Source organism: Cygnus olor, chromosome 6, assembly GCF_009769625.2.
Source record: "Cygnus olor isolate bCygOlo1 chromosome 6, bCygOlo1.pri.v2, whole genome shotgun sequence".
NCBI classification, from domain to species: domain Eukaryota; kingdom Metazoa; phylum Chordata; class Aves; order Anseriformes; family Anatidae; genus Cygnus; species Cygnus olor.
In genome coordinates this window covers 8987937-9531395 of record NC_049174.1, presented here as the reverse complement: position 1 = coordinate 9531395, position 543459 = coordinate 8987937, and the positions used below count along the sequence as shown (strand labels likewise).

Genomic DNA, 543459 nt, shown 5'->3' with positions numbered 1-543459 from the left:
TGCTCTCTGGACGGCTCAAGGTCAGCGTGGATGGAAGCCGAGAGCCAAAAAGGAGAAATCCTGTCTCAGGTCAGACAGAAAAAGCACATTTTTGGTGCTTTTTTTGGTGAAGAGATTGAAGAAGATGCTTCTGCTGAGGACAGGGATGCCAGCTTGGGGCAGGGGAGGTTGGGCTGGGAAGTGATGCTCTCCATGTCCCACCGTGAAACAAGCACCGAAACCACAACAACAGAAGGGTTAGAGCCTTTAAAAATATATTATTATTTATTTATTATTTTTATAGAGCATTGCCCACCTTCTCAGGGCTTTTTCAGGTGGAAAATAATAACATATATATAATATTATAATAATATAATTGGAATTTCTTTTTAATAAAGGCTATAGAGCACATCGCCAGCACCACTGCTGTAAGCAAGCTTCCTGACATGTCCTTAAAGAAAAAAGGGAGAGGTTTGTTTTTCACCAGAGATAATCATTGAATCATTTAAGGGTAGTGAGCCCGTGGCTTTCCTGGGCAATGCCCTGCAGCAGGGGGCAAGGGAGAGGTGTCTGCTTGTCCCCAAAGGCTTCTCACAGCCTTGCCATTTCCGTGGGGTGACTTCAGGAGGTGGACAGGAGCAGGGTCACGGTGGTGGCTTTCCACCAGGGAAAGCCCCCAGGGTTTTCCAACCCCAAGGCTGGATTGGCCCTGCCCAATGTGGATGTGCTTTATATGCTGTTTTTATAAAGCAGGGATCTTTTACAGCCAGTCAACGAGCTAATGGGATGGCTCCAGACAAAGCAAACAAACGGCAGCATTAGATTTCAGACAAATTCAAGAGATTTTGGCCAGGCTCCCCTCCTGCTTACACCAGCTGTACACTGGGCTTGCTCCATTTGCTCCACTCCCTTCCAATGACTGGAAAAACTGAGGTTTCCACTAAACCATTAAGAAAGAGGTGATTTCAAACCAGCCAGGCTGATTTGACTGTGCTCATTTGAATGGGCTTTTAGTAACCTTCAGAGACTGGCAATTCGGGTGGTAAACCCTCTTTATGACCTGCTATTACCTGTGCTCTGCTCAGAGGCAGCAGAACTCATTACGGGTGTAAATGGCTGGAGTGCTCCTGTGTACCAGCGCAGGCAGCCTTTAATGCTCTCCCTTTTCCTGCTTCTCCATGATAAAAACACATTACTGGTAAAAGAAAAACAAAAGCCATGGAGTTAGCTGCCAGTTTGCCTAGTGGCTTCTGTGCTTGAGGTTTTATTTTGCTGCTGATGTCCCATGGTTGACTGCAGTAAGCACACTTATTTTTTAGGAAGATGGCCAGTGTGGTACAATTTCTGTTTTTTATTTAGCTGCACATTAAATGTTCCCCTTTGCCCCAGCTTTTACAACGGATAAATTAAAGAGAGCTTTGCAAAACTGGAAACGTGGAATGAAAGCAGTTGCCTGTCCATCCTGTTGGGCCAAAGAAACAGCCTCAGGATCAACACTATGACATTAATCCAGTTCTCCAGACTTGATATAATTATGACCATCCCAGATCACATAGGGCACGGGAACTGTAAGCATTCCTCTTGTTGAAAATCGGGAAGAAACTAAGGCTGAAAGGGACCCCAGTTTATTATTCCAGCCCCCAAACTCATGACTGGTTGGATGTCTGTGCAAGCTAATCGCCTCCGGTGGTAGAGATCCCTCGATGGCCCTGCACATCCTCACACTGTTAAAAATTTACTCTCAAATAAGAAAACCTCCATAACTCCACCAAGCAGAAACACTGATATCCCCCAGTGTCCCATCCAGCTCCTTCAGCCCTGTGGTATCACTCCAGAAAACCTCAGCAGCCAGTCCCATGGAGAAGGCCTCCAAGGCATGGAGGACTCCAGTGGGTTTCCAAACCAGCAGAGGGTTTCCAAAGAGCCTGAGGGTCCGTTGGCATGTGGTACAGTGTCCTGGGTGTTGGGACATGCACACACACACGCACACGCACACCACCACCTTTGCTCTGCCCACCCCATCCCCAGTGCTTTGGCTGAAGGCGATGGTGCAGCCAAAGGGCCACAAGTTGCGTTTGGCCTTGAAGGTGCATTCCAGCACCTGTAGCCCACCATCTCCCTCATAAACTTTGAAAATGTGTTTCTGTTTTAGGTTTTTGGACCATGTTATGCCTGGGACAAAGATATGTCACCTAGGTGCTCTAGGAAAACAAAAACCAGTTGCGCTTCACCGCATGTCTCCACACCCCACCTGTTCCGGAGTTTCTCTGCAGAAGTGAAAGGAGCAGATAGTTAATACCGAGAGCACCATCTGGTGGGCTGCAGGGCTGGATAACGTGGGCGGTGAGAGCTGGGAGCAGGTTTGGGGCCTCAAAACCACCCAGAAGCGCATCAGGTCAGGGGCACCAAGCAGCCATGGCCCACTTGGTCCGGATTCCTACAGCCACCGACTGGCAGCTTCAAGGAGAAGGTGGTGTCACTCCACAGCAGTGATCAGCAAACCCACGAAGCATGGTGTGCTCCAAGAACTGTGTGCCATGTCTTTGTGAAACCCCTCGGAGAAAACTCTAGCTGGGGTGACTGAGCTCCAGCCATAAATACCCATCCTTTCATTGAATATGGATAAAAATCTTAAAATCAGCTATGGTGTGGCAATGAGCTCCATAGGTTTATATATGCATGTATAGATTCCTCCCCATCTATCCATATTAAATTGACTAATTTTAGCATTACCACCCTGACAGCTTCATCCAGAGACCTGTGATATCCTGCCAACAAGGCTCTGCATTTGCTGTACTGAACAACAGTTGGAAAAGGCGACCTTCAACAAGCAGATGACCCCGATGCACATCATACAGCACTTTAAAAACCTCAGCTTTTTAATGACCTTTCAGCATAACCCCCAATCTCTCAAGTGCTTTGGGGTAGGGGTATCCTCTAAGATGTTTTCAGGCTTTGCTGTGGCTCCAGCACGTTCCCTGCATATGAGGTGCTAGGAAACACATCTTTATAGGTGTTTGTGCAATTCTATCCACCTGGGGCCTCACCTTGAGACCCTTCAGCCCTTGGGGGGCTTCGTGCCCTCCTCCCCATGTTGTCACCACAAAGGGAGCAGGGAGGTCTCATCTGCTCCTTCCAGCTCCTGCCTCACGTGGGCTTCTTCAGCAGTCAGAGAGGAGGCTGGCAGAGTTTGGGCTGGAGAAATAAGGGGGCTGGGGGGGAGAAATGGTTTGCAAATTTATTACATCTTAATGCTCATCTGCTGAGGGTGGCACCGCCGAGCAGGCGCTGTGATTTTCTCCGGGGCTGTGCAGAACAAGGCCGGTGATGTTCTGTAGCACACTTCCCGTGAATTTTTTTGCCATTACTCACTGTGTTTCTACGCAGCCATCAAATATTTCATAGAAAAGTCTCGGGCTCCACAGCCTCGAGATCTGCTGTGTCAGCTCAGCCACTTAAATCTGTCAAATGCTTTGTGGGGAGGGGGACGTGGCCACACAGAAAGGCTTCTCTCTGTTTTCCTGGGACTAAAAGAACTGCTGTCTTACATATAAGTCAATATATGCGTGCAATGACATGTTTCCAGCCTTTTAGAATCTCCTATACCATTTCTAGCCTTTATATTGTAATATTAATATAATATATTATAGTAACATATTAAAATAAATATTAATAAAATAATATAATATATAATTAATATATTTATACTTTTTATACCATTTACCTGTCATGTTTTATTTTTACCTTCTCTTTTCACAGCTTTCAAGAAAAGAACAAATAATATCATTGATGGAGATCAAAAAGAAATCTTGGGAGTACTTGACCCTCATCCTGGTCCCTGCAAGGACTTCTGCACTCTATGAGCTCTGACAGCCCCAAGCTGCTGTTTGGAAATTATGTAGATACACATGCAAATCCTCCCTGGTGAGTAAAACATATGAAACATATAAATAAGTATAACTTATTTATGAGATCAGTGGACGTCAGGTTGTGCACAGCCATTCAACTAAATGTGATGTTCTCCTGATACACAGTCCCACCTCATTTGACTTAATAACCTGAATTAATCTGGGCGTTGCTTGTCCATTAGTAATTTGGTCAATGTGGATTATTCAACAGCAGCAGTAGTCATGGTGCTTTTCCATCAGCTCTCCTGTTTGTGCCTTCGATGCTTACCCTCTGTATGCTCTCCACTCGGTTGAGGCTACATGGGACTGGTTCCCACATTTCCCAGAAGAAAAATCTCATAAGAAAACACAAGAGGTTTTCTCATAGCTTTCATAGCTTAGCAGGTGGAAACACGCAAGCGGTGCAGAAAAAAAAAAAAAAAAAAGCCAGCTGGATGGACCCAGCTCTCTTGTCAGTGTCAAAATCTGGTTAGTAGAAACTCCTACTGCTGCTCTTCGTGAGTAAACACCCCTGAGGGCTCGGCTGCATATAGCAAACACTCAGATAAGCTGCAGACATGACCAGAAACACTTGTCAGCAAGGGTCTGAGGCAGTTTTCCCTACCAGAACATGGATGTGGGCTTTACTTTTTGAGAGGAGGGTCACAGGATGTGTTATATTTTCAAGTCTGTCTCCTCCTGAAAGAGAGGACTCGGCAGAGGCTCATCTGCCCAGCTCTACATACAAACCACCCCTGGTTTGCTCTCCCAAATATAAGAGAATGAATGGAAGAAACCAGATTTACACTCCATGCTGCTATTGCAGCCCTTCTTTCTGTTACATCCTTTTTTTTTTTTCTTTCTTTTTTTATTTTTTTTTTCTCATATTATTTCTCAGTTTGTTAGAGACATGCACAGGAAAATAGATGCTTGGTTAAAACCATTGGCTGATGGATGCCAACCTGTTGCACTCCAGGCAGGCTCTGCCTCCTGCCTGCATGCCCGTGCAATGCCTCCCCAGCGGTTCCTTGCCATTGTCATGGAGGAAACGAGGAGCATAACACCGCTGGGCTGCAGTTTAATGAGCCGAAATAGTAAAAATCTGTCATGCAGATGAGCTTTACCCCATGATGTTTCCCTTCCCCCCCCTTTTCCGAGGGCTCTGAATCGCAGCACCTGCTTACTTCGGCAGCTGTGATTAAAACGGGGAAAGAAAATGATCAGTGAGGCTTGCTTTCTTCTCCCCAAACAATACCGAAAATCTCCTGAAACTGGCATGCTCTGTACAATCTGAATCAAAACCTCGGCGGTAATAAGTGTGCCTTTGGACCCTAAGAAGTGTCCTTTGTGTGGGGTTCTCCCTGAATTTTAATAAGCTCAGCTTTCCACAAAGACCCCCCCAAAAAAAGAGGAGCAGACACACACACACAAAGATAAATTTCATTAGGCTCTGATCTCTGATGGGCAGCTCCTTTCTGACAAATGTGCTCCTGCAGCTCTCTAAGCCCTTTCAGCCCAGCCATGCCCTGTTGTTGTTGTGTTGTTTTTTTTCCCACCAAAATATATCTTGTTCTGGGAGGGCACGAGGCACCAGACCGGACACCCGGAGCCAACACCATGTCCTGGCACTAAGTGAAGCGATGCTGACAAGGGGAACGGCAAATTTTTTTTCCCTCCTAAAGGTGCAAAGTTGTTAACGAGGTGTCCCACACAGTAGAAGCCCGGCAAATCCTTTGATTAAAACCAGCCCAAGTGGCAGAGGCTGAATTATTTGTACTTGGTCCCTTTGAGGGATGGCAGTGGCGGGGGCTGGAGAGAGAGGAGAAAAAGATGAGAAATAATTTATTCTGGGCAGTAGCTCGCTTAATTTGGCAGCATGGTTTAGGCTAATGTCAAGAAATGGGAGGGGGTTGTCAAATGGCACTAGAGCCTGTTTTTTTTATAAAGGGAGATGCTGGCAGGAGGAATTGCTTTGAAACACAGCATTTTGAGGAGGTGGTAGGGAGAACGCAACAGGACACCTTTAGCCGGGGCTCCTGGGCTGCGCTGCTCTCTGGCAGGACAGATTTTCTGCTGCGACAGAGGGACATCAGGCTGTTACTGCCCACCTCCTCAGGCCGCCTGAAGGATCCCAAGGATCCACTCTGAAGGCTTTGGCTGTGAGCTCCCATACAGTCACACCAAGGAGGAAAGGAAGGCTGGGCTTTCCTGCCCTCTGAGCTTTGCATCTCCCCACCTATAAAAGCTCCCAGTCTCTCTGTTTCATTCTCACTTTGCTCACTGGAAAATCAGGTCCATCACATGCATACGGGAATGGCAAAGAAGGCACGAGGACTACCAACACTCAGAATCAAGGCAAAACCAGCACAAATAAATAAATCCTAATGGAAGGAGGAAAACACTCAAACTACCCAGCGCATTGCTGGAGTTCATGTTTTTGGCTGGCAGCCCTCTGGAGCATTCCTGCCATAGCTGCTCCAGCCCCAGGGGTATTTCATTGTTTTGGGGTCTGGGCATTTGGGATGGGGGAGTTAAAACCAGGTCGTGGCTGTCTGGGAGTTTTTGCCACAGGTTTGGGGTCTGAAAGGGTGGTGATGAATCGGTGCAGCCCAATCTGAGCAGCCCAAGAGCCCTGGGGCAGGACGGGGAGCCTGCAGCCTGCCGGAGGCACTGGCCTGAGGCCATTGATGGGGAATGAGCCAGGAGCCAGTGCTGGGAATGACCAGCTGTCTGATGGGAGCAGCCGGGAAAAACAAACAGCCCCGATCTTTCTTGCCTTTGAACACCAAGGCCCAAACACGCTTAGTGGGAACGGAGCCCCAGTGAGTGCCGGCAGCTGCCTGCACTTTCATTCCCCCCCCCGGCTCCTGCTGCACGCCGACAAAAAGCTTTCCTGGGACTGAATTTGCTGGCGAGGGCAGCAGCAAAGGGCACGCATGCAGGCGGCTGCCTCCGCTCAGCTGGCAGGCAGTAACTCATCCGCCTGCCATCCTGCATCGCTCCTTGGGGCATTTTGGTGGAGCCCCGGGGTCCCCCCGCATGGAGCTGCCTGGCTCAGATCTGTGTGGATAATATGTCATGCAAAGCCTGTCACAGCAGCCCTCTGTAGAGCCCAGCCACCAAAATAAGCAGCCCCTGGGCAGGAGAGGACAGAGGACATCGCAGCTCTGGTCCCCCAACAGCGCTGGCATATGTGTTCCCCAGGGTTTGCCAGGAAACGGTTTCCATGCCCTGCAAAAATGAAATTACAGTCTGTCCAGCCCAGGAGAGATTCAAGGTCTGAAAAACAGGAGAAACACCTGGGAGACACCCCCTGCATGCGGGAGCAGGGTGGCCAAGCACCACTCTAGCCAAGCCCCAATGGAGAGGTGCAGCGAGGCTCTGTCCAACCCTGATTTATTTACACTACTTATATATATAAGAAAAAAATAAAAGCCCAGCCAGGACTGAGATTGCCCTTTCCTTGTAGGATGGGTTCAGAACAGAGGCGTGTTGTCCTGCCCATGAGCTGTGGCTGGCACAACACGCAAGGGAGCATGGCATTTTGCCCAAATTGAATGTGCAGCCCCTTCGTGCCCCCTGGGCCGTGTCCAGAGGATGCGCCCGGCAGTTTGGTGGGAGGGGAACGCAGCTGCAGCCCTGCAAGGTCTTCCCAGAGGAAACTTTTTGGCCATATAGAGAAAAATTGGGGAAAAGTCTAGTAACTTCAAGTATTTCAGAGTGGGAACTTATTTTGGAGTTTCATTGGTGCAGTAAATATTTGGTCACCTAAGAGATTTCCTGCACATCATTTGTCTTTTAATTGAGCGTTTTGGCTTCGTGCTGTAGCTCTTAGTGCATGCAGATAGTTTTCCATTCCAGATCAAAAAGGAAAAAAGCAGCCATGCACCCTCGTGTTTCATGCCTGCTTACAGGCGGGCTTTTGCACAAATGGAATAAATCAGGGGCTGCAGCGAGTGGGGAGGTCTTAAAGGTTTGCTGTAGACTCCTTTTAGTGTGTTTACGTGTCAAAAGTGCCACCCAACTGCTAGCAGAAATCTTGCTTCATCCAGTATAAAATCCCTTAATGGCTGCACGCAGTGCAAAGAAAACAGCAAATGCTCTCTGGTGATCTTTGGGCGAGCAGTCCTGCTTCAGACAGAGGGCCCGCAGAAGGACTTTTCCACTTGAAAGCTCGTCTGGTTATTTTACCCAGTGACATCCTTTGGGCTAAGGGAAGACGGACCTTGCTCTGCAAAGGCTCAGCTATCCAGGCTGCAATAACACTGCTCTACGCGTAACAGATAACAAGGGCTTCTAAGGCAATGAGTTTGAATGCATTTGAAAAGTTGCCCATAGCTTACAAAAACAAAACTTGAGTCAAAAGGGGGAGGAAAGTTGTCAGATGCCTTCTTTACCTCCCTCCGTGTGACAGCACAGGCTCCTCTCTGCTGTACATGGCAATAGCAAGTCCATAAAATGCACATTAGGCAGAGATATTTTGGGAGGAAAATCCCAGCACCAAACATCTGCTTCTCAGTTTCCCGTGGCCAAAAAGTATAGGTCAGGCTTAGCTGGAGACAAAGTGCTTTTTACATCCTGCTCCTCCAAGCGGCTCTGTGCAAGCTCAGTGTTGAGCAAGGGGAGAGTATGTGCCCTTCAAATTAAACACACGCACCAGCATCAGTGCACGGGGTTTGAGTTAAAGCAAATGACGGGGTGGACCGGACCTCTCTCAAAAAGCTAATAAGCTTCTGCCCTGATGGCTGCCTTTGTGTTTAATGTGAAGACAATGTGCAGAAATGGCCCTTGACAGTGCACAGTTGGTACCTGTTGCTCTCTCCGCAGCAAAGCAATCTAAAACTAACTACCTGTCCCTCCCCAGCTACCAGGCTTCGTTTTAATGGAGCCTCTGTGGGGAGGTCAAAGACTCCCCGTAGGGGAGATTATTACCAAATAAATCAGAGCAGCTCCAAGTGAGCGGCTTTTTTCCATTAGAGATCGGATATCACCAGCTCCATCCTGCTTTGCATGCTAGGGTAAGGGGAGGCTGCAGCAAAACATGTGTTTGCTCTGCAAAACGGTGGTGGATGCAGCATTCAAAAAAAAAAAAAAAAGATTTTTGGCCACGTGGAAGTGAATAATTTGGTGGGTTTGATTTAATGATTTAGTGGGTTTGATTTTTAGAATGATTTAAATGGGCACTGGATGTAAACATCTCTAAACTTCTCTCCCCTCTGCCCCATTGCAAATTGTCTATAAAGCAATCATCCACGTGCTCATCTTTGGGAAAGGTTTATGAGAACATATTGCAGCCTTGTCTTTGCTTGTGAGCAGTTCCCTGCAGGTCTGAGCCATGTCCCTCCTTCCCCCATCCTCCCCAGGAAAGACAAGGGGTAAAAAGAAATAAAAATGCCTTGGTCCTCTGGAAAAGTCAAGGCTAGCCCAGCTTCGTGGGCTCCGAGAGCTCCAGTTCCGGGAAAAAGGAGGCAGGTTCCAGGATGCTGGGCACAGAAGATGAGTAAACTGGAAGAACAATAAAAGCGAGGGAACGGAGCGAAGGGCAAACAGAACAAAAACCGTGTGTAATGCTTCCCTGAATCATCTGGGCCCGAAAGGCTTCTAAATATGACAAATACTGAAAACTTTAATCCTGTCCAGTATAAACAACAACAAAGAGAATTCTTTTTTCCTGCCTGGCAGAGAAATAGGAAAAAATTCCATTCGGATCCCACAGGCAAATTAAGGACAGGATGAAATCCTGCCCCACGCGGTGGCACGGCCCTTCATAACCCCTCGGGCTGCTCGGGGCGATGGCTCAGCTTCCCGGCTCATGCTGGGAATATCCCAGCATCTGCAGAGCTGCTCCTGCTGGAAGGAGCACACAGCAGAGCCCACCCTATATCTTCAGCAAACCCTTTTAAGGCTGCGTCCCAAGCCAGGGATTTTGCCTCACTGAAGGAGCATGGGGCCGAGGAAATTTCCAGGGGTAACATCTGGCTGCTCGGAGCAGCTGCAATATTTTTAACTGCGTGTGGTTGTCCATGAGAACTGGAGAGACCCTGCCCCAAACAGTGTCAGCTCGGAGTTATAATAAGGTTTTTCTTTCCTGTGTGAATGGGAAACACAACTCGAGCAAAGGGGATGGTGGTGTGTGGCCCAGGGTGGGGTGAAGCACTGCTGAAACCGTGGAGGGGATGAGGCATTGAGCAGCTTAGTCCCAAAATTTCTGTTTTGGGGCCGGGTTCTGTGACACCGATCAATAATGAGATGTAGGTCCTCCTCGTGCAGTGGGTGGCATTAGGTACCAGCATGAAACACGTGGTGCTTCTGCAGGGGGACACCTTGTCCTGCAAGGGGACACGTTGTCCACTTGGGACATGTTATCCATCTCGTGGTGAAGGCAGAGAAGAGGTCTGACCTGCAGGGAGGAATTCAGTATGCGGGTAACCCGCTGTAAAGGTTAAACACTGCACACTGTGTGCTTAATAAAGAGCTCCCTTGATAGAGGCAGTGCTTAAAAATGAATTGGATTTGATTGCAAAAGCCCTAATGCAATACAGAAGAAATCTGGGAGTGGAGGAGCAGCTCCTTAGCTGGTAAAAACTGCCACGGCCCTGTTGATAGGGGTGGAATAATAAGGGGTTACACCAGAAAACTAAGGCGGAAGGTATGTGAAAGAGGCAGCAGCCAGCAGAAGCTGGTGACTTGCTGTGGACTCAGCTGGGTAAAGAAATCCCTGAAAAATGAATGCAGGAATTTAAGGGTCTTTTCGTGTCATCTATTTTTGATGTCCCAGAGCCGATGGTGGGAAAGCTACCTTGATATTTCCGGCCTATCTGGACTGGGGAGGGGAGCGTTAGGAACAGATGAGCTGCTGCTATAAAACACAAAACATTGCAAATAAATCATGTTTGCAATAGTGCAGATGTTGGCGTGTTAATAGCATTGAAAGAAATTTACAATGCACGTAAACTCCTCATTCCAGCATGATGAATTCAGGCCTGGAATAAACTACCAGGTAGGGATAAACAGCCAAATGCAGGCTGCTCTTTGCTGTGCAATGCACTGTTAGGCTGTGGGTTTGTCCTGAATTGCAACAGGCTGCTCATTTGAAGTGCAATTGGCACCTTTGTAGGAGAGAAATACCCCCAGAGCAAGACATGGCAGCAAGCTCCTGGGAATCAGACAGAAACCTTCATGGAAGAGTGGTGTAAATCGGCTTGGACCTGCAAAGCAGGAGCCTCCTCACCTCTGGGTCCAACATGGCTGGTGATATTTGGCAGTGAGCATTTGCAGTGCCACAGATTTTGGAGGACAAGCGAGCAGTAGATGGATGGCAGTGTTTGGTTTTGTTTTTTCTTTTTTTTCCCAAAAAACATCTGGCCAAGACATTATCTAAGCTATAAAGGATAAACAGTGTCAACAAAGCAATGGATAAACAAAGGATGTCAATATGACCTGATTTCTATCAGTATTTGCCAGCATTTAGTCCGCTCCCTGCCATGTGGCGTGGTTTCCTGTTTATACATGGCTTGTAGAGGAGATAGTCACAACAAAAACCATAGTGGTGGATGTCTATAATTTGTCTCATTCCTAGAGCTAAAGCCAGCCCCCATTGCTGCAGACACAATGGGGTGGTTGGGTTGGGCAGCCACCCATGATCAGGTATTGGACTTGCTTCCCCTCTTGTAGCTGTGTCTTTTTAGGGTCTGAAATCATTCAGTTAATTCAAACAAGGGAGAAAATGTCATTTGCTGACAAGAAAAAAAAAATACAGGAAATTATTTCTCTGTAATTTTTGTAGCTTCTTGTTTGACATCTGATGACAAGCATCTCTGGAGTCAATCTCGGGAACATATGTACAGAGCTGTTTGAGGAGGACTTCTGCCTTATCGCCTGTAATAATTTATACTCCCAAGGCTGCTTATCTTGTGCTGACTGGTGGGACCCCTACGTGCACGCTGAGCTTCTGTAATTAACCTTCTTCCAGAAGACAGATATTTTCAGTGCCTCCTGTGGTGCTCTTGACAAGAGACATCTCGATCCGTCAGTCATCACGTCCCCAGCGCGGCAGAGGGAGTCTGCACAGGCCTTCACATTTCCCTGTGGAAAGAACGTGAAAAACTCATGCAGTTTTGGTCTGGGAGACCTAAAAGAAAGACGGAAGTCCCTGTGGGATTATGGTGATGCAAGGCAGGGGCGCAAGGCCTCTCGAAAACTCCCAGCCCTGGTCTGTGCTGCTCCCGATATGTTGGTAGGACTTGTGGGGATGACCATCATGGGGTGTTGTTGGTTTTAAAAGATAAAGCCATGTACTCATAGGATCATTAGGTTGGAAAAGACCTCCAAGATCATCAAGTCCTGCCTCTCAGAGCAATCAAATTAGTTGTCTACAGATGCGGGTGACCATAAAACCAGGGCGAGTGTATGTCTGATGTTTCCCCCCTGCTATTCTTCCTGGGCTGGATGCAATTACTCTATATTTAGTCCTCATCGCATGAACCTGTGCAGACCTCACAGTGTGACCACCATGCTCTGGCAGTGTTCAGTGAGGAGGGACGCCCTGGGATGTGGGGAGCAGAGGTTCCCCAGACCTTTCTCAGCTCTGTGTCGGGTCCGTCTGCACATGGGCTGTGCAATCCTTCCCATCCGCATGATCCCAGCTCAGGAAATGCCAGGAGAGAGTTACGTGGTTACAGCTTCTCCTTTTGGCTTTTACTGTCTGGAAAGGGAATGAAAAAGGTATAACGAACCAAAGATATCACAGCAGCGAAACTTGCTTTAAAACACGAAAAGAGATGCTGTTATGTGGGTCCCTTTCTAGAAAATTAAGTACACCTGACACCTGGTCCCACCCCGGAGTCCCAAAACACTGCCATCTTCATGTTCACGCTGGGAGCCAAGCATGAAATCGAGCTTCAGACTAGAACTGCCACACCGTTTGGCAATGCTCTCACTGGATGAAAGAAGAGCAAAATAAGGAAAGTTTTTTTTTTTGTTTGTTTGTTTTTTTAACCTTAAATGTTGAGCTATGTGGTGAGAGCTGCTGTTATTGCCTTACATATTCCATGCTTTGTTTACCTTTGTGTCACTCTAGTGAGCATTTTGAATCTATTTTAGTGGCATATAAAGCATTTCCTGTTTGTTCCTATTTTAATGGACTTGATGAGAATTCCCATATAAAGAAGAGGCTCCAAAATAGAGGGTTTATCTTGCTGTTTCCAGGGAGGTGAAAGGTTTCTGTTTTCCAAGGTACCCCGAGATGATGCTGTGCACTTATCCACAGAAGCATCCACTTGGAGAAAGGCGGTGGCCAGGTATGGACACAGGCTGGATGATGTTTTTTCTGCTGAGATATCTGTTGAACACAAGCAGACCAACGTTACCCCTTCCAAGTGGCTTTAATGTGGTATCATCAATCTATACCAAAAACAATTAGCATTGGGGCACTGCAAGACATAGCTTCAACAGGATCATTTGTGAAAGTCTAAATCAGGAGACAAAAAGGCAGTAGAGCTGTCAAGCCATCACCAGTCCATTTCTTCCTCAACAAGAGCCAGGGTTATGGCTTGAATAATAGATTATTTTATATATTACAGAAAGCCCTGGAAAAACGAGTGACCAAGAACACCAAGAACATCATCTTGGAGGGCTTCCTTGAGAGAAGACCCATATGGGGAGGAAGCAGGGAGCAGACAGACAGACGGACATCCCTTCATTAAGGAATGAGGTAAAAAACAGAAGGAAAGGCTGGCACAATGCTCAGGAGGGATTATCCACCCGGCCGAAGCCAGATGCAGTCGTGGGGGCAAGGCCGAAGCCGGCGCTTTTAGCTCTGAACGAATCTTGGGCTGGGATCCTTGCAACCACAAGTTCAAAGGTCGGTCTTTTGTTTGGCGTGCGCTGCGTTAATTTGTCAAGTTTTATCTCTCCCTGCTACCCGGGCAGCTGCAGCGTGTGTAAAATGCTCCCGGGTCCGCCAGCCTTCAGCTGGAAAGCAACAAAAGCGGGGGCCTGCAACCTTTTTCATGTAAATGTTTGTTAGCGGCGTAATTGTCTCGCGAACCCAACCGAAGGCACTTAAATGGCTTTAAGGGGTCGCAGTTAGGTGCTTTTGACAGCCGCCGTGACAGCTCCAGTCCTACCGAGCTTGTCCTGGCATCCGTGTGCTTGTCACAATGGTTTTACTATCAAATTGAACCTTTTTAATTGCTTAACATCAGCTAATAGACACTTAAGATGAAGTAATTTCCTTTTTATTTTCCTACCCGGGCTCTGCTGATCAATGTTGGATGAGATCACCTGCATTTTATTCGGGGGTCAATGGAAAAATTGGCAATGTCCACCTCGGGCTTTTTTTTTTCCCTTTCCCTTTGAACGGGGTGGGATTTCTGCAGAACAATTAACATTCATTTGCTAAGTGTTTTTGCAAGCATGTTTACAAGAAATGCAAATACCCCAGGACTATGGTGTTTTTGTTTTCCAGGGTTCACCTAAAATGAGGCCCTGATGCCGTGGAGGCTTTATGTATGCCTTTAGCTCTCGGCTCATGGTGAAACTATGTGGATGGCTGTGTGCATGAAGCTGTACGTTTCTGCAAGCCTTGGCGCTGAGATGCAGGGATCTTCAGCTTTCTATAAAAGCTCTTGTATCACAGCTTAAAAATAGAGGCTGTTTAGACCTCTCACGGTGTCATGGAAGGGAATTTCAGTGTAGTGCAGCCGTCCCAGCGGATAAAGTGAGTCTCTGATGTCAGTCTCCCACTAAGATAACCCAAGGGCACTGACGCCTCCAGGACTGTATTGTTTCACAGCAAACCGTCTGCTCACAGAGCAAACACGATAGTGGGGTGTTAATTTATGAAGTGGTGGCCGAGTTCCCGACCAGAAGCAGCAGAGACATTTTGCATTTGAAACATGATGGTCTGCCCGGGCTCCGTAGGGTTCAGCCTTGACCATGTTTCAGGATCTGCCCTTCCCGCATGTATCAGGAGTTCTCAAACCCAGTAAGAGTCACCAGGAGATGTGGGGACATCAGATGGGTTCCTCTCACCTCTCTCCAAATGCCTGGTTTTTGTTTAGCTTGTAGGCACAGAGCACCAGCGAGACAGCTCTCCTCCCTCTGTTGGCTTTGCGTGAAGTTGGCCAACACATCGAGGTGGGCTTATGGGATGACAGGCAACTGAACATAAGCTTTCCCTCGGAAATGAAGCTAAAAATGCATTTACTCCTTTCAAAACCAATTAATGGACTTCAAAGACTAAAACCGGTGGATGGCTTGGGCTGTGGAAAATATTGGGATATGATGGTGAGAAGGGATAAATTTAGCAGGATGGGACAAACCAACCTGAAGACCCCATCCCACATCACAAAAATAACCCCTTGAGGGCATTCACTTGGAAAGTCTTTGCTTAATTGCAGCCTAATTGCTGTTGTGGGTCCAGTTCTCATGCCTTTTGAAGATGTCTTGAGACTAGCCAGTGGAAAACTGCTCTAAAACATGTTTTTTTAAGATATCAGGCCAAGCCAAACGAAATATGCCAGGGAGTCACGGAAATGATTGGAGCCTATCAAGATGCAGGGACATGGAAACTCATATCTTTTTCCCTCAAGTGGGGAGAATTAACTGCATGTGAACAGGGATGTTGAGAGTCCTGGAAACAGTCACGGGGGTGGCAGCACCAAACACAGGCACAGTTTAAGCCTTGGCCTTTTTCACTTCATACCTCGGAGCAAAGAAAATTCTGCTTGCAAGATGATGCCCCCATGATCACCCAAATCCCCATCCAGGGCTGAAGATGCTGCAACCACCATGGGCACGGCAGCAGGTCGGGCTTCAGCAGAGGTGCATTAATAAAATCACCCTTGTTCAAGGTTACGGTATGAGTTGATTGCTTCTGATTAGCGATTTGTATTCAGTTGTGACATCCTGCAATTTTTATTGCCTTTACGGTAATAATTGCAAATAATAAAATGACAAATTATTGTAATTAAATTTTAATTAATTACAAATCCATTACTTTTAAGTTTATTCATGGTAGAGACAATGATACTGACAACAATTCATTAAAGCACTTGATATGTAAATTGTGAAGTAAAGCATTAATATCAGGCAGCTCATGTATTCACTTTCTGTTACGCAGCAGAGAATTTGTACAAGGAAAGGCACTTCTCCTGGATCATTTTAGCAGTTTGCTTGAAGGAGAAGAAAAACACCAGGTACTCTCGAGCTGAAATTATTCCCAAAGTCAGGTTCTGCATCCTCTAAAGCAAAACACTGAGCAAGCGAAAAGGGAGAGTGCTGCTGCTGTGCAGGGCTGATCATTTTAACAGCCTTGTGGGGACGTGGCAGTCCTGCTGTGGGATGAGACTTTATAAAAACATTGCTGCAGGCCAGGTTTCCTGGTCACAGCATTGGCAGGGCAGCTGTTTGGGCTTCTTCTCTGAGAAGTGCACAAAAAAAGGACCTGGATTCATCAGCAAGCAACACCAAACAAGGTTTTTTGGAGGGACGTGTTTCTGCCCAGCATCCTTCCCCTGAGATGCTCTTCTGCCAGGGCAAATCTCCTCTCCACGCGTATTTTTTTTTAACTTTGGCCATCTAATGAAGCAAGAAGCTCTTCTGTTAAGGGGGAAGACAGGAATAAAGGGGAGACGTGATCAGACAGCAAGGCACCTCCTGCTCGGACAAGGAGAGCCTGAAGCAGGGAGGCACACCCAAGGTTAATAACACGCTGCTCCACCAGCTTCTATCTAATCTTGGAAAATGTCCTGTGCTGCAAAGAAAAATGGGAAAGTGATTATGTGACATGAAATAAGGTCTTGCTGTACTGTCTAGACAGCTTTAAAAAACATCAAGCTAGGGTGTTCCTATTTATGAAAAATGCAGCTGTACTTCTGCCTTCCTCGAGCAAGAGAAGAAAGCGGTGCACTTGAGGTCATTTGGCTGCGACATGCTCTCTGTGCCTGTCCATGGGGATTTATTTCTCTCTCTTTCTTCTCTCCTTCTTTCTTCATTTTGCCCCTGGTGCTGCACAGCTTGTGCTTCCAACCCTGTGCCCTGGTGGAGCTGGGTGCTGAGCCAGGCTATTGCACCCACAGGAAGGCTGCTGGGTGCCAACCTGCACATTTTTACTGCAGCACTGCACTCAGGATCACTTCTCTGAGCAAAACTGCAAGCAGCCTTCAGACCCTTAATCAAGTCTCTTATAGCCTCTCTTAAATTAGAAGCATTTCATTCACCCTGGATGCAACCTCAGCAATTCCCTCCCCGTGATTTTTAGCCACGATAAATTATTCATAGGGTTTGAACATTTGTTTCTGACAGGGTCTATGTGGGTGGAATCTGAACCCCAAATGACCACACGACACCCCATGCCAATCGGAGCCAGCACCAGCTTGCTGCCAACGCTCAGCCCTGGGTGCCCCGAGAAACCTATTGATCATGGCTCTGTGCCCTACAAAAGGGAGAAATGGGTCAGCAGATATGTTAATCCCAGCTTGATCTAACGTCTTCGGGACAGGTGGCAACCTTCATTTAATGGAACAATGAGATCATTAGGAATTCATAATGAACCATGCCGCGGCCATGAAAGTAGGTCACACTTACCCCAGGAAGACTTCAAAATGAGCCTGTCCCCATTCATGTGCCGCAGCAGAGATGGCTGGGGGCAGACTGACAGCTCTGCCTTGGGATTTGCTAACCAGACAATTTTAGGAACAAAAAGGGGCAAGCGCTGTGGACATGGAATGAGTTCTATTATCCCAAGCGGTACGATGACTTTCAACTGTGGGCTGATTCAGTTTCAGGTGTCATGTCTCGCTGGCCATGGGCTGTAACCCTGCTGCCCTGGGTGGGCCAGGAAGATGGGAAGTTTGGGAAGAAGCAAGCATTTGCCAACCCAAGTCCCTGGTCGGTGTCTGTAACCACCCTGGAGAGATCCTCCTTTCACTCATCCCCAACAGATGCTTTGTCCACCTCCAGGTAATATGCAGGTAACCCTGCTTCTGGATCCTTAAAGCCTCCCAAAAGCTCCCTCAAGATGGAATCTTCGTTGTTTAGTTGGAGGCTTTTGGATGCTTTGTCCATCGGCATCAGGGCTGAAGTTTGGGTGCCTCTGGGGCTGATGTGGTGCCCCACACCATGCCCAGACGCCCATGTAGCTAGCCCAGACCCAAGTGACTTTTGGTCACTTTCCAGCATACAAAAGACAAGCCTCACCTTTCTTTATCGCTTTCATCCTTTATTTATTTTTAAACTAATAAAAGGATAAGAAGAGGGAAAAAAAGGTAAAATAGGACATTGCACAAGATGCCAAATTTTATTCTTGTTTGGGGTTTCAAAATGTTTTGCCCTCCCTTGCCAGGAAGATGTTCCTGGTAAGAAGTCACCCCACGGCCCTTCTGTCATGACATCCAGCCCATTCCCAACAGGGCTGGCTGATAACGGTCAGAGTTACAGAGAGCAGAGATCTCCCATGCCCAGGACACACAGAGCAGCCCTTCAATCCTGCCTAAGGTCCCAAGCCTTGAAAGTCAAATATGCTGCACGTCAGCAAACCATTTTGCTCCCTGAACTTTTTCCCCGCTCCCATTGACCCCTGCAGATGAAACCCAAGTGCTTGTGATGGGTCTGTGAATCTGAAAAGCTTCTTTTCTTCCCTCCACCTCCTTCTGCCAGCAAATCTTGACGTTCTTACAGACCTGTGTGACCTTATTAACCACCAAGGAAGCGGTTTGCTGCCCTGCAGGAGGAGCATGGGCAGGCTAGGGAGTGGGGAGGAGAGAGCTTTGCTCAGCTAGCAGAAGCCCCAGGGTTGAAGATAGGAAAGGTTATGAAAATATTTTGCCAAAGATGCAATAAGAGGTAGGTTATTTTTCGGAGGGTTATTTTATTTTATTTTATTTTAAAGGGGTATTTGAAGCAGGCATTTTATAAATATTTATACACAAGAAACTGTTAAAATAACACCTGGGGGCTGGTTTGAGCTCCTCCAGGAAGCTAGGGCAGTGCTCAGCCACCCTGTGAATCTCGTGTTGCTTCCGAGAATCCCTAGGAGCAGGATTCACAAATTTCCCATATTATTTCAGCTTTTGCCATGGCAGTGTGAGCGATCCCCTGGATCTGCCCAAGCTGCTCCAGGCACCCGGTGGGATACACCATGGCCAACTTTCATCATGCCCATGTTGCTTGGTCTGTTTCTTGGGGTGCGTCCTTCCTTTCCTCTCCTGGTTTTGCTGTTTTCACTTACATTTTCCATACCTCTCTTCTTGCACGCATGGCTCCAGGCTTTCTTTCTGTACATGCTCAGGCACTGTCTGAGCCACTTCATGAAGACTTTTCTGCTCCCGCCCTGCCAGCTGGAGTCTGGAGATAATTTGCCAGAAGAATGGAAAAGAAGCTAGAAAATGCTTCAGGTCATTTCCCGGCAAAAAATGGGCCTCCGTGAGCAAGAGGATAACCCTGGAGGGGGCCGTGGAGATCTGCAGCCCGGTGGGGCTTCATGAGGGGGCTCTGGCTGGGGACATGCTTTGTGGACACACGTGGGGATGAAAGGGAAAATGGGGCTGGGATCTGTTAATGATGGAGGAGTACTTTTCCCCTTATTAGAATGGGCTGATTTCTTTGGATTATTCAGGGAAGGGCAGCCTAAATATGTACCCAATCCTGTTACTCACTCATTTAAAAGAAATGTCTTTCTTTTGGGGAAGGGAAGAGGAGCTCCCAGCCCCTGGCTGTGAACAAGGCAGGAAGACTGCCCGCTGCAATGCCAGCCCCTGACCCCAGCCTCAAGGACTTAAACAAAACGTCACGGCGTAACGCAAACATCACACTATGCTGGGCAGCTGATAAGAAATCGCCTCTTGCTTTTAATGAGGAAGCTTGACACAGCCTTAAAAAGCGTTCAGGAAAAAAGGAAAACATTTCAAAGAGAGTCTTGAAATGGAACATTTTTTAGTTCTTGAAAAAGCACAAAGTATGGTTCATGTCAGTAAACATTTTCAACTTCCTCTTAAAAAATGTAACAACTGTGAAATTTAAATCAAAAGGGAAAAACTTTCTGTCAGTGTACAATGACTCAAAGACTAGCCTGGTCCTGAGAAGTTTCTCCCAGCAAGGCAGCCCCATGTGGGTTGCAAGTGTAAGATTTTTAGTTTTTTCTCCTTATGATTTAGCTTTTAATATTCTGAGCAACCAAAACCAGTTAGTAGTGTTTCACCTGATCCAAGGAGACCCAGAGATGTTGAAGTGGTTCTCCAGGGGCCCAGCCAGAAATGTAGGTCCTGATGTTTGATGGACTTGCTGGATTCTATTCATGCCTCAAAGCAACTGTTGTATTGTTGGATATTTTTCCAACCTGTCTCAACAAACTGTGGGACCAGCTGGGAGGAAGGTATCGTTCATTTATTTAGAGATCTCCTCTTGAAGTTCTGATGTCTAAATGGAGATTTTAGTAGAAGGGTGATTTGAAAGGCCAGTTCCAGCATCAACGTGTCAGGGATTCATGGGAGCTCTCCAAGGTCTGCCTGGAACGATCAGCTCCAACCTTGACCAAAGGTTGACCAGGATGGCCTGAAACCCTGCTGTCCCTTGTGCACACAAAGAGCTTATAGCTAAGAGTAGTGGGATGACGCTGCTGGGCTCTTTTTAGCTTTAAGATTGTTTATTTAAAAAGGAAATAAAACTTGAGGTTATTTTTCAAATATGATAAATACAAAGCACTGGTTCCTGGTGCCTTTCTGCTAGAGTTTTTGGTAGCAGCTGGATTTTGTCCTATCCTGGCAATGTAGTCTCACAGTAATAAATCTTACACCTCACTGCAGACAAAAGGATCACAGCAGCCTGGCTGATGTGTCAGAAGAAACCTCTTACCTTCCTCTTGCTTTTTGCACCTGGACAGCCAAATTATTGTTTCTTCATTTTCAACAAGCATCTTTGAGATACGCAGATGAGATAAACTGTTGTTCCACTGCTTTGCCATTCACAGTGGTTGGAAAGACAATATATATATAAATATAAATAAATAAGAATAATAAAAATCAACCAAATAAAAACCAGTTAAAACAGTTATACAAAGCTTGAGTAAGATGGGAAGAGTCTTACAGTACACAGTGTTGACAAGTGGAGTGCTAAAGCTGCTTCCAAAACACACACACGGGAGGGTAGCTCTAGCTGCTTATCTCATGTGAAATTGGCAAGTTCTTTATATTGTTGCTGAATTACGTTTCCTTTTTGCATGCACATGGAGACTTTGAGTGATGTTATCTTACCTTCTTTTTTTCATTCTTGGTGGGGCAAGAATTCATTCTGGCAATCTTCCTGCTAACTCAGCCTCTCTATAAAGATAAAAATTGGCAGCAGACTCCCACAGTTAGTATGCTGGCGTGGTAGGAACGGAGTCCAAGGCTGTGTTTTCCTGTCATTTCTTGCTGTGCAGGCAAAGCTAGACACCTCCATGAAGGCGTTCATCCTCAAACATCCTCAAATGTGTAATATCTTCTATCCAGAAGGATGAACAAGATGATCCCGACAGGCCTGCACATCCATGGCGTTCCCTCTGGAGTGAGGGAAGGAGTAGACTACCTGGGGAGGTGACCAAGCCCATCCGGAAACTTCTTGCTTTTCTTCACAAGAAAATGGGAAAGACAAAAACCTTTCCTGTGAGTCACTCAAAACTTTCTGTGCAACCTGGGACAATCCATTTTCTTTTGATGTTATGGTTAGTCCTTCTGAATTTTATTTTAATAGTATGCTAGTTTGGGAAGAAAGAAGTCTTTTGAAGAACACAATGTTTCCACTTCTCCAAGAATGTGTTTCCCTTTATACCAAACAACTGGTTGACAATTTCAACTCATATGCATAAATAGATTTCATCTCCAAATTGAATTTTTTTTCAGCACAGTTACCATTTGCTGAAAATATCTTGCCTTATGCCTGATTTTTTACATGTGCTATACATTTCAGAAGCCAATTCCTCCAATAGCCTCTAGATTTCATCAGACTTTGGGCAGTCTACGATACATGCTGCCAGTTAAACCTGGTTACATTGCTTCACAGACAGCGGTGAAATTTAATATAAATTCATAATTTATAGGACAGACAGTCAGAGAAGACATTTTGTGGTCCTGTTCAACACTTTGAAGTCAATGAGAATTCTTCCTCTATGGGCATTTTGGATGAAGACCTTAGAGAAATAATATATATATGTATTTTTAAATGTTTACATCTGGGGACATGCAGACAAGTCTAGCTTAGATGTGCGTTTTATTAACCAGATGGCAATGTCTTATTTACATTTGCCATATAAAAACATCTGTGCTTAAACTGGGGAGATGCTGTCTCTTGCTACAGTTGGGAGTTTGGCTGCAGGGGGTGTAGCATTGCTTTTGTTAACATCCAATTTTCCTCGCTCGTCAGAGCTGAATATGTAACACTAGTTTTATTTAACCTTGTTCTAATTAAAGGGTTACAAAGCTGCAGTTGGCTCTTTCTGCATTATTTTGCTGGTACTCTGGATTTTGGTGCCTTTAAACAAAACTGAAATCTCTTGCCTTGTTTTCCCTTGATATTGAACTCACATTTTGCCTCTATTTTTATCCCAGAGATATCCCATAGTTTATCTCTGTGTAGCCTTCTCCACCACCAAATAACTCCTCTTTCTCCTTGGTGTGAAATCCTGGATATGAAGAAGTCAATGAAAGTCTTGACATCAGCTTCAACAAGGTCAGGGTTTCTCCCTGGGTGTTTATTTTCTTTAAGCGTTCATAGCCTGTTATTCTGTCCAATCCTTCCTCGAGCCAAGTTCAACACCTCCATTTCCACCATCGCTGTTGTTCTTCTATGAACTCCCTGCAAATTATAGCATTGGGTGCCCAGAAAGGAAAATGCTGTTTCAGGTGTTCTCTAACCAGTAACCTCATAGAAATAGAATTTTTCTCTTATTGACTGCACAATCTTTTTTTTTTTCTTTTATTTTCCTTTTTTCTTTTTCTTTTCCCCCCTTGTTTTACTGCCATATCATGTTGCATTTTCATGTCGTTAATAAAGACATAAAAAAAAGTAGGCCTAACACTGACCTCCCTATGGAATCCACCAGCTCTGCCAACAATATACTCTGTTGGTTGTCTTTTTGCTTTTTCTCCCATCTAGCTCTTAGCCTTCATAGACCGTTCTCATCCAAGCCAGTTTGAATTAATCTCGTGTGATGTGAAGAGACACCATACTGGAGGCTTCATCATGGTAAAAATCAGAGACATGTGGGAACCAGATGCTGTGTTTTATGAAGATTTTCATAATTTGAAAAGAAATTTGAGGTAAAATTTGTTTTCCTTCCATCTTAAAATGGACTATCAAATTTCCAATTTGCCTGCAAAGTGATTTTTAAAAATCATTCACTGATCAAAATTGTACTATATTGAATTATATTTTATTGTAATGATTTGAATTATGTAAACTTTTGTAAAACTTGAATGAAATTGACAAAATACTCTGATAAAATCAAAGCTGTAAACTCTGATAAGATCAACCTTTACTGACGCAACACTCTCAAAAAGCAAGGTAGCTTCACAGAACTTAATTTCCCAGTTAAAAACTTCCTCACGAGAACTGTATAGACTAGCATCAGTAACCTATGACATGCAGTTCCTTCCTCCAAACCAACAAGTATTTCTCATTTCCTGGGGAAAAAACACACCACCAAAACAACAAAAGACACCACTTTTGCAGAGTTATGTAGTCTTTCTCATCTTACAGATCTTGTTCTTGTCATACCTGCTATAGAAAACATGTCTCTTCAGGAAAGAGGCGGGTACCAACCAGGCCACAATTACCCAATGAGACAAACTTATTTGTGATCCATTCTTTTGCTAATTCATTAGTTTTAGGAACTGAGTTATTGCAAGGAATTAATGTGGGTTTACTCTGAGCTGTCTTCTATGTTCCTTTTCCTCAACAGTTCTTAAATTAAAAAACGATCAGCTGTGATATCATGTTTTTGTTCAATTCGAGCATTTCCTGTTTGCTTTTCATAATTCTAGTCTCTTGCTGTTCAGTTCTGAGTCAGCAGTTTGTTTTTACGAAGACCACTTCATTGCAGGCCTCACATGGACAGGCATTAAATCCCAATGATATAGTTAGCAGCCCACGTGAAACCACTCCAGCCTTTGTGAAGGAGAGGAAAAAACATCTCTGAGATGTATGGAAGGGGTGGTTGTGGGGGCTACCTTTGGAAAAGTGGAAGAAGTGTAAAACCCTCTCAGTAACCAGAACCCACAAATGTTTTCTTTCCCAAATAGTCTGAAAACGTGGTAGCCAACAACTGAAGGCCTCCAAAAGGATACATTTTAACCATTTTCTTGCAGAATATGTGGGTGGGATGAACCAACCTGTTGCTTGGCTCCTGTATATCAGGATGTAATAAAAGAGCCCCCATATACGCACTAACTGTATGCCCTCGAGGCAAAATGAGAAATTCAGACACTAAACAATGGAAAATCTCTGGTGATTTACCTCTTGTCTCTCTACCAATGCCTTTATTGTCTCATTATATAACACCCAAGGCTGTGTTTGCTTGGGAGAATCAAGCGAAATAAGTCAAAGAGGACTGTGCTCTCATCGGCTTCCTACTTCTATGTGGAAAGCATCAGGAGAAGGCAGATCCATCGCATTTGTTTGTAGACCTTGGAAAAAAGCCTGGGAGCAGCAGAATCCCAGGTGATTGGGGGCAAGCTTTTCCCTCGGAGCCAGAGCAAGGAAGAGACGGGAAATGTTCATCCCGGGCCGCCCATTCTTAGGGCTTTCCCATCTCATGGATTTTATTTGTGCGTCGGGATAATTCGAGATTCGCTGGAGCTTGCATAAAGAGGATTGTGCTGGGAATCTCAGTCAGGGTCAAGGCAGACAGTTTGCTTTGGCAAGCATGGTGTGAGTGTAGCTAGATGAGTGGCTGACCACCGCCTTTGCCTCGCCTACGGATGATCCTGCCCATTTACCTTGGGCGATGGCCAGCAGTTCCTGCTAGACTCATGTTACAGGGCTGTGTTTGAACTCCTCTCCATCATCCAGGCACTCAGATGTGTGGCAGACGCAGACACGCACTGCGCTACAGATGATATGCATTGGCTGCAGCTGAAGTAAATATTATTTCTATACCATCATGAGGATGAAATAATATCTCTGGAGGATTTGGAAGAAAGACGGAAGAGACTCAGTTTGTCATGGTCTGCCCTTGGGCTCCTTTTCTTTGGAACACGTTGCTATACAACAAGAAATAAAACAGGAGAAGAAAACAACCCGCTAATGAGGGGGATTTCAACCTGCACGCAAATCCTGGGCAGCTCCTTCCAGAAAAACAGAGCACATTGTTTGTGATGGCATTCCCCACCAAAATGGCCCGGGGCCCGAGTTGATGCTGAGGAGGAAATTCTGCATCTCCAAAGCTGAAAGGTCTGCATGCTTTTATCCCTTGCCTCCACCAGTTCCCACACACGCCTTGCTGAGGGATGGAGGGAGGGAGAGGGTGGTGGAGAGCAAGGAGATAAACTGGACCTCGGGATGCTCCACCTTTGGAGACCTTGAGCCTACATGACATAGCAACGTGAGAGCAGCACAGCCACCCCATGCAAAAGGAGAGGGGTGCACGTTGCACTTACTTATTTTACAGATATCTGCTCATGCAACGATGCTTGCTCTTGAATTGCACCCAGCTGCTGATCTCCCCAGCTCCTGCTGGGGATAAGGTTTCCCTTCTCTCCCCCTTAGTTTCCCTGTGCTATTAGGATGGCTGCCTCTCCCTCGCCTCACCTCTGAGGAGCTCACAGCTGCTCAGCCCCAGCTGACACAGAGCCTGACACCGGGGGTCCTCAGCATGGAGGGGACAGTAGGAAAATACAGACTAAGGTAATTGGTAAAACCCCATCCATAAATTAAAAGTTCAGGCTCACAGCTCATGTTTTTGAACTCTAAGCACATCTGTTTTCTCTGCCAAAGACTCTCATTCTAGTAGGAAAACTATAATAATGTCAAAATCCTATTTAATGGGGAAAAAAGAGAATGCGGCAGGAGCGTGAGGTCACTTTGGATCATATTTCTTGCCCCATACCTGGTGCCATATGTCACATCCAAAGCACATCACAGCCACAGGAGGACCCTGTCCCTGTCCCCATCCCTGTTCCCATGGGCAGCTGTGCCATGGGGATCAAGAGGTAACCAACACCACGACAATGTGCCCTTTCCACCCCCTTCCTTTCTTACCTCTGTGTAAACATACTACATTACCTGTGACATCCCAAGCCAAGTTTGTAAACAGGGTTTTCTGAAGAAGAGACTGAGGTGTGCCTTGCTGTGAAGGCAGCGAGGGGGAAGGGGAGGGTGTTTCGTGGTTCCCCCTGCCAGATGTGCTCTTCTCCCCTTTCCAGTGCATCCCTCCTGTGTAAAGTTACCCGCCACAAGTAATGCTTTCTCCTCACCCACATCTTTCTAAAAAGAAGGGAAAAAAAGAAAAGGAGAAAAGAGGAAACCTTCCTGGGCTGCCCACCCTTTAAATAAAACAGGAGCAGGTCACAACCCTTGTTTTGACCCCACACCCATATTTACAGCTGTGCTCCCGGAGCTGGGACACTCAGCGTCAGAAGTCCCTCCCAGTCCAGGCTGTAAAGCACTCCTGCTTACACCCCTTTTTTCCTAAATATCTAAAGCGCAGGGAGGCTTTTCCACACCCTCTCCCGGTCCTCACCCTCCCAGCCCTGTGAAAACTGAGTCTGGAGCTCAGGTTTTCTCACGCTTCCCATCTCCTCGCTGAGCAAAGCAGCTGTGGGCTCTCCATCAGAGACCTCAGAGGCAAGGGATCCAGCGAGGAAAATTTTTTGCATCACCACGGAAAACATCCGCAGGCAGGGCTTTGCAGGAGCTGCTCTCTGGCAATGCCAAAAAATGCCCAAAGGCAGGAGGTTACGTTGAGATGCCTCCGACATCTCGCCAACTGCAACACATTAGATCACTTGAGCAATTTTGTCAAAAAATGTGCTTTTAAAGGGAAAAAAAAAAGACACACTCGAATTCGTGGCTTGATGTAAATTTTTCAATTGGAAACACTGCCTTTTGGGGGGAACTTTTCAATTCTTTTATTTAAACATTCACAGAAGTTGTGAAAAAGCCTGAAAATCTATTTCAAAACTGAGCTAGAAAACCTCCTCTCAGGCAGATCTGTTTCCCAGCTTGTTCACCACTACCAATAACATGTGCCTTTCTAGCCCTGATCGTCTTAAAAGCCCAGACAACTTGAGATACCATGCTTCAGCATGGTCCTTAACTGGAAATAGAAGTAGCCATGCATTTGCCATCAAAGAGACTGCTGCTGGAAATGTTTCATTGCTATAATCTTCTGCCTGTCAATGTTGGTTTTGCCCCATACCCCTTTCCATTTTAAAAAGGGTTGGTGGTACAAATAGTCTCTCATCCCTGAAGTAAATGTCTCAAGGGCTGGAAGGCAAAGTTAAAAGCCCTTCCAAGATCTGTGATGGCATCCTCTCTAGCTTGGAAATTGCTCACAGGCAAGGCGGTTTTCACTACGTCCATCAAACGTCATTGAAAATCAAATGCAGAAAGATGCCATAAATGCTACTTAGGGGCAAGGCACAGAAATTGGTGTCTCAAAATCCAGCACCCACTGATCTGTGTTTGTTCCTGCTGCTTGTGGGGCTCAGTGGCTGTGGGCTTGATGTCCTGGCTCCGGTGGAGCGACGCAGTCCTGCCCTGAGCAAGCGGCACCTCCGCCCCTGCGAGGTCTCCTCCAGCTCTGGGATCATGCACTTCTCTGGCGTCCAAAGCTGACTCAGTGCTAGCACGTGTTGCTGTTTTGTCTTATTTATTACTATTACTTGACATCCAAAATAAACAACGCCTGAGGTCCTTCCACCCCTTGCCCTGCATGGTGCTTCGCGCAGGAGTGGTGCTTGTGCTGGGACCGGGCTCGCCACACATGGGGACCAATATCCTCCGGGCTCAGCAGGCGATGACAAATCACCTGGCATGGGCAGTGCCTTTCAGCTGAGCCCTAACCTGTTTAGTCTAAGGGGCAGAGTGAGCTGAAGGGAAAGGCTGGTTGGCAGGTCTGGTTTAAACAGCACAACCCAGCCATCCCCTGTACTCCTCCGCAAATAAATCACAGTTCAAAGGAGCTGGCGTTACAGCAGCTGGGTTATTGCAGCCAGGCAGCAGAAGGTGATATGTGCTTCCAACCCATCCCTCACCCCTCTTAAAACACACAACAAAGAGCGAAAAGGCCAGCACACGTGGGTCTCAGCCCTGGGTGCACAGAGCAAGGACTGGATGGGCAACTGTGGACATGGGGAAAGGGAGGGGGCAGGAATGGGAAAAGCCATGGGAGCAGGACTCCGGCTTGCTGGCTCTAATGACGCGAGTATATGCCAAAGGGCAGCTTGATGGATTTAATTTATTGCTAGTCCTGCCCTACATAATCTCTGAGAAGAGAAGTGCCACTTTTAGTTTGTATATCTTTCACTGACATGTATATTTAGCACTCATTAACCACTTACCTTGGGCTAATAACTCAACTTGTTGTTCCAAACTCTATGTTTCTTTATTTGCATGAGCTCTAGAAGCCAATGAGAACACTTCTGACAGATTAACTTCAACTTTCTGTGAAGGTTCACTATAGCCTTTTGGTTTATTTGTACAATATTTTCCATGTTTTTCAAAGATTAGTCATTATGAAACCATTTCATTGCCTTAAACCTGTAAACAATTCCTACCCATTTCAGATAAAAGCAAGTTCAGAATGTCAAAAATCAGTTGCTTTTTACAAGGAAAATCAAAAAACAACAAAAAGCAACAACAACAATAAATTAAAAAAAAAAAAAACAAAACACAAAGAATATTACATCTGGGTGCTTTTACCAAGCTGACAGCAATTAATTTTGCTGTTTCTGCCCAAATCCTTTACTGCTGTAATGTATAGGTGCTATCATAGTTTTATTCTAGATTAAATGGCCTGATGGTTTCTTTTCTATTTAACCTCTGCCAGCACATGAACTCCCAGGAATGACGGGACCTGAGGCAAATAGCTCGTGCATACCTTTAAAAAAAATATTTAAGCACACTGCAGTGCTTAAGGACATGCTTAAACCTGAGAGTGAATCTTCAGTGAGATGTAAGCCATGGTGTCAAACCAATGCAGAGAGGATTAGGGCTGTTTCCTGGAAAACCACCTGCAATGGGAGGGCGACGGGTGTTGTCGGCACCGGCAGCCAGCACGGTCGTGTTGGGGAATCCCCAATTGTGTGCATGAACCTGCAGCAAAGCTGCCTCGACGGGATTTCCTGCCTACACAGGAACAAAAATCAAGGTGACAAGTCAAAGCAAATGCAGACTGAACCCCTGGGGTTTTCCCCGTAAATGCAAACCCAGCTTGGCTCACAGCCGAACCCAAACCAGAACCATTAAGTGCAGGAGTTAAATAATATTTCAATGGCTCTGCGTCACCCAGATTTGGTGCAAACCCCACGTGGTGCCTCCAGGCTCAGAGCTGGTGGATCCCATTCTGGGTTGTGGAGAACCTGGGGAGGTGCTTGGGCAGGAACCCACTGGGGCTCTGAATTTCCTCTGCCTGCCTTAGGGGAGCGCTTTGATTTTGACAGATTGGCAAGCTTCTCCAGGAAGTGTTTCGTGGTTGAGCTTGCGTAGTTTGTTTGTTTTTAAGTTATTTTATTTCCGCCGCTCAGCAGTAGAAATGAGGGATGTTGCACATGTACAGGGAATCCTCTGCAGAGTGCAGGGAAACAATAAACAGCCCAGGCTGGGTTGGAAATGGAAAACCCAACCCAGAAGACTGAGAAGCGAAGCATTCAGCCTTGGGGAAGGTCTCTTCCTCTGCTGTAGAACACTACGAGCAAAACTGACACCAGGGATGGGGAAGGATGGAAACAAAACTCCCCGACCCCTGGGAGAAGGCTGGAGAGGTGTGAAACCCTCCGGCTGCAAAACAATCCCTGCCCCCAGGATCCCGTCTCCAGAGAGGGTTTTCAAGTCGTGTAGTGCTAATTTGTGGTTTTGAGGAGAAACTATTGGAAAATAGAGTAGCGGCATGAATCCAAGCCAAACTTGCTAATTTTGGCTGGTCTTCCCTTTTCTGGGTTCCAATTGCAGTTACATTTTGGGTATTTTTGTTTGAAAACATGGAACTCAGGCATAAGAAAAAAAATGAATTCGATTATGAGGATTTCCGCTGACTACTATGGCCTAATACAACTGAGTTTTGCACAGCACAAGGACAGGATATCTTCACCACCACCACCACACTTTTTTGTTCTGATACTGAATTATGTTTCATATTGATACTGGGCTGAAGAGGTAAAAATCAAATTTGAGTGTCAGGCACCACAACATTTGAATTTAGACAAATTAAGAATTAGTTTCACACGTAGCATGTTCAAAACCAGCCTCTACATGAGGTCAGCTGCCTCATCGTAGGAGAAATCCCAGAACGTTTAAACTCACTTTATGTTGACACAGGGCAGGAAAACACCCCTTCTGATTTTTTTTTGATATGGTTTAATGTGAATGTAATGACTGAAATCCTTGTAAGCACTGAGGCGTTTATGAGAGCCGGGGAATTCATGCTCAACCCTTTGGGTTTTTTTTGGAGCTGGGTTACTGATTTCTGCACAGACTCAGGAGCGAAGCCTCCCGTGCCCATGCATGGGCTGGTGGCTGGATGCCCTGGGTGGTGGGTATGTGTCCTTGGTGCAGCGCCTGGTGGCACCCAGCAGGCACAGGGACACGAGCTCCTCTCCAAAAGCACAGCAGCTGAACTCCATGATTGTTGGACTCAAGGTTAAGTTTGCATCTGCTCATCGAAAATAGATTTAAGATGAAGACGTAGGATGCACCAAGATGGCAGGAATATCAAATCTGCTCAGGGAAGGGTCATTTTCCATAACACCTGCTTGTTATTGTCTTCTGCTCAGCGTGGAGTCCTTTTACAACCTTGCGTTTGGGAAGCTTGGCTGGGCTGCCAAAAAAAACAGAGGGAATCACTCTTTTATGAGCTGTCCCTTCCTCCCTTTTATGTTGTTAGGAATTTCCCTGTGTGTATCTCTTTCACAAATTCCTTTTAATTATGTTGCATCCAAGCGAACGTAATCCATCCCAGTTTGGCTTCTCTATTAGCAAATGGAGCTCTTGGCCTCCTCTTCTCTGTCATTTATTTTTAGGGTTTCCAATACATCAGCCCAACGGCCTGCAGAAGAAAAACAATCTCGGGCAAGAACCAATTGTCACTGCTGCCCGTTCTGGCTGGAAGGAGATGTTTACCTTGAATTCCTCTTAGTCGTGGATTTTTGATTAAGAATCAGCAACACATCTGCTGAACTCACACATGAGAACTGGGGAGAGGTGTTACTGCACGCAGCTAACACCCACCCTGGGTGAAAGACTGTCTTCACAGCTAGGGCAGCAGAGCCGTAGGTCTATGGGTGAGATAAGGGGTCGATACGGCACTGACTTAAAAGCATAATGTTGGCATCTCAGCACTGTGTCACTGTGACATCTGAGACTGCAGTAAACACCGAGCCGAGGAAAAAAAGAGCTGGTTGAACGATTTCCAAGGGAGTGATTTATTTTTTTATTTTTTTTCCCTGTGGCAAACTCCCCTTTGTCAAAATGAAAACTTTCCAGGAGAAAAATTAGCTTATAAAGATTTTGGTCGAGTCTTTCATTTGTTTGTTTCCAAATGTCTTTTTAATGAAGTCGTAGAGCCATATCAGATTTTGTGAAAAATGAAAATGAGTTCATTTCATTTTCACCAAATGTAAAAAAAGATGTATCTATTTCACCAATAAATAGGGCTGGAAATGAAGGCAAGAGATTGTACAGTCCATTCCCCTGCCTCTACATGGGATCAAGTATTTTCAGGATACACATAAAATGCCAAGAAATGTCGATGCTCCTTGTTGATGCCATATTTTTATCCACTTCCCCAAACTGCGATCTCCCCTTTCACACTGCTTTGCTACTGTACATTAAATGCCCTCTGTTGCCTTCTAATTTTAGCTGCCCTGAATCAGAAATACAAAATTATAAACCTGCACTGGAACATCCCATCCCGCAGCACAGGCTCTTTTGCAAGATGCCTTCCTCCAATTTTCCTCTGGTCCCTGGCCCACACTCTTGTCACGCTCTGGTCCTGATTCCAGGCCAGATCCTGCCACGACCTTCCTGTGGCCTGTTCCTCACCCCCTTTCTCACTGGGGTTTTACAAGTCAACCCAGGAAGTAATTTATGGCAATGCTGGAGAAAATCTATTATATCTATTAACTGTTTAAACCAGACACGCACTGTTGCTGCTATTGGATCCGGCCAAAAATGGCAATTTAATGAAATCCAAACATTTTAGGAGAATGTATCTATTTCACCTATAGTTTAAACAGGAAATTATGGAAACATTTCCATCCCATACAGTCAAAATGTTTCCTTTTGACCACTACATTAGTTGTTTTTCTACCACAACTATAGCATGCAGAGCAGTTGATGTTCAGATCTATATCTGATATTTTTCAGTATAAAAGTCAAACCAAACAAAACATTTCAGCTTCATTGGTAATCTGCTCCCATTTGTACTTGGAAAAAGAAAGTCACATATTCAAATGGCTGCTTCCCTCAAGACAAATGCTTTTGAGAGAGCTTTTTCCTAACTTTAATGTTCAAAAGTGTCAAGGAAATCTGAGTCATTTGCCTGCTTTGAATCAAACAGAATAAATGGGCTTCTCAATCCCCTGGGCTGTTTCAAAATCTCAGCCAGAGGCCTCTATTAATAACCCAGCTAACTCTTGTATGGCACTTTCTTGTCCCTACCGTACAGATGGGAAAACAGCATGGCAGGGATCCTCCAAGGTCACCCAACAGCAGGGCTGTGGCCAGGGCCCAGTCCTCCCACTACCCATTGATGTCCTCCTTGAACCAACTAAAATGCATCAGCCTCTTACCCAACAGCTTTTCTGCTAATGCTCACCAGAAAAAGAAAAAAAAAGAGGGGGGGGGGGGGTGGGTGGGGGGATTTTCTTATGGAAATTTTCACGTGAAACCCACTCCTTCCAGTTTAGAAATGTCTTTCTTGGAAAACTCTGTTTTTCCTGTAAACAAGTTTGAAAATGTGAGGAAGTGAGTGTTAGCTTCCAGCTCTCCTCCTCCCCCACATTTCCCAGTTAGAGAAGGGACTTCAGGCCCTACATATTTATCACTTGTAGTCTTTGCTTTTAGTAAGTGGCCAGCAGGGCTGGGGAAGTGATCGTCCCCTCGTATGCAGCACTGGTGAGCCTGCACCTTGAATATCATGCTCAGTTTTGGGCCCCTCTCTACAAGAAGGCTGTGGAGATGTTTGGCACATGCGAAGAAGAGCGAGGACGCTGAGAAGGGCCTGGAAATGAGGCTGTGAGGGGCGGCTGAGGTAGCCAGGTTTGCTTGTTTTGGGGAGGAGGAGGCCAAGGGGAGGCCTCACAGCTCCTGCAGCTACTGAGAAGAGGCCGTGGCCTGGCAGTGCCCGTCTCATCCCTCAGGTGGCGAGGGGTGGGATGTGAGGGCACAGCCTCAGGTGGTGCCAGGGGAGGTTTAGGATGAATGCCAGGAAGGATTTTGTCATGGAGAGGGTGATCAATCATTGGAAGGGGCTGCCCAGGGAGGTGGTAGAGACCCCATCTCTGGAGGCATCTAAGAGATGTGTGGATCTGGCACTGAGGGATGTGGTTTGGTGTTGGGACTTGGTGGGTCAGATTGACAGATGGACTTAGTGATCCTGAAGGTCTTCTCTAACCAAGACGATTCCATGATTGCAAGCGATGCTCTGAGGCACCACTTATGTGAGCTCTGCTGCGTGCTGGAGCAGCTGGTAAAGTGCCAGGGCACCCAGTACATTTGGGAAGCATTGCCCAAAAGAGCCAGGACAGGATAACCTGTCTTGGTCACCATGAGCTGCAAATGCAGCAGTGTCTGCAGGCTCAGGATGTGGCTTGCTGGTGGACAGTGGCCAGTTAACTTCTCGAGGGATATCCCTGATGTACAAGCAGAACTACACATGCAGCTGCAGTTGTTTGTCAGGCAGGGAGAAGTTCTCTGCCTGAGAATCAACAAAAACACAAGCCAAAGCTACGCGACTTATTTGCACGCTGGCAGTACAGGCTAATGTTAACCGTGCCGAGTGAGAGCTAGTAAAATCTTCAGGTTACACCTCATTATCATGTGTTGTTTCAAGTGCCATGGCATGTTCTCCAAAACTTCGTGTTTTGAGAATGACAAAATCCAACGAGGTCATCCTTTTAAACTCCCCTGCCTGCGAGTCCTGGTGCGTTAGCCTTCAGAGATCCAAGCCCCTATGTCTCAGAGGGATAAAGAGGAAAACAACATCCTGATCCCTGAGAAACACAAAGAGCTCCAAACCCCTTTCCGATCCATCTATCACCATGAGGAGATTCAGGTCTGGTTTCTCTCTGCTTGCTGTTGGAAGAGGCAAGTGCTCAGCCCTTCCTGCGGCGTGGTGGGGAATGCCGCTTGGCTCATAGGGAAAATGGGAGGGAGACCACTCCAGAGGATTTCTGTTATTGCTTTTTTAGCAGCTGCACTTGGAAAGCTGCTTTGAGTGTGCTGTGTTGGAACGAGCAGCCGGGGTGGCAAATAGGGACAGCTTGTCACTGATGTGACCATGTCCTCTGAAAAAGATAGGTCTCTCTGACCCCATTAGTGGGGACATCCTCACTTTATCTCCACTGCTGTCAAATCTCTGGGTGGCCACGAAATGGCCGTGTTTCTTGAGAATAAGATAGCCAAACAAGATCTTAGAAGACCAGACATTTTTTTCTGTAGGCATACTCCCCTAATGGATAGATAGATAGATTGATAGATAGATAGATATATAAATAGATAGATAGAGCTCAAAACAGCATATTTTTTCTGGATTTTCTCCCATTTCCTTTACCAGAAACATGAGCCTGAGCTGGGACTTGATGAGATGAGGGTCCTTTTCCACTGGCAGAGTTTTTAGGGATCTCAAAATGGGTGCCTAGGGTGGTGGGACTACTCCTGGGGTGGCTGGAGCCTATTTAATGTGCAGACTGCTTTCTGCAATTAGTATTGAGCAGGCACCCTGTGCCATGGGCTGGTAGATAGTGAGGTTTTGTCTGCCATGGATGGAAAAGCCTGATCTTTTCTACAGTAACTGCTGTTCATGGAGCAGTCTTTTCCAGAAAGCATGCAGGATTTCTGTCTCTCATGTTAGGGAGGTACAACAGAGAGGAGAATGCTTTTTCTGTGTTTTAGAGGGTTAGACCCGAGTGACTGACAGGTCAGGTGCTGACCTGAGCTTGGTTTCACAGAGGCAGAGGGTCAGATGGGAACAGGTGGCAATTAGAGTGGGTACATCACGTTACATCCGTGGCAGACACCCAGGGATGCTCAGGGGGCTGTGAATCATCCCAGCATACCATATTTCCCTCACCAAAAGCAGTCCTCTTTTCTCTACAATGCTGTCAGCTAAGTCAGGCTCATCATATGGGTAGAGTCCCAAAGGGGAAGGCTTCTTCCATGGTAGGAACAGAGCTTCATTTTAAATTCCACCAAACTGAGATTATCTGCATAGCAAATGTGCTTGTATACCCGGATAAAAGCAGCCATATGGGAATTTACAGCAAGATATCCAAATGACTGAGAACTCATGTCCTAAATCCATTTAACTGGTCTGTACAGACAAATACACAGCATAGGGATGATATCCTATGCATGCTATTGTATGCTGAATGAGGCCACCTGTATTTGGAAAACATTGTCTTCTGGTTCCTCTTCCTGTTGCTGGTTGCTTACATCCTTTTAAATAGCAGTAATTTCCTACTTGGCAGCCTGTGGCCCTACTGGACCAATGTATGATTCCTGCAGTGTGGCCATCAACTGATCTAGATCTAGATCTTGATCTCCTCAAGGCTGTGGGTATGACATCTGTCCCAGCAGGCCACAAGTCCGTGGGTTTTGGCTCTTTGCATCATATTTAGTCATTCTGTATCATTTCACAGCGAGGGGATTGGGAGCATCAGGGCCATCGCTCAGGTTGAATATCGCTCAGGTTTAATGGTCACCTTGGTGTCCCAGGGCAAGGACACACAGGATGAAAGCCCTGCAAGGCGTTTGCAGTAAAATCCCCTATACCTCAAGTTCCTGGGACCTACGATGTCTGTCCCAGTTCACCAGCTCACCAGGTAAGCAGGGCTATGGAAATTATGGTGGGAAATGTAGTCTAGAGGAAACCCAGCCAGAAAAACTGCTCATGAATACCAGCACAGCAAAATTGTTGCAGATCCTGGTTAATGCTATACTGATGAAACTTAACATCTCGGCTTGACTTCACAAACCTAGGCTTTCATCCTAAGGAAGCCAAACTGAAATTAAATATTGTTTGGGTCATTGGCTTTTTTGTCATTTGCTCCCAAGGAAAGAAGGAACTCTCCGAAACAGTTCCCTGCAGAAAATTCCAAGTTCACAGAAATTGCATTTCCCTGCCCGAAAGAGCTATTTCGGTGAGAACTCCCAGCCAGCTCCAAAGCTCAGTTATTTAGGGGCGAGCTTATGTGGAGATGTCAGCGGTGTAGCCAACTATTAGCTTTTAGCTGCAGAATTTGATCTCTTACATATTTCTCTTTAATAGAAACAGAGCCATCGACAGACTCAGTGGTTATTTGTGTTTCAGATAACTCCCTGCTCTCAGCTTGGGGAAATCATCATTGTTTCCTTATGCCCAAGGAAGGATTTATTTAAAGCAATAGTCTATTCATCCAATAACTACCATAAACAACATGTTGAGGTGTCAGAGAGCACATGGCAGAGGCTGGAGAAAACCTATTATCTCTGGGAGGAAACTGTCCCGGGGGTCATCAGCTGGGGATGGAGCAATGACTTACGGGCACGGCAGTCTCCAGCATGGTCCATGTCCCTCTGCTCCTCTGGGTGCTCATCTGCTTTTGGTCGTTCCTTGTACAGAGAGGACCAGCACCTCTCGTGTCAATCCTGGGAACAGAGCTCTGCCCTCTTGGGAGTGACCCAGAAGCCCACAGGGGAAATGGAGACACCTGGTGATGCCGGCTTTTGCTTAACAGAGCCAGCAGCTATGGCCAGGCCTGTAATTTCCCACAGATCGAAGGCATGGTTGAAAGCAGCTATTTAGCACCAGGAGCGTTTCAGTGTGCGTTTCCTGAGCCAAACCCATTTCTTTCCAAAGAAGAGACGGGCTGACCTGACATATCTCCTAGGGCATCTCCAGATGCTGGGTGAGTGCTGTCCCCAGCTGATGGCTCCTGCTCCATGGCTCCTGACATGGGCTCCATGTCACCGTCTCCCTTCTCATCGTCCTCAGCTCAAGACAGCCCTGGTTAAAATTACCCCTGATATAATATCTTGGGGCTTTTTTTAATCTTTTTTTTTTTTTTTGACAATGCATATGGAAGGCAACTGTCAATTAGCAGCTGAAAAAAAATAGTCTGCAGTGCTAATGAGAGCAAACTTAATAGAGACCTTTTCCAAATTGTTTCCATCCATTTTTCAGCGCTTTTAATTGCTGTCATATTAGGAGGATGCCAGAAGGAAAACACGAGGGAAAAGCACCATTCAGAGGTAGATTCCTCTCTGCCAGGACTGGCTCAGAGGCAGCCTCCTTCCCCGAATTTCATTTGCAGGAGCTTCTCAAGTCTTCTCCAAAGTTACATTTAGGCCTGGACCCCAGCCACCTCCTGTAATGTTTCCCCCGCAGCGAGGATGGGAACGGGGAACCTTGGTTTTACATCAACCTCCACAGCCATACTGAAGGCTGGGGATGGATGCTGTCTGCCGCTGTGCTGCATTTTGTCTCTGTGTTTTGGAAAGGATGTAGTTGAAAGGGGGATATTATCTACGGAAACAGCAACAGCGAGATACTTGATATTTCTAAATTCTTACCCAATAAAAGCTTCCTAATTATTATGTTGGTAGGGCTAGGTGTGCTGGCCCCACAGTGCTAGGCACTGCGGACAGTGAGCAGGCTGATTAAAACATAAGAAGTACAGGGATTATTAGAGAAGGCATCCGTCTGGTCTGTCAGGCCAATACCTGCTCTTTGTAATTAATTTTTTCAGCTGTTAAGATGATGCCCAAGCTTTGTACTCAAGGAGAGGAGAGAGACGAGGCTTCCTCTGGCACCACCCCTGCGTGCAGTGTTTCCAGATAACATTGCGATTCGAGAGGCAGACTTTGCGAAAGGTTGAGTGAAGCAGTTCAGTGCATCCCACCACGGCTGTTAAAAAACATGGAAAAAACACCCCAGCGGCTCGTGAGGGCAGCCACAAGACCATGCACCACGGCCACCCCAGCTCGGGGAGCTTCCTGCTGCCTGCAGCTGATAAGGAGGCCCCGAGCCCACAGATTCACCCCGCTGCCAGTGCCAGGAGGGGACGGGAAGGGAGGGGATGTCGTTTCCTGATGCTCCAGAGCCAGCTGGGATTGAGTTACATTATTAATTACTGGTTGTTATTACTGGGTTTGTGCGTGCTGATGCTGGGGGATGAAATCCCAGCACAGTGTGCTCCGGGGATGGCCCTTTGCAGGGACATGGGGACAAGCAGAGCGGGACACAGCTGCTCACATCAGCTGTGGGGGCGTTGGGATGGTGCTGGCGGCCAGGATGTGGTGATGAGTCTCCTAAAATGTTACAGCCCTCAGTGCAAAGGGGCTGTGCATCCCTTTGAGGTTCCCCAGCCAAAAAAGCCTCTCCTCCCCGTGATGCTCGGCCCATCCTGCGTCTCACCAGCATGGCCTAAGTAGGGGCTAATGCACCAAGCGTGCCTTTATGACCTCGGGACAGTAGCAGCACAGCAAAATAAACTTTCCCCAGCTGCACCCGCCTGGAAACCAGCCTGCTCAGGAGTGCAACTTCCCAGCTGAAACTCCTGCAGCACACTGTCGGTTGTTCCATCCACCAGTCTGTGCGAGATGAAGCCCTTTCTCCCCCCAGATTCCTGGAATACCAAACGCTGGGGAGGACCCAGAGCATTCCCCCAGGTCAAAGCTCCATCTGTCCCAGACCGAGCTCACCCAGACCATCTGCGAGGTCACGATCCCCAGCGCTGCTGACAGCGCACGTGTGTGTGCGTGGGGTGACGATGGGGCCGGAGCGGTCTGAGCACCGAGCCAGCCATCTGTTCCATTAAACGCCACGTGTGCTCGCTGTTTTTAACAGGGAAACAAGCAAAACAACCCCTCGTGAGATAACGGTTCACAAAGTCCTCAAAAGTCATCAGGGGCAGAAAGGTAAAGGGGGCAGAAAGCCGGTGCTGCGCAGTGAGGGAGAGCCGGACACGCACACCAGGGCTGTTCGCAGCTTTCCAGCACCACAGGGAGGACACAGCCCTGACCAAGAGGGCAAGCTGCAGGAGGGCTATGTAGGCTTTATTTAAGCTCAATACGTGCCAAGGAGAAGCAGGGGACACAAATCCAGGAGCTGGGCAGGTTCAGGAAGGCAGCACTCAGAGAGACCTTAGGAGACAGCCAGGAGCAGAGCCAGGTTTCGGGTACAGAATGATTATTTTTTTTTTTGCATATGTTTTTGTTGTTTTTTGTTTGTTTGTTTGTTTTTTTGTTTTGTTTTTAGCAGCAGTGCTTCCATTTTTCTGCTTGGCCATCTGCTCTGAGGACAGCCGCCTGAGGTCTTATACCTGCGTGTGGTTAAAGTGGACTTAAGTTAAAAGTGGACTCCTCCACAAGCCAGAGGAGGGGAAACATCTTCCCTCGGTGCTGGCAAGCAGCAGGACAGGACTTGGGGCAGCAGGACAGGGTCTGGGGACACCAAATTGTCACTCCATCCCCAGCTGTTCTTCTTCCAGACCCTGTTTTCCCTAAGCCCTTCATTCTCATGGCTGTTATTAGGTGGCAGAAACCCTGTGCTTGCTGACATCCAAACCTTGTCTTGGTTGCAAACAGAGCTGATTTCTCCCACCACCTACCAGGTGGACGCAGCACGCTGTAGCAGCCCTTCCCGTGACAGCTTTTCCATGCTGGAAGGCTGTTATCATGCCCCTCTGCCTTGCTATCCCGGACTAGACTAAACACAGCCAACTGCCTCATCCATCCCTCGTAGCTCATGGCTTCTCAGCCTCTTGTCACTCTTGCTGGCTGTCTCTGGATTGTCTCCAAGTTGCCTCCGTCTTTTTTCCTGTCAGCCCTATTAAATTCGGGTGCTTGCATCACGGTGGGGCTCAGCACCACCGCCAGGCGTAGGCTTACACAACTTTGGCAACGCCAAGTGGGGAGAAGAAATGCAGCGAGCCCTCCAGGTTTATGTCAGCGAAGCAGAACAACAAGAAGTGATTGCTTCCAAGAAACCTCCCTGAAACCTGCGATCCAAAATACTTTCCATGCCTCTGTTGCTCAACAGCATGCCAGCATTCTCCAGGGGAAATGGTTTTCTTTCCATGGAGTGCAGCGCTTTCACGGCACTCCTTGAGAAAGGGAAAGGCACCGGTGACAACTGGGTATTGGGGTCATTCACTAATGGGATGGGGTCTCCATTTCCTCCCATCCTATCCTGGGTACCCTCAAAGCTCCACTGACCAGAAGAGAAGTGAGATACCCACCCCGGGGCAATGTTTTTAGGGTGGAAGGGCAGGCAAGAGGCTGGAGAAGAGCAGCGCCTGGTGGCACCAGGGTGTCAAGCAAAGGGTGTGCCTGGAGAAAAATCACCCATCAGGAGGCAATGAGGACAAGAAATGGCATCTCCATTTCAGACTTTGAGCAGCAGGTCTTGAAGGACTTGTTCATTTATCAAGCAAGGATATGACAGCTCCTCATACCACCTCCAGGCCCCTGGACACCCTCAACTCGGTCTTACCCATGGGAGCTGGTGTCCTTGTGTCCCTGAGGAGCTCTGGGCCAGGTTTTCATGGAGGTGGCTGCGTTCAGAAAGCACATGGGCACCCTGCCCTTGGTCAGGAGGTAGGGACGGTGACACTGATGTCCTGTTGTTCCCTGCAGGAGAAGGCTCCTGACACCTACGTTAGGATTACTTAATCTCCCTGCACTTCCCCAGGCCTCCAGGTAAAGGGCTGTCTCACTCTCTGGGCTCAGCAGAAATGGTTGATGTATGTCACAGCTTTGTTGCTGCTGCTTTTTCAGGTTTTGGTCAAAAAGCAGTGAAAGCGCCCAAAATGCAAAAGATGAAGGCTTGGGCTTACCTCTTCTGTGGGTACAAATTGACCCAAGCTCATTGACTTCAACAGAGCTGCTGAGCTGTTGGCTCCGGAGGCACTTTTATAATCAGCTCTATAAATAAAGGGTCAGGGAAAAATGACGAATGAGACCCAGAGTTATCTATCCAGCCAGGGTGGATTACTCACAGGCACTGTGCATAACTGATCTTGAAAATAAATTCCAGCTAAATACTTTAAAAACTTTAAGGAGGGGGGGAGTGGAGGTGAAACGAGCTGAGCTTCAGGCAGCCCTTAAAATTAACTCTTCCAACCTCCATCCAGCAGCAGAAGAGGAGAAATCTGTCCCGTGTGTCCCTTTGCGAAGAGTAGGCTGTGGTGGGTGAAAAGTCAGCAGTCGACCTCTGGTTATTGACACCTGAGTGGGCTTCCAAAGGCAAGTTCAGTCCTTGTTGCATTTTCAGGGCATTTTCCAGCCAGCTCCACTTGGAGAGATGTTAGGGCAGACGCGAGGGCTTCGAAAATCCAGCTCTGGAGATCTGCTTCATCAGGACAAAGCTGAACTTAATTAGGGCCGGCTGGAAGGTTTTCTCTGCAAAGCTCTCCTCATGCAAAACAGAGCTTGAGTGAAAAGGGAAGATTATTAGGGATTTTAGAAACAGGGTGGATGCTGTCATCAAAAATGCATTCTTCAAACAAATGCTCCTTTGGGGGCTTTGAAGTGATTCAGTTATTTATTCATTCAACTGTCAATGAAACATTTTTACAGAAAACTGCTCTAGCAATGGAGCCTTTCCAGGCATGATGGGGTGACGGATTGCTGTTCTGTATGAAAATCAGTTAAAATTTTTCAGCCTTCCATTCAAACGGGGGACTTCTATCACTGGCACAGCAGTTGATCAATTCGCCATCATGCTTTAAACTCAACAACCTCCAGTAACCTAATAAAGATATATTTAAAATATATATGACCAGTTATATGTAATTTAACAAATGTATTCCTCCTGCTCCTTAGCCTGACTTTACACAGAAGACATTTTAACAGCTTGAGTGATGTTGCTTTTATGATGCACGAGTCATTTTACCAAACAGCATGATAAAAGTTTGCTCAGGCAGGAATTTCATTAACTTCAGAGTCCTTGTTGCACTTAGCAGCATTGCTCTTGGCATGCAAGAATAATGGGTTCCAGGGCCTGGAATCTGCATTATTTTCCATTCACTTTATTTAAAAACCATTGGACGGATTATAAAAGGCTGCTAAACAATGAACATGCTGTTGTTCCTTATTGCTTGTTGCTGTGCCCAGATGTTTGGTGTTGCAGGGTTCCCTAAGAACACTTCGGGGTGCCACAGAAGGAAAGGCATTCGGTAGAACAATTCCTAATCATTATGATTTATTTATTTTTTTGGCCCTCTCCCGCTGAAATGTGGCTGCACCTCTTCCCCTCCAGGCATGCACACGATGTGCAAGGGGGGCAGAGGGGTGCGATGGGGTCTGGGGGTGCAGGATCACCAGCCCTATGCCTCCCCAGCCTGCAATAAGGTCGGTACAATACAAAGTGACCATATGCCTGGTGCCCACCTGTTTTTTTTTTTAACTTTCAGGGGCTGGATACTGAACTCTGGACTCCCTTGGGCACCTTGAAATATATATTTATAGTCGAGGGATGAATAGTGCCTTGTAGTGGCCGTGTTGTCAGAGCCCACAAACTGGCTCTGCTCCACTTGCCAGCCTTTTTATGGGTCCCTGCTCCATGGTTAGTGTAAATTAGAGAAGACTCCAAAATAAATAGCCTCCTTCTGTGCTCGTGAGCAGGTCATGCACGTGGGGAATGCCACGTACTGTAAATAAATGGCTAATAAAAGCACAGTGTTCTTGCAGAATAAATAGCTCCATGGCTTAAATTAAATAGTTACGTCCACAGCCAGTGAAATATGGAGACGCTGGGTCCATCCCAGAATACCTTCCTGGGGAGAGGGCTCTGGAAAATTTGGGAATTAAGGTATAAATTATTAAGGCTAAAACACATCAGTGTGGCAAAACACAGGCTAACGCAGGGAAAGCCACTCACCATAACAGTGACATTCAAAGAAGCAGGGAAAGTGGCGATTTAATAATAATTTGCTAAAATTATGAATTTTTTTGCATTCAGCTTTCGCTGACAGGCTTTTCAAGATCATTAAATAAATGTCACAGGAACTCTGGAGGTGGCGAGTAATCAGAGCAACGGGGAGAGCTGAAACGGCTGCAAGGGCAAAGAAAATATTTTGCAAAGGAAACATCGCTGAACTCTTCCACAGAAGACAAAGGAGGTGAAAAAGGAGAAACTTTCTGTTTCATTTTGAATGGATATTTTTCCGCTCGCATTGCTTTCCGGAAGACAAAAAAATGTCAGCAGAAATGCTTTCATCAAAAGGTAATTCTGCTCGAAATGTCTGGCCGGTGAAGAGAAGCTTTCATCTCTCGGCTCTCCCCGCTGACGGCCGGGACAAGTCACCTTTCCCAGTGGGGGAGCTGGGATGGAGCAAGCTGTTTTTTTCAGGGACACCGGCATCGAGCTGTCCTTGAGGTCAGGCCTTTTTTGCCGGGCACATGCAGTGCTCTGTGCCAGCTCACAGGCAGAAGTAAAAGTGGAATTTAGGGAGCTTGTTTATTGGCCTCCCGCTCCAGCCCTTAGTCTGGAAACCATTTGAGAAAAATTGATCGAATGATTATGTTATGAGTTGTGCTCTTGCCATTGTTATTGTCATAAACTCTTACAGTTCCTCATTTATGGAGTGTGCATGTCTCTTTTTTTCTTCTTTTTTTTTTTTTAGCCCAGGAATTATTTTAATGCTGGGTGATATTGCTTCAGCCTTTTGCACAGCCACCTTTCCTTTATCGATTATTCTATTCCTTTCAAACCGAATGGCACAGCCTGTGCTAAAAGCCCGTCTCCCCGCACTGCTCTCACGTTATTGATGTAAAACTGGCTGTTTCCAGCCAGAAGCAGAGAGCAGACCCAGGGTCAGTGTTCCCCAAACCCTGCAGACACATCCTCCCATCAGGCCAATAGAGGAATTAAGAAGAAGTTACAAAACCCTCTGTGAGAGAATTAAATCAGAGCGGACAATGGCGATGCTAATTGCCTGGCAAGCTTTTACTCAGCACTCAGAGGATTTTTTTCCAGCTGGCCATGTCCAGCCTTATCCCTCCCGGCACGGAGGCAGGTTTACAATGGGATTATGCTGGCTGTGCCTCTCTGCCCCTTTGCCAAACAGCTCCTTTTGGATGTCCCCCAGCACCAGAGGGTTCACGCGTGTCTAGCGCTGGGAAACCCACCCTTAAAGACCTACATTTAACCTCCTCTTTAATCCCTTTTTCCCTCATGCACCTCCTCTGATGATGCTTAGTCCGTTGGGAAATGCCCAGAGATGCTGTATGTTGTCTTGGTCAGGGTCCCCTCAATTTGGTTTTGGCATATATGGTGCCACAAGGAAAATCTTGGTAAAAGCTAACATTTCGAGATGTCAAGAGGAGGTGAAGTGCTGCAGGAGCATCCTTGTTATGCCTCCAGCCTCTGCTCCTGATGCCCAGCCCCTGTCACACGATGCTACCATCCAGAACCCCTCTGCTCTTCACAATAGCCTTCTCCTTTTACTCTCCTCCATCTTCTCTTTCTAAATCTTCATTTTACATAAAATCCCCATCTCACCCAGCACCAGCCAGCTGGCCTGGCCTTCCTGGGAGAAACTAATGAGGGATAAAACCTAACCGTGCTGCAGATAAAGGCACATCCGAAGCCTTTCCTGCTTTGTGCTTGCCTTAGACCCCAGTGGAGGATATTAGGGGGAGCGAGGAGAAATATCAGGATTCCTTTATGGGGAGCAGAGGACCACTGGGCATCATGCAGGGCATGTGGAGTGAGAGTGGATGGGCTCCATCCCTGCCAGGTCGCCATGTTCCGACTCCGTGCACAGGGCACAGGGAGGCTTCGGGAGCGGGCAAAACCCCTGCAGTTGATGGAAGACTTGCTTTGCAGTTAAACAGAGCCTCTCCTGGAGCCTGCTAGCCCTCCCCAAGGAACAAAATATTTATACGAATGTATCAGGCTTGTTATAAAACCCAAACTTCTCTAATGAAAAACTTTTGCTTGGAGAAGCAAACTCCCCAGCTTTGCGGTGAGGGATCCCGGGCAGACATTTTGCCAAGCGACCACAGAGAGAGGCTCTGCGGATCTGTTTCCACCTGCTGCTTCCTCGGGGAGCAAAAATAATCCCCTTGCTCTCGGATTCTGCCACCACCTCTAACCGAGCTCATCGCTGACCGCCGGCACTCGCTGCTTTGCAGTGACAGCTCTGGCGTGGGCTTTGACCGCATGGAGAGCTCACTGTAAACAGAGAAATTCAGGCCAAAACTACGCTGATGAACATCCTCCATGTGTAAAAACCTGTCATTTTCCGTGAGTGTTTGCAAACAGAAGGGTCTTCATCTTTCCTCCCTGGTTTCTATTATTTCTTCTGTTGTTTTTTCCATGAAAGAAAAGGAGGGGAAAAAGAGAACATTTATTGTTTTGGTTTGTTTGCCTGATGGAGTTAGATTTCTTTCCCTGAGATTTTTTTCTTTTTTCCTCTCGCTTTGTATCCACCTCGCTTCCTTTTCAGATCCGCCTTATTCCAGCATTTATGGAAACTATGTGGCAGAAGACCAGAAGGAATTTTTTTTTCCCTGTCCTTGTTTTAAGAGGTACTTCCTCCGCAGCCGTGCCTACAAAGACACGTGGAAATTTGGGATGGAAAGGACCTGTTGGGTTGGCTTTTGTGCTCCTGCCAAGGCAAGATCTACCATCATGGTGCCATCTCCAGCATGCCTGCTCTTTGAGGGTTAAATGACCCAAACGATGGGCTTTGAGCTGCTGTGCCCTGGTTTCTTGGGCTGCAAGTGGGCATATGAGGCTCCCACACCTCGCCTGCGCATCCCGACCTCCCCTGCTCCATGACAGTAGAGATAACACAGGGATAAGGAGTCGTTGGGTGACGTGTGGTCCCCATGGTGGCCTGGCTGCAAGGCAAGGTCAGCATCATGATGTTTGGGACCTCTGAAAGCCCAACCACACATTTGAGCTTCCCAGGAAAGTGTTGGTCTGATGCAGTTTGGTTTTAGCTTTCCCCTTACCTGCTTCTGGTCCCCCTGTGCTTGCACCCCTGGTTATAATGACCTGAGAGCATCCCCTTGCTATGTGCATGCACCAAACCCAGCAAAACCCCTCTGAAATCACAAAGGTTAAGCATTTTAAGCCCCAGGTTAAAGCCTCTGTGTTTGCCTGAACAGAGTGTCTGCTTCCACACTGCTCACCCTCCAGGGCTGAGCACGCTCCAGCTGCATTAGCAAGGGTAGAAATCTGTTCAGCTGCACGCAACCAGCACAGCATAAAGACATTTGCTGATGCCGGCTGGGATCCTGCTTTGGCAGCTCCTTGTCTGGGTTTTTTTCATGTGAACACAGTGCAAAGGCTTGGAGGGAAATGCTGACATTGAGAACAGGCAGCAAACTGCTTGGTGCAGCAGAGCATCAGCATCTTTTTCGTGCTCCCCCCCTTGGGGGGATGCTTGTGGGGACCCCTGCGTGGCGAGCACACCTGGATGGAGGAGCCAGCTGTTCGCAGAGGACATTGCAGACCCATTGCAGAGTGGGTTTGGAGTAATTGGGACCAAAGCCTGGCAGCTCATCGTGAGCATCAGGGCCACCCCTGTGCCAGCAGCGATGGGTGAGGTGCCCGAACAGTGCGCACGGGGACAGGCAGGTGGCCGGGGCTTGGGAACGAGCCATAACGAAGCATCACGGACACAAGGTCTTCTTTGTTAGGATGTCACCGAAGGAGAAGAGTGACTGCGCGAGAGGCTTCTGCACAGCTGCCTGGACTCCTTACCCCCCGCAGATCAAAGCCCGCCTTTCTAATTGCGCCTGTTATTACGCTCACCCAAACGCTCTCCCAGAGTCCCGGTGGCTTTGCAGGGGGAACAGGTGTTTGCAACACGCGTGCGATTACAGGAGATTAGCGGGTTTAAAAGCCTGCCCCGGGAGACACGGCCGTGCATCACACTCCCGTGAAGATGGCGGGGAGATTTGCTGTCATGGGGCTGGGGACAGTGCTGTGGGGCAGCCTTGGGCAGAGGCATGTCCCCACCCCATTCCCCAAAATACTCCCATGCTGGGCCAAGGATGTCCCTTCTATTCCCCCCCAATTCCCCCCAAACACCCTGTGCTGGACTTGGGATTTCCCTTCTCCATTCCCCCAAATCTCGGGGATTTCTGGGATTTCCAAGCAAGGGAGCAGCGTGGTGGAAGGTGCAGCGAGGGCAAGCGCTGATCTCTTGCTCAAAGCTACCCAAGGTCTTCATTGCAGAGGATTAAAATATGCGGAGATCAAAAACTGCTGGCAAAGGAGCTGGAGCTGTTTGGGAGGGGACAGAAACTTGGCCGAGGATCCCGTGGAATGAAGCAAAAACAGGAAAATGCATAGACATGCCTCGAAAGTCATGAAAACAAAGTTTAGGTTAAACACACAGAGGGTCTCCTTTTCCCTTCGCAGGTTAAGAAAGGGCAGCCTGTGCCTCCAGAGCTGCTGGCAAAAGCAGTCACCCCTGACAATTCCCTGCTCAACCCAGGCAGGTCACTTTGACACAGCCCCATATGAACAGTGGAAGGGGATGGGGTCCCCTTCGTGTCCTTCCCTGCACATTGCTCTAAGTGTAATACCATGCCTGCACAGTGCCGTAAACACCTGCATATAAAGTGCCACGTAACGCAGAACAGCACATTAAATTTGCAGGATCTGCTTTATTCGGAAAGCCAATAGAGCACAGGCAGCACTCAACATTGCATTAAACTGTCTTGTGGTAATAAAAAGCAAGCAAGGCATTTCCAGCAAACAGAGTTTTCAGGTTGGAGTTGAAAGAACAAGGATGAGGCAGGGAAAATACCAATCCCCTAGAGAGCTTTTGGTTTATTGGAGTTGAAAATGATGCCCTATAAAAATGAAAAAAATAAAAATAAAAAATTGGGGGGGAGAATTAATAGGTTGGAAAAATAACTTGGAATTTCTTAGCGATGCCCTCAGCCCACTGCTCTTTGTGGGATGCTCTAAATGTCCCAACGCCGGAGCGAGCACACACGAGGTCCCCATGTCAGGACGTTCCCAAACCATCCCCGAGCTGTTTGGGTTGGCTGCTGGTGCCTTGTGAATATCACAAAGGGGGACCTGGTCGTGGGCTGCAACCTCGTATCAAGCACTCGGAAAAGGGCTCGGCGTAGGAAATGGGCTCCTCCAGCACGCCAGCCGCTCGCCACTTCCTTTCCGCTGTGCACAGCTCATAAAAACGAGGCATTTGTCCACTCTGGTTGCAGGAGCTGGTGTAAAACAGGCTTTGATGTAATGGGAGGAAATAATGTATTTAGGTACAGCCTTTAGTCCGGTCGGATGCAGATCATATAAATCAGGGTACTGAGGAGATGGGGAAGGGTGTGGAGAAGTTAAACTTGACCCTTTACCGCCGTTTTCTTTAACTTTCACATTAAATTAACTTTCCTATTGTTCCGTATCAGTGTGCTGAATCTTATTTTCCCCATAATGATTCTTTTGTTCCCCTGAAAAGCTTTTGAACGAGATGAGAAAGGGAAATCTTTTGTAATCATCACTGCAGAGCGTGCCTTCGGATCCCAGTCAGCTCACGAAAGCAGCTGGGGAAATACAGCCCCGCCCCAGCACCCCTGGTAATCTTTCTTGGAAATGGCTTGGTGCGACTTTGAGAACAAAGAACTGCTCCTTGGGACGGCTCGGCCCTGCAGAACTAGGACCCATTTCTGCTGCTGCATTAAAATTCATACTGGGTGTAAATGAGTTTCTGAGATGTTCGTGCCATCACCGCCATAAGGAGCTGAATAAAAATCACATTAAATATACTTTACACTTCCGCAACAGCTGGAAGCCAAGACTTAAAGTGCTTTTCAATCCCACGGGCCAAAGGCAAAACCAGGATCCTTTCAGTACAAGGAGTTTTCCCATTAATTTAAGCTGTCCAGATTTGCTGCAGGCCAGATTCTCGTACGTGCTCGTCTCTTTTCCCAGGCCGGGCTTTTATTTTGGTGCTTAAATTGAAGAGAAGCTCCCAGATAGAACAGATGATCCTGTGACGGCTGGGATGCCGGGTTGACCCACCTCAGTCAATGTCTGGAGATGCAGGATGGTGCCTATAAAGCCTTTGGTAGGGATGGGATGGGACAGAGGGTTTGGGAAGCACACAGGTGAGCTTCAGGAGCAGGGAATTCATGGATGGATCCTGCAGGATGGGACTGGAAGGTTTGGGAAGAGGTTGTCAATGCGCTGACCAAGGCCTGGCAGATGCCTCCTGCAATGGGCTGGAGCAAAACCCTCCACAAACCAGCAAAAGACAAATGAGAATGAAAAACCCAAACCTGAAGCCTGATCCAAGCTCTCAGTCCATCCTCCATAAAGGGGCCAGAAAGCAGCAATCCCCCAAACTTTGTTATTGTGTTTTGGTTACAATGCAGCCTTCTTTTACATGTTAATCATTAAACCATGCTGAGCCTGGGGCCGATTTCATGGTTCCTTTTCAGAGTAAAATTCTCCATTTGCTAAGCTAGTCAGAACAGAGCTGAAGGAGAAATCAAAGTTAATCTTTCCTGACAAGATTATTTAATCGAGAAGTTTTCAGTCATCGACACTTTTGGTGATGCTGAGGGCGTAAAAAATGAAAAAAAAAAAATCCCCTCTAGCATATTTCCTCCCCAAAAATGCTATCACTTCCTTATGCAGCTTTTGAAAATTTTGTCCTGCAACCAAAATGGTCAAATTTGCCTTAATGAAGCTACCTCCTAATGAAAACTGACCCATGGGTGACAACCCTCCACATATGGCTGTGCCACCTCTCCTTGCACCGGGTGTCTGGGGACATTTTGCTGTATTAACCAGATCCATCCCCTCCTGAAATCAAATATTTGGGCTCTTTGGACATCCCTGTCTTGGAACTGCACTGTGTGAGCAGACGATGTCTCCTGGCCCAATGCTTGGCCTTGTCCCTGACAATGTAACACAGTCAGGGGAAAAACTTGACCCCGGGGGGAGAAAACCTCTTGGGAAGCAGTCATCAAGCCTCCAGTAAAAGAGATTTTGGCTTTCTGAGGGGCAGAAAACCTCCAAGGGGTTCACCTCCTGGCCGTGGTCTTGGTGCATCAGGCTGGGTACAGCATCATGGGCTTGCAGGGGGATGTCCCTGGGGGCAGGAGGGGTGGTGAAGAGGGAGATGAAAGACAAGAGGAGAGGGATGGGGGAAAACAGAAAAAAAAAAAAAAAAAAAAGGAGAGGAAACAGTATTTCTGGCGATTCTGGCTACCTCCACGCAGAGGCATTGCTTGCAGAGTGTCAGTGGTCCTGGTGGCTTTGGGAGGCTCAGCTAACAACACTGGAAAGCACGGCTTCCTCTCTAGTCCCAAAAGCTTAATGAAAGCCTGAAAAAATAAACAAAAATGGCCTGACTGCCCCCAAATAGAAAGAGTTTCTGGCATGAAAGGAGAGCAGGACATTCAGAGGTGGCCGGGAGCTGCACTGGGGAGAAGCGGAGCACGGCGGTGAAACCTCCATCCTATTTCTTTGGACTTTTCTTCATTTCCCTTGCAGCCAGTGCCCTCTCGTGGGAAGCTCTCACAAACCAGCCCGATTGTGATCATTTTTTCCCAATCTTTGGAGCAATCGATCACCCAGGTGAGAGGAGGAGCGTGCCACAGAGACGTGGCTTTGCTCAGGCCTGTGAGTGCCACCAGAGGAGGCCTTTGTAGGCCATGCCGGCTTTGGGGGTGTGGAGGGCTCAAGTGAAGGCTGTGGGAGTTTGTAGGGGTGCCCAAGACCCCCAGGGCCCCTGCCCATGTGTGTGCTTGCTCGCTGGGAGTCAACGTGTGGCCCTGATGGCTCATTAAGGATGGCTAATTAACCATGGAAACCCTCTGTCACCATCGGCTCCCATTCCAGGTCAAGGAGGGAGAGATTGCCTGCGGGCATGGGGCTAAACACATCTCGGGGTGCTCGCCTCCACGGATAGCATTATGACTCTGTCCTGTTGTGGGGGGTGTTCCACTGCTGCCCCCCACTCCAAAAATTGAGAGAATTGGGAGCATGAGCAGCAGGTGAGAGCAGCACAGGGCCCAGCCCAGCGCAGCAAAGGACCCTGGGGACAGGGACAGCTGGCGGGGGGAGCAGCTGTGACCTGGTTCCTCCCTTCTCCAACCCAAAAGCGCCGAGACCACCACCAGAGAGCCTGGTTTTGGTGCATATGCTAATTTATAGGCTAGGTGTAGCCATACGTATGTATGGTTATGTATATGGACACATATATCCTCTAAATATGTGTATGGGGATATATATATGGGGATATATATACAGAGGTATGGGGACATTTATATATGGAAGTATGGGGATATATATATGGGGATATATAATATATGGAGGTATGGGGATATTTATATGGAGGTATGAGGATGTATATACGGGGATATATATATATGGAGGTGTGGAGGTATATATATGGGGATATATATATGGAGAAATACCGGGAGGTATACATGGCTATGTATATGCAGTATATATATATGGATATATATAAATGGAGAATATATGTCGATATACCTATATACATACATGGATATACTCCATATACATACATACATATATACCTACACACATAGGTGGGTATATCCATATATATATATGGATATGCCCCATATACATACGTATATATATCTGTATATGTACATGGATATATCCTATATACATATGTATATGGGATACATAGATATGCTCCATATACCTACATAAATATCCATATACATACATGGATATATTCCATATACATACTTATATATACGCATACACAGATATATCCATATATATACATGGATATACCCCATATACATATATATATATATCCATATATATACATGGATGTACTCCATATGCATACATATATGTATATATATGGATATATCCATGTACATACATAGATATAATATATCCTCCATATATACTCCATATACATACATATATATATAAATACAGGGATATATCCATATATATACACGGATATACCCCTCGTACATACATATATGTACCCATATACATACAGGGATATATATATATATAAAAAAAAGTTCACACGCACGCCTCTGGCCCCGCCCCCGGAGCTGGCCCCGCCCTCCTCGAAGTCCTCCAGAGCATAAGAGCTGCAGGACAGAGGGACCCGCCTGGTGCTGCGGGCGGAAGTACGGGCTGTGCGCGCCGGAAGTGACGTCGGGGCGGGGCCGCCGCCTGCTGTGAGGCGGCAGGGGCCGGGCGGCGGCGAGGGGGAGGGGGAGGTGAAGATGCCGGTGGCGGTGATGGCGGAGGGCGGCTTCAGCTTCAGGAAGCTCCTGGAGCAGTGCGAGACGCAGGAGCTCGAGGTGGGGCTGCGGGATCGCGGTGTGTGCGTGTGTCCCGGTATGTGTGTCCCTGCGCGTCGCCGTAGCCGCGCTGCCCCTGAGGGCCCGGCCTCGCCGCTGCACTGAGCCCGAGTCTGCTCCGCTGCAGGCCCCTCGGTACCAGGAGGACATCGGGGCCCTGCAGCGTGCCCAGAGCAGGGCTACGGAGCTGGGAAGGGCCTGGAGCACAAGTCCTGTGAGGAGCGGCTGAGGGAGCTGGGGGTGTTTCTCCTGGAGAAGAGGAGGCTCAGGGGAGACCTCATTGCTCTCTGCAACTGCCTGAAGGGAGGTGTGGGGAGCTGGGGGTCGGCCTCTTCTCACAGGTGGCCTCAAGTTGCACCTGGGGAGGTTCAGGTTGGAAATTAAGAGAGGTTTCCTCTCAGAAAGAGCAGTCAGGCATTGGGACGGGTTGCCCAGGGAGGTGGTGGAGTCACTGTCCCTGGGGGTGTTCAAGGAAAGGTTGGACATGGTGCTTGGGGACATGGTTTGGTGGGTGATACTGGTGGTAGGGATTGGTTGGACCAGATGATCTTGGAGGGCTTTTCCAACCTCAGTGATTCTATGAAATGCTTCACTGTGAGGCTGGTGAGGCAGGAGAGTGCCTTTGCATGCATGGAACAGCTGCGTGGCAGGGCCTGTTGTTTTACACTCAGAAGCTGTATTCCTGCCTTGTAGGGTGTGTACAGGGTTACTGCTGCTTCTCCTGAAGAACAGCAGTAGCTCTGGTTTTGCTTCCTTCAGTGGTGCTGTAGATGTAAAACTGCAGATTGTCAGGCTGGTTCTTCTGGTTTTCCATCTGTTCTTCCAGTCTTCTGACAGAAACTAATGAAATTTGTTTAATTTGGCATGAGGAAACACCAGAGGTGAAGTTGCACAGTACTTACAGGTGGTATTGCTTGAGCTGGCTTTGTTTTAGCAGTTGTAATCCAAAGAGCATTTGCGGAAATTATTCAATTCCTAGGTAGGTGATGATCCCTGGAAAACAGTAAGAATAGCTGGGGGTGATATCCACTCTGATACAGCTAATCATCTCTTCTTGGCTTAGGTGAGCTCATAAATCACACATGTAATTAAATCAAGTAGCTGCATAATTGGCTTCCTGTGAGTGCTTGCTGCACTGCCCTTTTCAATAAGCTTTTAGCAATTTATCAATCGTTTCAGTTTTTAAATGATTATGGACTATCAAAATTTTATAACTTTGTTATAATTCATTTTTCCTACTTGTATGATTTGTGAGGCCTGCTGAAGTGTGGTAGTGCTTAGGCTGGCTTTTTCTTTGGAAGAGAAGTTCAAGTGAGCGAAGAAATAGTACTCTGGCTGGAACATCCAGAATGGAAAATTCCAGAATGGATGGAGTTTTTCTTCCTGCATGGAACTGAAGTTCAGATCAAGGTGATGAAATTGTGAGTGCCTAGAACAGTTTGTGAGGAAGTTAAAGATGGTTACCACTTCCCTGAGCAAGAGCTAGAACACTAGTGTGGTGAAGTGTCACGTTCTTATCCATGTGGCAAAACAAAGCTAAGTTTTCTAACTAAAACTTCTGGCATGTGCAAGTTACTCTGCATAGAAAGATACAACTATTAATGTGTTGTGGTTTAGCCCGGCTGGCAGCCAAACACCACACAGCCGTTCGCTCACCCTCCCCCCTCCCTCTCCGGGATGGGGGAGAGAAACGGGAAAGTGAAGTCTGTGAGTTGAGATAAAGACAGTTTATTAAGACAGGGAAAAGAATAACAACAATAATAGTATTAATAGTAATAATGTGTACGAAATAAGTGATGCACAATGCAATTGCTCACCACCCGCTGACCGATGCCCAGCCTATCCCCGAGCAGCCGCCCCCCCCCCACCCCGGCTAGCCACCCCTATATATTGTTCAGCATGACGTCAGATGGTATGGAATACCCCTTTGGCCAGTTTGGGTCAGCTGTCCTGGGTCTGTCCCCTCCCAGCTCCTGCTGCATCCCCAGCCTGCTCGCTGGCAGGACAGAGCGAGAAGCTGAAAAGTCCTTGGCTTGGTGTAAGCACTGCTCTACAACAATTAAAACATCAGCATGTTATCAGCGCTCTTCTCATTCTAATCCAAAACATAGCACCCTGCCAGCTACTAGGAGGAAAATTAACTCTGTCCCATAATGAAATACTGCAACTCTGACAATTTGTCCACAGCCATTACCTGATGTGAAAAACAGCAACTGCCTTGGAATGTTTGGTTTTAATGAACTTAGCTGCTTGCTTAGTTTGTAAGATGTCTTGCTTTTAAAATATCTAACCAAATTCTTTGTGCTTGTTTTTTAGGCCCCTGGAGGAATTGCAACGCCTCTTGTTTATGGCCAGCTTCTAGCTTTATACCTGTTGCATAATGACATGTAAGTGGTTTGTATTAATCTTTAACTTCAGGTAGTGGATTTGTCACTGTTAGGCTGATCAGGATTGACCTGTAGCTGCCAGAATGCTGATGGTTTGTTGTGGGACTAACAAAATGCATGTGGGTAATGCTGTGTTCTTGAAATAAATTAAAGTCCAAACTTAAGTTTCTCAGCCCCTTGTTCTGTCAGATTATTTTTCTCTGTTGGCTTTTGCCCACCTTCCCTAACCAAAGGGAAAGGGGCAGATTTCAGAAAGTTGTTTAAGTAGTGAAATGGACTCTGCTGGAAAACATTGAACACTTCGGTATTTGATTTGTGGCTTTTCCAAGCTTTACTCACTTTGAATAAGATCGCAGGCTGCTGCTTGCGTCTGCAGCGTAGTAGGGCAGCTTTAAACTTAAAAATGAGGGATACTGATGGTTTACAGAAGTTTAATCTAGATCCATCTGAATGAAGCTGTGATCCTTTAAATTTAGTCTGGTGAGCTGTTAACTGCATCCCTGTATGAACTTGATTCTTTCCATTTAGTTTTATTGATGTGCTGCTGGTTACTTATTCTGGCAGAGTAAATGACACTGCCACATTTGATGTCAAAGCCAAAGCGAACGTCAGTGTGGTGATTCCATGATTTAAGTGTTTTCTTGCAATGGAGCTGTATATTCTCCTGGGGCAAATTCTACTGTGTGCTGATGTTGAATATTAGGTTTAGTTATTTAATTCTGACTTGGTGTTGTAGAAATGTGCTTTAATAAAATGCAGTGAATCGTATTTTGTTTTGTTTTAAATCTTTCTGAGCATTTGTAATCAGTTCCATTCTAGATTTCCTCAGCTGTGCTCTAAAGATCGATGACTAAATATTTCAATATGTTTCAGCCTTTAAATGCATGTGAGAAAGCTGGGTTGAGAAGAGCAAGCAGTCTAAATCTTTAATCTCCAAAGCAGGGTGCAGGCACACCAAGAACACTTTCTTGTACTACTAACAAAAAACATCAAGCTGGAATTGCATTTTTGGCTCATCATTTTAGGTTTCTATTTCTGTATTTTATATCAGTACAATAGTGCATGTGTATAATTTCTAAATATACATGTATTGGTGGTGGTGTGGGTGCTCAGAAAAGTTTTACTGATAAGGGCATGATTGAAGTTTGGAGACCACCAGTCTAAACGACAACTGACAGTGTAAGAAGTTGCGCATGTGTTTGTTCAATTTGCAGCTGTTCCAACAATAGTGCAAAGCTGACTTTTGTGAAGTTCTGCTTGTGGTAGAAATGTGGAAAACCTCTTCTCAGCTTGTATTAAATGAGTCAGTTAATGAACTATTTTGTTGTGACTGTCATGTCTTCTTGAAAATAACTTTTTCTACTTCATTAGACATAAAAGGAATATTTGAAAGCACTAAGATTGTGCCATGCTTGAGTTAATTTTAATATCTGAACCAACCTTTTGGTGTCCCCTTGTAGCAAACATTTGGTCACTGAGAAGCATTTTTAACTTCCTTTTTCTAGGAATAACGCACGATATCTTTGGAAGAGAATTCCTCCTGCTATTAAATCTGTAAGTACTTCATAAAATGCCAGCTGATACTAAAACAGCTTTTGTGTAAGCTTGCACATGATTTTTCCCCCTCCAAGGATTCTATTTGATGGGTAGCTTTGGACTCAGTTCTTTGTTGTGAGCTGCATGTCCAGCAGATGGCATACTGGTCTTCCGAAGGTCTTCCAGTTGCAGATTTGACTGTTCTCTCTGCCTTCCAAAGTAATCTGTGATGTAGGATTCTGTAAATCTGGAATTCTTCTTTGAAAGCCTCGTGGTAAGGGGTAGTCAGCTGGAGGAAGGCAATGGCTCTGTTCTGAATACCTGATTCTGAGATGGGGCCACATTCCACCTGAAGGTGTAAAATACCTTGTGCAGTGAAATGCAACTTCAGATAAGTTATGCTATCAGATTTAACTTTCTGAAGGCACTTTGGTTTGCATTGCATGTGGATCAAAGATGCGTTTTGAGCGTTTAGCTAAATATACTAGGAATGCCTTCAAACTTTACTTGTTGTTTCAGTTCGAGATTTTTTTTCCAAAGAAACAGTTGGGGTTGTATATTTTACAAGAAACAAGTGCTCTGTAGTCCTGAATTAAGAAGTCTCAGGGTCAAGATGGGACCTGTGATATGGTTCTGAAAGATTCTTTTTCTTGAAAAAGAAAAAATAATTACATCAGTTCAGTCAGCAGTTGGCTGAACCAAATTTTATTTGGGCCTTCTCAGGAACTTGCTGTGTTTGAACAGCAGTATTCTGTGAGTAGCTGGTCTATTTTTTAGGTGTAACTTGCATTTGGTGTGAAGCAACATTCTTATTGGGGGGGGGGAGTTTGTTGCATGAGTTACTTTGGGAAGGTTACACCTCTGAGAGTATAGTATTTTACATTGGTAAAATGGTCATTGCAGAGAACAGACAACTATGGATTAACTGTTTTTGTCTCAACAGGCAAATGCTGAACTTGGTGCAGTTTGGTCGGTAGGCCAACGAATCTGGCAGAGAGACTTCCCAGGAATCTATACAACGATCAGTGCGCACCAGTGGTCTGAGACTATTCAACCAATCATGGAAGCACTTAGAGGTACCTTAATTTTTTTCTTGTTCTTGACAAGCAACAGCTTAGTATCGTTAAAACCCAGAGGTGGTCAGGAATATTGTTGCCAAGTATTTGTCTGTTTTAATTAAAGGGTCTTAGGTATCAGGTGTAAATGAAAAGCTCATCAGAAAAACTTTTAGGTATGACTTCAAATGCTTTTATTTATCGTGTCTGGTTGTGTATTCTTACTGGATTTTCTTTCTTACTGGATTTTCACACAGTGTTTGACTCTGTAATAGCAAAATACACTACTAGACACTCAACTTTATCAAACTCGTTTAACCAGGAGTGTAAGAAGCTTGGTTTGACGTTTCAGAACCTTGTGATGCTTATGAAAATTTCTTTTAAATGTGGCTTTAAACAAATGCTTTAGTAGTTGTAGGCTGTATAATAGTGACATGCAAATAAACAGTCTTGCTACTAGAGGGCGCTACAGACTGCTAAAAATCTTTCAAGGTATTTTGCAGTAATTGCTGTGAGTTTTAGAAACTGATTTGTAAATGCTTTGGTATTAAAGCAGATGTGGGGGTAAAAGGGATAAATGATTGTAACTCATTGCTATTTTTCATGACTTTCTGATTTGGAACTATTTGAGACAAATCCATTTCAAATGGCAAATACAGTCAAAAGTGGAGTTCCTCAAACTGCAGTTTACATCCTGGTGGTAGTATCCAAGCTGCTGCAAGCAACATTTTGAAGTTAAAAGCCATCTCTGAGAGGTTTTGCACTGGCCATAAGCAAGCTATTGTCAGTATCTGCTGACTGAGACTTGAACAAATTGTGGGAAGGAAGGGGGAACTTTGAGGTTTTAGTGGTTTTCCCAAATGGATTGTGTGCTGTTTGGATCGGAAGCATTTTCTGAGGTTTCGTTGCTATGGAGACTAGTATGTCTGCTTACATTTATCTCTTTTTAGATGCAACTAGGAGGCGAGCTTTTGGACTGGTTTCTCAAGCATATACATCAATAGTTGCAGATGATTTCGCAGCCTTTGTTGGGCTTCCTGTAGAAGAAGCTGTGAAAGGTACTTTCTGCTTATTCACTGAGTAGTTTTTCTGCAAAAGATTGAGATCAGAGAGCTATAAGTGGTAAATAAATGTATATACAGCCTGAGTTTATTTTAGAGTTGATGAGGCAGTGCAGAGAGGTAAATGGCTTAGTTTTAGATAAATGTTTGAGTTTTACTTGCTACCAGTTACCTTTAGAATCCCCTTCTACATGTAGAAGTGTCAAAGCAATTCACTGATGAACAAAGTGAAGGTAGTGGGCTAAACTGGTTTAATGTGCTTTTACTTTCAAGAGCTTGTTTGTTGAACTAAATGTCTAAATACTTATGAGAAATGTCTCAGTTATAGCATATAGGCAGCATACAGAGATGCTTTTCTACTTGTCTTAGTGCGTATCTGGTTTGTTTCTAACAATTGTATAAGATTTGTTCCTAAAAATTATTTAAATGTTTTTTCAGGTGTGTTAGAACAGGGCTGGCAAGCAGACTTTTCCACTCGTATGGTAATGCCTAAAAAGCCAGGTGGGTGGAGCTGTTGTTTCATTGGACATTGAATTTACCATTCTAATAACTATGCAATAGTTTCTAATTAAAATTTTGCATAATGTTATTTCAGATATTTTATGTGGATTTATGCAGCTGTAAAACATGGGATGTTTATGAATTGTAGGAAGCACAGAGTAGTGGGTTTTGTTTGGTCTTACAAGCAGTCTAGATTAAACTAAATCCTCAAATTAACATTTTTAAACAAAAGCAGACAGGATATGCTATGACTTCTCCAGCTCCTCCTCTGCTGCTGGCTCTGACTCAGTGGAACATAAGTTGGATGACCTCAAATGACATGTCTTAATCTAATAAAGATGAGTAAAAATATACCATTTTTGAACCTGAGAACTTTTTCAGAAGTTGAACTTCTTTAGGCAGGGATTTAGATCTTTTTTCTGAGGACCTCAAGTTGTTGGTATAATTTCCTTTGCTTTTAAAACTTTCTACTGAATCTTTTAACTGTCGTGGTGTTAACGATCTGTGTTCCTGCAAAGCTCAGCCTCCAAAAACACTTTTTCATAGTGGTATCTACGGCTGTTTTCTGTTTGAGGCAAAGATAAATGTTAAGCTGTGAAGGCGGAGATAAAATGACTGCTCTTAAACTGTACAGTACTACTCTAGAATCAGGAGCCAAATTGTCATGCATCTTAAGAGAACATAACCAAACAGAGTCCTGAGCTCTTTGACCATTTTTTTCATGAACTAGTTGCAAAATAAGCTGTTTTGAGAGCTAGTTATGTGGTTCTTTTCCAAAATTGAGTGCAAGAGCTACTAATGGGACAAAAGAAATAGGCAGGAGGTATTCACTGTTCTGAAGCTGCATGTCTAATTCACTGAGCATTGGGTATTGTATGTATTAAATATGAACTAAAACCTGGGCAATGAACAGGTTTAATTTTAAATACCTGTTTATCCAGGTTTGGCTTGGTGCATATAATCATTTAAAACTGGTCCATGGGGCTAACTTCTGTTGTTTTTTTTCTGTAGGTGTACTGGAAGCTTCCTTTAACAGATTTATTCCTTCATCAGGTACTTCCTGTTTGTGTACAATTTGCTTGCATATGTTGAAGACTTGCATGATTAATATGATCAGTTTCATAACTTAGCACCACAGAATAGGAACTGGTTCCTAGAGAACTGTTGTTTTTCCCCCTCCCCCAAAATAAAAATAAATACAATTGGGCTGCTTAAATGTTTCTCCCTAGTCTTCTCTTCCCCTTACGTATAAATCTGCGATTTAAATGGTGCCCAAGATTCACACTTACATAGCTGATTCCAGAGCAGGAGTAGGCAGTCTCTGTAAAACAAAAAGGGGGTTGGCTAAAACTTCTGATGAAAAGGTAACTTCTTCACAAAGCAGCTCTGAGTATGCTTCATTGCTTTTGTGAGGAGGGATTTCTGAAGTCTTCTGTGTATAAGAAAACAATTGTTTTTCTCAAAGCTTGGCTATAGGTTGTATTTTGTCATGCTGATTCCCAAAATAGTTCCATTTTTTCTACAAGAAGTAACAGTAGATCTGAATTGGTGGCTTGTTGTGTCCAATACAGTTGCCAGAAGTGTCTTCAGTTTACAGGTTTAATTTGAAGCCCATTTGAAGAGCTAGGGTCTTGCTTTTTGAAACTATTCTAAGCAGTATGTCTTGTTCAACTGCATGGATCCCTGTTAACTTTTCAGGAAGAATAAACAATGCAATTTTCCTGCTTTTTTATTTTCTGATGTTAATTCCTGATTTATCTACCTAGTTCTAGTCACTTGTCTTCCAGACTGTCCTTAAGCTGTAGTCCCACATTGGCTGGTGTTTATTTAAGCATCTGCATGTGCACTGCATTCTCCTGCAACCTGTGCAGTGCTTTGTTTTGTTAGTCAGATAACCCAGCAGATTTGTGGTGTCTACAGTATGTCAGCTTGTAAGGAAAGGAGCACCTGAAGAGCTCCAGCAGTGCTTCTCCTCAAGTGAAGCTGTCACTCTTCAATATTCGCAGATTACAGCGTGTACAAAAATTTTTTGAAGCCTGCTGACAACTGGAACTTGATAGAAGTATTTTTGCTGTTAGTAACTCTTTGGCAACTTAATTGTGCAGATGATAAAAATAGTCTGTCAGCTAAAGCTGCATAGGCAGAAGTTATAGTTCAGATGTGCCCCCCTAAGATTCTCGTGTTTAATTTTTTCTCTACTGTTATCATGAATGGTATTGGGGATTGATTTACTTAATAAAAACACAGCATTAATGGAATTATTTTCATTATTTTTCTAGAACCTGCTCCTGTTCCACCAATTCCAAATGAACAGCAGTTGGCCAGATTGACTGACTATGTGGCTTTCCTTGAAAATTGATTATCCTGCTTCTCTATCCAGAGCAACTTGGGAATCCTGTGTACTGACAGTTCTAGAAATCTAAGACTTATTTTGTATCTGTTAAATGTTGCAGCATCCCTTACTCAAATGTGTAGAGTATACCATATACGTTATCCCAGTTTGTGTTTTGCCAAAGCCAAGATAGCTACTGAAACAGTCCTTTAACTCCTGTAATTTTTGTTCAGTAGGTACACAGCAGTATTACTTAGTAAGGTTTTTTTAACTGACCTGTAGCCAAGAGATGCAGAACTTTTTTCAGGTATATCAGAAATGGAGAAGAAAAGCTTTGAGGAATGAAGCAGATTAAGTGTACTGGGGGATTAAGGTTACTGAGTTACCTGCTTCTGTGGTGAGCACTGTAGTGCTTATCGCAGGTCAGTTGTGTGTTGATCTAAAGTACAGACTGTGGAAGACTGCGACCCATATCTGTAGAGAGCGAATGTTTTGATGAAACAGTAACTTAAATAAGAAAACTATTTACAGTAACCCTTTTGCAAGTCTATTTGTGACATTTTTTATAGTTGATCTTTTTTTCTTGTTGGCCTTTCTGGTTTGTCGAATCTTCCTTGTTGTTTTGATTGTGAGAAATTTCACATCAGGCATGTTTTTATGGCAGAATAATTGAAAGGCAAATGTTCACCTTGAGGAAGAATTTTACTTTTTGGAAGGTTTTATTTTTGAGTGAGTGCACATAGGACACTAGATATTTTGCTTGGAAACTGTACACATTAGAGCCTGTCATGTCATGGTTCTTTTCAGTACACTGAGCAAGGATCTGCTACCAATGACTCTTACCTGTCCAAGCTTTCTGGATTGGTCCTGCAGTTACTGGAAAGGAATTTGAAAATCAAGAGTAGGTGTTCTGGAGTAGAGGCCAGTCAGGATAGGGATGATATTTTATGCTGCAATATCAGTTTGAGGAATAGATTTCCTATACCAGAGCACTGCTTTGTTAATTTTTAAGTTGAGAGTGGATTGTAGAAGCAAAAAAAGACTTGTATTTCCTGCTTCTTATCGTTCTTATTATGCTGGTAAAAAGACTGTGGGAGAATAGTGGTGCTCTAAAGGGCAGTACATGCTTTCACTTCTCACCCCCATTCTTCAACATCATAGTCAGCGGTTCCATCATTGAAGATGGCAGGTGTGCTCTATGTTGTGATTGTTTTTCCAGTGTGCACTACCTACTGTACATTCTCTTGGGGGAATGTGTTAGGGAGGAGTTGTAAACTGTGCACTGCTGCTTTGAGAGCTCCCTTTGTACGTAAACATTTAGTCAAAGTGATTATTTATTTGAAACCCACCTAAGATGTGGATTTCTTAATATGATGCAGATTTATTTTCAGTGATATTAAAGAACGCGTTTACACTGATCTTGTGTACTTGATTTTTAATTTTCCTCAGAGTACAGTTCTGGTTTGGCTAGTTTTTTAATGGATTCTTATTGGCATAATTTGTATAGGGCTAGTTAAAGATTAGTGCAATGCTTTGTGCCTAAACAGGTATTTAGAACAGCTTTATGTACAGCAATTGTATGAGTTTATATTAAAAACAGAACACTGCCACACAGGAGTCTTGTAAAAATGTTTGAAGGTGTAAAGTACTTGAACTAGGTGAAAATTTCCCCTTCTGTGCATGTATTGGGCAACCCTGTTGCAGTTTTTTTGCAGGACATGGAAACAATCCTACTTGCAGTAACAGAAGTTAGACATGATTGCTAACCTGGCTAAATACTTGGTTAATTACTAACATGGCTAATTATTTGCACTTAAGTGTTAATAGGAGAAGCGTATTGTGTACGCTGATAATCTGACTAAAGTATAGTAGCTTGGCTCTTGTCTGCCAGCTCTAGCAAGCTCATCACTTTGGGATAGTATCTGGTCTGCTGTAAAATTAAAGCTGACTTTTAACTTTGGGTGTGGGATTAACTTGTTTCTTGTCTTGAGTTCTGTGCTCTCAGCCTTGCTGTTCTGTTTCATCTTTGTAACCGAAGCTGTGCCAGATCTTTTATCCTTGTTACCTTTTTTGGGGGTTTCTGGTTCAGTTTTTAAGTTGATCTGCTTGTCACTGTTCCAATAGTGGATATAGCATAGTTTGCCACAGTGGCAGTGTATTTTGTTTCTTTCTCGATCGTTTCTAAGATTGCCTTTGTTCTACAATCTCTTGAACACTGCTCTGTTCTCGGGATAATAGTGACAGTTATTTCAGTATCTTTCATCAGTAGCGATAACTAGTTTGTGCATCATTGCATATCCATATTCATTTTTTTCTCCTCTGGTTAATGTGATACATGCATGGATAACAAACAAATGCACAGTGAAAGTCAGTAAAATTAAGGTATTTCTGGTCTCTGCAATCAATTTATTTTCACTTGAGTAACTTCTATGTTTACATTCTTGCCTTGCTAGCATAAATAAGTTTTGAATATAACAGGTCTTGTGGTGACTGGTAGTGGTCTCCTTTGTTATGAGAACTGACTCCTTGCTACTCAACCAGTTGCTGATATATGGAGAGATCTTTCCTATTAGCTTGCATAGTTTTTTTGGGGGGGAAAAATCACTGTGAGGTAGGCCACTTAATCCACATCTGTTGATTCTTCCTGGAAAGAGCTAGCAGATTTGAAGCTGCATGCAAAATGCAACTCCACACTTCCTCAAAAATGCTTTTCTCCTTTTTTCACTGGCACAAATGCTATTTGATTCTCCTGTATAGATACTAAAAACACTGCCTTGGTTTTCAGATTTAAATAGGTAGGTGAGGAGTAGGCTGAGTCTTAATACCTCTAGCTCCTTTAAGACGTCATAAATGGTGGTGTTGGAGCGAAATGAAATGCTCTGCTTAGTGTCTGAGCAAGGCAAATGGGACAAGTTGCTGTATTCATGTTAATTTGGAATAAAACTAATGTACTGCCAATGATACAGCTTAAAACGAATGCCTTTGTGGGCAATATTGTTGATAACTGTTATGAGACCTTTAATGAATTCATGTGGCTTGCGTTGAGCTAATATAAGGTAAACCTACAAATTTTGCAACCTGCTGCTCAAATCAGTGAGCCTTTTCTCATTTGATAGCTGATTATCAGCTGATTCACAGTACCCCTAAATGGGGAATTTACATCCAGTGGCAGGTGTATCTTAGTCCTCTGTGGAGATTGCGATGTGCTGTCCTGAATGATTTGGTTTCTAAGGTTAGTTATCCGATAGATCCTCAGAGTGGGAAGGAGGGCTATCTCAGAGTACTGTGAAATGACAGGGTTGAGTTTTAAAGTACTGGATCAGAGTTTGGAGTTACAGCAGATAACTAAATTTCACTACAGATTTAGTGGCTGAAGGCAAATGCAGCTTTTTCATGTTAGCAGAGGGTCACTAGGTAGGGTAGGAGGGACGTTATTGTATAGCATAGTTTGCATGATGAGATTAAGATTTATCTCTGAATGCCTTGAGAAAGCTGTGTGTAGAGCTATTGTTAACCTAGCAAGCTAAAGGTAGGAGTTCAGTTCTTGTAAAGGCAGTGAGTAATTTCAGTGCAGGAACTGTTGTTAGGCTTGCTCAAATGCACATCACAGCTTTCAGTTGGTGAGTGTACTTCTATGCTATGGAAAAGTATAAACAACTTTGTGACGCATAGCAAAAGTTGAAGTTACACATCTTTGCTTTTTTTAAAAAAAATGTTCCTTTCTCTTTTGGCTTGGGCCTATTTTGTTCTAAAATGTTGCAGTCTCAAAAGGGTCAATAGCAAATTCTGCTGAATGGAAACATCAGTCCATCTGTTAGATGTGATCCATGTTAAAAGTTATTTCAGTTTACACTTTCACTGCTTTGGCAAGCCTAGCATAGTTTTGTGCTTCTTTGTCCAGACCCCTGTCTTAGGAACGTATTTACACAAGCAGTTTACTAAAGTAAGATTTGGCATTTGAATGCTTACCTGGGCTGCTTTAACCCTGTGCTTTCAACTCAGCAATGAAGAGGAAATACTTTTGTGGTTTCATTTGTTTTTTAATTGAAGCAAGTAATGTGGGTTTTGGAGTTCTTCCAAACACTTTTGTCAGCAGTGCTGGAACTCTGGAGTGGGAGGACCTTTGGATTAAACCATTAAGAATTCAGCTGGGAGCAGGGATTCTTGAAAGATTTTGAAAAAAGTTCCATTTCAACTCAGTGTTTTCCATTTTCATCTGCATCCCACATGTAACTGAAAATCGTTTTTTTTTGCATTGTGTTACTCTCCTACACAGGTCAGTGATCACTTACCTATGGTTTCAGTCACTGTAGAGAAAGTTGTCTTCAGCTCAAATATGGTTAAAGGAGAAACTGGATATGGAGGCAGAATAGTAGGGTATGGCTCCCTGCTGAAGATCCTCATGGAAACCTTCCCTGGGTTTGAAGAACAAAGCTTAGTAAGTTTTCCAGGATCTGATCGGAGATGTTAGTGACTCAGTTAAATGCATTCTGCTTCATTTTCCTGTAGAAAACTGTCTTGCTGAAAACTACATGGGAATGGCACTGATATTGCCACGGTACACTTGGATTCTGCTGCAGATATGTTACTTAGGCTAATACTTTTCCATGGTTTTGTAACCTGGATAAATGGTGAAAACCAGTGCAGGTTTTCCTTCATTGCTCAAATGCTGAGCATTTGAGAAGGTCCTTTTAAGAAGGAAAGGGCATCAGCTCAGCCTGGTGCTGCTCATTCCTCAGGAGAAGTGGAGGAGCACTTCTCATGCTCATTCTGCATGAGAAGTGCTGATTGTGACCAGAGTTTGTTCTGGTGATTGAACCCAAGATACACACCGCTGTGCTTTGGGGGTCTCATTGGGTTCTCTTCTCTCACCATAACTTACTTCCAGGGTTTCTAAAATGGACGCTGAAGATGATTCAAGGTAGTCATAAGACTTCTGTCTAGGCAAAGGAGAGAGCTAATAGTGTTGTCATTACATCTGTATTCCAGCAGCCTACTGTGTATGTGGCAGTAAAGCCCTGCGAGAGAAAGTAGGGCAGAACTGGAAGAAGATCTTGGGTGGGTGGCTTGTTGTGCCTGTGTCCTTCTGTGTTGGAGTTGGCTGGGCTGTCACCCAGCCAACGTGTTGGTGTTTCCTCCCATACTCTGCAAGGACTGGTTTGGCCCTTCCACTTCCATAGCCACAAGCAATTCAAAGCATCTGCTGCCCAGGGTCTGGCTTCCTGGATTAACGGAAGCAGTTCTGAAGCCTTTGTAAGGTGTCCAGAAGTATTTATTAATGTTTGATAATGTCCAAGAGCAACTAAAATATAACAGTAAAAAGATACTGCTTAGGATTTTACTGAGTAGGCTTAATCTTGTGAAAACTAGAGCTTGTAAGATACTGTGCAAGTCCACGGGGAAGCTTTTCTCTTCAGGTCCCAGCTGATGGTCACATCTATTCCCATTTACATGTTTATCTTTTAATATGTAGTCTCTTGAAACTTTTCTTGTAGTTTAGTAAATGATTGGTAAGCTTCGTGCAGACCATTTATGAATGTTAAAATCAAAGCCTAGGCTTATTTGTTACAATTCAGTGTTTTTGTCAGAAGCAGTGTGGGAAACAAAAGTAAATGGCCATTCTCTGAAGATGCCTTGAAGTGCCTAAATGTTGAGATAATGGTCTACGTACTCTGACACCAGCTATCTTAAGTATGAGAAATGCTGCTGGATGCTGCTGATGGACCTTGTGGCTCTGTATGTAGGATCTGGTGCACTGTAAAATGATGCAAGTTATGAGCCACCTTGCTGTTTTGGCAGTCCACTGCACTGAGGTTTTGTAGTTTCAGCCTGGTTTGCTGTTGATATGACTAAAACAAAACAAACCCCTGCTTTTGTCAAGTGTCAGATTTCAAACAAAAGAGGGTTTTGCAGTCAGCTGCCAATGGACCATGACAAAAGGAAGGCAAATGACTTTCTGGTTGGTGATGGGAAGCAAACTTTAAAAAATATTTGATTCTTGTATTATACCAACTGGCCTGGGAAGTTTGCTACTTTTTCTAATATTTTCTAATATATTTGTGCTGAGCAGCAGAAAGTAGCTTGCGTTCCTGGTGTCCTGTCCTTGGTGTGGGTTGTTAGTGCTTTCATAGCAAAGAACTCCAGGTGGGATGGTAGGGCTGTGTGCCATAACTCAATGTAAATGGTGAGAGGACTTGTTAAGCATTAGAAATAGGGATGCTTACAATCGATTCTGAAGCACTGCAGTAAATGTGGATGTCTCTCGAGCATGTCCTCAGGCTAAGTAACAGTACAAGGCTGGGAAGGAATGAAGACTTTTGGAGCAGGAGCCCAGTTTGTGTATTCTATGTGAGCCTTTTGTTATGTTGGGATAACAGATAGAACAGACAGTGCTGAATCATGACTAGTATCTCACTGTGTATTATAACAGCACAGCCAAGCTGAGATTGATGTAAAAGTATGTGATGAGAATCCGTCTGAGGTGAGAGGACTTATAGATCACTGACTGCACTGAGAACAGGACTTGACCTCTGATTCGCAAGGTAGGGCACGCTCCCTTGTAGGTGTTTTAATCTGACAGATGCTTGAGGTATATGAAGCCTGTTTTATTTCTTTGTCTTTTTACATAGACTTGAGCGTGCTTGAGCGCACAAGCTCTGATGGCAGCCCTTTGCTTCTGACCCTTATGACCTCAGGAAAGAAAGATGACACTGTGCTTTCCTGTCTTATTTGGGCTCTGGCTTTAGACTTCAAGTGTATGAATAAACTTGTGTGACTTAATGAAGTACGATACATAGTGAAAGTCTCACTGTGTAACTCAAGTCAACAGCAAACAAAGGGAACTGTGCTTCAAGCATTTTACTCTAGTTCCAACTCACGTACTGCATTTTTAGTCTGTCAGTACAGTGTGGCTGGTTAAAGGTAAATGGAGTATTCATTTTATTCTGACCTTAAAAGAACTAATAATGGTACTGGAAATGATCAACATCTGGTTTAATGCTGAAAGCAAGGTTATATAGTTGCACTTTTCATATACTCCTATATTTTTACAAATAGGTTAGCTGCATATATACTACCTGCTCCCACGTATTTAATGTTTAATGCTGTTTGTGTGGTAAATCACAATGGCAAATGGGTTCAGCCTTAGTCTGATGCATCACCAATGTTTGATCTTCTAGAGTTGGGCTCTTGGGATCTAGCTGACATAAAATCTGTGGAACTCCATATGTATTCAGTCTTCCAGGCGAGCCTGTGCTAAACTTTGAGCGGAAAACACTGGAGATTGCCTTCTCTCTTATTTTGTGGAACAGCACCTACATGAGACTAACATTGTCCACACAAAGGACATTGTTCATGCTACCTCTGCAAAGGCTGAAGCAAACATTACTACAATGAAATCCAAAGGTAAATCAGACCACCTGCATTATCAGTTGACTCACCTACATTGTCAGTTGATTGGCACATGAATTTTGGGTGATGGAACAGGAGCGATGCTTGCAAGTGCTTCTACACCAGGTGGAGAACCTGAAAAAATACATGGTAACTAAACTGCTAGACATCAAGCAATCACCCTACTGTAACATGTTGGAAAGGTTAAGGTAATGTCAGCAGGCCACAAGAATTACAGGAGAAAGTGGGATGTGCAGTGGGATAACAGTGTAAAAATACTGGGTGTTTTAGGGTGGGACTTACTGTGAAATCATCATGGCTGGAAGCCCTCTATTGCTTTTTTTATTAACAGGACATTAGAAATACATCCTTAAGAGCAGAAGGCTGAGAAAGTGGTTGGGAGAGATGGTAGTGGTGGGGTATTCCCACCTTGTGGACAGGCCCCAAAGTTTCCATGGGGTGAGATGTAGAGAACTAGAATGCAATCACAGTTGTGACCTAGAGCAGCTAATGGTAGATGAGAAGACTTGTTTTTTGTTTGTGCCAGTTTGACAGATGTTAGCCAGAGATAATAGCTGTACGATAGCTATTGTAACATGATTAGGCTTCAAGTGTGGTTGGAGAGAGCAGACAAATGTTCTTTTTGTAGTTTTGTTTTTAAACTATCAGAAGCAACATGCCTACAATGCATCTTGCAGTGTACAACCTGGATATTTAAAACGACTGTCTTAGGAACCCAGGTAGAACGTTCCTCGCTGCAAGTAGAAGTCTAACACCCCTCTAATGGCTTGGTGGGAAAGCTGAGGAGGTGTTTTGGGAAAAAGATTGGCATGTTAAATAGAAAGCTTGTGCAAACAAGGAGCACAGAAAAGCCTGTAAAATGTGGAAGATCAAATGTAAACAGGAAACAAAAAGGGCAAAACCAGAAAGTAGTTTGCAAAGGGTGCTTGAACTTATGGAACCATAGGTCCTTAAATGTATTGCAGGTGGGAAGTCAGCAAGGGAATTTCCAGGAATGTGCCATGACAGAGGAAGAAGTGGTAGAAGCTTAATGACTTTGCATCTGTCTCTGCTGCTGCAGGGATTGGGTGGATTTCTACCTCCAACATGTTTTCTGCATTGGAGTAGCTCTGGGTACCTGTATAAAAGTAAATATACAGGAAACATCAGGCTGTGTATGCAAGGGAGATATCAGGAAGCTGCCAAGACCATGATATTTATCTGAGAGTCCTGAAAGAACTTGAATATTTGACTGGAAAGTTGCAGGCAGATGTCCAACCTTCTGTTGCAAAGAGTTACTGTGTCAGAGGCCTTAAGGGTCTGTTGGGGTTATTCCTGTTCACGGAAAGGTCTCTGGGAGCTAGAAGTTGTCAGCTATCTTGCTGTGAATAAAAAACAGTGGTAAAGATAATGAACACTGAACATAAAGATAAGTACAGTTTATTTGGGAAGAACCACTGTGGCTTCTGTAAAGAAAATCTTCTGTAAAAAAAAAATCCAGCCTTATCTGCTAGAATGCTAGCAGTGTGTCTCTAGGCACGTGGATAAAGGGGATCTAGTCAATGTAAGAGATGTGTGGGACATTGTCAGAGGCCCAATATTCACCAAACATTAAGGAAATAATATTGCTATAGGATCAGAGGAAAGTTTCTTTAAGTTCTGAAAGCTGCTTAAAGGGTAAAAAGCAAAAGGTAGGGCTTACTAGTCACTTTGCAATAAAGAAGAGTCAGACTTGGGGCCCCAGAAGTAAATACTGGGACAAATGCATTTGGTGTTTTTATTCCTATTCTGGGAGAGGGCATCTCAACAATTTGTTTGTCAATGGTAGTTCAGGTAGTCAGTGCAACACTGTTGGCAAGAAGTGAAAATCTCCCCAAACTGACTGGATGACCAAAGTGGTAGCAGGTGGGCTTCAGTGCACTGGCAGGACAGCACATCTAGGGGGAAAATAGTCTACAGGTGTGTTTATGTGATGCTGAACTTGAAACTGGCACTTCTAAATCTGGAAGGAGACTGGAGAGCCTTTATTGATAGATATCTGAAGTCATAATGTGCAGCAGTGGAAAAAAGCCAAGAGGGTGCTAAGTTTCAAGGGAGGGTATTGAGAGCAAGAGGGTGTCATCTTCTTGTTAGGTAAAACTTTGGCCCACTTGCACAAAAGTTTGCTTTAGTGTTATGGTTCAGACTTCCACTTCAAGAATGAGAGTGGGATTGGAGAAGTTGTAGAAAAGGACCTGTGAAATGATGAAAGGGGATGGAGCAGTTGCCTTCTCGGTAGCCACTGAAAATGCTGGAACACTCCAGTTAGGGAGAACGTATAGAAGAGCGTGAGGCTTATGAAAGCATGAAGGCAGTGGATAAGCTGAATGCAGAGCTACTTTGGTGAATCCCCTGATTCCAGAAGTAGGGAATGCTTGAACATTAGTTTAAAGCAGATGAAGCATACTTATGTACAGTGCATAGTGAGCTTTGGGAACTTGTTACTGCTGGAGGAGCTTCAGGCAGAGAGTGTAGTCACTAAAGGATTACAAACTCAGAGGCATCAGACCTTTATATAGAAAATGAAGAGGTAAAGATGTGCCTTCTAGCATCTCTGTTATAGTGCATGCTGGAGAAGTCTGAGCAGAAAAATCCACTGAGAATAGCCAGGGCTAAACAGCATCAGATTGGCACCATACTGAGCAGGCTAATAGGCTAGGCTGACCTTTGGTCTGACCCAGTGTGATATTTCCTATGCTCCTATCTTGCTGAGCCCCTTTCTCACAGGTAGTGTGTTCCTTTTCTCTGTCTTGTCAAACAACACTTGGAGAATGGTACATTTTTCTTGGCTGATTTGGGCAGGAGCCTGAGAGTTTTGGAGGACAGTTGTGAAAGAGCTGGTATGGAAATATGAGCTGTGAATTTCATTACAACCAGCATCCAAGGATGTTAGAAGTGTGCAGTTACATTCTGACAGGTCAAAGAACCTTGCTTGTTTTCTAAGCAGTTATTTACTAGATTAAGGATTGCTTAACTAGATTTTAGACAAAAGGCATCTTACTGTATGTTCAAGCAGTCAATGGATGAAAAGCTGCTTTTGGAACATACAAGACCCAAAGGACATGAATCCCTGCTGATTTGTGGGGCATGTCTTAATGTTTTGTTTGCCTCCCGTGGCCCTTGCGTGTTTGTGGTCCTTTAACATCTGGTGAGTTAAGTTCAGGATTAGTAAATGCTCCCATGGGCTTCTGAACAGCAAATTCCACTTTCATGTTAAAATACTAGCTGGTTACAAGATAAATGTCTAATTATTGGAGAAGATTCTGCTTTGATTAGCACTGTAGATCTGTGCTGAAGTAATTGGTTTAGATTTCCAACCTGGTCTCATTAATACAGACTACGGTGTGTAACTTAAAGTAAAATCAGTGTGAGAACCCTTTGTATGCTACTTCAGATAGCTGGGGAGGAAAGCTTAGGTCAATGGGAATTCCTTGAATGACACCCAAAGGTTTAGAGTGTCTCTAAGCCCTAATGTTGGGAAAACTTTGTGACCACAGGAAAGTCAGTTAGACTTTTAACACACTATCTCTTGGGCTCTTTGTTAGGGCAGAGAGTTCCTTTCTCTTGCTTCCACCACTCCTCCTTTTACCATGTCTCCTTGGAATGTCATTTTATATGTATATACGATGTCTGTCATGATGTAGTTGATCCTGGGGTGCTCATGTTCCAGTTAACACTTTAAAAAGTAAGGAAGCATGTGGGAGTAGAATTAGGAGTGGGAAGAACTTGGATATTCCAAAAAGTTCTGATTTTTTTCCCCCCTTGCTGTTCAAAGTGATTCATCCAAACCATGTGTTGTGTCCAGTTGTTACTTGGTTTTGCAATAGTTGATTTCCATGGGACTTCTTAAATGCTAATCACCTGAGGGGTTTATCTAGACTCATTCTTTCTTGCTTTTTGGCTGTCTGCCCAGGTCTCAGCTGGTTTAAGGATTTAATGGAGCACAGCTGAGCTGTTAATTGATTGTGATGAGTTTTCTTTGGATGCTGGAGGTGAGCACACCTTTGGGAATAGAAGAGAAATTTCCCCTTTTTTAAAATGCAAAATGGCTAGTTTGAAGACTGTAGTAAGAATGGCCTGAGGGTGGACAGATGAGGCTTAGTTTTGAAACCTGTGTCAACTAGTTGATGGTCTGAGATTGCTTGAAGTGGGGACGTGGTTTTGTGTGCTTTCAGAACTTAAGGGAAACTGTTTCTCATTCAAGAATGGGATTTGCCTTACTGACTTCAGGCATGTACCAGAAAAGCTGTTAAGACCACCAGCAGCACTGGAAGCGAGCAAAAGTTATTCTCCAAGCCACATGGTCCTAAAAGTCTTGGAGGGTTATTAAGATGGATAAACCTGTCAGCAGGTGTCTTTGATCTATTTTTCAGTTCAGATAGAACCTTGCTGCTACAGAGGGAGAGATGCATTAGATTTGTATAGTTGTTGGTTAATTTTTCCCCACGTTAATTACAGGGATGTATAACTGCTTTAAGACGTGCATCTTCACTGGTATCTCCCAACTAGCACCTTCTTCCAAGCTTGGAGTTTAGAAGAAACTGAAATCTTCAAACCAGCAGAGAAGAAGAGACTCGCTACTGTGAGCACCCTAGTGATTCGTAGGAAGCCCCTGACCTAGGGAGGGAGATGAGTTTTGCTGATGTCTGGGAGGTGAGAGGCCTAGGCTGAAAGTCCATTATGTTGCTGCCAGAAGCTGTGGCTTTGCATACCTTTGGTTGTTTGGTGCAGAAAGAATATCTGTGACTTTTTTCCCTTTAGCAGTGTCAGTTCTCAGCCAAGGAAGAAGGGAGAGCTGTTTTTTACTGGCCAGTCAATTAACATTTTTGTGAAATGCACTTTGGGATGCTTCTGTAGCACGAAATAAACTTTCATTCCTTGAGGTTTTTTTCCTTAAAAGAATGTATTTGACAAAACAGACTATAAGCCAGGCACTGCAAAGTTTTTACCTGATCTGGGGGGTTAAAATAACGTGTAACAAGTAGCTCTTCCCATCTTCATGGCTTGTCCAAGTACCATAATTAAGCCAAGGCTTTCAAAACTCAAACTTCACATTCTGACTTTATGGATCTGAAAGGTGGATGGTCTTCAGTGTTTGCAAAAGAGTGAAAAAGCTCAAGTTCTTGGCTGAGAAATAAAACCTGGTAGGGTTGCACTTAATGGCATTCTTTTAAATTTCTCTGTGGATGGGTCAGTGCCTGTGACTGCAAAGCCTGGTGAGAGGAGAAAGTGAGCATGCTTCTGGTAGCATGTATGGTTTGTAAATAAATCCCCAGTCCCCAGAGAAGTGACAGGTGGTGTTACTGACAGCTTTGAGGACCCTCTTGAGGCTTTGCTGATGCCCTTATTGTTAGGTGGTGAGTGTGCTATTTCCTCCTCACAGAAGGGGTAGCTGTGGAGTGCTTAACCACCTGCCTTGATGGATCACTCCCAGATGGCCTTAGAGCATGGCTATGTCCATGCAGCAAATGGACATTGAGTTATGTGCATTGACTGCTCCCATATCGTCTTGCAGCATGCTACACCTTGCACAGATGGCTTCTACTCCCTTGATTTCTGGGAGGTTGCAGATGTGCCAGCAAGTGCTGTAAATGTCAGCAAGTCTGCCGCTCTTCCAAGGGAGCTTCAGGCTTTCTTGAATCAATGTCACCCATAAGCAGCACTTCCCTGAATCCATAGAATACTTCTGTAGAAATCCCAGGATGGGGATGGATTGTTTTAAGTTATGATGAGGGAAGGTGTGTACAGTGTGAGGCAAACCAAGGCTTGTGAAGCTTATTTATTACCATCAGTTTCCTTTTCTTAGGAGTAATAGCCAGAGGGCGGGGAAAGAGGAGAGAGGGGAATAAAGTTTGAATGTGCTGCAGATGCTCGTGGTGGGACAGGAGGTCCTGCACTAAGCATTACAAAGATACAGTTGTGTTCTCTCACTGGGAGGTGACAGAGTAAAGGAGGAGCAACTTGGGCAACAGCATTTCTTCTGTTCAAGAGCATCTGGTAACCTGAGGATGTGAGATCTGCAGCTTCACTGTTTGGTCTAGTATAGTTGATTCATGAGTGAGTTGGCTTTTAAAAACGAACCAAAACCCAAACTGTGGGTTTTGAGTATTTACCTGAGGATGAGATCAGCGAATGTTTGTTTTGCTTAGTCTAGTAGCCAAGGGAATGACCAGGTCTAATAGCTGGAAGCAGCCTGTAGAGATCACATGTGGTTTCTGGGGCTTTCTTCCCCTTAGGCAAGGAAATTGAAGGCTTCTGGAGTACTTATTTTAGTGGCAGTCCAATTAATGCATGTCATTCTGCTGATATGCAGAGGCACAGCCGTGCAGCTGGCCTTGGTGTGGAAAATGCCAAAACCTTGTCCTTTCTTCTGTCACAGACCAATGTGGGTTTTAGATCTCAAGCAGTTTACACCTCAGAATACGGCATAACTCTTCTGACCTTGGAGATCTGAGCGTATGTAGGTGTTCACATAGTCACCTATGGTTTCTGAGTGGCGGGTGCCATGGTATCACCTCTGTGCATATTATCACCAATATAAAGAAAAGATCTTTTATTGGGTGATACTGTGATCAGACTACTATCACTAAAACTCTTGTTCAAAAGGTCATACTCTAAACTTGTTTTCCCATGTGTCATCTTAGCAGATGATTCTCCATGTGCTTGTGGATATGAGAACATATGTTCACTGTTCAGTTTTGCCTTCCTAGTAATGATCAAAGCTTGAGAGTTCAATTATTGCAATTGTTTTAGTTAACACTATGGTGTTTTTGTTGTGTTTTGTAGTTAAAATCTAATTACTCCTTCATGTTAACACAGGTCATAGAGGAAGGTTCTATGGCTGCTCTTTGTCACATAAGCAGTGATTTTTGTGTGGGAGGATCACTACCAGAAGCAACCACTTCTGTTGCTGAGTATTTGGAAAGACAAGCTGTCAGGGAGCCTTGTTCTCCATTCTCGGACTCCTCTCCTGACAGACCGTGGTGGGTGATCATAATGAGAGTATAACCACTGCAGCAGACCCTTTTTCTAAACTTACTAGCTCTTGGACCTGCAGACATAGATATAGAAGATATACAGAGAAAGTTCAGGTGGGAATTGCAAGCAGACAAAACTTTCTGTAGAGTAGCTGCGATGTAAAAGAGCCAAGATAGCAAGATAAAAATCAAAGAAGGAATTTCATGGTGGTAGCGAGTTTGTTGTTTCCATTTGGATGCTGCTAAAGGAGAAAGTCATGGTACAGTTAAACCTGAAAGGGAAAAACAAAAGTCTGTATACTAATGGACAGGAAAGGAGTGAACCTATTGTTCAAAATTCTGCCTGTTCATTCAGCCACCCTTTTCTGGAGTAGTTCAGCTTGGTGGAAAGCAGGTACCCAGGTATTATTCTGTCTAGGCAAGAAATCAGTTCTGAACTCTCAGTTGAGTGATGGAGTGTTTACTACAAGGACCTAACTTGCTGTCTGTTATGAGAAAGTTTTGGAGCAGTTCTCAGTCCTCATTCTGCACCATGTGCATTCACAGTGCAAGAAGAGATGCTGATGTAAAAGAAAGCCAAGCCCAGCCAGAGGAAATGGGGAGATCTGGCCCTGAATGTGAAGTGAAAATATCTAGATGAGTAGAAGAAAACCGAACATCAAATTAGTGGATTATAGCGTGGTTCTGAGTCTGCTGTTAATTTAAGGAAGCAAGACCTAGCTTGGCCACACTCAGAGCAATTTAGTGCTGTGCAGTTCTCCTCCTGTGTCAGCAAAGGAAAATGTTTCCTTAGACACTCCCTGTTCCTCTGCAGATAGGAAGGCTGGGTCTTGTGAGAATTTATTCTAAGTTTATTCTAAGTTTATTCTAAGTTTTGGGAGGTCCAGATTAGCGGAGTTGATACAAATCTTTACAGATTTTGGGGAGCAGTTTCAAGTGTTTTAATTTGTTTGGACTTGGAACACTGGAGGTCCATTTATTTTGAAATAGGAAAGGTTCAAATCTGGATCTGCATGCGCACCTGGCTTTTACCTCTATTTTGAGAGGTCCTTGATATTTACTTGGAGCTTTTGTTGTTATAGATGGAAAACCTCCAGTTCTGTCCTCTTAAGTTTAGAGGTCTTTCAGCTTCGGAAAGGTGAAAAGGATTCCTCTCCAGCAATTTAGTGCAAGTACTGATTGGATATTTGAGAGGTTTGAAAATCTTTATTAATTAGCTGACAGAGAGCTAGACATTAGGGGTTTCATTTCCAGTCATGCTACAAAATAAAAGCTTTCATTTCTTCTGTATTAGCTGAAGCTGGAAATACTCTGCAGTGATAGCAAAAAGCCAGTAGGATATTTCAACTGAGCTAATGTCTGGGGGAGGAAGGGAAGTATCTTCTTTTACTGTCTTAGATACATGTTTGTTTTAAATCTTTTGGCCTCAGCAGAAGGCTGAAAAAGAACAGTGTGTTTCTGTAGTTTCCTAGGACTGTCTAGCCTCGGGGGCAAGAGGTCTCTCTTTAAAAATCATTTCCTGTTCAGTTTATCTCCTAAGGGTTTTGTCCAGTTCCCACTGTAGCCAGTTAAAGTCTTCTGCTGACTTAGTGCAAGTTGATTTGGATCAAAATACACAATTGTAAGTGTGGAAGAATTTAATAGATCTGACTAATTAATGCTTCAAAACAAGGCTGCGTACTCTGATATGGCAAGTAAAATGGCTTTTTCTCTTCCAGCTGCTGTGAACACGAGTAGTAATACTGGCTGTGGAGCTTTAAATGTCACTGATATTAGCTCATCACTAGAAGTAACGGATGATCAGTTTCAATACTTGCATTAGTCCACTGGGAAGTTAAATTGAAAGAACAAACAGGGCATAGAAGGGTGTTAATTGATACCACAGTGCTCTTTTTCTTATAAGCAACTTCACTGCTTTACTCTTTATAGAAATAAAACTTTTATGTTGGTTGAGTGGTCCCACTGTGACATTCCTAGCTCATATGCTAAGCATGTGGGAATCTGGTCAAGCTGAGAATATTTTCACCCTTTAAAAAAATTCTTACTCTAACTTGCACCTGTCCAGTTTTCAGGAGTTTGGTATCTGAAGGGCTTTTGATGAAGCCATAATTATTTTTGTTGTTTTTTTGAGAGCAAGACTCTTCAGAGGAACACTTGCAAATACTACTGTCCAAACAAGAAGCCATTAAAAAGAATTTCCAATTTACTTGAAATTTACTTACCTTCTGTAATTACTACTCAGAATACCTGGCTGTAGGAAGGACGCTGCAGGAGGCACAGTTGTGGTACCACCATGGTAAAGAAATGGAGGCAGCACCAGTCCCAGTTACTCAGCCTGTCTAAACAAGAAACACAATTGTGTGCTGAGATCTTCAGAAAGTGAGGCAGAACATATGGGAATCCATGAAAAAAGGGGAAAGTGCATTAAAGTGATTAGTCTTTAATAACCAACTTCTTCCAACATCTTTGCAAATATCGACTGTGAGTCATTCTGAAGGCTTGTCATTTTTCCTGTGGTTAGAGTTCCCAGACTTTTGTAAGATGTGTCCCATTAGAAGCATGGATCTTCTCCAGCCTCTCTTAGTGATCTAGGCTATTATAAACAAAAGTCAAGAAACCGTAGCTCAGAGCTTTTACAAAATATCTATAAACGTAGCATTGACACAGCCAAGGTGAATGTAAGGGGCAGCATCATGATTCATGCATGGCTCTAACAAAAGTTTACTTATGCTATGATATTTGTAAAAGGTGCACTGTTTGTGCCTTGGTACAGCAAATGCCAAAGACTATAAACAATAGTGCTTTGCCTGGGCTGAGTGTGGAACCAGATGTTTGAATTAACTTGCTCTCAAGCACCCATATTTCATCCTTTTTGTCATTCAGAATGCCAGGTTTCATTATTCCCCGGATTCCACTATTCTTTGGGGGAGCAAGCACAGTAAAACTTAGCATGGTAAAAAAAAAAAACCTTATCAGAAAATAGCATTTTTAATAGAAATTTGGGCTTGGGAGGGAATGTTTTATAATTCCTGCTTGGAAGGTCTCATGTGGTGTTTTTGGGAAGAGGATAGGAACAGAGTTGGCTACGCAGTCTACATCTTGAGACCCAACCAGACAGTAGGAACAATACATCTTCCAGAGCATGCAAGACAAAAGGTGGAGTCGTGTTCCTACTGAAGCCCAGGGGAAATCTCCCACTGACTTCAGAGAGAACAAGAAGCCACCTCAAATCTAGCACGACATCTAGACAACGCATCTGGCCAGATGGCAAGAGAGCTGTGGGAAGGAACTGTGCAGGCTCTGATTGCTTGGAGGATGGTAAGAAAGACTGCCTAAAGCATACAAAACAGCAGAGGAAAAGGAGGAAGGAAGAAGTTATGGATATCTTTAACCTTTGTTTCAGGTCTTCTCTTTTTCTCAGTTTTGTAAGAGTGAGAAGGTGAAGCTGCTCTCCCTCCCTTTTACCTATGAATCTCGTGCTACTTTAGGCACCTAGTACAGAACGTAAACTTCACTGAGTAAAGTTCCCAGCTATAGACACCAAAAATTATTAACAGGGGGAGTGGAGTTGGAGAAATACTGGTATATCCAGAGTCTTGTCACCTTAATAGCACACAACACCACTGCTTTCTTTCCCGTGACATCATAGCCAACGCAGTGGCAATTGATGTTTTTTTCCCATTGAGCCTTCTTGGGCAGCAGGTGTGCAGTTGAAGTGGTGAGTTAAAAGAAAATGCTCTTGACTCAAAGAAAGGCATTCCTGCCCAGTTACTGGAGGGCTCTCCTTGTATGTTACGTGTAGTTGGCAAACCCTAAACAACTTAGCTTCTTGTCCCTGCAGCGTGTTTAATAGAACTTGTGACATGTTGCTCAGAGATCCTTCAACATGCATGTTTGAAAGCTAGTGGTGTTTGGCTTTTTGTATGTTCCTGTTACCGTTATGTTTGGAAGAACTGATCTCAGTGCTTGCCATTGCAGTGATTGTTGTCCTGCATATGGTAGTGGTCAGCTCTGGAGCAGCAAAATCAGTCAGTAGGAGGAATAACAGGGGAAATTCAAGTCCTCATTACATCTGAAGTGTTATAGTTACAGTATTTTGGCCTGGTAAATTGCTTATTTAGGTAGACCCACTTAACTAAGAACTCATACACGTTTCTTGCAGATGAAGGCAGGGAATGTGAGCTGTGATACTTGGTGGTACCTTCCCAACCTAAGTGTGTGATTGAGAGAAAGGAGAGGTAGAAGGCATGTTCAGAAATGCTATGTTTTGGAGTATTTCTCTCCCCCCACAGTTCTTAATGTGATTTGATTCAGTTTTCTGTAATTCTTCTGGCCCGTGTGGAAAGGCATGCCTGAGATAGAGGAGGTGGATTTAGCCAAAGGAGCTCAGAATTGGAAAGAAGACGTGACAATATGCACCCAGAAATTTCTTGGCAAGGTTATTAACTCAACAAAGGCTTGCACTAGGTTTGATATCCAGGATAGAGCTTGTTCCTTTGACTTATTTTTTTTAAATTAGGCCGTGAGCACCTTTGCAGTTTTGTAACCCTCCCAAGGTACCTGTTATGGACAAAATAGAAACCCTTGCAGTTCAGAGATACACTACCATGTTTGCAACACAAGCACAAAAGGCAGCCTTATGTTTAATTATGTTTAAGGCTCTAGATCATGTCTGTGTTCAGGCAGAGGCTGGCTGTAGCCTGTGTGCTGACTTTTCATTCCCTGTGGCATCCTTGTCTGCAGCCCGGTAGCTTGCTGGGGAATGAATCAGTGGGGAGAAGAGCTGTAATTGATTACAGCAGACAACTTTTACCCAGTGCAAGACAGAAGAGCTCCTCTGACTCCTTTGGAGCTATGCTGACTCATAGCAGGAAGAGACCTCCCTCTCTAGTTTCTTCGGACTGTCTCCTGGGCTCACTTGTTTTTCATATAGTGGTGGGTTCTGCTGCATGGACTGCAAGTCGAGAGCTGCTTTCATCTGACATCTCTGCTTTGCACTCCTCCTGGAGGAGGCCACTGGCACAGGCCCCTCTCCTTGAAGAGGTTAAGAAAATGGCTGTATTGGCTTCGTTGCAGGATGGAGCTGGTAGGAAATTGAGTGGTGTGCAGTGCCAAACCCATGATGTGTGTGCTCTTTCCATTGGGAACACTGAGTCATAAAAGGAAATAAAAGCTGTTACATTTCTGCGTGATGAAGAAAACGGGCTCTAGTCTAGCCTCATATGAATTCATACGATTTCTGTCCAGTGAACACTTTCCCTATTATAGGTTATGAAACCTGGCTCCCCTTGGTAGAAATTCAATTTATTTCAGCCAAAAAGAATCGGGCGTCACCTCGGATGGGCCTTCTCCTTCCTCACCCCACAGTCAGGGCCAAATGCTAGTCTTGTGACTTTCTAAATACAACTTGTGCTCCTTATTTGCTGTTATTTTAATTTAGCTGAGAAGAGCTTGGCAACATCTCTGTTTGGCTGTGTTGCCAGCTGGTTGTGTTGTTGGCCAGTTTTCCAAGGTATGTTTGGTAGAAAGTAGAGAAGGAAGTGCTTCTAGTAGCCATGGTTCTCGATTCTAATTCTGGTTTCAGGTGCAGAGCAAGAGTGTAAGATATCACCAGGAGAAGCAGTATCAAATACTTTGAGGCAAGGAGTCTTAGGAGAGCATGTGAGCATTCTCACTTCCTACACCCCAGCATACAGTGCAGTAGGTAAGTGCCAGGTTTTATTGCCTGACCAGTTACAAAGAGGTGGTGATCAGATGCCATTTTCTTCATATGTAGGCAAAGCTTAGGCAAAAAAAAATTTGACTATTGCTGTTATGAACTGGTGCATAGTTGAGTTTGTTGTCCACAGACTGTTATGGTAACTGAGATTTCTGCAGCTGCTTCTTTATGTTGCCTCAGATGTGAATAAATGCATAATGTAAACTGTGACAGAGCTCCAACTGTCTTTGGTAGAAGCAGTGTAAGTGTAAAGGGGAACAGACCATCCAGCAAGAACAAATGGGCGATGTTTTGCTTTGTTAGTGCTCAGATGTAGCTGAAGAAATTGCTGCTGCTCATACATGCTATAACAGTTGGTAATTGTGTGTTTTCTCCTGTGTCTTAGCTGAATCCTGTTATGTTCTGTGCAATCTGGGCACAGTTGCTCAGCTACTGTGGCTTTGCTGGTGAGAGGCTAAGTTCTTGGGGTAGGGTCACTTGGTTGTTCAGAGGCTGAATAACAGGATCTCCAGGGTGAGGCCATTTTGAGGTGGCAATGTGACCGACCTATACAGCAGCCAACTAGCTGGAAAGCTTGGAGCCCAGCTACTGTCGGAAGGTTTCATGTTAAGAAGCAGCCAGCTGCATGACTGAAGATAAGCTCTGGAGCCTGGGTGGGAGTGCTGTGCTCTGGCCACTGGCTCACAGATGGATGTTACCTTTGTGCAGTTGCACTCTGCTTTTATTAGCCAGGTGACGCGGACATCGGGCATGGCAAACTGCTTGCTTCCTTGTCTGAGCGAATCCAAAGGGTTGGTGGCAGTCAGGTGCTTTCTTCTTATTGTGCTGCAGGTTCACATCACCAGTAATGACTGCCTGCGTGCAGTCTGGGTCCAAGCAATTCCAAGCAATTCTTCCAAGTAATGCGATTCTTCCAAACAATGTCTCCTGTGGTGTGTGCTTAGGGGAGCTCTGCTGTTCTGCTCTCCAGGGATGTACGAGCAAGGTTAGACACTTGGTGACAATTGGATTTCTCTCCAATGTCCTGCTGGGCAACTAAATTCCCTTCTAGCTACCTTACATTGTGTTAGTGAAACCTTTTGGTTTTTTTGATTGGACTCATTTTAAATGGTTGTTTTTTTTGTGTGCACTGCGAATGCAGCCTTGCTGTTCAGTTCAGCGTTCTGAATAAAATGCTGAAGCTATCAGTGCATGTGAATTTCTGGAGGCAGGGTGGCTTCCTGCCCACAATGGGAACAGAATTTAGAGCCAGGAACTCTGAGTTAGTCCCTTTCTTGTTAGGGGAGTGCACTGTGGCCTCTGGCATAGCAGTGCTGTTCCCTAACTCTGCTTCTCTGCCAGGCAACTGGAGGTAATTATGGTACCTACCATTTGCAGGAACGTGGAAGATTACTTGAGATGCATGCAGCTTCTTTCAAAATGTAAAACGACACATCTGAGTATTGTTTTGTTATATTTATTGAGTAATTTGGGGTTGTTGGATGAAAGACCTTATATAAATGGTACTTTATTATTATTACTAGAGAGGGACTAGTACAAAAGCAGTTTATCTGGGAATCCATGAAACAAAGGTCTAGAGCATACTGCCAACATCTGCTACCACTTAGAACTTCAACCCACTTACAGTGTGAGCTACTCGAGCTTGGAGATGCACAGCGAGGAGTTGTTTTGCGATTGCTGAGTTGCAGCAGTCCTTTGGTCAGGCGCTTGTATGTTAGATAAATTCTCTATTTCCCTCAGGGCAGGGTGTACTCTGTCCTGGTAGGACCATGACAGGGATCTCGTGATATTTGTATCACAAGTCTGCTGTAAGCATTGCTGTTTCCCTCCTCACAGAGTTGAACAGAAACGTGCGCTGATGTTTTTTGTTTGTGACCTCAAGTGTCCTCCCTAACATGAGCAGGACTGTGCTGTAGAGCCCAGCGCAAAGTTTTCCAAGGCAGGTAATGAAGCTTTCTGTTGGCTTGAAGCCCTAACAGCTTCAAACTGTTGGGTTTCAGCAAGTGGAAAAATCCATTAGTGTGTTGTTTGGCTCTGTGTGCTCCAGCTGCTTGGCGTCTGGAGTGGTGGGAAGGTAAGCAGAAGCTCACCCCTTGGCCTGAAGTGAAACGGTAACCTTGAACTACCCATCTACTGTGAGGTGTCTGCCCAGTGCCTTCTGAAACCTTCTGTCCCTAAAGTTGGTTGCTGATTACTGTGGCAGTCTCTTTGGGCCCATTTCCTAGCAATTTGGTCGATCCTATAATGAGTTCACTGACAGGCTTGCTTGCTTCTAGCTCTTTCTGCAGTGTGGGAGCAGGTAGGGCAAAGGGCTTTATTTTAATGGTGCTATTTCTGTACATATTGTTGGCCAATAAACCGTCACCAGCTTGTTTGTGTGAGCAAAGCTGTTGGTCATGAGGAGCAGACTGTAAATGAGTGGTGGAAAGCTTTTGTATGGTGACTGAACTAAAATAAATATTTTACCCCAGAGAACCATTCAGATTCATCTGCCGTATCTTCCAGCAGCACTTGTAAAGGTATTCTAACTTTTTGTACACATACTTTAACATTTTAAAAATACTTCTGTATTTATACTTTATACAAGGAAACCTTTTCTTTGGGACTTGAAAAAGAGAAGTACTGGTGAGTATTGATTCTTTTCCTATGAGATCTTTCTTCTGGCCTTAGCAGCTCAACTACGCATGGAAGCAGCAAGTGTACCCAAAAATAAAAGCTGTGAATAATCTAAGTACTTGTACTCCTGTTTGTTCTTTCCTGGTCTTATGACATGTATTTCTTGTTGCTCTTTCCACCTGAATACGTGTAGAGGAATGTTTCCTCTAGCAACTGCCACGCATTCCTCTAGCAAATGCCTATGCATACAAGAAAAGATTTGTGGTTGCTCAGCGCACTTGCATCAGTAATGTTTTGGCTAAGCGTAGTGCCAGTCACAGGAGCACCCTGTGCTTGGGTTACATCTGTGATTGCTTCTGTACTTGCTTTGTTAGAATACCAGGAAGGAAGATTAGATTACCTCAATAGTTTGTAGTTAGTTCCATGCTTCAGGAGACATGTACCATTCTCCATTCCTTGACCGGGCTTTTTGGTGGTAAAAGCTGGTCAGCCTCCTTTCACTCTGTACAAGAGAGCCTTGCAGGGGTAAAGAATGGCAGGGATTAGTTCCCAGTTAATCTCATGGTGACAGGAGCTGTAATGTCTGCTGATAAATCTATGGGTTCTGGTTTTGAACGTGACTCTGGCTTCCCACATGTGCTGGATCGTAAGAGTGCATGGCAGGGGAAATATTAATTTAGGCATGGAAGATCAGTCCTTTTGCCAGTGGCTCAGTAGAATGGAACTTAGTATGTGAATTCTTGTTTTTGCAGAAATCTTGCTGCTTTTTAGGGCAGTGGATCCAGATTTCCTTCCAAAGGCAAGTGAGAACATTGCACATAATGACTTGTCTATAGTTGACTTTGAGGACTGACTACATTTCAAATTGCATTAAGTAGTACTTATCACATCATTTCTGATTCTAAACTGCTCGGTTTCAGTGCTTCACAATCTGCCTTACCTAGTTATTGATGTTTAACAGGATAATTTCCTCTATTAATAAGGAACTCATTCTTCACAGTCTTCCTAAAGTTTCCCTTTGGGAGCAATTAAAGCTGACTTCTGATATTTTAACCTTTATACTGCTTTTGATACTTTTCTAACCAAAGTCTTAAGTCTTAGTGCCTAGTGGTTTTGAAACTAAGTCAGAACCTCCCAGACTGAAAAATTGAAACATTTTTTTCTACATATTCTCTTTAAATTTTTAGGGCTTGTTAGTTCCTAAGGCCTATAGCTGCGAAGTTAAATTTTTTCATAATATGATTGCAGGAGAAGGGTCTTGAATAAACGTTAGGTATTGCAAAAGTTGACAGCACTGTGCGGAGTGTTGTTGAATATTCCCTGTACATATTCTAACAGTCACTGATGTTGGGTATTGCTCAGAAGCTGATGAAAATATTGTCATCCTCAAGCTGTACATATGAAAGAAAGTTACACAGGCTGAAGTTCAGGCTGATCAGATGGCCCTGCTGAGAGCTTTCTGGCATTTAAAATCTAGGCTGTATGGGGAACACACTGCATATGCATCCCCTAGTGGGGAAGTGAGATCAAGACATACCATACACCACTGTGCTTGGGAAGGTCATGGTCAATCTTACACTGATGGCATATGATGCTGGGGAGGAATAAATCCTGGTACTGCTGTAACTGTTTGCACTCTGGTTTTGTAATGCCTGAGAACTCTTAAGCACAGCTACTGCTGAATTTATTCCTCGAGACCCTTGAGCAGACCTATATTGGGTATTTTATTTGGAAAGGAGAGAAGGCCTGGTCCTTCTGAATGCTGTGCCTGCTTAGAGCAGGGGCTGAGCGAATTCTTTGTCTTCCTTGCAGTAGTTTCAGGAAACGTCATTTTGTTCCTGGTGGCAGTCCATCAGGGTTGCTTTGAGGAGAAGCTCTGGCTGGCATTCAGCTCAAGCCTCGACATTTGCTCCAGGAGCACTTCTGCCAAATGCTTCGCCACTGTTACTGCTGCTGAGTGCCAACTGTTTGTTCTCTGCAAGGTGGGGAACTGCTGGGGAGTGGATGTGTTTAGTGATTCATAACTCCCACGAACGCATCCCACTAATTCCCAGCCAAAATACTTTCACCCTCACTCACACCAGATACCACCTTTACTCCAAGACCTTTTCCATCAGTCCTGCAGACTGCAGTGTGTAAAGGTGATAAAAGGTATAATGCAGAAAGAGGCTCTGAAAAAACAGATGGTTGACCTGAGGCAAGAAATACCTGTGTGCAGTCAGCAGGCATTCAAGTTACTCTGGTAACTTCTGTTTTCATCTGTTACTGCTGCTAGTTGCTATCACCAACACAGAGGAGATAGCAGAAAAAACAGTTACCCCTTGATTTGGCTCTAGGAATATGTTACAACTTGACAAGAAGCAGGATCAATTTAAGTAGGTGCTCTGGGAAGCTTTCTCAGCTCTCCTAGTTTTCAGTGGGACTGTGCTAATCCTTCATCGGATCTATATTTAATAAAAAGCCAGACATGATATTTCCTTTGGATCTTTACTTTAGCTATGTATAGCAGGGGGTTGTTATATTAGGGCCTATTTTAAGCACCTTAAGACATGTGGTGACACTAAAATGGTTTGACTTTAAGATTCGTATGTGTTGATGCCAAAACAGGACTCAGTCATTCATCTGGACTATTAGACACTAGAAAAATCATACTCAACCAGATTGTACTGCTTGTGCTACTGCTGTGAGTGGTTAAAATCCACGTTTCTCACTGATACCTCCGGTCTGAGGTAAGTGCCTCCTGAGTCTGCACAAAACCAGCCTCCAGAAGTGAGGCTGTATAGCATGCAGTCAGCAAGTCGGTTACATCTGTTTTCCCTGAGGAAGTGAAGGGGATGAAGTGGCTGCTGTATGTACTGCTGAGATTTGAGGCAGCAGGATGAAGATCCAGGGTGGAGGCAGCACATGTGGAAAGCCAAAGCCACAGCCTGGAGGCACCAGGCCTGAAGATCCGACTTTGTAGCTGACCCTTTCTTCTGGGCCTGGATCATGGAGCTGGTTCTTGCCTGAGGGTCCGTGTCAGAACACGGCTCTGGCGTGAACCCTAATCTTCTACAGGATGGAAGCTCAGCCTCAGGAAACAGGGACCATCAGGTCAGATATTTGCTTCTCCCTGTAACTATTTGAGCTCACTGTGCAGAGAAAAGGAAGGCAATGGTGTCTTTACTGGCACAGTGTTTGAAGGACCTGGATGCGAGCACCAGGCAATACTTGAAGCTGTTGTGACCTAATGATATTAGCAGAGCCTGGAAAGGAAGAAATTGTTTTCCTGCTGGTGTGAAGTGGTGGAAAAATGTTGTAGTAACATTAATCATGAAGCTATGGGCCTTGATAGCCACTTCCATCATATAGAGAGATGAGCATTCTTTTCATCAGTTCACAGATGTTTCTCATCTGTGAAATGGGGATGATTTTGCTCGTTAATTTTCCTAGATGTAATGGAAGGATATTTGTCCTGTGCTTTGAATTGATATTTGAATATCTAGTGAAATGGATGGACTTTTAACTGACCAAATCCCATTAGGAATGTTTAGTCCTCAAAGAGATGCCTGGGACTGAATCTGTTAGCTACAATAAGTACTGCTCAAATATGAATTGGGCCATTTCAGCTGGGCTAATGACGTTGAAGGCTGTTGGGAGTGATGGGAGCTGGCTCATGCTTTGAGGGGGCAATGCCAGGCAGGAGTTGGTCACTGAGTGACTGATACTGCTGCATCCGCCCTGCTCCCCTCCCTCAGGCTAAAGCTTTCCATGGAAACTTTAGCTATGCTGGCTCTGGCTGGGGTTCTGGGCTATTTATGGAAAACTTAAACATCCTTGTACTTCTGCTCACTTTCAGGTCTTCAATAAAGCACAGCAACGAGCCAAGTCCTGTCAACTTAATCTGGTTAATGTGGCCTTCCAAAAAGTGATGGATAAAAAGTTGGCCTCAGCCCCCAAGTTGGTGATAGTTATTTTCTTTATGGTCATGCCTAGCAGTCTCCAGGGTGTTCAGGTTACAAAAAAGGGGTGACTCAGCTATATCAGCACTTGAACTGCTTTACAATGTTGTCTGTCTCTCAACCATGTGAAGAGCTTGAGCAAACTAGGAATGGAGCTAATGCATGTGGTTAGCTGAGCTGAATCTTAGCCATGGCGAGAGATGGCCTCTTCTCCTTTACTTAATGATGAACCATTGACAAGCTTGGCTGGTGCTAAAATTTAGCAACCTTTGTTTTAGAAATTCAGAATTAAACGACAGTCTCAAGATGTTTGTTTTGTTTGGGACTGAGAGAGAACTTCAGCATGTTCTGACTTTTTCTTGTCCATGAAGTAATATTTTATTTTACAGCTTTGTTCAGCATTAGTTGGAGTCAGGGCTCAAGAATCTGCCCAAGTTCACGCTGTATCTGTGGCAGAGCTAGAAATAAGCCCTGTGTCTGCAGAGACGTGGCCTTCGTGACAGGCAGTTCTTGAGGTGTTTTGTCCCCTCCTGCTGTGTGAAAAGGAGGCTGGACTGGAGCGCCTGCCTTGACGGAGTTTTTCCTTTTGCAAGGAATAAAGGAAGATTCACTCCTTCCAGTGGGAATGAGAATTGCCTCTGTGCTAAAGTCCATGTATTGCAAGAGATGAAGCTGAACACTATGTACAGATCAGAAATGTAACTTTGCCTGAGAATTAAAGATGCAGGAAGAACTGAGTCATGGCCTTGGCAATGGCCTGGAACATACAGCAAGTATTTATGTTGGGTGTGGGATGTGATGCTGCTGCTCACTACCATTGCAGTAAAAGCTTTAAGTCTATCTAGTGATGATTGCTGGAGACTTCCTGGGAGCAGGGAGCTCAAGAAGGCTGTTGGGGAATGCTCTGGGATTTCTCTAAACCAAATCAGCTTACTAAGCCATTGTCTTAAATCTCTAAACCTGCTCTGCTCCCCAAGTTGAACTCACCCCATTGCTCTCAGGCTAAGTCATGCAGTTTAGGCACTTGGATTAGAAAGCAGGAGGCACACTTTGTTTTTTTTTTTTTCTGGGAGATGGAGGTACAAACATCTAGTACAAACAGTTTTTTCCCTTTACTGTCTGGGTGGGGAAGAATTTTTTAATAGGAATGAAAAAACGAGGTGTAATTCTTTTTCCATGTGGAATCTGAGGGGGTAGAAATCACACCTCCAATAAAAAGAGAAAAGTGTGTTTTTGGATCTGTTGAGGACATGAAAATTTTCTTGTTTCAATTCAGCTTCAACAGCTGAGCTTGGAAAAAAAATCTGTAGAAGAAAGAAACATTGTTTTAAATAAAGCCACTTTAGGTTCTTAACTTGGAACTTTTCCCTTGAAAAAAGTTAAAATGAAACATCTTGAGAAATTTGAAACTTAAAGCTCATCTGGAATAACCCTTTCCTGTGAATATGTTCACGAGGTCTGTTTGCTTCCCTGCTTTGGTGAAATATTCCTAAACTAATCCTTCAAAAAGTCTCTTCCCTACACTCAAACCAAATGTTATTCAAAGAATGTTTCAATGAAGGGAGAAGATATGTCAAGGTGTATTTGTATTATGGAGCACCTATGGTTTGAATCAGCTGAGTGACACTATACTTGAGACTGGAGAGACCAGCATGCTGAAGACTGAGTGCTTTGTTTTTTTCCCTACTTTCCTAATTTCTGTCTACAAACATAACAAATTGTTGCCATGCTTTGAATGCTATTGGGAATCAGAACTTGATCGCACTTTCCTATCACTTGCCTTCAGGTACCCAAGTTACTTCAGACCAGTGTGGGGAGAGATTGCTGGCTGGGACAACTCAGAGCACCTAGAGTAAGCTTCTGTTGTGCCTTGCCCTCGGAGCAGTCTTTCTCTGTTAAATAATTGGAGAGAGATTCTGTCTGGCTGCATTTGATCCCCTAGAACAGCACGATGTGATAATCTCCATATGAAATCCCGGCTTGCTGAAATGATGAAAACATCCCTGTTGACACCCTGGATTTTACCTGCAGACCTACAGTGACCGAACATGACATTTCTTTTCAATCCAGTTCTTCTGGGGGCTCAGTTTCTTGAAAGCAAAGCCCCAAGACAGATGTCTGGCACTGTGCCTCCTAGGTAATGTAATGGACTGTGATTCTTAAAGGCTGCTACACACAGGGAAGAACTTGATCTGGTACAACAGGTCAGCCATGTACAGTTATGGTTAACTTACGTACTCTGCTATTTGGTCGAGACGCATCCCTCTTGGTTTTGCTTGCCAGCAGTCTTCAGCTGACATCATGGTCATACAAAGGCAACACCAAGCAGGAGCTATATTAATCAGTTTATTTTTTCCTCTCATCTTCCAGTTTTGCCATCTTCTGTTCCTCTATACCTGTTGTTTTATATGGAACACTTTGAATAGAAACATTCTGAGTTTGTTTTTATCTGCTGTTAGCTGCAGGCAGTGTAATACTAAGCATGCAGAGAGCGGGACTGAAAGCTGGTGCTGGGGATGCCAGGACTATGATTCTGTAAGTTTTAACCAACCAGACTGCCATCATCTGTGTAACTTTCTCCCAGGTCACCATTGCTCAAGAGGTAGAAGCAGGATCCAGTGTGAAACTTCTCATGCTACAAGGCCTGCGTGGTCACACAGTGACTAAACCTTCCTGATGAGTTAACTCCACTGATGTGGAAAGGCTTACGTGTGTCCCAGCTGCTGGAGAGAGAGCAGTGGCTCCACGCAGCCAGGAAGAGCCATGCTTGGTGTTCTGTAGCTCCCCTGGGAGCTGGTGACACTGCTGTCCGGGTGCCAGTGGTGGGATATAGATGAGGGCTCTGCAGATTACTGCTTGGGCACAGCTAGATTAAAGCACCAACTTGCAAAGGCTGTGTGAACTCAACTAATCAGGCTCAAAAATGGCAAAGCAAAATTAATGTGAGCCAATAATAGGAGAAAGCAGGTATTTTCTGTTTGAGAATATAAGAATGGCTCTGCTAGATCAGATTATAGGTTTGCCTGGCTTGGTGTCTCATTCCTCACGTGGTGCAGGGTTAGAGGTCTGGTGAGAGCATAAGAATAGAGCACATACATAGGAATACATCATCCAGATACCCTCCAGGCCTCCAGCAGCTGTGACTGGGAGGCTTCCTGAGCCAGAAATGGTTTCTTTGTTTATTAATTCTCATTGTTATTTCTGAAAACACATATCTTCTCTAGCACAGGGAATTGCAGGAAGTCCTGCTGCTTCTACCTGCTTCCACAGCCCAGTGTAGCTGGCCTTCCTGGGTGCAACGTGACCTCCTGGATGCAGGTCAGCTCGGTCCAGCTGCTCTTCCTCCCCGTGGGGCTGCGGTTTGCCTGGCTTGGAGGACAGCCTCTGCTCACAGAGTGAGCAGGACGTGCTCGGCTGCCTTTGGCTTCTGACTGTGGTGCCAGTGCGGGTCTGAAGGGTGGTTATGGGGAAGGAAGAGGGCAGCACTCTCAGCTCTTAAACTGGTAAGGGAGGAAACCCAGGCTGTGGTTTCTGTTGAAAATAGTGCTTTCTGCAGAGGCAGACTTGGCTCTTAAGTGAAAAAATTCAGTTTAGTGCTGCCACAAGCAACTGTGCATGTGCTGTCTCCTCACGACATTACCTTGGATGCCCCAGTTTCCATGTCCATCAGCTGGAATGGGACCAGTCTTCTGCTGTCACTGATTTCCATCGCTTTTACATGTACTTTACAGTTCAAACCAAATCTGATTTGCATTAGGCATCACAGACTAATGAAGTTGAGCACATGCAGGGATAATGCCAAGCAATAACCCTTGCCATATCCAAGGACTGCACTAGAAGTCACTCTTGTTCTGTACTGAGGCTGTTCTGGTAGCTGACAGTGAGTAAAGAAATATGTCACCACTGAAGATGCCACAAAACTTCTTTGTATGATGATGGAGACATTCCTTGTCTGGTTTCCTTGTGAATCACAGGGAGAGTGAAAATTTACTTGCCAGGCCTCCTACTCAAATGTTTCCTGAGAATATTAGTTCTATGGTCCTGATGCTTTTCTCCAGAAGTCTCCTAGGCAGCCAAGCCAAGACAGCAGAAGGGACTTCAGGAGCTGGTCCAAGGTCCTACAGCCTCCAACCTTCTTTTTGCATTATGAAGTTTCCATTGTGACTTTGCAAGACCAGAGTCCAAACACGAAACTGACTAGTGCAGAAGGTGCAATGCACTTGTTTCAGTGCACTGCAGTGGTGTCAGGGGGATTCAGGTAAAAGCCACACTCTTCCTCTTTCTATAAAGCGTGATGTATTGCAAAGAGCTTCAGGTACAAGTCCCAGAAACAGTGTCTAGTTCTTTTCCGGTGTAATCACTGGGAAATCTACTCTAATTACTCTGTTTATCTGCCTCTAAAATACTGTAGTATATACCTCCTGGGATGAATTCATAGTATCAGTATTTAGTATTCTTGGATGGAGGAGGGGATGAAAATGCAAACCTGAATAGGTGGAAGGGTGTTAGGGTCAGAGTCTGAATCAGTACTCAAGGGTGACGTACATTTTCTAGGGTGGTCCTAAGAAGATTAAGGTAAGTACTTTGCAAAATGAGTGGCTTAATCTCGTTTCATTTTTTTCCCTGGTGTCTTGATATGCCATGCTAGTAGGAATGCTCCAAGATTTTGATGCCCTCCTTTCCTTCTGGCGCACTGAACGAAATGCTAGAGCCTTAACCACAAGCCTTGCTTTAATTATGTCTGTTTCGAAGAGCAGACATACACACATGCTGTAAAGAATTATGGACTGTCCCTGCCAAGGATGCCATAAAATGACTGAGTGAAAAGGAACTTTTACAAACAATTAAAACTCATTACTGGGGGGAGGGTGTTGTTTAATGAAAGGCCTGCGAACAAAATACACTGTCTCTGTCGTCCCCAACCACCACTGTTAAGGTGGTGTTTTTTTTTTTTGAGCTCCTCATTTCTTTTTAGTAGACTTCATGGGAAGATAAATACCCTGCACTTCCTCCGAAGAAAGTGCCTAAAGAAGCAGTCAGCGTCAGATGGGGCAGTTGTTTGGGACCTGCAGGTTTCGCAATAGTTCCTGTCATGTCTGTCTGTCCACCCTTGCTGTTTTGCACAGATGTAGTGACCTTCAGTCTGCTCTAATGAGCACCAGGGCTGATGAGGTGTGGAGTGGGAATTCAGGAGTGGGGGAATGAAAAAAGATAACATATTTGGTTTGGGCTAGCTAGGAAACATGTTGATAGAGCTGGAAAATATGACTTGGCACTGAGGGTTTTGTTTAGTGACTAGAGGTGAGTAGCTGAGAAAAGGGAACTGGTTTGTCTTCCTGGCTTTTGGATTGTGTAGTCAGGTTTTTTTTGCTACCTTTGTTTGCTGTGCTGGCTATTAAGGCTTTGCAGAGCACTGAGCTGACACCGTGAGAGCAGCAGCTCTTTGCTGTGTTTTGCTGCTGGGAGGTCACTGCTCCCTGGCAGAGCAGCACTGCTGTGTCCTTCCCCGGCAGCTCCTTAACCAAAGCAATTGCTATTTCTTAGTGAGTGCAGGTTGGTGACACCTGGTCTGTGTGCCCAAGAGTTCTTCATATCCCAGGCTGGATGTAGGTTTAGGTTCCCTAAACAATCATTTAGGTTTCCTAAATGATGGTTTTATTCTCTTTTGCTGGCATTCCTTATCTTCTTAGTTTGATTGCTCTCTAAGCCAGAACCTGGTTCTCAAGGGAAATAAGATCAGTGGTTAAAGAGGCCTGTCCTCCCAGCTCTTTCCATGGCAAAGATGGCACAAAAGAGTGCCTGTTCCTCAACGTCTCTTTAATCACTGATCTTTCCCTAAACCCTTAAAGCAAGCAAGTGGCAATGTGAAGAAGAAAACCCACGTCTCTTGAAGGTCTGTCTGTATTCCTGCTTGCCCATAGCTCATGGTCTGAGCTACAAGGTCGCCCTAGACCCCTTGTCCCTGTTGCAGTATTGAGTTCCTTCTGTCTATCACTTGTTTTGAAATCAAGCAGGGCTGGTGGGCCAAGCCCAAAGCCTCTTTTTGCATGCAATGGCATACACTGGTGTTGTGGAAAAGGATAGGTCTTGCCATGCAATCCTAACTGTGCATGAGGTGATTCTCTCCCCCATGCTGGTGTGCCATAGGCAGGACAAGAGAAGCCCAGCTCTGAGCTGGAGGCTGGCTGGGAGTTTCCAGGGCAAACTGGAGTGGTTTGGCGGATGCCTGGGGGCTGGAAGAGGTACCCAAAGGAGGAAGGTTGATCAAGAGAAGAGGGAGGGCAAGGCCAAACAAAGGACCTGGGATGGAGGAGGCAGCATGTGCAGCATCAGTGCTGGTCTGATGCTGGTCACGAGCTCAAACAGCTGGTAGAAAATGGATGATGCAGGAGCAGCATCACTGGGGTTGGAAGCAGTCAAAGGCTTGGCTTCTTCCACAGCAAATGTTTCCGGGAATCGCAGTGGGGAAAAAAAAAGCTCAGCTGGAGCAGGAGTGTGCAGCTGGGAGCTTAGAGACCCTGCCAGTTTCTCCCTCCTTGCTGTCAGTGCAAAGAAAAGCAAGAGAATGCATTTAAAGGGGTTTCACATGATGCAATTACATCTTCCCTGAGTTTTGGGAGGCAGATGCCTTGCTGATATGTCTTGCTTGCATCCTACGCAGATTGCCCCTAGGGCCGTATCCTGGTTGCTCTGTCTACGCAATCCAGCCATGGTTTTCTCCAGATGAAAACCTCTGCTCTAGAGAAACCAAGGACCTAAGCTGCTGCTCTGATGAATGAAACAGTGATACTGGACTGCTTAGGTAGAAACCTTAGGTGGGAATAATGGGAAATTCCCCTAAATGAGGAGGAAAATGGGAATACATTGGATTCACTATCTGCTAGTGCTCACTGCTCCTTTCTTGCTGTCTGCATAGCCTGGTAGTGCCCGCACTACCTAGTGTAATACGTAGTACTTTTAGTACTTCTCAGCACGTATGTGCTGTGTCACTGAAGCTGTGCATCTCCTACAAATGCCTGGAAAACCCCTGTACTGCGTGTCGCTGAGCTGGCATTCACAGGAGCCGTGTGTTCACCAGCAAGTGCCTTGCAGTATTTAGACTGCAAGCTTAGGTGGCTGAACACAAACGGAGATCAGGTCCCTCTGTTCAGGAGCTGTCTCACTTCAGAAGCATGAGCAGATAGCAATATTTTCCATGTTGTACAGTTAGAGCTCTTGCATCTGGTGTGGCATGTGTCTAGCAAGGCTGCTGTTAGGCAAGGGAGCTTGTGCTCAAAGATCTGGATGCAGCTGCCTGCAGCAGAAAAGGCCCCAAACCCCACAGCCTCTGTCCCTTGTTGGACCCAATAAGGCAACCCCAGAAGTTGGGGTTGTCTCGCCCAGTGTTTGAACGCCCTCCAGTGAAAAGAGGATCTCAAGGGAGGTGTCAGAGCAGCAGTAGCTAAGTGCCTTTACCTGCTAGGGCTTCTGACTGGTGCCAGGAGCTGGGGGCAGGTGTCTGTCTGTCACAGTGGAAGATGTGGGCAGAGAGGTCTGTGAGTAACTAACTCATCATTTGGGAATGTTTTCCTGCTTGCTTATTCTTGAGATGACTCTGGCTTAACTAAAGGGGTTGCTGCCTTCTGTACTGAGCAGGAGGGGAGGATCGTAGGCACAGCCTGCATCCTCTGGATGATGAGAAGGAGCAATCCTCCAACAGCTGGCTTTCACCCCTTCTTAATAGTGTAAGATTATCAGGGCAGCTGTGCTTTAGGCCTTCCAATTTCAACCCATCCCACATTTATTTTGAAAACGTTCCTGTGTTGAATGCTTGTGGTCCTGTTTGTAAAACTGTGTTTTCTGAGATTCTTGCTTTTAATAGTCCTGTGCACTTTCCTTCCCTTGGGGCTTGATGCTCTCCAGTTTTGCTTCTGGGTTTGCATTCACTTTCTCCCCTTCTTTCTACATACCCTCCTTGGCACCCTTACACTTGCTTGAATCTCTCCTAGCTGTTTGTGTGGCTGATGGCTGAGCAGCATGTGTTTTCAAGTGACCTTGACAGTCAGGAGAGCTGGGTATCTGCAGCAGGGTGATTTAGGCTCCTTGTCATTACACTATTCAGTGCTCCGTAGCAAGCTGGACCAGAAAGCAAGCCTTCGTTAAAGGCTGTAGAGAAAACGCTTCACTTTAATACTTCCCCCCCCCCACCCCCCGAAGTTCAGCCTTTCCACTCTGTTCCAATCTGTGTCCTCAGTGTCAGTGGGTGCATTGCAATGAGTCTCAAACAGATCTTGGTTAATGCACAGGAGGTCTGCAGGATCCCCTTACACCTCCATCTGGTTCTGCCTCCTTGGGTAATGCTTTTGTGGGTGAGGCAGATGGATGGACTTATCTGTGTAAGGATGGCAGAAGGGAAGCATAGTAGGAAATAAATGCATCATTAAAGACAATGATAAACATATCCACAGGGATCCACAACTTCATATTGTAGTTGTATCTGTAAAGAGGGGGGAAAAATACCAGTGGGGAATGCATGGGGTATTTTTTTCCACAGCTATGGTTCTTTAAGAACTATTGTTTGAAAATGTTTTTGTTTTGATTTGTTAAATATAAACGATTTTTTTTAATTGCATCTAATTGGTTGCCCAGTTACTTTTGGGAAAAGTCTTACTCTGAAAAATATCTATTTTGGTCAGAATAAACATTTTCCACTGGAGTAAATACAGTTAGATGTGGAATGTTTTGACCCATTGTAGTCTCACTCCTGACTTCATGTAGTAATTAGTCTGGAAGTATAAGCTTCTCTAATGGTTCAGACTATTAGAAACATCTGCTTTCCCATGTATCATGAAACACTGCAGCATTTGAAAATGGAGAACATGCATCATGCTCGTCTTAGCCGCCATAAAACGTCGGCTCCACAATTTAAGTTGAGGGATTTTAATTATGGTGCGGATATCTTATTCAGCCCAATGCAATGCACTTTTGGTTGTGCTGCGGGGATCCCTTTTCCTTGGCTGGACTGGGGCCAGCTGCCCATATCTGGAGTTTGTGGCCAAACATCAGATGCATCTGAATAAGCAGAATAATCATTAGCAGACTAAACACATTTCAAATTTGTTTAAAATGTTGACCAGGTTTAATGACTGGGAAATCTCTTCTGTGACATTAAGCTGCCAATGCCAGTCTTTCTTGTGGCTAGGTCTAAAAGCTCCAAGTCCCCTGAACTGTACTGAAATCTTCCTTTGACTGCAGTAACTGCTGGCTGAGGGCCAGTCCGTCATATGCCTGAGCATCTACAAGCATTAATAGTTACGTCTTCACAGTGGCCCCTGGAAAGCAAAAGGTTATAACCATTATCCTCCTCTTTCCGATGGGAAAGCTGGATTGTGAACAGACAATCCTGGTCTGTTTAGCTTGGGATGACCTGGGGGAAGCTGGTGGCAGAGCCAGCTAAAAGCAGAGATTAGGCATTAGTTGAGTTCACTATACAACCCCTGTTTCTTTAGCAAAACTGGTTGGTGATTGCTGGTGGCCAATGAGAAAGGGAACCAGAAGTGCTTCAGATCTCAGCTCTGCTGGAAGGGAACAAACAGAGCCCATGTATGTGGGTAACTTGTATCCCTTCCTATTAGTGCACCAGGTAGGTTATACCTACTAATAACCAGTTTCATGGTCATGATTTTTAAGGCTTTTATCTGTTTTGGTTCTTAGTCCTGATCTTACCCCAACATCACACTCTGCTTCTTCTTGATTCCTTTGCATTTGTATTCAATTTTCCAAATCACGAAGGTGGGAGTATCAACACTTACACTGATTTGGAGATGGAGCAGTGAGAGCTGAGATGAACAGCACATATGCTACATCCATCTAGAGGCTGATATGACCGTGTCTCACACTGGTATGTCTACACCATAGGCAGCAAGGGTGGCCAGCCCTTGTAGGGTCTCATGTGAATGCTCCCATAGCAAGAGGATAGCAGTGCTGCTTTAGATCCTGGCCCAGGTGTGCCACTTGGCTAAAGCTCTGCTCGAGGTACAGAACAGGGGTACAGGAGTGCAGCCCTCCTGCCTACATATCTGCTCCTTTGCTAATTTGACTGTTTTCTCTCAGGCTGCGGTTTTGGAAGAGTTTATAATGCATCTGTGGTCCATAAAGATTCTCTGGCTCCCTGTTTCTCTGGAGCTAAGGATGTTATTAAATATAGCCTCCCACCAAATTCCAGTGACTAATCGCACACAGGCCTTAGTCACAAACCAGCCGTAACTCGGCCTCTGTGAGTAATGCTGCAGGCAGAGCTAACACACTTCTTCCCTGGCCTTTCACAGGCAATGGGAATGCTGAATAAGAGCAGAGCAAATACCAAGGATGGTTCTTCAGCCAAAAAAAAAAGGTGCCTGCAGTCACTAGGTGTTGTCCAGTGTTAACGCTGAGCTTTCACATGGCCATAGCTGAAGCATGGTGAAGATACTGAGCACAGGTCCTGTCAAGTCCAGGAGCAAAGCTGCTTTTCCATGGGCAGTCAGGTGGTTGGTGGGGCAAGAGCAGAAGTTTCCACCATGAAACCGTCCTTTGAGTTTAACAAGACATTTAAGCACATACCTCCTGGCAGAGGTGAGGCCTTGGGCTCAGGGATGCTGCTTATATTTAAGGTTAAGCATAAGTTTGAGCATCCTGATGAAGCAGTGCTTTGGATGAGAGTTAAAGGATGAATACCTGAGCAAGCTCTTTCCTACCCAGAGATACAATTTTTGTCTTAGGCTTAAGTTCCTTACAGTTGATCCTTGCCTTCCTCTTCTAAAATCATTTATCTTGAATAGCAATGTAGCTGGGCATTTCAACCTTATAACAACCATTTCATGTTATTCTTATGAAGTCATGAAAGCATCTGGATGCAGTATGAAAACCCTCAACCAAAAACTTTGTCCCTTTCTAATAATCACAGGGATTACTCCACTGAACTATGTGTTTATTGGATTTTGATGGAAGACCAGCTAAGAATCAAACTGATATGGTTGAATTCAAGTGTTAAGACTAAATAAATCACTTCAGAGATGGTCAACTGTGAATGTTAACCATGTGCTGTTCTTGATACCTAGTTAGTACTTTAACAATTCATTCACAACAATCATGCATGTCAAACAAATTAGCTAGAGAGCAATCTGTAAGGTGGGAATAGGCTGTATTTTAATTTTGGATTCAAAACAGCATTGTTGACGTGCTCTTTTCCTTAAGTATCAGGGAGTAAAGAAGCAGTAAATTGTGTGTATAACCCTGCATTTGTGACACATCACTCATACTTAACTTCATCAGCATCAGTCCCTTAGTCACCAAGTAGAGGTATGTTTGCAAAATATGTAAAGTTTTTGTTTCTGTTAATTTTTTTCCAGAGTTCTTAAAAATTTAAGTGCTCCCAAGTACCCTTGACTTCTTAATGCCCTCCTTTATCTTATTTTAGTCTTCAACTTCAGAAGAATTGCAGTCTGTTTTTTTCTTAAAAAAAAAAAAAAAGAAAAGCATCTTCTGCTCTTACAGACACCAGAATCTTTGGAGGGACACTGAATAGCACGTTTGTCCTGACTCATTTGCCACTAATTTTCCAGTGCTTTACATCACTTCTAAATAGGAAACTCAACTAATGGTAACAAAACCTGAGGCACCACCTATTATGTATTGTTGCAGGATGGAGAGCTTTACCCTGGTTTTATTGCTGGGTATCTCTATTGCTGCTAAACCTGCAGTTTACGGAATAATGCAAGATGTCATGTACAGATAACACGCCCTTGTTATCATTTATCTTTTCAGTCTTCTATAAATTTTTCAATATTTTTGTGTTCTTAATGTCTGATATGTGGTAATGCTGTTACTGGCAGGTGTGTTGATACCTGCTCTGATGAGAATAGCTGGAGTAGCTCAGTCTGAGGGTCCATCTTGCCCAGCATCACGTCTCCAGCAGCAGCCATGCGTGGGTGCTGTAAGGCAGAGCTCAGCATTGCTGTATGTGATGTTTTCCCCTTATATTCACCTGGCATTCAACAACTTTCAGTATGATTTCTATCACTGATAATTGCGCTTTCTGTGTTGCATTTGTAGGAGAGCACTGTTTTAAGAGAAGCTGTCCATGAAGAAAAAGTAGCATTGTTGGCTGTTTATCTCCACGTACTTTCATACATGCTGCTTCACCACTGTGTCCCTGCCTTAGAAGTTTCCTAAGGTATCACAGATATCCCTAGGAGAGTTTATGAGCTGAGCAGAAAAAGTTGATTAAGTTTCTGATTATAGTGTAACTTAATTCTGCTTTTTCACGTAGCAAGGTCACAGCTGTTTAGTCCATGATGGGAATTACCCCTCTATATTTCCAAGGAAGTCCTTGAAGTGAACTACTTAAAATGATGCAGTGTAAAAAGAATGCGATAGCTATAACATTTATTTCTTCCTGTTTCCAAGGCCAAAAGAAGCTGGAAAAGAGGGAATGCAAACAAACATTGGAGTGTGACCCTGGTTGGATAGTGACTTTGTTCTTTATGTTGGGAAGCTCTCTGCTATCAGCCTGCTTCAGGATGGCTGGCAAAACATCTCATGTTCCCTGTACATACAAGCCCTTCACTGTATTGAGCATGGTGAGTGAGATCCTCAGTGAGCAGTAGAAAGATAAACAGCAATGAAATGGCGTCAGTTTGTGCCAACTCATCTTTGCATCTACATTTAGGCCACGTTTTCTGTGTTACCCAAGTAGCTCACAGCTTTGGAGCGTTTCTGTTTCTTGCACACCAGATGAACTCTGCTGTAACTGTCTTCTGTTATGCTCTGCAGGGACAAGAGATCTTCAAAGAGGAGAAATACATCCTTTACTATGAGATAGGAAGCAACCTGGGATGTCTTCCAAGGATCCGTGCCTGAAACTGAAGCCAGCTGATGACTGGAGGAGAGTTCCTAGTCTCTTGAAATTCCCCTTCAAACCCCACCCCTCGGCTTGGGGGGTTGCTGGACTGTAACAGGTAATGGGGACCAGAGCAAAGAGCCTTCTGGAAACTGCTGTGGGATAATGGCTTGTGTCTGAGCTGAAAACAGGTCAGGGACTGGTGGATCAGCATCCAGCAGCAGCCATGTGGATGGCCTGGAGGAAGCAGCTGAAAGCAAACATTGTTTACTGTACTGTTTTCAAGGATTGGCTAGGTTCCCTCCTTATCTGTGATTTATGTATCTCTTGAATAGGCTGCTCATCTGTCTGCATGAGGGGACTCACTGCCTTGGGATTAAAGCTGGGAAGTGCTTTTGGAAAAACAGAAGATGTGCTGGATGAGAATAGTGTCTCTGGCCTGGCAGGTTCACACAGTTTTTTTTTCCATTAAGAGGAAAATTGATTATATTATTTGGAGAGAGGTATTCCTTTGAGGGGGAGATCATAATTTACTTACAAAACATGCACGCAATGTCCTGTTGCTATGATCTCAAGAGAAACAAACAAGTTTCCTATTCAGTGAGCAGTGCCCCAAAAGCTCTGTCTTCCTTCTTATGCCGGCATGCATCCCACTTGAGGCTTTCTCCTTTCCTTAGGTACCCAAAAGACAAGTTGCCTTGCCTTTATCTAGCTCTCTGATTATCTGTGGATCTCAGAATCAGATGTTACCACTTTCCAGAGCAATTGTGCATTTATAATATGTTAGGTTGAAGACAGCCCTGGAGTAAAGCATTTGCGCTGACCTTCCTGTTACTTTTGACTCTTTGGACTATGAATAGATCTTTTCACCAGCTGGTAGGTTCTTCACCCCTTGTGGACTTCAGAATAATATCAAAAGGCAGTCAAGGTAGAGGATAATCGGATTAAAAATAGGTTTTGGTGAGATAATGTGATGGTGCCCTGTGGCCTTAGTCTCTGAGTTTATAACTGAAGGACATGCAGTGCCTAGTGTCAAGGTTGTAGTGAGAAGTAGCTAAATGTGGAGGACAAGAAGAAGGTAGCACTAAACTGCAAGAGACACTGTGCTATAGCAGGGTGGGATAATCTGGCCCACATGGGACCACATGTGCTACCCCCACTGTATCAGAGCACCATTATTACACGAATAGTGGTCAATGAAATAACTGCATGAGCTGGACCATGCTCATTCATCTCAGCTCTCTTCTGAGCGCTGATAATGGTGAGAAATTCTGGGCCGACCACACCTCCCCGGGGATTTCTCGGCTGCTTGTGTAATCCCTGATTTGCTGGACCGGATGATCTCCACCAGTGTGGGGCCTCCCCTTCCAAGGGTAGCTGCTGTTTGCTCTAGGATTTCCCAGCATGTTCAGGCAGCAGTGAGTCTGTTGCTTTCCTGGAAGGCTCAGACCTCTTGTGGATGCATGAAGTGGTTGAGTGGCACACCAGCAGCCCTCTGAGAGAGCTGTATTTCACTGTCAATAGTCATTGCACAGGTCTGTCGGATGCTTCCTGAAATTTGGCTAATGGAGAAGATCTTAAATGCCTTCTGGACTCAGTCTCTGGGCAGGATGGAAGCACAAATCCAAATATACTCAGTGGGATTTAAAGAGATATAGGTTACCACTAATTTATATCTTGTGGTGTAACCTGGCCCTGCCTGAGCTTCAATAGGAAAAATTTTGCTTTGCAATCCGAGTTATATTCATATCTATTTCTGTCAAACCAAGTGGGAAAACCCTTGGGTCCAACTCAACGGGTTGAGAGAGAAATGACTCAGTCACCAAGCTTGGAGTCCCAGATGAGTCTGTTGCCTTGCCCCACTGAATGCGGTATTTGACAAAAAGATTGATTTGTGCTGACTTACTGGGAATTTTTGTTCCATGTTGCAAAATCATGTCTTGATGGCTTCTGTTCTTCACTGTGCCCTGTCCTATGAGCTAGACCTTCAGTGCTCTCAAAGCATGATGAGGAATGGACGGTTTCTAACCTGGTTATGTGGCCTCTGTCTCTTCATCACCAGGTTTCATGGGATATCTTTGCAAGCATCTTGTCTCTTGTGTATAACCCACAATGAAGGGGTCAAGACTTTTATAAATCCTTAGCAGCTGTGATATGTAAGATGTTTTTTTCAAAAGCACTTACCCTATGATGAACACCACTTCTCCTGAAATCAGTGGTGAATTATCTTGATTTCTGTGGGTTAGGGTTAGAGAAACAATAGGATTTTCATAAAATCCCACAGGTTCAGCCACGATTTCAGCATTTACCATCCTGAATTCTCTTTAAAGACAAAGAAAATCTCAAGAGACCTTAAATGAACCATTTCCTCCATTCATTTCAGCCCACAACATGGGAGGAGAGTGCACTCATGAACTTGCTTTAATATTCAGCCTAAGATTATCATGTAAAAGAGAGAACCTGAACAAAAGTTGATGAACTTCCAGATATGTGAACATGTCATCTTAAGTTAAATGAAACTTATCCATGAAGTATCGGGGCTTCTTGTGACTAGTCTCTACCCTAAATTAGTGATAGTGACATTAGTCTTAAGGGAAACAGATTTCTGCTAAAAATTATCACCAGTAACAATCCTAACCCCCAAATCCATGTTATTAGGCTACACAGTTAAAAACCTCACTAAAATGAAGTGGCTAGGTTATATTTCTTATGTGTTTTATTATTCATGATTTTTTATTTCTCTCTCATCGGGAGATCAGGGTTTTCAAGTTGTGTGTGTGTTCTGTATATGACAGTATATGAGACTCACTCTCATATTCCCTGAATGGACAGATAATTGGCTTGGGGAATGACAGCCACTGGGTATGATGCTATCTCACCTCCTTTGCTGCTTGCTAGCCCAGAGGACCATTAGGTACATTTGACTGGGCTCAGCTCTTGGAGAAAGACAATTTCCATTTCACTGCTCCTGGGGCCTGACCCTTGAATCCCAACTGGAAAGTGTTTGTCCCTCAAAAAGAAATATTATAGCTTTTTCCTGCAGCTGATTAAAACAGTTCAGTGTCCTCAACATCACCTGTCTTGGCAAAACACTGCAGCTTGATTGAAGCCTCCACTGAAGCCAGCTTTTAAGCTCTCCATCTCCTGGAAGTACCACTGTAAGGACTGCAGCTGTCAGAGCAGGCAGAATAGAGCTGCAGCTCCATGTCTGTGCGTAGCATGTTTTCCTAGCTCTGTACGTCTGTGTGGTAAAAAGTGATGTTTAACATCTATGGGAAATACTAAGGATTTCTTTGTCATCTGCTTTGGAGCCTCCTTCAGCTGCAACTGAGGAGACAGGAAGAATTTGGCTGCTGTTCTCTGCTCCTGCACCACCCAGCCCATACTGACAGCTACAGCAACTCAGTGACTACTGTATTTTTCGTGGCCCTTCTGGCAGGAAGAGATGAGAGGGAATGCAGCTACTTCAATACCCCCTTGTTCCAGGCATGTCTGTCTTTCCCCAACAGCCCCCTTGGTGGTGCATAGCTGTTGCAGAAGCTGGCTTCGTATGAAAGAGGGAAAGTAAAACCTATTTATAGACAGCCGGAGCGGCACATTATTCAAGGGTAAGCTGTTGACTCATGCCCATCTGATATCATTTAATGGATTAGATATTGCCAGTGAACAAAAATAAATGGTCTTTCTCCCTTCTGGTCGATAGAATTAACTTTTCTTAAGCTGGTATTTGCTTGTCTAGCACAGCATGAGCTCTCAAGGATTCTGCTATAGGTGTATGCATTGTTGGGAAGGTGCTAATCTGAGTTTCCTTGGGATTATGATGATGTAAACAGAAAAACGAGTTCAGCAAAACTAGTGGAGAGCCTTCGACTTTGTTGCTTACCTTCAGTCTCTTTTAAAAGGACATGCAGAATTCTGGGGGAACGAGACAGAAAGGCAGCCCTGTTAACACCAAGGATTCCTCCTCTTCTATGGTAGAGTCTTAGAAAGGTCCTTCTCTCCTCCTCATCCCAGCCTGTCTCGGGAGGGTTCTGTTAAATAGAAATTACATTCTGTTTCCTGTCTGTCTTGAGCCATTTGCTCTTGGTGTCAATTTTCAAGCCCTGAATCACTGTTTGGGGATGCAGGCTGGAAAGCTGATGGGAACTGATTGCCTATCAGCAGCTGAGATGCAATTCTTGGCTTCGCTGGTCTTGGGAATCACACAGTGCAGACCGGGACAGCATCATGCACGTAGTGTAAGAGACCAAGCACTCCTCATGGGATGAGTGCATAAAATCATAAAGCAAACACTGATTGCAAACTTTGGGACATGAGAGAGGTGGGGGAGGGGGGGGGGACACCAACTCATAATTCTTTGTCTTGCTGCTCAGGGGCAGGGAAAAAAAAACTAAAAGAATTAATGTAGTTCCTTTTCTTTTTTTAGGTCACAGTTGAAATTAACCATGAGGTATTTAACACTGAAGTGGACAGAGCAAGTACTTGAAAACTGTTGGACTGAATGTCTCTTCCCAAAGAGAAACACGCACGACTTGCTTGGTGTAAGGTCACGCTCATCACCAAGGTCCTTGGTTCCTTCATACAGCTGGGATGATGAAACCAAGGCCAAGGCTGTAGGCATCCCACTGCGATGTAACAGAGGGGAGATACCACGGGCAGGTGGGGAAAACTGGCTTTGGAACAGGCCTCCCATACAAACCTTACACTGCTGCTGCTCTGGGACAGGTTGGCTCTGTGAAACCAGACCAGCAGACGGATGAGAGACTGAAATTTGGGACTGTTTTTATCCCAAATGAGGACAGGAGCAGAGAGAATGGAACTCAGAGCTAACGTCCTAGCTGATGCTAAACCTTCATGGGGTCTGGAAAACCTTTAGTATTCTGCTCTGTCCCATTAGATGGGAAGTGCAAAATTTAGTCTTCTGCTCTCCAGGTTAGCGCTGCATATGCTGGGCTGTGCTCCTATTTAACGAGAAAACTTAGCCTGAATCTGAGGAAGAAAAAAAATCTTCCCTGAGATAAACTTCTTCATAATAAAAATGTATTTCTTTTCCTGACAAAACAAAATTTTTTCATGGGGTGAAAACTCCATCCAAAAACACACAGTAAGAAAGCACATCACAAGAATACAGGCAAAGTAGTCATCAACAATTAGAATAGTCACTTGGAGAGGGGCCTGAAATAGCTAAATAAATAAAGCTGCTGTATTTGTGATATGTTGATTAATGATGTGGTAATAGCTGAGACACGTCTGTAATAACTAATTGGCTTTAAAAAACCTAAGCAGAGCCAGGATCCTCTTTGGGCTGAAGGGGCATTTGCAGTTTGCCAGCAAGGCAAACATTGGGATCATACCCAACAGATCTGGGAAATCACAGCAAAGCCCAGAAAGCACATGCCTAATCCTACCCTTCCTCCAAAAAAAAATTGATATATATATAGATAAAATGGAGCAGAAAGAATGTTGGTGCCATTGGAGAAAGGGTGAAAGACTGAGGTGTCCAAGTCAGGCAGGAGGCCCGTGTCAGAGCCAGGAGCTGAAATCACCTCTCCTGAGGATGGTCTTTAATATCACTGCCAAGAGTGATATTAACCAAGAGCTGACCTCCCTGTGGCTCCTGTCGTGTCAGATCTCTGTGCTCTGTGGGCCCTGCCATTTGCATCCAGCTTCTTTGGTTTATCATTTTTGCTCATCTGCCTTCGGTCTGCTTTCTGAGTGGGTAAGCATCACCAGGGAAAAGGTTTGAGGATGGATTAGCATGAAAAAAACTGAGGTTCTTTTCAACCCAAACTCCTGCAAAAGTTTAATGCTGTGGTGGAGGAGAGTTAGGTTGTGCAGAGTGGTTCAGAAGATGGGGAGGAAGAGAGCAGGAATTAACCCTGGGGCATGCAGTGGGCAGATTCCCCAATACAGAACAGCCTTTGGGGACTGCCAGGATCACAGGATCTGCTCTTTACAGCCTGGAAGAAGCAGAAGAAAGCTCAGCCATGACAGCAGGCAGGAGGGATGGAGTTAACTGGTGGCAGAACTTCACCTCTTTGCTCTTCTGCTCTTTTTAGGAAAACCTCGTCTTGGAGAAAGGAGCTGGCTTTACAGAGGCAGGTGGCCCTAGGAATTCAGGGGGCTGCTGGAAGCTGGCAGAGGTTGCTCCACGGAGAAGAGGAGATGTAGGGGGTGAGTGAACAGGCTGAGCCACTGCGTTTGGTTATATTTGGTGGTGGTGAGGAGCATGTCAGCAACAGGTGCTTCACACGTGCTGGGTGGCAGGGATCATGCTGGAATTAGCTGTCTTTGTGCCAGCTCAGATGTACTTAATGGGAGGGGTGGGCTCTGGCCCCGACAGCAAAGCAGGTGTAGGTCTGCACCCTGATATTTTGGTAACAGACCCCATTCAAATGGTGACTGGTGGAAATAGGAGAAGCAGTGTGAGAAAGTCTAACTTAAAAGGGGACATTATTAGAGGAGCTGGTTCCATCCTCCCAACGCCAAGACATTCACCTTGCAGACAGGTGCCTTAGACGTGTTTTGTCCCAAGAAACGTGGTAAGGAAGGAACAACTTCTGTGAGCAGAGACCTCTTCCCTTAGAAACAGCCTGTTTCACAGGGAATGGCAAAGCCATTTGAACAGTGCTGCTCCACCAACTCCAGTCATAGGAGGCTTTTCAGCAGCTAGTGGGGATGCAGTCCCTGACTAGTTGCATTTGCCCAATCCCTGACCTTTTAGGTCGGTGGGAAGAGTCCCAGGCAGTCAGCAGGCTTGAGAAAGAGCCCCAAATGACAGAGGAAATCAGACTTTGGGATCTTTGAGCTGTTATTGCTGCTTGACTCATGGCTGTGGGTATTTTTGTGTGTGTGCAGCTGTTGGGAGAACTGGGGGTGGCTACTGGGAGATGATTAAATGCATGTGACATCCCTGAGGTGAAAGAGCTCTGTGGTGAGGCCGTAGAATGTTACAACAACCCTAAGAACCAGTAAGTCTGGCAGGCATTACTATCTGTCAGGACTGTACCCTGGGGAGCAGATATTGGCTCTGCTGTGAGATTTCTTGGGCTGTTTGCGCAAAGATAGCACCCACCACTCCCAGTCTTACATGAACAAGGCCAAAGAGATGCTCTGTTGCCCCCATGGAACCTACTGCTTAGAAAAGAAATGAGAAGGAGAGCTGAAGGGGTTGTTTAAAGCTTGAAATCCTAAAAGAAACAGGGATTGCTCAAATGTGGGTGCTAAAAGCCAGGCTCTTCTAGCCACCTTTAGGTGCCTTCTTAAATGGGTCTCTCCCCACTAAAGACAGGGGAGAGCTCATCTGCTCTAGCAGCCTGCGCTAAGGATCATACCAGCCTTGTTGGCCTGGTCCTTTATCAGTTGTACAGAGGATGGGAGGTTAAGTGCCTCTCTTGAGGGTTCAACCACCATGGGGTATCTGTCTTTATTTATTGGTGCCAAGGGCATAAGGACAGGTCTAAAAGCCAAATTGCGGAAGTCCTGGGCTTGAGACCCAGTGGGAATGCTGAAACCTCAAACCTTCTTAGTAGAAAATATCTAAGAAACCACAGGGTCTTTTTTTTTTAATTGCCTCCTGAGCTCCAGAATTAAAGAATGGAGAGTGCAGGCTCAGAGATCTGTTGGTCTGTAAAGCTTCTGGCTGTTGTAGGAACTCCTGCTTTCAGGTGTGTGCTGTCAGGCAGCAGCTAAGTGAGATGCATAGCTGGGCTGCTTGCAGCTGCTGGCTCCCCTCTATTCCCAGCTCTGCTTCTAAGAATGGTCGGAGTCAGGGCAACAACCAAAGTGCCAGGGAAAACTTTCAGTGGAGAGATGGCTGTAGTCCTCTATCTGCAAAGCTGAAAATGGAGACAGACCAAAAAAAAGTCTGAAAGCCCACAATGGTAATAATAATCCCCAATTCCCTCACAGTCAGTCTCATCTCACCCCACCCTTTATTTTCTTCTCCAGCCGGAAAACATTCCCCCAGCACCGCTGGCACCCTTACCAGGACAGATCTGGTGCTGGGGGTCAGGCGGAGAGATAGTGAGAAGGACTGGGTTTCGTACAGGACAGTGAGTCCAAATCATTGCCGTGCCAGAGATTTTTTCTATGTGACATTAAGCCTGCCTTTTAAACCCTTTTCTGTCTCAATCCTACAGTTAAATGGGAGAGTTCTTTACCCTTTAGCTGTTTGGATTTTAAGCTCTTGAGACAGTTTTTTTTTTTTATTTCTTAGGCCTGCATACATCACCTAGCCTGCCTGACCCTGGCTGTGACTGCTCCTGTGACAGCCCTTTTAATAAAGGAACAAGCACAACAGAATCAGCCAGTTCTCCCCCCTCACATTTCCTATCAGAGCAATTGCACCAGGGTCAAGGAGGCAGGATTTGACTCTAACCTGTCCCTGCTGTCAGGTGTGAAAGCACAGCACGTGTTGCACCAGGCAGCCCTGTACTTCACAAGTACATCTGAACAGCATTGCTGCACAGCACGATTTAGCCAGGCAAATTTACAAAGAAAAAAAAAACACCACGGGGCGGTCTCTGTTCAGAGAGGGAGGTCCCTGAAGGCTGAATATCAGCCCACAGCATGCCTTGGGACGTGCTGTACGTATGCTGAGCAGCTGGGTCCCTCTGGACCGCTGGGCTCTCACTAGCAGAGCTGGCCATAGGACTCAGAACAGGTGTTATGAATTTTGGGGCTTTGTTTTTTTATAAAGCGGTGCAAGAGCATCTGGTCTGTCATGTTCTGAGGTCATTTAATGATTTCCAGGACTGCCAGGAAATAGAAAATTCTTTTGCAGTGTAGAATGCGTAGAGCAAACAAATACATATACATATGCAAGAAAACAGAGTAGGGTGTAGTATTTTATGAAATATTACAGTGAAGTGGCTTCCAGTGATTTTGCCTTAGGAAGCTGCGCAGCTGTTTCAAGCTGTCAGGCACTCAGGGAGATGATCTGTATTTGCATGACAAAGGCAAAAAAACAACATAGCATCTGCATTACTTCTTTCTTTGTGTGCCATGCTGGAGTGCCTTCCAGCTCCTCTCTCAGATAGGGGATAGGACTGTCTCTGCCTGCAGCCAAGGATCACAGAGGTGTTACCTTGTCGCCAAAACCCACCTCTTATCTGGAGAACGTGATGTTTTGGGCTGCAGCCCAACAACCCAAATGGAAGTTTAATGAAGCCAGTGGGAATCTTTCCATTAAGTGCTCAAGGGTTTGCCTTGGATTTTGTTTGCTCTCTGTAGATCTGACCCAAGGCCAGTGGAATGACTCTTGTTTTGGGATATGCACACTGTCCCTTTGAGGAATGTTTCAGAGGTTAGGAAGAGCTCACCTCCAGATGAGTACCAGGGTCCTGCTTCCTCGTGGAGCACGTGGGGTCCCACGGACCTCATCATCCCTGATACCTTAACGAGGTGCTTATAAGGACATTCAGTGTTGCTGCCAGGGGCTCCTAGTACAAATCACCCACCGCCTGCAAGGCAGCTGTGCATGATCATGCTGTCTTCCAACTGGCTGTCAACATCTGCTTTGTCAATGTATCGATATTTTTCTTAGACAATTCACTGATGAATTTCCACATATGATTTTTATTTAATTTGCCTTGTTCTATCTAGGAACAAGCAAGTATGTTATAGCTTTCCAGAGAACAGAAACTGCGCTTGCCAACCCACCTGTGTTTTGCTCTTTTTGCAGAGATAAGGATGTATTCATTTCACTAGTGTGGGAGTACCTTTATAAAACTCTCCAGATTCATGTAATCTGGCGATTAAGAACCTACAGTAATTTAGCATTACCGCCTCTGTAGCAGTTATTAAATGTACCTGGATTACAACAGCATCCAGGGGCTTTAACTGACCCTGAGGCTGGACACTATACAGATAGAGCTGAAAAGAGCCCTTGCCTAGTATAATTGCATAAAATAGCAAAACAAGTTACTATTAATCCTCCTGTTTTACATCTCAGGGATTGAGGAATGGAGGGAGGAATTATTTTCCAAAGTTTGTGCGGAGACGAAGCTGTGAGTGCTGCTCCCTGGACTCCCACACCATAGCACCAGGACCCCCAGCAGGTGCCACTTGTTTCCCATTTGGTCTTGTTGATGCTTTCTCTAGATCCCAACCTGTTGTAGTGGGAAGCTCTATAAAGCTCTTTTAGGAGCAAGCGCTCTCTCATGTTGTTTAAAGCTTGGCTTTCTCCTTGAGGAAACAGGAGTTTTCCTTTCACTCTTGAAACTTGTGGTGTCTTCAGCTGTTGCATTACAGGAGATCAATCAATATGATCCTGCATGAAATTTTCTCAACAGCTCCATCCCATCCAGGATTTGTATTTTCTGAAAGCTGTCCCAAGAGCGATGATGAATACGTACATCACTTTGGATTCGCTCAGAGTGAGCGGCATGCCAGAACTATTCCAGACAAGTCAAACGTGGGAGTAATAAAATGCTTAAACAGATTATTGTGGTTTGATGGTCCTGCTCAGGTAGAGGAGTGCATCTTTGCACCTCTTTTGCATGCATGACCTCTATTGCCATTAATCCAAAGGATGGCCAGACTTCACTGCCAGCAAACTTTTTTTTTCTCCATCTGGATGGAACTGGGTGAAACAGCAAGGACTGGACAGTCTGATTGCAACACATGGGTAGGGGTTGCAATTCGTGTTATGCTGGAGCCGAGATCTGGTGCAGTGGAGTCTGGCTTGAGGCAGAGACTGTAGATGCACAACTCTGCTAATACTTTGAGACAGATTTATACATATGGTGATTGGAGACAAACTGCCCTGCAGCATGATTTGTTTGGGTTTGCAGATTTCGAAGTGCTCTAATTGCCTTTTAAACAGCTATTCCTTTATTTCAGGAAATCTGCCTCAGGCTTTCCCAGTTTAAATTCCAGATTTCCATGGAAATCCAGGAGTCTGGGAACATTGCAGGCTGATGTTTATGCTTTGTGGTGTGTTGGCTTTTTCTGTCAATGTTAGATGTTACATGTAAAGCAAATACTACAGAAAATACCAAAGTAAAGATCTTAGGGAAGGGTTCACCTTTAATCTTGTTTGCAAGATGGGAAACATAGTTTAAAACCCAAGCCTTTCATCATGTTGCAGTTACCCAGGCTTAGAATAAACAGTCTGAAGACAGCAGGGTAGCATGCAGCTTGCCAGTGGTTTGCTTCATTCAAGTTTCACCTACCAAATGTTAGGGCTAGGCCAGCTCCATTCTTTATGTATTTTGTAGCATTCTGTGAGCTTTCTAGGAAAAAAAAAGTTTCCCATTACAAGTTCCTGCAACCAAATATAGTTCTAACTCCTACACTAAGAGCACTTTTGATGTGCTGTTCAAAGCAAATCCATTGAAGCAGGATCCTGTTAATAAAACTCGGGAGACGCGAGAGGTCAAGTGACACGAGTAAATAGAGCTTTCTGTCTGCTTGGAGCTCCTATTCAAAGCCAAGAGGAATTTGTCCTGATGAAAAAGCTAGTTTTAAATATGGAGGTTGCTCTTTGAACCGGAAAGAACTACTTCATGCTTTTGGATTGCATAAAGACACGCATCCATGTTTTTCCAGTACTCCCAAATCTATCCAGGGAAAACTCCTATTTGTTATTTACTTTCCATCAAAAGAAACTCCAAACCAGCATACTTAAACCTTTGGTGTTCTTTAGATTTGTAATGGCATTTTAGCAAGTCAGTAACAGAATCATTTGTAATGCGAGATGAGTTGTCACTGTTTACATTTATCACCTAATGAGAACTTATGGAATCATAGGATATCCTGAGTTGGAAGGGATCCATAAGGATCATCGAGTCCAACTCCTGGCACCGACTTAAATTAGTGTCAGACAAGGCATCAGTAATACATACTCCCTCGTTTAGGCAGCAGGAAAACTCAGTGAATTTAAAAGAACCCAAGCTGGCAAAAACTTGCTTCTTCCTCAAGTCTGTCCATTTTCGCCTGATGGGGAGTACGTAGGTATCTCATGCAGCACCTGTGGATTCATAGCAGAGGTGAATATATCAGTCAATACATAAGTCCTAGCCTTTTTTTGTTGTTTCTGAGGTTCATGCATCACTTCTGAATGGAGTCCAAGGTATTTGATCTTCTCTGTAGGCTCATGATGAAGCCATATTTCCCTATAGATATGTGCAAGCTCAGCTTAATGAGTCTCACAGCTCTGTTATAGCTTCTGAACGGTTGTCTGCAATCATGTCGTCAACTTAAGCTACATCAAGCTTTTGTCAGGCAATTCTTGCAGTAGTAGAACAATGCTAAATTGACCTCATTTACTGCCCTTAAAACAATTTCCACATAACTGAAATGCCCGAACAATTAGTGTTCAATGCGTCATATGCCTTTGGCTTGAACTCAGCCAGACTACAATGCTAATGGCTTTCATATGGCTTTATTTCCCCCCACCCTGGAAAGGAGAAAGGATAGCTTTGCATTTACATGCTAGGAAGATTAACACTGATTAGATTTTGAGGGCAAAACTTCCCCCAGAATGAGGTGTGATGCCAGGGCTAGCTGTTAATACAATCCAAGAATATCTGATGCTGTGCCCTTGGTCCAGGGGTGGGAAGATTCAGGTTTGCTCAGCCTGTTGGACGTCTTCAAGCTGCTTTTGCAGAAGGACAGCGCTGCTTTCAGGGGCGAGGGCCAGCCAATGGGCACGTAACCTGGGGAGAGGGTCAAGTGGATAAAGATTTCCCTGAGTATATGCTGATTTTAGGATAACGTGTGCACAGGTGGAGGAGATCCAAGTTCTGGCTTGAACTGCATCAATAAACAATTTGGCATTTAATTGGTCAAAGAGAAACTTTGGAGGAAAAAGTTCTTGATTAAAAAGTGCTTGAAATCTTGTCCGTTGATCTTTCAAAAAAAAAAAAGGACCAAAGTGTTCTGGATTTAATTAGATATTTAGTTTGCGAGGGGATTTTTCTATACTGTTGAAAGCTAGTTCCCTTGTTTAACATTAGGAGTGATTTGTTTTCAACAAGAATCGTTTCACTACTAAACGTTAAACTCTTCATTGTAAAATGACCAAAGTAAAACATTTTGGCTTTATTGACATTTCTAGTGTTTTCCCAAGCAAAATAAATTTGATGAATTCTGCACAAATTCATTAATGACTTTGTTTGGCCCCCATGTACAGTGTTGATGAGGAGCATGGGAATGAGATTGTGAGCCAACACACTCTTTTGTTCAAAGCTTTTATTTTCAATATTTCAGTTAGGTCCCCAGAGACATTCTGTGCCTGAACTTCTGAATTTTAGACTTCACATCTTCAATACACGCTTACTGTATCTCAGGAGAGAGATAACTTACATTGAGAGACAGAGGGCAGGGCGGTACTAGTCACTGCTGGCCCTGAAATGAATTCAGTGGGCAGGAGCCATTCCAGGGACAGAGACTAAGACCCAGCTGGACGTGTCCTTGGAGAAACATTTCTTCCCTACTCCCTACATGCTAACTGGCATAGAAAAGCTTCTGTGAGCGTTCTCCAAGCTCTGAAGACCCAGTGTTCCCGAAAATGAAGTCACTTGAGTCTGCCTGGAACGCACTGAATGTCTTCCTAGCTCAGTGTACATTTGTTTTCCACGTTCTTTGTGGAGTCGGGGTTGGGTTTGTCTTGCTTAGCCATAGGCATCTAGAAATGTGTTACTTTGCCTGAGCTTGTACATGCTGATAGAGCCATAGGAGGAGATGGTGCCTTCAGGAGGTGCATCCTGCTTGGCAGCCGTCTCCATCCACAGAGGTCAGATGTGCACTTTCTGATAGACGCCAGACTTGTAGACGTCTGGTTGTGTGACGATGAGGTCCATGCATCTTTCTCTGCAAGATATAGTGGAAACCCTCCCGTGCGTCTTTAGACCCGGTACTTTTCCACCTCCCTTTTTTATCAAATGATTAATAGTAATAAAATGTGGATATTTATCATTGAATTTCTGGTGTACAACTGAGATTCCAGTCCTTGTATTCCTCCAGCCAGAATCATTTTTAAAGAAAGCGCGGGCGGATGCTGCAGACTCACACACACCTAGCTGCAGAGGAGGTTCTGGTGATTTGCAGAGGATTGCCCTGGACAGCAGCTGGCCAGGGCTATCTTTAGCTAAGGAACCTCTGTTTTTGAAATGTGCTGGATTTTTTTTGTTGTTGTTCTTTTTCCCGGAAAGACGTTCATGGTATCACTTTCATTTGCACATGGCCTGGTGCTTTCAGCTGACTTTCCACCCTCCCTTTTGCTTAACTGGGATAACTCCAGCAGGCAAAATACTTTGTCTGACAGAATGCTTATGCCCCAGATGTTTTATATGGGAGTCCTGTATGTGAGGTTCTCATCTGAAGGAGCTGTTGCCTGCCTTTTGGGAAGTCTGCCCTGTATACTGGGTAGCAGGCAGCCCACTGGGCTGGGTTCCCTGCTTCTGCCAGGTTTTCACCAGTTGTGTCTGTTCTAGTTTCAGATTGGTGCCAGCAATATTCACATCTCCCGTAGCTGATAAGGACAGCTGCATGCAGGGGAAGCCATCTGTACCCAACAGCAATGACCTGTCCCATTTCCCTGTAATACACCACGTTGGGGGACTCGTTTGCTGCTGCTGTTACAGAGGTAAGAAAGCTAATTGCAGCTGAAAATTTCATTTCTGGTGGCACACCCAGCTCCATGGTTTGTTTATCCACCTCTTGTCGTTCGATAGCCCTGAGCTTCTTGTCAGAGTGAGGGCTGCCAGCAGCAATGGAGAGATGTGCTCATCTCTTTGCACAGATGCCTTCTCTGGCCACAAACCCAGAGGGCTCCTACAGCGCTTGCTGCTCCCTCTTGCTCCTGCCCATTCCTAACATCCAGAAGTGACCCTGCAGAAGCCACTTTCTGGTTTTTCAGTCCTCCAGCAAGGTTATCAAAACAAGACAGCTTTATCAAGAAAAAGCATGCATCACCAAATAAAAGCTGGAAGATTTGGCTTTGTTCGAAGGCCTTGGATCTCACTCAAATACCTCAGCATGGGCACAGGCGCTGTGTCAATCGTGTGGGCCATCAGCCTCGTAAAATGCGTATTGTGTGCGAGCTTTTGTGTGCCCTGAAACCTCAAACCCACTATTTCAGCGTAACCTGAACTTGTAATTTCTGGCTAGGGAGTCTGAATTAAGAGAAGCCTGTGGTATTCTTCAGGGATGGAAGGGGAGCATTTTGGAAAACCTGAACTGGCCACAGCCTGCTGAAAATCCAGGGAATAGCTGCTGACAGGAAGATAGCACATGATGTGCGCTCTGTGGGGACTCGCTCCCTTCTTTCCTCTCCTTTGGCTCCGTGCTTTATGCTAGCAATTTCCATGGCTATCCTCCTGATGACGTTCCTGTCTCATTCCTCCCTCAGCTGTTGGACGTGGTCATCAGACTCACAGAGCAAAAATCCTGACCTGGTTTGGCTCAGGACCTAACTGGTCACTGTTCCCAACCCTCCCCACGAGCCCCTACACGGATTTCTGTGGCTGTGGACGCCTACAGCTCTTTGAGTCTCACAAGCAGCACTGAGAACCAGCTCCATCCACAGCTTCAAGGGGGCCTCCCTTTCCTCCAAGTGACTCACAGTCGACATCCACAGAGGCCCTTTCTTCCAGAAGGCACCCAAAGACACTGGACATGTTGCAAAAAAAGGCAAAAGTCATTTGGAAATTGCTGTAACATTGGGCTGAAATGTAAAAAATTGCAAAGTGGGGTTTGCCTCCCCAGGGAAGAGGCTGGCTCAAATACATGTTCCTCCCACCTACCTTCAGACAGACTGAGTCATGCTGTGCAGCTGCTTCTCTCCCTCTGTTGGCTGCAGGGTCCTGCTTACCTAGCTCAGCGGGCATTTTAACTTCTAGAATCCTTGCAGGGTTCTTTATTATCATAATTTCTCTCTTCAGTGGAGTTTGGTGCAGTTGCTTAGCAAGTCAGTTGATGGTATTTCTGGATGCTCATGCGACACGTTGAACCATAGCCTCAGCTCAGCCTAACACAATGCACAGAGAGATAAAGAACATTGGGAGCTTGCTCCTTTTAGGCTCCTGATTTTAATAGTTAAGGATTGAAAGGAAATTGCCACTGCTGGGGTGGATGCACAGGGAATGAGCAACTACTGGTGGGCAGTGGGCACCCCTAGTGCTGCTCTGATGGAAGCACAGGGAGAAGCTCCACAGGTCTGTGAAACTCCAGGCTTTGAAGTTTTCAGGTAATCTGCAAAAGCTCTCAATTATATCTGTGAGAAGTCCCAAAAGTGCAAATATTTTTATTTCTTGTGGGCCTCCTTACAATTGAGACAGGCTGAAGTGCCCCTGGTCCCTCTGTGTGGAGGTAGGAGCTTGCCCAGCCACCGAGCAGCTGGTTTGTGTTTTAATGTAACACAAGAATAGACTAAAGAGTGTAAAACTTATGGTTTTAAGGCAGGCAAAAATTGTCTGGGCATATGAGAAGGATGCTTGCAAATTTTGGTTAACGTTGTGTGTGTCTGAAGGCAGAGTTTGGATTTAAAGATCAGTTCTCTACAGTGCTGAGTGAGAGGAGGCTAATTTTAACAAAGCTATTTTTCCCATAGCATTTCATATTTCTGTGACTGCACATCCCTCTGTAGTCAAAGTACAGCCCTCACCGCAGTTATTACATCATGAACTTAATATCTCTCCCTGGGAAGCGAAACACTTTTTAGGAAAAAAAAATAAAAAGGGGGGAGAAAAAGAAGGAAGTGTTCGAAGAAGTCCAGAAAGCCTCCGATTCCTCTAGGGTCCCCAGCTGTGCTGTGTTGTCCCAGCTGAGCTCCAGATATTTCCGCTCTGCACGTTAATGCATTCAAGGAGAAATCAAAGTGGCTGTCTTGAGCATGCTCTGGGCCTGGGGTGTATGTCCTACCTCGGAACAGCCCCGATCCCTGAGGTTGCAGTCCTTTAATCTTTCCTCCTTATGGGACTGGGACTGAGCACAAGCTTTCCAGAGCTCATTAGGGCTTTCTGCCTGTCAGTGTGTGAACCCATAGACAAATCTTCAGATGTTTCATGTTCCCTGTGGTCTGGAAGCCACATCCCCTGCCAGATCACTTTGGGTGATGCAGCGATTTTTTCCTTCCGTGGTAAGGGGAGGAAAAGCAGCGCTTCTCTTGTCACCATTGCGTGTCTTGTCACTGCTGCTCTCCAAAGGGATGCCTCCTTTGGAGGCCAGCACTGGTGGGTGGCCAAGCACCGATGGCCTCGAGGCAGCCCTGGGTGGCAATCGATGCAGCACACCAAGAAGGGACTGCCGGATGCTTTGCCTCGTGATGTTGGTTCAGTCTAACGCCAGCTGAACCCAGCCCTGAGCACGAAGCCAGGGTTTGGTGAGTCATAAATGGAAACTCTTGCCACGGTCCCCTCATCCTCGTGTCCTTAAGGAATCTCTGCATGGGGTTGTCACCACGAGGCAAAGCAGAGCCTTGTGCCACAGCACCGCTGCTCTTGGGGCTGGCTCTGCAAGGTGGGAGCCTCCTCTCCAGCCTGGTGCCTGCATCCCTGCAGAAGCATTTCAAGGCAAAGCAGGAGAGTGATGAACTGAATGCCTGGCAAAAATAATCTGGCTGCATCCTTGATAAAGATGCAAGGAGCTGGACTGGCCTTTACTGGTGGATTCATGCATGTGGTTTTCCTGGTTCATAAATCTCCGATTTCTGAGCTGCTGTGGCTGTCATGCAGACATCCCCCAGCCCTTGTGCCCTGTGCTGTCCCTCAGGCTTCAGCAGGATGGGGTTCATGTCCTTGCCAAAAGGTCCCTTCCCTCCAGGTTCCCTGTTCCCTCTGATTGCTTGCTTAGATGGTAAGTTTGGTAGCTGAGAAAAAAGCCATGTCACTTACCAGCTAATAAAGGGAAAACTGGAATGGCAGGCAAAAGCCATCACATGGAGTTATTTTTTTGGAAGCCTACCTACATTTGTGTGTATTCTACGTTTCTATGAATGCTCAGATATAGGATGTCCTCACGTGGATTTTCCTCCAGCAACTTTAAAACATTCTTTCCATTGACTTCAGTGGCAAGAGCTCAATTGGAGGCAAAGAAACAAAGCAGTTTGGGGAAAAAAATGAAGCGAAAAGTGATAAAATGTAGTATTACTTGTGTAGGATTGCATTTCTTGGAATCTGAGTGATTTTTATCGTCAGCTACAAGACTGCCAGCATTTAGGCTATTGCTTCATGATTCTGCTTTGAAAATACTTTAATTCAGTGGAAATAGCTGAAAGCCAACAACTGCAGAAGCATTAACACTAAGAGCAGCTGACAACAAGGGAAGAAAAACTGCTTGAGAAGGGCAATAGTCATGTTGTTGGGGGTTCAAGAAATACAGGCTTTATCCCTGGTTTTGCCAGGGACTTTCTGAATGATTTTTGGTGTAAGTTGATTGACCTCAAGGGTTAAGATGGGCTGTGACATGACCTGAACCACAGCAGGGGTTCATTTCTCTGGAACAGCCCTGAAACTAGTTCAGGTTCCTCATCCAAAGTGAAGCCTTTCCCCAAAGGATTTGTGTTTCCTTCCAGGCTTGCGTCTACTTACAGGCAATAGGAAGAGAAAGGTGGTTTTGAGAGCACATGGATTTGGGAATAGAAAATTATGGTGGTGTTTTGATGAGCTTCTTGTGCTCTGCTGAGCTCCAAACTCACAGTAGAGGTAGGGCTAAGGACTGAGTGAGAAGAGCCAGATTTGTACCTGCTAGCTCAAGTGCTGGATTTAGGCATGAGATGGACGGCAACTACAGGGTAATGCTGTTAGGTGTCATTATAAGGTGAATGCTGAGGATCTGTGTGGCCCTGCTTTTTTCTTCTCCTTCCCGTGCCTAATTCCCGTATTCCAGATGGGGAGAAACATACCTTGCTAATTTCTTTTCTTTATTTAGGCCAATGGAAAGGGCAAAGGTAATATAATGGGTCTTAGCCTTAATACCCTTCTAACCCTGGTTCCAAGGCTACAGGACGCAATTGCGTAGCTGGAGAAGGAGGTCCTGGAGCTTTGCCCCAGCATACTCTGTTCAGTAAGCCCCATCAAACGTCCAGTAGCTTTTAGGCTATTTCAACAAGCTGTCCTCCAAGCAGCCACCACCAAGTGTGAAGGAGTTGGGGAGAGTTGCTGATAATTCGACGTACTGCGAGGAGTAGAATGTGTCATGAAAGTGCTCCAAAAAAAAAAAGTGAAATAACGGCTCATTTCCTAAAATGGAAATATCCCAGTATGTTTTTCCTGGCAGAGGACTGCTGTCGGGGGCAAGATCAGCAAGCAGTGCCCCTCACCACCACTGGCCTGTGTGGTGCTCAGGGGAAGGAGGAAAGCACTTCTTGTCATACATCTGACACATAGCAGGGGACTTTGCACCTTATAAAATTCCCTTAATTTAGCTGTAACTTGCAATAAACAAACTTCAGCCTACATAGTGTATCTGTCCTGTAAAGAAGCTACTGTTTTCTGGCATGCAACCTCAGGCCATTAGTCTCACTGCTCACGTTCCTCCAATCCTCCCTGGGGCTTAACAAATGCTTCGGGCACGTTGTTAGCACAACAAATTAAAGTGGGAACTTGGGAACTGCAATACTGAGAGTTTATTTGCACAGTTTAGCAGCATAGACTCTTCTTCAACCATGGAGCACAGGCATGGGTCCCTCCCTGCAATGTAGGGAAGATGGTGGCAGTAGAGGAAAACCAAATACAGCATGGGATGGCCCAACATGGCCAGAGCAGCAGCTCAGAGCTGCTTCCATAGTAGCTGACCTCTCTCTCTCCGTGAGATCCCAAGATCTCAGGTATTTTTGGTTTTATTTTTAACCACTCTCACCATTTTTAGCCCTGCCCTGAGGCTTTGGGCAACCTGACCCACGCAAAGCCTGGCAGGCTGTCTTGCCCACAGCTGTCTCAGTCTTGCCAGAGCCTGTGGACAGCATTTATCCCGGTGTTACTTCCACTGTATCCGAGCATTTTTATCCATTTAAGGACTAAGGGCTTGAATTGCATGTCCTTATGAAATTCCCCATAATTTAGCCCCTTGACCTATGCAAGCTTTTATTTTATAGTTCTTTTCTCTGAATTCATTCCACCATTTAGGCTTTGCCCAGACCTTCATTTCTCCAGAAGTTTCTTTCTCCCAAAAGTTCCTTGACAGTGCCTGACCACCCGATGTCTCAGCTTGCTTGAGGAGTTGGACAAAGCTCATCTCTTTTAGGACATATCAGGTGAAGTTCCAGTGGCTGCTTGTGCTGTCTACCTAAGCATGGCTTTTCATATTTATTTGTCACCCCAGCTCTCAGCCCAGCCCTGGCTTGCTTTGTGCTACCCAGTGCTTACGTTCCTTGGAGTCTTTTCAAATAAGGTCTTGTGTCTTCGCAAAACCAACCAGTTCATGGCATGGCTTATTGGGAAATATAAATTCAGAGGTGGCAATCGTGGCTTATTGGGAAGCACGAATTCCTGTTGCATCTTAGAGGTGGCAGTCATCTTGCTGAAGGTCTCAGCTGAGTCCTCACCCTCATCCTGCTGATTTCAGAATGAAATCTAGCACCAGCACAACCAAAACTATATAACCTACAATCAGTAGGAAGCACGTGGCCACTTTGACATCGTAGTTCCATATATTTTAAGATCACGGATCACGAACAGGGAAATTTGTTACAAAAAAATAAAATCACTGGAGCCATTCATTCACATCCGACCCTGGTTACTGAGGTTAGTCTGTGGATTAACACGTGCGTGCATCGCTAGGTGTAGGCACGCACACACACATCACCTCAAGCCAGGGTGGTTCTCCTGCAGAAAAAAAGGGGTGAAGTCTAAAACTGCTGTATTGGACTTCCGGAGGGCTGACTTTGAGCTGCTCAGGACGCTGGCTGGCCGAGTCCCTTGGGAGGCGGTTCTGAAGGGCAGAGGAGTCCAGGAAGGCTGGGCGCTCCTCAAGAAGGAAATCTTAACGGCACAGGAGCGGTCCGTCCCCATGTGCCCAAAGACGAGCCGGCGTGGAAGAAGACCGGCCTGGCTCAACAGAGAGTTGCGGCTTGTGCTTAGCAGAAGAAAGAGGGTTTATAATCTTTGGAAAAAAGGGTGGGCCACTGAGGAGGACTACAAGGATGTAGCGAGGCTGTGCAGGGAGAAAATTAGAAAGGCCAAAGCTCATCTGGAGCTCAACCTGGCTACTGCCGTTAAAGACAACAAAAAATCCTTTTACAAATATATCAACGCGAAACGGAGGACTAAGGAGAATCTCCATCCTTTACTGGATGCGAGGGGAAACCTAGTTACTAAGGATGAGGAAAAGGCTGAGGTGCTTAATGCCGCCTTTGCCTCAGTCTTTAGCGGCAATACCGGTTGTTCTCTGGATACCCAGTGCCCTGAGCTGGTGGAAGGGGATGGGGAGCAGGTTGTGGCCTTCGCTATTCATGAGGAAATGGTTGGCGACCTGCTACGGAGCTTGGATGTGCGCAAGTCGATGGGGCCGGATGGGATGCACCCGAGGGTACTGAAAGAAATGGCGGAGGAGCTGGCCGAGCCGCTTTCCATCATTTATCGGCAGTGCTGGCTATCGGGGGAGGTCCCAGTTGACTGGCGGCTAGCCAATGTGACGCCCATCTATAAGAAGGGCCGGAGGGCAGACCCGGGGAACTATAGGCCTGTCAGTTTGACCTCAGTGCCAGGGAAGCTCATGGAGCAGATTATCTTGAGGGTCATCACGCGGCACTTGCAGGGCAAGCAGGCAATCAGGCCCAGTCAGCATGGGTTTATGAAAGGCAGGTCCTGCTTGACGAACCTGATCTCCTTCTATGACAAAGTGACGCGCTTGGTGGATGAGGGAAAGGCTGTGGATGTGGTTTACCTTGACCTCAGTAAAGCTTTTGACACCGTTCCCCACAACATTCTCCTCAAGAAACTGGCTGCTCGGGGCTTGGACTGGCGTACGCTTCGCTGGGTTAGAAACTGGCTGGAAAGCCGGGCCCAGAGAGTCGTGGTGAATGGAGTCAAATCTGGTTGGAGGCTGGTCACTAGTGGTGTCCCCCAGGGCTCGGTACTGGGGCCGGTCCTCTTTAATATCTTTATCGATGATCTGGATGAGGGCGTCCAGTGCACCCTCAGTAAGTTTGCAGATGACACCAAGCTAAGTGCGTGTGTCGATCTGCTCGAGGGCAGGAAGGCTCTGCAGGAGGATCTAGATAGGCTGGACCGATGGGCTGAGGTCAACTGTATGAAGTTCAACAAGGCCAAGTGCCGGGTCCTGCACCTGGGGCGCAACAACCCCGAGCAGAGCTACAGGCTGGGAGATGAGTGGCTGGAAAGCTGCCTGGCCGAGAAGGACCTGGGAGTATTGGTTGATAGTCGGCTGAATATGAGCCAGCAGTGTGCTCAGGTGGCCAAGAAGGCCAACAGCATCCTGGCCTGTATAAGAAGCAGTGTGGCAGGTCTAGGGAAGTGATTGTCCCCCTGTACTCGGCTCTGGTGAGGCCGCACCTCGAGTACTGTGTTCAGTTTTGGGCCCCTCGCTACAGGAAGGACATGGAGGTGCTCGAGCGAGTCCAGAGAAGGGCAACGAAGCTGGTGAGGGGTCTGGAGAACAAGTCTTACGAGGAGCGGCTGAGGGAGCTGGGCTTGTTCAGCCTGGAGAAGAGGAGGCTCAGAGGCGACCTTATCGCTCTCTACAGTTACCTTAAAGGAGGCTGTAGAGAGCTGGGGGTTGGTCTGTTCTCCCACGTGCCTGGTGACAGGACGAGGGGGAATGGGCGAAAGTTGCGACAGGGGAGTTTTAGGTTGGATGTTAGGAAGTACTTCTTTACTGAAAGGGTTATTAAGCATTGGAACGGGCTGCCCAGGGAGGTGGTGGAGTCACCATCCCTGGAGGTCTTTAAAAGACGTTTAGATGTAGAGCTTAGCGATATGGTTTAGTGGAGTACTTAGTGTTAGGTCGGAGGTTGGACTCGATGATCTTGAGGTCTCTTCCAACCTAGAAATCTGTGTGTCTGTGTCTGTCTGTGTCTTGTCCTGATTCATGCAATGGGCATTTGCAGACGTGTCTCCCAGCACAGTGTCCTGGCCAAGCTGGGCACGGAGCCGGAGGGCGGAGGAGCGAGGCTTAGTGCTGGGAGGCAGAATTTCGGCTGTCTGTGCTCCATGGCAGACCTGGCTCAAAAAATCTCAGCAGCTAAACTGCAATTTCTGCCTTAAAAGCCAGGGAAGCATCTGATGGGGTTTGCTTTTGCTTTGCTTTCTTCCTCTTTTCTTTCAGGAGTAGGAAAAGTGAGAGTGAAGCCAGAGCAGTCACTGGGGTTATGGAGCTGCCTGGTTTTACTAAAGTCACAGGTTCCGCCCCAAAATCCCAGCTCGCTGGGGCTCGGGGAGTCTCCAGTCCTCTGTGGGAAGGATCCATGGGAAAGCTCCAGCAGGCACCCCCTAAAAACCCACTGGAATAAGTGACGGTGGCTGTGAGGAAAGACAATTATGGTATTTTCTTAAGAAACCCTAACTTTTAAGGTAACAGCAAGACTTTCCCGAGTTTTGACTCATCTTTTTTGGACGGGCTGCGGCCAGAGGTGGAAGTTTGGCTTCCCATGGGGTGGCTACGAGGTCCCTGGCGGAGGCTACTGCAGCAGGGAGAGCACGGCTCCCACGTGCTTGGGAAATCCTTGATAGCACAAACTTCTTCAAAGTCCTTGGGCTCACCTTGCGGGTTTTTGGCTTTTTTTTTCCCTTATTTGCTTGTTGGCCTGAAAGCTTATTTTTTTTGGAACTGGATGTTCCCTTACAGAGACGACATCCGCGTGGCTAATTCCCACTCGTTGGACACCTTTCCTGGGGCAAATTCCCCCCTTTTTCTGTGCCTCTCCAGCTCATTAGCTCCGGGCTGGGATTTAGGCCATCGGCTAGCTTTGAATTTGGTTGTTTTCTTTTTTGTCCTCCTTGGCACAGGAGGGACACAGGCCATGACTAAACTTTTCTGGTTCTGGTGCCAGCACAATCATGTGAGAGGTTCAGAGGCTGAAGAAAATGCTTCGGAATCGCATCTGAAAAAGGAGATTTTGCAGCTTTTTGTACATCGGGCTGCAGATGAAGAGGAGGCAGAAGTCAGACAACGGCGATTCCTCCTCAGCAAGGCACAAACAACATCAAGCATTTTCCAGCCTGGTGCATCTCTGGTAGCAGCCAGAAGTAGGTACCCTATGGCAGAGGAATGGCAGGGTGAGGAAGGAGCTGACAAAACCCAAATAAACCTGGGACCTGCTCTCGGGAGCTCCTGGGTTAGGGTTTTCTGGGACATTTATGGGAAATGGGTCCCTGCTTGCAGAGATCAGTATCATCTTGCCCTTGTTGCTCACAAGCCCTGAGCACATGCAGGAGGAGGCAGCCAGCACCCACCGCTGCTTCCCTCATCCTGCTTCCCCTAACAAGGCTGTTTGTGGCCTTGGGCATCGTTTCACCCACATTAATTGTTTCCCTTCTCCATGCCAGGACGGGAACAGGGGCACAAGGGATGTGTGGTGCATGTGGGCAGCCCTGGGCTCTGGCCCAGTGCCCATGTCAGTGCTCTCTGCCTCCCCTTCATGTTTTCCTACAAACCGATGTGAGGCTTGTAAAACTGCCGTCCCTTCCATGTTAACCCAGCTCACACCTCTGCTTCTTCCAGGGGCTTGGCTCCAGTGGAGCTCAGAGCTGCAGGAAGCTCCCCAGCTTTGAGGAAAAAAAAAAAAGAAAAAAGGGCAAATGGGGCTGGTCCTCTGGCCTTGCAACGGGCAGGATGTTCCTGTGCATGGGTCCGTGATGGCAGCCCCCACCTCACCTGTCCCAGGCTTGTGAGACTGGAAGTATTTGGCCAAAATGTAAGTATGTAAATGGAAGAAAAAATTATCTTTTTGTTCTTTTTGTTTGTTTGTTTCCCTCCCCTCAGGTCTAAGCGGAGGTGCAGAGCCACGTGGAGGGTGGGTAATTGGGGTTTTGGACACGAAGCATCACGGGTGGTGTCCTGGCCAGCCATGTGCTTAGATCAGCCTGGACTTGGAAATGTTCCTGCTCCTTGCTGGCTCCTTTTGTCCCCCTCTGCCCCCCTCCACCACCTGCACAAGCCGGGTTTGGGGACCCTGGAGCCGGCAGGAAAGGGAAGCAAACCCAAAAAACACATGAGCACCTTTGTTATCATCCTCACCTGATGAAACAAACTGTTAAAAGCCCCAAATGAAAGACATCTCCGGGGGGGGGAGGCTTGCAGCCAACTCATAAATCAAAAGTGCACCTAACTTTTTCCCTCCTGGCTGTGCCAGCTCTGTTTGGCTTGGCAGCCTGTCCTCATTTTCAGGGCATTAAGGAACCGAATTAAATAATTGAGAACCTTTTCCTTTGCTAGTGTTGTCCTTTGGCCTGCCACCAGGCTCGTTGAGGATGGACTGCTGGGCTTTGCCTGCTTTTTATCCGCATCCACACTGGGGAAGAGCTCAGGATGGTCGCTGCCACCCATCTCAGCAGCCCCTCTCCTCTGCCCGTGGTCAGGCTGCACTTTCTGGTTTCCACTTTGAGCACTGATTTGCAAGGCTGAGCACGGCAAGTTGTTGCCATAAATCAGCCTGCCTGGGCTGTAGGGAAAATTCACCTCCATATCACTTCTGTTCTGTTCTAATTTGTCGTTCTCCTGCCCCTGTGATAAGCAGTGGATGCAGGCTTTTATTCTTCTTCTTTTTTTTTTTAATTATTTTTTTTTCATAGAAAATTTGGTGTTCATCCCAAGGGGTCAGGGAGGGACAATTCCCCTTTTCAGCCCCAAATTGGTTGCACTGATCCAGAAGCAGGACAGGGAGGATTTTTCCAGAGCATCTCAGCGGCGCAACCGCCAGGAACATTGGGCTCTCGCTCCTGGCTTTTGTTTGCTTCAAAATATCGCTCGGATGTTTCTGCTGAAAAACCAGGGGGAAATGGGCCAAACAACGAAGGTTTTGGGGACGCGTTTTCAACCCAGCACTCAGCCCTGCACTGCTGGGAGGTGGAGGGCAGGGGGAGAGCAGGTTGGAGGGAGGCAGAAAGGCAGAGATGAGGAGTTTGATGAGAGGGTTTGGAGGCTGCGAGGGCCAGGCTGGGTATTTTGGGGCTGCTCTCTAGCAAATCTTTAGTGGCAGTGACTATTTTAACATTCTGTAACATAAAAAACTGTCAGTGCTGCTTTCCAGCTCAATGTCCCACTCTCCACGCTGCTGCACCAAAGCAAGCAGGACCCTGGGAGGGGGCTGAAGCATGCTGTGCTGAGCAGGTACAAAAATTGCTATTAAATGACTTTAATTCCCCTTAAATAACTTTATATTTCACCCCACATGGCCTCGGCAATGATGAAGGTCTGAGCTGACAGCGGTGGGTTTCTCCAAGCCCAGCTTGCAAGGAGCCGTGGCGATGCTTTCTGAGAAACCGGTGTAAATGAAGGGAGGGAAAAAAATAATAATTGAGGAAATTACTCGAAATTCTGCCTGGGATCGCCTGGTAGCTATCCTCCAGCCTCTGGAAAACGTCGCTGCGTGGCTGCAGTGGGCTCGGCGGCTGGGCTGCTGCGGGCGGGTGAAGGCAGGAAGAAAAATGACCCCGTGTCGCTCTTACAAACAGCTTCCCGAAAGCAGCCTGCGGCCAGGAATGCTGCTGGATGCAATCCCTTGGAGGGGGAGAAAGTCCAGGGTAACGTATTTTTGTCTTTCTGAAGGATAAATCATCCGAGCCTGAGGCTGCCCTGGAAAAGGTGCAGCTCGGGGGCATTGCTGGGGTGCCAGACAGGGAGGATGTCACACCCCGTGATTTACGGTGGGGCTGAACCCCCCTGGGGCTGCGAGGAGGTTTCCTGACATTTGCAGACCCAAAAAAGGTCCCCCAGGATGCTGGCCTCAGAAGAAGGGGTCATAAAATATTTTCTGTTTCAAGCAGATCTCCTCCTCCTCTTCCCTCCCCAGCCACAATGGTGCTTGGCTCTGCTCCTCACCATCCCGTGCCCAAAACCAGCCTCCTGCAGCCGAAACCTGGTTGGCATCGGTGGGCTTTAACTGTTGCCTCGTGCCCTCTGAGCCCAGGTGAGTGGCTGTGGCGTGGGTCAACCCTGCTCAACCACTGCTAAAATAGCAAATATATATAAATATAACTGCTAATATAGCAGCAACCTGTGGCACTCCTATAGGGCTGCACGGGAGTCAGGGAGCTGAATCCCGGGGGTCCTGGCCCCCAGGGCAGTCCAGGTGTTTGGGGATGGGGAGATCTCAGTGCCTTAAGATGCTGCGCTGGAAATTAGTGCTGAATTCTCTTCTGATCCCTAGCAAAGTTGCTAAAACGGGACCAAAAAAGCCATAATCCATCCTGGCTCCGGGACAGGGGCAGTACGGGTGGGATGGGTTTTGTTCCCAGTCCCCACCGTGCCCACACCGGTTCCCGGTCCTGAATAGCACCACGATAATTTCTCGAGGTTCTCCCAACCCCGGGGACATCCGAGCTCAAAAATAAACCCGCAGCAGAGGCGGGGGAGCAGGGAAAGGGCAGCCGACCCCTCTGGCAAAGCTTTGAGGTCACCAGCTGAGGGTGCCTCCAAAAAGGATGCCAAGGGAGGAAGGAAGGGCTAATTACTGCTAATTGCATTGCACTGCGGCTCGTCTGTCGAGGAAGGGCCCTTCCCCAGGGAAAAGGGGGCTCCCTGTCCTCAGCAGCCCCAGGGGCTATGCGGGATGGGGCTCTCCTCCTCCTACCCCACAGAGTAAGCTCACAGGTGGGCTTTGTCCTGGTGGACCCCAAAGCTGGTGCTATTTGCACGGTTTGTCAGGTCTGACCAAATTCCCCTTCGTTTCCACCAAATCTTAGAGCAAGAAAATAATCAGGGGGAGCACCAGACAGACCCCAAAAGCACCTTCCCAGGAGCTAGAAACGCCCCTGCATGGTGCAGGGTTTGCCCAGCTCAGTGACCTCCCCACCTATCCCCTCCATAAGACTCTGTAGAGCCATCCAGGGTTGTCCTCAAGCATCTTTTTTTTTTTTTCCCCTTTTTCAGCCCTCCTTTTCCCCCTCTTTCCCTCCTCCGCCAGGCTGGCGGCGCCCCAGCCATGAGCTCACGCCGCTCGCCGCTGGATCCCGGATCTGCGTGGGAGGCAGCAGGACAGCAAAAAAAATGAGTGCAGAAAAAATATGAAATAAATGAAGCTCTGTGCAGCTCCCGTAGGGTTTTTTCTTAGGGGGGCAATAACCACAATAATGGGGGGGGGAGCTGGGTCCCGTTTTGGGAGGACCACCGAGGTCCGAGCCATGGCGCGGGTCCAGGGGTCTGCAGGAGGTGCAGAGCATCTTGCAGGAGCAGGTCTGTGGGAGGGACAGGTGGTACATTTTAATCATAATTTTTTTTTTTTCTCCCCTTTTACAGCTCCCCAGGTATGGCAACTTGGTGTTATTCCTGCAGGGGATGCGATCAAAGATAAATTTGGTGTCACGGTGTCTCCCTTGGCATAACCACCTGAAGGCACGTGCAAGTGGAAAGAAGTGCCGGGGGGGGGGGGGCTCTGATTTTCACCTCTCCCTCCTACAGCCTCCCAGCACCAGGCACTGCACCTTTTCCTGCTTGCTGCTGTTTTAAAAGTGACCCCTTCATTTTTCTAGCATCCTTTTTTTTTTTTTTTTTTCAGGAAAAACCGTGCAAAGAGACATCAGGACCTTTGAGACAAAATGGAAATGTGCCGCTTGTTTTTGGAGCAGAGGCCGAACACAAGGGACATCCCAATGCAAAAGGGTGCAAAATACTCCAGGAAAAGCCCCCCCCGTGTCATCCCAAGGTGCTGGGGGTGCATTGGTGCAAATATAATGACTGATGGAGCGTTATTTGTGCTCCGTGCTCTCCGGAGCCTCCCCTTGGCACTCAACAGGAGCTGCTGCAGAATGCAGCTCGGGCACCGTGGCCTCGATTCCCCAGCTCCTCCAAGCCCACCGAGGGCTGCTGTCGGCATTCCCAGGGCTTCCCAGCTGGGAAATAGCAGCCATCTCCGCGGAGAGCCTGATGTCACAAGATTTTTCAGCCTGATTTCCAGAGCAGCGGTCTGGATGCACTTCAAACCTCTGACTGCTTTTTCCAACCAGCGTTGTTGCTTGGGATTTTTGGGGGATTTTTTTTTTTTTTTTCCGGGCTCTCCCTTCTCCAGGTCTCAGCCTGTGAGCGTAGCTGCTGATTGAGCAATCGGCGTCTGTTCCTTAGACACGTCGCCATGGAAATTCCTGAGATTGCTGGTGGGGACCGACACAAAATTAGCCTGGGCTGGGGAGGAGGAAGAGGAGGAGGAGGTTGAGGAGGAGTAGGAGGCAGCCGCTTGGGAGATGGGTTTGCTGCAGGAGCAAGTCCTTTCTGCTCGTCCTCTCCAGGAGCAGCCACTTCCAGGGGCTGGCTGTCAAGAAGATTTGCAAGGGGCTGTTCTTCTCCCCTCTCCTTTTTACGTGACCACCGGCACCAGCCGGCCCCGCAGAGGAACACAGCTTGCGCGGGGCTGACCAGGACACAGCGCGCTCTTTTGCAATCAGCTTGGCTCTGAATTGCAAGCAAAAATGCCTTTTTTTTTTTTTTTTCCCCAAAAAAAAAATTAAAAAAGGAGCTGTTCCAGTGGCTGCCTGTCACAATGGGAAGAGGGGTGGGAATGAGGTGCCATTCTCAGTGTGCTTCTTCCTAACCCAATGATGCTGAAATTCTTCCCTCCCGCTTTCAGGATGAAGCCATGCCAGGCACTCGGGGGCTCATTTCGCTCTCCCCAGCAGCAGATGCTTTCGTGCTTGGCAGCTGAACCCAAAAATCCACCTTGGCCTGCTGGGAAGTGGGAAGAAAGAGGCTGTTTGGTGAGGACGCCCTGACTTGTCCTGCTTCAGGGAGCATCCTCCCTTGGGAAATGCTCGCTGGGAGAATTAGCACGGGTTTCATTTTTTTCCTCTACCATGAGTTGCACTTCGTCAATGTTACACCACTGCGGAGCGAGATGTAGCTCCTCTATGGTCCACTGAAGGGTTTTTTTGAGTTAACACCTGCATTTTTCGGTTCCCCTTTGGGCTATATGCTGCTTTTAGGCCCATATGGATGCCTACAACCTGCTCTGCATCTGGGTTTTCAGGTGGAAAGAAGGGGTGCTCGTAAGGGAGCACCCTCACGGCCACAAAAAAAACACAGAAAGCAATAAAAGCATATGGGGAGCTGGGTGTGCACATCCTCAGGGGCTTTTCCAAGCTCGTTTTTCACTTCCAGCAGTTTTGGAAGTAAGAAAATAAGGCAGCGAGCATGGCACCGCCATGGGTTAGTGGGGAACATCAGGCTCACTGCAGTGAACCTGATCAGTTCTCCCTGTCTGCAGAATTAATCACTGCTGGAAAGCTGGACAAATATTTTCAAAATAACAAAAAGCTGCCTTCCTGCCTAACAACCTTTTTCAGGCCTTTCAGATTTCTACATCCACTTCAGTTCATTGACCATGCTCAAAATCTTCAGGTTCTGTACATCGGCTATGTAATATACATTAATTACATACAAATTAAATGATTCCTGCCTTGTTTTCAAGCGTGATAACGCCTTTGGCCTTTGCCTTTCTACAGTGGAGCCCTTCACATCTTGGACAAGGACCCCAGCAGCACACTGGGGTGGTTTCACCTCATAACCCTTTGGGATAGAAAGGGGATTTTGGGGTTTTCCTGCATTTTTCCCTGCTGGAGAAGGGAGTTGCAGCTCACCCAAGGGTGCGGGTGGCCTCTGGGAGCCAGGCGTGAGCTCCGGCATCTTGCACCTGCTGAAGCAGGTTTGGAGGTTGTTTTTTTGGGCAGGTTTGAGAGCTGGGTGCTATTCCCAGGTACTTCCCTGACCAAGAACTGAGCTAGGAGGGTGCACGCCTCTGGCACAGACCACTTGAGTTGGTGTGGTCCCCCTTTGGCTCACCCATCCCAAAAGCTTTTCAGCACGGGTGTCCCAAAATCTCCCCTTCCCTGGGATGGTGAAACACCCAAGCCTTGTTTAAAAACATAGGTGGCATCCCCAAAGCTTCAGTCCCTCCATCTGCCCTTCCAGCCCCTCTTTCCAGGAGGCCAAAAGGGTGACCATGTGTGAGGCTTCAGACCCAAATCCTCAGGGTTACATCTCTGTGACAGCGGGATTTTGCAGAGCAAGGCGGTGAGGTCACGGCAGCCGGCCGTGCTTTTATTTCAGCGGGGTCTCTATAGCAGCCAGCGACAAAACAAAACATATATTCCTCCAAAGCAGAGTTTCCTGGCTGGTGGCGCTCATTTTTCTTTATGAGCTGACTTTGGAAGAGAGCGGAGTGGCAGCTCATGGAAACTGGGATGTCTTTCTCTCCCCTGTCTGCTCCTCCGTCCCGGCAGATAAAGGTTAGACATCTGTTTCGGATCTGCTTTAACCGAAGGACAGACCCGCTCCTGCCATCCCATAAATCATCCAGAGTGCAGGCCTTGCTAATTGCTGGGGCTCTTTGTCCCAAGATGTCCAGCGTAGCCGTGGGCAGGCAGGCAGTGCCCAGCCTGCTGCCTCCTGCCTTTCCCTAGCAGTCCCTGAATGCTCTGAAGCCGGACATCACCCACACGGGTGAGGGACCGGGGACTCCCACGTGCCCAAATCTCACTTGGGTACAGCTCCAATTTTCAGGAGCACCCTGGGTGAAAAGACACACCTTTCCCTAAAACCTTGACCTCAGAATTATGCTTACAGCATAAGGCATTGCTTCAAGCGTGGCATTCCTGGAAAACCCAAGGAGATATGTATCTGTACATTTAGGTTATTTTAGATTGGCTTCTTGTACCGATGCAATAAACTTAATACCGGCTAATAAAACATTTCAGAGCCACTTTGCCTCCCCTTGTAAAGGTTTCCCAAGATGGAGATAATTAAATGCAAAACTACGGCATTAAGAAAACCCAACCAAGCACTTGAAAGCTGGTGCTTTCCCACATTTAAGGGTCTGGCTGCTAAGCTTAACTCTGCTCCATATCCTCCTCTCCATTTTTACGGTACCGCCAGCACCATAAAGGATTATGTCTCGGCCCTGGTGTTGAATCCTGTGGTTTTCACCAGCAGACTCATAGCTCGCTCGCATCCAAGGGCAGCATGGGGATCCATTTTGGGGGAATTATTTAGACAAAGCTCTGCAGGGCTGACATGTGCCATGTTGACCCTGTGTTGGAGACCCGCACCAAATCTCAGTGAGGTTAAGACCGAGCAGGTTGGAGCAGGACAGGGATGCCAAGTCACCTCTCCACTGACAGTGAGCGTTTTTACGAGATGTCCTGGCAATTAGTGGAAGAAGCGATGCAGCTGTTGATGCAATGAAAGACAGTTTATAGGGAGTGATAATACCTTTTATTAGGCTCCAGGAAGCAGGATTTTTGGCACACAAGTCCTGTTCTGAGCCGCAGCTGAGGGTGTGAGAGCATCAGCCCCGCCACGGGGCACGTCCTCCAGGGGCTCACCGGGGCTCTGCGCCCCCTGGGACGGACCTGAGCTTCCCAAGGTGCAGAGGCTTCGCTTCCAGTGGGGCTTTTATTTCAGCTTATGGTGAAATGCTGGCTTTGAGACCAGCTTTTAGTTTTTTGCTGTCTCATTATAAAGCAGGTGTTGAAGATTGATGCTGTACCTCTTAAAACAAAGGCGTAGGCATCATCAGATGATGCACGAGACCTCTGATATTAAGGGTAGAAGCCTGTCCTTTGACCCTAGTAAGCAAAAAACTGGGAAATAAATGGCTTCTCAGGCTTTTAATTTTGATGCAGATTTAGATGAGGTGTCCTGCTTAAAGGATGGTGTCCCTGGACTGCAGCATCCTTTGCCTCACACATCCATCCCTTGAGTTCCTCAACATGGTGTATACTGTGTTTCCTGTAGGATGCTGCAAAGCAATGGTTTCACCTAGGGCAGCTTGTACAAGAACACCTTAATTAGGATTGAGCTTGTAAGGAAGAGAAAACAGCAAGCGCAGAGTTTAGAGAAGCATTTGGTGGTTTTCATGCTTTTTTTTTTTTTTTTTTTTTTTTCCGTGGCAACAAACCCGAAGGGGAGTAGCGCATCGCTTCGTCGGGGCGGCGCTGAGCGGGACGCCTGCCCCGAGCTATTTTTACTCCTGGTCATGTCCCACAGCCACGCTGGCAGATGCTCTCTGAGCTGTAGATGACTTCCATGTGTAACCCTGTGTGGCTGCTGGCCGGGGGCCCGAGGCGTAGCGTGCTGCCTTGCAGGGCTCCAGAGAGCAGGGCCATGCCCAACGGCCCGGTGGCGGGCGGTGATGGGGGCCCCTTCCCAGCCGGTGCCTTCCTGAAGCCTTCCCTGGATCATCCAGGTTGGGAAGAGGGTAGGGTGGGAAGGACGAATCACTGGTCATTTTAACCTGGGTGCTCCCAAATTAAAAGGAGAGGCTGTGGAGGAGGCTGGAGCGTGGGATGTGTCTGCTCTGCAGGCAAGCAATGCTGAAAGTCTGTCAGGGAAAAAGGGGGGGTCTCCAGCGTGCCCTTGCAGCATGGTGAAAGGCAGGGCAGGCTGCTCTGCCCTTCAAAGCAGCTATGGGGAAACGATTGTAATAAAACTTTTAAAAGAAACAGTAAAAAATCAGTTTGCCTTTTTAATGAAGCCCTTACAATGTGCTTGGTGCTGAGCAGAGCACAGCTGCCAGGGCTCGGCTCGTGCAGGAACCCCAGCCATGCACAAGTGGCTTGGTACTGATGCCAAATAAAAATGGCACCTAAAAATGTGAATCCTCACAGGGACAAAGCCTGGAACAGCCCCCGGCCCTCTTAGCATCCCTTGCCGGGATGCATCTGCAGCCCCTCGCAGACCTCTTTAATTCTGCTGCTCCCAGGTTTTGCAGGATATTGTCTGGATTTGCCTCAAACAACCCAGGGGGCTTTGGAGGAGTCCCTTTTTGGGGAATCCCTCTTTGGAGAAGCGCCTTTTTGGAGGAGGCCCTTTCCCAACAGTGACAGGCACCCCAGTGGTTGGTTGCTCCCAGGTGTTCATCTGCTTTGTACTTTTTGGGCAGATTTTGCCATTTTTTTCTGATCAATTTTAGCTTCCTTGAGTGAGCCCAGATTAAGTACTGGAATACCCTGTGGTTGCTATGGCCATGGACAGCAAAGCAGCCCCCAGAGATGCCCACAGGCCGTTGAGTTGTGTAGGTTGGAAGGGATCTCTGGATGTTCCAACACCCTGCTCAAAGCAGGGCCAGCTGAGGCTGGGTTGCTCAGAGCAATGTCCTGCCTTGTGTAAACCCCTCCAGGATGGAGATTTCATGGCCATCTCCTGGGACATTCCATTTTCCAACTTTCCCAAGCTGGAAACCCCCGGGTTACCAGCAGCATCTCAGAGATCCCCCCGAATGTCCACGCTACAACCATCCTCCCTTTAAGGGCCATTGGGATTTCACACCAAATAAATTGTTTCCAGACTGAAAAAAAAAAAAAAAAAAAAAAAAAAAAAAAAAAAATCACTCCACTGATGCCAGCCACAGCTTTGCAAAGAATGGGACAAAAGCATGAGTTTCTCAAAACCTCCATTAGACTTTATTTAAAAGTTCTTTGTATAGACTTCCTGACACAGAGTCCACAATAAAAATAAAATCCCCACTCCAGCCCGCCCACCTCCCCCCAGATTGCTTTGCTTTGTATTTTATAAAACATATAACATTAGAAGAATGCCAGAGACATTCTACACCACAATTTAAAAATTCGTTAACTGAGGCCTTGGTCCCAACAGTGCATTTGCATTCAGAAACCTTTTTTTCGTTTTCCTCACTAGTTTGGTTGGCCACATACGTTACAAATGCATAGGAGAGATCTAGTTTGTAATCTAATCCAGCAAAAGGAGAAAAAAAAAAAAAAAAAAAAAGGAAGAATGAAAAATTGAACCACTTGTTTATCAGCATTAGCTACTCTCTTACTCAAAGGCTTTCCATGTAAAGTTATGCTCAGTTATGAAAATGATAAAAGCAAGCATGTAACAGTTGCAGTGAAATTATTATGATTTCTTTTTTTTTTTTCTTTTTTTCTTTTTTTTTAATTTGCTGATTTTTGCATTGCCTTAGATAGGCAGACTGCCGGAATTGGAAAGAAAGGGTAATTTGGAAACGTGTTCAGACACAGTAACAATCTGCAATCAGGTAAATACTTCGCAATGTTGAAGCTATACAATATAACCCGGGCACGTGTAGCACTCAGTCCACAAACAGTTTAGCACCATATTGATAGGTCATGTAGCAAAACACTTTCTTCAAGGTTTGCTTCGGAAGTTAAAAGCATGAAATAGTACAGTGCAAGGTAGTCTATACCCTTAGCTTCTATGGGGATAAGGTGGCGACGGCTGATGCTCCTGGCTGTCCCAGAGGTATGTGTTGGCAGGTCGCTGGCTCTATGTTCCTATCGTCGTCACCACGCCAGGGTTAATGTTGCCTGAGAAGGTTTGGTGGAGAAAGAAAATAGATAAGGTTGGGATGCTGGGGAAGGACCAGGGTGGCTGCCAGGACTTGCTGCAACCACTCGGGACTACCTGAGGCCTCGAGGACATCCGTGGGTGCTTACCAGGGACGCAAACTTTTTCACATTCTTTCTGCGTGTTAAATCGGTTCTCATTGCCCCCGCAGCCGCCGTACCAGAACCTGGCGCAGCTCTTGGTCTTGGGGTCGTAGTACCACTTCAGCACGAAGTCCCTGCAGGTCCCCTCTTCCTTCTGCAGCCGGCAGATATCCGTGGCTGCAGAGAAAAGCAGGAGCACCAACGGTCAGCAAGAGGTCTGGGGTCCTGGGCTAAGCACGGTGTTTGCGAAATGCCTGAGAGCAGGGCTGGCATGCAAGGTCAGAAAGGGCAACCACAGCCTAGGCTTTGCCTGGTCTCCTGAGACTAAACCCAGTCTTGAAGTTTGCAAAGAGAAGGGTTTTGGGTGTCCATGCCCAGTGCTGAGCCCCAGGGGATGCATGCATCCACGCTGGGATGGAGCAAAGGCAGCGAGAAGGACGTGTGCTGCAAATCCCCTGGATTTGCAGGAAATGAGTTGGTGGGCGTCAACTGGTTTGCAAGGGAAAAAGTATTTTCACCACCACTTTCCAATTAAAAATAGTGGCTTTCCCTGAAAAGAAGAATCTTGTGTGTGAAGATGCTCCTGGACCTACCGCGTGCTGCCCCGCGGCATCCCAGTACTCTAACTGGAAAAGTGGTGGACAAAATAACAAAGCACCTGGATGTGTTAAATTAAATTGACAACTTAAAAAAAAAAAGTTTATAAACAAGGCTGCACAAGGAGATGGAAAAGCACTTTGTGATATCTGCCCTCAGCACAGCCCACATCACCCATCACATTTCTTCCTGGAAAAAAACTTGTTACCATAGACCTGAGCCAAGCAGGGCCCCGAAATTTCTGATACCACGCTTATTGCTTCCATTTGTCAGAGGCTCTGCTTCAAGCTGCTGGGGTCCAGCAGCCTTTTACCTTTTTTTCTTTTTTTCTTTTTTTTTTTTTTTTTTTTTCCCAAAAGGAAAGATATGCAGAGTACACCAGCAATGAGTGGTCAGGAAATCCATGTCTTGAAATTGCCTTGTGATAGCCTCGTCTTAGGACTCTGCCCTTTGTAACGTGCTACAGGCCACGTTTCAGAAATCAAGGTACTCTGTCCTACCAGAAACAGGGTCCCAAATATCCACGAGAGGACATATGGAAGAGTATAGGGATATAGGGCGAATATACCAAAGGGTGCATTTGCAAGCAAGTTTCTTTGGGGGGGGGGGTCTGATGAGAGGAAAGGCTTGCTAAACCGTTCTAAAGTATTCACAGGAAGAAGCGCACAGAAGATTATCCCCAAAATCCCAACTAGAAAGTAGGTCTGGCAGCAAATCCTAGGAAATAAGAAAACGCTGGTGGCAGGTTTGCTTTGGAGGAAATTGCGGACGGTGCTGGCGGCTGCCCAGCGCCCAGGAATGCTGTAGCCAGCAGGACAGGGGAAGGCAGAAGTTGGTGTCATGGACCCTACACTGACCAGACTCCAGGGACAGACAGGCCCTGCCTAAAACCTCCCTGCTCGTTCTGATTGCATTTTCCCTTTTTTTTGCATGCTGTGAGTGTGGGGCCAAGCAGGTCAAACCCAAGCGGTGGCAGAGGTTTGAGGTAGGGGCTGGGAACGTGCCCTTCTGGGAGAGAAGTGTTGGAAGGGACCCCCCCCCTTGCCTGCTGATGGTTTTGTTTGTTCTGCTCTAAAAGCAGCTTGTTGAAGTCTTTTTTTTTTTTTTTTTTTTTTTAATTTCTGCTTTTCCTAGGAATTTGAAATCAATATTGACCTTCCGATTCAAGCTCTCCTATCAGGATCCTGCAGCCAAAAGCTTCCCCATCCCTTTGGCAGGCTCTTTGCCTTTGGGGTTCAATTTTTTTAAAAATCCTCCTCTCTTCTTTCCTGTCATTCCGGAATACCAAAAGCCAGCAGATGCAAACACAAGGACTATTGCTCCAAACCCTGTGCACCCTCTCATGAAGCCAACCATCCAGAAAACATACAGCTTCTGGAGCGATAAGGCATTTTCTATCTGCAGCACAGGATCTGGGCAGCCCAGCATTTAGACCCTGCTGCCCCCTTTGTTAGTTGCAGTGGCTCTCAGGATCAGCCAAGGCACTGGGAAATTCAACAAATACTTCGGAGGCAGATCTGATTTGCTGGCTTCAGGAAAGATGCTGCGCTATGGTAGCTGAAAAAAAAAATCCCTTGAATCATAACCTTCAGTTTGCCTGTCCTAATATTCACACCGTGCGGGGTGGTGCCACACGAGTGGGGTTTTTAATTCATCCTGCAGAGAAAATGTGTCTGGGCTCCTCAGCTGCACTTACATTTAATTTTGTCATGGTAAAAAAAATATAAAAATCTATAAATCGCAGTAATTAAAGGTTATCAGAGCATTTAAAAGGGTTCCAAGGGGGAGATGGGTCTGGAGCACACCCAAAGAGCCCTGAGGTTTGGGAGGCCAAGGCATTTCTCAGCACTGCACCTGGCTCCGGTCTTTGTAATGGGCTGAACCGAGAGCCCAGCCCAACACCCAGCATTTTAAAAGCTGAGCTGCAAGCTCCTGTGTCTCCTTTTCCACAGTGGATTCAAGCTCTGGTTTAGCAGAAACCAAAAAGAGAAGAAGGAGAAAGCGGTGAATGGAGCGGGGGGACCCTGGCGGGGTGGGCAGAGACACAAGGATCCCTCCAGGGCCCCTCAGTTGCTTTTCTTGACTCTCTGCCCAGGGCAGAATGGCGCCAAGTTCGTGAAATATCAATTTAGCCTGAACAACAGTTGCTGGAAACATCATCAAGGCATGTGATGATGATCAGAAGGGGCTGGACGAGGGGCCGGGGCTAGCAGAAAGGCGTGCCCTCTGGAGAAAAGCACATCAGCGAGGCTTCCCCGCTCTGTCAGGGTGAAACCCCGGTCCAGATTGATGCCCCAGGTTTCTGCACAAGTCTGATTCCTCTTCCTTCCAAAAAGCCCCTGGACTGCAGCCAAATTTGTCCACGATGCCTGTCTGTAGCACTGTGCAATCTCCTTTTGGAGCAGCTGCTGCCCCACCTTCCTGGGGGTAGAAAAGCTGGACCGAGGCTGCACCATGGCCAGGGGCAAGAATCACAGAATCACAGAATCATCTAATGCCCAAGTCTGATTTAAGGAGCCTAAAATCCACACAATAAATGGGTGGGAGGGGGCTTTTTCTAACAGGATTAAAGCCCTGCCCTCAGTACCAGAGCTTGCTTTGCTCCTGGGTTCCCCCCATTTCTTTGCAAAATGCCCTGAAATACCAAGAGAAGAAAGCTTCTATGATAGCAGGGCTTTGCTGCGGTCAGGTTCCCATCCCATTCCTGCTCAGCCAACACAGGCGATTGCAAGTCCCTGCTTTCTTCCCAGCTCCCGAAACCCAGGAGGTTAGAAACGCCTCCAGAAGAGGAGTTCATTGCCATTTTCCCGTGGGCTCCTTCCTCAGCTTCATTTTTTTATCTTTTGCTGCGAAAGGAAAACATCTGCACGCAAGACCCATGCCACGTGGAGTCATTTTCCCCGTGAAGTGTTTTGTATGCAGGCAGTGAAGCATTTGTAGCTTGCACCGTGGCAAGGGCGCAGTGCTGAGTGGTGGCATCGGTCATGCAGCGACAACACGAACTGCTTTGGGACCTGCAGGTCAGTGACCGCACTCTTCTCCCGAAATCCTGCACGTGATTTTGCTGCTAGCTGTGGTTTGCACTCGGATCGTGCAAATATGACAGCCCCTGGGGTGAGACAAGGCATGCAGGCAACTTGCTCATGCAAAGCAGGTGGTGGGGCATGGTCAGGTCAAGGAGCAGATGAAAACCAAGTCTGTGCTGCTGGTGATCTTGTGCTGGACAAGCTCAGATGCGTGCTATGAAATGATGAAGGTGAAGTAATGGATTTGCTTTGTTTTATGGTTATTTTGTGTACGTGTTACCTGATGATAATCTTTTCTCAAGGGGTGGCTGCTTGGCTTTCTCAGCTGCTGCTGGAGGAAAAAGTGTGTGGGTTTGGTTTTTAAATGATGTTTTCTCTCTGATGCGAAGATTATTTGAAAACACGATACAATGCAAAAGGATTAACCCCCACGTGGTACTTACATGGTTTCAAGCATTTGCTAATGCACTCAGCTTCGGTCTCAAATCTATTGGCATTACCAGCGCAGCCACCATACCAACCCTGGCTGCAGATCTTGTGTTTGTAGTCAAAGAACCACACAACCTGATAGTCCTTGCACTGCATGCCCATGTCAAAGTCCAGCAAGCAAGGGTCTGCCAAATCTGCATGTCAAAAGGTGCAAAGGTTAAATGATCCCGAAAGGGTTAAAAGCTGAAAAAGGAAAGAGATCCAGGAAAGGGAAAAAAATAATAATAATAAAAGAAATGAAGCATTTAAAAATGCCAGAAGCCAAGGGGGCTAGATCAGCCCATGCGGGTGGCATCTGATGCTCCGCCCCAATGTGGGCCTCGCAGAATTTTGTCGACCCACGATTTCTGCCCACCCCCCCTTGCTAAGCACCAACCCAGCGTGTCCCCAAGCCCCTGCACCGGGGTGGTGCAGGCAGGATTGGGCCTTCACACAACTCCCCCCTGTCTGCTTCCAAAGCTCTTTGCTTGGCTCTAACTTTAGTTCTTAAGTGTGCTTACTTTATCTTTAAAGGCAAGCCACACCTGGTAGACTTTAGGGCTTGATGAGGATTTAAACACGTGTTCCTTTCCTGCCCAGAAATGATAACTTGAGGCCCAAATCCCACAGTTTTTATTAGCAAAGGCCATCCCTGCGAGCAGCTGCTTTGCCTATATAAGGATGCCAGAATCCGGGGCTTCCTTCGAGGTCTGTTAGATTTATGCACAGGTTTCTCCTGTTGCACAGAGAACTAGAGAAGACTCAGTTAAGCGGCCTGTCCCCAGTGCCCTGCTCTGTTTAATATCCTCAGCCTGCTGAAAAACAGCAGATTAACAGCACCATCCTTGGAGGCCTTCCTGAAATGTTTTCCCCCTACTGCCAGGTGCCATAAATCCTTGGGCAGAGGCATTTGCTGCAAACAGGTCACGAAAGGAGCCGAGATGGAGAGGTTTTGCGTTGACAGACCCACACAGAGCTACACCTTTTCTCCACAGGGCAGGCAGATAAGAGGTTAAGCAAAGCCATGGAGGGGTGAGAGTCGCTTTGAGGGGACAAGCCAGGGGACAGTGCCACCACGCATGGGTGGCACCTTGCACCAGGGGCCACTTGGAGCATCATAGCAGTGGTGGAACAAGTGCCAGGATGCAGATGAGATGAAATGAAATAAGATGTTCCCTGCTCCACCAGTAATTTGAGACCCATCCCAGACCTCCACCCGCTGCTCAGCGCATTTCATGCCCAGCTTCCCAAGCTCCTCATGAAGAAAATCAGCCACAGTACAAGCAAAAAAAAAAAAAGGTGAATATATGGGGTTGAGGGATGAGTCTTAGATGCCAGATCCACATCCAGATTGGTGACAGTGATGGCTTTATGGAGGCTACAGACCTTTCCAGATCTGTGGCGGAAGGGCATGTAAGAGTATGACTGTGCATTACAGGGCAGATGTAAGGAGCCTGGTGTCAACAAATGCCATGAGACAATGCTTTAACAGTTACAGTGATTATGGGTTACTAACGAGGGTTAATGTGATTATCAGCAGAGAAGGACCTGACTGCTTGCTCATTAGTGGTTTACTGTGATGAGCCACTGATGGCAGGGAGTAACCTGGTGGGACGCTGTCAGCAGGCCAAATCCAAGGATTGGACACTGGCTGTCGGTGAAGGCCTTGTGTGTTGAATGAGGGAGCCAAGACCTATTCTTTGTGGTAAATCAGGAGAGATGGGGCAAGCAGGAGCATGTTTCATGTCTACAGCTACGTCTCTGTGCACTGGGTGGGCCATGGGGCACAGCGTGTCCCTGGGGAGAGGCCAGCACCTGGGCCCTGTCCCATCTCCTGATGACGGGACCTGGTCTGAGTCCTCCATGAAGCTCTTAGGGCCTTCTGCAGGCTCTGGAACCTGCGTGGGGCTGAGGCCTCAGACAGGGAGCCAAGGCTGTCATCCAGATTCCTTGGTCCTAGCGGGGCTACACTTGCTCTGCGAAGGTCCGGGTTTGGGATCCGGCAAGGGGAAGACCAGTGCCAACAGCCAGGATCTCCATGGGGTTCCCACCAGAGCCCCCCAGCCTCACTACTCACCGCTCTCAGGCCCTTCCAGCGGCTCAGCGTTCATCATCATGTTGGCCAGGGACACCTTGGGCTGCGCTGGGGTCTCTGGGGAGGGCAGAAGGAGCTGTCAGCCAAGTGCAACCAGATCCTGCAACAACACCCTCGGGGAGCCCCACCACGGGCAGGAGCGGGGCCGGCCCCACCGGCAAGCCAAGGCACAGCCGTAAACAACCCCCCTGGCCCCAGCTCCAGCACCGGGAGCGGGGGACACACAAGCTGCAGGAGTCAGGCCTGGATCTGTTTACCCCAGCACATACATTTTTCAGAAATGTTTATTGGATGCAGCTGACAGGATGAGTAATCCACCGCCGCCTGGCCGCGCCGGGATGGTTCGTGTTGCTCGCCCCAGCCGGCAGCAGCGCTTGGTCAGGCTCTTAGTGGCTACGGAGGGAACCCACCAGGCTCTGCTTTTGGTGGCCACGGCTCTCCCCACAGCATGGGCCTGCACAGGGGCTCTGGAGAAGCAGCCATGGCCTTACTGTAGCCAGATTAGCTTTGCTCCTCCACTCTTAGAGAAGGCAGAAAACCACAGCATGCTCCAGGGGAACAGAGAGGCCATGATGGATCTTCTCCTGCTGTCCTGCAGCCTTCAAGGATTTGTGCATTGCATAAAGGCTTTTAGAGAAGCTGTGACACACTCCTGCCATCACAGCCTCACAGCCCTCTGGGAACTGTAGTTGAGGATTGTCACTGAGGGGGATAAAATCCCTTGGGGTGGAAAGCAGATCATGGTTCATATCGCAGCACGCCCCGCCTGATTGCACCATACCCTTTGCATGGGGCTGGGCACCACTGCCTGCCCAATCTGTTTCCATTTGAGATGTACGCTATAGGAAATGCAGCTTCACTGGGCACCGAGGGCTCTAAGTCAGCACATGCAAATGTTCCTTCTACAAACTGTTGTATTTTCACAACATTTTTGTGGGCACATTTATTGCTTGCGAAGGTAAGAACCTTCAGACCTGATCCAAACGTGCTGAAGCCATTGGAAAGGCTCCCCACGGGCACTGGAGGAGGCTCCGAAGTGCCAGAATGAGCCAGATGCACCACTGGCAGCACCAGCACAAACTTTACCACACCAGCCGGCCAAGGCACCTCTACGCCAAGCTATTAAAAAAAAATAAAATAAAAAAATTTTTGGCTTTGTCTTATATAGCAAGTTTTGGCCATGCCAAAGGGTTTGGTGAGTTTCACATGTGATCTCTGCACATGGAGCTTGGATTCCCAAAAGACTAAGCCCACCATTTAATCCCTTCTCTATGCCTTTTTTGGATAGTGTAGTATGCAAAGCAGATAGGTGGCTATGGAAATAGCTGTCGGAGAAACAGCTTTTCTTGCTTATTTTGTAATCATGCTGGACTGAATTTACTCTGTTTTAACCCAGTTTGACTCCTATTATTAATTACTGCAACGCTGTCTGGACCCCACCAAGACCCATTGTGCAAAGCCTTCTGCACGCACAATGAGACAAACACCCCTCTGGGACTGGCTTTAATTTTCCCACAATCTGGGTCAATTTTACACCACCAAAGTGTCAACTTGCATTTGCCAAAGAAACACATCCATGGCGTTTCACAGCCAGGTCCTGCCGCTGGGACAGAGGATACCAGACATGCAGTGACACAACTGAGCACTGCCAGGGCTGGGATCACTGGTACTGAATGGTTCCCCATCCCTTACACATTTTTTCCATTTATTTTTTTTGTGTCCAGTATCTTAATGTGAAAAAAATAAATGTTTGTTTTCACCAAGAGGTACTTACTTGTGCTGAATGTGCCTGTGTAGGTTACTTTGGGTTGGGATTTCAGGTAGCCAGTGATGACTACAAGGTATTTCTGTCCACCTCGGAGGCCTCCAATGACACGCTCAGTGCCGGTAAGGTTTTGTTTCAGCACAAGAGAATGGTCGTGAGCCAAGGTGATGGAGAGATCAAATACGTAGGCGTTGTGTGGCTCGGGGCTGGCCCAGCGCAGCCTGGCGCTGTTCTCGGTGACATCCGTGATCTGGATGTCGCTCGTCTTTGCTGCAATTCAGAATAAGAAGCAGCACTGAGCAAGGACGTGAAGAGGAAAGGTCTCAAGGAAAGGTGTCTCAGTGCTGCAGGAACTGCTTTTCAGTCCACAGCAAATAAATCTGTAGTGGTCGAATCCCCCTAGTGCACTGCAGGGAGGCTTTTTTTCATGGCCTAGATAAAGATCCGAAAGCAAAGCCTGCCTAAGATCCAACATAACCTTACATGGGTCAAAGAAGCTGTTAGGGAAAGGTTTTTCTGCTATGGAGGAGCATTGGATGAGGCCTTTAGAAACACTACTTGGAAGCAACAATGGAATAAGAAATACCCAGAAACTCCTGTTCCCCTCAAGCTGATGAAAGCATTGACCTTGTGAAAGCTGTTTTCACATGGATGTTTAACATTGCTGGTTAAGCATCCCCCTGCTTTAACAGATGTTCTCTGTTACTTTGTCTCGCGCACAGCTGCCTGCATCCCCTCGCAGAAGAACATGGGAAGGCTCCTTTACGTGAGATGCACTCTCATGAAAGAGCTTCACCATTCCCCAAAAGGTCCCCACACTGGTTCAGTGATGAATGAACTGCAGCTATTTATATTAGCTGACAGAGAATTCAAACAACCCCATCGTGTGAACCACCATAAATAGCAAAACTTAGCCAGGGGAATGAAAACACTGAAAGCAAATGGGACACACTAGAAAGAGAAGCGCTCTGTCACTGTATTGCTGAGCTAGCCAGCAGACGATGGATTGTCCCGTTCTTAGACATGCTTGTGTTTTGCCTTGAGGCATCCAGCCCCTGACCTGGTCTTTGGGCAAACTTTGCAACACAGATGTTGACAAAGCCTCAACAACCCCACCCCAGCTCAGATTTCCAGTTCTGCCCCTAAAAATTTCTTTCTGCAAGCACAATACTTGTCCTCCCGGTGATGATTTCCCATCAGGATCATCCTCCCGGGGAGGAAGAAAAGATACAACTCACTACGGCACAGAGAAGCTCAGACAAAGGAGAGGCACGGCTCGCATGGGGACAGCCTTTCACGTACCGCCTTGTCTTCTCCTGCCGCTTGCTGCTGCAGCCGTGGTGCTCGCCGTGGTGCGGCTGGTGGCTTTGGTGTTGGCCGCCGTGCTTGCTGCGCTCTGCGTGGTGGTGTTCATCTGCACCGTGGTGCTTGTGGCAGTCCGGGCTGTGGCTCTGGTCTGGGCAGTGGTGCTGGCAGTGGTGGTCCTGGCACGGGCGTTGGTGCTGGCAGCAGGCTTGGTGCTGGTACTTAGCGTGGTGCTGGTGCTTACAGTTTGGCTTATGGTCACGTTGGGTGCCGCATACCTATCGGAGCAAAAGCAGCTGATATGTCTGAAGTGCTATATAAGCAGAATTTTGGAAGTCTGGGGGAGCTAACATAGAAACCAGTGGTAATATCCCCCGTGAGGTCAATAGTCTGTCAGCTTTGGGTAAGCTCACAGCCAAGCAATGAAAACACTGCAGGAAAACACAGGAGAGCGCTGCCTGTCACTAGGGGCACAGATCTGCCTGCACAGCACCCATTGGAGTGAATTCAGCAGATAGACACTTCTGCAGCTTGCCTCATTCCAAGGGACTGGACCTTCAAAGCTAGGACACGTGCCAGCAATGAGTGGGGCTTGGTGACATAAGCTTTCACTTATGTTTATAAAGTACAAGGGTATATTCTATGGTAGATCCTGAATATCAGAGAGTCCATGGCAGACCAACCTCTGGAAACAGTTCTTTGAGTTGAAAAGCCCAATTTAATAATTATTTCTGGAAATCCTGACCTGCTTGATGACAATAGCATATGGCTCCTTCATATCCTTCATACGTAAATAAACATGAAGTTTAATATAAATTTAAAATATGTGTGCACTTTTCTGCTTTTCCTAGTAGATAAATCTCTTGCTCTTTTGATACAGGCTGTTAGCACAGCTCATCCTCTTGCAGACAAACCACTACTTACACTGCTTTATGTCCAGCATGTCCAGGGCTCTTGGCTAGCTGATTGTTCTGGAGCCACTCACACTGCTTCCTTATTTCTGGAGACAGGTAGAAAGCAAAGTCGCCTAAGGGAGAGAGGCTGGCATTAAACACTGGTGTTGAGGACAGTGGTCACCTACCAACAGTGCTCTACGTATATTTCTTTCTGAATAAAAAAAACTCTTCTCTCTTTGCTTGCTCCTGTTAAAAGCTATGGATTATCTCTTGATGTTTGGTGTGGTCCGTGCAGCATCCTGGGCAGGGGGATTTGTTATTCCAACACACAAACATGAGAGCAGTAACTACAAGATACTAGAGGGCTTTATGTCTTAGCCTGTTGCATGTAAACAGCATTCTCATAGCAAAGCACTTCCAACCACACAGCATTTTTCTGAGAGTTGGAAGTTTCCAAGACCTCTGTAAGCAGTACTGGAAAAATCTGGAAAAAAATGGAAAAATCAAAACGAGCAAACCTAAATATTTATCTGCAGGGAAAGATGTGCATACATTGGTTTCTTATTCTACTGCAAGACAAGCTGAGATTCAGATTTTCAAGGTAGTCTGCATATCCCAAACATGCTGATGTTGTTTATCCCTGAGCAAAGAATCCTGCTTGTCTGGTCCCTAAATCTGCATAGAGCAACTCCAGATCTCTGCCTGAGATAGCCAAATGCCTGCTGGACATGGCATTTAAGCTGAAACTGGGAAGAAGGATTTGTTGGGTACTCAGGGAGCTCAGGGGAGGAGTGCTAGCAGGCTGATGGTCTGCAGAGGACCAAGAGCCCCAGCAGAACCAGACCCTATTTACAGACTCTGATGGATCAACAGACTAAAAGGGTGCATGGGATGGGATGGGGAGGCCAAAGAGACCCCCAAAAATAGACAGATTCAACTAGAGGGACCTATGAGCAGCAACAAAATAGACCAAACAGTACAGAACATATGAAAGGAGACTATCACTTCAATGGGACCCACTGCCCAAAGAGGTGGTCATGCCAGAGCCCACCCAACATACAGGCAGGTGGGCCCAGCCTGGCACACCGAGGTCATACGTTGCTCCTTCTGCAATATTTTGGCTGCAGGATGTTTTACTTACTTCTGATAAAAGATGGCAGCAGTCTCCCAAAGCGGAGTAAGGTCTCTTCATGAAGCTCTCCTGGTTTGTCAACCAATTTGAAGAACACATCATGTGGCTCACTAGCTAGGCTGTAGATATTCTTGACATCCACCTTCCTGCCAATGCCCAAGACAACGAAGAAGTACCCTTTGCATTTTGCAGAAATTACAGCCTTCTGCAAGTAGTCAAGTTCTGCTTTTTTCATTTTTCCAGTTATCATCAGAACTATGACTTTTAGATCCCGAGGGTTTGGTGCACTTTCAAAAATATGAGCCATCGTGTGTTCAATTGCATTTCCCATAGCCATTGTGCCGTAGAGCTGGGTCATTTGATTGTTTAAGTAATTAATAATCTTCTCTTTGGATCCATAATCAGTTAGTGAAAACTCTGTTTTCACTGGTGGGAAGCTTGAGTTGGTTTCGTGTTCATAAGGAGCTTGCTGGAGAACTGCCACTCTTGCGTGGTGATGAGATATTTTTGGCTCAGAGCTGATTTCCATGTTACTTATGAGGTGGGAAACGTACTTCCTCATCTCATTGAACTGCAGAGGTGTGGTGGACTCCGAGCTATCGATGATGAAGGCCACGTCAATGTCTACATCTGTCGGGGCTGCCCGTCTATCTCTGAACACAGGCCTCTGACTACCATAACCACAGATGGGATCAGGTTCACACACATCTAGGGAAGAAATACAGCAGGTTTCACTTGGAGGAACCAAAGATAACCCTCCCTTGTCACTATTAAAATCTGTTGTTTCATATGAAACACTATCAAGCCATGTACATTCACCACTCCATTACGTGATAACAAATCATTTCATCCCAAAATACATTTAGTTGTGCACGTAGTATTTTTTCATGTGCTCTTTTGTCCAAAGACATCCCAGAAGCTCTCCGTCATAAATGGCAGAAGGCCATATTTTAGAACTATTAGTATTTGGGCTGTCAGAATGGTAACAGGCCAAAAACAGAGCTTCTCTTCACAATGTGGAGAACACCCATACTGAACAGTGAGCCTCATTCACAACGCCAATGTTTTCTGCTCAACCCAAGAGTACAAATCCCTTGTCTTCAGCAACAAAAGGCCTGAATTCCCACTGGGCTTCCCTTCTGCACCACTGACAACCAACTGCTGCGCAACCAGAAGGATCTGGCACGGTCTAGAGGGGAAATTGGATGCTTTACCCAGACAAACGTGACAAGTCAAGAGCCTCCGGATAGTTTCATTCAGCTGGCTGCCACTGGCTGGAAGAACAATTGCATGTCCAACTGCTGTGTTGTTGATCTGGTTAGATGCAAACAAAAAAACATGGTGTTAGTAATGCTGCCTTGGGTTATTTTCAGCTCAAAGTAGGGGAGGGCAATCTTGTGGACAACTCTAAGGGATTTTCTCTACCCAGCATGCTGTTTTTTGGAGGAGCCTAATACACTTGATGTCAGTTAATGGGACTAGTTTAGACCTAAAAAGTCCCACCAAAAGGTTCAAACACTTGAACCAGTGCTTGATATGCTGGGTATTTTTGGTGCTTTAAGTCTCTGTACCTCAGCTCTCCCTCTACTAAAGATGCTACCACACTTCTAACTTCCCACACTTTGCCTTTCTGCATCGGTCAGATCTTTCTCACAGTGGGGACCATCTTTTCTTCTATTTCATACATTGGCACACTGGAGCCATGGTCTGGGAACCAACTGGCTCGTTGGAACATCACTAGTGCTTTGCACCAGGCATTTTGGATTTCTCTGCTAATAGACATGCTGGATGCGTTTGCACAGCAGTGCTTTCTCAGCACTAAACAGGCCTGTAGAAGCCAACCAGCATCCAACAGATAAAAGCCATTGACCTCCCAGGGAACCGGGCTGGGGTCATAAGCAGAAAAGGAAAGAAAAGGTGAACGGCTCTAACCTCCAGAGCTCTCTCGAGAGCCGCGTCCTGCCTGCTGGTGAGGAACACGGGAATGACCCCAGCGTCATAGAGCTTCAGCACGGCGTCGTTGAGCTGTGGGGAGGCTCTCGTCTCCCCGTTGCTGAAAAAGACTGCCACCTTCCTCATTAGGAACCCACTTCGGGCACGCTTGAAGGTATTCCTGGCCACAAAAGACATGGCTGTCTCGAGGCTGCGTGGCTTTGTGGTGAGGGTTGCCTGGAAGTTTTGGATCTGCTGGAGAAGGGTTGATTTCTTCCTGGCATCAGCAAAGCGGATCTCTGTGGTGACCTCGTTGTTGTAGGTGACCAGGGCCACCCGTGCACCCCGGGGGCAGTTGCTTTCAGCAATGGTTAAGTTGTTGACCACCCTGAGCACGGTTTGCTTCATCTTGTTGAAAACATCCCTCCCAACACCTGAGGAGGTGTCGATAGCGAAGGCCAGCTCAGTTGGGAAGACAGGGCACTCCTTGGGACCTGCCAGAAACATGTGTTGGGAACAGAACGTGCCCCAGACAATTGTCAGGGTCCAAACATCCTCAGTGGAAGTCAATCATTCATACCACATATGTGGGCAGAACAATTCTGGCATACAATCACATCAGGGTTTAATGTACTGAAGGTGACTTACCATAGCAGCAAGCTGTGGAAAAGAAAGGGGTGGGGGGGAATAAAAAATCAGTTCAGTCAGTGCCATTTATGTAACATGACTGTCAGACAAGGGTAGCAATGGGGTATTAGCAAGGCAGTGATGTACTCACGGCATTTGTCTTTGATGTTCTGCACAAGATCACATTGCTTTAGAAAATACAATGAAAAGATTGTTAGAAAGGGAAAAAAATAAACAACAAAATAATATTTCAAACTAAGACAGAAACAATGCTACACTTACACTTAAGGTTCGTCCTTTGTCACCTTTAAGTCCCTGTTAAAAACAAAAAATAATAATTGTGCAACGTGTATTTTCAGGGTGTCCCATGAACCCAGTTGGAATGACTGTTTAACAACGGATCATGAAGAAGTTAAGGGAAAACCTGCCTGTTTTCAGTTTGGTTTCTTGGAACAGGGAGAACTATTTTCTTCCTTCCTTATTAATTGTGCTAGATTGCAAGTCAGATCCTTCATGCCAGAAACGTCACTCTCCTCACATTGGCTGTAGAGTGAGATGCATACCTCCTTGAAGGGTCAATGCCTCTGAAGTTCCCAGTTACCCAGGGGATTTCACACCCACCTTATGATGGCTATGGGCACAGGGACAGCTTTGAAAAATTAAGCCCAGACAAGGGCCGCAGACTGGGGTGAGACAACCAAGGTTTCTCTCCTTGCCTCCCTCCATCCTGACAGCACTGAAGGATGTGACACAAGGTCAGGAGGTGACACAAAGAAGGAGCGTTATCTCTGCAGGATGCCACCTACAGTGGGGATAAATCACTTCTGGCCCTTGGTCAAGAGGCCCATTTGATGAACACCCTGATAAGACACCTCCAACAGCAGGAGGGTGAGGAATAAACCTAGCTGAGGCCAAAGCCAAAAGGGGCATTCAAGATGCTGTAAGTTCATGAGCAAGGCAAGCCAAGTAATCTTGGCCTCTAGGGTGCTAGGGAAACAGATTTCTTCCATGAAGAAGTACTTACTGCTTTTCTTAGAAAATTAAGATCTGACATCTTCCTAGGAGGAAGTTCTAAGTGGATCATAAAGTAAAAAGGATTTTAGCCAAGGTGCAGTTAGCAGGAGATAGAAGTGGGCATGATTTTCAACTCCTGGCACCCACGGGGACCACTGTGTTTCTCAGAGAGGCAGCCAGGAGGCTCTCCGGGGGAAAAGCCAGAGGCTTCCCCCGCAATAAAATAAGCACTTACAGATGGTCCAGGGTATCCAATCTCTCCTTTCTGGCCAGGTGTCCCAGGATCTCCAGCATTTCCCTAGAAAGAGAACAGAGAAGTCCTCTCCATGAGTGTCTGCAGGAGGACTTGCAGGAGCTGGGGGAGAAGTACAAATCTTTCAGGCCATTCATGTACAGGGGAAAAAATGTGCCACAAACTTACTCTGCGGCCTCTGTTTCCTTTAGGGCCAGGGCCTCCAGCACCACCTCGGTCACCAGGTCCACCCTGGGTGGGGAAAAACAGAAAAGGTAGCTCTAAATCTGTACAAGTCCTTAGGTCACGGAGACATTGTTTGGAAAATGAGCACTTAGTTCATGGGCTGCACCGTACCTTGGGGCCTGGGTAGCCTATGAAGCCACGTTCTCCCTGAAAGAAACATAAGTGTTTATTTGAATACAGGGTTTTGGAAAATTAACCTGATAATGCAGACAGATTAACCTCCTCCTTGGAGATGATATACAGAGGCATAACCAGGACAAAGGCAGAGGGGATGGATTTGAAGAGTCTTGCCTGATTTTCTCACCAGGCTACACTCAGGGATAATTTTTGTCCCTGAATAGAGCCTCTCTGAGTTCACCTAGGCTCTGCCCTTGTCCATGTGCATAAAACTAGTTCCTTGCCCATGACAACTCATGTCGGTAGATGGCCGTGCTGAGCAGATACATACCTTTCTGCCCTGGGGACCCGGGCCACCAATTCCATCTCGGCCATCATCACCCTAAAATGGGAAAGCAAATGGCATTAGTATGCAGTCATATGTGACTGGCTTAAAGTGACATCAAGAGGAAGAATTCATTGATGCCGCAGGCCCTTGAAAAGCCCTTCTAAAGATAAAATTATTTTTATTATATTTATTAAAAATACAAAAATGTGGTGCTAAAACTACAAATATGAATTGAAGCCTACTTAGCATACATGTGCAAAGTGTAAAACCATGTGGAAGTCAGCAATAGGGAGCAGGCTGGGACCTTCAGCCTTGAAGGTGTGAGTGCATGACCACGCTTACCATCTCTCCTCGTGGGCCCTGTTGTCCATTTGGCCCTTTGGGTCCAGGGTTTCCAGGCTCGCCCTGAAAAAAAGGCATCTGTTCAAGCATGTGCTGAAACTTTAGGCAAATCTAAGCCTTCCCCACCCCATCAGCACCAGTTTCTTTGCACAGACCTCTCTGTTCAGTGAAACAGGAGCCTAAAGGAGCAGCCAGAGCATACACCTTGCTCTAGTTCACACCATGCAAGCCAATGGAGATGAATTAAATTTGCCCCAAGATGTTCATCTCCAGTATTATTTAAAGCCCATTCCTATCCAGAATAGGATACTTCTCATTGCTGTTTTAGTTGCTGATGTCCACAGCTCATGGAGACATACCTTTCGTCCCAGGGGACCAATCCTGCCCCGCTCTCCTGGGGTTCCTGGTGGCCCACCACCAGCCTGGAACAGAAAGAGGGGGAGGCACATTAGCAACATGTCCATAAAACCGTGTGCCTGAAACTACTGAATTGAGTCACTGTATAAATTGTGTATTGACTACTAGGGCTGGTGCCTCTCAAAGCACTGTAGGAAATTCAGAAGTCTAATTCACGGTTAGGAAATGCTGAAGGACCTAGTCAACTCACTGCAAATAGCAGCAGCAACCTGTATCAGGATTTCAGGATATGGAAATGCAAGACATCTGGTTTTATGGCCATGAGCCTTGCTGGGGCATATGGCCAGAGGGAGAAATGAATGGTTGGGGCCCTCATAGCTATACTCTGGCCTCAAAGGCAGGCGGGTGTCACGGAGGATGCCCTGCCAGTTCCAGTATGTTCATCATCCTGAAACATCACAAACCATAATGGGCCATACCCCGAAGTCCTGACCCCTTTATGGTTGCTTTAACTGCCTTTTCTGTAACTCCCAATCTAGAAATCTTTAGCATAAGTAGAGAGGGAATCGTACTGGAAGGGTGTGCTACATGAGAGTGAAACTGAGCTGGAGCCCTAGGGGGTAAATTGGGAAGATAAATAGGCTGTGTCTTATCATTCTCAGCAAGATTTTCTTGCTGAGCACCATTGGGTCCGTGTCTGGGAATGAGCAGAAGGATTTACCCTGGGCCCAGGAACGCCTTGCTCTCCTCTTATGCCTGGTGTGCCGAGCTGGCCAGGGGGACCCTGTGCAGGAGGAAAGAGACAGTGTCAAAGCACATGGGCAGAGACACACCAGCAATGCAAGAGACCGCAAGGGAAAATAAACATTACAGCACCCGAGAGATGGTTTCCAAAGACGTCACACTTTGGGTGTTGTGAGTGCAGTGTTGCCCACCCATTCCCAGCAGTTCACACTGCCGAGACCCTTTGAGGACGCAGACATGACGAGGTAACACAAAGTGTCACCACACAAGATGTAAATTTTGCCTTCCTAGGCCTGTCCGCTCACTGACCTGTGGCCCTCTCATGCCTTGTTCTCCAGCCGGCCCGTCCTGACCAAGCGAGCCCTTGGTACCCTTAAAGCGCAAAACAGGACAAAGCGAGTTAGCAAGGGGGGACGTGGCAAGGGGCAAGGGATGTCGGGGCACGGGAAACTGCTCTATGCCACACAAAGGGCAGAGAAGAACAGTTTTTATTTATTTATTTTGTAGAATGAAGTTTACAGCAAAGAACAAACACAGAAATGGAGGGGAATCCACCTCCTGCAATCAATGGGCATAAATCCACAGATTCCCTTTATGCTTTGGCCCCGTCAGCTGCCCTGCTGGCATTGCAGTCCCTGGCCAGGGAAGCATCCATCCCAATTCTACTGCAGCGGGAGGGAGGACAAACACTCACCTTAACTCCTATCGGTCCCCTGCGTCCTGCCATGCCCTGCGAGCACAGAAATGATGGGATGTGTTAGGCAAGGACGCAAGCTTTCCCCTTCCTCATATTCTCCTGGTCCCATAGACAGGCAGGAGTGTGTGTTGTGCCACTGCTGAGGGACTGGTGGCAGCAAGGAACACATCCCCAGGCTTGGGTTTTGCTCCAGTTTGGTTCTTGCCTTTTAAAAATTAGTAGCTAAATGTGGGTGTGTCCACCAGAGCAAATCAGATGTAGCCCCACTGGTCTCAGCAGAGTTACTCCGGTGGGAATAAAATCAGAATTTGACCTTAAAAGTCTATAAAAGCCAGCTAACCACCAGGCATTTTCCTTTTGAGTGTGACTTTTTTTTTCCCTTTTTTGTTTGTACTCCTAAAATTGCAGAACAAAACGCATGGGAAGGCAGGAGGGAAGAAGTTACTGCCCAACAAATCTCAGCTCACCTTCCTCCCGACTCCGCCGTCTTGGCCACTCAGCCCCACAGGTCCAGGCTCTCCCTAGCGGAAAAGCAAAATGGGTGAGAGCCCTGAGATGAGCAGGCTCACATCTCAAAAGCTAAGTCCTTTCACACCTGCACAGAAAGTACTCGATATTCTGGTAAGGATGGAAATCTTTCTAACAGCAGAGGCTCTCCATCAAGATGCTGAGCTAGCTCAAGCTGACATTTCCCTTCTTTAGGAAATTCCTTCTGACATTTTAGGATGTATTTTAATTCTGGACTGACCCAAAAACAAGTCAGTTTTGAAATTTTCCCAGGTAAGTGTGTTCGTTTTTTTTCCCCACAGGTTTCAGGTGAATCAGGAAGCCCAGGTTTGATAATATCCAACTGTTTTTCAGTACTGATACATAACAGCATATGAAGTTAATTTCCAAGTACAAACTTGTTCTCAGGGACAAAGAGGCTTTGGAAAAAAAAAAAAAAAAAAAACTTTTTACACAAAACATCATCTAAACTGATATCTTCCCAGAGGAAGTTTTGATTGTAAACCAACAATATTTTCCAACAAAATATTCCTTTTGAACAGGCATGATGAATGTAAGAATCTTGCACCTTTTGGGCAGCATCCTTTTCTCTTACTTTCTCTGTTTCATCCCATTGTAAAAAAATTAAAAAAAAATAATAATAATTAAAAAAAGACAGCAAAGAAACTTTACCATTAGTCCAATTTCACCCTTTTGGCCTCTGATTCCCCGTTGAGTATTATCAGCTCCTGAATCTCCCTGAAAGCAAGAGAGTGATGAGAAACAGCTGTGTGAGTGGGACAAGAAAGTCAGACATCGTAAACTGCTGTTGTAGCTCAGAAACAACATTTCTTTTCTTTTTTTCATTTCTTTTGACAGAGCTAGGTGAAATCTGTAATTCTGGTGGGTTTAGACAGATGCAGCTTTTCAGCTGAGAACTAACAATATCGAAAAAAGAAGCAGAAGAGGGTTTTTAATATATTGAACCCGTGATTGGCAGCTTGGTGTCAAGAGGCACGTGTTACCCCTATGCTATCTGTATCAGTGCCAACACATTTTGGTGCCACCTTGCCATAAAACTCTTGCACCAACAGAAGATTTTGAGTTTGCAGATCCATGAATTGCATCCCAGTCTGCCAGTTTGCCTCTGGGCACCGCTTGTAGAAACCCCCCCAGTTCCAGGGACTATGGGGCAGGAAGTCTTCGTGTGCCCTCAGCTGCTTGCAGGGGATCCCCAGGGCTGGCAGCAAGTGGGGAAAATGAAGAAAATGCCTCAGCAATAGTTACCGGGTCTCCACGGAGCCCACGGTCTCCCCGTTCTCCTCGTTCGCCTTTGGCCCCCTTGTCACCCTGTGGGAAAGGAGGAAGGGTTAGCGAGCGGCCCCTGATGCCACATCCCCCCAGCCCCCAGGGGCTTTCCACCCTCCCTTTAGTCCATTATAAGCGTAAATATGATGGAAACCTACCCTCCTGCCAGAGAATCCCTTCTCTCCAGAGGAGCCGGGCAAGCCTTTGTCTCCCTGCAAAATAAAAAATGATTTAGAAGAGTGTTTGCCACTTCCAGGGCCCTGCCAGCAGAACACCTCTCTATAAAGAAAAATGCAATTAAAATGACTGACCTCTTCTCCGTCAATGCCATCCAGACCTATTTCTCCCAGCTCACCCTGCAGAAGAGAGGCAAGGGGCAAAGGTTCACCAAGGGAAAGGGGAGCCGGGGTGGGGGGACGGATGCTGATGCACCCAGACCCTCGTGCTCACTGCTGTGGCATGGGGAAATAGCTCCGTACCTTCTCTCCTGGGAATCCCCGAGAGCCCTAAAGAGATTAAAAAAAAAAAAAGGGAATTAGGGCATTGCTGCCTTCTGTGGGTGGTGGTGGGGAAGGGCGCAGAGCCAGGGGTGGCTGCACGGGGTTTTCCCGTCCTGCTTTTCTCCTGCACGAGCCTTCTTCTTCAGCTGCCTCCCAGCCACTTGTGCCAAGGTAAAATATATGCATCCTGGCTTTTAGCCAGCTGATCCAACAAAAGAGTCTGTTCCTTAGCCATAACTCTTTCTCCACAAATAAATTACTTAGATTACCGCTGACTTTTCTCTCTCCCTACGCCCCTTCTTAAATGAATCCAGACCTCAGGGGCAGGACAGAGCCTCAGCTTAGTCCAAGGCTGGACAGCTTTTTAAAGACTCAGTAGCTCAGCTGCAACTGATGGGCTCGGCCCATGCACTCCCCTGCTCCCTGCCAGAGGATCCTGCTGTCGGAGCAAACGGTAGGAAATATCACCTTAACATTGCTGAATGCTACCCATAAATATTACGTGTTTCACCACCTTTCATAGCTTGTGGTGCAGCTGCTGCCTGAAGCTTTGCCCGAGGATCCCCTTTAAAGCAGCAGCCCTGGATCACGCAGGCTCCTTCCAAACCTACCTTGGTTCCTCTGTGCCCGGGGCATCCCTGGAAGCCCTGTGTCCCGTTCATTCCTGGAGGTCCACGCTCACCCTGTGGCACGGAGGGGAAAATGCAATGGTCAGGGCTCCCCTGCTGCACGGGGTTCTTCTGCTACATGCATGTTTTGGCAAGCGTGCAAAGTGGTTTGTCCCAACCCATGCATGTGGAAGCACTGCATGACAATAACAGGAGCCAAAAGAGCATCAGGTTTTGGGGGGTCAGCACCCGGCCACCGCTGCAGGACTGTCCCCACCACCTCCTGCCCACAGCCTTCATCGTGCAGAGGCCAGCTGTAAGGCTTCACTGCGGAGAGAGACACATCCTTGCCAAGCTCTCAGCTACGAAAGAGCTTCGTGAAATTTCTCCTTCCCAAAAATGGCCATGAGAACCCCTCAGAGCTCAGCAGAGGTGTCTAACCCAGCCCTGACCTTACTCTGACGGCAGCACTTGGCCCCTGCTTGTGATGCTGGAAAAGACGAGCGAACCATCGGCCCCTTGGCCTCGGCCTCACCCTCTGGGCGTGATGTGTGCGGGGTTGTTTATCCCAGGGGTGACGTGGGGCTCATGAAGTAAGAGTTTGGATGAAACAGTGCTAGTAAGAAATCATGGGACTTGTGTTATCTGTTGCTGTTGTGGGCAGAAACAGGGAGCTCTTCCCTTCGGCTCTCCAGGAGTTCCTCGCTGACCTCCTCCCAGGAGCAGCTGGGGACTGGGCCAACAATTCAGCCACTAGCTGGGGAGGGTACATCCTCCCTCCATATCCCCAGTGGAAAATATCTGGTGAAAAAAGCTCTGAATGCTTTGCTACGGTGAGGTCCCTAGTTTGGGCAGCACAAGCAGAGCAGGGCAATCACTTACCGGCCCTCCTTCATCACCAGGATAGCCTCTGTAGCCAATGTCACCTGTAGCACCCTAGAAGAAAACAGAGCATTTTTCACTTCTTTCATAGGCCAAAAATGGGGAGGAAGAGGAGCACGAGCTCCATGCCAGCATCACCCATTGCAACCTGTGTCACCCACCCATCAGGACCGCAGTGGACACTGGCACACAGGGACCCTCAGCAGGGGTGCCACCCCCCCAGATGAAGTGACCCACCTTTTGTCCTATAGGGCCAGGCAGCCCTCTGTCCCCTTCCTGCCCTGAGCACTTGCAATGGACTCCACAGCACGTCCTTTCTGCAATGTTGTCCTGCAGGGAAACACAAACAGCACAACAGAAGGTGTTAGAAACCTGGCTGTTGTGGTTTAGCCCGGCTGGCAGCCAAACACCACACAGCCGTTCGCTCACCCTCCCCCCTCCCTCTCTGGGATGGGGGAGAGAAACGGGAAAGTGAAGTCTGTGAGTTGAGATAAAGACAGTTTATTAAGACAGGGAAAAGAATAACAACAACAATAATAATAATAATAATAATAGTATTAATAGTAATAATGTGTACGAAATAAGTGATGCACAATGCAATTGCTCACCACCCGTTGACCGATGCCCAGCCTATCCCCGGCTAGCCACCCCTATATATTGTTCAGCATGACGTCAGATGGTATGGAATACCCCTTTGGCCAGTTTGGGTCAGCTGTCCTGGGTCTGTCCCCTCCCAGCTCCTGCTGCACCCCTAGCCTGCTCGCTAGCAGGACAGAGAGAGGCTGAAAAGTCCTTGGCTTGGTGTAAGCACTGCTCTACAACAATTAAAACATCAGCATGTTATCAGCGCTCTTCTCGTCCTAATCCAAAACATAGCACCCTGCCAGCTACTAGGAGGAAAATTAACTCTGTCCTAACTGAAACCAGGACACTGGCAGAGCCCCAGCACCATAAATCCTGCATGGCTTCACATCCATGCAATCACCCCTGTGCCAAGCATAACGTTGGTCCAGCAGCATTTTGGGGTCTCTCCACCTGGAAACAGCCACGGCAGCATGAGAAAGAGATGTGTGTTTGTGGACAGATTAGGTTGTATGGTTAGGAAAATCAAATCAACATTATCTTTTCTTAATGGATGTCAGAGGAAAGGGTTTAAATGGGAACCAACTAGAGCAGAAAGTCACAGAGGGCATTTAGTAGGAGGTCAGTCCCCAAAACTGTGCCTGTCACTGAAGAGAGCAATCCCATCTCAGAAGAAACAGATCCAGGCTGTGGAATAGGGCAAGAGAAAGTTGTGGCAGTGAGTAGCTGCAACCAGCAACCCACAGGCTGAGAACAATTGGAAAGTACACAGCAAAAGGAAAAAAAAAAAAAAAAAAGGATACAGTTTCAGAGAAATCACAGCTTGGTTTTGCATCATCCGCTAGAAAGAAAAAATCCTTTTCTTTGCCAAGTACATTGCTGGCTACAAACGCTTCCTGCCAGCTTTGCACATTCACATTTTGAAAGGATTTTCCTAAGTCAACTGAATTACGTGGGGATGGGCTGAAAACTAGTTCTTGTCCCAAAAAACAAGGTTCACTCCCCAAAGTGTCTGCACTTTGCTTTGCACAGAAGGGCCCAGCAAGGGGTTACCATAGCATACTTGGGGGCTAAACCTAATTTTATTAAACCTGCTGGAAAAGGAGGTTACTGGTGCTGATAACAGACGTGAGGTTGAGAGAAACTGGACTTAAAAGGGATGACAACAATTAATTCAATAAACTCAGGTGGGACTACGTACATGGGAGGGAAGTAAATCTCTGAGTTTTTGCCTGGAAGAAAACAAAACTCCTTCATCTGTCAAAACCATATCTAACACACAGGCACTGTATCAGCTCGGGGAATGAAACCTAGAAAGTGGTGCTTCTTTAGCCCTGACAAGGCAGGATGGTGTTTCCCACACGCTTGTAGTAAGGTTAAGAAAACAACAGTATAAATATAGATGGAGGGTGAGCTTTTTGGCACAGCACTTGTAGAGGGCTTCTTAACCTCTTCCATTCAACCTAGTCCCATTGGGCTGAATTCTCTGCAGCCTCAGCAGGAGCAGGGCTCCTCCGGGACAGGCACCAGACGGGGCAGTGCCACGATCTGCTATTAACTCTATTTGCTATGACATCTGTAAAAAGCAGAAATGAGGTAGGGAGAGATGATGGCTGGAGCCAAGAGGGTGTCACTCGGCAATGGTCCAGATCCAGCCTTTTTGGGTTTTCTCCAGCACAACCAGGCAGCGCTGCCTGTGCCAAGTCACTTACAAGCTGCTCCGCCAACTCGAATTCCAGGTCCAGGAGATTGGCTCTCAGCGGCCTGTTGTAGGTGAAACCCCGCCCAAACTCCAGCTGCATCACGTCCTCGAGATTCTTCACTTGCTCCAGCCCAACGAAGATGAGAGCATTGACACCTGAAAGGGGGTGAAGCAGAAGGAGCTGTGATGGGACATGGCATTCTGCAGAGCCTGCGCACCCTTGCCTGTGAAGCTGGGCTGTTCCCTGCCTCTTCAGCTGCAAACGGAGGTTGTTCAATCAAGAACAAGCTCATTTGGTGCAAATTGCCTGCCTGCTTAGGTGCTTAGGTGCAAAATATCACAGGAAGGTGATGAAGAACAGTAAATGCATGTAGAAATCACTGCTAATTTACTGAAATCCTTGCTATCCAATCCTATTCATTGCTATCAAAATGTGGCTGATGCACGAGAAATAGTGGTAAAATATGTGACACATTAACAGTGGCTATAATTAATTCCTTAAAGAGTAAAAACCTACCTTGTTTATGCAAATCAACTGAAGCAGCACTCAGCTGATCCATCGAGTCATCTGCACCGTCAGTAAAATGAATTACGACCTGGGGGAGAAACAAATTTATGCTAGGACCCTGAGCTTTTGGGGCGTGCAGGACAATTGTGAGCAACCTGACGGGTATCCTTCCCAGGGGGCTTTATCCAAGAGGAGATGGGGAAATTGCTATACCCTTCCCACCTTTGTGGGCCACCAAGTTTTGCATTTCTATGCCAGATTTCTGTACGTCATATCATCCAGATGTGAACAGCGTGCAGCCATGTGGTGCCTGTGGGCCCTGGCTCAGCAATGGTCAAGGCAAGACCTTGACAATGTGCTGGGAGTGAGCAGGTGACCAAAACTCAGGGCTTTGTTTATAAATATGCGGTTACTTTATCAACCAAAATTATCAAAGAGCAGCTCTCCTTGTCAAACAGAGCCTATCAGAAGTCAGCTTTCCTGTCCAACACCCTCCCACGGGCCTGTGCTTTGACTTACTTTGGTGCTGCCGGAGGGCGCTGACCTGAACTTGCTCTGGTAGGATTTCAGCGTATCAGCCGTGAGGAAATAGGGCCCGCGGGTACTCATGGCTTGAAACCTCTTGAAGAGCTCAGGCTGGTACTCAGAGAAGTCCAGCCCCTCCACAGGCCCACCCTGGGCCTGGGCCATGATGGCCACTCTGACGTTAGGTCCCTGGCTGCCAGTGCAGCTGATCTTCTGCATGCGCGTTATTCTGTTCAGCACAGACTCGACGGTGAGCTCCAGCCTCCTCTGGGAGTTGAAGATGTTCTGGCCGTCCCTGACGTCTGTCACATCAAAGCCAAGTATCACGTCTAGGTCGCACTCTGAAAGGGAAATGCGGAAGGAGAAGAGAGGAGGTCATCCCAGCCCCGCTCCAGCAGGGACAGCCCAAGCAAGGTGCCCAGCCCCACGTCCTGGCGCCTCCATGAAGCTCTCCAAGGAGGAGATCCCACAGGCTCTGGGAAGCCTGTGCCAGCGTTCAGATTTTCCTAATTATTCTGTTAGACATTAGAGCAGATGCTTTCTGGCTAGAGAAATGCCACCGCTTGTTACACAAGTGTTTTGGACTTCCTTCCATCCCAGCAATGATAACCTGGCGAAAAATGCATTTCTTTTTCCCATGCAGCTGTTGTTTAGCATTGGGATAAGCTGATTAAACCAAGCCTAACAGAAACATCACTGTATTTTCATTAGGCAGCCAAGACTGCTGTCCCCAACAGCTGTACTCAACACAGGGGGGGTCACCCCACCAGCAAAACACAGGGCAGCCCAGGATATGGGGGGGATCCCTGGCACCTGGAAGGATCAGGCATGGGACACGCTCCTTGCCCTGCAGCAACTGGAGTGACTTTCAGTCAGATCTTTCTAGTGTGGGATGTTGATCTGGGTCAGAAAAATGGTAATTTGTACACTGCTGTTTCAATGAGAGAAGAGGAGGTACTTGCTGACACCCCTCACCTGTTCATCTTCACTAGCGCCTCAGTTCTACATAACATCTCCCACATGTCCCAGTGACCCAGAAAGGAAGGCAGCCAAATCATGAGATTGCTTTTCAGGGCACTTTCATCTTAATTTATAACCACTTTTTTTTTGTAACCACAATTTTACAACCACTAGTGCCCTGGCTTTATCTCATATACCTGTCACAAGGTCAAGTGGGCACCCTGAATAATCCAGCAAGAGAAATTCTACTTCCAGCAGATCATGCATGTCAGGGACTGAATGGCCGAGGGGTTCAGCTGGCCTGTGAAAAATACCGTGGGCAAAACAAGGACCATTGCTTTTCATTTTGGCAGTGAACAAGTTGCCCTGCCAATATGACGAAGTGTCTGGCATCACGTGCCTACCTCGTCAAGGCAGAAATATGGGCTGGACGAGTCCATCAAAATGTGCTGGATCCTAAAAGCCACTGGGAGCAACCTGAGCATGTTATGAAAGGATCATGCATACCTCTCGTAACATCCGTCGTTCCTGGGCACAACTTCTCCTCCATAGCGGCTGCCAGCGTAACCAAGACCTGCTCGTTCAGTTCAGACAGCTCCTGAGCTGTTGACACTCTGAAACTTGTGGCACTCTCGCTGGCCAGCTTGCTGACTTCCTCCAGGTCGATGTTTCGTACGCCGACTGCAAATACCTTGACGCCTTTCTGTGCAATTGCCAAGGAGGCACTCTGCCCATCGTCTGAGGATTTCCCCCCCGTGACGATGAAGGCAATTTGAGGCACCCTCTGGTCAATTCGGCTGCCAGCCTCCTTCACAAAGTGTTTTGCCTGGAGATGCTTGATGGCTGCACCGGTGTTGGCCACGCGGCCACCTTTGTAGATCACTTTGTTGATGGCGTCTAAAATCTGAGGTTTACTAGAGTAATCCTTGAGGAAGAACTCATCGGTGACATCTGAGTTGTACTGCGCCAGTCCTACCTGGATAGAGTCACCATCCTCATAGATGGCATCCACTACGGAGTACACAAACTGGAGAACTTCTTGGAAGTTATCTCTCCCCAGATTGATGGAGCCATCCAGCAAAAACACAATGTCAGCTTGCTTTTTTCCTCCTGAAAAAAAAAATATATAAAGAAAATACAGTTATTAAACATTGTGACTTTTATAATATTTAAGATGCTTAGTGCTTTGTGAAATAGCTTTGTTTTTCTCTCTCCTTTCAACCTTTCATTGGTCTTTGGCATGATCTTACATCCGTACAAGAAGAAAGGTTTATGCAACACATTGATTATGCATCATGTAACATTACTTGTTTTTGTGATATTCTCATCTCTTTTCAAATTTAATTCAATGCTTTCTTTTTTCTTTTTATGCCCAAGACCACCTTCTTCAAAATGGTCTTTAAAGCAATATGACTAAACTGTTGGGAATCAAAAGGAGTTATTATGGAGACATTTACACATTGTACAAATTCTACCTATGCTCAATCCAAAAAAGTCTACAGGATGAATAATAGCAGTCTTACCAGGTTCTAGAGGGCCAGGGGTTTCTGTTGTAGGTATTGGAAGCTCTTCAAGAATATTCTGCACTTTCTTTTCTAAAGTTGGCAGTCCCGTGAAGTCCTGTACTACAAGCACACGGTCAGGATCATTGGTAATGACCTGCAGCTGGTTCCTGTCTACATTCCTGGCTCCTACACCCAGAGGTTTAATAATCGTTGAGGCGATCACGTTAGCAGGCCTGTTGACATCATCCTGGGACCGATCTCCGAGGATGACGACAAGATGCTGTGGCACTCCATCTTCTATCCTGCTCCCTGCAGACTTGATGAAGTAGTTCTTCACCACATAGTCTAGGGCTTTGCCAGCATTCACAGGGGAACCCCCTCGAAGCCTCAAGCGGCGGATGGCTTGCAACACAGCATTTTTGGATTTGTGGGTTTTCAGGTAGAACTCAGGGAAGACGTTATTGCTGAACTGCACCACGCCAATTCGCACTTTGTTTGGCCCAACTTCGAGCTGCTGAACAATTCTGCTGATGAAATCCCGAATGTGAGCGAGTCCATCAGACCTAACACTGTCAGAGCTGTCGATAAGGAAGACTATGTCCTTTTCTTCACCAGAAACTTCTACAGGGAAGAAAGAAGAGAAAGAATTATTTGTGTGCCAAGCCTTTGCTTAAGCTTTGCAGTAGGAGTTCTGTGCTATCTGTTCTCAAGTGATGTAAAACTGCACAACATATTTTAGCCAACTTTAGGCATGGTGCTTTGTGGAGCTTCTCCAGAAGGGCTTGTGTGTGAGTGCATGCACGTGTTAACAGTCTGCCTAATAAATCTAAGCATGCACTACTCAGAGCCTTATCTGCTTTATTCTTGGACACTCTTCTCTGGATTTGTCAATGTTTCCATCTTTGTTTTGCCCCAGATTTATGTCTGATTTTCCTAGAGAGCTGCTAACTATGCAATTGTAACACATTGCAGTCTTTGACTTTAAAATCGAATTAAATAATGTATTTAGGTACTAAGGCTGAATGTCCACATATCTAAAAGTGGTCTCCTAAAATAGTATGTGTGCTGCCTTTGCTTTTAACTAAGGAAAACCTTAGCTTAGAGGGGAGGGATTGAAAGTTTTTTACCTAGTTGGGCAATATTTACTTGAACAGCAGCACAGAGGCAGCTGGTAGTGACAGGGCCTTACCTACAGTTGTGGTCACATCTCCCAAGAGCTGTCTGATTTGGTCCACAGTCAGGGTCTCAATAGGAGCCAACAGCTTCTGTTCAAGGCTGGGCAGCTCCTGGAAGCTGGAGACTTGGTACACGTAGTCAGGGCTAAGGGAAATCTGTACCATCTCCTCAGGATCCATGTTCTTTGCTACAACCAGAGGTGCCACCCCTACTTGTTTGACTTGCAGCGACGGGAACTCTAAGTCATCATCTGACTTGCGGGAGGAGAGGATGACCAAAAACTGAGGGACACCCTCTTCTATGCGGCTCCCAGAGGGCCGGGTGAAGATGGTCTTTGCCACAAATTCAAGGGCCTCCCCAACGTTCACCTGCTGGCCTCCCTGTGGCCGCAGCCGCCTCACAGCACTTTGCACCTCGTCCTTGGTGGAGTGGGCATTGAGCAGGAACTCCACGTGGGGGTGCTCACTGAACTGGACCACCGAAATCCGGGTGGTGTCGAAGCCCACGTCCAGGTTGGTCACTATCCTCTCGATGAGGTCGCGGACGAGGTAGAACTCCTGGGCGGCATAGCGGGAGCCGTCGACCATGAACACAACGTCCCTCTTCACACCCGCTGCGGAAAAAAAGGCAGCAGTCAGAGGATACACCGGGCATTGCCTACAGGGGGCAGCTAAGCTCATCGTCTACATCACTGGCCACGGGGAGGATGCTCGTTGTTTCTTTCCCCGTGATTTCTCCTTTGAGGCCCTGCAGGCAGCTCTGGGTTCAACCCAGAGACTGGACCAATCTGATAGGTGCATTCCCAGGCAGTGCAAGAATGCAGAACAGCGATTTCCAGGGAAAAAGAAGCAAGAGGGAGCGGGGGAAACGTGGAACAATAATTCCTTGTGGGATCTCCACACAAGGAAATGTAGCTTGATGATGCTCCTTACTCAGGGCAGGCTGCCAGACAGCCTGGGGCTGCTTTACACTTGGTACCACCCCTCTTTCCTTGGCTTTCTCCTCTAGGACAGCTTCTATCCCATTATTCTCTTAGCTTCTGCTATTTCCAAGAAAACATTTTCTGCAGTGATAATTCAGGTCAAAGCCTGAATTATCACTGAGTATCACACTGACAAATGGGGCTGGGGGAAAGCAGTCTGACTCTGAAGGGAAGGAACAGATAGAGTAGGATGGTGGACTTCAAAGGGACTGGTCTGGGTTGGGTACCCTTCATCCCTTCAGGACAGGTGTACACTGGCTGGATTTCATTCAAAGCAACACCAGAAATGGATGATCTGATCCTTTTCCACTTTCCCTTCCCCCTGTGAATGAGCATAGCAAATGTTAGACACATCAGAAGAAGGTCTCACATTTAGCAGAAAGGTGACCTGGATTTGCAGTAGTGTGAAGGTTTCCCTGTAGCATCTAAATGTCGCAATTTCCACTCCGGGAGGAATAGTATGGACTGAAATAACAGCCCATTGACTTTAAATAAGATTAAAGTCCTGGAATTCACTTTGTGTACCTTCCATGTGGATACAACATGGACCACTTTGTAGGACCGCGATTAAACGTGGCTCAGCTAAATAACACAGCTCCTACTAACCCTAAGTACACCAAAAAAAACACATTGACAACAAGATCAAGATGGGTGTGTAACCATGACCATCTTTGCTTTTCTGTTTGTGTTGCAACCATGATGTTACTAAACATCATATTTTGCCGCTGGCTCTCGGTGCAGACACAAACATCTTCTCACCTGGGCTGGGTGATGTAAAAACCAGATCAGGGGCAAGTGACTCTATTTCTTTCTTGGTCAGCCGGATGACTCTGTTGGAGACGACCTGCTGCACTGAATCCAGCTGGCTGAAGTCAGGCACAGAGATAGCAAAATCTGGGAGGAATGAAATCGTCTGCAGCTCCGTGAGGTCAGCATTTCCAATCCCAATGCCGAAGGGCACAGTGCCACTCGTCTTGAGGACCACCGAGGGCCTCCTCACATCATCCTGGGACCGGTCAGCAGTGAGAAGAATCAGGAACTGCGGGACACCCTCAGCTATCCTGCTGCCGCTCGACACCGTGAACACGTTCCTGATGAGATAGTCGAGGGCTGCTCCGGTGTTCAGACGAGATCCTCCCATAACTGTCAACCCCTGGATGGCACTGACTATATCTGCTTTGTCTTCATAGGCATCGAGTAAGAACTCGGGTTGTACAGCATTGCTGTACTGCACGATGGCAACACGGACCTTGTCACGGCCAATATCCAGGCTTTCAACAACTCTTTGGACAAAGGTCTTCAGCAGAGGGAAACCTCTTCTGACACCATCCGAGCCGTCGATTAGAAACACCACATCCTTCTTCTCACCTCTCTCAACTACTGTTTGAGACAAGTAAGGGAAGAGGGGAATAAGTGAGATTCTCTTTGGAAGTGATTATCATTACCTGAACATGCTGAACCGAAGGAGTGCAAGAGTCTGGGGAGGGGAAGGCGAGGTGTCAGAACAGGCAGTTCAGTTCCTTTGCAATCAGATGCAGTCCCTGGTGAAGAGGCAGATGGGTGGAAGTTGGTGGAAACCACAGTGCAACGTGTGCTGTGCCTTACCCACCAAGTCATAGAATCATAGACCTATAGGAAATAGGGTGCCAAGGGCCTCTGGGTGCCATCCGCTACCTGAGGCCAGGAGAGTCTGGGATATCAGGGACTTTTGCTCCCAGAGAAGCCTGAGTTTCAGAAGAAAATGTCTTCAGAGGTTTACTGTCGTGCTGGTGCTCGAAGAGCACCAAAGCACAAAGAGTAGTAATTGTGAGCAAACATTCGTTTGTTGTTTTTTTTTTAAAACCTTTTTTTTTAAAATCTCAGAGATCTGAAAACAGTTGATAAGTGCTGCTGTTGACTAACAGAACTGCAAAACTTTGGCTCAGCAAAGCAGAAAATGTCACAGAGTCACAAATGCTGAACAGGACAATGTCATCCCCCAAAGTGTCATTGTCTTGTTTGTAGCAAGGTCAGCGGGACAATGGGAGCACCATCCATTCCTCTGAAGAAAATATTAAATGCCTGTTTATGAATGCTAGAAGTATAAAGAGTTATCAAGCACAGCTGAAGTCATAATACAGACTTCAGGCCAAATTAATTACTTAGGAGGAATGTCAGAAACTTGGTAGGTTAACATATAGGACTGGAATATTCATATAGTTTGTTGAACAGAGGAAGGAAGATGGAGCAGATACTGCCTGGTGTATCCAAGTTCCATACCCTTCCTCTGAAGTTCAGGAGCAGAGAAAAAGTGTCCTAACATAAGACTCTAGGTAGAAGATAAAAGAGAAATATTATGCATACTCTTGTGAGGTGGTTCTCTTTTATCCAACAATATTAGGAAAATTAAGTGGATTCAGCTACTGGTGAGCTGTTAGTGGAATCTGTTATAGTACCTGGTTGTCAAAGGGATTTTAAGCCCCTCTTCTGGGAAAGGGTTGCAAAAGAATACAAGCTTCTTAATAGCATTTAAGGAAACCTAGCTACCCCTCTGAAAAGTGAAGTAAATCAGGAGCTCTTCACTGACATGAAGCATGAGAGGATTCACATAGAAGTGCAAATGGGATCGGATTGCTAAGGAGTAGTATTCCAAGCCAGCACCGGCAAAATCAGAAAAGCCACAGGCACAAAATGAGATCCAGCAAGAAGCATCCACAGTAGCAAGAGTTTGTTTTGTAAATACCTTACAATAAAAGGAAGATCAAAAATAGAGTTGGCCTTCTACGCAGTGAAAGGTCTTGATAGATGATGTCAACGTGGGCAAAATGTTTAATGCCTTTGACATCCACCTCCCATAAAAAGTACAGCCTGCAGCTGGCTGACACAATTCCTTCCAGCAACAAAGGGATATGGTTTCTGTCTCACTTAAGAAAAGATCAGGCTAAGAATACTCAGATATACCTAAGTATAAGCTATTTTTGAAACAAATTGAGCCTGATGAACTTCTGACTGTGGCACCAAAAGAGTAGTAGCACTCCCCTAACCTTTGGTAATTCCCTCTGAGATCTTGTGGACTGGATGAGGAGCAAGAAGACTGGTAAAAAGCAAACGCAGTGCCTATCTTCAAAAATACAGGAAAGTAGATGGAGTACAGATGAATCAGATAAAGTTCAGTTGCCTCCAAAAAAAGCAACCACATGGCCCAAAATTATTAAACAGTTTGTAGGCACCTAAAGACAACATGGTGTGTAGCAATCAAGACTGAATGGTCAAGAAATCATCATCTCAAGCCATTCTGAATTTCTTTAGGATGTCACAAGCAGCTTTTTAACAGAGAGGATGTAGACATCAAATTTATTTACTTAACAAGGTTTTGATATCATCTTCCCCAGCAATCTCATATAGATTCAAAAAGACATTGACAAGACAGAAATAGTTTGAAAGGGGAGGACACAGTTCAAGAGCACCAGTTGCCTTAGTCTGCATTGAGGCAGAAGCAATCTGCACAAATATGGGAAGAGCAACAACTCCACTTGGAAAGGATGAGGTAAGATAAGACCAGGTCATTTGGTGCAGGTTGACATCAGAGAAACAAGGGTGAAAAGCTAGAAAGCCTACAAAACCTACAAGGAACAAATGAGTGAGATAGGTATGCAGCTAGAGACATGAGGACTGAGAAAAGACATGGCAAATTTGAGGTGAATGAAAGACTGTCAAACATAACACAGGAATGAGCTGACACCTGTGTCTCTGCTGAGCTTAAAGAGATGTAAAAGGCTTAAACTGTGACTAGGAAGGCAGAGGTTAAGGGAAACCATCTACTGACAAGGATATTAAAGCAATTGCACAGGTTGATTAGGGATGTCAGGGAAATCTCCTCCACTGGAAGATTTTCAGAACAGATTAGAAAAATGACAGACAGTCCTGGACGAGCAGATCTTGTTGGGGACAAGGGGATGTAGCAGATGGCACCCTGAGATCACTTTCAGCCCTATTTCTTTTTTATGTTTCTATGATTCTAAGTCCATCTGCCCAGAACTTTTACGGAGAGGTGATGCAGAAGTCATTACACTTTTCCTTGTCTCCTCCTGCTGTTGGGAGACAGGTCAATTCTCAAATTAGGGCTGCCTTTGGGAAATCACACCGATGGACACGGATAATTTCCAGTATTGCAGTGTCAATTTCTGTTTGTGGCCATGTGATTCTTTTCTATGTTCTTTAATGAATCCATATTCATTTACTGAGCTTGTAAAGGTAACTGAGTCAAGACCATCTAATTTATTGGTGCTTGTAGAAAACGTAGAAACTGCCATCACATCCCTTAAGAAGTAACAGAACAATAAACAGCTCCTCCAGAAAAGGGAGAATGGAAAGAGGAACTGAAACAAGCCTTATTTTTTTCCTTCTAGCCCTTGCCCAGCATAACATGTCAATTTATTTAGCTGGGGCAATGACTCTCTGCTACTTCACGTTTGTACCATGTTTTGCACACCAGTAACAGCATCTACTGCAGCTCTTGCAGCTGACCAAAAGGCTTTTTCCTTTGATCACTTATCTGTAAAACTGAGTTTGGACTTCAATGCTTTGCTGGATCAGACCAGAGGAAAATCCAAGTAAAATAGCAATTTCTACGTAATCATTTTTAAACATCACCAGGCCAAATTGCCCCAGTTACCAAAGAGAAGGGGGCATGTAAATGGTGTTTCTCAGCCTCCTGGAAACCACAGAAACCCTGGGTCCCTGTACCTGTTGGCTGAAGCTGGGTAGTTTTCAACAGGTTCACTATATTTGGCTGAAGCTCTGAAATCCGAGAGAGGGAATCAGCATTCAGAATGAATTGTGGGGAATAAACTATCCTTTCCAGCTCTACAGGGTCAGCATTTTTGGCTTTGATGGCAAAGGTCACAACTCCCGCTTGCTTCAGAGCATCTGATGGTTGCTCCACATCGTCAGATGATCTCCCAGCGGCGAGGAGGACCAAGAACTGGGGAACTCCTTCTTCAATCCTGCTTCCAGCTTCCTTGACAAACAGCCTCCTTATGGCTTCCTCTAGCGCAACTCCAATGTTCAGTTGCTTCCCAGTTTTTAACCTCATCCTTTTCACTTTCAGAAGCATGTCTTGCTTAGACGGAAGTTCAGAGAAGTCAAATTCAACTTGGATGTTGTCACTGAATTGAGCTACAGCTACTCGTGTGGCATCGGAACCCACGTTCAGGTCAGAAATGACTTTGTGTACAAAGTCCCGGACGGCAGGAAAGCTACCCAAGAGGTTGGCTGAACCATCAATCAGGAATAAAATATCTTTCTTGCTTTCTAGAATAAATTCACAAATGAAAAGAGGGGAAAAAAAGATATGAAGGCATTTTTCTTCTTAAATGTCATCCTAGAAACTTCTCTATTACCTGGATTTCAATATGCAAAGCAAGTGATTATAATTTCCCAAAGTATTCAAAGGCTACAAGATTAAACAGTACCTTTGCCGTATTTATCTGAAGGGGAAAGGAAAACAAGGACACCTCTTCTAAGACTCAGTAAATTCAGGCACCAGAATCTCATATCATATACTGTATCATATCATATCATTTCAGTCATATTGTATAATGGGCAATATTGATAATCGTATCAGAATAGGCCAGTGACATCTCTGTTCTAGCAACCTGCCGACAATACAGGCATGAAGTACAACAGCAGTGGAGCATTTTTTTCTATTTAAAGGTTCATTAAACAATACGTAGACATTAATTAATTTATACATACATATATACATAGAATATTTTCTGTATTCTCTTAAAGTACTTCTCTCACTTGCATTACGAGGCAGTCAAATCCAGAGGTGAGTTATGACTTTGGGAGGAGAAAATTCCTTTTACCTGTTTCCATTTGATGCCTTTTTAATTTCATTGAATGTCCAAGGCACAACCAAGCACCTCATATTTTTGTACCTTAATATCTTTCGTGTTAATCATCTCCTTTCCACACTAAACAATCCTGGATGTTTTTGTCTTCATATGCACATAGCCAGAATAAGAGAATTAGTGAGCAAACACCTGTTTAAAAAGGGTTAAACTTGATAACAGTTTTTGAGCTTAAGGTTAGAGGCTAACTTTGAATTCAAATTCAGCCTCTGTGACAGCCTGATAATATCACTTCTTCAGAGAGGCTCAGGGAAGTGATTTATCTACCTGTACACAGCTAGATCTTTGCTCCTCTATGCTTGTTATCACTACTTTTACCTTTCCACACCACACCTTGTGGCCAAAAGGACATGCTCCCCTTGCCTGAGCTAGTACAGGCAGTGCACTTGCAGGTTGTGATGTTATTATGGCGATAGAAAGGGAACACCTGGACAAGTGACTAGTGGGCAGAGACTCACTCTGGTTGTCCTTCAGTCCTGACCTGCCTAAAATTGTGCTGTCTTTAGAGCGTGCTAACAATGACTTCAACAAAATGAAGAGCTGACTGTCTCAGGCCACATATTTAAGGTTAAGCACAGTCCTAAATGCTTTGATGACTTGGGCAAGCGTGAAGGTGTACACTGGGAACAAACAGTCAAGAGAAACATAGTTAACTCAATGCAGTCAACATGAAGGAAGGTATATATTACCTGTTGGGGCGAGTGGAACCTCCTCCACACCTCCACTAACATATGTTGTTATAGGCTTATTTAACTCCTGGGGTAAAGCTGTCAGATCACTGAAATCATCCATAAAATATACCATTCTTGGATTAAATGCAATCTGTTCAAGCTCTGCCTTATCCGCATTCCTAACTCCAACAGCAAAAGTCAGCACTCCGGCCCGAGCTAATTCATTGGAAACTTGCAAGAAGGGATCGGCAGACTTCCCTGCCGTCACCAGGACTAGGACCTGCGGCACTTGTTCATTTATTCTGCTCCCACCAGCTTCAGTGAAGTGATTCGAAAGCACAAAGTTCAGTGCAGAGCCAGTGTTCAGCACTGACCCCCCCTTGGGCCTCAGCTGCCCCATGCGTTGAATTATGTCTGATTTGGTTTGGTATGAGTATAGAGAGAACTCGGTTTTAGGAGTGTCACTAAATTGTACTAAGCCAACTCGGATTTTGTCGCTTCCGACATCAAGGTAGTTAACTAGGGTCACAACAAAGTCACGCACAAAGGGGAAGTTGGCATTTCCGACGTTGAGTGATCCATCCAAAAGAAAGATGATATCCCTTTTGGTTACTTGAACTGCAGTAGAGCACAGAAAACAACATGAGACATCATAGAAAACAAAATAGATTTTTTTCATGTGTGCATACAGCATGCGCCGTACACACATGTAAATCTTGTTAGGAGGAAGGGGGAAGTGGGGAACAGAAAGAGAAGAGAAAGACTGTGATTAGCAAACAACAAATAACGAGGACCTTGCTGGACAACACTCAGTTTGGCAGAGAAGGTTTCTGACTCGAGTTGAAAAGTCTTTAAGCATCAGGTTTATCAACAGGGCTCAGTCTCTGTTATGGCAGATGATTTTGAAGGCTGCTAGTGCCAGAGTTGCATGTTCTGGGCCATATCTTTAGCTGGCAGAAGCTTCCTTGATTTTGGTGGAGCAACACTGAATTATACCTGTAGACACCCTGCTGATCATCATGGGTTTGCTCGGGGCTTTCCACTGCAACTTTAGCTAATGTTTCTGCTTTTTGGCGTGTAAAGTATTGCTTGACACCCAACAGTACCACCCCCTTGCTAGGGCTTCCCCCAGACATCCCTGGACACAAAGGACCATGTCCTGTCCCTGAGCAGTGACTGCTGCAGCCATGCTACCCTCGTGCTGTGCAGCCAGCAGCAGCTGGCCCGCGGCGCCAAGCAAGGCTCTGCTTCCATGGGAAAAATCTTCTGCCAAGTAACCAATTTGGCTGGTATTTTGAGTGGCTATTAAAAATAGCTTTTACTATTGGCTTTGAGAAGTTGGTCTGGATGAGGCTGCAATGGCTGCCGGAGACACCTGCCTTTCCGATGACAGCATTTGGTGCAGAAAACTGCATTTTGATCTCTGCAGTTACAGACATGCATGTATCAAGCTGTAGGAAGGGGAAAACTCTCCACTTTTGCCAGTAACTGGCCAGTTCTCAGCTCCTTCTTTAAGGCTAAACTCATCCTAGACTGTCTCCCAGCATTTGAGACCTGAGACATAGATATGCAATACCACCCCAAAGACATTTCAAGTTCTCCCTTATGCTTTTTTTCTCTTAATACATCATGGCCAGATGACAGACCAAAATGCTGAAACTTTAAGGTCTCAGAGAAAGACAAGCTGGCTCTTCCAGTGTACCTGTGGATGCCTTTCTTCAAATAAGTTATCTGAGAACATACTTATGCCCATTGCTAATGGTGTTCAATATCTTTCTGTTTTATCCCAATTACTTATGGATATATGGCTACATTCATCCATCTCTCTGGCTGGACTTGTCACTGTAAGCTTGCTGTCCTAGTACTGAGATATTAAAAACAGAAGTGAGAAGAGGGCTCTTTGGATTATAGGCATTGCTCTCAGATTCACAGATTGTCTTGGCTTTTTGCATTTTTAATTGTTCCCAGAACAGTTTCATTCAAGTTCCAGGGTGAGAGAATATCTTTAGATAATCTAGTCAAAATGTAACAGACAGCCCAGTGTCATAATTAGTTTAGTTACTAATAATAGTCTGTTTACAGAGTGGGATGTGTTTACTTGCTTATTGCAAATGTGTGTAGCTGTGAGTACAGTCAAGCAAAAGGAGTAGAAAAAACATAAGCTGCATGAATAAGCTTTAAAGAACAAGGAAGTTTACGAACACTTTTAATTTGCATTGAAAAATAAAAATGTTGGGTTTGGTATATAGCCATGCAAAACTGTATTAGCAGGAAACACATTCTGAAAAAAGCTTATTAAATAAGTCTCATGATATTCATCTTAATTAAGGACAAGTATCAGCTAACTAATTTTAAAATGTCTGCTCTTTGTGTAGATCAGTCATCGGCTTTAAATTTTTTAAGGACCTTTTCAAAAATCCATTTTATTTTGCCCTGTGGTTTATAATTTTAAATTACTTGGGGAAACTAGAAAAAAGAATATGGACATAGTTTGACACCCACTTAAGCCAATGGGAATCTCACTCTTGACCTTACTGGGAGCTGGAAGAAGTCCTATTTTACTAACATTCATATGCCATGGGACAGAATTTCAAGGTTCAAATATGATCTTTCACGACAAGAATTCAACCTCGAGCATCTCTACTGGGGACAAATCCTGAGAAATTTGGTATAAAATCTCTATGCAGATAAAACACCTTCTGAAATACCAGGAAACTTCCTTAGAAGACATGACTTTAGCTACTGGATTGCTTCCAAGTCCACTGATGTCAATGGAAAGAGCACGTAAAAAGAATCCACTGGCTTCACAGCGCTTTGAATCATCTTCTAAACAGATTAAATTAAAGTCAACACTACACTAGTCTCATACGCCTCTTATGGCATGAGCTGAATAAATGTTGATAAGAAATTATGTTTCTGAAGTGGGCATTTCAGTCCAACAGTGTCAGCATAGCTTTCTCTGAACATCTCCATGAAAAAACTTTCTTATTTTCTTTACACTCAGAACAATTTTTTTAGCTTTCTTGAGTAAATATCCACTATGGATGATTTTCAAAATGGGAAAGAGATTATGATATTCAGTGTGTTCTGTTCATAGGTTACACAAATCTTAAGTGAGAGAAAAAAACCTCCACTGCACAATCTGAGCACCTAACTAGCAAGGCTCGTCTTTCACATCTCTGCTTTAAATGTTGGTGACAAACGTCGAATGGGATAAAATCTCCAGAAAGTGTTGACAAAGGTATAATAACAGGCATGCTACCAAATTTACCAATCTGTTCATGCACGTTCTGCAAACCAAAGAGGCAACGTGTAACTATGTTGAAACACGTACTTCATGCTTTTTCTTGTTATCTCTACATGTAAAAAAATAAGAGTTGGCAAAATCATAAACCATATCTCCTTTACTAGAACAATGTAATTGATTACCTGATGGAGGTTCTTGGACAATCATTCCTCCAGAGAGTGTCCGGATGGGCGACAGCACTTCAGGAAGAATGGCTTGCATGAATTGAAGGCGGAAGTCATTTGGCTGGAACACGAAATCCCTCTCATGGGCAATTTCTTGGAGTTCTGCTGGGTCGGCATTTCTCGACCCAATGGCAAGGGTCACTATCCGGTTCCTTTTCATCTCTGCCACAGGTTGGTCAATGGCATCCCTGGACTTACCACCTGTGATGAGCACTAGCATGGGGAGCACCCCTTCCTCCATCCTGCACCCGGCAGCACTGGTGAAGAAGTTGTTCCTCACAAAGTCCAGTGCTGAGCCGGTGTTGAGTGCCGTGCCGCCCATGAGCTTCATTTTCCTCACGTTAGCCATCACATCCTTTCTGTTCTGGTGGGTGTTAAAATAGAACTCTGGCTTCACAGTGTCTGCGTACTGCGCCACTGCAACTTGGATCAGGTCGGGTCCAACCTCCAGCCTTTGGACGATTTTGGCAACGAAATCACGAATTACATTAAAGGAGCCAGTCCCCAAAGCTGTTGAGCCATCTATCAGGAAGACTATATCCTTCTTGTTCACTTCAATAACTGCAAGTAATGATAGACACACATGAACATAATGTCAGCGAAGGCTTCCATCACCCCCTTCACATCAATTCAATGTCAACAGCCCAGCAACATTTAGGACTTCTTGTTTGTTTGAGGTATAGTTACTTTCAACATGTTTATAAGGATCTTGATTTCAAAACAGAATTGTTTTTTAGGTTCTAGTGGAGGGCTAGTAAGAAATCTGATTAAATGCTTCCTTTTTCAAAAACACAGATGAGTTGAAGAGTTGCGAGAATTGCATTGCTTGCAAAACTTAATATTAAAATGCTTAAGCAAGCCAAAACAAAAAAGAAGGGCAAAAATTCAGGAGAAATCCTGCCACTCAGCTGTGACATGAGACAAAATAATCAGGTGGTGCTCCATGGTCTGCAGTGGAGCCATCTGAATAATGCTAGAGAGTTGTTTGGTCTCAGAAGGACTCATTTTCACAAGAGCAATGACACAAGTAAAGAACAGTCTCCCCTTACTGAACATACCTGGACTGTGGGTCTTCGCATCCTACATCTTATTTCTTATCTAACAAAAGCAAGTTATGATTTTTCTTGGCACAGCCAGCCCAGTCATGGAAGAGCTGAATTCTATTCTGGTTGCCATGTCTTTAGCAAAATAGGTCGCCTAGGCAGTAATCTCTGAAACTCTATATTGACGATGGCATAGGACGCAGAAAGAGCACAATTAGCTTTCCAGTTCCCTGGCTAAGTTTGAAGGAAGATAGTTAGGGGGAAAAAAAAACTGTTGTGCAGCGTTGAAACCAAAACACCATCATATTTAACACAGCAGATGTATATAATGCAACAGTAAATATTAACAAGACCAATGCTCATTATGACAAAAGCATTATACATGATCACGATGGGAGGTAACCTCAACACCGTCTTTCAGCCGACCCCCATTTATTCTTCGAAGCAGCAAGCCATGGCTAGTATTGTGAAGAACCCCACTCACAACATCATCCACCCAGGTTGTGTCCTTAAATCGCCTGCCCATCTACGAGCTCCTAAGGTGGAGTCAATACTCAAGGGGGCAAGTCCATTGCCCCCCAGGCTCAATGCACAGCCCCAGGGAAGCTGAGACCAAGCATCACCAGGACCTCACACCACTCAGGGCAAGTAGTAGTAGCAAACACTCTCTGTCATGCCCAGATGGGAAAGGGCAGCCCCTCATCCCATCAGGGCTCCTCTGCATGGAGGCTATTTACTTTGGATTTGAAGAAAGAACAAAGCTTTGGCTGCAGTCCTCCTTGGCCCGACACCAGCTGGCCACAGAAAGCAGTGCTGTTCTCCATCAGGTTTCTCATGACAGGCAAGTGCTCTAAGATTGGGCTGCCCCGAGGAGTGATTTAGAGCTGGAGACAACTTCTGCAATTCAGCTGCCCCGGTACTGCTGAGAGACCCACCTTTGCTGGTGAGCCTTGCAATTGCCCCTCACCTGCTGGTGGCTTGGACCAACAGCGCGTTGACCACCCAGGCTGTCCAAACAGAGCTACCCACACACCTACGAGGATTTATTTAAGCTCTCCCCTTCCCAGAGCCAGGAGACATACAGTGTTCTTCCCCCCCGGTCAGGTTTTTTTTCCTCATCAATTACTGTGAGGAGGAGAGGGCTGAATACAGGAAACTTTCCAAATGGAGAGCAACGCCTGAAATCCCTGCGTTGTATCATCTAGAAAAGATGTCTGAAGTGCTTTCTTTGCTTGTCAGCAGCTAGATACCCAAAAATGGAGACCCTGGGGACTTTTGACTTTATATAGAAGTTTGTGGAAAACATCAAAGGGGCTTTGCAAAGACGAGGGAGGCCACGAAGCAATAGCTCCCTCCTCTACTAATTCCTCTTGCTTCTCTTGAATGCTGCAGTACATTTCCTTAGAGAAGAAGAATGCAAGAACTGAAACCAAAACCCACAGGAAGAAGGACCCCATGGTGCTATTTTCAATGGACAAAAAGCAAAAATATTTTGGGAAGGCTGTACACATCTCGTAGGGTCTGATCCAGAGCCCAGTGAAGCTGATGGCAAGTCTCCCAGGAATTTCAAAGGGTTTGGGATCAAAGCATTATCTTTGACTGTCAAGGTCGTTGCACTCCCCTAGGAATGTCAGAGGGTGTCTCCCTCAAACCTGTCCCTGCACAGTTCCCCTCTCATTGCCATCTCAGCTATCTCTGGTGAAACACCACAACTGATTTAATCACCTAGGCTTCCCCAGTCGCTAAAGGAGAGGGGAGAGAGGCAGAAAGGCACTATGAGAGCCCCTTTCATCCCTAGCGTACAGCCCAAGAGCTCAAGTGAAGCAAGATGACTTCTGTATTGGACAGGAATGCTTGGCATCTCCAAGGGGCTTTGCGTCCCATTCCAGCTGCTCTGTGTGTCCCAAACCGCTGCTTTATGCCCCAGACTTCCAAGGCACTGCTGTGAATCAAGCAGCCCCATCCAAATGAATTTCCAAGGACACTAGGTAAAGGAAATTCCCTAAAGCTCCTTTGCAAACACCACCTTCTCTATTTAGCAGGTCCAACTATAAGTGATTGCACGGGCTGATGCTACTGTAGTACCTTCTACAAACAAGCTGAGTGAAAAACAATCAAAGTGCAGATGAAGCCAAATGTACCAACATTTTTAATCTGGCCATTATCTGACTAAAACATTGAAAAGGAATACACTCTGATTTTAAAAGCTCAGAGCACTGGACATACTTCTGAACTAATGATCCCTGTCCTTCTAGCCCCCTGGAAATGCCCCAGCTGCTGGGTTTAAAATTTGTGGGGCAGAAGAGGGGTTTTCCATAGACTTGCTTGGGTCCTGGCATGCATGTTTTTAGCTAGACATGCATACTTCAGCTTATTTAGCTAAATATGGTTCTTGTGGGGTGCTGTAAGGAAAAGTTCTTTGTGTTTCTTCCTGCAATAATCAAGGCAAGGTCATAAAATGATCTTTTAGGCAAATTCTTCCCTTTGATTTGAGCCATGGGACAGCAAACATGTTTAGACACAGATTAATGAAGACATCTGGGATGCAGTTTTATAAGTCAATATACATCACGAGTTGAACAGCATGTACAGAACTCCAGACTGGCACTCAGATCCCCAAAGCCTTGTTTGCATTACACGTTCTGGTGATTATCTGCAGGAACTCCAGCCTGGCCCTTCCCAGGGGCCTCCAAAATGCAACGTGTTGGTTCTTTCGTAAAGCTCGCTATCAGTACATTTAACTCAGTCATAAAATCACAGGGTGAGAAACTCTTAATCATCTACATGCTCCATAAAACCAGCACACAGCACTGTGTGTTCATTATTCTACTGCACCCAAGCTAATGCTAGACCAGAAATAATGGCAATAAGGACTTAAGGTGATAAAGTGACCTCAGCAGAATATGGACACACAAATTTTTTATTCTCTTTTTTTTTTTTTTTTTTTTTCCCATGGCCTCATGGAAAGCTGCAAACTTACTTAGATTAGAGGTTGAAGGGAAACATAAGTTTGCAAGGTAGCGATTTTGCTTCAGAAGAACTAAGGGCTGTTTTGCTTCTAAGTTCAACAACACAAAAGCCTCCAAAGAAGCTTCAGGGTGGATTTTTACCCTTTTCCCAGTTATGGTGCACAGTTCCAATGAGGTAGGTCATTTTACTCTTTTAGTAAGCTGGCAATTTCAACCGTTTGAAACAGGGATCCATTTTACATCCCTATTGGCTTCCCCAGTCAAATTTCATTCTGATGCCACTTTCAACTGACATACAACATAAGCTTACATGACATACATGTTTTCAGAGCCAAACATGCTGAATTGTTTACCTCCAGGGGTGCTTAGATACCATAGTAAGGATTATATGGGCCTTTTTATACTCCTAGATACCACAATAAGAATTATATGAGCATTTTTATACTCTGCTTGTGTTCTTTAAAACCCCATGTCATGCAAGTTATAGACACAAAACCTTATGGTTTTCAAAAGAGAACCCACTGGGTAAATGAGTTTCTGCACATCAGTTGCACATTTTCTCCAAAATCATACCAGAGAGATGCATTGCAAAAAAAAAAAAAAAAAAAAAAAACACTAAAAAATAAAAAATAAAATTTGTTTTTAAAGCGTGCAAAATTAATCAAAATGCAACAGTCTAGAAAGGCATACATACCTTCAGTCACAATGGTTGGGGCCTCTAACAAAATGAGTCTTTGGGCCACTCCAACAATGTTGGGCAGTAATAATTCTTGAAGAGCATCAAGGTTATGGATATCCAGGGCAGTAAATGCGAAGCTTCCATCAGTAGCAATCTGCTGCAGCTCTGCACTGTCAGCATTCTGGACCCCAATGCTAAACGAAAATATACTAGCTTGCTTCACCGCTAACAAGCCCTCTCGGATATCATCACTAGACTCTCCACCACTTATCAGCACTAAAATCTGAGGCACTGCTTCCTCTATCCTGCTGCCTCCCACCTGGGTGAAGAGGTTCTCCACCACAAACTCCAGTGCTGCACCAGTGTTAGCTTCCTCGCCACCGCGGAAACTAAGTGCCTTCACGGCATCCAGAACATCTGCTTTTGTGGAGTAGCTGTTCAAAGCGAACTCGGTTCTGGGTTCATCACTATACTGCACCACCCCAATGTGTATTTGCTGAGCTCCAACTCTGAGGCTTTCAATCAAATTTACAAGGAAATCACGTATGGCTGGAAAATTGACACTTCCGATGTTGTTTGATCCGTCAATAAGGAAAATAAGGTCAGCAGACTCTTGAGCTTTAAAAAAAGAAATGCAAAAGGTGAAAGCATTAAAATGGGTGATTACATGCAGTTGTACAGTGTTCTGACATGTTTCTTGGAAAACCAGTAAGAAACACGAAAATGAGAAAACGAAACACATGTTCACTGAGGAAGTGACGTTTTTGCCTCTTAGTTCTGCATTCTGATTGAATACGAGTTTCCAGCCCCGGCATCTGCTCCCCAGGGCTGGGCACAACCTGAGCTCGTGGCTACTGTCACATGGGAGTCATCATTTCTGAGGAGAAAACTCTGCAAAACTTAATTTTTAGAAATCTAGATCCACCCCATCACTTCCCAGTCGTCTAAATATTTAGATGGACAGAGCCAAAAGAAAAGGATGGATTTTGGTGGCAATTCACCCTGAAGATGCTAGGTGACAACACAGTAATATTAAAAAGAGTTTTTCCTCCTTGAATTGCAGTCTCTCTCTCTCTCTCTCTTTTTTTTTTTTTTTTTTTTTTTTTGAGAAAAACCACTATTTACATGGAAAATTTCAGCCTCTCTTCTACAATTCTGTTCTTTTGCTGTTTAAAAACAGAGGCTGAATATATTGGCTTCTTCCAGCAAAAGTAAATATTATTTGAAATGCATTTGTTAGAAACAACTGAAAAGGTTTTGATTACAGTTTTTTCTCTGTAACTCTTTTACCAGCTGTCCAGCATATACACGATGATATTTGTCCAGCAAGCTGACCCACACAATTGTCAACCCACGCCATGCAAGGCGGTCTTTTGTTAATTGTTTTGCACAGATGCATTGATTATCAATAGATGAGTCTGTATTTTTCTAGATATTTTCTGGACTCTCAATATTCAATCAAGGAATGCAGAATCAGGTTAAAACAGGGTGATGACATCAGTCATGACACAATTATCCAACTCTATTTGTTGTGACTATACCCAGATGATCGCAAGCATCTGCTGAGAATATACACACACCAAAAAAACTTTAATATGGCATTAGAGTGGTTGTTGAGGTGGAAGCATTTTTTTTCTGTGAGACTTACCGGAGCAGACCCAAAATGGCCTGGTGCCTGCTCTTCCTCCTTTAGCTCAAGTAATTTTACCATCAAGATCACCAAGAGCTTTACGCATTCAACAGGCAGGGGAAGAAGACCCCAAAGCACACTCAAATGGTTCAAGCTACTATTTCTCCAGTCTCGTCAACAAATCAAACTTCAGACTGTTTGCAAATGACTGAAAAGTTGGGAAATCTGGAAATCTGGCTCTCAGCTTTTTGAAAGCTGAAGGTGAACCCAGTAGCAGAACTGGCATGGAGTTTAGCAAAGCCAGGAGTAAACCTGGTGTCTTCACGATTAGCATCGTCAATAATTTTTTGGCCCCTGCAGAAGTTTTCTGGTAAATGTTTCATACACCACAATGCCGCCAAGAGACATATGCAATTCCAGCGACAAAGGGTCACCAGCTCCCTGGGCCAATTTTTGATGGCCAACCTCAGCTTGGAGAACATCGATGTGATTCAGAATTGCCAAGGGCTCGGGGGCTCTTTTTCAACACCAAGTCGAAAGCTGTGAAAGTGCTTAGGGTTGGCTTTGCTGTGCCATTTGTGGTTGGGATGTATACGTTCTACTTCATAACGTAATGGGAAAAGAAATCTCAAGGTGGTTGTACGCAGCACTGTTTCAGATACCCTGGCTGTCCTTTTGAGAAATGAGATTTCAGACACCGATGGGCGTCATCGCGGGTCACTCCCACAGAAGAGAAAACAGATACGAAATGGATGTGTTGGATAATTTGTCATCACTGTAAAAACCTTTGTACTTCAGTGCACATTTATGGAACAAGCTGGTGCTGGAGGACAAATAAAAGCATGCTTGTTACACAACTAAGCAAGGAGGGTCAGATGAGACAGACAGATAAGATTTAACGAATATATCAGGGCAAACTCGTGGCTGACTTCCATACTTACGCTAGTCAGCTCTGGGGACTGCCACAGACCAACAACTTTGGTACTCTATACTGGAAATACTACATGACTGTATTATTTTTTTTCATTTCTGCTTCACATTCAGGTTCATTTCTAGTGAAACATCCATGACGTTTTTACATATGTTAATGCTACATGGAGTTATCAGCTGAATAAATGACTTCCTAAACTCTTAATCAAACTTATTTGCACTATGCTTTGCACACCACATATTTTCATGCAAGGTTTAGGATCTGTAACATCTTTTCTCCATTTTTAATGGTACTCCACAGATTGCCCGTGCAAAGTGCACAGAGACAAAACTGCGATAGAAGGATTAGCTTAAATTTTGTGTTACAGCAGGGGAAGGAAACACTTGCAAATGCTACCTCTGAGAAGAAATGAACTCAGAAACGCTCCCTGATGTACATGAGGTAGAAATTTGCCTTTAAAGCTTTTGAAGGAAAGTCTGAGACTTGGGCCTTTTGTAGTCTAAAGGGCTACCAAAGACAAATTCCCCCACTGGTTTCAACATTGTGGCCCTTCATGCTGGAGATGCTCAACAACCTCTGCAGGGCTGTCAGCGTGTCATATATGAGCATTCATATATATGTCATATATAGCATTCATTTTACACATGAATCAACATGTTTTTTCTTAGAAATGGCAAATTTTATCTCTTCCTTCTGCGGCAGCTGATTTCCTTCCCTGTGGCTTTCATGTGACTTGGATATTTGCCCTGTCAAGCACTTTGCACAAAAAAACACGTGTGAGCACAGCCTGTTGGTGATGCTCGGTGTCATGCAGTGATGGAGAGCACCCAGTGGGGCTGACGTGAGGGTTAATCAGACAAGACAACACAGGGGATTAATGTTACACCTCATTACACTGCCATTGCCTTACGTTACCCCACAAGCTATTGACTTTCAGATGGAGTCTCAGGAATAAAAAGAAAGGTTTGATCTCTCAGACTTCTGTTTTGAAACACGACAAAGCTGCTCAGAAGGCCCTTTCCACATTGTAATTTCATAAACAGAGGAGGGACAGAGGAAGGCTCTCATTTTTTCCAGGCAAATTCGGACCCCAGCTTGCAGCCAGTGCAGATCCATTGAAGCCGACGCATTTTGCGGAGATGTTTCGGTTACGAGAAGGGCCCAGAGCCCCATCAGGTGGAAGTCATCAGCTTGTAGAGAAGGCATCTGAGTAGCATCTCAAAAGGGATTGCCAAACCACACGCCTTCTCCAAGCAGATGAGGAGCGAGGTCTGCGGGCCGGCTCGGAAATGGGGTTTTGGGGGAGCAGTTCTCTAATCAGGTGCTACTTTTTCTGTCTTCAGCAGAGAACAGGAAAAATAGTGAGGCTTTCCAGAGTCACCGTGCACTGGAATACGGACTCCCAGGACCCTTCTGGAACTGCAGGGCTTCGTGGGAGCTACGTTCCCAAAACCTGAAGGGGCTGCGAGGTTCTGGGGAGAGGGACAGATCCCCTGGCAGGGCAGCACAGCGCTGCTCCTGGCCATGGCGACATCCCAAAGCCGCACTCAGCTGGGACGTTCTCATCCCACCGTGCCCTCAGGGTCCCTTGCACAGACCACGTTTCCCACTGCCCCCACCAGGACGTCCCCCCTGGTGTCCCTGCAGCCAGCAGAGACCTGTGCGGTCTCCAGAGGGTTTAGGGTCAGGACCAACGTGGCTGACGTGGTTATCTCCTATTTCCCTACCTTGGGAGTGGATAGGATGGGGCAATTTAATACATCTCCCATAAGAGCTCCCTGTGCTTGCCTTTCCATGCCATGGGTGCAGAAGGATGTCCCCAGGGGGCTGCTGCTCCTGCCAGGGTCCTGGAGCACTACCTCCTGCAACACGTAGCATGGGGGCTCAATTTTCAAACCACGGCATACCCAATAGGCACAAGCACGGGGCTGTATGCTTCAAACCTTTGTTTTTAAACCTCTGAACGTCCATCTCAGTCTGCCCCTACAAAGGCTTCAAAGAGTGCAGCACCAGCAGTCACCATGCTGATGGGAGCTATCAGCATGTCCAGGACAGAGCGCAGCAGTTGGCCATTACCTGTGATGTCTTTAACCAGTCCTTTGGCCCCAGCCTTTTCTGGAGTCATGGATGTACGGACACTTGCCACTAAGTCTCCAACTATGCCATGGAGAGCGGTAAAATTCTCTAGGTTGAAAAGGTGTGTATCGAAGGGCTCACTCGCTATTTCCTTTAACTCCCCTTCCACCGCATCCTGCACGCCGACCGCAAACATGTTTACATGGGCCGATTTAAGGACAGATGATGGCAGAGCCACATCATCCTGGGATCGTCCGTCCGTTAACACTATAATAACCTGGGGAACGCCTTCACTTGCTCTGCTTCCAGCAGCTTTAGTGAGATGGTTCTCGATTAGGTACTCTAATCCTTTTCCAGTCTTGGTGCCTCCCCCCATGTAAGGCATATTCGCAATATGGGACAGCACGTCTTGGTTAGAGGGGTACGTGTTTAACTGGAACTCTGTGTGGGGGTTTCCGCTGAACTGGACCAGTGCAAAACGAAAATCATTTCCTCCCACATCTAAAGCCTTTACAACATCATACAGAAACTCTCGAACAAGTTGGAAATGCTCCTTCCCAATGCTCCAAGAGGAATCCACTAGAAATATTATATCAGCCACAGCAACGGTTCTGACAGCTTTAAAAAAACAGATGGGGTTTAGGGTTTTCTACTGGTCAGCGCAAGCATTCCTCCTCGCACAAACGACCGACGGCCTCTTTTGCACGGGGGCACCGAAGCCTCGCTTCCCCTCGTTGCCCCGAGCAAAACGAGAAGCATTGGGGACTCCAGGCAGAGATAGGAGGGGACAGCATGCGACCTACCCTTCCCAGGGAGGGAGGCAAGAAGATTCTCCCCTCCTGGGCCCTGCCTGCACGTGAATTTGGATGCCAGTCCCGGGCCAAAGCACGAGGTGCAAATTTGAGCTTGCTCAAACGTAGCCTTCGCGCGTTTGCTGGCTGCCTGGTGGTACGAAGAAGCAAGGACTGCTCGTGGAAGCAGCCTGGGTGCTGGCCTTGGGTTTTCCATGTTTTTTTCCTTCCTCTAACCCCCTGGTGACACCAGCTCTGCTCCAAAAGATGCCAGCGCCATAAAAACCCAACAGCCTCCCTGTGGGTTGGTGGCAGCGCTCTTCTCGCTTCTCCCCTTTGCTCGTACACATGCAAGGAAATCAAAACAGCTCTGCCCAAGAGGAAACCCAGTCAGGGCCTCCCCAGGAGCCAAAAACTCCACATCCAGCACCCCAGCCACGCAGAGCATCCTCCAACGCCGGCCACAGGCTAGCGACATGCTTGGGAGGGCCTAGGCCTGGGTCGGCCCAGCGGGGGCGGAGGAGCAGGAGGCGAACCACAATGTACCATGGACATGCACATTAAAAACCAAAGGGTGGGAACATCTTGGTGTGAGCGAGCAGCGTGTTGGTAGAGGGGTTCTGTTGGGGTTGGTGTTCCTGTCTTACCTGCTTGCTGCTGGGCGCCAACCGAGCAAAGGCCCGAGAGCAGGAGGCCAAGTATTGCCGCGAAGGGCAAATGTCGGTGTTTCCTCATTTTGGTCTATTGTTTCCCGTTTTCCGTTTATTCTCTTTGTTTCAAAGCACCCGATGTGAGACCTAAAGGAGAGAGAGGGAGAGGTAGGTTAATGGCCCGGTTGCTATTAAATGCCTAATTGTTAAGGGCAACTGGCTACTATCACACCTCCTACAAGAAGAGGTCAACGCGAAGTTGTACGACTGTCATCATATCCGTTCCTGTGCTTAAACTGATGAAACACAAGACAGAAAAGCCCAGCCATGTAGTTTTTTTTGACACTTTCATGTTGCATTGGTGGGGAGAAATTATTTTAGTGCTGGTCAGGTCCCGCTTTGTAGAGGAGCCATCGTTCCCATCACGATGGCATTTAATCACTACAGTAGGCTTAGACGGCTTTCTTCTTGCCTATTCTGCCGCAGGCAATACTGAATATAAAGCCTAGGTTTCTACCATCAATAAACAACCCTCAAACCCCCAAAATGCCTGACTGCCCTCTGCTCTGTCCTCCTTGCCCACAGGGGACCAGCCAAAACATCCAGGCAAAGCATTCTCTCTTGCTGCTGCCGTTCCTTATTCGAGTTTTGCAGAAGCCAGAATGATAATCCTGCTACACTTCCCCCTTTGCCTCAGCTCACCTTTTCAGCTGTCCCAAGGATACAAATGGAAATTTAATTATTCCAGGCCCAAGCGATCTGCGTGTTCTGGCTATGTGGCAGAAAGCCCTTGGACTCCCTCAAGCTCGCATCCCTGGTGGTGGAATAGCCTGCGCCAGCTTATCGCGTTTTGGAAAGACACCAAGGATAATATGTTATATGTCATAGCCAAAATAGAATTTATGAAAGTTTGTTATCTATGATCTACCTGGCAAACCTTCTGAAACCATGTCTCCTTCAGGAAAGCTGTGTATGTGTTGTCATGGAGATGGCCAATTTATTATTTAATCCTCATTTCCAAGCCTGCAGCACAGAAACCAGCAATCCTTGCTTCACTGAGAAAATATCCTCCCAAAAGGGAATGCAGTATTTAATGCTTCTCGTTCACTAAATGGAGCTCAATTACTCAGACGGGCCAAAAGTGATTCAAATACATCAAGCTGTTAACCGGGTCATCGTTTAAAAGAAAAAAAAATCAGTTTTCTCATTGTTGCCATCTCCATCGGTCTACAGAATCCTAAGAGGGTTAAGTGGGAAGAACAATTCATCCTTTCCTCCGAACCTTGCAAGTTGCAGAGATGGCAATATCTGGCATAGCCAGGGGGAGAAAAGGATGCCTTGACTTGGAGAAAGTTCAACATCTAAGTGGTCGATCCTTGTTCCACCAAAGAGACATTTCGCAGGGCTATCAGAGTGGGATTCAATGGAAAGGAAGGGATGATATACACGGCCTTTCCCAAAACCTGGTGCAACCTTGACCCTTCCACTTGTTCCCTGCACATCAAAGCCCCGTGGCTCCCTCTCCTCCAACATTTGCACTTCCAGGTGCCCCACGTGGCTGCGGGGCTTTGCCTTTTCTCGTAGCTTTTATGAAAACCATGTAGTGCCAATCAGGCCCTGCTTTTCCACCCATTTTTTTCTGTATAATAATAATAGTGATGGACAGAGAGGCACCAAGAGCCAACAGCTAGCATGCAGGATGGAATGGGAATGGGAACGCAGGATGGATGGGGTGGGAATGTCTGCAGAGAATGCCTAAACAGAGCCCACTGTGAAAGTGCTAATATTTCTTTCCCAAAAGGCAGAAAGTTATGTTGTTGTCCCCAATATTGGCTGCTGGCACTCAATTCCTCCAGCAGACCTTGCAGCTGGGAGAGAGCAGTCAAGATAAATGGGTGAAAATTCATGTCCTGCCAGCTGCAAAACGACAGGGCTGACGCAAACATTTGGGGGGATTTTGGCTTATGACATCAAGCAGCTGTGGAGAGTCTTCTGGGGCCCTTTATGGGCCAGGAAGGCAGCAGAAGGGGAAAGCCAACCTGCCAAAATGGGGCAGCTTCTCCTCCCACCAGCGCAATGGGACAACATCCAGCCTTGGGTTTCTTTCATTTGCCCCAGCCAGCTTAGAAATACGATGTTTTTGTTTTTTGTTTTTTATCATTTTATTTATTTATTTATTTATTTATTCAAGCAATAATAAGCTGGCTGCTCTTTTTAATCGCCTTATATCCCATTTTAGCCTTTAGGAGGCTCCAGATCTATTTCCAGCTTCCCCTGGGACTGTATTTTTGGTTACTTGTAAGTGGAGAGCTCTGCTGATTAACGGAGCTCCCAGGGGAGGCGTTTTAGCTTCGAACTTTCCCAAATCCCCCCTAAAATCATACTGGCTGTGAACATACCAGGCTGGTTATTAGGAGAGAGAGGCAGAGAAGTGGCTGGGAGGAGGTAACAAATGTCTCCTGGGGACTGGATGATAAAACAGGGAGGAAAAAGAGCCTTTAAGCACAGATGCTCCCTATCAGGGTTCCTCACTTATCCCCCTATATAGAAGAGGTGCTGGGTGAGGAGATGATCCTCTCATAGGTGGTGGAAGAGAAGCAGAGATAATGTATTTTTTCTGGCCACAGAAGCTGGAGGGCAAAAAGGAGGGATGTGAATTTATGGTAATTCACCTTCAATTTGTGGCCACTGTCAGGTGTTTGTTCTGCAAGCTTATTCTTCTGCTCTATTGTCTGAGTAGATTATTTTCATCCTGAATTTATCATTATTATTTCTAAAGGAGAGTTTCTTACAGTCCTGGGGGAGGAATCTCTGGTAGAGCTTTCGGTATAACCACTGTAAACTTGGCAAAAAGGCTGAAAAAGCTAACTACAGAGTGCTTTTAGCAAAGCAGTTTTCCCTGCTTGTTAAGAATTAGCACTGAAATCTGGAGAAACAAGTCTGTTAATGATCCATGTGTGAAAGGACGTTGTGTAGTATTCAGTAATCTGAAGTTTTTATGTCTGTCTTGAGTTTATATAGTGTGTGGTGACCTCTTAATATAACAGTATGTCCTCCATTTCATCCAGAGCTATACATCTGTTATTAATAATGCCTTCAAAAAGCAATCATTTCTACTACTAACGCCATGAAGTGATTTCCTTAGATATTTTCCCCAGCAGCTATTTTCTGCTTCATGCATAAAGAAGTATGCAACAAGTCTGACATTTTACATAATCATATATTTGACTGGGTGTTTCAAATTTACTTTCTAAAAATCGCTCATGTGTGATTTCTTTTTTTTCACTAGAGCGTAATTAAAATCTGAAAAAAGTCCAAAGCAGATGAGAAGGCTTAAAAAAAGCAAAACATAAAAGGCAGGGGGAAAAAAACTTTGCTCCAGCTGTTGCGTATTGTTTTGATTCATTACATATGCCTCTCAGCTGGGCTGGCTGGCTTTGGGTGGGAGGCAGCTATGCCTTCAGTTTATATAGAAGTGTGATGTATGTCATATGTAGGCAGATAGGAATGGGTGCAGGCACGGCTCTGGGGATGCCTCACTGCCCCAGACTGAGGTGTGTGTGGTCCTGTTTGCCTGTCCAGCCCCATGGTGTTCCCCCAGAATACCTTAAATAAAAGCCTGCAAAGCAGTTGTGGTCCTAAATCCCCACTTTGTGCCTGTGGGGTGGGTTGCTTTGTGCTGGCGGTAGGGAAAAAGGGATGTGGACTCGCAGATGGGTCCCAGCAGCTTTTCCATGAGGGATCAGGCAGGATGAAAGGGATGCCCTCATCATCCCATGGACAGGGCGGATGGGATGCTGCAAACATCATCCGCCCCCCCCCCCCTAAAAATTTGCTCTGTGGGGATGTCCAGAAGGCAGTGGTGGAGTCACAAGGCTGCAGCAAGCTTTCCTTGAGTGAGGGTACTATCCAACCAAAAAAGCCACTTGTGGCCACAGCACTGGGGAGAGGTGGCCCCATAATCCCAGCACAGAGCCATCGCAGCTCAGGTTGCCCTCTGGAGGTGGCCGCCTGCTCCTCTCCCGGTTGGACGTGCTCCCCTTGGATCTCTGTGCCCTGACAGAGCTCTGAGCTGGGGAGGACATCATCACAGGCTGCTCCCAGCAGTGGTATGGGTACGGCAGAGGCTAGATGCTGTGGCTTTTCCCTGTGAAATGGCTTGGTCACCCCCAAAACGTGCCCTGAGCCCAGGTGGCACCCGGGCATCTCTTCACCATCCAGCACCAGCCCTAAACCAGGATGTTTCTACAGGCTCAGGATGAGCTCTGTGTGACGGATCCCAAATTTATTTCCCTCAGCTCAGCAGAGCTGTTCCTATTTGCAACAGCCGTTTTGGAAGGGTTTCCCTCCATGCTGCTGGCATTGGCGGCATGGGGAATGTGAGCACTGTTTCTGGGAATATTTCCTCCTATAAACACAGACCTAAGCATTACAAGCTGCCCAGCCCAAAAGGGTGGAAAATCCTCCTGATGTGCAAGCCACTTTAATTTGAAAAACAGCATTCAGCACAGCTACAAGGATGCACTGCCTTTATCCCAACCAGCGGGTCCCCTGCATACTAGCATCTAGTATAAATCACATTCATTTCTGTTCTTATAAGCAAGCTGTTGGCTTAAAATCTGCTTGTTTTCCCTCTTCTGACTGAGACTTAAATAGAGTAGTTAATAAGAGGAAAGGGAGTATTTGCTGGGGGGGGGGGGGGGGGGGGGGGGAAAGGAACTCCCTCAAAGATCAATGACTCTTTATGCACAGTACCCTAAGCCTCACGGCACCTCTCCACCCAAAAAAATCCCCTCCTTAATGTGACACACAGGTCGCTTAAAAAGGTGGAAAAAGTGATGGGCATGTGGAGCTGTGGTAGTACGTTATGCCAGCCTGAGCCCAGCCCTGTGCAGGTTCAGGTTCATCCCTGTAACGTGAGGCTGGGAGAAAGCAACCCCAGGCTGACAGAGCTCGCAGTGATGCAAGGAATAAGATGTTCCCTCCCGCTCCCAGACAGGCACGTCTCAGAAATCACAGCAGTAACAGTGGTTTTCCTCTGCAAATGCGTTTCGAAACCCAAAAAGGGTTTGCCAAAAAGTGGAAGAGCACTGAATGAATGAATGACCAACGCAGGGCGTGCTGCCCCCCACTCCGGAAATGGCATCCCACCCCTGGCTGCAGTTAATTTCTCTGCAAAGAGGGAATATCTGCTTGAATCTGTGCACGATGGGGAACAGAAAGCCCCAGGCTCTGGGTCTGGTCCCCGTGGGTCGAGGGGTGGTGCAGAGCCACATCCCTGCCCCACCACCACATCCTCAGGGAGCCCCCCGATTGCCTCTGGCTCAAGCCCAGGGATGCTCTGACCTCCACAAAATTCCCAAACCAGGCACTTCTACCCTAAGAAGCAGTTATTTAAGCACCCAACCCTCAATACCGAAGTATAACTTTTTTTTCGTAAACCAGTCAGTAATAGGGTAAAGCCAGAAGTTTGAAAAAAGCAGCGTTCCTCCCCCCCGAGAGCTCACATGAATCATCGCAGCCACCAGGAAGGAGCCAAGAGGTCCCTGCTGCGCCCTCTGGAAGGAAAATGGCTTTGGCCACCTCCTCTCCAGCTGATTTTGTCTCCTGTGCCCACTCAGGAAACCGATTTGGCCACAGTCACTCTCACCTCAGGCTCCATTTGGGAAGGGAAGGCTCTGCCGAGGAGGGATGTGGTGGGGTGTCCCCACCATCGGTCACAGCCACCCCCTTGGAGGGGCTCACCCACCTCCCTGTGCCCAAGCAGCCCCAGAGACCAAGCATCCCAGAACCAGGTTCCCCAGCAAATCCCTTTCTTTTTTTTGGGGGGGTGCTCTGGCTCCATGGGGCACCCCTCCTGGGAGATATGCTTCCATCCCATGGCGGGGATTTCAAGGCATGGAAGGCAAGCACCGTCCTGTGGACGTGGAATAAAACCCTGCTGGGTTCTTTACAATGAATTTAATTCAATTCCTTGTGGCCAGGAGCATCCCCGTGCACCTGCGGTGCCTCGGCTCGGGGAGGAGGCTTTTGGGGTGCCCCGATGTGAGCAAACCCGCTGCAGCGCTCCACTTATCCACACCCGCTGAAAAGCCAAAGGGTGGCTTCCGTCTAGGGACATTGCTCTGGGTTTTGCCTAAAACACCTTAAAACCCCCCAAAATCGACAGCTCGGTGATGAGGGGAACCACGAAAAGAAGCGAGCACAGGCAAAGAGCTCCCACGCGGACAGCGCCACTTACCCCTGAGCGAACCCCCGGAAAATAAAGAGAAGTCGCTTATTCCGGGATTTTTGGTTTTTGTTGTTTGGTTGGTTGTTTTTTTTTTCCTCTCCGAAGCGTTGCTCAGCCCCGCTGCATGGCGTGCCGCACGGCTCTGCCCAGCCTGCCTGCCTCCTCGTCACCGTCACCTTCCTCGGAGGGACGAGGACGCCGCGGGCGCGCTGGTCCCCGGCGGGTGGCTGCCACGGGTCTGAGCGGGGCTGGGAGAGGCGGCTGGCGCGGGACGGCCGGGGGCCGGGCGCTGCAAATGGGATCCAGATGCTTCGTGCTGGCGGCGGGGCTGAGGTCAGAGCTGCTCATCACACGCGGTCCTTCCCCCCCACACACACACACTGCCCTCCCCTCCCCAGAGCTCCCCTGGGGACGCCTCCGCGCTCGGCGGCTTCCCCTTCCCAAATGTTTTTCCCTGTTATCTGTCTACGGAGGAGAAAAAAAAAAAAAAAAAAAGAAAAAAGAAGGAAAAAAAAAGGAAAGGAAAAAAAGAGAGAGAGAGAGAGAGAGAAATAAGAGAAAGAAAAAAAGAGAGAGAGAGAAAAATAAAAAAAAAAAAGAGAGAGAGAAAAAAAAAGAGAGAAAAAAATCCGGGTGGCGGGAGGTTATTCCAATAGCACGCCTTTCGCTCAGGAGGTAAGGGCTGGGCTTGGATGCTTGCAGCATCCAGGATGTGCCAAGGACCATAGCAAGCTACGCATGGCTCCCTCGAAGCCCTTCAGGATGCTCGAGGCTGCAAAAAGCCCAGCCAAGCCCTCCCTGCAGCTACGAGAGGGTCTGTTAACTCAGTTTCCTATCAGATGCAACGGGAGAAGCGGTGGTGGGTTATGTCCTCCACTCCCCGTGCCCCTCAGGGAATTAAAGTCAGACCCTTAACATAAACACTTTAAAACACACAGAGCCTAGAGAAAAATTCCTAGTGAAAGCCTGAAAGGTGCTGGAGCAAGTCAGGCGCTGACAATGAGCGAGTGCCCAATCAGTGATTCATTTTTCACCTTCATCCAGTGCAAAAATACCTTGCACCCTTCCTTTAGCAGAGCAAACCAGGCAGGTCTGGGGTTTATTTTTTTAGCCCTCTGCTTCTGCAGTGACAGAAGGGCACTGGCCAAAATTAAACACTTCAGTCTGGACTGGGTTGCTTTTTGCAAGAATTTATGGTAAGGAAACCAGTTCTTTTCTCTTGCCCTTGCTTGGGTCCATATAAGGCTGGAGCTGCGGTTGTGTCCTGGGCATCAAACAGTCAAGTTCCCTTCAGTTGCTCCAAATGGGGATTTATGATGTTTGCTCTAGATTTTGTGCAGTTTGAAAGGCTCGCCGCATTAAAATAAAATAGCTGGAATGCTTTGGGAAGGCGCTGAACTCTCCAGCTGATGCAATAGCTCGCGTTAGAAATGGTGCAAGGACCGGAGGAACCTTGCGGGGGGCCAAGGCAAACACCCCTGGCCGTGTGCCCTAAAGGAAGAGGGTCCCCCCCCAAATTTTGAACAGTAGTTCTTGGTTGTTCCCTGGGGGAAAAGAGAGGCAGTGCCCCAATAAATGTGCCTGGAAAAAAGGGAGCCATGGGGAAGGCAGTGATGGACAAGTGGCACTGGGCATGGTGGGTGGAGGACCAAGGGCATCCAATGGAGGGGCAATTTGTCCAAACCAAAGCATTTTCTTCAAAAATTTGGTTGCCTCTTGCAATGGCAGAGAGGGATCTGGGGAGCCGGCTGAAGGGATGATGCTGGTGCAAAACAACAAAATAAAATTCAGAGGGGATTTAATACATTTAAAATTTGAGGTTTGAAATTGCAAACCCCAAACCCTTGCTCCTAGCTCACCCACACATCTCGGCCTCACTCCACTTGTGCAATGCAGCCAGAGAAAATTGCATCCAGTGGCTCCAGCTTGCTGCCACCAGTGGAAACCAGTACTGCACAGCGACACAAGGATCTGGGGTTTGTATTGCCACTGCTTCAGCTGTGCCTTCAGAAAGCAGAATTTTCTTCCTGGTGATCAGGGGAGGCAGGAAAATGTTTTAAACTTTTATTTTTAAGAATAAAAGTACAAAACACAGAAAAGCTCCAGCTACCCCAGAACAGTAGTGAAAAACAGCCAAGATACAGGACTGTAGATAAATAATGTGAAAATATTGGTAAAACACATACGGATCCCATTATGAGCCTATCATGGCTCTATTGAGAACATATTTAACTTGTTAGTGTTTATTCCCTTCGTGATGCAGAATTTGTCTTAATATGGTTCTAATACTGCAGCAGCTTTTACCAAGTACCCCAATAATTAAATGAGACTGGGAGAGGCCTTAAATTCCCACATGATTGCCTTTATGACCCTAATAACCAGGCTAAAAGCTTTTCCTTCCCCAAAAGAGGCTTCGTAGCTGGGGATCGCAACCAGCTGGGATGCAGTGGGCATTTTGGGGTAGGGGAATTCAATTTTTTCACCCTTTTCCCAGTGGTCCCAACCATGGTCACTGCAGCATCCTGGGAGGGGGATGTCCCCAGGGACAGGCTTCTTTCCGTCCCCGGATGGTGACCCCCTCTGGAAACCGGTAAAAGGCTGAATCACAGCGCCGTGGTAATTTCTAGAGGGCTGTGACTAAGTTTAGCAAGATTTCCTCCCCGGTATATTAATAACTGGACATGATGAATGTGATGAGTCAAGAGGGTTTTGAGGAATTCTCTTTCCATCCACAATAATAAAATAAAAGCCCTGCGTGCTCCTTCCTCACCCTAATTAAAAGGCGACCACAGTGTCTTCCCTGCAATGAGGGTCTCAGATTGGGGCCCTTAAAAAATTCAGCGGAAGGGCAAAATTTTGCAGTTCTTTTCTGGATGAGCATGAGCTTCTGCTGAGCCTTCTCTATGTGCCATTTAAGAAATGTGCTGTGGATTTCCACGGTGGGCAGTGTTTTCTAGATCCCCTGCAACCGGGAGGGTCTGTGCCATCACCTGCCACAGCACCAGCCCCATAGCAAGCATCCCTCTTCACGTCAGGCAGGGATCGGGGTGATCCCAAATTTACCAGGACACAGTGGGTGCTCTGGTGGTTGCAGCATCTCAGCTTGGCCCCATCCTTGAGCACCATCTGCTGGCTTCTCCTCCAGGGACTCTTTGGGCATCCTCCAGACCCGTGGCCACCTTCATCCCCTCAAATCAAACCTGTCCCTGTGAGGCAGGGCTGCTGCATGCTGGGAAATTCAGGGGTACCCCCAAAACTCTTTCCCCATCACCAACCCGAGCACGATTTCAAAGAGCAAGCTCTTTTTTCTTGCCCTGCTAAAACCGCGCACTGGCATCCCGGCTGCAGCTTGCATTTTAATTTTGCTCGCAATAGATGGTTTTAATTAGCTCCAAGGCATTTGTCATTGCTTTCTTCCAAATAGTCCCCAACCACCAGCCCAGTTAGAAAATGGCCCGGGAAATGTTTTCTGAGGCTTTGCTTTTCTCTGCACTTTCCGTCTGTCTGTCTCCCAAGGCATTCATACCACTTTTGATACCACCCTTGGCTGGAACAAGAGTGGCAGGATCATCCCTAGAGCAGGCAGAGAGGGTGGGAGAAAGCAAGCAGGGTTATTTGGAGTGGGAATTAAAACACAAGATAGGACACCCAGCTCTGTCATTCCCAACCAGCATCCAGGTGCAAATGGGCCTTGATTGCAATCAGGGGCACACCTCCTAATTGGCACCAGGGCTGTGGGGGTATATTAGTGCATCCCCAGGGCTGCTTTGGGTGGTGCTGGGGGAGTTGCTGTCTTTTGGAGGAGCTTTGGGTGGTTCTGGTGTGTGATGTTGGGTAATGTATCTGTTTTGTCTCAGCTCCTTTATCTATAAGGCAGTGGGATTTGCATCCCAAGCTTACGTGGAGGGTAAAGAGTGATGGTGGGCATGCCTGCTGAAGAGCTGCCTTGTGGGGGCTGGAGTGTCTGGGGATTGACTCCTGTAGTTAGGAGAAGCCTTAAGGGTGAAAGCAAAAATTTCAGATTCTTTCATATGACTAGAGGGGAAAGTCCTCCTGGAAGGAAAAATAGCGTAGGGCTGTTTGAAAAGTGATTTAGTGGCTTCTTCTTAACCATTTTCTTATATAGTTCAAAGCCAAAGATGAAATAAAAGTTTCACCTGGCAGGAACACATGGGAGTTACTGAAATGCACTGTTTCTTTCTTTCTCTTTCTTCCCTTTTTTTTTTTTCCTCCTTCCAAACCAGATCTCCTTAAAGCTTTTGGGTATGCTGGAAAATGTTTTGCCTCTGATAAGCCAGGCATTTTTAAAAGGGTGCCTGTCTTGTTGCAATGCCTCCAGCTGAGGCCAATACTGCTAACTAAGCATAGAGATGGGATAAGCCCTGAAGAAGCAATAAAAGCAAGCCCATGGCAGGGCTGTGCGTGCTGTATGAATGTATACATCCTTAATCCATGTTTGCATGGACACAGGAGAGGTCGTAACTCAAGTGAAGAAACCTGGAGACTGACAAGCTGCAGCCTGCACAGAGCCCTGCTGCTGGAAGGGCTGTGCAGTGTCTGCAATGGGAAGGAACAAACTGCTATGAAATATGTAAAAAACAGGAATAATTTCCCCTCTAACAAAATGTGCAGCTTGTAGGTCAGTAAAATATAATGTGAACCACAGTCCTTGGCTTCTAGGAAAGAAACTAGGTGAGATATTTCTCCAAATAGGAGATGTTAGGCTGGAAATGGGTTTGTGATATATCTTGGCCAAAGCAGACCTTGCCAGCCATTGCGATGGCTGCTCCTGTTTTCTTACATAGATGCTTCCAGGCAGTGCCTCTTGAGATGTAAAGAGGGAGAGGAGATCACTGAAAATGTAGGGCTTTGTGTAGATACACCCATCCTGGGGGAGTTCTTGTTGAGGTTCCCTATTGCAGGAATAACGTCTGATGAGGCATGACTTGAGAGATGCTGAGTTTTTCCCCTGCAGATGGCTGAAGCTCCCTTGAAAGCTAAAAAAGCCAACATTTTTTGCCTAAATACACCTCAAATTCTCACTTTTCTTTGACCAGATGCCAGTTCCCCAGCACCACCAGCTCACCTGCACAGGACCAAGTGCAAACCAGTAAGTGGGACTGGCTGCCATACCAGATAAAATCTCACATGGGGGGAGAAAACAGGACTCTGATAAAAAAGAAAAAATGCACAAATAACCTAGATATAAGGTCCCACTTACAATCTGGATACAGTGGGGGGTGGAAAGTGAGGGGAAGCATTTGGAAACCATTTATCTGGGGAAAAGATTGTTTTGCTGAGGTCTGGCAAGTAACATTTTTGCTGAGGAAGCCAGGCTGGTTTTGCAGTGTCTTGTCATCTTGTAGCTTGGTTTTGGGGAGCAAAAGCTGGCCACAAAAGTTTGGGAGGTCAGTAAGATCCTTGCTGAATCTGGAAACGTCTCCTGGATGCTCACAATATCTGCAGTGATGCAGGGGTCCCCATCTCCAAACATGGGACTCTCTTTGGGTGCCCCCAAAGGACAGGGGCTGGGGACATCCCTGGGTGTGAGCTCAACCTGTCCCCACGCAGGAAGAGGTGGGGACAGCTTTGCATGGTTACTGTTGCTGTTTACCACCCTCCCTAGCCTCTCATGGAAAAAAAAAAAAATTGGAAAAAATTCCACATAAAACGTGGAGCCAGCAGCCCTGCCAGCCTGACTAATGCAACCTCTCTCAAATGTTTCATTCATTCATCCCACAGCCGGATGGGGGGAAATGGCACCGCTCACCCCTGGCAGAACAACGCCAGGTTTGTCCCCAAAAACACCCAGCAGCCGGTCACCTGCAAGCTGGGATGGGTCTGGTCTCTCTGGGACCTATATGGAAGAGGCAGGGGGTGCCAGAGCAGCCTGGAGGAGTTACGTGGCTCTTAAATGACTTGGCCAGGCACCCTGTCCCCTTGCCTTGGGGACAGCGTGTTCCCTGCTCGCCACTCCTAGGGAGGAGGCATGTGGAGAGAGTGAGTGTGCCGCGGGTGATGCTCGGTGGCTCCCAAAAAAGCTGCCATCAAGCACGTTGTTGGCACCCCCCCTCCACCCCTTCTGGAAAATGCTGGATGGGCAGAGGCTTGCTGGGCACAAAGACATGAATTCAGAGCGTTTCTGGGGGTGTGAAGGTGCAAAAAATGGATTTGAAAAGACTCCCTACCTCTCTGGGGCTGCTGCTTTTCTGGTCAGCCATAAACAAGAGGTTTCCCTGCTGTATGGCAGCCTCTTGCTGGGGGGCTGAGAAGTGACTGCTGGTCCCCCAGAGCCCCTTGGAGGCTCAAAGAAAACCTCCCCCAGCCCAGAAAACCCCTCCAGGTCTGGCACATGGGAACAAAACCCCTGCTCCAAGCTGGGGTAATGGCAGATGCAACTCCACAGCTTGAGTATGCAGGTATTAAAAACCTGGAAAGGGCAAGTTTTTGCCCAAAGCAGCCCTGGAAAAAGGGCAGGGTTTCTGAACCCCCTCGAGGAGCTGCCCTGCTGTGGGGTGGGAGGATGCTGTCCCCTCCCCTGGCCTGAAATGTGGTGTTAGTGGGGTGAGAAAGCTGGAGATGAGCAGGCAGCACAGGAGCAGGTGGGGTGCAGACATAGTTCCTAAAGTCTTTGGGATGGATCCTGAAGCTAGGATCTCTTTGCTTTACCCTGGGTGTCTTTTCCTGCCTTATCTAATGCTCAGGGATCCAGTGGCTGGAGAAGAGATGGATGCCGAGAGGACAACGTGCTCCATCCACCAACACCAGCAACTGTGGGTTCTTGGCTGACGTTATGGTGAGCTTTAATTTGTTTCCTCTCCTAAATCACAGTTTGGGGGTCTCTTAGTGGCTAAAATTTTTTGGTGTAAAAAAAATTTTTTTGGTGTAAAAATACCAGCCGGACCCTCTAGCTGATGAAACCAGACACCTGAAGGATGAATGAAAAATATGTTGTAAGTGAAATAATGCCCTGCCGAGGCTCGTGGCCATGGGCAGCGAGCGAGGATGCCTGCAGCGTGCAGGAGATGCTCTCCTATGGTGTGATCCCAGCATCAGCAGTGTATTTAGCTTAAGTAGTCCTTCTGTGTGTCCAAACGCTTTTAAAGGGTGATGATGTTGGTTTTGTGTGTGTTGTGGGGTCCTTTTTCCCCCCACACCTAGCCTGGGGCATCACAACCAGGTCCGAGCTAGGCACACGTGGACGTGGTGCTTAGGGATGATTTGGTGGTGAACTTGGTGGCATCATGTGAGCACGGAGTTGAGGGTCCTAAGGGTCTTTCCCAACCGAAGTGATCCTGCGATAAGGGTCGGGGGAGGTGTTATTTAAAGGAGGAGGATGCTGCAGGGGGTGTAGGTGTGCAGGGAACAACAGCCAGATCCTCTTTGCTGTCTAACGGCAGGAGATATTTTTACATTATATGACCTAAAATGCTTCACAGAAATGCCAGTTTGGCCTGCGTTCAGCTAGGATGAACACCAAAAAAAGAGAGAAGGAGACCTGATTTTTTTTTTTCCCCCCTAAGAGGCCAGCCCTGGCCAGGCTTCACTGCAGTCATGGGACAGCTGCTGGGATTTTCCTTCTCCACCAAGAGAAGGAACAGGGAGGAGGAAAGGAAATGGTAAGCACTCCCCGGGGGCTGGGAGAGCTTTCCAAAGGCAACAGGACAAACAAACGGGGATTCTTAGCGATGGGGCTGGCTTCTATCCACATGGTTTGGGCTTTTGCAGGGTGGGAAGGGCACCTCTCTGTCGGCGGTACCTGGCGAGAGAGCTGAGAAAAACTTGTTTACGAGAGGGAAATATGGTGTGTCTTCAGCTAAAATTCCTCCTGGGTGCTGAGACGATGCGGAGACGGCTTACAGGTACAGGTCCTGGTAGGTCTGGTGGCATCCCACCCCATCCCATCCTTAACCCTACACCAGGATCGCATCCTGGGGAGACCCCAGCTTTTGCAAAGCAGCAGCCCTTTTTTAATTTAAAAAAAAAAAAAAAAAAAAAAAACTCATCATGTGCTCGCTGCCTGCATTTTCTGCTGGGCTCCGCACGGTGGCACAAGGAAACCTCTCTCCGGAGGAACATCCCCGAGCTCTTTCTCTTTCCTCCAGCGATATTTTGGCCAGGAGAGGAGCAGCACAAGGCTTCTGTAGGTGCTGGATGCTTGCAAGCCAGGCGGGGATGGGGGGACACCCCACAGCCTCTCGGGGGCTTTTAGGATGCTGGGCGCCTCTGCTGGGCATTTTGCAGCTCCCTTTGGAGAGCCCCAGGCTGTAACTTGGAGGCGTGCTGCTGGCACCGTTCCCTTGCCAGCCTGCTCTCCTCCTCGCTGTTATTCCCGTGGTGAAGAGGGGCTGGCTGCTCGGATGGGGGGGGGGGGGAAATCATCATCTGACTGGCCCCAAACCACACAAACACAGCAGCCCTGTGGTTCTGCCTTCCCCTTCGGCTTGCCTCGACGGCTGGAGGAGGAGAAAAGCAGCTGATGCTGCTTCAGTGCTGGAGCCAGCCGGCTGTGTAACCAGAAGCTGCTGATAAGCAGGTGACTTATCAGCCCATCTCCACTTGCAGCATCCTGCCGGGGTGTCACAGGGAGATTTTGCTTCAAAACCCAGCCCAGGGAGAGGCTGATTTTGTGCAGGGCGCCTCCATCACCTTCTGCACCATCTGCGTTAGGGTCAGCACTGCCTGCCCCTCCTGTGCCCAGGCTGACGCCTGCCAGCAGGGCACGGGGAGCCAGCAGCACGTGGAAAAGAGGGCAGAGAGGGCCAAATGGAAACTCATTAGGGAGTGGATCGACCGGCAGCCCTCCCTCGGCAGGGCTGGCGAGGCTCCCGTTGTGTGTCCTTGCTGCGAGCGCTTGTGCAGCGGTGAGCTTTGCGGCTCCATCCCGTCCTTCTCCTCCTCTCTACCCCTGGGATCACGTCCAACAGGGACAGCAGCAGCCTGAGGGCTGGGAGCCAGCACCAGATGATGCCACCCAGCTCGGGAGCAGGTTTGTAATGGATGGAGATGGAGCTGCGGGCATGGGAGCTCCGCTTGTCCCCAGCCCAGCTCCGGGGCTCTGCGTCTTCATTTCCACACCAACCTCTGCCCCATCGTACGCCTGCCCAAACTGTCTCCTGCCAGCCCAAAATCTGGCCAAAATCTTTGTGCCCTTGCTTGGGGTTAATGGCAGAGAACAGGACGCACCTCGGCAGGTCTGGGAGTGCCATGGCACTGTCCCATATTGGAGCGGGTCACAGGAAGGGAACAAAAAAAAAAAAGAAAAGTATTTATTTTCAGCCAGTGTTCAAATAGATTGAGCAACACTCTGAGAACACCCCGTGGTACGAGCACATACCTGCGGTTGGCAGAGCTGGGCTTGGCCAGCACAAGGCACCCCGTGAAGCCTTTGGGGTCCCTGAGGAACCCAAAAACCCTCATAGGAGAGGATTAGGGGAGCGCATCATCTCAGAAATCTTAGTGAAGAGAGGGTTATTCCAGCACAGCCGAGCTGCCCTGCTTCTTCGCAGGTTTTGCCACCTGCATTTGGCTTGCTGGGTAGGTCAGCACTGCATTTATCAGCACCGGGATGTGGCCGAAGGGCCGCACAAAACCTTATCTCATCCCCTATTTCCGTGTGAGCAGGGCGGGTGCCAGGCTGTCCCTCTGGAACAACGAGGGCTTGTTTTTCCCCAGGGGAAAAAGCTGTGATAGGCCACGCCGGGGCCCCGAGGTGCTTTCACTTCTCCTGCTTGCTCCTTCTGAGCCGTCCTGCAGGTAGAGATCCCGAGGCCGGGTTATAAACCCCGCTGTGGAAATGTTCCCAGCACTGCTACGACCCTATTAAATGCTCTGGCAGCCAAGCGCACTTGTTTGTGGGAATTTCCTGGGTATTTTGCCAGCTTATGGGATAAAAGTTGGGGTGACCTCCCAAAGGGTGCCCTCTCCAGGATCCTACATGCTGAATTTGGCAGCAGTGTTTTGTTTTTGGTGACCAGCCCCGTCGCCTCGCTCCCGGTAAGTGTAATCTTATTTTTCGTGGTTATTCCCCAAGGTTTGAGTGTAAAGCTGTGTTATTGCCCAGCATTACATTAAAATCCATCACAGCCCAGAGAATGGCACGCAAAGGCCTGAGGAAGTGGGGTATCATCCCCTCCATCTCTGTTTCAGTGGCACGATCAGATGCCAGACACCAAGTTATCTCTGCCCCGCCGTTATGCGCCACAGCTATCCTCAGCCTGCCTGAGATGTGTCGTGTCTGGGGTTTCAGCTCAGAGAATCTGGGCAAGATCTGATCTCGGCGTTAGATAGCTCTTTCCATGGACTTGCATCTGCGCAGTGGTGGTTTCTGATGCGTAAATAGTGAAAGCAAAATATCGGGGTTTCTGTTTGTAGTTCGGTGCCTAGAAAGCAGGGTCCAAGTGAGCTCCAGGCCAACAGCTTTTGTGCATCCGAAATCCCGTATTCGAGGTAAGGTTTCTGGCTATAAACACATTGAATTCGGCGTGGGGATGTCACTTTTTTTTTTTTCGTGGATCTCAGTCAACCTCCGGGGACTTGCCTCTGGTTTTCTTCAGAAAAAACGAGTCCTCTGCTATCAGCCCTTCCCTTATGTCGTCTCCCCAGCAGCATCTCTCAGTGGGCTGACGGCGGCAGAGGAGACGTGGGGTCTGCTCCTCTGCCTTTTAACGGGGTAAGGAGACCCTTCTGGACTGCAGCAGAGCAGGAACAAGCTCAGTGACGGCAGCCTGTGTCTTCAGACAGCCCGAAGCAAGCTCTCCAGACATGCCCAAACTCCTGCATTACAAACTGCTGCGTTTCCCAGGCTGCTAGCTCTGCAGAGCCCTTTGCCTGAGCGCAGTTCGTTTGCGCCCCTGCTAATTGTCGGAACAGGAACATCCAGTTAGCGTCCCCACCTGGTAAATGGGATCTTCTTTGCATCTCTGTAGGTGCTCAGGGCCCCAGCTGTTCCCAAAGCAACTGGCAAAGCCTGTGGCCACCTCTGAAGCGTTGGGGAGCAAGCAGGCTCCTCCACCCTAAATTTTGTGACCCATTCAAGTTCCTGTGGCCCATTCCCCAAGTATTTCACACCTAAGGTGTGTGATCAGCATTAAAATTGTCGATGAACTCCCCCAGAGCCAGGTTCTGACACCTCGTCACCCAGACGAGAGCAGGATTTGTGCACGCCTGGTGCAGCCTGCTGAGCACAAAACTTGGTTTTCTCCTGCTGTAACAGCACATAAGCCATTAAAATGCCCGTGTCTGAAGTGGCCTTGAGCTCACGTTGATTTGAAAGGGGTTAGGACTGGGTGCAGGACTGGCAGGGGAACATGGGCAACGCAGTGAACTTGGATCATGTTTTGGGGCTTAGACCTCTCTGCAGGCAACGCAGCACTTCTCAGGTCAGGTAGACAACAGGCTTGTAGCATAATTCATCAAAAATCTGGTTAGATCCATATTGGAAAAATCTGGTTAGATAAGAGAAGGGAGAGGTCATGCATCCTACTGCTCCATCACCCAGCTTTGTAATGCTCACATGATTAGGGAAAAACACTCAAAATCCAAATTCCACCCTGTAAATGACACTCCATGAACATCTTTTTCTGATCCTGTGACTGTTGTTTTCTAATTGATAATTAATGTTGAAAGGCCACTTTCTTTAAGCGAGGCTGTTGGGGTCGTCCTGGCAGCATCCAAACAAGCTGTGGTCATGCAGTAAAGTAATTAAACGGTTGTATTAATAGGAAAAAAAAAAATCACTTGTGGGCCACATACAGAAATAGCAGAGGCATATTACACCCCTTCCCTGTCCTTCTTGTTTTGCTCTGGCGTGCTGGGGTTGGAAGATAAGAGGTCTTTGTAGAAGAGCTTGTGCAAATTCCCTCTGCAGCACTTGGGGCAGAAATTTGGAAAATCAAACTTTATTATTCTTTTAAAAATAACCTGTTCTGTCCCTTGGTTTGGCCAGGAAGTGCCCAGAATTACCAGGTGAAAAACAAGGATCAGGAGTGAGAGCATTGGTAGGCTCACTGGGGTGGGATTCACGGTCTGTGGAGATAAGCGAGCGGTATCTCATCCAGTGAGCTTGTCAAAATCTGCTCACGGAGGATGGGTTTGCTTCCAGTTACCAGAAAATACACCGGAGAAGGCCCAGGCCACTTGTGCTCTATTATCAGTTTACAGCTGATTTTATAAATGACGGCCAAGAAATGCAAAGATAACAGCTCACATTAATACCGTGCTTAAAAGAGCAGCCCTGAAGGAATGCTTCTCTTAGAGAACCTACCCCCAAAATGCCATCCCTTTATTATCTGACAAGGTCAAAAATAACAAACTGAGCCCAAACTTTACCCATAGCTTAATTATTAGGAGGGGCTTAGCTCGTAACACTTCCCTCTCCATTTTGCCACCGTGGTCCCCAACATGACCAAACCCAAGGGCTTGAACACATAAAAAAAACAACCTCCTCCTGCCTCGCATTCCCACTCCTAACTCCCACCCCGTGCATGCATGGTTGTCGCAAGCACTGGTGAACTTCATGTCATGCTGTCTGGCCCCATGACACGTGATAGCATCTCTCTGTGTGGTTCCGTTGTTTGGATAGATTTATTTTTTGTACATCAGTTCACAAGATTCAGGAGCCCACGTGAATAATTGTTGGAGGAAGCGATGACAGGGGAACCAGCTGTGGTCAGGCAGATTTAATTTTCTTTCCCATGCAGAAGCTGTGATCGCCGAAAGCCTGCATCTGAACCTCTACAAAACTCAGCAAACTGCCTTGAAAGAGGTAAAAAAAAAAATCCTCCTTTTTTGGCTGGTACGTTGAGTTGGGGTGGGGGAGAGTCTCCCTAAAATAATGTGGTTCCCAAGATTTATGCCAATCTATGGACCTGCCTCCAAGAAGCTGCCCATGTGATGTTTTTCTGGCTAAAACAGCACTTTTCGGGGGTGTGGGCACTTAGGTGTGCTTGTATTTTTGTTTTGTTTTGTTTTATTTTTACATTTTCATTGTGTAGCAGGCCACATGTCAGTGCATCCTTGTCCTTGCATCCCAACGGGTGCAAACCCAAATCTGAGATCCCGTCTGTGCTTGCACTGAAAGGCCTTGGAACAGGGTCTCGTTGTGATGATAATTGGTGTCTATTGACCCACTTTGCTGTTCGGATTCAGTGGGGCTTTCAAATAAGCTTACGTAAGGGCAGCTCGGCTCGCCTCTGCCCCTGCCAAAAAACTAATTGCTTTTGTGGGACCGCGTCTGCGCTGGACATCAGTGCATGGCCTCCAGCGAGGCTCCTGTGGTCCTCCTCTGCAGCTCAGCGTCTCTAACAACTGCTTTTTCTGCACCAAATTCCTCCAGGTAGGGACTCAAAAATCCTCTTCTGGCTCTGTTCATAGAGTTTAGCCTAATCTTTGTTTCAGGAGAGTTGGTGGGGTAGAAAACTCCCTTCAAAAATCCTTCCCTGCTCCCACCCAGCTGAATGTTTCTCCCCTTTGCTCCTGCTGGCTTGCTTTTTGACAAGATACCTGTCAAGGGAAACGAAGTGTGCCTAGCATTGCTCCGATGGAGATAAAGAAAGGGTTTCTTTTAATGTACATGATCGTTGTGCTAAAACACAATGTTTTACCCAGAGAGGGAACAGCAAGTATGATAACAAGACCAGCTTTGCTAATTGGATTATTGCAATTTAAATACATTCCTTCATGTATATGAAGTACTTTGTTTTTCTTTTAATCCTGTCAAACCATCCTTTCTTGATAACTGTAAATGAGGGGAGCACCATGTCCTAATTAAGCTGTTTTTTACAAGTGAAGCTCAGCTTCTCCTGGTCACTGGGAGAGCAGCTGATGAATACAGGAGGCCTGTTTCTGGCATGGTCATGCTGGTGACAGCACCCCAAGGTGCTTTTTGTTCCCCACACAAGGCTGTAGGTGCAGGATGATGGGTTTAAGGGTCGAAATACAGCAAGGAGCAGAGGCTCGGGAATGCAGAGGCGGTGCTGGGGCAGGCTGGCGGGACCTGGTGTGCTGGAGCCGGTTGCTCTGGGTGAGCTGGCACACCAGGGGATGCTCAGCCCCGTGCCAAGCCCCGCAGCTTTCCTGCCTTTTTTTCCCCTGGGGAGGCGTTTAAAGCTCTGTGACGTGGCTGCTTTTGTCACTCAGACTCGCCAGCGTGAGATGGGGAGGAAGCTGGATCTCTCCAAGCTGACCGATGAGGAGGCCAGGCACGTCTGGGAGGTGGTTCGGAGGGACTTCGACCTGCGGAAGAAAGAGGAGGAACGGCTGGAGTGAGTACCCACACCGTGGGGTCTGGCAAATGTCACAGTATTTACTGTGGGAGATTGGCAGTCAGCAATTTAGTGGGTCCTGGGAGCCCATGGGGTCCTATAGAATCTCTGAGAAATAACTGAACCTGTTGTCAGTAGGCTTAAATATGTTGTGTGTGCCACTGTGGGAAAGTTTTAGGGAACCATAGGTTGGAAAAAGAATCGAAAGTCACCAGAACAGCAAATGGATGTATGTTCATACCCTTACAAACAGGGTGTTTGATAGAGATGATTCCTCCACTGGATCACAAGGGAAGGGCGAGGGGCTGAGAGTCATCCTTTGCTAGGGATTTCCCCTAGGATGCTCGCTCTGGAAGAAATCAGCATCGATTTCAGCGGCAGAAGAAGCAAGTAGGTTTGAAAAATCCCCTTTTCATGAGATGCAGGAGCGCCTGGGAGCCTCGCTGGCTTGCTGGTGCAATTAACTGGGAGATTTGATGACAGCTGGTGGGAAAACTGGTTTGCCTGCCGGGGGGGATTGCAGAACACAGCATGGCAGTGGGTGTCCTCGGCTCCTGCAGCTCTGCCCCTCCACAGAGGTGGACAAGGAAGGGAGCATGCCTGTATAAAACAAAATACAGGGAAAAAGGGTTAAAAGTGTCTGTTTCCTTGAGCTGTGTGTCTAGAAGCTGGTTTGTAGGGCTGGCACAGTCTGCAGCATCGTGGGTTTTCTGTTTGGGGCTTTGTTTTTGGTATCCCCATAGAAATTTACTGCTTAACATTAGCACCGTGTTGCTAGCAACGCTGCTAGGACGGTGAGCATCTGAATATCAAAAAGTAGATGCCCAATTGGGTCTTTATACCGATTTTACATGTTCCAGAGTCTTGGTTAATGTAAGCTGGAGCTGCCCCAGCATAACAGTGAATGGTGTGCTGGCAGCAAGCTGGTTTTAAAAATCTCCATGGGGAAAAAGAAAAAGAAATAGAGCTGATCCCTAATCCCGGTGCAAGGATCTGGATGGCAGGAGGGGCACGAGTGGCACCTGGCAATGACTTGGCAGAGCTTTTGTCTTATGTTTTGCCTTCGTTTCTCCATGGCAGAGCCCTGGAGGAAAATTTAGTGATGGTGGAGCCAGCCAGGTACAGCAGAAACCCCATGAAGCCTGCTGCTTGCTCGAGGTGTGTGGCCCAGGCTGATTTCTGCTCTGGAAAAGGCAGCTTCCAACCCTGCCTAGGTGGAAAACAAGCCTTGTAGGACCTTCCCTACAAGTCAAACAGCGTCTCGCAACCATAGCCCCAAAGGCAAACATATTTGGGCTGGTGCAGAGAACAAACAGAGAGCTTTCAGGCAGAGCCTTCGGCCCCTGCTCTGAGCAGGGGGGTGGAAATGTGTGTTTTGGCTGGCCCTGGCTATTGCTGAGGGTCCTTCCTGCATGGGGACCAGCCCTGATAGCCAGCTCTGGTGGCAGAGAGGACATGCTCCCCAAATTGTTCACATTAGCTGGGCTTTCACGGGAGCATCACGAGCATCTCCACCAGCTGCGGCCAGAACCTCACTGCACAGGCATCCTGTCTGATATAAATCTGTGCTGAATTTAGCACCGAGGGACTGGATCAACACCTCTCTTAATTCTCCTTAATCTAAGATTGTAACCTGCTCTGAATCCAGAGCCTGCCGCTTTGCTCGACTCAGCTTATTTAATCCCTGATTTGTCATTAATTAGATTTGCCCTGCAGCTGTTTTCCACAAGCTGTGGGGCTCAGGGTGCTCCCTGGAAAATCATTTCCTGAAATTATCGAGGGTTATGGAGTTTGCCACGTGAGAGGTGGCAGAGCTCTGTGAGATTACATTATATTACTGCCCACCACCTAATGCTTGTCCCTCTGCTTTGGGGCCTTTCTGCAGGGAGCTGAAGTGCAAGATCGACCAGGAAAGCAGCAAGAGGGCGTTCCTGACAAATCAGTCCCACCTCAACGAAACCCACTGCGTCCACTGCCTGCAGCCCTTCAAATTCCTGCTGAACAGCAAGAGGCAGTGCCTGGACTGCCACTTCTACACCTGCAAGAGCTGCAGCCGTTACAACAAGAAGGAGCAGGGCTGGGTCTGCGACCCCTGCCGCCTCTCCAGGTACGGGGAAAAAATCTGTCTGGGGTCACTTGGGTGACGAGGGAATTGGGGTGCTGCAGTTCTCCCAGCCCCGTGGCGATGGGAGGCTGGCTCATCACCCTCTCTCCCCTCTTGGAGCAGGATTGTGAAGATCGGGTCCCTGGAGTGGTACTACGAGCACGTGCGATCCCGATTCAAGAGGTTTGGAAGCGCCAAGGTGCTGCAGTCCCTCTATGGCAGGCTGCAGCCAGGGCAGCGGGACAACTCGGCATTTCTAGGTAAGGGCGAGCGCTGGGGTGATACCACTGAAACCTACGGGTAGGAAGCCTGAGCTCTGTCTCCAGCAAAGATTAATTCTCTCACCTTGCCTTGCATTCCTTGGGCAAGGAATTTGCTTATCAGATGTGCTGGCTGCCCGCAAACAGCCCCCGGGCTTGCTCCGTGGGAGATGTGATAGGTTTTTAGCTCTATGTCGGCGGCGAGGTGAAGCCATGTCTGTCTGGCGTGCACGGCCAGCAGGCACAGAACCCGCCACGGCCACACCAGGCCCTCGGGATTTTTAGGCAAAACGCCTTCCTGCTGGGAGTCTGCTGAGGGCGAGGAGTAAAATGTGTCCTCGCAGGAGACGGGAAGTGACGGCTGTGGGTATACAGCAGTGTGTGTGTCAGCAGGTGGCAGTGATTTTCAGGCTTTTAACCTGTCTCCGGCATCCTCTGCTCTGGCTGTGACTTCTGCCTGCCTGGCAAAAGCAGCCACAGCAACCTCCAGGTCTGAAAAGCAGAGGGTGGATAGAGCCAGCACTCATTTTTCCCAGTGATCTAACGATTTTTACAGGCAGTCTGATGGAGCTCTGGCACAGACAAAGCTGTATCAAAATTAGCGAACTGCCTGTCACAATTTCTGTGCTCTTCTGAGCTCCATGGACCTTCAGGATTTCTGAGACTGGTCTGACAGCGTATAAACACGTGGTGAAAGCTGCTGTTAATGTGCTGTTATTTACTGGATAGCTGCTAGCTGCCATACAAACAGCTGCTGCACTGCTTTGTCCATTTCCTTGAAAAGCTAATGTGGATTTTATTCCCACCATGAGAAGCACCGGAAAAGTCTGCACAAATACCATCAATATGAGCTGATTCAGGCAGTCCAATCGTTTTTCTGTCCAGACCATTCGTGGCAGAGATATCACGAAGAGCATGGAGGATAGAGGCAGCAAACACGAAATTAAAGGGCTGAGAAAAAATTTACACAGTGTGAGAATTCATCAGACCACAAAGCAAGGACAATCCTAGGGAAAACCAACCCTGGTTTGAGGATAACAATGCTTTAGACTTCTTTAAATTGAGAATCTGCCTTCTTTTTCACAAATACGGGTGATTTTTTTTGTCTTTGCTTCGTTAACAAGGCTTGACCCTTGAGGAAGCAAGAACATCCTCGCAGGATGTTGCTTGCAGAAGTATAGCACGGTGCAAGGAGGATGAATTGTTTGCTGTGGCTTCCCCTCCTGCTGCATTCCCAGCCTATGATGTGTTTCATTAGGACTGGGGAAGTGGTGGCAACGAGCTTTTTGATTTTTTTTTTACAAGTTCTGTCTCCGAGTACGTGTTTTGTTCCTTCTAAAGTCTTTTCATGACTGTGCCTTGTGATGGTTAAGGCTGAGAACTCTGGTGAACTGCAGCTCTGAGTCTTGTTCTGTGCAAATGACCTGGAGAAAATGTATTTATTTTTCCCCAATTTTTCTTCTCATTTAGGTCTTCACGACAGAGTTTACAGCCTGCCAGACATAAACAGTAAGTTGAAAAGAGAATTGCAGCATGCAGCTTGCAGTTCAGGAGAGGTTGCTGCTGTCTCCTCCTTTTCCCAGCCTCTGGCTGTGCGCTGCAGAGCTGCTGGGAGTGCCTGGGACAAGGAGGACGTCTCCCCACTGCTCGGCTCCTGCCCTGCAGTGCACCTGGGGCTCCCAAGGGTGGGTTCTGACACAACAGAGATTTTCGGTTACAGCCAGACTTGAAGCTTGCCAGCACTCATCACGATCTCAGTGCGTCTACGTTGTATGCTTAAAGCTGGCTGTATTTGTGGCGAACGCACTGAATTTGTGGGTTTAGGTTGTGTTCATTAGGAGGAAAGGGTTGGTCAACTTTGCCTTTTGATAGGATGAGAGAAATTCCAGTCCCTTCCCATCCTGTGTCCTCTCCCCTTTCACTTGTGCAATGTCTGTGCTCTGGCATAGTGTGCCAAAACCAAATTAACTGAGAGAGGTGTTTCTGGCGTGGACTTCTTCATCCCAGAGAAGCAAGGTATGATGTGGTAGGGACTCTCCTGCCCCAGGTGTAGGGTGCTGAGCTGCCCCTGCACAGCGTGCCACTCTTCTCCCTCCAGGTGAATGCCAGCTCCGTGCCAGCAGCATTGGGGATGACAGCAATGATGAAGACGATGCCCTTCGTGGGGCCGAAGCAGAGTGTTACGGCAGGGTAAGCCTTTCCTTCTGCCACTCCTTCTGCCTCGCTCTGTGCCCTTGACTGCTGCTGACCTGCCGGGGGTGGTGGTGGCTTTCTGTTCCTGCTAGAAAGTGTATCTGTCCTTGCAGTACGCATGAAATCTTTCTTTGAAATGCTGTTAATGTTACATACCTCCTGTTACACACACACTGTTCCAGCCTATGGTTATGTGCTGCACTTCACACCCTCAGTACTTCACTTTTCATCTACCCTTCTGAAGTCTTAGGGGCTTGTCCAAGCCACTCCTGCCCCAAGGCACCCAAAGACCTCGCAGACATGGGGAGATCTCACCCACAGCATCCCTGGCTGAAGGCAGGGAGGTGCTGCAGGACCCGAGAGCAGCTCCTGGACTTCTTTGAGGGGTCAAATTGTTCAGCTTGCCCACTGAGGATTTATAAACTGGGAGAGAGTCTCTCTCTGCCTGTTGATGGCCACAGTCCTGATCCAGAGCTGTGGAAATCAGGAGCCTGCTTTTCCTTGACTCCAGTATAAGCACGTGCTGTCCTGTACACCCGGCTCCTTGCAAACAGCACAATCCCGAGACCCAAATGTTCTCCAGAAAAAGCATGAGCCTCACCTTGGCCTGTGCACAGATTCAGGCAGACTGAGGAGACCAGGATCATTTTCTTCAGGACCAGCTGTGGTTCATGCTGAGTTCTCCTTTCTCACACTTTCCATGTTAAGATGCGCAAGACAAAGCGCCTGCTGTCTGTCCATCCCTTTGATTTCGAACTGGACTCGGAGTACTCTTCCCAGTCTCGCCGCCAGTCTGCGCAGCTTTCTCCAGCACCAATCAGCCCTGATGGCTTCCAGGTACTGGGGGGGTGGTGGGGTTGCTCTTCTGCCTCTCCTCCTCCTCACCACCTCTGCCACCTCCTCGGCCAGCTTTGCAGCTGCTTGGTGGTTCTGAGAGGCAGCGGTGCCGATTCTCCCTAGAGCCTTGCTGTATCCTCTCCCATCCCAAGTCCTTTGCCAAGTTAGGACGGCTGAGTGGAGTGGGATGGTCAGTCAGATGGGATACCAAGAGACTTTCTGCATCTCTCCCTTCAGATCCCTTGGCTGATCTCTGCAGGCAGCTGTTTCCTTGTGTTGTTCTAGGGCTATGGGACACTAATTTCCAGCTAGCTTTTGGAAACAGAACATTCACTAGTCAAGGGACAGAAGAAAAAAAAAAAAAAAAAAAACGAAAAAAAAAAAACAGCCTGCTCTCCCATCATACCTTCTAGTCTGGGGCGGTTTTTCCCACATGGTGGCACTGGGGATGTAGCGTTTGAGTGTCAGCCGCACAAGAAGGGCATAGAAAGGAGCCCGGTGCACCCTGGAGGCAGCCGTGTTATCAGGGCCCCACGCCTGCTGTGCTAGCTCCCGGGCGCCTGACCCCGGGCTGTAATAAATTAAACTCTGCTCCTAGCTAGAACTAAGATGTTCTGAGACACATAACAAAGGCTTTAAAACAGACAAACAAAAAGGCAATCCACACAATTCCACATAAATTGATACGAGTTTGGGGAAAGGAAGTAGATTCATTCTTTCATTATCTAAACCTGCCCTTGTGCTGCAGGATTTAACATCTAGGGAGGGCTGACCTCTGCCAAGATGATCTGAATTCAATTTATCATTTGCAGACTATTTGTGGAGCAGAAGCTCGTTATTATTTTAGTAAGCAAAAGGGCACAGTGTTTTAAAAAAGTGGATCTTGGGGACCAAGGTTTTTCCTGCCTAGCTTCAGGGACTCTATACCTATTTCTCATAAAAATTAACAGTGCCCCCTGGCAGTGATCCTAAGTATTGCTCAGTGTTGAGCAGCAAGGTTAAGAGGCCTTTAAGCTGGATTGTTAAAAACTGGCATTATAAAAGATTAGCCCATGCATGTATTGGAGGACAAAGCCAGGAATTGCTAGGAAAGGGAGAGGAGCCCCCACTAGCAGCAGCCCAACAGCAATCCTTGCCTCTCAGTCCTTCCCAGGTTTCCCCAGCTCGGCTGAAGATGCCCCCCAAGAGCACAGGATGGAGGAAGCAGGTCTGGCAGCGGTCTTCCACCACATCTTGCAAGAACAGGAACAGCACCCAAGCCCTCCAGAGCAGCTCTTCAGCACAGAGGTTCATCTCACCATCAATTCACGGAGAAGGAGCCTGGAAAGAAATACAAAACCTGGTAGGTGTGTGGGGCTGGACTCCTCCTCTCTCCTTCTGGGGAAAGGTGGCTGCAAGAGCAGTTGGACCAAAATGCAAACGGCTTTTTGAACAACGTCAAAGTGACTAAAAGGCTTGAGTGTCAAGACAAAATGTCCATCTGCAAAACTGATTTTTTTTTTTTTTTATTCACTAAAGAATCAGCTGAAGTTATTTGGCTGTAATGGGCTGGTCTTGTTCCCAACAAAATCCTGGTCACTGGCTGCATGGGCAGGCTGTGGGGTCTGTGGTTTATAAATACCCTAGCAAATGAGGGCACAGAATTTGCTTTTTATTACCACTGTCTCCTGCTGTGACAGCAGAGTCAGGAGGACTGAACGCCATCATTTGCATAGGCAGCTGTGGAACATATCATTCTGGGTCTCAAACTGCCTGGCTATATTTTCCAGTGTTTGACTTCCAGAGCACTGGGAAACACTGGATAAACCTTAATCTGTACCATTTAAATCCCCACTCTGAGCCCCTCTGGGCTGTTAAATCAGCAGGGCCCTCAGGCTTGTTAATTCCCTTTTCTGCAATTGTTCTTGTCTCATTTGAAATCCTCCTTTAAAAGGTGTTGGGTCTGCTCTTTTAAATGCTTCCTCCTAGGCTGGTACCCCTGAGATAAATAACTTACCAGCACTTGAATGAAGGAAAGGCTGTGTCCAAACCTGGACTGCCACAAAATCGAAAAGGTACTGTCAGTTTTTGGTTTAGGGCACAGCTGTTTGGGGCATGAGCGGGCAGGGATGATGCTCCTTGTTCGCAGCTCCATCTCAGCAGCTCTACTTGCAACACCAACAAAGGACAGAAAAAGTAACCTGGAGAAGGGACTGGTTATTTGTTTGTCTTAGAGATGGGACTGATGTCCAGGAGTTCGTATAAATCTCTGGGATCTTTGTACTGAAGCCTTCTCTCTCCAAAAGGCAGCCCCTGGGGCGAGCAGCCCCGGTCCCCGTACTCTGCAGACATGGACACCTCTGATGAGGATGTGAATGGAGCCCAGAAGGTCCCTGCCTACCTGCCCCACCACATGAAACGCCGGAGCAGAGCCTCTTCCCAGGAGAACATCAGCCACTCAGGAAACCAGGTATTGAGCAGGCTGCAGAGCCCCTTGTGAGACCACGGCTGTGGCCAAGCCTCTGTTGCCACAAACCACGCTTGTTATCTGCCAGGTGTGGCTCAGAGGCGAAGCAGACCCACAAATAACCACAAAACACACAATAAATTTGCACAAAACCATTGCCCCCTTCTGCAGAGGTGCAGTTTGGCACCGACGCCTGCCAGGTGCGGGCCCAAAAGGGATTGTAGCTCCCTGCATGCTCCGGATCCTTCTCTCTTCAGGATCCAGGGGAGCAAGGAGTGTGGCCATTACACTTTGCCAAGCAGGGTGGTGGGATGGGGGATGACCTAGGAGCTGGCTTGTCCTCTTATCACAGCCAGGTGGCACCAGCGAGATGAAGGCCCAGGGCCCTGCTCTGCCCCCTGTGCTGTGGGGACCTGCGAAGTTGTCCATGACACGCAGAGCACGCCTGGGGCCTGGAGCTGCATTTAGGGCTCGTCCTTCCCTCATGGCGAGGGAGAAGAGTGGTTTCTCTGCCCTGTTAGGTTTACACAGGAGCACTCTGGACCTTTCCCAAGGCCTCCTTCCAGCCTTTCCTCTTCTGCAGCCATGGCTGGGAGAAAGCCAAGTGCTGGCGTTTCCCTTTGTACATGCTATTGTTGCAGTAACAAGCTTGCCTTCAGTGCTGTCAATTCTCCAGTCTGTCCCCGTTAAACTGTGACCTACCTATAGTTTTGCATGTCCCCTTTCTTCAATTAAATGTGCCGGGGCTTTATGATCAGGCCGAGGCTTGGAGATGTAATCAGCCTTGAGATCCTTTTCTTTCACGGTGTGGAGTGTTCCAGCCCTGGCAGGACTGGGTCAGGCCGACCTGCCACGTCTCTCCCCTGAATGAGAATAGGAGAACAGTCTAGAGAAGGGTGTCGAAAGGGCTGTGAGCTTGTGTTTTAATTGTAAATAAGGACCTGCAGTCCTTGACGCCACCTTTGAGAAAGGTCGGTGGTGAGAATGGTAAAGCCTCCCTCAGCCCTCTTCAGCAGCAAAATGCACGTTGGTGCTTGACTACACAGATATACGGGGAAGAAATTTGCTTGTTTCTGCTTACAGGAGTGATTCTGCCATCCTGGACTCTGCTTTTGGCAATGGGTAGGGGGTCTGTAACTGCAGCCATCCTTTATCACCATGCTTCGTGTACCTAAGCAGGGAGAAACCTTTCCTTTCCTTTTCTTTCTCTCAGCATATGTTCAAATTAGTGAATGTGCTCCGTTTTTCAGTCCCCAGTAAATGGAAAAACCTTGGACTGGGTGTCCTTAATGAGACCACGGTACGTTAGGCATGAAATGTGCACAGTGCTTTGCAGTGGGGAAATGGGGCCAAATTCCTACCAGTGCTTCAGATGACTTCCTTCATCGCCTCTGCAAGCCCTTGCTTAAGCGCGGTCCAGTGTGCTCTGTGTTTTGCTCCATCACACCAGTATGAAGGCTGCTGTGGCACCTCGTCACCCTAATGGTTATGAGACATCTTCTAATTCCCAATTCAGCCCCATTTGTTCTTATGCCAACACCGTTCATTAGCTTAAATAGCTCTTCATCCTTCCTGCCCTTTATGCTGCTGATGCGTTTACAGCTAGCAACCGCGTCCCGCAGAGCCTTCCCCTGTCCCAGCAGGAAGAAACCAGGCTCCATGCTGGCCCATTAACTTCGGAACAACACACGTGTTGCTGTCACCGTTGGCCCAGGAGAGGCCAGGTACAAGCCCAAAGAAGAGAGAACATCTTTCAAAACTCGGAGCTAGTTTGCAATGCCACAGCAGGCAGGGAGGAAAATGCAGGTTTCAGTGCTAGATGGCTCCCAACTGGTGGTTCAAGACTGTGCCCTGTAGGGTCCAGAAGCATCTTTATGAACACGAGTTAATCCTGTATCGCATCCCATAGCCTGTTGCTTCAAAGGCAATGTTTTCCTGACAGACACCTTGTTGTCTTTTGAAGGCTTCGAGAGATGGAGAGCACATCTCTTTGTCCTGTGTCACTTCCACCCCACAGATGAAAACCCTCTTTGCTACAACTGCTTTGGGTGCAAGTTCATCAAAATGCATTTGATCTGAAGGTCTCTTTTGCTTTAACTCTGGCGGGAGCATGCTTTTCAGTCCCTAACAGAAGAAACTTAAATTTTCTGGTAACAAAACCAGAGACTGCTCACTAGCCCTACAACTCCAGGAGCTGCAGGTGTTGAAATAAAATCCAAAACAAAAAACAACTCTTAAATCTGATGAGACTTGAAAAGAAGCCCTGAGCTGGGAAAAACTCATTCACACACAAAAACATTCGGTTTCAGCAGAGGCCCAGGTCTTGGTCCTGAACAGGACCAAACCACAAGGAAAAACAACTTTTTTACTGTTTGGGTCTCTCCCCAAAAGCCATTCTGGTGCATTTAAAGGGATCTTAACTCTGGATTTCCAAAGCTCTGATGTCAGTCTTAGGCTCCTTTTCCTCTGATTCCTACAATCTGACTCCTTCATCTTTACCTAAAGCTTCTTTTAGGTGTCTTGGGTCTCTCCCAGATGTCTCCTGGTTAGCTGAGAGGCTGGAGGCAACACTTCTGCTAAAATAACCTGTCTTCACTCTCTGGAAAAAATGCCATTTGCCCTAGCTGATGTCTTGCTTATGGGCTGTGATTTATTTTGGTTTGTTCATTTAAGCTTTTTAACAGAGACCGGTGTTCGGCAGCCTTTGTCATGCAGGGTGGGGGTGCACCTTGTGTTGCACAGTGAGCACCAGGCATAGGAACCAGCCTGGCTTGTGAGGAAGTGTGAAAAAAAGCTCTTCAGCTCCTGTTCTTGTCAACAGCAAGCCCTGCATTATGCTCTGACCTCCCCGAACTGCCGCGGTATGGATAGCGCAGGTAGCACTAGGTGCTCAGTTCACGTTGGTCTCCTCTTCTGAGCTTTATGGTCCATCGCAGACCTCTCATTGTCACCGGAGTGGCACAAGAGTCAGGCCCAACAGTACCAAGAAACCACTTACAGCTGGACTGGATTGCTTCCTGCCTGGAGGCTTAATGCTGCTTGAGGATGCATTCAATCCAGGATGGTAATTACCGTGCTCTGCTCTCCCCAGTGTCAGGTTTTTATATTCATCTTCACTTAAGCAGATGCAATCTCTCCAAGCTGTTGTGAGGATCTAATTAATCAAACACCAGCAAGCACAAAAACTCAGTGACAGGATGGAAATGTTATAAAAACAAAGCAAAGCCCTCGCATCCCTTTGTTGCTGCATTTACTCATTGCATTTACTGCTCGCTCCCTTTTGAATGGGAGGCAGCCACTCAGAGCACGAGTAATGTGGAAGGTGGTGTTTTATCTATGTAAAACGGGCAATATTTTTCATCATTTGTATTTTATTTGTTTTGATCAAAGGAGGAAGACTTGTTTTGGAAGAAAGCAAAACTTCTATTTCTAAAGGAGGAAGAAAAAAAAAGTTTCCTTTTATGTTTGCAGTGATTTAACCACAAAAATTTGTCATGGCTCTTGAGCATAGAAAGCAATTTCTCTTTGATTTCCAGAATTTTGTCTGTCTGACTCCTCTCCTGGTCACTTTTTCATCTGGAAGAGGAAGGAAGGGAGAAAAGAGGGGCAAGAATCTTGATAAATCAAAGCATTGAGAAGTGAGAAAATTTCAAAGCATTTTGGGGAAAACTTTCAGTTTTGCATTTTCTATCTGGAATTTTTTCATGGGAAATTCCTTCTTCCCTTCCTCTTCCTCTCCCAGTGCTGTATTCAGCAGGGGATGGTGGGGTAGTAGCTGCATGAAAAATGTCATAGCAGGGAGTGAAAACTGATGTTGAGTTGAATTTGGGACAGTACAAAAATGATGGGAAGAGAGTTGGCTGTGTCACATCCTGATGCCTCTGGACATCAAGGGACACTCTGGGGTCGGTGGTGAGCATTTATTATAGTTTATTATATTTATTTTAGTGGCTTATGGGGTAAACCCTTCTGCAACCCTCCTTTCCTGCTGTGATTTCTTTGGGGAGCCCGTGGTGGTGGTGCCTTGCTCTTTTTGTTCTGCTGGTTGCATGTGCCTTGGGCTGTGTTCACACCGTCCTAGCAGTGGTGGCGGCTCTGTCCTCTACTCCTTTTCTCTCTTCTTTCCTCTAGATTCATGAGCTCAACAAACGCATGTCTGCAATTGAACGCATGCTGAACCGCTTGGAGGAAAAAATCCTGGTGCACTCTGCCAAGGTAACAGGGCAGAGCTGGGGAGAAAATGTGGATGGTGCCTGTCCCTTCCCCTCCTATCAGCTGGTCCCCATGCAAGCTCCTGCCTTCCCTACCCTTTCTGCACAAGGAAAACAACTGGGTTTTGCTTTGGTTCTCTATTAAATGCTAATTTCAAGAATATTTAGAGTAAGAGAGCAGAGGCAAGAAGGATTTCTGTATCTCCTCTGTGCTGCCCTTGTCGTACTATGCCATCAGTCTCAGAAGAAAGCAGCTAAATTAAGTTAAAGTTGGGCAGCAATGTAGAATCTGTGACAACATAGGCCACTTCACATTGATTTGGGGTTTCTAACTTTAGACTGTGTGCTTCTTCATGTGAACCCATTAGGATGAGGTGCTCTGGCCACGAATGGCTCAGTAGTGATAATTACAGAGAAGTCCCCCAGGCATCTAAAAAACAATACAATTTCTTATTCTCTCTCAAATTCTTAACAGGGACAGACAGACAGTGTTTCTGTCGGTAAATCCGACCAGCAGAGTAGGAGGTGTGCATGTTTGCAGGTGTCACCAGGCTGGCAGAGCTGCAGCCATCAGCAAAACCTCCAAAGCATGGGTTTGATCGCCTAACCAGAACACCTAGAATGGTCTGAGGTCTAGAAAAAATTATATATGGGATTCTTTAAATGCCAAGTGGTTTAACCCCAGGAAAGAAAAGATAGGGGTGAGGGGAACAAAAGTATCCAAGCAGGTAGAAAGGTGCTTCAGGGAGAAGTAAAGCTTTGTTTCCATGTCTGTGGCAGATCAGGGTAGAGGTAATGGGTGTAAGCTGCCGCAGGACAGCTTCGAGTTAACTATTAAGGGAAGCTTTCTAGCAGAAAGGATAGCAGGGCCCTGGAATAGGTTGCCTGGGAGAAAGGTTGCCTGCTGCAGATGCCATTATTCGAGGCTGTTAAGAACAGCTTAGACAAAAGCCATCAGGTATGATGCAAGTAATTGTATTCCCGTCTTCACTCGAGGGACAGTGAGTTCAGTAACTTCCAGAGATCCCTTCTAACTGCTGCGAGTTTAATGGGTTTCTTCTTCGGGTAAAATGAATCGTGTGTAATAACAGGGCTGCGTGGAAATACGCCCTCTACCCTATGGGAAAACGTGCTGCCTGTTTTCTCATTGCAAACCTGAGCACCTAGGGGCTCTGATGCAGTACAGCCAGGCTCCCTAGGGGGATGGTGGTTCGCACGGCTGCTTCTCTTAACCTGGTGGATCTTTGGGTTGTTGTGAAATGCTCCCCATGGGCCCCATATGGTATTTATTCTGAGGAGGACAGCCTAAACTTGCTGTTCTGCTCCCCACCGCCTGTGCCCTGTGAAGGAGGTGGTGGGCAGGCCTGGGGGATGTAGACACAGGGCGCTCCTGATCCGCTTTGGTGCTGGATGCCCGGCTGGTCTTGGTGAGAGTGTCTGGAGCCAGACGCACACCCTTGTCCCCACGGTAGACCCGTGCACTTACACAGGTCCCTTCTGTCCCTTCGCTGCTGTCCTTTCAGTCTCCAGCCCCAGAGCCCCAGCTCGATCCCAACACTGAGGAGCAGGAGCTCAAGAGGAAGCTGCAGGAGCTAGCCAGCAACATCAGTGACAAAGAAGTTTCCTCGGAAGAAGAGGAGCGTGAAGAGAAGACAGGAGTGAAGAAACCAGAGACGAGTTCCTCCAGCGATGACATGGCCAGTGAGGCTCAAAAGGTGATCTGTGCCCTCCTACCTGTGCTGTTCTGGGCTCCACATTTGGTTCCTTCCTCCCTTGCACCATTACAAGGTGCCTCTTGTTTCATCCCACACCTCCCAAATCAAAATTTTGGGTCCCAGTTCCACTCTACTGGGTCAGTGTCATCTGCACTTAGAGCACTGTGCTGCCCCCCATCGCCTCCTGCTGCCAGCAACAGGAGGAGAGACCATTTGGTGCCTCTTAAATTGAAGCCCAGATTCTCTGGATCTGCCCTAAATTCTGCTACTTTTTGCCGGAAAGGCAGCCCTGAAGCAGGGAGGATACCGGCACACTCATCTCAGTGGGCTCAGGTGGGCAACACAGAAGTCACCCAGCTCAGCTCTGAAGCAGAGACCCAGCTGAGTTACAACAGCCAAGTAAAAGCAAACCTGCCAAGGGAAACAAAAATTCAGCTTTTTTGCATCACGGTAACACTTAGAGCAAAAAACATGAAATACCTTTGTGGGACATTGGGTTCGAAATGACTGCAGTGACGTGTAGATGGAGCAGTTTGGGTTAGAGGCTGTGGCAGCATAGATTTTTTTTTTTTAACAGCAACCTTCCTTACACTTTCCTTTTGTTTGTTAGAGGTATTTATGAGGGTGTCTCTTGTTAGAAAACAAAGTGATGATGTGAAAGAAACGTGATCTGCAGTTATCAGACCAGAACTCAGAGTACATTTATCAGTGGTGGGCACGAGTCTTAATTAGCATCAGCACCCTCTGAGTTGAGAGCCAGGTTTAGATTTTGCTTAATTCTGAGTTTTTTTTGTGCAAGTCTCCTGTGTAGTTGGGAAGAAGTATTCTAATGGGGGAAGGCTGCGGTAAAAGCAGGCATTCCTAGGGGAAAACATGAAGCTCGGTGCCGCACAGTGAAGGCACCGTAAAATGATAAAAGTGCCAGCAGGACGGAGCGGGCTGGTTCTCCACAGAGCGGCTTGCCTGGAAATACATGCGGCTGTAAACAAAACTGTTTGTCTTTGTCTCCAGCGCACACATCACCCCAATCTCCTTGGTTTCTAGGGAATTATCAGCCGAGAGAGAGATGATGAGTTTCTTCGGTCTATTTTTACACGTGCTTTCTGACTGATCAAGCGACGGGGCTAATGCAGGCAGCGCTTACAAGCGTTACCGCTGTCAGCGCTCCTTGGGGTGGGAAGAGAGGACACGAGCCCCAAGTTCTGGCCGTGTGGCCATGCAATACTTTTCTTTTTTTGTTATTGACATCCATGCTCAGGCCTGTAAAGCCATGTTAGATCTCACACTTTTCCAGTGCAGCATCAGAACCAGCCATCCTGGGAGGAAAAAGGGTAAGAGAATGTCATGGGTTTTCCCGGAGGAGTAAAGCTGTAAGTCAGAGCTGTTGTCCTCCCCTCCTGTAACACCTTCAGGTGGCCAGATGCTTTGGCAGTCCGACAGCTCCATGGCACTGCTTCCAGGCAAGGAAAGGTCCCTTAGGAACCTTTCTGAAGCCTTCCTACGCCGTGGGGAGCCGGCCCGGCAGCAGCTCTGTGCTAATGGCAGCTCCCCACCCGTGTTTCGAGGTGATTCCCTTTGTCACGCTATCCCCAAAGAAGCATGAGCTGAGATCAAAGCTCTGTTTTAGCCACGCTTCCATCTCTGCTGGAGAGCCCTTCAGGAACAATGCAAGCCCTTTAATTATCTCATCTCCATCTTTCTCCAGCTCCTGAAGGCCTGATACCCCTTTTACCCCCTCTCGCGCTGTTTCGCACACCGTCAGCACACGTTAAAATAATGATAACTTTTTTTTTTTTTCACCCCTTTCTTCTTCCTCCTCCTCTCCCTCCGCTTTGGCTGTGCTGGGCATTCGCAGAGGTCGTCGGCTCAGGCTTTGAGCGAAATCACGGCCGAAGTCCTGAGAGCCATAAACACCACGGAGAAAGCAGTCTGTGAGTCGGTGCATGGAGAGAGCCAGTGCAATGGGCCCTGTGCCCCCCTCGGAGGGCAGCGTCCCAGCCTGGAAGATGGGAAAGAGGTGGCCGAAGCGTACCGTGAGTTGGAAGAAAATGTAAGGTTCCCGAGAGTTTTCTGGGAGCAGGGTGGGAATGCAGAGAACCTCCCAGATTTCTTGTTTAGCCGGCACACTAAGGGATCGGAGAGGTTGCCTTTGTGTTCCCCATATGTGTATGAAGATCCCGTGATCCTCCCATGAAAAATGGGGAGGAGCTGCCAAGGAGAAAGGTGGAAGCAGCGTGAGGGACCCGTGCTCTCGGCCCGTGAGAAAAATGGAGAAAAAAATAGAACTGGAGGAGCTGGATGTGCATTAGCAGTATCAAAGTTTGGGGATTGTTCAGCAAAATGGTGGCCAAAACCCACTTGGTCATCTTATCTCAATGCGTGTGGACAAATTAATGTCTCCTAAATTGCGTTGCTTGGACTCGCATCCTTGCAGTAGCCAAGGAGGAGGTAAGTGGCAGTAAAAGCCATGGTTTTATTAGGGGAGATAGTTGTGCTCCTCTCACCCTCTTATCTAAACAGCAAAGTCAACACGTTGCTTCCCGTAGCGGCCGCGCATCCCTGTTCCACACCCCGTAGCTCACCTTGGTGCCGTGCTGTGCTCCACATGCGTGTGTTTCCCTGCCTGGGCCTGGCATCATTTCTGCATACCTGGAGCAGTTCCTGTGCAAAGCTGCTCAAAACCAAACCCCCAAATCCTGACCTTGCTCCCAAGCAACCCAGCCACACAAACACCCTTAAAAAAGAAGGACCAGATTTGGAGAATCAATTTATCTCCTTCCCAGCTTGCTCCCGTGGGAGGTGGCAGGCCACGCCTGGTCGCAGGTGCCTGCCTCCCCTCTGGGCGCATGGCATGAGGATGCTGATGCTACTCGAGGGGGTCACGGAGTTTTGCTCCTTCTTGTATCCACCTCAAGCCTTTTGCTGCATCACCCGGTTGGTAATTGCTCTCAAAAAGCCTCGGGAAGGGAGGAAATGAGATGAAAAGCCCTGCCGGAACTGAGTGGTGCTGTCAGTGCTGCAAGGCAGGAAGGCAGTTATAAAACAGCGGCAGGAGCTGTTGTGTCTGGGGCTCAAGAGGAGGAAGGTTAAGTTGCAACGTTGTGGATTGTTTTTTTCTTGTGTTTCAGATGTACCTGACTGCTGGGAAGACGTACCAGCTTGAGACGACCCTCGTGGAGCTTGAGGAAGGGGCTCAGCACAGCGGCACGACCGACTCAGAGCTGTCAGAGCTGGAGGACAAAGTGGCCTCGGCAGCCGCTCGGGTGCAGCAGGCAGAGAGCGAGGTGAGGGCAGCCCCAAGAGCTGGTGGCAGCAAATGGAGCTGGCTGGGAGTCTTCCAGGCCCTGCCCGTGGGGGTTTTGTTTATTTTTTTTTCTCTCTTTAAAGATATCGGACATCGAGTCTCGAATTGCGGCTCTGTCTGCGGCAGGGCTGACCGTGAAGTCAGTGGAAAAGGCAAGGAAGAAGAGCGGGCAGGTGAGTGCTGGGAAGGATCGTCCCAGTCCTGAGGGGTCTGTGCTCGCTCCTTCATTGCCACCTTCCCTAGGCACATATTCCTTACACACATATGAAGGGAGGATGGTGTATTTCGGGACTCCTCTGCGCTCCCTCATGCCCTTCCCAGGGGTGGGAAGGGGGAAAGCTCCACGGGATCACTGTGTCACTGCTGAAACACTCGCTCTCTTTCCTCTGAGTCTGTGCACAGTGTGGGACTCCACTCCTGCATTTCCATACTGATTTTTATAATCGTGGGTCATCAGGGTTCCTGACGTGGCACCGTGCTGCCTTTTTTGCTCACCTTAGATCAGTTTAGGCTAAACAGAAGAAGTGAACACGCAGACAAGGCAGGGTGAGGCTGTCCAAAGAGCCAGGCACATGCTGTACTCCATCTCCCACGTCTGCCCAGCCCCTCGGTGCAGATTTTCTCTCTGTGCCAAGCCTAGAGCTTTCAATATATGGGCAGAAAGCGGTGCCATGGCTGCAGCCCATCGCTCTGACAGCTCTCCCTCCTCTGGGCACCCCAAGAGCCCTGTGCTGCTTCTCTGTGCTCAGGCATTCACCTCCCCTCTCGAGGGGGCTTACTTTAAAGTAGTGGAAAGGCAGCCTCTGGGGTACCTCGGTCCCCCCATCCCCTTCCCCACCACTGACATCTCCCCCTCTCTTGCAGGAGATGTCTGGACCACAGTTCCTCAGGAGGAAATTCAACAGCCCCCTCGAAATTAGCGGTAAGAGCGGTGGCCTCAGGGGTGCTCGGACACCCATCCACCAAATTGCTCCATTTGTGGCACCCCGGTGGCCGTGCCACCAAAGTTCTCCAGTGACCTGGAACCTGTCCCAGCAGCTGGGGTGGCAGGGGACAGTTTCATCCTGACTGCTATCAGCAAGGGCTGCTAGGAAATGACTTTTCTGTTTCTCTCTTACCTCGCCTCATGAGCTCACAGGCAGAAAGAATGGTTCTTCTTCCAGATAATGCCAAATAGAAGATGAATGGAGGAAAAAGGGGAAAAGATCATTTAATGCAGAGAAGGAATCTCACTTGCCCACAAGTGCAGGCAATTTAAAGTTCGGTTCCGCAGGCTGAGGCTGGGAGGCGGCGAGGTCCCCTCTGCCCGTGCTGAGGAACAGCCAGCTGCCCTCCTGGTGGAGAAGGGCAGGCAGATAAGGGCAGCGCAGGGGACACATCAGCCCCACGAGGAGATAGAGGGATGCTCGACCAGGCTGGACATCACCAGGCGAGCATAATCCCCTCTGCCTGGGCTGGGCGATGGGACGGCTCTATCTCCCAGCAGGTCAAAGACTCGTAAAGGAGACCCACAAAGGCAGAAACTGGTGGCAGAGGAAGGCAGATGATGACCAGATGCCCTTCCTGGTGTCCCAAATGATTACAAAGCCCTACTCCCAGCCTCACCTCTTCTTTTATCACAGATCCTGACGACTCCTTCGACCGCAACTCCACGTACCGCGGCTCGCTGACGCAGAGGAACCCCAACGGGAAGAGCAGGAGAGCGGAGCGGCTCTTTGCGGTACGTCGTCGGCCACACAGCCCCCCTCAAACCCGCAGGGAGGGACGGGGAGCACACTGGCCTCAGCCCTTGGGGCAGGGGACGAGCTGAGGCTGTGCTGTCATTGCCTTGCAGAAGCCCGTGATGACCCACCTGCCCTGAGGAGAGGGGCACCGTCCTGCCAACAGTACGAGACCTCAGCGCAGAGCCTCGCCGCCTTCCCTCAGCGCTTGCCCTTCCTTCTCCCACTGCCATCTGCCCCTGGAAGCCCAGCCGGGGGGAAGCCAGGACCCCAGCGAGGACCCCAAAAGAAGCAAGGTGTCGGGGTGCAGGAGCGTGGCTGGGTCTTCGTGTGGGGGCACACATCCGTGGGGCTGTGGCTTTGGGCAGGACGCTGCCTTCCTCCTCCTCCTCCTCCTCCTCCCTACCTGCCGGGAGGTTCGGTGCCACTCTCCCCGCGAGGTCACATCAGCAGCGAGCAGAGCACAGGGGCTCCTCATGAGTCTCCCCACTCTGCCCGAAGTTTGCTGATGTCCCTCGGGGGCTGCGATGGCCCCGGGCTCCTGCCAGCAGCACTGGTGACACCCACCCACCCCAAAATCCAGACTGCTTGTTTGCCTCCAGCTGCTGCTTTCTCTGGCTGGAGGCTTCAGAGGAGATTTTTGCTAAAAGCGTTGGCTCAGTACCTGCCGGTCAATGCCCTTTACCTTCACCATGACTTCCCAAGCACGTAACACATAGGTTTGGCTTCAGCAGCCGTAGAGACTCCTAGCAGTCCAGAAACCAGTCCTGCAGTCACCCCAGGGCAGTCTTGTAAGTCTGGAGCCTGGAAACTTTCCCACTCCAGGTGGAACAAAACCAGTTTCCTTTTTTTCAAACAAAAATCCTCGTGGTCTGAAGTTCAAAAGATTGAGCCAAGCCAAGGGCTGTAGGTGGCCCAAGGAGACTTGGGATGGTATTGATTGCTTGTTCAGGCTGTAGTTAACCTGTTACTTGCTGGTTTCCTGCCCTGTCTGCCCGTGTAGAGGTTATATATACGTACACTAAATCATACAATAAAGCCAATTTTGTGTTCAGAACCTGTGATTGCTCGCTGCCCCACAGTGGGATGGGGGAAAGAACAGGGATGGTAAAGTGGGAACTTGTGGGTTGAGGTAATACGGGCAGCAAAAGGGACAAAAAGTGTCCCTGTGTCCTGGCTGCGTCCCCTCCCAGCCCCGTGTGTACCCCCAGCCCCTCGCTGTGGGGGCAGCACGAGGAGCAGAGCAGGCCCTGGCTCTGTGCAAGCGCTGCTCTGCAGCAACTGAACCAGCCGGGTGCTGTCAGCACGGTTTCCATCACAAATCCAAAACACAGCACCATATTAGCCACTATGAGAAAATTAACTCCAGCCCAGTCCAAAGCAGGACACAGGTATATGCACCCCTCGTTTAAAAAGCAGACAGGAGGCGAAGCAGTGGCACCAAAGCAGAACTGGGGGAGATGGTGGTGAGCAGGGTGGAAATTTGACTTGTCGTGTCAGAAGCTGTCTTCTCCAGAGCTGTGGTTGGGATGAGCACTGGTCGGTGGCCCAGCTTTCCTTGGCAGATGGGGTTTTGTCTCCCCTCTCCACCCCTTTCCCCACTGCTCCGTGGTGTGGTGCCGCTCGTGTGACTGTCCCCAGAACCGGCTGGCCAGCACCTTTGCCATCCCATCAGCACGGAGACATCCCCGTTTGGGGGCATTCCTTGAAATCCTGGCAGTCCCGTTTTTTCCCCGGGGAGCGGATGCGTGTTTGATGCCCAACCAGCCCCCTGTGTGGGCAGGAGGGGGATGAGCCCTCGCTGAGCACAGCACGAACAGCAGCACAAAGATTAAATAGATTTAACCCATTTCAAACAGTTTTAGTGCCGGCGATGAGCCTGCTCGTTTTGTTGTCTGATTTCCCAAAAGCAGCATGTGGGAGGGGGGTGCTGGCAGCGGGACCCCGGCGCTTGGGGCCCTCAGAGCCTCCCCCCCCGAACAAGGACAGGGTGACGGAAGGGAAAACGTCCTCCCGTGCAGAATAACGTCACGTCGAGGACGCAGGGATTAACATATTCCCCAGCTATCTGCCTCGGCCGGCTGAAGATAAAATTATGGCCCCTTATGAGTCACAAAAATCCCTTTCCTGATTTGATGAGCGCCGAGCGCAGGGGGCGGCGGGGAGGGGAGAGGAGATGCCCCGGCTCTGTCCCCGCCGGGGCTCGCCTCTGACATCAGCACAAAACCGGGCATAAAAGCGGTGTCCCGGGGGACTCCGGCTCAGAGGGTGAGCGGGACGGCACCAGGCACCTCGCCTCGCACTGCGGTAAGTACTGGGGGCCGGGACCACTGGGGGAAGCCAGGGGAAGCGAGCCCGGATTTTCTCTCTGCCTCACCACGCTTTTGTCTGCCGGATGACGGCTCCAAGGCGCTGCTCTATCCCCAGGGATTTATTTCAGTGGGGTTTTCAAGGATGGGGCCCGTAAAAGTCAGCGCTGGAGCTGGCAGCCAGGTGCTTCCCCACGCCGAGCCCTCCCCTGGCGCAGAGGGCTTTCTGCAAACTTCTCCTCCGCAGGTGTCCCTGGGAACAAAGCTGCCGTGCTTTGCTCCACCGCCCTCAACCCGGCAGGTGTCTGCAGAAATAAAACCCATCGCCCAGCCCGTGCTGCCCCGCGGGGTGTTTGTGCTCGGGCACTGACCTCGCTGCCTGGGTGCCGCCCCCACAATGTGCCCCACGATGCCCCCAGCAAACCCCACATGCCCACAGCCATGCGATGCCGTTCTCACCTCCGTCCCTCTCTTTTCTCCAAATCTCCCTGGGACAGGGACGAGCACCATGCTCTGTGCCCTTTGCTTCCCTTTATTGTCCCAACTGGGCTGGATTTCCCCATGGCCACCAGAGGAGGGGACGCGCGCTCTCCATCACCACCTGGAGCAAACCCCGTGGTTTTATCTCTGTCCCACCACCATCCCTTTGCTCCCGCAGCAACCTCGGGGATCGCCATCACCGTGTCCTCGGGCTGAGCCGTCGTGGGGGGAAAATCCTCCGGGGATGAAGCTGGGGGCCGCCTGCCTCATGTGCCTGCTGCTCGCCTGCCTGGCCCTGCCCACCGCCGCCACCCGCATCCGCTCCATGGAAATCAGGAGTAAGGAGAGCAGCAGTAAGGGACTCCCCCGAGACACCCCCCCCGCCCCGCACCCCCAGCCCCTCGCCGTGAATCTGGGGGGGACGGAGGGAGGAGGCCGACGTGCAGGTTGGTTTGGCCTTTCAGCCAGCCTTTAGCACCTCTCTGCCCACTTTGTCACCCCCCCCCTCCCCCCCCCCAGGGGTTTAGTCCCTCCCTTGGGGGGTGCAGTGCCCCATTACCCCCCCCCCAAAAAAAAATCGCCCTGATGCCTCCTCGCCTCTCCTTGCCTTGCAGACCCGGACATCGACCCCTCATGGTACACCGGCCGCGGGATCAGGCCGGTGGGGAGATTTGGGCGACGGCGAGCCTTGGGAGAAGGCACCCAGCTGGGGGGGGGCGGCTTGCGGCCAGCCTGCGCCCCTCTGCGCCCCCAGCCCCCCCGGGGTGAGCGCAGCGCCTGAGCTGAAGATGGGGGACCCCAATAAAAGCCCTTCTCCTCTCCTCCTGCCTCTCTGCTCCGAAACCGAGGGTGTGGGGAAGGGGCCTTTCGGGGGGGGGGGGGGGAAGCACAGGATCCGAGCCCAAATGTTGCTGATATCACCTAAAATTAAGCCCTGGAGGCCCCCCACCCTGCTTTCCCAGGTGAATCCTCTGGGGTCCCCCCACCAAGCCTCATTTTGTGGCATGGGGAGAACACGTGGGGTCCCATCCCTCACCCTCTGCCCCCCCCCCCCCCCCCAGCATCCTCTCACAAGGTGGACAGCCCAAGCCCACTTTTACCCACTTTTTACCCAATTTGGGGGTGAGGGTGACAGGGGTCTCTGCGAGCAGCCTTAGGGCAGCATGGGGAGGGGATGAGCACCCCCAGCCCCATCCGCTGGGAGTGGGGCTGCTTGGGGAGGGAAGGGTTAATCTCGGGAGGGAGGGGGCAGGGGGTGAGTGGCAATCAGCCACTAACTAATTAGCTGCCTAATTAACGGAGGGCATTTAGGGAGGAGGCAGCCTTGGGTTTTTGCTGGGGGAGCCCCCATCCCTTGAAGTGGTTCAGTGTTGGGGAGGCAGTGCAGGTGGGTGTTCCCATGGGGGGCTCTGGGGGCCTGGTAAGGCTGGGCAAGGGGTGCTGCAGCTCTGTCCCCTCCACGGGAGCACCCCCAGGGGTGTTCGCTGCCTTGTGGCTGAGCATTTCCCAGGGTCTGAGTGTCACTGTGCACCCCAAAAACCAGTTTAGGCATTGCCTCATGGGCAGGGGGCCCCTCACTGAGCGCTTTGGGGGGGGGGGGGGGTTTGGAGGTGAGAGCATCCTGCCCCCCCCCCCCGAAAAAACAAACAAAAAAAAACCACAGCAATTTGGGCAGCTGCTGCCAGGCTCTGATCCCTGCCACCTCCAGACCTTTGTGGTCCCCACCTGCATGTGGAGATGGGGGTCAGGGAAAAGGAGGCGGTGAGGGCGACCCGCTCTTTATTTGCACCCATATGCTAAAACCCTGTTATGATGGGATGGGCTCCTGGCCAGGCCGGTGGCAGCAGGGTCCCTGGGACCAGCAAGGAGGTCATCCCCATGGAGAAAGCTGGTGTGAGACCCTGGCCCAAGACCCCACGTGCACGCTATGTGCGCTCTCATGTAGAGGATGATGAGGAAGATCCTTGGTCTGTGCCATCCACGTGCCACCCGCTGTCTTGTCACCACCAACGCCGAAAGCACGAGGTCAGGTCCCTCCTGTCCTCCCCGGCACCGTGTCCCATGGGGAGCCTGTGGCCCCTTCACACGTGGCAGCACCCCGTCCTCGCCCTGCTCGCCCCCAAGTCCACGTGCTGCCCGCGGCGCGGGGCTGGCGCCTTCTCTGCTTCACGCTGCAGGAGCTGAAGGGCTGGGGGGGGAGCAGAGCCACAGGGCAGCACCCCCTGCCCAGGGGTCCTGTCCCCCTGCTGCCCCAGGGGACTTCATGGTTCCCCTGTGTCAGCTCTCATCTGCAGCCACCGTGTCTTACCTACAGCCATAAAGACATCCTTTACTTGGTGGTTGGATTTCGCCGATGTCTCCGTGAAGAGCAGGCTTCTGCTCCTCGCAAACTCTTCGCCCTCCTGGGAGGAGAAGAGCAGCGTTATTTCCCCTGGCCCTGGGGGCATGCGGAGACCTCTCAGGGGTCAGTTTCTCCCCCAGCCATGAGGTTTGGGGGTGCAAGGTGACCACGAGAGCCAGGCTTACTCAGCGTGCTTGCGTTGGGTAAGAGCAGCCAAAGGTCCTACCATGACCTTCAGGCACCGTGAAATTGCCCATAAATGCATCACTGAGCAATGAGGGACCTCACTTTGGGGGTGCCCAAAGGCCCTTTGGTATCAAGGGACGTATTTTGGTGCTTGCAGTGGGGAAGGGAGGATGATACAGGTGCCCACCTCGGCTGGGACCTCTCTCTCCTCAGCCAGGTCCGTCTTGTTGCCCACCAAAGCAATGACGATTTCGTCGTGCAGGAACTCCTTCTCCAGCTCCCTCAGCCACAGCTTCGCCCTGCCAAGTGTTTCCTGGGGAGAGACAGTGACACCACAGCTCCTGGAGCTTTCTGCCCCACCAGTGACGTGTCTTGGGGCAGCATTTTGGTGCTGAGGGGCTCAGCACCCCCCTCACCTTGTTGGTGATGTCGTAGACAAGGAGAGCAGCGTGGGCACCCCGGTAGTAGAGGTGGCAGACGCTGTGGTACTTCTCCTGCCCAGCCGTGTCCCAGATCTCCAGCTTGACCATGGCTGACTCCATGCGGATTATTTTCGTGAAGAAGGAGCCTGCAAGAGAGGTGGGCTGGGGCACGATCACTTGGGGTGAGCATGGGGAGACTGGGTCTGCTGCCATGGGGCTGAACCCGATTCAAGGTCAGGGATGCTGCTGTGAAAACTGGATGGGTTTTCATCACCCCAGCAGAAGAGGTTGGCTGCTCGCCCCCGTGCCAGCGGGGCAGGGCGTGGGGTTTGCCCACAAATACCCCTGGACATGGCTTTGCTGGTTGCTTGGGGCAGGGGGAGATGGATGGCAGCGACCTGAAGCTAGCAGCAAACGGGGGAAGCAAATCCACATGGGGGGGGGGGGGGGGGATGCTCACTCACATCCCACGGTGGGCAGCGACTCCTGGAAGTCGTTTTTCACGTATCGGTAGGCCAGGCTCGACTTTCCCACCGCCGTGCTCCCCAGCAGCACCACTTTGTAGATGTAGGTGGGACAATGCCTCTCCAGCGAGCCACCTGCCATCCCTTCCTGCGCCATATCCTGCAAGGAAACCAACCCAAAACGTGCCTGCAGTGACCCCAGGTCCACCAGCTGAGCATCCCGTATGAAATCTCTACTAGTGGCAGTGTGGTGTGACCTCAAAACAACTTTTGGGAGCTCGCCCAGTAACTCAGCAAGTCCAACATTGCCCAAAAGAGCCTGTTTTAACACCTAAAACCCAGTCCTGCCCATGCCCAGTTGGAGTTTGCTCAAGTTTTCCCTTTTCCCTTGATTATTGGAAGCGTTATTATTATTACTCCCTTGATTATTTTCTGCTTTCAGCCCTTTAAATGCACTGTACAGCCTGATGATGAAGAGCAGGGTCACAGTTCATGCAGGTTATTATCTGGCTTATTATTTCTTTTAAACAAACAAAAAAAAATTAAAATGCAGCATAAGGCTGTGCTCCTTCTGGTATTTTTGTCTGCTGCCATAGGTAATGCTCCAAAAAACTTTACAGGCAGCTGCATGAAAAGCTCTGCAGATTGTCTTGTAAACCCTGTTACTTGTTATTTCAGATTATTTCTTAAAATGCACCTCCATTTAACCCCAGAAGATTACACGAAGCTCACTCAACAATTACTGCAATCGCTGGAAATTTCCTTGCAAGCACCTATCGCAGAGGGGGAGCATCGCCAGAGCTCATCTCCAACAATCTTTTTCCCATGGTAAGAGGGTGCAGGGGGTGCACATCCCTGGTCGCCGGAGGAGAATGGCAAGAAATCAAAACAAGTCATTTCGTTCTGATTTTGATGGAAAATAATAGGATTTAGGGGAAAGTGTTTGTTTTTGTTGCTGTTGGATTGCTCTTTGTCAGCGCTGCCGAGGCAGCCTCCCTGATTTCCCCATGCTGGGACGAGGGTGTCAGAGAGAAACCCCGAAATCCCCTTTCCTGCTGGTTTCCTGAGCTAAGCCCCAGCAGAGCACACCAGGAACCTTGTTGGTATTGGAAACATTAGAAAAAAGTTTGATTTAACCTCACACAGACCCCCTATTTTGTGGCAGCTGTGTCCCGAGGCAGACATTTGGGGCAGGCTCGGCTGACCTTACCCTAGCAGCTTCGTGCCTGCTTCCAGCTGAGGGTTAAGCGTTGCATAAAACCCACGTTTTATGGGCTTTATTGTTAGTGATATGAGCCAGAAACAGGAGGTGGAGCAGTTATCTGAGCTGGAAAGCAACAGCAAGGGCTTGGCATTTGCCACTTGATAAGTCAGTATCTGTGTTATCGCTAACTTGGGAGGGGGTCCTGCTGTATTCACTCTCAGGGGTAAATATTTCCAAAAAATATTATCCTTTATTTCCAAAATAATATCACTGGGGGGAAAACATAAAAGAAATGCAAATCTTTGGGGATGGAGACACTGAGAAGTGTCATTTAAGCCTTCGTTTAACTTCCTGGGAAATTAACAGTGTCTAATTGATGTCTGAGCCAGCAGCTCTCAGAGGATGCTGGAGCCATTTGCTGGGTTTCTGCCACACCTAACCTGCAGGTTTTGGACGTGGGATTTTTTACGGTTTTTTTTTTTGTTTGTTTGTTTGTTTGTTTCCCCCCCCAGATGGTGCTAGCACACCGGCGTCCCCAGATCGTTCCTGCTGGCGTTGAGCTCCGCGGCAGTCACCGTGCTTAGGGGAAGCTTGCCAGGGGACAGGGAAACCTGCACTGCAAAGACACTTTGATGTGTACACACTGCTGGATCCACGCAGTGCTGATTTCCCAACACGATCAGCCCTGCTCTGAGCTGCAGGGAGCAGAGGCTGGGTCATTATCGCCCTGCTGGGGAAATAAAGCCAGCAACAAGCAGAGATCCCCCTCCGACTGCGATTTTGGAGGCTGGGCTGCCTTTGTGGCTGGGATCTGGGGCTGATTATTGGTGGGAAGACACAAATCTTGGGATTTTGGGGGGAGGTGGGAGGCAGAGGAAGGGGTTACCTGGCTGCAGGCTGGCTCTCCTCTGGCACAGGGGTGGCGGAGGACGGGGACAGCCTCGACGGATGGGGACGACCTCGACAGATGGGGACAGCCTCGATGGATGGAGATGGCCTCAATGGATGAGGACAGCCTCGACGGACGGGAACAGCCTCAACAGATGGGGACGGCCTCCTCCAACCTCCTCGGCTGCCTCCTCTCCGCAGAAAACTAAAAGCGAAACTCCGTCAGGCGCGCCAGCAGCTGCCAGAGAGCGGTGCCAAAGCCGAGAGGTGAGCAGAAACGGGTGAACCTTAAACCCTCCCCGCCGGCTGGGCGAGGCAGGGCCATAAACCCTGCCCTCTGTGCTCCCTCTGTCCCTTGTCCCTGCTGCAGGAGCCGTTTCTTTTCGGTGGCTTGTCCTTGGAGGTGCCGCGAGCATCACCACCCGCATCCCGCAGCCGGGATTTGGGGATGGGGAGGGTTGGGTATGAGGCAGGCTGGAGCCAGGGATCCGGTCTTTGTAGGGTTTTTTTATAATGCTGCAATTTCTGCTGACGCAGGTGAGACTCCTCTTTGGTCCTGGGCTGCGATAACTCGGAGCCAGGGCTGCCAAAGGGATTTGTTTTTGGGGAGCGGGTGGGAAGCGGCACACCCGCTGCTCCCGCAAAGGGCTTAGCAGACAAGCCGGCGAGGTGCAGACAAAGCCAGCAAAGAAAAAAACCTGAGCACTTGGGTTTTTCCTGCCTTTTAATTAAACTAATGGCTGGTTACCGCTGGGGCTGGGCGCTTTGTACAGAGTTCTTGTTAAAGCTCTTACATCTTAATGGGGGAAAAGCACAATGTATTGGGATAACCGGTCTGGAGAGAGAACAGGAAGATCTGCAGGTCATTAAAAACCTAAAGGAAGGCAGCTTTTGTGTTTGTAGCACTAACCTGGCCATCTGTAATGCCTTGCCTTCAAGAGCCAGCTCTGAAAGCTTTATGGATCTGCACAAGTAACTTTCTGGTCTGTGAGCCAAACGAGAGTGGATTTCCTTTTTTGGGGGGAACAAATCCCAGCACCGACACCGCTCAGCTGCATCCAGCCCCCAAGCAGAGCTTAACCTGCATCCAGCTCCTTGCCAGAGGGCAGGAAAGCCTTTCCTCCCGGCTCCCTGCCTATCAGCCAGGCTAGAAAGGATCTGGGGAGCCTTTGAAGAAGTTTCCTAACCACCCTGTGAAATCCCAAACTTGCGTGGCCCGGTGAATGGTTGATACAGCAGAGGGGTAGAAAAGCGTTTGGGCACTTCTCTTCTTTTCTTTGTTCCCATCCCAGTCGCATCTGCCTGGGATGAGGCAGGGGCTTTTATAAGCCTCCCCTGGGTCCCAGGGATGTGTCCGTGGGGTGGGCACCGCCTCCTGCACGGGACCTTCTCCAGCGGCAGGCCCACTAGAGGGCATAGCTCGTCCGTGATTTCAGACAGCACAGCTATCCGCTGCCGAGTCTCCTTTCTGAACCTGCTCCTGGAGCCTGCACCCTTTAGTTTTGTGCTTGTGGTTACACCACAAGACCTCGTAGGAGAGCTCTGGCCACAGGGCTGGTAGGGACCAAATATTCCAGCCCAGCAAGGCATGACCTGAGCACCTCGAAACCACTTGTGGACCTTCCCCCGCTTTCATCCTTTTTCCTGCAGGAGCTGCAACGTTTTAGTAGTGCACAGGGCTACCAGAACAGGTCAAAATAAATCTCCTAGGGTAAAACTCCTAGGGCATATTTCGGCCACCCAAATTGCTCCATGGGCACCACTGTCCGCCTCATCTCTTGCTGCACAACGGGCTGAAGAAAGTACCTGAAAGCACGAGTGGCTTTTCCTTTCTTTCTGCTGTTCCCGGGGAATGTGGAGGAGCAGAAAAAATGATGCATTATTTATACTGGAAGGGCACTGGGAAACTTTATGGCCTTAGCAGTGAGAGCGAAGCACCGAGCTGAGGCTGCTAGAGGTGCTTAGGGCAGACGTCTTGTCTCTGCACTGCCAGCTTCAAAGGAACTGGTCACTTGTGTGTGAGTATATTTAGCAGGCCTTGCCTTTGGGATAACTATTTCGGTTTAGCCAGTCTTGCTAAAAATGAGCGGAGTCCATCTGCAGTCCTGTCTCTTTGCAGAACCAGTTGTTGCCTTACCGCTCCTTTGAGCAGGGCTCCAAACTGCCTGGGTATTTTGGAGAATAACGAGGTAGTTTGGGGAGCTTCAGGCTCATTTTGGGGGACAAGGGATGCAAAGCCTCAGGAATAGGCTGAGGCTCTCCTATTTTTACAGGCCGATTTGTTTGGAAAAGAAACATCTGAAGCATGGTAAGCACAGTGAGTTCAAAGTGAGAGGTCACAACAAATTACGTTTATGAGCTGCAAATGGGCTCGTTTGCTATCAAATCACTTTAAAGGTGCTCTTAAAAAAATCGTGGTGAAGCAGAAAGCCCAGGGTCTGAGCAGATCTTGTCAATAATACTGATGGAGGCTGCTACTGCTTTACCCCCGCCCTTGCTGACAGGTATATGGTGTGCTGGGGTAGGCACAGCCAGCCCATGGGGGCTGCTCGAAGCTCAGGGCTCGTGCTGAGGACACAAGAAGCCACTGTCTGCACAAAGCCCAAGCTGAGAGCCGTCAAATAGGCTCCTGGAAGCCATGCTGGAAAGGGAATCAGTACTCCCAAGCTGACACACAGCTGCCTACTAAACCCATCTAAGATCCCTGGGTAAAGCGCCATGTGAAAGGGAGCCAATTCCAGAAAATCGAATTATAGACTTTGGGAATCATGCTGGGAAATGTTTAAGGATGAATGCACCACTCGTGTCTACTTCATGTCTTGCTCTCACTGCTTTCTAGGAGCTTTAAGGGCTTCATCAGCTCGGAGAGGACATCACCTTTCTGCAAGTTGTTGTTGTTTCTCTTCTGTGCCTGCAGTAAAATCATGCGCTGGTGCAATGAGATCCCCTGGAGTTCACCTGCTGAAGACTGATGGTAGCCTGCTAATGATACTACAGGCAAGGTTTGTTCCTGCTGTTGCAACAAAGCCCTAACGAGTCATTTTGTCAGCCCTAAGAGGAAGAAGAGTCCTGCCTTTGTTAATGAGAGAAAGACCGAGCTCCTCCCTGTTGCACTGGTAAGGCTACGAAATATTTTGAGGGTTAGTGGTGTTGCAATGATGAACAGATCTTTACGCTGAGCCTCGAAACCCAGCCTGTTGTGAATTGCTTCAGGCCTCTGAAGTGCTCGTCTTCCCCTATTAATTATTAATGTCGCTAAAACACTCCAGAGATTGGCCTGGAAATGTTAAACACGCTTAATATTAATGGGTCCCAGATGATAAGCGATGGTGAACGTGTTAAAGAGCGAGGAGGGAAAATAACTACTGACTACAATAAACATTTTCAGTGCCTGTGAACCACAAGAAATACTTTCCTATGACTTTGCCTGGAAATTGTTTGAAGGGGCAGGTCCTGGGGCGAATCCACTTGAAATGAGATTCGGCTGGTCACAGGGATGGCTGGGGGATGCAGGGCAGACCCACGGCTGGGACGTCCGGGGAAGAGAACCCCTGGAGGATGCAGAAAAAGAGGGAAGAGTACTGCAAAACGGGATTCATCGTTACCTAATGGGGTGCAGGGTTTGCACGATGAAAGCCCTTAAGCTTCTTCAGTCACATGTATTGTCTGCTGCCCACCCTGAGCTCAGGGGATGCTTTCTTCCAGCGGGGGTATAGCACATTAAGGGGATGGATCCTGACCTCTCTGATAAATTTGGTGGTTCCTGGCCAGCTGGGTTAAGCTTTTAGTCCAGGACAGGCACACATGGACAGAGTGATCACATATGGCTTGTTCCCTTAGGAAACCAGGCTACAAATGGCTGTAGGCAGCACCTTTCTACGCAAAGGGCCATGGAGGAGTTCACTGACAGCCAAAAAATATCTCCCAGCCTGGTTAATCTCCCCCAGAAGTGTTTTGTTTGTCTGTGTTTTCACGAGACAGTCGTGATGAACGCGACTGCAAGCAGTTTGCCAGCGCTTGGAGAGGGGGAAATATTTGAGCAATGTCGTCTCGTGCAGACTTGGAAAGCTCGTGTGGGTGTGAACACGGGTTTATTTCTGCCGGAGTCCCCACCCAGGTTTTGGATGTATAGCACAGACGTGTTCACAGGGTGTTTTAGGATGGGGTCCGTCTCTCCCTGCCTCGCAGAGGGCTGGCAGCCACGTGGTCTCCTTGCCTTTTTTTTTTTGGGGGGGGGGGGGTCACGGCTGAGTGTTTGGCTGGTTTCCAGCTGCTCCTCAGCTTCACGGGCTGGGTGTTGTAGGCGTGGTGTGTAAATGCATGGGAATAGAAATTTCATCTGTCTGAGCCCGAGCAGCCTCGCTTTGTGCCAGCCACAGCTGCTACGCTGAGGTGAGACGTCTCATCCCCTGCCAGCGAGCCAGCAAGGGACGGAGATGCCTCGGGGAGGGGAACCATTACCTGCTATTACCTCGAGCGGCTCCTTTCCTAATTGAAAACCGTATTAAAAATTATTTTGGGAACTTCTAATTAGTTTTGTGGAGCTGCTGATGCGCTCGGGATGTTTCAGGAGCTTTAGTGACTGCCCAGAAAGAGGCCACCGCAGAAAAGTCTGCCTTTCCTCTCAGCCACCACCACTGCTGCAAGGTCAGGGAGGATGCAAACTTCTGTAGAAATTGAGGTTGAGCAATGAAGGTGGTGTCTGACAAGTTCCTGGGGAACTCCCCCCAACAGTGCCCAGCCCTATGTGATTTAAAGCTGGAAACCCTGCAATAAGTGGCTATGCGCTGAGCAGCTGTCCTTAGGGCAATGCACAGCTAGGAAAGCAAAAAAAGGCAAAAGAAAGAGCAGAAATTTGTGGCTAAGAAATTGGTGGCTCTTTCTGCCTTTGAGATCTGTTTCCAGCCTGGTGCTTGCAAAGCCATTCAGCTGTCTATGTAACTTGATGGCTTGTAGATGCAAGCACGCATTTTCCTCTATGTTCAGTTTGGGTTATTCAGTGCTTTTTTGTTACTATTTTTTAAATGTAGCTGAAATGAAAGCACTCTGCAGCAACTCAGTGTATTTGAGGAAAATCTTCTTTTAATTGTTTCTACAGTTATTGAGAAAATTAAACACTAGCGAATTTGACAGCTCTTGCCCGACCATTTTGGCTCTTTGCTGACGGAGAACAGGGGAAATAATTCCCTCAGAGTTCTACAGGGAATGATCAGAAGGGCTTCAGTGCCATAATAATTAATGCTGTGGAAAAGCCGACACGAAAATTGCAGAGGATGGTAATTGGTGAGGGGTTTGGGGTGCAGGAGCTGGCTGATGACTCGGGGTGCATGGGGGCAGAGGGCAAGGAAGTGTGCTGAGCACATGGATCGCTCCCAAATGTCATTTTTTTCCCTGTGCATGGAAAAAATAGGGATGCTAGGGGTGCTAGGAAAATGTATTATGACTTAAAATCAGATGCACCTTTAGCTCGAATACGCTGTAACATCTGAAGTGTTTTGTTTCCGTTTCATCCAATGTTTTCTTACTGGTATCTTCTTTCACTTCCGAGTTTAGGCACACTTCTTCACTTCAGGAAACAATAATGACCTGCCTTCCTGCCCTGCTGGTGATTAGCACAGCTGGAGGCTGCATCCCTTAGCACCAGCACGGCTTGTTTTCGGCCGGCCAGGAACTATATCTGCTGTCTGCCACTGTCCTGGGCGGGTCGGTGAGCGAGGCAGGAGACAGGGCAGCGATGCACGGCTTCAGCACATATGCAGAAATGTGAGGTATCAAATGCAGGAGCTTTTCTTCCTGGTATTAAGTGGTTGGAACCGTTCCCTGAGAAAAGACAAGGCAATTTTTTAATTTCACCGTAAAAGTGGTGAATGGAAAATAGCTCGTTCTTGACAGGTGTGAAAGATCTCTAGAAGCAAAGCATGGCTCGGTTCTCTGGCACTAGGGGAAAGGGATGTTATTCCTCTAACTTTGGATCAATCTGGATGGACTTCCATAGGGACAGCAAACAGCTCCTCCTTCCACTCCAATTAATTAAACTGGTGTTCACATACGCTTTCCCAAAATGCTGTCCACGCGCTGTTTTATGGGACAGCATGACTAATTAGTGCAAATACTCAGCCCGCTACAGACAATTGGCATTTTCAGGCTGTGTTGTGGCTGTGCATTACTGTGGTCCAAAACAACTCAGCTTGAAGAAAACCTGGAGGGCCTGCTCGGAAAATGTGGCTTAGCTTAACCCTGGAATATTTGGGACCGGAGCAGATGAGGCCACGCAGCATGGAGCAGACAAATCTCAGGGAAATCAAATAAGCAGGAAGGATCCAGCCCACGTAACAAGGCTGCATGATGCCTTGCTCTCACTTATTTCATGCTTGATGCGTTATTTCTAAGAAAACAGCCTGGGGCTCTCTTAAAACGTAGCTTTACATGACAAGAGGGGAACCAGAGGAAGAGAAGCAGCCAGATTTTGCAGCTGGCTGGGGGAGCAGTTAGCGGCACAGCTCGCAAACAGCAGACCCTGACGTGCCTTCGTCCCTGACGTGCCTTCGTCCCTGACGTGCCGGGAGCCAGGCACAGCCACGAGGCTGCTGTGCAGCAGCCCAGGAGAGGTTCAGCTCCCTGCAGCTGCTGTGGGGCTGGCTTAACTTTGCTTTGTGCCAAAAAACTCTGAGTCGTGCTGTGTCTGCTCCTAATTAGATGAGGTCCGCAGAGGCTGCCCCGTGTTGGTTCCCGTTTTAGCCCAAAACAGGCAGTTTTCTGCAAGCTCAGTTTGAAAATTGCAGGTAAGTTCCTTGCCTGGCATGGTTTTGGATGCTTCCATCATTGCTTGGTTGGTCTTATGCCATCCAAACAGGAGCCTCGGGGGGCCAGGACAACATTTCTGGGGCTGCTGCAGTGCCAGCGGGATGGATATTGACGTCCCAAACTTCGTGGCAGGGCAGGGAGCCCCCAGTGCTGTGTCTGCAGCCAGACACTCATGATAATGCTTAGTTTGGGATGCGTGTCCAGACCTTTGGCAATAAACTTGTGATTTCCAGACTGCTATTATGTATGGCCTGTAGCTTTTGTGCTAACTTGGCTCCAAACTTTACGCAGAATCATCCCCAGCTCTTCTCTCCAAAGGAGTTTATAGAAAGGAGATGCAGATTTTCTGCCTACAGCTATGTGAGTCTGAATTCTTCTTCACACGGGTAACCAGATGAAGAGGCACCATTTCAGGTAGGGTCTTGTGGATATTTTGTGTAATGGTAGAAGTATTTGCATTGAGACACCCTTACCTGAAATGTTCTAACATTAAACATAATTTTTTGGTGTTTGTGTTGTGATGCTGGGACACAACCAACCCGTGACCAGTTTGTGACCCCAGAACTTCCTCCTCTTCTGCCACCTCCAGGTGGTGAGATCACGAGTTCAGTCCTTGACGTGGAATTTGCAGTCTGCCTGATGTCATTCCACTTGTGTCTTAGCCTCTTCCCATTCTTGTATGACTTTATCCTCCTTTATTGATGTTGCTTCATAACCCCGTGAAATGCACAGGGTGTATTTCATTAGTGCTGGACTACTTGCGTAGGAGTGCTAATGAAAACATTAAATGAAATCAAGCACAAGGCTTTGAAAAACTCCATCGGAAGGATGATTCTTCCTTGGCCTTGAAGGGGGTCCAATTCCGAGTTGAAGCCATGCAAGGTTCCCAGCATGACAGAGCCCCCCTGATGCAAATAGCTGCTCTTTTGACATGAAGAGAAACGAATTTCATCCCAACACACCTGCACGGATGCTATTGGTCTCCTGAGCCCTGTCTTGACGCTGCTCAGATGTGACACCAGCATCTGAAAGCTTCTCCCAGGAGGGTTCATTTGCTGAAGAGATGATGATCATGGGCTCCTTAGGAGGTGGAATAAAGGAGATGCCCTTTAGTTGCAGCAGTGTTTTTTTCTGAAGTATCTCAGTGCCAGCACATACTTGTCCACGATGTAATTTTTTCCCATTAATAAATCCACAGACCCTGCTGGATACCACTGCTGTTACGTTTGCAAAATGTTACGGTGTTAATGGGGTTCTGCTCCTTTCACGTATCTTGACAATATGAAATATCGGCCTCCTGAGTGTTGGTTTTCCGAGGTATTTAAGTGTTCCACTCTCCTTGGGCTAATGGACATCTTATTAAAGCTGTCAAGCTTCATTTCTGGCTTGCCAGATGCCACAGTCTTATGGTGTAGCAGAGAGGTGTCCCTGTGTTTTCTTTTAATGCTGTCAGCTAGCCACTGGATTCCCCTCTCCCAGAGCTTGCTGCTAATAGAAATGTAACCATATTTTGCTGCGAAGTGCATAAAAACATCAATTTTATTATGTAAAAAGGGCCTACTGAGTACACAAGCAGCGGCAGCTTTAACAGCTGATTGCTTGTTCTGACCCTCCAGAGTGCGGTTTTACAAGGTGGTTTGGTTTAAGAGCAGCACAGAGGGAAAATTGTGTCTTTGGGATGTCCTCTGCATGAAATGGCCCCCTTGTATGCAGGGTATTGGAGAACGAGGTACGTATTATGCTCTTAAAATAGAGCCCTTTGAAACTGGCATGGGATACTCAGGCTTGTCTGAGTATCATTAATCACAGTTATGGCTCTCAGACAAAACGAGCCTCAACTTCACGTTGCTTGTTAAAATAAGAAATGTTTGTTTCAGTATTTAATTTGCAGAGGCAGTCAATGCACTTCACAGTGTAGCCAAAACTAATGCATTTGAATCATTACTTCATATTTATTTGGACAAATTCTGTATGTATAGTATCTTTATAACGAGACGGCTTATTTTGACTGTATTAAAAGAAGAAATTACTGTAAATGTCTGGAATGCAAGCAAAAAGGATTCCTTAGGCTGTAGTGCATGTGTGATTTGAGTTCTGACTACAGACACTCAGTAACTTCTCTTCCAAGTACTCTATTATTATTTTTTCTTTAGAAAGCTCTCTCAATGGCAGGTTTTCATGGCAGACATAAATCTGCCCTGCACAAGCTTCAGCTTGGCTGTAAGGCCAAATCTCTGCGAGGCTTCCAGCCAGTAAGGCACAAATGCAAATCTTCCTGCACGGCTGAACTGGAAATTTCTCGCGTGGATAACAGTGATGCAGCCGCACAGGTGGCTGAAATCCCTGGGTAACATGGGCCTAAAAATAAGGTGCTGCCCTGCGTCTTTAGCCAGAATTCCTCAAAGGGCAGGGGCAAATTCAAGGATAAGGGCTCAGGGAACAAGCTATGCAGAGCCTGGAAGAGCGATAGGGCTAAGCAAGGCCTCTGGGAGGTGCGGTTGGTGTGAAAGTGGCTGAATGAGGGAAGCCTGTGGGATATCTAGGAAAACTAGTCACAGTGAGGCTTTACCCACACAGCAGGACCACTATTAAAGCCCCTGCATGGCCTTGCAGAGTGTGTGCTTTTGTCTCCACTTGTGTGGAGTCAGAGTAGACGTGACTTCAAATCTGGGGATGTGGCATCCTTGTTTTCAATGCCCAAGCAAAGTGGGGAACTGATGGAGCTGCTTCTGCTGACAAAAAGTCATTTACTTCTTGTAGAAATAAATAGTCCCAGGCACAAGAAACAGCATTGGTCTGTACTACTGAGTCATCAGAAGAACGATGGATCCCCAAACAACTTTGAGATGAGCTGTAAGCGCGCACACAGTCCAAATTGTCCACAAAAAAAAAAAAAAAAAAAAAGGAAAACAAACAAGACAGCGTTTCCGAGAAAGTAGTGTCGACAGCTGCCCACCAAAGGTCTGCATGATTCCTTGCTAAGTTTGTCCCACAGCGTTTCACTTGGGGCCCTGCAGGCTTTGCCCTGCCGAGGAATGAAGACAATGGATTCGGCACAGGCACCAGCTATAAATAGTCACCTTGATGTCACTGGTATAAAAAGCAGCAAGTGACAATTAAGTAGTTTCTGGAGAACAAGAAGCCCAGTAGCCTGGATTGTGTGGAGGGCATTTATACCCATCTGGGGAAAGGGATTCTGCTAGAACTAGTTTTTTGTTTTTTTTTTTTCCTGAAGCAGCAACTGGTTGCTTTATGTCCTGATAAATGCCGTCATGGGAAGGGATGATATATTAAACTGTTTGACACATTTTTGAATTTGAGGTTCAGTCTTCTGCAGAAATGACCCAAATCCCCATTGTTGTACAAGAAAACTTCCAGATAAGCGTCAGCTTTGGGTGTGCATGGGCTGACAGATCTGGTCAACAAACCCAGAACCCTGTGGGTAGTGATGCTGTGGTAATTTCTGATTTTATAACAGGTCTGATCTGTAATTTGGAGTTGCCCCAAGCTTTGGCTGTTTTCCTCCCCTTTCTAAGATTTATCAGGTGGCTGAATTTAGGGAGAGAGAGATTTAGATTAGATGTTAGGAAGAAATTCTTCACTCAGAGGGGTGGGTGAGGCCCTGGCACAGGCTGCCCAGAGAAGCTCCCATTCCTGGAGGTGTTCAAGGCCAGGTTGGATGGGGCCTTGGCCAACCTGATCTGGTGGGTGGCATCCCTGCCCATGGCAGGGGGTTGGAACGAGATGGGCTTTAATGGCCCTTCCAACCTGAGCTGCTCGGTGATTCTATAGTGCTGCCTTTTACCTTTATTAAGTTTGAACTTAACAGCAAAATTAAGTCATGCAAACTAAACGCAACACCACGCTCTTTGTCAGCAGGGGGATGGATCTTGCAATCTTTTTTTTTTTGCAGTCCTTCTTCTGCACTGCATCCGCACAACATATCTGGCGTCCCGAGCTTGAGAGACTTCTAATTTTTATGCTGGGCTGTGGGGTGGGTGAGAACAGCGGTACAAGGGGATGTACCCAGGGTCAGAACAGCGGTACGAGGGGATGTACTCGGGGTCAGAACAGCGGTACAAGGGCTGTGACAGGAATCCTGGAGATCACTGGCTCCTTGTCAGCGCCAGTTACTTCACCTCAGCTAAGCACCGAGCTGTTTAATGCTGGCAGTTAGTGGAATTAACCACATCCAGTAACCCATGGTACAAAACCCCAACCCCTGAACCCCTCACACGAAAAGCCCCAAACCCCAACTCCTCTCCTCAAAACCCCAAATCCCTCACACCAAACCCCAAACACCTCACATGAAAACCCCCAGACCCCTCACCCCAAACCCCTCACACTAAAGCCGCAAACCCCGACCCCTCTCCCCAAGCCCCTCCCGGCGGGGCCCGGCGGCGCATGCGCGGGGCGGGGGCGCTGTGTGTCGGGCTGCTGGGGCCGGCGGGCGGCTGAGGCAGGAGCCGGGGGGGCGCGGGGCGGCTCCCACCCGATCTTCCCGGCCCCGATCTCCCTCGGTCCTCCCGGCCCAGATCCCCCCCGATCCACCCGGACCCGATCCTCCCTACCCCGCCATGGGGACGCAAGGCGCCGGCAGGAAGCGGCTGCCGAACCGGGAGCGCCTGACGGCGGAGGACGACGCGCTCAACCAGATCGCCCGTGAGGTGAGCGGCACCCCCTTGTCCTTCATCCCCCTCCTCATCCTCCTCATGGCTCCCAACGGCCACCCACGAGCAGCCCCCCCGGGTATAACGGCAGTAACGGCCGGGGGGTACCCACCCCCCCATCCCCTCACAGGTGCGAAATGCAGCCCCTCAAAAAAAAAAAGCACACAAAAAAACCCTAAAACACCGTTATTTGCGCTTATCCACCTCAGCCACAAACCCTGGGTGGGAAAGCTGGATTTCTTTTGTGCGAGCAGCGTCCGGCAGCGGTGGCTTTCGGGAAGCTGAGCGCCCTTCCCTGGAGCAACACCACAATGTGGGATGTGTGCGGTGGCGGTGGTGGTGCCACCACTTTGTGTCCCCCTGTCCTCACTGATGGCAGCCGGAGACATCCCACCAGCACTGCCTGCTTCTTGGGCCATCAGCCAGCCTGGAAATTCAAGGGCAAAGTCATTAAACGCTAAATAAAAGGTAACGTTAATTGCAGCAGTGTGGGTCTATTTATGATCCGAGGGCTCCACTTAAGCCTGAAGCACTTACGGTGTTTATACATGAGAGAAACACTGTGTCGTGCCAGCCCAGGCAGGAGCCCTGCTGTAGGTAGTCTGGCCTCTTCGCTTAGCGAAAATTGTCTGCTGCAGTGGGCTTGATATTAATGACTGAGAACCAGGAACACTCGTTTTTCCTGGAGATATGTATAAGAACAAAACGTACACCAAAAGACAGCAGAATGGTGTTTGTAGGCATAAATCTACTTGGAAACTGGCTTGCATATGTTTATATGTAACGAGTTAGGCATGTGGTTCGTTAGACATTGCATCTTTGGGCTTGATGTGACTTTAAACGGTTAAAAACAGCTGATGACTGCCTTGTTCCTACCAGCTTATTCGTACTGATTGTGTACAGCTGTACGGGATCAATGGCAAATGTGGTGTGAATTTGGTTTTATGTTTACATGGATTCTTCTGCGCTCTTCCTTCTGTAATCTCCCAAAAGAGAGGCTGGTGACCCAGGCTTGAGCCCAGCCCCACAGCCCTGGGGTTCAGCTCTTCGCTGTGTCCAAGCTGGCCTGCTGGCCTGATGCTGGCTGCTGTTAAAGGTGGACGTCCTGTTCCCTGTGTCTGCTCCCCTTAGTGCCAACACCTGTCTGACTCCTGTGGGTTGGCTGAAGGCATGACCTCAGCCAGATAAAACCCTCCGATAGAGATTGGGCTCTTCTGGTGTCCTTTCCTGAAGCTCAGTTGCTGCAGGGCAGAGTGCTGCTGATGGCTACGGAGGTAGAAGGCAGTCCTGTAAACTTTGGCTAGGGAGGTAGAAGACAGACTTATAAATTCGAGTGATAATTTGCTGGTAGATTGAGTTACCTATAACATCATGCTTCTCAGATTGAGCCTCTAAGGGCAGTTTTGATCTGGGACGTCTCTGCTGTTCTTGAGCAGTTTGTAGCATCTTTGGAATATGTTCTATATTAACTTCTCTGTGAATGACTTAGATGGTACATTAACAGAAGTCAGATGTGCATCAGTGTGATAAGAAAACGCTCTTCTGTATGACAAGAAGATGCTCTTTGAGCACTGCTGGGAATGGGAAGCTCCTGTGGAGGTAGTTTGAGGTAGGAGGACAGGAATGCCTTGTGTCCGCACATTAGATAGCAAGTAACGATGACTGTGCTGTCTGCTGGAGCTTGAGTCATGATAACATCCTGGGAATGACTTTGGGATGAGGGCTTAAATTCCACAACCGTGTCCTGGCCACTCTGTCCTCTGAGCAAAACAGAAATCTGTAACAAGAGGCCTAGGCTGTTCTTTTCTACTTCATGGCTGTCTCCCACGTTCCTTTAGCTTGCGTATTGTTCTCTGCTGTATCGCGAGGAGGTGTGACGCTTAGAGTGTTGTTTGTTTGTTTTCTCTGAGCAGTGGGTAAGGGACAACCCTATTTGAAAACTCCTCCGCAAGCTTGCCTTTTATCTTCTCCCTTGAGTGCTAAAACTGAACTGAGAAGTTCAAGGTTCAGCATTTTCCCATATTGTTTTAACTCCTTGCATTACTCCCTCTTAAGTTTTATGCCCTTATAATGGTTTTGTTGTTTAACTGCCTGCTCTTCACACAGGGAGTCCCGGCTGCATCCGTCCGTGCTAAGAACTCTTGAAAATGTAAAGTAAGCCTTTCATCTCCTCCTAATAAAGATGCTGAGTGTTAAGAAAGGTGCAAGGGTTATTGAGACTTCATCTGTTCAAGCCTTCCTCGTAGATTTTTAGGCAAAGCTTACATGTAGACATATTTCTTTCTTGCATAGGTTTTTACTCCTTTCTTTCTCACCCCGGAGCCGCAGGTACTCACAAGTTGCTAGCAGGTTCTAGGATGTCAAATTGGCGCGTTCGGATGGGAGTCTAAAAGGGTGTCCAAACCAGATTTATACATAGAGATCCCGCGGTAAAAGTACTTCTGGGAGCAAGCTGAAGTGTGTGCGTCGTCTCTCCTTCTGTTTTTCCTCTGGGGTGTTAGTGCTGCTTTGACAGCTTCCAGTTGTATTTTGTTGTTGTCAGAACATCTCAAAAAAATGATAGTTCTGACTGTACTGCACGTAAGGGGATTTTACTGTACTGCATTTAAGGAGCCATTAAGGCTTGTAAGGACTTAACCTCCTGCTGTTTGAAGCGTAAGCTGGCTGTTTGATTTGAGCTTGCAGATGGGACATCTTGCCGTAGGTGCAGTCTCGCACGAACCAAAAGAGAGCTTTGTATAGGGAAGAAGGCAGCCCTCGCCTCTGCAGGATGTGAGAACAGTGCTAAGAGGAAGCAACTGTAAGTGAGCGGAAGGAAATTGTAAAAGTGAAGCGTGCTGTAGTGACAGGCTTTTAGCAGTAGTGTTAAGATTAAAATGTTTGGGGCGATTTCTGAACTAGATCAGCTGCAAGTGGCTTATCACCTTGTCTAGACGTGCTCAGAGCAGAGGGGGAAGGCAGTGCTGCTGTACATCACCTTGTCCGTCGGGTAAGAGTGCTGCCATATCAATAAATCCAGCTTCTGAGCTGGACTTCCAATTAAATGACTGGCAGTTATGTAAATACGGTTAAATCAAGGAACCTGGTGTTGTGAGTTTCAGACGGATGCAGCTAACTGGCACTCGGGGTTTGCTGTTCGTACACCTAGCTGGTGTTGCTGAGATTATGTTTGCCGGCTGTCAGCTCCTGCAGATGGGAGCGGAGCTGATCAATGACAGGCTTCTCCACTTTCAGACTCGTGTTGATGCCAGTAGATTATTCTGTGTTTAGGTCAATGGAAACTTTTGGGCTATTTTATTCCTCTCCGTGAATACATGCCAGCAGTGTTTGCAAAATCTAGCAGTTTGATACTCCTCGAGGTCCGTGCCAGCAGGAGCTGCGTGCGTACACTGTGCAGGCATCTATCTGTTCTCTCGGGTTGGTGTACATATGTTTTGGGAAGGCAGCTAACCCTGGGCTTGTAAACCTTACGGGGACTGGTTTCCAGCCTTTTCCCTGCTTTTTAGATGGGCTTGGCATGATCACTTGAGACATCATTTCTAGGGGAGTATCTTTTCCTAAATTCCAGCCTGCTACTGTAATGGTTAAGTGTTCTGTGAGCAGAAGGAATTTTGCAAATACAATGAGAGCTGCTATCTACGTAAATAAGATTTTTCCTGTAGGCAGATAATATTAATTACTGTCTTCTGTTTTCTTGAATGAGGAAAGCAAGGTCAAGGCAAACTTCTTGTTTTTATTAGGAAAGTAATTTAAACATTGCTTTCTTGATGTCTTGTGTACAGATGTGTTGTATTCCTCAGAAGAACAATCCTGGCTGTCATCTCTGTGCTAAAAATCTTCTCTTTCATTGAGCAATTTACAAAGGAGAACTCTTTAACTGGTAATTAATTTGGAAAGTTATTGATTTGACTAATATAATTTGATTTTTTTTTTCCTATTAAAAGGTAATATTATGAGTTGTGCTTTGCTATATGTACGCTATGTTACTTGCAGTATTCAAGAACTATCACCTACATTTGTGTGTGTATATATATACATTTTTTAAGTAACTGTCAATGTTTGGATCATGATTCTGATTGTTTCACTGGAGTTCTTAGTTTGAGCATTGACTTGAGTTCTCAGTGATTAAAAAGTCGTGACGTTATGCTCCTGTGAAGGAGCAGACAGTGTAGCTGATGAGAAATGGCACGAAATGCAGGCGAAGCTGACCAGCCTGCCCTACTGGGTACAGTGAGAAGGCACCAAGCAACTCCAGAAGCCTGACTTGGACTTGCAGGACAAGTGAAGAGAAGCTGTGATAATTGTCCATAGAACGTGAAGGCCTGGCTTTGGATCCGAGGTGCTAATTTGACTCTGGTTTACACACCAATCGGGTGACCATCCTGACAGGCAGAGACAGAAACCCTTTGCTGAACGTCGAAGCTGAAGCAAGCAGCCTGGGCATGTACGTGTGGAGCACAAGCCACGCAAACCTCAGTGAGCTGTTGCCCAGACCAGAGTGTTCCCTAAGGGTGTGCTAGGTAGCGCCAGCGTGAGGGCTGGGCACCTGCTTAGTACAGTGGGGGAACTTTTCTGAGCAGTCCTTGGCATTTAGGAGCGGCACAAAGGCTTTTGTGAGCCAGATAAATAGTTCAGCCCTTAGAACCTGTCTGTTTTATGGTACGCCAGTTGCTTGTACCTGACCGACTTCTGAATTTCGTTACTGCCTGCCTTTGTGGAGCGACTGATCTGAAGAAGCATGCCTGGCTGTAGGGCTGTTGCTAGAATAGAAAGTTGTGAAGGCAAGGGATGCTCTTGGAGGGCTTGGGCCTGAGCCCAGCTGACCTAAATATAGGAGGGATGGAGGCCTCCGTAGGAAGTGCTTGCCAGTAAGCTACAGAGAAGTGTTCCAAAGCTAAGACCGTTTTATGTAGCAAATATGCTCTTCTTCGTTGAACGTGCCTTTTATTGGCTGTGTAGCCAGAAAGCATTACATAAAGCCAATGCCTTTTTCCTATAATCCTTCCCAAAGGAAATACGTGAAGGAGCAGCTTTGGATGGTTTAAGAGGCGAGACACAAATCTTAAGACCATCCCATTTTAGTTAAATGGGTGGTTGTAGCCTGTGTCCCAGCTCACAATCTGCCTGTTGCGACGTTAAATAACTAGTTGTCTGTTTGTGTGCCTGTGCCTGGCCTGTCCTCCTCAGCTGTTCCCTTGCCGTCCGAGGAAACAGCTGGTTAGGAACTGCGATTCCTATTTCAGGCGGGCCCGAGGCTGCTGTTAGGATTAACAGCACGGGGAGCCCAGCCTTCTTCTTTGCAAGCCCAGGTGCTGAGCTGGTCTGCAGGATGCAGTACTAATCACTACCTCATCTAGATGGGCGTCTTTTCCAGGCTGGTCGCTGAATAATGTTGGAGCTGAAGCGCACTTGCAGTGCTTTTAACGCTGTTTGGGTTTCCTTTCCTCATTTGGTTGTGAGGAGCATAATCCATGTGGCATTTCAGGCTTGTGGAGCAAGGTATTTGTCCCTCCTGTCAAGTCAGCAGGTTGCCCGAGCAGCGAATCTGTCTAGCTGGATGTAAGCACTCACGGGCAAACCTTGAAATAGCAGCCCCGAAATACCAGCTGTTGTCTCGCTTCTGTGAAAATACTTTTTGGGGGAGAAGTTCCCTGCTGGAATGGAACAGGGCGGGGGGAGTTGCAGTAAGCCAAATTTTCCTTCAGATAGTCATGAGGTAGCTTTGAGAGCTTTTAAATACAGGAGAGGCTTCTGAGAAAGGAAAGTGGGCATAATTACACTGGCATTTCATCCCGGAGCTCTCTGCTTCTGGTGTTAATCCCGTGCACTTGCTCATGGGTCTGAATCTGCTGGAGATGAATCGCTGGCCTTGTGCATAGTGGAGAAACAGCTAATGTCTGGGCTTCCCTCACACGGTGCAGGCAAGGGAAGTGCTGCAGTGTGTCGTATGGAAAGAAGTCTGTGACATCAGCTCCCAAGGCGCTCTCTTCTCCTTTGTGATATTTTAAGTAGGGAACAAAAAGGAGGCTGGAGAACTTTCTCACTAAAGCTGGAAAAAGAACTGGCATGCACATAGAAATGAGAACGTTACGTCAGTCTCTATCATAACATCAGTACTTGCAGGTATTCTGAGGCGCTCTGAGGATGGAGAGCCACCTGTGCTGTTGGAAAGAAGCAAGAAATGCAAGGAATCTCTCAAAGGTCTGCTTTTTAGAAGCTTTACCTGCTGAAATCGAAGCTTGGCATGGCATAATAAACACTTACACAGCTGTACTTCACTGTTGGTAGTTTAAAGGTGTTTAATTGCCCTAGGAGGAGCTGAGCTTCTTGCCATGCAGTGCTTGCAGTGTGGAAATGACTTCAGTAGAGATGATCACGAATGACCATGTGACACAGTGTCCTGTTATAAACACGTATGCATTCTGCTCAGGTCTTTTAAAACCTTCTGATTTTTGGAGGCTACAGAGGAGGTACGAATCCCAGTATTTAGATACTGGGAAAGCACAGAAGTAATACTTCCAGATGGGCAAGAGTGTGGCCTACCTCTAACCACCGTAATCATTTGAAACTGTCCATGAAGGACATGGCATGAAGGGCAAGGCCGCGGGTTTATTTCCCAACGAGCAGGGCTGCGAGCACCTTCATGGCCTCACCAGCTGAGTTTTGGGTGTCCCCAGAGGAGAAGATAGCTCTGATTGCTTCCAGCGCTGGCGGCTGCTTGTTTTGGGACACGAATGTATGCTGAAAGCAATCTGCTGGCAGAAAGGAGCGTACCCCTGGTTCAACAAAGCTGTGCCCCACGGTAGGTGTGAGTTGCACTTGGGCCTACAGTCCTGCTCTGTTCCTTCAGCCCCACAGCTGCGTCACCTTTTCCTGTAATTGAATTTCTGACGCAGTGTATGCTGCCACTTTAGGGACGTGGACTTTGGGGCAGGGTTCTCTTCAAAACCTTTGAAAAATGTTAGGTTTTACTGCCAGCCATAAAGAGTGGAAAACTAGCAGAACTGGGATAGCTGCTGCTGGGTTACGGAATGATGTGTTTGGGGAGCTGCGTGTAATTGCATATAACTGGCACAACTCTGAGCAATACTTTTAATCTGCCTTGCTCTTCTGCATGTCTGCAGCCCACGTGCCAGCTGCTTGGCCCGGGCTGTGTTTTATCCACCTAAACGCTACCACAGCTTTTGAGAGTTGAGCTGCAGACAGCGGATAGAGAAAGTGATCAGCCGGTGCCAAATCCGAGCTGCGTTCCAGGCTTGGATGTGGTGAGGAAGCCTGGTCGTTTGCTGATGCTTCTAGCTCCTGGCTGGTTTGTTCACAGCTCTGTTCTCCTTCCAACACTGCTTTTGTGTGCAAGGTGAATGTTTCTTTTGTGAGACAGCTTCATCTTGACAGCATAATTGCAAAAACTCAGGTTGGATTCTAGTTCTTCGATGCTTTGTGAGCTGTACTCTTTGAGGAAAAATATTTAGATTTTATTTTTGTATTATATGTTGCTGTACAAGAAATCGGAGCCTTTGGTAAACCAAAATTGCCAGGTGCATCACCACCTCTGTGTTCCTATTTCTGATACCTGGCAATTAGGCAGGGCAGTGCTTGTTATCATTGGCGTGTGAAGAAATGCAAAAACAATAGTTAGGATTTCAGAGCAGCAATTTGCTTTCCTCAGCTGCCCGAAGGTTTATGTTATCTGTGAATGAGACTAGAGAGTTTGAATACAAGCTTCTGCCAAAGAAACAAGCGGGACAGAGTCACCAATTACTTCTGTCTTCCTCCAAAATAGGCTCTGAGGGCTGGGTTTTTCCCCACCATAAACGTTGCAGCCTGCAGTTTTTAATGTCACTTGTCATTGATTTATCTTTCTCAGAAAGGAGACCGAGGATGTTCCCAGCTTACTGAAAGTGACTTCCACAGAAGCAGCTCATTCGTACCTCTGCTGGTTTGGCTGGTTGGTTGGTGACTTGCCTTTTAGTGTTGCCTGTGACGAAGTGATACTGCCTCTGTCGTGAGTGGTCTCGCTGGTAACTACTGGCAGGTTGTACTCGTGGTCCTGCAGATGCCTTCAATCTGGATTTCTGCCCAGACAAAGAAATTGTAGGAACAGTGCTGCTTCCCTCTTGGTCTCTGCTCTTACACACTGTTGACCTTCCCTTTCACCAGTCTCTGATTTAAATTTAATATTTATTTTTTTCTCTGCCTTCCTCTTTTAAGTACTTCCTATGTCTCAAAATACACTTTCTTTAATCCCCACATTTGAATACTAAATTTAGATGAGTCTGTCCCTCCTGTCTGCTTTGGCCAGCCTCATCGAGCAGACAGAAACGGAATACAGGAGTATCTGGCACCCTGAGAGCTGGGTCAGGCTCCCTCAGGCCAGATGGATTTCAGACATCCCCACTTGGCTCTTCTAATTATGGAGAGTTTATCAGCTGGCATCCTGGGATGCCAGGAGCGTAGGGAAAGGCTCTTGGTGTGCTTCATATACAGAAAGGTCCCCGGGCTCTGTCAGGGAACAGAAGTCCATACATTTTTCCCTTCCTTTTTAAAACACACATCACTTCAGATTCTCTTTGAAAGCATGGTTAAGATAGGGCTGCTTACACTGGTGCCCAAGTACTGCAGTCTTCACTTGGAAAGGTGAAATATTTGCTCTTGCTGGTTACAAATAATAACAGATAATGGCTCCCTGTGTTTTTTGTTTTTTGTCTGTGTAATCACTTGTTGTTTCTCTCTGATTGTAAACTCGAAGTCCTTGCAGTTGCCGCTAGGAAAATAGTAGAACTAACTTTATGTGCTTCCAGGAAATGTCTGTTTAAATTTGGATGGTCTGCAGCCAGCCCTATTGCACTGCTGTGCAACTGTGCATTTCCCATACACTGCTCTCTTTAAAATATCCGCTCTCCCATATGAGATGTGTGTGTGCTGGGCTCGACTGCTGGACGTGTTGCTGAGCTCTAAGAGGATTTATGTTGACAAATACATTGAATCAGCATCTGTTGAAAATTGAAGTGGGCTTTTGGGACGTTCTTGTGATACCCAAGGGTCATGCTATTCCATTGTCTATTAAATACGAAATTTAAATCTGTCCCGACGTGCAGTGAGTGCATTGAAGCAGAGATGTGACCTAACCTTTACATGAACTGTGGAGGAATCTAGGGGCTCTGGGAAACAGAGCACTTGTATGCGGATACAAGGGATGATGTTGGTAGATGTAGAGTGTTTTTAAGTGGCTATACAGTGTTTTTAGTAATGTTTCTGCATTCTTGTCTAATTACCCTGGGAAAAAAACGAGCAACCTTATTAGAGCAAGCAAAGAACGGTTCTTTGTGTGCTGGGGAGGCACTTTTATATCGCCGATGGAATAAGCACACACTGTCAGACAGCCTGGAAGTCATCTCTGCTAGCAGAAAGGCACCTGGTAGCCCAGAATTCGTTGCCATCTAATGGAGAGAAATCTGCAAATGTAGACAGTGAAGATCAGTGGGTCTGTGAACAGAAGGATCAAGTGCAAAAACCTTACCTGCAGCACTTCTAAGGTTGCTTGGCACACCTCAGAAGCTGGTAGGGAATTGTAAGTACCGGGCTTTTGTTGTAATTTCCTCTACAAGAACACGGTTCCCAAGGACTGATCCTTTGCTGCAGGTCTATCCCACTCTCACAACGCTTCGTGTTGCGTGCCAGTTTCCTAAACCAGCTGTTCCCCACGTTAAACTCTGTGACACGATCTTTGAGACTGCGAGACGGAGGATCCAACTGCAGTCCCATCTGCTGGGGTAATGCCCAGGCTCTGGGCAGGGCTGCACCTCCGTGCTGTTGGCAGTGCCTTTAGCATATCCCAAGTGGCATGCCTGGATTTCAGGAATGCTAGCAAATAGCCACGAAGGCCATTTGCATCCCCCAGCAGTGCCTGCAGTCCCCTTGTTGCCTGTGTCTGTTAGGATGCAGGCTCGTCAGGTAATCCAGCATAGCTCAGACCCAGTTTGGCTCCAGTAATCCTCTCCCACCCCCACGCAAAAGCTGTCCAATCATTTCTTAAACAAGGCTGGTTTTTCAGCTTTAATCGGAGCCACTGGGTTGTTCAGCGCCATCTCGCTCGGTGCAAGTTGTCTTGACATGTCCTGGCTCTCTGATGGAATTTTTCTTAACGCGAGGGAATGGGTCGTGAAACGATAGCAAACGAGAGGGTGATTCCTATCCACTGACCAGGTAAGAGCACCTTGTAGATTAAAAAAAGAAATAGCTGTAATGGTGACAGAGAGAGAGAGAGAAGATAGTGTAACTTTTTAAATGATTTTTTCACAAGTCTGTTTAAAATTGCTTGAAGCGTGAATTTTTGAAATGTTTTCTCTGAAATTTCTTCTCCCTGTTTTTTCTGCAAACTCAGTGTGGAAGTTGGCTTTTGTCCATAGGAGCCATGGTTAGAGTGCTGCGACTGCATGTGTGACGTTCAGTGTCCTTGTTGAAAGGATGAAAAATCTGGTAAAGCACAGAGTGTAGCAGAGGGACCTTCTACTACAGTAGTGTACAGCTGCACTGACGTGAAAAGGCAATTTCACCAGGCTTTGTTGAGGTGGTTTCTCCGGATATCGGCGCTTTCCCTGAACTCAGGTTTGCACAAGCAGTTCTTGGCATTTCTCTGCTTGATGCTGCAAATCAGGAATTTCAGCCTGTGCCAGGTCCCACTGCAGGGAGGTGGTGATGGTTGAAGAATTGCGTGCAACTGTCCCCAAAAACTTCTTTGCACATGTAACAGAGCCCACAAAGTAGTGGGGGGCATGGAAACATGACAGTTTTTGCAGTTCTCTTGTGTATATATGTGTGTGTATAAAAAAGCAAAAATGAGAGTCTTCTGGTGATATCTCTTGCAGATCCCTTCCTGTAATTGCTGTATTGTACTTCTGATCATCTCCAGTCCTTACGATGACTCTAGGTACTTCTTAACATTTAATCTGAAGCTGATGTATTTGGAGAGGTGATGAAAAACAGTGCCTTGCAACTTGGAACCAGCATGCTGTAGACCAACAAAACAGATTGTAAACATAGTCAAATGGTCTATTGCCAGATTGCTCTATAAACTCTAATCAGGGTAAAGAGCTAAATTTAATTAAATCTGCTTGTGGATGAGGACGTTCCACCCGAGGTGCTCTAGAGGTCATCCCCAGTTTTGAATATTAATGCTACGTGTTAAAAGCATACTGTTTTGTCTCTCTCTTGGTTGGGGCCAGGTAGGAACGTAGCATTAAAGGCGGCCCTGTTTGTTAGTAGTCTGTGCCAGAAAATGGCAGCACACCTGGAAGGAGTGAGGAACTAATTTGGGGTAGTTTGCAGATACCTTACTTATTGCAGGTGCTCTGTAAGCAAAGATTGAGCTGACACCGTACTTGAATGTTTGTGTTTGAAACTCCCACTTCCTAAAGTACTGAACTGTAAATAGAAAAGGGCTTTTCTAATACCCTGAAGTTCAGGTCAGCCCTTTCCAGGGAAAAAGGCTCTTAAACAAGGAAGGAGAATAGTGGTTGTTTTTTTTAAATACATGGCTGGGAAAGCAAAGTCCTGCTGAGTCCAAATGAAAACTTTTACGTAAACGCAAGGCTGTCTTGCATTGTTGTTTGTTTTCCTTTTAAAAGGATGTTCAAGCCACTGTAAAGTGTCCACATTTTTAATGGTTTATATAGCATTATTCTGTGTTTTTAAGAAAAAAAAAGTTACATTTTTGGAGATAAACTTTGCGTATCTATCTTATTGTGAGAAGCTCACATCAAGCATCCCAACACATGATTTTTGACTTGCTGCCAGTGAACTGTGGGATTGAGATTCAAAACTGTTGGAAATGCTTAGTACAGATAATAATAACAATTTTGACACCCTAACAGTTTAAAAACAGATCGACTGTTAAGGCAGTATCGGTGATTGATTTTGACTATGCAATCTGGAAAAATAAGACTGAAAGGAACACTGTCATGGTTTTTCTTTAAATAAACGTGCAGTGTAGCTCCTGATGAGTAAATGCCGTGCTGTGTGGTCAGGACAGAGCCCTTTTTTTTTTTTTCACCTGATTTTTTTGACATGAAACTTCCCCAAATTCCTCAAACTTGCACCATGGGCATTGCAGGAGATAGCATGGAGCAGTTGTGCAGATCCAGGAGCAATCTGGGGTAAGGATTAGGGTTGTGTCATGGTCATTTCATTAGGGAAATATCATGCAGGAGTCGTGCAGATCCAGGAGCAATCTGGGGTAAGGCCTGTGGGCTCTTACATACCGCATCATGTGTTATGGCTAGGTGGTGGGGGAGGAAACCTTAGGCATATTTATTTCTAGGTAGGTTAAAAACCCCATGCTTCTATTATTGAAGGTTTCTTGGGTGCATTTTACGGATGTTGTTTCTCAAAGGAAAGGGTCTGGGGACACAGAAGATGGTGAGCTGACACCACAGAGCCCAGAAGATGGTGAGGGCTGGTGCTGGAGCCAGCGGCTACCAAATGTAGTGTAACTTTAGCTGCTGCGGTGTTTTGCCTTCCACTCTGCTCAAATCTTCATTTTTACCATGCTGTTGCTTGCTTTATGAAAGCTTTTACTGACTTAAGGCAATTAAATGGTCAGGTATAAGTGGTAGGTGTCATGAGTCTTCCCAAAGCCTGGATCATGTTTTCATTTCTGTCCTACAAGCACTCATATTCCTCCAGATTGTGCTGCGCTTTGGTTGTGTAAAAGTAAATCCAAAGGAAGATGAAACAAATTTTTTCCACCCAGGAGAACTCGCCTTCAATGTCAGACAGGCTGTACACCAGATAGGCAGTTATATATAGCAACAACCCGCTGCCCCTAGCATGCTCTGCAACATGCTGAGCTTGACAGAATGCCATCTGAGGCACAGCAAGCCATTACTCGGCCTGGGTTTGGTCCTGGATGGTTACTGGGTAAAAGAGGGAAAGTGTGGAATGGCACAGAAGGGCAATCCAGATGCCCAATACCCTAGGCTGAATTGCATTCTTGCTTTAGAAATGGCTAATACAGTAGTTGTGCAATCCTTATATGCTCTTTTTTGTGTCAAACTGCTGCTTTTGCATCAGCTGTACAGCAGGAGTGCAGGCAGGCTGGGTGTAACGGGACGTAATATTAAGCCTAGCACTGCCAAACCGGGACAGTTGTGTAAATGGATTGAATTTCAAACTCTGCAGCATCACAGCGCGTTTTGTCTGCGGCGTGACCAAGTTGTACAGGGAACACCTTGTAAAGTACAAGAGTGGGATTTGTGTTTGGAGAAGGCAGCGGGTCTTGTTGACAGGCTTCTGTTCTCTTGAGCATTAATTTGAAATAACTTTTCTTGCACAATAGTTCTCAAGCTAGACCTATTTTTATTACGCGTTCAAATACTTAGGCTGGGTGGGAGTCTGCAGTAAATATTTCTATTCCCTGAAGTGATGGCTGTTGGCCAGCTTCTGCGCTCTTACTCATCAGCTGCTGGTCTTAATTCTGCTGAATTCAACCTTTCTATCTCCGAGGAGCAGAAATAATTTGTACGCAGGTTTCTGACTGCTGGGTGTTGTTTCCTTAATGGGATGCCAAGAGGCCTTGGCTTGTTCAGGAGTCCAGCGATGCCGCTGCGTTGCGTGATGTTGTGCCTCTCAATGGATGTGTGCTGCCTTCAGATCTTCTTTCCTTTCCCACGTTGTATTGGAGCCGGGCACCCTCAGAAGATTGTACTGACCATTGCCAGCTACAGGCTTTTTTTAAAATAAAAAATAAAATCAAGCTATTGCCATAAAGGTCCATCTGAAATAAAAAATCTGCAAGCTGGAGGCAGCGTGAGCACAGCGATGCAGTTACACTATGGTGGTTTATCTCCTCATCCTGTTTGCTTGCTTATGCAGTGAGATTATGCTACATAAATATGAAACCCCAAGATAAAAAAAGAAAAAAATTATAGCTTCCTAGAAGCCTTTTTAGTTTGTCAAGCAGTGCTTATTTTAGAAATGGGCTAGTTCAGGGGCATGGGAGAAAATCATGGCAATGCCATCAAATGCTTCAACAGTTAGATGTCAGAGTGCTCGGCATTTGTTTTGCTTGAACGCTTTTCAGTGTTCCTGCTTTTAGAAGATAATCAATGTGCTGTGCAACTGCTTTCTCGTTTTCACACTCGTGTCAGCTGCCTGTGTTAGGGAATATTCCAAGCTCATCAAATCAAAAAGTTGTAGTCTTTTTTTGTTACAGCTTCAAGAAGTGCAGAGAACTACAAGGGCCTGTTGTAGTCAGATGTCTCACTTTTTCTAACACAGCACTGTTGGAAATTCCAGGAGAAAGGGTAAGGACGGAATGGAAATGGAGAGCGAGCTACCCTCTCGAACGGTGACTCAAACAAAGAGCAAAGTGACCCTGGCAGAGTACCATGGGAAAATCTGTGCTGTTGGGGCAGTCCAAATGCCATGTTTTACAACTGCAATGCTTATTTGGGGAGGGGAGAAAAGGAAAAATAAGTTGTGATCATGCAGAAGGGGAGGAGGAAAAGGAGGGATGCATCTGCCTTAAAAATGTCTTTGAGAGCAAAGTGCTGGCATTGGTTTGTAACAGCTGCTTGGGATTTGTGCCCTCTCTGGGCATCATTCCTCATCCAGGCACCTGGAGGTTCATCCAGTGCAGCAGTGGCCCTTCTGCACGAGATGGGAAAACTGGGTGTGTAAGTCTTGCCTGACTAGTGCAGGTGTGCGAGCAGAGCCCGGGAATGGCACATCATTGCTGTCCCCTGCTTCTTGAATCCCACCGTGCTGCTTTCCAGCCTTCCAGGTGTGCAGAGCTGCTGGCTCGTGCTTTGGGTGTTTTGGGCTTTGGTGAAGCACAATGAGAAAGGCTGCGCTGCCTTTCCTACCTGCAGTTGGCAAGGTGAGAAGCCACATATGAGGCATCGTTACCGAGGTGAATTGACTGGAAGGTTAACCTTGATGCGTCCAGCCCCTCCTGTGTCCTCGTTAGGATGGCTTTAACCTAGTGCTGGTCTTTTGGCGTCTGAAATCGATTACACAGCCATTGCACTGGGTGGAATTGCTCTCTGTAAACCAGAGCAAAACCTGTACTGGCCCTACTTAGTGCTAATATAAGCTCCTTCGTGTGGTGGCTATTGTATTATGATACTACTAGAGGACAGGGTACACATTTAGAAGCAATGCTGATTTATTAATAAAAATCTACAGAAAACAAGCCTTTGTGCTTTGCAGACTTCCTGCTCCTCTTAATATTTTTTTAATTCTAGTACACATTTAGGAAGTTGTCGTGTCCTGTCCCTGAAGGTTTGGCAAGTTCAAACTGTATGATTTAAAATACTTACTTCAGAGAAGAGAATCAGTAGAACTGATGAGTTGATGAATGAGCTGAAAGAGTAGACAGGACAGGCCAAGATAACTCCTAGTAGTTCTGGCCGCTTCTGTATGTAGCGCACCTTTTATCGCTGTGTTTGGACCAGAGGCACTTCCTAGCATCCAAGACTTTTGGCACCCTGACTCTTCTCTTGATTTAGTTGTAGAGGGTTTAGGCAGTGAGTGTTCAGCAGTAGTCTCACAGCTCTTTTAAAGAGCTGTAAAAGGATCCTGGTAAAGTGCAGGAGCGAAACTATCAGCTTGATCTATGCCTCCGTTCTCGAGGTGACAAAGCTGGATGTGGGAAGGGTGTGCAAGGAAAGGGGCAAGGTCGTAGCTCAGTCGCTGGCAGCAAATGGCATACATCTCTGAATGAGCTCTAGTTGGAAGTAAATCTGTGCACGTTTACTTCTGGTAAAAGGCTGAATAACAGTGGAAATCTAGAGTGGAGCTTTGCTCCGTGGACGTAGTTGTGTTTTGTTGTTGTTTTTCCCCATGTGGGAAGGCTGAAAGCTTAGCTAATTTCTTTTATAAGGTCCTGTTGCAATCACTAGCCATCTAAAGCTGGAGTGTCATCAAAAAGAGACCTTGAAAATGACACCTGAGGGCTGAAAAAAACACGCACCTAAGAGAAGAGGGACCCATGCTCATCGCTTCATACAGTGGTCAAGGCTTGTACCGGATTCGTTGGAGACATCTGGAAGTTACGCTGCTAACATTGGCATGTGGTGGAACAAAACAGTAATTTCTCAAGGTTGGTCTGTGAGATAATTTTGTGAAATCTGGAGGACTTAGAAATAACTGAGCCTAAAACCTGGACCTGATCCAGCCTCAGTCCTACCAGTTTGTGGTCCTTGCAGCTGCAGGTCCCCAGTACGGCAGTCTCCCTGCCTGCAGAGCCCTGACACGTGCATTCAGCTGTCACCCGACGTGATTGTACGCAGGGACGTGGCACCAGTGTCCTGAGCAATTCGGTAGGGTAGGTCATCAAATCAGTTCTTTTTTCTTTTAAAAGAAAGAATTGCTCACAGCTTTGGTTTGTACTAGTAATTGATGTAAAGACCTCTCTGGCTCTCATAATTAATGTTAAGGGCCTTATCGGTATTTGCCATGTAATTAAAGCAAATTGCATGTTGGAGAAGTAAAGATTAAGTTATGTTGATGAGGAACAATAGGCTCTAGCAGAACTGTAATTAAACAAAACCTCACAGAGAAAGTGGCAGCTTTCAGGGAAAGGTTTTATCGATACTTCTAGTTGGAAGAAATAATAATGTTTGCATACAGAGTGCATTAAAATTAGTAATTGTATAGGATAATTTGATAATAGTCAATATGCTGGGTGTATTTACTCATATGAGTGTTGAATTTCTGGAGTGTAAAAACAATACTCAGAAAAACTCTCCTAATTTGTGTAAATGCAGCTGTATAGTCTGTCCAGCCCTTAATACAAAGCTGCCTTTTGTGATGGTTTTTGGCTTTTCAACACGAAACATTTTATGGCAGTGAGTTGAAGCAGCTTTACCTTTCGTGAAAGCGAAGACTTTGGGCTTGACAAAAGGAAGGGCCTTTAAGGCAAGGCTTCTTGTGATTCACAGGGGGAAGTGGAAATCAGTTTCTAAAATTAAACTGAACTTTCACTTTGCTTTTTTTCCCCTCCTTTCTCGCGGTGAATGTGTTACATGTGTTATGGTCTTCTGTAGCTCCGGACGAGCAAAGAGACTCTGCTTGAGACTTGTCGTAGCAGGACTGGGCAACCCTGCTCTCTGCTTGGATTTTTGAAGTCATGAAGGACAAGTTACTTACGTCATCTTGAATCTGATCTACTCTATTTACCCATTCCCTCTTGGAAAGGAAGGGTGAGAGTTTCCTGCAGTCCGAGGTGGACAAATAAGGCAGGGTTGTGTTACATGCTGGAGTTACGAGAGTTATTTGGGGATGGCTGAGTTGGTCAACAGCTGCAGCCCTCTGCTATCGTGTGAATGGCTTGCCTTTTGCCACACTGCTTCTTTTAATGAGTTCCATCTGTACGTGGGGCAGTCCATAATGGAAAGCAGATTGGTGATCTGATGGTGTCCACAGTGCACTTGGGGTGCTGTGGTTTGCTCAGTCTGCTGGGCTGCAGATGAAGGCTGAATACCAAAATGAGGTGGATACCTGCTTTTCATTTAGTGCACAATTAGTTGGCAAAATGTTGAAATTTTGCCTGAAAGGCCAAGAGATTGCAGGCTGAGGGGGAGAGCGAGGCACTGATTGCTTGCAGAGGAGCCAAGGTTTTCTGAAAAAAAGCAGCTCATGATCTGTGAAAGTTACGTTATAGTTAATTTTTTTTTTTTTTCCTTCCAAAAGTCATGATGATAGTGGTTTATCATCTGGCATTGCCCTGCTATCCGGCTTTTCCTCTGGAAAAGCAGATACTCAGACAGTGCATTGTTGCAGAACCATGATGGTGAGCCCTTAAAGGACAGGACAAAACTAACATGACCAAGGGAACACAGCATGGGTTCGTTCTGATGCTACCTCCAACAAAAGTCAAAGTACTTTTCTGAATCAGAACAGAAAATAGAAAAAATATTCACTTGTAGATTAGAGTTAACATTAGTTCAGTCTTATTAACTGTTTTTGTTTGTTTTTTTTTTTTTTAGCTGCAGCTTATTCAGGTAAAATTGCTTCTTAATGAGTGTACATATACGAAGTATGGCATTCAAAGCCACAGTTGGTTTACCAGGAATGTATGGTGCAGCATATTTTCCTTTTCCTCTGCTATAGCTTGAATATAAATCCTTAAAGAGCTAAAGAGCTTACCATACCAAAAGTAAGGCTGTGTAAATATCTGAGCACATGGAAAAATAATTTTCCTCTTACTACCACATTGGAATTTAGAAGAATTACTCAATTTTAGCTGCTCAGTTGGAACCGCTTAAATTAGTAATGATTCTGTGAACGTGAACATCCAGATTTTAGGCAGATTTCTGGAAATGAGAGAGGCAGTGCTGGCACATGTACTGAGATGACCATTACCAAGTAGGATTTCAGAGGAAATCTTTTCTGGCAGCTTGCACTTTCAACAGCTGACACTTTTCAGCCCAAAGTGAATGCTGAATTAGGTAACTCCACATCGGTCTTTTGCTACTTGTATTCCACTCACTTCTCCTTAGACTGCAGATTTGACGTAGAGGATACTTGAATACAGCTGTCTGAATGCAGAAATGAGTTACCTTAGCACCTGCAATAAACTTAAATGATACCGTGGAAGGGAATGAAGGCCTTAGACAATTGTTAGTGGGATCTTGAGCTGCCAGATCTGTATCGGTACCAAGGCAGATGCTGTTGCAGTTGGATGCTTGCAGCAATGCTTAGGACTGAGCAGATGCAGAAAAGAAACCTGACTGTCAACCTTGGGATAGGTTCTTGAAGCTGCTGGGGACTTCTCGGTGAGAGGAGTTCAGGCTCCCTCTCTTTGTGGCTTTGTACAGATCTCAAGATCGTGGCCTTTTGCTCGCACTGGAATAATCTCGGTCTGAGGGGCAGGCTTGTGAGCAGGCTGTTGGTTAGTGTTCTTCCTCGTAGTGGAAAGGTAATCACCACCTACCTACTCACCACAAACCCCGTGTAAGTGAGGGAGGGAGAGTATTTTTACAACTTCCTCTGAATGACCTTATCAAGAAGATGATGCTGAAATTCTAGGCCATAAGGCTGTCTTGGTCCTGTCCCTCTGGCATTTATTCAGTTTAATTTAGGGTTAAATGTGAGTTATTTAATGTTTTGTTCATTAAAATACAGGATGTTCATTTGTAGATTTTTAACCACAAAAAAACAACTATGGTTGATATGCTTGACTAAGTCTGAGATTCCTTTTTCTGCACTATGGAAACACTTGTGTGTCGTTGTACCTGTAGTCATTATGCCTGTATTTCTGTCTTGGTTGCATGAGGGAATGGAAAACACCCGAAACAGTCACACAGTTTTTGGGGAACTGATAAATTGCAGTGTCTTCCTAGTTCTGTCTATCATCAATTAAATTAACCTCAACTTGTTCCTTACAGTTTACACTTTGGTATTTTACCCATTAGCAACTCTTGAATTTCAAGATGGGGTTCATACCTCATTTTCTAAGTTAACAAATAAGTCATCAAGATGAACTAATTGGTTTATTTCTGAACTAGATGGCTACTTGCTTCCCTTCCACCTCCACCTAGGGATGTGATAGCTGAGGAGAGGGTGTTGCAGTCGTCCCTGAAAGGGTAAGCAGAGTGGTGCAGACCAGAGGAGGAAGCACTGAGAATAAGTGCGGGCTAACTGCTGGAGATGACTTATCTTCTGTAGCTTCCACAGGTCTGCACAAGTCCAGAACCAGCCAAACTGCTGAAGCTGGTGAGGCCTGTGGCGTTGGAGAGCCCATCTGCAGAAGGAGTCGGGGAGATGAGCTGAAAAATGCTTTCAGACCCTCGTGTTCAGTTGAACTGTGTTCCCTAGTATGCAAGAGCCTTATTTCTGTGCAAAGGAAGTGAAATTTAGGCAGGTGCTGTTTTTTCTAGTGGAAGCAAGAATATATTGCTGTGCTTCTGAGAAGCTTTTTACAGCATAAATGCTCTTGTGGCTTCCAGCCCTGAAGTTGAGAATAAAACCACTCTTTCAGGTGAAATCAAGCGCTCATGAAGAATTTAGGCTGTATAGATTTTCCTTTGTAGGGCTGAACTGCTGCTGCTGCTCCCAGAGTTACAGATCTTATCTTCTGCTTAAGCAGGGTGAGAGAAGGACTTACTTTAGCATGTTAGTTGCTTTTGTGAGCCACTTGTTCTTCTGTTTGGACTATTAAATACTCAGGTATGTGAGCAAACTGAGTGTCAGTTACAAATATAAAAAAAATAATAACCAAAACATTATTAGACTCTGCTTAACTGTTGGTATAGCGGGCATTTTCTTTAAATGTATTTTTTAAAAACAAGTTTTAACGTAGACTGTTGTTGATGTTGGTTTAAACTTAAACTTGGAAAAATGAAGACACTGCCCTTCTTAAAATATAGTATTCTATAAATATCTCTGTGTTGATAGAGCTTAATAACCACTTCCTTCAGACCACTTTGTCCATAGATTTTCTGGAGCAGCATGAGCTTTTTAAAGCCTATTGACTCGTGGGGAATTGGAAGTCAAAAGGGTCAGATCCTTAAAAATCTTTTCTTGACCTACTAGGTCTCCCCAAACCACCTCTGACATGCCCCTATCCCTGCAGTTGTCTACATTCCTTCTTGCTTCATGCAGTTAAGGCTCAGCTTGGAGACCTTAGAGGGGAAGCTCAGGCTGTGCCCCCCTCTCCAGCATGGCTTCAACCCATCAGGGCTCACCGAAGCAAAACACCCCACTCTTTCCTTTCAGTAACCAAGGGTTTAACAGTGAGACTATTGTACGGGTCCTGTGTTCTCTGAATGTTTTAGATAAATGACTCTTGAAGGTTTGTGTCCGTGAGATTGAAAATCTAGGTATAGGTATTAAAGGGTATAGGAATTAAAAGCAACTTTCATCGCTTCTGGTCTGAGCATTCACTGGTGACAGTGGTAATGAGAAGAGAATCAGTCTGTACATTTTAAACAAAAATAAAGATTTCTTAAGCTTCTTGTATTTAACTGTGTTTTGTCTTCTCTTTGAAACAGTTTCTTAGAAAGCCCAGTAATGTGTGGATGGACCATTGCCTGGAGGGCTGGGACTGAGGGTGTCTGAGAGGTGCAAGCAGTGTGAGCCTAATGCGATGCCCTTTTAGGGTTTCAGTGAACACATGTGAAGGATACAACGAGCAAGAACTGTGTCAAATTCAGGATGAAACACCCCTGTAGCATAAAAGGTTTAAATGTCACTGCGAAGAATGAAAGGCTGATTGAAGGAGAAAAGACTATTTTTATACACAGCTTGTGCAGTAGAGAAAGCACAGTTGCATACTGTTAATTCTGGTGCTCCTTGAGGATCAGGGATATAATATTCAAGCTATACTTACCAGACCTCTGCCTCTATTGACAGTTGAACATGTGGTTTTAGTTTCAAGGCTGTGGGCAGTCCTGCTGGATTCAGCTGAGCCACAGTGCTTGTGCTTCATATCACCGAGGCATTACAAAGTTGGGGACTTAGGTTGCCATAGCATAAACAGCACTTAAAAGAGCCCGTACAAGCCCTAGCAGCATGTAACTGAAGAGCATCAATACCTTCTAGACATGAAGAAATCTAGTTTTGGAGGGTGGTGCGTGCTACGGGAAACACGCACGGCTTTCTAGAGCCCTATTTTGAGTTTCATGTCATCTGAATGGCATTTGCTCCTAGCTTGTAGTAAATGCATTTTAACAAACTAATTTTAGAACTATAGGTCAGCAGTTAAATTTGTTTTTTCCTCATTAGTCTCACAACTAGATCAGGTCTTCAATCTTGCAATAAACTGTACTTATTCTCATTTCTTCCCTGTCTGCCAGGTACTTGTATTTAGTGCAAGTCAAAGAACATGCTGGTTGTGCAGCCTGTACTCTTTATAAAAAAGTCGGACTCCATTTATAACAATTCAGTCATATTTCCAGCAGTAGATTTTTTTACCTCTCTTACTCAGTTTTTCTTTTGTTCCCGATCTTTTGTTCCTTTTGTTAGATACAGAAATACCGTTGCACAAATCAGCTGGGTTGTCATGGGGAAACTTCACAGCAGGAACGTGATGAAAAGATGGCCATTTTTTTTTCTTGCTGAGATACTGCAGGGGAACGAACAGCAATCGTTTCCTTACCAACCTACAGGATAGCTCGTGGATGAGGCAGGAGCGGTGTGCAGCCTTCTGTTGTTCCTCTGCTGCTGGGTTTGAGAGCTGAGCGAAGGAGAAGTGGACGGCAATCTGGTCCAGGAGTATCCCCTGGAATCAGCAAGCACTCCAAGTCAGATTGATTTTGCTTTTTAGTGCAACAGATCTGTGGAGCAGCGTGTCTCCTGCTGAAAGAGAAGCACATGGTGAGTATGCCTCTGCCATCTGTCCCTTGTCGCTCGTATCCACCTCGTTAAGAATGGAGCTTTCCTTGTCCCTTAGGACGCAGCGGGGCGAGTGGCAGCTGCCTTGCTGGCAGTGTGTGTTAATGCCCTAAGGAGATCGGATCAAGAGGTGCCTGCCCACGAGCTGTGAAAGGGGAATGGCGCAGCAGGCACTGGTTCAGCAGGGGAGAAATGTGTGAATTCCTCTTGTAAAAGTCACAGCCTTCACCATGCCAGCTTCTGCAGCTGCCTCTGTGGGCTGAGCTGTGCACTTCATTGATCCTCGGGACAGAGGTTTTTATGGGATTGATGATAATCAGCCTATTTAGAGTTCTTTCCACTCCAGCGAAATTGATGTAAGTACATGGCAGAAGTTCAATGCTGCACATCATTAAGGGAAGGCAAACCCTTCATCTGGCTTGGTGGTGCTGAGGGATGGCTGTTGTTGGGTCAGATGCGATATCACAGCAGAATTTAAAAGGTCGAATAGATATCGTCTTATGTGGGGCAGATGATCAATGCTCTCAGCAGTATACTTACTCAAAATTTACGGGGCTAACTGAAGCTACCTGAGGAGGGAAAGGCGCTAAATGGTTTGTGTGTCCTTTAATGTCCTCATAGAAAAGACAGCTAGGGTGTAAGTTGTGTGGTTGTTTTTTTGGAAGGAGATGGGAGTATGTTGTCTCACTGCGACTGCAGCAGAAGGCTTGCTTTCTTTGCTAGGAGCTGCGCTGTGTGAATCCCCGTGAAAGGGAGGAATGGATTCTGGTAGCAGCATGCGAAGGCTGTCACCTGCTTTGCTATTGATAAACTATTGTCAGAACAACACCCGAATAGCATGAGAAGTGTGCTGCAGTGCAAGCATCCTGATTGACTAAGAAATGATTTTAATGGGGGTGCTGGATGATTTGGGCACTGTCGATCCAGTAACGGTACCAGTGTCCTACTTGATCTGCATTGTCTGTAACAACTACAGTGTGTTGCAGGGCATAAACCTCTAGTCAAGAGTTTCAGACCTGCTTAGTAATCAGTTGTGCCAAACGAGTGGCAAGGAACCTGTGCTGAGGACTTGTTGCATGTTGAAGTGTGGCTGTTCCAGCTGAAGCTGGTAGGGGGTGCTCACCAATGTATTTTCCTTTTAGTGTCAGCGCTGTGAAGGAGTTAAGAACTGTTCAGCAATACAGGACAGCATTGGCAGGGTTAGTCAGCTGAGGTGTGGATTCATACGCTCATTTAATGAAAGATTTGATCCTCTTGGCTTAATGCAGGTGAGTTGTGATCTCGGTTGGTCTCTGTGTGCCACCAAAATGTGAACAGTTAACAGGATTTTGTATAAATAAGAGAGCAGAAATGGATATCTTTGCAGAGAGTAAATACTGCAACAGGGCTGTAGTGATATTCCATTACGCTTAATCGGGGTGTTTTATCTCCACATGTGTTAAACCTGAGCCTGGCGAGCAAACCAAGGGGAATTTCATGATGGTCTCTTAATATTAGTTGGCTTCCTCGTGTTTTAGTGGGAAAATCTTCTGTCAGGGGAGGCCAAATCATGACAAATAATTTCTGCTTCCAAGTGGCCACCAGAGAGGCAGACTTGAAAGCATCAGCAATGTATGCTTGTGGTGTAGGCGTTGCATCCTTTGCAGTGGGCATTCAGGTGGCTGGTTCTCCTCTGTAATGGCATTTAGAAGTGTCGTCTCCCAGGTAAAGCTTGGACACAATGCACCTGCAAAGCAGCCGTGTCCATGATAAGCTGGGTGGCTGCCAGCTGTTCTGGGAAGAAGCTGCTGGCTGGGGAATGGGGTATGGGGCTTATTTGGGGCATGGGGTATTTGACAGACTTAAAAATATTACTTGACGTTCTGCCTCCTGGTTATCGAGCGTGCCTTTGGGATCGATGTTCTGGGCCTCGTGTTTCCTTCTGTGCTGGTAGCTGCCAGGCCAGTAGCTGTAGTGTCACTGCAGGTGTGGTGTGTCACCCCGTGGTGGTCTGAGAGGTGCTCTTTCAGCCCCGTGAGCACCTCTGAGCATTTTGCTTGCAGCAGCACGGTTATAATGGCATATCTGTCAAAACCTGGACTGTGTTCGTTGTCCTTACCTCTGTCATAAATCTTGCCATGTACTAGAACTTAGCCCGTCTGAAGACAGCTTGCCTTGCTTTTCCCAGACTTGCTGCGGACAGTATGGGATGTGCACAACCAGTTACGCTCGGATGGCTTTCCCCATCTTGGTACCACAGGCTTGCAGTGAAGCTGACTTTGCTGACTGTGGCATTTGCCGGAGAGCCGTTAGCGCAACTGGAACGAGTCCTCTGAACGTTCGAGGCTGTTTTCAGATAACCTTGACGTTGTCAGAATTACAAAAGCCCTATTGAGTTAATAACCATATAATTCTGCAGCCTTTTCTTTGTGTGAGTGGAGCAGTGATGTGATTTTTTTTTTGTGGTGCTGCTAACCAGCTGTGAGGTGACTGTTCATTAATTGCGTGATGGTGTAAAATTATGCAGCTCCACATGTTTTATGTAGCAGAAATCCTAAACCTGCTGTTACCTAATGGATAAGCTGAATGCGTTCACATGTTGGCCAAATACTCAGCATGTCCAGCTTCCGTATTCACTTGTTTAAGAGTTTTTTCAGAGAAACTGAGCATCACTTCCCTGGTACAACTTCTTCTGCTCCTTCATACAGCTCCTAGCAAAAGATGGGCTGTGTAGCTAGAACGCTGCATCTCCTAGATAGAGCGAGGCTTGATGACCTCAAGGTTTTTTAAAACCTTTTTTGGCACCTTTATCTCTGAGTATAAATAGCTCACAAGCCTGTTCCTCAGCATTGGCTAGACATAAAGTAGTGCTAAATGCTTTTGCGAGGTGAAAATAGGCTTTCTCAGTTACTTGTAGATGGAGTACGTCCAATCTGTATGCTATATTTACTGCTTCCATTCCCAGCAAGTTGTGCTCCGTAGATACAGGCAATGTCTGCAGATTCTGTATACTGTATTTAAAATGCTCTCCAAATGAAAGACAAGCAAGTCCCTCCATAAGTCAATTTATCTTAAATTTATTCATACCGTTTTTAGACAATTATTGATTAGCAGCAATTCTTAGGTCTCTCAAAGAATCATTTAAGATGGTCAGGTAGTGCTGCTTCCTTTGCCAGTCTTTGCTGTGAGCTGCTGGACAAGTCTGCCATTCATTCCCTTAAGTCTCGACTGATTGATCTCTTATTTTCTTTTAAATTGGCCGGACAAGCATGGATTTTCATCCTCACGCTGCCTTGCGGGAGACAGGAGTGCTTCATAAAGTACGTGGCTGCAATATCCTCATGCGACTGCCAGGGAGGAGCAGGTGGGCAGAGCCTGATTGGGAGCTCAGCAGGGACAAACTGATTTATCTGTGTTTGTTTCTTTGTGAAAGGTCATGGGGAATTTTCAGTGACCGCAAGATGTTTTTCCTCACAGGCAGCAGCTCTGGTTTCCAGGAGCTCTGTTACTTCCCTGCTTAATTGGTGTTCAGGAGCCACGGGCGATTACTACCTGCTACATTATCACTGCTTCTGGTGACGTGGAGGGCTCTTGGAGGCGGTCTCTCTGCGTTTTATTTGGTTTAAACACTAAACCCTTGTACTAGCTGGCTGTGCAAGGTGATGTGGCTGTAGGCATCGTTAAGGCCTTTGATAAATTGCTGTGAATCTTTTCTGAGATGTCACTGCCCATAAAAAATCCTGACCTGCTGTCAGACCTAGGAAAACAAATGGAAGTTGTATAACCGTGTATAACTTCACTGTTTTTTGTTGCATAATCTAAAAGCCTACTCTGGCTCTAGTAGCGAGCTGCCTTGTGCTCATTAATAATACTTGACATTAATATTTTTCAACACACTGGCAAAGCTCATACCCTCAGACATGCCTGTAAAACCAGGTGTGTTGTGTATGTCTGTGGCTCCGAGTAACTCTGCATCCGTGACAGCTGGATTAAAAAGCCAGGGAAGCACGAGGGGCCGTCCGAGCTCTCAGGGAGCCCCTGTTGGAGCCATGAGCGTGTACGGGACCCATTCCTGGAGGGCCAGGACGTTGCCCCCACAAGCCTCGACATCCCTGCAGCAGGTGGGTGCCAACAGGGTGCTCCCACTGTCCAGCCTGCTCCTGCGCCTTCCATCTGGTGAGTGAGACGGTTCCCAAAATACTGGGCAGGGAGGCAGGAGGCGAGTGCTGTGGGAGGTTCTGCCTCAGCAGGAGGATTTAGCCAAGTCCCCAGACTCTGAACTCCCAGGTGCTCCTACGTAAAGCAGCAGAACTGTCACCAAAATGCTCTGCTGTCTTACTCACAAACAGAGCTGTCAAATGGCTGTGGCAGCCTGCAAGAAACAATATTGTGAGCACTTTCAAACCTCCTAATATGTTGTGTGTTTTTTTTTTTTCCTGCTGTAGTGAAGTGCTGAGTGCAGAAGCCAATACCTTTTGGATGGCTGGTATTTAACAAAACAAAAAAAAAAGCATAGATTTTGTTAGAGCTCTTTGAAAGCATTGAAGCCGAGAATGAGGATACCAAAAATAAATTACTGGCAAAATGAAGTTAGGTAGGATTTGCATTTCTCTGGGGGGAGGGCATAGAAGCTTAATACAAACTAAACATCCCTTTCCTTCTGCCACCTTTGCTGGTTTGCTTCTGCTTTTTTTATTATTATTCTTTGCATACGTGGTTGAAATGCTGTTGTTAGGGGTAATAATTTAAGGAAGGCTGAATTACCATGTCCTCAGTAGGAATACAGAGGCATATACCTTCTTCTGTGGTCTCTTATCCTCTCTGTTCTCCTGAGGTCAGTTTAAAAAGAGCTAATAATCTTCATCTACATCCTCAGTGACTGAATTTTCAGGTAACTAAACACATGCTGGAAATTCAGGGATCCAGCTTTGTGTAAGTGAAGTATTGTCTCTTTAGAAACAAAATGTTTGCTTTGTTTGATTGCTACTCTCTCTTGTGGGTTTCAGGACAGCTTGAACAAGCTAGAAGTTCATTCTTGGCCTTACTGTATGGAGTAGTTCATCTCCAGGACTCCTGTGACCTTCTCGATGAGATACTGACCTGAAGACTTGCCTCACTGCATAATGGGAAATTAGAACATTCTTTTATTTCAAGAGGACTGATTTATTTTTTCAAAAAGCATTTTCTTCCTATTTTTTTCAGGAACTTGCACTGCTGTGCTGTTGGCATTTAGTATGATTGGTTTTTTTTATAAAAGTAGAGACAAGTCTGTATCATGACACTTGTCTCTTTTGGACTTGGCAAGTGTGTGATATACTGACCGAATTACACTCTCTCTCATACCTCTTCTCCTGCTGTCAGCACTTCTGCATTGCAGTTTGTGGGCTATTGCTCGAGCAATAACCCTCTGCAATCGCAGAGAGCTGCTGTATTACACAAGTTGCTTCTGAAAGCTAAATTCCAAACAAGAGCAATGTTTCCTTCCCGTGTGCTCTCCCATATGCCCACTCAATACAAACGACTTAACTGTGCAGAAGATTAATCTTTTCTTGGAGTTTCTCAGTTGTTCTGCTGGCGTAAAACTTGGGTAATGTTGTGTGAAGATTTCAAACTACTCCCTCGTGCGTTGGTTTTCCTCCAGAGGGATGTGTAATCTCTGTTCTCTGGGCAAGGAATTGAAGCACAGTGAAGTTCTGAATTGCTCCTAATTGATGGCAAAGACCTGTGCAACTTCACTGCCTAGCTCTTGGCATGAAGCTCTCCAAAAGCTTCCTACTGAAACGTAGTGAGACAAATTGTTCTGACCTATTGCACAACATGAGGGCCCCACATGAGTGTGATTCTCAAATACCAGCAGTTCACATGATCTAACTCCAGTCTTGCACCACCTCAGAGTACTGATACAGTTTGTCTGGGCGTTGGAAGCTTTTCTGTCTCGTACTTGGTGTGGCCAACTCCATGCGATGTGATGAATAACAACTTTTTCTGAAAACACTTCTCCTGCCTCAGCTCTAGCTCTGCCTTCTTTTGGTCTGGCTCTCTGAGGGCTCCTCACGCAGAAAATCCAGAGATGCAATTGGTGCCCTGGGGGCTGTGCCTTCTGTAGGTGAGCTCTGCTTCCCAGTTAGATGGAGTGACATTGTCTTTGCAAATGAAAAAGCCTCTACCTGCACGGTTAACCCGTAGCATTCAATTGAGAGAGGAATAATAAATAAAATCGGTATCTGTAGGTTCACTATGACCTATTGGTGGATGCTATTTTAAAAAATAATCCACGTGGATTTTCTTTTACTAATGATTTACTGGATTTAAAATTTGGTCTTTGTTCGTGTTGAGCTGTTTCTGCCTTTGCTGCAGGAGTAACACTATGTAACTGGCTGTAGCAGTGGCTGGCCTTGTTTTGTTCAAACAGATATAAAACAGACACTTAATAAACAGGGAAGAGGAGCAACAAGTTTCTTTCATTCCTGAGTTAATCCTAAGGAATAACAGTTTGTATACAGGAACTGGAACTATTAAAGCTTGGGTGTCATAGGCACTTGTCTCCTGTACTTTTATTAAGCCTTTTTCCCAATTCCAGACTTTTATTTTTCACTAGCATTTTATTTCCCCTCCTTCCTGTGCTCTCTAATTTGATACTCATCATCTATTGTAGCTGTGTAATGTTTTCTGCATAGCCGATCGTGTGCTTTGCTTGGTCTGCAGTATTTTCAGTCCTCTGCAGTATTTTCAGTCCTCCTAAGGCAGTATCAGTAATCTTTATTTTAAAAATTTCAGGGTCTTTTTCTTCTCGACTGGTAGTTTATGGGCACTGCTCTAAGCAGCTGCTGAGGTTTGTACTGGCATTTTAACCTTCTAAAGGTGCAGAGCCCAGACTTGCTGACTCTTATCCAGGTGAAATTTGCAGTTCTGTGGGTACCACGTTCTGGCCATCACTGATAACGTTTGCTTGTAGCAGTCTCTGAATATCAGTTCTTATTTCTATTTCAAATATTTGTATCAGTCAGGAACAAAACTGTTTATGTCCACGTTCAAAAAGATGTTGGCACTAACCCAGCCCCGGAGCCCTCCCCAGCCCGTGTTTATGCTGTGAAGCAGCGCCTGAAATACTGCTGTTTATTGCAGGCTCCCAGTTTGGTTATTGTGCTTACTTTCTCCAGGAGCGTGCTCAAGACAAATTTGTTTGCTTTTTGCTGATGTGTACCGATGGCTGAACTCATTTTTGCATGCATGTTTCCATGCTGAAAGGCTTTCTGTTACCTCTGTGTGCCAATGGACCAGCCGTGGTGAGAAATATACTCTGCTTGCAACTTCACTTTCACGGGGAAGAAGCAGCAGTGGAGCACCAAAATGCAGTTCAACTCTTTCCATTCGTAGCATCGCAGTAAGGTATTAAGCTAGAGAGAATGCAGAGCCATTAAGATTATAACTTATTTTCCAGCTCTCACTTCATATATGGTTTAAGCAAAAATTACCTAGTTTTGCGTGCTACCAAGTCATTAGCACTACCTGGATAATAACCCTGCTGCCTGTATTATAGCAGGCATGCAGTTTTTCCCTCCAAAAAAAAAAATTCGGAATGCCAGATATGTGTTTTTAAGTAAAGATGTCAAGTCTGTTTGAGGAGTGCTTAACTCCAGACCTACTGTGGGACGGGTTTTACAAGCTCTTATCTCCTTTAGGTACCCTCTTCTGGCCAGATTGCTCTAAGTCCTCTAAAGTCTGCAGTGAACTTGGTGTGGCTTATTACAAATGCTCTTTTAAAATCAAGCAGAAATGCATTATTTAAAGTACTATGGAACTCACCATTCTGCTTCTGTTTCTTTGAGGTTCAGTTTTATTTAAATTTTAAATGTGGTTAAGTCCATTGCAAAATGCTGCTGGTCTAGTAGGGAGAACTGAAAAGGGTCAGCGTGCTTACTTGAAAAGAGAAATTTCTCTTTTATATAAAAAAATAATTTAGGGAAAGGAAGTGGAGGAGAGCACTGAACGCAGCTTCATGTGAATGAATATTTCAGGAGATGACACTGGGAAGCTTTTCATGCATTTCTGGTGAAACTCCAGAACTTGCTGTTGTTGTCAGTTAGCTGGTTTTTGTTGTATTTTTCCTTCTGGGCATCATTGCTAGACTCAACAATTCTGATCCATTTACTTGAGTGAATGACCCAGCTGTTTCCAAGGTCCGCGTCAACTCCCTCCAAACTATTTTACATGAATAATCTTGAGCTCAAGTACATGAGTGCAGTCTTGCACAGGGTGTACGAAGCTCATGGGTTTGTTCCCTGAGATTACAGCTGTGGAGTGGCATCCGAATTCTTCCCTGGTGGGAGCAGTCACTTTCTGACTAGAGCCGTTTAGGGAGGAAGCGCTAATTGAAGATGTGACCTACATGCGGTTAGCTGATACTGCCTTGGTGCTCTGCCAAACGCGCAGCCTATAGAAAACCGCTCGGGGTTCGAAGCTGCAGCGCGCTTCTGCAGGGCTGCCAGCCAGCTCCTGCGCTGGAGTTGTGCTTTCCTCCCCGCTGTGCTTTATCAGTGGAGGAAAATGGGGCAGGGCACGTATTGCTAAGCAGCTGTGAAAGTGGTATGCCCTCTGTATACAAACTGATAGCTTGGGATGGCTTTATGCTCCTGACCAGTGACCTCCCCATTCTGCAGGCTCTGCTGCTTACAGGAATGTTTTTACAGGGCCCTACAGAGCTGATTAGTTGCCAACTAAGTTTCTTCTCAATGTCGCCTCCGAAGCCGCCTTGAAACTCTCCAGCGTTTCCACGTGGAGGGGGTTTGTTTAAATTGAAGGAGGTGCTTCGAGCACCGTCCCTCCTACCTCGAGCCTGGCGCCTTAAAGCAGAGCCCCACTTGTAGCCGAAGCTGCAGCTGAGCCAGAGGCTTGGTACGCGAGGGGCACACCATTGCGCCAGGGGCAGCACCGGGAGCGAGCTGCTGAAGAACTCATCTGCAAGGTCTGTATGAGTAGCATGCATGAATTACTTGAGCAGGTAGGAGAGGAAAAGACACCTTACCAACTTCCCAGTAACTTGTGAATGCCACAATATTCCCCCCCATGCTTTGGGGTTTGAAAAACCAAAACATTTGCTAAAGGAACAGATGGCTCTCAACCCCTACTGTGGCAATTGTTGCAGGATATCCCTTCTTTATAGGTGTTTTAGGATCGATTCCTTACGTGTAGGATTTACTTTGGCAATCCATGCAAGCTTCTGATGGAGCAGGGTTATTGTTTAGGCTGTATTTTTAGCAGCAAGCCCTTTGTGACTACATGGAAATGTAATTTATGAAGTAGGATGCTACTCCTTAATTGTCTCTGACGTTGTGGAAGCGTACGCAGTGTTCACTGCAGCGTTCTGCAAAGTAAACATTCCCCTCATTTATGGGGAAAAGGGTCTGTGTCAACAAGACTTCCCAGCTCCTGGTCACATGCTTGAATTATCTCTCCAAGATGAGTTTCCAGGCAAATGCATAAGCAAATGTTTCTTCAAAGCTGACAGTGTTTGTATGTAAATTCCTCATTAGCTGCGGGTCTCTTCCCCTCCTTGTCTTCCCAGTCTTTGGCTCAAAATGTTGAGTGAGGAGACCAAGAATGCTGACCCGTTAAACACAGATAACTCGTGCTAGCACCATCGACATGCCAGAGGGGAATGTCTGCCTGTTCGTACTCCCTGCTCCTGGCTCTTGGGAGTTATCAAAGAGAAAAACAAAGCTCTGGGGTCCGGAGAAACTTTAAAAACAAAATGAGAAGTCAAGCTTCGGACAGCCGTGCAAGAAAAACTTTCCGTAAGAAAGCATCGCTTCATCTCCCACCAAACTTTGGCCTTGTAGGGTTGCATGGAAGGTAAAGGCAGGATCGCTGTACGTTTGAGGTGGTGTGCTGGTTTGTCCGCTGTAGTGAGGATGAAGGTCAAGCATTTGGGCTGAAATCATAATTGTATTTAACTAAAAGTCTGAATTGCTAGACCTGGCTTTTACCAGCTCGCAGCTGCTGCAGCTGATGACCCTACCATGGGGCAGGATCGGGGCCAGCACCTCTGCCCTTCTGCTCACTCTTCTTTGGGATTGCTCTCGGTCTTTCAGGTCTCACAACTTCCCACCATGGTGGAAATGGTTAATGCAGCTTCCAACTCCTAAAGCCTTAGGTTTGAGGCAGAGCCTGGGAGTTGACAAGGCCCAACACTGTGGTTCCACCAGCAGAGAGGCATATTTGGTTTACAAGTGAAATATTCTGCTTGGATCTCTTTTGCATATGCTTTTCACACAGGTATTTGTATTCTCAGGCTCTCTGAGATGTTCCTAACCAAAACCTGTTGTTTTCATCTGATATCATAAAATTGTGTGGATTTTTTTCCATTATTAAGCAAAGGGACAGAAAAGTTTGAGTCAGTCAGGAAGCTTCTAGGAGCTGTTCTTAAATCTGGCTCTTCTACAATGGGAAGATCCCACAACTTTGCCTGCATCCATATTCCAAACTCGTGACGTTTTGTGATGCTAGCGAGGCATGAATGTATTCAAGCTGAAAACACTTTTGACTGTTGCTTTTGAGTTTGGGGGTTAAATGGATTCCTGTAGCTGATAGTAGACCACGGATGCCTCCCAGCTTCCCCTCTAGCATGACTTCAGCTCGTCTGACTTCACTGTGCCGAGAAGCACTTAGGCCTTTCAGCAGTTTCCTTCCTCCTCCTTGCTGTGCTGTCTTCTAGCCTCAATTGAAAATAATCTGTTGATACTGGCAGTACATTTTGGTGATGAAAACCGGACATTGTTTTCCTAAGAAGCATTTAGTTGTGTACACTTGAGTTCATTGCCCTGGTTACGGTTTACAAGGAGGTTTTTTTTAACTCTGCCAGCTGAGATGCGAGGGTGCCAGGGTGCCCACAGCAGACAGAAATGATGAAGTGAAATGCATGAGTCGTTTTTTCTGCCTTCATGACTTCAGAAGGGTGTTACTCTGTAGATTTTTATAGACATTCTTGAACATGAGAAGAACAAGATTACAAACTTGAGGAGGAGGGGGTGGGAGGGGAGAAAAAAATCCTTGAGTAACCAAATTTTTCTATTAATACAAAGTGCTTTCTGGCTTTTTTCCTTAAAATGAGGCTGGTCTTCTCAGTGGTGGGAACAGACAATGCAAGTAATAAATATGCTGTAGAGGGGTGATGCTGGCATGTTAAGAGATGCTATTTGAAGATGACAAAGGGAATACACAGCAGAATTTTTGCAAATGTAAGTAAAACCAGCTGAGTTGCATATGGAGGTGACAGGCACTGTTGCAAAGTGGCTGCTGATTTTAAGAACTGATACTGGTGTGGTCCAAGCTGGAGCCACTGTGCTGTATGTCACAGGCTTTTCTGGTGTTTAAATCTACCTTGAAAAGTTTTGACTACTTAATTCCAACCTGAAGCCGTGCTTCCAGGCCCCTGCAGAAAGCAGTTCTGGTACAACACACCCTGAAGACAAAAAAAAAAATCAATTGGGTGTGACCTGTGTTGGAGGCAAGGTTAATGGAATTGGTTTGCATTTTATGGATGACTGTAACGTACCTCAGAAATGGCTGTGATCTTTCCTTCTTCCTTATGACACAATTACTTTGCAGTTATGGGTAAGGGATTGTTTCAGAGCACTTCTCGTTGCAGTTTTCTGAATTGGATGTTTAGGATTTAGGTCTGTATTTGTGTAGGAATGCAGCGTCTACTTTCGGACCATGCTGTCTGGCTGCTGTGAGTACCTCAGGCTCCCCGAGTCACCCAGCAGTTCTCTCTGACTCAGAGCTGCTGCCACCAGCTCAGCAGTGCGAAGTGGCTTTGGCAAGCCATCAGGTAAGCCACAGCTCTGAGCATCACTGCCTGCCTAGCTTGTGGCTTGCCTCACGCGGCTCCAGCACCGTGTGTGCTCGCTTTTCACTTCACCCTGCCTGAGGAACACGCTGGGGCTCGAGCACCGGGAGGAAGGAGAGGTGAGGAGGAGGGCATGATGTGGCTGCAGAGTTCCTCTTCCTGGGAAATCCATCGGCACCTGCTGGCCTATCCAAACCAAATGAACCACACTGTGTCAGATCAGACCAGCCATGCCCCAGCTCGTGTTTTGGACACTGTCAGCTCCGTATCACTGAGAAATGGAAGTTGGTGACGATGGGAATGACCACCTGGTTCTCGAGTTCAACCTGGAGGTCCGTAGTGCGCTTGTTTATTGTGATTTGTCCTGAGGTATGAAGTGTTTTCTCGAGTAAACCAAGTGAAAACAAACATCTTGGGTTCTGTATTGATTTGGAAGTAATCAGAAAAAGGTGTGTGGGGTTCCTCAGTAACTTATGCCTTGTATGGGAGGTACTTGCATCGCTAGCGTGTCTTCCTACAAAACTACAAAAAACTACAGTGACGCTACAAAACTGCACAGATCTGCCAATAAATACGAGTGGAGGCTAATCCTTGTTAATCAAGAAAACTGTAACAAATTACACATTTTAAGTTACCGGAAAATTTAGCATACTTCTTCATGCTGAGTTCTGATGCTTCAGATTGATGTAGTTAACATCCACCTCCTTTTCTTCTCTGTTGAAACCTTTGCCTGTAAGGACAGACATTTTTCCTGCAGAACTAACGTAAGGGCCTGGCTCCTGTCCTACCGTGGGGCAAACTGCCATGGCCCAGAGGTGCACTTCACATCTGCCTTTGGATTTTGGGTCTCTGCATTGCTTGGCTCTTCTGCACCAAGGTGAGGAGCTGAGCGCCGCGGGGGAGCCCCAGGTAACTTGTGCTGGACTCGAGGACGCTGAGAAAAGCAGCACCGCTGGGCTGCAGCTACAGAGCGAGGCACTCTGCTCTGCGTTGGGCTCCTGGGTCATGCAAGGACCTGCAGTACTCGCTTTTCTCCGGTCAGTGGGACTTTCTGGCATCCTCTGCCCTTACTGGCAGAGGGTAAGGGAAATGTAGCAGGCAGGAGCGTTATCAGGCTGAAATAAAGGGCTTAGGGCTGTGTGTTTTGTACCAGCTGAGTAGGGCAGCGTTTTCTGAGCATGTTATGTTGGCCTGGCTCCTGATTTCAGTACAAGCTGCTCAGGGAAGTGAAATAGGTGAGTGTTAAATGTAAGTTAGGGATGTTTGGTCTGTACTGAATTTGGGCTGCATCTGACGTGTGCTGGGCCTCCCTTTTGCTGGCCGTTTCACATCTTGCTGTGCAGGCATGCCTGTAGTGCATCCTAGCTAGTTTGTCTTTACCAAGAAGAAACTGAACACAAGGCAGCTGTGCATCTTTGAATCTCCAGTTATCATCTTCCAGAGTAGCTTAAGCCTGACTTTTTCTAGTTAATATTTATATGTATACACAGCTTTGAGGCGTGTGATTATTTTCCTGTTTCACAGGAGCATGTATTATTTAGATTTGTTAATTTCTTTCTGCTTTTATGCACACACTTGAAGTAGACTTAAGTCCGTTCGCTTTTTTGAGATATTCTTTTTTAAAGCAAGATTGAGTCTTTTACCCTGTAGTGAAGCAAAACACTGGTTAAGGGGAAAAAATACCTGCAGGTTCCAGAAATTGGAGGCTTTGGAGTCGGATGGAAGGCAGAGAACCAGTTTCACACCTGCAGAGCCTCCCCGTGCGTGTGCCCAGCCTTTCCAGGAGCAATGGGACGTGGCTGTGTCCAGCGCCTGCCAACGAATCCAGCCAGCATCCTACCCTCTGAATGCAAAATAGTGCCAGCGCTTCCATAATTAGCTAAAACATTGTCAGCGGCACAGAAGATGCAGGAACAGGGTGCTCTGCCAGGGTGAAGAGCCGGCTTCTCAGTGCGAGGTGAGCAGCTCATGGAAAAACTGAGCTCAGCTGCTGGGTGGAGGCTGCGCGAGGTCCCAACCTTTGCCGGTGACCAGGAAAAGAGCGAGCAGGGTTTAGTTGCTAAGGGAGCGCCCTGTTTTGCGTCTCGGCAGCCCAAGAAGAGCCGGTGCCAGGAAGAGATGACTCGTGGTGTTTGCTATTGTTGCTGCTGCGGAATCTCAGTGGCTGCAAGGAGCTGCTGGCGCTCCGGTCCTCCTCCCTGCCCTGCCTCTGCTTCGCAGATCAAATTGGGTGGGATTGAGGTGGCACTAATGTCTTTGGAGACGGGGTCTCTGCTCTATTCATCAGATTTTCTTAGGTAGATCTTGAGGCATCGACACATTTAGTGTTGCTTAAACACCTGTGTTCTCTAATTCTTTTCCTGATTTTTTTGTGTCCCCCCAGCACATTTTAGTCCTGTCTAGTTCATCACCAAAGACCTCTTGAAACACAGAATTCCCTTTTTTTTGTCCAGCTAATGTTCCTGATTGCTGACTCTGCAGTACCTTGAGACTTAGAAGATGCTTTTTCCTGTCTTTACATACTAAACAATGAAAAAAAAAAAAAAGGCAAACAAATTGCTATTTTTTAAATAATCAAGCCCATGCTGGAGCATCCAGCTCAGATCACTTGTTTTAAGCTCAGCTCTACACAACCCTGCACACTGTATTGATATAATTGCAGCAAATTAGCAACAGTTAGGTGGTTTATTTCTGAGATGCAAATGCTGGCCGTGTGAATAGGTGCATGTAGGCATCTGTTCAGGTGCTGCTGGGTGTTATCTCCAGCGTGCTCAGAGACGCGGCTTGGATGTGCTGCCCAGAGGGCGGACATGCACTGAGCAGGGAGTTTTGGTTGTTGCTGGTGTTTGTCAAGGAGGTTATGAGCCCGGGAAGCTTGGAAACCACCCTCACAATCCGTTCTCTGCCATAAAATGCTGAAGGGAAGCGCTTTACATTAGCACTGTCACCAGCTGCTTCGCCAAAGCCTCCTGAGTCTGGGGGAGATTTTGGCACCGCATCTGATGGAAGCTGCCGCCTGCAAGGAAACCCCGAGGCGTGCTCGGGCGAGCTGCTGCACTGCTCGTGACATCCTGAGGCTGGTGATGGAGCCCAACGGCTCGGGACGGGGCTGCAGCTGCCTGTCGCTGCTGCGCGCACGCTGCTGACTCAGAGCCGAGCGCCAGCAGCCCGCGGAGCAAGCGAGGAACCGGGCTTGGACTTTGTCCCCGGGGTGTCAGAGCCTCGTGCCGGCACCCGAGGGACGCCAGGAGGGCTGTGTGCCCCCCAGCAGGGACCTAGCGATTAGCACTGGGGATATATGTTACCACTTTCTGTTTTTTCTTTCGGTTTTTCATGAGAAGAACAGACTGCGGCCATGCAGACGGAAGCAGACTGCCTGAGCCCAGAAGCTCAGAAACTGGTAAGGCAAGCAGGGGGAGAAGGAAGGAGGGAGGGAGGGAGGGCTGCTGTGCTGCCCAGGGCTCCCCAGCTGCCCCAGCCCCAAAATCACAGCAGGGCAGGGGAAGCACCTGTGCTCGTTCAGCTCTTCCCGGGCTGCTCAGCCTTCAGTCAGCTCCCCTCACGCTGATGTGCGTTCGCACTGAACGTACTTAAAAACAGCCCTTCGTGGTTTGGGTTTTTTCAGCCCAGCAGGGACAGCGCCTGTAGTCCCACCGGTACTTTGCAGTCCCTGTTACAGCAAGTACTGGCTGCCTGCCGTGAGGTTCCTGGGCATTTATTGAGCTGCTCGGCACTGCTGTGTTGTGAGGTTGCTTCCTACAGGTTTCTGCCCCACGTTTACAGCTGCCTGTGCCTTTGCCTGAATTCAAGCATAATGATCGTGGATCCTTAGAGAAAGTTCTGTGGGTTTTTTGCATGAGTCTTTTTTCTATGATTTGGAACAGTCTATGAGTATTCAGCCTTATTTTGGGCACGTGTGTAATTCACAGCAGCTCTGCAGCTAGTAAGGTGCCTGGTTTTGCCCCTGACTGACAGTCACAGGCAGCTAGCTCTGCAAAAGGCTGGGGGTTCTCTAAGGGTTTTCAAAATTAAGGCACAAAAATGTAAGCTGCTCGCTGCTCAGTTTGGTGTGGGAGCAGATAACACCAGCTGAATTGGTTCTGTGCTTCCTACAAGTTTCAAAGCAGCCCTGTGCCTGCATGAAGTTTTAAAGGAGGGATTTCTCAGCTGCTGACACGAGCTGTCGCTCTACCCATTCCTCGTTCCTCGCTGTCACCCAGTGGTTCAGTGGGAAGCTGTCAGACGAGTCCGTAATGGGCCTCTCTGCCTAAAGGGTGGTGCTGGTCAGTGGTGGTTAGCAAGGAATCCTTGGTTTATATTTAGGCGAACCTGCTGACCTCTGAGCCATTTGCATGTAAGAGAAAGGTAAGCTGGGCAGGATGTGGGCTGAGCAATCCCTGTGTGATTCACAGGCTCGCCATCAGATGATTAAATGGTGCAAAGTGTATTTATTTATAATCCCAACTGGGATGCAAAAAATGCAGGTGAATGACCTCTAACCACAGAAGTCATTTCCAGACAGCCTTGTTTCAGGGCAAAGGAGCGTGTGGTGATTCAGGGGCAGCTCCTGGAGCTCGCTGGTTTCCATCACTTGTTGCTCGAGTGGAGAGGAGGTAGAAGACAGCAGTGCTGCGGGTTTACTGCGGTAAATACGTGCGACTGCTGCACTATGGGGATATTGCAAGTCAGGTGCTGCTTGTCCAAATAAGCCTTACATTTTTGAGAAGTACAACAAGCCTTATCAGATTTCTTTTGGCTAATGAAGCATGTGACTTACGTAAAGGGAGCGAACCGTTGTGCAACGCTTGAGGAAAAAGCTTTCACCTGCAGAACACAGGACCGGGATGGCAGCACCCATGAAAAGTTGTGCTCGCAGCAAATGCGAATTGCTGGCTCTATCTAAAGCACATTGGCAAGAAACTCAGCCTGAGAATAGCTGTTACAGAAATATGTAATAGCTGTTGCAGGGTTTGCAGGTATCATTTAGTCGGGCGAACATATGTCTTAAAATGTCTGCGGCGTTGGGATCAGAGAGCTTTCTGAATATGGTTTTGTGCTGGCAAGCTAACAAACGCTTCAGCCCTCCACAAAATACAAAAAACAAAACTAATCTTAATTTTTAGCCTTAGAAGCAGATCATTTTGAGAACGTTGGATTTAAGGAGAGCTTTGTATAGATTGAAACCTTCTATGAGTGTAGCTGTGCGGTAAGTCAACATAATTTTTTTCAGTGCTCAAAAAAGCAGCATAATTTCCTGCCTTTGTTGGCTATTTCTTGGGGCTTCCAGTTTAACAATGAACCCTTGAACGCTGCAGAAAGGAAAAGCTCCACGAATGCACACCTTCAGGATGTGTGTCATCAGCCTCTACCTAACCAAGTCACCTCCATAATTCTCTCATTGGGACGATAATGGACATCCAGCTTCCCTGGGCGAGAGGACGCCACGCTCGGGGCCGGGAAGTCCCTGCTTCCGCCAGCATTGTGCTTCGTGCATCGGCGCTGGGCACAGCACAGGTTGACCCCACAGCTGTGGATATTCCCATTTCTCCCCACAGCCCCGTGGGGCAAACAGGGGGAGGAAACGCTGCTGGCCCTGCCTGGCTGGTGTCCAGCGTCTGCTTGTTCTTGGATGGTGTCGCACAGCGGTAACGAAGCAGGTCGCAGGCTGCTCGGGGCTGAAGGTGCTGAACTCCTTCATGCACGATAAAGATCTGCTGCTCAGGGCTGGATCTTCCTTTGAACACTAAACCGAGCGTTAAGCAGGGCTGTGGGGCGCAGAGCAAGAGGGCAGACAAAAGCAACACGCACTTCGCAGGGCATTTGCAGCTATAAATCACTGCGGGCGATTGCACTGAAATGACAAAAATGCAGGATGTGTACTTGGAGAGTTCTAGCGACTTCCCTGAATTAAGGCAATTCTTTTTCAGCTGCTGTGGGTTTCCACGCTCCTCTCGGCAGCGTGGTTGTCATCTCCTCTTGTTTTGCCCACGGGGCTTTGCAGAAGCCCCTGCGGGTTTTTCTGGATGACACGCACAGTTCAGCTGAAGCCGCCAGCAATCTTTGTCAGATGCGCAATGCTTCATAAAAGGGAAGTTACAAAAGCTCTTTAATGAGTGCAATTAGGCTTTGTGTTCTTACTCGTATGTTTTTGCCAGTGATCTGTCACTTCTGATGAGGCCTGCGTTACTCACGGAGTCAGTAGTGAATTTTAGATGGTTCTAAGATTTGCTTCCTTTGGTCTTAGTGATTTATCTCATCTCAAATCCCTTGAACAGCTATTTATTTTAGCAGCCTCAAGACTCTCATTTTAGCTTTTGTACTCCAAATTTTCAAAGTCTGCCTATGCTCATCACCGCTGGAGGTGTGTTGAGCAGCGTTGTGTCCCTTGTCGGGGTATGGGCGAGGTGACTCGGGTCTGGTGTGGGAGTGCTCGGGCAGGAGGGAGGCCAGGGCCATTCAGGCAGAGCCTGTTTTGGGACAGTCAGCACGGGGAGGAAGGCCGAGTTTACGCCATGCTTTGCAGGGTGTGCAAGAAACCGAGGTATTTATAGCAGAGAGCTATTACTGCAAAAACGCAGCCCAAGTGTGTGGTTTGATGAACCAAGACAAGCTGAGTCGTGCTCCTGCTTTTGAGGTCCATAATAAATCTGACCCTCTTACACCTTTGCTTAAAGTCAGTAGTGGCAGTGGAGGTCATGATATGATCCTTTGTGTGTCTGCAGCACCTGGCTTTGCTGCTGCTGGCAGGTGGGCTGTGCTTTTGTGTAGGAAAACTGCCAGAAAATATTCTCCGAAGGCTCGTGGACAACCTCAGCCATGAAGGGTTGGGAACCATTGTGGTAAGACATAGAGCTTGTGCCGCTGGCTGACCTGCTGCTCCTTGGTAACAACTTTCTGGGTACAGGCAAGTACTTCGAAGCTGTTACCTACCCTCCAGAGGAACTCAAAGTGTCTGGCGTGCCGAAAAGTCCTTCTAAACTGACCTTTCCTAAGGTAACGAAATAAGCTGTGTTTGGAAGTGTTCAGTTCATGCTGAACCGAAGCGCTGTCAGCGTGGCTGTCACCAGGGGTTATTGCTTATTGGATCGATCTGTCATGGCATGGAAATCTTGTCCTCCTTGCGTTTTGTTGGCCACGTGTCGTCTCACTTCACTGTGGATGTGAAAGCTCTAGGAAAGGATGGCCTCGTTCTTGCAAACTGCCTTCATCCAGCACAAAAGAGCTGGTGGTGTCGTGAACCGCGGTGGAAACAATTCAGTGATCACTGGAGAGCACCCAGGCACCCTGAGGAACACATCTGAAGTGTAATGGTCAGTTTACTCGTGGAATTTGCTGCAAAATACCAGGCTTATGGAAGGCTGCCCTTAGTTCCTCCGCTATATAAGATGAGGCTACGGAGAAGCCAACAGGCTGGCTCTTCATGGGGGTTGGGTGGAGAGGGTGAGCTCAAACTGGGAGAAGATGGGTCCTGACATGACACAGGAGGGAAAAAAAGTCTCTATGAGGATGGCCAGGCATCAAAGCAGTGGCCCTGAAAAGCTGCAAAGCCTCCAGCCTCGGAGGTTTTCAAGACCCAGATGGACAAAACCCTGAGCAGTGTGGTCAGAGCTCGGTGCCAACGCTGCTCGGGGGTGGGAGCAGAGACCTCCCGTGGCCCCTGCAGCCAGAAAGTGTCTGTGATGCTTTGGTGCCACACGAGCGAGTCACTCGGAAGTGCTAGCTAGTGCTCGGGGTGGGATAACCTTGCATTGGATTTTTACAGAGGTGCCAGTAGGTACGTGCTAATGGCAGGATTTGTTAAGTTTGAAAAAATCATAATTCAAAAGCTATTTAAAAGGATCCGGAATATTTTGTTCCCTTGCTTGCGGTGACAGATTCTTAATGCTGAGGAGCCATGTGGTCCTGGAAAGACAAAGTTCATAAAAAACATATGCTAGTTCCAGGACGTGAGCCAATCCGAGATACTAAAGGAAAATGTATTTTTACTCCTGCGTGTCTTAAAGGTTTGAAAATTGGCTCTGTATGAGCAGGCGAGGGCTTCAAAGCTGTAATACAGTAAATTGGAGGCTCCCCATGGATTGCACTTAAAACCAAAATGTATCCTATACATGCACGTCTACGTAACGTGCCATTTCACGGGATGTTCAAAAAAATAAATCACTGCAGTCAGTGCTGGTATCTAGGGAACTGGCAAGCCTTGTTCTCAGGGAGGGCTTGGAATATTGTTTTTTTCCTTCATTTTCCAAGTTGCTTCGTTTCATTGTATGTTGTGCTCAGTTCTGGAGGATGCGTTCTTCTGCAGTACAGCTAGCAAAGGTGTAAATCCTTTGGCCCCTGTAATACAGGGAGAACATATGGGGAAATGCATACATGTGTGTGTAACGCGCAGCATCTGCATTTTACATACAGCTGTGTTTCTAATCTGGGAGATCAGCTGGTTGTTGAAATTCGTAAGGAAGATACCCACAATCATTTTAACATCCAAATAATCCTGGCTTTGTCGCTCCTGGCAGGAGGGAAGTTAAGATGTGCAGTTGTGTACTGGATGGTATGTTCTGCTTACGGAGTACCTTGTTTTATATATGAGAAAAATATAGCCAATAACTTGCACTGATGTTCTTTGTCACCATCACCAACACCAGACCTGGGGTTTTAGCATACAGTTTTCAGATACATATACAGATTAAGTTTTTGTTGCTGTTTGTTTTCATTTTTTGTGATGTTTCTTCAGACTTACAGCACAAACAATTGCTTCTCTAAGCTCAAAGTCATTGTTTGAAGAAATTGTGGCTTCCATTTCCCATCTCTCTCCAAATATCTTCAATTAGCTGGAGCAGGATTCCCCTTCCTTGGGACGCACAGGTCCGTGTTTGCAGGGCTGCTGCAATCTGGCATCAGAGGAATCTCCCGACAGCCCCTGTCGATGAGCAGCACGCAGCAGTTCTTGTCATGGAGGCTGGCCTGCACTCACAGCGCTGCCTCTTGTTATTTAGGTTTCTTTTCAGGTAAAGAGATCACATAAAGTCGATCCAATACTTCTTCCAGCACTGTGATTTCATGCCTTGGAGCATGTTTATATAGTGGCTGTCTTAAAAACTTGCAGACCTCACAGCCTGGTACGTACCTCCATCCCTGGTAGGGTGCACAGGTGTGTTTATGGTTTTTCTCCAGAGCACAGCTAATTGCCTCGAAATTCAGACTAGGAGCCGAAAAGAGCCGAGCCAACACTTGGTTCTTTCTGCTGTGGACACTTTTACCCTCTGAGAAGGTTTTCTGGTGTTGCAAGTGGTTTCCCAACTTGAAGGCGTCTGGGGTGTACAGATTAGAAACTGCTTTCATTTAAATGTATGGTATTTGCACAACAGGGAGCTGAAACAGTCCCCAAGATCTATAGATACATAACATGTCTGCTGGCTGTGTGCCTGTTATTATTAATACATTTTTTTCCAAGGGACTGTCTAATTCAGATTCTTTTGTTGTTATTTTTGATGAGGTTTTAGATGTACAACTCTGCGGGATCTCAGACTTCCCGTACACGAGCTTGTGCTTGGCTTTCCCTAGTCCTTCCCTGTTACCTGAAAATTGTAGCCCTCTTCCTCCTGGTCCGAGTGGTTGAACATTTTTGGGGGGTGGGCAGGATACCTTTATTTTTCCTCTCTTCTCTTAGCTTTTCTTCTGTTTAGGAGTACTAGCAAAAGAGCTGGTGCTCTTACTTTCTGTATGTTTGACCTGTATATTATTGTAGTTGTTCCTGCCAAAACAGGTGCTTTGCTTACAGGGAGAAGCTCTAGAACCAGGGGAGTTGAGTTGGGTGCCCTCCTAGAATGACGAGAGCGCGCAATCCCCCTTGCTCCCTGCCGAGTCCTCCTGAATTACGCTGGATGCACCGCTCGCAATCCCACCGGACCAAAGCTGAGCTGACTTTGCACATCAGGCTTCCTGTTTTCGCCTGGGATTAAAACCAGATTATTAAAAATGTTCCTTCCCAGCCCATTCTGGCACTTCCAACCCCGTCGAAATGAGGAAGCTCTATAGTTCTCATGGGAGGCCTGTTCTTAGCAGGTTTCCCCTCCAGAGAGGTTTGGGCTTAAATGGCGACGTCTGGGCGCTCAGATTGAGCCGGTGTGTTTGCTCAGGATCCCCATTCCCTTGCCTCCATCGTTCCAGCCCTGGTTGTGTGTAGTTGCGCTGAAAAGCAGCATTCACCGAGCCGCTGCACCCTCCTGTGTGCTCACACCGTGTCAGCCGTCGGGAAGAACAGCACGTAATGTGTTTGCTGTGGGTCCAATTAACTCACCGTTAAAAAAAAACAATTGCACCGCATGGGGGGAAAAAAAAAAAAAAAAAACAAAAAACAAGCAAGACCTGCCTTTCTTAAATAAATCAATCCGGCAGTGTTCTCCCTAGCAGCATTTCCTGTCCAGCCCCACAGATGGTAATTAAAGAAGCACAGGGCGCTACTCAAGGCGGCTGCTAACCGGGGGTAGTGCCCGCACGCGGGTGCATTACCTGCCGGTGAAGCACAACAAGTTGAGGAAGGCAGGGCCATTCCCTGCAGGAGGGAATTAACTCCTACAGGTGTGTTTACAGCCCTGCCGAGTCCAGCCTCTGTGTTTGGGGCCCTGCTGAACGAGCGCGCTTCGCGTCGGATCGCCCAGCTGTAATTTCACCGCTGTGTTCTTTTCGCAGGCTGAAGCGAGGCTGGCGGCGAAGCGAGCAGCACGGGCAGAGGCACGGGAGATCCGAATGAAGGAGCTCGAGCGGCAGCAGAAGGAGGTACGTCCGAGGTGCTGGGGGCACGATCCAAGAGCCTGGAACAAAGGGTTAGCCTGTGCTTGGCTGAGACCTCAGTCCGAGAGGAGCTGGTGCTCCTCAGTTTTATTCGCTGTTGTAGGATAGCAAATAAAATGGCCAGGAAAAACAGGGACTGTGGCAACAGCTTTAATTCAGTGAATAATTCAGTATAACAATTCCCAGAGAACACTAGTGGTTAGCGCATAATCATTGTTTAATATTAAAGCTTTGAGGTATGCAGCTTGTTTGTGTGCACACTGGGGGTGAATTCCTAACATTTCCTCGGAAATACTGAGGGAGGGAGACTCCTGGCCCTCCTGTAGCTCTCTTCTTGCAAGCTGTTTCACTTCATTGCTGTGAAATTGGGGTTGTCCTATTCATAAAAATGATGGTCTGCTGTGGGCAGAGGTAAAATTTGGGGGCTGACAGTTGGAAACTGAATTTGGTGAAACACTGCCTACTCCAGCGTGTTTGGATGAAATCCTCAGTGTAGCCTCTCAAAACCCTTGGAAAAGCTAGTTGTTTTTGTACCACCAGCAAAGTTACGTGTCAGTGTGGGGGGAGATCATGGGTCTCCAGTGTAGGAATAGTCATGAATGATCCTAAAGACCAAAGCAGCCAGTTCTGCTCCTGTTTTGGTGGGTAGGAGCTGAGCTGCATGGCATTCTCTCCACTCCAGGAAGCTGGGAGCAGTGGTTTGTTTTGAAGCCGCAGAAGCTTAGACTGTGCCATTAGAATGGAGCTGGGAGCACAGGTAGACCAACCCAGTGGTAACAACCAGCAGGGCTTAAAACTTGCATTTGTTGATGTCCAATGAACAAAAATGAAGTGAAATTTAATGAAACAGCAGAGTAGACCTAGCAGGGTCACCAGCAATCATAGTTTAATTTATTCAAGTAAGATAAGTTTTGATGGAAAGGGAAGAAGTAAAGATTTTGGAGGAGGGGTTATGTAGGAAGAAGGAGCATACATCCGTGCTTTGGGATGCAGAGAAGGAACAGAACAGCCTGGAACAGAAGCTGGTGGGCAGTTTGCCCGTGCCGAGCTTTGTGCCTCGCCTAGCTGAGGCACGTTTGGATGTGCCTTAGCACCCCGCAGCCACAGCGGGGTTGGACGTTCCAGCAAACACACCAGAAGGAAGAGCTGCAGGGGGGCACTGCTGCAAGCACGGTGCCTGTAGAAGAGAGGATCCTTTTAGTGCTGCAGCTGCTGCTTTTTGAGGGATGCTCCTTGTAACCCAGACCACGGCCATGAGGGCTGCACCGTGGATGAGCGTTTGTACTGTCAGGCATCCTGGTGTGCCTGCAGCCTGAGTGATGGGGTTGCTCAGCAGCCCTTGGGAGCTCCAGCAGACAAACAGTAGGTGTTTTGTTTGGGCTGTGAACTAAGTATGGGTGTCGTGGCAGCTGACAGTGTTACCATCTAATTTGCAGATGATACTAATGAGCCTTGATGACCCCTTGAAGATTAAAAGCTGATGCTGCAAAGAGTGTCCTCGTAAATTGAAATGTTGGTATGGAAGTTAAAGCCTGCAAAGGTTCTGTGTGCTCCCACAAATAACTGATCTGGAAACTTGGTGAAAATCTCGTTACGTAGATGGAAATGGAATGGTACAGGATGTCACTCCAACATAGGGAATTCAGTGCAAGCTAACGCAGATACTCACTACAATCTGTTTTGTAATTCACTGGCATAAATTACATACTGTGACTACACACTTGCTTAATATTTCGCAAGCTTGGATATTCCCTAGATTTTTCACATAGCTTCATCTCAGCCCCAAGATGCAAGGTAGAGCTAATGAGGATGGCTGCACAAAGCTTTTCATTGCCACAAATATCTTCCAAATATAATGAAAGAGAACACAGATAAAATTCTGAGTAGCAATCAGCACAAGGGATTTGGCAGCTGATTCTTCGGAGAACATACTGTGGTGATACTGGTGTCTGGATAGCTTGCTGTCTGCAATCTTCATCTTCCTTCCCAAACTCTTCAGAGAAATAAATAGCACATTCACACATGTCAAACAACCAGAGCTTTAAGCACTACTACTTCAGAAGGCTTCTTAGAGCCAGTTATGGGATTTAAAAAGCAATGAATAAATTTATTGCATGTGTGTGTACTTGTTCATGCTTCAAGCAGTGTACATGCTCTGACAGGCTTCTGGTGGAGCATGGATCTCTTGAGAATGTATGTATACTGTTGGCGTAGGTTAAAAGTTTCCAGATGTTACTATTACAAGCTATAAACATGGCAATATAGCTCCCACTGGCAGTGAAATAGGGTGTTTTACTGATTTGGATTTGGACTAGAGGCTGGCTCCTGTCCTGCCCACCATCAAATATTAAAGATGTTTCTTAATCTGTCCTTCATTTTTCCTAATTCTAAAATAATTGGATAACTTCTGCATCATGAGTCTGTGCATATGATTTAACTCATGTTCTTTTCGATGGAAATGCAAATGCACCAGGTACCTGAGATTTTTATTCTTTATCTTAGAAATGTCTCTGTAGTAGAAGGAGCAGCTGTTTTATTAGAAAGCTGTTAAAGGACCATGTAGCCACATGCGAGGAGTGCCCCAAAGATTAGTCACAGCTGTGTAATAAAGCTCACCAGTAAATGGTGGGGAGTGTGTGATACCATACCAAGCTCTTCTCTGGGCAGGATTGACTTAATGTAGCACACACAACCGGCAGCAGAAATTTCAGCACAGGTGACTCTTCTGGAAATTAAGGTTGTGTTTGTTATCAGCCACATTATTGACCAGTCCTTTTCCTTTCAAAGGAGTGTATGGTGAGGAGCTTGTGGCAGGCAGCCTGGGTTTAGGTGGTGGGTGAGCAGGCGTGCTGCAGGTGCGGGACCAGCCTTTGTTTCATGTAAATTTAATTGGGAATTTAAGGTATAGATGGGCTTTAGGAGGAAAGAATTGCGCTGTGTGATGTGGGAAAGCTATGATGGAAGGCTGCAGCAGTGTTCAGTGGTGGAACAGGATCCCAGGTGTGTTTGGGAAGGTGGTTTCATCTCATCGCCCGATACCATCTCAGGCCAAGCGGCAGCGTGCTCTCAGGGAGAGTAAGGTAAGGAGAGCGCACATGCAAGTCTAACAGGAAAGTAAGCTAGGTAAAGAGTGTTTTCTGAAAGAAAATGAGCACAGGAACCACGATCTACGCTGCTCTATGAAGACGAGGGCAGTGGTCAGTCTTGAATCGTGTGTATTTAACAGAGCAAGGTTCCTTGTGGGGAGGCTCCAAGAAAGGCACAGATGTACTTGAACACAGCCGCGTGAACTTGTTCTGCACTGCTTGCCGCTGCTGCTGCTAGCCACCAGAGATGCAAGCGATTAAGCGGGAGGCTGCTGCAGGCTTTCTGGCACCCGTCAGCACGCAGTAAGTCACTGCAGGAGAGGCAGATGCCAATTCCCTTGCTCAGCCGCGTGGGTGACTGTCAGAGGTGGTGGCACGTAGTCCCCTGCCACTGGTACCACCCAGCTGATAGGAGTCCCGGCACCTACAGGTCCTGTGCTGCCCCCGCCCCGCTGCCATGCTCTTTAAATGCTTGCTGAGTCGAAGGTTGGTCCGTCTGGTTCCTGCTGCAAGGTTGTGTTTGGTGCTGAGTCAAACACTTGTGTGCGTGCGGGTATTTATTGTTCATTCACGGCACAGAGCAAGTCGAGAGCTGGCTCGGTTTCTTTGAGTACCAAGCTGTTAATGCTAGCGGGGTTACCAGGTTAAACTGCAGAGATTTTTTTTTTGTAGAAATAAATTTTGCAATAAAATTTATTAAAGCCCTTTTTCCAGGACTTATCCAACAATTATGTTTCAAGACAGTTTAAAGCTGCAGCATTAGGGGTAACTGTGGAGAGTGTTTTCTGTAGGAGTACCTTCTGTGTGTGCTGCTGGCAAGACTGAAATGTCTCCTCAAGGACTGACACTTGGAGACCACTGTTTAAGCCAATATTAATGCCTGAAGTGAACAGAGAAGGCTTTCCTCCCACTCCCTAATCTGCAGGGTAAGATTCCCACGTGCCAGTTCACCCAGCAGATGAGCTTGGGCTTTTAGTTCGAGGCCTGTGCGGTGTGCTGGTCTCATCACTTCTTTTTCAGCACAAAATTTGCCTTTGCTGCTTTGTCAGTTTCCTTCCCTGGCATACTTTGCATGTATTTTTCCTCCTTTGCATTTATGCTTCTGGTGGCATAAAATGCATTGCCAATAGTTTGTGGTGGTGTTTTTTCTCCCATGTCAGTCAGAGCCTGCCACTAACACTGTGGGCAAAGCACATTTTCGTGATACCATAAGAGCGGAAAGTGCTTTTTAAGACCGGTGGCTGCTTAGAAGTCTGTTGGCTGTTAAGCTCTTAGTGGAGGGCATGTCTGCAATGGAGAGGACTGTTTGAAAGAGGTTATTTTTTCCTCTTCTGTGTTACCTAACAAGGACAGTACACTGATTAGAGATCAGTCACTTCAGAGATGAGCTGTTGTAACGGCTGACTGAGAAACCCCAGGTTTGTGAAAGGTTGTGACAGTGAGGACAACAAACGTGGCTCTGTCCCTGTGTCCCTCTCGGCCGCTCTGCGGTGTCCGGCCCTGAACAAGGGCCCTGTTGTTATCGTAGCCACCCGTAATCTGGGTCCTGGACACAAGACCTCTTCTGTGTCCTGCTGCACGCACCAGGAGCACCTGCTCTGCCAAGCCTGAAATGTCGGGTTTGGAAAATAAAGGCGTGCGTGGTGCTCTCTCAGAGCCACGGAACAGCGCTCGGAAAGCATCCGTGTACAAGCGTTTGCTGTCTGCCTCAAGCTTGGCTTTGCCTGTTAGCCAGCCCTGGTAAGGCGTACTGAAAAGGAGCATGGCGTAGGAGACACATCCATGGCAGAGCTAAAGGTTTAACAGCCACCTGTAAAGCTGCGGTGCTTGGCTTCCCGTGCAGATGAAAAGCACTCTGTGTGTGCAGATCAGCCCTGTGTTCTTGGTAACTGTAGGAGGCTTGAGTTCATTTTCCTCTTAGAGGCTTTCTTAGCACCAGATAAGCGAGGTGATTAGTTGTGTGGGAACGCTGCCTTTCAGTGCGGGTCTCAATTATCCCCTCTGTGCTCCTAGCAATAGGAATTAATGCTTCTGAGGTATTAAGTTGGCTTCTGCAGTTGTCCTTCCCAATCACGAAGGGGAACCTGATCTGGGCACCGAGGCAGCGACTGGAAGGAGGGCGCTTTGCTTCCCAGCTCAGGGTTCACCTGAGGTGGCCCAGGGGAGCAGTGGATGACGAGGATCCTCTGGCCCCAAAATACAGGGACAAACCTCCCTGCCACCTTCTGACCAGCTGAAGGGCTGGAGTCAGAGCAACATTCCCTTCCCCTGGCTCATCTTCACGGAGCAGGGGGCTGGTGGTCGAATTTATTCAGCGTCGGCGCTTACCCGGGCAGCTGGCAGTTCTGAGAGCAGCGCTGTGATTTGCTTCAGCTAAATTCAGCTGTGTTAGAGCAGCTGTAATTTTAATATGCTGACACTGTCCCGCACACAGCTGAAGGATGTGCGGTGTTAGTATTGCCCTTAACAGAAGGACAGCTTTTCTGTAGGCAGTGCTGCGTTTGCTTTTACTGTGATGGTAGATGCATGGCTGTCACCTCAGGTGAATATTTGGGCGTTGAAGGAGGGGGGTCAGAAAGGCAAGAGGTCCTGCCTTACACAGGGTCAGCCTCTGGCCTGTGCAAGGCCCAGGTAGAAATGTCTGTGCACCTCAAGGAGTCCAGCAGGTAGGCAAACAGGAACATATTTCAGCAAGGCATGTGGAGGAGGCCTGGAACATGAACCCTGCTTTCATTTCACCCAGCTTGACAGGATTTCAACGTGTACTTTTCTGTATTCTTGTTTTACTCTATGTTCTGCATAATTGATATTTTTCCCTCTAGCCTGGCTTATGGAACATCGCATTACTGTTCGTCCATTCACGCTCGCTTTTCTTTCCTTGTTTCTTTCCTTTCCTTTTTTTTTCCCTAGATCTATCAAGTTCAGAAGGTAGGGCTTGCTCTTTCATTCTTGTTTGCATGTGTGTTTTCTCACGTTAGCAGTCTTGTTAGCATTTCAGAAAAACTTCTTAAGAACGGAAGATGCCCAGCAGGCTTTGTATTTCTAAGCCTTTACATCTCCTTTCCTCCCCTAGCTTGGTGGGGTGGGTAATAAAGGGGAGCGGGGGAAGATGACCTGCATAAAATGGCTGGTCAAGGACTTAATATAACCTTTCCCAGTGACTATTTGGCAATAAGCAACGAGCAGAAGAGCAGTTCTGCAAACCATCCGATGCATGCAAATAGGGTGGCTCCCGTGTCACTGTACAGCAGCGTTGCTGTTGAAGGCCAAGTGTATAGCCAGAAGTATTTCCAGCTGGGCAAGCACCTAACAGGTGCCAGCAGGAGGAGTGACTTTGAGATGACTTTGCCTGCAGAAAGTCACTAAGTAAATCAGGGATACGGTGGTTGAATTTGTGATCGTCCTGTAAATAAAGTGCACGGCCTTCCTGCTGTCTGACCAAGAAGTTACAAGCACTTTTATATTGTTTAATACTCTCCCCCTTGGTTTAAAGGCATGATCTCTTCCCAATTTCCTCCTCGTAGCTCAAAAAGGTGGCTCAGCTAATAATAATAATCAGCATAGCTCTAACTGGGGTCACTTGCCCTGCACCAAAAGCTGTTTGGCCCCTCTGCACTTCCAGCACGCGACCTGTGTGGTTCCTGCAAGGAGAATAGCCCTAAAGAGATTTTGCAGGGAGGGACAAAGCATGCACTTCTTTAAGCCTGCCCATTTTCCATTTCAGTGAATGAATTTTTCTGAGATTTTTTTTTTTGCTTGCTTGCTTGCTGAGTGATAAACGTGTCCTAAACCCCCCAGTCTGCTTGCTTTGGCCCTCGCTGCATGTTTCCCTAGCTTGGTATAGCAGTGCGTGTGTTTTTGGAAGTGCTGACCTCTCCTTTAAGTGCCTGTGTGTGTGAAGGTGTCTGCTCAAAGCATGTGCTCTGGTGCTTAATCCTGACTCGCTTCATTTGGTGACAAATACATCTTACTCTTGTTTTTATATGGGGAGTTGGCTGTGTACCGAGTGAATCAAATTAACAGCTTCCCGTGGATCAACAGGCTTGTTATCGGTCTCCTTTATGGACACTAATTTAATCTGCTGGTACATACGCAGCCCCATGGAAACAAAGAAGTTGCTTACTGTTGGTGTCCTGACATGGATGAGAAGATAAGTGGGTTAGCTTCACAACATCCCATAGTGAGTTTGCAAGTCTAGCAGTCTCACTGTCACTTAGTGAGCAAATCTGATCTGGAATTCTCTCTCAATGGTATTAATGTCATTAATTATTTAATTTTAGTATCACTTCTCAGGGTAGAGGAGAACTTGAGGGTGACAGAGACATCCGACTTAAGACCAGATGAATAGCCTTTAGCATTTCTTCCTCCTTTAACCTATATGTTCACTCCAACCAGGCCCCTTTGGGCAGAACAGACGACTTAAAGAAAGAATTGGGAAGTGGCTGATGGGGCAAAATAGCTGATATGGCAGATGCTGCTGGTTGAGTCCAGTGTGAGATGTGCTGTTTAGATGAAAAATCTAATTCATTAACTATTTTCTTTTGGGGCTATTAAGCACATTGCTATGTCACTTCAAAGGGTGGAGAAAAAGACTAAGTGGAATTTAACTCGTGCCTTACAAGTCTTTTAAGGGGTGTTTCCTCATCTCCCTTTTGCGAAACCGAGTTCTGAAGCCTGTATCAGAAGTTAAGAACAGAGGGAAGGAAAAGGAAGTAGGAGACCTTACAAAAGTCTTCAGCATGTTTATGGACCCTTCCTAGGTGTGAGAAGGGGTTCCCTGCCTTTATACTGACGTTTTGGGTGTTTTTTCCCCTGGTTGTATGATTTTGTTTGTTTTTTTTTAATTAAATCTGTTTCTAGTGCAGAAAATCTGGGGGAAAGAAAGCCTTTAATAAGGCTTTACCTGATCTGATTTACCACGAAGTATAATCTGCAGGTTCTGCTCACGTCTACAATCCCAACCAGCTGGAGTTCATATAATTTTAGGAATTGGGCTCATTTGCAGCACATGATGTATGTAAAATGTAATTGCACAGCATGCTGTCACACACATATTTCAGTTCTTCCTGGAAGTAACCAGTCCGAGCACTTGTGAGGAAGCACGTAAGCTTGGAGAAACAGTAGTTCATGCAGTGCTCTCTAATTTCATGTAGTTTAAGGGAGAAATTTCATTTAAGTGCAACTTGGCTAGGCATTGTAGAAGGTTGCTAGATGTATTTGAGCACAAACATAGATATTAACAGGGAAAGGAGAAGGGAATGCTTCCATGCCCTCGTAGGGATGTGGTTAAATACCTTGAACTGTTGTCTGTTCTTCCTCCAGAGAGATGCTCACATACTATTTCAACCTGCAATGCAATGAATTCATTTCCCATTTTCAAATTATTGGCCTAAATGCTTTCTAATATTGTTTTTCCCAATTTCACCTCACACCTGACAGCATTCAAAGTTCTTTGTGCAGTTTAGGTTGTCCAGGATGGCCTCCTAATCGAGCAACTCTCTGCAATTTCGACCTCATAACCAGCTTCCTTCCCTTCAAGCTGTCAAAATGAAAATGAAGATGACCTTAAATGAAAATCATTTTGCTGCCTAATGAGGAAGAGCTCTAAAGTAGGAATAAAGTGATGCAATATCATGAAGTGCTCAGATGTTTCTTCTCGTTTAATAATAAATAGGGTTTTTTTTAGGAGTGAAAGTCAAATTACATTAATACCATTGAGTGAGAGCTAACTACAGAGCATAAAACAGAACAAGGTTCTGAGTTCTGGTGGTTACTTAAGGTTTAACTGCTGATGCTCCTGCCTCGTCAAGCCTCTAAGAAAGCAGGCAAGTATAGGCTTGTTTTTTCCACAGGTACACGAAACTCAAAAGGCATAATCTGAACTGTTCCTAGACATGTGCTATACTTCCTTAAGCAGGATTTCCATCTGGTGACTGTGCTTTAGTCCAGTGATGTTCCTTCACACAGCAGGGTTAGAGTTCCCATTAGGAATGCAAACTGCAGTCCAAGTGCGTGTTTGGGGCAGAAGAAAAGGCCTGTTAAACTCGTTGATCCTGAACAATTTGCTGTCTGGTGGAAATGCAAGTTCAGTGGGAAGTTCCAAACGTGATGCCGAGAAAATACGACCTGAGAATCAGCTCAGAAGAGACAGCCTGCTAGGAAAACTTACGGCACTTGGTACTGAAATGCACAGAGCTCTAGAGGGTCCCAGAGGTTCCTGTGCTGCCATCACTGGTGGTAGCACTGCTGCCAAGGTGATGGAAATGTGGACAAAAAGGAGATCTGGGGAGTTCTGAAAACAGTAAATAAGAATGCACTGAGATTAGTTGCATTTTATTCAACTTGTCTTCCCAGTTTGGCAAATCTGTGCAGTAAACACGATTTGACAGCATTTTTCCTCCTGAAAGTGTTCCGTGCTCAGCTCCCTTGTAATGAGTCTTGACTTAAGTGGGTCAGGGACTCAGGACTCATTACACCCTTTGCTCCTTTCCCCATAGTGCTGTTTTTTGGGGTTTTGCACTGCTGAGAAGTAAGAAGGTGTCCTGTGAACACCCCTCTGCCTGGAAGCTTTTCCTGGGCATGTGCTGCATGGCGGGCCTTGTCCCTGGCATGTCTGTGCAATCTGTGTGTGAATCCACTGGCGATGCATGTCTCAATGTCAGTATCTGCCTTTCTCATCTAAATTCTGTTTTTCCCTTTTCTGTCTGTAGAAATATTATGGTCTGGATACTAAATGGGGCGACATCGAGCAGTGGATGGTATGCCTCGATCAACGTGGTTAACCAGCTTTTACGTGTTGAACTCTTGTACGGTTGATAGTCTGAACCCCCCCAGTAGGTGTTTCCATACATTGGAAGTGTGAACTCCTCCCTTAGCACAAAGATTTCTGTTCAATACCTGAAACATGGCCTAACACGGGGAAGGGTTTGGGCAGAGCCATCTCTTTTTCCAGACCTCTGTCCAGACCCTGCCACCCGAAGGTTCGCCTACAGACCCACTAAAGTCCCTCACACAAGGAATATGTGCACTCACTCTATTTCTTGTGGGGTTTGCTACAATGTGAGTCTCTTCAAATCAGTTAAATTTTGGGCAAGTTTTATCTGTGCTGCTTCAGTTGTCTTTGTACTTGCTGCTCCGGGCGCTCTCCAGAGCCATGACCAGTTGCACTGTGGCAACGCTGGCTTTTGCTGGTCCCGCTGGAGTTGGCTTAGCAGCTCAGGTATAGACTTGGCTGTTAGCACCATCTGACTTCTTAACAGCCCTAATGTGGGATGAAGGAATTGCTACAGGGCTGGAAGGCCTTGACTTGGCATGTCTGAGGTTCATGGCATCGCTTAACAGTGATGCCGGATGAATCGCGCACACTGAAAAAGGCGAAACGGAACAGCTCACTTCCAGTGGGGAGGAAAACTTTCAAAGTCCCTGAGAGTTTTGCTAATTAGCATTAATGCCGGTTTGGTGCATGCCTTCTTGAAACCTGCTGTCACAAGGAGCAACCTGAAGATGCTCCAGTCTCGCAGATAAGCCATTAAGTCTCTTCAAACCCTCATTTGGTGAGCTTAGCTCCCTGCTACTAGTAATTCCCTAGCTTAGAAATCAGTTCAGATGTGAGAACCCTTAATTACAATGATGAAACTTTCCCCCTCATTTCCTACCACTGTTCAAAAATTCCATGTAAAATTAATTTACTGACACACGGCATCTACTACAGCATTTCCAGCGCTATGCTACAGCACTTTCCAGGTTTCAAAGGACTGTAAAGCAGACAGCTTAATTACAAAGGCCCTGTAAGTACACCGATTCCCAGATGCAGAGAAATGCACTCGATCATGTAAACAGATTTTTGAGATGCAAATAAGTCCCTGCATACGTTTCCTGCAAATGTAACAGTATATAGTGAAATAAAAGGGAGGGGAAGAAAGCTGGGGTCACAACGAAGGGAAAAGGGCTTTTTGGATTTGACAGGGTGTCACCTTCCATTATGTGGCTTAACTTTACTGACTCCTAAACTCTGTAAGTTTCACTGTGTCTTTCTGAAGGCTCTGTGTTGGTGTGTCTGTCCTTTCAACACTTTACTTTTTGTTTTTCTCTGCTGCCTCGGTAGGAAGACAGTGAGCGTTATTCCCGTAGAGCCCGAAGAAATGCCTCGGTTAGTATTTGCTTTTGCTTTGTAGCTAAACATTTCCCCCTAAGTAAACAGACGTATATAAGGCAGTTCCTTTTAAAAAGAAAAAATAGAGCATCCTCCTTCCCCCCCAGCTGAATAAACCACCAAAAACCACTTCCTGACTGCTCTGCCCTCTCCCCAGCCACTCCGAGGAGCTTTTGCAAATGCATGAGAATGAAGGGGGGGGAGAGGGAGGTGGGGGAGACAACCTGCTTGGAGGGTGTAATGTAAATTTATTCAGCTGTGGCCAAGAACATAGAACAAGGAATGGCCAAGCAAACTTGTAATTCATCCTGTAGTAAAATGCTTGGTAATGTTTTTTGGGCAGGGTATGATTTCATTTAGTTTTTGCTTGTAGCTTAATGCAATTCTTTTATTAGATATTTGTTCTGCAAGCCTTTTTTTTCCTTCTGTCCCATCAAAGCCACCCGCATTTACATCACTGCCTGTTATTTCTGTTCTTTTCATTGGTTTCTTGTCTTTATACTTTCTTTTGCTAGGCTTCGGATGAAGATGAGCGCATGTCAGTGGGTAGCCGTGGAAGCCTGAGGGTTGGTAAATTGTACAATTTAAGCGTGCATGTGTGTGTATCGATGGTGCTGTCCTCCTGTACCACCAGAGTGGTTATTCTGCATTTTTTTTCTCAGTTCACTGAAAACGTCTTCCTTCCAAAATCATGCCACTGTCCATGTTCAAGGTGCATGTGTTTCCCAGGAACATTCTGGCCAGTAATTCTTTGAACCAGGGGATCTGTCAGATTTGCATTCACTGATGAGGAACACAAGCAAAGTGTGTGACTACAGATACCCTTCTGGTTACTGCTTCTCGCCGGTGTTGCAGGAAGTACTCAGCCAAAATTATGGTCTGTGCTGCTATTTTTTGTGTGCACCGTGGAAACTCCCCTGTTTGTTTGTTGATACTGAGAATTCGGGAAGAAGCCCTGAGCTGAGTTGTGGGAAGGGAGAGTACCCAGTGCTAATCCGGAGAAAAACTTCAAATGCTTTTTCTCAAAATACCAGTACAGTACTTGTCCTTACACGTGCTAGAGTTAAGATTTTTACATAATCAGGTCTTGCAATTGTGGAGATAATTTAAGCAGTTTAATTCTGAACAGCTAATGCTATTGGGGCAGCGTGTGTTGATGGTCTGGAGCAATGTTTGGTAGCAACACAACAGAAACAACCGCTAGTAATGCTGTGGAGGAAGTGCTCAGCACTTCTCAACGTGAATCAGCTGCTTCTAGCTTGTTATGGAGTGATTCGGGCCTAAAACAGCTGTGCTTGAGAATAACTCGAACTTCTGTTGATGTTCGTAATTCATCAATAGTACTGGTTACATGGCTTTGGCTGGATGGTCAGCTGTATTTTGTAGAGCAAGCAAGACCTGTGTCGTTCACAGCAAGGTCTCTGTTTATTGTCCTTGGTTTCTGGTTTCTGTGGAGGTTTTATTTTTCATAAAATTCATATATTTTTTTCTCTTTAAAACTCTTGTTAGTCATTATCTAGGCTAGAAGTACCCCTTTTTTCCTAGACAGAGTATCTCTGGCATTGAGTGAAATGCCTCTTGGTCTTCTGAAAGAGTTTTGGAAGATGAAAAAATAAATTAATTACTACTGCAGAGACTGGTCAGCACTTCCTGATTCCTAATGTATGTCACCGTAAGATAGCATGATAGGTATTTAAAATTTTTAGTGTTGCCTTCCTCCCTTTTTAGTAGCATTATTACTACTTAAGAAATGCTGTGAAAATCTTGATTCTTTAAGATTGCAAACTTAGTCGAGTGCCTTTCAAAGCTGAGAGAGAAAATGCCTTAAAACAGGAAAGATTCAACAAATGAAAGCTTATCTTCACAGCTGAACTTGAAAACCATTGTTTATTTTACTTAAATTTGGACATGTTTTGGGGAAGAAAAATATGCGAAATCAGATAAAATTCCAATTTTTTATATTCAGAAGGTGACTGATAGAAGTTTGTTTAACCCTGGTTGAAACTGTGTCCCTCTCGATGGGGTAAAACGCAAGTACTTTGGTGCTGTATTCATCTGAAAGACTTCTCGTCTTCATGGAAAGCCACTGGTGATTCCTTTGATGCATTTTGATGGTTCCATCCTGCCCCTGCCTTTTGTTTTCATACATTTAAGCAGCAGAAGCCCTGCACTCTGTTCCTGACCATGCCTTGGCGGAGCTTTTCTGACACTTTTCCTGGAGCTGTCAGCGTGCCTTCAGGCTCTGATAACCACTGCTCTTCTGCTGAACAAGGATCTTCAGCTGGCTTAGGAGATGGCCCATAAATACCCAATATTTTTGCAAAGAATGTCCTTTTCTGACAGACCCATCTGGCTGAAACTTGACAGCCTGGTATTTCACATGATGTTGCACAGACTCCCCCCTACCCTCGGAAAGCAGCACACTGAATATTTTTGTGCAAGATATCTGACATCTTGGGCACGCACAGGAAGAGTTTTGGCAGAAGCTGGGATAACGGAAGACTTCCTTCCCTGATCCAAGTGTCACTGGGATTGCAGGAGAAAGGAAATAGTACATTTAGTCGAAACTGAAATTTACCCTTTCACTTCATTTGGCTCTTTTGCTCACAATTAAGCGACATTGATTGTTTCCCTAATACAGGTACACAGTAGTTTATTTTAAGTTTGACCACATCTGTGCTTAACCTGTGAAGGTTTGGCTCCTACTGTGTGTGTTTAAAACAAAGCAAAAAATAAAAAATAAAAATGAACAACTACTAAAAATCACCTCTGAGGACTTCTGAGCTATTTGAGCATGAAGAAAGCACCAGAAACTGCTGTCTGGTGTCCATGAAGGGTTTATAAAACTACGCTCTTCTTTTTTGGAAATTTGAAGACTACTTCCTTAGTTGTGGGATGCCACTATAGTTGGTCTACAAGGCTTCCACCTTCTGAAAATAGATCTTGTGCCCTTGGCACCCTGAGTCACTGTGAGGCTGGGAGCATTAGGAGTTACTCCTCGAAGTGATGGCTCTGTTCTGTACAGGCAGCTCTCATGAAATGGGGCAGTATGCATTTTTATATGCAACTTTACCTCCCTGCTAACCTGCCTGGGTTTATCCTGAGTTTTCTCCTGGAATAATTGCGAGGTGGACATCCGAACTGCAGGCACCAGAGGGCTGCTGAGCTAGATGTTGAGGAGCTGCCCTGGATGCTTCTGGCACAGCAGCCATCAGCGTGGTGTTGATTAGACCAGCCCTGCCAGTTGATTTAAGCTCCACAACAGTGACTACCCTGTAACCAGCAGCCTAGTGGGTTGATATAATGCTATCTTGAGCACCTCTATGCCTCCTGCAGGCTTTGACAGCCTTTCCTGTGGCTTGTCGTGAAAGCATCAGAAATCTCCTGTCTCTCTCGTCTCAGAAGTCCCACAAGCTCGGTGCCCTTCCACGCAGTTTTTTTGTAGGGAAGCTCAATAACATCATCCTGTGTTGAGACACTGGTTTTCTTCAGTCTCTTTTCCACTGCAAGTGCCCTTGTTGTCCCACTTCTCAGCTGGCTGTCTCTCTTGTGCGAGACTGTCCAGCGTGAAATACTGCTGTAATTAGTCACATGTGATGGAGTTTGTGCATGTTTCCCTGTTTTGGCCACTTGACAAAGGTCCTGACTTCTGGCTTTGTGCAAGAAGTCCAGAGTTATCAGAATTACTTATGTGGGATTTACATCTCTGTTCTTGGTGTTCTTGTAGGGGGGTGGAGGAGGTTGATTGCCATCACTTGCTTTAGTGTTTTCCCTTGTCTTCTGATGTTTTGTTTTCCTCCCATGCCTTGACAGTCTCACTTGGAGTATGCCAGCGCCTATCCAGTGGTGAGATTAGTCTGAAAGTTGCAGTGTGTGTTTAAAACCTAATTGCCAAGAAGGAACTAACATCAACTGTGATAGCTCATGTAAGATAAGGGATGATCCAAAATGATCCTGAGGCAGTTTGTGGTCCCAGTGGGAAGACCCTACTCCTTTGCCTACTGTTGGGATGCACGCACCCTGTTCAGTGGGTGAACTAGGGAGGTCCGAGTTAAGTCTAGTTCATTATTTATCATAAGACAGGACAGAGAAGCTTTTATTTCCTCTATCTCTGTTAGTCTGTCCATCGTCTGACTGGCTCTGTCTAGATTTACATCAGCATAAATCCAAAAAGAGAGAACCCTCGGAAACATGCTCTGACTAGATCTAGCACAGGAGGCAGGACAAACACACCTCCTACCAGAGATCTGACTCTTGGAGGGCCAGAATGAAGATGGGGACTTGAATCTCAGATCTTCAGATGTCCTCATAATGTTAGCAGTGCTGTGTTGCGTCAGTACTGTGTTGAAACGGAGGTCTCTCTGTTTCTGTAGAAAGCAGCCTGGAGAGCAGTTTTACAGGCTCTCTAGCTTTTTTTACTCTCCTTCATTCCCTGCCCTATTTCAGATTAGAGATGCAATGAATCTATTTGAGTGACCTATATACAAAAATAGTTCAAACACATTTGGATTTTGCATGGATCTATTGATGTAGTAAGTATAGACAGCTGGTAGCTCAATTAATTGACTTAACCCATCAAGCATGAATAATTTTAACTGTGGCTACTAAATTTAACAGTACTATCATCACTTCTAACAATACTCATTAATAACTGGTCATTTGATTTGAGATTTGATTTTTTTTCATATGTGCTTACTGAGCCATGTTCTGTAGAGCTGGAGGAGTATTGGACTGATGGTTTTGCTTGATGGTATGCATGCCTGGCTCTGGATGTGTGCACACAAATTTATTGATCTTTTCACCCTGCATTCTTAATCTCACTGCAGGCTGGATTAGAGAATGACAGGACCAAAAGGAAGAACTACTCCAAAGCAGTATGTATTTTAACTGTCTGTCTGAGGTTTTTACATATACAACCGCTGTGATGGGACTAGAGGATATGTGCAAGTACTTTGGCTCTAAGAGCTCCCCAGCCTAATGTCAAGGATACGGTGTAACTCACAGGCCTGGTTGGGTCTGCAAGAATACTGAGAATCGCTTTATCCGCAAAATGTAGCGTAATCCCAACACTGATGTTGGTGTTGTACCCAAAGAGCCTCTTGGAAAACTCAAAACCAAACTCGATCTTTAACATTACACTGAAATAAGTAATATTGCTAGGAAATACATATAATAGAGGCTGCATCTTTTAATGTAAGGAGTAGTAATGTTTTTCATGTCTCAAAGTAAGAGGTTAGCACTGATTTATAATGACACTTGAGTAGTTCAGCAATCCTGCAGGAGCACATTTTCAGATTTGATGTAAGCTACTTCTGGTAGGAGTGCTGAAGCTTGAACGGAGGCAACAGTATTCAGGAGGCTGAGGCAGCTTGCATAAATGCTGCCTTTGTCTCACCGTCAGTAGTGCCTGGTGTCAGAACAGATCTCGGAGCTCCTTTCGGGTTGGGATGTTAACTGTTCAACACAACACATTGCGGGCGGCAGCACTTTCAGCCAGGTAGGTGCTGTCTGCTGAGATGATGAAATACCAAGAGAATTCAGCTGCCTGTTTCCAAGGGCAATTATTGTAATTACATGCTTTCCTTCAGTGCAGAGACTCTTTGACACTTTCTTAGCTTATTGTAGCTTGGTGAACACTAGTGTTTCTCAGGCAATCTAAAGGTAATTCTTTGTACCATCAGTACCTTACTAGTACATGCACCAATAGCACTGCACATTTAGTAGGGTCAACTACGCATTTAGTAGGGTCAGTTGCATAGTTCTGAAATGAGAACAGATAAAACCAAATATTTCGGTCTCCCCAGTTTGCCACCCTATTTGTTTCAGTTTTCATAAAGGTTCTGATCAGATATTTAGCACGTTAATATAGCATAGAACAAAGGTTAGTAAGATCTGATAAAGCTCACCCTGCAGAGCTTGTCTGAAATGCTACATCTGGAGCATTTGCCTTCAAAAATCTGAGCTGGAGAGGAGGGAACAGTGGTCATAGTGGCAAAGGAAATAAAGGAAATGACCTGAACGGTGGAGCTTCAGTTTAAAATCTAAAGGATAATAGGGCAAATTAGATTAAATATGTTTAGAAGTGTCTCATAAAGTGGTAGACACTTAACGTGGATTTGTGAAAAAATGAAACGTCAATTCAACATAATTTCCCTAAGCAAGGGAATTATCTAAGGGCATAAAGGAAGAGCACTGGATGAGACTACAATGTGACTACCAGGCTTTTGGTATGCTTCTGCCTAACATACTTGAGCAAAACGTTTGCCAAGACCAAGTTCTTGTAAAAGAAATGCAGTTAGCTGAAAAATAATCCTGTTGAAAACAGTGACAGCTGGAAGGGATCTCCTCTGATCTCTTCTAAGACAGCATTGTTGAGTTTTAAAGGGGAAATCAGTTCTATGGGGGTCCGTAGTGCCTACTTGTCTACGTTCAGGGAGTAAAGGGGGCTTCCTGCAAGGTTGGGATAAACAATACCGATGGTGAGTGGGAGCCAACTTGCCAAAAGTGAAGAATGATAAGAATAAATGAGAAACACCACATCTTACGAACTGGGGAATTAAATACCCTAATGTTAACTAGGGAGTTGTGCATAGCAGTCATTCAGATAATGATCCAAGAGGTTACATTTGGTCAAGATTGCCTTGTTGAAAAAAGATGAACTTAATTCCTCAGTGTAGTAACAAAAGGAACGGCGGTGGTAATCAGCCCACGTGGGGCTGGCATCCTTGTCTTCAACTCCTGAGGCACTGTTTTAACCATTTTTTAGGAAAGCATTAGACAGATTGGTGCAGCCTGAAGAAGGTAGTAAAGCCAGGAAAGAACCTAGGCTGTGTAGGATGGCTAGTAGTGTTTCCAGACCATTGGAAGATGGGAACTGGGCACTGCCCCTCCATTTGTGATACCAATGTTGCATTTCAGTGGAGAATCCTAAGCTTTGTCCAGACCTTGTCTTATGAGCTTGCATCTCAGGGGGTTTCTAAACTTGTTTAATTCTTTCATGAAAGCCACTGTGTAGCATATGATTTATACGTATTGCTTGAAAATTGATTCGTAATTGGCTTAGTGGGCTTTCATTTCAGGAATACAATACAATTTAAACTTAAGTTTAACTTGGAATAGAAATTCCAATCAAATTTCCACTTTAAACAAACAAAACACAACATCATGGAGAACTTGCTCATTTTTAATGTTAAATAAACCAGGTTTTGTTGTTTAGTGATATCAGGATGGGGACTTGGCTGAGAAATCTGAGCTTTTAATGCTATCTTTTGAGGTATTTTGGGTCTATAATCACTTCTTCAAACATTGTGTTTCCAGACTAAGAACAATCTATGTTGTATTGATTTTTTTTTTTATTTATTCCCAACCTGCTGCCCTGCTCTTATTGACTTGAAATATCCTGCCCTGCTTGTAAATCACTCCTCCTGAGCACATTTGTGTCTCCTATGTTCAGAGAAAACTCACATATGACAACAGAACAGGCTGCTGAGCACAGCAGAGGACAGCTGAACCAACTAAAACTCCTTGTTGGTCTGTGGGTTGCCATACGAAATGCTGGGATGTGGCAGATGGAAAATTAACCCCCCCGGGCTGGGGTTGATTTTGATGTGATTTGGGAAAGCTAAAAGAAGATTTCATGTAGCATCGTATGTCTCCTAAACTGAGTTTCTTTATCATATAAACTTAAAATTAAGTTTTTAGCTATAATCTGCTGCTTTTTAATTGCTTAGCTGCCAGAGGTATTAGTAACTACAGTTTTAAATGTATTTTATTATCCTCTCATCCCTAGTGTTCCCTTTTCATCCTGTGTTCCCTTCCCCAAAAAGTTTGAAGAGGTACAGGTGTTATAGAGCTGTAATAATAAGGGAAGCAGAAGTTTCTCTTAACAAGAAGAAAGAAAAGGGTCAAAAAAGGCAAGCAGGAGTATCCTTGACATTTTTGGCTGGCTTACAGATAGCAACAGACAAATGTTCATATCCTCGTGTTTGAAAGCATGACCTAGTTCTGCACTTCTCCTGTTCCTGGTGTATCTTTGAAAAGCTCTGTCCCTGCCTTTGCTCCTCATAATTGATGGCTATCGCAAAAACCTGGCTTTGGGGTCTGCATCAGTTTTCTTCTCTTTTTTTCCTTTTCCTTTCTTTCCACGACAGACTAATGGTTATGAGGAAGACGTGTATGGATCGTCCCAGAGTAGAAAATCTAGCAGGGTTAGTAGCTGATTTATGTTGCTATACAATCTATCGCGCTGTTTAATGGGATTAAATCTAATTAGCAAATTCTTTTCTGTGGTAAAGCAGGTTTTGCCTGTCTTGCATGTTGTGGCTTTTGCAATTTCAGACACAGAGGTGCAGCAATAAGCTGTTTTAAAAATAAAAAATAAAAAAATTAGGCCACAAGTGGGGTGGGAGACATCTGAGTTTGGTACAAATAGGACTTGGAAGCCAGAATTGCTTAATTTGTCACAATTCAGCCTTACCCAAATTTGATTACCAGCAATATTTCGATATTTTGAATATATTACCCTGGCACAGAGGGTTTCCATGTGCTGTGAACGAGTGACTTTCCCAGCTCCTGCAACATGCCCAAATCATGCTCCAGCACTGGGGCTCCCAAGCCGCAGGGAGTATTGCACATGCACAGAGCACTTTGGCTTTAACATTTTCCCCAAATTCATGTTGTTTATGTGAAGTTTGCTTAACACAATACTTTTTTTCCTTTATAAACCGCATCCTAGGGTTTCTGGCAGCTCCCCCGGAGGTGAACAGCCAGCGGTGGTGTTCCTATTTAGCTGTGCACCGCTGATGTGCTTCATTTCCAGAAATATTCCCGTGAAAAAAGCTTAATGATTAACTCCACTGGGTGCACGCATGTGGCCCACGGTGTTCCCTTCTGTTCCAGCACAAGGGTTTTGTGGCAATTACAGGAACTGATTATCCTGCTCTGTGAAATGTCAGGTTATGGGCAAAATCTTTCAAGGTGCTGTTTCAAGCATAGCCTCTTTGGGGGCAGGAAGGGGAACTGCTCTGGGCTTTTTGCCTGGCAGAGGAGGCTACAGTACGGAGCCTGTTGATCTTTATGCTATCAAGACTTTGAAAGCAATATTAAGGGTATGCAGACTGAAGCTCTGTGTTCAAGGGGGAAATAAACTGCTTTTATAAGACTTCATTTAGCTAAGTGTCTCAGCAGGTTTCAATGGGTTACTTGGTAAGCGTGAAGTTACACGGGCACTTGTATAAATAGTGAAACGGGACTGTGTACTTTATGTCCATTTAATTTGTGCTTCCATATGGTTTTGTGCATTTAGCTTGTGTATGTGGCTAAGAGAAAATGAAATACTGTTGCTTAAGCTCTTAAGAAAACAGCGTGTCCTGTTGTTGGCACTCTTGCTGAACTGTTTGAGTTCAAGGAACTTTATTGCGCAGTGCTTCTGACAAACGGTGTTCTTACTCCTTGGTGACATACTCCAGAGCTCTGCATACTGCTCAAGAGCAAAATGTCTGTAGGAAAGTCATCCAGGGAAAAGAAGTGGGTTGGTTTCCACTGAAATAATTTAAAATCCTCTTGGCATTAGGGTTTGTAGTGTGGAGGCTTTAACTGTATGTAGAGCAGAATTATGGCAGCATCGTTAGCTCCTTGTTTTCATTACTAAGTGTAATTCAGGTTAATCTTCATTTAGAAGGTGAACGAGAGTTTAGAGGTGATTTGGAATAGCTGAAAATCCCAAACCAGTTGTTGCTGGTCTGGCTGACATTCACCTTTAGGACTGCTCTCTCCAAAAGCCCCAAACCTCACTTAAGATTGACAAAGTGACAACAGAAAAGCTGAGAAGAGGCAGAGCTTTAGAGTTTGGGAATCGCTGAGCCTGCTGTCAAAGCTGTTTCCAACCTTCTAGAAAAATGGAGCAACGTGTGCCTGGCGATCTGTCTGCCTTTGTACCTAGGGCTTGCAGGATCACGGGTTCATTCCTTGGAAGTGAGCAACACCCTGTGCATAGGTTACAGGCTCTCTAGGTAGGAATGAAAATCATTTCTTTAAGCTCAGGACAGTGTGCTCAGATTTTTTCTGAGCGAAAGTCTTACGTCACTGGAAGGATAATGAGGTAGGAAGAGATCTAGCTTTTTGAGGCTGACCAGTTACCCATCCTCCCTGTTTACCTGCAGGTGTAGTGTTTAATCCACACATCTGTTTGCCAGCAGTGGCAGACATCCAGCATCAAGAGCAAAGAGGTTTCTGTAGCTTGCTGCAGTTCCCACGTTTGGAAGCGGAGCTGATGTCTGCTTCACCTCCAGTACTGCTGCTGGGGTCGGTCAGGGCTTGCTGAAAACAGTCCTTGGTTTGCAAATGTGAATATCTGTGCACCTTAAAAATTGATGTTTAAGGCAACTTAAGTTGTTCATGGCATATTGTTGCCTAAAAAAAATCCTGTAAAGCAGAAACCTGGTTTTTTTTTAGGTATGGTGCATCCAGTTCAGAATGAATGATGCCTGAAAGATGACGTTCCCAGTTTACCTGTTTGTAAAAACAGGTGTTGTCAGACAGACACTGAAGTCAAACAGCCGTTGGAAGTATGCTGATAAGCACAGCTCCACTTAGCTCGAGTTACCATGAACTCTATCCATGTTTTGGAGAACATGCCCATCTTTTAAGCCCCCCCAAACCATCCCCTTACAGCATGTTGTCTTATGAGCTGCAGTGGTGGAAGGGAGGAAGGAGCTTGAGGCTTTGAACCCTTCAACGGAAGACAAACCAGACAGGTATCCTGTGCATCAGGTGCTGTAGGGATGGAGGAAGGCTCTGTCTGTTGTAAAGAAATCTCTACTTTACAAATAGAAAGGGCACGTGGTTTTCACATGTCCTCATATCTTTAAAGCAATTTCCTTAATGCATTTATCTTCTTTTTGCATCAGTGAGGACTGACTTCTTGCTGTTTATAAGCTCCTAATGTACTTTTTGCTCCCCAGTTAAAGGAGTTTGAAGTCCTTTGCGTTACTAAGCTGAGTTCTGAAGGTTTTTTGTTTGTTGTCAATGCAGGCTTCCTACTATCCCGACCTGGGCCTCCACAACACTGGCTATGCTTCCACATCTCAGCCTTCCTCCCAAAACGGAAATTTGGTCTGTTGCCCCCTGGTTTTACCTGGCCTGGACTTCTTGTTCTGATTTCATTTGGATAATACAACCTCTTGTGCTTAGGAGCAAATCTGGACCAATTGTCAAGAGTCTTTGTAGATCTTCTTAATAAAACTTCAACAACCAAAAAAGAAATCCCCAAACTGAAAAAGACCTTTTGTTTAGGGTTGGAGCGAGTAACGGAAAGCCATTTTCAAATGGGCGGAAAGTTTTCCTTTGGTGCTCCTCCCTTTCCTACAGTTACTTTGCTTGCTTTTGGCCTAAATTGGGCTGGAAAAAATAAGGGAAATCTAAATTGACTCAAGTTCCTTATTCTATCTGGGGCAACTTCTCTGCTCACCTTGTCTGTCAGGCAAGCTTAAGGAAGTTAAGATAGGACAAGCAAGCAAATCACAGACAGCTGGAGGAAAAACCCAAAGCTTTAAAGACACTGGTGAGGTTGGATTGTCCTCTGCATGTGGCTGGAGCCTGTGCAACCTGTCCTGCCTGGTGGGATGGGGGACCTTGGACCCATGGTGTCATCGGGTCCGTGGTGTCTCCAGGCCCACCATGGGGTCCCCACCGGCATGGGATCGGGGTGGCTTGTGGGAACGTGCCCCTGCAAGCCGGGCACTGCTGCTGGAGTATTGCCTGCACATACTTACAGCACCGTGTGTGCTTTCCAACCTGAATCCCTGCACCTTGCAAGTGATGAGCACTAACAAATCACTTGGGGTATGGTGTGCTGAGCTGAGTATCTGTAACTTGGTCCTGAGCAACTTGGGTTTTCTCTGCCCTTTTGGTCAATAACAAAATCTGCAAGAGGTGATCTTAGAGCTGCGTGGAGCACTTACAATATGTATCTTCAAACCTTTCTGTCTGTGCATGTAGCTCTTTTTCTGCCTTTGGTTGAAGTGAGGAGAAACACCCTGTCTGCTGCACACAAATGTGTCGGAGATGATAACAACTTAACCTACAATGAAATTACGCTCCTGTGTTTCTGTATACCGTGGTGTCCTCCCTTCCTGTAGGAAATACACGTCTGCTTGGTATTCTTAGTCTGTGCGAGAAGAGATCTAATGCTTTTATGGCACAGCTGACTAATATTCTTTATACTGGGTTTCCTTCTGTTGTAGTGTTTTAATCCTAGTCTTCTACCAGGATTGTTAATTCTGCTCTAGGCCTCCTGTTTTATGTTCCATTTCTACGCAAAAAAACAGTTTTGTGCTTGTCTTCCTCAGCCCTCCTTGCTGTACAGCGATGCCCTGCCAGCCAGAAGTTACAGGGTTTGTCGTGCTACTGCTCTAAACACAAGCACTGAAGCTGCTCACTTTCAGCCATGCCTACGTTGTAACCTCTGTTGTTCTCGTTGGACCCATTTATTTCACACTGGTGCCACCTGTCTGATCCATCCGAGTGCACGTGTGCGATGCTGTTTGTACAGACTGGGGCTTGCTGACCCTTTCCTTTTACTCCTGTTGGCATTGTGCAAGCAGTGCCCGGGGAGGTGTGGTGCTCCTGCAGATCTCTCTTTGGATGGAGACGTTCACCTTCATGTTGGCATACTACCCAGGGCAAACAGGAGCAGGCCAGAGAGAGGCAACATCAATTCTTTCTGCTTGTGTAGCAACTAACAACGATCTGCTTCAAAACTTGAGTAGCCAAATTCCACTGTTCTTGTACAAACTTAAAACCTGAGAGAAGCTCATTTAAATTCTCACCACTTAAAGGCAGAATTTCCTCCTCCCTCTGTGTTTCCCGAGCCAGACACTTGCAGGGTAAACTGGAGGCGGATGGCTGTCTTAAATATGCATCTTCCTCCATTTATATGAATTTGGTAAATTGGCTACTAAGTGAGGTTCCTCTGGCATAAGTTTTTTCCCATATTTTACAAGCTCCAGAAATGCAAATCAAACCCATTTCAACAGCTTAAGAATTGATGTCGCCGTTTTGGTCAGAGGTAACGTTACCTGTTGAACCGGCGAGTGGAGGAGCTGCTGGAAATGCATGATGGTGTGATGGATGGGGGGGCACTGGGGATTTGCACGTGCCTGACGGAGCTCCCCAGCTCGCTGACTTCAGCTCGGTGAGTTCTTCACTTGCATGGTGCTTGCGATTGCATGCGGGCGATGTCCCCGTACTTGCACATGCTGTTCATTTTCCCGTGCCCTGCACCTTGTGAATTTGCAAAACCAGAAAGTAGGTCTTCCACTCCTGTTCTGACTCTGTCTTTTAATTGTAGGCGTCTGTGTATGACGAGAGCGTTTACAGTGGGAGCCGTCGGTATAGTGCCTCTAGTTCTCGTGCTGTAAGATGTTTTCTGCATTTCCCTGTTGTCGTGTCTCTGTCCTCCAGTAACCCCTTTTTAACAGAACGCAGACTTTTCTGGGCTGAGGAGCATTTAAGATGGCCTGTGACAGGTCGTAGCCTGCTGTAGGAACAAGCACTGTTATCATCAGATCCTAAATCCTGACCCATGCCTTGCCAAGACCTGCTCCGGATGGCGCAGGCAGAGCCCAGCCCCTGCAGCCAGGGCAGCTCAGCTCTGCCTTTTCACTTTGGTTTCCTGATAAATACCTTGGAAAGAGCCTGGAAAGTCCCTTCCCTCTCTGAGACTTTGTCTTCTGCAAACGGGGATTTATGTATGTTAAAAAAGGAACCAGTTCCCCAGTGCTGCTTCATTAACTTGAAGTGCAGGAGCCGTGTGAACGTACGGCTTGCTTGCTTTTGTCACTGGGGTTTATATCCCGGAGGGATATAAACCAAACCACCAAGACCTGAGCAGCAAAAAGCCCCCAAAACAAAGCAGTGATGTTAATTTAATTAAAAAAAAAAAAGTTACACTTGTTAGCTTGGAGGAGGAAACCAACTTTGAAGAATGCTCCCTAAGCCCCGTGTTCATGAGTTGTGCCGTGTGTGCTGCTGCTGATCTGAAGCTCCACATTGCTTTTTGGTTCACAGCGGTGCCTTGTGTTTCTGGCTGTCTTGTAAAACTCATTGATAATTATCTGTTTGGGCTGTTTTGGCAGCCTGCAGTCCCGTGAATTTGCCGTTTACACCATGCTGAGCTGGTTGTAATTCTGTGTTTGTACGGGCTGTCTTCCTGTGTTTTCCATAAGTCTCTCAGAGGCCCAGATGATTCGCTTCTGCTTTGGGGAGAAATCATTTGCAGCGGGCTCTGAGCCCAAAAGCTGTTTGAAGACTTTTTTCCCGCCCCTGTCAGTGGTCTGAGCAGGGAAGGCTGCGTGAAGGCTGGTCCCTGCTCCCCTTCCCCATCCCACTGCCATGCCCCTGATGCTCTGGAGCCTGGGCACGGTGCAGCCTCTTCCAGCTCCTGGTGTCTGCCCAAGGAAGAGCTGGGCTCTGAGGTTTTTGCCTCAAAGGGAACTGCAGTGCTGCCTGTGGCTTTTTTAAGGTCACAAGCTCGTGGCTTCAAAGGGGGCAAAGAGGGGCTTCAAGTTGAATTGGCCCTGATTTGAAAAAAGGGGTGACCTGTGGGACACAGGGCCAAATTTTGCTTATTCTCAGCTCCGATGTGAAGCTCAGCAGCTCAGGTGTGTGGAGCTGATGTCACTTGATGCAGGAGAGCTAAGGACGGGGCTCAGTCACCCTCCTTCCTGTTCCAGTGGCAGGAACCGAGCTGGTGGCTGCACTGCAGCCAGGGCTATGTCCTGCTTCCTCTGGTACCACTTATTGGTACTGCAAGCTTAATTTTCATTTATAATGTGCTGCTTTCTTAGCGTGGTTAAAGATGCTGAATCAGTCCTCCAGTAGCTGGTGGGGACCTGGGTGTCTTGTGGCAGCTGGGGAGTTTTGGGGGATTCCCGTAGCGGCCAGGTAGCTCAATGGAAGATACCTTAAAAAAGGGTAAGATAATACATAACAGCAGTAAGAGAGGTCTTCAGATCACAGTGTAGTCATGTCTCAGAGACAGATGACTGAAATAAGCTCACCGAGGTCATCAGCAACACAGCTGAAGTTGCTGAGGAGTTCCTCGTGCTTGTTCCTGGCCCCAAGCTGCCTCCTTCCTTGTCTCCGTGCCAGGTTCTGCGCGAGCTTTGGTGCACTGACATGGCCCTTTGTGAAGGCTACATTCACAACTGCCTTGAGGTAGCAGTAATAGGAAAAATAACCTGTCCAGTAAACATCCAGTGACTTTTTTAATTCATGTCTGTTCTGAATGAATCAAACTGAATCAAAATGAAAAGCTCATGCATTTTTCTATAAAATATGTTTAAGCACAAGATTGATTGCGAAGCTGCTGCTCTGACGCCTGTGAAAATGCAGGGAGTGGTTCTAAACTTACTGCCACGATAAGTCCCAGGGCTGTCTCTCTGATGCTTTAAACTTTCATTTCCCTTCTCTGCTCCCACCGTGTTGTGACCTCAGGAAACAGAGCAGCGTGTATGCGTTTCTTGCCCTTGTCAGCCCCAGCTCAGCCGCTCTGCTTTGTCCCACCGGTCAGATACTTGCCTGTAAGGACTGAAAGGCTTCCTTTGGCAGCAGAGGAGGGCTGCGGGTGCTGTGAAGTCAGGAGGGTGTTCAGTCTCTGAGATGGGCTCTGTTTGGACTCTAAGCACGACATAGATGAGATGGTTTTTGCTTTGGCTTTTAGAGCATAGATTTATTTTATGTGTGCAATGTTGAAGAACGGGAAGAAGGCTCACCGGAGAACCTCAACGGTCCTGCAGAGTAGTAGGATCGAGCCTTTTGTGTAGCAATTGAGAGGTTTCTGATTTGTGACTGCTATCTTAAGATATTTAAATAAAAATTACTCTTTGTTCTGCTGTTTCTTGTATTAAATCAAAGCTCTTTACTTGGTCCATCAGCTAGAAGTACTGCTTGCCTTATTTTTTTAAATTAACATCTGAAGTGTCTGTTCTCTGACCTTTAACTGCTCTTCCTTTGTTCAGCTGCATGTAACCATTTTCGTAACTAACTTCAGATGCAATGCTCTAACTCCTCTCTTGCTTCCTTTCCCAATCGTAATTCTTTTCTCTCTTCTCTGCTTGCTGTTCCTGGTTCACCTGCGGCAGCCTTCAGAGTACAGCTGCTACCTTGGGTCAGGATCTCGGGCATCTTCAAGAGCCAGCTCTGCTCGAGCCAGTCCGGTGGTGAGCTCCTCTATTTTCTTTTGTTCCTAAACTGCTTAATTTCTGTTCTTCAAGGTCTTTTCCGTAGAAAGAGGTCACTGTCGCTCATAAGACTGTTTCTTGCTGTATTAATTGGGCTATCTAGGCTATGCTAGGGACAAAGAAGGATGAACCAGATGAGAAATTTCAAAAAGGAATTTAAAAACTAGCAGTCACACGGACCTGAAATGTACCTCTACTGTAAAAACACAGGTATTTGTGTAGAAATTATTGAGCTTAAAGTATGTTGGCAAGCATTTTGTGCAAAAGATTGCACACTGTTGATGGGTAGTGCTCTATGTCACTTGGCTGTGAAAATCAGGAAGCCCTAAATCTTCCTTCAGCCTTCAAGTTTCTCTCTGTTCAGCAGTATTTCGGTGTGGTGTTGCTGCAGGGCTATCCGGAGGTTGGATCTGAGCATGTTTGTTGGATTGTAGCTTACCAGGCGCCACAGTCTAGCATCATGAAGTGCTAGAAGTGGGAGTCGGACTCAGCATCGTGAACTCCCAAGCAGTCAAGGCTGAGCAGGGCACAGATGCTAAAGGTTTGTCCAGCTCCTGTGACTGTAGGTAACCAAGACAAGATTTTTTTCCCTGCTTTTTATTGACAGAAAGCACTCGTCTTCTATTTTTCAGTGGTGTATTGCTGTTTTCTCTTGTTCCATTCAGGCATTTACACCTCTGAATATTTTGTTCTTAGTTTCAGAGCAAGGCCTGATAGCGTGGCGACAGCTATCAGTAGCTTGTCTTTTACAGGAAACGTGCAGCTTACAATAAACTGGTCTATAACAAGTTAATCTTCCCTAGAAAGTGCCTTTTGAAGTGTTGCACTGTTTCAGTAAGGTGTCCAAGTGTCCCAGCAGCCTTCCTTGTAGTGAAGCGTTAAAGTGGTGGTTCTCCAGGGACCTGTTGCGGATTGCCTACCACATCCCCAAGATACGAAGAGATGAAGAGGGCTATTTCATAAATTAGCACGCACAATGTGCCTCTTTAGTCATAACGTCCCATTGCGGTGGTTGCTTTGCTGAGGAGCTGGAACTTAAGTGCTGTAAATGTTGCCTTGAGGAGTAATTAAAGAGGAATATCTGGATACCCAAAGCTATGGCAGCATGCAGCAAGGTAAGGTGCAACGTGGAAATCCAGAGCGTTCCTCTTCAGTAACACCCGGTCCGCAGTACCAAGCTGCTTTGTATCAGATGTCCCCCGTCACATTTGTCATCGGGCAGGGAAGCCTTCAGCCCATCAAGCAAGCCCAGTCTTTTTGGGGGAGAAAGATGCTGAATAAACTGGGTTGAGCAAAAGCAAATGGAACTGATAGAAAAGCGCTGAAGCGTTGGTCTTCCTTAAAGGCAAGGGTACATCTGCTTTTTAATTTTTTTTTCAGGATTTTTATCAGGTAACATATGGCAGCTGGTGAGATAAAAATAAATCAATATTTTAATTAGTCCCTGCGTCTGAGGGAGCTCTGAGTTCTTGCAGTATGTATCTTCAGCTGTACCGCAAGGCAGAACGTGGAAGTTCTTCCTAAATGGCCTTGCAAACTGAATTTCAATTATCCCCACGGCAAAAAATAATTAGAATAACCAGGGATTTATTTCATTAAAGACCTTTAAGTATAAGACTTGGGTACCTTTACATTAACATTGGCTTCCACTCTGTGTGTTTTGTGTTCAGCCTGAGTCATTGGTGCAGGTTGCTTGTGGTGAGAACAAAATGCAGCTTGCCCCTTCTGGGAGCTGTAGGGGATTTTGTCGTGTCATTCTGTGCTTACGGCTTGGCCTGGCTGCACGCACGTGGGTGGGGAAGGCTGGCTGTGTCAGCGCGGAAATGGGAGAGGCACCAAGCTGAGTCTGGGCCGCAAGGAGACAACAGGCACCCTTATTTTCTTTTTCTTTCTTTTAATCAGCACTTTATGGTGGGGTGTGAAGAGCTGCCGTTATTTCTGCGGCCTTGAGGGGCAGAGCGTTAACGTCAGCAGGTCTGAAAGGCACAGGGCTGTAGAGACATCAATCCTCCAAAAGGTACAGGGCTGTAGCGACACCCTGCCTCCTCCTACGAGGCAGCATGAACCTGGTACCCTACAGCCACTGTAGCTTCACTGCGAAGCCACCTCCGAGTTACTGCACTAGGTCACTGCAGCACCTCCTGACTCCCATTTTTATTTATTCCACCTATACTAAGCAGTGCCTCTTCCCGTAACTCATGGCAAGGAATCACTTGCCTTGCCTTTGAACACAATTCAAGGCGTTTTGATAACGCTTCCAGTGGTGTGCTCGGTCTTGGCAGGAGGGTGCTGAAATTGAGCCCTGTCTTCTCAGCTGGCTTAGCAGTGTATCGCTGCCACTCACACAGTCCCAAAATGTCATCTGCTCAGGTTGCCTAGAAGAAGAATAAAGACCTCCTTGGACAACCACAATAACTTCTGAGTGGAAAAATGTGATTGTTTTGGTCTGTACCAGTATTTAATATCGCCAGCCCATAAAAATGAGCTGTTCCCTCCCTTGATATATCAAGCCATATGCTTTCATGGTTCTGCTTTATATATCCTCTGGCATTTACACACTTAGAGATTTGACTCCAAGTTTACTTCGTAAAGGGCTGGCGGAGGAGGAAGGAAAGGGGAGTATCTGTTGGGTTGAAAAAGCTGGATTCCCAACAAGCTTATGTCACTTGATAGTTGGATAGTTTAAAAAAACTCTATGTACTGTAATAAAAATTAGGAGTGCTTAACACTTGAAGGTAAATGACTTTCTTGTTTGTGGGCATTATGGCCCAGAAAACCAAAACTGAACAGTTCCCTAGCTTGATTAACTGTCATGAGAAATTAGATGTACAGAACAGAGAACTTTTCAGCCTAACTTTTTAAATTAAAGCCTATGATATCCTGTCACTCCAGCCCTTAAATTTTTTTTCAGAACTGTTTCTCCCTCTGTCACTGTAGCTTTTTAATGACCAGAAGTCCTACCTGCTGCACGCAGCTTTGCTGACTTGTGTTCTCGTCTGTGCTGTGCTGTTTGTAGTACAGTAAAGGCCAGGAAGATGCTTAAACGCAACATGTAAATACACCTGCCTCAACTTTGCCATTTGATTTTTGATGCAGTGCCTAAACATTTTTCCCATTATTCCCACCAGTAATTGCTGTCTGCTGCCTTTGCACCTATAGCAGATACGTGGATGTGTCAAGTTTAATATTTAAGCATTATACTTGCTATTAAATGCATATCTTGGGACTACTGAGAACAGCATCGTTCCCTCCTGTACAGATGGAGGTAAACTTTGTGCCTGAGCTACTGAGATGAGCTTTTTAATGTGAACTGCTGGAGGTTTTTTTCCTTAAGTCAGTAAGCCAGTAGCAAAAAGCAAGCATTTCTGTATTTGATATAGAGTCATAATGTAAAGATTTACATTAGGCTTGTATCCTGTAGCACTGGAGCGAGGATTTGCTGCGGTGTTACCTTGCATTGTGGCGACTGATAAGTTTGTTTAAGCAAGGAGCTTCGGCATAACACTCGTCCCTTAGCTGAGGATACAGGTGACAAATCCACTTTAGACCTGACAAAGTTCAGCAGTGTATTTCACTGCTGGCTTTTAAAGGCTTATTGCTGGCGTTAAGGTGGCTCTTGTGACTGGGAGAGCACACAGGAGCCCTGTGCTGCTGGGTGCTCCAGCCAAGCTGACCAAAGGGGTAAAACTGTGATTATGTAGGCTGCCAGGCTGCCTGCGGTGCTGCTTTTTTAGTTCCCATTTCTGCAGATACCAGCCTCTGCTCAGCACTATCCACTGCAATAACTTTTCTGTGGTGTGGGCCAAGTTTTCATTTCAAGAGCAGGAAACGATCTTAAATATGTCACAACAAAGACCTTGCTTTTCTGAGGAAGCTGATCTCGGGTTAAGATCCTCTCTGGAACTGAACAGTGACAGCCATGCACTGAAGTTGTTCCAGTACTGGAGCACGCATGCAGCGCTGCACAGCAGCAACAATCTCATATTTAGCTTCCCTCAAGCTTGCTTTAGGAGGCTGGAAGCTAGACAATGTGTTCTAGAGTCCTGACTCTTGCTTTGACTTCAAGATCCACATTTTCTCTCTCCTGTGTGCAGCTGGGATGCAATGCAGGACTGTCCCCGGGTGTCAGGGCTTTGCAGGGGGTGCTAGAGTCAGATTTTGGCCTGGGTAATCCCCTAGTGGAAAAGAGCCTCAAGGGTTAACCTGCCCGCGGAGTAGGGAGAAATACTTTTTAAAACATTGTGCTAAAATGTTTTTATTATCTAGGAAAAATAGGCAATATAGCCTTATATAGACTTGTAGGATTCCTTTGCTCTTGTTAAATTTCCAGCTGCGGTAAGCCTCTGATAGTGCTGATGTGACGGCAGCATGGCTCGGGTTTTAGTCTGAAAAACTTTCAGAAGAGGCTGAACTCATCCCATTGTACTTATTTTTGCAAAGAGCAACCTAGTACCCTTGCCAAAACAAAGATGTGCATGCCGGAGTTCCTCTGAAAATTGTATCCTTTACCTTCATTTTTATACACCAAAGTACAAAATGCCCAAATTGTTGGCAAGGAAGAAGGTAATGCAAAAGGACGATGTTCTCTAAATTAAAGGTTGTGTATCATTAGGTGAATTCCTCTTCATTTTTCCTCTTCTAGCAAGTATTCTGTTAGTCCTTTAGATTTTGATATGGAAAACGAATTAAGGGCTACGCTTAGTACTGTGAGAGCAGAGAGGTTGTTTTCAGCCTAATTGCTACAATATTCCTTATCGCATGTTTGTGCGGAAGGTAAACATTTTGGACCATAATTTTGTGTGGCTTCAAATAAAAATAAACATTTCTTCGTGAACTTTCTTTGATTTCTTGCTGGGTCAGATGCCACAGGGCTCCTCGGAGAGTGGCTGAAGGCTGAAAACCTGGGGTTCCCTCTGGTGGCTGAAAAAGAGAGCACAATTTCTCTCTTCTGTGGAGCGATGCTGTCACTACGTTAATCTAAGAAAGAGCAGAATGAAAGCTATATAAAACAGGTCAATTTTTTAAACATTAACATTGAAAGAAATCACCAGTGGTTCTTCCTCTGAGAAGAAAATGAAATGCATGTTTTGTGGCACCAAATAGATGCGTGTAGCAGAGCATCACTGGGGAAAATGAAACCTATAATTTTTTGAAAGCACACCAATTTTAAAAGTCACTTAATACCTTTGAATGACTGCATCCTCAGAACTGCTAAAGGTTGTTTTGAAGTGAAGGTGCAGCAGGCGTCACAGGTGTGGTAATGAGTGCTGAGTAAAAATACCTACTGTGTGCAGATCTTTTAACACAGTAACTTTAATATTTTCTCCTTTGTAAATGGAAGTTTTTTTTTCTGACTCAGGTGATGGATAATAAAGAAGAGAAGAAATCTTGATATTATTTTAATCAAAAACATTTTTACATCTACATTCCACAAATAATTTAAGGCAAGTATTTTCAGTTGTGCCCTAAACCCATAACATAGGCTTTTCAAAAGGCTGTGCATAAATTCCTGGATATAAAGGCCTGTGTGTGTGTGTACACTGTTCTGTAGTAATACACCGATATTAGTACTGCCACAACTTTCTTGTTAAACAGCCACCTGGTATTTGGCAGGGCCAGAAGGCTGCCAAATCCACCACTTGGAGCTGTCTGGCATGAAATAATAGGGTACTGTGGGCAGTGTGCCACATAACAAGTAGGGTCATCCACACGTTGCTCTGTATAATTCAAAGGGGAAAAAATGATGAATGTTAACTGATTGGAAAGAGATGGAGGTTTCTGAGTGTTCTTTCAAATGAAATGTGTGAACTTAACCTCAGCAATGCCCTGCCTTCCTCTGGAGCAGACCCGTGTTGGTTTTTCAGTCATTTCACAACCACTGTTCTTCTTAGCTCTTAGGCTCTCGATCTGGGTAAGCCTTTTGTTTTTAAAAGTGTTTTGTGAAAGCATCTTGAAGAGATGCCCAGGTTGTGTGTGGTTTTTGCTCTCTCTTCTGAGCATTGAAGTTGTCTTGATTCATGGTAACTTTCTGTGCTCCTAAATCCCGCTTTGGCTCTGATTTATTTCTCCTTGGCCAGTGTTAGCGTAGGATCTGTCTTCTGAATCAGTAAATTCCAGGGAAGTGCCGAAGTCACAGACTGGCTGTTTATTTAGACTTTGCACCGGTCCCACACAGAGACTTCGGGGCCAGTTTCTGCAGCCTTGGCCTTGCTGGGATCTTTGCTTGAAGTCAGTTGCTCTTTGACACAAGAAGAGAACACTTAGTGGAAGTCTTAAGCTTTAGACCTTATTTTTCATATTTTTTTCTTCTCCTTTTGGGAGCAGTGCAGGTGCAGTACAGTCCTTCAAACCGAGCTTGATGCCTTGCTTTTGGGAATGGGGGAGGGACATGCTGGTAGGTTTCAGAGGTAGCTGATTTTATTTAAGGTCCATAAAACTGCAGCTTCAAGAAGGTGTCTTGGTCTGGAAGCCTCTGCATCCTTCAATTAAACAATGGTATGATCTCTCTACTTACTTGAGTAAATTGCTATTTCGAGTTCTTTTGAGGCATAGTTTTAAGTTTTCATAAAAAAAAAAAAAAACAACACGAAGATAGCATACAGTTGTTCTTATGTAGAGGAAAAGATTTGGGGGTTTGAGTTCACGTCCATTTAGGATTTATATGCCTGCATTGTTAACCCACAGATCAACTGTTGTCTTAATGTTGAAATACTATGATGTAGATATGGAAAAATGTGTTCCTCTGTCTTATCTTACAGACCTCATAGGTTTTCATCAATGCATATATTCCAGGGAGCGATGTACTGCTTGGGAACTTGTGATTTGTCCTGGCTTATGCCCTGAAGTGCTGGCCAGGACATTGCTGGCTGCTTTTTGAGCAGATAGAGATTGCTAATGAAAAGTCTCTTAAAGGTTTTAGGAATTCCCCTTCTGATATCATAGTACCTTCTCTTGTGCTTTATTATCTAACAATTCTTTCTGAACCTCTGTTTTACAGATCGAGGAAAGGCCAGAAAAAGACTTTGAGAAGGTAAGAAGGATCTTGTGAATTACTCTGATAAAAGTGCTGCTTTTTTATTTTTTTTTAAGGTTAGGTAGAACTTGCAGTGAATTTACAGAAATCTTCTAGGAAGCCTACTGTGGCGCAAAACTTTGAATTGTCAGACCTTCTACTGCAACATTTATTGAACTTTAAACCTATGTGTTTGTTCAGAAGTTATAACTGACATTCAGCAGCACTTGACTGAAGTTGCTTTAGGCTAAGCCATGTGAATACTGGTTTTGTTTGTAGAGTTTAATTGTAGTACTGCATACAAATAAAAAAAACCAAAGTGATACTGCACTAAGTGAGAAACTGGCTTCACGCAGAACCCTCAGTACTCTAAAAACAGTGTGGCTACTGCTGCAGAGTAAATAAATACAAATGAAAGCAATAAGAATTTGAAGAGTAGTAAGAAATGTCCACAAAATATAATAATGCAAGTTCTTAAAAGTATCTGGCAAGATGATACTAAGCCCCTAAAGATTTTATCTAATTTAGAATTAATACTTAAATCTAAGCCGTGCAAACTGCTGTTACAAAGATAAGTGTTTACATCTGATTTTCTCATTGGTTTCCCTTGGTGAATCTCGATCTTCTGAGTCTTCGTATTCCTAAGAGGTTATTTAATCAAGCTTGTATCATTCGGAAGTGCAAGGGTTCTTTTCTGGCCTGATGTTAAACCTTCCCCTGCTGAGGAGCTTGCAGGAGCAGAGCAGCAACAGCTCCCGTTCCTCTGGGTTTGTTGTTAATGCTGAATTCTAATGTTTTCTGTGGCACCAGAGACCAACTAGGAATGAGGATGACCTAAAAGCCACAGGCTTGCCTCTGGTTGTGTTAGATGCCTAGATAACAATTGCTGTTAGCTGTTCTCCTCACGTTTTACTTTGGGACTGCTGAAGCTAACACAGAAATAATGTAACTCCCAGGAACAACTATACCATTGAAATCTAGAAGATGTACAGATATGTGGGTGTTTGGGTTCTATTTTAGTTTGGTCTGGGTTGTTCATTTTTGGTTTTGTTCCTGGTTTGGTTGGTTTTTGTCTTGCTGATGCACAAGGTGAACCTTGGGGATCCACATCACGTGCTTTACTGAAACGACTCATGATGCCAAAGACAGAATTAATATTTTGTCATCTGTGTATATCAGTAGGTCAACAGCCTATGTTATGTGTATTATTTTTTTTAAATCCATATATCTAGGAAAAAAATTACAACCGTTTTATTTTAAACTGTGTGATTCTAGGGAGCACGGACCGTCTCGAGTTTATCAGCAGCTACATTAGCTTCTCTAGGTGGGACATCTTCACGAAGAGGCAGTGGGGATACGTCCATCTCAGCAGATACGGAGGCATCTATTAGAGAAATAAAGGTGAGATTCTTAAAACCAGCACAAACTGTTAGGAATCTTTTAACTATGGCATTTTTTAAGCTTCTATCCAAGAAATTTCATCGTCTGGCAAGGCTTCAGACTAGGATCAGACTGCTTAACCTGTGTGGTAGAAATATTTAAATGAGAGCCTCGAATATGAATAATTCCGTATCAGTTGTACTTTGTCCCTTAGTTTCAGTGACATCATTCACCTTTCTCACCGTTTCTCTTAGGATATCTATGAGTTAAAGGACCAGATTCAGGATATAGAAGGCAAATACATGCAGGGACTGAAAGAAATGAAGGTACTGCTTTACTGCAGAGTGGAAGTGTGGTAATTAACACCAGCTAAACATTCACAGAGCCAGTGTGAGACCTAGAACTGACCTTGCATGCTTTTCTTCTGGGGTGGTTGTAAACTGTGTGAAAACATTTCATTAGCTGGAAAAGTAGCTGTCCTGGTGTCTGATTGTGGTGAGCAGTGCTTCCAAGTGTGGACTGAAAGACGGCTGATTACTCTTGCATGTCTGTCTTGCTGTTTTGAGAAGGTTATTGTTTTGCTAGCAAATTCAAATTGCTATCTTTTAAATTGCTTTGTAAAGAAACCTCCCAAAATTGAAAGACGAAATAAAACACGTGGCCTCCAGTGCCATGAAAAATCGTATGAGTTTAAAAGCTCAGATGTTCTACTTATATTTTCTTTTGAAAAGGTCTGGCGTGCCTTTGGAAAGTTGCACATGTGCAGCACTGACTGTCATTTAGGTTTCATCTTTAGATCACAGAAAAGACCCTTAATACTTGTAACAAAATGTTGTGTAACAAAACTCATCACATGAAAAGCCAACCAATGCTCACAGCAGCCGGCAGGAGGGAAGCTCTTAGCACTTCCACAAAGCCATAAATGGATTTTGGTGTGACAACCATGCAGCAGCATAACATCATGTGCTAAGTGAGGAACAGCATTAGCATTAACATTTTTGGAAAAGTTAATTTTGCAAAGGTATAGGTAATACCAAGCATGTAATGCAACATTTATCGGTGTGAATTACTGTGTCATCAGCTTAGTCCTGCAACAGGTGCAGTTATTGCCGTCTTAAGAGTTGTCAATGGAAAAAGAGTAATTTGGCCTTTTTTCTGTAAAGCCTGTTTTTTTTTTCCCCCCGATCAGTGTGTAGCAGATGTAGTAAAATAGTCACGCTGCATAAAAGAATTAGGTTTTCATCCCTTAACCTGCCTTCTGTGGTGATTTGTACCTAAGCCACATTGGGTTTCAAAGGTGGTCTTTAATTCTGTTTTTGCTTTGGAGTAAAAGAGTGTGCTTAATGTCCAGGGATAACCCATTGTGATGGAACCTGATGCTAATAACACAAAACTTAGCATGCTGAAGGAGTTAACTTCTTATTTGCATATACTTCCTTTCCAGCTTGTTTCTGAGATTTAATCCCACCACTGGTGCCAAATTCTGACTGCTTTCCTGTGCTTAATATTTCTCATCCTTGAGCTGGAAAGTGCACCAAAACACAATTTGTGTTTAAGGACATGAATTTATACAGGTCCAAAGACAAATTCTCTTATTTGTCAATAGAAATATAAACTAAACCAATTCAGACTTAATTTTTGTGATAGTTTCACCACTCTCATCCGCTGTTCTGTTTATGGAAAGGAAAGGGAAGTATATGACTCTCACCTTTACTTTATGCATCATTCTAATATTACTGAAGTCCCAAGAGAAACTGCTTGATGTGTGAACTGAAATATCAACATGTTTGCCTATTTGCACTGTTTTGCCTATGTACGTCCTTTATTTCTGTTTTAAAATCAAACAGTGCAAGTTTGACTGCACAGCATGGAAGATGAGCCAGAGCTTTTTGTCATTGTTGTTACAAACCTCTCAGTATCTTACATTCGTTTCACGTTGATGGGGAGGGTTTTCAAGGCAATGGGAGCTGTTTCTTAGAGTGAATTTGTAAAGAGGGAATGCGATATAGGAAACCTAATGAAAAATGATGCATCAGGTCACAAAAACCGTAGCTTTCACTGCAAATCCTAATTCCTGAGTTAGTGTATTTAGTGTCTCCTACCTCACTCTGAAAGGATCCCTGAAATTTGTGTAAGCTGGCTGCTAAACCACCTGTTGTGGTTTAGCCCGGCTGGCAGCCAAACACCACATAGCCGTTCGCTCACCCTCCCCCCTCCCTCTCCGGGATGGGGGAGAGAAACGGGAAAGTGAAGCCTGTGAGTTGAGATAAAGACAGTTTATTAAGACAGGGAAAAGAATAACAACAACAATAATAATAATAATAGTATTAATAGTAATAATGTGTACGAAATAAGTGATGCACAATGCAATTGCTCACCACCCGTTAACCGATGACCCGTTGACAGCTACTAGGAGGAAAATTAACTCTGTCCTACCTGAAACCAGGACACCACCTTAGGTTAAAGCCTAGCTCATTAATGATGCACTACCTAAACTGATCTTAAATCAAGGCCAGTTTACCTTTAAAAAAAAAAAAATCCAACTTATCATCTTCAGCAGCTGCTTTGAGCTGCCAATGTGCAGGGGCAGGGGGAGGAGGGAGAAGGAAGAAAACACTGAGAAAGCAGGAGCTGAAGCGGCAGAGAACAGGAAGCATTTTACCCATCCTAAGGTAAGGTTTCTTGCTTGTTACCAGAAGGCTTGTGGGAACACACGGGAGGTTATCCTCACCTTGGGACAGTTGGTAAGGCTCTCCTGCACGTGATTAGCACCGGTTTCAGCAGGAGTGCTCAGGAGGTTTGTGGTTTAGCACTTTGTTTTCTTGTTCAAGGTCTTGGCTGGCAGAGTGTGTATAACTGACCTCTGACTGTGGATGTTTATTCTTTGCAGGACTCTTTAGCCGAAGTTGAAGAGAAATATAAAAAGGCTATGGTGTCAAATGCTCAATTAGACAATGAAAAAACAAATTTCATGTACCAAGTAGATACCCTGAAGGATGCCCTGTTAGAGTTAGAAGAACAGCTGGCAGAATCCAGGAGGCAATATGAAGAAAAAAGTAAAGTATGTATTTAGCTGTGGCATGTTATTGAACTGTGAAGGATTTGGGGAGGGGGCCAGACACCTTTGGGAGGAGCCAGACAAATTACTATTCAAGATTTTTAATAAGTTGTTGCTTTAGTTGCTGTTAAAGTGAGTGGAATAGCAGCACGCTATGTGTTTGTGATCATACAAACAGACTTTTTCATGAAATGTCTGTTTTATAAAGCAATTTCTGAAGAATTAAAGAAATGTTTTATATGGTAAGGTTATGCTGATAGTATCATATGTCCTTTGATATTCCATCTTTGAAGTAAATTCAAAGGTTTTGTTCGGAGTGACTTCTGGAGGATTCCTTTTTTTACTTCCAGAGTATTTTAATGCATGAACCTCCCTTCAGAATAGAGTTGTGCAGCTTACATAGTTCAGGCAGCTACATGGCTGAGTGCTGAATTGTTTTATGTGAATTCAACATTTCTAACACCTAGTGAGTTGGTGTTAAACCTGTGGCCTGCTAGCTTCTCAGAATCGGCTCTTCAGCTTGGGGACATTTCACTATAGCACACTGTGAAACACACAGTTCCTGGAAGATTTGGTAGTGTTTTTTTTGTTTAACTCCTAAATGTCTACCTAACTTGTTTAGTGCGTTATGTCAGGAGAGCAGGTTACATTCCCATCCATTCTTCTGTGAAGTCACTAGGACTTGGGTGTATAAGCCATTCACTGGCAGCCTGCTGCTTGAATTGTGAAAGTGCCTAAATGATGTCTGTCACTTCCATATTTGGGGGAATAATAATTTCTTGGAAAAATGACAAAACAGACTTAAAAAAAAAAAAAGTATTCTTTTGGGATTGTAATTAGAAGCATATTCAGGAATTGAATTGTGGCAAGCATTTTCTTTGTGCTAGGACTTTATTTCTTGTGTTTTTCTTGGGTGCTATTTCTGATCAATAAAAACTTCATGAATATTTCATTCACAGGAATTTGAGAGAGAGAAGCATGCTCATAGCATATTGCAGTTTCAGTTCATGGAAGTCAAAGAGGCTTTGAAGCAAAGAGAAGAAATGCTTGCAGTAAGTAACTTCACCTTTTTTTGTTGTTGTTGTTTAATGACTTCTTTGATTGGTGTGTTCCCAGTTAGGTGTGTAGAAGGTGAGGCGTAGAGAATTTTATTCCCTACTCAGGTTTCTCGCCTGAAGAAATACTCGTGTTTCAGGCCGAACAGGTTTAGAGCTGACTAACAGAAATAAGACTCTAATAAGTATTATCTGAAGATAGATTTCCTTTTTGCATTGTCCATAATGTGAAATAAGCTGTGTTTTCAACAGCTGTTAGTGGAGATGTAGAGGAAACATGGAACTATCTAACTTCGTAAGTCATCTTTGAATAGTAAGGTTGTCTTCAGAAGTGTAGCTTTAGCTGAGATGTCAGAAACCATGAAATTGTGCACGTAGATAACCTTTTACTTCAGCACCTGACTTTTTTCATTCTTTGGCATCACTGCAATCTTGACCATCTTTGTTAACCTGTTACCTGCTTTCTGTCTTCTTCTTTTGCTCCTGTCTCTCAGGAAATCCAACAGCTGCAACAGAAACAGCAGAGCTATGTCAGGGAAATTTCTGATCTTCAGGAGACAATAGAGTGGAAAGACAAAAAAATAGGGGTAGGACTGTCAACTCCTGAAATATGTTCAGAGTGGTGTTGTGTTCTTGAGCTGATACTGCTTTTGTAAAACCTCACAAAGAAAATCCTCCTCAGTGGCTTTGCTTGGTGTGGCTGTCTTAGTATATTACCAGTGAACTAGCAAATAGTAAACTTTGTCCTTGTTCAATAATATAAAATCCAAGAAAAACTTAGCAGCTGGTCAGATTTCAAAACCTGGGATAATTTATCTGCTGTGGTGCTCCATTTGTGTATGCTATATTGAGAAAGGAAGTGCTATTTGTAATGCAATTCCATCAGCACTGACTTTTTGCTTATTCAGATTTAATCTGCAGACTGAGCAGAAACTGGAGTGTGATTAAGAAGTAACAGAGCTCTTTATGGCCTTTGGGGATGAGAGTCTCTAATGTTCTCTTGTTTCTCATCCTTTCCCACCACCTCCTGTCAAAGCCAAATGGAAACCCACTCTTAAAGAAAAGCATGGCTTTCTTTTCAACAACAAACACTGAAGACTTTCTGAACTTAGAAGGGGAAAGAAATCTGGCAGTTCATACGTGTTTGTGATGTCCAGTAACTTCTAGCAATTTGAAACTAAAGTGTGTGATTTTAGTTACTGTGCGTTTATATAGAAATATCAGGAGGTTCAGTACTAAAATTTGCATTTGCACATGATACATCCCAAAGTTTAAAGATAGCTTATTGGCAGTTTTCTGGTTAATTGAAATGTGCTGCACCTATCACAGTAACCCATGAAATTAACAGGCCATAATAGACTATTAAAATGTCAGGCCTGCTTTCATGCTCTTCTGTTAGCACGTGGGACTTGTGTATTCAGCGTGTACGTTGGATATGAATTAACTCATCCAGCAGATAAGAATGGAAAGTGGATCCTCCTTTGAAGGATCTTTCGTGAAGGCTCGGGCTTTGAGTGTCTTCAATAGGAAGTCCTGGGACTGCCTGATTATTGAATAAGCTGTGAATTTCTTGGATTTGAGGCTTATCTGTGTGTATGTAAGCTCGATCCTTTAATCTGTGAACTTTACCTTTTTCACACATGCCACTTCCATGAATCCCTGAATATCTTAAATCTGTTCATTCTTGTTTACACTTGCTTTTCATGCTCTTTACTTGTCTTCCTTCCTTTCTTCACATCTCCTCGCCCTCTGTTTGTGTTGGGAACTCAGGCGTTAGAGAGGCAGAAAGATTTCTTTGATTCCCTAAGGAGTGAGCGGGATGACCTTAGAGGTGAAGTGGTTGTGCTGAAGGAGCAACTGAAGGTATGCAAGAGGAATAAGAAAAACTTGTATTTAACTGCTGACTTTTACCTCCTGTACATTTTTGCAGAAAAATTGAATCTAGCTCAGTACCAAGGACTCTCTTTTCATAAGTTGCCAGTTCGGGAATTTTCTGATAGTCCTTCACCCTAATATCTATCGACTGTGAGCTCTTAGTATAGACCGTTATATTCAGTATTAAATTGTTGCTTTTATAGGAGACGCGTCTCCGAGGAACACTTTAAGCAGCAGATTTAAGTTTAAAAATAAATAAAAAGAGCTGGTATCACATGCTTTCTGCGATGCTAGCTAATCAGAGAACTGTAATATTCTGTGCTATTTTCTGACTTCCAGCCATTTTTAATGGAGTGATCGAAGTGATTGTTTATTCAGAATGTCAAAGACAAGAACATCTGAACAGTTCCTGCTCTTATTGAGCAGCAGGCTTTAAAGCGTTGCTTTTGCTTCTCTGTAGAAACATGGAATAATCCCAGACTCTGACGTAGCTACCAATGGGGAGACGTCTGACATACTTGATAACGAAAGACACTTGGATTCTTCCAAAACTGTTCAAGGCACAGCACAGGCGTTAAAGACAGCAGGGGACGGGATGTTAGGTAAGTGTTGTATATCCTTTCCTATCTTTCTGTCCATCTGTCTACTCATTCATCTTTGCTTGGAGTTTGGGCATTTGTTAGTGGGACAATTAACACATCACGCAGCATGCTACTTGTCGAATCACTTGTGCATCACATCACATATGCATTTTTCTGCTTGATATTTATTATCACTCCAAGTATGTTGTGCAGTTTCCTGCAAAGGCAAACTTCATTCCCCCATTGGAGGTGACAAAGGACGAGAATACAAATACTACATATTACAGATAAGTAGCAATCATTCAGATTACTATTCAAACCCTGAGTTTGAAAATTGTCCTGCTGTTGCTCGATATTTTTCTGCACGTATCTTAAAGAATCAAAATAAAAACATTTCAGTATTACATAAAGAACTTGTACGCTGGTTCATTTATATACCTGAGAACTATCAATGTTTGCTGAACAGTGCTGGGCACTGTTAAAAAAACACTAGTGCATGAATTCGTTGTTTTTGGTATCTAGTACTACTGAGCAGTTAATATTACCACTTCCACATCTGTACTCGTTGTAACAGGGATAATGCCGTTAAATTCAAAGAACATGACTGTGAGATGGATAGTATTAGGAAGGAGAAATCTGGCTGGCAAAAAAAAAAACTTCCTCCTTAGGCAGTTAGAATGAATGATCACTCAGAGAGCTACTATACTAGTGGAATGAAAGGGAAATCATTTGTTGTTCTTGCTGCTCTAAATTGACATACTAGTAAACAGCAACAGGCAGCCAACCATTGCAAGTGCAAGTTATCTTGCTTTTGGCTGTTGGCTGCTTTTTCCTCACTCAATTTTTGTGTGGAAACAATATGGAGCACCAAAACCAAGGTAAGGGAAAATTTTACATGCAATGTTTTCTATCTCTCCTTGTTCTGTTTTTTTTTGGTGTTTTTTTTTTTTTTTGGAAGCAGGTACACCATAGACCCAAAAGCTAACTGCTGAAGCCACACAAAAACCGTTGTTTTAATACCTGTTGCTCCTAAATAATGTTGGAAGAAACAGTGCTTAAAAAAACAAAAACAAAAAACAAAACAAAAAAAAAAAAAAAACCCAAGTCCCTTTCCCTTGAGAGGATGAAGTGGCTCTAAGGGGCACTAAGTACTTGATCTTTGATCTGTGTTGGTAATGTTAAACAGCTGAAACATTTGCTTGCCAATCAGATTTTATATTCACAGTCTTTGTCATATACACATAAACACTGATGATGCCTGTTTATGATCTTAGGAGTAAAATATTACTGGGTAATCTGTGATTACTTCGTTATACTGCCATCAGACACACACTCCTGCATGCACAGAGTGGTGTTAGGGCTGAAGTTGTAGAGAATATTGCTGAGAAAGCATAATCTTTCGTGTTAGTGTTACATCTGCAAGTATTACTGTTAAATTGCACTGCTTGAAACAAAGTTGTTCTCATCTACAAGAGCTGTAATTCACACAGCCAAGAGCAAACATCCTTTAATTTACAAAAACACAGGCCAGCACTGGAGACTTTTCTTGCTTTGAGAGGGTGGTGGTGGTGAATTTCACTGATCAGAAGACAAACCCATACCCTTACTAATTCAATTGCTGCTTTGCCTCACATAATTGGCAAAGGCTGATCTTCTATTAACCTGTTCTTTGATTCATTCTCTTTCGGGTTTTAAGTGGGGAGGTAAGTGGTGTGGTGTGGTCCCTTCAACTTTCTCAATGGTCTTTTAGGCAAAGCCAATGAAGTGGACATGAAAAATGAGATTTTGGAGGATGTGGGGAAAAGAGAAATCTTGCAGAATACTGAGCATGAGGAACACAAAGAGGAGTCTGAGGAGCAGGAAGTACAGACATTGCATGCTGATGAAAACACAGAGGCAGAAAAAGTGATTGAAGAAACCGATGCCGGGTCAACAGCGATGTTACCAGATAGTAGGCTTACAGAACAAAACCAAAGCCTTGCAGAACCCGTGTCAGGGAATGCTTCTTCAAACTGTGATAGTGACGCAGATGATTTGAGAAAGGAGACAGAGTCAGCAGACACAGCAGCCCAACAGCCTGTTAGCGAGGAGGCTGAATGCAGTAACTCACATCCAAGGACAAATCAGACCTCAGAGGTGGGCTCAGTGCAGGGTCAGGATTTTGAGAGTCCTCAGGAAATGCCCAGAGACTTAGGTACAGAGCATGAACTGGAAGAAGCTGCTCCAGAACAGGAAGAACGAGAGGATGTGGAAACTAGCCATGCACTGAGTGCTAATGACATGGAACAAGCAGCTGACACTGCAAGCTGTGAGTTCGTTTCTGACCAGCCAGGGCTACCAGAGGCTGAAGTAGCAGGCTCCCTGAGCGAAGAGGTAAATGTGGACAGTCACCTTGAGACACTCCAGCATGTGGAAGAAAGTGCTGAGAACAAAGTTACAAATGTCTTGGAGGAAAAGCTCCTTGAAAGCAAAGACTGCACTGATGGGACAGCTGATGAGAAGGGAGGTGATAGAGCTGAAGAAGAAGACGAGGTGGGGAATGCAGTTCAGGGTCAGGCAACAGAAAGGGATTCTGTGGGTTTGGAGGGGAAAGAGTCCCATGAAAGTGGTGTCCCAGCAGATAAAAGTGAAAAAGAGGAGGGAGGAGATCACGCATGCATTCAGCCACCTTCTTCAGAGGATGCTCATTTAGCATTGTTAGAGGAACAGAATATGCAAGAGAGAACAGAACTTAAAGCTGCTGAGAAAGACGGACAGAAAGAAGTATTGATGGAAAACTTGGAGGTGTGTGCAGATTCTGCAGGAGCAGGCAAGCAGGAGGAAGCACCTGCAGAGTCTGTGGGCTCTGTTACCGAGGTGAAAGGAAGCGTGCTGCAGCAGGCAGAGCCAGACCCAGACGTTGTGAAAGAAATGGCATCTCAGGAAAGCAGTTCAGACCCAAGGGTTTTAGATGACAAAATTCAGGAATCAGAAGTGGAAATACAATGTGAGTCTGGGAAAAGAGAGGAAAGTAGGGCAGAATGGGTGGAAGACTTAGAACCAAAGGTGGAACTTCAGACAGTTCAGTGTAGTAAAGACACAACAGGAGATACAGTGGGAGAGAAAAATAGTTCTTCAGAAGATGAAGCACAGAATGCAGGTAAGCAAGAGGAAGGTGAAGCACAGAATGCAGGTAAGCAAGAGGAAGGTGAAGCACAAAACGTAGTGAAGCAAGAGGAAGGTGAAGCACAAAACATAGTGAAGCAAGAGGAAGGTGAAGCACAAAACATAGTGAAGCAAGAGGAAGGTGAAGCACAAAACGTAGTGAAGCAAGAGGAAGGTGAAGCACAAAACGTAGTGAAGCAAGAGGAAGGTGAAGCACAAACTGTAGTGAAGCAAGAGGAAGGTGAATCTAAAGAGGAGTTAACTGTAGATCTTAGTGGAACTAGTGAAAACCAAGCTGATAAAGAAATATTGAAAGAAGATGAGAAACAGTTAGAGTTTGCAAACCCCCATGGTGATGGATTTGCTCCTGAGGATGATGCAAATAATTGTCTTGCACAGAAAGCTGAGATAGATGAAAATATTGGTGAGCGAGTTAGCTTGGAGGCTCAAGCAGAGGAAGGACTAGAAGATGATGGTGACGCATTTGACTTCGATGAAGAATCAAAACAGATACTCGAAACTGATGAAAAATCTGATGGAGAGAAAGTTGATACACAGAGTGGAGAGGATGATGGAGCAAATGGCGTGGTCAAAAAAACTGTCGAAGCAAGTGAAGCTGGAAAAAGAACAGGTGAAATAGAAACCGAAGTCCCCTTGACCGAAGATGACAGCTTACGGCATAAGAAAGGAGATGAGTATGGAGAAGCAGGGCACTTGCAAGGGGAAGAAGCATCATCGCTGAAAACTGATGAGAAGGCTGATGTGTTGGAAGATGAAAGTAAAGCATCAGATTCTAATGACGTGGAAAAAATACCAGATGTTTCAGAACAGGATTTGGAAAGTGCTTACAGTAACAGGGAGGAAAGCAAAGAGGATTTGCAAGGTGGTAGAAGGGCTAAGGGTAAATCTAGAGATGACTGTACAATATCCTAAGTTAAAAATCTCAGGCTACACGAGATACATGCCATTTGATCAGTCTCAGTACAGAAGCATGCACTTTGCACAACAAATCAGGCCTTAGGAATATAGGAATACTCTTAAGGGTTTTTTTTTCCTTATAGGTAACTCTCATCGTAATACACTGCCAGGTCATATACATGGTAATGATGCAACTATTAAGTTATTCACTGACGTACCTAGCCACAAAAAATCATGCGTGGGTTTGGTTTTGCTGTGTCTCAGGTTAAATGTTACCAAAAGAGCAAGCTTCACAAATAAGCTATGCGGTCTATCTTGCAATTAAAGTACTTTTAGTGTGGATAACTGCTACTGAGGAACTTTTATATGAAATTCCTACTTTCTAGCCTACTATAATGATAGGTTATCTGAATGTACTTCCATGTGCATTAGATTGACAGTATGTTAACGCCTTGTCATGAAGGAACTCAGTAGGTCAGCAACACTGAGATCTAATGTTGAAACTTGTTGCTGAATGATTAAAGCCTAGGAACCAATTTTTTGTTGCTGTGGAACAAGATAATGTCATTCCACCTTTTGTATCTTTCTAATATGGATGTATTCCAAAGTATCAATCACTGTGAATCCACTTAGTCTAAACACTTTGGAGGAACAATACACAGTTTGAAGGAAGTACAGCATGCAGGTTGCTAAAAGAAACAAATATATACCTGTTTACTTCATCTAGGCACTTTGCACCACAATAGGCCTTTTACACCATGTCTCACGTGTTTTTTTTCCTAAGCAAGTATCAGTACACACTGTAACGTGTGCTTAGGTTTGCTATCCAGTACTGTCTAGCTATGAATATTACAAAATACCTATTTTTCCAAGAAGGTTTTTGTTTAAAATTACATTCCTTACTGCGTTATATATATTTTTTTTTCCAAAATATTATTCTGAAAGAATGTTTTTTTCTCTGAAAAATTCTTTCCTCTTTTTCTGGAGAGAGATAACTTTGGATGTCTTAGTCCTTACTGGGTGTTAGACCAAAGACTGTTGTTGTTTTCTATACTAGCCCGTGAGCCTATTTGAAAAGCTGGAGTACTTTGAATTGTTGGCTTGAACTAGGCACTTCGACTCACTGCTATATTCCATGCATCTTTTGTAGTGCTTGGGAGGAAGAGCATGTTTTGCATAAGTTGTGTTAAGCAGTGAACATCCAAAGGGAATGCAAACTGAGCAGTCGGGAGGGGGGCTGTAGAAAGTTCTGTCTGTGTTGATGTTACAAAGTTGATGGATTGCAAACAGACTGCAAAATTTCAAGATGTATATCAAAATGTACTGAGCTGTATATAATTGAAATAAACATATTTTCTACTTTAAATTGCCTGTCCAGAGCACTGTTTATAAACCTGCATAAATATTTTTTTTAAATCTGTATCATTTCACAAACACCATTTCTACAGCTTTCTTAAATGTATTGCGTTGTGCTGCATAGATAGTGGAGCTGTCCCGTTAGGAACAGACAGCCTTGGGGTTTGAGGTCAGTGAATGCGATGGCACCCATAGCAGCACACCTGTGACAGAACTATAAACCTCTAACTCCTTTCATATGACTTCTCTCCAACTTAAAACAGCTTCAGTATGGTTTCTGTAAGTATTAGCAGTTGTTTTTATTAAGGGTTTACACTAAATGCTAATCTAAAAAGTCACAAATCTTTAAAGCATCTCTCCTTGCCATGTAGTAGTGTTTAAATAAAGATTTTTCCCTTGCCACGTTCAACTGTAATACATGGTTTAATGTTGAAAGTATTTAAAGGTATTTATATTTAAATGTTAAGTACAGTTAAATGTATAACTAAATGTTCTTGCCAGGCGTCACCTAACCTTGTGGATGGATATGCGATCAATTTTCAGTTAAATTAGGCATGTGCCAACATTTCCGATATTTTTCAGGAGTTAGAAACACAACAGGAGTGCTTCTGGATGGTTGAAGGGCAGGTAATCGTGACCTATTTTTAACTATTTTTTTCCACTTCAAGGAAGAAAAAGCATCTATAAGAGAAGTCCTTTTTTAAAGGCAAGTCACAGAAAGAAACAATGACAACTCTAGTCTTAACTGTCCATGTGCTTGCTTTTATCCCACAGTAACTTGCCAAATCTCAATGAAACTATAGTAGAAACAAGAACATGGGCAGGCGATGAACAGCTTATGTACTGTAAGTCCTCCCTTGAATGTTAGCTGCTCAGTGCCAGTGTTGGCAGCCGGTTCCTGACTTCTGGAATTGGGCAAGTACCACAGAGAAGGAGGTGGTCCTGGTGTTTCTTAGCTCTTCAGGTTCTTCTTCAGTATATGCACATCAAGGGAGAGGGGGAGGTCTCTCTGGTAAATAATCTTAAAGATAACAGGAACTGCAAGATGATGTGTTCAGAGTTTGAATCAAATATTATATGCGAGTTAGCTTTTGAACGAAATGTATTGCATTAGAGTGAGGGGGAGGGGACTGTCTCAGGAGGAAATACCTATCAAATGGATGCCTTGTAAAGTTGCGTAATTGAAAACCATTTTTCATGTTTTCCCTGTGATATCCCTAACAAATACAATAATGGATATATCTTGTCCCTTGCATTGTTTTAGACTTTCAAAGACAGCAAAATAACGTTCAAACTTTTAAGGGAGTTTACAATGAAACCAAGAAATCATGAGATGAACTAAAACCAGGAATCTGATTTTGCAATGTAACCCATTTTGTCTTGAGCAGAGGCAGCCAGCTTATGGAGTACTGCAGCGAGCACAGGGTCACAATGTGCAAGACTCTCCCTTTCCCTTTCCCTTTCCCTTTCCCTTTCCCTTTCCCTTTCCCTTTCCCTTTCCCTTTCCCTTTCCCTTTCCCTTTCCCTTTCCCTTTCCCTTTCCCTTTCCCTTTCCCTTTCCCTTTCCCTTTCCCTTTCCCTTTCCCTTTCCCTTTCCCTTTCCCTTTCCCTTTCCCTTTCCCTTTCCCTTTCCCTTTCCCTTTCCCTTTCCCTTTCCCTTTCCCTTTTTCCCATGATAGGCTGATGGATCCAGAGAAGCAATATTGCCCCACCTTCTGTTGGATTCCTCCAGCTCCCTCGAGCTGTTGGTGTGTTTCCATGGGACGCAGCCCTCACTGCTTGCCTTCCCACCCTCCATGGACACTTTACCCTTTTCAGTTGCATCCACATTAATTACTTGTTGGACTATGCAAACCATTAAAGTTAAAAATAATAGGTTCCCATGCCACAATTCCCTCAAAATAGGAAGAGACATCAACTGTCTGTGGGTTATTAGGGGATATTAGGTCAATTTTGCCACTGAAGCAGCACCATAGTTAGCAATACTTTGAGTCAACTGCATTACCCAAGTAATGAGAGTGCTCACGTGCCTTAAACTGGCCTGCACAATAGCAGAAGACACTGATAGCCACAGCTGCCACTCCCCTGTCTGTCCTGTTCACTTCCCTGGGTGAATGGCATTGTCCCCGGCTCCTGGGGCAGTGCTCTGTTAAGCTCTTTTGTGTATGTAAGCCATGAATTGGTGCACTGAGTAGGTTGGAAATCATCTTACCAACATTAAATCTCACTGAGATGAATTTCAGAGTATTCATTCGTTGTAGTATCTCCATATGTGAAATATGGATAATGAGTGTTTTACATGGGAGTTGTAATTAGCTGCTTCACATGCTAATTCAGGACATTGTTCTTTTCCACATATAGCTCTAGAAGCCCTCAGATCCTTGATTTGCTGGAAAAATGTCTCCTAAAAGCAAAAATAAAGTTTTATGAAAAGATCTATTAAAGCTAGAGTAAGTTTTATGTATCAGTGTGGGGTTGTAGGATACATGAAACTGAAGAACTTTATCTACACATGCAGAAAGCTTTTCTACATAAGCAGCAATTTTAGCAAACTAGTATTTTCTGTGATCTTGTAAATCCTGCTGCCAGCATGTCATCTGTCCTAGTGTGATGCAGATGCCCATCATGAGGGAAGAGAGAAGTGATGGTGAGACCCAATTTGAAGGTTCGCCCCAAAATGCTAACACTGGTTTTGCAGGGAGAGAGGCTGGGTGAAGATGATGTGCTTCCTTACTGGGTACTGGAGGTGTCCTTTCATTAGGCGGACGTATTTCACCCCACAACAGTAGTTGTGGTAATAAAAGTATTTCAACTGCATGTATGACTGACTTCCTTTTAGGATTAAGGTAGATTATTTGGCCCCTTTAGAGCCTGCGAGTTTGGGATAGCTTTATAGTGGCCTCCAGATTTTCTTCTGCACCAGTCCTTTCCTAATCCTATGTAACTTCATTTCTTGATCTCTGCTGACCTGTGACACCCAATTCTATCTTCATTCTGAATATCTACGACTTTCCTTTTAGTGTTTGCCCTCCTTGCTTTCTTCATTGGACTTCATTGCTCCACCTTCATATTTTTACAGAATTTCTGTCTTCAGCTTCCCATATAAGTATGTGAAACTGTTTTATTCTTTTAAAGGATATTTTTCTCTTGTTAGTTTACAAAAACATGAACGTGTTTTCCTCCCACATCAATGCTCAGGTGTAACAATGCTGGGCATGTTACAAATAGCTAATAAAAAAGATAGGTTCAAAGTGAATGTGTGGAACTGCTGAACTGGGATGTCACTTTACGGTCTGTATTTGAGTACTGCATCAGAAGCCAAGGTAGAGGTTTTATTCCCTGCTCTAGAATGACTGCTGGTACATGGGAACTTGGATACACAGGAGAGAAATGACTTACCACGAATTACTAGGTAATGGACTGTTCCCGTCTGCCAAATAGATGGAGTTTCATTTGGAAACTTCAGTTTTCCCCATGGCTTGGTTGATACAGACTGTTTATTCTCTTTATTGAATGTGTTAACAAGAAAAAAAGGGTGAACCGCAAGACTTTGGCCTGTTAGGGATTTAACAATGAACGAGGATAACAGCGTATTGTATTTTAAAATGATTTTCAAAGCTTTTCAAAAATATTTGTCTGTCAACATGAAAATCCAGCCAGTTTACCTGGTAAAAGCCCAGCATTCTCTTGTCTGTGACCTATAAATTGCTTGCCTTGAGTTTACAAAAGTTTTTTTTTTCCTGTGAGTGACCTTTGGATTTTAACAATTTAATAACTAACAGGCAAGACCTTAGATGTGGAGTTGAGCTCTGCACACCCCCTGGCTTGGTTCTGAGCAGTGACTGCTTGCTGGCAAGGGAAGTAAACCAAATAAAACCACAATGTCAACACGTGTCAAAGCTGTGGAGTAAGACCTGTCTGAGGTCAATATACCCCCTTCTAATAATAACATTTGAAGGCTATGTTCCAGTGTACTTCCATTGAGGTAACTGAACAAACTAAGGTTGTTAATGAATGAGGTAAAGTGATTTTAGCGATCTAAAAAATTGTGAGTAAAGATTTGTTGCGTACAGTTCTTGCTAAAATGCTTTCACATTTTGCATTGATAGGAAAGAAGAAACAACGGATTTGGTTACTTGCCTCTATTTCTTTTTTCCAATTGTCTCATTCTGTACTGTGTACGTAGTTAATCAATGTCCACACATCTGCGTGCTGATCTGTAGCACTTGCAGGTTCAAGTCTAACACCACAACAGTTGGTCCGGATTGCCCATTGCCTTCTTGATGTCTGACTGAGAGGATTTACTCTGAAGGATAAAAGAGAAAATGTTTTACCAGACTGCTGTGTTTGAAATAAAAATAATTTCATGGTCGTAATGCTGGGGATAACACAATGTCATTGTCATGCTGTTTAGTAAAAGAACTGAGGATTTTAAGTGTTGAGAATGTGCTTAGCTGTGATTACAGGTGTTTACCGTATTTTTATGATGTTGAATTGTAAAGATCTGTGAGATTTTGTGTTGCAGTTGTGTTTGACCCTAGAGTTCTTGCATGCTAACCTAACGTAGAAGATTAGCCTCTTTGCATGCAGCTGGGTGCTGCTACTGCCGTGACAAGCATGCTCTGTGAGAATGACATAACCTCCCCTGGCTGCAGCCCCTTCCCAGTCCTGTCTGTGGCCTCATTTCCTGTGGTACGTGCATAACTACCTTCATCATTAGTTTCACTAACCTTAACGGTTCGTTGTCGTATCAGATACGCTCTGAAACGCGTGGCTTACTTAAATCAGCACTGAACTTTTGGTTTTCTCTTTCAGACAGGCTGAGGAAACTCATTGATGAACGGGAATCCTTACTAGACCAGGTAATCACACACAAACTGAGATGCTGTGCATTAACTAAATGTATGATAAAAACAGTAAAGATTCAGAAAACCAAAATGCCCCTAATACAGATTATAGAACATATACACCATTGTCTTTCAGCATGTGTGCTGTGTTCTTGCTGAGGACTTTATGCTTCCCCCGAGTCTTTTCTCCTGTGCATTAGCTCAGGGCATGAAATAGATGACCCACGGGGCCTGTTTCATGTTGCTAACGAGACACATTTGGCACTCAGAATATTCCAGATTTGTCTGTAGCCACCTAAATCTCCATCATGACTATTTCTGAAAAAATACTTTGGATTAGGTGAGGCCAAGGGAAAAACGTATATGATTCAGAAATTACAGAAGCAAACTTTACTTCCAAGAGTTAGCCTTCCTAATTGCTGGATCTGTGGGTAGTGACCAATTTGGAAAGAATGCTAGAGGAATTACAGGAGATGGGTAAATAGCAATTAAAGTAATTATTGCTAATACCATGATATAGTGGATATAATCCTTATTCAAAACATTTTAGCTGATCGGTTTCTCTGCAGGATGCTCTGTGCTTTCATTTATGGACTGTATCCCTGGCCTTGGGATTTCCTGCACAATCAATCACAGTTTGGGGTTTTTAAGAACGCTTTATATGAATGTGCCAGCAGAACATTTATGGCTTTTTTAATAAAACATTCTTCTTCCTCTTATTATTCTTGGTCCTGAATTTATGCATAAGTACTGATACTTAAACTATGGTGTTATTTGCCAAAAGAATTTCCAGGAAATTTTGTACCAAAGGATTTTTTGGAATTTAGTTTTTTAAAAGTTTCGTAATACTTGATTGAATTTGAGTCTTGAGCCACAATTTACCTGAGCCACAATTTACCATACTTGTTTTAAGAACTATTTTGTGTCTTTCAGGTTAAAAAATTAAAGGGTCAACTGGAAGAAAAGCAAAAGAATGGCAAGATGGAGAATGCACAATCAGAAGATGAAGTTCTGGAAAATGGGACAGATATGCACATGATTGACCTCCAAAGTGAGCTGCGTTTTGGTTTTAAGAGAACTTTTGTGTCCTGCATGTGAGTGAGAGAATGTGTCTGTACAATGAACACGTAGCTCTAAGTAAACACGAGACTTCAGTTCTAAGGGAGCTTCAAACTGGGAGCCAGCCATGCACCTCTCCTAGAGGTGAGGGAATGATTATCCTTTGAACAAGAACACAATTGGAAATCTCCCATATGTTACCCAGGAGAGCTGGGCGTAAGTTCCCTGTCACACCTGGTTAATTCTGCTTTCAGAGTGGCCAGAAAGTGATCAGATGAGATTGGGGACAGCTCCTACCTGCTAGGCACTGAGTGGGTTTAGCTGCCAGCACTGATACAGAAGTAGATCCAAGGCAGAGAGCTACAGTCCTGCTGCCCTGAGTAGATTTATGTAGCGTGGAAATCTTACGACAGACTTGTCGAGATTTGTTCTGACATCTCTTATAAATCTGCAATTCTTTTAGGAGATGCCAACAGACAGATCAGTGATCTCAAATTTAAACTAGCAAAGTCTGAGCAAGAGATAACGGCATTGGAGCAGAATGTAAGTTCCTGGTTTGTTCTGTTTGTTTACTCTTGGTGAGAATTCAAAGAGTGTATTGTATCCTGTGAAAAAGGAAGTCTTGATTAATGTGACTTCCCTTAAAATAAAACGTAGGATTGTTGCAGCATCAAAGCTGTTGAAGTTAAGTCATGAAGACTACAATGCTTGCATTGATCTATAGGGAAAAGTGAATATACTATTCATCTTCACCAAATGAAAAACTCTCAAAGACAAATGTATACTTAAAGCATTTTACAAACTCTGCGGAATACTTTCTTGTGCCTAGTTACTGGCAATTCTTACATGGCTCCTGGTGTATGAGGTAGTATCTGTGGATTTTGTACAAGACCGCTCAATTGTGACTGCTCTTGACCAGAGTACGTCATCAATATTCTTGCTGACATAAATAGCTATATTTAGTAAATGGGCTCTATTTTCTGTTGCTGGAAGTGTACTAAATATGGATATGTATAAAAGGTCTGGAGATACTTACCATGGCCAGCTTTCTTTGATGTATTTTTCCTCAAAATATGCCTTTCTTCTATTAAATAAAATCTAGCAACTCGCTCTGGATATTGTTAAACTACAACTTCACTCTTAACTAAGAGTAAAGCTTCAGAGTAACTCCTTTTGTATAGTTTAATTCAGAAAATTTGCTTTTCCCTTAGGTAATACGATTGGAAGGTCAGGTAGCCCGATACAAAACTGCTGCTGAAAATGCTGAAAGAGTAGAAGATGAACTGAAAGCAGAGAAACGCAAACTACAGCGAGAGGTAACTGTAAATGTAAACTGTCATAAACTAGCAGTCAGTCTGTGCTGCAGAAGGGGAGACTTGTCTCTGCAGTGTGTTTTAGAGCAGGAACTACCTGTCTTGGTGTGTAGCAAAGAATAAACATCTACCTTTTTTTTTCTTTTTTTGTCATTTGGTCTAAGTGTTTAACCAAACTTCTAGCACTCAAACTGCAGTAACAGTCACGACTGTGAACTCCCACTGCCATTTCACCATTTGCCCCTGAACTGACTTGTAATACCTCACTTTGTACCAGAGTCGGTTCTCTGGAGCAAACTCAGGTGCTTCTTCTGCAATTTCAGTCTGGAAGCAGCCTTCAAATGCTCAGCTTGCATGTTACTGTACGGCTGTGAAGTGTTCACTTGGTTCCCCATTCATCAAGCTGAATAATTCCTACTTATTTGGTGTCCTTGTTGCACCCAGAAGCTCTTTACTTTGGATGTTATAAACTCCAGGTTTGTAATTAGAAATCACTGGTCTTCTAAGGAGATGTGGTTCAGAGTGATTTTGACCATACTTCTTTTACCAAACTTCATGTTCTCTCCAAGTAACTGCTACAACCAGCCTTAAGTGTGTATGTATATATGTGTGTGTGTATATATATATGTATGTATATATATATATATATATATATATATATATACACACATATATCAGCTTCTTTCATACCTGCCTCCTGAGGTGTGTTTTTTCAGGATGGCTCTCTCTGCTTTTACTAAATTCCTCCTTCTGCTGTGCTGCCTATAAAAGTGGTCTTTTGTGGAACTTTGCCTTCCTGCTTGTTGTCTTGCATATCAGATGAGAAACTCTCCTCTTAAGACAGTGGGGCAGATGTTGCCCATCATGAACATTTGGAAAGCTGGCAGTGCTTATGAATACACTATATGCATCTGTTGTATAAACATCAGAAGTCACAAAGAAACATTGACCAGGGAGCGGTGTTGATAGTGATCAGATTCCTTTGAGATGAGATAAGGATACTAAATTCTGGTCCCTGTTCCAAGGGGATGGGGGATGGGCTAGAGTGGTTCATTTTAATATCTAAAGATTGTTCAGATATTCTGGATTAAGTGGCCTTTAAATTAGATTTTGTAATTCTTGTTGTTCCTTCCTGGTGAGTACCCTAGTAGCTGTGTAAAAGGCTTCTTTCTCCTGGGCTAACGAGTCTTGAAGTCTCTTGCACGAAGTGCAATGGCTTCAGTCAAAAATGAGCCAACTTAAAGGTTTTTTAGTCTGCTCCTTAGGATGGTGTCCTGGGGAGCAGCAGGTTGCCCAAGGCCAGAAGGGTACCAAATGCTGCAATGCTGTTTTCTCTCCTGGCTCTAGACCAGGATGCTTTTGCTACACCTCTTTATGCTCCTTCCTTCCATATAATAAATAATCCTTGTTGTTTCTCAGGGTCAGTCTTACTTACTGGCAAGTCCCAAATCAAGGCAAACTTTAAAATCTGTTTTGTGGAGTTGTTGCACCTTTATCATGGTGGTGGCTTTTACTGACTGTCTGCATTCCACCTCTCTCTACCTACCCCTGTCCCTTGGTGGATTTTACAGAAAAGAAAGGCACCTAGGTGGTGGCTGTAATTCTGGGAAACAGAAACATAAAAGCCAGGCTCTGAGACAGGTGTCTGTGACCCTATGGATCTCTGAGCATCCACGCCTCCGAAGCCAAGACAAAGTCCGAGCCATATGTTCAACGTTCTGTAAATAGCTTGGATTCTTGGCACTGTGCTTAGAAAATATCTGTGTGGCCGTCAAAACAACAGTGCAGGCAGTTAACAGCATTCACTGTTAACTCTGCTAGAAGGAATTTTCAGCTGCTTTATATCTTGTAAGGAAGCTCTAGCAATATAGTCAGTTAGTGTGGTATCTACAAACCTTGCTTTATTTTTGGAAAGAAAAAGCACTGCAGAAGTTACATTCTTTTTCTGCTTCTTTCCTCTAGCTTCGTTCAGCACTGGATAAAACTGAGGAGCTCGAGGTCAGCAATGGCCATCTAGTAAAACGCTTGGAGAAGATGAAAGCCAACCGGAGTGCTTTATTGTCGCAGCAATAACCAACGCCTTTCAACAGAAACGACTACTTGACAGAATCAGAACAGCATTGCAGATGCTTCTGTCTCTCGCTGTCTGGGATGCTTTGAGTCATGCCTTCTGACAACAGACAACCACAACACTTGCTACGTGCCACCCAGTCGTGGTTCTCTCTACGCAGATTCAAACCTACTGCACTATATGCATAGGAGTAGCTGATCCAAATGGCTGTGCCTGCGGGGGCCCTTCTACACACTACTTTGGGTACACTTGGCAGACAGTATCCATATACCATATTAGAAGCACATCGGGGCACCGTGTTAAGTTCTTCATCCAGAAGGCACAGCAGCCGTTTATTGCCATTTAAAATGGCATTCAAAGAAAAAAACACTTTAGCTGGACTGGAATTTTGTGTCTTGCTGAAAACTTAAAAAAACAAACAAACAAAAAAAAAACACTAAGTTTTAGACTTTCTCATGACAGTATCTGTAATTTAGTGACTACGGTAGAGTTATTCATAGTAGGCTTTTTCATTTACAAATCACTGTGGAACCACAAGCCATTACAAAGCAAAACTCCTTCAGTGGAAACCATGGAAGAAGATGGTCTTGGAAGCAAAAGTGACCTTAAATGACTTTGCCAATAAAACAAAGGTATTCGGAGGGATTTTTGCACCAGTTGAATCATAAGACTATTTTATTTCAGGGTAAATAGGCAATAGCTTCATTGGATTTAAAATCTTATTTGTATTATTTAATCCCTGCTCTTGGAATTGAAGTAAAATACTTCTAAAGGATGTAAAGTTGCATTAATAAACCAGCATAAGGCCATGTTTTAAGAAATGGTGGGCTTTGCACTTACATCACTTCAGTGCATTTGTCAAATCAAGTGTCACTTGCTTAAACAAAATACGTAATGGGTTTTTTACATCAGAAACTATCTACTGGTCCATGAACTGCTAGGATACTATGCCACTACCAAATGCAAGTCTCATCTTAAAAAAGTAACTGATAAGTAAAGAAGCACTTTAGAAAATATTACTGCATATGTTTTTTCTACAAATGCAGAAATAGCGAATTATTTCCTTCTGAAGTTACTGTAAAGGTTTTCCACTTTTCATAAAAAAATAACATAATAAACTGCCTGCAACATTTTAATTGGTTATACACAACTAGCACTACAGCTCTGGTTTTTTGGAAATGATTCTGAATGTACTACTCAAAGGAGAACAGCAGTTACCTGAAGATGAAGTCAGTTCTTTCCCCTTCAGCCCTAACCGAAAGCTCACAAGTAACACAGGTGACTGATCCCTTCGCAATCTGCTCCCAGCATAGAGCAGATTCCTGGCAAACAGGAGCAACCTTCTGTTGATACGGTTCTGTTAAGCCAAATCCAGACCCCAGGAGACCATTTCTTCCTAACTTGGACTTTCTGGGTCCAGATCTTTCCTTAGCCTCTTCCTCGCAGACTAGAGGTTAGAGTACAAACCGCTGCTATTTTCAACATCAGGGGATTGCTGGCATCTTCTTAGAGCACCTTCGCAAATTACATAAACCAAAAACAGTATCTGAATGTGTTTCTGTGGTTTGGCTAGAAAATAACACCTTCCTCTTTGCCTTTTCTGGGTGGGCCCTGAAATTTATGAATGAAGTACTGAAAATAATATTCCAGGAGGAAGAAGGTTTTTTGTGCCCCTGAGGAAATAAGTATGTCTTTGTCGATCAAGTGGGGTAGAACGTGGGGATTAAAGTAATCTTAACTTAACTCCAGCTAGGACTTTGATTTTTTTTTTTCCTTTGTTTGAGGGGAACATTCAGGTGCAGAGCCATGTTTCTTGTGGAATACCTCAAAATCGCTGTGGATACCAATTTACAACTTTCTGTGGTTGACTCGTGTAATTTCTGGTGTACAAAGCCTCTGGGGCCTAAAAAATGAATTAAGTTTTTTTTCTGAATGCAAATAAACATGCTAAATACAACATCTTATCAACCGATGATGAGGTGTGTGATTGCCACCGATCATCTTTTTGGTTGTGGTAGTGGTGAAAACTCCCCTGGCACGATTCAGGAGAAACGAACTAGCAACAAAATGTTGGTCCAAAAGGCTGAAAGTAATACTTTGCTCATCAAGAAGTGATGTGTTTATTAAGTAGATTGCATCTTGCACCCCATAAACATTAACCTCATGACAAATCAGATGTGTATTTCAACCTGATTATGCTCTTAGTAGAAATCTTTGTGTGTGATGAAGTAGCTGAATGTTGAAGCCGCATTTTTCCCCCTAACTTTCAGTATGATTTAGCTTTAGAATAAGGGAAGAAGAAGTACTGGTAGGTTTAATGCGAACTGGTTTATGTTTTCCTGTGAAGAATGTACAACAACAGGGCTTTGAATGGTAATAATAGCACATGCCCCAGTCCTTTTAACTGAGCTCCAAACAGGAGAGCCTCTGTGCCCAGCCTGCTGACTCGAAGTGGAGCTGAGCAGTGGCAGCCTGGCGAGGAACAGCTCCGGGGAGAACCAGGATGAGTTTTCCTAGAAATTGTATTTAAAACTGCTATCCTTTTGTTTTCGTTTTTAAATGTTCAATAATTTTGTTGTTTGCAAATGGAATGTTACCCGAAATGTTTGTCGGTTTGTTTGTTTGAAAACAAATCTGTTAGGAGATGGGAGCGTGGATAAGGAAATTCATCAGCAGAACTTGCCAATAAAAATGTCACTTTTCGGGTACTTTTTATGGAGTGGTCTGTCATCATAATGTTACTGGTAAAAGTTCCCTTGGAAAATACAGGCTTTTTGGACAATACTGGTATAACAGGCTCATCATACTGTTTAATACACTATCGCAGACACAAACCTGAGCAAAACACTTCCCGGTTGTTCACTGTCTGAAGGCAGGCGCCTGTGTGATACGAAGCACTGGTGCAAAACATACCCAAAACATTTTTACTGTTTTTTGAATATGTTTGAAGATCAGTCCTTGAAAAAGCATCTCACCAGAGGGAAACTTGAATGGTGTTGTTAACGGGACTTATTCTCTGTTGAAAGTATTTATGGTAAATGGGGTTGTTGGGTTTGGGGTTGGTGGTGGTTTTTAGGCAGCTAAGGGGCATTTTGCACACTTGAATAAAAACTTTATAACACATGTGGCTGGAAAGAAGTTTACTTCAGGCCTTGGAGCAGCCAGGACCAACACCAGCCTTGGAAAACCACTGAGGAGACTGGGCTCCACCGGCTCCCCCTGGCCCTGAGAGGCGACGCCATGAGGCGGTGGCGGGGCCACGTCGCCGCTTCCCCCGCTGCGAAATGGCGGCGCTCGGCGCCGGCCGCGGGGCGCACCTCGGCCAATCAGGAGCTCGGGAGCTTCCTTCGCAGCCAATGGGCGGCGAGCGTGGGCGGGCATTGGTGGCCGTTGGCAGTTGGGCGCGTGCTGAGGCAACTGAGGGGGTGAGGGGGCTGAGGAGAATCCCTGTGGGGCTCCCTGAGGCAGGAAAAGTGCCGTGATTTGGGATTTTGTCGTGTAATTTTGAGGGGAAAGTTGGGAGGGGCTGTTGCTCGGTGGTGGTGTTTGGTAATTTGTGTATGGGTGTGCTCCGGTGGTGTTACAGTGAGACCTGATTTCACACATGTGGTTGCTCTAAGCGAAAGTTGCATGTGTAAAGAGAAAGGTAGTGGTTTAGAGACAAAACTAAGTGCACCAGTGGATAACGAGGTCGTGGTAAGGTTTATTTTGGCTTTTGTCGGTCACTCGTTAAACCTCTCTGTAGATTTTTAGTATTCAAAATAACACTGTGTTAATGGTGATCCTCGGTGTTGTAAATAGGAGAACTAAGCCAGTTTTGGTGCAGGGAAGCCCTCTGGTTTCCTTCCAGCCTCCTCCTTGGCTGCCTTCTGGGCAGTGCAGGTACCTCTGTGAGATGAGCCGCTGCCTCACACCACAGGAGGTGTTTTTTGAAAGCAGATGAAGATCAGGTTGTGAGCCCGTGGGCTGCTCTGCCTGCTCAGGGAGAGGGGAGCATTGCAGGCAAGGCTGCGTTTTGCTGCACATTATAAAACAGACAAGTTTTGTTTAAATAGTTCAGAAAGCATACCTGGGAAACAGCTGTCACCTCTACATGTCCCTTTCTTTGTTAAAAACATGTTTTGTGAAGACAGAGACAACCATTCATGAGAAACAAACTTCACGAGGAGTGACTCTATCCCCCAGTGCTTTTTCTCTGCCTTTTCTACATGTTTGGTATAAAACTAGTTGTGTTGTAAGTGCAGTGCGGGAAAAAACTTTGGTGACTTGTCCAGCTTTCTTCTGTCATAGAAAGAAGCATTCTGATCCAAAAAAATACCTGCTTTCCATTATGTCTTGCACTTCCTGGGTCTAAAGATAATTAAATTTTTTTACGGTTCCATGCTAGGTAGCTATTTCTTCTTGTTTCCCCAGGATTAAAAGGAATATGCTTCCATTTCCCACTTATCCAACACCTGGAGGGGTTGTAATTCTCAGGGGGCACAGAGCTCTAAGTTCACCAGTTTGCTCACTTCAGTAGTTTTTAAAATGTACATAGCTCCTTGTCTGCAGGATAATCCCTACAGTAAATGCCCTGGTCGTGGATCAAGAAGATTTAGCTTTCTGCGGCAAGGAATGCTTACAGGCCAAATACAAAATCGGTAGGAATAATGTGAGGTCAGTTTGTGGTCACTGCATCCAGGGTAATGTCTGCATCCTTGTTTTCAGAGTCAGTACATGCATTGAAACAATTTGTGTGCTGTGACAAAGTGTGTGACGCAAAGAGCTCGGTGGGTATCTACGGGGATTGTGGTGATTCAGCCAAGGTATGCTTCAATGGTAAGGGGACGGAAACTTTGCCTAGCAATGTAAGAAAATAGGATTGTTTGGTCTGTCGGGATGCGTTTACTCAATTGAAATCACAGACGAAAGGATAGCAAATTCTTTTACGAGCCTTAATTGAGCTCTGGATGTCCTTGAGAATGTGTAATTCCTTGATTCTGCGCTCAAATTGGGAATAATAAGAGGGATAGTTTAACATCTTTGTTTAAACAGCATTGTCTTCTCGTACACCATGGAGTATCGAACTTCTCTTATTTTTGTTAAGGTGAGAAACTGATAGGAAGAGACGAGCTGATGACTTGGATAACTTGCAGTGAAGTGAGCTGTGTGGATTACTTCTGAGGAGGGAGGGCTTCAGTATCTGTACCATGGAATTACAAAAGAGCAGCGACGTTAAAAGCAAAATGCGGGGCTCTGTTCAGACCTCTCACCTCTTTTCCTATTCTGAGAAAGCTCAGCAAACTCTGATCAGAGACCCTGCAGCGGGAGCTAACGTCTCTGGTTTTGGCCAGGCACATTGTGCCAGTGTTTCAGACTTAGAGTTGCAAGAGGAAAGCTTACCTTGCTTAAGTTCATCTTTAGATGCAGATATTGAAATGTACAATAAGAAGAGAAAGCGAGTTTGCTGTGAGCAGGTAGAGGAAAGCAAGAAAGAATCTGGTACGTTGGGAAGGGTGTGCAGCGATACGCGTTCCAATTGCGGCGTGTGTGATGGTTGCAGACAGATCCGTGTAGGTGAAGAAGATTCACAGCTGGAGTACATCAGTGCTAACGAGCAAGAACCGGATGGTAGGGACAGCTCAGGTGAGCTTTCTGAGCAATGGGAAACTGTAGGGATCAAAACCCTAAAGCTGATGGATCCAGCTCATCAGGTTCCAGGTGGTGGAGCTGCAAAGGAGCAAAGTCCTGTTGATGTGGTAGAAGATTGTTCTGCCCCTGAGTACTGCATAGGGGACCAGGTCCACACGGAAGAAGCTGTGCCAGAGCTTCCCCAGCTGCTTCAGGACTCTCTGCTGGTTTGCAGCAGCACATCTTGTGATCATAAGGAAGAGCATACAGCATGTAACAATGTTCTTTATGGAAATATACTTGAAAGTCATGCTTGTGGGGGTAAGGAAAGGGTTTATCCAAATCTGCTCATGTGTGATGGTTTAGAAAACGGAGAGGTGAAAGATGCTCCCCTGGTTGATGGTACACATTCACCCCTGGTGGCCCCGAATAAAGAGGTGTCTGAGCAGAATGACAGGCATGTTCACAGCATGGCAGTGAAGCAAGAAAATCCTTTGCTGCCACCAAGAAAGGCCCCTGCAAGAGCCACGCAATTGTGCAAAAGCACAAGGGACTGCAATTTTTATTCTTGTGAGGAACCTCTTGCATGCATGGTTGTCAGCACCGAGAGTCGCTTGTTTGGGGTGGAAGTTGCAGATCAGTCTGGCAGAAACGCCAGCTCTCTCAGCCTGGAACCGGAGTGCTGTGAAAATCTGATAAACCTCACCAGCAACTCCAAAGTTAACCAGGCTGTCGATGCGAGCTCTGATTTCAGAGCTTGCTTTACGACCAGCAGGAGTACCAGCGCCCGGGTCCATCTCATGTCCAGGGCTGTCAATACAGAGATAACAATGATGAACAAATCCCGGCCTGCGGGGTGGCACCATGAAACCTGCACAGATGCTGCATGCTACAGGGACGGGCCCTGTGGAGCTGGTAGTGTGGAAGACGTTGGCTCACAGCTTAATGACACGCTGGGAAAGCACCCGGATGGCAATACTGCAACGGCTGAGAGAAGTTCACAAATGAAGGTAGTTTTTTTTGACCTAAAGTTGCTCGGGACTTGTCTATCCAAATGTTAACCTGTAACTTCTTTTCAATGATTTTTATTTAGGAGCAGTGGGAATCCAAAGCTGAGTTGCGTAGCGGGGATCTAAAGCTAAACAATGACAGGTGGGTAGTGAACTGCTCTTGGTTTAGCGTTCTAGGTGCTGGGTAAGACCTGGATTTTTTGAGATCGGAAGGCTGTCTGCGACTTGGCAAAACTGACCGCAACAGAAGATTGCTGGGCTGCCTTCCAGAGGTATCTGGCCAGCCGAGGTGAATGAGCTGGTGGAGACCTGAAGCTGAACGAAGACGAAGGCAGCCACGCAGTAGGAGCCGGAGCAGCTCTGCACCAAACAGCATGGGCTGGGTTGCAGGCTGGCCAAGGGGCAGCCTGGCAGAAAAGGAGCTGGGAGTCTCACTGGACAGGTCAAGTATCAGTCAGCAGTGCTCCTGCATGCTAAAGAAGGCAGAGCATATCCTGGGGTTGCATTGGCAGCAGCGCAGCCAACCGATAAGGAAGTGTTTATCCTGAATTTGGGGCCTGTGGGGTTGTGTCAGGAAAGGCTCCTCCAGCTGTGGGGTGTGTTAAACAAGCCAGAGAGCGGCAAAGCAGGGAGACTCCCCTGCCGAGGGGTGTGGGGAGCACGGGATGGAAGAGAGAGAGGCCGAGGGAGCTGGGCTTGGTCAGCACGGAGGGGAGGCAGGGACCTCCCTGGGGTCTTTGGCAGTCTGGTGCTGGGGTATGAAGAGGAGCCAAATCCAAAATGCATCTCTGCTAAGCAAGGGTGAGAGCCAGTGGTCGTGGTGAGGGAAGTTCTAAGTGGGTGGGAGAAACTGTTGGTTTGGTTACTTGTTTGGTTTTATGGTGAGAACGGTGTTGGCACAGCACTGGAGAGGTGGTAGCCTCCTTTCTCTGAGATTGAGAAAAAACAACCAACCCAGCAACAAAGCCGGACTAGATAAGACCCTGAGCTAATTTGAAGTTAGTCCTGCTTTGAACAGAGGTTCAGACCGCAGACCTTCAGAGGTACTTTACATCCTAAAGTACCATGTGAAGCTAAAAAGAAAATAATACAATAAAATACTCTGTGGCTCTAAAAAAAGTAGATAGATGGATATGCTGGGACTCTGAAAACAAAGTAAGTACATCTGTAGATGAGCAGAGTTGCTAAGTTTCTCTTCATTCTTGTGACCGCACAATTTGTACAAAAATGATGAAGGTACTAGCACAGTTTCTGCCTCTCAGTGAAGGCTAGATAGAGTGTGAAAGCTGTGCCACTAGCTGCTGTAGAACATATTTTTTTTCAGGGGAGTGAATAGGAGGAACTGATTTCATTTTTCTCTTTTTTTTTTTCCCTTAAATTGTATCAGAAATAGCTTCTGGAAAGCTACTTGTCCCAAAATAAGACATGACAAACCTATAATTGACTCACATGCTTCACGGTTTTATTTATTGTTATATTAAAGGCCAATACACCTCAACAAACAAACTGTGAAGAACTCTGTGTCAAGCTACTGTCAAAATCTACTGCAGAGAGCTGTTGAAGCAGAATTGCAGATTCTAACCACTCATTATCAGATGTGCTATCAGCACTGCTTGAAGGTTTACAAGCTGGCTTTGGAGGAAAACGTATGCTTTAGCAGGCATGTACCTTAATGTATTTCATTCAGAAGGACACGATTTGGTTAAAAGGCATTAATTGCTAAGTATTATGGATGTATTTTATTCATACTTTTTGATAGTGTTTAATAGCTATCATTTTTATCTGAAGGAGTTTACATTCTCAGAACTGCCAAGTCTCATTTTCAGCCTAAAATTTAATCTGTCCTGTAGTGCCTTTAAGAAGGGCATTCACAGACCCAACAGAAACAGTTGGTTTCCAGGAATGTCTTTCCAAAGAGGAGGAAAGGTACAGGAGGAACAATCTGGAGTGGACTGGATGCACAGAGGGGGAACTGGGGACAAGGTAGTAAATGAGGAAGAGAAGGGCTGCAGAACTGAGAGTTGATGCAAGAAGGGAATGGTGTTTGAAGGGTCTCTAGCTGGTGAAGTGTGTGTCCTGCAACAAACCTGGGATTCCACCGAGAAGCCCTGCCTTAGATATTGTAGTGCTTAGTCTGCTCCAGGGAAAATAGTTGAAGCATCTTCTAGATGCTGAAAGCATCGGGCTCTTGCACAGAAGTATAAATTCATTAATTTTTAATGGCAGAGTACAAAGAAAGACATTGGAAATGCGGATTAAAAAAAGGAGGAAAAAAGAAGTTAATGTTTATCAATATGAACAGGGTTATTGATACCAGTTAAAAAAAAAAAAGGTAGAATTTTTAAATGCTGTAAAATATTTAAGCAATTTTTGAAGTAGTAAATAAAATGTTTGTCTGATTTTTTTTTTTTTTTCTTATATATATTTTAGCAGATACCATGGAAATGGTTATGCTAAGACTGAATTAGGTTCATCTCTCTTGTTGGTTTTGGAAGAGCTAAAAAAGAATTACAACAGCATGAGAGTGAAAATAAAAATGGGCATACCTTTAAATGCACTTCCACCACTGTCAGTTGAGATAAACTTGTTCCCAATCTCTTCTTCTTACGTCCCATGCAAGGTAATGTTTTACTGCTTTTTGATTGTAATTTTTTTTTTCCAGAAAATTAAGACAAATCTTTTTTCTTTTGACAGTTGTTCAGCGAGGACCTGTGCTATGAGTAAGTAGTCTTTGTTCATGGTACTAAACTTCAGAGTAAATGGGAGCGGACCTTAAAAGATGTTGAACTTAGGATTTCTGATTTCAGGATGCATCTTGTTGCTCCAAACTGTTTAGCTGGAAGATTACCTTAATACTTTGGGCACAGTGATTTTATTTTAAGAAAAGTTCTACTCTGTACTGTTCTCATATGCAGACTGTGGAGTGGTACTTGTACTGTCTTTATAGAAAAAGTTTTCGATGTACAGGTCATGTTCTCAGTTCAGCACTTTGATTACTAAAATTCTAGGTATAAACTAAAAACGTGATTACTAAGACTTCTAGGTATAAAGAAAAAATAATCTAAACCCTAGATCTAGAATACAGCTTTGTATGTATATCAGATTGCAATCGATGCTTTTATAAAATACAGGTATTGAAAACTTTGGCTCTCTAATTACATTAAGACTTATAAAGTACATCTTATTTTACTGCAAGCTTTTCTCAATCTGTGCCTGGAAATACTTATATCAGTATTTCGGAGTACTCAGTGTCATTGTAGAATTAAAATTTGTTGTGCCATATTTTGTGTTACATTCTTGGTTCTGTTACAGTTCTGTTTCAGGCATGAGGAAAGCAGACTTTGAAGCTCTAAAACTGCAAGAAACTAACACTTCTGTCAACGTGGTAGGGATTTTGTCTTTACTGAGTTTCACTGACACTTATGTTGCTGAGCATAGGCTCCTTTAGGTATATGCAAATGCAATTAAAGTCGTTAGGGCTCACGTTGGGATTCCCTGCCAGTAATAGCAAATGCAGTTCATGTTGATCATCCTTCCAAAATAAAGTAACTTTGGGATTCTTAGAAGATAATCAGTAGGTTCACTTTTTTTTTTTAACACTTACCTGTTTAATTAATATTTTGAATGTCCAAAACATAACATATTATCAAGTGCAAGTTCTGTGCTATAACTGAAATATACTTATAGGACAATACACAGATCGTGTATTTAACTGGTGGCGGTCAGCCTAGTGGCTCTTCTTCCTCCAAGACGTTGCAAGGACAGCGTAAAGATCAGGATGTGCAACATGGTGAGCCCGCTGCTTCTAGTGCAAATACTTCATGACTTGTTAGCTAAATTGTGCGGGGGGCATGATGTAGAAAACCGTGTAAAACATCTAATGTTAAGCTTTCCATCACAGAAGGGACAGTTCAATGTCCATATATATCAGCCATATAACATACCTTATTGTGAGAAAAAACCTGGTGTGAAAGTAAGTGAAACCTTTTCCAGTTGTAGTGGAAAATAACATAGGTAGCTGGAATCCTCTTAAACACATAGAAATTTGATATTCATAGGAAATACTGGGCTCTGAATTTTAACACACTGAAATTTATTTGAACTGTTAAGGCTATGTAAAAACCGAAGACGGGAATGAATATTGGTTTGATGCTAAAGAGGAATTGACAGTAGCAGAATTTTCAGTAATATCTGAAGAAATGGAAGAGCAACAAGAAAAACAAGACACAGTTGATTTAAGAGGTGAGGTCATGTGCTTTAAGCTGCCGTACCTAATAATGGTGTTGATATTTAATATTTGAATACTCTGTGTGCTTTCTAAAAGTGTGAGGAACTTGGAGAAAATGCCAGCTGGATTTTCATGCTTTTTTGCACTGACTTGCAGTGAATCTTGTATAGTTACACAGCTCTTCTCATTCACATTTTTCCTCAAAAACTTTACCTACTGCGGTTACATCCAAATTAGTAAATGCTTAGCCAGCCATGTAGCTGGGGATATTTCTTTTCTGCATCCTTCTACATAGTGACTTCTCGAGAGTTATCTGGGACAGGTCCGTGTTAGGAAACCAAGGGTCCTGGTGAAGGGCATGGTTACAAAGCCCAGAATGGTAAAAGCAGAGAGCTCGTGCGCCCCGTGGCGGGGACTTACAGTATGCTATCCGTGCTTAGGCATCGGGATCCGCTAGTTCAAACCAGCGTTCTCTCTGACCGTAGCTAGAAACCTTACCTTGTCCACCTCTTCATGCCTCAGGGAATGAGGAAGAGAGCTTTTTAGAAACTGAGCTCTTCAAATTTCCAAGGCAATATTTCATTTTCTGTTAGAAGATACTTATCGTTCACTGACCTTTTTAAAAGGTTTTCTGTCTAAGTTTTCTGAAACTTACAGAGAAGACGTTAGCTTAAACGCTAATAATATAATAATAGTAGATAATAATAGAAATAATAGAAATAATAGTAACAATTTGCTTTTTCCTGTTTATTACCAGAAGCAAAGATAAGGGAAAGTGTGAACAAGTCCTTCTTTGTTTGTGTTGGTGGCCTAAGTTCTTCAGTGTCAGAGGTACGCCCGTTTTTGTTACATAGCAGTAGTGTCTTACCTCTCTTCAGAATTTTCATAGTATACATTTGTAATCAAAATGTGCTTGTATTTTTGTAGGGTGACTTAAGATCACATTTCCGGAAATACCAGATTTCTGACATTCTTATCTGTGTGGATTCTGGTAACCACAGGTACATAAAAGTTTTACTTGTTTCAGAATTTTTGCTGTTGAAGTAAATGGATCATGGGAGAGAAGAGGGAGTTGTTCATTAATTTATTTTTATTCTGTTTCAGTAAGTAACGTAGATACAGATAAGCTGACAAAAATCTGTAATTCCAGACAGCTTCTCATCTTAAGAGAAGCTAAGTAATCTGAAATTTTCTGTTGAGATACGGTTAATGTTTCAAAAGATCAGAACCATTATGGTGTGTTCTTACTGACAGAATGGTTAAGGTTGGAAGTTATCTCTGTAGGTCACCTGGTCCAACCCCTCTGCTACAGTTCCTGGTATTATTGACATTCTTATCAACATTGTATTTTAACTTAAGATGTGCTTTACTTTGTTTCCTATTTGTATTTTGTGTCTAGATGTGCATTTCTTGGCTTTAAAGATGCTAATGAAGCAAAGTTAGCAGTAGAGGAAATGAGCAAGAAACAAATAAAAGGAAAAACAATAAGTGTTGAGCTTGTAAATGATTCATCAGAGAACAAATATTCTGTTTCCCAAATACTTAAGAAGAAGCTGTGGCGTGAATTCCACTCTGTCAACGACAGTCAAAGAAAGGATCAGGATAAATCGCTCAGTTCAGCCTCCAATTCAGTGGAAGCTCCTGATACCACCTGTGCTTCTGAGAAGGCGCCTCTCCTTCCCACAGCTGCTTTAAAAATTCCTTGCTCTACCCAAGCACCTTTGGAAACAAAGTGTTCTGGTCCGAAATCCTCTGTTGAAGAGTCGGTGCGTTTTCTGTTTGCAGTTAATCAAAAGCTCAGTAATGATTACTGCAGCTCCTTTATGTGGCAGACTAGAGCATTAAAACTTACAGCTCTGTAACATGTTACCTTAGCATATGTTGAGTGATGTTAGGATATGAAAGCACGTTACGTGTCAGTAATAAATTTCTGTCATGCTGGAGAAGAGTGAGAGCACTGTTCACTTGTTCCTGCATCAAGTTGTGATGGTCCCTCTTTTTCTTAATCCTAAACCAGCAACCGAGGCATTTGCACGGGATTTTTTATCTTGCTTTTGTCCTCTTTGAGTTCTCACTTGAAATGCTTTCTATTTAAATGCCTTCAGATTTTATACAGAAAAGATTTTGGGACATTGGAGGAGAAGCTGTTGGATTTTTAAATGTAAATCTAAAGAAGTATCATATGTAAATTTTCTTTTAATTCATTCAGGTTGGTCGGTCCTTGGAGGATGAGGCAAAATTAGTAATTGGTGTTGCTCTGACAAACTGTATAGATAGGCTGTGTTTGGGGATTGAACTTCACAAGTTGTAGTCTTTTGGGAAATAACAGCTGGACCTAAAGTAACGCAGCAGGAATGCCAGTATGGTAATAAATACGTGGTGCAGTTTTATTTCTAAGTTACAGGTCTGATAACGTGACTGCTCATGTTAAAACACTTACTAATCTGAGTCTGTATTTCTTCATTTTTTCTTTTTCCATAACAGAAGTATTTCTTAGTAGTAAAGATCTGCCATAAAATTTGTACAATACATAACCTGTTCACTTTTTGCTGATTTTGATGCAATTCTAGGACACTGGAGGCAATTCCCTGCAAAAAGCATCTGCTCCTTTCTCCACTAATTCATTTGGTGCCTTTATTTCTCCTAATACCTTGAACTTGAGCAGCTTTACCAAGTTAATGAAGAAACTTCAAGAAATTCATCCAGAGGCTAGTAGGTGAGAGTATTTGTATTTCAGTTCTACCCTGGTTTGTAATGAATCCAACATCTGCAATAACTAATTAGAGTGCTAAGTGGATTGCACAAAATGTGATGTAATCAGTCATTGCTGTTATTCCTACAGAGACAAAATTGTGGATGCTCTGCTGGAGGTGAGGAAGAACAATAAAGGTATCCTCAGTGGCTTGTCCATCAATTCTATTATGGAAAGGACCTCTGTAATCCTAAGGAAGTCAACGCCCAGCTGTAGCAGGGGGGAAAGCAACGTAAATAAGTGAGTATTCCAGCCTGCAGAAACGCAAACACGGGACGTTGTGTAGCTGTACAGCCTGACTAGATTAGGAAGGAGTTTATCGTAAACCTCTGCCTGCATTTAAAAAAAAAAAAAAACACACACAACTAAATGAATCACTGAAACAACAGTTTCTGATTAACTGTTTTGCAGAACATATGTAAATAGGTGAGCTTGCTAGCTCTGTGCACTTCATAAAACTTGGTATGTTGGGTTTTTATTACGCAAACTTTGAGTGGGGAACATCATAAATATTCTGGGCAAAGGTGACATCTAATGGCCAGTTTGTGTGTAGCATTTCTTAAAGAAATTCCAGTTAGGCTCAGTTTTGGTTTAAAATTGATGATCTTTGATGTTTGAGACTTAGGTCTTGTCTAGATATAGAACAGAGTAGGTTTGCATGTCTTATAGTTTTTGCATGTTAAAGGACTTTGTAGGTAATTCCTTTCCTTCTGCTGGGTTGCCTGGAAATCTTGCACGATGATACACCAGGGGCTGCTGCAGCACGTTCAGCTTGCTGCAGCTTCCTAGGAGGAGCAGAGGAAAGGGCCTTCCCAACTCCCACTGCCACGACTCCTAAAACACAGCAGGTTACAGCTCCAGCTGTGGCTACGTGAGGTTGGCTGGCTTGGTGCCCCGTGTGCCTCCCCTGCAAGCACTGATCCTGCTTCCAGCGGTAGGAAGCTGCTCCAGCCACCCTGTGAACAGCTCTCTGCTGGCTTAATCAACCAGCCCAGGCTTTCTGGTGGGTTGGGTGGTCACTAGGGCTTAGCCTCTTTGGGGTGGACCATTTGCACTGAGTCTCTTTTAGGCTTTCATTTTAATCTTTCAGTCAGAGCAGGGGGATGGGAGGGGGGTGCTGCATGACTGCCTGCAGGGGCCTCAGCTTACTAGGCCAGCGAGGATGAGGTAGTGGGGCAGGAATAAATAGGAAGCAGCTGTTGGATCTGTCATCTCATTCAAAACCATCCTTGGGGGGGAGAAAAACAAAACCCCCAAGTAGTAGTTTGGGAAGAAGTGAACAGGGAACCTCTTCCTCAGGAAAAATTTTACGGTTGTGCAGATAGTGGGTGAGACAAGTTCCTCCAAAAAAAAAAAACAAACCCAGAATAAAACCCAGAACTGCATGGGTGTGTATATTCCTAGTGTCCTCTAGGAGACGTCCTTGAGTTGATGCTCATTTCAGTCTCCCATAAGCTTCGTATTCTGCTTGTCTGAAGGCAGTAGCAGTGCAGGTTTCATGTGCTGTTTCATACATTGTTAGAAACGCTTTGGCACCACCTGTGCTCCCAAGCACGCTCTGTCCAGCTGCACAGTACTTAGTTTTCTGCAGTGTTTTCTTCCCAAAACTGCACCAAATTTTGAAAGCTCTGATTTTGGTCTCAAAGCTCCCATTTCAAGGATATGAAAGAATCAGTTTATTTTTAACTGATACAGTACCTTCTAAGATGAGTAGTATTTATGCTGATAGTTTTACATATCCAAGGGTCATTCCCGCCTGTTGAACATTGTTTGTCAGAGTAAATCCTTCGGATCAGGTGCTGTGTGGGTGCTAGTGCAGCGCACAAGTAATCCTTAACACAGCCTTAACTTGCGTGTTGCACACTAGAACTATAATGGAAAAGGAGAGTGACTCTGCCCAACAAGGTGAAGCAGAAACCTGAGCTAGAAATGCTTCCTTAGACACATTAAATGCACAAATAGGTTCTAGGCTTTTTTTGGTCATTGATTTATCATAGTCCTAGTTCTAGGAAGTAATACCGGTGACCAGAACAGTCCTTCAGAACGACTGATTGCGTTGAATATCTGGAGACATTCAGCAGGATTTTAAATATAGCTTAAGGTTATACCTTATGTAGTGATGAAGAGGGTGAAAGGATCTCAACGTGTGGCTGAGTTCCTTTTGAAACAATGAGTATACTCTAGGCTTGCTAGTCTGACGTTTGACTGCCCTGTAAGCTTTTGCAGATGCCTCTGTGAATCAAAGTTATTAGTTACAGCTCTACTGACTGACTTCCTCAGGGTTACAGATACGGATATAGGGTCATCCCCAAAATACGTTACGTTTGAAAGTGTGTTTAATTAGTAAGGTTTTTTACAGCCTGAAATGTATTGTGCTTTCCTTGTCAAGTCATTTTTAAAATGGTGTGTGGGCTTGACAGTCATAACAGAAAAAAAATACTATTGTAGGAACAGTTGCTTTGTGAAAGAGATGATCTGTAACAATTTTTACGTTCATAATGAGGGTGCTGTGAAATAGCCAAGTCAGTAGTGAGTAATGGGGGGAAAAAACTTCATCTTCCCTTAGTAAGAATCAAGTACGTACTAAGTTTAAGAAATGATGATTTATTAAAAAGCTCATTTATAGTATTCTCATGTGTGTATGGCTTCAGGCTCTCCTGAAGGGTACGTGTCCACTGCGAAATACCTCTCAGAGCCTTATGTTCCTGAAAAATGATGAAGCATCTGGAGTTGTACAGATAATGCTTCTTTGTCAGGCTGTATTATAGGTTGTTTTATGTAATAACTTAAATCCAGACCTAAAGTAAAGCATGATACAAGCTTCTTTAGTGTTTCTTTGGCAGAGTTGGACATTTAAATGACTATAAATCTTTTATATCTGTTAACTTTGGAGGAGTAACTTCATTAGAAAAGGGTGAGAGAAATTAGGTTTTTGCTCAAAGCAAAACTAAACAGTGCTTTGAGCAACATGAAGTGCATGGAGCCTCTTCACTCATAAATGATGACTTGACAGCTTCATTTTGAACTCACTCAGTTAACTAAAGAAAAAACACCACTGGATGTGATTTGTTACACAAAGACCTCTATGTTATTGTAATAATTTCTTCTGGGTGGTTCTTAAAGCTAGGAAACCTCCCTTCTCTGCACACAAAGTTCTGAACTGCATGGCAAGAGCAGTATAGCTTCTAGTGGTTTTCTGGGGTACTAAAATTGCTGATGCTCCATTTATTTCAGCTTGGGCATACACATGCACGACTTACCTGCTTTTTTCTTTCTTTCTATGTAGATGATTTTCTGATTGTGAAGAACTGAACGCTTCACTTAGAAGATTTTTGCAGTCCATCTTGTTCTGGGATCATTCTGTATTTTTCGTTTGTTTTATTTCAGTAGCTCTTAATGAAAACTTGTGTAGCATCACTGCATGATTTGCAGTCTTGTTCGAGGGAATGTAGCCTGGAGGTCAGTTGGTTGTTTTTCTCTATAGGCAGAAATTAAATGATTCTTCCCAGTTCTGTTGTTCTCTGCAGTTGGTTCAAGTGCTGAGCACGTTTCTCTAAGGCTGAAGAAATCACATTTCAGCGCAGTGAGACTTCTCTAATAACAGCAGGACTTTGCTGTGCTGAAGTACACAACCCTTGCACATCACTTCATTTTAGGCATGGCAGTAGCTGCTACGATGTTAATAAATAGCCAGCACGCTTAAGTTCTTTCCTGATAATATTCTAAATGGGCTGCAGAGGTGTCACGTATCCTTCTAATACCCGGAGGAGAGGGAGGCAGTGAGGACGTGGAGCAAAGCAGGCTTTGGAGCTTGCGGTGCTGAGGGCCGTGGTTATGCAAGACCTGTGCTGCAGCGACTTGCGAGCAGGCATCCCCTGCCCAACCTCACTGCAGCACCATTCCGCGTCCTGGCACGGCACGTCTTTCCTTCAGGATCATATTGTAGCCTAGATTTTCTTCTTCCAGAGTATGGCTGCTTTTTTTTTTTTTTGTCTCCTATTCCACTTCTGTTGCTGTAAGCAGAGCTGGGCCTCTGCCTCCTCCTTTTGTGCCCCATAGCGTGGTACAGCAGTCAGCTTGTCACCCCACTGCTGCTCCCTGAGCCTTTGGGTCTGGGTTGGTGCAGGGGGAGCAGGAACGCCGAGGGTATCCATCTGTTGGGTTTGTGGGGGAGACGAGAAGAGGTCTGGATTTTAAATCCTGGCAGACAAAGGAGAGGCAGCTTAGGTGTATGTGTGGGGTGAGGGGGTGAGAATTATTGTGGGTGTCAGGGGCAGGCACCCACACCATGCCCCTGCTGTGGTGCTGCGTCCTTGTCCATCTCTGTCCCTCTGCTGTGCTCTGCTCTAGATCCTGCCTGCGTTTGCTGCTGCAGCTCCTCTTACCTGTGAATAAAGGTTAAAATCCCTTCTTTAAAAACTTGTGCTGCCGTTTCCCTCCCTCCAGCCCTCGCCTCTCTCCTCCCTTAGCAGAACTCCTGCCGTTAACGCTTTCAACCCCCAGCCTCCTCCTTCAGCCCCGAGCTGCGGGGCTGGGATGAGCTTTGTCCCCCCCTCTCTCTCTGAAAGCAGCTGGAGGCTTCGCTCCGCCGCGTTATTAATAGCAAACGCCGCCCTTCGCGTCCCGCGCTTCGGCAGCTCTCCCAGCCCCGGCTTCTCCCTCCTGCGGCCCCTCGGCGGGCTCAGCCGCTCTCCGCCGGGGAAAGGGCCCGGGCATGGCCCCGCTGCCGCGCCGCTTCCTCTGCTTCGTGCTCGGTAGGTGCGCGCCTGCCCCCGGCACCGCGGCATGGAGGCCAGGGGCAAGCCACCGGGGCGATACCGGCCTCGAGACGTGCCCAGAGCCATCCTCTGAGGTTGGCTGCCGGCGTGGAAATCAGCCTCCGGAGGTTCCGTCCCTCCGTTTTCCCCTTCTGCCTCCTTCTGCGGGGATGCTCCTAAAAACAATCAGCTAGGACCCACCGCGCTGTCCATGCGGGGCACGGTGTGCGCGGGGCTCTCGGGTGTTTGTGGGGCTTCAGGTGCAACAGGTGGAGGGTTGGGCTGGTCACCCGAACGCACACAGCACAAGGCTTGGGAGGGTCGTGCTTTGGTTACTTTTTATTGAAAGTGTGTTTGTTTAAGATTATTTAAGGGGAAACCATGCACTGTCGGTGCGCTGCTGCTCCTGCATGAGTTCCTTTTCCCTTTGCTTGCCGTGTGGGTTTTCTCCTCCAACCCCGCTGCATAATGCATGGAGCTTTGCTGTGCAGCAGGCTTCTCTGAGCGCCCTAATTAACTATTTAGTGCTCTCTGGCTGCTGCTGCTCCGCGGGGAATGGGCGAGTAGTTAGGATTTCTCTCTGCCCTGCTTTTCCCGGTCCCTTTCCCCTCTCTCTACCAATCTGCCTCTTGGGCTTGTTCCCGCAGGGGTGTCTCACACCGCTATTGCTTTCTCCATCGTGGGTAGGATGCCCTGGCCGTATTTCTGTGATCCTCCTCGTTGGTCCCGAGCCCCAAACCCAGAGGAAGAACCCACCTGTCCCCGTCCCCATCACCATGGGACCCGTGCAGTGCCCAGGGCGAAGGAAATGGTGGCTGGGAGGTTCTGTGAGAGCACCGCCGGGGCTGTGGCAGGGGAGCATTGCTGGTCCTTTCACTGCACCTTCCTCCTTGTGCCTCAGTGCTGCGACTTTTGGCAATGAGAGCGGGAGCTGCCGGTGCTCCGGGCTGCTTTTTTCCACCTCACGTAGGAGCACAACATCTACCTGCGTGCGAGCCACTTAGCCGTGATAGATGGCAGCTAATCCCGGTGCTGAGTGGCGGATGCGTTTGTCTTTCGCTGCGTCCTCCTCCTGCATTTTTTTTTCTTTAAGCATGTTCTGCACTAGTTAAGGAAAAAAAAAGCCAGTTTGTTCCTTGCAGGGCTTGTTGGTGGCGGGCACTGAGCCTGCGCCCAGTACCTTGTCCCTTCCCATCAGCACAGAGCCAGATTTGGGCTCCCAAATTCACTGGTGGCCCGGGGCCACCAGCAGGGGATGCTCAGGTGGGCGATACCCACACCCTGCCCAGATGTACCTGAGCTAAGCTTTCCTCCCAGGTGGAAAAAAAAAAAAGAAAAAAAAAATCCCTTTTTTCAGTTGCTCAAGCTCTAGGCACCTTTGCAGCTGGTTACGGGCTCCTCACGAAGCCGTAGTGATCAGGATTTGGCTGAAAATAACCCTGGTCCTGTCTGATGGGACCCGAGGCAACCGCTTCCACTGATGGTAAAACTCTGTCTGGTTTGGGGCTGTGGCTCCTCGCCGAGGCTGCTCAGAAAATAAACCCTGGGTTTCACAGGGAGCCTCCTTATTGCCAGTGATGATGGACGAAGCAGGAATAGTGCCTCGGGAGCTGGGTCGAGGTCATTAAGCTGAGGGTTAACAAGAAAACCACGTTACTTGTTAAACCCAAGCAGGTTTGCAGCATTACTGCAACATTCTGCTGTGCGCTGGGACCCGAGATGGAGACACACGAGGCTTCCTGTGCATCGGGGGGGAGTTTTGGCCTCCAAGTGTGGAAAAATGATTGAAATGAAATACGTGCAGACCCCGTGGGGAGACCCCTAAACCCTGCTGGGAGCTGGTCCGAGAGCTGCGGGCGCTTGTGGGTTGTGGTGCTGCCTGTGCCTGCATTGCCATATTATTTTGGGTAACGTTTGTTGGAGAAATGTCAGCGCTTTGTCTGGGTGGGCTGGAGGGAAGCACGTTATTCGCCTGGAAGGGGGGAAAAAACCTTCATGGAGAAAAAGTGAAATAAATTGTTCCCTGGCTGCACACGTGGCTCACCGACAGGTTGTGGTCTGGCTTCACAGCCTGGGTTGAGCACGCAGACAGGGCACCAGAGCTATTTGTGTTGCTTTTCTCCCTGATGGATTTTTTATGTCTATTTAGTTTGTTCAGCAGAAGGATGCAACACGTTGCCTACAAAGGACCCGAAATATCGGCTCGGCGAGCAGATGCTCGGCGCCGATAATTGTCGGAGCTGGCTGGAACCAGCGGTGGGCGATGCCAACCCCGAATCCCCGGTGTGTGGCTAAAACCTGTGCTTCTCCCCATTAATTCAATCAAGGCGGATTATTTTTAAAACACCCACGCTATTCATTAAGGATGTAATTATCTTTATAACTAACTGCTCATGCCGGGTTTTGGTCTGTAGGCAGCCAGCAGTCGGTGTTCGGGGTGCCTGGCTTTTGATTCAACCTGGCTTTTTCATTCATCCCTCCCCTTTTCAGCTGGTTTTCATTTTATTTACATGCTAAGTCAGGGCGTTTTTTTTTGGGGAAGAGAAGTATTTGCTGTTCTGCCCTGTGTGGTGCCAAGGCCAGGGACATTCAGGATAAGTCCCCTTCCTGGAAAGGTGCTTGGCAGCCACCAGCGCCCGACAAGGACGTCATGCTTCTCCTGCTGGGCCAGGTGGGAAACTGAAGCCTGTAGTGATGTGGTGCTTTGGAAGCCTTCTGTCATCCCCAAACATTCCCTTGTTTCTTCTCAAATCCAGTTCAAGAAAACTGAATCGTTTTCCTGTTTAGGAGACCTGGAGTTATCCTTCCCCACCAGAACCTAGAGCTGCCTTCAGTCTGACGTGTTAAATCAGTGTCGAGGCCAGAGACTTCATCCAGCGCCCCTGGAGCTGTTATTCCCCTTCGGTGTGTGGCGCAAAGGAAAATGAAAGGATTGCTGTTTTCCAGCCAGCGCTGACAAGAGATGTGGCCTACAGCTGAGCAGAATAATTGTGAAACCCAGATGGATGTCTGAGGTTTTTATTCTGACGGCCTGGTGGGTTTGTGGTATTGTAACCTGAGCTTCAAAGTGAGGTGCCCCCGCATCCCTGGGATGCGAAAAGAAAATTTCCCTCTGTAAGTACCAACCACTCGAGCAGCTGGGTAATTCTGTGGCCACTCACAGTTAAAAAAAAAAGCACATAAATTGTGAAGGTTTGTGTGAACTGAGAGTAAAGAAGCGTGCAAATAAAATGAACGTGGTAGCGTTCAATAGCAGAGGCGTTCCCGTTTTTTGCTTTCGCTTCATGGTTATCCCAAGCATTGCAAGATGAAATAAAATATATAGAACTAGCCACTGGTGGCTGCTGATGTTGGGGAGCTCCCCATCTTCCTGCAGCATTACTGTGCCCGCTCAGCCTTCCCCGAGCACACCCCGATGGTGGGGGATCCGCCTGTTCCCGTCTGACCTTCTCCTGTTACTGCCTGCCGTAAATAAGCCTTCCTCCCTGCCCTGCGCCTCCCCGGGCGCCTCGCCTTCCGCCCCAGTGGCTCTGCCGGGATGGAGGATCCCAAGGATGGCTGCGCCATCTCCTTGTGGTGGCAAACACATCCCATCACGCCTCAGATACCTCCAGGGATGGGACTCCACCACCTCCCTGGGCAGCCCCGTCCAGTGCCTGACCGCCCTCTCCGTGACAAAATCCTTCCCAAGGAGAGAAGCTGTGGTTATTTAGAGAAAAACCCTCAAGAAGGACTCCTCAAGGGGTTTCAGTGCCACCACAAGTTCCTGCCTGGGGCGCTTTGGGCAGGCGAGTGTGGCTGGGCTAGCCGGAGGATGAAAATAAAGAGTGGACTCCTGATGTTTCCCCTGAGAGGAGGCTTTCAAAGAAAGGCAGCGTGTTCCAGCAAGAAGAGCCCAAAAGGCCCCAGAAAAACGAGGAGGAAAAGGCCGGAGCCTGAAGAGTCATGCAGAGGGGACGGTGACCCGAAATGCAAAACTCCTCTTGCAGAGAAAGCTCTGCAGCGGTGACAGAAAGAGGTGTCCACCAAATTGTTTCTGGGGTAGGGAAACCACAGCTCTTGACCCAAACCCCAGCTGTAAGCGCTGCAATGGAAGCAGTTTCAGTTCATCTTTTTAATTTTTTTTTTTTTGAACTTTTTGTAGCCCTTCAGTGCCAGCACAGTTTTTTTGGCTAAGCGACAGGAGTGACTCCTTTTTTGCGGCTCTCAGCTGAGCCCAGCTTCGGTGTTTGCTGGGACCCTCCAGGACATCAATCCCACGGCAATCAAGAGGCCCTAGGGTGCCCGAAAAAGCCTTTCCTCCAATCACTTTTTGACTGGTGCTCTCAGGATGTTCACTTTGAGAAGACAAATTAGCGCTCCTTACGGTAATGCCTCCAACCAGGCAATCAGCCACCCTTCGCAGGGAGTGCATTCGTTAACAGCGGCGCGAGTCCTCGTTAGATAAACACCCCGGATTTGTTGGAACTTGCTCCTTCTGCAGCCCTTTCTACCTGAAGTATGAAAGAGAAGAGCCCTTCGCTATGTTAGAAACCAAACATGCCCACGAGGGACCCTTTTTTGTAACAGCAGGACTCATTTCTGTGCTGAATACAGGACAGATGCAGCTTGCAGTAGGTGCTGCAGCCAGGGTCTGTTGTTTCTCCTCTCCCCGCCCAAGGTGGAGATGCCAATTAGGGTTTTCCTCCAGGAAGTGGCCATGGTGCAGGAACAGATGTCAGGAAGCGCTCGGGCTTCTCTAATAACAGTTGTTTTGCTGGTACGAGCGAGTGACCTGGCTCCAGCCTCCTCCGTGCTAATTGGCATGGGCAGGAGCGAGGCGGCGGGCAGCCGACTTCTGCTTCTCTTCCTTCTCGTGCCGTGTTGCTCTCGAATTTCTCCAGGTGGCTTTACCTTCCCCAATCCCTCTCTCTCTGTTTTGCATGTCTCACTCGGCTCTGCCTGCCTGCTGTTCCTCCTTAGCTCCTGGTTCCCCTTGGCCGCTCGCCTGGCTGCCTTTTAATCTGTTCTCCCTTTCCCCACCCCACGGTCAGCATCGCTCCCACAGGGCTCGTTGTAACCCATCACTCCCGAGCCCCCCCCATGCATTCCTGCACCAGTTTCCCAGCCCCAGCAAGAAGACAGCTCAGAGGAGGCTTCTTGTCAGGGTTTTCAGGGTCTGTGGGACTGTGCATCAAGGATTTGGGGGCTTCAGCAAGTCCGTGCATGGAGAGCATCGCCTGGGTGGCAAGGTGTGCTGGCACGATGACCGTGTTCAGTTGCCAAAACACCCTGGCTTTCCATCACTGCCAACATTTCTGCAGCTAAATGCTGCGCTAATTATTTCTTTTGTTAAAAAAATAAAAATAAAAATAGCGACCCCCCGCCCCCCTGGCTTGTGTGCAGAGCTATTCACACGTAGCAAAAAATAGAGCTGGTATGCGATGCTCGCCTGCAATGTGCTCCAGTAGCTGCAAAGGCACTAGCAGGCACTTTGGGACCAAGAGCAAGGTATTATTTATAGCCAGCCTCGGTAAATCATTCCTACTAAGGTTTTTCTTTCAGCCTGATCCCCATTCCCTGTGTAACATTGCTGTTATTTTTCCTGGCAAAACTGTACAAATTCGTCCAGTAATGTGATCTAGCTGGGACCCTGATCAGGCTGCTCATGGCCGTTCCCTGCTGCCCTTTCTCCACGTGCCATACAGCCTTCTGGCCCCAAATTTTCTGAGCCCATAAGAAGCATCTTTTTCTCCCCTGATCCCAAACCACTGCATGGCAGAGAGGTGCAGCCCGAGGCTAGACCAGAGGGGACAGGAATTTCACTGTGCTCCACGTGGAGATGGATATTTGCTTGTAAGCTCAGCACCTTGCAGGCAATTTTTAAGGGCTCCTTTGCACAGCAGCAGCAGCAGCAACCTGTCTGTACTGTTGCGTTTAACCAAAACAATGTGAGTTTAAACCCAAAGAGGTACCAAGCAGAGGATAAATCTGCATCTATTCTTATTTATGGCTTACCCAAGAGGATGTCGTGTGACTAACTGATTCAGGGCCGTCGCCTGACCCGTGCCTGTCTTTCAGCCCACCACTTCATCGCGGCGACGGCGTGCCACGAGGCAGAGTACGGCCGGCAGATCCGCGAGCGCTGCCTCCGGCCCTTCAAGCTGAGCATGGAGGGCATCGGGCAGCAGCTGTGGTGTGACTGGGACGAGACCATGGGGTAAGTGCCCGGGGGGCACCGCGGGTGCTGCCACGTCGGGGACATCCTGCAGCCACGAGGGTGATGGGCAGCGGTGTAAATTTATCCCTGGGGAGCTTCCGGAGGCGCCGGGACGTGGGGCTGGGCACCCTGCTCGTTGTGTCCCTGCTGGAGCGGAGCTGGGGCAGGTGGACCATGGGGTCCCGTCCCGCCTCAGCCAGCCTGGAATTAAATGGGATTTCATTTAGGCCAACCTACGCAGTACGTAGAAGTTAGGACAGCAGTCCTGTCCTGCTCAGTGTGCCCGTGTACACTGAGGAAACCACGAGGCCCAGAGGTGAAGTTTTAACAGGAGGAGCTCGCAGGTCTCACTGTCAGCTTCGTGCTGGGGATCCATCTGTTCATAAGGCGGCAGGTGCTCCACTGCCCCTTCTGGTGACTCACCGCTTGATGCACATGCTTTTGGGAGATTAATTTTGCACTCAGGTTCTCCACTCAGTCCAAAATACCCTAACTCATCTCAAAAAAACCCATGCTCTGCCTCAGCATGGTGAGACATCTTCAACCCTTTCCTACCTGAAGTTGCTCAAAAATGCTTTGTGCTTGTTTTCTTTGTCGTGCTGTGGCTGTTCCCCAGCCCGGTGCACAAAAACCAGCCCTTGCAACACACTGAGGGGTTGAGGGAAGTTAGGAACCGTGAGCAGGTGTGGCTGTATGCCACGAGTGTTTTGCACAGAAGTATAGGGTTTTGCTTAAATTCCTGCTCAGTCCCCTTCTCCTGTGCCAAATTCAAATCTGTATTTGTATGTGTATATAAACATAAATATATACATATGTTTATATATAAATATATAGCCTAGGAAAAGCACAGCCTGGGTTTCTTTCCCCTTTATTGGTGGTAAGATGGAGGGGAGAAGAGGAGTGGGAAGGCAGTGTGGGAGATGCTCCGATACCGAGAAACCTCAGAAAACACTCCGCTTCCTCAAAGAGGCTTTGGCTTCGCGAGACCGGCGTTAGCCATTACCCAGCTTTTTCTATAGGGAAATTAGCAGGGGGGATTTGGGCATCTCTCATATTTTCTGTGCAGCCCGGGGCTGCTGGCATTGCCCAGGATGGTGGCTGGGACCTGCTCAGGAAGCACAGGTGCATTAAGGAGCTTGTTCTTTACCTCTGACATCCTGTTCTCCTCCTAAATAGCTTCTGCTAAACTTGTTATCCCCAAGGCACTTGGAGGAAACGTTGATAAACTTGCTGCCTTTAATTTGATTGCATGAGTCCGTGGGAACACAAGCCTCGGGTTGTTTAAGAGATGACATTCCTCTGATCCTCCTGTGCCCTCAGGACAGCTGGCAAATCGGGTAGAAATAACTCAGCTACGGCTGTAGACAAGCTGCCCGGCACGGGTAAGGGCTTGGGGTGAGGAAAAGCAGTGTTAGGAGCTTGGCCCAGGTAGGGATGGCATGGGCTGGGTGCCTGCTGCAGGTTCAGAGTGAAGGGTTTTGCTTCTGCTGAGCACGAGATGGAGAAATGGAAATAAACCCCCTGCCTAGAGCCTCATGTCCTCTCTGTGTCTTCCCCCAAACCAAGGAATTTTGGTGCTTGAAACTGGCTGAGATGGAGAGCTGAAGGAGAAATGTGTGAAGGTTTTTGTCTCTACCTAACAGGTCCCCCTGGTGCTGGGGTTGGAGCTGTGATTTCCCATGTGTGGCATTTAGGGGTGATACACCTGTGAGGCAGACATCAGCTACTGCTGGGCTGGGGATGCGTGCCCTGGAGCATCTTCCCTCTGAGGGGAGGCTGGGGGAGAGGAGGCTCGGGGGGGGGGGGGGCTCACCCATGTCCACAAACACCGGAGGGGAGGGCACAGAGGACAGAGCTGTTCCCTTGGGTGCTGTCGCTGTCCTCATCCCCTTCTCCCATTAGGCAGTGCCTTCTTTTTGGGTTGTACCTGCAGGACCCCAAATCCACCCCACTTGGGGTCCCCGGGAGGGGGCCGATGGCAAAGCCACCGTCACTCCTCTGCTTTCTATTGCCACAGCTGCGTCCGTCAGTCCTGGCCAGGGCACCAGGCTGTCACCCGACCCTGCCCCGCTAAGAATACACCCCGAGGGTTCTGCTCAGCTCCCGGGGTCTTCGGGATGTGCCCTCGTGGTGCCACACATCTTGCTCCAGTGTCAGCGCTGCGGGCAGGGGGCATCGCTCAGGATTTGCAGTGGCATTGGCATCTGGATCCCCTATAATCATAAATCATCCCTCGATTACCTCCCTGGGGCAGAGTGCAGAAATATAATTATATATATATTTGAAAATAAATCAAGCTGTATTTTCCAGGACAAATGGAAGCCCCCAGAGCCCCCACCTCTCTCTGGACACAGGGAATACCTCGATATTTCCTGCCCTTCCTGGAGCTTGAGCTGGCTTTGCCCAGCGTGGGCTGGGGCTGGTGAGCAGAGCGAGGAGGTGGGGACATGGTGGTGGGGATGTGGTGGTGGGGAAATGGTGGTGGGATATCAGCCAGGGGGAGGAACATGGGTAGCAAGGGGAATGCAGAGCACCCGTGCTGGCAGCTCTGCTCCCAGTGGCGCTTGTTGCTGGCTTCAGTGACCAGCGTGGGTCAAGCACGCTGTGCCCCCAGGCATCAACAGTGCTGCTCTTGCGTGGGCTCGGCATCCCTTCTGACAGCCGTGAGGGTGGTTACTTACTCATCCGCACCCCCACTAAATGCCACGAGCTACAAGGGAGACCTTTTTTCCCTTGGAGAACCTGTCCGTGGCCTGTGATCAGCCCCGATTAAGGACTGGTGTGGGAAGGCACACACCTGCACTGCCGGAGGGATTTTGTGTGCTGTAGTTCATCCCAGCGAGCATGCGGTGTCCCGAGCTGGTAGCTGGTAGTGCACCCCTAGCGAGAAGGTCCCTGCCACGTGGCCGGGACTTGCAGGAGCAGCTCCCCGAACAGCACGGCTGGACTCAGTTGGTGGCTGTCAGCCTGTGGCCATGGATGGCCAAGGGTCTAGGAGACAATGTGGAAGAAATGAAAAAAAAAAAATATATATATATATAAAAATATATATATAAATATATATATATATATTTTAATTTGGTTCTCCACTAACTCTTTCCTTGTGGTCTCTGAAAATGCTTTGGCTCCTAAGATGCAGAGGCTGCTGCCAGCAGCTGGGAAGTTGCCTATGAACTATTTCTTCCCCAGAGGCAGGTTTTTAATCAAATAGTTGTTTTTTTTTTTATTATTATTTTTAGCTCTGTTGTTCTAGGATTAGGCGTGAGTAGTTGGGATGGGGGAGAAATGCATCTGTACATATTTGTATATCTGTTTTTACACATACAGACATTTTAAAAGCGGGTGTTATTTGAACCTCGTGGAAACACCTTTCCTTCCAGGCAGCCGGGCTGGAAGGATGAGATGCTTTTCGTGAAGTTTTTTGCTTTGTTCAAGGTGTCAGAGCGTTAACTGGGTCAGACCCCCTGCAGTTTCTAATAACACCAATACGGGCGCGTTATTGTATCTAAATAAGTATATCCCAGTCATCTCCTTCCTCCTGCTTTAGACAGCACCAGCACTTAAAAGCGGGCTCAAAGAGGCAAAACCAGATGGGAATAAAGAAAAAGCTTAGATTTTTATACCTGGCTACCTGCAGTCTCACCGATGCACCCGCAGCGCCCCGTAGCACGAAGCCTGCTTTCTGGCACCTAGCTGCATCGCTGTCACGGGGCGCCCGGTGCCACCGCGGTGCCCCTGTCTGTGTTGCAGCACCTACGGGGAGCTGACCAACTGCACAGCGGCTGTGGCCGAGAACCTCACCTGCTACTGGCCCAACCGGCTGGTGGATGAGTTCTTCGTCGCCGTGCACAGCCACTACTTCAGGAACTGCTCCCCGTCCGGCCGGGCGCTGCACGACCCCCCCAACGGCGTCCTCTGCCCCTTCATCCTGGTGCCCGTCCTCGTCACCCTGCTGATGACAGCGCTGGTGGTGTGGAGGAGCAAACGCAGCGAGGGCATTGTCTAAGGATGGGTTTTGGGCACAGCACGACCGAGGAGCGTCCCAGGGGTGCCGAGGCCCCGCGGCATCCCCGCCGGTCCCCTCCCCAGGCGGCGGTTCCCAATTAAATCAATCGTTAACGATCCGGTCACCGGACGGCACGGGATGCTGGTGGCGGTGAGGATGCTGCTCGCCGGGTACCAGGGCAGTGCTGCAGCAACGCTCGGCCTTTCCCTGCTTCCCTCCCAGCACCCCACAGCTTCCACTGGGGAAAAAAAAAAAGGAAAATTTGGGAAAATAAGGAAAAAAATGGGGGGACTGGAGTCCTGCCAGCGGTGCCGGCGCAGCACTGGGACATGCCATGACCACGAGGATGGCAGGTCAGGGTGCAAGCTGGGTGATGAAACCTTCGCTTTTCTTCCTTTTATCCTTTTTTCTTGGTTTACCCTTTTTAACGCCAGGAAAGGCACCTTCTCCCCCAGCCCACCCATGGACGGGCTCTGCCCAGCGGGGACGGTCACTGCCCCATGCTGGGAGGTGACGCCGGTGGTGGCACTGGTGGCCTTGGCAGTGCCGCAGGGCTGACAAGGAACAGGAATTGGATGCTTTTCTTAATAAATAAATAAATAAATACAGAAGTAAAGCAGGTGCCAGCCTTTGATGTGAACCCTTAGCGCTCATCCCCTGCATGAAGCCACATGGATCTACACGGATCAGGGCCATCTGGAACCTGCTGCCCATGGGCTGGGGTTGGGTCTCCTTTGGGGTCCCGGGAGCTTCACACCAAGCTGGGCCCAGGGGAGGGAGGGATTGGGGGAGAGTCAGAGGCTGAGGAGGAGCCGGGGGGATTGCACCCAGCTCTGTGCAAAGAGGACTGAAGCAGGGAGGCTGCTGGGGAGGGAACGTGCACTGAGTGCAGGGCAAGAGCAGCCCCCGATGTCTCCCCGAGGTCCCACTGCTGCCCCCAGGGCAAGCCCTTGCCCCACAGAGGGGTTTCACCCCTGGATCAGTGCAGCCCCCTTGCTTCCACGCCTGTAGCTCCAGCCCCCTGCTCTCACAGGCTGCTTGCACCCCAAACCTGCCCCAGTGCAGGACACTGGTCTTTGGGGTCTCTGAGGGCTCCAAAGCTGCAGGACGGCTCAGCACCCCGTGTACATTCCCATCCCTGCAGGAACAAGGGTGAGAGCCCAAAGAGCGTGGAGTTTCTCCCCTTGTGCTATAGGAGGGAAGGTAACAGCGGTACGAGGGTACAAGGAGCACCTTCAGTAAAGGAAATTGGTGTTTTCGACAGAACCCTTCTGCCTTTGTGAGCAAAAATGCAATGCTGCGATGTGCTTCCCAACCTCTCTGTGGGAGCCGTTCACGGGGATAACAATCAGGCAGTGCCTGGGCGCTACACAACACACGTTTGCTCCGTAGGAAACCACACGAACATTTATTTCTATGGTTCATCTATTTATAAAAGCATTTCGCTCTGTGGTGGGAGCTCGGGGCACCGCAGACAGCAGCACGGGAACGCCAAATTCCCTCGGCCTGGACTCCAAAGTGATTCCTGAGGTTCGTGCTACTCTTCTCGGGAGGAGCTCTGCTTCCGCATCCTCTGACCAGGTGTGGGATGTACAGCTACTTACAGAAAAGGCAATTACAGCATAATACCCTTCCAAGTTACCAAAAAAAGCCAGGCGCACAGGAGTGTTTAAGAGAGGGTGCAGTGCGGTATTACTCTTAGATGCGTTATTAGTCACTCCCTTTGGGTGCAGGAGGTTGAGGGACGCAATCAGGTGCTCTCGAGATAATGGTGCCTGAATTTACTTTCATCAGATCCAACAGCGCCTGATGTGCCCTCACCACATCCAGATCTGAAAGCCAAAGGCAGATTTCTTAAACAAAAAATCTCCCTTTTGTTACATTTTCACAGAAATATATATATAATATATATATAATTTTACTAATACTACACATTTACTTAAGTTACGGATTAGCCTATATTTCTTTTAACTACTTCACACAATGAATACAAACAAACAAACAAAAAAAAATACCGTAGCCCAAACAGGAGCCGGAAATAACATAAAAATCCCAAACTTGTGACAAAGATGGACTTACATTAAATATAATCAGAATTTCAATACCAGAGCTAGAGTTTTGTTTAGGGCTTGCACTCAGGCAAGCTCTCAGCCTGACTTCACTGACTCTTGGAAAAAGCTCCCATTGTTTTTGCTCATCAAAGGCAACAGTATTGTGATTTGGTTCACAGGAGACCATTTTATTGCCAACTCGAAGTGTTCCAAAAACACACCACCTTCTTTCTTTTTTTTTTTTCCCCCCCAAACTAGGCAAGAGTTAAAAAAAAGTGTGTAATTACAATTTCAATAGTGATTTCTTGTAACTTCTCAAGCATATCTCATCAACAGGATATACAGTACAGTTCAGAGGAGTAAACATTTTAAAGTAAGCAAACAACTTTTTTTTTTTTTTAACCAACATACACAATTTCTTGCTGTATTTATGCTGAACTCTCCTTTTAACATGGACAAGTTATGAAGTTAGTTTTCTTCTTCGGTACAACATGGACACAGGACTAGTACAATCCGGGCTGGTTTTCTTGTTGGTGTTGTTGAAGTTAAGGACAACTCTGCAGCATGGAAACCGTGGTCCTGCCATCCATCCCCCTTCATCATCTCGCGTAGCGCTTAATGTAATCTTCAACTTTATTTCGGAAGTCCTCCTAGAGGGAAGCAGAGGCAGAATTACCACGGGAGAGCCAGAGAGGGACTAAATGAGGACCGTGGTGGCGGTGAATTCACAGGGTAGCACCAGTGCGGTGTCGTTTCCATCCCACCTACTCAAGCCAATGGCTGCAGCTCTCCTCCAGAGCCTGCACGTGTTTCAGCTCCGGTGCATAATTGAGCAAGATCGGTCACTGCCTTTTTGTCGTCTGTCACAGCCTAGAGAATTAAAGTTTCATAATCCAAGTCCCTCGTTTCTGAAAGTGGTTCAGAGGGAACACAGCGACATGGACAGCCCTCCGCAGAACACCTACAGGACTGTTAACACAGCCTCTGCACCTGCGGAAAAGTACCAGCTTCTGGTGTTTTACCTTTAACATTAAAAAGGTTAACAAAATTTTTTTGTTGTTGTTTAAAAAAAAAAAAAGAAAATTAAAAAACAGCAAACAGGAGACAAAGAGGGCCTTGAACACAGTATGGGCCACGGACCACACAAATCCTTCGCACACCAAGCCATGAATGTGTTAGGAGGAGCCCAAAGCCTGCAGCCACGACCCACAGGAGCACAGGGAGGCACAATCCTGCTCTGTGCATCGCAGCAGGTCCGGGAGCACAGCTCCAGGCTCGCTGGCATGCAAAGCCCTTCCAAGAGATGCTGAGCGCTCTGGTACCCCGCCTTGAGCAGAGAGCCCTGTTACACCAAGGGTACGGACGGCGACAGCTTGCACTGCTTGGAAATAATGACTGGTTGTTGTTCAAGGGCTTTAACTTTGTTTTTTCACTTTTTTGTTAAGAGCAGAAAGAAGGTGAGTACCACGATACGCGCTATGGCTTTGGAATGTCAGTGCTAGGAAGTTGTGAAAAGCGGCGAGCGGTCACTGCTAGAGTGAAGCTCTTCTTAAAGACAGGCAGGGAGCTGCCTTCCCCTGCACTGGCGTGCAGTAACCCACCCTGAAACTGTATATAGCACAATAATTAAAATGGGAACAAACTGTCAAAGCTTAAATGAACCCACAAGATAATGTTGCCTACTTCTACACCAACATCGCAGCAGCTTTGAACATTTCCTCTGCAGTGCCTTGCTTTTCTGCTGGTGGGTGCTTTCTGCCAGAAAGAGTCAGGTTATCTCATGGCTACGGTCCCAAATAAAAGGCTCAGAGAAGAATTATGCCCCATCAGAAATGCTGTCCACAAGTTTGTTTTCCAATTAGCAAAGTGCATCACAGAGACATCCACAAACTATCTGCAAAGTGCTCCAAATCTCCAAGAAGTGCGAAGCACAGCTAAAGGCCAAAACCACCGCAGACAAGGAATCAAACCTATAAACACACGTTAGGGAAAAAACCACCATAAACAGCTCCCCTCAAGAGGCACAGATGTGTGCTTTGGCTGAAACAGAAGCAGACAGCACGAGCTACAAGCACCCGTTCCAGGAGATCACCCCGAGATGCCTGACACCTCGGCACCAGGACCCCACGCGCAGCGAGGACGGCCGTGAGGGCTGCGTGCCACCAGGGAGCAGGGCTGCACGAGCCCCTTTCCTCCTGAGATGCCCAGGAGATGGGCGACCTGCACTTCTTTGGAGAAAGGAGCAGCTGCTGGTGTGATGCAGCATCTGCTGAAGGTAATATCAGGGCTAATGTCTTAGCCGCACGCACACCCGCCTCCATGCCTGCACACATTAAGTGTGCAAAGAAACCAGTGCTGGATAGCTGATGCCTTCTTTGCTTTAAATAAGATGTTGTGCATCAGCCAACTTCAATCCTCTGACAACACTTTGGATAGCTGAGTAGCACACTCAAGTGTTTCTGAAGTAACTACTTATAAACAGATCGTCTTGGAGCAGTCCCCGGGTCTCAGGCTGTCTGCAGCACGAGAAATCTCCCGATGCCTCAAGTCTGTTAAAATATCACGCAGCCAAAAATAAGTGGCACTTTGAACTTGTTTTCAGCTCTGCTAAGTTGCGGACTACCTTGATGCAAAGTAGAACAATTACTCATGCTGGCACATCATGCTGGAAACCTTGGCTGGGCGTGATGGGCATCCTCAGCACTACAGGCTGATCCCTCGCCGCAGCACAAGGCACAAGGCCAAGAAATACCAGTAGACACATAACAGAGCCAGCCGCATCTTTCCTGGACCCACAACACCTGCAGGCAGCTCAGGAGCGCTCTCCGAGCTCCCACCAGCACCTTTTTGTGGTTCCCAAAAGGAAAGCTGGGCTCTCTGAAACGACTTCCCGGGAGCAGCACTTGCTGCCTGTGGACATGGCTGCTGACAGGAGGCTCTCGTTACGGGGCTGCAACGCTGCCTTCACACGCCATATGGCCCAGCAGCTCCCAATTAGCTGTGCGCGCCTCTCTGCGTGCACATCTGTCTGTGTGCAGTACTCAATAACCAGCAGCACAGAATTGCGTACTGTGCATCACGACGAGGCACGGCGCAGCTGTCCCCGTGTCACCGGGACTGTCAGGGCTCTCTGGGATCCACAAGTCCAGCTCTGCAGGTGCTCAGCTCTCAAACCCATGTAGGAGAAGAAACCATCTAAAACTGGAGATTGTACACCGCTTTGGAGCACACCTAGAGCAGCTTTGCCCCGAGCTGCAGGGAGTTCGGAGGGGTACGTGAGCATGACTGGTCCTGGGGAAACGTGCGAGCAGTGCTGCAAGAAGTATTTGCTGCATGAGTAATGCTCACTGAATCACCACTTCATCTGCTGAAAATCCCTCTGGGACAATCAATCAATCGAAGGGAGATTCAAAATGAATCGCTAGATGAAGAGTATGTAATAGACATAGACTCGTACAACATAGTTCACAATATCATTTCGCTGAAAACTGGGTTACAGCACGGACTGTGTAGTGCAACGTAGATCCCACCCAACTTCTCCTGCACGTATTTAAACAAAAGTTTAGCCAGTAAACTTTAAGCAAATAACATATTTTTAGCTGACAATCTGGCCAACAGTATCAGTTTCAAACATCTACAGATTTCACAATTTTCATTTGTACTCTACGTTCCTACTAGATAGCACGAAGCGTGCGATGATTTGCATTAAGAAAATAGGAAAAACAACTCCTTGTCTAATTAGGTCTAGGTAAAAGTTATATGGACTGATGTACTACTAACACAATTTACCGCAGTCTCAACTGATGAGCTTCTTGTCTTGAAGACATCCCTCACTGAAATGACATGAATTCCTAAAGCTATGGCACCTCTAGAAGCTGTTACTGCAGCGTACTTCACACTAAGGGCATGAACAACCTCAGTAGCTGGCCAGAGCAGGACCTCAGAGCAAATGACACATATTATTATTATTATAGGATTACAGGAACAAAAGGAAAACAGCCATCCCCAAGCCCCAGAGGAGAATTAGTCTACAACGTGTAAAAGCGTACTGAAGCACGCTTCAGAACCAGGAACCTTTTGGAAAAACAATGACCTGATTTGGCATCTCTACGAGTGGCTGTGTCTTCTTCCAACGTGCTCTACAGCACCGAGCTGTACTGATTAATGGCTCTCCTATTATTAAGCTTTTAATTGGGGAAAAAATCCGTTCAAGTACCCAAAGCAAACACAATAAATACTTCAATGCAAGTACCGACAGCAACCAGAGAAGCTTGCAGCTTGCTGAAAAAAAAATGTAAAACTCAGATTCTTTTTTACGATGAACCTGCATAATAAAACAAAGCAGTTGAGCTCCTTATCCCTAATGTAACTACTAGGAGTACCCCTTCACACAGTGCAGTAGTTGGCAAAACTTTTCACCTTCCTACTAACATTGACCTTGGTTTCTACCCTCAAGGAGGCTCTTCCACCCTCCTCGAAGTGTGTTAGCACAGCTGGAGGCCGTGCTGCCCAGCTCCTGCAGGAAAATGCACAGCTTACCGCCTCTGGGGTGACTGCAATGACTTGAGTATATTGAATTGCTATTTCTGATCCACCTTCACATCATTTAGATTTACAATTCTGGAAAATCCAAACTGAGACAAAGAAGTAAACGATCACAAAAATACTCAATTGCTCCTGCCCTTCCCTCCTTTGCATAAAGCAAACACTGAAATATTAACAAGAAGCCACCATTCTAACGGAAAATTATTTTAATCCAGTTTATCACCAGGTTTATATCCCAAATGATTTCTCTCAGGTCCTTCTGTTTTTACTTAAAGTGCATTTTAGTCCAAAAAAAGGGTCTTTGTGTGCCAGTAACCAAGCAACAGCCAGATGACATTACTCAGCCCCGTGCGAAGTTTTGGGAGGAGGATATAATCATCAGGTAGATTCACCCATTAGCCCTACGAAACATATTTAAAACGACCTTATCTTTCTGTTCCACCTTGAGGGAAATAATGAGTATTCACGCCCACCAGCCCCCACACACCCACTCCCAGTTAGAGAGGAGCTGAATGAAACCTTTGAGCAACTCGAAGATCTCACATACAAGGCACGCTTCCAATTCACACCCTACCTTGCTATGATTTCCTCATCACTGGTATATTTAACTCAGCTTCAACACCATTTTGAGTATTTTCTGAGCTCTCTAATTACATTTTAGTTCCATAAAGAAGGGCTCAGAGAAAAAAGGGAGGGTGAAAAACCTGACCATAAGCATCTCCTCCAGACTCCCACAGCTAGCAGACCCAGCCCAGACAGCATCAACCTTTGGGCACTTTTCCCAAAATTGTTGTACTGACAGGCAGGTTACAGAATCGACGTGCAAAGTGACAGTGACCTACTTGCCTGTTGGAAGGAAAAAGGGAAAAAGCGTTCTCTGAAGCTGTCAGAAGAGGAAAGGGCTGTGGAGTAGAAGGCAGAACGTGAAAGCTGCTGGGGCAGCCAAGGATAACTACATCTCAGTCCCATTTGTGCAAAGGTGATGGGACCAAAAAAGTTGAGGAGGGCTACGCAGAAAAATCATTCCCTGGATCAGAAGTGATGCAGGTCCTGACATTCCTGCCAAATCTGCCCTTTGACTCGTAGAGCAGCTTGGCTGGAGGCAGATGGAGAGAGCTCTGTTCCGTAGCTATTGCCACTGCTCATTTGTAGGGCTGTGGCTCACCCCTACCTGCATTCAGCCCCCAGTAGAGGAAGGTCCAAGAGCCCCACAGCCATTCTCACTTTACCTCAAGAGTGGAGACTTGTGTGAGTCCTCTGTTGTGTGGCTGCAGTGCTAAATGACTCAGGTCCTGCCCTGACTGTGACCGAGCAGCTTACAGGTTCACCTGGGCTGCTGAAGATGAGGAAAACCTCCTGGGTCTGCTCCGAGTCACTTCTGAGCGGCCACGGGCAAGCCTACACTTCCACTGGTGAGCACTGTCCTGTTGGAAAGGGCTACAGAGAGAGAAGCCCTAAGAGAAAATCACCTAAATCACCCCAATTACACTGCTGCTACAAAAACACTTCCACCCCTGAGGATGCCACGTGTCCCCACGAGAGGAAATGTATCCCTGAGGTCTGAGGTCTTAATGGATAAATTACCACGGCAGAGGAAATCAGAGTAGTCTGGGGCTGTTGAGGGAGTTTTTGCAAGTCATGCCCCATCTGAGCCGTGCCCTGGGCAAGCAAACCTCACCAGGCTGGTGACCACACGGGGCTCGGCGCAGGCACTTCTCCTTTGCGTTCGACAACCCGCTGTCTGCTCACGTTTTAAAGCCGTGCTTTTTTCCTAAAGAATCCGAAACAAAAGCTTGCCTTTTCAGCCACTTATTTGCCTAAAGCACGTAAATCGAAAGCTTTAAGACATCTGCATTTCTTTCACATTTCTGTCATTACCTCCAGTCAAACCATCTGCAAAAGCTTAATCAACTTTAGTGAACCAGAAAGAGGCTCCATCGATAATCAAACTGTTAGGAAAGATGGATAATGGTTCCTATAAATATTTCTAGCTTTCCAAAAGTAACTTTTTTTTTCCTATTTACATCTGTTAGCACAGTTAGCAGATGTGCTGTTGCTCATTTGCACATGCTGCTTAATGCGCTTTATGCTCAGTGGGAAAAGGCTTCGACGCTGTAACATTAGCAGCATAAAATGGTGGGGAAATCCAAGAAAAAAAAAAACAGCGCAAATCTCTAAATGAGTGAATGCTACAGAAAAACAAAATGTTTGTCCTACTGCGGCTACTGCAATTCCAAGAAGAACAACAAATACCAAGCAGGGTGGTCGGTTGTGCAAAGGATCTGCAATAAATATGGAGATAAATAAATGTAATGACTCACGGCGTGAGATTCTTACGAAGAGATGCTTTTGGACTGGGGTGGTACCGTTGTTCTTATTAGAGCAGCTCAGCTGTAATCAAAGAGCAATAAAAGCCCAACAACAAGAATTAAAGATGTGGTTTTCTGGGGGAAATCTCAAGTGTTCAGCCCTCTTAGGGCTAAATTCTTTTCCAACCTGTAAATCTTGGAAAGCAAAGGCTACGCTCTAATGCAGAAGACCAGGTTCATCTCTTGTGAAGCCTGTCCTGCTGCTTAATGACTTCCCACCCCTAAATGTGATGTCCCCAGCAAACCGTGCCTGCTGGAGTCCTGTAGTTTGCAACAAACATCACAACGAGAACGCCTCAGAGCCAGCTCTGATTTTCTCCCTAGCTCCAAATCCCTGCAAGTCCTCAGCTAATGCAGAAGTGCTGGTGTTTGCCATAAGCCCGCACTACCTTAGCAAATATTAGTGAGAAAGTCTTGATGCAACATGAGCTGAATCAGTTAAAAGTGCTTTGGGATTCATTACAAATAGAGGGGAAAAATGTTGGCCTCCACGTAAGATTACAGGTTTGTCAGGCCAAAGGTGAACATATACTTCAAATCCTCAGATATACTTGTGGGTGTATTTAATTAGAGCAATCCTTCGACGTCTCACAACCTCTCTTAGAAAACATTGGGAAACAGATACTCAGTTCAGCATCCAAGAATAAATGCGAGCTTCTTATTTTACTTGAAGGAGGTTAAAAAACCCTCAGGCTTTTATCACGTCACAGCTTTGTACTGTTAGAAATAAGCAGTGCTGTTGCTGAAGAAAATGTTCAGGACCAGCTACTTCCTATTAGCAAGAGAGATTTCAGGATGTCAAGGCTGGTGCAGGGCTATCAATTTAAACAAGGGAGTGAAGTTAAGTGGAAAACCTTATACCAGACAACGGACAAAGCCAGATCCCAGGCCAAGAGAAGCTCAAACACGAGTACATAAAGCAGCGCAGCAAAGACAGGAGCACACTAATCTAAGCAACACATTGACTCAAATATTCTGCAATGCAAACAACTTAAAAAATGAGGGCCTGATAAGCAAACATGAAGCAAACATAATGAGAGCAGGATCTGGGCATGCCTCCCCTTGTTAGCTGCAACAATACCCCTGTCTGGGCACGCACTGAACAGACTTTCTGCTGCCTGCCCTTCCTTGAGCCAATTGCATCTATTGAGCTGTTGACAAAGTCCAGCACTGAACAAGCTAAAGATAAAAACATACCGATCTGTGTCCTAAATTCTTGGACCCCGATGAACACACAAATCAAAAGGCTGAGGAGTTCCTGGAGGCATGGATCTATTTTGGTAGCTCTTTCCGAGTCTCTCTGGAAGAGCAGTGGAAGAAAAGTCGGAGGATGGAGGTGGCTGTCCTAGCTCAAATCAGCTATGTGTTTGTGCTACGAAGGCTGGCACCGAAAACAAAGGTTTAGCACTCCGTAAGAGTGTAACTTGAACACACAAACCAGCAGTTTCAGGCTCCCTGATTGCCAAAAAAAACAATTATCCAAGTGTTTAAGCCTGATGTATCAGTATTACAAACACTGGCACAACCAGATGAGCTCCCAGGTAAAATAAACAGGCAACAAGAAGCCCAAAGCTGCTTAAGAAGAGACAGAGGTAGTAAAAAGGTCAAATTATAGCCTACTGATGTCCTCAAGCGTTTCATTTCCAAGACTAATTGGATCATCCTGCAGAAGGAACTGTCTGGAGAGCTGTCCAGACACACCTCAACAGGAGAAGCAGCAGCAGGAAACCAAACAAAGACAAAGGGGTTCCTGAAGTCTTGTAGTGATCGATCACTACATTTGGCAAGACATTTCTTATGCTAATAAGTTTCATTAAGAGTATCTCATTGTTCGTACCGTTTTTGTGGGTATATAGAAGTACTCATACCACCTCTAGTTCTTCTCTTCCATAGCCTTGTGTCCCACAGCAAACTCTTGGGCACTTTCTTTTTTTCACTGTAATTTCTTGCCAAGAAGCAAGTGTGACATCACAGACTCAGCTATGATACGATATACAATTTTACAATGAAGAATTAATAATGCAGGACAAAGCCATTGACCTCTTAAGCAATCTGAATAACATACGTCTTTCTATTGTTGGTGCAACTGTCAATTACAGAATGTGAGCTGTGCAAAAATCCCCCCAAAAAACAATGAGCACTGCAGTCTGATTACTGACAAATTCAAATATGGCTAAACAAGGAAAAAGCAAAAAGCAAGCAAAAATATGCACAGCCTGTAATCAGTATGAGGTAATGGGGCTCCCCTCGGTGTTTGAATAGCTTGTGGGTAGTTCTCCCAACCAGAATAAAGCCTCATCTAGTCAGTGTGCAAGAGTCTATTTGCAGCCCACATGCTCTTACCCACACAGCTACAGAATACCTAGCAAAATCGAGAACGGGCTTTAAAACATACATTCAGCAAGCAAAGATAGTCTGCAGATCTGTAGGCAGTCAGGTTTTGCTATCATTACTTCTCTCCTCCCCCCAGCACAATACAGTTTCCCTGACATTCCCCTCCTCTCTCCAGTTCCCCCATCCTCCTAGATGCAGGTGGGAGAAGGGTGAAGCTCTGCTCTGAGCTCCACGTGCTCTCACAGGCTTTCCTGGTGGCTCACTCCCAGACCATCCTCTCTTTGTTGCTGCTGATGATTTTCATGGAGGTTATGGGAACTGGATTTAGAGATGCTGCTGCTCTGTTGGGTTTGATGGAAACTGGAGTGCATGTTTGAAGGGTATGGGGATTGATGGGGAAGGGGACGGATGGATGGCACCACTGCAAAGCCCTATTCCTCTACAAAAAGACTGCCAAGCAAAGTAGTAAACATTGGAAAAATAAACTACTGTGAGGGTGGTGGAGCACAGGAGCAGGTTGAAGTCTCCATCCTTGGAGATGCCCAACACCCCACAGGACGCCGTCCCGGGCAGCCTTCTCCAGCTGACTCCACCATGAGCTCAGGGGCTGGATTAGATGGATCTGCAGAGGTCCCTGCCACCCTGAACAGTGCTGTGATTCTGTGAAATGCCTTCTGAAAATGCCTCAAGGATGATGTGCTGGACAACCCGTCGCTGGAGAACAAACCGCCCTCCCAACATGATTCAGAATTACAGTTTATTCGGTTACGCTGGGCAGAAGCAACAAAGAACAAATACATACTTATACCGAGGCCTCCAACTTCAAGTCAAATTAAAAACACAAGCTCTTCATGCAACCTGCCAGCTGCCTAGCAAAATTTTCCAGCGTCTCCTCACTCATTTTAATCAGTAATCCATCATTTTATATTTCTTCAGATTATTTTGCTGCTGTTGCAGGAATATTAGACTGACCGTCTCCAAAACAGTATCCAAGTTTTATCGGAGAAACCAAGGGAGACGAAAGAGAAATCCTTCAAAAGCAATAGTAGTACCAAGGCTGGAATATATACCCAGACTGGAGTGAGGCTCCAAACAAAGGAAATTCTGTTAAAAGTCTAATTTTTAGTCTTGAGGAATGATGCAGGGAAGTGTCAGGCTTGTCAACTCAAATCCTTTACTCTCAGCTCCAGAGAAATGCTTTTGTTCTACACCTAATTGCTATTATTTCATATTCCAATGTGTTCCAGACCAGATTGTTTAGTATAAGGATGAATTCCCCTCCTACCCCTACCCAGCTGTATTTTTACAGTCTGGGAAGCTTGAATCAAAAAATTAAACCTGAAGTGCTGTGCAATTCTGCATCTCTCCCCACTTAAAATAACTTATATTAATCATGTTGAATTGATTGCCACTGACTTTAACCACACTAGAGAGAGAATTTCCTTGAAGCCAAGGAATTACAGCCAGGACTGCCTGCAGAATGCAGTGCTTACACCAGCTAGAGAGACGTGAGAGTTACTTACTGTTAGGGACTCAGTCTTAAGACCAATTTCCTTGCCAAACATTCTCTGTTTACCACAACAAGCACTAGATTGTGGGGGTGATGTTGCTAAGAAGTTAGAAAGTAAAGCATTAGGACAAGAGCCTTAGCTGTGACTGCAGTCAGTGCAGCACTGGACTGATTTAAGTAACAGTCTGAAAACCAGAAAAGGGAATTATTTTGTAGAAAGACTAAAAAAAAGTAGAAAGTCAAACTTAGTTTATAAAATAGGTTTCTTCTCCCCTTTTCCTTTTATCTTTTTTGTATAACACAAACCTTTGGCACCTACACGAAAGATGAGCACCACATCAGAGAAAAGCGGTCTGTGCTCCTTCAGACCTGAACTTGCCAGAGCAGAGACAAAGCAGGCTGAAAAGGTTGCCTGTGGAGGAACATTACAGCAAGACTGAGACACATTCAAGTCAAAATTAAGGAAAGGACAAGAAAGAGAATGCAAGTTAAATGCCAGGGCATTAATTCAGGACTAAGACGGTCCAAATGAATGCCCAGCCCCTGACTGCCTTGTTGTCTTCACTGGGTGAATCATTTCCCTCTCTGCACCATGTTCCCTCCTGCAAAGCAGCAAAAATGCAACGTGCTCTCCATCAGCATGCTTTGTTTCCACTGATGTAATGTCCTTAATAAGAGCTAGGAATTAGATCTCGAATTTAACTGTGACTTAGACTGCCCGAGCCCTTGTCACCTCTGCCACGCAGGTAGCTGTGTCCTCTTACCATGATAATGAGTCCTCAGCTGCTTCAGGGCTCTGGCAATTTGTACAGCTCCAAGTCCTGTCTCCCAGGAACTGCTCAAAATTGCATGCTGGATGGTCAAACTAAAAATACAGACATCAGATCCTGTTCTACTCGCACAAAAGCAGGCGTCAAACGCATCTACAAATTCTGCTGCACACCAACATTCACCAAATCTATAATATTTTTCTTTAAAACCATTTCTTCGGGTTATTATTAAAAGGCACCAAAACTGAAATCACTTACAATTACTACTAATCATTATAACAAAAATGAACTCGAAGCGAAAAGCTTGGCCTGACTGCAGCCAGTGGGAAAACAAAACCAAAAACCAAAACTGCAAGCAGTGAAAAGTTAAATTTAATTCCCAAAGAAGCAAAAGAAGTCTTAAACCAAAGGATCATCCTTGTTGCTGTCTGCTACGTCTTTCAGAACTATCTAATTATTTAAGCATTGCTGCACAGCAGACAGACATCTGTGCGTTTTCAGACAACGTGAAATAAACAGAATATTCAAAATACGTCCAAGCCTAGTTTACTGACTCTTCCTCTTATTAAATGTAATTCCCATTTATTTTTCAAGAGGGATTTCAGCTCCTGGGTTCATATGCCAATGATATTAAAGTATCAGAAGCAGCTGTTGTTTTCTACAACAAGCAGCGTACGCACTCTGGAAGCTATAAAGGGCTTGTTTTGAGCTGAGTGATATGCTAATACCCCAGCAGCGTTCGATCATACCAGAGGTACGAGGATTGAGGCTATGGACAATTCATGCACTCCGAGGGCTGCAGACTCAGAAGCAGTAACTGATTCACAGGTTCTGCTGAATAATCACATAAATTACACAAAAAGCAATTTGCAGATTACATGGTGAATGCCTTCACTATTGAAATACAGCTTTCTAAGCACCAGAAGAATTCGATATCCTGGCTCTACACATTTTGTTACCGAGTATTTACACTGCTGACAAGGTAGTCGGCACACCATGACAAGCTGAAGTTTGCAGACACTTTCTGCACAAGTCTGCCAATGCTGCAATCCACAGAAAAGCCCCACTCTCTGACAAAACTTCACACAAAACTGGCAGCTGTAATCCATCCGTTTCCTCTGCTGACACCAATGCGAGGCTAAACAAGGCGGTATCTGAAGTCAACAGCAGCATGGTGCTGACAAGAGGTTTCAGGAGAATGCATTTATTGCTCATCTGCCACTTATGCCACGTTCCATGGGTCAGTAAATGAAATTTCACACTATTTTGACAAATTTTCAGTGTGTTTGTCTGAACCACATGCAAGCTTGGTTTTGTAGCTAAGAACACAGCAAGCGAGCTGCTGTCAGGCATCATCCCTTCGTGCTGTGCCCAAGCGAGCCATCAGCTTCCACATCCACAGGAGCTGGCAGAGGCTCAAGCTCTGGATGTGCCAAAGGGCGAGTGAGGAATCACAGCCTGTAATCAAGACACATCCAGCACCACAAGGTGCTCTCAACACGGTGCTTGACTCGAGGATGCTGCTTGACTTCATTTTTTGACGTGTGCCTACCAAAATGCTCCTACGCTGCTTCTGCGTGACAGGTGCGCCTGCATCTGTGGCTCCTCTAGTCATTTTGGAATGGGAGAGGCTGCTCTGCCTCAGTGAATTACAAATTAAATGGGACGAAGGCAGATACTCGAGCAAGCAGCACAGAGCTGTCAGTCATGAGTCTGAGGTTACTGACAAGCAGGCAGCAGGAAACAGGCTGGTAACGTGACGAGCCAGATCTCCTAACTCATGCACAATTAGCAAAATATCAGGCTATTTCCATCACCTTGGAGCTAGACATCAGATTGCCTTCTTCCAGTAACAGCAAAGTTTCATTTTGTTTTTTATCTCCATTCATTTATGCAAGATTACACCAGGGTACGTTAACCCAACACGTCACTAACAGCTTGCTATTCCCCTCCACACTGCCATCAGCCTTTGTTCTTGCATGCAGCAGACAGGGATGAGTGGCAGGCAATCTGCATTCTGACTTCATTACACCTCTGGGCCTTGCAAGAATCGTTGATATTTTTTCATGTGTCATGCAGAAACGGAGGAAGGACAGTTAGCTCATGGTGTTTTGTGGAACAGCTGCTACGTGATCGAGGCAAAATTAGAAGACTCATCCTGCAGAATTCGGAGTGCTTTCAATTCTGTTTTAATTGAAAAGGAAAATGATGGCATCCAGCACTTGCCACAATGAGATGTATGGTATAACTTGTGTTTTGCAAACTAGCAGTAACGTCAAACACTAACCTGATCCTTCTGCACTGCTAGCAAATTGATAACGATGCTTTCCCGATACTCTGAAGGTGTGAAACCACATTCTGATCATCTACGTTCTGCATTCAGTTGGCTTGACAGATGAAAGTAGGGGCTTATTATTAAAACTTTTCAGCTTTGTGTTTCTGGCCATAATGTTATTAGCCAGAAATTGGAAAACAAGCTTTAAAAACGATACAAGAATGTGACCACGCTTTAACCCCCTAAAAAGAAGGTAGCTAAAACTTCAAAGCATCTAACAGCTGGGTATTTACACTGTGGGACTACAGAATGGAGCCTGGCATTTGACTATCTGGAAAGTACTCCAATGTGTTCTGACCCCGTAGAGGTAACCGTGTAAAGCCGACCTCCTGAATCTCCACTTTGGCCCCACAAGCAGGAAAAAGCCTGCTAGGAAGTAACACAAGCACCTCACTAGCAGCAGCCAAGCCATGAACTAAACCATTTCTGCTCCAAACAAAAGCATTTCCACCCAACAGAGCTGTCAAGCTTATCCCAAAGAGGTGTAAACAATAATTTAGCGAGAAGGCTCTTCCACAAAGCCTGGCAGCAGGGACTGAAAGGCCTCCCACATCATACCGAAAGAGAAGCCAGGATGTTTAATGGGACCTGCTGTCTCTCTGTGGCAGTTCTTCCCATGGCTGCTGCAGGGGAAGAGCGCTGCCAGCTCTGGGAATGCTCTGACCGCGAGGAAGGAGCAGGTCCCTGCTCCTTGTGACTTGAAGCCCTGGGGAAGCAGTGCAAAGAAAAAGCAGCAAAAAGCAAAGAAAAAGGGCTCCAGCATGCCTTCGGAAACGGCCGAAGCACAGGTTTTCCCTCTAGACCATGTCACTAAAGTGACAGCCCAAATCACTTTTGCACGCTCCATACCATCTCCCCACCTTTTCTACCTGCAGTGAGACTGGCACGGTGCAGTTTGGCGACTCCTCATCTCGTACAAGCATCCAGCACAACGTCCCCCTGCCTGCTTGCTCCTGCAGCACCAGCTCAAACACCTTCCCAACATAAAAATGCATTTAAAAGACAACCCAAAATGAACTTCAAGTAAATGTTTTCAAATAATTCCTCTGTTCTAAGGCTTATTTTCCAGCTGTCTTGAGCCATCACTAAGCTTCGAGCATCTGAGCTTAGAAATGAAAATAGTAATTAAAATTTGACTGCTATTAACTGAAAAATTAAGATTCACGATCAGAGTTCTTCAAATATTAGCAGCACTTTTTGCATACAAAATGTTACAGGGATGTGGTTGGAACACTGGAGAAGCTTAACCACATGTATGGCTGTGATGGGAAACTGCTGGCAAAAGGGCAGCAACTTTGGCACAGGGAATTGGGCACAGATAACGCTAATTTAATTCACCAGTGCATTATTTTTTAAATACACAATGGGAGAAAGTATTAGAAAAAAACAGCCTTCTAGTAAAAACCTTTCGGAGTGCATTGCTCAGACCCAAACCAACGCAGAAACAAATGTTCAGATAAAAGCAGGATATAAACTTGGGTAACGCATAGCTGGTATTTGACTTCTGGCATACCCATAAGCTCTTGACTACTTTGCAAAATAAAAACGTTTCAACTGCTTTGAATTTCTTCAAGGAACAGCAGCCACCAAAGGAACGCAGCTATTTCACATTTATCATAATCTGGAAAATAAAATGCTTGTTTAGAGCAATTTCTAACACTTTCCACCACATATTTATGAATAGCTGTCTTTCTGAAATGCATGGCGACAAGATGCAGCACCCACGGACCATGAAATTTTATGTAGAGTATTTTATGTCATATAAACGTTTTATATTGAAATGTCTTTTATAAAACCTTGGTCAATCCTGGTGAGTGCTATCCAAGCAAACTGCTTTGCACTCATATTTGCCATCAGTCACTGTAGGCGGACGTTATTTCTAATTCTCAGCCTGATTTCAAGAGACTTACACTGCTAACTGGTAAATCTAGAGTAGAAAACTCAGTGAGGAACACCCCCAGGAAGGTTTTTGCTGCCAGCGAGAAACCCAATTAACTCAAAGGTGGAAGAGATGTTCCTCCAGGTCATTCAGTCTGTGCTCACGAAGAGGTGAACCAACCCAGATGCCTCGAGCTAACACAGCAACTTACGTGTTCCCTAAAGCCAAATTTAAAATCATCAACAAGATGAAGAAGGAAAAACAAAGCAAGCCCCCAGCTCTTCAGCTGTGGGTGGGGTGCTGGAAAGTTTCTTTCAACATGGAAACTCTAGTCTCCGAAAAAAACCACAACGACCTACCATCATCCTAACAGGAGAAATTGAGCACAAAGAGCATGTAAAGACAGATGCCTTGCTCACAAAATGCCTCTGACATAAAAATATTAACCAAAAAAAGAACGACGATGACAGAGAAGCAGAGAAGGTAAATGAATGAGTTAAATGAATTAACTTGGACCAGAAGATCTGAAGAAATACAATGGTTTTTTTTTGTTTTTTTTTTTTAACCAAGCTTTAATTTTAGTTTGTGTTGCCCTTCGTCTGCTTAGAGGCTCCAAAACACCTACTGCAAGCCAGCATCATGCTGTTCATTCAGATGCATCAAATAACGTTTGAAAGGGGCTAATCTTCTGATATATGAAATTACATTACTAGAAGAAAACTTGGAAGTGATCGCAAGAGATCAAGAACAATGCAAATTTGAAAACTCTATTCCGTTTCCAATGCAGTTCTCCAGCTACACAGAAAAATGGATTTTCAAGGTAGACTTAAATCCAAATGTAATTACGCCCTTATTACATATATGCACAGAAATAAAAAGCCGAGGGGATATGGGTACAGCTAGCCATGCCATTATTTAGGAAGAGTCTTTAGCAGGATCGAATTGGAAATGATATTTGTGGGGAAATTCAGTTTCCTATATTCCCAAATGGATGCCTGAAAATATTCTCCAACCTATCTTTGTTTTCTTACCTTTTCACTATTATTTACAGGCAGACCACTTGCTGACAACTCTCTCTTTCAAGGACCTACCTGGTTTCAGAAGATACGCTCATGTCCTCTCCAGAACCTGGCCCAGGTTCTGGCACTTTTTCGTGGTTTCTGCCCAGTAGCCAGGGGAAGGCTTTGAGAAATTAAGATTGTTCTATAAAAATATTGAACTGTTTGCTATTTAAGGACTAAAAAAAAATGTACAGAATTATGAATAGTTAAGAGGAAATTTCAGCAAAATTTGTAACCTACAACTGTCCCTAATTATCAATGGAATTTCTAATGGAATTAAGTTGGCATGCTCAGTTGTGTGGACAAGATGACATTCCTCAAGTAATTCAAGGAAAACCTTCATCCCCAAAGACTCATTAAAACAACATCCAAAGGCTGCAAGCAATTCAGAGACTTTTTTTTCAGCCTAGTTTCCTAAAGAACTGACGCTATGAAGGGCCATTAAAATCCTAAGAGGAAACTTAAGAGGCAGCTTCAGGCTCTTTAACAGCACCAATGTTATAAATCTATCTCCACAGAAACAGTCCTGAAATAAAACTTACTCATTTTGTCACTGAGAGGACTTGAACAACAACAACAACAACAAAAATTGCAAATGCAAAGCAGCAATGGACCTTCTTCTGTAAAAAAAAAAAAAAGAAAAAAAACGATTTGATAGCTGTCAGCACCGCAAGCAAGTAACAGAAGGGAAAGGCTGCCCCGACACTCCTCAGCCCCAACAGCTTCTGGCCTCACATAGCCTTGCAGCAAGCACTGACCATGTTTTATTTATCTGAGGGCACAGTTCTTGAAAATATGCCATTATCCCAGGTGAAAGAAGGCTGTCCCTGGTGTCTTTCGGAGGATTTTTGCCAGCGTGCTGGCACTACTGTGGTAAGAATCAGAATAACATGATTAAGACAGGAATACAAACTGCGACTGTAAGGATGATCTATTAAAGAATAAAAGGCAGCCACAGAACACCAAGAATAATCCAGAGTCACGTGTGACTGCATTATGTCATATACAAATTCCAGCTCCCCTGAATTTTCCCATTAACGTCCTTACAGATGCCCAACCCCCTCCCATGGAGCAACAACCCGCTGTCTCTGAACAAAACCACCCTGGCACGTAAAGCTACCTAAACCCAGATGGACTAGACACTGCCAGCGACAACCACAACTGCCAAAATCATGCAGCTATAATGAAAACCCATGATTTCTAAAACCTGGACTAGAACCAAATTCCTCCACACAAATCAATGCAAAATAATTCATCGTTATAGTATCAAAACGACAGCACAAACTTTGCAATCTAGCCATGTGAAGGCAAGGACACAATTAAAACTCCCTTCACTGACAGTAGCAGAAAATGGCTAGAAAAAAGAAAAGGCAAAAAGGCAAAAATTAAGGCCACATTTATGTAGGGGTGTTGTGCTTCATGTTCTTTACAACCTGGCAGACAGCTGGTAAATAACACAATGCAGGTAGGGATGAGGATGCTTGGCACCTGGAGCACCCGCTGGAAGCGGCACACTGACCCCTTCACATCCAGGATGTTTCCAGCCAGGATTTTATCGAGTCTGACAGCAGCCTTCCTCCAGCAACAAGAGTCATCCCTCCGCCTGAGGCAAGCAAGGAGAGGGCCATGAAGGCGAAGCATTAATCATCTTCTCCAGGTAGCTGATGGTCCTGTCAGGAGGCAGTGAGCAGAGAGGTGGCACTCCTACCTGGCAGTGTCCTGTGATGAGGGGCATGCTGTCATTGCTTTCCAAGGGAGAATCAAATAAAATCATTTACATTAAATAAAAAAATATGTTTAAGACTGATCCTTGGCAAATGCACGCTTATTCTGATTAGGCATTCCAGAACTGTTGGGGGAAGTTTTATGGAAGAAGATGTGTAAGATTTTCACAAGGGGGAAAAAAAATCTCCTGGATTTTAAAAGGATTTTACCCTTTAACAATGACACAGCAGGAAACAGCTCCATGCACCAAATACTGACAGGTGAATTTCACCGAGAAGATGGAAAGATCGTGTAGGAGAATAACAGGGTCACAGTGTTACACAGCTTCTCTTATTAAAGCTACTCAGACTGACGCAGGGATAAACAAGTGAACGAGTGTTTGCTAATTTGCAAGGTGACAAAAATTGCTTTAGCCTTCGAAATGATACCGAATACAACAGGAAAATACAACTACAATAGGACACGACATTAGCATTCATGTTATGGAAGGCAGAGATAAGGAAGATATGGAGAATTGGGAAAAATATTTTTACTTTAAGCCATGTGAACAGCGTAATGAATTTTCTTGTTGGGTAGCACATATGGCTTTGAAATGGCTTTGGCAAATGCAGACTGCTAGGAAATATAAGGGCAGTGGTAGACAGGAAGCCTTTAAGGAACCCAGAGAACTGCAGTGTCCTGAGATAGCATCTCCAAACAACCATGACAGATGAACGCGTGGAAAGTATTTTCTAGATTGCAGCTAACAAATAGCACACACGGTGCCCACAGCACCTCCGGTTAGGGAATACACAAGTCCTGAACTCCTAGGCTGATCCTGCTTTGCATTACCAAGGCATAGCCCTATTATTGCAGTACTCAGCTTACTTGTTTGCCACGGAAGGCAAATCAATAGTGCTCTGTTTGTTCACTGTCCAAACCAGCAGATCCTATGCTTAGTGCTCAGGAATCCCTGGAATCGATTTTAGCAACAGTCAATGGCTCTGGCATCCACCTAACGAGGGACCGACTTCTCTGCTAGATACAAAGCAGCTAGTTAAGAAGTTATTTTAACTAGTAAGTTGTTATTTAAAATCCACAAGAAAACTCAAAGCACTAAACTGATGAGATTTTATCAATTTGAGAAGATTAAATCATGGTAAACGCGTTGCTTAGTTTATGTAATGACTCCAATCATCTTTTTATTCTGATTTATTGAGCCCTAAAACAAGAGGATGGCTGCTTATCTTCCAGCGATCGTGACTTAACTGCAGTGTAATGTGTAAACCACAGATGTTCCAAAAAGCAACATGACAGAAATGAACAATGCAAACTTTAACTGTTTCCAGAGTAGGCAGAGGGGAAAAAAAAAAGAGTGAAGGGGACCTACAAATTTTAAGGAATGCTTTATTAAAAGCTGAAAGCCGTAGTCAGCAAATTTGCAAAGAAGATTAGAGTCTTAAAAAATGAGCATGGAAATTCGCAGGTCTACAGGATTACATTCAGCAGATAGGATGCAGTCAACGTGCTGGAGGGCAAATGCAGCCTCCAGAGGGAGGTGGGAGGGCTGGAGGAAGGGCTGACAGCACCCCATGAGGCTCAGCAAGGCCTTGGAACACTCTTGAAAGGTAATTTGTGGATGCAGAGGTAGAGGGCTGAATATCGAGGTGATCTCCATGCAGCAGTTACGAAAATGCATGTTGACTGCTGAAGTTTGTTGTATGGCCTCCCAAAAAGTTACTGAGATTTTGCAGAGTGTGTGGGGGAGAAGCGTAGAATTATTACAACCGTAGAAACAAAGAAGAATGCATGTAAAGGTGACTTGATGATCAGTGGCTGACAGAACCTGCAGGGGAAGAGGCTCAGTAGCTGACAGCTCCTTCCTTGAGCTGAAGGAGGCCCCGAGGGTTAGGAGCTGAAGCTGCACTAACACAGCTGGTCAAATAAGGTTTTTTTCTTTCCCTTTTTTTTTTTTTTTTTTAACAGCCATTAATAGAACAACTTGAGCTCTGAATTTTGTATAATTTCCCGATCTTACAACAAGACTCCTTTCCCAACAACTACGGCTATATGCTCTGGTAGGAGCCAGAGATCTAATGCAAAAAATAAGCAGTTCCTTAAGCAGGGAGAGATCAGAACCATCCCTTGCAGCCCGGTCTGTAATGCAAACATTCACAGTACAACCGCTCTCCAAAAATCAACAGTAAGGGTTTGATATCTCTGATGTGACTACAAACACGACTTCTTCCAGGATCTGCAAGAAAGCCATCCGTTTTGATGGCATAACACCAGCCCAAGGAGCTGAACAAACTCCTGCTCCACGCTGTAAATAACTAGATGCAGGCTTCACATTATCTGCTGACCTCTCAAGCAGCCACACTTAGCCTGAATGCCTGCAAAAGAATCCCAGGATCTGCGATCTGAAATGACATCAGTGAAACAGCCATCTCCTCCAGGAGAACCACAAAGACCACTCGATGTGCATTTGGTTTGGCTTTTACAGTCCCACAGTCAAATGGCCAAAGGGATTTTCTTACAAGATCTCTACACAGCCATGCATATGCAGAACTATTTGCATACAGATATACTTGCATACCTACCTGTATATGGCATATGTGCACATATATATTACATTTATACCAGCTGTATATTTGTATTACGCATGTAGGAGTGTCTTAGGGAAAATTCATTAAGGGAAAATTCATTACAATTCTCTTACGAATCACATTGTGCATTGCAAGTACGTTCTCAAGAGGGACGGCGCACAGCAGTTTCACTTCCCAGAGCAGTGCTCAGACACTACATGACATCTATGCCCTAGAGAGACAAAAACTAACTCAAGCTGCAATTATATCCTTTGTGGCTAATTGTAAAAGCTGCCATTTCTCTCCCTTGCATAAGTTATTCTCTCCAGATAAGCATTATTAGTTTTGTTTCGTGATGCTGTAGAGACTTGCTTTGGATAACCCAGAACAATACCTGTTAAAATATAAGCAGTGTGTGTCACCAAGTGCACTGAAGACTAAATTCTGATAAGCACCAAAAAAAGTTAGCATGGTAGAACACACATTTCACGTATAACTGAATAAGTGCAATGAATCTCCATAGGAGTTTAATAAATAAAAAAAATTAGTCTCTGTAATTTTTTCTTTTTTTTTTTTTTTTTTTTTAACTTAGAAGACTGACAAAAAAACACTCAATTTCCCTTTGACTTCTTCTACAGCTGCTGCCGTCTGAAAAAATTCCATGCTACTAGAGCAGCAATACTTACTTTGAATGCTCACCTCTCCTTTTCTGAGGAAGGTGTGTTTTTAAAAGCAGCTTGCATTCTTCCCCTGTTAGGGCTCCCAGGATTTCCAGTTTCTGAGCGAAGTCAGGGGATGCAGGACAGTGATTTCTTCATCGTTCTTTGGGAAGAGAACGTTACTGCCTGGCTTGTCTGATGCCTCGCAGGGCTGGCAAGCCTCTAAAGCCTCAGAAGATCTGACACAAGCCTGTGATAGGGAGCATCACTCCTTACGAAACCTACCCACACACAGTCAGTCTGCTTCCCTCTGGCAGTTACAGGTGCCAGATTTGACACTCAGCAATAGGTGCGTAGCCTTACCATTCCCAAGGAGCATATACCCTGGCAAGATGTTGGAACAATTCAGTCTGGCACTGCAAACAAAGATAGTGCTTCAGCCTGCCACCTCCACCAGCCTGCTTTTGTTCCTCAAGCTACATCCTGCCTGAGACTTTCCATGCTTTGCAGCTTGGAAGGCTCCCTGGCACTCTGTGCCAAGGTGGTATAACACAACTGTAAATAAAACCACGTCCAGAAGAGGCTTCCACCAATTTTTTCCCACCTTAGGCTAACAGTCTCACCCCAGCCCTGCAAACGCTGATGAATACCAGACTAGCTACAAAGTCTTATTGAAACAAAAAATAGAAGGAAAGATGAACTTGCAATCCAAGTAAGATAAATAAGGTGCATTGCCTCAATTTGCATTTTCAATGAACTCTTCAAATCAATACCTACCTAGAAAATTTGCTCAGTCTTTAAGGTTAACTTTGCCAAAAGTATCTGAAGAGTTTAGTTTAAATGAGTGATCCTGACCACGCCACGTGTAAATTTGATATGCTGAAGGTAAGCACCCATATAATGCACGGTGATACAGCTTCAGAGATGCATGTAAGGGGAAGTTATTGCTTTTGTTCATCTCTACCACCACACCATCTCAGCTGAGAGGTACACATCCACAACACATCCAAATTTCTTATGGGTCAATAAAAGCATGCAACGTTAAGGCTTGTGAAGGAAAAAGTAGCACTTTGGTAGAGACAGAGAAGAATGAGACGTGCTTGCTGGCCTTTAAGTTAAAGGCTGCTCATGTAGCTGTGCCAAAACAACTCACTGTCGCTTGCTCCACAGAGCATATGCAGCTTGAGGGAAAATCTTAGAAACAAGAAGCAAAAGACCATCTATTTTGGGGATGTGATGCTCAAATTGTTGACCATAAGGTAATATGGTACGTAAGACGACCACACTGAGTTTACTTTCTCGGATAAAGCACATTTTTGTTTAAATATCTGCTCTCTGATACACTGAGTCACCCTACTGCCTGAAGTACCAGCTGAAATGCTATAAAAGGACTGACTGGGAATCACAGAGCACAGCATGTGTAGTTGTTTAGGAACAAAATGCTTTAAATAAACCACTGACTCACCTTGTCACGCAAATGATGCTCTGCAGCCTCAATATTCAAGGGATCGTCAAAATTCAAAAGATCCTGGAAAAGAACCAGAGAACATTATAGGGTTTCCCCCCATACCCTCTTCAGTGATTATACAAGAAATCCTAAGCCCTAATGAACAAGGAAATGAAGCAATGCAAACAAGACCAGCAAGCACAGTGCCATTTTCTCCCTGCCTTAGTAGGTATCCCTGCCAAAGGTAAATGCGAATAAATTTGGTGGTTGCAAACTGAATCACAAGTCAATTAAAGGACAACCACAGCAAGGCACTCGACCCCAAGCTGGCTGCACGCCACATACAGAGATGTTACTAAATGAAATTTTTAAGGGACATTCAAAGTTTCAGGAAGCACAACTGCTGTTGATTTCTGTTCAAGGGTAAAGTAAACCCTAATTACGTTCAGACCTGCAAACAGCCTGGTGATAAAGCAGGAAGAGTTTCCTTAATGCCACTTCCAGTAGCAAAGTAATTTCATTCTCTCTAACCTAGAGCTTGATAGACTGGAAATTTTAGGGTAATGGGAAAAACATGGCCCAGAAGGAAAGGGCCTGCAAAGACCAAGGAGTTGACACGTGGGACTTAGAGAGCAGAAATAGACAAAATAAATCTCAGGTCTATCAATTTCATCTCAATATTAACTCTGGAAGGAGAAAGGGTTAAGAGCAAAGGAAAGCAAGCTGCTGCTAACAGGTGAATCATCACAAAAACAATGCTGAAACACAAAAACCCCTATTCTGCCTGCAGTCTAAACCAATTTCCCCTGTTGAAGACTGCCACCATTTCACACATGAGAAGGGCTTGCTGCTCTCAGGCTGGTTTTCACCCGCTTCAAGAAAACAGCAGAAGAATCTGCACAGCTAACAGATACAGACTTCTCCCCAGAAAAGCCAGCTTTTTGAAAACAAATTGTTTTTAAGAAGCACGGTGGAAGGGAAATGCAAGTGGCAAGCTGCAAAGCGTGGCTCTTAGAGGACACGAGAAACCCCTGCGGCCTCTGATGCGTGACCATCGCTGCTGCTGTTTGCCCAATGGATTATTTGGATGTGCAGTTCTTCCACTGAAGGGACTTCTTTATCCCTCCGCTGGATTTCGTCTTCTTCCACTTACTTAACATGCAATGGGAGACTAACTGTGAAATGCAGTTACTCTTTGTTGAAAAGACAAATGTTCCCTGATCTCCTAAATCAACTTACTCCTCTCTGGAGCAGCCTAGGGCTAACAAAGCTTACAAAGCCCATGGCGATGCTCCTCGGCCAAGTTTCTCAAAGCTTGCCCTGCATGCCCTTGAGCATGCATGTAAGTATTCAAAGCACTGAGACTGCAGGACAGTGATTAATCCCTAAACATCACTCTTAAAAACTGGAACACTAACACAATTTTCTGAGTGATGATGAATTTCTAGTTCAGGCAAAGCAGCAGAAGGAATTTCTTAGCGTGTGGAAGATCCCAAGTAACTCATTACCAAAATATCCTGTAATAGATTTGCAACCAAAAGTAAAAATCTATGAAAACATGGGCATTACAGACCATCTGCACAAGTCCTGCAGTTAACAAAAGCACAAACTGATTTTTATATTTATACAACACCCACTGAGGTCTAAGGGAACAACCACCTTACGAGGCAACATAAGGTGATGCTGAAACCATAGCAGGCAGCAAAAGGGAAACTGGATATGCAAAATATTCATTTACTTACAGTAAATAAAGAGTTTAATCCCCAGACAACATCCTGCAAAAAGAAAAACAAGGTCAGTTAGGCATGCATTTCAGGTGTTTTGACAAACTATTTTTTATATTAATCCATTAAGTCACTAGAAATTAAATCTAGATTAAGGACTTTTACTAGTTTAAATGAAAATACTGTAAAAGCTTCCACATCTCATGGATGCCTGATATTTACAAGTCACCAAAAAAAACCAATACTGAATATTCAAATACAAGTTCAGATCTTCCTGTGCGTACAGGAGCCTTATTCCTGTGGCTTCTCTGCACAAGGAGAGGAGGAGTACCTTATATGCCACCACCTGAGAACTGCACTGCTTAGTTCAAACCATGCGTATAAAACTTAATTGAGCTGTTTGGTCTGAAAATTGAAAAAGTAAAATTATGTCAGACAAATATTTGAAACTGTGTCAAGATGGAGAAAACAGATTGAGATGCAGTATGAGCACAGAGTGATACCATCCTCACGTGAACATATGTCTCAAATTATTTTCTTGCCTTTAAGCATCTATTTTAAAAATATTTGAATAGAGAGGATTTGCAGTTGCTAAGAACAGGAAGCTTCAGGGGAAACTGTCTCCAAATGTTCCCTCATTTGGTGTCATCAAATGCAGCTTGTTTTGGGGTGTGCATCTCCAAAACACGTCCGTTAGCACTGACCTAGGAGCCAACATCCTCAATTACAAGGCTCAAAGACTAAGAAAATGCACAAGAACTAATATTACAGAAACAGACTCGAACAGATCACCCACTACCAACTCCAAGACTTTCTAGAGAAAAAAATATTTTCTTTAGCAGCAACATAACTAAACTTCTCTACTTCAAAATCCCATTGAAGTCTGGGCACTGGAGCTCAAAAATACCAGGCAATTGTGCAAGATCAGCGCTGCACGCCCTGCTCTTGCAGCCAGCTAGCACTTGACTGCCTACCAACAAAATCCACGCTGCCTGATTTCCACTAGTGGGACAAAGACTACATGTTAATTGTTTCGTGGCTAAGATGTACCCTTCACAATATAGCCTCAAAGTAAAAAGTGCCTAGCCACAGCTAAAAAGCTCCAATAAATGAGTATATTTCTGCTTGTTTCTTGTTCTGGGCACATTAGCTGAAAGTGGTGGACCACAGAAATCCATATTCCCTAAAAATGCTATCCAGTTATGTCCTAATGTAAAAGACACCACGTCAGCATTACCTGAACAACAGCCTCTTACGATCCCATTTTCCTTTGATCTTGCAGAAACAATCTGCTCAGTGCAGCTACTTTTAGTAATGCGAAGCTGCCCGACAGAGCTGACACTGCCACCGAGAATTTCTAGTTTGTGTCTTCTCTTAATGGAGCTTCTGAAACCACCAGGTGGGACAAGGACAGTGACCCTTTCAAATATACTCATCTTCTCTGGCAGCATGGACACAAACTGCAAAAAAGGGCACACCGGAGATATCTAAAAATTAGTTACCCATATATTTGAAGACTGCAGTGTTGAGCAGTCACCTCTACTCGCAACCAACCCTGCTGGCAGGTTTTTGGGAAGTAAGAGAAAGCAGACTACTCCAAAGAGTGGATGAAAGCCCTCATTTTGTCCTTTACTGCAGTCCTCTGTTTGTTGCTCAGCTACAATCACTGTAGCGGGGTGTAGCAGAGGTTAGCAAACCGTGGCATTAAGGACACCTCTGCCCTGCAAAGCCAGGGATAAACTACTCGTACAGCACAGTGGTGCAAGAGGAAAGTCACCGGTCAGAGGAGGATTTCAGCAGTGTGGGGAGCCCGGAGAGTAGGACAGGCACAAAGGTCTCAGCTTCCACTCTACTGTCCTGCCGTGGCATCACCAAAGCACGGTGATTTGCTCTCCTCCTCTTGAAGATGCCAGAATAAATTAATCTTTTAAGGGTTGTCTTTTATCCACAACGTGTAGCAGCAGACTGTGGCTGGGGAATGTCATGCAGAATGAGGATCCTGACTGTTAGAAAACATCCAAAAGAGGTACAAGGAGCTCACCCTAGTGCACCGGGGTCTGCCCATTTCCAAATCCTGCCTGAATGCCAAAATGGCACTGCCAGGGTTGCAAAGCCTTTACAGCTGTTACCTACCAGCATGGCTAAAACCAGCCAAAAGAGCAACTCATTCACATGGATTCTAAAACCCTGATCAGCTCACCTCCTCCTACCTTTCAGGCGTCCTTTCCAAGTGTTACAGCCTCAGGTTTCCCTGAGCCTCCCCAAGAGGAGGCTTACACTCCCCCAACAGCACTGGTTCTGCTCCAAAACAAGCAGTCCCAAGCTGCACCTTACGCAAGCAGATGTTGCAGCTCAAGACAGAAATGTAACTTTCATCAGTTTTGTCTCCCACATCGTTCAGTAAACACATTTTTAAGTCTCCCTAAATTGCTCCCAAATTCTCAGATGTTGAACCCTGTTTTTAAGGCTTCACGATCTTTATTTAATTCAAGCTGGCTTTGCAGAGAATTCCATCAAAAAATAGAAAAAACCTCTCTAAGGCTGTAAGCTTTCAAAGTGCTGTACGTTTTCACAGCCATTCTAGAGACCAAAAAGCATAAAAGGAGTATTATTACTCTTACTGAACAAGTTACGTGTGAGATTCTTAAAATATGTTTCCATCTATTCAAGTTTTAGGATTTGCTGGATTCATTTGATGCCGTGGCAGGGTTCCATAATAAATAATGCTAAATTACTACTAGAAAACAACACTTCTTGTTGTGAGCTTGAGGCTAGCCCAGATTTCAATCTAGGGTATTGAGAAAGGGAGGTGGGGTGGAACAGCTGAGCAGCAGTGAAACAAGTATTTAGGATTTGCAAAACTTGACACTGTTGTACTGCAGAAATAATCACTTCGCATTACGGAATTCGGCAGAGCTGCGTGCTGCATGCAGATGAGCCCAAACGCTTCATGTTTTCCTGCCGGACTGAACAGATTTGCAAGGCAAAGAACAGACTTAACAGTTCAAATAAGCTAAACTTCAGTTCTCCTTTAATGTAAAGTATCAGCCCTGGCTACAAACATTGACTGAACTTCTGGCTGAAATGCTCTGAAAGCAGAAAGTTTTTATGTACTCATTTTAATGACTATCTCATACACAGGTGGGGCTGGGGTTGCCTTAAAATCTTAAGGATCTACACCTTTATGTTGCTCTGCTTCAGTAACACTTTTCTCACTCCCAAAACTCTGAAAAAAAAAACACCTTTAAAAGCAAATCGAGCACGGGAATCTGCATGTTCACAGTGCAAACTGGAGAGGCTGTGTTCTTTGCAATTATTTTTTCTATTTGCTTCCACGTGCTTAACGTCGCAGGCATGGGTGGTGTTAGTTTTAATTCCCTTCTGCTACATTAATTGGGAGCTGCAAATATCCCACTTGAACTAAGGAGCCCAGCAGAGCAGCTGTTTGAATCCCCAGTGTGAGCAAAAAAGGGTGAAAGGAAGGAAAAGCATCCTTTTCACAGCACCGTAACCGTTCTGAGCTCAAGCACAGTGAAGTCAACCAACAGAAGCAGCTCAGAGATCAACAGGCTGTTAGAAATAGCCCTTTGTAACCACCCCTTTTCACTCGTGGGTAATTCTGTATTGCATCTGAGTGAGAAGTTAGATGAAATCTCTGCCCGCAGATTTATTTCTGGCATACCAAATGAGGGGGAAAAAAAAAAAATCCGCCACTGCAGCGACATTTAAAGTTCAAGAGCAAAGAGGCAAAACGCTAAGTACAGCCTTTGAAATAGCCTCTCCTGAGGCTGGGGACTCTCCAAGCCTTACGTTTGTAGGAGGCCCTAATTCAGTTAGTCACTGAATATGTGCAAGTGGCAGTTCTCATAACCACTTCACAAAAGTGATGCCACTGAAACCATGTCAGAGACAAGTGTTCAGCTCCGGCTTTCGGATGTCTGGAGGAAAACAACCACACAGCAGTTCTTCTGAAGGGAGAGCAAACATGTAAATTGTAAATTACGGTTTTCCTTGAACAGGCAAAGTATATTTAATACATCAATTTAAGCGGGGAACAGCCCAGACAAAAGCAGCTAATGAACTTCCAATCAAAGAAACTTCTTTAGAGATTCAAGAAGGATTTCCGATCTATTACACTAATTAAATTAAAGCCCTTTGCTAAACCATTTTTTATGTACAAACAGTTTAACCCATTCAGATCAATGAAAGCAGCAGTAGCAGTCATTTAAACAAGCTGATGTCTGATGGGAGGCTTCAAAAAATGAAGTAGTAGCTCCTGTAAAACACATGCCAGGCTTCGTAGCTCACCATTTGGAAAGGGAAAATCACACCTGCAAACTCAGCACGCTGAAAGCCAGGGGGCAGCTCACTCCTGTCTGCCTGCGGACCAGCCCAGGATGATTTCCAGCTCCGTTCACCTTCTGTCAGCTCTTCTTCCTCTCTTCACCACAGCCTACAAAACCAAGCATCCTTTGTCCCACCCAGACCCACCTTCCCTAGGGTTTGTAGGACTTCTTCTGCCTCTTCAACATGCCTCCACAAACATTCTGCATTTCTCCCCACAGACTAACCACCCATTTGCAACCACTAATCTGTAACCAACTGCCCAAAACTTATCAGTGGGGTTAAGAAAATACCAAGTTTTCATTCCAGAGATGGCAGAACTTCTTGGTTCACCAAAAAAAAATAAATAATGAAAAAACCCTTCCTTCCTAAACAGTCCTCTCCCAAACACAAAGTTCATGTTTTAACATTGCCTCTCCCCATCCTGCTCCTCTTATCTTCCACACAACACTGCTAAAATATCTTGCAAAATGCCTGTGCTGGGTAAAACACTGCTTCCACCCGCAGTAAGGGGACGTAGGGAACATCAGCTTTCCTCAATCACAACAGCAACGTGGGTTCTCATGTGGCCGCAGTCCCAGCTCACGCCTCTCACCCAACCGTAACAGCAGCTCACTTGGAGGGCTTTGGGGAACTTAAATGGCATGAGCTGCCCCAGTTAGCAAACACAAAAAAAAAACAGGAGGAAGGCTGGAAAACGACTGCTTCTGTGCTCAAATATACTGGAGGGAAGAAAATAGGAACAATTATCGTCTGTTCCTCTCCCAGACTAAGGCAGCTGTGAATTGCCAAGCAGGCAGGAGCGCTCAGCTAAAATCCCCTACTTTTGTTCTTGACTCCTTGACTTTTGTCCCCAGGGTTACTCGGGAGCCAGCAGATAATCTGGGGGAAGTTGTTCCCAGGGGAACTCTTAATGAACTACTCCACAGTGATTATGTATGCCAAAGCAATCGCCCTCTGGAGACCAGACTACTCAGCTGATTAAAGTTCAACACAAATTGTGCATTTTAGAAATCAACAATTTGGGGAAAACAAGCACGGTTTAATTAGGCTTACAATGTACTACACTGGCCTACTGAATCACTCTAAAAAAGCGCTAGTAATAACAGCAACAGTGTTTAAAGCAAATATTTGAATACATTTTAAATGCCAGAGCCCTTTAAGAGCGAAAAAGGATTTGCAGAAATTCTCTCTATGAAGCAGAGGTTATCACAGGAGACTGATTTGCGCAAGTATTTTCACTGGTTTTGGCACGTACAGAGAGAAAAATCAAACCTGACAAAATTGGTAAAACAGATTTATAAAATCAAGCTACAACACAACGTGCTCCTGCAGAAAAACTTCCCAAAGCTTATTTTGAGAAAAATACAATCATGTCAGATCTACCCAGAAGACCATATTCAGAGGTTTATAACTTCTCTTTAATGAACACTAGAGGTCTGATGGTGTTTGTCTGCTGCTTATTCAATTTTTAGAGGTGGAGGAGAAAGGGAAAATAGTGAAAGCAACAACAATGGACATTTTAAGCACTTTAGAGAGCAAAGATATTGAAAAAACAGCCATCTTTTGCACTGCACTTTCCTTTAGATGACTTTCTTCACAGAGGGAGACACGAACCACTGAAAGGTAACTGGTGACAAAGCTGTGCCTTTTGCAGTAGCTACAACCAGCTAACTCGTGACCATCCCAGATGTTCAGAAATCACTGTGTAACACCCTGCAACACTTTCCAAACCATACCGGAAAGAAGGCTCTGAATTGCCTGGAGCTCCTCCAACGCCAAGGCACTTCTTAAATTTGGAAGAAGAATGATGCACCTCCCATCCTGGTTGCTGACAACCTGCAGCTCTCAAAAGGGCTCTTAGGTCCTTCCCAATCCACCCACCCTTTACTGGTTCAAAGCCTCTCTTCTGGACCTGCCTCTGCTGCCTGCTTGCTAAATTGCTGTTTCTTCTTTATTTATCCTTTTTTTTTTTTTGCTGCTTCCCTAGAGCCGTCTTTTGCAATGCTGCCATTGCCCCCAGTATCACAGAAGATACAAGAAGCATGCCACGAGGACAGAGCCCTGTTGGACTGCTGTAACCTGCCTCTGGTCCCTCTTCCTCCTCAGCAGACCATGGGCAGATGGCTTCTGCAACGACACGTTGGGCAGCATGACTGGGGGTTCTGTCCTTGTTGCAGCAATGAGAAGAGAGCAGAGGTTTGAAGGAGTTTGCTTTGTTTTTGACACGCAGCGGTTTGCAGCTTCAAGGCAGGCAGCCTGCAGCCAGACCAGGAGCTGCAACTAGATCAGGAACTGCCCATGGGAAGGAGATGAAGAAATGCTGTGTAATTTGCTAACATACTGTGGGCTCTAACAGGACGTTGAGACAACAGCCTGCAGATGCACTGCATTCAAAACGAGACCTGGAAAAGCCTTAATTTCAGCAGAAATCCCCTTCTTCAACCAGCCATGCCAATACCCGGACATCCCTGCTCATTTCCAGGGCTTGGGGAGAGATGACACTGCAAGGTATTTGTCTATTTGACTGCTCTTTTCAGCCTACATGGAGGGAAAACACTACAAATACTCCCAGTGCTCTGAGGAAGCTGTCATCAGGACCTGTGGGGACAGGGACCATATGCAGCAGACCAGCACCCTTTCCCTCAAGGGACACTCAGGAGCCAACAGGCTTGCTTTCCTTTCCTTTACAGATACCTGGAAAAAAAAAAAAAAGGAGATACATATTTTCCAGGAGCTCAGGTTTGTAACCTTGATAATCACGTCCAAGAAGATCCCAGAAGCTCGCTGTAAGATTCATTAAATTGGGAATCTCCTTACTAAGCTGTGCTTTACTTTCTGATCCTCCTGCACAGTAAGAGCTGGCATTTGTGCTCATTGGTACAACCATATGAATATATTCCATCTAGGAAGGCAGCTTTCACAAGCAGGTGCTTCGATGCTTCTGCATACAGCGGGAAGGCCCTTTGCAAGGTGGGATTTGGATAAATCAATAGCACAACACGAATCAGGAGTGATTCTACCAGTGTGACAGCAAACAGCATTACTGTAATGCTGGCTGAGAAAGAAGTAGCAGCAGCAGCAAGAATTAAATTAGAACAGCACAGAACATACAGGCTTACTCTTTTCCTCTTCATCTTGAAGGCAGTGACAGTCATTGTCAGTTTAAAAGACTCCTCTACGCTAATTGCATACAATTTTGACAGCAGACCACCTATTTTCATTAAGACAATGAATGAAAGCTTTGTGCTTACACCAAAGCTTTTAAAACTATGCTTAAACATTGGTAAGTGGAAAAATTAAGTCAAGACCTTCTGATTTATTTCTCCATGACACTGCAGTTTGACATTTGCATGATTTCAAATAAGATAACTTCACTGCCTGAAGACAACGGCAGAACAAATACAAAATAGGACATTCTCCCAGCTAATAATAAATGCTGATTAAATAAGCAAACCTCTTAAGGACAAACTTCAAATAATGATAGTTAATTTGAAATGAGCCTTAATTCTTTTAATACCTTTTTTATTAATTATCTGATAACACAAACAGATATTTCTTAGCCTGTTATCTGAAGCTATGGGAAATTAATTGCTGAAAAGAAGTATTGTTTTCCTACAGGATGGTACAAAAAGCTGTCTGCACAACAAGAGTTCAAGAAAACCTTGATGATTCCTACACTCCTGCTCTTATCTCTATTGACAGCAGTGCCACAAACACAACAAAGCCAGCTCTTTAAAATACCTTAATGAAGAACTGAAATGCATATGCATCCTAGCAGCAAACATGAAAACCCTACAGAAAATAGTTCTCCAGTTATCTGAAACCCACTGTAGCCACATCAGAGCAGGGTTTCGAAAAAAAAAAGACCAAATACTCCTTTGAACATTCATCATTAATTTTAAAACACTGATTTTAACATTATCATGCGCAGCCCTCTGCAGTCAGAGTTGCACATAAGTGCTTTGATTATTTTTATGGTTCATAAATCAGTCACTGACCAATTTCCAGTTGTAGCTCATTGGAGATAATTGCAGAAGAAATAGCTTGACTTTTAGAACCAATTAGGCAATCACAATACATGGATCCACTTTTTTTTTTTTTTTTAAATCAATCGCCCGAGATAATTTCACAGCAAAGTCAAAACAAGCATTTGAGAGAAAGCTGATGAGCACCGGGGGGCCTGCCTTAACCAGGCAGATGATAGCCATGGTGAACAAGGCACGAGGAGATATTTGTTGGGGTATAACAGGAGCTACCAAAGCACTTTCGAGTCCAAAATTGGAACTACTGAGGGTACAAAAAGCAGGGTGTCAGAGACAGAGCAATACTGCTACTTCATAGCAGGTATCTACTTAAAAACTGGTAGCTTTAGTAAAGTAAAAATCTGAGAATTGAATGAATGAAAGTCAGCTATTCACTTTCCACCTTGATAAGTCCAGCTTAGACCATCAGACCTAAAAGAGGAGAAAAGCAAACTACCCAGCTAGTCCCAGCAGGGGCATAAAGTGGCTTCTGCTGCCTCCCACTTTCTGAACACTATTTTAGAGAGAAGTATGCAAGTAAAACAATGCAGGACCTCATGGTTCAGAGACAGAAAGGTAAGTGAGCTCCTGCTGGCTCTAAAGAAGCGAAAGAACCTGGGAAGATCAGTCAGGAAGTATTGCATCAGTTTTTACACAGTCCCTGGTCTGTGGAGCAAGCTGCTACCAGAAGTTATGAGAATTTAGGGCTCAGGAGTGTTTCTATGGATACAGACAATATTTGCAATTACATCACTGGTGCTAAAATATAGATTGTTTTAAAAATATTAACCTACCCATGATCTTCTTCAGGGTTAAAACCCAACTTTCCTTACAACTTGCTTAGAACATATCTAATCCAGGCACATTCCTTAGCCCCTTCCCTAGCACACAGGCTGCACCTCCCTGCAGTCCATGGAAACGTTCAGCAATGGGAAGTGGAAGGAAGCACCGTGCTTGATACCAAAAGTGTAAAAAAAAAACAAAGTCACAGGAGTTTATTTCAAAGGATTTTTCATTCAAGAGCTCTGCTGCCACCGCAAGGATGTGGAAGATGGGACAATATGAAAGTTTTAAAGCTTAAGTCCTCTGAAAGCATGTAACATACAAATGGATGTGGTAGCAGAAAACCTACAGCCAAGCTGGTTTGGTTTGTGCCTGTGGCTTTTGAGGTTTTTGTTATCCATTTAAATGGCTTTATTAATGCACTTAGAATGGCTGCATCAGTAACATCTGACAGCATTTGTCGTAGAAATCCAATACATCCCCCCATTCTCCAAGAAAACATTTCAGCAGTATTTCAGAGTACTGTACTTGACAAAGTCGGGCACTATTCCTCCACAAAACCAGGCTGCCTTTGTATTCTCAGCGAGTGGAGTACAAACAACTGACTTTCACATCTGCCACTGGCCAGGACCGGATATTTTCCATAGTGCTACTGCGCAAATTCACATGGTATTCAGCTTGGGGAGATGAGCAATGTCCTCCCAGCCACGGTGCCTGAGTGTTGGAAAGGATTCAGGAAGGCTGGATTAGTGGGTGCAGAGATAAAAGCAAGCTGTGTCGGATCGAATGGCTTCAGTTTGCCACCAGTCACCCTCACACACAGCTCCACATAATTCTCTGGTGTGCAGTGATCACGTATCTACCACAGAATGATTAATGTAGATGGCAAATCCCTTGTCTGTGCAGCTATGCTGCAGATAAACCAGCACAATTCTGTGTTTTCCATCTCAGAATTGTATGTAGCCTGGAATCTGAGCACTTGGACACCAAACTTCAACAGTACCGCTCTGGGAACAGAGCTCGCAGCTTCCCGACATCCCCAGTGGCTATTTCTGCTTGACTTTTGAGGCTATTTTTCTGTTAGAGCAACGATGCAATCAACACGTTTCTGCAGAGGCGTAACTCTGAAGTCAGGACCGACGGGCAGTAATTCTGCTTTGTGATGACGTGTCGAAAATCACAGGGAGTGATCACACAACACATGAGAGAACACTTACTGAAACTGCATATTTAAAATGGACTCTCTGAAAACAGAAGGCATAGAATGATAAACTTAACAGATTTTAAGCTATAAAATATGACCTCGCATTTGTGGTGCTTCAGTGTCAAATGGGAGTAAGGAAATCCAGATGGGATGCTAGATTTATTTTGCTTTAACTTATGGAAGGTAAAAATGCCCTAAATTACTTCATAAATAATTTACTTAAATAATAAGCAATTTGACTCTCCTGGAAGCTGAGATTCCAGGATGTTTCCTCTTTGAAATGAATCACATGCAATTAGTAAACTGATGCAAGAATAGAACGGAAAAGAAAATTAATACGCATCTTCCGTCCTCACTGAGGATAGGAAGTCAAATGCACAGTGTCAATAATTATTTGCACCCATGGGCTTTACATGCAGCAGTATTTTAATCTCCCAGAGAAATACCATAAACAAAGCTCAAAAAGAAAAATCTATGTACATTCTTGTCGAGTTGTAGTATTGGTATAGTAATTTTCTAATTGTCTGAAGCTTAAACATCTGTAGTCGAAAAACTTTCTCTGGGAATGAAATACAGGAACAGAACCAGTTAATTTAATTACCCAGTGTCTTGATTTAAGCTAATAAAAAAACATATTTACTGATGAAAAATAAGCAAAGAGACAAAACACAAAAGAACACACACTGATTCTACTTCACTTTTACAGGAAATCAGATCACTCACGAAGAGATTTTTAGAGACAAATATGGTGCATAGCTCCAAAAAGGAGATTAAGTATTCGATAAAATTCTTTTTGAATTTGCCTTTTAAAAAGAAAAATACCTGACACGTACCCTTTATTGACCTAGCTAGTGCTCCTTGAGAACCAATTCTGTCAGGTTTCCTGCTAAGAGCTACAGATATTGCTCAATGCTCTGCAAGACTCTGACAGCAAGGTCATATAGCAGCAAATGGACAACAACGCACCTTCTATCTCCAGACAGGAGCAGTCACTGCACTGAAGCAGCTGTCCTTTGTGACCACCCCAAGAGTATTTCATATAGGAGCTATGGCTCTGAACTTGTTAGCACCGCTCAGCTGTTGGGGGAGCAACCTCTGAAGCCATTCTGCGATCATGGTGGCAGTTAGTTCCCTCCTGGAGTTACTAGGACAGCTAAGACTGCCCCACTTACACGGTATTTAAGTGCAGACATGTTGCTCATTCCTTCAAATACTTGGGATGAAACAAAATTCAAGGCAGTGCAGTTTAATTCTGTGCACCACGTGGTGTTTCTCCCACAAACGTATTGTGCCCTTTACACTTTTCCAATCTTCTCCGTGCAAAAAAAAAGTTTGTAAGACAGCCTATTGATCTGTCAGAAATGTAAACGCAATGGAAATTGCGAGTGTTATGGATTACTGCTAGTCCTGCTGACATCATGCTCTTGTGTTTGTTGCCTGGGTTTAAAAACCATGAAGAAATCAGATCACCTTTACTGAGAGTAGTTTTTTGGGGTCATCCGCAGTCCTATCATTCTTTTAAACTTTTTATCAGTCAAATCAGCTACACTAAAGCTAGCAAAAGTTTCTATACTCAGCACTGTACTTGTTGTATCAGTATTGTCACCAGCAGAAACTGAAAAACAACAAAACCACACAGCTGTCTCTACAGCAAACTGCATTACCTGTCTCTCTGCAAGTCCATGAAAGTATCTGAAAAGGTTTATCTAGTTTGAGGTATGTATCTAAAAGGAAATGGTACCTTTAATGTTCTAGTTGGAGCCCAGCCAGTGCCATCAATTGAATGTTCTCTCAATAAACTGAAAAAAAAAAAGACAAACGTATTACACAGTGTAACTTCTAGTTAAACAAATTTTGTCAGAAGTCTTCTGACAAAGCATTAACAACATTGGAAGAAATTGCGTTGTTAGAATTACAGACCTCTTGCATCTGGTACCAATGTCCTAGAACTACATTCTTCACAGAGCTCATTACAGGTTTCCTGATCTGAGCTCAGCTTTGTTAAAGAAATCAAATTATTTTGTTTAAGTGTACTAAGTGTGACAGCAGTCCTCATGACACAGTCTGACACTGAGCCTTTATGTTCCCCTGAGCACAAAGACACACATCTGTGCTCCAGTCCAGAACATGTTCATCTTTGGTGACAGACCAGAGCATGCCAGTAGACCAAATCTGATGGGAGGCACCATGTCCTGCCATATTCGATCCCCCTAAAAGGATTTTTTGGAGGGATAACTAATTAGCAGCAGCGAGGATTATTATCCTCTTCTGTCAAAGGACTTCAGCTGCTCAAAATCAGGTACAGGAAAATTAAGCAGCTCTGGTCTGTCTCTTCGGGAAGGCCCTGTGACAGCCGTAACATCAACAGATATGTGCCAAACCTCTGGGGACCCAGAGCAAGGAATTCTAAAAGCAAAATCTTAGAGGCAGCTTCTCGTCTTCCAGGAGGTGAGCTGCATGGCATGCAGGACATTTTAAGGCTTTCCAGGCAAACCCAATACTGCACGTACCACCAGCTTGAAATCATGAAGCACTCTGTTAATTAGTCTGTGAAAAACAGATTGCTACAGAAGAGTTCCTTATAAACTGTAACACGCATTCTTAATTTTATCATTTATATTAATATAAATAATTAAGACATGGACTTTCCTATGTGCACACATACTGTATAGGAATGTTACACAACCTGAGTATGTTAAATATTAAGTCCACTGAAGCTGCTGACCCATTTACAAGATGGAAGTGTTGAGCTGCATTCAGTTGGTTAGACATTCCTGGACCTTTTGTTGGTAAAACCATCAGCAGTTCTGAGAAGTACTGGAGACCAGCACACAATTTAGAAATTGCAGAAGTCTTGGAAAATTGACAAAAGAACTCTTGCTCACATTTGTGAGAGCAAAGGCAATAATCTGAATACGAAAGAGGATCTGGAAAACTTTAAGCATCATCTCACAATCGTGTCTTCCTCTGTTAAGAATCAACCAAACTGAAAACATAAGTATCAAGGCACAAAAATTCATCAGCAACAGTAGCTTCTACTACTAAAATACCAGGGTTAAAGTGAAATAGTCTTAAATTACTCTTTTTTTTTGTGCAACATTACTCCTTGTTCCCTGTACAGATGCTAGGAACAGGATGAATGCACTGGACAAGACTATCCCGTCTTAACCGCGCTGCTAATCTCATTTCTGTGCCTTTGAAAAGATTAAACATGCCATTAACACTAGCACAGCTCAAAACTAATTTAAATAACATTAAAAAGAGCATATTGTGGCTGTATCTTTTGTTTGTATTACAAAACTATAAGCGAAAATGATACTGAACAGGCAACAGCCAGGATTCTCAGATTTTGAGGAGATAACGGGCTTTTTGAGCTTCCTGTCTGGCTGCTGCTCTGAATTCTGCTCCAGTACTCCCCTCCTCCTGCTCATACATAGCGCCCGGCAAACTTAAGAATGAGGAGTAAGTGAACACATACAATAAAAAAGCCTGAGAGTATCCACCGAGAGAGCTCAAGGTGCCTGAGCACATCAGCCAAGCCTCGTTAACACCCTTCAAGCTCCCCAAGCTCCTCTCTGCAAATCTCTAGGTGGGGATGCTCAGCAGCCAGGCCTGGAGAGGAGATACTCATACCCCTCCTAGAGCTCTGGCAGGAAAGCAGTGACGACAGATAGTTGTACCTTTGCCTCCTGTTTCTGATCTGCTGATGTAATTAGTTTTTAGAGCAGCATCATCTTTCTTCCTACAGATTGGGAGTGATCATTATGCCCCAAAGCAAATCCTTTTTCTGTGCAGGGTGCCTAGAAACTGCATCTCATGTTCTCCACGAAGTTGACCTAGATATAACTGCCAGGCAGCTTGGAGCTCTGAATGGTGATCTGCTCTCAGCACTTCACACAAACCAACAGCAGAATGAAGACCAAAGCCAGCAGAAAGGTGCCAAGTACATCTTGAATTAGGGGATGAGCAAGCCTCTGTGGGTAGTTCCTGTTCAAAGGGGACGAGTCCTGCTGCCACAGAGGAGCTGGTTAGCACCAAGTTCTCACATCACACCCACTGCTTCAAGAAGCTGCCCTCAACAAGCTCCCAGCCAGGCTACAGGAGCCACCTGTTCTAGCAGGGTTTTGGGACACCCGATGGGCTGGAAAACCCACCAGGTTTTTCACTTGAAGTCACTACTCTAAAACTGCCAGGACTTGGCTGCATCATACTGGGGTGCCAGAAGGCTTATCTAGCATGATTTGCCTCTTTGTGATGCTGTAGAATGAACGCGCATCCAGAAAGGAAAGGGTAAGCAAATTCTGCAGTTTCAGCAGCACATCAGACTCCTAGAGCTAGTTACTAAAGGCATTCACTGCTGAAGAAGAGACGGGAGGTTAAGTGCCAGGGTCCAAGCAGTTTACCAGGCAGGAAACCTACCTAGGAACTGGGGTGATCGGTGAAAGAGGACTTCCAGCTGTAGTCAGATCTGACAGAAGCCAAGCACACCCTCAGTGATGGGAAGTGGGAACTGCTCCTCAGCTCTGGCATTTCTATCTCTAAGACCTCACCAGAGCAGGATTTCAAGGCCCTGTATCTGAGTTCCCGTGGGAATACTGTGAGCTCGCTATTTCTGAATGTACGGTAACCAAAACAGCCACTGGAATGCTCAGCCCTCTGTTCAGCATTCACTTCCACAAATACCTTCTCCTGCTGTGACTTAACTTGTGCATGGAGAAAAACTGAGGAAGTTTCTTTTTAAATACATAGCATCCTAAAAAGATTAGGCAAAAACAACTAGTGAGTTGGGAACTACATGGTTCTAGCAAGCTTAAAACTTTCTGAAACACCAGTTGACATGATTATAGCTTAACTAAAAAGAAAAAAAAAAGATACTGTAATGAGGGGGTCAGTCCCAGAGGAAGGCTGCTTTACATGAACATCTCAGACAAATGTTTATCAACACAAAGCATCAGTTCAAACAAAAGTTTTGCCTTCCAAAAAGTTTTGCCTAGAGAAAATGAAGTTGTGGGTGCCCTGGCAGTGCCCAAGGCCAGGCTGGATGGGGCTGGGGGTGGCACTGGGTGTGCTTTGAGGTTCTTCCAGCCTTCTGTGAGCCTGCGGTTCCTTTAGCCAACAGAAAGCATCAGGCAAGGTAAGTTTGAATTAAGGTATGATAATACAATTATATGATAATGTACCCGTGATAATACAACTCATCAGTTCCAAACACTTCTGCGTTCATCACCCTTTAACACTGTGCCATGGGCTCAGAGCACCAGTGGCAGAAGGGCACATCCACCAACACGGAGCAGCTCACTGCGTTTTCTTTCTGGGTATCTTGATGCTTCCTATCCACATGTGGAGTAGAAACAATATCCTTAAGTACGATCCAGATCAAATTTGAGTAACTGCAATTCATACAGCACGGAGGAATAATGCTTTTTGTGCCCAAAACTTGATGCAAGCTTAACCATTTGCTATCTTTTAAATGGGGACCATTACCTGTGAAACCAAGACGTGCCATGGTGTAAGGTATGTTTAGCAGAAAACAGATGGAAAAATACTGATACTAAATGTTTTTACTGCTTAAAAAAAAAATACCTGATGCTATTTTTATGTAAATACTCTGGTAGAAGTTGATTGCAGGTACTATATATAGACTGCATTCTCTGTTATAACAGGCATAAAGTAGTCGGAGTTATTTTAGCTTTTCCATCTAAATGGTAAGACATTTCAAAGGTTTAATATGCTTAAGTATCTGACAATCAAATAAAGCTGACATTTCAGTGCAGATGCCAAAGAAATGACTTCACTTCATTAAGCAGAATTATGATGTTCCAACACTACATTTATCTGTCATAATTAAAACCATTTTTAAGACTCGAAACACTGAAATATCCTCAAGAGTGCGTGGAGGCTTCGTTTAACCTCGGAAGATGCAGCACTGCAGGCAGAGCTTAAACTTTTAGCTCTCTTTTGGTATCTAGCATTTCCTGCTCACTGGTTCCAAACAGCTCCTCTATTCATGCCTTTACTCAGTCTTTTAGACTAACAACTCGTGCTCTGACACTGTCCAACACCAGGTACGTGCTGAGCTGTCCAAGGCTGGTTCCCATCACCCTTTGATGGCGTTAGCTTCTCGGAAGCACGGAGCAGACCACGGAGGCTAAAAGCACTGATATCAGTTCATTAGCTGTTATCAGCCCACGAGCTTGACCTGCCTACGAAGGGAGGGACTACCCCGGGAAAGCTTCATTTGTAGCCAGGACCTTGTACACAGCACTAGAATGATTTTTAAATCTAGAGGGAAAAAAACATATCTTTTAAGCACTAATTTGCTACACATGATGGTAACTCTTTTGGATTTTCAGAGCAGCCTTCAGTCTTACTTCCATTGCTTATGCTTCATTTCATTTTTCTTTTATGTCCCATTAACTTGAGAAATGACAGCCATGCTTCTCAAGTCTGTTTAGGTTTAGTTTCTGGCCAATTTCACCATCCAGCACTCAAGATAAAACAGTGAATTTATAAAGTTTCAGAGAAACTGATTTTGAAGAGGAAACATTTACTATCAGGCAAAAAGGCAGAGCAACATAAGCTCATCCCTTTTGTAAAAGTGAGCTTTTGTCCTTCCTATTTTGACTTATACCTACCCAATTCTCTTTTGCTATAGCATGCTATAACAAGTTAAGTGTGTCTTTTAGCAGATATTAAATGTGAAAATAAATAGCAAATACAGAATAGTTACTGTCAAATTATTTGTTTTCCTTTTACGAAATATGGTTTCCAAGCACTTAACACATTTGGAAATAAAATAACTAAAGCCTTCAGTCCTCTCAGATCCTGAGGACTATTCATCTATGAAGGGAGGAAAAGTAAAAAAAAAAGAAAAGAAAAAAAAAAGAAAGAAAGAAAAAGTTCTCTAGATTGGATTTTATACTTTTACCCTAAATAGAACAAAAGACTGAACCTAAAGAGCCAGATTCTACGCAGTCTCTAAAGCACAGCAAGAACACTTTCAGTATATTTCTGTGGTCCTAAGGGTCACACGCCGGTCTAATTTCCAAAATCTGTTGAAGAAATAATACTGACATGAAAACTACATGCAACATTTTATGACACAAAGGCATAAAAAAAATGCTGTTGCTACCTTAAGCAGATTTCTCCCATCTCTGTAATGTTCGGATGCCAGATTCTTGTCAAGCATTTTACTTTTGGAGGCTGTCAGGATAGAAAACAAATTACAATGTTATCCTTTAAAATAAAGCCAAATCACTGCTACAAGTCACAGAACTGAAAAGGGAAATATATTTGATATTCACAGCCTAGGTTCACATGTTAAAGACCTCAATAATATAATCTACAGCAGCTACACCAGCTTTTTCTGCCCTTTTAGCTTCCCTCCACTCTTTACAAATCACGGGCTGGTATTGGGCCTTTCCCTAGAAAAAATCATTTTGAAGAACGCCAAGAAAATTTACACTCTTCTCCTACCTCCTTCAGGGAAAGGAAACCAAAAACCACTCGATGTTATTTAGTTTCTTAACACTTAACTAGTAAGACAACAATTTAAACTGCGTAACTACTAAGTGTTTTTCTAGAAGGTTTATCCAAGTTTTTTTATCCAAGGGGGTTTGTTAAAAAAACAGCAGAGGGTGTAATGATAAGAAGTGAATGGGAGTATTAAGGGAAATGTGAAGAAGGGCAGTCATATCCAAACTCAAGATATTAAGTTAAAAAGACTTATTTCCAGGCAAGACCACCAGAATTCTCAATTGCACAGTGAGTTTTTGAAATATAGATCCTTAAAACACAACCTTGTTTCCTCTGCTTTTGGAAGTAAACAAAGAGCAGGTCATAAAAACGCCAGTAACTAAGCAACAGCACACGATCCCATCCCTGTTCTCCAGATTACGATTTGCAGCTTTCAATCAAGCAGATTAGTTTTTATAGTAGGTATACTGTAACATCAGCCCAGACCAGTCCTTTCGTAGCTTCAATTAAAGCTGGTATTATAAATGCGGAGCTATTTTCCTCTCCTGCCTCCCAAGCCGCCCTCAGACCAGAAGCGAAGCAGCTCTAATAGCTGTATCTGCATAGTGGTGTGTTTTGGCTCGCTTTGTTCTCAGCTCTCCAACATTTCAGTAAAATATTGAGATGCACGTTAGAAACTCAGCCCAGCTCCTGGGAGAACAGAGAAGAAAGTGTGCGTGATACTGAGCTACCACGAATATACCTGAGCGGTGCTCAAAGAAGAACCCCCGAGCACCAAAACACATCCCCAATTCTTCATGCAGACATCAGCTTTCCTCCACAAATATTTAATATTTGATATATACTTAATGTTTGATATTTAATGTCGGTCCAACAACTGCTCCACATCCAGCCCTCGGGGCACTGGCTGCCCCAGTGCTGCTCACACCATTACCAAAAAGCAAGGGGAACGCAGATAACATTTTCCAACTTTTTAACCTTCAAAATCCCCAAACGTTCACCTTGGAAGTTTTCTAAGAGCCCAACCTTCTGGCAGCTACGCCCTCGCACTGTTTTGAAAGATGTCTGGTTCTCAAAAAAGGGGAAAGCAGCAGTATTTATTCCGTGCTGGTAGCTCAAGATAAAAGAGCAAATTTCACCATACGTGCCTTCAAACAGAGAATGTACTAATGAATAGAAAAAGTGAGTTCTATGCAAACTAAATCTTTACAAAAAATCCCTAAATCCTCACAGTTACTCCGAGCAAAGTAACTGTTGTCTCAATTTTGAGTAATACGGTTACAAAAGAATTCATTTATCCTTTCACCAAAGTGCTTTTCATCTCCACAAATTAGAAAAACCCACTCCTGACAGTAAGACAAAGGTTTTCTTTTTCTCTCCCCTTCTCCTTCTGTTAAGAAGACAGACAGGACACCTGCAGCACTGCCACAAACAGTCCTTCAGACAGAACTTCTCCTCGAGCTTTCACTTTGAGTAATTGCTGAGTTTTCCTTAAATCAGGGAACCCACACAAGCTTTCCTTGCCATGATGTTTCTCTTGAGCACCTCAAACCATCTCCAGGTCAAACACGGGACACTTTGCGCAGCAAACCTTACAAAATCCATGTACTTTGCTGTTTATAAGCTCACCTTCCCCTCAGGTGCTAGAAGATGCACGCGCAGATCCAAACTCAAACACACCAGCAAATTGAGTGATTTCCTTCTCCGTTCCTAAGCAGCCACCGATCTTTTCTTATTTGCCAAAAGAAGGACCAAGAAGAGCAGCTCTGCTGCTAAATCCCTGGCTTTTGGCCTCTGCCTAAGGCATCCCATATCATAAAAACCTTGGAAAACTAGAGACTCCCTAAGCCTCTCTACTCCAACAACATGACAGATGAGAACCACAGGAGCTGCAAACAAGCCCTGGCTTGTGAAGTCAGCTTAGTTTTATGTCCTCGTCAAACCACATCTGTGCTGTTTATCAGGTTTGATTCCTTAAAGCATCAGGTCCCCAGTCTTGTAGCACCCATTGCTTCATTAGCTGGCACCTCAAGGCAGAAAAGAAGATTTTTTTTGTTTGTTTTAAATCTCACATCCCCTGGACAGTGGATTTTTTTTTAATTTGAAAAAAACAAAACACAATTGCTCCCGTTTCTTAATGCCTCCTGTTTCTGGGTAGCTGGTCGATGAAGAAAGTGGTGCTTGGGAAACAGATGCTGCAGAGACAGAGGTCAGGCAGCAGCCCATGGCTCTGAAGGTATCTGCTGTGCACTTCACCATCTGGCTTGCCAGTTCCCAGCTTCCTCTGATGTCGGTGACAGCAGCATTCCCAGCGCTCTGTGTAAGCACAAACCCTGGCAAGCCTCTGCTTGCTGTTCACAAACACTCATGAAAGCGCAGCGTAACCAGAATAATGCTTCAGTGACAGGGTTGCCAACGGATTTTAATATTTCTAACAGCATGACAGTTCGAGGAGATGCTGCAGAATTAACTAATCCTGCCTCTCGCGACCTTACTGCAACATCTGCGTCAGTACCGACCGCCTTCTGCTCTGCCACAGCATCCCACCGCCGTCAGAAGCGCAGGCTGCAGTACCTGGGACGCAGCGTTTTGCACTGGAGTCCTTCCTTCACAATATAGCTGCTAAGGGTATAAGAGAAGAACAGCATATTGGGGAATTATGCAGTGTATGAAGGGCAGCCTCCTGCGTGTTTCTGTAGGCAAGAAGCACACAGTCGATTTTTTCTTCCCAAATATGTAGTGTTTAACAGCATAGTGGGTACACCCCACATTCCCTACCTGGGACAGCAGGGAGCCCTCATATAGAAGTAGACACTGAAATTTCTTCCAGTACTTCAGCAATTACCTCCACATCACAACTGAGAAAAAAATTGGAGCTTTAAAAGCAATTCAGAAAAGGTAAAATTAAGTGTTGACCTTCTAGAGACTTTTAATGCCACAAAAAGAGCCTTGATAGCTAAACATCAATCCCCTTACTTCTATCAGCATAGCATCTTATCACAGAGTAGCTCTGACTTTAGGGGGAAAAAGGCCTCCTAGGACAATTCTTTTTTCTTTCTGTATTCAAACCACGGCCAGTACTTACGGGAAGAGCTAACAGAGTCTGGAAAACATCAGACGCTCAAGCCTACCAGTTTTCTGTGTTGTGCCCATAAAGCAGTGCTATAAAAATGAAGAAAGTCTTGGCTGTGAAGAGAAATCAAGGCGACCAGAAGAGTTTGGATGCGAGCAGAGGGATCTGCAGACACCAGGGTTTCCTTAGGCTCCAAAAAGCAGGCAGCCTGAATCGGATGCTTACAGAAGGAACAGATCTGAGGTGCACAGATTCCTTTTGGAATACATTTTTGGGTCACGTATAGGGTAAATTACTCCCTTCAGGATGTTTTTTTACCCCATCTGTCCCTGGAAGGCAAGCCAGCCCGTTCAGGACCTTGTGAATATGCTTGCATCCTTGTCACCAACTCTGCTTCCCTCATCAGGGCTGCGGGAAGCATTAAGTTTAGTTAATTACGGATACAGTGGAAGAACCCTAACAATACTTTATTTCCTTACAGCTGATGAGAATAAACATCCCCGGTTCCACACACAGCAGCTCAGTGATGCTGAAGTGCCTGATTCACTAGCTGGGTGCTCTGCTTACAAAAAAGAGGCAGCTCTTCATGATAGAGTTCGCTCCAGAGCATCCCTCCCACACTTCAGGCTCTTGAATCTTTGCACTGAGGAAGTGTATAGCTGAGGTGCCAAGAGCTGGAGCATGTCCGAGTCAGGAATACATAGAGCACAGGATAAGTTTCTTCCCTATATTCACTTCTTACCCAGAAATGAAGTCAGCCTCCAGCACTTTGTTCCCTGGACAGGGCAGCATGCCCCAGTTACAGATCACAACACAAAGCCCTCCACGCCTTTCCTCTTCAGTTAATATTCTTACACTCCTCCCCTCTGCCACCGTCCTACACAGCTGCTTCTTTTTCCAAGGCAAAAGCTGAATGCTTGTTCATGAGGAATGAAGGGGGAAGACAATTCCCCAGAGGAGCAATGAACATAAGGGATGTGGACAACAGCTGGCTACAGAAATTATAGGATGCTGTTACAGAAACTACACTACAAATTATGCATTTGATAGCATTAAAACCAGATTTTTTTTCTTATATACAAGCTCAAGAAATTAACTAGAAAATGATGGCTATAATGACCTGCCTGGTGGTTATACTCCTACTCACACAGCCATGCTCAGCACTACTGCAGGCAGCTTGATGCAGATGTGCGATATCCCAACCTCGCCTGGAGGCTGGGAGAGCACTGGCCCCTCTAAAGAGACGTTGAAAACATCACCACCACTGATCTCAGTTTCATTGCAGAAAAACAAACCATATTATTTTCACAATATTTCTGAATTTATACATGTTCATTAATAACCTGGCCAGCCCTCAACATTCAGCCACCTGCATTTTTCTTTTTTAAATAAATTGCACAAAGGCAAACTTCACTTTTGTGTTGAATGAGAGGCAGGTGCTCAGGATTCAGAAATCTGTTAACATTTGCTGTAAATTTTCTGTCAATGTTGAGCAGGGAGCCGTAACAAACCAGAAGATTTTTTAATTACAGCAATTAAACAGATCTAGATTAACATGTTCTTGTGTTACCACGTAGCAAGTTCTTTCCTGCAACAGCATTGTTCAGGTGAATACCTTAAACTCAAGAGTTTAAGAAATTAAACAGTGTATATATGTTTTGTCTATTTCCCCCTGTGCCCATCATTGCCACAGTGGTTAAACTCTTACTGAGGATGACTAAAAAAAAAACCAGGCAGGTGAGAACATCAGAGGGTTCCCCCTCCATGTTTTTCAGGTATGTGATGGCTCAGTTTATTCAAGTTTGCAGAAGGATGCAGACATTTAAGTGACCACCTATATATCCATATAAGCGACCACCTATATATCTATAGTAATGCACATAACCACACAAGCGTGTAAAACTCACATGAAATTCTCTGGCAAGGTTATAAGGGGAGCTTCAAACCAAAAGGAAACACAACTGGAAACACCAGATGTACTAACAGAAGCCTATTGATAGACGCCCAGAATACTGGGACTGGTCAAAACCAAACCCTATAAAACACTAAACTGCAATAGAGTTCCAAATCTCCAAAGAGCATTACTTTTCTCTCTTTACCCATTCCCAAAGCAAAGAATCAAGTAGGAGAGATGAAGCTGCTTCAGAAATGCTAAGGTCCTCCACAAGCAGGACCTTTTTAAAAGCTACATGCATTTGTTGACTATAAATAAAGGAACATTAGGAAACTTGCGAAGGCGTCTTCTGGAATGCCAACCCAGTTATTTTGTTATATATAAACAAACTAACAATGCTGTGACTGCAGCTACTACATATATATGATGCTGGATTTAGGCCTGATGCACCTGAACCCAAGTCAAAGGTCTTCTCGGACACATTTCTCCAGCATCCTCCCCTACACGTTTTTCAGCCTCTGAAAGAAGAGCTCTGAACTATTGCCACCAGAGGCCAGGAAACGGAAAGAAGAAATGTTAAATAAAGTTACAAAAACAAGCAAAATCATTTAGTTTGAACATTTTTAAAGAAAGTAAGGCTTCCTTCATAATTCATACCTCTAAATGCAATTACTGCAACTCAAATGCTCAAATGAATATAGTTTCCTTACATATCAAATTATCAGAACACAGAACAGCAAGAGTAATTCAGGAGAACCAGACATGCCCCAACTGCTTTCCATTTTTGGAGTCTATCTTTTCCTTTTGACAGCTGAACTCTGAAAACAACGTCTGAAGTTATTTTTATCGTAATTGTACCTCCACCTCCCTTGCCAGGATCTGCAGTTTTAGTAGAGGATAATAATGAAATAACATTTCTCATGCTTCAAAAGTTCTCCGGAGCTTTCTATTTATCTATAATAAGATATGGCAATCATTTGGAGGTCCTCTGGAAGGCTATTTGCTTGATAACCACTGAAATAGGTTTGTTTGGATTTGGTGGTTGTTTTTTTTTTTTTTTGTGTGTGTTTGTTTTAAAGATATTTAATTAAGCAGCCTGGGAAACAAGCAGCAGAACTGGCAGAGGGCAGAAAAGGAGGCCACTTGCCACTGTACATGTGGACAGACCAGAGCAAGCCCAGCACCCAGCCACATTAATCAGAGGCTACAGTGCACGGAGCACGAGGAGAGGCTGAGGGACCTGGGTTTGTTCAGCCTGGAGAAGGGAAGGCAGAAGGACCTTACTGCTGCCTGCACCTCCCTAAAGGGATGGTCTACAGGGCTCAGACTCTTCTTAGAGGTGCACGGGGATAAAGGAAGAGGTGACAGACAAGCTGCAACAAGGGAAATTCTGACCTAAGAAAAAAAAAATCACAAGGGTAATCAAACATAGGAAGGAAGAGTGGCGCAGTGGCTGTGCAATCCCCATCCTCAGATTTTAAAACCCCACCCTGGCCAAGGCTTTGAGCAACCAGATCCAATTTTAATGCTACCCCAGCTCGAAGCAGGACTTAGGTGACCTGCAAACGTTCCAGACAACCAAGATTCTTCTACATCTCTACAATATCTATCAACAGGCACAAGACCCTTTCTTAATCTCACTGCCAACTTCCCTCTCAAATCCTATTAGGTAGAAAGGAAATTAACGACTACTGGATTAATGACAGATACTCACCACCATATTGTAGGCATCAGGAACTTCAATTTCAAATTGAAACTTTCCACCTTGGTAATAGCCCTCATCTAGAAAAAAACATTAAAATGATTACCTAAGAAAATAAAGGATGCCATGTAATACACACCATAACAAAGATTCAAGAAACAGCATTAGTTTATCATCAAAATTTTTTTTTTAAAAATACCAAAATGCTAGCTGCCTGCTACTCCAAAGAGTGTGAACATGGTGTTTTCCACCCTCCCCAAAATCTGTACATTAGAAATTATTAAATCAGAAGAGTCATCCGTCCCAGACCTGTGTGATCACAGTACCAGGTGACACCAACGTAGACTAACCTTTGAACTTCTCATGTTTGTCTCTACAAAATTGTGCCATACAATGGCCACAGGGCTTGTGGCACCCCAAATCCAGCTCTCAGGAGGAGCTGCTTACACACGATGCTTGCCAATGCATGCTAAATCCTGCTCAACCCCTTCATCCTCAGCCGTGAGCTGGCAATTACTTACCCTAATAGAAATAACGGTGTGCGAGAGCACGCTTCGCAGCGTGCTACAATGAAAAGGCAAGTCAGGTCTTCCAGCTGACAATTATCCTCTGATGATGCATCAGTTAGGGAAATCTGCCTGCCTCTGCCAACCTCAGACTTGATGCTGAGTTATTAGAACTGCTAGATTGTAAAATATGAATTCTGGAGATATCTAGTTAGGTGTAACTAGAGATAATACAGTAGGTATCAGTCAGCCTGCAGCTCCTGAGGTCCTGAGCTCCTCACCCACATCCACCTGCACAGAGCTGCAAGCCTTAGCTGTTGCAAATCTCACTTTAATAGCCTGCCCAGAACACAGTTTTTTCAAATACATCCTCCATTTCCACTCCAATTCAATTGTGAAGTGTTTGATTTATTAAGCAGACCTCTCAGGCACGCTGCTAACGCGTTACCAGCAAGTAACTGCACATGCCCTGATTTTTATGGAAAAAAGGGCAAGTCAAAGCATTTATCTTTTGTTTCCAGATGTACTAGAGATTATAAAAAACGAGTAAAGCAAGCCATTTCTAAAGAACCACATATATAAACGGCAAGTTATACCAATATCCTTTCAATGAAAGTGCTCCAAAACTACCAAACACTTGAGGCAAGATGCTGTTGCAAGAAAGAATGGTTATGGAAGTGGAATAACATTCTGCCTGGAGTTCAAACAGCCCAGCCACCACCGAGTTACCCTATAGGACGCAGCTGATGCGCTTTATCCACCAGCTAGCACCGTGTACCAGCCTTTTATCCAGGATGCAGGAACCCACACGATGCCATTCCTCGTAAAACCCTAGTGGGAAGAATAAAATCGCTCTTTCGGTGAGCGTAACAGCACAACCAACACCAGACGGGAATTCAGTGCTTGTTACAGCTCAAACCATGTACCTCGAAGCCTCCCACCAGCCTCCTGGCTGCCCTTTGGCTCGCAGGCATTTATCAGGCTATCACTTCCCAGCTTAAGCCATCACACGCAACACCCACGTGCGAATGCATGGGTAGAAGGCTGCTGCAAGGTAAAAGAAGCAGCAACTCTGGGAAGGCTGCTCGCAAAGCCCAGCAGTGGGAAGTTATTTCCACTGGCTTCGTTTCAATAGTTCCTGGATTTTCTGGCCTCAGAGCGTAGCGCACAGCAGCCCTTCGTGCTCCACCCCTGCTAATGTGAAATAGATGCCTGCTGATGGATGCAGCTGCATGTGCCTTATGTCAGAGCAACCCTCAGATTTAATCAATCTTCGCTGTAATCCAGTTGTCCAAAAGAAACATTCAAAAATGGCTCCAGGGGAGGAGAGCTTGCCAGAAGGCTGTCAAGATTGCTGCCAGCCCAACAGCAAGAGAAAAGCCATGCTCCACGTCCCCGCACACCGAAAACACCAGGCCCACAGCCTCCCTGCGCAGCAGCATTAATTAACGTGCGTCCTCACCTAAAAGCACAGGCAGCAAGATTGCTGTTGAGATTGCTCAAAAGATGCACAAGGAGAGGAAAAAAAAAAAAGCTGAAGGGTGGTTCTTCCCTTTCTCTGCTGTCTCCCACGATGCAGACACAGCCCAGGGTAGCTCTTGTCTGGTGCCCCCAGCAGAAGAAGGATGGGATCTGTTAGAGCAGGTCCAGAGGAGGGCCAAGAAGGTATCAGAGGGCTGGAGCACCTCTCCTATTTGAAGGGTAAAACATTTCTTCCCTACCTTCTTTTTTTTATTGAAACGATTCTTCCTGTATGTTTGTAGATCTTTTCACTAAAACACGCTGCTCATTACCAAAAGCTCAAATTCACAGCAAAATCTTGCAGCTCTGCCCAGCCAGAGATCTTGCAATGCACTGAGAAGCTAACCCTTCATCATGGAGTTGCCTTCTGGCATCTCAGGTAGGGTACGGAGGTTCTCCCACGTGGTTGTTCCTTCCCTGCGTCCCTACAGACTCATAAACCCTTGATTTTTCAGCCACATAACTGTGCAGCAAAAAAAAAATAATGAAGTTTTGGCAAAGTTAACAGCAAGAAAAGCCCTGTAAACAAAATGGTCAATTAAAATAGCTTTAGCTCATAATTTGCCCACTTATGAGAGACTTCTCCAAAAAGGGAACAAGTCTGAGCTCCTGATTTTCTCCTGCTGCTTAAATTTCTGCCTTCAAGCTGTATTAACATTCCTCCCACTTCAGTCTTGAGTTTCATTACTAACAGCCTGACTCCGATCTTAGTTTGTGTTTGCGAGGTGGTTTGATGCTTAAAAGTGCTGTGAAGATACTAAGTTATTTTGCTGCTTTAAAAGAAAACGCGAGATAATTAGGGCAGGCCCCAAAGGATGTACTTGTGACAGTAGCTCCTTGAATCAGCACTGCTGATTGCTCAGCCACGCTCACTGACATTTGTCATTTTGTGGCATGCAAAACAGAAAACAGACTCTGTAGTAATTCCCTGAAGAATGCGACTCAAATAAGCACGCTAACCCTAACCTACCCAACCGTCTGGGAGATCTCATTAACTCTATACCTTCCGCCGGTTTTCTTCGCGTACAAGCTACCCAAGCTCACCTTCCCCTGCCAGGTCATTACCACGTCTCAGCTTCCAATTTTGGGCTCCAAGCGGAGCAGGACCGCCTGGGTTGTAGGCAGCCATCTCCTTATTTCATCTGGCTTTTGACCCAAAAAGGTGCTGGTGCAGAAATTAGAGCGGAGGCAAATGGTGCCATAAGGGCATTTTTTCAATGGCGGAACAATTCCTTCGATGACACAAGGGACAGAACAATTGCTTCAGACAGCAGCAAAACGCAGCAGAGCCTGCCTCAGGAACACGCAGTTTGCACACACTATGGCAATAAAATCTATTTTTTAGCCATTTTCTCTGCTATAACTCCCCTCATCATGCACTGCACAGAGTTGTACCATAAAGGAAACAAAATTTCTTGAGTACAAGCTAAAGTAACACTTTTTATGTGAAATTAACAGTCATCCTTGTCAAAATTTTCTGAAAGTCAATTTTCATTTGAAACTCAGCCACCAGAATGATTTTGTGACATTAAATACTAAGAAAGGTTATTGTGGGACGTGGAGAACAAAGGAGCTGAAGTATTTCTGCTTGATGTTATTTCTTTATTCAAACCCAAAGAAGCTTCTTTTATTGTCCGTTCACAACCAGCCACATTCCAAACAACTGCATAAAACAAAGCGCCCAGCAACACTGTCAGTAAAATAAGGCCAGACTGCAGAAGGCACTTCCAATGTTAAACATGTTCAGTTGGTATCTGCATGGTAACTTTGGGAAACTGTCTTGGGGTAGGATTCCCTACGAAGTGCAGTTACAGAATTCAGGCTTAAATGTTGATCAGAACAAGAAATGTAAACATAAAACGTGAATTTAAAAACAATCAGCACACCTTCACCAGATTTTTCATGGAAGGATGCAGCTTCTAACTGCAGATAAACAAACTCAGAACCCAAAGGTGTGAGCCAGCAAGCAACAGTTCACTATGCAGACTACCAAACCTGGCTGCCACATGCTTCCTACGCAGCCCTGAGCAGCGAAAACTGCAAGAAGGCATCAGATACTCCCTGGCACCAGCAGCTGCGCTGAGCCCAGCTCTCGTTCTGCAACTGGAAAGCCACAGAGATATTTGCGAAGCGCTCCCTTCAGAACCACGTGTGTGAGCAGGATTCCTACAAGTAATTCGGCAGTGCAACGCCAGAGACACTTGCAGGTGGGAGGAGGAAAACTGGCTCTGCCTTCTAACTGTCAGGATTCATGCAACACTGTTTAGACACTACAAAAATAATTGCCTCCAGACAAGGGTTTTTTCCCTCTTGAGCCAGAAAAATTCCGGGACAACCACTTAGCAGCCCCTCTGCTAACCCAGAGAAAACAGAGTTAGCATTCTCTAAAGAAAAAAACAAACAAACAAAAAACTTCTCTATAATAAAGGTAATTAGAAAGCTACAAAGATTTTCTTGTACGTGTCATGCTCTGCATTGACAGGGCTGTGCTAAGTTGCAGCCGATCACAAGATTCTGTACCTGAAAATAGATGTTTACTTCGCTCAGGCTACAACTGCAGAGACTTCAGCTGTGCAGCTATATTTAGAGCAACAAAATGTTAATTAAGATCATCTCATTCCTGGGATCATTTCAGCAATGAAGTTAGCACAGAACCCATGCATTGCACTCCAGGGCTGCCTCCTGACTGCAACATCTTGCTGCACAGCAGTTAACAAACAAATAAAATGATTATGTATTTAGACACCTTAACATTAGTAAGGAGAAGCCATCATTGCTTCATGTTCAAGACATCCCTGACTTGTGCTCTGATGAATTCATGAATTCAGCTCATTTCCAAAACATAACAAGGAAGTATTCACAAACTGAAGGACAATGAATTGGTGCAAACAGACTAACACTCACCGATTAAGTGTGAATACACCTCCTATGTACAGTGAGGGGTTAGGAGTTTGACAACAGCACCTGCATTTATTTTTCATTATACAGACTAGGGCAGTCTTACTCACTTTTCCATCCCCAAAAGGGGTCACATGAATTAATATGTTAAAAGATAACCCAGGATTCCTACTGCCAAGGAAGCGCTCCTTGATTTGCAGTAATAAGAAGCAACAGTGACATCTAGTGTTTATTCGATACCAAGATACTGATTACCACAACTAATCCTATAACTCTACTAAACGTAAACCATTAATTGCATAAGGTAGGACATCACAACGACCATCATACTGCACACAAGTTCTGTTGTCAATAAACATCTACAGAAAATCTACCAGAATTAGCTGGCAAGGAGACACTGATCCCTGCACACCTAACTCACGTGTGCCATGTACAGCACGTATCAGCGTTCTCATCTGAATTGTTGTGGAGTCTCAAAGGTAACAGACAAAAAGTGTTCCTGAAGTTTAGAGAGATGCAAATCCTATGCAAATTCACCCACAGAACACAAGCATAGCTTTCTACTCTTAAACTGCCATGAGCTAACTCCATAATTTCTGATTACTATTAAGAAACTCACCTGGAAGTGATGAATTCTGAAAAGGTAGTTCTGAGGCTTTGTTTTATTGAACAACCTGCCTGCAGAAGCTCTGCAGCATACTTAAGTCATATTAAAAGATCTAATTTCCACATACTTGGACATTCAAACATGAAGAGACTCCTACTTGTTAAGCATCTTCAGACATGCATAGATTTGAAGTTTTCCAGCAGTGCTACACCTGTGATCTACCTTTTCAGCTCTACAGAACTAAGTAATCGGTAGAAGATAATAAATCTGCAACGTACCAGGGCTGTAAAACATTCATTTCTCTAGAAATAGCCCACATTTTTTCCTCAGCTAATAAAATGACTTGAAATTGGCTCAGAAAAAAAAATGGTTTTGATCAAAATTAGCAAATAAGGCCTGAATACTTACTGAACCTGCCTGATTTTAATGGCATTTTTATTACCAACTAGTACTCAACATCCAGCCCAATTTTTCCATTGCCCCTATAAAATAATCACTGCATTACAGCCAGTCTTTCCTTGATTAGAAAGTTTATTGTATTTTTAAGCAATCTTTGCATTATGTTCCCTAACCATCAACACACATAAACAAAAGCAACTTTTTTTTTTTTTTTTTTTTTTTTAAGAAAATTACCTGGGATTACAGTTAGCTGAAAGTAATGAAGCTTGTTTGGGTCAGGAAAATTCACTTTACACGTACCTGTGAAGCAAAAGAGCAATTTGCATCAGACAAGCGTATCTCCATTGGTGGGAAAACAAATGTATCATCTTTCATATCCTCCAAATTCACACCCTGATTAATCCCTGCATTCCAGTCACCTGATTTCCTCCACTTTTTCTTCAAGTGCCTCTTCTCTGTACAGTTGGAGCTCACCTGCAGTACTTGAACCTCACTTCTCTGAGCTGTTAGGAACTTTATTTCCTTTCAGTAAACCACGTTGTCTCACGGACTTGATAACACCAAAAGAATTATCTTCTGCCCAGATGCTAGAAGTCAGCATACAGAAGCAGCATTTCTTCCTTAGAATTCTTTAGCAGTAACCTGTACATCTTAACATTTGATAGCTAATACAATGCAGTTCCCAAGAGGTCCTGCAACCACAGCCCTATGCTAGCAAAGTATTTATATTTATTTTTATTTATACTGCTCCTACTAGCTTTTATTTATACTACGAGGTGTGCTGAGATACAAGCTTTCCTGACAGCTCCATCCCAAGTCAGATGACGTATAGAACAAAGTTGTTCCTCACCCCAGCTGGGTGCCACTATCAGCCTACTTTACTACACCCAAGGCAAGGTTCAGACTCCTAACAGGCAGTCGGATCCTTGCCCTATCCCTTCAAAAATTAGCTCTTCAAAAGTAAATTAGTTTTCCAGGGTTTTGCACCAAAATAAAAGGGGGGGGGGGGGGGGGGGGGAAGAGTCTACTTTTCATTAGTGCTTTTTATAATGAATTTCATTAATGAAATGTTCTGTTAAAAAGGACTTAATTAGCAAACTAACACTGCATTGGCAATGTGCACATTTTAATTCATGAGGCAACATTTCTTCCTACCAAGGCTTCGCAATCAGCCAGGAACTGTTTGAATTTGATGACCTGACCACTCCAGACAGCATGATTCCAGAGTGACTGCAGCTACTGCGCTGTTCAAAAGTTAGCAGGTGACTGGAAATCAAACAGATACTGCAGGCATATGCAGCATCCAAGACTGCCTCAAAATGGTGTGTGTACAACTACTGCATATTTGTGCTTTTTTATGTTATCAGCAAGAACACGCATTCAGAGCAAAAGTTCTAAAGGTTCAGAACAAACCCTGTGTTTTTACTCTCAGACTAGAGGAATTTAAGGACAATAATGAGAATGAAGAACAAGTGAAAAAAGAAGCGAAAACATCCATCTGCAAGGTTGTGTGGGGGCTGTTAGGAAACTAGTCAGTAGTTTCAGTTCAACAGATGCAAATTTGGAGCATAACAGCCCTTTGTTTGCTTTTGATGGCACAAAGTAGTTGCCTCTCATGCACAGAGCTGGCCTTTTTGGATTATGGCACAGACAAGATGTCAAGCTGGCAGAACACACATATATCCATGGATACATTATTATCCATATTATGCAGCCTTTAGCTTCTGAATCCATCAAGCTGGCTGTCTTATTTTCCTTAGTCAAGAAGATAAATAGCAGCAAAGCTACAGATCCTATTTGCCTGCAGAAATAAGTAGAAGCTTACACAAACCCTAGTAATGCATTCAGTGTAATAGCTACAAACCCCAATATACATTTTTCAACAGTTTATTATCGCATAGAGGAGTCTAAGCAAAAAAGTTAAAAGCTAAAACTACTGTGCAAGATGTCTGTAATTGCCTCGAAGAAAGAAGAGCAGACAGAAAGGAAGAGATAAATAATGCTCCTTCACGCCATCCCTTTTTGCTGCTTCTCGTCTGTATTTTTCCCCCCTCAATTCCTCCCATCAGGCAGTCTGCACACTGAGAAGTCTGATTTTTGAGACCTGACAGCTGATCTAGAGGCATGCAAATAGAAGAGGCTGAGCAGAAGCAGCACTCAGAGGTCTAACCTGGAGGGGAAAAAGAACAGCCAAAGCTTTTCTCAGATGGAGAAGACTGGAAACATCACGGGTTACCTGCCAGTGTAATCAGAGGGCGCATTCACTGCTTTTCTTTGGAAGATAAGCATATGGGCAGGACAGCGTGACTGCACAGCACAGCAGCACCCTGCACGTGAGCTCGCAGGCTGCAGCGAGCAGCTCACGCCTCGCTCTCTGCAGGGGAGGCATCCTGGACTCCTCTGAAATAAGAGCACGCACCAGGGGAAGTTACATAGAGCCAGTGATGCGCTCTCAAAGTGCCTCCAAGCCTGCTACGTGGTAGCTCCCAAGCTCCTTTTTTAGGAATCTTGTTAATTTTTGTCATTATTTTTCATTATTATGTCCACTTAAATAGCACACCAGGTTAGAGCGTGCATAATAAATAACATAATAAACAAAAAAGCAGCGGGCTGACAGCACGTTTCCTGAGAACTTAGCTATTCGCTCTGCCTCTAAATCAGCATTTAGAGTTTTTTAAATGAAGAGAGGAGAAACAGCAGTGAGTGTACTCTTCAGCTCCAGGTAACTTTGGGGGTTTCATGACAAGGAAGCTCCCACTCCACCAGCAGTCAGGTTCTGTAACGTAACCAGACGATCAATAGGATCCCCTTCCAAAGGGCACCAGCAAGGGTCCACGACTCCAACAAAGATAACCTGGGCTGCAGAGTTTTGCACAGCTTGCCCTCCAGTTAATAAATACATCATTAGCACTCAGACTTCAGTCAAAACAATCAGATCAACGGTCCTTTTCCCCTTAAAACACGTGCCATTAAATGCTATACTTACAAGGTAAATTAGCTTCAAGTTCTGCAACCTCTGTTGAAAGAAAAAAAACATACTGTTATTTATGCAAGCATAAAACCATACTTGAAGCCCAAATTGGCAGATCTAATTTAAGCCATGCCGTAAATCAAATTTCACTTAAAATATAATTAAGCCTCGCTGAAGAATTACCTTGAAATTTCTCTTTAAGCCACGCGATTTATTACTAAAACTGCTCCTCCGCCCCGCAGAGGAAGCAAGCGCACCCTGGTGCGATGAGAGGGTCCAGCTGTGCCAAGAGCAGAGCGCCAGGCTTCTGCTGCACAGAGCGCTGGCATTTCAAAAGCTGGCATCGTCCAAACCTCCCAGCTTGTCTACGTAAGGCACGGAAATACCAAAAGCCCAAACCCTGCAGGCTGCAAGCCACAGGGGCAGACACACCTCGAGAAGCAGGGTGCCAGCCCGATGATGGAAACAAGCACAGGAGGGGCACAGCCTGCTGGAGCAGCATCTCCCTGGAAAAAACCTGCTCACGTCCTGCACCACCGGCAGCTACAGGCTGCCTCGGGTTACACATCACCTTTTGGGGGACGCCTCCAAGCACGGTGCCACAGCCTTTATTCCTAAACCCCTCTCTCTCCATGCTGCCCTCTTTGCAAGACCTGCTGCTTCTTCCCTCTTCTTTACACCAAAGTCTAACTTTCAACTGCTTGTACATTTTACAGAAATACGATTAAGATGCAGGAAGCTACCTCACCCTTTTACTTTTCAAGTTCTAGGAAACCTAATCAAGTGTATATCTGCATTTCCTGTAGGTTTTCTTTTCCCGGCTTGATTTCTCACTTCACTTTCTAGCCTGCACTGACACCAACTATTAAGTTGGGCTAACGACGTGTATGAGATCTGAACACCAACTCTTAAAAATGTACATCTAAAGAAAATTATAATTAAGCTTACGATATGGGGAGGGTTTTTTTTTGGCACAGAATCCAAACTATCTCAAAACAATTAACAGCTTACTAACTCCCCAGCACTCTTCTTGTAGCTGTGCTTCCCAAACCTGGCTGGACACTGCAGCAAGCACGATGCTTGTTTGACTTGTGTTTCACACTTCTACATCAAAAAAATCACCATTGCATTCTTTAAAATCCCAGTCTCCACTGAAAAAAAAAGGACAAAAGGCCCACAATTCATGTACTGCCCAAAACATCCGCGTACAGGAGAGCAGGACGGAAGAACGCTGAACATTTGGAGCAATCTGAAACACAACCTACCAGCACTGACCGTGACCAACCGCTGCAGTAGCCCAAGGAACGTGTATTTGCAGTGCCCTGCGTGCACTTGCTGGAACCAGTAACTGACTGTCTTCCCACTGGCTTTCCTCCCCGGCACGGACAGGTTGCAGCTCGGACACTGAAGAACCAAAGGGTTTCCTGTGTACACCCCTCAAATGCCAACGTGGAATGGTTTAACAGCTCCAGAGGCTACGCCAAAAGGCTAAAAAGGCAGGGGCTGAACTCCAGCCCACCACAGCCTTTGGAAGAGCTGACTGCACACCGCTGATGTCCCCGAAACAGCTCGAGGAACTTTGCAGAATGGGAGAAAGCTCAGCACAAACAGCCGGAGCTATTTATAAACGATTTCACAAACAATAATTCTCCCTAGCCACGGCAATTCTCAGTCCAGAAATAGGAACACACACTGACATGTGTGCAGGCTTATGCTTTACGACAGACCCACGTGCAGGTTATACCCAGTAAGGCACAAACTATCATCGAGTTGCTCTGCTCCCCGTCCCCAGCTCAGCTTGGGGACAAATACACAGTGCTTTGTTTACTCGCCCCGCCGCGACTCAAACATATGCTTCCCGCCGCACTTTAAGTGCGCCGAATGAAAGTGTTGCTTCCTCAACTGAAATTAGCCTTCTCACCCACAACAGCACTTATTTCTCCTGGTTCTGTCCCAAACTCCCCTCTCCTGTTTAGCGTACATCTTTAAGGCTGCTAGAGAAGGTAAATACCTTGGAGCTCTAACAAAAACTCGATTCCCTAAGCATTGCTCCTAGTAGGAAAATGCTGTTCATCCCCTAATTCTCACCTGTCTTACAGCTTTCCATGCCTAGCTCCTCTGACCTGTGCAGCTGTACGGATCAGGGTGAGAAGTCAAACCACCTGCCTGACACCAACAGGTTCTCGATGAAGTAAGATTTCTTCTTACTCTTTCTTCTCCATTTCATTCCAGATGTTTGTTCTTAAACAAGCCACTATCAAATCCCACGTTTAGCTCCTATGTATTCTGTTACTGAACTCACCAACCTGACACCTGTAACTACAATGAGCCGCTGGGGTTAGAAACCTCTCACTCTGCAAGGCATCGCTTCATGCTTCAGGTGCACTGAAAATCAGAGGTGTAAAAGCGAAGGGATACACTGCCCCAGGCTTCCCCTTGTCAGTGAAGCTCTAGAAGAAATAATTCAAAGTGAACGGTTCTTTTTCCTTCTCTCTCCCTCCTCAAATTAACTTGAACCCTTCTCGTGCCTTTTTGGTTCTACAGTATCCATCACAGGTACGGTGCAAGCATCTTATTGCGACCTGGTGGTTCCCCCTTCAATAAATACGTCGCTCATTTATCAAGGAGTTTTCCATTGTTTTCTCCCAAAATAAGGGATGTCTCTCTGGGGGACATAAAAGCATCATTGAAAAGGAAATACTTTTGTAAGTCGCACAACGTGCAGAAGTTAAAGCAGGATTTTCTAAACAACTCCTCCCGTAACCTCAGGGGTGCTAATGAAGTTTCCTGTTTTTTTTTTTTTTTAATTCTAGAAAGTACAATTTTATTCTCATCTCTCTATTTTCCTCGTCTACTATAGTGACAAAGGATAGTACTGTACCTGAAGGTTTGAAAAAAGCCAATTTATGGATTCTCCTAATTTTTATTTACAGTGCACATCTACCTCATTTTTTAAGACCAGTTTCCCACTTGGTTTCTTTCAGGCTCGTACACGTACACACCTGACATTTTCAGGTTGCCTAAATCTAGTTGCAAACCCAGGCGTGCTGAAGACCAAGGAATAAACCATGCTAACTTGCTTTCTTAGAAATTAAGTTAGCTCAAGCTGTCACTTGCGATCAAACTAAGCAGCAGTGGTGATATAAAACCAGATGCTGTTTAGATGCAAAGCAACAAAAAAAAGCAGTTCGAGTGACAGCCTTTGTGATCAATAAGCACGCACGAGGCTGCTGCTGACATGCTGGCATGCCCTTTGTTTTTGATTCAATTTAGTAGCCATGTTGATTAGATAATATTAAACTCACATAATACTTGGGCTTGTCTGCAGCTCCTTTCTGAACGTTCTGCCTTTCAAGGTCCGCATTTGTGGTGTTCCCCACCACAGAGGGGCATGCCCCACTAACCTCCCGAACGTGCTCTGGTATTTGCAGGGCTGACCAGCGGAGGACAGCCTGCTTCCAAGCCATGACTTTATCACCCCAGGGAAAAAGCAGCTGCAAGGGAAGATCCAGCTATCTCAGAACTACTTCCCTTCACAAAGCTTTAGGGACAGAGATTTTCCTTCTGGAACATGCCCATGGCATAACCCAACACCACAGCACCCTGAGCCACGGTTGATACTTGAATAAGTAACCTTACAGGACAGGTAAGCACTCAAAGGGACAGCTTGTAACAAATAACAAAGGGCACCAGCATTTCAGGAGCAACTTTTTCACAGAATTGGGATTAAAAGTCTGTTTCACTTGCATCCAGCACCAAATCGAGGACAGCACTTGGTAAAATTCAGCTGATAGCTCACGTACTTCCACTTTCAGTAAAAATATTTTGAGTTTTCCTCCTCAATCACAGCATGCAATCATACCCGCGTTATCCCTTTTTCCCTGTTCTAAGGCTCTATCAGTTAACAGGCACGTGCAGTTGGCCACACTTAGTTTTTAAGTGTGAAAGCACTGCCTACATTTATCAGCAGTTGAGGTCAAGGCCATCTAATGCCTACTCGATCTGTTTACCAGCTTGTGTACACGACACATCGAGCACCACCGAGCACCGCAGGGTTATCAGCGCGACAAATGCATCCTTCAAAGGGATCCTGCAACACTTTCCCAGACTGTGCTCCCTGTCAGCACAAACAAGACTGTCCTTACCTCCAGATAAAAGGTCCTGGCTGTGTCTGGGTGATATCCCTAGTAAAACTGGCCTAGACACCTGCCTGCAGGGCTGATGAGACACTCGCCAGCTTTCCACGGACTGGGAAGAGGAGAGCATCTCTCCACAGGTCATTGTTATCAAGAAGGCAGCTATCAGACCTAAGTCCATACTGCCAGCTCCCGGAGCGAGGTGGGATTTAGGGTGCTGCGCCAAAATCACCCTCAGCTAAGCTTCCAAGACAGCCCACTGTGTGTAAACTGCTGTGAGTGCTGTGCAGACCTGGCGCCTGCTGCTCTCGTGTTGACTCAGAAGCTATGGCCCAATGTGAGGCCAAAAAGGATCCAGGAATGCTATGGAAAAAGCACAGGAATGCTATGGAAAAAGCACAGGAATCGCTCAGCTTTCCAGTGCCCCTGACCACAGCCCGTTGTTCTTCCAGGTCAGAGGCTTTGCACCCGTGCTAAGCTCAGCACAAAAGCTGGGGCAAACAAGGACAACACACCTGGGGCCTTTTCTCATCTCGCCCTCCACCAGAATTGCTTTTCCTTTTCATAGGAGAGACTGGTTTTTAATTCACAGCTGCCAGGAGACAGAGCTTGGCCTTTCACCCTTTCTGGAACTGACATCTGATACCTGCAGCCCATCCAAACATCACTAACAGCCTCTCCTCACCACTACTCTTCCAGGCTCCCACCAACTTCCTTGCAAATCTATCACAGCCACCTGAAGTTGTGCTTACAACAGGCTATCTCAGTTCCATACCACACAATTGTGAAAGGAACCGCGCTGGTCCAGATACAACACCAAACTGGAAGTCTAAAGCAAACTTTTCACGAGAGTTACATCAGAATTTAAAGCGAATTGAAACTCCTTGTCCTCGCAGCAATGCGGAGAGAGAAAATTTGGACATCCTGTTCCTACAGTCTACTTGATGCAGCTTCCAGTGCACTGAGGAAGCAGAGTTGCAGTGAAAGCCTGCTCCAGCATACAGTTATCCAACAGAACCTACCCTCACCACAAAAAGCCTTAAGTAACGCTGCAGCTCAGCGACAGCATTCAAGCAAATACATCGGTGATGATCTCAAGTCGATCTGAAACAAGACCAGGAAACGTGAACGTCTCAATAGACCGCTCTGAGTCACCGTGACAGCAATACATCCACTAGTGAGCAGTTAGGTCCACAGCAATTGCAGAGAGCCAGCACCAGATTGTTAAATATAAGATTATCTGTGCTTCGGCAAAACTGAAGAGCTGTCCTTAATTTTACTACAAAGAGCACAATTCAGTCTCACAACTACCTCTTTTACCCACAACTGCCACCAAGTAAGTTCTTCTTCCCCCAATGCAGAGACAGCTAGAAACAGAAACAACCTACAGAAACAACCTACAGAAACAACCTGGTTCTACAAAAAGTAGCTTTTTTTTCCCCTCCAGTCTCTAATTCTTACCCAACTTCCAGATTCCAGGCCTAAGAAAAATCTTTCTGTGTAGGTTTTTTTTTTTTTAAACACTTTTTAAAGTTTATTGACTCTTATCTTATTATACCATTAATGACTACCAGAACACTGGTGCTAGTTTAAGGATTTATTTTCCTCTCACAGACAGTTGTTATGGTTTTTCCTCAAAAAATACCTTCCTGTCAAGTAAAATCTGATACTCTTCTCCTATATATCTAGTAACACTTATGGGCCAACATTTTATCATAATAATTTGACACTGTACAGTTCCCAATGATGGATTAATTCTTCAACAGAGTAAGGGGGAAGCTTTTTTTATGCTGTGCATTACCCAAAGAAAATCACTGTCCTGCAGCCAGGGTGCTGTTGGAGGTTTGATGTATGCCCATACATACCCCGCACTCGAAATCATGAAACAAGTCACTAACACCTTTAAAAATACTTCAGAAAATCATTTTACCCCAACGTTTGAGACCTGTAAGCTGTAAACCCACAACATCTCAGTGTAAGTTCCTTTCACCTTTAACAAGCAATTTGTCTCTAACAGACACCCTCCGAGTCGAGTCAGAAGCTGGACTGGATGTACGGGGTCCTCTGACACCATCATCCCGCTTCAGCTTGCTTGCCAGAGTTAGCATTACTGCTGCCTTCGGTCTAGAACAGAAATAAGAACAAAGTTGATTACCAAAACTCAAAGAACTAAGGAAAAAAAATACAAAAATAGGCTACAGCCAGCCCCACATTCTGCAACTACGATCATATTCTCAGCACTCAAAGAGAGACCAAGATGTACGCAGTTAATGGCTGCTTTTAGAGACGTGGATGGAGTAGAGTGTTTGAAGAATGAGGGTTTGTTTCAGACATGAATGCTGAGGGAGTTGCAGTATGTGAGGCCAAGAGGAAGTTCAGTTTTGCCAGAGAAAGGTCAGGCTTTCATCATTGTTTACAATCTCGTTTCGCTGCACCATCTCCACAGCACACCCCAGCTTCGCATCAGCCCTTCTGAAGAATTGTGGAGAGAATCCAAAGAATTACAGAGAGAATCCCCCCGCTGTGACCATCCTCACCCATGTCCCTCCTAACAACACTTTTTGGCTGGCTCAAGAGGAGAGGAACTGGGGGGGGGGGGGGGGGGGGGGATGTTCCTGGAACTACTCCGTAGCGCTGGGAAGCGAGCGTTGAGTCAGCGAGCAGGACACAAGGAAGGGAAGGGGTCTGGACTGCAAGGAGCACGATTTTCTTTGCAACTGCACAGCAGAAACACACAGCACTCCTCACAGGGCAGAGGAAATTACATACAGAGATTTGGTAGCTGAAATGGAGAGAAATATTTGGTACATCAGCTATCAGAAGGTAACTGCGATGATAAATAACTCGCAACAAAAGGTGAACAGAAAGCCAAAGTCAAACGGAAATGTTCCACCTCCTGTGCCTTGAGACATCCTGCCCCTACTCCTGCTTGAAGGCAATTTGTTCTTCTTAACAGCGTGGCCAAAACCAAAATAATGCTAACAACACCAATACCCTTCAGGCCCTACCACCACTAAATTGCAGTAATGTTTATCCTTTTGTCATACAAGTTAATTGAGCAAAATAAAGGCGAAAAACTCATAAAAAGTCAGCAGCCTTTACACAAAGTAGTTGTAATAGAAGAGCAGACAGGTACGGTGTAGCAGGTACCAAGACATGAAGCGGATGCTCATGCAACATCAGCTTTCGTAGCATGAAACAGAATCAGCCAAGGCATAACACAGACGGGCAAGTGAAGGAAACCAGTGAGAAGAAGATGAGCAAAATGAAAAGTGACAAGGCTCGATTGAAGGTTTCTCTCTCAGCTTCAGCCCTACGTATCTGGATGCTTCTTCCACTCTTGTAAGCCAGCCCTCAAGTTTATCAGCTCGGCTGCAACAGCGATTGTTTCACTTGCTTATCTGTTTCTGTCCCGGACAAAACAGGTAGGAGAAAAAAACTCCCTGGCCTGCCAACCTTGTCACTGCTCCTCCAGGTCCTTGGGGAAGCTGGGGGATTTAAAGCAAAGACCAAACCGACACCAGGGTGCTGGTGAAAGGACGGGGGGGGGCAGGCCAGAACGGAAGCGTCACCTGGATGTGGAGAAGGTGACGATTAATGAGAAGGTGACAATAACGAGGGTCGGAACGGAAGGAAGCCGCATTCTGAAGCAGTGCGCAGCTGTGCGGCACCTGGTAGGGCACGACAAGGTGTAATAGGCTATAATAAGGCGTAATAAAGTATAATAAGGTGTTACATATATATTTTGTGCACAGGAAGGTCAGGCTCTGCGGGGCTGACAGGTACACACGCCAGGTTCCAGATACAGATTAAAACCAGGCAAAATTCGTGTCAGATATCCATGCTGGCTGCCCAGCTGAGGCAGACCCGGTGTTTTGGGGTTGTTTCCCCTCCCGTTACCCCACAGAAAGGCAGAAAAGGCGACAACCCGCCCCGCTGACCGCCGCCCGAGGACAAGGGCTGCGTTAACGAAGGAAAAGGGGGTTTAAGGGGGGGGGGGGAGGCACACGGCAGCGCAAGGCCCGGCCCCGAGGCCTGGCGGGCCGCGGCCGCCCGGGGCCAGCCCGGGTCCGGCTGCCGAGGCCGGGTCCGGCCCGGGAGCGGCGGGGGGCGGCCGGCACCTACCTGAGCGCGGCGTCAGGGCCCGGCTGCCGCGGCCAAGTCCAGCCCCGGGGCCGGCCCGGGGCAGGGGCGGCGGCAGCGACTCCTCCTCCTCCCGCAGCCGCCCGCCCGCCCGCCGCGCCGGAAGTGGGCGGAGCCCCGCGGTGGCACCGCCCCCCTCTCCCCGCCGCTCCGCCCGCAGCAGCCGAGCTCTCGCGAGAGGTGGCGCGGCGCGAGGGCGGTGAGCCCCCGGCCGCCCGGCGCCATTTTGTGGGGTTGGGATGGGGCTGAGGTGTTAATTAAGGTTGTGTCATAAAGTCACAGAACCATTAGGGTTGGAAAAAACCTCCACGATCATCTGGTCCAACCATCCCCTACCACCAGTATCACCCACCAAACCATGTCCCCAAGCACCACGTCCAACCTCTCGTTGAACACCCCCAGGGGTGGTGACTCCACCACCTCCCTGGGCAACCTGTCCCAATGCCTGACTGCTCTTTCTGAGCAGAAATGTCTCCTCATTTCCAGCCTGAACCTCTGTTTCTGAGTGAAAGCTACTTGGGTATCCTGAGTCTGGGCTAATTTCACCACTGGGATCTTTAGAAACTTGCACAATCAGATCGGACTGTGACCTATAAAACTTAACCACGTGCATAACGTTGAAGAATTCTTCCATCCCTTAGCATGCAATGAATAGGGGAACCAAAATGAAGCAATTAGAGAAGCCTCCAGGTTAAAAGGTTTGATAAAGCAAAGCTAGAGACCACAGAATCACAGAATCATCTAGGTTGGAAGAGACCTCCAAGATCATCTAGTCCAACCTCTGACCTAACACTAACCAGTCCTCCACTAAACCATATAACTAAGCTCTAAATCTAAACGTCTTTTAAAGACCTCCAGGGATGGTGACAACCACTTCCCTGGGCAGCCTATTCCAATGCCCAACAACCCTTTCAGTAAAGAATTTTTTCCTAATATCCAACCTAAACCTCCCCTGGCGCAACTTTAGCCCATTCCCCCTTGTCCTGTCACCAGGCACGTGGGAGAACAGACCAACCCCCACCTCACTACAGCCTCCTTTAAGGTACCTGTAGAGTGCGATAAGGTCGCCCCTGAGCCTCCTCTTCTCCAGGCTGAACAACCCCAGCTCCCTCAGCCACTCCTCATAAGACTTGTTCTCCAGACCCCTCACCAGCCTCGTTGCCCTTCTCTGAACTCGCTCAAGCATGTCAATGTCCTTCTTGTAGCAAGGAGCCCAAAACTGAACACCAGACACAAGGAAGGATTGGCAGGCTGCTATTAAAATACTTATTACTTCCTAAACATCATAGGAATAATACTGCTTCTCCTTTACTTAAAAAAATAAAATAAAATAAAATAAAATAAAATAAAATAAAATAAAATAGAAAACAACAACAACAAAAACAGATAAACAAACAGAATTTAGCTCAGTCAAATCTAGTTAATCCAGTGGAGAGCCACAACTCAGAAACCTTAAAGTGTCTTAACCCTTTCACAAGCTTCTTGTAAAAGATGAGAAGCTAGATGAATTGGCTGAAAAGCACTTGCCTTTTCTACAGCTCTTTTGTTATCAGCCTGCTCATGCTTTTGTTTTTAGACAGAAACATCTGTAGCTGAAAAATGAAGAAAGTGCTTAGAAAAACATGCCCGCTGCTCTCTGTCTTCAGCAGGGTAGAAGGCAAGAGGGAATAAAATCCCATCAAAGTGTGTATATATGCTGACAATGGATAGAGACCATGAAGATGGCAGTCCCTTCCCTACCTGCCTCCGTGGCTGTTCCATACGCACCAGCAGAGATGTTTAAAAACTGCCAACTTTAAGGGGAAAATAATCTAAAAAGATATCTGGAACGCTACACCTGAGTTTATTTTTCTGATTGCAGGTGAATCCAAGCACAAACTGACGCAAAACGAGCCCATGGGATAGCTGCAGAGATGCAGGAGGCTGCCTGGTCTGCCTCCTCCCTGGCTGTGCCTGGCAGTGGGTGCCTAGAAATGCCTCTGTGTAATTCTGCTTCCAGATTTCTATTCCAATGCAGTCAGGAAATGAGAAGATGGCTTGAGGATTGTTGCACCTTCAGCATCAGTAAGCCAGAGCCATTTCATGCTCTGAAGCAGACCCAGTCCTATATTGCAGATCCTGTCATAACACTTGCTGGCGCAAACAGAGGCTGCAAAGTCAACCTCAGCGCTGGCATTTGCTGGCTTTTAAATGTTTGCCTCATAATGGCAACATCCTGAAAAGGACAAGTCTGAAGGCTCAAGATACTGATATACATCCTCTGCTTTTTTGCTGGCTTGTTTCTCTTGTGGAAGGGACTGCCCACTACCAAAGTTCAAAGTTCAGCGAGCAGGCCAGAGTCACAAGTGTTATTATTTATAAGCCTTAAAATGCCTTATCTTAGCAGCCAAACCAAGATGCTCTGTAAGGGTCAATCCAAAATGTGCTTCCTTCAGGAAAGCCAAGAAACCTCCTTTCTATTTTATCTTCAGGTATCAACAGCTGTCCTCCCTCTTACTACGGTACAGCAGTTCAGTTAATATCTGGTGACTGTGACCTGTGCTGGGATTAATAAAATATTTTTATGAGCCAATTTATAAAGGTGCTGTCAACAAACTGCTGCCTCCTCTAAAGACTAATTAAAGGCGAGCCAATATTGTCTGACATGGGCTGTAACGGTGACAGATCTCCTTTCATCCTCCACCAGTTCCTCTTATTAGCGATGAGCAGAACTCAGCATCTGATGTTCGGTGACCTTCTGGAACCACTTAACAGTTCCAATTCACTGCAACGTGAAGAAAAATCTTTGAAAATCAGATTAATCTGAAGCCATGGCCTGGTTACTTGTTTTCTCCAGACAATCCAGGCAGCAAGACAGCAGTGCTGTTTACTGGAAGCAGGAGTCTCCTGTTCTTATTGTGGTCCTGTACAAAATGTACTCTGTTAAAAATGAAATTAATGTCATATTAACAAAATAGGCATCACAAGGGATACATGGCAAACACTTCCTAATGCCACATTTTCTAAACTCATATTTGTTCCTTCTTTTGCTTTGTGTTTTACAGTTTACTGTTTTTTTTCCCCTCATTCTCTCACCTCCTTTTATCACTGAGACTCAAGATTGTAGTGAAAGATGCTCCTGAAGCTGATCCCTCAGTCACCCAAGAGTGAGGAAACCAGGATCTTGGGAAATACTTTCTGCAACAAGTAGAGAACCTTGATTTTCAAAAGCTAATTTGGGGTGATTCAGTCAAAGTGCTCCAGTGAAAACTTTCCCAGTGGGTACCACCTTGCATGTTTGTGCAATCAAAACTAGGTATTTTCAGAGCTGCTGAAGAGGTGAGAGTCTCAAATTGGTCAGCACCTAAGGAAATAATTGCAGTTTATTAAGCAGTTTCCTGATGTTAGATCTATAAATATATCTCTGCATCACTTATTACCTAAAAACACTGATGACTAGTTGAAAATAACGGTAAGAAAACATTCATGTTTCATTTCCCCATCACTGTTTCTTTAACCTGGAAAATATTCCATGTTCCACAGAGCAAAATTTTGAGCAGTTCCAGACATCACCTGGTATGTCACACAAAACCAAGACTTTGCCTTTATTGGATTTCAGATAATGACCCAACCATTTTTCATTGCCCAGCAGCCACTGTTCTTGAAGCTAGAGAGATGAAACAAACATCTTGCATTTAAACTATCCCACTATGTAATAATATTTATGGATTCTTTTGTCCTTTTTGGTCTTTTTTAAAGCTTTTATTTAACCCGTACTTCTCTCTGCTGGGATGAAGCAGAGAAGTCTGCGTTTTGTTAGAAGTATCAGTTCCTCCCTTGATGGGCAATTGTGAGTTCTCATATGAAGCCAGGAACACTGAGAACTAACCCTTAGCCTAAAACTCCCTCGTGGCTTTCCTAAGCACAGCTTTTCTGTGCTCTTACTTTATAAACTCCAGCTTTCTATCCAAACACACTCCAGCTACTGAAAGGTGAAGTAGAAGACCCCACTGCAAATAAGCACCAGAAAAGTAGAGATGATCCGAAATGAACTCTACAAGGACTAGAAGCAAGTGAGGAAAAGAAGTAGAAACAAGAGAAAAGAGGAGCGAGGACTTTCACTAGTGGAAAATTGCTGGGCAAAGTGAGAGACTGACAACCTTCCTAAAAGAAAAGTAAAACCGGAACAATGTCATGCTCTTCTGCAACACCTTGGGGCGTTTGCTTAGTCAGAAGGGAGGGCATAGTGGGAAACAATGGGACGTATGATGACAATGATGTGATTACATCCCACGTACCATTAAGAAATTTGGCCTTCTCCCTCTCCTGCTCCCTTGAGCAATTAGTGTTGCATATGCTGCAAATTAGCAGCGTGCTGTTCTCCCTTCTAACAGCCTTGTCAGCCTCACTGGGCTCACTTGAGGAGCTTGGTGGTGCATTTGTGCTCAGAAGTGCTCTGCAAGCCAGGAGAGCTGCAATCACGTTTTGCCCACAGAAGAGAAGAGGTTAAACCTCGATAGAAAGGCCACGCATTTTTAAGCCTTTACAGAGAGGCAGGTTAAGGATGTATCTCATTTGTCTCTTTTTAGGTAGGGCGTCTGATTTTAAGGATGGAGATAAAAGCAACGTGGTATAATCACACCATCTGCAGTGGTTAAAGAGTGAAGGAAGCCAGGGAGCGTGCAGGACAGAAATCTCTGGTGTGGCAGGAAACGTGCTCACCAAGTCTTTGTTTTCCACCTTGTTTGCTTCTTTGGGTTTAACCCTGCTGCCTTTTCCCCCTCTGTCTCTCAAACAAGAACATTGCACTTTCATATGAAATCATTAGAGTGAAATATGAAATCATTAGAAATCATATGAATCATATCATATCATATCAAATATCATATCAAAATATCATATCAAAATATCATATCAAAATATCATATCAAAATATCATATCATATCATTAGAATCATATGAAATCATTAGAATCAATCACCTCTCACACCGCCCCCAAAAGTGGCTTTGGAGCATCGGAGAGGCTGCTGTGCGACAGTAGCTATAGCAATGGGCCCTCATGCTATTGCAGCTGCTAATTCGGGGCCACAGAGCAAAGAAAAAGTGCATTTTCCTGATGTGAGGCACCTGGGGTGGTGGCCATGTGCAGGGCTTTGCCTCCTGCACCCTTCAGCTCGCATCCGCTGCGAGCCGTTTGGAAGAAGAGCAGATCACTGTAATTTAATTGTGGTCACGACGGCAATGTCAGAGCATTTTTCCACACGCCGCTTTAATGAAGTCGCATTAAAAGGGGTTTTAGGAGTTCTTGCAGTGTCGACTAACAGGATGCCAGCCCCTAAAGTCACCGTGGATGGTTTGTGAGCAGAGCACTGGGGAAGAAACACGCCAAGAACAGGGGAAAACAGCCCTGTAGGCTGTGTCTCCTGATGATTACTGAGCAGCTGGGATTTGATGTGTATTTTATAACAAACAACCATGCAAACCTCTGATTGAGTCAATGTTTCTCTGCTGATACCTATCAGGCACAGCAGTGACCTGGAGTTTAGCTGCTGCTTCCTCGGAGCACTGCTAAAACCAGGGAACGAAACACTCGGGTGATGCTCTGATTACGAGGCCACATTTTGCCTGCAGCTCTAGGACGAAAAAATAGCCAAAAAAACCCTCACTGTTTTCTGGTTTTGAAGGTTTGAGATTCTTGCCTTGATCCTAACTTATCTTTTTTGCCTGATCTTGACTTTTTTTTTTGTTTGTTTTAGACAGAATAGTCTTCTCTTTGTCTCCTGAAATGCAGTCTTCCTGCAGGACTTTGTGTCCATGGGGTGATGGTGCTCACGGCCCCCAGGGACAACCTGGACCTTGGAGCTGGGGTTAAACTCTGGAGGAGCCAGCACAGGACTGACAGGGTGCTACACTTCCAGCTTTTAGCTTTTGTGATGATTAACCCAGAACCTTTCTTCGTCCTGGTTTGTTATTATTTGCCTTTTCACCTTTTTTTTTTTTTTTCCATGAAGCTTTTCTCCTTAAATATTTTTCATTCATTCCTTCTCAGAGGTTATTACATTTATCTGTCCAGTCCATCAGTGCCGACCCCGACGGTTTCAGGCTGTTTATCCGAAACAGGCAGAGGGCTTTGCTGCAGCGAAGGAGAGGAAACAGGGCTGGGTTGTGGCGGCAAAGGTAATGCCCAAAATGAGACTTGTGGAGTGCAAAGGAAGCAAGGAAGGCAATCGTTACTAGCTCACACAGCAGTCCCAGGGGCTGTCAGCAGCCATCTCTCAGCCTGTTCTTCTGGTGCAAGGCACTAGAAAAAAAAAAAAAAACAACAGCCACTCAGGTAGCTGCAGTGGAAGTCATCTGCATAAAAAGGTGAAGGTTATTTGTCAAATGATCTTTCATGTCAAAGCAGATTAAAAGCTTTCATTGAATCCCATCTCCCCTGGAAGCAACTCAGGACCATGACTAAACAATTCCTGGTCCCAGTATGATTTCTGATAGATGGGAGCTGTTATTTTGAATTATGAAATGCAGTGAATGGGAGCAGAAGTTACAACATCAAGAGCACCAGCAGCTAGTGTATTAGTAAGCAAGGAGTTTACTAGTGATTAAGTTGTTTGGTTTTTCTTTTTTTAACAGAGTGGCTTGAGCTATCATTATAATGCTGCAGTTTGAGATAGAGGACTACAGAAAGAATTCTGATACTTTCAGGAACAAAAAGGATTGAAACAAAAGTCACGTCCAGGCAGCAGAAGGATGCACAAGCAGCTGCAGCATTTGTCAGCTACCTTTTGAGTCAGCCAAGTTTAAGAAGTTCAGACCAGGAAAAAGAAAAACGTCTGTGCTGTAGGTCAGTAAGGGCACCTGGAGCATCTCGCTCCGGAGCAGGCAGTTCACAATTTTTCCTAATAGCCACAGCTCACAGACACATTTTGGGTTTGCTGCAAAGACAGCCAAGCACTTTTACCTGGTGAGGGTCTTCACATGCAGCTTTGGGTAAAAAAAACAAGTGGCAACAAACCCCACAACCCACTTTCCCCCCCCCCCACTCTTAACTCTCAGACTTCGCTGCAACGTGATGTCTTTCACGTGGGGGAGGCAACAACAGAACAAAGTGGCTGTTCCACAACAAGCTGAATAAGACTTTTTCCCCCCTCCAATAGGAATAAAATAATCTTGAGCAAGGTTTTTCTTCATAGCCCACTTATACCCCTGTGTAAGAACCAATTCCCTCTGGTTTTTTACCTGTTTTTTTCAGGTCCTTAAAGCTATTTTCCTAACAAAGGTTTGGGGTGTCATTTTTCACTTTCATAGCCACGGCTTCATGCTGTGAAATCCCTCTTCCTGGAAATGCTCGTGACTCACCCAGACCCATCCCCGAGCAACCTGTCCTGACTCCAGAGCTGGACCAGATGCTCTTCAGGTCCCTTCTGGCCTGAATAGGTCAAGGCCATAGCTCAGTGTCTTCAGGAAAAAGAACTAGAAGCTTATTTTGGCCACTCCTCGTGAAAAATGCCCTCAAAGTTAGCACAGTCCCACAGATGATTATTTTTCACTTTAATTTCAATATTAAAGCACCTTCTGGCAGAACCTCTTCTTCCACAACGTCCTTTTGCCCACCCTTTCTTGTATCTGCAGCAGAGGAACCAGCAAATTGCTCGCAGCTGTGCAGAAGCCTCCAGGGTGAGCCAAATCCCCTGCAGACAGCACTTGGGGGGTCCCTTCCCCTTGGTGCCCCCCGCAGCACCATAAATCTGGCATCAGCATGTGGGCTGAGGTGATGCCAATTTCTAAATGCCCAAGTTTCTCTGTGGTGTCCTCCCCACCCCTAAATAATTCCGACAGGATGATATTATAACAAAATATAGGGAAGACAGGATGGCGGCTTGTCAGTTTATGTTATCGATTTTATTTTTCATGTTAAATAGCGTATAAAAATATATTATCTATGCAGGCAAACATACATAATACAGTGTGCAATAAATAGCAAGCTCAAAAATAGATTTCTTTAAAAACAGTCAGTGTTCTGACAACCAGCAAAACAAAGACATGCAATAAATATGCTCACCCCCACTGAGCAGTACCTGTCAGAAGGGGCATTTCTTTACGTCTTCCTAAGACGTTATAAATACACAATTAGAAAAACAGACAATAACTGAAAAGACTGTTAAAAAATTGCTCCCTGAGCTCACATAAAAAAGCCAAGTGCTTAAACAGGAAAACGCAGCCAGGCGTCCGTAAGGCAAGGCAGGAAGAAAAGGCTACGTGCACCGCTCCGGAATGGCCACGCACCCCAGGTCGTTCAGCACTTGGAAGAGGTTGAGGATGGTGGAGGCCTCCAGGCAGCCGGCAGTCTCCTGTGGAGGGAGAAGAGGAGGTGAGCGCACACCGGGGGCATGGATGGGGCTCGAGCCATGGCTGGGAGCACCGCGGGGAGGCCTTTTTGGCTGCTTCTTAATGAATTTGGAGCTCTTAGACCCGAAGTGGTGAGATGTCTGCCAGGGGCCCCCTGAAACCCCATCAACCTTCTTCCCCAGCCTCCTGTCTTACCGTCTTCTTGGCCGTCTCCAGCTTCTGCAGCCAGTGCCTCAGTTTCCCAGAGGGCTGATGCGAAGGAGCCTCAGCGGCCACCTGCAAGGAGAGCATGTGGGTAAGGACCAGCGATGCCCCACAGCGCTGCCACCAGTGCCTGTGCCACCGAGCTGGGGCCGGGGGACCTAGGGGGACACTCACGCAGCCTCGCAGGTCCTCCCGGGCTTGGGTGAGGAAAGCCAAGGGCTGCTGGCTCATCTTGGCCAGCTTGTGGACCGTGGGGTGTGCCAGCACAGCGACGGTGAGGTCCAGCTCGGCTTCCACCAGGAGGAGTCGGTCGGGCACCTGCGGGCAGGAGCATGGTGGTTATGGACCCCAAGAAGTGGTGGAGCTGGTGGAAGGGCTCCCCGAGCCCTGCAAGGCCACCTTGGGGGGTGCGTAGAGGGGGTCCCCCTTCCCTGGCATCGCCCTTACCGACAGCTCGTTGGGTTTCCACTTCCGATGGAAGAGCCTGGTGCTGCATTTTCGGTCTGTTAGCAACATGATGCCCTCCTGGAGGCGTAACACAAGAGGGGTGGGGACAGGTTGAAAAGCTGCTCTTTGGTTTTGGGCTGTGTCGTGCAACCCCCTTCACCCTCCTGAGGTCTGAAACCAGGACAAGATTCAGCCCAGCCCCGCAGCCCCGGTCAGTAAGGGCGGGATGCTGGCATCCTCCGAGTGTGGGTGAGGGCCGCTGCTCACCGTGCCGGGGACTGCTCTCCCCAAACCGCCCCAGAAAACACCCGTTTTATCCCCAAACACCCTCAGGGCCTTGATTTCAGCAGACTCTCTCCCACCAGCCCACGCCCCACATTGCCGTTGGTACTCACAAAGTGCTCCCTCAAATTCTGCACCGCCATCAACTCGGAAGATACCAGGGACCCGTACTGGGAGAGGCGGCAAGTCTTCTTCGGGGCGTCCTGGGGGAAGGCGCCCACCAGCAGGGGCCCCAGGCCCACCACCAGCGCCACAGCGAACATGGGGCACAGCATCTTCTTTTCCAGCTACGACGAAGCGAAGATCCAGAAAGACAGAAGGAGGAGAGGACGACCCGTGTCCGAATCCACGAAATGCTTCGAGACGCCTCGAGTCCCTTTTTTTCGTGTCCAGAGCCTTGCTGTCGCTCGTTTCTGCCGCTCTGCCCCATCTCCCCGGCTTTTAAGCAGCCGGGCAGTATCGCGCTTTCACCTTGGCAGGAAAACCCGTGGCGCGGCAGATCCGCGACAGGAAAGCGAAAGCAACGGCGAGGAAAGCCCAGGCTGCAGGTGCGTCTGCAGGTGAGGGCACTGCAGGGACGCGGTGGCCGGGACGGGGCTGGGGACGCGGTGGGATCCCGCGGCGCCGCGTGCGGGTTTTTTCTCCCTCTTCAGCGGGACGTGGGAAACGCAAACGCGGCGTCTGCACGTCGCTCCCGTGGCGGCTGCAAAAACGCGCCCGCACAACAAGAAGCTGCTCCTTCCCCGGGGCAGCCTGATCCGTGAAGCCATAAGTGCACTTCGTTTTGTGCGTTCGTTCATCATTACTTATAACAGAATATACCTGTGTGTGTGTAAAGAGCAGATGTGCACTAGTGCTGCACCGAATAATGCGCTCACAGCAGGCATAAATGCACTCTCCTGTTTGCCACTGTAAAAACGCACCCACGTAACCAAAAGCTGCCCTCTCCTCGAGGTAGCCTGAGATGTGAACCAATAATTGCCTTTTGTTTTGTGCATTAATCAACCATTAAATATAGCAAAGTATCCCTGTGTCTGTACAAAAAGCAGGGGCAGCTGGAGCAGGTTGCCCGGACTGTGTGTGGCTTTGGATAACACCAGGATGGAGGCTCCACAGCTCTGAGCATCCCGTGCCAGTGCCTGACTGTCCCTGGAGTAAAAAAGTGTTTGCCTGTGTTTAGGTGGCCTGCCACATGTCTGGGTGTGTGCCCACGGCCTGCTGGCCCGTCAGGAGGCACCACAGGGCCCCTGAGCCTCAGACACAGAAATAAAGCCCGATAACACGGTGGGCACAGGTGGGACTCCCACCAACCTCCCCGCAGCAGTGGGTTGTGTCACTCATTAACACAGTCAGTAACTAAAAGCCTGAGGCGCAGTCAGGGCTTGGTTTGTTAGCTTGTGCTATCCATGAGTGGGAAATTGTTCTTTCCTTTCTGTCCAGTTAAAGAAACAAACAGATTTGGGAAAAAACTTTTATTCAATGCAGCGTGCTCACAGTTGGTAACAGCTATGGAATACAAGCCCGAAGCAGCATAAATAACTTCACGTCAGCTTCCCAAGCAAGGCACAGGCCATCCCTAATAAAAAGCACCATAGCAAAATCCCAAGGGGAGCAGGAACAAGCACTTCCCCTGTGGAGGAAGTGTGCGTCCTCGCTGTGGGGCCACCCTTGGGATGCACCCTTGCTGCACCCTCAACGTGGCCGGAGCGTTGTCCCCTCCCAGCGGGGAGGCAGAGGGGGCGATGCACGCACAGACAGAGCCAGGTCACCCTTCCCTCAGGTCCAGCTCTGCTCCCACAGCCCCGTCCACACCACAATCCAAAAAAAACCCGCAGAGCCCATTGCTGGCAGCCGCGCTCATGGGAAGGAGCAGCCGCAGGGCATGCTCGTTGGGTTTTGGCTCGGCTCCTTTGGTTCGTGATCACTGCGGTGGCTTTTATCGCGCACATGCCATTCCTGGCTGGAAGAGCAAACCGAGACGTCACGTCTTGACGCAGGCAAGCAGGAAATCCCAAGGTGCCAAAGGAAAAGCAAAAGCAGAGCGGGGAAGCCGGGGCTGCGAGCACAGCCAGTAGGGATGCACGCACCGCATGGCCTGGCACCAAGGTAAGAGCAGCAGGCAGGGAAACCCAAAATCTTGCACAAGCAAGGGATGTCTCGGACAGTAATACCATGCTGGGATGTACCCCGAGCCCTGGCCCAGCTGCATTTGGTACGGCTCCTCCGAACTGTGCTGATGCCAGCTCTGCCACTGCACCAGGGTGTCACTGAAGAGGGTCCCCCAAAGCCACCACGGCCTGGGGACACCATGCCCAGAGTGGCACCGTGGCTTCAGAGTGGCACAGGCAGCAGCGACACAGCCCCTCATCCGTTTGTTTCATCCTACAAGCGAAGGGGCAGCTATGCCACGTTAAGAAATCACTTGCTTTCAATTTTCATCGACCGTGCTGTCGATATATCAGGCAACACAAAAGTATTTACGAGTCCCAGTCCAGAAATAGCTACAAAAGCCATAAAAGAGCACTGTGGGGGTTGGCTCAGCGTTTTTCCAGAGCAAGGAATCCCAAACACGCAGGAGATTCCCAGGCATGGAAAGGAAAGCGAAAGGGGCAGGGGTGTGCAGGCTGGGTGCCGTGCCAGGTGAGGGAGGACTCCGTGACTCACCGGGCGGCCGGCACGGGGCAGCCCTGCTCGCAGCCACGTGGCTGGGGCAGGATGGAAGGGACGGGGCTGCTTCTTCCCACCCTTCTTGGAGCCACTCGGACAAAGTCTTGGAAAAGCGCCCCCAAAAAGGAACAAAACAGCACCCCAAAAATGCGAAAAGCAACACGGGCAATGCGCAGGAACGGTGCCCACTGTCCAGGGGGCGCAGGGGCGGGGACATCAGGTGGCCACCGCTTGTGCCACCTGGAGCTGCTGTGCCCACGCCTGCTTCAGTGATGCAATCCCTGCCATTTCATCACTACAGCTCACCTGCTGCGTCACCCCTCTGACACCGGCACCAGTGGGAAGGGCCCTTTATGGGAAAGCTGGGCAGCGAGCTGTTTAAACAAGCTGCAGTAACTTTAAAGCTTTTCTTTTCTTTTTTTTTTCTTTCCCTAAAGGCTTTGTGCAGGTGCTGCAAGGGCACACAGGGCCCCCCGCCCCACTGGGATTTCGGTGCAGCACAGGGCTTTCCTCCCAGGACCTTCCATCCTCCTGGCAGCCACCAGCTGCAGACAAAACCTTTGCTTCCCCCCAAGCAAGCTGAGCCCCATGGCACCAGCCCCCAGCATCCCGATGGGGACGTGCCCAGGGCCGAGCGCCACTACCGGGTAGCAGAGGCTCCATCTCTCCGTGCCCATGGGCCCACAGCTGGACACCTCCTGGTGCTCTTCCCACCGAGCTGGGCTGCCCAGATCTTACCCCGTGTGGAGAAGCCCTTTGATGGGTCCACCGCACAGCCCCTGGGGACAGGGCTGGTGACAAAACCCCCTTCCCTGGGAGAGAAGACCCAGGCCTCGGCTCTGGGTTTACAGGAAAGGGAAATGGCCCCACAGAGACTCACAGCCTCCAGAAAGCAAACAGGAGGTGTCAGGTACTGATGCAGACCCAGCTTTGAATCACTGCCTCTCAACCACAGCCGGTATATTTGGTTTGCAGAGCAGATAAAAAACAAGGCTGGGTTAAAGGGGTGTGCAAACATTCTCCTATAGGAGCAAGCCCAGAGAGGCTCAGAAACCACAGCAGCTGCCGTGCTGGGGCTGAGCAACTTCTGGGAAGCTTCCACAGGCATCACACAGCTCCCAGCTGCATTGTGTGGTAGAGCAAGCCCCCAGCGTGTTCCCAAGAGACAAAAAGCTGCAGAGAAGCAGGCTGAAAGGTCACTCTGGTTAGCAGGAGGCCTGGGCTGCAACCTCAAGTTTCTGTCTGCTTGCAGGCCAAGTACCTTCCTTTGAAAGCATGTGATGTATGGAAGTGTTTTTTGGTGGGAAAAAGCTGCATCTCCCAGCCCAGAGAGCAGCTCAGGGGACACCCAGGGACTCCCACCCCTCGTGCTTCTCAGAAATGCCACTGAGACTTTGAGACACTGAGAAATGCCACAAGGTGCCCGTGTTGTCTTTGCACCCAAAGGAAAAAATGTCGAAGACAAGAGGCTTGGTCCTGCTGCTCTGCTCCTTCCCCTACCACCAAGACAAGGTGCACCCATGAGCAAGAGGAGGATAAATTATTTCAAAAACTGGCCAAGTTACAGTCTGAAACTGGCTTCTCCCCACTTTCTGCAGTGATGCACATTAGGGCCTATCTACCCCATAAAGCAGGTCCCCGGTGAGCAGTGCTCATGAAGCGCAGTTACTCTAACCCCAGCAGATGCTCTATTAAGAAGCAGCCACAAGGAACTTTATTTTATTTTCTTTTAATTGTCTAAGGAATGTCAGCCACATGGGACCCTCCCAGCACCAACGGAGCAGCGCTGGGCAGACCAGGACTGCAGCACAGACAGGGTCTTGCATTCAACCCACATCTGCTTTCCACAGAAGGTTAAGGATTTTTAAGGTTTTAATCACCAAAATCACCAATCTTCCCAGGGAATAAGAGCAGGATATTAGGAAATCTACTTTTTCCTTCCCTTCTAGCACCAGAGGCTTTTCCTCTCATGCTTCTTTGTGCCCCAGTATGCAGACGTGCCTCACCCAGAACTCCAGGGGGGTTTCACGCGAGGGGACCCCCATCACCTCCAGCAACCTGAAAGAAGCAGAGGAAAGGTGTCCTGCCGTCTGGCCAGCTCTCACCAGACGTGGGACAACATCCACAGCCGGAGATAAGACTTTCCCCACTCAGAGCTTCTCCAGAGCATAGAAGCTTGGGCTGCAGACGCACACCGAGGGGTGTGTTACTTCAGCTTTGGAGGATCCCCACAACCTCTCACTGTTTGTTCACTGTTTGAGAGGGGGTCTCCATGCCCTGCTCATTTTCCTGAGCACTTTTTACCTCTTTTCCATCTCCGGGAGGAGGGTTTTTGCAGCTTCGGGGTCATTCTTCATGAAGACTTGGTAGGGAGAGGCAGACTCTAAGTACCCAACCACACCAGCAACCGTCATGGGAATTTTGTCGTAGATGTCGGTGATTCTAGAAAAAAAGTGGGGGGAAAAAAAAGGAGCGCTGGCAAACAAACTACAGGCAGTGGAGTGAGGATGACTGCAGACTGGGGTGGTGACAAGTAACACATGACATTCTCAGAGGTCCAAGAGAGGGAAGCATGACATCATTTGATGGGGGCAAGAGTGGTGTCCCCGCAGCCTGCCAGAGGAGAGGCCTGCCACCTTTGCCCACCCGTGGTGATGCACCAAGGAGTTTCTGCTCACCTCTTCTTGTCTGGAAATGGCAAGGCCTCGAATATCTCTTTGTAGTCTTCCAAGACGTGTTTTACTCTATTATGTGAGTATTTTAAGAGCTGTCCCCAGGTCTGTGGAGACAGATGATAAACAAAAGCACTTGAAGCTCTCTGTTTCTACTTAACTCAGGTTCACTTGGCCCTAGATCTGAGGCATATGATTTTTTTTCCTTCACTTTTAACTACTCCTTGCATTTAAAATTCAACACCTTGCTCAGCATCGAGAACATAAGCACACTATTTTATTATCGACATAAGCATGGCTCTGCCCCATCCCCTGGTGGGTGGGGGTTCTTTCGCTGCACCCACAAGCCCATTGCTTCTCCTCTCTGCACATTTCTCCTTGCCCAGACCAGCAGGGGAAGCCCCGAGGCTTGGGTTTCATCCCTTACCTCCCTGAAGATCTGGGTCAACTTCTCGGAGCAGGTTCCGTAGTGCAGGCTCATGTCCACGGTGTAGGTGCTGATGGCCACGCAGCCGCCCGGCCTCACCACGCGGTTCACTTCTCTCATGAACTTCTCGATGTCGAACCAGTGCGCGGCCGTGAACGAAGCAAGGAGGTCAACCGAGGCGTCCTCGAAGGGCAACTCCTCCGCAGGGCACACGCTGGGGACGGGGGAAAAAGAAGCAGAATATATTGCAGGAAATTAGAAAGATACAAAATCAATGGGCATTTTTTGGTGTGCAAGGCTGGTGTGCTATAAGGGCATATATTTTTGGTGTGCTATAAGGGCAGGATGATGCACATGCCAGGAGTCCCTCCAGGTGGGACGTGCTTCACCACCCGTACTCAGCCCACCAGCTCAGTGTAAGGACCCAAATTTTGCCTTGGCCCCAGTACTCACAGGTAGGAGACGTTGGGAGGCGAGGGGGCAGCCTTGGCCTCCTGGATCTGCGCCTGGCTGATGTCGGTGCCCACCACCTTCCCAAAGCGCTCCGCCAGGAAGCGGGTGCCTTGCCCCGACCCGCAGCCCACGTCCACGGCCAGCTCCGTGGGGTTTGTGCCCTGTGAAGCAGGGAAGCAAGCACACCTCAGTCCAATACCCCCAAATCCTGCGTTTTTAACCCCATTCCATGCCCCTGTGCACACCCATGCTGCAACCTATGGAAAGGCTCAGGGGGCATCCACGCCTTGCAGACTCCTCACCACAGCCCCACACGATGCAATGCCCCCCCGTAAAACAAAAATAACCCCCCCACACACCACATTTTGGCTGTGCCCTGCTCACCTTCTCCCTCAGGTAGCCGAGGATGGCTCCCTGCAGCTCTTCACCGGGGCTGAAGCGGTATTTCTGGTAGACGGCTGCGTGCCCCCTCCCCTCAAACATCTGCGTGGCCATGCTGACAGCCACAAGGCCTTGTCCTGCGCCGCCCAAATCCTCCCGCCTCCACCGCTCAGCCTCCGGGCTGCCAGGAGGACTTTGCCCTCACCCGCAGCACCAGAGGTGCTCTCAGCCTCCCACGGCCTCTCCCCGGGCAGTGGAGGCCGCAGGCCCCGGCTGCCTCCCGGAAGCCTGAGCAGCCATAGCCTATGTGGCTCAGCCGCCGAGCAGGCGCCGCTCGGCACGGAGAGGCCGGGAAGGCTGCCAGAAGGACGTGCTGCTCCCTTCGCAGGCAGCACGCATGGTTTTTTGGAGCTGCAGGCAGCGGAGGTTTAAGGGTTGGAGCTGCAGGCAGCAGAGGTTTAAGTTGTTGTTGTTCTTTTTCCTCCTTTGAACGCAGCGTTTTGCAGGTTACAAGGCGAATTGCTCCCTCTAGAGCAGCCGTGGAGCCGTACCAGCCACAACGCTGGCTCTGCGCGCTCACCCCTATGGACATACATCGGTGTGGGGCCCCCCCCAAATTTAACACTGCTGCTGGAGCCCATCCCCTGGGGCAGGCAGCGGCCTGGGCCCTCTCCTCTGCACAGTCACCGTGGTAATTCAGCAAAGTCCCAAAAAGCACACAAAATGGGGGGTGCTCGGGAGCCCTGCGCCCCTCAGGAAGCAGATGTGAAGCCCAGCAGACACCACAAGCTGGAACCAAGCCCTGCAGGAACCCCAGCCCCTATTACACAGCCTGGCTGTGCTGAAACACCCTCCTGCCACCCAGCAGAAAGGGAAAAAGCACCACCAGAGCCTTCATAACCCTGCTGCCAGCATCAGGAGCAAAGCCCCTCACCTGGCTCTAGGCAGGATTTTACCATTTGCAGAGGCAACCGCTAGAGTAACACTTATTGCACACACCTGGGGCCAGCAGAGCTTGGATGCACCCCAAGTAGTTTCCTTCAATTTGTAATTTGCTTGCGAGTCTCCGATAATAAGCAGAGATTTTGAGCCCATGCTAATGTTAAGGGACCAAAGCCGCTGTATTTTCTGGTGTGGAAGAGCTGCTCCTTGAGATGCTGGTTTTCTACCCAGAACACAAATTCCATTCTCTGGCAGGCCTCGCTCCGTAATGGTGTTTATGCTGTCCCAGCAATACCTCTCTGGAAGAAAAAAATAAAAATCTCCCCTAATTTCACTACAAAAACTCTTAACCACCTCCTTTTCCTGCAGCTACAAAGCACTTGTTACAAGACTCATAAATGCTTTCTAATTAATTACACGTATTTTCTAAGCAGAACATGAATTTCTCCCTGATTTCCTTCTTGACCATATTTTAAGCACTTCAGCTCTGAGCCTTTTGGATTTCTGGCCGGGCTGATTTAAAATATATGGTGTAAATGTGTGTAAGTGTATGATGAGCATATGATAAGTGTATGAGACGCGATGGAAATCTCTACCATCGGGACTATTTTGGGAAAGGTGAAGCAGGAATGTGCGTTCACGTGTGTGCAAGTAACTACCACGGCCGATTGCTGGAGCGTTTTCATAGTGGCTGGCACGTCTTCTGGCTGTCCTTGTGCTCAAGCACATGAGAGGTTGAAAAGAAGCAAGGGCAAGCTGCAGGCTATGAGGAAACCTGTGGAAGAGCCCTCGGCTTTGAAATCCTGCCTGGCTGGTCAGCTCATCCCGTGGAAATCCTGTCCTGTGAACGCTTTACACACAGAGGAGCTGAAAGCCCTGGCTGAGCGGAAAAGCCCAGCGCTGGGACCTTCTGGAAGCAGCATGGAACAAGTCCTTCTCCCGCAATCTCACCCTTTAATTAAGGAAGACGGGAAGACTGGCTGGGGGAATGATTAATGAAATGAACAAGTCACATGAGAATCTGTGGCTGGGCCAGGGAGCATGCCAAGCTCCCCACACAGGCACCCAAAGCTCCTCTTGCCTCCCCTTCTTCACCTTGTGCCACTATTTCCTTATAAAAGTGGCATCAAGAGCTTAATTTGCAAATTGAAATGAATTAATGAATTAACCTCCCGTGGCCTCAGACAGATGTGGATGTGCCACGGCACCTTCGTGGCACTGTCATCCTGAATTTCAGCCCTCTGTGCCAAGCGAAAGGTGCCCATGGAGCAAGAGCACCACGCAGTTTCTCCGAGGAATGATGCAGAAGCACCTCCAGAAACTCATGGAGAAGCTTGTGGAGAAGCTTGTGCACCTGCCTCGAGCTCCGAGGACGTGCCACGGGTGTGCTGGCGCTGGCCAAGAGCCTGGAGAAGTGATGGGTTGATCCCAAACAGGCTCAGAGCGGGCCACGCACCAAAATCTGGACCCAGCGAAGCCCCCTTCTGCCCCAAATGTGGGTCTGTCAGGCACAGCGCCCGGTCCTGGGTGGGAAATAACCTTTGGGGTGGCTGCGGATGCTCTCCGCTCCCCAAGTCGAGCGTGCTCCTTTCGGGCGTTGGGCGCTGCCGACACGTCACGGCCGCGTTGTGCAGGCACGGTGCTTCGCTCCCCGGGGCTGCCGAGCATCCAAGTGGCCATAATTCACCGGAAGGGGATGATCGTGGATCGGCGAGGCCTGGAATGAAGAAGAGGGAGAGCAAGAGGAGCGCGCACCGCCTTCGTTTCGCCTTCCTGCCCGCGTTTGGGCCGCGCCAGGCTCCGGCGGACGAGCGCGATGGCTCCCAGCGGCTGAGGCCGTGGGAAAGCTGCGGAAGGAGCGGATCCAAAGCCGGGGAAGGGCTTGGGGAGGCGCCGAGGGGCCGGGGGCGGGCAGAGCCCGGGCGAGCAGAGCCCAACGCGGCTCCCTGGAGGAGCCCATGGGGCTGGGGGCCTGGCTGCGCTCGCTGGGCGGCTGCTGCGGCTGCTGCGGAGGGGAGGCGGCGGCCCCCGAGAAGGAGCCGCTGCTCAGGTGAGTGCCCCCCTTCCTCATCTCCATCCCTGCGCCCCCGGGGCCAGGGGGATGCTCCCAGCCCAGCCCCTCTTCGCCTTCTCCCACCTCTGTCACCCCTTTTGCTGCTTTTTACCCCGCTGGAGGCTCTGGGGGGGGGGTTGTGTGCAGGGTCTTGCCCCCCGTGGCGTGATGCCGCTGCGTGCGCTCGGCTCTCAGACAAACAAATCGAACAAGTTTTCGAGAGAGAAGCGGCAGCTGCATCTCCCCCTGGAGAGACTGCGGGGCCGAGCCTCGGGGTTGGGGTCTCCATGGGGTGAGGAGGAATGAGGGGGTCCCACCTGGGCTCCCCACACCCCTACAAAACCCCACGGACTGGGGATGCTGCGGAGGGCGAGGGCAGCACAGCCCCTGCAGAACACGCCGTGGCGTTGAGCAGCGTGCACGCTGCTTTCTGGGGAGATTTCCTTTCTTTGCTGTCCGGCTCTGAGGTTGGGAAGAGGACAGACCCGTGCCCACGCAGAATTGGGGTTTGCACCCTGCAGGTGGCTCCGTGCGCGGCACCTCTCCATCCTCCCACAGCGCCGCAGGGGTGGGGGGGCTCCCAGGACGTGGGGTGACCTATTTAGTGAGCGGGGAGTCACGGGAGCTGCCAGCGGGGATGGAGGCGCCCTGATTCCGTGCTGCTAAAGCGGTTACCTCAATAAGAACCGGATAATCCCCAGCGTGGGGCCTGCAGCCCAGGAAATTCGTATTAACCTAATGAGAGCTCGGTGCACGTGCGGAGAGGTGCGAGCGTGGTTGTGCACCTTTCTTTAGCAACATGCCTTCGTACACCTGTCCACGTATTGCTGGCTGTAAGCAGGAAAGGCTGTACAAATGCTGGGCATTTGAAAGGCACCTGCTACTGCACAAGTGTGGCCACATTAATTAACCTAATAGCCTAATCACTGGCTTGTCCCTGGATGGGATGCTTTGGGGTTTTATATTTCGAAGCGGGGATCTCGCGGGAGCGCGGTGCTGTTTATTTTATTGCAGCGTTGTTTAAAGGGAGTGACTTGGTGGGGATTTCAGCTCTTTACTCTTCGGGAGCTGAGAGCCCAGGGATAGCCCCCTAAGTGTTGACTCCGTGACTTTTCACCTTAATCTTCCCAAGCCATAAATCTGATATTCAGAGAAGGAAGCAGTGATGGGAAGGAAACCTGTGAGCAAAGCATTAATGCTCACCATTTCTGGATAAAGACCAAAAGGCAAAGCAGTCTGAGTCCTCTCTGGTCCCATGGAGACTGCTGCAGCTGGCCTTGCAGGCTGCCCTTCACGTGCTTGTTTTTCCCCCATTCCTTCAGTTTTGGTGATGTTTGGCAGTACAGCGCACTCAGGGGACACTTGCTCTGTGCCCGTGCTTCCCACTGTTGCCCACTGTGTTTGCTTGGCTCTGCTGCCTCCTGGGCAGTGTTTGGAAATGAAGACGCTTTGGGAAGAGCCCTGCAAGCTGGGAGAGAGCGGCTCGTAAAAGCTGAGGCGTGTTAGCGTTATTGCCAAATAGTGTTTCCATGGTAAGCCAGGTGCTGAGGGCTGCAGGTGGCTCGGTGAGTAGGAGGAAGCCCGCTGAAGGCAGAAGGATGGCGATGAAGGCTTGCGAGTGATGCCCCGTGGGTTGGGATGCTGTGTGCCCTGCGGGGAGGCTTGGAAAAATCACAGAAACCCTCCTGGCATGGCTGGATGCTTGCTCTGGTGTCCCCACGACGTCCCCTGATCCATCCACAGCATTTGTTTGGGGCTGGCCGGGTGTGAAGACACTTTGGGCAAGCCCGTGTTGGCAGGGCTGAGTTATGCCATCCACACCCTCACCCCTACCTTCGTCTGCTTGGCTTCAATGGGAGATTATAAGAGATTATCTTTCCCCTTATTACCTGTTGCTCAGGTTTTTGGTTTGCTGAGTCTAATTAAGCTTCCTGCAGGAATGCTCATGTGAGTTTTGCTGTCTTATCCATGTGCTGGAGCTCCTCTTAGCACCCTTTGTAACGCCCTGATGTCTCAGGTAAAGCACCCACAGTGCTATCTAAGGTTTGACTGGATGGGTTTCTAGAAAAAGTTGTCCCCGCGGAATTAAACAACCCTATAAAAAACCATGCACTACCACTAGCAACAAGCACAGCGTGTACAAAAGCTCCTCATCTCGTTGGGTCAGCCTCCCCAGAAGGTGATGCTCTGCTTTGCTGACCATTGATCGAATAAATCCAGGATTTTCTCAGCAGGCTGAGGAGGTCACCATCCCGTGCAGCCCCTGCTTGAGCAGGGTCACCTCCAGCAGGTTGCCCAGGTTCGTGTCCAGTTGGGTTTTGAGCATCTCCATGGGTGGAGACTCCACAACCTCTCTGGGCAACCCATGCCAGTTTTTACTTAACATTAAAACAGAATTTCCTGCATTTCAGTTTTCATCCTACCATGGGGCAGCACCGAGAAGGGTCTGGCTCCATCTCTCGCTCCCTCCCACCAGGAATTAGGATGGGATCGGGTATTCAGACTAGGCACGTGGATGAGATCGCCCCGAACCCCCTCTTCCCCAGTCCCAGCTCTAACAGAAGCACCACGTGTTTTGTCCAGAATAAAACACTGCCCAACAGCCGTGCCTGTGAGGAGGAGATGGGTGGGAGTAGAAGCTTGAGCTTGACAAGAAGTTGAGCTCGGAGAGGCTGGGGGCGATTGCACAGGGGGGCCATGGGGAGATGCGCTCCTAGGGTCTTCATTTTCACAAGGTGTGCCGGTGTGGACACCGTGAAAAGGGATTCAAGCTCAAAAAGAGATTGAAGCTCACAGAAGGGGTTTTTTGGGAAGGCCAAGGTGATGCTCGGGTGGTTGACACAGCCTCTTATCCCCTCTCTGCAGCAACAACAATCCGTATGCCTCCTTCGGAGCCACACTGGCGCGGGACGAGGAGCAGAACCTGTGGAGCACCCCGCACGACGTGACCCACACGGAGGCGGACGACGACCGGGTGCTGTACAACATGATCGTGGGCAGGAGCCAGCTGGACAAGGACTCCGAGGTGAGGGCGGGCAACCTGCCTTGGGCTTCACGGAGCACTGGTGTCACCGGCTCTATTTCCTAGCTCACCAGGACGGGTTTTGTCTGATACTTTGTTTTGGGGTTTCTGGGATGGGATGGTGGTAGCTCTGCCTGCGGTGGCCACATCCCAGGTTCACATGGCATCGCCAGTGCCTTGGGCTGAGCTGCTGCTCCAGTGAGATGTTGCCTTAGACACTTCTCCGATGGGTTATAGGACAGTTACCAAGAATTGGAGAAGTGGCACGTCACAGAAGGGAAAAATCATCTCTATTACATAAACACTGCTTTGAAGCCCTCATTTCCTTCCCCAAAGCACTTCTGTGCAAAGGAGATTTCGGCGGCCTGATTAGGACCATGCTGTAGCAAATATAGATGCCTTTCCCCCTCTCTGATTGCTTTTCAGACTCCAAAATGTTTTCAGAAAAGCCTGGAGGCTTCCTGTTTAATTTCAGCATGATCCCATTTCATCCAAGAGACCGCGAGACCATAACTCCTCCCCGCTGCGAGATAGTTCCCTTAAACCAAAACCTTTCACTAGATGGTATGACTGAGATTGAGAAAAATGTATTAAATATCAAAATACCCTTTTCCTTCCCCACTTTATCTTCTCCACCTTACAATTGTTTGTCCTGGAGAAGATGGAGAGCTTCACCCAGCTTAATTGGGTTGAAGGAAATGAGGACATCTCCGTTCAGGGGCTGGGTGCGGAGCGGGGTGGACTTCAGGGTCCAAAGCAAAGGAGAGCACATGATAGTGCCTGATTTCAGCCTTTTGAGGCCCATTATAAGGCAGGAGTCATAAAGCACTATTATTAGCTATAAAACGGTATCCTAAGTGCTAAATGATGGCTCCCTGGGCAAAGGAGTGCTGTATGTCAGCCTCACTGGGGTTGCAGATGTGAGTGTAAGTTGGGGGCAAGCGAGCAGGTGCTTCTGCTGCTGCTTGTGCCAAAACAACTGCACCATTTTTTTTGCAGCATGATTAATAAAAAACCCTGAGGAGCATGACATCAGGCTGACCTGGAAGCTTGCTGCAGTGCAGCGTGGTTGGAGAAACTCTGAAGGTTTGCATGAGCTGCAGCGTGGGGCCGTGCCCCATGCACGTGCTCTGCAGCAAGGAAAACTGAGGCACGCAGGGCTGAGACACACACGTTGCTTAGCTTTAGTCTCATGCCTCCCATCCAGGTCCTGTAATTTGCTTAAAAAGAAGACTCGAGGATATACAAGCTGTTGTAGTCCTCAGCTGCAGCCCTTTCCTGGTGCCAGGACAGGGAGGAATTTGGCCTGGGAACCCAACATTCCTCCGGCCGGCCCCGGGTGCTGAAATCTCTCCTTACTCTCCAGCGAGCACTGAACAAAACTAGGCCAGATTGCATCGCCCTCTCCTCCTAATGAAAGAGAGAAAAGTCTAATTGCAAAACAGTGCTGGCCTGCGAAAGCCATAAGCTGCTTTGGGAGCTGCTGCTGGCAGCTGGTTCCCAGGGAGCGCACAGATGCTGCGGGGCAGGGGATGGGCCAGGGCTGCTGCTTCGTGCTGAGCACAAGCGTCACGAAACCATCCCTCCATTTGCTCAATCTCGGTTAAAATAGGACCGAAAGGAGAACTGACCCCTGGATCTCTGCCCCTGGATTTAATTTCAGCATGCGGTGCGCTTACTGCGTGCTTCCTTCCCACCTTTATCGCCGTGATTTCCTAGCACGGGGGGCTGGCAGGACCACAAAGGGCAGCTCTCTCCATGTGGCTACGTGACACTGCCGTGGCATTCAAACCCGTATCGCATTTTCCTCAATCTACCCCATGTCTGCTTCCTGTTGCATTTTCTGTTTTAAAATCACTGCGCACAAAGAGACAAGTGCTGTGAGCTAGGACAGAAGCGGGGGGTCAGGATGCAATGGCAGGGGAAAGCCTGGGCGCCCCATCGCCAGCAGACTGATGAATACCAAGGCATACCAAGCTGTACCTTTTTGGTGGTGATGCCAGGAGTCTGAGCTTCTGGGCATCAATGAACAGATGAGAAAAAAATATGTTTTCCTCCTTTGTGCTGTTCCCTGAGCAAGCCTGCAGGGTTTGGTTGGTGGAAACCGCCTGGTAACTCCGCATGGTGCCCAAGGGTGGCCTGTAAGCATCCCTGGAGGAGCCTGTTGACATTGTTTGCCTATACAAGCATTTTTTTGGCAAGTCTTTACATCAAGACAGGCCGTTTTTTCTGAAAGAGCAGTTGCAGCCCATGTGTAAGTGGAGGAGGCTGGTGAGGGGTGAGCACCACCTCCCCATGTGTAATCATAACAGAGCAACATTCGAGGTGCAGCACAAGGCGGTGATTTCCTGTGCTCACACAGCAGCAGAGACTTCGGACACATCCAGCTCGGTGTTTCTCCTCCCTGCCCCTTCCCTTCGTAAAACTTGGCAGCTCCGGTGCAAATTCCTCATGCCCTCGGCTTGCATAAGGCCAGCGGCGCTGCTCCTCGCCCAACCAGGGCAGCGAGCTCCCAGGGGCAGGCGCTGCGCCGCCCTGGGCGAGATCAGAGCTCTCAGCGAAGCTCATCAAAGCTTGGGTCAACGTTTTGAATATGGAAAATTCCTTTTTTTTTTTTTTTTTTTCCTGCGGCGGTGTCAAACCTGTTGTGGTATGAAATAAAAGCTTGAATCTGGAGGTGAAATGAGAACCTCTAGGAAAACGCGGCGTGATTTAGGATGTTGCGTAGAAACGGGGCAAGGCGCTGTTCCAGCAGGCAGCCTGCTAACACGGAGGGAAGTGTTTTATGGGACTGTGTTTACGGGACTCCAGTGATAACGGACAAGCTGAGATGTGGGAGGACGGCTCAGTGTACGAACGTACTTGTGTTTGTATTTGTTCAGCTTCTTCATGCTGGGTGAGAGCAGGAGCACCCCTGGGTGCAGGGTGCTACCTCCCTGGCCCAGGGTTTTGCAGTTTTTCACTAATAACTGTGTTTCAACCCCATTTCTTAAAAAAAAACGACAAACAGTGATATAAATTGCTTTCAAGGGAATAAGGGAAATGGCCTCAGTAGGGGGTTGCTTTGGCAACGTGAAGAGAACTCCCTGCTAATTAGGAAATTTCCATCTGAGCAGGGATGAAAAGTCCGACGGCGCCTGCCTGCCCTTTGGCACATTTGTTCCATAGTCACGGAGCATCATCCAAGCCATGTTTTCATGTTCAAGCCCAGCTCCAAGTTGCTCGCCCTGCTGAGGACGGGAGGAAATAACACCCCACAGCAGCAGCAAGGGCCAAGGGAGCACAGGGTTTGGCACGAGCCCCAGCTCCCTGCCCTCGGGTTTGGAGCATCCTCAGCCTCGTGATGCCGCCCGGCCCCACCACAGGTCACCTCCTGGTGACTCAGGGATGCACGCGGGGAACACCCGCCTGCTCTTGGCTCTGATGTTGCTTGTTCCTGCACGGAGACAAGGGGCCAGACAGCATTTGCTCTTCCTCTGCTGTGTAGTTAAAGGGAGAGGCTTTTTTAGATTAATTTTGGGGGTAGAAAGCTCCTGTTATTTCTTCATTAAAGCAGCGCAGCAGGCAGCCCCCTGCTGCATTTAGGACGGCTGTGCTGAGGGGAGAGGTCGGTGGTTTCTGAGGCTGGTGGAGAGCAGGGCATTGCCCAGCCTCACCCAGATAATCCCTGCTTTTCAAGCCTTCGTGCTGTCTGGAGGGCAGCCAGAGGTGACAAACAGCAGAGACAGGCGATGCTTATAAGCACCATCTCCGGTACCAAAGCCTCTCTGTTGCACCCTCCCCAAATTCTCCCCCAGCAGGGCAGTGTTCGAGGTCCTCTGGGACTGGGTTCACTCCGTAGAGCAGCTCAGGAAGCAGGATGTGCAAGGAAGTCATAACCTAGATTCCCTCAGAACAAAAATAGACAGGGGAAACCTCGCTGCCCTGAATCCAGAGAGCGTCACGGCTCTCTCCCAGCCATCAGCTCGGCAGCCTGACCCCCTCCTGCTCCTGCCTCCTCCCTTCCTACAGCCAGGGGCTGGGCCAGCTCTTGGCTTCCTTTTTCTGGCAGCCAGGTGCCCTCGTGTGCACACTGTAAAGCTGCACCTTTACGTGGCAGGCATTTAATTCTCGTCAGCCATGACATATTGGCCAGCTTGGGGAAAAAGCAGTAGAAAAAAAAACAGTAAGAAATCTGCAAGAAATCTCCATCTCGAAATCTCCATCTCTACCAAATCAAGGAAACTCGGTTAAGGCAGCAGCTGCTGGAAAAGCAGTGGGGTTCCTGAAACGTAGTCTGCCTTTGTAGATATTCATCACCGCCCTGAACCCAGGGAGGAAAATCCCAGGGGGGTGGCACAGATGAGCACCCGTTTATTCTGCAGGAGTCCGCCTGTGTTGTCTGCTGCTCAGCAGTGTGATTAATTAAGGCTGTTAGCACGAGGAAATGATCTGAGCGATGCTCCAACCCGCTGCGTGGACGGTGCTGTCAATGCATCCTTCCCAGCGTGCGTATTTACATCGTCTATTTTTATTGTTCCCAACTGCTTTTGAAGACCTGCCTGCTCCAGGTGGAAGCCAAACAGGGGGCTGAGCCCTTTGGAGAAGACACCGTGTCCATGACCATGCACAGCAGCAACTTTAAGTTTTCTACAGGCTGTCATCAGCTATTAGAAGTGTGCCGTGCCAGTTTTACCACAAGGGTATGCGAATAAGGTGTTGCAATAGGCTGTAGAAGGTAATTATTAATATGTGCTCATGCTTTCTCAAGCTGCAAGGGTCAATTAAGGTGTTTTCACGGCCTGAGGTTTTGGTACTAGCTGGGGTGTCAGGGTATGGGGTAAAAAAGGGCTCTGGCTCGTGTTGTTCCCCATCCAGGACAGCACCACCATGTCCAGCACCGAGCACAGCGGCAGGTTTGTGCTCTCCCCGTCCCACCAAGGAGCCCACCTCGGCCGGCAGCAACACCCAGGCTAAATTCTGTGATGCCAGCTCAAAGGAACCGGAAGCCTGCTCAGCCTGCACTAAGGAGATACAGAGATGCTGTGCCAAAAGCCAAGCTAAAATATCCTTCCTTGCTCAGCATAAGTTCTCCCAGAGGCACCAGAGGCCTGGCCATTGACCTTCACAGCGATCCCTCACTGCCAGCGTCACTGGTTTAGCTCTGGCTCCATTTCTAGAAGCTGAAATTCCTAGAAAAGCAGCAGAGCCCCACCGTGTGCAAATGCCTGACTATGTTATTTCTTTGCTTTGCAGGAATGGCAGAAGCTCAACTATGATATCTATACGTTACGGCAAACCCGGAAAGAAGTGAGAAGCAGGTGGAAACACATTTTGGAGGATTTAGGTAGGCTGAAGGACAAAACGATGTCATTACTGTGGTGCTGAGTGAGAGGTCCCATGACTGGAAAGCCCAGGGACCATGGCCAGCAGAAGGCAGGGGTCCAGGAGAGCCCCTCAAGCCCAGCAATGCGCAGTCATCCATGTCTAGTTTCCTTTTGCAAGCTTAGCAGGAATAGCTGGGAGCTCCCCCTGTGTTTTATAAACAAGATAAGCAGGGAGAACTGAATATTCCTTCCAGATTTGATCACAGATACCTCTAGTTTTCCTCCTTGGCTCATGCCTCTGATCGGAGTGAAACCACCCACTCTCTTTGCTCCAAAGTGAATCTGAATTGTTCTTGCACCAAAAAAAATTGCCCAACATTGTCACTAGGATGAAAAGAGATGGGGATCCAGGCCACTCCTGGCATCTGGATGGGAGGAGCACCGAGAACTCACAACCAGGTATCAGCACTTGTCTGTGCCCAGGTGCTCCACAGCCTATGCAGACCACATGTGGGAGAGAGCACTTGGTCCTTACATCTATCCCTGCGTGTTGAGAAAGACTCTCCCAGGTCCTGAATCTGTCCCTGGTCATTGACAAAGGCCCTCCCAAGCAGCCACATCTCCCTCACATCTGCAGTGGCTCCAGAGTTGGTTTGCAAAGGGTAGGAAGCTCAAGGCCTGGGATCTTTTGGCCGTAGCAGAGCGAGATGTGAAAGCAGAAGAGAAACCTGCTATCGCTCACTAGCTACACCTGTGTTTTAATCATAAGACCATCACTCGTTTTCCTGTAAACATTTTCAGATAAGATGCATTGCCACCAGCTCCCTGGAGCTGAGTTAGTGGTAGCAATTACGTGATCACTGCCCTGATTCATCCTCCTCCCTTTTCCTTCCCTGGGTACCTTTCCTATAAGAGATGCTGACTGCTACGGGAACGATCTCATGTGCATTCATTACTGCCAGAGGTTTTTTATCACTTTCACTTACAACTTGCCAGCAACATACTGCTGTAATCACTGGGGTGCCCCGCCAGCCCCAAAAGCTCTTGCACCACTTACATCAGGAGCATGCAGGAGCTGAATCAACACCCAGGGTTTGGGTGGGGTGATCATGGCCCTCCTCTGAAAAACTAGCTACTTGCTCTGAATTTTCTTAATGATATTTATTCCCCAGGCAGCAAGCTCATGCCTGCCCCAAGTGCAGCCATGGAGCTTGCTGTGGAAAAATCTGGTTTGTTTTAGTATGTAGGGAAAGCAGCAGCCCAGGGTGGAGGGGGAATGAGGAACTTGGCAAGAGCATTTAGTGTTCAGGGATGGCCCCTGCCCTCCGTACATTTGTCTCCTTTCTCTAACATCTCCTCCTCAGGTTTCCAGAAGGAAGCAGACTCCCTCCTGTCCGTGACCAAACTCAGCATCATCAGCGACTCTCAGAACATGGGCAAAGCCCGGGACATCCTGCTAAAGCTGTCTGAAGAGACAAACATCTTCCCGACCAGCTGGCAGCTCTCTGAGCGCTACCTCTTTGTGGTGGTGAGTAGCTCCGAGCGTGCCTCCCTCCCTGAAACCCCCAGCTCTGCAAATGGGCTCATGCACAGGGGAGCAGGTAGGTGGAAGGAAATTCAAGTACCTGGTAGCATCTGGAGCAGCTCCATCAGATATTGCACCTGTAGCTCCTTGGAGACGTGACTTGCAGCATCATCAAATTGCTCCCGAAGGTGCTGTGCAGTTGGGTGCTCTCGTAGCCTGTTAATGAGGTGGGAGAAGATTAGACCTCAAGCCTGGCTTAACCTGAGAGCCACAGAGGGGGGACCCTGACCAGGCAGCCCATGCTGATTGTAAAACCCTCTTGCTTTGGCAGGACCGGCTCATAGCTCTGGACGCTGCGGATGAGTTCTTCAAGATGGCCAGCGTGGTGTACCCAAAGAGAGCCGGCGTGGAAAAGGTGGATGAAAAGCAGGTCTCCGCCGGGATGCCCTGAGGAGCACGCCTCACTGGTGCTACAGCGGGATTCCCTCCCCTGGGACCAGGTTCCCCTGCCGAGGGCTTGTAGCACAAGTAGTGCCCTTCCTTGTTTCCCTGCTGAGAAGCGAGTGGGCTGCCCAGAGCAGAGCTGAGAGCCAGGGGTGCTCCATGGGGAGGGTATGGGAAAAGGGCTGGTGGACCCCAAGGTGCTCCAGGAGAAGGGAGCAGGAGCTGCTGCAGCGTTGTCCTGGTGGGGGGCCACCAGCTGGTAGGCACGGGGGGAATTGCTGCTCCCAGTAGCTGAAAAAGGTGGGACGTCTCCGGTGAGGAGAGCCACGTTGCTCCCTTCATGCTATCAGCCACCTCCCTCAGCCCTCCCATCCAGGAGAACCAGCGAGGAAGGGAAAATACCTCGGTCGTCTACAGCTTTGGGACATTGCTCTGTGTGCTGCTCCTCATCCTCGTCCCCGCCGGGCTGGTCCCAGCTCCTGCAGGAGAGGAGCTCACGGCTGGAGCCTCGTTCAGTTGGGTGCTGGGACCGCAGCAGTGAGCAGTTTGGAGGCGTTTCTCTCGAGGGATGCTCAGCCCGACACTGTAAACAAAGGTAGATTTTAGGGAGGCTCCATGGTGGGACCTGCTGAGAAATGTTCTCCTGTAACACCCTCAGACTGGTCACACCAACGTCTTCATTCATTTCTGAAAGTTCGGGTCTTAATTGCAATAGGAACAGCACCACAAAATTGCACGTGCTGTCCATGGATATGGTCACTGCTCTTCATGAAGATGTTAAATGGACACCCTTCATATCTTTGTGTGTGCGTGTGTGTCTGATAATGAGCAATAATTTTAAAACACTGGATTTCACCACTTAAAAACAAGTGGAAGTTCATCACTGGTTATCACGTTTGCTGCTAACGGACCAGTTGAAAATGCTGGTTGCTTAGGACCTCCCAAAACAGCAATATAGAGCTTTTATTTGTTTATACCTACAGAGTATGAAATATATATATATATTTATGAAACATTTCTGCTTGTCAGTCTTCCTGGGAAACATTTTTCTCAGCTCTAGACATCAACGAGAACTGGATTTAATAAACAAAACATGCTCCAAAACCAAGGTTTCTTGCTCTCTCTCTGACCCTATTCAGGAAACAACATTTATCTCGCCTGCTGATAGCAAAAGGGCTGAGGTATTTGTAGAGCGTGGGCTTCTGCAACCTGTTCTTTACACACATACAACTTACCTGTTGACTTGCAAGAGAAAGGTCATTTTCCAGCCTAAGACCCAAAGCCTCCATAGAAGATGATGGGGACTGAAATGAATTTCAATGGGATTTGGAGCTCAGTGCCCAGTTCCCGCTGATTTTTTTTTATTATTTTTTATTTTTTTAGCAAAAGTTGAACTGCACTTCGGAAAGCCTCCCATGTTTTTATAGAAAATAAACAAAGTGCACGGCAACTCTTGCGCTGAAGGGTTTGGTCTGAACAAACTGTTGCAGAACAGGGAGATCCGGCGGCCCGAGTAAACCCATGCCAAGGTACACACCACCATGCAAAAGCCAACCCGTGGGATATTATCATTTTGTACCTCTACGTGTTATGTAAAGCCACCTGAGGTGCTCCTCAGCCTTGTGCTCCCTTCTGTGATGTAGGGGGAAGTGACCAGGCTGAGGGACTCATGCACCAAGTTATGTACTGGTCACCTCGTGTCAATCCCAGCTCTTCTGCCTAAACCTGGCCAAGAGAATAGTGCAAATATTGCAGAATAGCCTTTGGTTAAGTGTAAGGATGGTGAATGTAAGAAATTTGACAACTTGAAACATGAAAGCCAGCAGTAATTGTTTCCCCAGAGGTCCAAGCTCAGGCTGGTCATTCTGTCCATCTCTGCAGGAAACACCCTGTCTTTCGTGCGTGTGCAGACTGACAAACTGGATTTCAGTTACCAAAATGAAGAGAGTAATTTGCCTTTTCTAATTTGCATAGAAATTACCAGGGAGAAACGCACCTTTTCCTTTTGGTTTGCTTGGATTTGGGCTTCCTTGCTGTGCTGGCAGGAGAAGGAAGCTTGGCTCAGTTTGTCTTGCAGCAAGGTTTTGGCTGTGCCCCAGAAATGGGCAGTAGAGGATGCACCACCTGGAACACAGGTACAGCATGCACTCGCTCTGCTATTTCCATCACAACATTCAGATATTCCTCAGTTCCTATTAATATGGCTCTGTCCTATTTAAAAAATGTCTTTAGGCTTTAAGAGAGGAAAAGCTACGCGTGCCTGTGCAGCAGATATGGTGGGACCTTCCTGTATAAAGGCAAGAACAAAGATGGGGAAAGAAGCACGCACAAAAATCTCCAAACTAAACTCTTTGCAAGCTTTGGGTGAATTAAAGTCACTGACGCTGGCAGGAGAGAGGCTCCTGGGCAGTGTTTGCATTTGGGGTGTTTGAAAACGTGAGACTAAATTGAGGAGACACTCAGATCCTGAAACCAGTGCAGACACAGGGGACATCCCTCCACCCTCTAGCTGCCGTTCAGCTGGGTTTCAGCCTCCCGTACACCCCACAGCACCCCTGAGCAGATGTTTTCAACAGGTCTCAGGTGCCACCAGTGACCCAAATCCTGCCTGCACCCGGTGAAACCTGCAAGCACCCAGCTGGGAAGCGGTGGCTGTAGGACAGCGGAGCGAACAGCAGATGCCACTGTTCCCCTAGCCGTGCCGTGGGAAACCATCTGTACGGGGCGGGGAAAAATTTCCCAACCTTTTCTTGGGTGCACGAAGTCTCTCAAGCCTGGGAGTACTGGCTTTCTGACAAAAGCTGGAGGTTGGATGTTCGATAGTTGTTCTGGCCGTTTCCAGGAGCTGGTGGGAGCCCACCTCCTTCAGAGGTTCCCAGGGCTGGCAACAGGGTCTCTGCTCCTGCCTGGAAGTGATGTTAACTGATATTTCAACTGGAAAGGAAAAAAAAAAAAAAAAAAGACATTTTCCATCTGTCTATAAGCCACAGACAGGTGTCACCTGGGTGTCCTCCTCCTAGGCCTTAGGGGTCACAGACACGACCAGCCCAGTTCATACAACAACCTGGAACAGATACCATCAGGTATGAATCAGGGCAGCTTCTCTGAACTCAAGGAAGAGACCCAGACCTATAATGACCCACAGCCAAAGCTTCCCTTCCCCAGCCTCCCTTTGCTTATTTCAGCCCCTGCTGGCATTGCTCAGGCTGTCGAGCAAACCTGGGCAAACAAACGCCTGTGGCTAATGGTTGGCCAGTGGCTGAGCAAAGTATTTTGGTTTTGTGGGTCACAAGGAGCAGCACTGCAGGGCTCCCATCCTCTCAATCAAAGCCAGGAATTATGTACAAGGCAACCAGCAGCCGAAATAGAGACCAGCTAGAAACAAATTCAATTTACAGACCAACTTGACTGTGCACATATGGTTTCTTCATTGTATTGTACATTTGACTAGGACACACATCATGAATCGGGCAGGATAAGAAAAAAAACTGAGCTGTGAGCTTAGCACAGGCAGAAGGTGGCAGTGCAGGTGTTTGGGAAAGGCTGAGCAGCAGCAGGCGGAGGAGGTGGGAGGCAGGAGTCAGCCTTTCCACCCTGCTCGCGAGGGATGTAAATCACGCCCGCACTTCTGATAAGTAATGAGAATGGACATGGGAAAGAAAACTGTCGTCTACTAAATTTCAGCCATAGGAAAAATTACCATTTCAAACCCCTCAGTTTCAATCATTTCTAACGTTAGAAATTCCAACACTTACATACTTTTCCTGGAGGGAAAGCCTGTACTTTTCTAATCTAATGAGGATCAGTAATGTTGAGTGACTTACCACAAAATAGCTCTCCAAAAGTATTTCTTTGAAGACAAACAACCATTTTTTTTTTTGCTCGGGGAGTCCTTGTTATGCAAGTTATGGCTTACTGAAAGCATTTCCTTGGCTTACAAATTGCAAACGTTGCGGAGGGAGCTGCCCTTGCACAAGGAGGCCGTGGAGAAATCTGCTCACTGGCCTCTGCTGAGTGCCCTACGCAAAGACCTGCATGGCCAAAAGCTTGACTGGTTTTACTATCAGCTGATCTCATGCAAAGTCCTACCTCCCCCTATAAACTTTATCCTTATTCTTCAATAACAACAGTTATTTTCTCCAAGTAATAGATTCCATTGACTATTTTGTCATATTTGGGTTAGGAAAGGAAGACACCATCGAGGCTGTGGGCACCCTTGGCAAGGTGGGATCCCAGCAGCATTAAAAAAATAAAGAGATTTAGGCAGCCAAACTAGCAAGAGCCATAGCAGAGCAGCAAACAGAGGCAAATAGGCACAGCCCAGCCACTGCCCAAGGAAAGGGAAGGGAATTTGGCAGGTGGAGAAGGTTGTGTGCAATGGGTACAGCGTCAGTGCCAAAATGGGTTTTGATGGTGCTGCAGGGTGCGTCATCTGAGGAGCATCGGCGGGGATGAAATGTGTTTGTGTACGCCTGGATAACCGTCGTTAAAATAAAGTCTGCTCGGTGGAAGTTCACTGGCAGATCAGAAGGAAGAAACATTGATGAGACGTGCTACCAGGATTTTATCCCTCTGAGAGTGGCAACTTTATATCTGCAAAGCTACTGGGACACTTGGCTTCGGCAGGGCTTGAGTCAGACTGCAGAGACACAAACACCAGGGCAAGTCCAGACACTTCTGAAGTCAAAAACAAAACTTCTGCCAACTGCCCATCCAGTCCTCTTCGGCATCAAAGTCTCAAAAATAACAAGGATGGCTCCTGAAGAGATTTCCACAAGCAGCGAGAGGACCTATGCCTGTCTGATGGAAGGAAATAAAGCCCACACATTTCTCATAGCGTAGGGATCACGGGGGAAATTCGGGACAGAGGAGGTCATCTTGGCCAACACCCCCCTCTGAAATAATCTCTCCCTTTTGAAGATGGTGTGAACGATTTGTATGGAAAACATGAAAGGGAAGGAAGGGAAAGGAACAGCGTTATTTGCTGATGGGGTTTGGAAATTTGGTTTCCATTCCCAGAGCTGCCCCATCTCTGTCTGCCCATCGGGTTATCCCGGTGCCAGATGGGGAGGGCGTTCAGACCTACTGGGGCTGATGGCAAAGTGGTGTTGCTTCACTGAGGGAATTGTCAAGAGTCTGATATTTCTTCGTCTGTCTTCCAGCAAAACTTTGTATCTCACAACCGTTCACAAGCCTATTATCCAAAACACTCCGCTATAATAGTTTCAAGATGCTTTGATTCAGTTTTGACATTTTTTTTAATGCTCTCCAGCTTTTTAGTGTAAGCCGGATAAAGCATTGTTTCTACTCAGAAAAATAGAACTTCGAATTTAGATCACAGCAGTGCCTTTTGAACATTTTCTTTTAATTCAGGAGAATACCTATTCCTCCTGCAAGCAGTTTCAGCTCTGAAAACTCTTATTTTCCAGGCAGATGATCAGTAAGTTTAGTTTAAAATCCACCCCATCCAATACTTAAATCTTTGGTGTGAGCTCCCTAGCAAAGTGTGCCGCATGGCAGCCAGTAATACCCGGATTACTTCTTGAGTGAAAATTGCTTCAAAACATGAGGGAAGGGCACCTTTTAATCTCTGAGGCCATGTTGAAGCGAGATCACCCAGAGACTGCAGCCCTGCACAGGATGTGTGCAGGCATGCCGAGGAATTTGGCTTGCCTGCAGTTTATCTGTCCCGATTGAACACAGATGCAGCCCCTTGCCTCCATCGCACAGTTAACGTACAGCGACTGGCCCTGAACTAATCAGACGCAGTTTTACAGGGTGATTTGGCCATAGCTTGCCCAACTGCATGGAAAATTGTTTCACTTTTCCTTCCCACCTCATTGGACAAGATGCATCCCCGAAATTACCCGAGTTTGGGTAACCACGCGTTCAGGGTCGGTTCTCTGCAGCCTGTGACAAAAGAGGGGAATTACAGGGGGTGCAAAGCACCGAACTGGCTCACGCTCTGATTCTGCTCTCCAGAAGGGAAGGAGCTTCCCCAGGGGATGTGCAAACACACCGGGAGCAGTGACCAGCTTAGGAAGCCCACCCAATATTAAACCTGCCTCTTGCCCAACTATGTGAAGAGTCGTGCTGGACCTGTGCACCACCGTTCCCGTGCCGGGGGCTTAATTACAGCTTCCTGACGAACACGCCAGATGCTTGGTGAACCTGCAGCCCGGTCCCCAGCAGGACATCTCTGATGAAACGGGTATGCCAACCTTCCTGTGCTGTTGCAAACCAGGGGAAATCAAGCCCTGTGTCCCCTCCACTGCGGCCACCAGGTCTCCAGGAAGCTCGATCCAGCCTGGACACACTTCAGAGATGAAATACAGAAGCATCCTCTCACTATTACCCACTCCTCATGCAGCAGGGGCACTAAAAAGCCTGATTGCAAGAGATTGCACGGCTCTAGGACCAGCTGCGCACATCCAGCCCTCCTGTTTCTGAGCCAGCACAAACCCTGCTAGACAGACAGCAGACGAGCAGGAAGCCTTGGTGCAGTTTCTGCTCCTGGAACCACAAATACTGCTTAGTAATGTTAATTCCTCTTTACATTATGTGCTATTTAAGCTCCCAAGAAGTCCAACAGTAATGTGTGCTTCACGCTCCTACTGTGGAGCATCTGCAGGCTCAGGGCAGCTGTCTCCTCCAACTCCAGCCTTTATTTTCCTTAGCACTGACAGTTTACATTACCAGTTATAAAAACCGAGGCCTGTTTTTCAACCCATTGCCTATTTTCAAATCCTTTCCTGACATTTTATTACACCTATTTTGTGTTACGTTCACCACGACACATTTTCTGCCTTTGAGCCTAACCCCTCACACCTCCCCATTTCCTAGTTTTTATTACTGCAAACCTGCAGGTTTTAGGAGTCAACAGGGTGGCAGGGGGCTGACGGGGACCAGGAGCACCTGACATCAGCGATTACCAGGATTTTCCAATATTTCGAGCAAGATGTAACCATGAAACCATGCGAGCTGACAGTAGGCAAGCCTACAGCTTCACTGCAAAATCTGCGGTGCCGGCACAACCGGCGGCCCGGGACTGACTCCCACCCACCGCAGAAAGACTTGCTAGAGACAACAAAACTCTTTCCTTGTGTAAAGTTTCATGCAAATAGAGCACTGGCTTCAGCAGGGAGAACTCAAGGCTCAAGTCTGGGAGGGCTGAGCAGCCTCGAAGTACAAATAAACACATTTCTCAGCGCTGAATAAGGGTTATCCAGAAGAGAAAAGTGGTCCACTACCACCCCACTCTGCATTCCTGTGCTTGCAGCCTCTTTTTGGAAATGTTATTTGCAATTTTTTCCCCATTTCTGTCGCATTAAGGACTGGCTACACTTGGTGAGCTGGCATTGGGTAAAGGAAGCCTTGAAGAAGGGAGCAAAAGTGGAAATAGGCTTGCTCAGAGAGGGATGTTGCAATCCTGATGTTGTGAACTGTTTGACAGTGGGCTTCCCTTTGCCCAGCTGCAGCTACAAGGATCAGAATTACCCTGCAGGGTAATCACCTCCTAACACGCACAAGGCCATAACACATCCATTTGTCCTACAATCTTCCACGGAAATGTGGGGTTACATGCAGGGAACAGCAAACCGTGGGTAAAGAGGAGGTCAGCATGGCTATCTGCGGCAGAGCTGTACGCACACCTGACTGAAGCAGTTTATCTTCTTGCTAGCTGCATGCCCAACACTGTTTTTTGCTTGGATTCCTTTCCCAGCCACCAGGGATGGTGGTTTAGTGGGATGTCAGTGCAGCACACCTGGGCTGCATCCCTGGGGCAAACCGAGCACCATCACTCACGGCAGGCAGCATCCTCGAGATGCTCCTGCACTTCCAAATCTCCGGGAGCAGAAATGGGACTCAGAAAAACCCAAACCCTTGAGTAGTAAGGTTTTCAGGATGCCACCCCATCGTGCTCCTTCCCTCTCAGTGGCTTTGGTGGGATCAGCCTTATGACCAAGCACAAGAGGAGAGGTCCGTGCCCTGCTGGAGGTTCACATAAATCACCGCAGCTCCGCCAGCTCCAGGTGTCTCGGGACACGGCCCTGAGCACGGCATCTGTATGGTTTCTTCCATCCCCAGCTACCTGGGAATGATTTGTGTTCTTTGAAGACACAGAGCTGATTTCAGCCCGGGAAAGGGCAGCGGGAGCTGCTGACCCGTTTCCTGGGTGGAAACGTGATGCACGACAGCGAGGAGCAAAGGGCATCTGCTCCAGCTCTGGGGTATGAGTCTTCAGCCAACAAGGGGAGGGCAGTAAACACGTACTTCCCTAGTTAGCAGCTTTTCAGTTTGACTGAATTTACAGCTCTCCTTGTAGCTTTTTTCAATGGTTTCCCACCCAGGAAAAGACAGATGCGATGTTTTCTGCTTGTGGTTGGAGAACATCAGGGGGTGCACCCAGTTTCTGCCATTTCAGTCCAGGCTTTTATTTGGCTTTACTCTTCTGTAGGACCACGTGTCTGCTCTGAAAGGAGAGGAGAAGTCCTTGCCAGGTGGAGGGGAGCACTTAGACAACATAGTGTGATGGAAGAGCTGAAAGACACCCGGGAGCCTACGTTTGCCCACCCTGGAGCATGTCGATCTCTCCACGTAAGACCTGGGGAAGGAGATAGCACAGCTGTCTCCTCCTGCCCTTACAGGCACTATCCCCTCCTGAGCTGGTATTATTCTCTGCAAAAGACCCTACAAAATGCTGGTTTCAGGTTCTCTCTTCCTATTTGTATTCCTCCTGCGTGCTCCTCTGAAACATGTTTTAATTCTCCCCGTTCCCCAACCTCATTTCAGCTGGTGGTGCTAGAAGGTATTTAAAGTTACAGCCGTGCTCCTGTGGGTCACCATGAAAGAAATTAGGAAAAAAAAAGGGGGGGAAAAAAAACACAGAAAGAAAGCCCGTGCCTGTCTGATGCACAGCAATGCTTATATTTCAATTACAGAGAGCGAGAGGCCAGACTCAACAGAGAGTCTGGGACGGGGGAAAGGAAGAATTATGTTGGAAAGCCAGACGCCGCAGCCATAAAAAGGTGGCTGCCTGTAGGGGCTGACCCGGTTAGCGAGGCAGACAGGTGGCAGCCACGCTTCCCACACGAATGGCGAGCCAGCATGGCCGGGCAGGCTGATTTACACCACCCAGGGGCTCCTCCAGCAGGGCAGGGATGACCCCCAGCCCTGAAATAAAACACATGCCAGAAAATCACTGCCTCCTCTCTATCTCCCAGGCTTGGATCAGGGCTCTGCTGCTCCCCAGCACCATTTCCGTGCTCCTTTCTTCCTTGAGATGGTGTTTGCCTCCTGCATTTATGGCCTGATGCATTTGGGGCTGTGTTTGCCTCCCTGTTGGCAGACCTTGCCCGCAGGAATGAAGGAGCTCGCTGTGCTTTCCACCAGCACAGACTCATGCTGATAAGCCAGGTTGCCTGCTCCGAGCCCCAGCCCGGGCTGGGCAGGGCTCCTTTCTCAAATACAAGGCTTTTGTGGGATTTTATGAATGAGGCTGGGCAGGGCTTCGGGCAACGGAGGTGACACGGTGCAGCTGCCTCCCCTGGGGAGGCGGAGGACGAGATAAACAGCCTGGCTGGCTCCTGGAGGCCACTTCTCCAATTACCCAATGTTTTCCTCCGGGCTCTGGTCACCACGTCTCATAAATCCCTTTGCTATTTGGCTCCCGAGCGCTGATGGAGCAGGAACAGGCGTCCAGCGATGCACCCTGTGCCGGGCTAACAAGGGACTGTTTGAAAGGAGCTCTGAGCAGGATGACGTCAAGCAAGAAACCTCTGGGAGGATGTTGCAAGCCGGGCTTTAAAGGCAGGGTTTGTTTAGGAACATCAGGCTTCAGCTGGATCCACTGATACTGGGCACGCCAGGGAGACATCCCAATTACCGGGCAGAACTGAGTAAGAGGCTTTCAGGCTGCGGGTACCTTCTGGTGAGCAGTACATAAACATCCTGCCCTGCTCAGCAGGGAGGGATGGAGAAACCTCTCCACCTCATGTGCTCTGTCTGAGCTCAGAGGTCCCCCAAGAGCACAGCCAGCTGGCAGAAAGCTGGCAGAGGCTCAGAATAGAGGGTATGTGTTGGAGAGGGTCTGGCCGTGCCCCTCGCCAGCCCCTGCATGTGTACATCTACGATCTTGATGGTCTTTTCCAACCTTAATGATCCTATGATCTCCTTTAGCTGAGCTACGTGAGATTGCACCGAGGTCCTAGGGAGGTGGTCAGGCTTGGTGTACTGAAGTCAGCAGGAGAGACATCAGCATTTGGGAAGGTGAAGCACTTCAGAAATAAATCCTGCCAGACGTCAGGGACCACCAGGGAATGGCACATGGCCTCCTGAATTCCCAGCTTGTGGCTTGGATCTGCCTATCCTAAAAATAAGGCTTCAAAAGAGATTTAATTTGCTCTGCTCCCGCCTGTCCTTGGCCAAGCTTTTCCCATAGGAACTGGGGCCACTTTGGTCTTTGTCCAGAGGCTGTCCCTCAGAGTGGGGGATGCTTTAATTCCTCTGATTTGCTGCTCTCAGCTCACATCAGAAGCCCCACGTCTGGATGCTGTATCAAACAGTGAACAGCTTGGTGCTTTTAGGAGGCGAGACAGATGCAGTCAGGCTTTTTATCTTCCAGGGCCTCCAAATTGCTGGATTTGTATTTTATTTCAATGATCTCTCAATTGCTAGTCATTACACAGAGCAAAAGAAGAGCCACATTTGGATAACTTTTCGCTTGGCCAAAGCCCATGCTTAAATACAATTCCTGACTCCCAACGACCCATGGTGGGGGTTATTTTCCAGCCTGAAACCTCAAGAAGTTGAGTTGAGCTGGAAATGATCTGTGCCACCCTACGTGCCGAGAGCTGAGAGTGGGACTTCAGGTGGCTGTGAGTTTCCTTCACCCATAAGTGAATCACCGACCTGTAGAAAGGAGAAAAGAGAAATAGAAATGGGCTCCCACGCCCGGCTCTCCCCGTCAGCGCCAGCTGCTGACAGCCTCTCCGAGCAGTTTCACTTCATGCCACAGCGCTCCATCTGCAGCTGCAGTCCACCAACTGGCTCTTTGGGAGCTCGCTGACCTTATAAAGCATGATTTGGTTTTGTTTAAGGAAACAACCCCGACTGTTTGGAAGATGCTTTGATCCTAAGTAGCGTTTTGAAGCCACAGGGCCGGGTGAGGCTATGAAATGATCTGCTGGTGAGTCACAGCACCGCTTTCGGGGCTATCCATTTTGTCAAGCAGCATACCTGATTCTCTTGCTCCTCGTCAAATATTTGCTGTCTGTCTGAGTGTATAAAGGCGACTTCACAGCCGAAGCAAACGCCTGCCTTAACAGTGGTCCATCCCTCTGCTGCCGGCTCCTCTTGCACACATGTACACGCGCACTTTGCGGAGGAGACGTGCATAAAGCCAGCAGACAAAGGCAGTAATCAAAGTTGCATGCAAAGCAAAAGAGACGACCAACAAATGCCATTAGCTTCCAGGAAACAGAAAGCCTTCAGAGTCCAAATCACCCTTGGTGAGAGCTAGCCCAGCTCCATTAAATTCAACAGACGCTGTTACACTTCAGTGAAGTAGGTCTTTTAGGGTTTATTTGAGGTTAACTGCCCAAATCCCTGGCTTACAGACCTCTTTATGTCCAAGATAACAAATGGGAAAGCAAATAAGAGCTCAGAAAGAAGCCGTGCTAGCGACTGGTTGCCTGCCCTCTGGCTCGCTGTGTTTGCTGACAGCACAGCTATGCGAAGCATTCGGCTCGAGGCGCAGCGTGGCCGTACTGCTTTTATTTAACGACACCACCTCGCTCCCCTCTGTTTGCTTTTTGGGGACTTTACCTAGCTGCCAGGTAGGGATATCCACATCGAGTAAACAAGTGCTATCTGCACTTTTCCCGGTATAAACAAAGGCTGGCCTTTGTCCTCACCACGAGGATGCTGCAGCAAGAAAAAAAAAAAAAAGAAAAAAGCTAACACTTACCTTTCAGTGAGTAGGATTCTCCTAAAATAAATAAAAGGATGTTTAAAAATGAACGTTAAAGCTGTGGAGCAACCTAAGCTATTAGATTAGCAATTGCTTAGTCCCAGGCCAGCCCTAGCCATCCTCTGGTGGCAGGGGACGTGGCTCTGTGGGAAGACGGAGCCTGAGCAGATGTTAATGCCCCTGGAGCTCCTGACCCTATAAATGTTTAGCCCCCTGTTCAGCTGCTCTCACCAAAGCCAGGCTCAAAGCTTGTGCTCAAGTGCCTGTGACCCAGACTTTAGATCATTAACTGTACGGATTGGTAATGGGAAAAGGAAAAGAAAAGGTTGTGGGGGGAGGAAGGAAGAAAATGCCTTTAAAGACTAGGAGCTGGACAAAACAATACTGATTTTAGTCATGGCCCTGGGATCAGCAATAAAAGAGATCTGGATCTCAAAAGATTACACGCATTGGGTGTAAGCTGTTGGGAAGCAGAAATTGTGTGCTAATAACACGAGGATGGCAGACTGATGGAGAGGCCACTGGCATTTGGATGCCTCCTCCTGGCATGTCCTTTCTTATTACTTCCATTCTCCAAGAGGCAAATTTACTTAACTCTGCCCCAAATGAGCCTTGGGGAACCCCAGACCTCCAGATTCACAAACGCAGGCTGCGATTCGACATCGAACGCAGAGCAGTCCTGGGCACTGAGCTCTCGAAGATGTGAGTTAACTGGAGAAAGTCCAAGAGGGAACATTAAGAAAGGCCAGAAGACACAATTTATGAGGAAAGAGTGAAAGAATGAAGGTTGTTTAGTCTAGAAGATGGATGATTATGCCCTTCAACTACATACAGGACAAAGAATGGATTAATTCTTCCTCAGCAGTCATGGTAGACAGTCAAAGTAGTAATGGGCTTACATTGCACCAGGGATGATTTTGGTTACACGTTAAGCAACACTTTCCTCTGCTTGTTCTCCAAGACTGCCTGCTGAGTCTGCATCTATGGATTTTTATTTATTTACTTATTTAAGATTATATATATAAAAATATGTATATTTTTTTAAAGTCAGGTCTTAGGTTGATTTGCATCCAGTGGGGGTGAGAGGTCTTAGCCTCTCATTTTTATGATTTTTTGGTAGAACAAGTGCAGCCATCACTTACCATGGAAAGAGTCTTCAGGTGGAAGGGAGTTTGGGGATCAGAGCCCATTCTGTTACCTTGGAGCACAATATGGTCCTTTGCAAGATAAGAAAAAGCCCCAAACTCTGCCGGATGCCTCAGGAGAGACGCTGTGGTGCACCTCCCGAAGGCACAGCACAACGTCACAGCTGCAATAAGAGCTCAGGTACCATTTCTTGCACCACAGGATCACGAGCACCTCCCTGGGCTTGGTTAGTCAAGTGCCCTATTGCTTTTCTCTCCCTTAATAAAAATAAATAAAGATTCAACATTTGGTGAAAAGCTATCACTGGCTTTCACATCAATTTATCACCATCACTGTACCTACAAAAAGGCTGGTACACCCCAGAACACCACACGAGCATCACCTGGAAAGCAGGAGAGCCTGCTCCAAATTAGTCCTCTCCTAGCAGGCAGGGGTTTGGGTTTAGGATTGTTTTTCCCTTGTGCAAGTGGCCTTTTCCCCTCCCTGCCATGCCAGATGCCCTCACATCCTGCTCCTCCCATTTTAGCTACCGGTCACAGCAATTTGGGAATACAGATCCTGTCCCAGCCTCTGAGGCCCCAGAAGAGCAGGGACTGTAAAAATAGCCACTGATGCGATGTGCTGCCAAGAGGAAGCTTTCACAGGGAGAGTAAAAAGTGTAAAACGGAGGATTTCTATCTCCATTCTTCCCCAGCAGCCCCTGGAAAGCCTGCTTAGACCCCTGCAGCACATTAAGTACTAAACCCCGTTATCCTCACAGCATCTGAGCCCCAAATTTCACTCTGATACTCAAATATTGGGACACTAAGGTCAGGGGAAGGCAGCTGGGGAGGTGGTGGGAAGAGAAGGAGGCCATGGAGGGGAAGGCAGAACAATAGTTATTTATTTTGATTTTAAAACCCAAAATTTCTAGTTTGTTTATTCTGCATTCTAAGGAGAGAACGCAGATTCCCAGAAAAAGGGTCTGGGAAAAAGAGGCTCCCATGTCTCCTTCAGCCCATCAAAGAATAGGACCACAGTGTTTATTTGAATAAAAGAATATTAAAAAAAAAAATCCAACATCCCCACAACAGCCATTCACATGCGCAGCCGCACACAGCCACTGGTACATGCTTGGTCTGTGTGTCGCCTTCATCTCGGATTCACCACCACAACCTCGTTGAGGGCAGACATGTGAGGGAGTTGGGAAACAAATGAAAAACCATCCTACCTGCCAACCCCACTGGCTCAGCCCAGATGAATCCACAGTTTAGGAGTTAAAGAGGATGTCTCTCCTCAGCCACTCCATCACTGCTGTTGCTTACACGAATTCGTTCGGTTTTCAGGCTGGCAGACTGTCTGAGGACATGATTACACACCTGAAGCACACACCAGCACTTGCTGGGGTACCACCCACCCTTTTGTCATTTGCAAAGCGCTCCCAGTGATCACAAAGCATGCCCTGAGGAGCAAGGCGAGTGGCTTAACACATAGTAATACTTGGGTTCTTCTGGTCTCCGTTTGCCAGACAGTAGCGTTGTATTTTCAGGCTTTGAATCCGCAGTTATGACAGCTAGGGTTTTATTAGCTTTTTTCACTTCTTCAGTCTCTCCTCAAGGACCTCAAGCACAAAATAACACAAGAGGTGCAAGAGCTGGAGACACTGCCAGAGAGAAAAATTTGCATCCTGCTGGTCTCTGCTCTTGGAATTGCAAGGGGATGTGCACTCAAGAAAAAGGAGGGTTTTTCAGCCTGAATCCATGCTCCTTTTTGTGAGAAAACTCTTGCCTCTGCCTGGGGCAGGGGAAGAGATGAAGCCACCCTGCAGGAGTGGGGCTGCAGAGGGCTTTGATAAAGCACTTCTCTGCTTCACAGTCCCTGAAAGCACAGCCACACCAAAAAGAGCCTGACTCCCAGGATGGCAGAGGGGGGAAAGAAAGGGAAAGTATTAAAAATAAAAGAGCCATTCAAATATTAAAGAAGCAATAAAATGCAGTGCACACGTTTGTACTTACTGCAAATAATTCAAAGCATAAGGCAGACGTCAGCCTGGATGAGCACTGTGGGGCTGCACGGCACAATGCCTCGTGCCACTAGACCTACTGGGGAATCTGGATAGAGCAGAATTAAACTTTTAGCATTTCTCCTGCTTGGGTTTTAACCAGAGCAACAGCTTAACTCGTTGATGTCCTGCAGCTGCACTATGAAATGCCAGACACCAGTCTGATGCCTAGACTAGGGGAGAAACAGCCTTTTCTGCTCAAAATTTAGACCGGAGAAGTCTGATCTGGCACTGCTGCAGTAGGAGAAGAGAGCTGACATTCAGCAGAAAATCACCCCTGAAAGCAGGCTTATTGCAAATACTGGAGAAGGAATCCTGCCTGCAGTTATTCGTGTGCAGATACCTGGCACACCAAGCTCGCTGGAACAAGAAGTCTTCTATAATCTGGCTGACGTTGGTGGAGCAGAGGCTGAAATGCCCCGCTGCTGCCCAGGAAAGGTGCGTTTCCCCAGGGAATGATGATGGCAGGGACGCCATGACAGCCTCGGCGTGTGGGCCAGCTCCTTGCCAGCTTTGGTCTAACCCAGGCCACCTCTCCGTGGTGAGATCTGAGAGCACACAGCTTTGCAGAGGGACTGGGTGAGATGCGAGATGCTGTCACACACAGGAGATGGAGTCCAAGGCTGGCACTAGAGAGACTTGACATGGAAAATATGTCAGGGAGGAAATCTGGATGGAAAACCACCTGAAATAGATACACATGCCCTGAGGGCTGCATAGGGTAACTCCTGAAGTCCGAAGCCCATCTCTTTGCCTGGCTGGAGTCAGCTCAGGAGCCGTTCTCAGGAAATCGCAGGAGCTGGGCACAGATGGTGAGGTCTGAGTTCCCCTCATCCATCCCAAGCACTGATGTATTCTCCAGACATATTTTGCAATCTCCGCTTGCTGCAATATTCCTGGGACGTGGATCATCCCCACGCTTCACAGAGAGGCTTCCCGGCCTCAACTCCAGCTACCCAGGAGGGAGGTGACCACAATTCACGTGTCACACTTCTTCCACCCCTCTGCACCTTGAATTTAACGCTCTTGGTGGACATTGGAGATTTTGGTGGTGCTTTGCCAGGCACAGCCACTAACCAACCCTGTCCCAGCTCTGCTCCTCTCACCATTTCTCTGACTCATTTGCAGGAATTACTGAGGCTTAGGGAGTGTCTGTTGGTGTCAGAGCCCTGCTCCCAGTTCCCATTTAGGGTCGGTAAGACATCATTCTCACCATGGGGCTGAAGGCAGGCAGAGAATCACATACCAATAGGTGCAAAGAGCTTGTTGTTTTTTTTTATTCCATCCAGGTTGACATCCACTTGTGTGGGTTTGTTTCATGAGCTGATTCTCAGCTGGTATGTTATTGGGAGAAGCAAGGAACAACTCATAATTCTGTTTTAAATCCAGGTATTTCCACTCAATGAGCAATCTGGCCTCTGAGATCTACTGTAATAGTAAAAGTATGCATTTCATACCAGTAACTTGTGGAGAAAATAAATGGACAATGAACTTGTGTCAGAGTTGGTAATGTCTAAATATATTTAACCTTACACTAGGAGACTGTTGAAAGAATTTCTGGTATGCAAAATGCTGTTAAGTAGAAAAGGAACATACTGAAATTTGCTATCTGGTAGTCAACTTGGAATACACAAGAGAGTAAACTGACCCAAAGACGTAGATAGAGCCTCTGGCTGGGCTGGTGGATGTTGGGTGGGTAGGTCCGTCGATGCTTCTCCCTCCATTGCACGTTCTTCCCGTCTGCATCTGATGTCAGTCACTCATACAGGAGCGATGCTCGGAAAGATGAACTTGTGCTCTGAGCCACCAGAGATGTCCTTGCCTTTGGTAAATAACAATAATCAGGCTGGGCTTTTATTGACTTCCTTTACACTTGCATGCTTACTTTCTATTGAAGTAAGCATTACAGAAATGGCTTTAGGAAATAAAATGTAAGGAGCAGCCTTTTCTTGTTTTCTGGCAGCAAAAACCCCAAACAAAGCATGAGAAAATTCTCTTGCTCTGTGGTTCCGTGTATCTTTCAAAATGGTTCTCCCACTCTGGAGAAATCCACTCCAAGCTGGATTTGCCCTATGAACTTCCCTATCCTCCTCCCTCCTCCCCCAACACATTTACACATCGATGCCTACCTACGTGTGGAAGACCTCTGTGGAAACAAAAGCTGTGGGCTTCTCCTTTGGGGAAAGCAGGGGTTTGTTTTCTTTTTTTAATGCTGAACTTCTTACCTCTTGTCTATTGGAGAGATTTCACATCCTGCTGAATAGACCCTTCGTAGACTGATTCAAGCCCAAGAGACAAACCCTGACCACATCTGAATTATGACAGCACGAATTCAGGACTGTGCACAAGATTTTCCCCCTTGAAAAGTTTCCATCCAGTGTGATTAATCAAATATTTGCTTTTCCTCTGAGCAGATAACACTGGTGAACTTACAAACTTCAGCCATGTAGTACCCACAAACTCCTATCTCCTTCTTCTACTTATCTCGGGAGTACAAAGGCCAACTGATTTCTCCCATTCCAACCAGACCCAGGCTCTCAGCTTCCATCCCGGCTGCAGTCCTGGTGTTTTAGTCTTTGTTTTGGACTCACTTGATTTAGAGAACAAGGGAGAAGAAAACAAGTGAGAAAAGGGTCATTCAGGAACAAAAATGAACCCGAATCAGTAAAAGTAAGTGGTCCAGCCCCAACACTGGTCTCTCTGCAATGAAGGATTTAACCCATAGACCTTTAAGGTGCCTGGTCACACCAACTTCTGGCACCCTGCATGGAAGCTGCCACTTACAAGAGGCAGTTCCAACCCCCCCAACTAGCTGGACAAACTACACACCCAACTTCTACCATCCCTGAGACATCAAGTGCAGTTTCAGTTTCAGAGAACTTGTGGACCTTGGAACACGAGGTCAAACCTCCAACGCCTTTGCCTTCAACCGAGAAGCAGCAGCAAGATGCGAGTCTGCACGCCCCGAAGCACAGAAGGGGATAGCTGGAGATGCTGGCAATAATGAGGAAAGCACAGCTTGGCACAGGGACAAGCTATCGCTGCTTCTTGCTCTCCCTAACAATTTTCAGATGGAGGCCACCGGGCCAGGGAGGCTGCTGGAGGAGCGATACCACGAGGATCCGCAGCCTTAGGATGACCTCGAGAAATGGAATCGCTTCAGGAAAAAGAGCTATGAGAAAAAGATCAGCTAAAAAAAATACAGTGGAAAATATGTATCACTTGGCTTAATTTTAGTTTTGAAAGTAGGGGAAGAGCCTTAAGTTTCTCACTCCTGCATCTTGTTTTTTCTTAAGCCTTCATGACAGAGGGAAGATTGCTTCTGCCTGGCAGGACAGTTGGACATCTTTAAGGCAAAGAAGTCTTAATGGCAACCTCTTCTCCCCTTGAACTCGTTTGAAATTGCCCTTTCTTGGGCACTGACGCTGTGAATGGAAAGGAGACAACAAGAACAGGTCCTTTCCATGAGCCACAAGCAGGAGGAGTCAGAGCCAGGGAGGACAGGATCAGGAGTATGCAGAGGGTGGATTTAGGAAAGCAGATGAGCTGGAGAAATTGGTAGAGAGAGTCAGAGTGGAGAAGCATCCTCTGTGTTCAGAGAGGCAGGAAGCTCCTCTGGGGAAGCAGGCTTACCAGCAGCCTCTTGTGATATTTATTTTCCCACCCTGAATCCTTGGGTTCCCCCTTCGAGGCTTAGCACACCCAAGACTCTCCTTCCTCCCCATGTATCCCTCTGCCTTGTCTTTGTGCTCTGGAGAAGATTCCTCAAACACAGTCACCTACCTCAGGTCTCTCTTTTTTTGGAGAAAGCTGCTGGGAAAGAGGATATGCAGCTGGAAAGTCCAGGTGGCTTACTGGGGAGATGCTCTGTGCCTTTGAGCAATGCCCATGAATCCTATATATACCCACTGCACAAATGTTGGAGAAGGCAGAGGTGTTCCTGAGCAGCTCTTCAGCCATCTTTCCCCACTACATCTGTTCCTAGAATTAGTCACAGCACAATCTATTCATCTTTGGAATAATGTTATGAGTGGGTATTGCTGGAAGCCAGTTTCATCCTTGATGACCATGAAGAAACTTACTCCAAAAGCTCACTAAGGCCTGCCTGGCATTGAGGGGGAGACGTGCGATTTCCTACTCTGCCAACTAAATTTTTCCTTCTATTCTCATTTAATCTGAAATAACGTCATCTGCGTAGCATAGATACAGGAGAAAAATACAAATCGAGAGCTACATGCTGGAAACAGAACAGGAGAATCAGCCAAGAACAATAATTTACAATAATACTTCTCACTTCACACATCTTACCCCAATGCATGAAAAGCATGACGGAAAAGGAGAGCTTATATTGTTTCCCTCTCACAAAAATCCTTACTTTCACAAACACTAAGAGGCCTGGCTCCTGGTAGACGTGCCCTGTAGAAAGCTCCCTGTATCCTCAGGAGAGAAACCTCCTGTTTGGAGCTTGTTTTTCTGTCTCCCAAAAGAGAGAAACAGAGCAAACGCTGCCAGCCACCGCTGTCCCAAGGGGCACATGGGTGTGCTGGCAAGGCAGGGGCTGCTACACCACTTCTTCCAGGAGAATAGATGTTCTTCTAGCTTCCCTCACTCAGACATGCCCTTGAACATCTCACAAGACTGAATGAGATCATTAGACACAGAGAACATGATTCAGAGCCTGTCCTCAAGCTTTTTTTTTTTTTTTTTTTGCTTTTCTTTGCACATTTCCCCGCTCCATACAACAGGGGAAAGGATGCTATGACATGTTAGCTCTCCACAAACAGGAGGTCCTTCTCCTCATTCTCCTGTGGGTACACAGGACATTTCTTTAAAGAAGCTGAAAGAAAAAGAGTCAGCAATGAGATACTCTAGAAGCAGGCACAGCTCTACTGGAATTGCTGCAGATAAATCAACACACAGAAAGCCAGAGTCAGGGAAAATCCCATTAATTTCTATTTACATCTCTTCAGAACTTGCCCCTCAAAGTTTTAATCACTAAACCTAGTTTTAAGGAGACATGTATTATGGAATCCCACTCTTTTATCACCATGAAATAACATAGCTGGAATTTGGTTTGTTTGTACATAAACTCAACCGCAAAAATAAATGCAGTGGGAACTGCCCACATCTCTTGCATATGGAAATCTGTGTTTAAGAACAAGAACACCCACACAGCTAATTGTCATGAGATGAGTTCCTTGTTGTTTCTTGGTTGCACTCACAATAGGAACACTGTTCAGCGATACAGTATTTTAAGCCTCACATCCTGCAATTTGCACGGTATTTTCATTTGCATTTCTAGTCTCACTGAAGCTTGAAAAGTCAATTTTGGAGGGATATTAATAGTTTGTTGATTCACATTCTAGTCCTTGATGACATCCTCATCAGAGCTGATGGGGAAGAAGAAAGTGTATAAGCTACACCTCTTAAGGGGCTTAAGAAAAGCCCTGTGTCAAATCCATGTTGCACTGGTGGCAGAACTAAGTGGCTGTTTTTAATCCAACCTCTTTCACTCTGAAACTCTTTTACCTTCTCAGGTAGGAGCTGCTATGATTTTGCTAGCCAAACCTCACGGTAATTTTGCCAGATGCCCCTGGTGCCAGGTCTAAAGGTCCCACAGGCATGGCAGAGAGTTTTTCCCTGCTTCCCAGGTCAGTGCCATCCCTGGATCCTCTAGGACTGTGCTGGAATAAGCTCCTTGGGCAGAGATCTGTCACCAGCAGCTGATCACTGCAGGTACCTCACAGCCTGTCATTACCAGTAGCATCTACTGGCAGAGACCCCTACAGTCTCTGCGGGAGGGCAAAGCTTTTGTTATTCCTCATATTTTACAGGGGAAGAAGAACTGAGCAGGTTAATCATGGAAATCTGTGATAAAGAAAGAGACTCAACATGATCTCCCTGTTTTTTGCTGCTCCTAAACCAAGGGTCAAGCCTAGAAATGCTGCATGGGGCGAGGTTCCCAGAAAGGATTTTCTACTGAATGAAATTCTTAACAAGGATTTCATGACTTGTTTCTTCATTTGCACTTACATACTGCAGTAGCACACGAGGAAACACAAGGTCTTACCTATTAGCTGCTGTAGATTGAACTGCGAGTCTTTTGTCCGCTTTGCCTCTTTGGCCACAGGGAAGGCAGCAGTGAACAGGGCCAGCACCTTCTGAACAGCTGTACCTCGGGCTGAGCGTGCATGCTTGCACAAGAGTCACCTAGAAGCGGGCTCCCTAAGAGGACATTATTAGAAACAGCTGTGGGATCAGCCCAGCAGTGGCTCACGTGCATTCAGCTGTGCTCGGCTACAAGCAGGGCAAGCTTGGAGAAGTGCGGCCTTCCTCACAAAGGTGGGCTGGGGCCGTGACGTTTGGCAGCTGGGTTGGGCACGGTGGGAGCAGGGACTTCCCTCCCCAGCCACACACCGAGCCAGAATGGGAAGATACATCCTATCCTCACCTCCTCGGCATCCAAGCCCTTGACCACTTTCCTCCACAGGAGGAAGAGGAGGGTAGTATCAGCACTCATGCTTGCTGACAGCCCTTCACGTTCAGCTCTCCCCAGGGAGCAGCAAAATACCGCTTCAGGAAGCAAAACACATTTTTTCCAGAGTGATGATGAATGGGAGGGACAGGTTCTTCCCAGCCAAACACTAGCTGACCCCCCAGTCCTGTAACACGCAGCTCGGGAGGATTGCAGCGGGATGCAGCTGGCTGGATGAATGCCGCCCGCCAGGGACGGCAGCATTCGTGCCTGCATCAAGCACTGAACGCCACCTGGGACGCTCTGCAAGCCTCCTCATGTCCCACACACGCTACTGGGAGGTCACGTTAGGCACGAGGCGATGGGTGAGAATGTGCTTTTCATGCCCTGCTGACTGGGAAACACGGGATCTGCTCTCACCAGAGTGAACCGTGTGGTAGCACGCATTGGGCCCAACCACCGCCATTTCGGTTGACCCCTGGCATCATGCACAGGCTGATGCAGAGCCTGTGGCCGGGACAAAGCCTCCTGTGGGTTGCATTAAATACTTACAGTATTAAATACTGGTCCACAGCCCAAGGCAAAGAGGGGGTGTAAGGGGAGGAGGAAGAGGAGGAGACAGCAGCTCCGAAAGGCCACTGGTGCAGCTCCCAGGACTTGCATTCAAGGGCTCGTAACCAGAGGTTGGGTCTTTGTTGACTGCTGGCCACACGTGCACCTCTTACAGGGGACAGCTGGGTCACAATCTCTACTCAAGTGGCTCAGTACCTCTGCCAAGAGACCTGTGAGACAGCAGCAGAGGAAAACCCCAAAAACATGGCTATTTGACTCTCTCAGATGCTCCTGTGTCATCCCACACACAGAGGAGAGTCAGTGGCCTCTGGACCTCAGGGGCCGTGACAGCTCCCCATAATGTTTTCAATGCCTTGACCCTTCTGGCTAGCATTACCCCATGCTTAGGTAGCAAAGCCAACATTAACAACTCCCAGGGTGGCTTTAAAGCCAGAAGGAGGTCACAGAGATACCGGCATCGCTTGCTAAGCCCCCCGGGAGCTCCGAGCCAAAGGAGCTAGAAGCAGCTAAACTGAGCAGAGGCGTCTTTTTGTTTTGCAAACCGCGGCAGTTGCCAGCTCTCACTTACCTGCTAAACCCATCTCAGGCATGTGGAAAAGCATTTGGGAATGAGATCATGGCATCTGCTGCTGCTGCTGGCTTCATCTTCTAGCCTAAAGGGCAAGCTGAAGCCAGCTCCCCCAGGAGCAGGGCCTGCATAGGGCCAGCGAGGCTTAGCCAAATACCTCCAAGGGCTTCTATGCCCCAGCACAATGGCTGGGCTGCCAGCAGGAGGTGCTGTGAAGAGAGGGCTTCACTCCTCCATCTCCCTGCGGTCCCGCTGAGGATCACACAGGTTGTCTGTGGTGACAACCAGCCACGTCTTGCTTCTTTTTTTCTTCTTTCTGACACACAGCACACCTGGGTGTAACAGGTTCTTCAGAGACTGGCAGCAAGGGAGAAGGAAGCTCAGTTTGAACCCATCTCTAAGATCAGATCATACTTAGTCATGCGGAGAGGAAAACAAAACAACAACAAAAACAAAACACCCCCCACAATAGTGGCAAACATTTGTCCCCAGTTGCAAATGCACAGAACAATTTGGAATCACTTCAAGAATAGGAGTGAATATTTTTTTTTCCTTTGATTTCCTCAGGTTTCCATTCAGTTTGAGGAAAAAAATGCGTTTATAATGTGCTGTGATAAAGGCCTAATGGGTGGGATACTATGAGATGCTGTGGAGCATGGAAAGGGTCTTTAGATTTGCTCTGCTTCAGCACTGGTCTCTGCTAAAAGTATGCTTAAGGGATGTGGCAGAGGGGTACGCTCCCGGAAGTTACCATGCCTGTTGTCCATGCAGTACTTTATAACTCATTGCTACCACCTCCTTACTGAAACCTAGTTCGAGGCACCTGATTCAGAGCATGTGAAAATTATTAGAGGTGTCAACAGAACACAGGTCACTGGGAGAAGAGGCACGTGATGACCACAAGGAGCCCACACTAAGCACCACATCGGCTTCTCAAAAACAAGACAGGGACTCCCAGGTGGGCTTTGCTTTTGTTTTCTCCCTGCTTGTCTACCAGGAGCATCTCCTTCAAAGATTAGGATCTATTTTATTTGAGGACAGAGGAAGCATCATGTTGCAGCAGCTTGAAATACACACACAAGCTTTTCACAATAAACTGTCCCCAGCCCCATCAGCAAGCTCTTGTCAGAAACTAATTCGGCAAAACTTTGTCTAGCCACCAAATATGATGAAGCAACTGTCATAAGTTTCAGGCCACATCCCAATGTCACAGCAGGGCTTGTGGTGAACAGGGCAGGCAGGGATCCAACCTTCCAGAAAAAAACAAGGCACCCTTTTGTGAACCCGGCCCCTGGGGCTTCTCTTTGTCATACAAGAGTAATTATTTCGCATATCTCACCTCCGTATAAGCTTGATGGCTGCAATTCCTTGCATCCATTGCACATCCCAGACACAGGTATCGTATCAGGCTGTGGCTGATCCTGCCCAGGAGCAAGGAGAACTGGTTATCAAAAGGCCATTAATACAAATGCATTACTAGAAAGAAGGCAGTAAATAAAACAGAGATGGCCCCTTTAATTATGCACAGGCAGTAATTAAACCGTGTTCTGAACCAATTAATGACTTGCTTCAAGGACAAAGCAAAACGGTCTGTTTACAGCTTGAAATGATGTTATTGCTGCTTCGAAAACAAAAACAAAGCCTAAACAACTGAAAATCAAACAGCCCCGTCAAGGCCCAAACTCGTTTCCAGGAAATCCTGTGTTCTTCTCACCAAGATGCGGTGATTCATGGTGGTGTCTCGCTAAACAGCCTGAAGTCGGGTGCTCTCATTTGCTCCACATTGACAAGTTCTTACATTTTTTATCCAAATTCGCAGGTGCCCAGAGCCAAAATAAGCTGCGGAGTGTCAGACAATAATACAAATTCAAGATTTATTATCGTGTTAGTATTATTTTAGCACTCTGGAGGCCTGGTAGAGAGCCAAGACGCCCTTCTCTTTCCTCTTTGCCAAGTATTGTGTGAAGCAGAACAAAACAACGTGGTGCCTGCCCTCAAATGCTCGTACCCCAGCACGAGGGGGTCACCCAGGAGCAGCGACTGCCCCGGGGGCTGCGAAAGCAGCACATCAAACAGCCCCATGCACCACCTTGGTGCACCCAGGCTTGGGAAGAAGAGAGGATGACCCTGCAGTCCTATTGCTTTTCCTTCTCTAGTAGAGTCTCAGAAGTCCCATGTCCCTTTCTGAAGAAAAGAAAGCAATTTAGAGATGTTTCAGCACTCTCCTAGTCCATCTCAGCATCCCATAGGATGGTTGTAAGAAGCCGTGTGTTTTGCATGGAAAGATACCCAGCTCATATGGCTGCTCCTTGGCTGAAAAAGCCATAACATCCTAAACCAAACAAGCATGTTGTTTCCCATGCAAGATGAATGCTGGGTTGGTCGTTGCCGCTCTAAAAGAGAGCAGCAACAAAACTGTGTGAACTGGAATAACTCCACTGATTAGTTTCTGGATGATCAGGCTGCAAACTGCAGTGTTAGCCCATGTTGGTTTTCTTCCAAATTTCTCACAAGAAGCCTGAGACAAGGCAGAAGATGGAGCTTTAGAGAATCGCTTCTTGTTGATTCTCCTTGGTTCTGTTAGGATGCAGGCTTAGACACTGAGCTAAGCAGAAGCAGATGGGAAAGAGAAAGCCAGCTACGCTTACAGCATCATAAATCTCAGCTAATACAGAAAACAAACAAACAAACAAACAAACAAATAAATAAAAAGTACCAAGAACCTCACAAAAACAACCCACCACACAAACCCCAAACTCACTCCACTGTTGTTACTCTGATGGCACTAAAAGACAAATAAATATGTACCGAGCATCCCACATGGAATACAACCACCCCATCAGCCCACTATCGTTTCCAGGTCCTCATCAAAGCACCATTTCAGCAAACCAACAAAGCAAATCACAGCACCAAAGAGCACATGTGAACACTTGCAATGGGCATGTCACTAGATTTTATAGTACTTGTCTCCTCAAATGCCACGGAGAGCATCGCCGTCCTCATTTCAGCTGAGTTCAAGGACTCACCACACTTCTAACAGAAGAAAGCCATGGAAGTCGAGTGAACAAGCAGATGCCGGAGTCAATTTATTTGCTGGATTAACATGCTCTGTAGCCTTTATTAAGAAAAATTGTGAAAGATTTTTTTAATCAGTAATACCAGGCTTTCAGGACATTGATTATTCAGCCTAATCACACAAGTGTGTATAGCCAATTTGCTTTTGCATTTGTCATGACTTTTTCCTGTAACACTGAAGACAAAGCTTTTCCTCTGCTAAAAAGCAAAGAAAGATGCCTCAATCTCAGAGCTACAGGACCGAGCTAGCAGAGAAGAGGAGACTTGAAAGCATAGCTAGGTACACAACAGATATGGAAAAAGTTAGTAACAGTAGGAGAGTGGCCAACACTGATTTGCATAGAGAAGTGTGACTGAATTCACATTTTGACCTGCTATTCTTGGGAAAAACATAGGATTATATCCTCCTCCTCAAAATCCCAATGTACATTTTACTTTCGACTCAGCTCTCCAAACTAGTCACTACAAAGGCTAAAGCCAAATCTACCCAGATGGTCTGTCATTCTGATTATGAAAATAACCATTTCTGTTTATAATAACAAAAATGACAAGGACAACAACAACAAATAGAGAAAGAGTTTTTAAAAAGGGGTGAAAAATTAGCAACCTGAAGCTGTCAATGTAAATACTGGTTGCTGAGGAGCAGCTAGGTTGTGAGTAGGAACAATATATCATTAAAAAGCCAAAGCAGTCCTGATAAAATTAGAATGGCAAGTTAAGTGTTATTGTGGTTTTCTCAGTTTTATGTTTTTGGTAATGTCAAATATTAATAAAGTTACATACTTAAGGGTCCCCCCAGCCACTTATCCACCCTGTTGCTTCCCAGCAGAGATCCTTGAGGCCACTGAGTCACACCGGGAATTCCTGACCGCCAAGGGGTTTGCTATTTTGGACGCTGCAGCCACTGCCTAGAATAGACCCTGAAGACCAGGCTGAAAAGAGATGATGGATATGAGGAAACACAATTTGGTTCTGAAATTCTTTTCTGCCCTGAGCAAACGACGTTCCAAGGATGCTCAAAGCACTTTCCACATTAGCTCGCACTAAGAATAACACAGAAAATAAAATCTTTCAAAGTGGAAAAATATCAGAGGTCTTGACCTGGCAGCTGTTTAAATGGATTAGCCTTCACCTTACAAATACATCTCAAGTAAAAATATTAGCTCAATTGGAAAAAAAAAAAAAAGTATTGTTTAGGAAAAACAGCAACAGCATGTTTTAAGTTGTATTGTTTTCCAGAAAGCTTTGAAACTAAAGTGGTTTTGAAACACAGTTTTAATCCTAACTCTTTTTCAGTTGCTTTAGAGGAGTAATTTGGGAAATAGCATCCAGGTCTGCCTTGCATATGGATAGATGTGTGCAAGACAGCAGTGCACGGGCAGCTATAGATATTGCAACATTTTTTCCAGCCTCACTGGCATGCTTTTCTGTAATCTTCCATCTGTTCCCAACAGTGTTAGAGGAGACAAAACACTGCCTTCAACAAGCTATACTCTCTTGGAGGTAGTCTGAGTGGAGGAGGAGGAAAAGAAAAAAAAATCGGAAAAGTGCTGTCAAAGAAAAAAATGCCAGGGGTGGAGGGTGGAAAGAGGGGGATTGCCAAGAGGGCTGCAGTTTCCAGAGAGCAGAGCGTGAGTCAGCAGAGAGCGAGGGTTTTTTATATATATTACAGAGCGATGATGCCCTGAAGACCACAATGACACCTCTTTACTCCGAGCTCGTGTGTGTTTTAACAATCAGGCAGCAAGATCTCATTACTTCCTGACAGAGAAACTCCCTGCAAAAGCAGCAGTGATATTTTTTTTTAAAATTTATTTTTATATATTTTAAAAGAGAGCTCGGGCAATCAGCACGCCCTAGAAGGGCTTACCATTCAGGGCAACTCTTTTCCATCTCCTTAATCTGATTCATCACCTCGGTATCTGTCAGCTTGTTTCTCGCTCCTACTGAACTTACAGCTCCATATGATTTGGGAGTTCTCAAGGGCTCCTTTTATTTGCTCTTAAATCCTGCTGAAAGCGTTCCTTTTCAGAAAACATTCCCCTCCCCTGGTGCTTGGCTGTCACCGACATCTACCACAGCAGTCAGCCCCTTGTGCTGGTGTTTGCTCCACTTTGCTGGCCCCCTTTGCACCTCTGCTCGGAGGACACATGAAAGCTGAGCCACGCAAAGTCACGTACCAGCTTTCTCTTCCTATGGAGACCAAAAGAGACCCAAACTGAGGGGAAAACCCCAGAAGCAGTCATACACATCCGCACACCTCAGAGTTTCACCACTCAAAGCCTTCCTTGGGGTCAGGCCAGAAACACCCAGGCGCTCCAAGACCCTTTTATTTCCCAACACCTTTCAGTTCCCATGCAACCTACCAAAAATTTTTTTTTTTTTCTTCTCTCAGTTATGTGATAATTTCCAGCTTTCCATCACATAACCCACAATACAGCCTCACTAAACAACCTAAGTGCCAGATTTAGATATGTTGGTAACCTACCCCTGCCAGAAGGGTGGCACCAAAGAGGGTTCAACACCTTCATGCCAGCTGCTGAGCCCCTGCACGAGGAAAAGCAGCCCTGTAAAATGATAAATACCTGTTATAAACCATAGCTCCCACACCACTCCAGCAATTTCTAACAGGGACAGACATTTCCTCGCTCTGCTCATGGGAAGGGGCAGGATACAAGGACAGGGAACAGCCCTGGCCCCAAATCGGGCCTGGCGACGGGGTGGTGGAGAAGGCCTTTTGGGGAGAGCTGGGCCTAACATGGCCATGTCAACCACACATTTATCAGCCAGGGCAGGTGTCCTCTGCCAGCCTTCTGCTCTTCACGGCTCTGGCCCAAAATGCCTCAGGGGTGCCTCAGGAGTGCTGCTTTTGAGCCATTTGCCTTCCCAGGGCTGTGCCCCGCCGGCCTTCAGGGATGGCCCAGGCACCCGGCAGCCCCTTGCCATGGGGAGAGTCCCTTTTGGGGCAGTCTGACACGGAGCTTGGGTCAGGGCGACCCCAAGCTTGCTTTGTACTGCAGACAGCCTGCTGCTCCTTCCCATCACTGCAAGGGATAATTAGAGGCTCTTCAAGAGCAACCAGGCTTTCTCCACAGGGACCCCCAAGCTGCGATGATGTGGGAAAAATGAGTGCTGCCTTGTCTGCTTGGGAATTTCCTGGGACCACCGAGAGAAGCTGGCAGTGCTCCTCAAACCAGGAGCATCTCTGTAATGGTTTTTCCCAATTCTCAGGGCTGCAGGTCCCGGCCAAGGAAGAGTGCTATTGTGTTCGGGGCTTGATTACACGGGCAGGCGTTAGAAGTGGTTTGTTTCCCTGGCTCTTCTGCCCAAGTTTTTTTTGGGAGAGCTGGACTTTTATTCTGAAGCGAGAGCAGCAACAGCTCATGCAGCCCGACCGGCAAGCATTCCTCGCAGCGTCTGTGAAACATCAGGCGCTCTCTGTTCGAGCACATGTGGGCTCTTGCCCAACTCATCCTCTCCTCTCCCTCACCTCCGAGTAGGGCCAGATACTTTTCTCTTCTATTTCCCCTGACTGAAATGGGTTTTGACCTCACTGCTTTCAGAGCTGGGAGCCTGAGTGCGTGATCTCACCGCTTGTTTGTAGGAAAGCAGACTGTGATATCACAGAGTGAAGGGATTGAGCATTGATCCAAAACCTACAGAGGTCATTGGGATGTCATCAGGCTGTGCACAGGGCCACGGGTGGTGAGTTTAGGGAATGAAGCACCAAAAGAAGATAGAGGAAGGGCTCTGCTAATGGCATGTGGCTGATGACTCCCCCCATTTCCCCATGTTGCTTCTGTAAAACATCTTCACCAAAATATATCAAGACCTTTGGAGAGAGAGAGCCAAGAGTCGTTAAAAAAAAAACAAAAACAAAAAAACAGCCCACTTTTCAGATATCCAAAGGCCATCTCAAATGAGCTGTACCACCGAAATGAGTTACCGAGCAGTCCTGAGTTATGAATGTAGCAGGGAAAGTCAAGGTCAATTTGCAAACAGAGGGAACGGGAGGAAGTCCGACGCATAAATTATCTGTCATGAACTATTCACCCGTTGCTATTCCTATTACATCCTCAATAAGCTAATAAGCATCACTGTTGCTCAACGGCAGACTGACAGCATATTTGCCTTCTGTGGGGTGATGCTGCTAATTGATTTTGGCCACTGACTCGGAGTGCGTGGTGGATATCTGGGAAGAGCAATAACTTCACCATGCGATCATCCTGGTCAGTGACCAAGACAAGCTATTCTCCAACAATCACTGGACACCTTCCTGCATGCAGCTTCAGCGCTCAGGCTTAGCTCATAATTTGGGTGTCTTTCCTTTTCAGCCCTCAAGCACTTGCTTTCTGGAAACCAGACAGAATCCTCATTCCTGGCCATTTAATCTAGTATTTCTGGACTTCGGTCATTTATGGTGAAATTTTAAATATATATTTTTCGTTTGAAAAGCTAAATTCTTCTGCTAACAGGACTAGAAAATCTCCATAAAACAGGAGGCATGGTACAGGCTATGGAGGTATCTGGGGACACAGCTGAGCTGTTTTGGACATGCAGTGTAAAAAGTGTAGGTGATGCAATGCAAAAATAGCTCAAATCCTTTGGATAGCAGGAAGATAGCCCTCTCCTCTGGTACTGTGTTTCATTGATATTTCCACCCTCATTACAGCCCCAAACTTCTCCCTCATGATCAAAAATTCTTTTCTCTGGCCAGACCTTCTCTCAAGAGCTACTGCTTGCCTTGCTGGACTTTCACAGGGAGATTGGTCACAAGAGATGGTCCATTTATTGCTCTAAAAACAGCCTCCCTCACTTGATGGCATGCCTTTATCCACCACCAGATTTTTGGCCTTTTCAGGAAGAGCTTCCCACCAGGATCTTAGTTGAGAGTTGCAAATGCTGTAGTAAGAACAATGGGGGTAACCTTACCTAGCTTGAATGGATTTTTGTTTGGTAAATCCAAAGCAAGTGCTGTCTGGGCACAGATTTAAATTAACGCAAAACTTCTTCACCAGATTGGGAGCTTCCAGAAAAGACTGATTTATAAATGATACCATGTTTATGATACCGTAAATGATACCACAACCCCTCTTCACTGTACAATCTGAAGATTTAGACCTGAACTTTGTTTTTATCATCACAAGCCTGTAATTGATGAAAAGTCTTTCCCTCCTCTTATGACAATTTCATTACTTAAAAAGCTTATGGTAAGAGACCTTGTTAAAAGCCTCAGTCAGCCAGCTCAACCCCAGCTAAATGTTGTTTGATACTCCAGATAGTTCTAATAGATTTGTGAAGTGTGATTTCTCCCTGCAAGCACCGCACTAACTCCTCCCCAGTCTATCAGTTTTATCCAAGTGCCTACTAATTCAAACATTTCTGCCAGCTGCTCTGACATAGCAGTCACACTTCCTGGTGTATAGGTCCCAGGAGATGCTTTCAGAACTGGTGGCATATTTACCACGCTCCAACCTTCAGGCACAGACCCTGATTTAAGCAGGAGGCTTCACACCCCAGCAAGCGATGCCATGGTTTCCCACCTCAGCGACATTAGAGCTCCTGGGAGAGTAACGCCTCGCTCAAGCAACGCATTGCCCTTTGTTCTCTCAGCGTGGTCTGATCAAGTTATCGTGGGTTAATGAGCCATCACCCACCAGGCATGCTGGCTGCTTTCAAGTCCCATTACAAAGGCGGGATTTTAAGCTATAGCATTTCACTCCACAACAGAATTGAACGAAGAAGATGTATTTAGTCCCATTTTTCCAGCAGGCAGTCGCAAATTAGGTAGGACAATTCCACTGCTTGCCATCGTGAATCAGTGCCCTGCTTCCCTTGGCCCAGTGATGCTCAAGGTCAGAAGAGATGGAAACTGCCCCAGAACACCCACTGGTTCTGGCCGCCTCCAAGGAGACTTTCAGGCTGAAGGGACAGCATGCAGGCGTTTTCTGAGTGTGGGAGCTTTGTGCAACCCCCTGTCTTTGCTGCAGAGCCTGCATTTCAGGCTTACATCTCCAGCCACTCCAAGCAAATTGCGCCGTGATAGGATAAGCCAGGGCCGAGGCTGCAGGGGTGAGAGGTTAAACAACTCTTGAGCTACGCGCTAGCTGAAAATACATGATGAGAGCTGTTGCCAGGTTAACTCCTACAAAAATCAGCCTCAGCCCAAAGGGCAGATAATAAATTGGTGTATAAGCTAAACAAAGTGCTGACGCAGCCTTTGCTGGAACAGCACTCCCAGCGCCGCTGTAATACGGGGCCAGGCTGAAATTCCGCTGTGATTGACACTCTGCCATCACATCATTTGTTACTGATCCCATTTTTCCTCCCTTCCTCTGCTTTTCACTTCAAGGGACAGGACCTGCAGCAGCACAGCCTGCAGAGCCCTCCTCCAATCTGTTTTCCATTTGAGCATCCTCCTCTGAGGATTGACTCATGCTTCTTGACATAAAGCACCGCCTCTTTGGGCTCTTATAAGGAAACAGCAGGAGAGAATTGTCTAATTCAGACTTTTTGGCAGACTTTGCATACTATGCATTATAGTGTGCATTTCTAGCCAATGCCTTTGCACTTTCGTGGCCATTTCAGAACAAACTGAGCTTCCTCCCTCAATGTTTTGGGTACTTTTGCAAACTCACAATGCCTCAGACCAAACAGAATTAGTGTGAGGCTGGGAGTACATCAAACCTTGGAGGAATTATTTTAACATATGAACCATAAACACTCCTCTTCCATTTCTGCTTTGCTACTAATTCACATCCCAGTGACTCCAGGATTTTGCTACAGGGAAATACATTTCAACATCAGATACAACATATGGGATGCACGAAGATTATCATGGCCATGGCCTGAGTTTATGGGAGCCCTGTATCTGTCCCACGCTCAGGTCTTTAAAACCGGAGCTGTGAAAAAATGCCTATAGTGAAACATGAAACCAAATGAGACTGACCTGGCCTGGGATTTGGTTATATATGGGAAAGTCAGGCTGAGTTCACCTAGAGAGTTGTGAAGGTTCATGAACCTTGGGAGGGAGCAAAGGTCCAGTTCCGAGGAAGCCTAGCCAAACCTTTTCCAGAAATGTTAAACTAGTATATATTTGGAAACAGAGAGATCCTGTAAAATAAATAGTTTTAATAGGAAATCTATTGGAGGGAGACCTGGTGGTTTCAGCAGCGTTTAGCATTAACGTGGTGAATGAAGAGAAGGCTCAAGCTCACACAGAGCCTGAGAAGTGTTAAAAAACTCAGACTGAACTCGGAGCCCCTTGTTCCTGAGGATCCTATTATAAATGTGTCATTTGCAGCTCTAGAGGTGAGAAGAGTTGACTTTATTGGGTATCTGCACCATATCTGAAATAGGGAAGTCTCAAGCTGGCTGAGCCCTTTACACTCTGATGAACTGAAGGCATCTCCTCATTTTCCCCTGAAAATTTTCTCAGGATTTTTTTGTACTGAAAACTACCAGTCTGCCCTCTGTGCCCCTCCTTTTGGCCACGTTCAGCAAAATATTTCACAAACATGGACGAAAACTAACTGAAAGTTCAGTAAGCACTGTTATTTCCAGAGAAGAAAATTAAAATTTCCATCTGAAAATCATGACTGTTTCCATGGAACAGATCTTTGGAGACAGGTCCTTTGATTATCAGTACTACGATGCCCTACAACAAAATATGGGAAAACCCCAATGTAACTGACTTTCTCAGAGGCAAAGGAGCGTGCCAGCAACTTAACAGGGGCTGGAGATTTTGCTTTTGGTCATGACTCCACTTTTTTTTCAAGATTTGGCAAAGGTAAATGGAAAAAGATTTTCAGTACAGCTGGTATCTAATCTTTAAATTAGAAAGAAACTGAAGCCAGGGCTTCGGACTTTCATTACCACTACCAGGCTCCTAAAGCTGGGAGGAAAAAGTATGATAATGCTTTTAAACACCAGATTACTAATCTGCAGCCTGATTAACGAGCTCCCATGTGCCAGACAAGCTGGTCTCAAAGGGACTCCCCTGCCCCTTACTCTGTGGGTCCGGGCAGCAGTGGTGATGCTCACCACAATGACTGCCCTGCCTCCAAACCCTGACAGCCCTGGGCTCCAAGAAGGGAACATACTGGTGGCCTTGGCCTCATGGCTGTCAGCAGAAGAGGACAGTTGGTGTCAGGGGATCAAGCTGGAGCAATTTTGGTGTTGAACCTACCCTTGATAGGTCTGGCTCGTGCCCCATCTGACGTGCTCACTCCAGGGGTGAACACAGACAGGCAGGGCAGAGCCCTTGGTTCATCTGTCAGCTTAAAAAAAACAACAACAATCAAACAAACAAACAAACAAAAAAAAACAGAAATAAAAAACAGAAATTAGCCTTGCTTTCCCCTAAGAGAACATCCCAACCATACTGTGATAGGAAAAGAATTAGGAATTAAGAAAGAACGGTGGCGCGAATGCCATAAACATCACTTCTGTGTGCGCTCCGCTGCCAGAGCACACATAATAAAGCTTAATTTCCTGGTGCTGTGCCCTGCCTGTAATACACTGCCCAGATCTTCCTACTGCTCCCAGCTGAAAGCCAAGTCATTCTATAGGATTATTTTGTTAAGAGCAAAGCTACTTGATCAGAAGAGATTTAGCACCAGATTATGGCCACAGCTTTTTCCGGCCCGGAGGCTGTGGAGGAAGGGGGCAGGAGCTGCTGGTGATGTGAGGCTGAGCCTGGAGCTTGGGAGGCCTGCGTTCAGCCCTTGCAGCAAGTCCCCTGTAAATTCGGAGATAAGACACCCTCTACCGCCTTTTCCACACCGAAATATAGGGTTTGAGGAAGGGGGATGTGTTACAGACAGTGAGATGCTCGCCTATTATGAGGAGGATAGACAAAAGCTCTGATGCCAGCACACCAAAACCTCCTGGAAGCCAGAAGCCACATGCCTTTACGATGCTCACAAGCTCTTTCCCAAGCCCTGTTGCCCATCCCATGGCCCAGCACCTGCACCCCAAAAACAGCTCTAGCAGGGTCTAGGCTAGCAGGGAGAGCCAGCCCTGTGCCAAGCTTGGAAAGAAGCTGAGGCTTCAGAGCTGAGGGGTCGTGGTCTTAACCACACAGCACAGGAGAAAATTCTGTACAAATAATAAATTCGGACATGATACTGGTTATGCCATTACCGAAAGGTCATCAAATAGTATGAATATAACTTTTAAACATTGGTATCGGTAACGTGTGGTAAGCCTACCATCCCATCCCATCCCATCCCATCCCACCCCATCCCACCCCACCCCATCCACTTTCCCCAGCCTGTCATTATTTCATATACCAAGAACCCAAGTGCCCGAATTTTACACACCTGAAGCAAACTGTGCCTCAAAGAGCAGCAACAGAAACCCTAATCATGACTCCCATAACCCAAAGCAGCCGTCATAGGATGCTTTGAATCTCTTCCAACTTCATAAAACAATGGCAAGGCCTCCTTTCATTGCTATGGGAGCAGGTTTTAGCTCTTCCTGAAACATTTGAATACATATTTCTCCAGGGCCATGCCTTAGGGTTAACTTTATGCAAAATACTGGCAAAGCCTTATCCCTTTGAGAGCAAGAATACAGCAGGTAAGCAGTTCCCAAATGTTTTGTAGTTGCTGTGTACGCTGAAGTACTAAGCAACAACAGGACCCACCGCATAGCAGGGGACACCTCTGGCATGCCGAGCCCTGTGGCAATGGGTTAAAAAGCTTCACATCAGCTGTGGGGGCCCCTTTGGATGTGCAGCCTGGTACAACCCATGGACCAGCTCTGCGACAGACAGCCTGCAGGGTTTTGTGGACCTTCTCTTAGAAACCACAGGACTACATCATAAAAATAACATGGCAATGTTACTTAGACTGGAAAAGAAAAAAAAAGTGAATTTAAATGAAACATCATGGAACATAACTATAACTACAATATTGCCAGCTGTGTCTCCACTTACACAGACTTACCAGTTACTGGAAATAGTGATCAACTTGAAAACCCAAACTACTCTTGGTATAGGATACACTAGTGAGGCTGTCTTCCCATCTCCGTGATGAATTCCTGGATGGCTAAACAAGGAATCACTGTTGGATATTGTAACAAAGTGCTGATGGGCAAAACAAAATGATGATAAGTGATGGAGACAATTTTAAGGTTTGGTTACAGGCGCCCTGATAGACTTGCTAATAGCTTGTGCCAATCGATTACAGAGTCTATTTTATTGTTAACTGTGGATTAGCTCTTTATATTCCACTTATATATTAACTTCACTCATGTAATGATGACCCCAGGTCTTCAGCTTCCCTTCTGCAAGAACAAAGCTGAAGGGAAACGCAGGCTGGGCAGTGAGAAACATGGCACTGATAAACATGGTCACGGAGACATTGAAAAACAAGTTCCAAAACATTGCACCTGAGATGTGAGAAAGCACTGACCAGTGGTCCTCAGCCTCCACTGGCCCCTGGAAAGTGGTGTTGCAGACAAGGTGATGAGCAGGAGCCGTCACAGCAGCCCTCCCTGATCACTCAGCTGCAGAAGCCCTGACCTCTTTTGAGGCAATGCCCCAGGGACTGCGGGCATTGTATTGCTTAAAAGCTTGATACTCAAGACTCTAGCTGAGGCAATGTATTACCTTTCACGGAGGAAATGAGTGCAGATTTGGCTAGGGACATAAATAAAAATGAGATCATTTTCTTGGGGCTGATTTATGTGATGAATGATTTGCTGTTTCCACCCTATGTTGTTCCAATCCGCGAGGTAGTGTCCTCCTTCTGAAGTCAACAGGAGTTGCAGATGCTCTTCAGCTCAAAAAAACAGGTTTCACACAGCCAAAATAAGCCAAAAGCAGGCACTTTTCATCTCTCTCTTCCAACATTTCATATTTGCATCATTTGTTACAAACTAATCAAACTAATCATTGCTAAAGCCACGAGGCAAATCATGACTTGTCTTTTTCAACATATTTAGGCCATTTTTACACATATACTAAAATGCTCCCCTAGTCTGAGTGTTTTGCATCAGATTTTTCTTCATACATATATATATTGAAAGAAACGTCAGGAGGACGTATATATTGAGAGGAAACGTCAGTGTCTCTATTTGGGATTCTGATTATACAGAAGTTTAACACAATGCCCATACCACAAAATTCAGCCTCGTGTGCTCAGTTCTGATTGAAAGGATCTGACTTTAGTGGTGTGATTATACATGCAGTGTTAATAAAGTGTAGGACAAGGCTACACATACTGCTCTAAATCAGCATTTGCGTTGATACCCAATTAAGCACTACAAATACATAGCTTGGTTTCTACCATCAAAGCGCTTTGTGAACAATAGGAGTCTACATCAAAATAATTGCATGTGTGTATCCTCAGATGGAGGGAAGATGTGGATGGCCGGGGGGGACTGAAAGGAGGAAAGCTCTGAGTTCCTGCAGACTTGTTTTTGTCAGAAGAAGCACAAAGTTTAGCTTAAATCTGTGCTGCATCCTTCATGCAGCTGAAGACAGATTACCAACTTTTTGTTGTTCATCGAGTTCATTGAGTCATACATTTCCATGTGGGCTACAAGTACGATGAAGAAGAATGGATAATCTTCAAGGGCAGTGCTAAAACCTAGAAGCATCTCCTGTTGTTGGAGAGAGCCTGAAAGAGAGGTCTGGGATCTTCCCTGCTGCTGCTTTTTTGTACCATAAAGCTGGAAACAGCAAGAGAGCCAGCCTGAGCTGCCCGCCAGTGAGAGGAGGATCTTCCATCCCTAATTCTTTTATGCTGGGAAAATAAAAATTTATGGCATTTTGGTACAGAAAATGCTTTCTGCCTGGTTCCACTTCCAGACAGAACCAACCTGCTACAAACCACAATCCTGTGCAGTTTAGGGTAAACACCAAGGCACAGATGGGGAAAAATAGAACATCTCTGCTCCACGTGCCTGGGCAATTCTGGAGCCAGTTTGGAGTATTGGCCAGAATTTCAGCCACAGGTGGGACAGTGATGTCAACCCTCCCTACAAGCATTTCAGGTAGAGCTGAGGGTGTGAAGAAAGATGGCTTTGAACTGCTGTCACAGTCCTTTGCCACTGCATTGAGATGTGCCCCACACCAGTATAAGAGTGGACTAGTGCTGCTGCATTTACTGTCCCATAAACAGTGTCAGAAGGAGTTTTTAGCAGGTCTGCTAGGGAGTACCTTTATTTTGGCTCTGTGCTGTCTGCTAGTTAAACCTAGCAGAAAATGGCGAGGTGTTTCTGTAACACATTGGTATTGTTCCTGTTTGTGCAGAAGGAGAGCTTTTGAACAGGAAACTCTACCAGATTTTGATGGAAATCTGGATCATGACATAGAAATATTCAAGTGTTTCCCACTGCTCCCCCCAACAACCACAAGTCTTCACCAAAGATGTATGGAAGGCAGAGTGGGACTCTGTGGAGCATTTTAAAGCTGCTTCATGCTGCCAAGCAGCTTGTGTGGTCCTGGTCAGGGATGTTCTCAAGGGGACGTTACCTGCCTTAGGTCGTGTGCACAAGGAGGTTAAAAGGGAACACCTTCCACTCTTGGTCCAGGTCTTGGTAAAATCTGCTCCCCTGAGTTTCTAGGAATAACCTCTATTTCTCTTTACACATACTCTGCCCACAGCTGAAAGAATCACAGACAGTTCCTGCATTTACCTGCTGGTCTTCCACCAGCCTTGAGAAATAAATTCCCCAAGAAAACTCAGCTAAAACAGGCCAAGCACAACGCCATACCTTGCCATGGAGCTCTGCTGTGATGATCATGCTCTGCTTCATGTTTCTTTTAGCCCAGACTGCAGCCAACTTGACCAGTCCACAAAGAGCTAGGAGCCATCTCCTCTAATATTTAGGGCCACTAGACTCTGGAACATAATGTGTTTCGTGCAAGCAGTTCTCCGTGAAGACAGTCTTGGGAAGAAAAGCAGAAGTAGCAAGGGTTACTCCCCATCTCCCTCATGTCCACCTAACTCAAGTCTTTGAGCTGCTGCAAGCACCTTGCTGGTAATAAATCCTTTCTCATGCATCCTTTTCATGCTAGCGCCCTCAGGCAATGCAGAGTGGAAAGAGTAAGGTTTCAGGCTCAGTACCAAGGAATTCCTCTTTTCAAAAGGCCAGACACAACAGCTGGGAAATTTTGGGTTATTGCTGCTTTGTGTCAGCTCTTACCCACTCCTGGAGGGGTCTGTAATTTCTGAAGCTTAACAGCATTTGAACCAGGCCGAGCGATCTTTGAATTATTTTTTGGCTGACATTTCACAGAGGCGTGAGTGTGTGTACTAACACATATCTGCATGTGTATTTTATATCTGTATGTATACACACATGCCTCGGGGGAAGGCAGGCGGGTAACTCAGCACGTCTAGCCTTCAAAATGCTGATTCAGGAGCCTGGAAGCTGCCCCCATGTTGCTGTTTTTCCAGACCCTGGCTAGTTTTCAGCCAAGCTGAGCCCAGGGGTGCTTGAGATATCTGTTTAGGGTGAGGGTCCAGCCTGAAAAGTAGCAGCTGCTAGCAGCACTGCTGGGCTGTAATGCTTAACAGATTTGTTTTTGTGGTGTTCACATTCCCAGTGCTTCCCCTGCCTTACCCCACTCTCAGGGAGCTGCCTCCTCCTCCTCCTCCTCCTCCTCCTCCTCCCCCTCCTCCTCCTCCTCCTCCTCCTCCTCCTCACACACACACCGAGCCCCTCGGGGGATGTACATTTCTGTGGGCAGCAGCAGTGTAGACACCATAGTGCCCACCAGGAGCAATGAAACGGTGATGTTTTGGCTGGTGCCTACAGCAGTAGTGTGGCTACACACACAAGCCCACATTCATCCCTTTCCCCAGACTCTTTTTCGAGACACAAAAGGGGGAATCTCATCATTTTCAGGAAAGGCAAACAGAGCTGTTTGAGCATTTTCCCCCCTTTATGGCCTGAATACTTTGCTTTCACCAGCCCTCTGAGCCTGAGGAGGAACATCCCCTCCTCCCACCTATCTGGCCCAAAAAATGCAGGTGGTGGGGACTTTTCTTGGTGCTTGCCTCGGGGGGTTTCACTGGGGGAAGCACTGGTGGGGATCTCGGTGGGGCTGTGCAGCAAGGCACCAGCGCTGGCTGCCTCCCTCCCTCACGTGGGGATCAGGACTCTGCTGAGAAAAAGCAGATAGGGTTTCACACAATCCAAAGCACATGTACAACTAACTAAAGCTGCGTAAGCACTTTTCTTTCCGATGGAAACGTTCCAACGTATGTTTTGAAAGAATGCGAAAATGTTCCCCCTCCTCTCTCGCCTGCCGCCAATGGATCAGGCCTGACGGGGACGATCCCCTCAGACGCTCTTTTTGGAGAGGGATTTAAGGCTTGGGAAGGGGCACGGATGACAACGCTGGGAATTCATGCCCTTAGTAGCAGAATAAGCCCTTAGAAAAAGCCTTATCAGCTGAGGAAAACACCTCAGGTTAAACATACATTATTGCTGTGAGAAAACGTGCTCAAGCACTCGAGTCCAGTGAGAAGGGACACATTTGGGGTTTTTCCCTCTCTGCGTTTAAGCACTCTCAGATGTTTGCATCCTTCCCAGGCAATTTGGCTTTTTGGGGCATCCCCTCCTCCTCCAGGAATGTCTATGCAAAAGGAAGTTTCTCTGTGGGAAGCAGTTTGTCTCAATGTCATTTTTCATGGGGGAAGGGGGGAAAGAAAAGCCCTGACCAAACATTTCTGACCAGCGGCTTTGTGCATATATAGGCTGCTGCAAAGAGCTCCCAAAAACAGAGCTCAATAAGGAGAAGGCAAAAACAACGTGTGGTAGGCAACATGAATGGCCTTGTCGTAGCCAGGAATTGCTGTTGCAGGAGCCCCATGACAGCAGTGGGGTACAGGACCACGTTTTGAGTTCGGATCATCCTTCTCGGCACGAGGGACAACGCTTGGGGCACGGAGTCGGAGGCACTGAGGAACAGTGTCCCATGCACATGAAGCCACCATGCCCTGCTGAAGCCCTGCAGCCATTTTGACATCCCGTGATGGTCGATTCCAGATCATCCATCTCTTGTGTGTGATGGATGTGTACGACACGTTCGTGTCCTGGTTCCTGTCCCGCGTATCCCCAGTGCAGAGCTGAGTCATCCGACACGGACCTAGGGGAGAGGAGTTCCACTTGAACTCCACAAGTATCCGCTGGGTTATCATTATTCTTCTTAAAAATAAAAAGCTCCTCTTCCAAACACTGTATATGCTTAGTCACGGGGAAGGAATGATAAACTTCCAGTGTTTCTGGTGGGTCACCGCATTAATTGGCAGGCTGTCCCAAACCATTGTGAAGAAACGCCACCAAAGGTCTGTACGCAGGTCCGGTTACGGGCGTTTTATTTCCTATAAAGATTTAACCAATAAACCTGCAGATCCATTTCCATGTTAGACTGAAACCTATAGGTTTCACGGGAGATTAAGTTCCCAAAATGTCTACTTTTGAAAGACAGACGGTGGAGGTGAAGAGAAGAAATAAACGTTTGGGCCTTATTCCCGGTGAATGTCAGCTTAACTGCGCTGTGTGTTTGTGTCTATTTATACCCACAGAGGATCTAAAATTACAGCTTTAAGCAGGAAGCTAAACCAAGAGTTTTTAACAAGTCTGAGCAGTTGAATTTAATGCTGAGGAGCGGGGGGGGGAGCACTTCTGATATGAGCTGGGGAGGAGGGCTAGGCCTGACAAACCGTAACAGGAGACAATTTTCACCTTATTAGCCACCTGATGAAAACCAAGCCTTTTTAAATACGCCTCAGGACAGAAGCCACAAAAGGTTATTAAGGTTGGAAAATTTTTTCTGGAGTCAGTTAGAGAGGGGTGAGAGAGAGGCACAAGCCAAGGAATCCTGAGCAACTTACTGCATAGGGGAAACTGAGGCAGACAGCTGCAAAATGACTTACTACAGCCCCACAGCAGGCCAGGAGCAGGAGCATAGAGGAAATCCTCGTCTGCAGGGTCCCCAGGGGAAAACACAAATGCTGAAGCTGTGGTTATAGGTGACCTGCAGGAAAGAGCATAGCATCGTTTTTACAGGTGTGCTTTTTGCTGGAACCAGTCCTCCCTCCTCCACGACAGATCTGTCCCTGCAAGCTTTGTATGAATGTGAACTCAGCATACAACCCTGTGGTACAGAAGGAAAAAAAAATCACCTTTTTTCAGTAGCTCACATCCAGATTTCAGACTCCGTTTTGTTATTATTCCCAGCAGCTCTGCCTGGAAACCCAAGTAAAGCCAAGCGAATGGTCCCAGACTGCGGGGATGACCACACAAGCAAACTTCCAGGACAAAATTCCGGTCTGTCCCGTACATTTTGGGAGAGGCTGCAAAAGCACAAGAGCCCTTTTCTCTCTGTGGTATCACGGCGTGCTCCTGAAGCACCCAGAGCTAGCGCAATCCTCAGGCATGGAGTTCCTTGAAAATCTGGCCCCTTAGCTTTTATTTGCCTTTTTTAGCAGACTAGGCAGCAATCAAGCACCCTTCACAGTGCTGTACCACTTGAAAGTGATGCGTAAAGGGTTCATAAATGATCAGCAGAGCTTCTGGAGCATGTTACAGGCAGGAAAATCAAACTGCTGGGTGCTGCCCACGGATTCCCCCTTTACTAAAATTCCCCCTTTCCCAAGGCTTGCTATGGGCTGCAACTCCTTTGAAAGCACAGAGATGGATGGAAATTAAATCCCTTCCCGGACATGGAGGTGGCCTTTATTTACTGTAAACATTATTCCAGGTTTAAATTTGGAGATGAAACAAGGGCTGGGCGAGGAGCCCGGATTCTGGCCAGGGCTTGCCTGCAGCCTGAGGTGAGTGTCGCTGCCAAGGCGTGCTCCAGTCCTCCCCGCATGGCACAGACGTCGGCTTCCTTTGGATCGTTTTGTACGCCCTTCAGACGGGAAAGGTTCGTTTGCACAGACATCTGAGCAGCTTACTCATACATGTTACTCACCAGCCACTTGCTGATGGGGAAGGAGCAGCTCAAGCCCCCCAAACCAGCTGCGAATTACCCTAAAGCGAAAGGGCTGGGCTTGATTCAAGGTCGTCTGCCCCGTGGTTTGTGTTAAAAAGCAACATCAGTTGGAAGGAATTTCTCTCAGCTGAAAGTCAGGGAAAACATATTTAGGACTATTGAATCTTCTGGGTATTTCTCGAATGCCAGAACTCAAGGGGTCAGGAGCTGGGAGGAATCTTTTTTTTTCTTTTTTTTTTTTTCCTCTCAGTTGTTGTCTGTATGGCCAAATTCTGCTCAGCAGACTTCCCTGACCGCACGCCCAGCCTCAGGCAGCCACATTACCCCCTTGGACCACCAAACGCAGGTGAGCAATGTGCCGGGAAGTTAGGATTCCAGCAGATAAATTCTCTGCAAGGCACATACTGACAAGTTGCTAACTATAGTTCACCAAATACGTTGTGCTGACTGCGTTTTCTTACCTGTGTAGAGGGGAAAAGGAGGCATTCAACATTTTCTACGAGGGTATGGAAACCCTTTTTTTGGGAGCAGCCCTACCTTTCCCCCTGCCTTGTCTTACGCTCCAAATAAGAAAGCAGTCAGAAGTCTGGCTTGCAGATTTAGCCGGCTTCCCCTTCCTTTTATGTGTGGCTGCAATTCCCAGTCAGGCTTTTGCACCCTAAGCTCCTATTCCAGATGAACAAAACCAGATGCTGCCAGCTTGACGTTTGAAGCCAGCCCCCATTCTGCTCAAAAAAAGTCTGTAAAAAAGGTCTGCATCTGCAAACACAAAGCTGATGACACTCACCAGACAGACCCTTGTCCTATGCTTCCCAGGACCCAGCTTGCCTATAGGGTATAACAGGTTGCTCTTGTCACTCTCATGCATCTCCTTGAATCTAGCAGTATAAGGCATTCAGTAAATTAAAAAATTTTCTAAAATCTTTTCTTTTTTTTTTTTAATTAAAAAAGGGCAAAGAGTATTTTAAGTATTCCTCCACCGCTGCGTAGACTGTTTCCTATTAAAGGCAACTGTGTGCAGCATTTCTATTAAGATTCTGCTTCCTGTTGTGTAACACGGAATGTCAAAAATCCCAGTATCGCTTACGAAGTTATTACAAGCTCCAGAGAGTTTTCTATTCCCAAGAAATCTCTCCCAGCGGGAAGCTGGAAAAGTTCCTGTTGAACTTACAGCAAATGCCTCAGATCCTATGTAATATTTACGGTGTCCCTCTCATCTTATCCAGGCTGGCTTGCTGTTTTGCTGCTGTGAAAGAAAAGCCTGTTTCGATGGTTAAGGGCTGTGACGTTTGCTTATAAGGACATTGAAGCGGATGCGATAGCCACAGGAAATGTCCCAGTCTCACTGAGGTACCTCAGAGAGGTATTCGGTCAGATGAGAATTCACTAAGCTGATTCCCAGGAAAAAAAATGCAGTAACTTGATGAAGGAAGAGAAAGAAATGCGACAGGTCTGCATTCATGGCTTGCCAGATCTGGATTCCATGAAAGCCAGAGGAAAAATTCCCATTCACTTTCACGGGAGTAGGACTTTTACCCCAAAGAACTTCCATTCAAACAGAATTACGCTTCATTTTGAAACATTGCAAGAACTGGGTGGTGTCCATTTGTATTAAGGCTCAGGGAGAGGCAACTTCCATCAGAAGGGACTGACCATTAGGGATCGTTGTCCTCAGAGGAACATCTGGGTAAGAGCAATCCTGAACTGAGCGTGTTGGCTTTAAACATCGGCCCTAACCTAACCTGGATCTGACACAGCTGGTGCTGACCATTCTGATGGCTGTTTTCGTGCGAAAGCCACAGAAGATGCCTATGAGCACGTCTGTCCTTGGGGCTGTACTTCAAGGGCGACTCATCTGCAGATTGCCTGGGGACAATTCCAGGGCTAATTAGGAAGTTGTTCTGGCTTTGCTGCCTGTGGAAGAAATGAACACTCAGTGGAAACAGTTCTACGTGCAAACCTGTCAGAGAGATGGTGGGGATAAAGGGAGGATGTCTTTTTTGGGTTGAGCTTGGTACAATACCTAAGTGACACATGGATGATGCACACATATTGTGGCAACTCCCTTAATGAATCTTTTCACAGTCCTACATTTTAGCTCAAACTTTTAGAAAAAGAGTTAAGGGCTTAGAGTCCATGTATATGTATGTAGAGCTGACCATGAATCACGTGTGCTGAGCACTCAGCAGCTTCCACAAGCCCTTAGGGAAGATGCTGGGTGCCCAATAGTTCTTTAAATATGGGCATTTTCTAAGGAGATGTGAAGCTATGTAGCCTGAGACAGCTTTTTCCAGAGGTACTGCAGGCATCAGACAAATTCGAAGCTGAGAAAACAGGATGTGGCACCTGGATGAAGGGCAAGAAGTGAGCAAAAAAGAGGCCGGGGCCAAAATTGAATCCTAGCTCCAAGCATGCTAGGTGGCAGCATTGACTCCCAAGGGGAACAGCCTGAGCTTGAGTCACTGCAAGGTGGTCTGAGCAAAACTCTGGGAAATCTTGCCCAGATCAACCTGTTCCCCGTGGATGGGCAGCACAACCCAGCAGGTCGGCCTGTGCTTCCCGACGTCTCCATAAACACAGAGGAGATTATGTGGGAAGGAGGAACCCGCATTAGCTGTATCCTTCAGGGCAAATTACAGTTCAGGAGACAAACAGCATTATGAGTAAGGAGCAGCTAGGTGCTAAGCCCGTATGTCCCTGTTTAGTTCCCTTTGCGTATTCGCACGTACTCAGGAAGAAAGTCATTGCACCAAATAAACCACAGCCCTGCTTTAGACGTGGACAAATTGTCCCAGATGAAGGCAATGCTGCAGTAAAAGGAATCAAACATTTAGTATGGCGTCTCATGAGACATGTAGAGTGGGGGAGATGAGAAACCCTTCCCCCAGATAGCAAGCTGATTGAAGAACCACAGGGCAAGGAGAAATAGTAGCTGCTCCATACTGAAAAGCAGAGATGCCAAGGGGAGCGGTAAAAAGATTAAAGTGGGTGTCTGGTTTTATTTAACATCCTCATTAATTCCTTGAGAATACAAAGGAGTGAGTGCCTTCCAATCTGAAATGGCTTTGAAACAGGCAGCCAACATCCGTGTCGCACCAAGCTCAGAAATGCTACAAGGGAAAAACGAAACGAGTCTAGCGAGTGCCAGGGAGGGAGAGGGATACAAAACGCAGATACTGGGGGGAAGAAATACGAATTGAAAGCAGGGATTAGGAGGAGGGTGTCATCTGAGACACGGATTGCTAAAATATCAAGGCAAAGTGACTGTCATCAACTTGCAGTGTCTGTGTTGGAGGGGGCACATCTCTGGCACAGGGAGCACGAGTGGAAACCACTGGTGATTGCAACCCTAAGTGGAAACTGGAGACAGCTCAAGCCTGGACAGGAATGTGTAAGAGATAAATGCGGACAATTTAAAGACGTATTGAAATGGTTAAATTAAATTTAGAAAATTCTTGTGAGAAGCTAAAGTTACCCTTCGAGAGCTGTGGTACTCCAAAAATATTTGTAAGTCCCCACTAGGTACCAGGTCTTTTTTCAAAAACGTATTCAAAAAAGGATGTTCAAAATCTCAGATTTGCAGAAATCCAGTTAGAGACCGAGTCTTTGGGACAGGTCAACTCATCTTTGTGGAAGCTGGCAACAACAGCAGAGCTGAGATACAGTCATCGAGGTACCGAAGACGTGTTTCAGCTCCCTGGTATGCGACAGCAGTCCCTAGCCAGGATGTACACCTGTTTACCTATTAACCAGATTTTCAGAGCACATCTGTGATCTATGAACTTACTGTTTGGGGAGAAGCTGAGCCGAAGGAGAAATCGTGTGTCTCTGCATAGAAGAGTCCAACTTCTTGATAGTTTTCTTTCCTGGGGTGACTTTAAGTGAGTTTATTGCTCACGGCTGCGGGCTACAGTCAGATCCTGCAACGAGGAGGAGATGAGGAAAATAACATCAGGGATACTCATGGTAGGGATTAGCACACTGCTCGCTGGTCCTGAAGCCCGGCTGGGCTAGAAGGAGCACTTGAAGAACAAAAACCCAAAAAACAGGTCTGCATGGAAAAAAGCAAAGGCAGGCCCGGCTCACATCAGCGTCGGCAGCAGACAGCATGTGGCGGGGACAGCACGGTGTAAGGGAACCTCTCTCTCACGCGTGACGCTTGGGAATTTCTTAGGGACTAACAGCTTGCTCCTTAGCCAGCCAAGTGCTGAATTCAACCCACATTCCTCTCACCACCTCATTACCTCGCAGACATTCCCCTGTCTATGTCTGCTCATTTAAACGGAGCTCCTTAAGGCAGAGGATGCTCGTTAGGGACGTGGTGCGATAACCATGGCACTCGTGCGCCTTCCTAATTTGATGCATCTGATGAGCCAGAACTTAATGAACGCAAACTGCTGCCCAAGTTACTTAGATCTGGGCAGGCACTTTCTGTCTTCGTCAGCACATTCTATGGGCTGATCTCATGACGTTCTCCTTCATGCCAGGTTTTTTTTGTCTATCCGAATTTTCTTTTTCCACTAGAAGCCTCCAAGCTGGGCTCCTCTCCGGCACTTTGCATGTATTATTTCACTGCTTCACTGGAATGGTTCAAATTATCATTTTCCAACTGAGATGTGTAGACTAATTCATTCAAGACCGCTTTTCTCTGCGTGTGACAATGTGGATTTCTCTGTGGCCCTCGAGGAGATAAAATGTGCCCAAGGTGCTGTGGGAAAACCAGTGTGCTGGGAGCGAGCCTTTAGACAGAGGAAACAAGTTGTGCTCTGTAAGTAGAGTGAAGCTGTGTGCTTTCAAGTGGATTTTCCTGATTTTGGGGGATGAACTGATTGGCAAATAACATCCCGGTGTGGGCAGAGGGATCTCACAAATTGCACGTGGAAAAGGCCAAATCCAGGTTTATTTCCACCACTCACAAAAGAAAAAAGGCACCGTTTCATGGCCATAGCTCTGATATTTGACACGGAGCTTAAATTCACTTACAAGGTAATCTTATAAAGTAAATGGTGTGTTTAAGCTAAAGCACGTGAGGTTCTATTTATTCTTTTGCTTCAGGGAACAGATCGCACTTTAAAAAAAAAAATGCCTAAGAAATAAGTGTTTCCAATCCCCATACGAGGAAAATTCATACCAGCAATACAACTGTGAAAACTCTGATTTCCTTGAGCTTGTTCTCCTGGAGAAGAAACAGTTCCTGTGCCTTAGGAGCCAACCTGACCATGCATCGAACTGCAGCACAACGAATACCTGGATGAATGATGCAAAAATTAACTCACGGGTGATTTGAGAAGTCAGACAGCAAAGAGCAGATATGATGATAAAAATCACAGTTAACCCTGGACAATTTATTGAGGGCCGCAGGGAAAAAGAAAAAAAAAATAGAAAAGAAGGAATCAGTTTGCAAAATATGATTGTTTTTGAGCTGTTTGCCTAGCAACAGGCCAACAAATGCTCCAACCATGGCCTTGTTTCATACTCTCACAGAAGTACCAAATCGCATTTCAACACACCCTGGTGACCTCAGCTGCCCTGCTCTGATGCCGGGGCATCTCGCAGCTCCCACCACGCAGCCTCACCCCAGCCTCGGCCCCATGGCGGAGCAGAGCACGTCTATTTCCTCTTTCCCACGTTGCAGCAAGCCATTCCCCCAGTTGCTCAGGCTGGGCACGATGGAAAAAAGCGATGTGATCTGCCAATTTCCCTGGCTGTGGGTATCACCCTGGTGCAGCTCCGCTCAGCTCTGCCTGGCCTTGCTTTCCCAGTACTGAGGTTGCTGACGGGGAAGTCAAGGTTAGGTTGAGGTCTTACAGCCTCTCTTGGTGGGCACAGCAAACGAATCAAAGCCCAAGTAAAAGCTCTGTTTTCCTTTTTTCACACGTTTTCTTTTCCCAGCATCTCACACATGCCAGTCCCCTGGCTTTGGGAACACGGCTTCCCTTTTCGGACCAGACCCGATAATTTGGTTCCAGCAGCAGAAACAATTCAGGTGGCTTAAACAAAGACCACCGGAGGTGCTGGGAACAGAAAAGTGCCGGAGACTCAGAAACTCAGCCTGAAATACGTTTCAAGTCCATTTGTATCCTTGCATCTCCATGGACCGAGGGCTGAGGGAAGCAGCCAGGTGGTATAGCTTTAACCGGGTTCACTTTGGAGGCAAAATGAATTAATTTTGTCATAGTTTAATCGACTTAATTGCCACTTTGCTGTTTGGGCAGTCAGTACCTGCTAACCTCATGGTCTCCGCAGTGCTGGGCTGTGCACCTGAGGGCTTGCTTGAGCCAGATATGTGAGAGGCTCAGGTTTGCCCACGGCAGGAGGGCTGGCAAGCACAAGCAGACCACCCAACCTTTAAAACATGACAAAGCCAAGCCCAAACGCACCCTCAAGCCTCTGCTAGATTAGGCAATTCCAAAGCAAGTGGCTCAGCAGCTGTCCTGGGGTGGCATGAGGCCAGATGCAGAGAGCATTGTGGTCTGGTTCAGTGCTGGGAACCCCGGAGCAGGATTTACCGTGCCATCGAGTCACAGCCTCAGTGTGGGATCATGAATTGGGTCAGGTCAGTGGCAGCAGGGTCAGTGGCCGATTAGCTGCTGAATGCACAGGGCCCTGAGCCCACTGAGAACAGCATGGCAGTGACAAGTGCTCCTTCTTGTTCTCAGAGTTCAGAGCCCCTTACTTTGCAGCATGTTTCTGTCCCCCATCACGCCCTTCCTACCTCCCCACTCCGAACCGCAGAGGGTGGCAGAGCCGAGTACATCTGTTTCCTGTTTCACAAACTGCAATCACACACTTCCAACAGGCACTCTCGTCTGAGATTGAGAGCCAAGCAATGTTATTTACAAGTGTTTGTGCTCCCGAGCCTATCTGGCTCCTTTGTATTGTACTGCCTGCTGAACGTGAAGCCAAATATCATAGAAACTCCTTTCCCATTATTTGGAGTTTGCATCGTCCCCTTTTTCTCTTACTGCTATTGAAAGTAAATGTGTATCTCAGATATCCTGACATATTTATCAGAAATAACTTAATCAAAGCAGACAGAAAACACAGCTTCAAATATGCAATCGTGACTTGAACTTGTTGTAAGTATTCCTTAATAAGTTGTTACTAATAGTGTTTGCCATGAGAACCTGTGGGCCAAGTGAGCGTACGTGCTGCCTTCGCTGCAGTGAGTCCAGCGGGTAAAACCCTGGCCAAAAAAATTAGTGGTTGAAGGCCCCAGCGACTTGGCTACAGGCTACATCACACGCTTCTGCAGAGATCTCACGAGAGTCATCGTTCGCCCAGCCAGAACCTAAATGAGACCCAAAAATGAGCACCCTTTACCTCCGCCGCCATACGCTGTGCCACTGCAGCGTTGGGAGGAGATGGTGCCTTGCCACCCATGGCTGCTCGTGGATCCACCTTTCCATCGAGGCTTTCTGCCACCTTCTGCTAATGCTTTGGATGCATCCAGGAAGGCTGAGGCAGCCAGTGAGGCTGAGGGAGTTGCATCCATTTAACAACTCCTTTACTTTTCCTACCCTGTGGTGCTGTGTCCAGGAGGACTCCCCCAAAAGGAGCTCAGCTCCCCAGCATTTCACGTTACGCAGCTTGGGACCGATGGGCCCGGCCATGTGCGTAGGGATAAACATTAGTGCAAGGATTTGCAGAGGCAGGACCCTAATCCAGAGAACAGCGTCGATCCCTGGTACCATGCTGTTGATTAGTGTCAGTGCTGGGGCATTACCGAAAGCCCCAAGGGAAAGCCTGTGCTTCAGGATGCTTCCAGGACCAAGGTCTTATCCCCCAGCCTGCCTCAGCCTTTACTTGCCACTTACGCATTTAGCAAGCAGAGCCCAAAGTTGAAAATATGCAGGCGTGCAAAAGCATTGGCACTTTGCAGGACGAGAATTTGCAGATGCTTTGGTGGGGTCTAAGTCCATCCACTGTGCACTGGTTGCATAAGGAAAGAGGGGAAAGAAAACAGAAGAATGACCATGCAGGTCTGTAGTTGCTTTAGAAAGCAAAATATTCAGCATCATTTCCTCCATGCTTGTTACTTGGCACATGGCTTTCTCTTCCCTGATGCACCAAATGTGAGCAGCTCACAGGCTTCCATCTCCTATTGATGTGCAGGGTCTCAGCACTATGCTGCAGGCTCTCATCTCTCCAGTTCTTTCCTCTCGCTCCTCAGCTTCAACAAGATCTTCCAAAGCAGCTGCCCAAATGGGGAACAGGACTCAAACCTCTGAACCTCAGGTGCACCCCCTATATTATCCCCCAATTCCCCTCCCAGTGACTCGATGCACCAGCACTTTGGGCACCACTTCTGCGCCAAATAAAAACGACAACACCTTAGCTTGGAAAATAGCAGCCCAGGCTTTTAGTTAGACTTTAATCCTCACCCTGGGGACCAAGGGGACAGCCTTGCCAGGCTCTGACCTTCCTCAAGAGGTAATTCAGCAGGGATTTTGCGGAGAGATTCCTGAATTGCAGGAGACCGCCTGGTTCTGGGGCAGAAAGCAGGACTTGGGAGTCGCAAAGCTGGCTCCTGTGTTTACAAGAAGATTAATCTTGTGATGATCACGGCTTGTGATGTTTCCCAGGCAGCTCCGCAGACGCGGCGGGGACAAGGCCAGGCCCCTCGAGACCCTTGCTGATAAACAACGCCTGTATTTGCGGTGGCTCTTTTCCTGTGGGAGCTGAACCCGGCTCATCTAAACAGCTTTCTGCAGAGAGTAAATGAATCCATGCCCTCGAACCACGGAGCTGCATTCACCATTTGTCATGTGTTGGTAGGCAGGAGGTACACACCGGCACTGGGATGCCCTCTTACGAGTCCCAGTGAGGTGCCAGCTTCTGAAGAAACTGTTGGACAAAATGTGCCAGATACGTAGTGTGAACACCATTTTACACCAGTCAGTGGCTCTTTTTCTTGGACCGACACTTGATGTGGTAATGGTTTTGCAAGAGGATAATATTTGTATTTACTTCTATTTTTTTCCTAAACATAACAGACCTTTTTGTTATTATTATTTTATTTTTTTTTTTTGGCTTAAATTGCCTTTCAAAGGAAGCTTTGATTCCCCTGAGTAGACAGCCACACTCACCAGTGGATGATGGAGACTGGAGAACTGTAAAGACCCTGCTCTTAGAGCCTTCCCAAATCCTCAGCTGCACTTCAAGAGGCCATGCCACATTTGGGGGAAGGAAAGGGAAAATGTGTCAGATCAGCATTAATTTCCAGAGAAGAAAGGGGGCAATCCTTATGTGTGTTTTGTCTGCCATGGTCAGGAAGTGCAGCAGACACATCTCAGCACCAGCATCATCTGCTGGCCTTACTCGTTCCCTTGGGTTGAGGCCCTCTGGAGAGAAAAGATTTTGCAACCGCAGCAGAAACGCTTGTGAAATGTTTATCTGATCAGCTACAGACTTTGAAGGCTTGCTTTGGGAAAGAGTTCTAACACTTCATAATTCAGATGCAATTGGGTGGTTTGGTGTCTCTTTTTTTTTTTTTTTTTTTTTTTTTTTTTGCAAGGGAGGCTTTTCTTTTAGGGCAGCAAAGCGGTGTTTTGTACCAAGAGCTAGGATGAAGTCAGGATGTCACAGTTCACTGAAAATATATGTCCATGTATTTGTGGCCAAAGCAAGAGACAGGGTTACATGCTGTTCCCTTTGCAATTTACATTTCACCTTATCAGACACACTGTCCCGTTCGATCACTGCATAAGCAACCCCTCAAGGAGAAAAAAAAAAAAAAAAGAAAAAAAAAGAAACATATTGATGCTATCCATGGAAACCATCTGCAAAGGCACATTGAAATGTATGCCCTCTTCCCCTACTCAGCACTGAAAACAGATAGTATTATCCCTTATTGTCCCTTTCTAAACTCAGTCAAGGAGACTCCACTCTCCATCTTAAGGCTCCCTTAAAATCGAGATACAAGCACTGCAGTGGAGGCTTAGCCCAGCCTGAGCCCAACCTGGCGATGAAGATTGTGCACCAAACCTGCTCGAGGCCCCTGGTGGGAAGGTCTCCCAAAACAAGCGATGCTCCCTGCACCTCCTGTCAGCAGTAACTCACTTAGATGCAATTAATTCCTGCAAATCTCCCGATGAGACCAGTTATCTCCTACAGATAACGCCGTAATCTCCTGTAATCTTTGACTGCAGGAAGAATTCCTTCTTTATAACTTTAATTTTCTCCGTGGAGAAGGTGATAATTTCTGCTTGCTTCCTTCGCAGTGCCACAGAGTTGCTCTGGTCCTTCCCCACTTCTCTTTTCCTTGACATTTTGTTGTTTTTTTTTTTTTGTTTATTTTTTCCCCTCAGGTTTCTTTTTTAGAAATGAGCTGCAATTTGACTGTCTTGCTCCTGGTATTGCTTCATCTAGGCAACTTTCATTGCTGAAGCAAACGGGGCTGGAGCTTGAGCAACATGAGCTGAGACCAACAAATGAGATAGCCGAGGCAGGAGCAAGACAATGATGCACAAAAGATGCACTGCTCTTGCGAAAGGGAAATACAAACCGCTGAGTCTGTAAACAAGTGTTTCCTGGCGGATCAAAACCACAACATTGCAGGCAGCAGCACAGGTTTCAACATTTTCGGGGCCGTGGCATTAAGGATGAATTTCGTGTATTTCGCTTTTGCTGTGATTTAAATTTTTTCATAGTGCCACGAGGCGATGAGCGACAAGCATGGGGTGTTTTAATCTTCCCAGTTCCTCAAAGATATTGAAGTACTTGGAACGTGTTGGGCTCCATGGGATGCTTGAAAATATTCCTTCCAAAGGAAATTAAATTTGAGATACCATTCCTGTAAGCTCTACTAGCTACAAAGCAAAATTTTATTTTGATTGCTTTGATTGTACTGACCATTGTAAGTGTTTCTAGCAAAAATTGCTATTTATTTACAAGTTTTATTAGCATTATACCAGACAACTAGATGGTAATGAGTAAAAGTTGGTGCAAATATTGAGCATGACAACATCACATTTAGACCCAAAAGGAAAAACAAACCAACCATAAAGAAGCAAAAAGTCCCTGCCCTGAGGAGAATAAAATATCAATGGGTAACTCAGAAAACTCTAACTTAGATGATGGCCTGAGGAACAGTGATGACAGGATCTGCGCAAGCTCACCTACAGAAGTCCCACAGACCCAGGTGATGCTGCATTTCCTCGGTCCTACGGCAAGAATTTCATATCAGCATCCCCTTTTTTCTCAGACTGATTAAATTTTGCTTACATCCAAGGAGGGAACAGTAGATATTTCATGGAGAAAACTGTTCTCCTCAGAGCTGTATCGCCATTTCTGTCCACTTTTTGTGGTGCAGAGGCCACTGAAGACCTGACTTATCCCCTGCCATGTGACAGATAGGCAGTTTTCAGAACTTATTATCAAAGAATTTAGAAAATCTCATGCTGTATGAATTAATTAATTGCTTCTGTGGTAGTACATCTGACACAGTGCCTGCTGATAGGCTGCTCTTTTCTGATGATGGAAAAAAAATACTTGGCTGCATTGTTTTTAGAGAAAATAATGTTCTCTGTTGTTGGGAAGGGAAAGGATAACATCTTGGTCCACCACAGCACTTGCCTGTTTCCTCTGGCCTCAAAGAAAGCTTTCCACATAGCATCCTGAGGTCGAAGTGTGAGTCTCACCTTCCTATGCACACATCTCCACGCTGAGAACATCCCACTGAGGATTCATGTAAACTGCTCACAACTTGCCTGCAAACAGAGAAGATACTCACGGCTTTCATTTCCAGCAGCTAATCACCACTGGTCTGCAGAAAAAAGCCCTTGCCTCATTTTTTCCATGCCGGGCATGGCCAGTCCCTGCCACTGAAGAACCTGAGCCTGACAGCTTAGCAGGGATGTAAAGAAATTACAGAGGACAACTGTATCCAGAGTTATCTAAATCAACAAGAGCACTTGGAAGAGTTATGACATACATTTCAGGTTGAAGCTGACCTTTACCTACTGCGGGCTGAAATATTTTTCTGCAGAAGAATAGCCTGAGAACAGGTTCGTAAAGGGCTTTCTATGTTTTGCCCTGAAACACTGAGTAATGACCACCCTTGTCAACGAGAAACCAGCTACATGCACTGTTGGTCCAATCCTGGCTTGCAGCCCCTGGTTCTTAAAGGTTTCAGGTGTGTATAAATATATGCATATGTAAATATATACATGTGTGTGTGTAGTTTAGCAGAGAAAATGAAGGGCAGATGCTTCTTAAAACTCATAGGCAACCCAAATATCCTCACCAGAGTTGTACTCAAGCTAAGCTGATATTATTCTCAGTTTTATTTGGATATACTTTAATCCTGAAGAATCCCGTAAAATATACCTTCCTGGAAAATATAATGCAAAAGGATCCTTTTGAAGCACCCACTGTCCTTGCCAATGAGCCGCAAAAGAGGGAAAAGACATTTGGAAACTAGTGTTCAGAGACTGGGCAAGAGGACTGGAAACTCTGCAGAGATGCTGTTCTGTTGTCCTGTCCTGTTTGTCTTCTTTTCCTCTTCTTGTTCAGCTGGCCAGTGGTTGAGACGAAGTGTTTTGACTCTTGTGAGTCACACTTACCAGAAACATTTCACTTTGGGTATTTCCTTGTGGTTGCCATGCTCCTGGTCCTCCTTCTTTCTGCCTTTCCCATTTAAATAGAAGGACACCAACTACTTTGTGGAAATATTACATGTTCTTGTATGAAGAGCGCTGCATTGGTCATGCCCAAACCTTTCCATTACAGCAATCCAGGAACAACTGTAAATAACATTTGTGATCAGAGCAGGAGCTGCAGGACGAGCCACTGATGCCTGAGAGGTTCCTCTGTATGGCTTAAGCAGCTCCCAATTCACGGGAAGGGGATGGTTAAAAAGTGGGAGAAAGCAAAGTTTGGCTCTGCGCCAGACTCATATCTGTGCTGGAAGCAGGGAAGAAAAAAATACTGATTTTCCACCACCACCACATGGGAAAACAGCCATCGTTTCCTCCAATCTTGGCTGTTATCCTCCAGGGTAGTGTCGTTTGCTCACGAGAGGAACTCTCCCCACGTACGGGCAGCTTCTCCAGGGGTTTCTGAGAGGGCAGAAAGATTACACAGCCAGCAAAGCGTCATGGAGAGGGAAGGAAACACTTACCCTGCCCTATCTGCACCCCATGACCTCCTCGAGCAGCGTGTGCCCTGCCTCCAGCTTTGGGGGCTGATTTCATGGAAAGTCCCTCGGGACTCGGAGCTACCATGAATCACAATCCCCTTTCCTTTTTTTTTCCAAAGTAGCACCAGCTTTCAGCTCATGGTCCTGGCCAAAGCACCCAGTGGAGCTCTTGTGCCCACCTCTGCCCTCTCCTGGAGGCGTGATGGAGAGCGCGGCATCCCTCCAGATTTCTGATATTCAATACCAAGAACTGCATCGTAGCCAACGGAGATCCACCAAACAGCCACGGGTAGAATAGCCCCAAGTTACTTCTGATCCACCAATGCAAACATATTGACAGATATCCTAATTATTAGGGAAGTTCTGAAATTCAGAGCTCAGAGATGGGTGAATCCTCAGCTACCACGACCTGCCCTCCCCTAGATTTCTAAATTCACATTCTCCATCTGCCAGCTCTCGCTGAGTGGCTCCCAAACATTTTGGAGGAAGGAGCCTCTCCCTGTCCTCAGCATTGCTCATTTTTAAACAGATCTGCAAGTGAAGGATGGTGTCTTGAAGGTCACCCTACAGGGTCTAGCAGACAGCCAGCAATCTTCAAAGAAGACCGGGAACCGCTGCGCAAGTGGAAAGTATTAATAAGCACATGTTGCAAAGCTGTGTGTCTCCACCCAAAAACTCAGTGGGGTTATTCTTTCTACAACAGCCTACCTCAGCCTCCGAGCTACCATAACTGCTGGAGGCCTGGATCATGACTGCTGCCTTTTGCAGGGTACGCTATAATTTATAATAATATATTACAAAAACAACCCTTCCTGTGGCTTCTGGTTGCGGTAACAACTTGCCTCACACCCTGACAGGCAGTCGTGTTTCTCCTGTTGATGCTCTGACTTCTCAGATTGCCAGGTTGCTCCCTGAAGATCCTTAGATTTCCTGGCCCTAAGAGGCTCATTTTGGTCCATGGAGTCCAGCAGAGCATGTCTGCACCCAAAATTTTCCTCATTTTGCTCAATAACCTTGTGCTGAATTTTCATCCTCCTACCTCTGCAATCTGTAAAAGGGGCTTTCCTGGGTTATCCCTTTCTTGTTGGTAATTGATCAAAGCCCTGCAGATCTGTTTTCAGCCTCATTTTAATTTGTCTGGACTGGAACATGAAGTTCAGACCTTTATTCAGACTCTGCTATATTTAATTTCCCATCTGATTTAAGGCTCAGATTTTCCAGAAGGAGCCCAGCTGACATTTTCAACTGTGCACCATTCCCAACCGAGGTCAGTGGACCAGCTCACACCCCTTTAAACACTGAGACATGCAACAACATTTCCAGGACAACTTCAGCATCCTGGACTTTGACTCCAGAATTGCCTTAAGTGACAATAATTCTCACCCAAGAGGGCTGGGTGTGTTTCCCCGTTAGGATAGGAAAAAAATGTGTTGTGACACTCAGTGGCCTCAAACCTGGCTGAGGGTGTGAGTCTGGTTTGAGTCGGGTTTGAGTCCTGGAGTCGGTCCCTGGCCATCTTTGGTACAAATTTCACCCAAACCTCAGGCTGCTCTCATTTATGCTGAGAGTTGGGCTGAACGCCAGGCCAGCTCAGGATGCAGAGAGTCAACAAGCAACTGAGAGTCATATTATGTCCTTTGTTCTGGCAGTGATGAATCCGTTCCTGCACATCTCAGCTACACAACGAATACCTGAGGTAGGCAGCAGAAAGTGAAATCATCTTGTGACGTGCCTTAATTAAGCCTGTGGTTTCGACTACACGCCTGCTGACAATTTAAACCCGGGGGCAGAAATCTGTTAACTTGACTCCTTCGGCTGAAAGAGAAAACTAGTGCAAACCAGAAAGATTTCTGGATTCTTGGGAGTTCACCTTAAGGGCTAAAGTTTTCTTTGCATTGTTTTCCACAGTTCACGATCATTTCATTGAAAAAGCAACGCTGGCTTTCTAAAAAGTCAGAATCCCTGCCCAAAAAACTAATTGGCCAGAGCATTTTTGATCAGCTGCAGAAGGGCTCTGAAGTTATCTCAGGTATCGCTGCAGGACCCTCTGCAGCAGACACAAACTGGTGTCCCAACTCAGCCAAGCACCAGGCATTTTGGGGAGGTGCAAGGCATAACATAAAGCAAAAAGAAGAAGGTGGAGGCAATGAATCGCTGGCCTCTGGGCTGGTCATCAGCCCTACTCTCACTTTTCTCATGCAGCTCCGTGGGAGGTGTTTCTGTGGGACATGATAATAAAAGCTGGGATGTTTTTCCACCCAGATTTTTTTATGCTTTCCTTTTTGCTGTAGATCCCAGAGACCAGATGTCTTACATTAAAGAAAGAACAACTTACTTAACTTCTCTTTGGGGACATCTTGGGGAAGGAAGGAAAACAAGCAAAGAAAGCAGGAGAGCAGCGCTGCCCTGGGGTTCCTACCTTCTCTGGGCTTCGGGATGCTTCTGCATCCCCCAGCTCCGCCCTGCAGCTGTCCTGTACCTGGGATTGACCTGGGTACATGGTTTTCCTGAGGACCTTTGTCCTGTACCTTCTGCATTTGGGCAGAGCCCTCTCTGGACCAGCCTTGCATGACATCGCGAGGGATGATGTAGCTCCATCGGTGCAGCTGCCTCGGCTCTGAGAGCAACGAGCCATGGCAGCATGCTGCGGTGCCTGCTGATGGCAGATGTGTTAGTCTTCTAGATGTTTTTTAGGCTTCTGTAGCTGGCTGGGGTCATCCGCTCGTCCTTGTAACGTGCTGACACCGAAGGCATCGTCTTGCACAATGAATCCCTGTGCACAGCAGAGGTGTTTAGTCCAGCTGAAACCCACAGGATATCCATCCCACACTCACCGCAACCAGGAGGCAGACCTAACAAAATAAGGCTGTGAGCAATGAAGACAAAACCCTCAAAACCCATCCGGTGTTACTGGAAGGGAGCGAGACCTCAGGCATTTTGGTGTCCTGGTGGAGAGATGGCATGTCTTTAAGGAACAGACTTCAGCTCGTGCTGCAGAAAAAAAAGGGAAAAAGGCAATGATCCATAGAGGTCTGATATGGCAAACTGCTTCCAGGGTCTCTGCTCTGGCGATAGGGTTAAGTGAGAGTAAGGAGCAGGTCAAAGCAACCAAGCTCCTGCTGGGACTTTGATTATGTGCGGGGACAGCAGATGAACGGCAGCACAGGGAAAGCCTGTGGTTGGTAAAGATCATCAAATTACAGGATCAGCCAGGCTGGAAAAGAGCATAAAGAAAAGAGCACACCGCAGACAGGGCCAGACAAGAAGGCTTCAGAGGTTTTCCCTGAAATAACCACGTAAAAAAATGAGTTTCTGGGGCAAATACTAAAGACGTAGACAGAGAGACTTTCTGTATTGCCATTGTAAGCAAGCAACAAGGTAATGATGGAAGCAGAGCATCCATCCTTCCAACACCAACACATCAGTGGGAATCCATGCAGTTGCATGGAGCCAGGTAATGGGATGGAGAGGTTACCGCAGTGCCAAAAAGGGGCCTGGCCTTTCCCTTCAGTGAGAAAGACACAATGAGAGCAAGACAAACACAACCAGCGAGCGCAGGGGTACCAGTATACCCCCTTAGCTGCAGCCCACTTTGGGATGAGTTAATTCCTGCACTTGGGGGCAGTAACAACTTCAAACCCTCACAGGTACTGCTGAGTTCTAGGTAACAAGGCTCTCAAAGAAAAAATACCTAAAATAACCATAACAACCAGTTCTTAAATAACGTCAACCCCTTCTGTCATGTGCCTGGCGTGGGTGCTGCTTGCTGCAGCCTTTCTGGACAGAGCTGAGCACTGCACAGCACAGGTTTGGGGATCGCAGAGAATTTCGGGGATGCGGACATGTCACACAGGTAGGTCTGAAAGCAGCACCTTCCGACAGCCACTCAGGATCACAAACATGAGATGCTGCCCCATTTTCTCCAGGACTATCACTTCTACAACCCAGTGCTCCCAAATCCTGGTAAGTGAGGGCAAGGAATACAGCCTGCCATGAACCACAAGTTCCTCAACGCTGCACAGTTTCCTTCAACCTTCTGGCATTTGTGTCCTCCAACGAGGGTCCTATCAGAGCTCGTTTCCTCCACCTTTCCTAAAGTTATTTAGGAAAACACTCCATTAGGCATCAGCTACTCTGTTAGGATTTATTAGCTCCCACTGGGAGAGAGGAACAGAGATTCACATGAGTCATTAAGTTTAAGCCCTGCCAGCAGGATGGACATGAAAAATGATATTTTAGTAGGGTTTGCATTGGCACTGCTTACCCACTTAAACGCTTATAGTATGATTACTACGGGAAAAGGGATGTTGGATGATTTCAGGAAAAAAAAAAAAGAAAATTAAAAAACACACAACCCAAACACAAAAATCCTCCGCAGAACCCAAATACACTAAACATATTTCTGCAAATTCTTTATGGTGGGATTGGCTGCTCTGCTAAAACAAGTTACAGGGATCAGGTTGTCTGTGTCCTCCAAAGCAAGACCCTACTCAGAAGCTTGATTTTTTTTTGATTTGGGGGTTGGACCCGATGATCTCTTGAGGTCCCTTCCAACCCCTACAGTTCTGTGATTCTGTGATTTTACTGCAAGGGCAAGCAAAAAAAAGCCAACTGCTGTCTGCTGCAGAAGTCATTATTGCGAACACAGACATGGTCAGAATTTGTTCTCGGGATATCCTTTGTGTGGCATAAATGACAAACTCCAAAGGATGCTTGGGCTGAATCTTGCTTTTCAATTTCATTCAACATTAGGAAAATTGAAAATTTTAACCGAAAGGAATTTGGCTAAAAAATCAGAAAGCATTCAGGCAATCCATGAATGATTTTATTTTCTTTCTGGTATTTTCGTATATTCTATTGTATATTTTGGTATTTCTTTCGGCTATTTTTCACCTCTCTGTGTCTTGTAGACATGCAAACATACTCTGCCAGTTGGCCAGGCAACAATCCCCTTTGATTTAGTTAAATAGAAATGGTCAGAGGAGCCACAGCTGATGGGGTCTTCTTTCCAGGCTGACGTGGGATATCCACGGGGTGTGTGGGGTGCTCACAGCCCGTGGAGTACAGGAGCTAAAAGGCGGTGGCAACATCCAGCTCTAGGTCCTGAGGGGCTGGTGGCACTCCTCAAGGCCCCTCTGCAGCAGATAACAAATCCCAGGTGGCCTGAGAGCATCCCAGTCCCAGCCATAACCTGCTGGCGATGCAGAGCAAGTGCAGAGGCCATCGACCCCGTTACGCAAGCCCAAAAGGAGCGAGCATGAGCACCTGAGCCCATGGCTCCTGCACAGCACGTAGCCAAAAAACCTCCCTGGCAGACAAGCAGTGCTTTGTACAGTGTTGGGAAACACAGGTTCCTGCTCCTGGGCTCAGCCAGAGCCTGATGGCTGTCGGAGCGATCCCACCAGGGTGACGGAAGAAATTCATCACATTAAGAAAACATGCTATAATTAGAAATGGGTTAAAAACAGCTGGACAGACCTCATTACTTGTTTTTTGTTTGCTTTTGCAAAACCAATACCAAGAATGGTTTGGCTTCAGGCCTCGTTTCTGAGCTCACAGTGTTCATGGGTGGATCTGGGGACCAGAGGAGTGGTTTCTGTTAAGAGCTGTCGGCAGAAAAAGAGCAAACCATCACCCGTTTCAGCGTGCTCCCACGTTTGTAGAGATGAGCCTGTTCTGACCATCACCACTCGTGTCACTGCTGGTTTGGAAATGAGGTGACTGAATGAAGCTGTGGAGCTGCTTCGCTGCATTTCAGGGCTGGGTTATCCCCTCCGTATTCAGACCGGGGCTCTGCAGAAGATGCTCACTCTGTAGAGTATAAGTAGAGTGACCCAAGGCCCACCAATACCTTATTCTGCAGACTGCTCAGGTGTGAACAAGGGGCTTGGTCAGGCAGATGAGAACTGCCCCCCTGTTCAGGCAGCTCCCCTGGTCCCAGAGCACGGCGCTTGACATTTATTGCAGCTCCTCTGGAGAGGGATGCTGCCAGAAACAAGTTCCCAGCAGCAAGACAGGACAAGGAAAAAGGATCTAGCAGCGGTGGTAACTCCCCTTCCGCCACGCTCTCTCCTTCCTCCCACTCACATCTATATAAATCCACTCATAGGTGATTATCTGACCAAAGTCTTGTCAATTTTACCCAAAGATAACACTACTGACTTCAGTGGCATTGTTTGAGCCTCGCCTACGTCACCTGACAATCATATAAGCGCCCCTGTATTTTAGGAGCCCTATAAATTTCTAGCTAATGTGGAATATGACAGGGTTAAGTGCTCTTACTGCTGCAGGATTTATTGTGGGCCCTGCAAGCTCAACCTAATCCAGGAAAAGGCTTAATCACAAAGTTATCTTCCACGCTGCTGGCACCCATTGGACTATGTCTGCATCCACACATGGCTTCATAAAGCATTAGTCAGTAGAAAGACACATTTTTTTTTCAGTGTATTAGCTTTTAGGGAAAATAACTTCTCAGCTGTTTGCCATTTTACCATTCCGGTATCAAGTGATTGAGTCTTATCATTAAACATCTCCTCAGGCCTTACCACTCTCGCATTCCCACATCAGCTGCCTTTTTTAATGAGCTGTGGGGAACCATTGAAGTCTCACTGCAAGAAGGATCTTGTCCTTAGCCATTCGTTGTTCTTCCCAAGCATTAAAGTCCTTCGGCTAAAAGATCTGCTTCTCCCTGCACCACAGGCTGATCCACAGGGAAATGTTCTTCTCTTCTTGCTTTTCTTCTGCCCTCCCATTTAATTGGCAGAGCTGTACTATTAATGGTGCTAGACCAATTATTGGCAGCTGCTGTTGAGCCAGAGCTATCAAGATTTTGCTAATCAGGGATCTGACCTAGGAGCTCCAAATGCCTCCGCTTGCTCAAAGCTACAAAGCCGTAGCTGTTGCTCTGCCAGCTCTCACCGGCTCAGCTGGTCAAGCCTCAACTCTTCCTGGATGGGAGTTTTCCAAGAAAAATCCCGCCAGGAGCCAGCCCTCCAGCAGTGTTCATGGGCACCGTGCTGTCAGAGGAGCCGTATTTCAGATGTGGCCGTAGCCAGGCATGAGCTCAGGACTGACTCAAAGGGAAGGATACCACCCCCTGAATCACCAGCGCTGCTTCCTGCAAACCTTGAGGTTTCCTGGCTGGACATCAGAAGAGATCGCTGTTCCTTCGGACATTTCTGTTTGCCCTGGGTAATTTTCCACTGTGCCAGACTTCCTCGGATTTTTCTCATTGCAACAAGACAGGCAGGGACCCCACTTTTGGGTTAGGAGATGCCGAAGGTCCGGGGTCCCCTCACAGCACCCCCAGGCCAAGTCTCACGTGGGAGCTCGGTCCCCATGGCTGAATTTCTCTAGAGCTTCTCCAAGAATATGGAGAGGCAAAAAGAGGGAAAAAAAGGAAAATGCAGAGGGAAAGGGACCAAAGCCTCCATTCCCAACAGCTTACTTCCTCCAGAGCCTGTGCCTGGCTTTCCTCAGCAGGTTCTTGTGCAGAAACAGCTCAGCACCCAGCTTGCCACCTGCCAGAAGCACCCTACGAGACCAAAGCACGTCTTCTTCCTCTACCCTGACCCTCGCAGGGAGCTCAGACACGGCACTCAGCTTCCTCCAGGGCTGCTCCCTGCTTTGGTGCTTCTCCCTGCTCCATGCTTCTGGGCAGAAGGAAATTGCAGCGGTTGCTAGTAGGTCCTTCACTTCTCTCAGTGATATAGGAAAACAACTTTCTGACAAATTGAGGAGCCTGAGGGTTGGAAACATACCTACTAAAGGCAAGCTGTGGTTCTTCATGAAGGCTTCTTTTGCAGCCTCCTGCTACAGTTTAATAAAACACCTCCCCACATCAAAAAGCAACTGAGATACCCAAAACCTGATTGAATTTGGTCATTGGCAACCTGCTGCAGCTGACCCTGCCCAAGGAGGGAGGTAGGACTGGAGAGAGAACACAAGCGGGCTTGCTGCCCCTAGGAAATGGGCAGTTTGTAGGGAATACAGCAGGACAGGGTTTAGGAGGAGGAAAACAGAAACTGGATGGGAAAGCCCCTTAGTAAAAAAGTTCCCAGCCCTGATAAGGGACTCCAGAGACAAACAGATGTAATGGTTTCAATGTTTGCCTGTCCCAGGTGCCTGCTGCTGGAAAGCATTATTCCAGTAAGGGAAAAAGTAACAGTGCAAATAGAGGCAGGGGAATGACAAAAGGTGATTGTCTGAAGGCTAGAAAAGGAGGCGCGTTTCGTGTTTTGGAGAGCTAGGCTTCCTGAGATAACTCCTCTGCTGATTTTAGAAGCAGATCCTTTCTCTAAATATTTTGTTAAGGAAGGCGTGCCTTCAAATATGCCCTTAGTCAGCTTAAAAAAAACATGTACTAGCAAACGTATTGTGGTTCTCAGGCTGTCTAAAAGTCAATTTTGGAAGGGAATCGAAACACTGGCATGGCTTTAATGAAAGAGATCACCATCCTGGTCCCCACACCAACATTTGGTAAGGTAGATCTGGTCTACTGGCCACCTGAACCGATGCCATGCTAAGCCTAGATCATATTTAATCGGGAAACTGATTTCCATTCCTACTATTTCTTGCTGCATTATTTACTACAAAAGATACTGCAGCCAATGCTTGCATGCCTCAGCTCTTCTTCAGTCCAGCAGGAACTTTGGAAAACCAGAGAAAAAGCGCAGATTTGCATGTTTTGCTAAGGCCAGAAGGGACTCCTTCGCTCACACACCTTCCCCTCTTCCATCCCCCAGGCCAGCGAGCTCTGCTCCAACTTCTCCGTGGGTGGGCAGTGCCTTGCCTTCCTACCCAAACCACCACTGACAAGCCCAATGCCCTGAGGCTGACCTGGGACGGATTTTTCAAGCACATTCTTGAAGTGAACTCTGATGTAAATGCTTGTCCCTAAATCTCGCTACCCTCTGTGCTTCCAAACATCACTGCACTGAAAAGGAAAATAGATTCTCCTGCTTCTTACTGTTTGCACAAAACACAAATACTGTGCTTTCTGCACAGAAAAACTGGGCCGGGGAAAGGTCACCGAGTAGTTTTGCACATCCCAGAGCAGCCGCTTATGCAAAAGGGCTTCCTTCCTCCTCTTCCTCCTCTGCGGGCGTGCTGCAGGGCATGTGGCTGCTCAGAGGGAAAGGGCACGGCTCTTGCCCTCTCCCCCCGGCTGGTGGCACCCCTGTGTCTGGGCCTTTCGCTCTGCTGGTGACACGGCTGTCCCCTGAGGTCAAGGCAAAATGAGCCTGCCTCGCTTTACTGACTGTGCTCCTTACCCCCTGCCCCTGCCCTGGGTCATCAGTGGCAAAAAGGGAAGTGAAATAGTCAAGTGCAGCTCCAGCTTCTGAATTTTGGGGGATTTTGGTTGAACACCTACAAAATTCAGGATGTGCTGAAGCCAAGAGACCTGTGCCGGTTGTCCTCAGGAGGTGCTGGGCCAGGCGGCCCCATCCTGCTCCTACACAGCTCCTGTTTGCAAGCATTGCACCCAAAGCCTCGCAGGAGGATGAGGAGGGCATCCCTCCCTACCCTGACCACCCCTGCAGAGCCTCCTGTTTCTTTTGCAAAGGTACCAAAAAGATGTAAGGCCACTGTACTAAAAGTCAAAGCACCTCGTTTTGGCAAAGCCCTGGCTTTGGAGCTCCCTTCCTCTTCTTTTGTCTGACTCTGGCCTCTGCGGTGACCTGTGTCACTGTCTGGGGGAGCTGGGGAAACGAGGAGGAGGTTTTGGGGGAACACAGGCAGACGGGGAGATACAGCCAATAATATCTGTAAAGTCACAGGTGCTGTGCTGCTGACATATAATCAGCCTTGTCCATGGGCTATAAAGAAATAAATTCTGCATTTTTTTCCCCCTAAGAGCACGCCACTGAAATCTCCCCTTCTTTTTCTTTCATCAGCTCCTGCATCTCTTAAACAAACCATTTTACGAAGACGCAAAAACACAAATTCATCACTCTGGCATAACTAGCTGCTGCTTAAAGAAATACATAAGAATAAAAGAAACCCTCACAGAAAAATGAAAGTTCTCCATAAAGCCCCCTTTACTTTTGTTCGGCGCAAACTCATTTCAGCTTGATTTATGGCCCACTGGAATTTAAAGCTTCGGAGGAGATTAATGGGCTGCTTTCGGGTTACGTCATCTGCGTGGACTGTCAGGACAAGCCTGCTCTGAAATCACAAAGGAAAGCTTGGTTCTGGTCCCCTGCTAAAATATGAGAGCGACTGCTGTTCCTAAGTAACTTGATTGGATAACACAACAGACAGGCTTCGTGAGAAATACAGTTAGGATTTGCCCTGCATGAGCACGGCGAGCTGCAACAAGGTTTTACACTGCAGGATCAGGCCACATATTCTGAAACACATCAGACATGCCTCATTCTTTGAGCCACGCTCGGATTGGCTGTGAGAACATTTCTTTCCCATTTTGAACTGTATTTTTTTTGAGGATTTGAGCACTACGCTGACCCTTTTTAGTAGGCTTAGGCTGCGAGTCAATAGTGACAGCGGGTAGGGTGCAGAGGGAGGACTTTCGGTCACAGAAAATCTGCCACTTACCCTGCTGCTGCTGTGACCAAAAGTCCCAGTTTCGAGAGGAGCAGCACTTGCTGGTGCCAGGCGCTTGGTTCTGGTGGAGAGGCACCTACGGACACCTTGAACTCGGGATCCCAAAGTTTGAGCCCTGCAGACAAAGCCAGACAGCTGTCCTTCAAGCGAAACAGCGTGCTTGACTGCTGCGGTGAAAAACCAAAAGGTTTGTTCCCCCACCATGCTCCCAAGAGGAAGGTCGAAGTTGTTGAGCACTGCAGCCACCCTTACAAGCACGTAAAGGACTGCGGAAGCCAACGTGCAGCTTAGGAGCTGCCAAGACCCCAAGGAGCACCCGAGGGCTCCCATGCCCCCCCAGCAGGGCTGGGAGGAGGAAGGACGGCGGCTGGGACTCCTCCTGCACCAGCCTGCAAAGAGGGGATGTGACAGAGCTCCTCATCTGCTAACGGGGCTGTTTGCTTAAAGGGGGAACATCACCCCATTTCCCTGATGTCCTCCCCGCAGTTGGGCTTGGCTCAGCCTCCACGCGATTCCAGTCCCCGGGGGTATCCGGTTTAGAAAGCAAATTTCTTTACAATGAAACATATTTGGCAGCCCTGCTGCACATGAAGTTCATCTTCGGGGCAAAGAAAAAAAAGAAAACAACACCTCCAAACCCCACTAAGCAATTGCCATGTAATTTATGTCAAATTATTGGTTGCTAGGAGGAACAGATCCAGATTTGCCCACATTTACTACAGAAAAGGGATTATAGATCTTTCCCTCGGCCCATCAGGAGCATTAGCAGCGCTGCTACTCATTCTGCCAAGGGTCTGAGAAATGACCCTTGGGGGCCTTCATCCTTCGAGGTTTTCTTTCTTTAACACTCTTGCTTAAAGAAAAAGGGGAATATCAGCCAACTGTACGTGGAGCTCTTGGAAGACCCATAATATCAGAGTATTTGAGGCAGTAAACATCTCAGATTTTTAAATCTCCAGAGGGAAAGGTGTGAGGAAGTGCAATAAAATCAGAAAAGTAAATATTTCTTAAAGATACAAAGCAAGCAGGAGGGAAAAGAAGAAAAAAACCAAGGAAATTAGAACAGACTTTAAAATATATGGTTCCGTAAAAAAAAAAACACTAAGTTTTTAAACTTTTGGGGGGGGTTATGGTGACCCAGATCTACTTCTTATTCTACCATACAGAGCTCCCATTGAAGCAGGAGTGAGGATTAATCAGGAATTAGTGGCACTGCTGCTTTCTTCACAACTCCACGTCCACAGAAGCGCTCCTGCCTCGCTCCAGCTTTGATCTGAAGGAATTACAGGATCCTACCAAATAAACGGCAGCCAGCTATCAGCACAAGCCTGTCTACACAGAAGCGGCAAACATACATTTTTCCAAAAGCCCAGCTCTCCAAAATGATGAATCTTTGTGCCACGTGAGCAGGTGTTGTGTGCTTCTTGCTGGAGGCAAGTCCCTAACAGCAGGTGAAGACAGACGAACGCGCAGGGAAGGCTACCAGAAAAAGCTGTGGGGCTACCTCCTACAGCACACAGCGAGCTATGTGCTCAGACTCAGGAGGTCACATCAGCTCCTTCTGTAGATACAGGAATTATTTCCTGCCAAATATCACATGACACAAACATAATATCCAGCATATACGTGCTGATTTACGAGGCTGTGTGCAGACACATGAATGTCTGGATGAAGCTCTGGAATTTTTGGCCACTCATACCTTGGTCAAGAAAAACGCAGCTGATGCTGTAGCATCTTTAAACCAAAACCACTGCTGAGATGAATGGAGCTACACTGCTCTGGCAGGATTTCTGGTCTCTGATATTCTTAAAAAGCAAGCTTTAGTATCTGTAGTCTCAAAGAAACCAGGTATTTTCATTGTATCTGGTAACTGCACCTCAGTGAAATGCATTTTAGAAGTCCCATGGAGAAATAATCACTTTTCTATCCTCTATATTCAGAGACCCTGCTTGCAAGGACTTCTCTTCAACAAAGTATAATTATGAATCACACTGGCTTTTTCCAGCAACCTGCAAATTTTTATCCTTGCAATTACTGCAAGTTCTCTACTATGAATAAAAACACAATTAGGAAAACTTCTAAAAGTCTTACTGCCTGCTCCTTGATGACTATTTCAACACGTGCATGCGACTGATGGCATGTGTACTGTTTGCAGTGCATTTCATGGTAACCAAGTGAATTTGGGGGCATGAACCAACAACACAAGTTTTGTTACGGGTCAGCAAATGAAGGGAAGGGAAAACCCAACCTAAACACACAGGTAGCCCATCTCCAGCTGATCTGTTCCTATGACCACTGCCCCGAAGGCACGTGCAAGTCCTTTGGGATTGCCGGGGATGTCATCTCTTCCCAGGTTTCCTTAGAGACTGGATGAATCACCCTGGGGGAAAGCAGCTGGAGCCGATGAAGATGCCAGGGGGATTACCTGGCCTTCTGGCCTGAGAATTGCAGAGCAGGGCTCTGCTTTCTCCAGTT

General features: G+C 46.4%; 11 protein-coding genes and 6 long non-coding RNA genes across 82 annotated transcripts; 9 read left to right on the top strand and 8 right to left on the bottom strand.

Annotated features, from left to right (window-relative positions):
* Positions 1-52368: 52368 nt before the first annotated feature.
* On the top strand, positions 52369-62843 carry COPS8 (COP9 signalosome subunit 8). Its single transcript, XM_040560936.1, has 8 exons — positions 52369-52556; positions 54873-54943; positions 56449-56497; positions 57423-57555; positions 58485-58592; positions 59034-59096; positions 60108-60149; positions 61376-62843. Exons 1-8 carry the CDS (start codon positions 52479-52481, stop codon positions 61453-61455), a joined length of 624 nt encoding a protein of 207 aa, XP_040416870.1. The 5' UTR covers positions 52369-52478; the 3' UTR covers positions 61456-62843.
* Positions 62844-100351: 37508 nt separating this feature from the next.
* LOC121071976 lies at positions 100352-131459 on the top strand. Of its 3 annotated transcripts, XR_005820907.1 has the most exons (12): positions 100352-100708; positions 100902-101086; positions 101304-101414; positions 104280-104576; positions 105395-105627; positions 107028-107142; positions 108919-109022; positions 115416-115561; positions 121041-121168; positions 124201-125120; positions 125596-127616; positions 127886-131459. It is a non-coding gene; the product is annotated as an uncharacterized LOC121071976 (long non-coding RNA). The 3 variants fall into 3 exon arrangements; XR_005820908.1 differs by lacking the exon at positions 108919-109022 and having other exon boundaries at positions 115410-115561; positions 125596-125788; positions 129590-131459; XR_005820906.1 differs by lacking the exon at positions 108919-109022 and having other exon boundaries at positions 115410-115561; positions 125596-125788.
* A 4004-nt stretch (positions 131460-135463) lies between these two features.
* COL6A3 (collagen type VI alpha 3 chain) lies at positions 135464-194332 on the bottom strand. 19 transcript variants are annotated; one of them, XM_040560909.1, is made up of 46 exons: positions 193181-193512; positions 186937-187086; positions 185499-186116; positions 180877-181479; positions 176129-176731; positions 172718-173317; positions 170860-171426; positions 166894-167511; positions 165166-165765; positions 163995-164597; positions 162979-163581; positions 161506-161852; positions 160996-161074; positions 160489-160634; positions 158432-158524; positions 158195-158248; positions 157316-157387; positions 156684-156710; positions 156516-156560; positions 156363-156416; positions 156184-156246; positions 155590-155655; positions 154878-154931; positions 154408-154443; positions 154023-154085; positions 153691-153753; positions 152972-153034; positions 152613-152675; positions 152274-152324; positions 151937-151972; positions 151769-151831; positions 151583-151645; positions 150616-150648; positions 150485-150521; positions 150355-150366; positions 149707-150200; positions 148989-149088; positions 147784-148482; positions 146671-146773; positions 145744-146024; positions 144451-144711; positions 142659-142733; positions 140557-140736; positions 140394-140444; positions 136497-136667; positions 135464-136367 (listed from the first exon to the last, which is right to left on the bottom strand). In XM_040560909.1, the coding sequence occupies exons 2-46, from the start codon at positions 187022-187024 to the stop codon at positions 136327-136329; spliced, it is 9642 nt and encodes a 3213-aa protein (XP_040416843.1). In that variant the 5' UTR covers positions 187025-187086; positions 193181-193512; the 3' UTR covers positions 135464-136326. The 19 variants fall into 19 exon arrangements, with proteins under 19 accessions (XP_040416843.1, XP_040416842.1, XP_040416844.1 ...); XM_040560908.1 differs by having other exon boundaries at positions 166894-167514; positions 193181-193511; XM_040560910.1 differs by having other exon boundaries at positions 140394-140441; positions 166894-167514; positions 193181-193511.
* A 2620-nt stretch (positions 194333-196952) lies between these two features.
* Positions 196953-199162, top strand: LOC121071974. The gene is made up of 3 exons (XR_005820905.1): positions 196953-197005; positions 198229-198281; positions 198914-199162. It is a non-coding gene; the product is annotated as an uncharacterized LOC121071974 (long non-coding RNA).
* A 735-nt stretch (positions 199163-199897) lies between these two features.
* MLPH (melanophilin) lies at positions 199898-227280 on the top strand. Of its 6 annotated transcripts, XM_040560930.1 has the most exons (18): positions 199898-199967; positions 205873-205937; positions 207311-207435; positions 209321-209542; positions 209663-209799; positions 211270-211308; positions 211898-211989; positions 212701-212829; positions 213973-214171; positions 215115-215278; positions 219407-219490; positions 221010-221201; positions 223057-223251; positions 224330-224485; positions 224589-224678; positions 225370-225427; positions 226128-226225; positions 226340-227280. In XM_040560930.1, the coding sequence occupies exons 3-18, from the start codon at positions 207326-207328 to the stop codon at positions 226364-226366; spliced, it is 1992 nt and encodes a 663-aa protein (XP_040416864.1). In that variant the 5' UTR covers positions 199898-199967; positions 205873-205937; positions 207311-207325; the 3' UTR covers positions 226367-227280. The 6 variants fall into 6 exon arrangements, with proteins under 6 accessions (XP_040416864.1, XP_040416868.1, XP_040416862.1 ...); XM_040560928.1 differs by lacking the exon at positions 199898-199967 and having other exon boundaries at positions 205785-205937; XM_040560931.1 differs by lacking the exons at positions 199898-199967; positions 205873-205937 and adding an exon at positions 206401-206507.
* A 1574-nt stretch (positions 227281-228854) lies between these two features.
* PRLH (prolactin releasing hormone) lies at positions 228855-229836 on the top strand. Its single transcript, XM_040560935.1, has 2 exons — positions 228855-229353; positions 229630-229836. Exons 1-2 carry the CDS (start codon positions 228933-228935, stop codon positions 229794-229796), a joined length of 588 nt encoding a protein of 195 aa, XP_040416869.1. The 5' UTR covers positions 228855-228932; the 3' UTR covers positions 229797-229836.
* Positions 229837-230697: 861 nt separating this feature from the next.
* On the bottom strand, positions 230698-235010 carry RAB17 (RAB17, member RAS oncogene family). Its single transcript, XM_040560907.1, has 6 exons — positions 234519-235010; positions 232429-232588; positions 231959-232110; positions 231730-231855; positions 231324-231417; positions 230698-231203 (listed from the first exon to the last, which is right to left on the bottom strand). The coding sequence occupies exons 2-6, from the start codon at positions 232583-232585 to the stop codon at positions 231097-231099; spliced, it is 636 nt and encodes a 211-aa protein (XP_040416841.1). The 5' UTR covers positions 232586-232588; positions 234519-235010; the 3' UTR covers positions 230698-231096.
* A 4579-nt stretch (positions 235011-239589) lies between these two features.
* On the bottom strand, positions 239590-245992 carry LOC121071967. The gene is made up of 2 exons (XR_005820902.1): positions 245896-245992; positions 239590-240340 (listed from the first exon to the last, which is right to left on the bottom strand). It is a non-coding gene; the product is annotated as an uncharacterized LOC121071967 (long non-coding RNA).
* On the top strand, positions 240263-350806 carry LRRFIP1 (LRR binding FLII interacting protein 1). Of its 25 annotated transcripts, XM_040560905.1 has the most exons (25): positions 240263-240339; positions 245895-245991; positions 290849-290935; positions 296947-296964; positions 300747-300794; positions 302141-302185; positions 302704-302754; positions 307015-307062; positions 310339-310395; positions 314536-314580; positions 315537-315602; positions 318331-318408; positions 325427-325459; positions 326717-326842; positions 327076-327147; positions 329712-329882; positions 330839-330931; positions 331429-331521; positions 332705-332797; positions 333270-333411; positions 343624-343670; positions 344589-344706; positions 345178-345257; positions 345926-346030; positions 347990-350806. In XM_040560905.1, exons 1-25 carry the CDS (start codon positions 240296-240298, stop codon positions 348098-348100), a joined length of 1968 nt encoding a protein of 655 aa, XP_040416839.1. In that variant the 5' UTR covers positions 240263-240295; the 3' UTR covers positions 348101-350806. The 25 variants fall into 25 exon arrangements, 2 of the variants coding, with proteins under 2 accessions (XP_040416839.1, XP_040416838.1); XR_005820879.1 differs by lacking the exons at positions 296947-296964; positions 300747-300794; positions 302141-302185; ... (9 more) ...; positions 345926-346030; positions 347990-350806 and adding an exon at positions 335141-343500 and having other exon boundaries at positions 343624-343672; XR_005820890.1 differs by lacking the exons at positions 240263-240339; positions 296947-296964; positions 300747-300794; ... (10 more) ...; positions 345926-346030; positions 347990-350806 and adding exons at positions 246204-246462; positions 335141-343500 and having other exon boundaries at positions 245931-245991; positions 343624-343672.
* LOC121071968 lies at positions 265892-274849 on the top strand. Its single transcript, XR_005820903.1, has 3 exons — positions 265892-267071; positions 267964-268314; positions 273318-274849. It is a non-coding gene; the product is annotated as an uncharacterized LOC121071968 (long non-coding RNA).
* Positions 342954-347981, bottom strand: LOC121071969. The gene is made up of 2 exons (XR_005820904.1): positions 346718-347981; positions 342954-343114 (listed from the first exon to the last, which is right to left on the bottom strand). It is a non-coding gene; the product is annotated as an uncharacterized LOC121071969 (long non-coding RNA).
* A 673-nt stretch (positions 350807-351479) lies between the features above and the next one.
* Positions 351480-377276, top strand: LOC121072227 (receptor activity-modifying protein 1-like). 7 transcript variants are annotated; one of them, XM_040561607.1, is made up of 18 exons: positions 351480-351596; positions 353185-354718; positions 354802-354860; positions 356202-356378; positions 357149-357338; positions 357413-357438; positions 358031-358103; positions 358406-358508; positions 358829-358960; positions 359704-359777; positions 359874-359947; positions 360346-360712; positions 361517-361662; positions 361789-361938; positions 364985-366452; positions 368605-368738; positions 372516-372654; positions 376312-376437. In XM_040561607.1, exons 2-15 carry the CDS (start codon positions 353288-353290, stop codon positions 364986-364988), a joined length of 3006 nt encoding a protein of 1001 aa, XP_040417541.1. In that variant the 5' UTR covers positions 351480-351596; positions 353185-353287; the 3' UTR covers positions 364989-366452; positions 368605-368738; positions 372516-372654; positions 376312-376437. The 7 variants fall into 7 exon arrangements, with proteins under 7 accessions (XP_040417541.1, XP_040417543.1, XP_040417542.1 ...); XM_040561609.1 differs by having other exon boundaries at positions 352806-354718; XM_040561608.1 differs by having other exon boundaries at positions 351480-351794.
* Positions 377277-378052: 776 nt separating this feature from the next.
* UBE2F (ubiquitin conjugating enzyme E2 F (putative)) lies at positions 378053-445403 on the bottom strand. 11 transcript variants are annotated; one of them, XM_040561206.1, is made up of 11 exons: positions 445298-445403; positions 443163-443296; positions 437052-437081; positions 434300-434365; positions 428147-428214; positions 427717-427827; positions 421122-421192; positions 415731-415788; positions 403652-403684; positions 401928-401990; positions 380153-386925 (listed from the first exon to the last, which is right to left on the bottom strand). In XM_040561206.1, exons 2-11 carry the CDS (start codon positions 443278-443280, stop codon positions 386617-386619), a joined length of 927 nt encoding a protein of 308 aa, XP_040417140.1. In that variant the 5' UTR covers positions 443281-443296; positions 445298-445403; the 3' UTR covers positions 380153-386616. The 11 variants fall into 11 exon arrangements, with proteins under 11 accessions (XP_040417148.1, XP_040417145.1, XP_040417140.1 ...); XM_040561214.1 differs by lacking the exons at positions 380153-386925; positions 427717-427827 and adding an exon at positions 378053-379361; XM_040561211.1 differs by lacking the exons at positions 380153-386925; positions 445298-445403 and adding an exon at positions 378053-379361.
* Positions 445404-452949: 7546 nt separating this feature from the next.
* On the bottom strand, positions 452950-457662 carry LOC121071913 (interferon lambda-3-like). The gene is made up of 5 exons (XM_040560797.1): positions 454690-457662; positions 454295-454372; positions 454022-454165; positions 453839-453919; positions 452950-453645 (listed from the first exon to the last, which is right to left on the bottom strand). Exons 1-5 carry the CDS (start codon positions 454849-454851, stop codon positions 453550-453552), a joined length of 561 nt encoding a protein of 186 aa, XP_040416731.1. The 5' UTR covers positions 454852-457662; the 3' UTR covers positions 452950-453549.
* A 1294-nt stretch (positions 457663-458956) lies between these two features.
* Positions 458957-461721, bottom strand: LOC121071911 (putative methyltransferase DDB_G0268948). Its single transcript, XM_040560794.1, has 6 exons — positions 461180-461721; positions 460796-460956; positions 460343-460556; positions 459922-460022; positions 459548-459685; positions 458957-459301 (listed from the first exon to the last, which is right to left on the bottom strand). The coding sequence occupies exons 1-6, from the start codon at positions 461288-461290 to the stop codon at positions 459211-459213; spliced, it is 816 nt and encodes a 271-aa protein (XP_040416728.1). The 5' UTR covers positions 461291-461721; the 3' UTR covers positions 458957-459210.
* A 137-nt stretch (positions 461722-461858) lies between these two features.
* Positions 461859-475554, top strand: MREG (melanoregulin). Its single transcript, XM_040560796.1, has 5 exons — positions 461859-464168; positions 467037-467196; positions 472429-472519; positions 473864-474027; positions 474356-475554. Exons 1-5 carry the CDS (start codon positions 464077-464079, stop codon positions 474473-474475), a joined length of 627 nt encoding a protein of 208 aa, XP_040416730.1. The 5' UTR covers positions 461859-464076; the 3' UTR covers positions 474476-475554.
* Positions 475555-514292: 38738 nt separating this feature from the next.
* Positions 514293-522546, bottom strand: LOC121071914. Its single transcript, XR_005820853.1, has 4 exons — positions 522412-522546; positions 521068-521200; positions 516175-516317; positions 514293-514439 (listed from the first exon to the last, which is right to left on the bottom strand). It is a non-coding gene; the product is annotated as an uncharacterized LOC121071914 (long non-coding RNA).
* Between the last annotated feature and the right edge of the window lie 20913 nt (positions 522547-543459).

Coding starts and splice junctions, on each gene's coding strand:
- COPS8 (XM_040560936.1), top strand. CDS start 52,479: ATGCCGGTGGCGGTGATGGCGGAGGGCGGCTTCAGCTTCAGGAAGCTC. Junction 54,944..56,448: donor TACCTGTTGCATAATGACAT/GTAAGTGGTTTG, acceptor TCCTTTTTCTAG/GAATAACGCACGATATCTTT. Junction 58,593..59,033: donor TGTAGAAGAAGCTGTGAAAG/GTACTTTCTGCT, acceptor ATGTTTTTTCAG/GTGTGTTAGAACAGGGCTGG.
- COL6A3 (XM_040560908.1), bottom strand. CDS start 187,024: ATGAGGAAACACCGACATTTGCCCTTCGCGGCAATACTTGGCCTCCTG. Junction 171,427..172,717: donor GGTTCCACTCGCCCCAACAG/GTAATATATACC, acceptor AATTTATTCTAG/AAAGCAAGAAAGATATTTTA. Junction 156,561..156,683: donor GGGGATTCCCAGGAGAGAAG/GTACGGAGCTAT, acceptor TCTCTTCTGCAG/GGTGAGCTGGGAGAAATAGG.
- MLPH (XM_040560930.1), top strand. CDS start 207,326: ATGGGGAGGAAGCTGGATCTCTCCAAGCTGACCGATGAGGAGGCCAGG. Junction 211,990..212,700: donor AAGCAGAGTGTTACGGCAGG/GTAAGCCTTTCC, acceptor TTCCATGTTAAG/ATGCGCAAGACAAAGCGCCT. Junction 224,679..225,369: donor CAAGGAAGAAGAGCGGGCAG/GTGAGTGCTGGG, acceptor CCTCTCTTGCAG/GAGATGTCTGGACCACAGTT.
- PRLH (XM_040560935.1), top strand. CDS start 228,933: ATGTGCCCCACGATGCCCCCAGCAAACCCCACATGCCCACAGCCATGC. Junction 229,354..229,629: donor CCGCTCCATGGAAATCAGGA/GTAAGGAGAGCA, acceptor CTTGCCTTGCAG/ACCCGGACATCGACCCCTCA.
- RAB17 (XM_040560907.1), bottom strand. CDS start 232,585: ATGGCGCAGGAAGGGATGGCAGGTGGCTCGCTGGAGAGGCATTGTCCC. Junction 231,856..231,958: donor TCTACGACATCACCAACAAG/GTGAGGGGGGTG, acceptor GTCTCTCCCCAG/GAAACACTTGGCAGGGCGAA. Junction 231,418..231,729: donor AGAGAGAGGTCCCAGCCGAG/GTGGGCACCTGT, acceptor TTCTCCTCCCAG/GAGGGCGAAGAGTTTGCGAG.
- LRRFIP1 (XM_040560905.1), top strand. CDS start 240,296: ATGCAGGAGCTTTTCTTCCTGGTATTAAGTGGTTGGAACCGTTC. Junction 245,992..290,848: donor TCAACCAGATCGCCCGTGAG/GTGAGCGGCACC, acceptor TTCTTTTCGCAG/GCTGAAGCGAGGCTGGCGGC. Junction 332,798..333,269: donor TGCTGAAGGAGCAACTGAAG/GTATGCAAGAGG, acceptor GCTTCTCTGTAG/AAACATGGAATAATCCCAGA.
- LOC121072227 (XM_040561607.1), top strand. CDS start 353,288: ATGGAATTACAAAAGAGCAGCGACGTTAAAAGCAAAATGCGGGGCTCT. Junction 358,104..358,405: donor CTAACACTTCTGTCAACGTG/GTAGGGATTTTG, acceptor ATATACTTATAG/GACAATACACAGATCGTGTA. Junction 360,713..361,516: donor AATCCTCTGTTGAAGAGTCG/GTGCGTTTTCTG, acceptor ATGCAATTCTAG/GACACTGGAGGCAATTCCCT.
- UBE2F (XM_040561206.1), bottom strand. CDS start 443,280: ATGCTAACTCTGGCAAGCAAGCTGAAGCGGGATGATGGTGTCAGAGGA. Junction 421,193..427,716: donor TTAGGGAGGTGCAGGCAGCA/GTAAGGTCCTTC, acceptor CTATCCTGACAG/CCTCCAAAAGTAAAATGCTT. Junction 403,685..415,730: donor CTCCAACTAGAACATTAAAG/GTACCATTTCCT, acceptor TTCTTTTTGCAG/GATGTTGTCTGGGGATTAAA.
- LOC121071913 (XM_040560797.1), bottom strand. CDS start 454,851: ATGCTGTGCCCCATGTTCGCTGTGGCGCTGGTGGTGGGCCTGGGGCCC. Junction 454,373..454,689: donor AGAATTTGAGGGAGCACTTT/GTGAGTACCAAC, acceptor TTACGCCTCCAG/GAGGGCATCATGTTGCTAAC. Junction 453,920..454,021: donor GGGAGGACCTGCGAGGCTGC/GTGAGTGTCCCC, acceptor CTCTCCTTGCAG/GTGGCCGCTGAGGCTCCTTC.
- LOC121071911 (XM_040560794.1), bottom strand. CDS start 461,290: ATGGCCACGCAGATGTTTGAGGGGAGGGGGCACGCAGCCGTCTACCAG. Junction 459,686..459,921: donor CCATTTCCAGACAAGAAGAG/GTGAGCAGAAAC, acceptor CTTTTTTTCTAG/AATCACCGACATCTACGACA. Junction 459,302..459,547: donor CTCCCGGAGATGGAAAAGAG/GTAAAAAGTGCT, acceptor TGCTTCTTTCAG/GTTGCTGGAGGTGATGGGGG.
- MREG (XM_040560796.1), top strand. CDS start 464,077: ATGGGGCTGGGGGCCTGGCTGCGCTCGCTGGGCGGCTGCTGCGGCTGC. Junction 467,197..472,428: donor AGCTGGACAAGGACTCCGAG/GTGAGGGCGGGC, acceptor TTTGCTTTGCAG/GAATGGCAGAAGCTCAACTA. Junction 472,520..473,863: donor ACACATTTTGGAGGATTTAG/GTAGGCTGAAGG, acceptor TCTCCTCCTCAG/GTTTCCAGAAGGAAGCAGAC.